The following is a 576,716-nucleotide window of genomic DNA, read 5'->3' on the forward strand; positions in this document are numbered from 1 at the left end:
GTTAGTAGGAATATTCCAAATAGGATGGACCTTTCTTCTTTTTGTTTGTTTGTTGTTTTGTTTTGTTTTGAGTGGATTTTTTGGGTTTCTTTTGAGGGATTGTGGAGATGTTCCATTGATTAAATTATCTAAATGGAGACGTATTCATACTGGAAACAATAAGATTACTTCGGACATTTTTGTGAACAACAGTTGCACTGGGAAACATCCTCTTACTTCCTTTTCCATCTATTATTTGAAAATTTTTCAAAAGGATTAAGAATTTCTTCGTGTAGACTAACAGAGTATTGTATAAATATATTTATTGTATAAATAGCAGTCAGTACTTCCTTTCTTTAATGAAAATGTTCAACCATATTAACTGTATTTTAAACATTTTCTTAATCCTGATTTTTTCTTAAAAGTCATTAATCCAGTCCACCTCATCTCAAGATCCCTCCTAGTATTCCCTATACCTATGATTTTCTTGGAGCTCAGTTAGAAATGTAACTTGACTTTGTAGAACTCAACATTAACTTCCAATTTTCACTGAAAAAGATTTTATTTCTTTTACTAATATTTATTGGCTTTGGTCAACTTCATTTTATTTCCTAATATCCCAAAAATACAGTGGCTGAAATATATGTAACCTCTAAATGTGTGGGAATAAAATTTGTGGATATGAGTGGAGAAATACACACTGTAATTTTGTATCTAAAATCAACAGCCCAGCAGAACTTTCTACTTGTTAAAGGTACATAGGAATTTTCCATAGAGATGATATCAAGTAAACATTTACTCTTTATAATGGGGAGTGACAATGAAAAGTCTGTGAGGGGAATAAAAAAGTCCCTGTCTCTGTGTTTTTTTCACATGGATTTTAACAGCTAACCTGGACATAGACCGATGTATTCCACGGGTTGGTATACTATAATCTAATCCTCTTCAAGGGCCACTTTCCTCTTTTATTATCATTCTACAATGAAGAGATAGACATTAGGAATATAAGCAAACATCAGTATTTCTTGGCCATTCTATGAGCTGGTAGTCATCCTCTCCTAGAGAATCATCACACAAATTCAGCTGCTGTAACAGTCTGCACAATCTTTTTCTTTGACACTGTTTGATCCCTTCGTTTCTCCAATGACTCTCCTCTGTCATTTTGCAAACACCTTTCTTTGTCTCAGAAATTTGTGGAGGTGTATTTTGTTTCTTTTACACATTTCTTGTTTTCTACTCCCTGTATCAAAGTAAATCTGCAATGAAGCAGCTGAAATATTTTCATTCATCTAATGCTCTCTCTGTTTGACTTTTACAAGAATGTTCAGCTTCCCTATTTTTTACATAAATAATTTCATGATAAAGAAGCCCAAGGCCAAGCATTTTGTTAATATTTTAGCTCACAGAAGTTTCCAGAATGCTGCCTTTTAATTTAACAGTGTGAAATAGCAATCAGAATTTAATTCCTAAGCCTTTTACAGAAGCTTTTTACCAAAGCCTTTTACCATCTTTTTATAGTATTTTTCATAATACCTTTAGTCCATGGCTAAGAATCCAAGGAAGGGGTAATAATATACTATCTTCCAAAACATTTAAACTCATAGCAATCAACTTGTGGTCTGTTATCTGTTATTATCATGGTTGGAAGCAAACACAGATTTTATATCTGAGATTACATGTTCACCTGCATTCTTTAACAAAATATTATTTCTAGGTAATAGGAATAATAATCCAAAACTGGTATGCTATTTTTTTTAGTACCAACTATGGATCATAGATGTAGTTTTACAAACATTTAATCTTTCAGTGTCAGAAAGTCACTCTTTTTTTCCTTTGCTAGATTTTTTTCATTTTATTGTTCTCTGTAGGGGAATTTGATTGACTTGTTTGAACTGTTTTTCTTTAGCTTTGGTTCTAGCTTAACTATGTCTCTATGTATCTTAATATCCATTTGATTATAGGTTATTTCTACCTGAATGTTCATCACAGTATACGCTTTGTCTAAATTACAGTTTGTGATACACTGCTCTTTACATATATGTTCAATACCATTGTGTATTTCATCTGAGAGTAAACTCTACAAAATCAAGTGAAGTTTGTCCCATCATCACTTTTCATGTGTAAATGCCCAATCTATGAGTCATAATATATTCACTAGTGGTTAACAGACTGTTCTGGTTGCTGGATGCAACTGTCTTGAAGAATAGATACAGTGTAACATCCTCTGCAATTGCTACTGATCGTCTGAAGCACTTCATGAAGATTGCTTCTGAAATCTTCTTTTTTTCAAAATGCGTGTATATCCCTCTATGTGTCCATGTTAGATTTTTGGTAATTTCCTACAATAGATTTTCATGACAAATAATTGCAGCTCTGTCTAAAAACGAGTCACTGCTTTAATATATTTGCTTCCATAACATATTTTATATCGAATTTTATCTGCATTTTGAAGATTTGTCTCTGTTTATTTATAATTTATTTCACCTTCATATATATCTTTGAATCTGTATTTCCCTCTAAAAATTCAGATTTGTTGTGGTAATGTTATTCATCTATTGAAACAGATCAGAGAAATATTTTCTTCCTTTTAGGGCTCTGATCTTAAATTAGAGGTTGGGGATTTTGCAAACTCTGAAGAGTTGCATTGTTTATTTAGCTATTATGAATACATTACAAATCTTAAAAGTTTCCTCAGGTTTTACGTTCTCATAAGAAACTGGCACTTTATGATTTCAGACTTTTTCAAAGAGTGCAGTACTTTTTTAATATATTTAACAAATTAAAGTCACTTTTTTGGTCTTTTTCACCCAGTTATAGGTTACTAAATACATCCAGTCCTCTAACCCATTGACAACAAGAAATAAATTTGGAATTTTAAATCAGACTTTTTAGTTTTCAGTGTTTATAATCAAGTAGATTAAACAGTTCTGAATTTTAAAGAGTTTATGACAAGAGGAGGAAAATTCTTTTGACAGATCAGGTTTTCCTGAACACTGTTGTTTTACGTGGGCTTTAAGGCTTTATTCTTCACAGAATCACAGAATCTTAAAAGAGACAGAATCTTGGAATCCCAGAACCTTGGCAGGGACCTCAAAAGATCATCTAGTCCAACTCTCCTGCCAGAGAAGGACCATCTAGAGCAGGTCTCACAGGAACTCATCCAGGTGGGTTTTGAATGTCTCCAGAGAAGGAGACTCCACAATCTATCTGGGCAGCCCCTTCCAGTGCTCCATCACTCTCACGGTGAAGAAATTCTTCCCTTTATTTTTTCCCCTTGTCCTGTCATTGGACATCATTGAGAATGGCCTGACTCCATCCTCCTGACACTCGTCCTTTCTGTATTTGTAATTGAGATTTAATGAGATCATCCCTCAGTCTCCTCCTCTCCAAGCTAAAGAGCCTCAGCTCCCTCAGCCTTTCATCATAAAAGAGATGCTCCACTCCCTTCATCATCTTTGTGGCTCTGCGCTGAACTCTCTCCAGCAGCTCCCTGTCCTTCTGGAACTGAGAGGCCCAGAACTGGACACAAGATTCCAGATTCTGTCTCACAAAGGCAGAGTAGAGGGGGAGGAGAACCTCTCTCCACCTACTGCCCACAGCCCTTGGCCATGAGGGCACATTGCTGGCTCACAGAATCATAGAATGGTAGGGATTGGAAGGGACCTTTAGAGATCATCTAGTTCAAACCCCCTGCAGAAGCAGGTTCACTTTACGTCCCACCAAGACCCTCAGGTCCCTTTCCCCTACACTACTCTCTAACAGTCCATTCCCCAGACTGTACTGGTACCCGGGGTGATTCTTTCCCAGGCGATGGACTCTATACTTGCTCTTATTGAATTTCATCAGATTTCTCTCTGCCCAACCCTCCAGCCTGTCCAGGTTTCATTGAGTAGCAGCACAGCCTTCTGCTGTGTCAGCCACTCCTCCCAGTTTAGTATCATCAGCAAACTTGCTGACAGTGCCCTCTATTCCCTCATCAAGGTCATTAATATTGAACAGTACTGGTTGTAGCATGACCCCTGAGGGACTCCACTAGATACAGGCCTCAACTAGACCCTATCCCATTGATCACAACTCTCTGCCTTCTTCCCTTCAACCAGTTAACAATCCACTTCACTACCTGATTATCCAACCCACACTTTCTCAATTTTGCTGCTCTCTTGTGGTCGCTGAAGCCAAGGCTGCCCTCAACCCTTACTGCTTCAACCAGACCCTGTCTGATCATGAGTACAAGATCCAGGAGTGCTCCTCTCCTAGTTGGCACATCCACCATTTACATCAAGAAGTTATCATTGACGCACTAAAGGAACCTCCTCGACTGTAAGTGGCCAGCTGTATAGATCTTCCAGTAGATGTCTTAGGAGTGGAAATCCCCTGTGAGAACCAGGGCCTGTGATTTTGAGGCTGCTCCCAGCTGCATGTAGAAGGCCTCATCAACCTCCCCATCCTGAACCTGTGGCCTGTAACATTTACAACAGTGTCACACATGCTAGTTCTCATGAAGAAAGTTGAGATATTGTAAAGTCTGTCCATTTGCATACAACATTTTCGAAGTAAAAGGTCTACCTCTTGAACTATTGCTTTGAAATCCCACAAAACTCTTCAGACTGCTGTTTTGAGAAGTTTTGTCTCTTGTGAAAAAAATCTTTTAGATAAACAAAAATCCCTACACAGTGAAAAAGTTATCCTCAGTTTGTAAAAAGAAAAAAAAAAAATCCCATTCTACAGCTGTCATGGAATATACTGAGAAGCTGAAAATACGTCTATAGACAGATCTGGAAATAAAAGAACTTGATTCTATTAGAGCTGAAGGTTTGTTTGGAACTTCTTTCATTTAGTAATACAGCCATCAGACTACAAAGCAAAGCTTTGATCACTTACTCTTCTGAAAAACTGTAGACTTAGTTCCTTCTTGTGAATTCTGCTAACTAGAAATTGCAGATTTACACATAAGAGAAAAAAAAAAAAAGTTAATGCCTTGATATTTACAAATGAGTTGGTATTCATGTACAAAACAACATACTTCTTGTCTCCATGTTCATTTCATAGATAAAACCTCAACAATTAAATTACATAGTTCCTCCTTCTTATGTTAATATCCCTACAAGTAGAATTCACTTATTGGAAAATACATTGGATACTTATGTCATTCCAGGTTCTGGTATGAAATCCCTCATAAACTTTGGATAATCCCAAATCTGTATTTTTTTTTTTTCTTTTTGATAAGTTTTTTTCAAAGCTAAAGTTATTATTGTCTGTCCTGTGTGTAAGTATTGCGAGAATTAGGAAAGCATAACTCTAATAGATGTATTAGACTTATAAGGTTTCAAAGCTCTCCAGAAAGTTTATTTTAATGTTGCATTAAAATCAGCTTAATCTCCCTCACTCCTATTGTGAGAGGCAATGTTTCATAGACATAAATCAATACTTGTTGATCCAAATTGTTTCTGTAGCTATAAAGAGGGAAAGCAAGAACTTTGGTTCCCTACACCAGGACAAACTTCAGAACAATTCTCTGTTTTACAAGGGTCTTGCTTGTGTGCTGTCCAGCTTTGCTATTAGAGTAATTAGGACAGACAGACTTTCAAGCTGAGATAACTCTGTAGGCTCCACTAAGCTCTGAAATTTGGTCCTATGCCAGCTTAAATTAACCTGAAGATAGCGCCTTCAGGTGACAAGTTGTTAGTGCAAACTTATTCCCATGTTATAAGGAGTTCTAGCCATTAGCAGAACCTTTACTGCTATTGACTAGCATTATATTACAAAAATTATATTCCTGTTACAACATTAGTTATTGTAAATCATTTGAAACAACCATATAAATATGTCTGGAGTGGTATGCTCCAGAAACCTAATCGATACAGTGTCACATTAAACAGTGAGGAACAGAAGAGTACAGGGAATCTCTAATTACAAGGAAAAGATAAATAATTCTCTGCAAACATGGGGAAATGTGTGGGAGATGTCACATAAATAACCTAATTGTAGGTATAAAATGGCAGTATTTTTTCTTCCTAGTTGTCAAGATACAGTGCTGGCTGTGAATCTGGACTAATTTCCACTCTTCTTCTTGACTGACAACTTGTTACACCTTGTAGGCTATTGCTGTTCCTTTTTTACAAATCAACTGGCTTCCTTTTATTTACCAGAGGCCATTTATGAGGCCAGCTTTAGCTGACTCTCAGTATCTCACTTAAAACTGATTGTCTTCTACCATCTAGAGACAAGGTGGTCAGTCCTCTGAAGGTCAGTTTGTCCTATGTCACCGTCGGCTACAGAAGGTATCAGATGCTCAGTGTGCTGTTAGTAAAAATCTAACAGAGGGATATATCAGCTGCTTTGAATGGGAATAGGCATTTAGTGTGTGGAGGAGGTCTGACCAAAGTCAATCTCAAGTTATGGAAGTAAAGCAAAAAGAACAATCTGAATCTCTCTTTAGTCATAAAAGCATTTAGGTTGGAAAAGATCATCGAATCTAGTTGTCCCCCCAGCACTGCCACAGCCACCACTAGCCCATGTCCCTCAGCCCCACAGCTACACAGCTTTGAGGTACCTCCAGGGATGGGGACTCCACCACTGTCCTGGGCAGCCTGGGACAGGGCTGGACAGTCCCTGGGGAAGAAATTATTTCCAATCTCTAATCTAAACTTCTCCTGGTACAATCTGAGGAGATTTCCTCTTGTTCTATCTGTTGTCACTTGGAAGAAGAAACTGAATTCTGGCCCTGGCCACAATCTCTTCTCAGGTAGTGACAGAGAACAGGAAGGTCTCCCTTCAGCCTCCTGTTCTCCAGGCTAAACAATGCCAGCTCCCTCAGAGGCTCCTCATAAGACTTTTTCTCTGGATCCTTCGTCAGGTTAACTATGTTAAGCATGCTATGACTTACACAACCACTAAGTTAGTAGATGACATATTTCTTGTCTTATACAAGAAGTTACAGATGGGATCATGGTCTCCCTCCTGTGATGGGTGAGGTGAAGTGATAGACAACCCACAGAGAGTCTGGATTCCAGACTTTGTGTAATAATCAGTGAGATGGGAGTTTGACGTAAATGGATTAGTTCATATGCTCACTTGCTCACTTGTCTGAGGTCCTCAGGTCTCAAGTGCTTTTTTCCACAGGGAAAAAGTGGCCACTGGTCTAACAAAGTCAGCCAGAAAGCCTTGCTGATTTGTACTGTTCCTCTAGTTACATCTCAGGTGTCAGGTTTCTGGGTATCACTCAGCATTAATTTCTACATATCTTCCTGATATCCAAAATCATCCACCTGTTCCTGGAGCTTTCCTTCCTCCAAGAGCTTTACTTTATTTTTGAGGTTGTTTCCTCCTGTCAGAAACTTTTTTTTCTTTTTTTTTTTAATTTCTTCATTTTCTCTTTTTTTTTCCTGGTTTTTGAGGGCTTTTTTTGGCACACTCTCTTCTCTTCAAGCACCTAGACTTCCCAATCCAAACAGCCTGTGTGAACTGAATCATATGATCATTCTCTGAAACTGCTGGATCTAATTCATATCTAATATACTGGAGGACACAAGAAGTGCCACTTTTCTTTAGTCTAAGTGTTACTAATATTTACAGCTAGCCTGTACCAGGTGTAGCCATTAAATATCAGTCCTCTGCTTGTGAATTCAAAAGGTAACTTTGGACATTGCCCACACACATATGCACACATTTGAGTACATGTACACAGACATGTGTGTGTGAATATATATATCTATATGTGTATACCAAATTATTTATCATCTTTATTCACAATTTCAGCCATTTTTTCACCTGTGACACCAGATTTTCAAATAAATAAGGAAAAAAATACTCCAGGAGAAACAGTAGGAGTTTATTCTTTGGAAGAAGACTGAAGAACCACAGATAAATATGAAGTACAATGAATAGATATTTAAAATTGCAAAGTTTTGGGTTTTTACCCTGGACCAAATAGTGAAGATGCTATAAACAAATGGAAAAATTGAAATTTCTGTAAAGAGGAAGAAAGTAAAAACAGAGATATTTTATAAGCTCATCCAGATGGCTCATGGGCTTTGGCCTGAGACATATCAAAACATTACAAACTGGAGACATTCAAAACCCACCTGGGTAAGTTCCTGTGTGACATCCTCTAGGTGATCCTGCTCTGGCAGACGTGTTGGTTGGGATGATCTCTCAGGGTCCCTTCCAGTCCTTAAGATTCTATGATTGTGTGATACTGTGACTCAGTTCTGCAAAGGTGTTGTGTACCAGTAACATCCTTGAGTGTTAAGAAGACTATTTGCTAGTGTAGAGATAAGAGTATGTGCAAATTCACAGATTTGGAACCATATGTTCAAATTCTTTCTGTTTTGTTTTGTTTTCCCCCAAAGAGCACAATTTTTCCCTCTCTTTTACTCAGCCATTTTTACTGACATAAGTGGCTTTTTCTCAGCTCTGATCTCTCCTTCCAGTTTCAGAGCCTTTCTTCTTGAGGTGTCACTGCAATGCAAAGGTTAAGTCCCATCCCTAGGCAGAGAGGCACTAGAGATACTTGAAAGCTATCAACAATTTCAATAGGAATCTTCTTTTCACAGTGAAGGACCCTGCATGTCAAAGCAAGCTGTTCAGCAATTTGAATTCAGCCTACTTGATCCAGTCTGTTTACCTCTTAGGATTGCTTTCAGGGTGGGTATTTGCTCTGCACTTAGTGCTGGTCTCAGTTTAAAATGTTACCAGTCTGGTAGTGCAGGTGTGTAATTCAATTGATTCTTACACTGAAGATAACACTGAAATGCTCACTGCAGGTGTGATTCTGTCAGAATAAGATGCCCTGTGACTTGACTTGAATAATTGTGATTTATTTTGATTTCCACACTGGTACTTAGCAACCAATTATCACTATTACCACTAAGTGGGAGCGCAGTTATTACAGAAACCACTGCACTCCCAGGCCAAAAGATGGAAGACTCTTTCTCATTTTACTTTTATATTCAATTCAAAGGATATTAGACCCTGGTACACCACAATAATATTCTTCAAGTTACGGGTATGTTTGTGTTCCATTTTGGGAACTCGGAGAATAAATATCACCAACATGATACACAACAAAGGTGCTATTGTTCCATCACAACACTGTTGTGTGATCAGGTATTATTTCTTCAGCATTAAGGAGTTGTTTACACAAGCACACAAATAAAAGAAACTAATTATACAATTAAGATATGAGTATGTAAAACCAAAAATAAATTACATTTTGCATTTTGAATTGCTAAAAAAACAGTCTTCCTTGCATTTCACTTATTCCATCCACTATGCTTCATTGTTGTAATACTGATATCTTTTGTAATATAATCTTAACATAGACTCATAGAATCCTAAAACCATAGAAACACAGAACCATAACATACTTTGTGTTGGAAGGGATATTTAAAGGCCATCTAGTCCAACTCCACTGCCATGAACAGGGACATCTTCAACTAGATCAAGTTGCTCAGAGGCCTGTCCAATCTCACCTGGAATGTTTCCAGGGAGGAGGCATTGACTCTGGGAAGATTGTGCCAGGGTTTCACCACCATCAGTGTAAAAATTTCTTCCTTATATATACTCTGTTAATAGCCAATAAATCCATGAGTCATTAATTCAAGCACAAGTCATTTTTGCCAGAGGTAGATGATGGTAGCAGAGCTTTCTAATATTCTCCCTCATTCAGTGAATGAAGAGAGCTGAGATCCTATGATGTCATCTACTTTCCCTGTTGTGTTGGGCAAGTCAGCTATGTTCACTTTACCATCCATATTATGTGTCAAATTTAAGTATCTAACATAAGTGAGCTAGGAGATAGGTGCTTCCCTGGCACTTCCCTGTGTCTCTCTGGCACAGCTCTGGGAGATATAAAAGTATCAGATGGGAAGCTGAATGTCCAATTTCCCTTCCATTGCCTTTTGTCCTCCCCATCCACTAAATATTGCAGTGTCTGATATAATTTTCTGCAGGTTGGGATTCATATCATGGAGCAAGTTCGCAGTGATCAATATACACTAAAGATGGAGAGTTAAAACACTCTTGAAGGAGATTTACATCAGCCTTCAAGCTGAGCAAAAAGGGTCTGAGAGCTTCACAATGATGTTTCTACATATTGAGGAAGTAGCAAGTCTCAAATTCTCTCTCTTAGAAGATTTTCTCTATATTTGAAGGAAGACATTTCTGCTCTTAGGGAAGCCACTCTTCAATTTTCTTCTGATCTTTCCTTCAAACAATTGAACAAGACACCTGTCTTTTCTCTCAAAACATGTAGGGAAGAAAGGAATAGAACAACTTGTGATTTAAAGACTCAAACTGACAAGTGGGAGTCCTAGACTCAGTCCCTGCTTCTGCCTATACTAGTCTACTATTGGAGATAGATGTGCCTGGCAGCTGCTAACTGTTCTGAGTAGAGACATTTCCATTCCATCAGAAAATTTATTCTTGGTCCAGAAGGAGTTGAAATATTACAGTATTTTCCTTTGAGGGAAGTTTCTGGCTTCTCTTTCAATAGAAAGCATTTTACATGCAACAGTCATAAAATGAAGAAACACATTTGAGATATCAGTGCTACAAGAAGATTTTCAGACCACTGCAATTCATAAAGCACTTTAAAATAGGACAATAGACATCCTAGGACAAAAAAAAAGGAAAAAAAAAAAAAAAAGATAGTCTAACTAGAAGAGCTCTAGATTATTAATTGAGAGACTTGGGTCTGTCCTTAACTCAGAAGCCTTGGCTAAGGGGCACTCCATCAGTGATGGTGGCATTCCTGCTGCAATTCTGTTCTGATGAGAAGCACTGCAGCCAAGCCACACTGCGTCATAGATCATAAATTCACATACTCTGTACTCTGCCTGAGAAATCGTTAGAATAGAGCACAAATAAGGCTCAATCCCCTATGCAAGAAGTCTCAGTAGCATTTCAGATTCTTTTACTCCCTAGTACTGTATTTTCTGAGCAGGAATGAGAGATAACTCAAGGCACATCCCTAGCCTCATACCAGAGCTACCTCAAACGGAATATTTAGAATATTTAGAATATTCATTTCCAGTGAGCATAGTGATATTGTTATTGCAGTACATGGTATCCTTCCCTCTGCCTAGAAACAGAATTCCTTGGTTGTGTTATAAGCTCTATCCTGATAACAGATGGTGTTAATTTTTTCTGTAGCCTCAGTTGAATAGTCTTGTGTTTTGTAGAAGGAGTTCTGTAGTGTTATTTCTGCAGACCACAAAGTCGTGAGGTTGTGGTGGGTTAGTTTTATTTTTTTTTTTTCAAGCTGAATGGAAGTTACATTTTTTCTGCCCAGGAAAATCTACACTATTTTAACGTAGAACTCAGCAAACTTTTTCTGACAGGCATTGTGATTATTTTTTAACGGAAGCCATAATTTATTAATTGAATGTATCTGGCCAATTGAAATTACATTCTTCTGATGTTTTTTACATGTATCCAAGTCTCTTTTTTATTATGTATTCTAGAAGATTATGGTAGTCTATAAGATTTTTCAAAAGTCAAATCATGTTATATATATCACATAGCAAAAATTTATTGTAGAAGATATGATAGAAAATGAACCTTGTTAGAGCATCACATTAAGTAATTACAGTTTGAAATATGTACAGTATTAGCCCTCATAGATGATTAACCCAGTTTTAAAGGGTGATAGGTGTTATTAATTGACCTGTTCACTGAACTCTAGAAGGTGTTTGTGAACGTCCATTTACCTCAAATTATGATTCCATGTTGTTAATCACCCAAGTCTCCTTCATGACTCAGTAGAAGTGGAAATCAAAAGGCAAAAGGCTAACAGATAATCCATTTTTTTTTACAGGCCCACAGATATATTACAATTAATGAAATTATTCTGGGCACAGTTCAAAAAAAAGTGATCTTTCTCTGTGTTTCCTGTCAGATTTAACCATTTTATACTTCTCACCTCTGTTTTCTTTGCTGGAGCTGCAGTCTTCCAAATTGCTGATATTCCCCGTCAATATTCTGTCTCTCCATTTCAAGTCTCCATTTATCCCTTTTCATCATTCTCTGTAAAATACTTTAATTTAATTCCACCCGTAGCACGTGCCACTCAAAGCTGACTAGGGTGGCACTGGGCTGGGGCTCTGGGCTTTCAAGTTTCATTTGACACTTCTCAATGTAGAAGGCCAGAAGGGAAAAGGCAAGTGGATAGAAGTCTTTGGCAGCTCAAGAGGCTTTGGAAAGGGTGCCCATAGGCTCCACTGCACACTGTTACTTTGTTAATGCATATCTTTCCTCACGCACTTTTAGAAACAAAATATAACCACTGAAATGTTTAATAGATAAGGGAAAGACAGCAGACTGAAACTAATTGAGCTATTCCTCCAACAGAAAAGTGAGAGAAGGAGTTATTAATATTCTTCCTAGAGGCTTTGGATATGGTCCAAAATGTGATGAGAGATCTTCACCTGTATACTTTGTGAATATTAAGTACACCTCATCGTGATGTCAGGACACAGACTTCTGTTCTGTTTGTTCTGCTAATGGGGTTTAGTTTCACCAAGTAGTGTTCAGCAGGCATGCTTCTAAAAGATGCCTATATAGTTAAACGATGGTAACTCAAATAATGAGTTAAAGACTTGACTGAACATTGAGTGTTGTTTATGAAATAATCATGACTTTGAGATGATGGATAGGCTTGATTCCCTGAATTTCCAGCTGAGATTTTCAGCAGGAGCTTCATTAGACAGACGTGCATTGAGCCTGTTGTAATCCAGTTACAAATGAATTTGTAAAACTGTTCTAACTCAAAACTTTCAGATCTGAATAATTTAGATTGCCTGATTGCTCCCCAAACTAACATCTTCATTCCTGTTTTGATGACAGAGAGGAGTGGAAGTGTCATATTGTTGTACTGAGTTTAAACAACTTCAATAAACTTTTCCATCTAATCAGGGAAAATCAAATTCATATGTTTTGAAGATGTGCAAAACTGTATAATTGTGCCAGGGGAAAATGTGTTAGTCTGAAGACTGATTCTTTTCTCCAAACATAGCACAGAGGACAGATTTGTGTAGACAGGATGTAAGAGAGAAATCAGTGGTGAACCTTCTGAATTTTTAGAGTGTGCCAAAGACACGCAGACGAGTCTAAAGTCCCTAGCCTAGCTTTACCAATGTTCTGAATATGAAGGAATCCAAAATCAGGGACCTCTGAGGTATTTGAATCTCAAATATTGATATTTCTTAAGAATTGATATTACTTAAAGTATTCTGCAGATCCTGAATCCTTCTGCTAACCTTAACCCCAAACAGTTAATTTAAAGGCAACAAAGCCTTCTGACAGCTCTTCTCCTCTCTACATCCCACTGAGTATTACCCAGTACAAGGTTCCTCTTGACTCACAAGATACATTAGGGAGTGCAGCTACGCCTCCCACCACACCATTCTCATCAACATTTGGTTATGGGGAAAATATCCCAAAGTCCCTTTGGTTATGGGGAAATATGAAGTAACTATCTGGAAGAGAAAACTAATATCTAACTCCAAGCCTGATCCTACAACCAAAACTTTGGAGTCTTTCTTCATGGGACAGTTTACAGGACACCATCAAAGAGATGAGATACACCTGCCACAAAGAGGGAAAACAATACTTGGTCAAGAGTTAGCAGGGCTCATTGACAGAGCTTTAAACTAGATTTTGAGATGGAAATAGGCAAAGCCAGGTTTTGCAGAGATAAGCCTGGGGACAGCATGATGATCTCTGAGGGATGGTCTGCTGCCAACACCCTTGGGTCTGCTGGCTCAGTGGAGGCAGGAAATGGAGACTCTTGTGGCTACAGAGAGGCAAGGGTTAATGTGTTGGAGGACAGAGAAATATTGATGTAAAGTACAACCTAATTTTACCATGTGTGGATATATCTATGGACATGAAGGACTTCCTTGATATGCACCACAGCATTCTATGCATGGATTTATAAGCTCATAGCAGAAGTCCTACCAAATGGCTATCTAGAAATATTTTACTTAGTGGGATTCCCCAAGGTGAAACAAAAAGCCTGTTTAGTTGTTCAAATGTGTATTGCTGACCCAAAAGAGACCAAATTCCTTCATATAAACTATTACCCTTCTCCATCAGTTCCACAGTACTGTGGGATCCTTTTTAATTGCTTTTCAAGGCCAGAAACAATGACTTACAGATTCCCTAACTATGCCTAATTATACCCTGTTTCACCATCTAGAGTTTAAAAGCTTCTACTTTGTGTCTCCTCTGCATTTTCCTTACTTAAAAAGATTAGAAATTCATTACTTTTTGATCTACTCTTAACTGTCCAGGGAAACTTGTTTCAAAACCTGGCTAGAGCAGAACTGTTGACAGCACTAGTGGTGGTATTTCTATCTCTCAGCTTTTTATGTCATCTTCTTTATCTAATGATTTCTTAGTACAAAATAAACAAATTGCCCTCAACATCTAGGTCTTCTCTGGGAATTCTCCCTTAGCCAGCGGGCTGAAGTTAAGCTCCACCTTACTTACTTTCTTCCTGTCTCTGTTACAAAGAGAAGGAGGAAAAGGGAAAATACTGGTTTAATTTTTTTTTTTACTGCCAGTGCCATTCTGAAGACAGATCTGGTGATATTTTGTAGCTTTTTGATGCCCTATTTTGTATATTTCATTACAGCAGAATTGATTTGATTAAGAGATTGGGGAAATATACCAATTCCAAACTTCTGCCCCATAATGGCCTAAAGGGAATACATTTTTAAGAGGGATATTGACCATTAGACCACAAAATCAGACATACATAATGCATGCCACAGAACTACATGCTTCTTCACACATTGAGGAGCCTGATTAATTATATTTCATTAAAATATCTTCCACATTTGAAGCCACTCAAACATGGAGATAGCTCTCTTTCACCAAGCAGTTTGTTGAAAACAAACTGTGTGGGATGTGTACAAGAGCATATGTGTGTGTCTTGTATCTAATTTCAACTTCAGCTTGTTTTAACCTCAGCTTTATTTCTATATTTACACAAGCCAGCATCTTCAGAGGCAAAAGAGCAGATAACATAAACTCTACAGAGCTTCAGACAAAGCTCTTCTAACAAACTGTAAATCAACACATAGCTCTGATGGTTCAACAGGAGAAATCTCCCTGACAGGAGGCAGAAACACAAGGAAAAAGAAGCCTAGATCCAAAGACATGATCTGACATTTTCTTAGAAAGTACTGCTATGATTTTCTGTCTGGTCTCTTCCTTGTGTGTAGTTGTATAACCTGATTTACTTTACCCACATATCTTCAGAGCACTCCAAAGGAATTAAGGTCCAAAATTATGCTTGTCTTATGTATAGAAAGACTTACAGAAATGGAAGTGAAATGACAGATAAAGAAGTTCTATAGCAGGTAGACAGCTACATCTGGAAGGACGGATGCATAAATTCATAGGATATCCAGTTCAAACCTCTTGGTTTAGCTTGTGCCTGTTTTTCCCTTTCCTTTTCACCTGCAACACTAAGAATAATCCTAATCTTTGAATTTTCAAATCACATTTTATGGAAATTTCTCTATAATGGATCTGAAGTAGTCTACACTGAAAATCTTAATAATAGCTGAGATGTGTTTGGATCCTCAGTAACTTACATCAGGTGATCATCATATCGCATTATTGCATTTATATAGACGAAGGATGAGTTCCTACTCTTGTCCAGCATACCTGTTGCCGAAGACTAAGGGTATTCTGACACTGCTCCTGATCAGAAAATGGCAGATCCTGTCACAGCTACTTCTTCATGACTATGGGGGACACCTAATAATGGGAAGGGACAAAAGGTAGGTACAGGTCTTTGAAGCGAAAGCCAGAAAGAAACATAACTTGAAAGTAATTCTAATAAGATTTCTCTCTATCAGTTTTGAGAAGATATGAAAAGTTGAGAAAGAGCTAAGAAGAAAGAGGAAATTAAAGACAACAGTAAACTAAAGAAAAAGAAAGGGAGAAAGGCGACAGGAAGTCATGCAGAAGACGGAAAAGGCTTTCAGCCGCTCTGAGTCCCCACTTATTTTGGGCTGTCATTCTGCACATATTGCCATACAGTCTAAGTACCTGTCCCAGAAGAAAATCTTTTCTGATATTAGCTTATTAGAAACTACTTTATTTTCCTCTGTGATTCTTCTCTTTCTCTGGTGTCTTCATCTCATTGTGTTCATCACTTTTTTCCTTAGCTGATTAACTCTACAAATTGTGTTACAGTGATATTTGACATCAAGCTGAAGTCAATAAAGATAATGTACAAAGTTGTTTACACATGATGCCAAACTACTGTAAATCTGATACCACACAGGGTTCCATATTTAAAAACTTAGATTTTGGCCATTTCTCTAACGTATGTGTTTCATAACCCTATTCAAGTCTGGAATTTCTTATCTTATCTTTGTAATAAATCACTCCACCCTGGGTGGTCTGATTTATCTACATGCAGTTAGGCCATATTAAGGTATGGAAATGCACAGGTTGAATTTAAAAAAACAGTTGAAGCAAAAAGTGTAAGATTTTTTTTTTATTTGGAAATATTTTGTTAAACTCTATTTGGTTGTAATTTTGTAATCTAATTTTTCTACTGTATTTTTAGCTGAGTGACATAATCAAAATCTAGATTGGAAGTTTCTTGGAAATATAAAGGGTAAATGGCAAAGATCATTTTGACATTGATGTGATAATTTCAAGAGATTTAAAAGCACTTTTTAATTTCAATCTATTGGCTGTTTCAGTAGGAATCTGAGTAATGTCAGTGTGTACAATAAAAGAAGCAAAATAGGCAGGAAGGAAGGATATTTTAGATTTTGTAATCAATACGGTCAAGAAACACTGAGACAGTTTGCAGTCACACAAGCTCTTTTTCAGGGCTACAATAGAAACAACCAACTTTGGATTCAGTGCTTCCTATCTTATTCATTTCTAGGGTACTTGACACTTTTTTCATATCCGAAGCCCCAAAATCTGAAACTGGAAGCTTTGTGGGGTAGCAGTTTAATTTTAATATTACGTCATAGTTTATTTCAAAGTCTTCATTATTTTAATACTACTAATAATGCTCATCTCTCCATTTGTTTCTGTGGTTTGAATGTGAGTTGATTCTCAGAAAAAAATAATAAAGAAAAAGAGATCTGGTAAATAATGGCTGGAATGAGTGTTCTGCACAAGTCAACAAAGAGGGACAAAATGCAATAAAAAGTCTGTTTATTCTGCTTCTCTGTACCAAACACAAAATTTGCTACTAATCTGAGGTGCTGCATTTGAAAAAAAATTCAATTTCAGATTGGATTGCACAGGACTGCAGATGAGGCCTCACCAGGGCAGAGTAGAGGGGGAGAAGAACCTCCCTCGACCTGCTGGCCACACTCTTCTTGAAGAATCCCAGAATGCCATTGGCCTTCTTGGTCACGGGGGCACATTGCTGGCTCATATTTAGTTTATTATCAACCAGGACTCCCAGATCTCTCTCTGCAGAGCTGCTCTTCAGCAGTTCGACCCACAGCCTGTACTGGTGCGTGGGACTCTGCAGGACTCTGCACTTGTCCTTGTTGAACCTCATGAGCTTCCTCTCTGCCCAACTCTCAAGCTGGTTGAGATCCCACTGAATGGCAGCACAGCCTTCTGGGAAAAAGGAGGAAAATGGAACAAAGATTTTCTGTGCTGCATCAGCTGGCTCAGGAATATTTCATGTCACTTGGGGGTTTTGTGCCTTCAGTTACAAACAGAAGTCATCCTAGCTCACCCTGCCACACATCCCCATATTCCAATCCATGCATTTCTGCTGCACATTTATCAGTTTGTGTAAAGGTTTTACTAATCTACTACATATTTGTGCATATCTGGGACTCGGGAAGCTTTATTCTGGATAAAATTGCTCATCTAGTACTTCTGCTGCAATGTGTTATGCGATACCCAGAAGACACACAGCGACACTCAGCCCTGATCATAGAACTGCGAAGCATTCATTTTCCTTGCTGGTTGGGACTCTCACCTCTTGGGGCCAACAATTGTGAGAAGGTTGCACTGAAGGAAGGGCAACTTCTGATGCCAGGACCTGACTCCACAGAACTGGCACCACTAAACCCATTGCATGCAACTACCAGATCTTTCAATAAGCTTCTTGTTAGAAAGTTATCTCTGTGTGCAATACAAAGTCTATTTACATTACTAATCAGCCTATGAAGATAAGGGACTTTAATGGGAGCCATAAAAAGAGATTATAAGAATTTCTTGAGACTTTATAATTTCCTAATTTTAATGTCTTTATTTCTTCCTCCATTAAAACAGTGATGTGTGGAAGTCTTGGTAACCATTTGACCTGTTCTTATCAACTTTGCCACCTCATGAAACTGCTCATTTCCCTATGATTTGTGTGAATCAATACACCAGAAAGGTCACAAAAGCACTAAAGAGAGATGCCAATCAGAGAGCCATCAAAAGAAAAAGAAAGTTTGACAACATCAGGATCAATCAGGAGCTGCTCAGGAGAACTTGTCAGCTGTGATTAATGACACATTGTGTGTTGCTGTCATTCGGAAAATGCTTTAGAAATTTTTAGATCACTGCATGGAAAAAATGAGTTTAGACTTTTAACGTCTTGAAATATAATAGTTAAAGGGTTCAGAATTGGACAGGAAAGCTTTTTCTTACCAAGAAAAGCCTAGTGGTCACATGACTGAGTAAAACTGTTCTGTATTTCAGCAAAGAACAGGATGTACTTCAGACAGCTCTGGGGAGACTCTGCTCCCCACTTCTCATGCAATGATTGACTGAGCCACTGAAAAAGTGATAGTCATGAATGAATGCTTTGAAATACGGGTACATTGTTATGAAATAAGAGATAGTATTTGACAGGTAGAAGTACTAGTGTTGTTCCCTTCCTTAGTTGCGGTTTGCCAAAGTCCAAAACTCAGTCCAAAGCAGGAGGCTTCAGTGCTGGGATAGTAACCTCTACAACTTCCAACATCCTCAGAGGATCTCCTCAAGCACAGGTGAAGGTCAAGAGCTGAACCACTGTAGTTCAGACTGTCCATAAATCATCCAAAGGAGTGTGTCAGCAAGCCAGTGAGTTTTACCCTGGATGTAGTATTCAAACTGAAGGATGATCCTCTGGATCCTCCTGGATGTAGTATTCAAACTGAAGGACGATCCTTTTTTCTAAGGGAGGGAGTACACAAATTTTGTGCATGGAGAGTCTGTGTCCCATGGTTGTCAACAGAGACAGGCTGGCATTGTCCCAGTGAACACATCTTCCCACTACTTATTCTGCAGTTGTGATTTGAGTTCCTCTGTTATTGGAGGAAATATGCTTGGGAAACTCAGATGCCCTTTTCAGTTAGGCTACAATAAATTATGGTTTTTAATTGTTAATACTAAGAGCTGAATTTTCAGTATTAATCTGGACAACGCCTTACTTTTCCCATGCTCTCTGATCTACATCTGATGGTAAAATAGACTGTGCTGGTTAATAGACATTCATGCTATTAGCTTTACTAGAAATCATTGTGATGCTAAGACATGCAGAGACTAGGAGGTAGCGGCATTTCTGAGCAGAGGTACCATCTTTCCCACATGACTTGCAAAAGACAGTTTCTTTCTTCTGTTTCCCTGGGCAGTCACTAAGGTGATCTTCCCTGTACCTCCTTAGTTTGTATCCAAAATTACTGAACACTTTCAGTTACTATATGCAAGATATGTATATTTTGTTGTAGGATCAGCTTGTAAAAAGTAAATCAGGCAACCTCACAATAAACATCATACCTTGTTTTCTTTGTTCCAGTTACAGTAGCTTCTGGTTGCCGTTGGTCTTCTCGGGTTTCTTGCCAGTGTCAGAAGATTATTTTTGAAAGCAATACCTCTCTTAAAGGTCTATCTGGCTCATCTGTATTCATTCCCTTTGTTAGTGTAGTGGCACTGAATTTCTACCTGACTCAGGCAATTCAGAGTAGATAGAGAAATCTTCAAGAGATATTGTCCTTAAGTTTACAGAGGGATCTAAGTTCAGCTGTTATTCACATCATCTGGAGTCTGTAAAAGCTGTGATATTTTTCATCCATATTTATACAGCAAATTTTAAAAGGTTGCTTTTTTTAAAGTCATTTACAATAAATGACAGCATAACAGTCCTCAGTAAAGAGTGGGAAACTGAGACAAAAATGCACAGTGAGCTGCCTAAGGTAACCCTGCAGGATAATGGCAACATCACAATTTGTCTGTTCTTGCCCTTAGACCACATGCTTTTCAGCAGCTAAAGATATGTTCCAATCTCTATCCCAGTGTCCTATGCGTTGCCTGTTTAACGCTTTCATTTTTTCAAACTATGTTTCAGCACAGTTTAAATGAAATTTATCCAGATACAGAAATTAGTTCTTATTTGGCCTTTGGTTGCCACTTTAGTTTAGTGCTACTTCCAGGCACTCAAAGTGATGACTGCATTCAAATTTCCGCCAGTTAATCCACACAATTCTGCAACTATAGTTGCACACAATGATACCTCTTTACCGCATTGCACAGAAACTGTCTCAGACACAACATGCTGTTGTCAGATCCTCAGAAGTAGCATTTTCTTACAGTAATATGCTTCCTTATCAAGTAATTTGCACTCAGACACTAGAGCATGAAGTCTTAGACACAGTCAGAATGTTGACCCAAGTCAGAATCCCAGCTCATCTCAGTTGGTCGTCCTGAATGTAATCATTGCATCTGTAGTACAATCAACTCCAGTTATATGTATGCATCCATAAAAATTTTTATCATGCATTGTATAATACACATTTATCCCCCATACTAAAAGTATAACACAGCTGGGATTCTGCTGAAGAGGTGGGTGGCAGTGTATCAGCTATGTGAGACAAATGTCAGATTAGCTGACAGTTGCATGAGGTTTAACACATTTAATAACTAATTTAGATTTAATGTGCATATCAGAGGACTCTAATATTGGCACAGGAAATTGTTTGTCAGAAGAAGATACACAGATATACAGTACTATTCTAACTAGCCACTGATCAAAGAAGCATAACAGGTTTGTTTCTAAAATACAACAATTACCGATGTTTTGACATTTTGTCTGCATCAGAAATTAGGCTTTCCAGTTCTGGTCAATTTCTTATTTTTCCCACCAGTGCTGTAGAGCTGCAAAGCAAAGAAAAGCTGCAAGAACACAAGTCCTCCACAGGTCTGAAGATTACATCTCTGTGGGTAAATTTGTCTAGGCTGTGCCACACTAATACACTCTGTTAAAACAGCTCTCCTAGAGACACAACACAGCTTCACACAAAACGTTTGCTCCTCTTTGACCATGTTCTGGTCAACATAGTTTATTGATGTCCATCATTATATTATCTCATGGTACTCAGTGCTGGGCCAGATCCCCAGTGTTGCTATTAGAAGGCAGATGGGATCACAGAATCATAGAATCATAGATTCATAGAATGGTAGGGGTTGGAAGGGACCCTTTGAGATCATCTAGTCCAGCCCCCTGCAGAAGCAGGTCCACCTAGATCAGGTCACACAGTAAAAGGAAATGGAGTATTCAGAGTGTATCAAAAGAACTCTGGCATAGAGACAAAAATATCTCTACCTGATGCAACATGTTTCCAGAAGTCCTCAAGCATGTTTTCTTTTATGTGTCCTCACCTTCACAGAGGCTCTCAGGTTCCCACCAGAGGAACTGTTAAAAGTCACGGTCCACCATTGAACATTGACCATCATTTCTTATCAGTTTCCTATTTTCAGCTTTCAGTCAAAACTGGGGCTGTTTTTTCTCCTCTGCAGTGAGTCACAGAGGGTCCAAAGACTAGATGCTGCAGGCAATTGTACTGGTGGATTGTCATCATGTTTGGGAATGTGTCACTGAGCTTTTGTGTTTTCTCGTGCCTAGAACAGAAAGATGAACCTTGGGCTCTGATTTTTCAGATGCTGGTTGTAGTTTTGGGTGTAAACATCTCATGTTTACAGATTACTCAAATCTTTCCCATGAGACTTTGTTCTGCCTTTTTAAAAAGTACAGTTCTTTGAACAAAACTCCTCATGTAAATTATTGTTAAATGAATAATTTTAAATATTGATGTGGTTCAGTTAACTAATATTATGTTTTAGGCTATGAATTTCTATTATAAATCTCTGATTTTATCTAAAGTTGCAAAGTTATTGAGCAGCAATGGGAAGGGCTTGGTTTGCTTTTTGCTTTTCATTAGGCTTTTCCTGCCTTGGTAAAGAGGACAGTTACAGAAGGCATGCATCAGAAGTGGAAGCACAGAAGTAAGGCAGAGAGAGGTGAGGAAACTATCCCAAGGTCACAGAGCAAAGCAGTACTAGGGTTCACAACAAGCTGCTGGACTCAGATGCTTTATTAGGCTGTTCTGATTCTAAAATTTCTTCCTTCATTGGGTTCCATAATTGGTACTTTTAACCTAGGGGTTTAGTCAAAATCAGCTTCCACAATGTTTTTGATTTAATGAAGTAAAGAGTTGGTAGGAACATCATCAAATCTCTAATTGAATGAAACTTTCCCATTAAATAGCACAGGGATTTAGGATGAGTTTTGCAAGTGATGAGAACACAGAAAACCTGAAATTTGTCCTTTCAAATGAACTTGTTTTTAAAAAGCCATCATTATCATGTTGGTGACTACTTCACATCTTTTTCCCAGCTTTGTCAGCTTCTTGGCTTTCTTCATTACAGTTTGTTCTCTAAGAACACATGTGCACTCACTAGGAAAGGGTCTTTAAAATAATGCTACACATCTTTGCCCACTTTCCTGGTCAGTATAAGGTTTCATAAGTTTCTGTTCATAGAGGTAGATCCTCAGCAGGTGTAAAGTCCATCCATTTCATGAATCTGCAATGGTTTGTGTCAAGTGGAAATATAGTTTCGCTGGGTTTAGTGTGCAGATTTTTCCAAATAGGAAAAGAAATGTTGAAAGCAAAATGAATATAACACTGCTTGTTCTTCTTTGCATGAGCTGTGTCTGGTTTTCTTTCATTTCACAAAGTCCTTCAGACTTACATGTCATCAGCTGTAGCAAAAACACCCTCCAAAAACTATGATAAATTGTTAAAATGGAGCTAAGAGCCATCCCTGTGAGTGCTCATACTCTGGGGTTAACTTTGTTTTAACCTGACTGGTACATAAACTAAAATAACATAGATACAGGAAAGAAAATGTGGAAATACATAAGTTTGTACACTTGTCTTGCTGATGGGGACCTCCGGGAAGTAAGAACACTTGTGAATGGAGACAGCACTGGTCAATAGAGCAGTCTGTGGTATAACTAGAGCACCATATTCTCAAAATCAAATTGTTAAATGCAGGGTTACAGAGTATTCTGCCCCTGGAACAGTAGTCAGCCAGAAATACCTTTACTATTTGTTTTTTCCTCTCCACCTTGTTCTGTTTTATCTGTTTGGATTGAAAGGTGAGGGATTGTCTCTTGCAAAGCATGTATGAAATCCTATTATTCAGGACCTGAGACACAGAACAGAATAATGTATCCTAAATAAATTCAGATAAATCCATTGTGACCCTTCTAATCTGTTTGGGTTCTATTTTTCCATCCCCCTGGCCCCTGCATATTGCTATAGTTATTTCTTTTGCTGCTCACTGTTTGTTTTGCCTACAGATCTCAGAGCACCTCTACTGATCCCTTTCTTGACTTTATACCTGGTCTCGCTTCTTTGCAGCTTCTTCTCTCTACTTTAAGTCAGCGAATGGTGGTGAAGTGTGCAAGGGAAAGGAAAATGATATAGTCTAAATTCTATAATGTTATGTTTTTACTGCTTTGAGTGTATGATTCACGTACATCCACATTTTGTCCTTCTTTTATTTTTTTTCCTAGAGAGACTAGCTTTACTGATCACAAACCAATGCAGTTAGGGAGGGAGCAGGACCTTGCCAGCTCTCAGCATTCCCAGTCAAATCTCGCTCTGATAGTTTAGATTCCTTTGAAATTGTATTAAGTTCTTAGGTAGGGTAGAGGGAGGAAAACAGGGGCCCCAGACAGCAATCTAAGGGAAGGGGTTTTTGTGAGGTAAAATTGCCTTTCCCACAAGTTTGTCCTGCCACTATCCATCATTTTACTAGTTTTATGTCACAGAAGAGTAAAACAGTTTTCTTCCAAACTTCTAAGACAATCCTTGTCTGGATCAATTGAACTCTGCTCCAGATGAACTAAATTCTCTGATAGCTACTTTGGAGAGCTTTCCAAATTTCTGACTGTTCCAAAAACAATAAGGTCTTGAAAACCATCCTAAGATTTCCCTGAATCTCTCATGTTAGGATTTAACTTTACTTACCACAAAGAAGGTTGAAGCCTGAATGTTCAAACATGTAAGCTTTTCCTCAGTTATCCAGACTATGGACTTGGTGAGACTTAAGGATGGTTACTGTCATTCTAAGCAGACTTAGCTGACCTGGTACATAAACACAAATGCTTAGAGGTGACTCACAGTGTTCAAATCCCCTTTGCTTGTCCTTTATTCAGAATTATCCTTATGCTTGGAGCCAATTAGCCAACACAAAACCAATACAATTAGATGAGGATAGAATGCCATCTATTTCTGTCTGAATCTGTAGTTTTCAGAAAATTCTTGCCTTCTAAATATGCCTCAGAAATCCTCATGAGTACTTCATGTTGCCTGCAGTTCTACTTCCTCTCCTTCCTCAGAAGGCCATGAGTCTTGCAAGGATTCTGACATGCAAGTGAAAAAATAAAAAGAGGGAGAAAAGATCAAACATTCTTCCTCTCAGGATCTTTTCATCCTGTTGCATTGACTTTCCAAAGGGGCATAGGCTTTTATTTATTTCAGGAAAGGTAGGTTATCTCTACTTTTTAAGTTTTGTTTTTCCTACTTTCCTGATGTTGCATTATTAGAATTTTACACTGTAGATTTCTTCTTTAATATTTTCTGTGAACTATTTATCTTTAAAAGTCATCTGATTTCAGAGTTCTCCCTTCCCTTACAGACATTCGTGCCCATGAGAACCCATTTTCCTCCTTTTGCTGTTCTGTGGGCTCTCAATCTAATGGGACCTGGACCTGCAGTGTAACTGGGTATACACTGTATGGTGCTTTGACTTAATTCCACTTGGGTCTTACCAGGTGCATTCCCCTACTCACTTCTTTAGCCAACCCTTTTAATTCCTTCAGTGTGCCAGATGTTCCCTGCATTGTGTTCTCCCTGGGTGGATTTTAAGGCAGAACTCTCCTTCCTCCCAGTCTCGGCCGCAGCTGTGAGCTGATAGAGCTGCCTCTCCCCACTGCTGTGAGCTTTAATCGGGTTCTAAAGTTTCATTATCAGAGTGATCCATTCTGGAAGATATTTCATGCTCCCCAAGCCCCAGGCAAGTTCTAACAACCTTTTTTAATACTCTTTCCTTTTTTTTTTCCCTTCTCCTCATTTTTTTTTCCTTTTCTCTTTGATGATGTTCTGCAGGTGCTTGAACAAATACAAGGCTCTAAGGTCTGCATCTCTGAAGACTACTGCAGTTTTCAGCTCTCAGACAGTATTCCAGGAGCCATTCTCGTTTTCATGGCCAACAGCTGGTCTTTTTCAGGACTCACCGGCAGGGAACTCTGATCATATGCCTTGTAAGATTCTTAGTGGCTGACATCATCTGCCAAAAGACAGCTTTCCTTGACACCTTTTTCTGGTCTTTCCAGTTTCACAGGTACTTGGCTGCCAGATATAGGTCCCCATCATTAAAACATAACTTTGGGCTGGGTGAGTGCATGAGGATGCAAATGGAGAGTGTAAAAGAAAATTATTTGAAATTTTTCCTGCAATTTATGTGCAGATCATCCCCCTGAGATCTCCAACAGCTCATATATGTTATGCTAATGGCTAGCATCATTAATGAATGCAAGCTAGCTAATGAAAATGCAGTGATGAGAACTGTAGCTGACTCTATCACTGCAATTATTGCCCATAATAATTAGTTTACAGTTACAGGAATATATTAGGAAGCATGACTGCTTCTACATTTGTCTCAGAAGATAGAAGAAAACTCTTAACTCCTGCTTTATATGGTACGGATTCTAAGAATTTACTCCCCAATGAGACTGGTAGATGGTTATCTCCTGAACATCATGATTTCACCCTGATGACTCTGTATTAAGCCAAAAGTTAAATTGTCTCTTCTTTCACGGTTTGAATCACCAGTTTTTTAGTTAGAAAACAGAGGCCATTTAGCGTAGGCAGTGAAGGGTCATTATTTCAAAGATGTCCTAAATTTAATCCATGCTGCTGTGATGATTCATCCAGTCATATCACACTGCAGGAAGTAATGAAAAAGTATCAGATTAATGCAAAGTAATTCTCTGTTCCTGTAATGTGTCTCTGGGTACATGCTTTTCCCAGCTCCTTGTCCTTCCTTATGTTCTTATTGTTGCTTATATCCACCAAAATATTCAGGAATGCCCACTCCAATGCGAGTAGGTAGGTAACAACCAAATGACCTTAGTTTCTCCCTGGTGAATCATCATGGTCTAAGCACACAATCAGACATCAACTCTGCATACAAAACACAGGGATCTTGCACAGTATGTAGTAAATGGTTCATTCTCACTTTATAGGGCTTAGGGTTTAATAAGGAAACACCAGCTTGTCATCATGCAACCTGTTTCCCAAATCAGCACTCATCCCAGGCCTGTCATCCATATCATGTCACAAAAGTGTCCTGTGGGCCCTGAAAACTCCCCATCTATGTTCATGCACCATTGAGCAAACCCTGTTTTAGTTATCTGTAAAACAGCACAGCATAATCATAGCCAAACTTGCTAGCTTGGTCAACATTGTCTTGGGATCTCTTGAATAAGGTTTGGAGATCTCACAGAAAGGTTCTTTCTTGTGGGAGGATAAAGAGTCATACTGTGAGTAGAAGCCTAGCTTGCAGCTGCTGGCCTTTTCTTCCAGATTTTGTGAGTAGACCTATTACTACTGGTCAAAAGCATAGAATTAATTCTATGAAATGATTTTGATTTTTCTTTACTTGACTCAGAATCTTTAAAGTAGCATAATTTTTCAAAATTATTGTACCAGGAATGACAAGGAGAAGGAAATCATCAGGACATATTTTGTCTCATCCTGTCTTAAGATCAGTCCAGAATCTGCTTGTACCACTCAAGAATAAATTGAATGAGAAGTCAAGGCCTCGGCTATTTGGTTTGGGAAGTATTCTCCACCAAATGTTATCTAACCTCATTTTCTGACACAATAACCAAAGCTGCCTAAGTAGATAGTGACTGTTCCAAAGCTCATGTAGGCAACTCTGCTTCTGTGAATGAAAACACAACAATATTCACTCTAAGGACCAAGATTTCAAGACTTCTCTGGCAAACTTTTTCCAATGTTTCACCATTTTTCTGTTGAGAAATATTTTATTTTTATCAAGTAAAAACCTTCCTTGTTTAAATTATGATCATTGTCTGATATCCATGCATCATGTATATACATAAACACCCTGATTCTGATTCATAGATAGATAAATAAGTTTAGGTTATGGAAGCTTGCTTATTAAAACTTACAATCGTAGAATCATAGAATCACAGAACGGTAGGGGTTGGAAGGCACCTTTAGAGATCATCCAGTCCAACTCCACTGCAGAAGCAGGTCCACCCAGATCAGGTCACATAGGAAAGTGTCCAGGGGAGTCTTAAAGACATCCAAGGAAGGAGACTCCACAACCCCTCTGGGCAGCCTGTGCCAGGGCTCCCTCACTTCACAGTGAAATAGTTGTTTCTTATATTTAAGTGGAACTTTTTGTGTTCCAGCTTCATCCCATTACTCCTTGTCCTGTTGCTACTACTATAGAAAAAAGGTATGTCCCAACCTCCTGACACAAATATCAATACAATATCAGTTGGAAAATCGCACATATGGTTTTATGAAATTGCTAGCCTTGTAAGCACACCAACAGAGCTGTTAGAAAGACACAGCTCTTTCTTGTAACATAACTATTGCTCAGCACTGATAGTTTCAAGGCTGGTATGTACCTAAAGAAGATTATTATGGCAAAGCTATTACGTTACTTCTACATTTGACTATATGGACGTTGTATTCCACTGATAATTACAAGGCCTGCCTAGCCCTAAACAAAACTGTTATATGGGGTGGCAGAGGTTTTAGGCCAGTTTTCATCCTGTCTAGGGACCCAGGAGTAAAGATACAGCACAGGGAAAGTTTGGATCTTAATCCAACAGCGATTCCTCATGACCACCGAAGGAAGCAAGAGGACCCCGGAAGAAGCATGACAGAGGTGCAACTGGGGCAGAGCAAGGTGGGACTGTGGGTGGGCCCTTTCCTGGACATGTGATGAATATTCATGTTTGCTGGAAATAGAAACTGAAAATCCAAAGGCTGGGGTGGGCACGTTTGGTGGAGAAATCCCCCATGTTCCCCAGCGTTGCAATACAGAATCCCCGCTCAACAGTCACATTGGCTATCGAGTCCTGACTGGCTGCTTCACGGCATCAATTCTGTCTTCAAGAAATTCTTCTATGGTTTTGAAATTAGTAGTTCAGTGTGGAAAGTGACAAACATCTGCTTAAAACATTTAATTGTTTGAAAACAAAGTGTTTCCTTACATGCATTTCAGAAGGGCACATTAAACATATTAAAAAAAAAAAAAGGAAATTGTCCTGTTTAGATCACATGAAACATTTAATTTAGGTCTAAAGGGAGGAAAAAGGAGATAGGAAGGAGGCCAATCTGAGGGGCGGACAACATTGGGACCACCCTCTATAAGCATCATCTGTGGGGCTGACAGCCCTGGGGAGGTGGTGGGTGGAATACTTTTTAGAGTGGTGGCTGGATTTCACACCCAGTGAGTGGGATGTGGTGATGCCACTGACATGGATGCTGCTTGATCAGGAAGCCTTGTCAGGGGAATCACTGTTGGGTGTCACTTTTTTCTTTTGTATCTAGTGATAGGGCAAGAGGTAATGGAAAAAAAATGAATCACAAAAAGTTCCATTTAAACACAAGGAAAAACTATTTCACTCTGAGGGTGACGGAGCCCTGACACAGGATGTTGTGTCAGGGCTGTTGTGGGGTCTCTGGAAGCCTTCAAAATCCATCTAGATGTGTTACTGTGTGACCTGATCTGAGTGGACCTGCTTTGAAAGGAGAGTTGGAGTAGATGATTTCTAAAGGTCCCTTCCAAACCTACGATTCTGTGATTGATTCTGTGAAAAGGAAGTGTTTTGATTGGATATTCTTCTGTTGGCCACTAAATTGAAAAAGTATATAATCATAAAATCCTAGGTAAGCTTTATGTTTATGGTAACTTAGGAACTGCTGGTGGAAAATCAGTAGAAGTTATTTTGTGTTAGCCAAGTAGAATAATACAACCTTCAATCTTCAACTATGAAGAGCTGTAATTTGGAAAACACAATGTGTGATAGAAATGGATTATGGTTCTATTCCATTCAGATATATGACTTCACATTTTCTGTAAGCCTTGTCGCTTTAATGCAGATTTAATAACATAGGGCATCAGAAGGAACTAGATCCTTTTCAAATTGCAAATGCATAATGTTTCCATAATGGAACCTCTTAAGTGCTGAAGAAGGAGCAAAGCCCTTTCCTGCTTTCAATGGGAAAGTATTTTCATTTTCACAGAATCATGGAATGGTAGGGGTTGGAAGGGACCTTTAGAGACCATCTAGTCCAACATACCTGTTAAAGCAGGTCCACTTAGGTTGCACAGGAATGTGTCCAGACGGGTCTTGAAAATCTCCAGAAAAAGAGACTCCACAGGCTCCCTGGGTAGCCTGTGCCAGGGCTCCCTCACCTGAACAGTGAAATAGCTTTTCCTTATGTTTAAATTGAACTTTTCATTTTCCATCTTCATCCCATTACCATTTATTCTTTCACTAGATACAGCAGGAAAGAGATGTCCCAACCTCCTGACATCCACCATTTAAATAATTGTAAATATTAATGAGATCCTCCCTCAATCTCCTCCAGACTAAAAAGCCCTAGTTTCCACAGCCTTTCCTCATAAGGAAGATGTTCCAGTCCCCTGATCATCTTGGTGGCCCTGTGCTGTACTCTTTCCAGAAATTCTCAGTTCCTCTTGAGCTGAGGAGCCCAGAACTGGACACAGGACTCCAGATGAGGCCTCACCAGGGCAGAGTAGAGGGGGAATGGAAAGTCTCTTGACCTGCTGGCCGCACTCTTCTTGATGCCCCCAGGCTGCCATTGGCTTCTTGGCCACGAGGGCACATTGCTGGCTCATGGCTAGTTTATTATCAATTAGGACTCCCAGGTCTCTCTCTGCAGAGCTGCTCTTCAGCAGGTCAGTCTCCAGCCTATACTGGTGCGTGGGGTTGTTCCTTCCCAGACACAGGACTCTGCACTTGTCCTTGTTGAACCTCATGAGGTTCCTCTCTCAAGCCCAACTCTCAAGCTGGTTGAGATCCCGCTGAATGGCAGCACAGCCTCTGGGGAATCAGCCAGTCCTCCCAGTTTGGTGTCATCAGGGAACTTGCTGAGGGTACACTCTGTCCCCTCATCCAGGTCGTTGATGAAGATGTTGAACAAGACTGGCCCCAGAATCCATACCCATGGAACTTCACTGGCCACAGGCCTCTAATTCAATTCCATGCTGTTGATTTGTTGATCATTGTTTATTTTATGTGTGTAGTGACAGAATGTGTTCATTTCATGCTTGGATATAGGAATTGAAAGTAAATTCCGATATGCTTTGAAGTTTGTAATGGTGACATTGAAGAGGTCCCTCCTTCTGTAGAACTGCAAAATTGTGCCTCCAGTTTTTTCCTCACTTTCAGGATAAATAAATGTATGTTCATTTTTCTTACAACTATCTCTTTCATTTATCATATTTCCCATAAATGATTTATATTTCAAAGCTGGAATTCTCCACCTTAGAACACTAGACAGAAATTACTTCATGGACAGCTCCTTAGGATGGTAGTGACACAGGGAATATAGTAACAACCAACTATGCAAAATGAAGAAGCAAACGACATTGCCTGGATTTTCAAGAAGTTCTTAGAGGACAGGGCAAATGTTGTTGGATATGCTGTCAACAAAGTGGAAGAAATACCTAAACTGATTGAAATCAAAACAGTAGAAGGTTCTGAACAAAATAATCTTCACTCTGGATGCACTCACACTGTTGAGAAGAAATAATGAACTGTGAGAATAAATTACTTTAGTTTCCAAAATGGTTTGATGTCACGGGCAGACAGATGCTTGGGTGGAGTGTAACACATATTTTTGATTCAGAAAAGTTTTCTAGGGAATGTCACTCACCCAGTTTCTACCCTGACTTATGGAGGTTGGAACTCATTTATCTGATCCAAAAATAAGACTTTGGATTCACCAAGGAAAGATCACTTTGCAGACACTTTGGTATTACCCCACTTTTTAGACTTTTCCTTCTCATTTGCTAACACTCAATGTTAAACCAAAGAGATCAATAACAAGAGACCTTTGACTTGTCTGGCCATTATTATTTTACTTTCTCTTTATCCCATCCTATCCCAAAAGTGACTGAAAATTCATATGTGCAATGTAGTTTATGGTGCGTGGCTCACCTCTGTTGATCTACAGGCTGGAAGAAGGTATGTATCTGATAATTTACACTAGCAGGGCACAATCCTGGACTGCAAAAATCGATAGAAGGAAGTTGATTTCTATGCAATGTAAAAGCTCTAGGTAAGTGTTATTTGAGTAGCACAGAAAATAGGTTGCTTTCCAACCACAGAAAGTGCCCAATATATCAACTCCTGAGTCCCTACCCAGTTGGTAGCACTATTATCCTGGCCAGGTTTTTGTTTCCACTGACACTGCTCCAACAAGCCTCACAGTACACCAGTGTCATTTGCACTGCTGCTCTGCAGGACCAGTGCTTTCTTCTGATTGCAGCAGTCTGAAATGGCTAAGAAACTTGAGATAAGGAAACATTTTGAAGGCTGCTGTGAAGTGCAAGGGAACACTAGTGTTTTTCCCTATATTTGGGTAAAAGGGAAAAATTCAAATCAAGTGCTTCCGACTCCTGCAAGATTGTTTATGACTCAGATCAACAAGGCAGATTTTCTGTCATCTTTAGTCAACTCTCTAACTCCTCTGTAGACCTTGAGAGTATTCAGAAGCTGGCTTATCACGTAATGGAGAGATCTGTAGTATCCTTGTACTCTCCTACCAACTTTTAATGTCATGTACCGTGTGCCACAAAAACTATTGTTTTTCCTTGTCCCCAGTCCACTATCATATCAACCTTCCATCCAGGAAATACATTCTCCCTCTATTAAAAAAAGGATTATGATTCCAGAAAAATAAACAAGCAAAATAACCAAACTCAAATACTTCACTAGACTTGAGCAGTTCTTATGGGATAAATGCAGTCACTCATTCCTAAGGTGAAGTCAGTCTTGATCAGCTGAAGGTAACATATCCCTCAGACAGTGATATTAACAGTAAAATAAGCAGTGGGAGAAGGAAAGACGTGTGAATGTCACTAACACTGGTAGGATAACTTGCAGATATAGCCTTTATTCCTGGATTCTTCCTGAGACTTCTCTCCATGGTCACCTCAGGAACTGAGGCATTTACCTCCTTGACTTTTACTACTTCAGTTGTGGTAATTCAACCAGTTAGGCTTTCCCTAGACACAATGAAGGGACAAGAAGATCTAGAGGATACTCTGCTCTGTCCAAAAATAGATAAATAGATACAGAATCTCAGTTTATGGAGATCTCTTCACTCTGTTGATTACAGTGGAAACTTTGGTGATTGCTTACTTTTAGGTGGATGAAATTAAGACCTAAGCTATTTCTCTCTTCCTCTTCCAGTTTACCAGTTACACAGAAGGTGTGGATAGCACAGAGGAGAAATGAGAAAATAAACAGTAAAAATGAAGATAGGTATGTAGGCAAAGGCCTGTTGATGAGGAAAAAACCTACTGTCCAGCTCCAAAGCTGGTCTATGGAGCGAGATACAACACAAGCATTGTAATTCACACTTGTTCTTTAGGGTGAATGTGCTGCTTTCTCTCTTGTTTAAGCGTTACAGCCTCAAAAGGAGCTAATAAATTTCTGTCTGACAAGCCTGACAGAGCAATAAGTAAAAACAGGAAAGCATCTATTACATATTACCCTGAATTTATCAGCTTTCCCTTCAAAAGGGGAAATAACACAAGGCAAATTGTGGGAAGTTTTTTATCTACTAGAAAAATATGCCCTGTGCCCCAGTCAAAAAACAAGCTGTGTTGAAGTAACCACATTATTTAAAGATACTAGTCAAACAGGAAGAGGAAAACCAAACAAACATGACTTGAAAATTTCCCACAAGTGAGCTCTGACAGCCGGAGCATGGTGATGGACGTGCTGCCAGAGGCTGGCATGTAAGAAAACCATGGGCTTTTCCTGGGCCAGAGAGCTGAGAAGGGGAAAGAAAGGGACTCTCTTCTCTTTTGAATATTTGTCTCTGGCTAAATGTTTCTAGTGTTTGCTTTATTATTGTTTTTAAAGCCAAAAAAACATATCAGCAACTGAGATTTCACCACAGCCTCCAATGCAAGGTCATTTCTAAACATCAAGGTGTGTCAGAGATACCACTAGTTAGTTATTAATGAAAGACCTCACAGGCAGGATTTCTTGATATGGATATGCACGTTTAAGCCACACACCTTTGAGGTACTTCAGTTCATCTGTAACTTTAAGCAGATGAGGATTTAAAGCTCATGTAGGACAAATGTTTTGATGGCTGTGAGTCTGACAGTTGATGAAATGGGTTATGTGGAAAACCTGTTGGCTGGAACCATTGAGCCATAACACATGAAATCTGCCCTCTGAAAAATTTAGTGATGTAAAAGGTGGCTGTGCAGCTAATCTGTTCTTGGGATGGCCCCACCTTTCACTCCACAGTCTGTTTTCAGGGTGACTACAGGGCTCATATTTGAAGCCACGTTCCTTATTGCAATGCTTAGGGTTGTTATCTTTTTCTCTTTTCACAACTCAGTCCTCAGAATAGAAACATTTATAAGCATAAAGCTGATAAGAGCTAGCACCGGATTTTTGTTTGCTTTTTCTGACACGAAGATACCACTTTGCAAATCCCAAAGATTTGCAAACCATTCCTGATGACTCATCTTTATCCAAAAGAATATGTTAAAAGTGTTTTCTATAGCAGCACAGTTACCAGTTCACTTGCTACATGTTTTCCTATATGAACAAGTAATTCAAAGGATGTATTCTAGTATGTCTTATTTAAAGGGAATTGAAATAATAGCTTCTGAAATTTACTGGCTTTCAGGTTGGAAAGGGTTATTATAATCGTCAAGATTAACCCATGGCATAAACTTACCTAACTACTTAGCATTAACCAGAGGTTCCTGGTTTAGATAAGCCACGTTCTTCCCACCTGTGAAAAGGCTTGTAAAATATGTATATATGTATAAAATAACCAGTCTTGAATTTAAAGAGTAAAATGATAGGGCATCAATTAATTGTTGACAAACTACACTGTTGCAATAATTTGGACTAAACTCAATACCAAACTGAACATCAGATTTCAGCCCAAATTCTATTTTGTATTCCCATTTTACTTTCTATTTGGGATTGTTGTCATTTCAGTATCCAGTTTACCGTGCCTTTCTTTGTCTGCTAGACTATCATAACATTTATGGATTACTAAAAAAAGCTTTTCCATATTGCTGCAAGGAACACAGTATCTCACAGTGCACATCCCAGATCAGTAATACAATAAATCTAAACCAAAGATACAAACAGGTATTTCGCCCAATAACCAAGGTCTATATATTAATATCACAGCATATAATATGAGTACTAGATTATATTTTGAAAAAGACATTGGAAATCTGAGCTTATTTTAGAACTGATTTTGTCAACAAATTATTTTATGTCAGTTCATTTCTAGGAAGCCTTCCTGTCCCTTGCTTCTAAAGAGAAGTAAAGGCATGCAACATAGAATAAAAGATCATCAACCTCCTGACATAAATTACTTTGCTGACAATTCTCTTAGTGTATGTTTTCATTTGTTGGGCCGCTCTGACAAGATGTATTGTCATGTAGAACCAAATTAATACACAGAGAGGCTTTGTCATTAAAGAAATACAAGCTGATTTCTTTTATTATGACTGGCAAGAGAGCGGCATTTGCAGTACAAACAGCTACAGCTTTCTTTGAGCTAACATTCCTGTGGTACATGACTAACTTGTAGTAACCTGGATCCTGAAACTAGGGCAATGCGTTTATTTAAATCCTCAGGGAAGAAATTGCTTCAAATCCAGGTGCTTAATGGTAGAACCATGTGTAATCTGAAATACACAACATACATTCTTCCTGCTATTAAAGTAGCACATTAAAAGGAAAGGAATGAGGAAAGAAAGTGGTAAGAAACCTCAAGAATTTTTGTCTTGCTAACAATTCAAATATTGTGGATGGTGTTGCAAATGACCAGAATTTTTCCCTTGAATGCAAGATGACACTAAATCGTTTCTTGGAGGACAAGTGAAGCTCAGATCTTGATGTTAAGAAACCAGAATAAAACAAATCATCTAGTTCAGTCCCTCCATTCTGACCCTGGCTCTGGAAGAGATGTAAACACATGCTTCACTCTCTCTGTGTGCACTAAGTGCCCTTGTTGCATATTTTCCTGCCAGCTGTTGCAGAGAAAATCACAGGTAGAAAGTCAGAAACCACATATTAACACACTCAGAGCAGAGCTAGCCTCCCTGCAATCAGATAAGAGGAGAGTAGGTACATTAATAGCTAAATACTGCAAGGCAACAAGGTGCACCAGATAGATCCAAGTAAAAAAGTGCTGGAATTCTGATTAATCCCAGTGTTGTGAGACTTGCCACATTTTTCATCAGCATTGGGAAAGCGCATAAGCATTTGTACAGTTGTTAATGTTGTTGGAATGCCAGTCTCAGTAATTCAGCTGGGATGAGCTGCTTTATCTAGTGAGATATCTTAGATTCGGAAACTTTGGAGAAAAACAGCTGAGACACATTTGATAACAAGCAGTTGGTTTAAATAATTCCTCTTTAGATTCTTAAGAGATGAAGCTGTGTCCAGACTGAACAAACCTCTAGTTTCTTTTCACTAGTTTCATTGCTTCCTTCTCATTCTGACAGAGGAAAAACAAGACAAAAATATTTTTTTTCATGGTATTTTGGCACTTGTGTTTCCTGTTGTGGCCAGAACCCAGAAGTTAAGAAACTGGTGACTGAAACAATTGAAGTAGCACTGGAAAATTCAAACAGGAAGCAAGATGTAATTTTTTTAAACAGTGAGGGCAATTAATCACTGGAACAGCTTTGCCAGTGGATGTGGTGGATTTACCATCATGCAAGTCTTTAAATCTAGTCTGGTTTTGTTTTTTTTCTAAAGTATGATTGCTCTAATTTAAAGTGTTGGTTTTAGCACAGGAAACAGTAGGTAAAATACTCTGGTTTAACTAGATTGATACAATGATCCTCTCTGATCTTAATGCTGTGAAAATCTTTACAAGATGCATTTTGGACATACTCTTTTGCACACTGGAGTGAACACATAAGAAGTGGAGGAGAGAGGTGGATAAGCCACAGATTTGAAGTATCTTCATGGGTAGAGAACTCCACTGAGACAAAGACCATCCTTTCTTCTGATCAGGTACAGGTAGGGGCTAATAAGAGTCCAGCTGCTAAATGAACATCCTCAGTCAGGTTGAATTAACTGTTTTAAGGGCATTTTTGTCCAAGTGCTCAGACTGGTACTCTCACTTCAGGAGACAGTCATGCTGAATAAAAACAGACTTTGCTTTCAGGTCCATAGTTGGGTGTCTGGTGGATTACATGTCCTTAAGGACAGTCCTCTCCTATGGCTAGTTTAGGCAATTTCTTGCTGATGGCCACAACAGCTTTCCTAAACATACCTTTCATTAGCACCTGACAGCAAGACCCTGAGCTTACAAGTCATGTCTGGGTGTCCCACAGAGCATAGAGCCTTGGATTACTGTCATAATTTAAATAATCACTAGAAGTGTCCTTTTGCAGGTGTTTAAACATCAGTTCCTTCAATAGCACTTAGACGTTTAGACACCTTTAATGCTGTGAGAGTTAAAAGCCATAAAAGAAATGCATCTTCTGGCCTACAAAATATTGACTTTTTACTTGTGAGAATCTGATCTCTCTGGATGGGGAGAAATCTGTTTAAGCTAAATATCTGCAAATGCATTTAGGGTTGGCATGGACTGAAAAACTACAGTTAGTTCCTTGTGAATCAAAGACACATTTAGACAGAAAGTCTCCCCAAGTCTTGAAGAGAATTCCAGTAAAGAAATGTACACCTACATAAAAGCACATAGACACATAGAGTAATAGAGCAAGGAAAGACTTTCAGTAAAAAGAGAAAAGCCTGTTTCTACTCACAGAAAAAAAATTAAAAATAGAAAAAAAAGGGAAAAGTTTTGTGCTCCTTCATGGAAACATCTGGGTGAAAGAGAACAGGAGGTGTCAACAGAAGTCAAAATAACAACTCATATCACATGTTTTTGATGTGAATGTTATTGACACATTTATCATACTTACCATTCTGGAGGAGCAGGGTTAGATGTATGCCAGGTTAAAAAAAAAAAGCAGTGAGAGACTTTTCTTTTTAGAAACAGGCAGCCTCACTTAAAGAATCTAAATTGCATTTCTGAGCATAGTAAATTAGCTGTAAATGCAATTTTATGGTTATTCTAGGGAGAAAATATGGGTGGAGCAGGCTGTAAGAAGACAGAAAATAGGCAAATTGAGAAATAAAAACACTGACTAGTTGTAACAGGAGCTGAAGAGCTCTAAAGTAAAAGTTTCCTCTCATCTTGTTAATCTTGGATAAAAGGCACAACATTTATTTTCCACCAAGACTTTCTTTGTGGAGGAACAGTCATTTTCTACCAGCTTTGAAGATCAAATTTTTTTTTAAACACTCAGACCAAAAATATGAGCCAAATGCTTGCAGAAGTGCAAACTTCTAAAATTATTTGCACATAAATCTATATAGAACCTGTCTCTGCGGTATCTAAATAGCTGCCTAAACCCAGAAATGGCAGTATATCAGTGACTCGTAAGGAAAGAGGTGTGTTCAGATTTATTATGGCGATTAGTGGACAGTATTGTAACCAAACGTTGTTCATCTGTCTACAATCTAGGTTTAAAAATCCATGGTAATCTTCATAGCTTTACAGCTGGCTTGAGTGGGAAACATAGGATTTATCTTTAACATAAAATAAATCAAAAAACATAAGAACTAAAGCCACCAACCTTTTATCTTGGCTTTGGACCATGCCAATGAACTCTGCAAGGCAATCCTGTAAAACAGATATCTCTAAGCAGCAATATGGATGTAAACCAGCAATTGTTAGTCTCTGGGCAAGAAATTGGTCCTTGACTTCTTTTGTTTGACAGTATAGACTCAAGTATGAACAGCTCTCAGTGTCTTTGCTTTTTCCATGCTTTCTGTTTAGAACTGATTTTTTCATTACTAAGGAGAAAAATGAGTTCTTATGAGACATCTCCAAACAAGTCAAAGGTTAACATGACAAAAAGGCTTAGTAAGAGCACTCCCTAAAAGGAAACACAATGGAGGGAGGCTGAGGACTGAGTGAGGGAGTATAATGGCTAATGTCAGAGAGAGGAGAGATGGATACATAAAAGGAGATAGCAGAAAAATTCAAACGTCTGACTCCGGAAACTATTTAGCAATGAGTTTTTCTTGGGAATGTAACAAGGCCAGCATTTCATGTGGCATGTCTATATATTTTCCAATTGGGTACTCTTCTACAAAGAGTGAGATTTATTATAATTTCACTTCATTGAACTTCATTTACATCACTACTACAGTATCCAGCAAAGAGCTCTACTTTCTCCTGATCAAAGAACTGGCTTAACTGTTGTTTCTTTCAAACTATTCTGTGAAAAACACTTCCTCTTTTCTCTGCATTCTACTTCTATTCCTTCTACTAAAATTGGAAAAAAAAGGATAAATTCAAAAACTGAATGGGTTTTGGTTTTGCTTTTGACATTTATTTTATTTATTTTATTGCATTTTTTATTTAATTAAAAGAAGTAGAGTTTCAACAAAATTCATGACAATGAGTTCTACTTTGAAAAAAACCCCCACATTTAGGATGTGGGACCTTTTTGTCAGATTCTTTTCTCCCTCCTCAAGTACCTACACTGTAACTGTTCACATCCAAGCCAGCTGCCCTATACGTATAGTCCATGCAGACAATGGTGCCTGCAAAATCCTTCATGTGACAAGATCTTCATATATATTTCATGAAGCAAATAATGACTATACTGGGAATTCTTCTTTGAAATATCAGTGCAATCCAGAAGGGATAAGCCCATAGGTATATATCTAAAGGTATCTTAGTTATCTGAAGCTAAGTCAACTGAGTCCAACCTCTTCTTGACTTACACTACTTTCATGAATCAAGGATCAATGAGAAAGATGTGAGTCCTATAATTTAACTCAAACTCTGGAGATGCTTATCTCTTCTTATTGCATGCATAGAGATACTATGACATCTATTCTCTAGCCTTTGGATCCATCCTTTAACGAGGTGAATGGTACACTTCTTCCAGAAAGTATTTCTGGAGAAAGATCTGCAGTTGGCTTGCACAGAGTGGGGTTAAGAGTCTTACTCTGACTACAATCTCTCTTTGATTCACTTTATTTTAAATGTATTGACCTGCTTCTACAGAGGGATTTGACTAGATGATCTCTACAGGTCCCTTCCAACCCTACTATTCTATGATTCTAGGATTCTATTAAACAGAGTAATTCTAGTTGTCAGCAGAGAGAAATATGTAGTTCTGAAACATAACTCCGGTTCCAGATGGGTTTGTGCATGTTGCAAGCATTTGGGGGCCCAAGGAAAGGTGTACAGCAGGAAAAGAAGTGCCAGAAGTGCTTGAAATTTTCCTGTGGAGCTCAAGTCCTGGTGTACCATATGCAGAATAGGGGTGTGTAGTGTGTCATTGGAGGAAAACACCCCATCAAAACTTGTTTTTAACAGTAGCCAGAACAGGAAACAAAACTCACAGACAACTTCATCCTACTTCATAACAGATAAGAAAAAAACAAGAGAGCACTATTCCAGTTTCTGGTTTTCAGTATGATGGTGGTTCGCTGTATCTGGGATGTAATCCAGAGAAAACAGAGGAAAAAATTGTTCTATTATGCTTACAAAAGTGTCTTGAAAATATTAATCATTAAATAAATAGTAGCAAGCACTGGAATTTATACTAGAGAAGGCAAAGCAGTCCCACTCGTAGCTATTTAGTTCCCCAGCTGAGCATTTGTATTATGGAAAATGTAGCAAATGTGTGTATGTCTTCATGTGTGGTTACGTGTGTATGTGTGTGTGTAAATAATATAACTTCTAAATCAATAAAATAATATATTAAAATGTATATCGCACACACAATCATATATGTTATTATCATATGATTAATGTATAATGCTACTGTATATTATTAATACTATAGTAATATATCTACTATAGTAATATATCTGATTATATATTTAAAATGTTTTTATCAATAGCTGCCTATTTTGATGTCAAAGTTGGACTGCAGAATGAAACTAGATCAGTACTTCCAAAAGCAATTCAAAATACTGAAAACAGAAGATTCATTCTCTTCATGATACATGGTATCCTTATGCTTAAGGTAAAGTAAGCAAAAAGACAAGAAGTCTCTTGACTTTTCCTTGCAAATGAGGTCAAAGTTTTATTTTCCAGTGATAGAAATACAGAATCAACAACAAATTCTAAATTATCATGAAATGGCAGAACTGGAGTCTGGAGATATCTACTCCATCTCACAATGTGATGTAGATCTGTGCCCCTTCATTTGTCAGCTCAGTCTCTGTATTGTCTATGGCCATCCTATCTGAGCTCAGGGTGGCACCTATTCTCTATATCTCAAGCTTTGTTATCTCCCAACAGAGCAGAGCAGACAACAAGCATTAACAGACATGAAAATTATAGGGCATTGCTCTGGTTATAAAGGTGTTAGCTACTGGGTCAGTCCAAGAGGGAAAGATACTCTCAAACCGGAAATTTCTCTGTGTGATGAGTGCTTCTGCATTTGAACACCCAGAAATTCCCAAATCCCTTAAGCATGCAATAATGTGAGTGGTGAGTTACACAAAACCATTTAGTTCCCTTCTCCTCTATAAGAGTAAAACCTGCTAAGGAATAATTTTTGGGATTATCAGAAAGGGGATCTCCCACCATGAATATATCTACCTGAGACAATCTTCTAGCCTTTCAAAAAATTGAAGTAGGTATCTACCACTATTGTGATCTTTAGCTTTCCAATTATAAACCTAAATATAGCCCTACCATTACTCAGTGGGGAGATGCTCTCAGGGCATTTCTCTGAAGAATAGTTCCCATAGAGCATCTTTTTGCCTTTTCCAGTCAACATTTGTATTTATTCATTGAACTCTTCTTCAGGTACTCCTAGGTAAGATTCTTTCTTCAAATGGGTTGAGATGAGATCCGTCTAATTTAGCTTTAGCCATCTAAGAGTGAGATATCTATGCCAAGTTAACTAAGGCTTCCAGCTGGCTTCCTGAGATATTGAAACCATTTTGAGTAGGACTACACACTATTGTGCACATGACCTTCCTGGTTTTAGGTTAACAAAGAAAAATACTTAATTCTAGGGACTAAAGGTAAACACAAGTTCTTTTCTAGGGCTGAAAAATAAAAGTCACTCCCTTGGTAAAAACATTAACAAACCTTTGTTCTTACAGATGAGGGACAATTTTATCTATAAAAAAACAAGAACAAAAACCCAAACAATTGAGATACATAGTTAGAGACCAAAATCTGTTTTTTCATTGTTACTTCATGTTCCAGTAAAATTGCTTCTTTCTAATGAGACATTAAGCCTTGCAGGGGTTAATGTCTCTTCTCACCACCTTCCTTTACAGCTTCAAACTTAGGAACATGTGCACACTTATGCATGCAACAAACAAAGCCACCGCTTGCATTATAATCTCCTCAGGGACAGCCAACTGGGAAAGACAAATTTAGCATTGTACTTCTGGCTTTTTTACACAGTGTAAAGCCATTAAACGCGACATCATGTAGACAATGAACATTACAACAAAATACTGATGCTGTTTATTAGCTGCCTGACTTTTTTTGAGAGGAAGCACATGTCACATTTGTTTCAGACAACCGCATCGGGGTCCCACAGCTCTGATTAAATATGTATCCTTTGTTCAGCTGCATCAGAGTCAGTTTTGGCCTACATACGTATTTCGTTAATATTTTAAATAGGAAAAACAACAAAGAGAGGAGAAATTAACAGTTGCTGAACTTCTCCAATTACCGCTAATCACATTTACACCCTGGGGTTTGCAGAATTAGAAATCAATTGGTGGCTTCCCCTTTCTACAGCAGGCAGTAAATGTGACAATTTAGAAAAAAGACTGGAAGACATCTCAATTCAGCCTGGATACCCTTGTAAATATCCCCCAGTGAATTTATTGCTTTGGTGTTTCATGTGACACAAAGATTATATGGCATCACTTACTAAAATGATAACGCATTTTATGTGATTGATACTGAAAAAACATAGTATCGTTCTTTTTATATATATTTTTCCTTCCATTGAAACTGAAGCATTCAAACAGAACTCTGTACTGAAATCTTGGTGAAACATTTGATGGTAAACCACTTTTTCCTTTCGAGGTTATGAAAAATGAGTTCTAAGAACTGCTCCAAATACAATGCCCTCTGATTTGTTTTGTGAAGGAAAGAGGGCTTTTCCTGGCATCTGATGATGATTTAGCCACACCATATTGGTAAGAGAGTTACTGTCAGTGTCACTTAGTCTGTTCTTTAATTGAGGAGTTTCTTAAGTGTTCAGATAAACTCAAATTAGCCGTGTGCATGTTTTGAACATCATAAATGATGAACCAGCAGAGTCAAGCAGACCAAAGCTGATTATGATTCCTTAATCTGGGAAAAGCCTTAGTGGGGGGCTGTCAAAGCACATTTTGCAAAGAGTGCATGTAAATGCACATGCATTTATAAAACACATGGCTGCAGAACTAAGCTCATATCCACTCTTTCTAATTGAAGATGGAAAGAAAGGAGATCATCCTAGTAGAAATCAGTATTTGGGGAAAGGAAATAACCCTATGGATGTTCTTACATGTTCCTTGAACATGTAAGAAGGAGGCAGAAGAATAAATTAATGTGTCTGGCAAAAGGCTGATTGATATGGAGAAAAACTATTCTCTAGATGAGCTTTTAATTTTTCAAAACAAAGTCCTATTTTTTCAAAGAGAATGTGCAGTCTAAAAGGTTTTTGCAGGGTTTAGCTTGCATGTGTTTTTACTCTTTAGTGAAACCAAGGAGCAGGGTGAAGTGAAAAACAATGGTGATGTGAGGAGAAAGGATGAGTCAATCAAAATTTTCTAAACCTGAAAGTCAGTTCATGTTCATGTTAGCTTTAAACAAAAAAAATAAAACCCAGGTAGCTTCTTTGTTCATTTCAACCATTTCATCTATTGCTCCAAAATAAAACTTCATTGTAGAGTTTGTCTTACACTGTTCTGTGAATATATCCATTGATAAAACTCAAGAGGTTTGCTGAACAAGTTATCTCACAAAGTGTTCAGACAGTTTTAGTACTATTTATCAAATAAGTTGCTCAATGAGAGATAGTGATATCTCCAATAAAGTAATACATATGACAGTTTAAGCAACCCTTTTAACAAGAATGTTCTTATTTTGAAGGCCAAGATTTTATGTGATCACTGGAAAAAAAATACAGATGACCTCAGAGAATTTGAGGGTCAACTTCGGAAAAGCAAAAATTTCAGCATGAGACATATTTCTTTGGATGAGGCAATGCTTTTTTCCTGCTTCTTAATGGAAAATATTAGGATTTTTGCTCTTAAGACCAAAATGAGGTGGCTGAAAACTATCCTCTGACTTTTTCTAGTAATTGAATAAACTGTCATTGAGTATACTGAGAGGGAGTAATATTTATGACTATACGTTGGATGCCATGATAACATCTTAATAACATGCGTAGTTACAGAGATATTTTTTAATCATATGCAAAGAATAAATACATTTCAGAGAAACTGCTAAACAGTTTAAAGTTATTGATGTTATTGAAAGTTCAAAGGTTTATTCAAATCTGATATACAAGACAGATTGTGGTTTGATCCTTACAATGTCTTCTCCATATGTTTCTTTTTATAAGTTTTCCATTGAGTCTCTTTTATACTGCCTGTGAGTCAGGCATGTCATGTAAAATTCAGGTGTGAACTATTTTAACAATACTAAAATTAAAACAACTAGAGTAGTTGTTTCTTATATAACAAAATGGGTAGGAAATATGAATGTTTTGTAGACTATGTCAGTATGTCAACATGTATTAGCTATGTCCACGACCTTTGTTCTCAAAAGTGGTGTCACGTTCTACCCTTTAACAATTGGATCTAGATCTGTAAACATTTTACCTACGTTTGATGATTTCCCTAACCATTTTGAATCTTCCAGCAAATCTAACCTCTGCATGATGATTTCTTAACATTTTATTTTCTAAGAACTATCTTACACTGTCAACTGAATTTTCACACCTGATAATGGCGAAGATAAGAGAGAATTTTCTTTCTTTTTAATTAAACTACCTGTTCAAATCCACCTCATATCTTTACTGTATTTATTTCAACAACCCAGGTGAAACTGAGGTGGTTGGTACTTGTAGCAGTTTGTTATCTTGTGTCCTGGCCTTAAATTGAGAAGATGTCACCATAGTCACCACTGGCCAGTTGGTTTCCTGTCTGACTCAACAGTACAGGACAGGCTATGTACTTGGAAGGGTGAGTAACTGAAAAGACCATACAGTTTGCCATTTTTGCAAATTTAAAAAACAGTTCTGAATCACTTATATGATGTATGTAATTTGTGATAATCATCAAGAACCTTGTTCTTACTGTTTTGTAGAGCTGCTAAACCCAGTGATTTGCAAAACAAATAAATAGATTACATGAGGACATGTAATAAAAAAACTTCTGTTTCTACCCCAGTAGCTAAATGAAGTATTGCTTATGGGCTAGGATTCATCTCATATAACTTTGGGTTCAGTATCTGGTTGTCAAATTCACCCAAGCTTCATCCATCACCATAGTGGAAAACACAACCAAAGTCTCACAGGCATCCACAGAGATGCAGTAAACTGCACTGTTAATGTATCTTTTTTAGATGTCAGACAATTGGGTGAAATCAATGTCATGTATTTATAGTGGGGTTTTTTCTTGTTTTGTCTCTTATGAGGCTTTATAAGTATTGTCTCTTGAAGTGTATCCTGCATGATGTCTGAAAGGACCAAGACATTTGGCTATTCTTACCTAGGAACAGGAGCACTGGAATCGTTGGCCAACTGTCAAGACCAATCCTTTGAACTATGAGTTTGATCCTGGAAACTGGCAGAAATCTGAATGAATTCACAAGGCCTGTGGGAGGAATACTCTTTTACCAAGCTTGGGCTGATGTCATAGAGGATCATAGACATGATGACTGTGTGTTGTTAATAAACCTACTATTCTCATAGGAGCAATATTAGTGAGTATTATGAGTCAATGTTTTCTACTAGTAGCTTTTTTATTTGTATTTGGAATTACAGGAATGTAATGGACAAAACTTTTAAACTTCAGCTTAGAAAAAAGAAAACTAAGGGGAAGTTTTAGCCCAAACTGAACTTTTCATTTTAGTGCCATTTATAGCAATGCAAGGTGGCATGTTCTTCACAATGACTGTGTCTCTAGTACTGCATTTTCAGTTTATAATATTATGTCCCTGACCAGAGCTGACACTTTGGAAGGATTCTCCTGTTTTTGTGGGGGTTTTTTGTAGGAGATTCCAGAATGGCCAATAAATAAAATTAACCATTCTCTTGGGATATTAAACTGGCAGACTTTACAGGCAGTAACTTCACACACAATCAGAGCTAGGTCACTGCATGGAGTACTACCAATCTTTCTTTTCTCTTAAAATCTTTTGAGCCAAGTTTCCATTACTGTGATATATATCCCTCTCCTTCCCTTTGCTGCTTTTTCTGGTACTACTTACCTTGATGAAGTGCCTGGAGACACAGAGGGTGTATGCACACTAAGTGAAATACATATATATCCACACCAGTGTCGGCCTTAACAAATACATCCTTGGGGGTAAAGAAACTCCATGAACTTGTGCCAGAATTATCTAATTTAGTGCTTACAGATATATTTTAACAATTCCCATTTAAATGTGGCCAGCTTCTTTGTTTTTCTGTCTTGCATGAGTTAGATGGCACATTAAAACCTACAATCTGTATCCTAAACATGTCATAACCCAAGAAGATAGGCCACTTCATAGAATCATAGAATGGTAGTGTTAGAGGGGACCTTTAAAGATCATCTAGTCCAATCCCCCTGCAAAAGCAGATCCATCTAGATCAGGTCACACATAAATGCACTCAGATAGGTCTTGAAGACCTCCAAGGAAGGAGACTCCACAACCTCCCTGGGCAGCCTGGGCCAGGGCTCCATTCCCTTCACAGCAAAATAGTTTTTTCTTACATTTAAATAGAACTTTTTGTGTTCCAGCTACATCCCATTACCCCTTGTCCTGTTGCTAGATACAATAGAAAAAGGTGATGTCCCAGCCTCCTGACACTCATCATTTAGATATTTGTAAGTATGAATGAGATCGCCTCACAGTCTCTCCTTATCTAAACTAAACAGCCCCATTTGCAGGATAATTCAGTACCTTGCCCTCTTCCTTCTCATCTAGTCAACCACTTTTCCTATAGTAAACTGGAAACAAATTTCTTGCTTGGCTAATTAGCTCTAAACTGCCTTCTACCATCACATCTTCAAGCTCACTCTTAAATAGTATGTGCATGTTAGTGAGATAATAAATACAGATTTCAGATTCCATGCATTTCCCAAGAGGAAGAACTGAGGCAGAGGAATGTTAAGGTTAGAATTTGCTTTATCTAGCTTTAAAAACCTCAGAGTTAGATCCCTGAGCTAGTAATTTCAGACTATCTCTATGTTCATAAGGCAACTACAGAAGGCAATTATTCGACTTACATTATAGTGAGATTGTCTTCTTGTACTTTCATTATTACAAAAATCTATTATTATAAGAGTGTAAATATCATGTGTAGATAAAAATGTCATCAAAGTAAGTGTGTAAATGGTAGTTTATATTGCTTGACAGTATTTCAAAGTAGAAACTTCCCCATCCAAAGTTTTTCTGTTAAATTTTACTCATCAGCATTATTTGGATGTAAAACCACTAGGACAAATCCAAGTTATAAAATAGATGGGATATTCCTAGATATAATTATTACGAGCTATTACAAAGGAATAGAAATATGAGTAGGTGTCTCATAGAAGATGTGGAGAACATCCAGTGCTTGCACTATAAATGACAATAACACAGAAAGTACTGTAGAATTCACTTGTACTAGAAAATCAAGCACATTCACAACCCCACTCCATCAAGGACGAAGGATGTCATGAAGAGCCTAAATCCTTATTTTGAGGTCTTTTACCCCCCAAACTAAGAAGACCACGAGCTGTCTTTTAAGAATTACCACATAATATTTAATTCTCATTTGTTCAGATGGAGTGTTTGGGACAGTTATTTGCCAATGACCAATATAATATTAGGTAAAACCTAGAAATGTGTCAGTATAGATTTTACTTGATTGATCCTGAATTAACAGTAATGTTTTAAAGAGACAACAAAGTTAAAATGCAAGCAGAATTTTGGAAATATTTGCCTTATCTACGTAATTACTCTGATATCTTTTTCCTATCAATTTAAATTCTTATATTACATCTCCAACAGGGCATTACTGTTAGTAAAATACATCTTGGAGATGAAGAACTAAATAAAGATATAATACAACCTTAAAATGCAGCCTGGAATTGAAATCATACCTGTTTCAATGCAAAATATATTTCAAATCATAGCATTTCCTTTTCATCCACAGGCTTCCTTTAAATTCATTATCAGAATCGGAAATTAGTCATTCTTTAAGACACAGCATACCATATTATGTTGGCTGCTGGTCTAATAATGCATGAAACAAAAGGAAGTAAAGGAACGAAAACATGAGGACTGCAGAATGAGTTACTAGAGAGTGAGTAAAGTATAATGGACCAAAATGCTAAAAATACAGTTTAAAAATAAAAATAAAATGAAAAAATGAGAAAGTAAATGACTCCATGAGAATGAAAAGATTAAGAATTTCTGTCAAAGAAATAAGTGATAAAATATTACTAGAAGTAGCTACAAACATCTTTAAGGTCAGTTTATTTGTTGGAAGAAAAGATTAGTATGTAGGCAAGTAAATAATGTCACTAAGAGAAAAGAGTAAAAAGAGAAAGAGGGGAAAAAAGATATGGAGAAGACAAAGACTTTAACACGATGATAGAATTAACTGTAAATAAGAGGTCAATATTCATTTGGAGTTTGAAGTTGCTGAATTCAGAGATTCACAATCTCCTTTTTCTACCTAAAAATGTCAATCGGCAAAAATATTTTCTGAAACAATATACTAGCAGAAAATTCCATGAGGTGCTTTCTAAAGGAAATCTCAACAAAACATTATCCAATGACATATGTTTTGCATCTTAATCAATTTGATCTCAGTACCAGGGAATGTCATGGAACAGATTATCCTGAGAGCTGTCCTGAAGCACATACAACACAACCCAAGGATTCCAGACCAGTCAACATGAAGGTTATGAAGGTTAAAGGAGGAGTTTTGTTTAGTTCATGAGGACTGGTCTAAGGATCAGTTGAGCAATCTGGATGTACATAAATCCATGAGTCTCAATGGGACACATCCACAGGTGCTGAGGGAACTGATGGAAGTCATTGCTAAACCACTCTCCATTATCTCCAGTAAGTCATGGAGAACAGGAGAGGTGCCTGAGGACTGGAGGAAAGTAAACATCAGATGGGTTGTTGAATCTCCTTCTCTGGGGTCATTAAAAACCCACCTGGATGAGTTCCTGTGATCTACTCTAGGTGGTCCTTCTCTGGCAGGGGAGTTGGACTGGATGATCTTTTGAGATCTCTTCCAGCCCTTGAGATTCTGAGACTCTATGAAGAGCAGGTTCTGCTTGACCAACCCGATCTCTTTCTATAACAACATGATCCACTGAGTAGATAAGGGAAAGTCTGTGGATGTGTTCTTCCTGGACTTCAGTAAGGCCTTCGACACAGTCTCCCACTGCATTCTCCTGGAGAAACTGGCTGCCCATGGCTTGGATGGACCTACTCTGGGATGGGTGGAAGACAGTATCAGAAACAGTGTGACCTAAAGAGCCAAGGAGGTGATTGTCCCCCTGTACTTGGCCCTAGTAGGGCCACAAATCGAATGCTGTGTCCAGTTCTGGGTCTCTCACTACAACAAGGACATGAAAGTGCTGGAGAGTGTCCAGAGATGGGCAACAAAACTGCTGAAAGGCCTAGAGAACAAGTCTTATGAGGAGTGGCTGAGGGAGCTAGGGATGTTTAGCCTAGAGAAGAGGAAGCTGAGAGGAGACATGATCACTCTCTTCAACTTTGTGAAAGAGAATTGTAGGAAGATGGGGCTCAATCTCTTGTCTCCAGTAACAAATGATTGGACATGAGGAAATGGGTTCAAGTTGCACCAGGGGAGGTTTAAACTGGACATTAGGAAGAACTTTGTTACCAAGAGGGTTGTTAAGCATTGGAATGGGCTGCCTAGCAAGATAGTGGAGTCACCATCCCTGGAAATATTCAAAAGATACATGGATGAATTGCTGTGAGTTATTATTTAGTTTAGTGATCGACTTGATGGTGTTAGGTTAGTGGTTGAGCTTGATGATTTTAAAGATCTTTTCCAACCATAACAATTCTATGGTTGTTCTATGATTTCCTTCCATTAACTACAGAGAGCTTTGAATTACATCCTGGATGGAATACTTTGAAATATAAAAAAAAACTATTTCACTGTTCAGGTGAGGGAGCACTGGCACAGGCTACCCAGAGGGATTGTGGAGTCTTCTTTGGAGGTCTTCAAGACCCACCTGGACATGATCTTTTCTGACTTGATTTAGGTGAACCTGCTTCTGCAGGGGGTTTGGACTAGATGATCTCTAGAGGTCCCTTCCAATCCCTACGATTTTATGATTCTATGATACTACGACTCTCATTGCAAGTAACTCCTGAACAAAGAAATGAGATACAATTCATAAGATTACTTGTTACAAATTATTCATTCAAACCTACTTATAATAACACACTCTTAAATCAACACTAGTTATGTTTAATTTGAGACCTGAATTTAGAATGCTTCTAAGTTTCTTCTTTCTTAGAAACTGGAGGTGAAAATGAAAATTAACTGTTGTAGAATCTCTTTTTTTTTTTTCCTCTGCTCAGTTCTCTGTTGGATAAAATGTTCTCTGGTTGCTTGGAACACTTAAAAAGAAAACCAGGGAGATGTGAAATCATTTGCTGAGTGTGAACAATAGAGGCAAACCATGTGTGAGATTTGCAGGAGCTGAAACCATAGAATCATAGAATGGTAGGAGTTGGAAGGGACCTTTAGAGATCCCCCCTGTAGTACATACAGATGCAGTAAGAACTCAGAGCTTCAAAGGAGGTTACATAGGAGGAAAGTATCAGTACCTAACACACCAGAGACAGAGGAAATAAAAGACGAAAAGGATTGCTAAACTTTACCATGAAAAAACAGAAATGTATCAGTAATAAAAATTACAGTCTTAAAAGTAATTGAAAAAAAAAGGCAACCTTTCTTCACGTTGATGCAAATTTATTCTAACTTTGTTCTGGACTGTGGAGAGTAGAGACTTCTAAGCTAGGTCCTTGGTGTGTTCATTCATTTCAGCAATGTATTTCCACACATGAGCATTTTGCAAAGGGACAGGGGGTATTCACTGGTGGCTTTCTTGAAATGGCATTCAGGCAACTGTAAAAGTTTGATTTAAAATGAATATTTGAGCTTCCTCCTCCCACGGCTCCTTTCTGCTTCCTTGTCCAACGCTTGTGCCAGAAAAACCAACTGCACCATCCCCTTCAGAAGCAGGTGCAACAACCCGACAATAATCCAATAAAAATCCTATTAGCTGTGTCTCCATAACACTCCTGGTATCCATGGGACCCACAATATCTTTAATGCAGACAATAAATCCAGACCATTTCCTCCTTCAATTGCTCCCAATATGGCTTCACTTCTAGCACTGTTCAACTAACCTTTTGTTTCCACATTTTCTCATGAATGCTGAATCACTCTCTAATCCTTACAATGAAACAAATGGAGTCCTGACTAAGTGAAATACATCAGTCAGGTTTAGTTACCCAAGTGCAATTGCATCCAGGTGCATTGCTATGGGTTACAACCACCAGAGACTCAGCACTGACTGTAAAAAATGACAGCTCCGTGCCTGCAAAGTTTGAGGAAGGCATTGTGGTAATTGCAATCTGACCAAAACATCCCAGATTAAGCCCAAAGTGCCCAGAGTAGAGAGTTAGGTTAAAATATTTTGTATCAGTAGGAGGCATACAAAAAATTGAAACAAAAAATGGTGTGAAACTGATGCCAGGAGAACAGCTTAACCAAAACCACAAATAAAAACAAAGCATGGATAAATGCATGAAGGAGGTGAACAGATCATACCTTGCTTTCTTGGCCTCTTTAGAAGCTATGATTTCTCATGGAGGTTCAATGATTTACTGCTTTGTTGATCCTGGTAGCTGAATCCAACCCATGAGTTAACTACTTGTGAGGGTGTGAGACAATGGAACATTGTTAAATGAAAGGGAAATTTGTTCTTTGAACCTACCCCTGACAGTAGGCTACCTGCCGTCTGTTCATGTCACTGTGGCCATTCTGAAGCTGCTACTCACCTCCTCTGTTGTGAAGAGCTCCAGTGAGCAGCGCCTACAAGAAGTTCAATACACCTCCAGCTTCTTTGGTTACTAAGTCTGCAGGTTGTCTTCATGGCATCTGTATGGCCAGAGGAATGCAGTACTTACAGACCATTTCAGAGGCTGCTCTTTCAGAGTAGTAAACTATTATCCTTCATCCCTGTGGATACTGGAGACACAGTGCCTAGTAATAGATTTGCTGGAATGGAAAGTCAGCTTGCAACTCACATTATTTGCAGTCCTCCTTTGGTCCTCTCAGAGTTTAAAGGTCAAAGTGAAGGTTTGGGGGAGAATGAATTCGATCTCTGTGCTTACACGAACACTTGTTCCATAGAAAAGGCAAGTTTTAATGTGTAGTTAAAAGAACCAACAAGTTATTGTGAGTGATGTAGCTAAAGCAATACACATAGACAGGTTGTTTAAAATTCCACACACTTTGGTGTGATTTAGACTACCTCTTTAATTACTTTTTATGGTTGACTGCTTAGAAATGAATATTTTTATAGACCTATTTCTGTGCAGGTTTTGTCATATGATCCAGTTTTGAGGTGAGCTAAATAACTTTTGTGTTCTTATTCCAGTACAGGCTCAGCAGGAGCAAATCAGTGCAAGACCAATCACTTGTGAATGAAGACAGGGTGGAGGAGTTCTTCCTGGGCCAGATGTGTGTCCCCCTAGGAACCTACTGGTTGTAATAAGCTATAATGCTTGTTGTATATGGTCAATGAAGTTGTCTCTATGACTACAAGCACACAAGCAGTGAATATTTGTCCAGAAAATTTGCCTCATGGAATCATCATAGAATCATAGAATCATTTCAGCTGGAAAAGACTTTTGAGATCATCGAGTCCAGTCTTTGTCCCAGCCCGATCAACCACTAGATCATTTCCCTAAGTGCAACATCCACCCTTCTCTGAAACCCCTCCAAGGATGGTGACTCCAGCACCTCCCTGGGCAGCCCATTCCAATTCCTGACAACCCTTTCAGGAAAGAAATCTCTCCTCATATCCAGCCTCAACCTCCCCTGGTACAACCTGAGGCCGTTTCCTCTTGTTTTATTGTTTGTTACTAGGGAGAACAGACCTATTCCCCATTTTAACACAAACATGAGCAAAGAAAGTATAAATTGCAGGCCAGTGCAGAAAAACAAGTTTTCCCAAGCTCAGAAAGAAGACATGACTATTTGATTCTGCCAAGTCTGTGTGAAAAATGGAGCAACTCTCTGGTTTAGCAAATTGAATTGTTTAAAAAATAAAAGAAGGCGAGGACTCACAAGTTAAAACTTACAAGTCATTTGCACAGGAGGTCAGAATTAGCGCCACATGGAAAACAGGGTCTGTTTCTCTGCTAAGTTCAAAATAACAATCATCAAAGTATTAACAGTAGCCTTTTAATATAGTACTTAAAACAAAAGAAACTAACAGACTAGGTGCTGGCTAAGCATCTAAGGGAACAGTTTCAATTTAAAGATCTTTCCAAGCAGGGGCAGACAGTCAGAGGGACTAAAGAGAAGACACATGACAGTAGTGACACTCTTTTAAGAGGTGTACAATGCCCACATTGCTGAACTGCTAGAAGACATCCTCCATGGATCAGAAGACCAGATCAGATATTCTGAATATGAGTTGGAGAATGTGTCTCTTTCCCTATACTCCACAGTAGTAGTAATCTTCTGTTTCTCTGCAGTGCTGAGTTCAGATCTGGGGAAGCAACATGAGGGACATAAAGTGGTAGGAGTGAGCCCAGAAAAGGAGCTGAAGCACCTCTGTTATGAAGAAATGCTGAGAGAGTTGGGGTTGTTCAGCCTGGAGAAGAGAAGGCTCCATGGAGACCTTATAGCAGCCTTCCAGTCACTAAAGAGACTGACAAGAAAGTTGGACGGGGCTTTTTACAAGGGTCTGTAGTGACTGGACAAGGGAAAACAGCTTTAAACTGAAGGATGACGTATTTAGGTTAGTCATAAGAAAGAAATATTTCATAGTAAGGGTGGTGAGACATTGAAATAGATTTCATGGAGAAGTCATGGATACCCTATCTCCTGGAGGTGTTCAGGGTCAAGCTGGATGAGACTTTGAGCAACCTGGTCTAGTAGAAAGTGTCCCTATCCATGGCAAGTGGGCTGGATCTAAATGATTTTGCATGCCTCTCAAGATTCATCCCAATCCAAACCATTTTGTGATTCTATGACTCTTACTATGATCCTGTGATTCTTGGTCACAAAGGCCACAGTTCTCATATTGCCAGCAACTAACTCTGTAGATGACTAAGAGTGTAAGGGACCTACTCTTCTCTCGTTAGAAGGTACTCCTCAACTCCTTATCTGTAATTTTAGTCGTTTCCAGCCAAAATTTATATGTGGCCAGCTCATACACATTTCCTGTGTAACTATTGTCTTTTCAGTTCTCTTTCTTTGCTCCTTAGAGACTGCAGTTGTTTCCCTGACACCTTTTTTTTACATTAAGCTGAGGAATACATGAGATTTCTTCTCTGCTTGTTCAATAGTTCCTCTTTCTGAGAACTCTTCCTGTTTTTTACTAGTCCCAAAGCCCTTCTCTGCATCACTTTTGGACTTGAATCACCTCCTTTGGTTAAAGATAACCAGAAGTACACAGTACTCCAGGCCATGATACGCTGACATCTTGAATTTACAATAATCCATAGCTTTTCTGGGATTCATCTCAGCTTATAAAAGAGTGGTCTCAAGGATCCTCTAGCTACAGCATGGGCTCCACATTTTGGAGAAGTGAGAAGAAAGTGAAAGGATTTATATTGAAGACAGGCTGATGGGATGTCAATAGTGGTTCCTCTTTTTTTACAACTTTTACAAACAATGACATATTATTAGCTAAAACCAGAAGAGAATTGAGGAGACGAGGTAAATCCTCTTCCTGGCAGTCTGATGAGTAGTCTAATTGGGTCTCTTTATACTGAAAGAGGAAAGGATTCAGCGTTTCTTCCTTCTTTGCATGTGTATATATCTACATGAGCATGTGTTTCTGATCTCTTATTGGAGACATTGACAAAATGTTGTTTTGACTCACTTTTATTTCATGTTCATAGATGGCTTCTCTCAGTCCCATCTTTTCTCTCCCAGACACACTATGTATTTCTTAAAATCCTCTGACAGGTATTCTTCAATGCTGCTTTTTTCATGATTATGCACTCCTTTAGGCTTCATATAATCTTAAAATTGACCACTTTGTGAGCTAAAGGTGTATTTTGTCACTAAATCCATCTCTCATACCATTCACATCCACGGAACATTTTTGGGCTCTCTAACAATAAAGTTTTTGTGCTCTTCTGCTCTGCTTGTGCTGAAATGCAGTCTCCTATAGTTGATCCTGTCTATACTTCAATGACAAAGATAAAAAGCAACTAAATTAATAAATACAATAAAAAGATACAAGGGATCAAAGATTTTTAACTGCTGCATAGAGTATGACATTATTTAATCAGAGTAGGCCAGTAGAACAGTTGTACAACCATTCTCATTAAGTCTTGACTTCTCAGGGAATGTCAGGCTCCCCAAAATCTCTAGTAAGCATCTGTGGCTACTCAAAAAATTACCAACAAAATATTTTGAGATTGTGGTCCACTGAAAGAGGGTGGACACATTTTTTTTTCTCAAAACATCTCCAGAGAAGTGGTGTACCTTCCAAACTAGATTAATTATTTAAGGTCTCACTTTAAATTAGAATTTAAAAACAAAGACGTTGATGGGTTTTCTTCTCTGACTGAGGACATAAAGACATATAGAAGTAATGAAAATAGCTTATGAGAGAAATATTATTTTCCCTTTTATTTGCTCAAGCTGTTCCTTCTGAGCCTCTTCCTCAGTTAAATACATTTTGGTAATTTTTACCACTGTATTGCATTCATTCCTTTGTAACCATCGAGTAACTAGATCTTACCACATCCACACTGCTACATGCTACTTGTTCTTATGCCTTGCTATGTATACACAGCCAGATCTGGGATATCCACATATTTTCTTCTTCCCATTTGGAGTAAAGGTCTAGATCTGGCAGTCAGAGCATAATTTAACTGCAACTTGTTTCTCAATGACTATCTTTAATAATTAATATCTGATCTCCACAATATGTTCTGGCACTGAGTTAACAGTTTAACCACGCATTTTATTACAAAGTAATTCATCATCAGATTGGCTTTAAACCTACTGCCTGACATCTTCATTCAGTGCCCTCTGATGGTTATTTTTTAACTGTGAAAACACTAATTGTCCTTTAATAATAATAATCCTTTAATAATCCTTTATATACTTTCTCCAGTAAACCTTTATGATTTTATGGACATTAGTCCCAATGCAGTATCCACTGTAGTTGTCTTATTGTGAAGCTGTTAAGACCACAGCATAGCATCTCCTGAAATAGAAGTCAGTCTGCACTTCTGTACCTTTCATACTATTCTCCCATATGCTTTCTGAGATTAATTTCAAGGATAGAAAATCCATGGACCTATACAATAAGTAGTATTTTTATTGATTTTTCTTTTCTAGTCATTTCTAGCATTCTATTAACATTTTTGGCCACTTTTGAACAGGAAGAAATATTGTCAGTGATGTTCAACACCAACTTCAAGATTTTTTTCACAAGTAGTAGTCCATCTTTGTACTTTTACTGTGCACACTTTCTTCACTTCCATATTCATATCCTTGGAATTTGTCAGCAAATAGAGTGGTTCAGCTTGGCACATGACAGTTTCTGATTGTGGAGAGGAGACCTAGCCAAAATACTTCTCTGGAAATGTTTCCACAGCTGAGCACAGCATTCCTCCTTGTCCTAACTTACATGTTACATAATTAGACAAAATGTAAACCCTATGGCATTTTGCAAATATCAATGCATTCAAGTTGTTGTTGATCTTGTTAGCTTTTTTCCCAAGGCCGTTAAAATGTTGTGGTGAGGAGGAAATGTCCAACAGAATTCTCCTTTTCATCCCATTGTTGAAACAGCACCAAACAACTGTCTCTCTTTGGACAAACACCAAAACCTATACTGATTCTTTTGATTTAGTTTTTAGAACGGTTGTTCATTAGGAACAATTTTCACAGTCTCTTTGAAACCTGCTGTGAGCTTCAGCAGAAGTCTTAGAAGATCAGTTCAGATTTTCTATGGGAGATTTGATTTGCACTTAGCACTACAACTAAATTACAGAATCTCTTGGTCATCTACGCACTTATTTCATTAAAACAGAAGATACCTTAAGGATTAGAGTGCATAACCAGCTGGCTAGATGAGGGGAGAGCAGCAGACGTCACCTACTGTGACCTCAGCAAGGCTTTTAACACTATCTCCCATAACATCCACATCAGAAAGCTCAGGCAGTGTGGCTTGGATGAGTGAACAGTGAGGTGGATGGAGAGCTGGCTGAATGACAGAGCCCAGAGGGTGGTGATCAATGGCACAGAATTGAGTTGGAGGCCTGTGGCCAGTGGAGTTCCTCAGGGATGGGTTCTGCGGACAGTCTTGTTCATCAGTGATCTGGATGAGGGGACAGAGTGTACCCTCAGCAAGTTCTCTGATGGCACCAAACTGGGAGGACTGGCTGACTCCCCAGAGGCTGTGCTGCCATTCAGTGGGATCTCAACCAGCTTGAGAGTTGGGCAGAGAAGAACCTCATGAGGTTCAACAAGGACAAGTACAGAGTCCTGCACCTGGGAAGGAACAACCCCACGCACAGGACAGGCTGGGGGTGGAACAGCTGAAGAGAAGATCTGCAGAGAGAGACCTGGGAGTCCTGGTTGATAATAAGCTAAACATGAGCCAGCAAATTGCCCTCGTGGCCAAGAAGCCAATGGCATCCTGGGATGCATCAAGAAGAGTATGGGCAGCAGGTCGAGGTTCTGTTCCCCCTATACTCTGCCCTGGGGAAGTCTCATCTGTAGTCCTGTATCCAGCTCTGGGCTCTTCATCTCAAGAGGGACACGGAACTGCTGGAGAGAATTCAGCACAGGGCCACCAAGATGATCAGGGGAATGGAACATCTTTCATATGAGGAAAGGCTGCGGGACCTGGGGCTGTTTAGTCTGGAGAAGAGGAGACTGAGGGGAGATCTTATTAACATTTATAAATATCTAAAGGGTGGGTGTCAGGAGGTTGGGACATCCCTTTTTTCTATAGTAGCCAGCAACAGGACAAGGGGTGATGGGATGAAGCTGGAACACAAAAAGTTCCACTTAAACATAAGAGAAAACTATTTCACTCTGAGGGTGAGGGAGCCCTGGCACAGGCTGCCCAGAGGGGTTGTGGAGGCTCCTTCCTTGGAGGTCTTCAAGACCCGCCTTGACATGTTCCTATGCAACCTGATCGAGATGACCCTGCTTCTGCAAGGGAGTTGGACTAGATGATCTCTAAAGGTCCCTTCCAACCCCTACCATTTTATGATTCTAGGGGAATCTGTCTCTGCTTCTCTTCTTTGCACACCTGGCTTGAAGTTCAGGTGGAAGTTTTAAACCACTCACTGGCCACACAGACAGATTGCTTTTTTATGTAATGATAACTGCTTCTGCCTCATCAGAGCAATAATTTAACGCTTTATAAGCACTATCCTTAGACAGAACTTTGCTGGAAAAACTACTCTTAAAAGGCAAGAAGATCTCAATACACAAGTTGTCTCAAGAAAAAAGGCTGAAGTTTAAAAGATATTTGATCAGATTCTTTGATAGTTTTTAAATATAAAAGTTGCAGAGCTATCCAACATGGATATTTTCCTCCATAGCATCAAATCCTCCTTTGGGAGTGTGCTCTTGACAGAATAATTCAGGTCTTCATCACTGCTAGATTAGGTTATTCCCATGCATTTTCAATGAACCCGCATTTACAATGTAAAAGAGTTCTTTGATTATTGTACGCACCATGGGAAAACACTGGCACGTAAAGTCACACTGAGATTCCTCCCTCCTGACTGAAGATATCTGCAGTATCAAAATCTGTACAAGTTATCTGGATTTCCACTGCAGGTGAAAGAAATCTAACATTGTTATCAATAGCATTCAAGAGCAAATTCCTCTGACCACATTTAGGCATAATTTCTGATGAGATTAATTACATTCTTACTTTCATATTGCACTCAGTAACGAGATAACAGGAATCTAGAAACCTAACTCAGACAGATGTACATGGACTATAGATATCATAGAATCATAGAATCAAAGAATGGTAGGGATTGGAAGGGACCTTTAGAGATCATCTAGTCCAACCCCCCTGCAGAAGCAGGGTCATCTCGATCAGGTCGCATGTATCTCAAGACAGTTGAGAGAAACTGTGATTTTGGTCTTCATCCAAAGTCTCAGGTCCTGGATAAACATGGGATTTTGAAGACCAATCCTTGACAGAAGATAAAGTTCAAGCCTTCGCTCTCTTAAGACATGACACAGGAATACAGGACACACAGTATTTAATCAGTCCCATAATTGGCAAATCATCTGCAATTTCCACTATAAAAACTTGCCAAAGTAAAATGACCATTCACACAGTGGGTTTAACGTGTGGCTGAATACAGACAGATGCACACCAAGGAGCCAAGGACTCCCTTTGAGGAAGATTGATTTCCTAAAGTTGGCTATGGAAAGGTTTAGTTTAACCACCAGCCAGCAGTACTAGTAGTTTGAAGTATTTGGACATATAAGAGTATTTATAGGATTCCTGCAATAAGTATAAACTATGAGATGATTTATACAACAAATGGAAGCAGCCAGATGCATGTTTCCTCTGTTTATCCAATTTACTCACTGTTCCCTGAAATTTGTTAATAATAAAGTCCTATTCCTTTTCCTCTCCCCATATGCCCCATTACTAACAAATAATGAGACTTTAATACTTTAATTAATAACTTTTGGTAAGTCATTTATCATAATATTAAGTAACATAAAGAGCTAATTAAGCTGCTCAGTGAAATTCAACTCTAACAGATGCCTACCTGTTCATACTGAAGTCACTCAGATTATTAAAAATAGCTAAATGTCTTAAAATTCTTCCCTTAAGCAGCAGCCTTGTTCTAGTATGGGTTTTTTGTTTTGTTTCCTTCTGTAATGCTACAGTCATAAATAAAGCTGAATGAGATCAGGAGAAAGTAACTGCTGAGAAAACCAGCTTTTATGGAATAGAAACACAGTCCAAGCTTTTATTTTAGAGGAATGTCTCAGCTTCAGTTTCCATTTTCTTTCACCTGGAAGTGAAATTTGGCAGCATTCTTTGATGCTCTGTTTTTCAAAAGTTCCATTTACGGGTCGGTTTTAGCACCAGAATCCCACAGCTTCAGCCTGATTAAGGTTTGTCTTTATCTCTTTTTGTTTTAACCCAAAATTATTTTTTTTCCACATTCAAAACAAACACACTCAGAAGGGAATCCTGTGCAATTCTTCCTATTTCCATACCAAAGCAATCCTTCCTGCTTCATGGCTTAAACTAATCTTTTAAGTATTTCAAATGGAAGAGGAAATACTCCTCAGGGCTACTGATGTCAGAACAACAACATGCAAGTATCATTTTCTTCCTTTCTCTGAAATATACATCACCTAGGTCACTCTTCAGGACAAGTCCCTATGAAGAGCAATCACTCTTTAGAATTCTTTACATTTCTTGAGAACAAGAATAAAAAGATAATTCCTACAGAATCACAGAAGGTTTGGAAGGGCCCTTGAAATTGTATCTAAATATTCCAGTCAGTGACTGGATCTGTAATGTGTTGGAGGGGGAAACTGGAAAAAATTATCACAACTGGGAGAGTTACAGTGGGCAGTTACCCACTTCAGTCACATTCTGGATTTCCTATAATGATTTCTTATTTCCTTGGAAAATGCTTTAAAAAGTATTTCTTACATTAAAAGTATACATTAAAAAGTACTAAAAGTAAACATTAAAAAGTATACCTGGACATGATATAGAGCTCAAAGAGCATTTTCCTAATTACTTGGTTGTAAAGTTCAGATTTGGCTATTTAAAAGCCATTTGTCAATTCGTGAGTCAACTTGTAAGGGAATCTTGCCCCAACCTCAACAAGATTGCAGATGTAGAGATTGGAATACATTAGATGAAATTTAGGCATTGAAAGTGAAATTACCACAGAATTTCCGTGGATGAGTTCCTGTGTTACCTGCTCTAGGAGGTCCTGCTCTGGCAAAGAGGTCCCTTCCAGTCCTTGAGATTCTGTGATTCTGTGATCTATGTTTACTGTGGTCTCAGTTTCTTGTCAGTGGAGACCTAACTAGTATATGTTTAGGCATTTCATCTGCCTGTGCAGACATCTGCTTTAGGATCGGTTGAATCATGCCCTCTTCTGATGAGTATGAAGTGAACTAAAAGTTGTTAGCTAGAGAAGTGATAAAGACTTCTGCCTTTTGGATACCCTCACTTGATCAGATGGACGTCTCTGCTGCATTACAAGTATCACCCCAGGTATATCCCTTAAAGCTGGTGAAGAAAGAGGGGAGTTTTAAAATCACCAAATCATAAAGAAGACATTTAAAGCAGGTCAGATGGATCAGGTTTTAAAATGACCTGTTTCTCTTGGTTGACTGAAAAGGAGATTGAGAAAACTAGTTTGATTACAACTTCGGTGTATAAAGCTGATAGAAATCTCTTTTTCTGAGGGAGCAGTGCTAGGGCAGCTTGCAGTTTCCCACACTAAAGGCAATGAGGAGCTGCCTGTCAGAGCAGTGCTGCTTTTCTGCTCCTTGCTAAGGCAGTCTCAGCATTGGCACCTAATGGCCCTCAGTGACACTGAGTGGCAATACATCCAAATTCAGGAATGATGTGCAAAATAAGGTATTTCAAGAGACAAAACTCCAGTGATTTTTTCATTATCTCAGTAGACATTTTGACTATCTGATAGTATTGGGTCTTCCTTTGAGATGAAGATTTGACTTCCAGAGGTTCTTTCCAAACAGTATTACTCTGTGACTCGAGTCTATCATTGATTGTGTGTGTGATTGTGTGTGTTTGACAGTTTTACTTTGTCTAAAATACATCTTCATAGAATCATAGAATGGTAAGGGTTGGAAGGCACCTTTAGAGATCATCCAGTCCAACTCCACTGCAGAAGCAGGTCCACCCAGATCAAGTCTCACAGTAACGTGTCCAGGCGGGTCTTGAACACCTCCAAGGAAGGAGCCTTCACACTCTCCCTGGATAGTCTGGGCTGGGGCTCCCTCACCTGAATAGTGAAAGAGTTTTTTCTTACTTTTAAATGGAACTTTTTGTGTTCCAGCTTCATCCCATCACCCCTTGTCCTGTTGCTAGATACCATCTAAAAAAGGGATGCTGTAACCTTCTAATAGGGATTACAGTTGATCACATATAATTTTTCATTGGCTTTATTAATTAGGTGAAGGAGTTTAAAAATATTCTTTTTTTCCTCCTTTGAAGTATTAAAGACAGCTTACTAAATCAGAAATTACTACATTTTACATTGAGAAGTGATGTTTCCTTTCTTTTTGCATCTCAATGATTAAATCTAAATCTATACCTCTGAAATGCTATATACAGCAATTTATAAGGCAATACTGGTGCAACTTGAGACCATTTCCTCTTTATTCTGTTGCTTGTAGCTTGGGAGCAGAGATCTGGCCACAAATTCTCCTCAGCCTTATTTTCTCCAGACTGAACACCACCAAGTCCTTCAATCACTCCTCAAGACTTATTTGCTAGATCATTCCCCAGCTTTCTTTTCTTTCTTTGGACATGAACCTCAACTATTCTCAGCCTTTGAAAAAGCTGAATAATATTTTCAAGCTTTGTTACATAAAATGTTGAAAAAGTAGATAGTTTAAGGTTTGTTTCTAGCCCTAAAGCCCATTATTTTTCTCTCAGAACTGTAAATGAAAACTTGGATTTGTTCTCACATTTGCTTGACTACTCAATTAATGTAATATCTTTTTTTTCTCCATATCATACTAAATCTCCAACATTTAGCTATTCTTCTTTTATTTCCACAATATTATTTAATAACAATATTGATATAATGATTAGAATTACTACTCAGACAAGAGACACTACAAAAGCACCTAGGCCTAAGACCTTTATTTTCCTCTAGTCCTCATATTTCTTGTATATCCTGTAGCATTTTCTGACAGAAAAATTCAAAGTCTGCAAAACCTTTTATCAAAACCCTTAAAAAAATAACTTGATGTTACATCTCAGAAAAGAGGATGAGGAAAGAAGGCCAGGGGGGCAGGAGAACACTGACCTTGGGTGAAAAAAATCAATTTGATTGAAAACAGACCTTAAAATTGTCTGGGGACGTTCCCCTCCTGCATTTCTTTTTTTTCCCTAGGTATATGTGATCATGTAAGTTGAGTACAGAAGAGAAAAGTAAAAAAATAAAAGCTCTTTTCCCTATCACAATGGGGTGAGTTTCTGACTTTGTTGCACACTTAACAGTCAATAATCTATGCTCCATGGGGCTTGTCATTGCTGAACCTCCAAATTAGCTGGAAGCACATCTCTGTGTTTTGACTGGAGACAGATTGATTCCTCCATACTTGAAAAGGCTGCATTTCACTTCCTGGCACCGCTGCACAGGTTGCAAATCATAACCACAGTAATTAAAGAGGAAGTTTTCTGGATATTAAGCATGCCAGGGAGGAGAAGTCAGATATGGTGGGAAAAGAGGAGTGGAAAAAGCAAGCTGAGAGACCAAAAGGGCTTTGAGCAGAATGTGACAATGGGACTGCTATCTGCTTCTGAGTAGCTGCTAAATTTAATGTAACATTATTATTACAGCACATTTGCTGCAGTACTGTGAGGCACGTATCTATTTTAATTCCTTTTACAATTAGGGAAATGCAACAGGTTTTTAAGAGAGCGACCTGTATCTGCTTCAGAAGGGCTATCTGCAGCAACAGTCTATTCAGATTCTGCCTATTCCCTAAACGTACAGAGGAAAAGCCTCCTTTGTGTCTCCTGGTCTCTGCAGCAAGAGACAAGGAACCCTCCACGCTCCCTCTGCACATCCAGTGACGGGGAATCATGCTCCATCTCATGGTGCTTTTTATTTCAGTTATGATTATTACAGGTTCAGAACACACCGGCAGTGGATGGCCTTTCTCCTCTAATTACTGTGCATGCACACTGCTTCCCATGCTCTGTAATATAAAAAGCACTGTGTTCAACAGTTCCCCCAGCCTTTGCAGCCTGCCACAAACCCAGGGAAGAGCCTCTATTTCTTATTCTCATTTGCCTCAACACTCAACACACAAGATTTGTCTAGGATCCAGAAAGATTGAAAATACGATTTAAAAATGCAGTTCTCCGTGCAGGCCAGTGGTTGTAAGTTAACCTCTTTGTATTCCACCTTCTCTTTCTCTTATTTAAAGGAAAATTTTAGGGACTTGACTGAAAGACAAAAGTTTACCAGGAAGTGAAAAAAGCTTATGTCAGGGAAGAATAGCTGAAAAATAGAAGAAGCTTAGAAGCTTTTAGCTCATGGATGAGACTCTTATTTTATTTTGCTCTCTCCCATGAACAAAGAGCTCTATTTTAAGAAGGGGTGCTGAAAGGTTACTGAATGACTCCAAGAGTAATCAGTGTCTATTTACACTAGCAACCTGCATCAAGCCGGCAAGGCTTGTCTGCTCAGCAGCAGACCAGAGATAGCTATGTAAACTCTTATCTCGGTTGTTACCCAACACTATCAATGACTAACCCCCAGCCCTTTTCCCCTTACCATCCCAAAAACAGAAGCTGATTTCAGGAGGATTTTTAACCTCTTCTTTCGAGGTAACATCACGTCTGCAGCGGAAGACAAAAAACAGTCACAGGAGTGAGCTTGTACGTTTACAGGATGGCCTCAGAGATTCCTGAAAGATTGTTATTACCATATTTCACAGCACATCGTATCACTGTGACCTAGGAGCTCAGATGTTCACCTTTGACCCAGGCATGATAAGAGGCATAGACAGCATTCCTCTGATAGTTAAGGTGGAAGAGTTACGATGGTGCACTGAGAGCAAAAGAAGGGGTGGCCCCACTGTGATTTAGGATTTGTAAGCTCCTTATGATGAGAAGAATTCACAATGAAAGATGTTTTATCATCGGGAGTTAAATCTTCCTGACAATGCCAGCTTTGTGCAGCAGTGGAATGGGCTTCCTCAAGAATAAACCCAGCAGGACGTGTCCCTTTGGGATCCTAGTACTGGGGAGGAAAATCAATGATTAGCACAAGAGCTCTTAATTTACACACCGGGCAAGGGGCAGAAGCTGAAAGAGGAAAGATAATCTAAAAGCTGGGTTGCCTCTCTTTGACTAAAAAATATGATATGCCTCTGATTTAGTTAAATTAGAGCAATGCTTTTGGTTGGGATTCCCGAACTTGTCAGTGTGTTAAGCTGTCACACTGAAGTTTGACTTCAAATAATGAAGAGATGTTCATAAAGAGAGCAAATCTGGGTTAATCAAAATGGTACATCACACTAATAGACGAATCTGTGGTGTGCTGTTGGATTACAGCCCTCTCATACAAGCAGCTGCTTTGTATCTGTGCTTACTCCTGCGAAAAACACAAACTCTTCAAAGTCCTTAAGGAAACTACATCTACCTTCTTAATGTTCTTCATTGTGACCCTAGAAAACAGTAGGCAATTGAATTATCTGTGCCTCAGCTTCTCACTCTACAAGATCAATGTAATGTTTTCTGTGTTTGAGATTTGAATCATGGCTTTGGAGGCAAGGGGAAAGCAGAGGGTGTTATACCCCTGGAGTTGAGTAAAGATTTGGACATTCTCCCAGAATATACATGCAGCCTAAATGTTAAGGTATAAGAATAATAAATATTCTATGATGAGTGTGGAAAATTATCTGTATTACCAGGCTTCTCAGGGGTACAAAGTCTAGCCTGTGATCAGTTGCTTGTGACACATGTCAGGAATTGCTACTGGGACAATATTGTTCAAGCTCTATATAAACAACATGGACAAGGGGATGAGATGCCTCCTCAATAAGCTTGTGAATGACATCAAATTGAAGAGAGAAGGTGATATGATGGTGGACAAAGCTCTTATACAGACTTCAATGGCCTGGAAAAAGGAACTAGCAGAAACCTCCCAAAGTTGAGTCTAGTATCAGAGCTCTGTGCAACAGGACAGGCTGGGGTAGATAATTCCTAGCAGTCCCTTCCAATCTGAACTATTCTGTTATCCATTTCACAGATTCCCTTTCAACCAGTAATAATAACCTGAACACAAGCAGGCAACCTCTTCCCCCATCCAGTTTGCTAGTTCTCATTTTACCAATTCATCTGCCTGAATGTCTTCTGCCCTTTCAGAACAGACGATATGAGAATAATTATCCCCCAGGTACCATGTAGCCACAAGCAATAACAATTAAAGTGCATTGAGGCCCAAGCAGGGCTTTTTCTGTGAGTGCAGTGCATAGTGTGTTACAAACCTCCGTCTTTTATCAGGAAACAGATTGTATCTGCATAGTGATTATTGTAACTGATGGGTGATAATACATATTGCAGTGGAATTTAAATATACTGTACATATAATTACATCTGTGACAATTTCCTGTCGTGAGCGTAAGCCTTATTACCTCCAAAATACAGAGTGCTATGCTGGTTGATAGGAATGGCTACAGCTGGTAGGGGGACACCTGAGTTTTCTATGATTTATGCAGCGAGCATGGCTTTTAAAAATACATATTAAATGTTTCTGGGTTCAGCTCTTCCCCCAGCTCAATGCCTGAAGTCTCATTTCCGATCTTCAGGATGGAGCTCTCTTCCTCAGGGTCTACACATCAACCCTGAGAAGGATCACCAGAAGTCACACTTCTTCAGCCTCATTCACCCGCTTTACTGTAGCTGTCTTGCACAGATGAGTCTTAATCCTAATGAGATGAGTCTGCTCCACCCAGCTGCACTGCATTCTAACTAACAGGAGGGAAGGGTCCGCCTAGCTCGCTGGATGCTTCACTCTAACACGAAACAGATAAATACTCCAATTCATGTAGCTTGAAAAAAAAAGAAACCCCAACCCAACAGTTCCTGTCACATCCGCAGTCCCGAAAGGCATGGTGTGTGGTATTAAACTGCTCTGGAGACAGATGATGTTCATTAATGACAGGCAGCAGTTTTCCCACACGGCTTGAGCTCCACTTTTGTCTTTTTGAATGCCGGAGGCCACAGCTTGTTTTAAACACTTCTCACAGAAAAGCTGGATGTCAAAGCATAAAGTGAGGCTGCAGCAGAACCAGGAGCAAGAGAGCTTCCTGCTCTCTGTCAAGGTTACTTTTCTGTGCCAGGCTGCTGCAGGGTAGCCATGAACATTGGTGAGCAGGTGAAGCACCATGAAAGGAAGAGCATATAGAGATACAAGTAACATATGTGTAGCTCTAATATTGTAAAAATATTTTTCTTTCCTCTCTTCTGAATCACACTAGAATTGTAAAAATTGACATGACCAAGACTTGCATAGTGTTTTGGCTAGAAACATTAAATAGTGAATTTGGATGAAGCAAAAGAGAGAAGGTAAAAATTCAATGTATGTACATGCACTACCCAAGTAACTATTGGCATTGCATTCTGTTAAACAAACAAACAAACACAATCTATGTAGTCAAAACCTATTTTGGATAAAAAGTCAGTGTAAAAGACTTTTAGCTTCTTGAAATTGAAATTTTTACCTGTTGGCAGCAGCTTCAATTGCTGTTGATCACCTTTACCTGCCCAAAATGCTTGGAGTTTCTGCCAGCCCCTGGAATATTTTTTTCACTTACTGTGAAATTGTATTATCCAGAAGACACTATTTGGTTAAGAAATTGACTGAGAGCTGAATAAGTAAGAATACACTCATGAACAAAGTAAATTAATGAAAGGTAAACATCTATTTTTATTGTAACTGATGCATTTTCTGTGCAACTTAGTCCTGCTCACTTATGTAGGGTCCAGCATGGTGTCCTCTTTTTTTTGCTTCTCCTCCTTTTTTAATTTTGTTTAGCAGTCTAGATTTTCAGATGTACAGCCCTTTCCTGGGCCTGACTCGAAAGATCAGGTTCACTTCTTGTACATGTGCAAACCTGGTTGCCTGTTTGTGCAGCTGGGGATTGCTCACTTCCCCAGCTGTGCATTACAATCCCCTTCTCACTCATGTCAACAACTGTCTCCATTGCCTTCACCAGGACGTAAAGGTGTCCTTTGGCTCATTTAGAAGTAGAGCTTCTTACCTTCACAATTGCTTCACAAATAGCTCACAGACTTGTGAAAATGTCTCTGTGGCTAAGGCAGACTAGTAATTTCTCAGTATGAATGTATAATTTTATTCATTGGTTAGTTACTAGAAAATTTGTGTTTCTTTATTAAAACATTAACTTAGACAAAGATTTTATTGCATAAATAATCACATAATTAAAGTACTTGCATTGTTTAAACCTACTGAAGAAAAGGATCTAGGAATTCATAATTATTTGCTATAATTTGCCTATTAATTTCCTGGGAAGTCTTTTTAAAAGTTAATATAATGTTATTGTAAAGCTGGCCCTAAGCCATAAACCTTAGCTATCAATCACAGCCGATCTGAACCCCATCATCTGTGAAGGCTGATGGTTTTCAAATCCTGTTGTCATAATTCAGGCCACAATAGATGCAAGTCCAGCATTGTATATTCATATGAACTTCTTCTAAGATCACAACAGAGAGGAGATTTTGGTTTTTAATAACTAATTCTAGTACCTAGAACAGTCTAGATGGTGTTTTCAGTTCTGAAGTAGCCTGTGAATATTTTAAGCACCAGTAAATTTGGTAAGTAATGTGAAACAGATTCCCAGGCAGAAAACTTCTAAGTCATAGAATAAGTAAGTACAAGACAGTATGTTAAAGGCCTCTAAACAGGCCTGTCCATGTATACCAGTTTTGAGGCCCATTCTAAGCCTCACTGAAAACAGTAGCATTCTCTTCAGGTTTGACTGGCACAACTAGGTTCACAACTGCAAAGAAATAGAGACTTTATTAAAACCCAAAAATAGACAAAAAAGAAAACAAAACTCCGTCATTGATTTCCTCACCAGACTGCCAGGAGGAAAACTAACCTCATCAGTTGTAGACATTCATTAGAAACAGCCAACCATTCAGCAGATATTGAACAGTCATCTGACGTCAATGGCATCACTGCATCTGTGTTTTCGAATGAAGTATATATTCATACCAATCTAGATGTCATATTTACCCTTTCAACCTGTAAGCTGTACACAAAATGTTCATACAGAAAAAAAAAAGCAGCTTTAAGCTCCTTTCAAAAGATAGCTTGAACAATGCCTCAGTACTCACCACTTACGTTTGGAACTTGAACAAGAAAATGGATAACTTTTTTTAGATGTGTGTGTTTGTGCGAGTGCAAAAGACTGAAAATCTTGGTCAAGCTTAACTAACCTTTGTCAGAGGGAGCAAAAGGAGGTTTTGACTCTGGTTTGGAGGAGCTCTCTTCATCACTGTTTAAAAAAAAAAGTGATATAGCAGTCAATCAAAAACACAGTTAATCACCTTTCAACAAGATATGTCATGAACTGAAAAATTCATTAAGCTAAAATAACCCAAAATGACCTATGTCAATTCCCTGCTCACCTGCATTAAATTACTTGTAGACCCAAGAGCTTGCAAGATCACAACATTACAGCAGATATAGTTGGCTGGAGCCTGGAAAAATTGTCTTGTCTTGCGTTTCTGAGCCTGTAGTATATGGACTGCTGAGTGTCTGAAAGATGTCAGAATGGTGTCTGTGAAATGCCTGCTAAAATTGTTATAGAATCACACAGGAGCAGAATCTCAGGAGCAAAAGCAAACAACAACAACAAAAAAGCAAGGGAAACAAGAAAAAGCAGTGAGTGAATGTCCAATGTCAAATCCTATGCCTAAAAAAGTTTTTGTCATAATAGAGCCTCTTGGAGTAATGCTGCACAGATGATCCTTGTTTTTTTGTTTGGTTTCTTGGGTTTTTTTGTGCAAACAAGTTAGTTGATCTAGATTTTTAAAGCCTGGGAAATGTTGATTGATGCTGTCCTCAAACCAGTTTCTCTGATTACATGACCCCTATCAGAACCACTCTTTCTTCCTGCCATCCATGACTGCAGAATGTTTCTGGTCTTTTCTTCTGTTAGTACTTAACAGGAGATCCTCAGAAGAAAGTTTCATCTTTATTTTATGATCCTCAACCCCAAAACTATACTATCTTGAGAAAAAAGCTATCAAATGAAGTGGTTTTCCCCATTCATAGTCCATTTACAATTTATGAAATAGGAAAAGAATGAAAAAGATTGTCCTTCATTAAGAAGCCTCAGAATATTTCTTCCAACAACATTATTATCATGTCTGAAATGGAAACTAACACATACAGCAACGGCTTTACAATACAGAATAAATGTTTTCTGTTTTTCTCTCAAATTCAGTACCCATGTTGAAGTGAGATACTGCAGCCACAAGCATGAAATCTACACAAAATAAAATCTGTAACCAGTATTCTAACTTAGTCGGAGATGGGAACATATTTTCTGTGCATTTTTGCTATCTTCCAAAGTGACCTTGAAAGCAGAGTTATGAATCTAAAATAATGAGAGATTTTCCTGACAAAACCATAATAGTGGTGACATATAAATATTTATGGCAAAACCATAAATTATTAGATGACAGTGAGGAAACATCACTTCACAGCTAGTAAATCAATGGCCTTTTGGTTCAAGCTTCATTGAGAAAGGTCATGTTATGTTAAGGAATAGTAACTATGAGTATCTGACATAAGCCACTGGTGTCTCATTGGTTGCCTTGGCAGCTGTGGAAACCCTGACCTTGCAACACAAGGTGAGAGCCTGGGTTGCACCCCTACAAAGACCTAGCCATAGGTAGGTTTATTCACATAAATGTTTCATTGTTGACTTAGCAGAATTACTCACAAAAGCAACATTATTCATGTGCTTAATGACCAAAGAATCACATTTTTATACGCTAGCTTACATCTGTAACCAACAGCTTGCTGCTTGGCGTGCAATACTTTGAGCCTTTGTTTTGTTCTGTTTTCCAAACTGCAGAGACATGCCGATATTAACTGGAAAAACTTCAGGTACAAGAGTCAAATTTAAATGGACATATCATTATCCACCATCAGGACTGCAAGTTTCTTAGTATGTAAATATATATCAAACTTTAAACGTGAAGTCTGTTATTATGCCATGGAAAGTCAATGGGCTCCCTAAGCTCTGCTAGGCTGGAAGCTGTGAATAGATGGACTGCCACTTCCTCCACACCAGGAGTGCTCAGTAATTTGTTAAGTTTAACGGCTTCCTTTTTGATGGCATCAGTTTGTTCCTTTGGTGAAAAGTGCTTAGAAAGCCACCATAACCTGGTAGTCAAATGCTTCCTACCATCCCCATTGCTAGGGAAGTCCACTGTGATGGTATCTGTCTCAATTGGTCTGTAAGAAGCTTAATTTTAAAAGGTGGTGAAATTACCGGCAAAATTCATGTTGATTTTCTTTGACTTTGGAGTAGGCTGTAAAAATGCCTTAGCGCTCAGAACAAGATTGGCAAATGATATACTTCCAGAGAGTGCTATTAAAACAGCAAATACTGCTTGTTACCAAGAGCCGACACAAATCATCTCATTGAATTTAATGGGCTTCAGATCAAAACCTTTCTGCAGTGTTTTCCAGTTCAGTCACAAGAAGATGTTACAAATACAGTCTCATCTTGAGAGCTATGGAGTATCTATTTCTTCCCACCAATAAAAATAAGAGAGTGAAACTTTGCTCTCCTCCCTCCTCTCAAAAGGAAAAGCATGTGGAACAGTGGGAAAATAACACTATCAGAGGTAGAGCAATTTCATTCTCTTGGCTTCAACAAACTGATGCAAGTTTCTACCAAATAAGCTCCGTTACTTTAAAATCTACCTAACTGAGAGCACTCTTGCACCAAAAAAAAGAAACCCACCTGCAACAAAAATCACACCATCTTATAATGAATATATTAAAAACAAATCCCTATGCTGATGGGTACATTACTAGAAACCTTCTTCCATTTTCCATACAGTTATGCACATTGTGTAAGTTATTATTTTCCCCATGATATCTTGTGCATAGAAAATGCAAAGCTCAGGCATTAATAATAATCATAAAAACACCAAACCCAACAATAATAATAATTATGGAACCAATTCAACATGATGGCAGCAATAACTGGTTTTGAAACCCTGTGAGTGTAAAAGTCTTGTTTGTTTTATGAGCCTGCACACAGTGCTAGTCTTAAAAATAAGAAATGTTCTTCCCAGCTCGGATTTCATAAAGAAAAACATTACATCTTTAATTAAGATTTATGGCATTCAATAGGACTCAGCAAGGATAGAAAAACTGCTTCAGAGTGTAAAAAAATAGCAGTTAAAAATGGGGAAATATGATTAAGTGTCTTTAATTCCTACTGCCTCCTTTACTGGGTTTCCGATGGCCTCAGGCAGAAATAGGCACTTATTGTCTTTAAAACAGCATTATTCTTGGCATAAAATGTTTATGGATCAAGATGAAACTCGTTCTGAGAAATAATAACACTGGCATGAGTTGAAAGGACTTTGCCTTTGGAGGAGAAAAAAATTAAACATATATTTAGTTTAATGGAAAAATGTACTTAAAGGGAAATGCTTTAAAAAAAAAGAGAGAGAGTTTCATGATGAAAAATATAGTTTAGACATATAATACTTATGAGACCAGGGTGATTTGCATCTCAATAACTTGAAGTTAAATTTAAATCTCAGTTCAGCCTTAAAATGGAGATAACGATGACCCTTAAAAAGAAGAATGAGACTTTGCAAGAAGCACCATTAACTATTTCTAGGCAACTGTTTTGCCTTGGGCAATAAAAAGCTAAGAGAGGTAAAATCTTTTTAGGGCTCACACTCCTAAGCACTTGGCACCTCTTTCTGCAAACTTCACTGCAGGAAACAGCAGATGCTCATAACTACTGATAGTCAAGCCCTGGGCTGAGTCATTGCAACCATAGTCATGATGGCACTGCAAGCTACAGACAAAAATGGGCTGAAAATACAGTAGTAAGTATGTGACCTCCTCACGAAACCTTTCACATTTCCCAGAACAGTAAGTCAATTTGAGGCAGAAACACACTTGGTCTCAGGTGGCTCTACTGGCTTGAGAGAAAAATCACATGAACTTCATCACCTTTCTCAAAGTCTGTAGCTGGCCAGGGTTTTTATAAGTTGGGCTTACAGCCCAGCTTTGTCTCCCATGAAAGTAAAAGAGTGACAAGAAGTAGTATGTTTACTGAACCCTTGATCCTGCAGCCTTTAGTATTGTGAGGAACAGCATTCACTTGAACATGATTGCACTCACAGATGCATGCTGAGAGATGTGAACTTAAAACCTGGATTAAAATACAGCTAATCTCAGCCAGAAAACATAGTTCAACATGATTGAACCAGAAGGACAGATGAAGCATTAACTCCTTTCAATCTTGCTAAATCTTTGAGCTGCAAGTAGTATTAAGGTACTCTCTAACAACCTTCTTGTTTCAGAGGTATGGTCAGACCTCTTCAGCTTGGGACTTAACCATTCTGCAACAGGATGAGAGCCTTGTTGTGATTGGATTTTGGGATTGGGTTATGGCTATAATATGAATGGAGCCTCAGGGAAACATAGAAAAATAAAATAGCAGCAAGTGGCATATTTTCTCCCATCTGGCAAAAGTATGTTCCATTAAAAAGTGTTTCATGCAAGTAGTTAACATCTAACTTTGTTGAAATGACACCATAAAATTCTAAGGAATAGACTACATTCTTTTATCACCTCTTTTCCTAACTAATAAAGGTGAAAAACACTGGATGCTCAATTACCTACCCCAAGAAAGAGGCAGCCTAAACATTACTTCTACGGTAAGAATGAGATCTGAAAGAAGGGAGTCCAATTCCCTGTGTAGATATCATCCCAAAGCCTTTGGAGGCTCAGTTGACACCTCAATTAGGTTTCTACATCTCAAAAGATCAAGATCCCAACACCAATAAACACTATTCTGGCAGAATTTTTAAAGATAGTTTTCTTGAATGTGTTTTGTCAGTGAGACACTCTGCACTGAACCTCAAACAACAGTTAAGGAGGATAGATGCTCTGAAACTTCAGGTCTCCTATTATTTAAAGCTGTATAGCCATGAAGAAAAAAAATAGTTGTTAAAAAAAAATTCATTGGAATAGTGGCTATTAGACCAGTTGAGTCAGTCATTGGGCAAAGGGAAAGATACTCATCTCAAAATGATATTAGCACGTTCAGTAGAGTAATGTTATTTTGGTGTTTTGGATTGGCAGTTAAAAGGTCAACAGGAACCGGCTCCCTAAGAAACAGTAATTCTGACAGGTAGAACAATAGGACGTGTGTTGTGCTTAGTAAATATAACTCATGTGAAGAATGATACACATAAGGGACATTCAAAACCCCCTAAAAACATCCTAAAGCACGATTATTGATTTAGATATTATTAATTATTACCTTTTACTGACAAGCAAGCCAACATTTTACTTTACTTTTCACCTTCTCTAAACAGATGTCCAAACACTGACCTTAGTTTGGGTTGCAAATGTACTGAGGCTTGTGCTGAAACTAATTTTCATTTAGTTCCTGAAAGTCTCCGTAGGATCGTGCTGCTCAGCACCTAGCCCACAATCAGGTAGCAACCAGATAGTTGGTATTAACCAAGGGACACTTATTTCTAGGGGACAAAGGTCTGGAAAACAAGGAAACAGGTGGACATTTTCTCTTCTGTAACCTCAGTCTCATGAAACTAAACTTCCCATACCAAAAGTAGACACGATCTTGAGTGTTGCATGGTGAACTTGAATCTCAGAAAGATTTGGAAATTCCAGAACTTCAGCTTTTTTGCCTCTTAGTAACACAGTAAGACAGTTTCAGAGATTGATCTGAGTGTACTGTGAGGCTAGGCACTGCAAGAGAAAGATTAAATAGAGCTGATGTTGTGTAGCTCTGCCTCTGCAGTATATGCTATTTTGTTTTCCCGTGATGTTTTATTCCAGCTTTTCCTTCTATTTATTACTTAGACACATTTAGAGGTGATTTTTTTCCTAGCCAATTTATTGAGCACATGGGAGGTTTAAAAAAAAGGAAACAACTCACACAAACACACACACAAAACCAAATGAAAACCTCTAACCCTCCCACAAACAACCAGTAACCCAGAAGTACAAAGCACAAGATCATTGCTACAAGCTAAAAATACAAGGGGACTACAAAACAGCCCAGCTCATGGGCTTCTGTGATCACACATCTGAGGCAGATCATTAGCATTTTAAGGAGTGGGCGATGCTTGCAGCCTCTCAGTTAAGCATTGATAACATTAACTGACAGCTTGTGGGAATCAAGGCATTTTCCTTACATATGTAAAAATGAAAGTCATGTAATAGTTACAAGTTCTTCACTCCAGGGAAAGTGGGCGACATTAGTACAAGATAATGATGGCTGAGACCAGAAGCCTTATCATCTTTTCCTTTAGGGATGGCTTTCCTGGAGATAGCAGTAGGGGTAAAAGCATTGCCATAAACCTCTAGGTAGCTTCTTTCATGATGGAGGGAACTGAGCCTGGAACGGAGGTGGATACCAATTTGTTAACTACAGCAAATGATAAAGTGAGATAGAGAGGATGATGCTTTGGTCTGTCAGCATCATGGTCACTTTGAAGCATCTGCTATGCTACCCCTTCCTACTTCTGATGGAGAAGGATGTTAGAGAACAAAGTGTTTTAAGCAAGATGGTAATGATGGATATTGGGAGTTAAACTGGAAAGGCATTCTGAAGAGAAAGTCAGACTGAAGAGGCTGGGTCAGATTCCTGCAGGTTCATGTATTTAAGTGTGCCTTTTGAAACATATGATTTTATCTCTATATGACAGAGCATTTTTGAAGCAGAACGCTGAGCTGCATGTATATTGTATTAGAGTTTATGGGTGAATATATTGGCATTTAACTTCATCCTTCTGCTATGATTAATACAAATTTACACCACTTAGTTGTGACACAAGATCATATTGATGTGGGCGAGATGTTCAGCTAAAACCATGGTTAATTTATGAGTTCATGTTTGTGTGGAAAGGAAACTTTTAAGACATTTCCGAAGTCTGACTTTATTTTGGACTCTTTTTGCTAACATATGGCTGCATCCAAACTTTGAAAATACTTGAGAATTTATGACCAACTTCCTTTAAATGTACCCTTTGAGCAATTTACATTGTCTTTACCAAATAGCTCTTTTTTTTTCTTTTACCTCCCTGTTATACTCATGTATACTTTCAAAGCAGTAGCTGTTTATAACATCTTCTAGGGAGACTTAAGCTTACTACTGATGAAAAATTGCTCGGGCTTAGTGCTAAGGACTCAGATGAGACTAACAAGGAGATGCCCCAAGAAAAGCTAGTGCCTTTTCCTCCACACTTACCAGGAGATTGAAGTTACAAATGTATCTCATAAGTATCACCATCATTTCATAAAGGTGTCTGCTGCCAGGTACACTCTCTAAACCTGGAAGTATATGATAAACACTCAAACCAAAGATTAGTGGGTAGAGAGATGTCTCATGTTTTCCTTTAATTTTCAGATGATTGCTTTATATTCAGAATATATGTTAAAGACTAGATTTACTAGATTTAGTAGATTTAATAGATTTAGTAGATTTAGTAGATTTACTGAGTGACTTCAATATTTTATATTATTTTTAAGTATCTTTTCATTAAAAAAAACAAAACAAAACAAAACTCTTCTCAGCCCTGTTCACAAGGTTCTAAAGTTGAATCTTGATTCTAAAAGTGTTGGGAGAGGGAGAAAAAATAAACTAAAAATTAGTGCTTCCCAAGAATGCAATCTATTTTCAGCCCTCAAATAGGAAAACAGCTTTCTTAAAAATTGTGGTACATGCAAAACTTCAAAAGCTCCTTTCTTAATAAGAACTTTTTAGTATTGCACTTCCAACTACAAAACCGCCTTACACAAGATTTTTAGTTTTTCTCTTGCCTTTCTTGACCTTCCTTTTTAATAGATCAAACCAAAACAAGTCTGCTTCAAAAAGACCACTCCAAAAATAGCTACTGTTTCCTGTATCTCCCTTTTTCTAGCTTGTAAGCATTCCCATGTGTTGGGGATTTTTTTCCTTCTTTTACAGAAGACAATAATTCTGCATCACCAAGCAAACACACACAAAATAACAAATGTAGAAAACAGAGTGATAGCTACAGGTTGATCTATTCCCAAACAATTTTGCTGAGAATGTACCTCTGTGATTCTTAGATCCTGGATGCTGTTTACATGATATAGAGGAGAAAAAAAATCCCTCACTTTAGATTTCCTCAAACTGATTTGTAGTAAGAACATACTAATAACACCAAGGAAATTTGGATTGTGTGTCATGGGTGAAAGGTTTTTCCATGTTCCACCTTCAAAATTGAAGTAAAATGCACACAAAGTCTCCTAACTTTAATTTGGCTGTGATAAAGTAAAAGCTAAAAGGGGAAAGAGGAAAATGGAAATTGAGAACTGAACAGATCACAGAGAGAAGAACAATGAGAGTTAAGAATATCTTCACGAGTCTCTCTTGAACCTGGTTTTCCCAGCCCTCTCCTGAAGACAATGTCAACAGAAGTCTGAATTACCATCTGAGGAGAACTGTGTTGAGAACAGCATGCAGACAGCAGCCTCACCTGAACTACAGTCTTGATCCTTGTAGTCTCACCATGTATTATCACTTGAAGTAGAAAAGCCTCTTCCCATTCCTCCTGAGCCTTGCTGCCCTCTTTCTGCACAGCTACCCAATATCTCCTTTTTCTACCACCTATTCTCTCTCCAGAGAAGTAAAAGGGAGTCTCTTCGTTGGTGCATCTCTTCATTGATGCCACAAGTAATGAAAAATATTCTCCAGGTATTCATGGAATTTGTGTTCAGTTTCCTCCTTAGAAAGGTGTTTTGTGTCACAGAAAACAGAAGGATAATCTATTCTTTGATTTTGCACTCACTTTTAAGATACTTTAGTCTGATGAAAAGCAAACCATGAACATAAAGTCACAAACACTCACTGAAGAAAAAAAGTTGCATGTATATACTTTGGTTATGGCCCATCCCCTCTCCTGGAACTAACTTGTTTATCTGGGTCTAGGTTCAAGTCCTCTGAGGCAACAAATATCCCTGAAAGCCATCATCAAGCCATATGCAAGGGTGCAATACTCAAAATTCGTGCTTTGTTGGTTAACTAATTAAGTAATGTGATCAGGAAGCAGTGACACAGCCAGGTGGCTAGTGTAATAGGTGCAATGTGTGTTTTGAAGTCTCAGCAATGAATGTCCTCTTCAGCCTCTGTGAGCTATACATTACTTTACACATTGTTTTAAATAACGAATGCATGTGAGAATGTTGTGATTGGCTCATAAACATTTCATGCATCAAAAAGAGCAACTCCCAACTAAATAAACTATCCAGCTTAAATGATTCACTCTGCTCTGTTATTTTCTATATAAAGCTTTAGGGAGCTGAGATTGCACCTCTGTTGTATAAATAAATGTCTTGGTACATGGCTATTTGGTTTGATTTATTTAAATAATAAAGAAAACTTGGGAGAAAATTAGATAAACAGAGAGATAAAGTGTGTCAGGTGATTTATAGTAACGAGTATTATATGATTCTGCTCAACATACATCTAGTGCAATATGTTTCTCGAGATCACTCCTAACACCCTGTTGAAGTGTCTCTGGCAGACTGTGCTTCTCAACCTAGATGTAGTACTCCAGCAAATGATGACTGACATTTACATACCACCTTTCACCCTCAAATCCCAAAGCACCTGACAGATTGTTCAAACTGATTACAGGCTCTGGGCCAGGTTCTGCTCTCCAATGCTTCTAGAGAGAGGGAAAGACCTTGCCTTGATAGCCTGATTGTAACCTCAATTACATTAGTACAGCTCCACTGACTTGGCCACTTCTTATTCAAAGGTCATTGTACCTGTCCACAAAACTCTACCAGTCATATCACTTTTCTCTTCTGCTCTGTAAGTATGCAGATTTCAAGGAACCCATCCATTCATGGATAGCTCACAGCAAAGAAGCAACTATGATTGTACTTTTGCAAGGATTTTTAGTAAATAGTGTTGATCTACTCAGCAATAAACCCAGCCTAAATGTTATAGAATTCATTGAGAACATTGATGGTTTATAACTCAATCCTTACGTAGATATGAGTCCAATTTATTCTCAAAAGATAAGGGCCTAAAATCCTGAAAATTAAGAGCCACACCCCAATCTCCACCGTCATACTTGATGACTGTCAGAATCTTGTTCAATCCTTACAACTTTTGTAGTAAAGTTGTAAGCATTATAATGAAGAAAGCCTATTGGCCTCTCCAAATCCTGATATCCATGTAGTCTTGCACACAACCTAATTTAACCTTGCATTCTGTAAAAAAGAGGAGGACTGTGCCTGAGGACTGGAGAAAGGTCAATGTCACTCCAGTCTGCAAAAAAGGCAAAAAAGGAGGACACAGGAAACTACAGGCCGGTCAGCGTCACCTCCATCCCTGGAAAGGTGATGAACAACTCATTCTGAATGTTATCACTAAACATCAAGGGGAAATCCTGTTTGATCAATCTGATGCCTTTTATGAAGGTATAACTGGCTGGCTAGATGAGGGGAGAGCAGCGGATGTCATCTGCCCTGACTTCAGCAAGGCTTTTCGACACTGTTTCCCATTACTTCCACATCAGAAAGCTCAGGAAGTGTGGCTTGGAAGAGTGGACAGTGAGGTGGATGGAGAGCTGGCTGAATGACAGAGCCCAGAGGGTGGTGATCAATGACACTACCTACCTGGACATGTTCCTGTGCGACCTGACTTACACGGACCTGTTTCTGTAGGGGGGCTGGAGTAGATAATCTCTAAAGGTCCCTTCCAACCCCTACCATTCTATGATTCTGTGAAAAGTACAGAGTATATTTGTCAGAGTGTTTACAGGCTGCCCAAAAAGGTGACATTACACATTAACTAGATATCTGAAGAATAAGGCTGATGTTAGGCCACCTTATGCAAACAAGCATCCAGCCACACAAAGTTAGACCACATAATAAGGTGTCAGATGTAACTAGATGTGTGAATGAGGGTACAACAATTTTGCATAAGTGTTTGTAAACATCAGTGGCTAGATTCTTTATCTTTCAACTCACCTACAGAAGCAATTCACCCATATCTCAGAGATGAATCAATGAAATAGGTCTTCTTTGCTGTTTTCCTTCACTGAAATGACATCTGTGTAGAAAATTGAACTGACTGCTGCAAAGACAAAATATATGCCATGAGAAGCAGGTGATGAATAAGAAATAAAGCCATGCATCTAACTACTCTGATAGAAAAAGTACTATTAGATAGTGATCATAGAAGTATTTTGGTTGGAAAAGACCTTTAAGATCACCAAGTCCAACCACTGACCTCACACTGCCAAGCCTACCACTAAATAATGTTCCTCAGCATCTCATCTACATAGATTTTAAATGCATTTAAGGATGGAGAATTCCCCACCTCATTGGACAGCCTGTGACAATGACTAACAAGTTTCTCAATGAAAAAGTTATTAATCTCTGATCTAAACCTCCCTAGTGCAAGTTGAGGCCATTTCCTCTTGACTTATCATTCAGTATTTGGGAGAAGAGACTGACCCCAACCTCCTTTCAGGTAGTTGTTAAAAGTGATCCAATCTCCTCTCAGCTTCCTCCTCTCCAGACTAAATATCTCCACATCCCTCAGACACTTCTTGTAAGACCTTTCTCCAGACCTTTCTTGACCTCCATTGACTGTCTCTGCATCTTCATCACCTGCATCTTTATCTTCCAAGCTTGTTCTTTGTTCCTTCATTGCAAGTCCTTGTGAGGGCTGTATGAGTAAATATTTTCTTACTCATTGAATACACACATTAACTATTGCCAATCATCCTTGCTCTGCTTGTGACAGCAGTTGCTGTCTTTGTTACTCTGACCACTGAGAGGTAAAGAGTATCTGTAACCACACTTCTTTGCTCTAGCTGAGTGCCTTCAAATAGTCATAGAGCTGGGGTTGAGTTGGCCAGCTGTGTGTATTAATCATATTGAATAAAATCTCTTCCTAACATTAAAAAAACAAAACAAAACAATAAGATCAAGTAATCAACTCCAAAGGGAAAAAGAATATTAGTAGGTAGGGACAAATGGCACTTAGGCCTTTTTACACAGTTGCCTATTTGCCCTCAGATACTGGCACTTAATAACATTGATGGAGGAATAGTTAACAGGGGAAAATGATTAATTAGTGAGTGAAAGGCCATTTCCACTTTGTTCCTTTTATTTACCTGAGACAAGATCAAACAAAATAAAATCTCCTAGAAGGAGATTTCTAAGTGAAGATGCTAATTATAGCTCATGTACTTGATATTCACACAGTGCTCTCAGTCTTTAAAAAAATGTTTGGCTGAACGGGTTGCAACAAGCCAAGCAATCTATTGTAAAAACAGGGGCTGCTGGCTAGATTTCCTGGGAGCTTTTATTCTTTGAATTAGAAAGACCTTATTGAGTGTAGAGTCCCACAGCTCCAGTAAGTAAAACAAAACAGATGTTGCCAGAACCGTATGTATTATATTTGACAGAAAGGAAAGTTAGCCCAATTTCACATGAACATGTACCCAGGAATAAAATAAATTGATTCATTGCATTTGCCAACAGCCAATATCCTCTATTCTATTAACATGTTACACTCTCTTAATGAAACATTGGATTTACAGGTCCTGTTCTCAGTTTTGTAACAGATTGTCTTATAACCTTGAAAATGTTTAGTAAACCTGCCTGTAATGTAGGAGCATTTTTCTTTCTTTCTTTTTCAGTTTGAACACCATATCTTAATTCAGAGAAAAAAAAAAAAAAAGTGGCTCATTCCTATCAGTGCTCTGCTGAGACCTAGAAACCCCACTGCATTTAGAGATATTAGTGAAATATTGGAATACCAATGTTTGTGCTGGATAAGGAAACAGAGGTACTCATCAATCCAAAACCTCTCTAGAATGACTGGAAATTGTCTGTTTTCCAGAGGCACATTTCTAGGGTTACTTCATGTCGACAGCAGGCCAAATAACAGAAATCTTGGACTCAAACATGCTCGGAAATTCAAATCTTGATCCAAAACCGAGTGATGTGGTTTGGGGCCACCTCTAGGTTTTATGAGATTTGGGCATTGAAGGTATCTGTTGCCAGAGTAAACATGGGATGCATGGGAAGCAGTTGAGAATGAGAGCAGAAGCAGGTCCTTTTGGGCAGCAAACCCATCTCAGAGCCAGGTTCACTGGGGAGCTTATCAAAGTGTTGTGCTGGGCTGGTGTGCAGTTCTATATGATTTGCAAGCAGCCAAGTATGAATTGTGAAGCTTGTTCAGTCTTGAAGCTCCAAAACAGGAGGCACTGAAAAACTGTACTCTACAAACCACAGAGTTTTACTCCCACCCTGGAAGAACTCAGGCAATGGTGTTTCATTTATTGTAAAGAGTAGTAGTTCTTTGCATTCATTATTTGAACCTTCAAAATCCTGGACTGAGAGCAGAAAGATGAATTACAGATGAGAAGAAGGCTTCTGTGGGACACGTGGACTTCAGGCTTACTTTCTGTCTTTGTTACAGATTTGCTATCAGATATGGATAAATCCAACAGAGATTACCTATCTCTCTGTGTCTCCACGTTGCATCTGGAAATAATACAGTTATCTGTGTCTGTTTATACATAAAACTGAGGTGTTCAGGTATTGCCATCACAGAGCCTAGATAAGTCCCTCAGGCTCCAGGATCTGGATACAAGTCTGACCACATGCTCTTTCAAATTTCAAGAGACTTATGTCCCATCAGAGTTATATAAAGGAAACTACTCAGATTAAGTCATGCTGCGAGGTCTCACAGACCTCTGGTCCCCAAAAGCATTCTTTGATAGCTTGGACTTTCAGTCTTTTTTTTTTTTTCCCTCCTCCCTTTGTTGTTTTGCTCTCTTGCAATTCACTTAGTAAATTAAGTCTTAAATGCTTCTGGGTGTAATAGACTTAGAGATTAGTAATATAAGAAAATAAATTGAGTTCAGGAGGCTAACTACACTGAGATAGATCCTTAGTCCAACTGAGCTGCCCTAAGGATGAAGTTTGACTGTGGTGTGCCATGACAAAGGCGGCTTGAAACGTAACGTGCATCTCTGGCCAGGAACCATGATGCTGGAGAACAGTCCATGATATTGCCTTTTTCTGAATTGCTTATGCTCCACTTCTTTTCCATACACCTGTTTAGTTCCAGACTAATTCACATTTCCCAGCTGAAGAAGACCTGAACTACCTGACACTCAGTCTCTTGTCAACGACAGCATCAGTGTATCTCTCAGCATTTCTACCATTGTTTCTTAAACTCATGATTTTTAGTGTCTGAAGAGAACTGGATCTAATTCTAAAGGACAGCAAGCAAAAATTTAATCACATAATTGTGATAATGTTACCAGCCTCTAATTGGTTCCATAGAAGAAAATGTAATTATCCCACTTATGGGACAAAACTTATGTTTGAGGCAACTTTGTCACATGATTGTTGTATTTTACACCCAGAGATATCACTCATTATACAGAGGGTAAATAACTGAAGAATGGGGTCAGATGTCTGAGTGAAGTACAGTGACCAGACTTGCAGCCCACAAAACTGTCCTGGCTGCTCCTCTCCTGAGTGCCAGCAGGAGACTTTGTCTCACTTTTAGCCTCAGAAAATTGGTTTTGTTTTTGGTAGAAAAAGAGAAGCAAGATTGTTGTCAGTCCTAAAAATTTCAGTAGAACTGTAATGGCTTACAGTTATGCTAAACTGGCCCACACTAAACTCTTGCACTCAGAAACATGGGAAAAGATAGGAGGGGAAAAATAAAAAAGGGAAAAAAAAGAAATCTTGAGTGTTCGAGACAGAAGTCCAGACACTTGAGAGCATGAATATTGGGATATGCCTTTTAGTGTAAAGAAACATGTCCAGAGGAAGAATAAACTGTGTTTCAATCTCATTTCCTACTTCAAAACGTCATGTTTGACGTTTCCAGCACATGTAGGCTGGAAATAACATCAACTTGCCTGAGGGAGCTTTATAACGCCTCCTTGGTTTTGTGGCACTCAGCATTACATATTGGGAAAACTGAATCAAATGAAGAGTTACTATTGTCAACAAAATATCAGGTCTTCCAGATCGACCAGGATGTGTTGCAGCCTTTTGCTCACCCTGTGTCCACACCAAAGGCCATCAAACCCTGAAAGGAGAAGATAAGACACCTTTCAAATAAAGAATGTCTTCCTGCATAGTACGCCTTTTCATCACATGTAAAGGATGCTGGAGACTGAGCTCTCCTCTCCCAGGACAGTACATCTTCTGCCACGATAATAGGGTGCTATGGGTGGTATGGCTCTGGTTTTACCTTAACTTTTGAGTTCATCAAAAACTGTACATTTTTCCTGTAGCTTTAGCAATGCTTTGCAACACAGCAGCTCTGAGTCCAAGTGATCACAACTGGCACATGTCTTTGAGCTGAGCTGGTGAAAGGCAGAGTAAATGACAGGTTACTTCAATGCAGTTCTTAGGAAGAACTTGTAGAGATTATTATGCAGGAGCTGAAAAGGCATCATTGGAATCTGCTTGTGGAGCTGACGACTGAAGAGATAGCTTTCTTTGATAACTTTTAATCACAATGTTTTCTACTTATGCAAATTGCAATAGTACTCTTGCTGCTCTGGATTTCTATATCATCCTGGCTGGATGCTCGTCCATCACTAACTGGTTTCTGCATTGAAAATGTATTACATGTGACGGTGACACACATTGATTCCTGTAATGTATGTATGACCAGAACAAACATTCAGAAGGAAACTTCCCACAAAATGCCACTTCAAGAGACTTCATCCCAGTTTCATCGTGGTTTAGCATTTGCTTGCACTGCAAATTGCAAGTAAGCCCCTGCTGTGTGACCCAAAAAAACCAACAAAATTTATCCTGCGCCAAGGTTTCTGTTAGTCCTTTACTGTTAAGAACAGGCATAGCAAGCCTGTGTCTGCCTGCAGTACTGCGCATAAATATGAATCTATGTGTCTAGACAGCCATTTCAAGCCCTTTTAAGAGAGGAAGCTTCATAAATCTCATTCTCAATAGGTGATACAATAAGTTTTAGATGTCTAAATTACCATAATGGATTTCAAAAGAGAATTAGGGCTCCTAAGACACTTAGGCACTTTTGAAGATGCCATCAAGCATCTTTTTACAGAGCTCAGTTGATATCATTACCTGGTACAATATCTTCTCATGAGTGACATGGCAATTGCCTGTTTATTCCAGTCTTGCTTCACTGTGGCATTAGTCCTTCTGTTACAATTACTGGTGGTTTGTCCAGTTCAGCCTTCCATCGGCTTCTTTGAAAGATGATTTAATAGGCCAAAGAACCATAATGCTGTCAGTAGCTGTGGTGCCATTAGATCATACTGCCACTAATTAGGACTTAATACATCCCCTTGCCTAAAAGAATATACTGTGGGTAATTTTATCTTGATATTCAATCTAAACTTTCCATCTCATTACTCTCAGCCTTACCTACTTCAGTCACCCTAAATGATTACTCTGTCTGTTTTCACCTATGATAAAGATGTGGACGGTTATCATATTCCACCCTCTGCTCCTCTAGCTGTAATTAGGCCAAGGTGTAAAGTGAGCTAGATCACCCAAGGTCACAGACTTGGCCTAAAAGAGAAGGTCAAAAGGAGGAAGGGGAACACTATCAAGGCAGTGCTAGTGAGGAGCTGGACTGAATAAAAGCGAGTCCATCATCCTGTAACCTAATTTATTTTAATTTGCTCAGTTCTTTTTTATTTATGTGCCTCTTTTTTCTCTAGTTATTTGAAGTGATACTAGGGTGTGTATATCCAGCACTGAGGATATCTGTCTGGCCCAGACTTTGGAAGGTTTCAGCAAACATGATACAAATCAATTTTTTCTGGCATGACACAAAAGCTGTCAGTTTTAGTAGTGTTACAGGGATAAACATGCCAAATTCAAGCCAAGGTCCACACACAAACACACACTCCAAGATTTGCACTAAGCACTCAGGAAAGTTTCACAGGTCTACATCCTGTTTTGGAAACACTGGAATGCAAGAAATCTGGTGGACCATATCTCAGGTATGGTGCGTGTGCTGAAACCACCAAAGGGCCACTACTGAGTGAGATTCATTAGACTGAACTTTAGCAAAGAGGTAGAGTTAGGACTGAGCTTTCAGCCTAAGTCCTCCAAAACAAGAAGTGTATCATTTCAGAGCTCAGCTTTGTTACCCATACACAGACATTTGTTGGCATCTCACATATGCTGGAGTATCCTGTCAGAATTTTATGGACTGCTCCAGAAGGGCTGAAGTCCTTTGCCATATACTTCAGTTCCCTGGAGATACTACAGATGCTTTTGGACAGACTAAAGAACATTAGAAATCCATGTGGATAATTGAATAGGGATCATTGCCATACTACCTTCCAGCCCTTAAGATTCTGTGATACTTCAGCAATAATAAATGTACAGTCTGAACTCTGTCCATGCAAATCTTTCATTGTTTAGAACTTTCTAATGTGTGGTGGATGAAGTTTTTTTTAAACAGAATTTTCACTTCATAGGGAATTCTGATAATATACACACTACAAGTGCTCCTGTGAGAGCAAGAGTAAGTTTAAAAAGCATATTACACAAAGGAACACTAAATAGTAGATGTAAAGCACCTGGAGAAAAGATGATGCAGAAGGAACATCCAGAATACAAACCAAAGGATTTGGTGTTCATGATGAACTAGTCCCCAGGTTGAAGTACTTACTTCACCAAGGTGAAGCAGCTTGTACTGTCCTTTTCTGTCTCTCATTCCAGCCTAGCCTGGGTTAAAGGCTGCAGTGACCAGCAGAAGTGACTCTCCTGAAAGTGGATGAACTGATGGTGCAGCTGCACAATGGATTGGCCATAGTTTGAGAGAAATACTTTTCTGATTTCTGCAGTAGGTACTTTCCATCCCCATCAAAATAAACTTGGCACTGTCCATATGTTGAAATATGATGCCCAGAGCACATTAGTCAAACCTCAAAAGGAAACACAGGATAAACTGTATCATAGGTTGCACAGCTATAATGTAACCAGGTAACCAAGGAGTCCTTTAACCTCCCGTGCAACATGGTGAGGAGCAAAGCTCAGCATCTCATTGCACACACACATATAGGTGTATTTGCATGTGACTATATGTGGATCTGCATCCTTATTAAGTGCATAGATGACACCAAGCTGGGCAGGAACTTTGATCCTTGTGAAGGCAGAAAAGCTCTTCAGAAGGTCTTGGCCAGGCTGGAGCGAGTGGCTGAGGTCAAAGGGATGAGGTTCAACATGGCCCAGTGTTGAGTCCTGCCCTTGGGCCACAGGCAGTGCTACAAAGCTCCAGGACCTGTGGCTGGAAAAATGTCTGGAGGCAAAGGGTCTGGAAGTGCTGGTCAACAGCAGCTGAACAGGAGCCAGCAGGGTGCCCAGGTGGCCAAGAATGCCAAGGGCATCCTGGCTTGTGTCAGAAATAGTATGATCAGCAGGATCAAGGCAGTGATTGTCCCATTGTACTGGGCCCTGGTGAGGCTGCAGCTCAAGTGTTGTGTTCAGTGTTGGGCCCCTCACTGCCAGAGGGATACTGAAGGGCTGGAGTGTGGCAGGCATCAGAACTGGAGAAGGGTCGGGAGCACATGAGGAGCAGTTGAAGGAGCTGGGGATGTTTATCCTGGAGAATAGGAAGCTGAGAGGAGACAGGAGCACTCTCTACAACTACCTGAAAGGTAGTCTATTGTCCCAAGTAAGGAGTGATAGGAGAAGAGAAAATAGCCTGGTGTTGCCCCAGGGGAGGTTTAGATTGGAGATTAGGGAGAACTTTTTCTCTGACAGGGTTGTCCCAGGCTGCCCAGGGAAATGGTGGAGTCCTCATCCCTGGAGATATTTAAAAGCTGTGTAGCTGAGGTGCTGAGAGACATGAGTTAGTGATGAGCTTGGCAGTATGAGGTGAGTGGTTGGGCTTGGTGATCTTAAAGGTCTTTTCCAACCAAAACTATGCTATGATTCTATGAAATCCACAGATATCTTAGTTTTCATAGATGTGCTCACAAGTGGGATCTCAGAGGTGACAAATACGGCTCTGCTTCTGCTTCAAATATCTCAGTGTTGGATGTTGGAAAGGGATGTGGGGAAGGAGAGGAGATATTAGCACATGTCATAGAAACCACACAACTTCTCTGGACTATTAACATGTGTTGAAGAACTCCAGTAAGCAGATTTTTGTGCTTGATTCATAGTAACAGATAACTCACATAGGATGTGAGATAACCTGAAGGCTGGACTGTCCAACAATCACCAGATGAGGAAATAACAATGTTCCTTCTGCCCTTGAAACCTTAATCCTGCCCTTAAGAGGATGACTGCCATTCCAACAGCTTTCATCAAACAAGTATACATTTTCATTGCAAATCCTGTTACAAGATTTTTTTTTTTCTGTGGCTAAAGGTCAGAGTATATTCTGACAGAAACAGGATTATGAGAAACAAGGGTACAAGTAACAGATGCAGTGAATACCTAATCAGTAAATTAAGGATAAAAAAATTCTAGTCTTTTGTATGTGGGAATGATTCCTACCTGAGTCCAAATACACAACAATCCCTTTGGAATAAACAGAGAAATACAATAAAAACAGTAGATATTACTACAGAAGACTAATGAGCTGGTACAAAGCCTTGTAATCATTATCCATTGATCACTAACCTGGGACAGACTCCAGGGTTAAAAAAGATCCTTTTTCTTGAGGCATTTGCACCCATAAGAAATTCCACCCTTCCTCCCACAGGATCAGGCCGTATGGTATCATATGTTTGTCACTTCCAGGATGGATTACTGCAACTCTTGGCATTTGGTGACGAAAGAGAAAACAATGCAGAGGGTGCAGCTGATACAAACCCCTTCTCCCCACTTCCTGAAAGGGTGAAGAAACTCTGAACATGTGAAACCCACATCCCAGATCCTCCACTCCAGTTTTCAATGTCAGTTTAACATCTTATTCTTAATTAAATCCTGGTAGCAATTTGCAAACTAATATATAGTTCCTCCTCCCCCCCAAAAAAAGACCAAACAAAACAAAAAAAAAACCCCAAAAACCCCATAGATTTTTACTTTTTGAAACTACATGTGAATTTATATTTCATTCATTTAATTTCTTTGAATTCTTTGGTTAGAAAAGGCATATCTCTTTGAGTCAAAATATCTTATTTTTGCATTCTCTGGTTACTATATTTATCTAAAATTACGAAATTATTACAAAAAGAAACACATTGAATTCAACCATTTTTGTGAGGAAAAAAAAAAAAAAACAAGAAAAAAATAAAGCTGAATACCCTCAAAGAAAAACATCTATATTCCCTTGAGAGGCTTGGCTAGAAGTTGATTGCTCACAGAGCTGTAATCAAAAAGTAGAACACAAATAGTTTATTAAAAACAGGTACATCAAAGATTAAATTCTAAGATTTTAACTTTTTACAATGCATAGCCCCATAAAGATCTACGTCAGGAAAAAAAATCAAGTCTTACTTTTCTTCTTGCTACATCTGAACTGTAGAATGCCTCTTAGAAAGAGCGAGGTTAAGACCTGTTATGTAATAAGGGACCTGCTTTCCCTGCTGTGGCTTCAACTGGACAGTAGATTTCAAGCAAAGAACCACAGTTTTGTGTTCCATACTTGGATTAACCCCACTTAGGCTGCATTTCTACTGTCAGTCAGCTCAAGGGGAGGAGACAACTGGAATTTATGTTCTAACAATCCTATGTTTAATGTAAAAAAACCATATTTATACATCTAAGACTAATCTATGTCTCCTCATATCTGGTCTCTCTTTGGATCTTGATTTTGTGTACATTGTGCTGGAGATTGCTGAGCTCCTGGCTGTGGAATGTCTCTTCCCTTCCCTTGGGGAAGATGTCATACTTTTGTGAGGAGGACTGCAACAGGTGAAGACCACATTTGGTGTCCAGTCATCCTGACAAAGGACCTGATAGCAGACCCTGTGACTTGCTAAATGAGACTTCAGGAAAACTGACCCTTTGGAAAAATTATTGAAGACCTCTGAAGTAACAGTAGCAAACTCAGCTTTAAGGTTGAAAGGACAGAAAGCCAAGCAGCAAGAAGCATTGAAATTCATCACTGAGATGCCTGGAAGTTATTCCTTACTGAATCCCCCCTTGCTTTTAGTTGGCCATATTGTACCAGAAAAGGGCTTTTTTGCTCTTGGCTGTGTCTCAGAATCACAGAATCCCAGGATGTTAGGGATTGGAAGAAATCTCTAGAGCTCACCCAACCCCTTGCTCAGGTAGGTTCAATTTGATCAGGGGGCACAGGAATGCATCCAGATGGTTTTGGACACCTCCTGAGAAGGATCCTTCACACTTGAGGCTAAATGGCCCCAGGTCTCACAGGTTTTCCTTACAAGGAAGCTGTTCCAGTCCCCTGATCATGGTGCCCCTTGGTGGCCCTGCGCTGGACTCTCTCCAGAACTTCCCTGTCCCTCTTGAGCTGAGGAGTCCAGAACTGGACATAGGACTCCAGATGAGGCCTCACCAAGGCAGACGAGAAGAGGATAAGAACCTCCCTTGACCTGCTGGCCACAGTCTTCTTGATATATCCCAGGATGCCATTGGCCTTCCTGGCCACGAGGGCACATTGCTGGCTCACGGTTAGTTTATTATCAACCAGGACTCCCAGGTCTCTCTCTGCAGAACTGCTTTCCAGCAGGTTGATCTCCAGCCTGTACTGCTGCATGGGGTTGTTCCTTCCCAGATGCAAGACTTTTCTCAAGGTGTTTCAAAGCTATCCTCTCAGATCCAACACTTGCTTCACAGGCAGTATCAGCAAGTGACAGAGGTGCTGGAGGTGATCTACCCCAGCTCCTCTGGGCCCTATTTTTCTGTGACCCCAACTCATTCCACATAGGGCTTGAATGCAAACCATTCCAGAGATAAATCAATAGTGAAAGCAGCTGATGGGTTATTAAGCAGTTTTTCATGTACAACATTCATGACACTGCAACACTGGGACATGGCCCCAGCTGCCAACAGCCTTTGTGGAGGCATTGTTTCAGGCATTCCTATCTCTAAGAGGGCTGAAAACAGCTTATTTCTCCCCTAAAGCCCTCATTTTCTCCTGATGAGTCTGTCCGATGAGCACTCCTGTGCTCCCTTCGTTCAGAACTCTTGGCAGAGATTACAAGTCACACTTCTTGCTACAGAGTCCACCGGTGCAATTGCTCGTGTGTTAGCCAAGATGGTGCCTGACACATGAATGACTCAGCTCTCCACAGGAAAGGCACAAAAAAGAAATCAAAAGACTGGTGAGGAGTGCCTGGCCCTGGAGTTTGCAATCCATGCTGAACGAAGAGATGGATTGTCTTGGATTACTGTAAAAACACCAACACCACCACCAGTTTCTACCTTTTCTGGGAATCATGAGTTTGTTTATTGCTGGGATGTGCCTTTGGGAAGGTTTTCTAATGCTAGCCGATGTGTTATTTAGGCATTTGGGTGTTGTTTGGGATTTTTCCACATAAGAGATTTCCAGTGTTGCTGTAGAGGTTGTTTTTTGACAGAATTGTTGTGGTGAGAAACTGACTGCAGCTAGAGTTAGAGAACCTAAAAATAACCATAATAGAGATAAACAAATAACTACCACTCTACTCATATGGCAAAGTAATCTTAGAATAGAAGATCCAGTGCCTTCACCTTACACTTCTCTCTCCAGTCGACTCTAAGCATTGATCAAAATCATCCCCATGGATTTTACATGGGGCTCCTTTTTTTTTCTGTGAGATACTCACTCTCCTCACCAAACCTTCAAAGAACTAAATGCTGTGTCAGACAGATAGATGTGCCTGTGTTTGAGAGACTCTCCATCAGGAACCCATACTTGCACATGCTGTGATGAATTAGCACTCTCCTGTTCCTTCAGTTACAGTGGGAGCTGTGTTAAAACCTTTCCTGTGACGTATTCCCTGGCCCATCCACACACTTGATTAGATACACAGAGAGCACTTCAAATTCTTCAAGAGACATCCACTGAGTATATGAACTACTCTAAAAGCATTTTGGAGACTGTACAGGACTTAATATTTAAACTTCATGGGCCAAGTTCTCATCTTCTTGACATATCTGGCCCTTGTGTTAAGATCTTTTGCCAAAAATCATCATTCATCTAAAATACCTTCATCTCCATGGGGCTGTGTAATCCATATCTCCAGGTGTTACAGGGGTGAATAACAGTTTCTGGGACTGTGCTGAAGTCCATGGGGTCAAATCTGAAATAAAATCTGTTATAAACAAGAGTTGTACCCTGAATTTGCTAAATTTGTTGAGATGAAACATGTAGTGTCCATGTAAAGCTGCTTTAAGTGATCTCTGGATGGTATTGATCATGCAGCATTTGTCATGTGGACTTGTTGAAGGAACAAGACATCTCCCAGAGATCAAGAAGGCAATGTCACATACATATTCAGACAGCAAAGCCTATATGGCAACCACCCACTAAATTAACTCATGTTTTTATTCATGACAATGATGACAATAGACTTCTCCAGGGAAGGAGCTCTCCATTTTGACTGACCCACCTGACAATCATAGGACTCAGATAAATTGTATTAGAATAGAGTCTTCTCAAACAAAAGCCAACTTACAACTAAAGGTTGTACAAAATCAGGTATGGAAGACTCAAGGTACAGATTTCTTGTGGCAAAGCAAAAGAGGAACACATAACCTCTCCTGGAACAGGCACATCGTACCTCGTGCATTCATGAGCTCACACAGGTCTCTCTCTGCTGCACACCTAAACCATGAAAAGCTGTCATGTAAATGCTGTATTTTGTCAGCCATTCTCATACCTTGCAAACCATTTTATATAGGAAATCAACTTTACACTGCACAAAGCTCCACCCATCCAGATGATGTTGTCATTTCCATGGTAACTAAAGTATCTCAAAGGCAAAAGAACAGATGGAGACTGGAGAAAAAAATAATCCAAGGACCAAAAGTGAACATATGTAGTGCAAGAAAAAATATTAAGCTGTGGGCAGCTATTAGGTTTATTATCACTTGCAAAGGGAGACCTCGATAAACTCAGTCAGGGCTCTTGTAGTGGTTTTGCCTGGACCAGGTTTTGGTACTGGGGTGCTACAGGGGTGGCTTCTTTAAACAAAGAGCTGCCAGAAGCTTCCCCTGTAGCTGACAGGGCTCATGCCAGGCAAGTCTAAGATGGACCCACAGCTGACCCAGGCCTGGCCAGTTAGTGACTGAGGTAACCCCTCTGGGAATAACGTCTCGGAGAAGGGGAAGAAGTTGCTGAACTGCAGCAGCAACAGGAAGTGAGACTGTGAAAACATCTCCACACACACCAAGGTCAATTGAGGAGGGGAGGAGGTGCTTAGGCCCTGGAAGAGAGATTCCCCTGTGCCCTGTGCTGCAGCCCATGGTTAGGCAGCTGTGCCCCTGCAGCCCGTGGAGGCCATGAGGAGCAGAGACCCACGGGCAGCCCATGGAGGAGCCCATGCCGCAGCGGGTGGGTGCCTGAAGGAGGCTGTGACTGCGTGGGAAGCTCACCCTGGAGCGAGCTCCTGGCAGGGCCTGGGAGCCCGTGGGGAGAGAGGAGCCCAGGCCAGAGCAGGGTTGCTGTCAGGGCTTGTGACGCCGTGAGGGCCCCGGGCTGGAGCAGCCTGTCCCTGAAGGACTGTTCTCCTGTGGGTGACCCACGCTGGGGCAGGGTGTGAGGAGCTGCCCCGTGACAGGCCCCGTGCTGGGGCAGGGTGTGAGGAGCTGCAGCCCGTGGGAAGGAGCCACGCTGGAGCAGTTGGTGAGGGACTGTCTCCTGTGGGAGGGACCCCACAGTGCAGCAGTGGAAAGTGTGAGGAGGCCTCCCCCTGAGCAGCAGCAGCGGCAAAGTCCATCTGTAATGAACTGACCGCAACTTCTATGCCCTGTGCTGCTGGGGAGGAAGGAAGGAGAGTTCTGGGAAGAGGGAGGAGTGGGGAGGAGTGTTTTATGATTCAGTTTTATTTCTCATTTTCCTGCTCTGTTCTGGTTACTCATTAATAAATCAAACCATTTATCCACATGTTGAGTTGGTTTTGCCCGTGACACTAATTGCTGAGTGATCTCCCTGTCCTTGTCTTGACTCACAAACCTCTCATTATATTTCTCTCTCCCCCTGTCCAGTTTAGGAGGGAGAGTGATAGAACAACTTGGTGGGCATCAGGCACCCATCCAGGGCTAAACCACCACAGGTCTGTGGCAAGGAGTGGCAGAATCAAATCAGCTGTGTGACAAGACCAATTTTACAGCAGCCTGTATTCCTTCTCCTTTTCTCTCACACGAATCTAAAAAAATCATTGCCCTCACTGCTTTGATGACCTGTTTTGGTGTAAGTACGATAGCAGCCAAAACAGGCAGAAAGGATGTAACTGGTCATACGCTTGACTGCCCGTTGCATGTCTTCAGGATCAAAGTCTCCAGGAAGGAGTGCAAGTACATGCTTGTCCCTCCCTAACACAGCAGACGGGAGAGGAAAACTGCACATATACAACCTGTAGCCTACTGCATCACGCTCATGTGTATTCCGTCTGGCTCCCCTACTTTGGATTTACGTGCACTGTTATATGAAGGACACGCTGGCAACTCAGCAGCCATTTGGAACATCTTTAAAACTAGGTTAATAGTTATGACACAGTCTTTGCTTGACTTCCTCTGGAATTAGTCCATCTTTGTGGATTGCTGTCAATCAGAAGGGAAACTTGCAATTTACATAGGACAATTTGTTCTGTGTCAGCTTTCTAAGACTCTGTGCAAGGCAAGTGTAATTTGGGAACAGGAACTGTGATGGAGAGGGAAAAAAAAAAAAAGAAAAAATCATATATTTTTAGCTTGCTCTCGCTAGAAGTTTTCTGCTCTATATTATATAATTTATCGGAGACGCAGAGTTTCATCAAAGTGAAAAAAGTTAAAAATACATCCTGCTACCTAAACTCTGCACAGATTAAGCTGGACAGAGCTGGTGTAAATTTTGGAGCGAGGAAAACTCATGTGTGGGCAAGGCGAGAGAAATCTAGGGCATGAGAAACGTGAATTCAAACCCTCCTTCCCAAGACTCCCATTGTGACTTCATGTAAATAATGTTAATTTTTTTATGCCTTACTTCTTTGTAAAATCAGAGCCCTGATGTCCCCTCAAGTCCTGCAGACTGTCAGCACAAATGTTTTTCTTACAAGGCCATGAGCTGCTCAGACCCTGCTATAATCAAGGGCTAAATTAACACCTAAGGTAGCTGCATCCTGTTCCCAAACAAGTTTTCACTGTCCATGACATTTTGCCACCCATGCTGTTCGTCTGCCTCCCTCTCCTAATGAACAAGGGGACTGCATGAGCCTCTCAATCACACAGGCTGCTGCATGAGCACAATGTTGTGCAGCTGGAGCAAGAAATGCTTCATCAGTTTATATTTTAAAGCATAATCAAGAAAAAAAAATAATGAGAAAAACAAAACAAAACACATAAACCCGTGTTGTGAATTACATCCTACAAGCAACGCTTTCGGTGGTGATTTTTGGTTGATTGCTTAGTTGGTTGGGGGTTTTGCTTTTTTTTTTCTTTCTTTCTTTCTCCTTTCTTTCCCAAATCTTGCCGCGTTTAACCCTGTCGCTGCGGGAGCCGTTGCGGACGGAACGACGGACGCTCCGGCGCCAGCAGGCAGGCTCGCGGGCCGCCGGCAGGGGGCGCTGCTTCATGACTGTTCAACCAAAACCCGCCGAAACCGCCCAAAACCGCCACGGCGGGAGAATGCGAAACGGAGCGCAGGCACCTCAGAGAGTGGGGGATTGGGAAACGGGAGCGACTGCAAAAAATGGGTGCGTGAGAAATGGGGGGGGAGGGGATACTTCAAAAGTGGATGAATGGGAAACGGAGGAGGCTACAAAAGATGTAAAAGAATGTGAAATGAGGGAGATTTTAAAAAATGAGGGAAACTTAAAAAACAAACAAACAAAAACACACACACACACACAAAAAAAACCTTCGGAGGAATGGGAAATGGGAGAGACAAGTGCAGAGTCCTGCATCTGGGAAGGAACAACCCCACGCACGAGGACAGGCTGGGGGTTGACCTGCTGGAGAGCAGCTCTGCAGAGAGAGACCTGGGAGTGCTGGTTGATAATAAACTAAACATGAGCCTGCAATGTGCCCTGGCCAGGAAGGCCAATGGCATTCTGGGATGCATCAAGAAGAGTGTGGGCAGCACGTCAAGGGAGGTTTTGCTCTCCCTCTTCTTGTCTGCCCTGGTGACATCTTATCTGGAGTCCTGTGTCCAGTTCTGGGCTCCCCAGCTTAAGAACGACAGGGGGAGACTGCTGGAGAGAGTCCAGTGCAGAGCCACCAAGATGCTGAGGGAACTGGAGCATCTTCCTCACAAGGAAAGGCCGTGGGACTTGGGACTGTTTAGTCTGGAGAAGACTGAGAGGGGATCTCATTACTATGTACAACTATATAAATGGTGGACGTCAGGAGGGTGAGAAATCTCTTTCTGTTGTCTCCAGTGACAGGACAAGGAGTAATGGGATGAAACTGGAACACAAAAAGTTCCATTTAAACACAAGGAAAAACTATTTTACTGTGAGGATGACGGGGCCCTGGCACAGGCTGCCCAGGGAGGGTGTGGAGGCTCCTTCTCTGGAGGTTCTCAAAAACCTACCTCAATGCATTCCTGTATGACATGATCTAGATGAACCTGCTTCTGCAGGGCGATTGGACTAGATGACCTCTAAAAGCCCCTTTCAACCCCTACTCTTCCATAATTCTGTGATTCTATGACAATGTAAAAATGAGAAATGGGGAGACATCAAAAAATGGGTGAATGGGAAATAGAGGGGACTTTAAAAAAGAAAAGAACAAGAAATAGAAGAGATTTCAGAAAATGAAAGAACGAGAAATGGGAGCACTTTCAAAAACAGGAGAATGAGAAATAGGAGAGTTTTTTTTAAAAAAAATGGAGAAAGGAGAAATGAGAGAAAGTTTAAAAAAGTGAACAAATGGGACATGAGGAAGACTTCAAGAAATGGAAGAATGAGAAATGGGAGAGACTTTAAAAATTAGAAGAATGGGAAATGAGGCAAAGGGCTAGGCAAAGATACTGTAGTGCAAGAGGCAAGGGAGTACTCAAGCTGTGCAGCAAAAACCACCCATGTCAAGTCCCACACACCCAGGTACTTCTGAGGATTTTTTCTGAATTTAACTTGCTGATAAAGAAACTCTGTGATAAGAAAACACTGATAAGTGATGGAGGTGTGAATTAAAAAGTTGTGCTACACATTCCCTACAGGGAATCAATCAGCCATTGGCTCTGCCAATCTGGCATTTCTTGCCTGGTTTTCCCTCGGGCAGGGGAGAAAGAGTCGCTCCCTGTCACTCCCAGGATCTCTGCAACACCTGATGCCAAAGCTGGCTAGCAACATAGGGATATCAGAGAGTGCCAATGAACAGAAAAAAGGGAGAAAAGGCAGAATTAAGTACCTTGAGTATCTACTGTAGACCTGGAACTAATAAATATAATTTACTTTCTGCTGCATGTGCCACTGCTTACCGTGGCAGATGCTCAAGTATCCCACAGCACATTAGCCATCAACTGCCTGGCTGGGAAAGGTACTATCCCTTAGATGAGACACACACAGATGACAGAACCTTAACAAGATCAGTGATTCCTGCTGAACATTGCACTGGCCTTGTGGGGTCTTATTCTCACTGTGCATGGGCCGGCAGAGGTTCATTCATGCACACAATGCCAAACACCCCAATGCATGTTTGCAAACTGTCCACTGAAATGCGGTACACTTTGTTCCTCATGTTTCCATCTCCAAAAGATTCAGGTGTCGCACAACAATGATAAATAATTTAAGCATACAAAGCATCTATGTGCCAAGTTTTGCAAAGCCTTGGGAGGAAAGGAACAGCTAAGATGATTTATGTTTTGGACAGAGAAGGTGCATTGATACTGAGAACTGGATATTCACCATATGGATATTATACATAGATTGATATCCATATGGGCTTTACCCATTGCCATCTGAAGCATTTTACACATTAACATGTGAGCATGTTTATTTTTTCCCTCCAAATAATTTCTAGGGCCAACCTCAGCTCACCTGTGAAATGCATCCTCAGTCTGCCAACAGTATCTCATGGTCTGTGTTTTCTACTGTGTGACTGTCCCAGGGAAATCATGTAGAGCAAAGGAAAAAGAAATTTTCACTTTCTCTGAAGGTTGTTGGTGTGAATTATTTGGGGGAGGGAGCAAATATGCTTCATATTTTAATAAAGCCAAAGCCATTCTGTGTATTTTCATGAGAAATAACAATTGTTACCTTCTCTATGGGACTGTCAACGTACTTTAACAAGAGAAATTAAGTATTTCTGGTCCAATTAATGTTACCTGTGCCTAACAAAGCAGTCCAATAAAATATAATGGCAGATCCATCAAAGAACAGGCAAATGTATTGTACTTGGAGCACTGATCTAGAAGATGAGGTTCAGGTATTTTCTCTGGTTTGGACAGGTTGGAAATGGAAGTAATGATATCATATATCACCACTGAGATCTTACCGTGAAGGCGAGATTCTGTCCCTTTTTCATGCCAAGAACCCCATCCTGTATTGGAGAAACTTTCTGAACTACATGCAGTTAAAGGCAAATCCTCCAGTTTCAGTGAACCAACAATTTCTTAAGAAAGTCACAATTTATCCTCACCTTATGACAGTGTTTCTTCAGCTGTTGGATGTCAACTTTCAACAAGGAGTAGTAAGATTTTGCTTGGGACTATATGGCGCCTTTCATAAGGACTGCACTGTGTATACATTGCTGTCAACCAAAGTTCCAGAGCCATTTACATGGGTCTTCTGTAAATTCATTTTCAAAGATTGCCAAACCAGAAAGGACCATCTAGGCTTTAGAGTCTGTTTCCAACTTGTTAGGGTCACTAGCACTTCAGATTGGCTTAAGCTAAAGAAATCTTTCATGTTATTGAATTAAACTCTGTTTCCAGAAAGAAATCCCAGGAAAAGTCCACAAGTGTACCAGGGCACTATAACACCTAGCCTCAAAGCTTCAAATGAGGTCTTTCTATTACAGTATGTGGACAGAGTTAGAAAAGTTGGTTTTACAGAGGGTAGAGATCACTTAAACTGTTACGTAGGAAATACGGAAGTAAGGAATGGTCCCAGCCCCGCTCCTTTGAGTAACTAAGTACCTAACTCTGATCCCTTAGTGTCATGTAATTTCCTTGTCTACAAGGAATTTTGTTTTCCCTGGAATCAAATCTATTTCTGATAGCTAAATATAATTCTTCAATGCTTGCCCTGCAAATCATTTTGTCCAGCCCTTAATCATTCTTCATGGCTCTTTTCTGTACCCTTTCCAATTTTGTCACCATATGTCTTAAAATGTGGCTGGCAGACTCATAAACAGCCTCTCGAGTTCAACCTTACTAGTGTCATACACCACAAATCACGTAGCTGAAGTGCCAAGGATCACAACAGCACTTTCTGATTGGAGGGTCCAGCTCAAAGCTGGCACTGCAGCATTTATCCAGGTTTTTGTCAGTGTTTGCAAGAAGCATCTTCTTACAACTAATGTAGCATCCAGCTACATTAAAATGCATTTTCTTTTCCCAAGCCAGGCAGTGCTGTTTGTTACATCAGGCTGCCCTTGACTCTTGTTTTTTGCTATTTCACCAACCATAATATCATCTACAAATGTCATCAGGAGTAGTTTTATTTTTACTTCCAGATCACTGATGAATAGCATAAGGGAAAATTCTAGTAACACTCCTCTTGGACAATAGTTCTGCATTGACAATTACTTTAGAGATCTGTCAGTTAGGCAGTTCTTAACTCATTTCATGTCTGCTCTTGTTCTGAATCCAATTATTTTTCCTTGGCTAAAACATATCTTCTAGGAAGTCATCCAGTCTCCAACCTGAAAATGTCATGAGATGGTGATTTTTACCAATCCTCCTGTAAAGTTTCTGGAATGATTAATCACTATGAACCACGTTCAACTTCATTGCAATGTGATCTTTTCTCTGAATTCAATTTCTAGTTATCAATTCCTTTTATGGCTTTCCTAGCTAGATTAAACAATTCTTTATACCTGAAATTCCCAAGCAGATCCAGTATTTCCATTCACTCGCCTAAGCTCTGTGGCTTTAAATTACCTTCTGCCAGTCCTGTGCTTCATTGACTGATGTTATATTTCTGCAAAAGTGTTGTATTTTTTATTCAAGTTACTAACTCTATATTAACTTATAAAGCCTTAAATATAGATAAGGGGGTATAAACATACATACATACATATATATATATATATATATATATATAAAATTACAATCAGTAGGAAAGCTGTGATTGAAATCCACACCGTCATAGGACAACGATACACATCAGAATTCAGGATAGGATTTGATACTTATTAGTAATTAGTTTATTTGAATTTCTTTATGAGGGAAGGATTTCTTGTACTTACAAGATCAGAGTGACTTGTTTGCTCTGGAAAGACTGTGAAATACAACAATTGTAAGGGCAGCACCAAACTGATAGATGTTGAAAGAGCTACAGGAGGCAAACATTCAAAGGTTTTCAATAGGACTCGCATGTGTGAGCAGCCTGAGCAAAGGGCAGGTCCTGGTCTTCTGCTGGTGTGTCAGCAAGCACTGCACCACTGAGCCCGAAGACTTCTGTACGCTGACTGATTACAGAAATGTTTAGTCACTGGCTCCATAGGGGGAAGAAGGCTGCAGCAAGATCTGATAGATAAGAAAGTCTGGACTTGAATCTGAGCCTTCCATGCGGTCATCTCCCACAATGTAACACTATGTTGCTAAGCTACCAAGGTTTCCTTCTAATTGTCCCAGTTGAGAAATTGGAGTAAAAATCTTTTGTTTTTAGACAACAGTGATCATGACACAGCCTTTGGCAATATCAATAAGATGCTGAGATAGGGATAATAGCACTCAGTAAAATAATGTATAAGAAAAATGTTTTAGGGATGCTAGGGATATAAATATCCTCAACCCGTGGAGAATCAACCAAAAGAGGGGGTTTATGTCCTCTAAAATTAGTTTTGCACTTGGTTTTCATTTCCTTGGCCCTGAGTTTTGATTCTTGCCTGCCATTGTTCACACAACAATGTTGAAACTTGATACCACATGTTTGGGATATTTACAAAACAAAAGGATAACTTTAAAAAATCACTGTTCTGTCTGTTCTGAGGCCAGTTGTTCAGACAGTTGGACTTCCAATTCTTGAGCAAAACTGCAAGGATTGAAATACCTTCACATTTCCCTCTTGTCTTGGAACCATTGCTTGTGTTGTAGTCGGAACAATGAATTGCTAACTACTGTAAGTCTTAAGAGTTTATGTGTGTGTAGATACATAGATGACAGATAGATAGATAGACAGATAGATAGAAAGATATCTTCTACTTAAAGCTCAGAAGTGTGCTAGACAGCTGAGAATCTAAAAGACATGAGGAAATTGGTCTGATTTAAGGAATTAAGACAATTGCAAAAGCTTATGTTTAATGATTCGATTGTATTTTTAATAATATAAAGTGTTATCAGTATCTTAATGGGGGCCTTGCAAGATACATATTTTCTTTCACTTTAACTTATAAATCACCAAATAATTCTGCCTAACATTAATGCATGCCTTGAACCTAAACTTATATATGTATTTAACTTGATATGCTCTTTATATAAAAATAACAGGCTTGTGGCCTTCATTATAAAACATCTGCCAGTCTCATGCAGTCAAGGTTACGTACAGATTGTTAGACACAAATAGGAAACTCATCTCAAACCCACTGCAAACCAACTTTATGAATGCCACAGAATTTTTTAAGTGAAAAGAACAAAGAGAAGGAAATTTACTTTTTCAAGTTATCCCCTTACATTGTACAAACTCCCTGACACACAACAGGTTCAGATGGAGGAGGTTTGTTTTAAAAAAAGGAAACTGTTCAAGAACTAGAAGATAAAACTGTAGGTAAGAAAACCTTTGATGTCAGCCCTGATCCACAGTGATTTACACACATATGTCCTACAGGGTGGCCGCTTAAAAGAATGGATCTTTTTCTGCTTATAAAATTTATTCTGATGAGTCTTTTCAGAGTTTGAGGACTGCAGGTAACAAGGTGTGATTTTTGTTTTCCTCAGTTATACACACTATGCCTAAAAAAACCCTCTGGGTCAATAAAAAATTTCCTTTCATAGTTTGAAGCCTTTTTTAAGTACTTTTGTAGACTTCCACGTGTTTTCAAAGTAAGTGAGCATTAAATAAGTCATTATCTCGATTGTTTCCCAAATTAAATTTCTCAGTTTGAAATGATTTATGTTCAGCTGCTTAAATACATTTGTATGTGTGTATGTATTCTCTGCAGAAGAAAAGAAATACAAGATAAAAGGAGCAAAGGCTCACAAAACACTTTTTATCCCGAACTTATCAACCATAAACAAAACACTATTGTCTAGCAAAGGAAAATCAAAAGTTCTTTTTCTTCTTTTGTTTTTTTTTCTTTTTGGAGCATTTTGGTCCATAATTTTGTCTTCTGTGATAATCCGTTCAAGCCAATTATTTTATAACCATGTGTTGGCTTTCTCCAGCGAGGAAGATGATGGTCACTGGAGCTCTTCAATGCACAGAGTTTACCTGCCAAAAATTTTAAAGACCAAAATTCTTCACAGGAAAATGTCACTATCAGCTCTGCCAAGAAATGTTGAAACCATTTCTTTTTGTTTCATTTCAATACAAAATGACAAAATGTAGCTCCAGTTGGGTGATTTAATTTAAACAAACAAGACTCTCTTCCATGTCAAAGCGCTGATTCAAAATGACAATTCTTGTTTGGTTTCAATCAGAAATGTCAACATTTTCAGCATGACATTTCCGATTCAAAAGTTTTTTTTGAGTTGAGTATTTGTTTGGGGTGGAGGTGGGTTTGATCTGTTCATCGTCAAGGGGTTCTTTGTGTATCTTATTGATTTAATTGTTTTCTCCTATTGGTGGAGAGAAGCAGGAAGAAAGGAATGAGAGAAACAAAAGACAGGCACAGCCTGTTGCCTCTACCCAAGCTCACCAGTTTGAGCTCTCTAGGTATCAAAGGAATCAGACATGTGGAGAGAGTCAAAGGGAATTAGTGTCTTGGTGTGGTTTTTTACCTAGGAATTTTTCCCAGAAAGCATGAGGAAACACAGAGAGGCTGAAAGTAAGTACTCACCCAGGTCTGCTGATGGTTGAGTCTGCTGAGAGTTGGTGAAGGCTACACCAGCATCTCCTGGGCCACACAAATCATAGAAATGCTTTGACTGGAAAAGACCTTTAAGATTAGAAAAGACCTTTAAGATCACTGAGTGCAACCCCTCACCTCACACTGCCAAGTTCATTACTAAACCACGTCCCTCAGTACCTCAGCTACAACACTTTCAAATATCTCCAGGGATGGGGACTCCACCATCTTCCTGGGCAGCCCGTTCTCTCCTACACAACTGGTATTAGATTGAGACCTCTGTCATAGACTTGTTGCCACACATTTACAGGATCATGACTTGTGAATTGAGACCCCATGGTCAACTCAGGTAGTCCATGCATCAACTGAGCACTGAACTCAAGTCACTCAGTTGCTGGCGTGTGGTTACTGTTTGTCCCAGAGCAAAGGGGAGTAACTCAGTGTACTTGGAGTTGCCAGCAGCACTCTGGGACAGGGATTTCAGTGGCACCATCTCTGCAAGCGACCAAACATGCAGAGGCATGCAGGGGGTCTTCCCTCCCTATTTTCCCCCTATGTAGGTGCACTTCCACAGCTCCATCTCAGAAATCTTCCCTTTACTGGTGAGTTCCTCCTCATCACCTGTGAGATTACTGAAGTAAGCCAAAAATTTACTCCTATGAGTAAAGGCTTGCCAAACTGGCAACCAAAACAGCAGCGTAATCCAGAGCTGGCAGAGCAAGGGTGGGAAAGCAAAAAGCCTGAGGACTTTAATTTTGCATAACTCCTGTGACCCAGAGATGGATTTGTGCTGTGTTTTGGACACTATTACTGCTTCATACTGGAAGTCAGGGAGACTTTAATCGTTAAAATAGGTGTGGAGAGTTCTCATGTGTCTTCCCCAGCCCTAGAGAGGGGTTCTTTAGCTAAGGATGGAACAGCAGTCACTGGACCCCCAAAATCTCATGCGTAGTTCATGAACTTTCAGAAGCTGAAAAGGATATTTGGGGGGGGGGGGGGGGGTATGTCTAGTGGGAGAGATTGGAATGGGATAAAACCCACTAACCTGAGTCTCATCTTCTCTGCCTTTCTCCCCTGCCCCCATCACTGCTGCTGTTGTGTCAGGTAGTGGCACTGTTGAGTACATTAACCCAGGGCTGAGCATTGCAGCCACACCGAGTGTGTGTCTCTGTGTGTGTGTGTGTGTGTGTGTGTGTGTGTGTGTATGTGTGTGTGTATGCGCGCTCGCCTGATCATTACCATTTACTTCCCCCCCTCCTTGCCTCCCGCTCCAGTGCTACAGGACTCCGGGAGAGAAACAGAGACGGAGCCATCAGCCCCCAGATCTGCTTAAACAAATCACCGCCCCCTTGCAGGGAGGGAGAGGGAGAGAGGGGGGAACCAGACCAAAAGACAAAATAAAAGACAGAGAAAGGAAAATCCAGCAGGGAGAGGAGAAAAAAAAGAAAACCAACCACCAAAACCCAACAGCCCCTCGACGCCCCCTTCCCGAGGCTGTACCCTTATCCAGGAGGGGAGAGTGTGTCCTGGGGGAAACTGTGTGTGTGAGAGCATCGACCCCGTGCCCGTTAGGAAAAGGGGCTGTTCCCCCCCTCTGCCTCGCGTTCGCCCTCCCCCGGCGCGGCCCGGAGCGGCGTGGGGCGGCGCGGCGGAGCGGAGCGGAGCGGAGCGGGGCGGAGGGGAGGGGAGCGGAGCGGAGCGCGGCGGGGGGAGCGGGCGGGCGCAGCCCCGCAGCCCGCCGAGCTCCGGCACCAACCCGGGCCCGCTCCGGAGACCAGAGAGCGGGAGGCAGAGAGAGACGGAATAAAGGGAACAGCTTCCTCGCCGCCAAAGCAGCCCTTTTCCCGTCGCGGGGTTTTGCTCTCTTTCTTTCTTTCTTTCTTTCTCTTTCTCTTTTTCTTTTTTTTTTCTTTTTTTAAACTCCTTCCTGAGAAGAGCAAAACCGAAAACGCTGCCCCCCACCCTCGTCCCCTTTCAAAAGGCCCCCAAACAACCGACAACAACAAACAGAAAGCAAAAAAGCCCCCCTAAAAAAAGAAAAAAAAAAGGAAAAGAAAAGAAAAAGAGAGCCAGAGACCCAGAGACAAGCTCCATCGATTTCAAATCCAGGATTTTATCCAGTGCATTGATTTTCTTCATTTTTTTCCCCCCGCTCTCCCCATTTTTTTCCTCATTCCCCCCCCCCCCCTTTATTTCACACACCCCTCCCTTTCTCTTTCCCACCCCCTTTTTCCTTTTCATTTTATTTTGAATCCTGCTAAAATTAGCCGGGACTGCTCTGGGTGTTGCGTGTTAATTTGATTTACTCCGGGATTCCGGCTTCCAAGACGCCATTTTCCCCCCTTTCTCGCTCTATCTCGGTCTATTTATCTATCTATCTATCATTTATCTATCGAGCTATCTCTCCGGCTGTCTGTCCGTCTATCTCCTCTCCCGGGGTGCCTTCCCTCCTCCCCCCGCCCTCCTCCCTCTCCGCTCTGCGTGTGCTGCGCTGCCGTGCGCTCCCCTAATCTGACAGATGAACACCGCCATGGGTTTGCCGCAACACAAGCAAAAGCACCTTTGGGGGCTGTGGCGAGGGATTGAAACCGGGATCTAAAAGAGAAGAGACAAGAAGGGGGGAATCCGAGGAAGGAGGAAGAAAGAAGAAGAAGAAGAAGAAGAAGAAGAAGAGGAAGCTACTAAGAAGCCCCCACTGCCGATTTGGGGATATGGGTTAGTAAACGGGGGGGAAAAAAAGGGGGGAAAAAAAGGCAACAAAAAACCTGAGCCATCGAGGAAAGGTCTGTCTCGGTGAACTGGGTTGCAGGAGGGTCTTACCCCTCTCTCTTTTCCCTTCTCCACCCCCCCCGCCCCATTTTACCTCTGCATGCAAAAGTTAATGTCTCTTTTCTTTTTTTTTTTTTTTTTTTTTTCGTTTTGTGACTTTGCAATGGCGCGGAAAGGGCTTCATTTATTTTGGGGGGGGATATTTCTGCCCTGTGCAATGCATGCAAGTCTTCCCCCTCCGACCCTCTCCCTCCCCGCGCTTTGTGGCTGGGGGGCGGTGTATGTGTATGGGGGGGGGGGTAAGACCATGCTGCTAGGAAGGGGTTGCAATTTTTTGAGGAGTTTGCATAATGTATTTACAACCCCCCCCATACTTATGTGTGTGTGTCCCCCGACCTCTTTTGTAACGGGTATATGTGTCCCCGATGGTGCCGGGGGTAGGTGGCAACTGTGTGTGTGTGTGGAAAGGAGTGGGGGGGGATGTTGGTGTCCCCCCCTACCCGCTTCGTAAATTGCAGGTTAAGTGGAGCTAGAGAGCAACACTGTAACCTTATGGGGATTTGTGTGTGTGTGTGAGTGTATGTGTGTGAGAGAGTGTGTGTGTGGGGGGGTTCGCGGCGCTGCTCGGCGTTGGGCGCGGGGGGTGAAGCGCCGCTGCCCCGGGGCGGCCCCGCTCTTGTCTTGACATTGAAAAGGACATACAGCCCCGAAAAGCGGCAATTTGCAAGAGCGAAGAAGTGGGGGGGTTGGAAAAAGGAGTAATTAGCAGTGCGGGACACTTCACTCACACCCCCCCCCCGGCACAGCTCCCCCTTCTCGGTGCGAACTGAGGCGCGTTAATAATGATTATTAATAAGACCGTGATTGCCTCCCTCGGGACCATGGTAGCCCCTCTCCTCACCCCATATATTCCCTCCTCTCGCCCCCGGGCGGTTGGAATATCGCCGGTATTATCGAGAAGTGTATGTGTGTGTGTCGGTTTTGGAGGGGGCTAAAACGCAGCCGGCAGCCGCGGGCGGCTATTGTCAACTCCAGCCCTGGCGCAAGGCTCCCTACCCACCTCTGAGCACACACACACTCACATACACTCACTCACGCACACTCACACCCCTTCCTTGCCGGGCAGTGCGAAAACGGGTCCCTCCCGGCGAGACGGGGGCCTCCTCCCGCCCTTGTTCGCCGCGGTGTGAGTGTGTGAGTGAGCGTGTGTGTGCATCACACCGGGCACCGGCGGTCCCCTGCGCTGCCTGCCCCTGCCTCTGTGTGTATTTATGTCTCTAGAAAGGCAGTTGAGAGAAGGATTTCCGATTCGTTTCCGCTTCAAATAAACGGCACCGATAATCTCGGGCCTGACGCTAAAAGGGCACTTCGCCGCCGGGAGCCAGACCCTGGGAGCGGCAGCTTGCGGGGGTGGGCACGGGGGGATCCGGCCCCCCGTGCCCGGGAGGGTTCGCAAGGGGACAGGCTGGGGCTTCCCCGCGGGTGGAGGGGGCGGAGTGGTGCATGGGGGGCATTTGGGGGGGGGGTGGGCACTGCCCCCCATCTCGGTGCCGGGGGCTGGGGGGGTCCGTGGGGCCGGCGGTTGCCGTGGCTGGCGTGATTGCCGTGGCTGGCGAGCTGGCACTGGGAGGAGTCCTCCACAAGCGAATGCGACCGATGGGGAGGGGGCTGGGGGGGGCGGGGGGGGGCGTGAGGGAGAGCAGCGCTTCTCCCCCCGCAAGCAGCGGTGTTTCATTAGCCACGGGCTGCGGTGGCCCTGCCGAGGCCGTGCCAGTCCGGGTCGAGCCCGCGGAGGGCGGTGGGGGGGGACCCGCCGTGTTGCCTTATGTGTCCATCTGTCAAGCCGCAGAAGATGTGCGAGGGCGAGCAAAGCGCTGAGCCTGCTAGTCCTCTGCTGTCAGGGAAAGTAATGTGATCCTGTTCGTATTGACAGGAGGATTTCAGGGGTAAAGGACTGCTGGCAAATCCAATCCCGTGTTGAATATTATGGACCCAAATGGGAACAATTATTGATCCGACGGCCCCTGCAGCCAGGGCTAACTCGGTGCAGGCTACGGTAATGATATAATCGGCTGACTAACGTTAGGCAGCGATAGCACAGACCTGAGGAAACAAGTATCTAGGACCTATTCTCATAGACAGGAGAGGAGGGGGAAAAAAAAGCCTATCAGGGAAAACGTGGAAGTGGCTGCTTCACACACACCTTCCTGCTCTTCCTCAGCCTTCACTGAGATCACTCCTCTCAGGCAGAAGCTCCTTCCACTCAAAGGAGAAACTTTTTTTCATCTCGATTTGTTTTTTAGCAGAAAGGAGCAAAGCCCTTCCAAACAATGAAGTTGTACTTTAATTTCTGCTCTTAGCTCTGACGGGTTATGTAAAAGCCGGGGCCGGGGTGGGGGGAGAAGAAAGGCAGAAACACTCAGTGAATGGAGACTTCTCTTCCATCTCTTACTGGCTTTGGTGGTTGGTGTTTTTTTTTAAACTTCTCAGACTCAAAGTTTTAATTGAAACCAGAAATCTATTGAGAAGTAACTGAGCCAAGAAAACCTCTGTTTTCTCTGCAACTAGGGATGAGGAATAAATAATTTTTTGCTGATGTTATTTCAAGTTGTTTCAGCTCTTTGGTTCCTGCCAAAAAGCCCAGCATAGATTATTAACACATTATCATTTTAGGAGGATGCACTCTCTGAAATGTAATAAAATGGTGTGTTAGGTTTGTGCAGAGCTATAAACTATGCAAGTTGTTGGCAAACAAAAGAAACAGTGGCCATGATTTAGTATTAATAATGATCATAACTGACCTATTTAGCTTGACTTAATATTTACTGGGCTTCTCTACTGAGGTTGCTTAGTATCATTTCCAATAATGTACTTCGATTAAGCTGGGAGCTGTTCTGTTTTAATAACTGTTATTGCCATGTGCTTCAGTAACTCAAGGCATTAAATGCTTGAAAAGGTCCAACCATCATTTCTTGGCTTCAGATGCTGCTTAATCTCCTCTTCTGGTCTGTTTTGACCCATCCTTTGAGCTCCTTTTCTCCAGTGCACACATCTCTTAGGTGTAAGTGCCAGCTTACCAACGGGACTCTTGTTTTCCATTACAAGATTTGGCTAATCCCAAACTTTTTTTGCCCTCTCAGTAGGGCTCAATTGCTTGCACATAATCTTTCCCTTCTGTTTTCTTTCCCCTTTGGACAACACCCTCCAGGACTAAAAAACTCTTGCCTTGTGCTCCGAGACTTGCAATTACACAGCAATTTTGACTTTTGACCCAACTATTAGCAAGAAAGGCTATTGTCTAATGAACCACATAAAAACAGTTCTGGGATCCAGCAGATTGCTGTGATGGAAATAAAGGCTCTCCCAGCAAATTGATGACTGATTTGTTTAACCATATGCCTAGATGCTTTTTCTTGCTCCCCGTTAACTACCCATCTCTGGAGTATCTGTGATCTGTGGGTCTGCAATCACATTGAAAGACAGTGTTAATGACTGCCAAAATGTGCTCCATGATGCATGGCCTGCATGGGCCCAACTGAAAAATATTTAAGCCATGTTCAGAAAATTCAGCACGTCATTTTTGCCTGCCATCACATGCAAGCACATAGGTTTTTGAGCATGTGAGTGCTGTGATTTAGCATGCATTTGATGATGAGACAAGGGCAGCAAATCTGTGCATAAAAAAAACCCCAACAAACAGGCTTTGAGATGAAATCCACAACAAGATCTATCCTTATTGCTGAGAAGTCCAGGCACTCTTGGGGTAGCAGCTATCCAAGGGTTAGAATTCAAAGTCCAAAGCCTAGCAAGAGGCTTAAAGTCTCTGGGAGAACTCTAGCAGAGAAGGTTCCCAGTGTTTTGCTGCAGGGCTTGTGGTTTCTACTGGGACTGGTTTTGCTGCTGTTATAGGTTCTGTTCTCATTACTTTCTCTGTTTTCAACTTGAAAAAAAAAAAAAGGAGTTTCCTTTCCCGTTATTACTGTTGAGGAAATAAAATGACACATCTTTTTAGGAAATTGTCATCTTGATTAAACACAGGCTTTGAAACCCCTGAACTCCAGGTTTCAACCTGGGAGAGATTGAAAGGGTTGGAAGTGCTTTGCCTTCTTCACATTGTTTGCAAAGTTGCTTCTGAGATGTACTCAGACCCTTAGAGATTATTTCTTTCTCCTTCTTCCACTGTGAAGGTCTTGCTTCACATGGCTTCAAAAGTTCATTGGACCTGCTTAGAGTTGTACTGGATGCTGGCAACAAAAGCAGCTCTCCAACAGGCACCTGGAGCCTGAATTCATGTTTAACTGGTTATAGAGAAGAGCAATGCCAGGAGGATAAATAGGTGTGACAAAAAAAACCCCAAACAAACAAAAAAAAAGCAGGCAAAATAATTTCTTAAATTGAATAAAAGTAGTCAGAGAATAATGCAGCTTGTCTTTCAGAGCTGAGGAAATGTGTGAAGGAAGGAAGGGGGCAGTAATTTCTGTTTCTCAGCTCTTGAAAGGGAGATAGAGTTAGGGGCTACTTTGCTCTTTTGGAGTTGGATTTACTTTGCAGCACAGATTGTCCAAACACAATGGTGAGGTTTTACTGGAAGCTGTGGGGCAGCTGGATAGGAAAAGCAATCTTCTGTCATTATTTCATTTAGGCTTTTGTTATATGAAATTGAAAATTTTGAAGAGTTCTCAGGTTAGTGATCTCTCTCCAAAAGCCAGCTCGAAACTGCATACCTCAGACACCCCAAGAACTGGGAGGATTTGATCCAAGCTTGATTATGATCTCTACAGCTGTAGTTTACTTCCAAGTCTATTTGAGGATCTTTGCAAGGTCTCAGGACTCTTTATCTCTGTGGTATGGGGTATCCGTCCATCAAACCACGTGCCATTGCCAGTGCATGACAGTAATAGCATTGACTTCAGATATGAAGAGGAAAGGGCTGGGGCTGAAGTACAGGAGACAAAATGAGAAATTGGCCAGAGAAGAGCTCTGGGAATACGGTCAAAGATCACAGGGTCAAATTTACTCTTGCTATGAGTAGGCAGAGTGGTGGGGCTCATGTAGGAGTCCATCCAGCACAGAGATCTTTCACAGAAAAAATTATGCAGATGACAAGGATGAGCCTGAGTTGTCTTTCCTATGAAGGGCTGGTGAGCCTGATGCACTTTTTTGAAAGAAAGCTCAATGCTGTGGAAAGACTGTGTGAGAGGAGACGATTTCCATGGGTAGGTGAAGTCAGAAGGTGATATTGAGGCTCTGACCTGCTGTGCAGAATACCAAAGCACAGCCTGTCTTGGGATGCGACAGTCTGTCAGAGCAGTGTGCTGGGGTTGTGGCTAAATGCTATTGTGGAGTGACTTATTTAGTTTCTTGATGCTTCTGAAGAAGTGAATTCCTGTTTCTGTGGGGGCTGTTGTGCAGTCCTGTGCAATTAAAGGCTCTATGAATGTGGCAGAGATGAGAGCAGAGTTTCCTCTGCTGCAGTATGGTATCTCCTGTAACAGTGCTTGGGAAAGCTGTTGAGAAGAATGTGTGGTAGGCAAGCATGGGGTAACCCAGGACTCACTCAAATGCCTCAAAATTAGAGATGGGTTAAAGATCGGAAGCCTGAGGTTTTATGTTACTTTGAAATTTTTGTTAGCCTTAACCTTTAAAACTGAGAGATATATATGTATACAATGAATCATTCTGTTTCTGTCCTAGTATTTTAGCAGATGGAGAAGTTGGTTTTAAGATGGAAGGGAGAAAATTATGATCCTCAAACCAGAGGTCAAGCTGCAAGGCATTACAGGCATCTCTTTCCTCCATATGAATCCACATATCCTGAATACCCTACTGATGTGATTTCTAAGACTTGGACACTGGCCTAAATTCCCTGTGTGTTTCCAGACCCAGTGTATTCTACAGTGATGCTATGATCTATGCCTACCTCTCCTTCAGTCTTGCTAAACTCTTGGCTTTAGAGAATGCAATGGAGTTTGCACCCAAACTCCTCTGAAATCCTATTAGTTTGCTAGGCAAGGAAATCCTTCCTGTAGTTTTTTGTGTCTTTTTTTTTTAATTATTATTTCTTTCCTTCCTTGTTTTCGTTTTTGGTGGATTTTTTTTTCTCTTTTTCTCTCTAGAGCCTTCTTATGGAGCTCTATATTGGGGATTCAAAGGAATTCTGCATAGGGAAATAATTGCTGAATTCTTCAGTTCTTTTTTGGAAGTGATCAGAGATGTGAAGCTTAACTGGGAGAGTTTAGTCTTTTAACAGTTTTGTATAAATGTGAAGTATTATAGCAGGCATCTGGGCAAAGTGTTATTATACATGCCCATTGTTCATAAGGTTTCAAAAGACTTTAAAATATTAACTCATATGTTTCATCCTCGTAACTTCCGTAAACCTTCACCTAATGGGCTGAAAAACGTCTTGCTTTCTCCTTCTTTGATGACAGTTTTCTATGACAGTTTTCTTCCTGAAAGGTTGAGTAAATTGTCTCCATCTCTCAGTTGCTCCTTTTTTTTTTTTTTTTCAATTTATCCAGAAAAAAGTGATATTGAGGGAAGAGGAGAAAACATTTTTTTCCTTTTAAATTACTTTAACCACATGCTTTTAAACAGGGCAGCAGTTTAACCTGCTGGACTTTGAGCTGATAAATGGATATAAACATAGGGCTTGTGAAGGCCTGTGTCATTTTCTAGTGTGTGAGGACAAAAAAATTGACATCATGGTTTCTGATGCCGTGACAAATTAAAAGTGTCCTTGTAGGAATCCTAAAGTTGATGGAGACCTTTTAGTGTGTTGGCTTAAAGAGAGAGGCACACTCCCTACAAATCCTGCTGGATAAATGTCACAAATAGCATTTGCTATAGGTGTGTACATTAGATTCCAGTTCTGTATTATAGGAGGTAGTCACAGAAACATAGGTCCTGCCCTTCCATCATTTTTTCCAGAGTGGAAGACATATGTGCTCTTGTACCTGGAAGTGGCTTCCAGGCCAGAACATTTTCTTGAGGCTTAACTGAGTGAATAAACCTACCAAGGCCCTTAAGGAAACCCTCTGAAAAAATAGTCTGAGGAACAATTAAAATAAGCTGCAGTATGACCCTAGGTAGGAACTGAGAGCTATTCAAACCCGTGTCCATCTCCAGTTGGGGAACAGGGATTTGGATGCTTCAGTTCAGGGGTCTCAATGCATTGCAGCTCAGAGACCTGGAACCTAAGTGAAGGACTCAGATTAGGAGACAGAGACTCGCATGTCATCAGTGGAGACCTCCATGACTGGCTTGACCTTGGATTCCCCTAAACTTTGACTCCATCCCAACCTTTAACATCCTCCTGAAGTCAGTGGCATTACAAGGGAATCCCAGAATCCCAGAATGGTGGACGTTGGAAGGGACCTCTAGAGTACACCCAGCCCAACCCCCCTCTAAAGAAGATTCCTTTCAATTAGGTCACACAGGAACACGTCCAGGCAGGTTTGGAAACCTCCCGACAAGGAGCCTCCACACCCTCCCTGGGCAGACCCGCCAAGGCTCCCTCACCTCAACAGCAAAGAAGTTTCTCCTTGTGTTGCAGTAGAAATTACAATGTTTCCAGTTTGTGCCCCTTACTCCTTTCCCTGTCACTGGCCACCACACTAAAAAGAGGTTGGCGTCATCCTCTTGACATGACAACCCAAAGTTCTGGTCTTGCTTGAATATAGATTTGAGTCATGAATCTGGTGCTCCTTATCCTGTTTCCTTGCTGCCTCGGAGAGAGTCTGATGTGTGCAACAAAGATCACAGTGAAGTAGTTCAGTTGGAGAGGCCTTTCTTTTCAGAGGCGCAGGTACTCAGCAGGCTCTTATCTTCCATCTGGCTCAACTTCTCCCAGCACTTCTGTAACTGCTTCCTCTTCAGACTCATTAGAGGCAAAGATACTCCTTTCCTTTACCCATAGCAACTGTTCGTTATCTTGCCTTTATTCCTGGCCTCAGGTCTTCCCACCAGCATGCACCCAGCTGGTGCTGTCCCAGCACTGTGGGTTGCTCCTTGCCCTCTGCACATCCAGCCCCATCCACTTATGTCCAGAGCTGCTTTTGCCTCCCACTTTTTCTTCTGTAGTCCACGAGGCTTTAAGGACATTTCTCATTTTGTTGACCCAGATAATCTCTCTTCCCTCAAAACCAGAAGATGGATACGTTCTGCAAGGCAAAGTGGTCTCAATGCCTTCCTCTAAATCCCCCAAGAACTCCTGTTCTTGCATACCCTTTGTGTGCCCTATATCCTCTCAGCTTCCCCTTGATGCTGAGGATGTTTGGTACAATATACAACACCATAAGAGACACCACTGCTCGTTCCGCATGGAAACACACAGTGCAAGCCTGCATGGATAACATCCAACCTTTCTTATTCCTAGTCTTATTTGAAGTGTGCAGGATTGAGTAACATGGGATATGTTGTTTGTGCAGCCTTTAGACTGGGCACAGGTAGACCCTGGACCGAAGCCTTTTTGGTCCTCCTTGTGCCATCACCTAAGGCTCTGAGGAACAGATTCTTAGTCAAGACTCAGTGGATCTGCTATCAGATGTGTTGTTTATTTATTTCTTTGCTCTTCCTTAAGGGAGGGAAAGCTGGTGTATTTGGCACTTGTGCAAGCAAAAATGAAATAATGGAGGCGGAGAGAAAAAAAAAGGAGAAAAGAGGAGTCCTGTGGTAGCAGCAGTAAATAAAAACAAACCACTTGTTAATGATTTATATAGGGAAATCATTTTGCACACATTTCAAGGTGCAGAGGGAAATGTTTGATCAGAGGCAGAAGGAGAGATTATTGCCGTACCATGACGGTGTTAGAAGGAGGCTACTGTGTCTGATGGCAGCTCTCCAAATGCAGAGTCAATCTAGGAAAGTTTGGTAACACGGATGATGGAATTGTGCAGGGTTTTGCTTTCTGTGACTGGTCTCTGTGCCAATAACTTTTCCCTAAATACCCATAAAACTTTCTGTTTGTAGCCTGGAGTGGCTGCCACCACCTCCAGGATGGTGCACTTGGCAAACGCTGGCTAGAACAGAGTAGGCATTTGAAATCCCCTTCTCATGCATGTTGACACTTTTGCCCAAAGAGTTTTATGGCTGTTGTCAATAGAATAAGTTGTGTTCTCGTAGTGGCACACACTGCTGCACCCAGCAGAGCACTCAGGCTATTCTCTGGGATCATCTCAGGAGTCACGTTTGAATATACATCACACCAAGCATGATGATTTGTGGTCTGGGAGCTCAGCAACCTGGTGTTGACCTGACATAGGCAAATCTCCTGGCTTGGCTTTTTGTGTTGTAATGAGCTGGAGCACTGTTGCTATCTCATTCTGCTTTCTCATGTCCTGGAGGCCTAATCTTCACAAAGGTGATGGGTATAAGCGGCTCTTGATGTCATTAGGATCGAACGTAACTCCTTGATTCACGGATGTAAATCCAGTAAACCAAACCCAGCTTTAGAGCAGTCCTACAACAGTGTTTGTCTCAGAGGGCACAAGTGGGAGGAGGTTGATCCTTTAGAGACCAGAAATTGTCATGAGGAGGTGTTTACAGGTCTGCTGACTGTACTCCCTTCCCCAATACCCAGACACAGCTTTAGGTTGTGAGTGAAGGAAATGTATAAAACCTTGGCATGGTTCTCAGGCAGAAGCTCATAAAAGTCGTTGGGCAACATGATGGGCATCTCTCCTTCTGCCACAGATGGGTACTTTGCTACACTCGCTGTTGCCACAGCTGTACCTTGGGCAGTATTGCTTTTATGGGCCTTGTGATTTATGGCCGTGTCAGTTGTTTAATCATTCAGCTGGCCCTCCCTTCAGTGCTGTACAATAGTTAGTTACTTACATAGAAAGGTGACTATCTGATCTAATTATAGAGTCTCAAACCTAATTATGGAGTCAAATATGATTTCATAATCCACTCTTAATGCCTCTGTGTTGGGGAGACAGATACACACGTGTGTAATGTGCACACTTACATGCCTCTGTAATTACAGATTTGTTTGGACTCTCATTTATTTCTGTCTCCTTATCTTAGGAGGAATGTTTGCAGCCTCATCTGGCTGTGAGAGATCTTCGAGTTATCATGTCTTTTCCCCTCTAATGTGGCTTCCTTTGCCAGATTTGAGTGTGTGGAGGGAGAGCCATCAGTTAGCATAGCTCAGTCACACTGGTGGCAGTGCAGAGGGCTGGTAGGACTTAGGCTCAGGGCAATTCACTAGAAATGAGTAAAGATTACCTTCTGCTGTTTTGGTAACTACTATTAATCCTTGCTCTTTGCTTTCATGTGGATAGACCACACCTGGGAGAGCCTGCATCCCTTCCCTTCAGGGAAAGCCCTCACACAGACCACATAAAATCAGAGATTGAGGTGGAAAGACTAGAACAAAAGCAGGGTTGAAAGCAAGGGGACCACACAGAGAGGGGTTACCTTTCTTCTGTGTAAACCCGTGTGTATCTAACTCGCCCTATCAATGAATCTTGTGCCATAGTTAGTTACTTTCATAGATAATCTGTGTATTTACAGGCATTCACAGATGATCATTCCACTTGCAATTACTCCTATCTGTGGAGGATCTCATATCGAATCTGTTGTATAGTCATGCCTGTATCTAGGTCTATCTTATGGACTGGGATTTTAGCAGTGTGTTTAAAATTGTGTAGTAGATAGACGAATTTGCCCAGTACTGGAGACACCAAAAAAAAATTATCACAGAAGCACAGAACGTCTGGTGTTGGAAGGGTCTGTGGAGATTGTCCAGCCTACCACGCTGCTCAGTGCAGGGTCCCCTAGGGCAGGATGCTTAAGGATGTGTCTGGTTGGAATCTGTGCATCACCAGGCCATCTCTGATTCTTTACTAAGAGATAATGAAGCTCATTTATTTTGCTTTAAGGGGAACTCCTCTCACTTGTTTCTGTCCAGACTGAGGCAAGGTGGAGGAAAGGCAGAGCATATTTCTTATAGGATCTATAGTGTGGATAGAAAATAGCTGTCACTGTCATTTTTCCATCTCATTGTCAAAGCTGGGTTGTTCTTTCAGAGCATCGTGACCAAAGGAAGTAACTAAGACTGTGATTCAAAGGTGCGATAAATCTAGCTCCAGGGCTCTGAGTGGCAGATTAAATACACTACTGGTGCATGACACCAATCCAGTATGAACCTATTATTCTGGCTCAAATTTGTTAAAAAAAAAATCATGAAGTGACTTAATTTTATCCCAGCAGACTTTGTGTGGTGTCATACCTAGTCACTTGTGCGCACTTTATAGCTCGCAAGTTTTACCCAACCCAACCTTCCTTAAAGGCAGTCCTTTAAGGTGGCATGAGGAAAGGCTGAACCTTCACCTTGTGTGCTATGGCTCCTGACCTGAACCAAACATGTGCTGCTGGTGATCTGGCAGTGCACGGACCATGAACAAAACCACACTTGAAAGTCATAGGTTTGTTTTTTTGTAATGCAATAATGAAGAGCTAAGTTGGGGTGCTTTTTGGGGAAGTTTGTTTTGGTTTGGTATTCCTAATGTGAGTTAACTGAGTTCAGTGCAGCTTATTGCGTGCCAGGCTCTTGGGTTTTTTATGTCCCATGATGGATTCTGAAGTTTCACTGGCACTTCTCCTAAAAGCAGGTTTCTGACCAAAACTTTCCCTCTGTTGTAATGTGGGTTGTCCATTGGCCTCTGCCTCAGAGGCAGCTGCATTTCAGCAGTGGCATATATAATCAAGGAAGCTACCCAGGAGTCTTTGGAGTGAAAGGTAATACCTCATCATTAAATATTGCTGTATAGTCTCCAGTGCTTGTGGTGAATGGTTTTAAAAAGATGGAGAGTAAAGAGGCTCCCGGGATTTGTGATATTTTACAGAGATTAAGGATTTTACTGTATATCACATGAGAGAATGAGAGATCCAAAGGCAATGTGGTAGACATGGAGTTTGAGAAGATATAGGTTCCACTTCACATCACTGTGACCTTCTCAGGCTTGTGCCTCAGTTTCCCCCTTGTTCACATTTTCTTTTTTATATTAAGGCATTTAGACTATATGGATAAATGAAGGCAGTAGCTATACAGTCATGACTAGGATTAGTGTCCTATGGCGTGTGGGCAGTATCTCTTCATATTTCTCCAAACTCTCTGCTGGTGCTCCCAGTGCTTGAGGAAACCAGAGCAAGAGCACAAACGCTGGGCAGTTGAACCTGGCTTGCTTGCATTTGTCTAATCATCATTTGCTTGTGGCTAATGTGGTTGCTGCTGCGAATAGGGCCAAGTGTTACACCCACTTTCACTTCACAGACAATCCAGAAGAGGTGGATTTCTCACCCCTGCTGTGGGCTCTCACCTCTGTTTTTGTCCTCATCAAATTTTCAGTTTAATCACTTGATAGCCCTGGCATCTGAATACTTGCAAGCATGAATACTTGCCTGAGGCAGGAGAAGGAAGTGTATTCAGAACCCTTAATAGAAGGCATCTAGTATCAATGCTGTACTTCAGCCCTTTGCCTCCAGAAGTGTGTCTGAGATGCCCAGAGGAGCTGATAAGAACCATGCTACAGCTATAGCCAGGCTGAGCACACAGGCCTTTGATTATTTCTCAGTACTTATCAGAGGAAGCGTGAATTTCTCCTTAATTAAGAGCTAATGACAACTTCTGTGAAATTTGTTGTCATTCACCTGTGAATTATCCTCCTCAAATTTAACCTGACTGCAGGAAACTTTCTAGTGGTAACACTTTCCTCTGGGAGCTAAATATGAATGTTGAAACAGCTCCATAGCTGTCTATTCAATGGGACTTGATGCTGGTGAGCCTTGAAGGCCTGGAAGGGCAATTGGAGTGGGCACTTAGAGGTCCAGACAGCCCCCATCTCTTGGGTGTTGAAAAGAGAGATAGCAGTCTCCTGGAAAATCTGCTTCCTCCCTGGACTTCCAGATCCGCATACTGGCAGATCTTCTAAGGCTGGAGTTGCTGGAGGAAAAGTGCTGATCACCAGCTCTTCAGTGCTTTTGCTTTCAGGCAGTCTGGAGAGGTTTCCAAAAGAGTTTACAAGTTCAGAGGCCTGAAATGACGTTTCCTCGTTAGTCAAAGCACAGGTAGCCTGCCCAAACGAGAAAGACAAGTCTAATGTCACTGCACCCAAGTCATTTAACTATCAACCCTGGAGGACAGCAAGGAGATAACCTAGAACAATGACCCAGTTAATTCTGCCTGGTGTTTGAGTACAGGCCTATTTGTTATTACCTTTGAGTCTGATGATGTCTTCACCTGCAGGCTGTTAGTGGAACAAGGGCCCACCTGTTCTTAGTGGGATTTTAAGGTGGATTTTAACCTGAATTCACCTGACACTGGTGTAATTCAATGAATTTATTCATGTTCATACTATTCATGTTTCTTGTTATTACTGATCTGGTGGCCAAGCAGGGGTCAACGTTTGGGTCTGCGACCCACAACCAGACTTTGGAACACAAACCCAGCTTTTTATTCACCCTGCATAAAACATTACCCAATGACTCAAAACCTGAAATATCCTTCCCAGATCAGAGCCATGAATTTTGTTTCAGCTCTTACTCAACACAGGATCCCAATCAACTTGGTTCTTTATGGAGGGGCTGCGGTCACTTCCCTGTGCTCATGGTGGCTGGTAGACTCATCCTGCTGAGCTACATGCTGTCTGCTAGAAGCCTTCTCTTTTTAACTAGCAGCAAGAGGAAGGTTAAAAGGCTGTGGGTGGAGACAAGCACAGAGTGCCCATTGTACATGCGTGCATACCAGAGCAGTAACTCCCTGGAATGCTGTATGGTGGAGCTTTTACCACCTTGTGTTTGTGTTGCAGCCCAGGAGCATGTGTACATTGTGTCCCTCTCCAAGGAGATTAACAATATGAAATGGCAGATAAATAGGACAGCCTTTTTTTTTTTTTTTTCCTTCTTTTTTGATTAGACTGGTTGGAAGAGGAAAGTAACTCTGACTCTCATCACCTCCATGGGCACAAAGGAGAGTCGAGGTTGGTCAATTAGGTGGAGCAGCTTCTTGCAACTGGGTGGCTTTAATGTACTAATTGCGTTAGTAATTAGTGACTACCACATGATAAACACTTGGATTTGAAACTACACAAGGACATTAACTAACCTACCCTACACAACAGGTTTGAATGAGGTTAGCATGATCTTTGTTGCACAGATGATGAAATGGAGAGACTTACTGACCCCAGGGTGAGTCAGGGCAGGTATGCAGGAAACCTTGAGTCTGTTAGTTCTCCAAGTTCACCTTAAATGAGGCCAGTGGCAGCAACTCTGGGAACTGAGTCTCCTCCCTATCCTATTGCCAGAAGATGTACAACTTAAGTATGAATGTTTTTGTTGTGGACTTCTATCTACTATGAGCTACAGAAGGCTAGATGGTAGCTCAGACTCCATGATAGTTCTTCTTCCCTCTCCTATTTTTTTTCTCTTTCTCTTTGGACTATCAGCTTATGCATTCGTGGGAACTTTATTTGAATTTGTGTCTTCTGGGACCTGAGTGAAGGTCACCCAATGATTTCATGGATGTCTAGAATGCCTAGGACTTTCCATTAGTAGCCATATGTGCCAGGGTCAGACAAGTGACCTGTGGCAGTACTCCAGTGGAAATGTACATATATAACTAATTGAAGGTACTTGTTATTACTTCTCTTTAAATTTTAACCTTACGAAAGATATTTTTAAAAAGCAGGAAAAAGCCAGTCATACAAAGCCATGTAATTTTTCTTGACGGGCTGTGCTTTAAACTAGAGTAATCTAGCCTGATAATACTGTTACAACTTGATGATAGGTAGCAAGATCATTTTTGTTTCCCATTTACGGTTTACTGCTACTAAGAATGACCTGGGAAGTCTCTGGCAGAGCTCAGATCTTCCTTGCAGTTGGTTGAGGAGTGGGCTTTGGCAGCGTAGCAGAGCTAATCTAGCAGGGAGCTACTGCTGAAGGAGTAGGTCTGCATCCCCAGCACCTACGCCTGGCAATGCCTTCTTGTTTCTGTCTCAGTATGCCAGAAGTGATACTGCTCTGACCCATACTGAAGTAGCAGGAAATATCTTTGTTTCTCTCTGAGATACACCCCTGCTAAGTTTGTAGCCTAAACTGACTTGCTGTGAGGCAAGATGAGGGGTGACTATATGGGACATTTTAGGGAGGGTGTGTGAAAGCACCTCAATACCTTTAAAAACACCCTATGTGTTTACTTTTTTAACCAACAGTTTGGCATTTAACTTAGCTCTTCTGTGTCATTGGTTGATACAACTTTTACCTCAGTTGGACATTCAGTTTCTCCTGTTAACTTCGGCCAAGACTTTCTGAGCTACTGAATACAAGTGCTTCCATCCCAAGGGTTCAGTCTGTGATGTTTTCAAGAGAGCCCACAATGGAAAGGATGAGAGCACAGTCTTTGCTTCACTCGGCCCAAGTCTTTTCCACAAAGCAGCAGTACCCAAGGGCACGAGTAAAACACTGGCTTTAGCTTTCCTTCATCACCCTCAATACTTGGGTCCCTGATATGCCCTTTAAGAGACTCAGTTGGATCCTGCAGCACTTGAAGCATACCCGGGAACATCTTGAACAGCAGACTGTATGTGTCTGGCCCAGTGTGCCATGGATAATTTGTCCAGAGCAGAGTACCCTCTAAAATAGCTGGCAGAAGATGACATTTCTCTCTTACCCGAGAAGTGGGGAAATAGGGACTTGGAAACTCCTCTACCTGATTTACAAGCCAACACCATGTTTTCTGTGCTCTGATCACTGAGTTACTGTTTAACCTGAGACAAGTGTCTGCCTATTTTTTACTCCCTTCTAAAAAACATGCCGTGACAGCGAGCACTTTGAAATAACCAAGAGGTTTATGGGTGTGGAGAGCTGGTTGCCCTCTCATTTATTTCTCAAAACCAGAGTTGAAGGCATTTGCATTCATTTTTTTTTGTTTGGGTTGAGGTATTTTTTTTTACTACATTGACTTACGTCAGTTTAGCAATACACATGGGTATTGTTCCATATTCAGTCCTCAGAGATGCTGGCCAGCCTTGGTTCCTATTTTGCTTCAAGGAAAGGCCCTTGAGATGCTGTGTGCATTGTGCCTCATTTAGTCATCTCCATGCTGGCATTTGGTACGTGGGCAAGTCCTAACTTTCTTTTTTTTGTTGTTTTTTTATCTTCTTTCTTGTGACAGTGGAAGATTTGGTGTCTTCTGAGCTCCTCACGGCCTCCGGACAATCGGGACGTTGAACTCAGCAGACAGTTACCATCCGTTCCCTGGGATCATCCTCGCCCTCGCTCTCCTCATCCCCTCCCGCGCTCCCCTTCCGTCTGATAAAACTCCAGGGTGTTGCAGTATTAAGATGGAGCCCAGGGAGACTTTGGGCAGCTCCCGGCAACGAGGGGGTGAGGCAGACTTTCTGCCAGGCACTATCAGCTCTGCGAAGCCCCCGCCTGCCTCCAGCTGTGGCGGGGAGACAATGCTGCCTACGGCGGGCGCGGGGAAAGGGATCCCGGTGAGTGGCGAGAGGCTGGAGCCTGAGGAAGAGGACGAGCTGGGTTCTGGGAGAGACGTGGATTCCACTTCCAATGCAGACAGTGAGAAATGGGTGGCGGGAGATGGCCTAGAGGAGCAGGAATTTTCCATCAAGGAGGCTAACTTCACAGAGGGGAGTTTAAAACTGAAGATCCAGACCACCAAGAGAGCTAAGAAGCCCCCAAAGAACTTGGAGAACTATATTTGCCCTCCTGAGATCAAAATCACCATCAAGCAGTCTGGGGAGCAGAAGCTTGCCAGAGCTGGGAAAAACAGCAAAGCGGCTAAAGAAGAGGACAGATCACACTCCAAAAAGAAGGTAAGGCCTGTTCTTCCCCATATTTCTTCTCACTCCTGAAAGCAGAGGGAGAGGGCAGGACTAAACCTTCTCAAATCTCTTATGTCCAAAACATAACCTTTGCAAGGTTTGCAAAGCCCTTCTTGGCTGTGGAGGAGATGATAGAGAGTGAGTATCTCTTATTGCACTGCCAAGTACACTGAGGGGATGATCTTGAGCTGTTCTTCAGATGAACCAGTTCGGAAGGGATCAAAAGTTCATCCAGGCGTCTTCTCTTCTTGTGTGCAATTGAGATTTGAGATTAATCATTACATGAGTGATAAATGAAGGAGCCTACTCCTGAACTGCTTTGTGTCTGAGCGCTAATGCTCGAGCCTTTTGTCAGTTAAAGCTTTCCACTACATTTTTAAAATACAGGTATGTTCACGGCGAACAATTGAATCCATTCCCCTGTAACACGGGAAAGGCACCATTATTCTTGATTAGAGCATTGTGCTAGCAACACTATGGTTATGCTTCAGAAAATACTTCCATTGTAAGTCTCATTTTCTTCCAGATGCTTATCATTTTCTTGAAATATCCTTCTGGAGAGATATTTTTGGCACTCTTAAGTTTGTGTAAAAATTGATCTCCTTATTTTTGGTTCTTTTTTTTTTTTCATTTAGTTAAGGAGAGGAAGAAGGAGGAGAAAAGAGAGAAAATCCTGTCTTTGTATGAGCTGTTTTGGGGAGCACACTTTTGTTTTCAGTAATGTCAGTAATGAATTTGTTTCAAGTGTTTTAAGCAGCACTGGTGGGGAGGTGGTGGGGACTGGTTGGGGCATCTGGGGACTACTTATGTGATTTTGGGTGTACTGGTGTTTTCTGTCCTAGGCTTTAGACAAAGGACCTTTGGTTGAGTTGAGGCTTTATCATGGTACCAATGCTTTTACCTCTTCCTCCTTGGTAGCACATAAGTATCATGACTTCAAGTAGAAATCCAGATTTCATGAAAGACACATGAGTATCTCCAAAACCTGGATAAATTAATCTGAAATGTAGATGTCCACTGATTAGAGCAGACACCTGATTAGGACTGATTAGGACATGACATGGCTTTCCGGCTCCTGTAGCTTGGATCCCTCACTGTGCAGAAGATCTTCACTTCTCACATGCCTTGTACACTTGCTGCATGCTCAAAGGGCTGATTGAAGCCTTGAGGAAGCTAATTGCCAGCATCTGTCCCTGGAGACAATGTCCTCTGCAGATTGACTTAGACTAAAATTCTAACAGCTCCAAATCACTTTCTGAAGGATCAACATTTCACACTGATTCAAGGCAGCACCTATGGAGATTAAAACAGCTCACTGAGAATACCTCTCTTAGAAGCTGGTCTTGAAAAAAATGTCTAATCAAGTGGATTTTTTTTTCTCAGAATGCTGCCAAATGGCATACTCCATATGCATGTTAAAAATAGCTCTTTTTTAGCCCAGAAAAGGTTTGGCCCTGTAACACACTGAAAAGAGATTTTTCCAGTTAGTGAGGATGGATTGTCTTCTTAGCACTGAGCAATGTCTTATTTCCACTTCCCTTTCCTCTCTGAACACTTACAGAGGTCTCAGGAACCAGCAGTTGTGTGAGACTGTGCTTGGTGACTGTAAAGGTGTCACTTGATCATCCCTTCATGGCTGTGGAGGAAGAAAAGATACACTTTCAAACCACTGCCTACTGTACATGGACCATGGAGTGTGTGGCTGCTTAAACATTAGAGCTTTCGGTTCTGTTTATTACCCAGTCATATTCCTTTATGTTCATATGGCCATCCAAAACAGTTAAATAAGTAAAGCTAATTATAAGGAAACTATGAAAAAAAAATAATCACAACAACAACAAAAGCACACAAAAGTTATGTTCAGGGTGAGACTTTAATTGCTGAAATGTAAGTGATGGGCTTGGCAGTGTTAGGTTCGTGGTTGGACTGGATGATCTTAAAGGTCTTTTTTTACTGAAATAATAAGGGATCTGAAGCTGGCTCATGACTCAAATGCTCTGTATCCAGCTTGCACTTGTGCTGTGAGGTCTGAGATGGCTGGTACTGTGTTCACACACTCTGCACAGGCTGGAAGCGCTCTGGGACGGCACTGGCCTAATCTGGCCATTAAAACAAAACAAAAAGAAGCCAAGCCAGCAGGTGGATGCTCTGAGCAGATGGGGAGAGGGCGGCTGCACCGGCACATCCATTAGCATAACACCCAACGGCTGCTGGGCAGCAGCTGCTGAGCAGGGGCCAGGGCAGAGGAGTCCCCAGCAGGGATCTGGAAGACCTCAGGGCTATGACCTCAAGGGATTTGATGCCTGGAGACCTGCAGCCTGCATCAGCAGGATGGTAACTATCCTGCAGCCAAAGGGGTTTTGCACACAATTGCCTCTTAGCTCATGGGTTGCAGGATGCAGAACTTGGCTGGGAACATCTCATATCAGGAGGTGATGAAAGGCACTACAGGAGAGGGAAGTTGGAAATCAGTGCAAGAAGGGTTCCAGTGCTGGCAGTGCACATGCTTTTGTGGCCAATGCTTATGTCTCAGGGCAGTCACAGAAATTTTTGGGAGAAGAAAGGAGAAAAGCGTAAGTTGACACTGGAATGGAGGTGAAGCTGTCTGGTATACCTGTGGATTTCCCTGGGAGATAGGAGAACCACTGGGAGCTGTAGAATGGGTTTAAGAAGTAGTGGTTGTCACACTTAAGTGATTCTGGCGGTTTTGATATTTCAAGGGTTAGGGTTTGATTACTGGTTGTTTTAATCATCACTAACTCCAGAAAAGAAGCTAGCAGCAGCAGTAGGGAACAATGCATTTAAACCAATGGGGCAGACCTTCAGCTGGCATCACTCCTCTGTCCTCCGTGGATTTTTGCCAGCAGAGTTTGGCCCAATGTATGCATTTCCCCTGCGCGTGGTGCCAGCATCATTATTTGAGTTTACCACCCTGCTTATGAATTCAGGGCACATATATGGGCCCTGCAGACTCATATTTAAGGATGGAGAGCTGAGCACAACCTGAGCTGCAAGAACCATGCTTATGTCTCTGATGAGTGGGAGTAGTTGTCCTGCACCTCGTTGGAGTAGCACCTGAATTTATCTTCCCCCCTGAGAAGGAGCAAATTCTACCAGGACTGGAAAAATCACTTAAGTTCTTCGCATAACAATTTCAGCGACATCTCCAGTAGTCCCCAATGCTTTGAAATACCTCTTCAGCATTCTTGCAGGAGTTTCAATACACACAGCACAGAGGGCAAGTAATGAAAACATGGAAGCAATTTAAGTAACAGCATGTGGGTACACAAAGGACTGGTGATGCCAGCAATGTAAAAAGAGGCTGTGAACTGGGGATATAACATTTATCCAGTGGGCACTTAGAGAGGAAGAAGATATACCTGCTCCTAAGCTTTCTACTGCTCTACTAATTGAGCAACAGGGGCTATAGTGCCTCATTTCTAAAGCTGTGGTCCAGGGAGTGGTGGTGATTAGGAGGGAGCTCTGCATAGAGCCATGCTGCTCATATGCCAAAGCCTGGGGTTTGGTTGTTGGTTTTTTTCTTTTTGATTCCAGCTGCTACACTATATTAAAAGATGTAAACATACATTAAATACTTTCCTCATGTTGCCTTTTTGGTGTGAGCAATTGCCCTGGGGATGTTATGTGATCATGAATGGGAGGGGAGGGAATCCAGGAGAGGATCTTACTGGGTGAGGTTGCTGATGCCCTGGAGCATGGAGGGAGGCAGAGGGGAAAGAGCATCGTGTGAGGAATGTCTGCTTTGCCAGCTCTGATGCTTTTGGGGTGTCTTTTAAGTCATGACCATGACAGGTTTTTCATCAGTTTTCCCCTTTTGAAAATAAGTGAAGCTATCTTCCTAACCCCTTTCCCAGGGCTGTTCAGAAGGTGCATTGTAGCTTGAGCTGTCCCTGAGGCTGCTTGTGCTCAACTGGAAAGTGCACAAACATTCTGTAAGCGTTTGCTCTTATTACAACCCTTCAGTGCCTGGGGATGGAGCGGGCTTGCCACTGCTAAACCCATGAATGGATCCATTTCATTTAGCCTGATTGGAGATGGAAGGGAGAAAAAAGCCAGGAGCCCAAAGGATGATCTCCTGGCATGCTGGCAAGGCCAACAGCCTCTGCTCTCCCACCTGCAACAGGGTAGTTCGAGTCCAGTGTCCCCAGCATCATTGTGTCTTTTCCTTCAGATAGGAAAGAGACTGTCAATCTGGAAGGGCACTAAAAGCATGGAAACAAATGCAACGGAGCTATCTATCAGCATTCCTCTTCTGTCATGTAGCATTTGACAAGCCTCAGATGAGCAGTATTTCCCTGGTTTTGTTTTATTTCCTTCCTCCTCCTGCCCCCCCCCCTCCCCCCCCATTTGCTGCCTATTTTCTTGTGTCTGAAAACACTTCATATTCCATCCTTTTTTCTTTCAGCATAGCCTGACAAAGTTTCTTTGGTGTTTCATATGCATAATGTCCTGCTTCAGGGGATATAAACTCCTTTTTTTTTTTTTTTAATTAATGTTCTGGGTTTTTTTGCGAGTTTGGGATGGGTGAATGCATTTTATTGCAGAGAGATAAGTGGCAGCAAGTCAATTGGAAGTAAAGCTTCCTTGTGTGCAGTCAGAGGAAACTCTATCCTTGGATTTTTTTTGCAGTGCTGTTTTTTTTTTCCTGTTCAGTTCCTGAAGGTATTTACTGTTTCTCTGCAGGAAGTGGTTCTATCACTTTTTCCCTTAAAATTCAATTCAGTGTCTTCCTTTCCTCAGCCCTGCACACTAAACTTTCTCTTGTGGTTTGCCTTTCCTTGAGGACTCTCTCATTAACACCTTTTCCCTTTGCAGCCCTCCTTCATCCAGAAGATCAGGAACACCTCCCCCTCTCCTTCCCCCTTCTTTGCATCACTGACTACACATCACACTTTCCCTCCAGGTTCTCATGTGCATCTGCAGCTATAGTCAGATTACCCTTATGCTGGACTCCTCTCCCTGGTGTTTTATGTGCATGATCATCCAATTGCTCATAGTGCATGCTTATTCTTCTTTGTTAAGGGCATCCCTGTGTGAGATGTCCTCTGAGACAGCTCTTCCTGTTACGATCCCAAAAGTGGCTCAGGGATTTGCCGGCAGTGCTTGCTCCTGGTGCTTCACGTGGCTGAGCAAGGAGGAGAAGGCACTTGCACATTTGTGGTGGTACTTGCTTGAAGTGTCAGGCTTTCATTTACAGGTTCTTTTTATGATTTCTTTTCCCCCCAAAGGTTAGAACCTCCGTAGCCCTTTCAGCCTGTTTGTGTGCTGGTTTGGTCCCTGTCCTAACTTAGCAATGTCTTGAGGCTGTTCTAAATGTTGCTGGTGGCAGGGACCTGAAGCTTATGCCAGTCGTGTAGACCACAGCCTCTGACCAGGATATGCAATAGTACTATAGCTCAAGAAGTGCCAGCACAGTGGGGGAGTCTTCTTCTAGTTGCCTCTAAGATGAAATTTGCTTTTGAGCACCTGAGAGACCAATTCAGAGCTGCTGTAACAGGCACAAGGCTCCTGGCATTTTTATGATCTTTCTCAAAAACATACAGGTGTAAAGCTATACAAACTCATCTCTTTGATATTCATCCCCAGTTTCTTTTAGGGTAGTTTTTCTTTCTACTATGTTGTTGAAAGCACAAATGAAACAGCTGCAGTTTAATGTCCTCCCACCACAACTACTTTGGCCTCCCCCCAAAAAGGGAGCAGGAATTAATTTCTTTGTAAAAACTTCAGAGCTTAAGAAACCAGCTTTGCTATGAGCTGAGAACTGCTCAGACCCAGGGTTATTGAATGCACCTGAGGTGCCCATACTGGGACCTAAGTCCTCATAGGCACTCACATAGTTACCTGGAGGAGGCTAGTCCCTCTTGAAGGGAATCCTCCCTGTGAGAGGACTGGATCCTGGCTTTTACTCATCCTTCTCCTCCTTCTCTAAAGCCTGATGGAGCAGTATCGACCTTTCATTGTGTCATGGATATCCTGTGACAGGAATAAGGCAGAGTTTCTTTTCCAACTTGGTACTCTGCCTGAGCCAGCTCCTTAGAATCATAGTACCATAGAATGGTAGGCGTTGGAAGGGATATTTAGAGATCATCTAGGCCAACCTCACTGCAGAAACGGGTCCCACCTAGATCAGGTCGCATAGGAACGTGTCCAGGTGGGTCTTGAAGACCTTCTAGGTAGGAGAATCCACATCCTCCCAGGGCAGCCTGGGCCAGGACTCCCTCACTTCAAAAGTGAAAGAGTTCTTTTATTACCTTTAAATGGAACTTTTTGTGTTCCAGCTTCATCCCATTACCCCTTGTCCTGTTGCTATCTACTGTAGAAAAAAGGGATGTCCCAAGCTCCTGACACCCACCATTTAGATATTTGTAAATGTCAATCAGATCCCCTCTCAGTCTCCTCCAGACTAAGCAGCCCCAGTTCCCACAGCCTTTCATCATAAGGAAGATGCTCCAGTCTCCTGATCATCTTGGTGGCCCTGTGCTGGACTCTAATCCTTCACCGTCTCCTAAAGAACTGAGACCTTTTTTTTCGCATGTAGTCATGTATTTCTAAAAGAAGCAAACATTTAGCCCTGCAGGGAGCAGATGGTGAACTCTAAGCAGTGTTTTACTGCTTAACACAATGCCAGATGAGGAAGACTGGCTGTTATTTGATTAGCTGCCGTATGACCAGGGCTTGTGGAGGCCGTCCATACTGAGGACAGGTTTTGTTTTGCAGCAGTCACTCCCACGGCCGAGTTTCGATGGCCCTCTGTGACATTTCCTTGTTTGCTTGTGCTGTGTTTCTCTTTTCAAACTGTGACAAAATGTTCCCAGTGCTGCTTTTGGGGTTGAGGAGACACTGCAGGGAAGCAACTGGGAGCGATTCAGGAAAGCTGGGAGTCCAGCAGTACCCAACACCAAACAGCAGCGGCGGATGGATACTGCTCCCAGTAGCCTTGTAAAGTGTTGGCCAAGTCAGTGCATACTAGTTGAGTGTTGAAAGCAGCATGGCCTCCAGGATAAGAGAGGTGCTGGCATGTGCACCCAGAGCTGCAAATCTCTGTACTGGTTGTGTCTTTGTTTGCAGAGGTTTTGGGATGCACAGGGGCATTAGCCCTTCATGCACATGTTCCTCTAGCATCCATTTCTGCATACAGCACTCATTCTCATATACACAGACACACACATACACAGACATACAGACACACACACACAGAGAACTCATTCACACACGCACACACGCACACACGCACACGCGCACACACACACACATGCACACACACACACACACAGAGTCCACTAAGGAGATGAGGTCTAATTCTTCTCATACTTCATTCCCAGACAGGCTTCTCATTGCCCACATTCTCCTGCGTAGTCAGTGGGACTGTGTGATGGATTCATCTTGAGTTTGAGTGCAAAGAGTGGTTTCACTAGGTCCCTTGAATTTATTAGGTTTTTTCTTTTTTTCCTAAGAGTTCTGAAACTTGTGAAAGTTGATTTCTGACCGCTTTCCTCTTATGTGGCTTATTTAGTGCCTAAAAATGAGAGAACTTTCTGACCAAGGTCTCTTAGGGGTCATTTTTTTCTGGTCAGTGAGCAATTTGAACAAAACTGTCTTGAACACCATATGTCAAAGCTTTCTGTTCTTCAAAATTCGGCAAAATATTCCAAAAACCTTGAGGAGTGGATCATGAAGACAGTCAAGGAGTTTGCGTGTGCATTCACATACACTCAAACACACAGTGCAATCATGTTAACCTTGTTTCCTTAGGAAATCAGTCTAAAAATATCCAGAGTAAACAGACATTGTTTTGGTTTTTAATGCTGAGACTTTTCCAACTCCTGAACCTTAAAATGATTCTATTTGATGCGTGACCCTCGAGGACAAGTCCTGTTAGCTGTGTTTTCGTGAGAGCATTATTTTCCATTTCTTGCCATGACCTCTAACGTGAATTAGACCAGTGGCCCTTAGCTCGTCCGTTTCAGGACATGCAGTGCTAGTTCTACATCGTGATTACATCTGGGCTTTTTGCTGCAGGCGGTTGCTGTCAGGAGACAGATTCTCAAGCCATGGTGCATGCAGTGGTAGCAGGACACTGCTTCCAAGTAGGATGGTCAGCCTGGAAAACACTCTTCTTGTTCGGGATGGTATCAAACAAAACACCTTGGTAATAACTTCTCTTTTTTTTTGGTGGAGCAGTGGGCTAGCAGCGAAAGGGGCAGTGGAGGGGCTAGGCTGTCTTACTACCAAAATGAGGTTGTGCATTTGAGATGTGTCTGGGACTGTGGCCTCTGAGGAAGACAGAATTGCTGAAGATGAGGACATGGTCATTCAAGATAGATAATCAGCTTCAATTGTCTTCAAATTGTCAATTGACTCTAAGTGAGTCTCTACCAGACTCGTTTTAAGATGATGCCTCATGTTCCTGTTGTACATCAATGTCGTGTCTGAAGGCATCAGGAGAGCCTGCCCTCCTGCGAGTTCACAAGCTCTGTAGAAATAGAAGAAGAATTGAAACCATCTTGTCTCTTAGTGCAGTTTGTGAAAGAGAGTAGTGAAATTAAGTGATTCACTTGAATTTGTCACAGGCCAGGGTAACACTTGAGCCTTTTTCATTGCACTGTGGGTGTTTAACCATGACTCAACTGAGTTTCCAGGTGGTGCAGGGTGCACAGCCCTTCTGGAAGACAGTCCGTTTCTACTTGTCGTTGAAACTGGTGAATTTTGTTTCAGTATCTTTAGCCCTCTGCACCTTTGCTGGCAGCTTAAAAACAAAAGTTTTTTCAAAGAAAAGTTAGGGCTTAACAGAGAAATGAGGGAGTGGAGTTTTGGGGCCAGTGTGCAATCAGTTGATCTACTTGTCTTTAATAGCCCCTTCTGTTCTGTAAACCCTAATATGTGGTAAGAGTCAAAAGAGGAACATTTACTGGAGGACTCATTATCTTCTCATCAGTTTCTCATGGCTCTGTCTCACTTGGGTGGCAAGGTTTGTAGAGAGAGATGGTATCTTTTATTGACATCGGTGTTACAACAACTCTACCACTATAAACCTGGGTGGTTCATTGAGGAATTTCCGCACTCCACAGCTCTATAGCTTCGTGTGAGCCACTCTCCATCCGTGGCTGAAAGATGAGAATCAGCCCAGGGGGGATTTGTGGGTAATTTTGCCTTGCCCAATGCTCTCAAGAGGAATGCGGTGGCACAAGCAAATCAGCCAGAGGCCATGGCCCCAACTCTCCTTGCTGATGGATCTGTCTGAGGAGGAGAGGGCTGAGCAGTGGACGCTTGGATGTGTTACCGTGGTTCATGCCATTGCTTCACTGGGGTGATGTGGTTTGTTCCCCACCTGATGTTTCTCTAAAAAGGCACTTCTACGATATGACTGACAAGTATTTCCCAGGAGGATCCGTAGGAAATAGTTTTCTCATACCTTTGAGGTAAAGCCTACTGTTGTTTCTAAATGGATGTTTTTTTCACCTGCAGTCTCACTTGCACCCCAGTATATGCTAATTATGAGTAGCTTCACCTCAATTTTGTCTGCTGAATTCCCAGGTGGGTGATTTGATGTAAGCTTATCCTTAATACTGAAGAAAAAATATAGACCTGAGGCAGATATTTTTCCACTGAGGACCAGCAGAAGTAACAGGGACTTGATCAACCCGCATTTCTGCCACACATCAAAGATTCAGGGACAATCCCTGCATCAGTATCCTGCCTAATCTGTACCAATGGGGAGCTTGAATGTACTTTTTTTCTTGTATCTTCTACTGGGAACTGATTGTACTGGATTGATGACGTGTTTTACTTCTTACACCCCACGTATGTGCAGGTTAGACAGGGAAAATTAATTTGTCTTGCCTGTTTTCTGACATAGCATTCAACCAGCACTCAGCTGAGCACTCTTTCCAAAGACAGCCTTTTGCTTTCCATGGGATACTTCTCTTCAATAATTTATGTAATCATTAGGATGAATTCCCTCCAGCCTTTTCTCTCTCTTGTCTTAATTCCATTGCATTACTTGTAATTATGCTCCTGAATTGAAGGAGAGGTAGGGGGGAAAAGGCTGTTTCCTTCTGTGACTATAGCAAAGCGATCACAAGAGGAGCTGGTAAGAGCATGATGGGGAGGGATTGATCTGTCCTCAGGTCATTGACTCTGGGTGTGGGCTGCTATTAGTCACTTGGGGCCAGCAACTACCAATGTGCTTCATGGGAATTTGTGAAGCACAGAGCAGCTCTGCGGGAGGGCAGCACATCTTTTGTTGCTCCCTGTGCTTTGGTTGGCAGACGTTGCCCATAACCACATCATATTTCATCCTTGAAGACAACTTGGATGCTTGGGATGTGCAGCCCTTGGATCTACTTGGGACACCCTTGAAAAGAGTAGGAATTTGGCTGTTGATGTCATCGAGAGGGAAAGGGAGGTTTTAAAGGAAAGAGAGGGCAGTTTGTGATGGACAGACAGATCCTTAACATGAAGCATCTGAGTGTAGTAGAGGAAGTGACAGTGATTTACCTGTGTCCTTCTGCATCTTCAGGAGTTAATATTACTGATGGTATGTATGACTTTACCAAAGCAGGACAGTTGCTAATTACTGTCTAAATAAACCTTTTACTCATATATTGTGAACTTGGCTGCTGAACTTCCTTTCCACTTGTTGAAATGCTATCATGGAAGATTATCCTAAGGTGCAGAGAAGGTGGGATGGAAATGCAGAGAAACTCTGTCCCTGTTCAGTCGATCTGGCCTGATTTAAGCTAATAAAACCTAGCACGAGCCTGTGGGGCATGGCAGCTGTGTGCTGGAGACATAAGTAGACTCAGTCCCTCTTGGCCACATGGTTTAATAGGCCTATGTGAAATCTCAGGGTCAGAGGCCAGCCACCATGCCCATCTTTGTCACATCTCCGTGATGTGTATCCTGGCAGGTTTTTCTTTTTGTTCCCTGCTCGTCATGGAAAGAACCATCTGCTGGGCTGGCTTTCAGAAGAATTTCGAAAAAATACCAATTTCCCTTTGTTGGGAGACAAGCGGGGAAATACGGGACAGAAGGGGGAAAGAGAGTCTGACCTAAACCCAAGCCAGTATTTGCTGGGGTTTTAGAATAGCTTGTATTGTGTTTCCTACTCCCCAAGGAAGGGTTGTCCTCTTTCTTCTTTTCTCTTTGATTCGATTCCCTGCCACTCTGTGAGCAAGTCAGAAGCTGCAGCTGCTGCTGTCAGCTGGAAAGGGAGTCCCCTTGTTTAAAACCCGTGTGTTAATCCCTGGTTAGAAAAAGTTGAAATGCTTTATGTTCTGCTTATAGCCCTCTTTGCTCGCCTGTGTATTCCCTGCCTGCCCACAATCTTGCCACTTGTGTGAAAACTCAGAGGTGAATGCCAAACAGACTCAATAAGGAGCACAGATAGGATAAAGATCTGTGAATAAACTAACCCAAAGACTGGACAAAGTGACCAAATCTAGTTTTAATTGTGAGGATGGAGTTAGAAACTATGTCAAATGTGTTGTGAGGTCTGAGGAAGAATTGTTGGGGGGCTTTGGGAGTAAGGGAAGCCGTTTATATCGAGGCTGCTAGACACAGATGGGTAGAAGTGTTTGCTCATGGGGGCTGTGCTTTGTTCCTGAGGAAAAGCCATCAGCCAAGTGGGAGAGGAATTTAAACAGTGAGGTAAAGGAGAAAGGAGGATTCAGGCTCTGACAGATGGAGATGGCCATGCAAGCAGTGCTTGAGAGGGTCTGATGGGTAAATCGAAGGCCTGAGAGACTCAGGAAGTTTATTATCAGGTTTGATGCCATAATGTTGAAGGTTGAATGCAAAGAGAGGCCTGAGGTTGAAAGGGGAGAGAAGGAAAGAGGTTTGATTTTGACCATAGCTGCTTTTTTTTTGTTCTTCAAAAAATAGCCTTCTATCTTTCCCTGTGGAACAAGAAAATGAATCGTCACATAGATAGGGAGAAAGGAGTTAGATGATGGATGGTACTTACAGAAAATTGAAGGCAGTGCCCTGTATCATGTCAGAATACTACCAAAGAGCATAGATTTTCAGCACTTTCCTAAGGTCCTCCTGAGTCTGCAAGCAGAAAATTGAGGCAGACAAAGACGTCTCACCCAGGGCCACTGGAGAAGGCAACTCACCTTCACCTCCTTCAACTGCAGCAAGAATGCCTGCACCTACCCTCATGGCTTGGTGCATCCCACCCACATCCAGCTTTCCCCCCACCATGGGCTGCAAGAAGCAACTGGGCTCTCTATGGGATTTCCCTGCCACCTTTTCCCAGATGTGGTTGGTGGGAGCAGAGCAGCAATGCCCACCTACCATGGCATCCCGTGGCATGGGGTGGGCTGGCAGGTGGCCCAAAGCTCTCTTTTGTCAGATTACCCACGATCTCTGCTCCCCATTTTGGGTGGCGGGAGGACGCTGACTGTCCCCTACTCTGCCCTAGTCACTTCCCCACCGTGGCCCCTCGTTAATAAAAGAGGCATAATTGGGAGCCCTCCCTCCATCCCGTCTGGTGTGAGGCCATTTGTGCACTGGAGGAGGAGGGGCAGATCCAGCACTGGGGAAGCTGGCAGCAGGGGAGAGAGGGAGGGAAATCTCTTTTGTTTGTTCAAGTAATTTAGGTCTCAGATGTTTGAGGAGAAAAAAAAAGCCTGATCAGCATTGGTAAAGGTGTGCTCCCAACACATAAAAATGTATCAATAGCAGAGGAAACAGAGTGCAACAAAGAAATGTGGATGTAAACACTTCAAGTTTGTTTCTCAAGTTTGTCAAGAGAGATGTGAGTCATTAAAAACAATAATAAAGAACCACAAAAAAGTTAAATTGATTTCTGCCCTTCACTGAGATCTCTGTGTCCCAGCACTGTGTTTAGTTACGAAGGACGAAAAGTAGAGCGCGGGCTGAAGGCTGCGTCAGTTCCTGGGTGTTGCTGCTGGGTGTTTGTGTTTGCTCTGCTCAGTCTGGCCCAAGTGAAGCATAGGAGAGTTGCTGCTTTTGGCAGCTAATGAATTTTGCTTCTGCTTTATATGTGCTAGCACATTGTCTTTCAAGTCGAGACTTTCTATTTTATGTGCAGTTACACGTTGCCTTTGGTGTCAAGACTGCAGCTCTCCTGTGCCTCTCCATTCCCCGTCATTCCCTTCAGACAGCTCTTTTTTAAAAAATAAGAGTGGAAAATCACAATAAAAAAACCTGACAAACATTTCCTTTAGTAAAACTCACCTTTAAACCTTGTTGAGGTGCCTAAACTAAGTTGAAAGAGTCTGCTCTGTGATGGGTGGGCTTTGCTATTGAAACCTTTGTGTTTCAACTGTGTGAAAGCTGCATAAAAATGCATGTGAGATAGGCAGAATTCATTTTTTTTTAAGGTAGAGAATAGGCTAATGGTGTGAAAGAATGAATTAGTTATGGCAAATCTTATTAGTGTCCATTGTAAGCAGAGAAGCAGAGACATATGGGAGCACTTGCAAAATTATTCCTTGTTTATTCAGCTTCGTAACTGAAACAAATTTTTTTGCATAGTGTCATTTATTTGGCAACTGGAGGGGTGTGGAAGGTGTGTGTATATGTAGCAAAAAGGAGAGAAGGGGGAACACAGTATTGGTATTCCATTAGAACTGATGCTCAGTGCTTTGTTTGTCAAGTTTTGGCAAGGCTTTTTGCTTTCAAAGCCATTCAGAGAGGATCAGAGCAGATGGCAGGGAGATCCTGTTTGTGTTATTTTTGGACATTCCCATTGAAAGTCTCAGATTGTTGTCCTTTTTCCCCCCTTCCCCCACTCGTGTATGTTTTTCTTTCTTCCTTCCTTTCCCCCTTCCTTCTTGAGAACGTTTTTCTTTAAAAGCTTAAATTATTAATAATACATCATCACCTAAAAGCTGAGTGTATTTCAAATGAACCAAGCTATGGATATTTTATTTCTGTCTGCCTAGACTTGGAAGAAGTTGCAGGCAGGACCCTCTGCTCCCGAAGTTCTATGAGCACTGCTAGAAGGGCAAGCTGGGATGAGAAGTCAGACTGCCATTGTGGTGGGTTCAGCTCGGTAGCAACATATCTTTAGTAGCTGCTGATCTCCAGCAGATAAGCAGCTGTATTAAGCTCAGGCAGCTTAGTTTAGTTTGCAAGTCTCTGATAAAACAACTTTAATGACTTGCATAATGTGCATTTGTAAGCTCCATCCTTTTCAAGCTGTTGTGGTGGAGAAAGTCAGCTGTAGATAGACCACGCTCTGGCTCTTCATGGTGGTCTTCCCATGTCACTGGTGAGATTCACTGATCTTAGACGGCCTGAAGGCTTTCATTCTACCATCATCTGCAGGTAGATTGTGCTGGGGAGAGAGAGCTTCATTGCCTCATGTTGCTGGTACAAGCAGTTTTCCCAAGCAGTAATTTAGGTTCATATAACTTTGCTGAAAATGTCTGCAGCACTTTTCATGTGGAAGTCTTCGCCAAAGCCTATCACAATCTTTGTGCAGACAATCCGGCAAAGCTCAGCCGGGTCCAATCAGTGAATGCACTTGGCTAGCGCTATCAACTAGGATGTGCACACACAAAAAAGATGGGAGGTCTTGGCTGCAGTCAGTATCCGAAAGCTTAGGTTGTTCAGCCCAGACTCATCCAGATGATTAAATCTCTTAAACTAAGCTGGAAATCTCAAGGAAACGAGTTTTCTTGTGCTTGTTCTATCAGTGATTATTCCTAACTAGAAGCAGATTTAAATACTAAATCTTTACATTAAGCGATATTAGAGATGATCTACAAGGACATTAAGCTTTGGCCCAGGAAAGTGAGCAAATGAACTTTACAGGCTTTAGTTTAACCATTCTAACCCTTTAAGACAGTTTGGTGCAGGTTTTGTTTGAGATTGAAGTGATGATTCATGTTGGTTTTTAGATTGCTTGAACCGTCATACCCACATCCTCAATTATATTTTTTTTCAGCTGATGCACTGAGAGAATCCACTTCAGACACTGTCATTGTGTTCTTAAGTGCATGAAAGCTCAGAAGTCTTTCACTTGCATTGTAGTACCTGAATTTCAGTTCTGTAACTGCAAGAGAGGTCTGCTCTCATGGTAGGAGGTGACTTGGATGCATAATGGTACTTGAAGTATGTTTTGCTGGTAAGAATAAGCTAAAGATAGAGAAAAAAAACCAAATCCAAACCTCACCTTCTTCTTTCTTTTACCTCTTGTGAGAAGACAAGCATCCTCTTGGCAGGATTCTTGCTCTGCAGCATTGACTTTTATGGCTGCCTTATTAAAGTTTGGCAGCTCATTCTTGTTACCTACTGGACAAGCCTTCTGCTCAGAGGACCTTTCCCTGCTCCTGGGGCAGCACGGCTGCTCTGCCCATTGAGAATTTCCCTTCAAACTGTTTCAGCAATAGGGGCTTTCCTGGTCTAGCACATTGAGAAAAGAGCCAAGCAACAGTCTCAGCCTAGACAAAAGGCAAACTCGACCTACTATTTATGTAGTTACTTAAACATGATTTAACCTAAATAATGCACACTGTGACTTGGCCGAGGGAGAAGGGGGAAGGGGAGGAGAAGAGCTTGTTTCTAACGAGCCAGGAGACAGCACAATTAATTACATATGAAGGACAGATAACAGACAGCAAACTGTCTACAGTAGAGAGAAACAAAATACCGATGTGAACAATTAAAGCAGCCACGTGATGGAAGGGTCAGCGATTTCTCATTGCGCGGGCAGCCGGGCCCGGCCCCAGGAGGGCCGTGGTGGCTGCTCGGCTGAGCAGGCGACTCGGGGGGAGCCTGGGCGGGCATGGGCTTTCGGGATGCTCCACCATCAAAGCCGAGCAGGAGCTTCTGAGGCTGACAGCCTGCGCTCTGGGCATTATTTTCATCACATGCGCTTTTGACAGCAGAACCGTTAGCTACTAATCTCAGCAACACATGAGACGGAGAGAGGGAGGAGGGCAACTGGGGCAGGAGAGGGAGAGTAAAGGCTCTGTGAGCAATTAGGTACCTGCTTTAGGATGCTGCTGGCCATGTGGAAGAGAGTTGAGATGATGGAGGCCTTCCTTCCCTCTTTATTTATTTTTTTTCAAATGTGTTAATTTTCCTCATTATCTCCCAGATGTGGAAGCCCAAGTCATGGCTGCTAGTATATCCAATTATTTGAAAAATGTGCTCAGAGATTTGCACCCTCTCTGCTTACCCTCAAAACTGCAGTATTGGGACCTGACATCAGTTATCCCCGCCATCCCTTTCATCCTCCCTGCTAGCCCAGCCTTCTGTCAGTCCTTGGCTGTAAAGATTTGAAGGTAAAGGCCGATGGATTAGCCTAGGGAAGGGCCAAAGGTTAAATGAGCAGGGCTAGCAGCATGCAAAGGGCTACGATTGAAATATTTGCTGAATGCTGACAGGCAGCAGAATAGAGGCAGACAAGTGGCAAATTCCTGTTTTCTCCTCTAATTGAGAAAATATTTTGAGTGGTATTCAGGCAGTCTGCAAGTCAAGACTCTGGGAAAGTCAGCCAGCTGGGGAGGGGAAAGAGGGGAGGACTTTGTTGAAACAGCATTCCCGATAAACCTGTTTCCAAAAACCTTGCACTTACGCTCATGTTAATCCCTGGAGCCTGGTGCCTACGTTTTGCCCAGTCATTTTTCCCATGCAAATGTGACAACAAAATACTCCCCCTCTGAATTAAAAATGTCTCCCAGGCAGAATTTGACCTCTTCCTGACATATTTTTTTTTTCAGCCACAGAAGTCTTGCTTTGTAAGTTTAGCTTCTTGCATGAGGTGGTATCTTGAAAAATCTGGGTGTTGTGAGGATCCAGCCATTGCCTGCTGGTCAGGAGATGAATGAGCTGTTTCAGTGCACAGTATGGACAAGATCTGACAGTGTGTCAATAGAATATGACAACTACTCAACCCTCGAGTACGTCCACTTGTAGTGTGGATAATACTCAGACGCATTTCAAGCCCAATTGACGTGTGATGCCCATGAGCCCAGGCAGAGCTATTAGTTGTTGTGAAAGAGAAAGAAGTTGTGTTTATCCTGTCCATTACAGTTCCTGCCTCAACCTGGTCCTCAGGCATCCCTGGCTTGCTCTCGGACATGGGTGGGAGACTCTGATGGTGCTTAGAAGAAGAAAATTCCAGCCTGATGTGACCAAAAGCGGTTAGCTGGCCTTTCACACCCTGCCATCTTCCTCCAAGGGGTGATTTAGTCCTACACATCCCCTCTGCCCTAAGTCTTCTAATTTCCCTTCCCTAAATGCTGCTGCTCAAGCTGTTGAACTACTAAAAAGATTTCAATTAACATCATTTCCCTCTTGCTTAGAAATCTGTCATTAGTTAAGGAGAAAGGCAGAAGAACAAGAAAAATGTAAAAAAAAAGCAGTTTCTTGAGCCAAAAAGCAGCACAAGGGTCAGTGAAGTTTACATTCACTTCTATATGCTCATGTCATAAAACTCAGAGACCAACTTATAAAATATTTTCTGGAGAATGCCATAGCTGCAGCAGAGGAAAGTCTTGGCAGAGATATATTCTATTCATGGCCAGCAAATTGTGTTGTGTTAGGGCCCTTGAAGTCATTAGGGCCCTTGAAGACTTAGGTGTTCTTTAAAGATACCCAAGAGACACTTCGAGCCTTTTTTATAGTCATTATAGGCTTGGTTAAAGTTCCAACATTCATCGGCAAGTCCAAAACTTTTCTGTTAAGCAAAGGCAAAGAGAGCTTGCCTTACTTTGTGGCTCACCTTAAGTGAGGCATGCTGAGGTCAGCCAAGGCTCCTTTTGCTGACCTTGCTTTACAGCTGGGCCTGGAAAGTGAATGACAGGGTTGGAGCAGTACTTACACTCCTAGAGCAAGGCAAGGGACAGCTCTTTTCCAGCTGTATAACCATGAAGCGATTCGTGTGCTCATTGATCAGCACTGCAGATACGTGCCTTGATTCAGCTTATGGTGGGGAAACTGAGGCACTAACAATCCTCTCTGAAAAATAGTCTTTATTAGCATGGGCTGAAAGTGAACCCCCCAGCTCATTCAGTCACCGAGCCATCCTCCTTCCTTTAAATCACGCGTCTGTCTTGACCTTCCCTTACCCCTCTCTGTCTCTGCCTGGGTTGCACAAGTGAGAACAAAGTGACACTTGTTTGCCTCATCGAAAGAGCTCACTCAAGCAGGTGATTGTCTTGCCTCCTTTTCAGTCCCAAAACAAAGTGTTGCAAGTGTTGTCCTGGGATGTAAAACATCCCATATATTCCCTTGGGACCAGATTTTTGCTTTCTGAGTGCAAGTGGTGCTGAAAGGAAAAGAGGCCAAAATTGCAGGATACAAGGAATAATTCCCAGGTGCTGAAATTAGAGGAAAGATGTGAACACTTATCCTTCATGCTCCTCACAGGGCAGGGAGCAAAGGAGCGTTAAAAGCTCTAGCTGCACTTACTAAAGATCCGATCCTTTGTTTGCAACCTTGCCAGAAAAAAACTGAGCAATAGGATGAGAAGTCAATCAAAATCAGTTAAAACCACCTCATTGTTTATTTGGCTTGAGGATGTCGAGAAGCCAGCTAATCTGAGACCAACATGAAAGTATGTCTTGCAGCAAAGATCATGGCTCACAGCTGTGAACCCCCTTTCACCTCCAAAAGGGAAGTTTCTCCCTTCTGTAAGCAAGGTTTGGTTTTATTGAATCATGAATATTTTCAGCATATTTGTTAGATCACATTTGCATGAAGGTTTGAGACTTAAACTCCAAAGGGGTTTGAACCTCAAAACCCAGGGGCATCCAGTAGGCAACCCAAGAAATTGGAAATGTGTATTTTGTGCTTCAATGAAATTATCAAGCCATTAAACTTCCTCTGTTTTGATCTCTCTCTCTGCAAATAAGGGATGTGATAGTACACATCATCCTCTAAGGTAAAGGAGGTGGTTCCTCAGGTCTGCAAAGCCTTTGAACCCCAAAGCGATATCTAAGCATCGTTTCATTTTCTTTGGCCTGCTCTGAGAGAAATTAAAAAAAAACCATCTTGAAGTCAGTGATGCTTTTGGGTTTTGTTTGAATTTGAAGCCCTGAAAATGAAAGGGGGCAGAGGTTTGAGACAGGAAAGCTAAACCAAAACTAAAAAAAACGCTTGAAGAAGACTGACAGAAATGCAAACGCTGAGCCCGAGTGTCTTCAGCTGTAACCATCTGAAAGCTGAGTTGTATTTTTTCAAGTAACAAAAAGAGAAGAGCTTCTCTCAAGGGACCGATGACTTTGATCACCTCAAAAGTTTTAGTTTCTAAAATAATACCTATAACATCAACCCCTTTTAGAAGAGGGTTTTTTTTAATAGAGAAAGCCAGAACGCTTTAGCTTACAGGTTTCAGGGGAAACTGAGGCTGAGAACTGTAACCAGAGTTGCAACAGGTTATTCATACATGGTATTGCTATTCCAAAAAGCTTAAATTTCACAATTTCCAGGCTAATGCTTTATCTTCCAGGCCATAATGTTTCTCCAGGGTCATTTACTCAGTTGCTCAGGATGTTATGTTGAGAAGAACTAGCTTCTGACCAACAGTATAGAAATTTCCGCTGTTCACAAAGCAAATTTATTTAGGTTTATTTTTTCCTCCCTGCATGTGGTTTCTGGTTCTCGGTGGCTCATTTCTCTAGAAGAGGTTATAAGTGCCTCCTGCCAGCCCCATGACACAGAGTTTCAACAAAATGACTGAAAATAAGTCTTGGTAAATGTCTTGTTTGGGTGTTTGTAATCTGACTCAGCAGTCCAGATCTTGATTTTTATGAGTGGGTGGGAGAGATGGGTGATAACAGTTCAAAGAAACACAGTTCCTAGCATCTGGGGCTGAAAAGAGGGATGACATTTTACAGTAAAGGCTATCAGCATTGCAATATTATTAATTTGATTCTTTACCCTGTGTCTGTAATGTTTTGCAACTGGGTCAGCAGCTCAATCCATTCTCATTTTCTACAGGATGCTTGTTTGGAATGCTTTAGAAATTATAGATATATTTCATCCTTTCCTCATTGACTTTACTTATTACACCTCACACAAACGTTATGAACAAGTTTAGGTGAAAATGAACATCACACATTAAAAGGACGGTGAAGCAACAGAAGTGGGAGTTGAAGCAAAGGAAAAATTAGGTAAGGTTTTATAAGTTTGGCTGGAAAGGTATCCCTCAGCCTTCAAATGAAAAGGAAATTGTCCTTGCCTTCTCTACAAATGTAGTTCATTTGACAATGAATGAAAATGTGCAGAAAGTGGAGTGCTTTTCAGACTGCAGACATCCATAGAAAAATCTGCATTGCCTTCCATTTAAATGAAAACAAACATGCTTGTTTTGGCCACTTTTGTCTAGATAGGAGAGATCATTGGGCCTTTTTAAACTGATGCCATTATTAAACCAAGTACAAACTGAAGATTTATAAGCATTCATGTTTCTCCCAATGTTCTTTGAAACTCCAGGCAGACCAGGGACGAGGCTGGCTCTGGCAGGCAGGAGCCATGGCTGCCACTGCCCTGCCCTGGCCCTGCTGTTCTGCCTGGGCTACCCCTGGCCTCTCCTGGGAAATAAGGGGGTTTTCGCCATTCTTTGTCTCCTTGCTTAAAATTAGGCTGTCAGGCCAGCTGCTGGCTATCTCCTCATGTTCATCACTGGCTTGCCTGTTACCACTTTGATTTCTGTAACTTTAGGCCCAGCTCTTGAAGCGGTATGAAGGCACAGGCTTAGGTCCAGTCTTAAACAGTGCATTTGCAGCCCACTGTGACTCAAAGCCTTGGATTTTCTTTTAAATTTCCAACCCAGTTGCTGAGACAGCTGGTACAGGAAGCTGGGTTAGGCCAGTGGCCATAAAGAACCCCTCAGTGTGGGAACCTAATGAGAAACCACCAGATAAGGTAAGTATTGTGGCTTTTTAGTGATACTCTTCTGCTTTGTGACTGGAAGACGTGGGATTCTCAGGATGGAGGGACTTAGGTCTTTACGCTGCTCTCTCATCTCTTTGATGCTTCATACTAGTGATGTGGTTGAGTATCCTTGTCCAACAAGTGGCAACACGCTGCATCAATAGTCTCTGAGTGTGTTCCCTCGCCTCCTTGGCATAGTTAGGCATGATATGGCACTGAGAAAACTCTTCTTTAAGGGTAACGGAAGTCCTTTGGTCTTCATGAGGCCAAATTGGGCAAACACAATTCTTTGAGTTTCACTACTAAGTGGTTTTGTACCTACTGGAGGTGGAATTATCTAGATCTTAGTGGATCCAATATGGTTGGATAAGTACTACATTTGGAAGAGAGAACTTTTGAAGGCCTTAGGTTCTGTTGGCATAGATCAAGGAACTAGAGTTGAAGAACTCAGGTATGCTAGATTAGAGATAATCCTAATAGTGGTTTGAAAAACTTCTCTCCTGCCCATCAGAGAAGTCCTATAATGAAAAGACTTCTCACCCTTAGACATGGGGAGCAGGAAAGACTCATAGAGAGTTAAAGGGACTTCCTAAATGCAAAAGAACTCATGAAGGAAGTTCTTTTAAGTTCTTTTAATAAGTTAGGAAATCCCCCAATTTCTCAGCTACCATTCAACAGTGTAGTCATAAGAGGACAACATCTTCCCTTAGCTCCACATACTGATGCAAAGTACTTTGGAACCTCACTGAAGAGAGCAGAAAAGTCATGTGTTTCCAAAGGGACTTGGTGAAAGCTGCAGGTTCCATCCCAAGAATAGACAAGTTGAGGGGTCTCCTTGGGCTTTCACTGCCAGCTACAAAATGGGGAGTATCTTCACTTTATTTACAGGATGACTTGGTTGGTTCTGTTGGAAGCTGAGACTCCAAGGGAGTACGCAGTGTTCAGGAGTCAGCTTGGATGTCATTAGCTCAGTGCTGGTCACTCCCAGCTCCCACATCTCAAAAGAAAAACACGTCTTCCCAGTTTTCCATACTGCACCCTCTTCCCATTGACTTTATTGTGGTCCGTTGTTATCCCTGACTAGGGAATTTTGATTTAATGATGTGTTGGACAGATTATGTTGAACACTATTTCCCTTTCTTTCCATCCTCTTTCTGTAGAATAATGTAGGATGATCTTTAGCAGGTCCCCTTTTGTTTAAAATAAAATCCCAATACAGCAATCAGGTTGATTGTGTGCTCCATGTGCATTTCTGTTCACTGGAACACCTTCCCATTGTAGAAACATCAAATGTAAAGACTGAGGAACTTGACCCAGCAGCTGCTAGCTCTTGGGAATACAAATATTCAGCTGTAGGAAATAATATCTCTGTTGCAGCAGCGCTGTGGAAGCAATAAAGTAGAGGATAATGGATGGGCTGCAGTGAGATAGGAGAGAAGGACTCCACAGAGGTGCTTTGTGGTGAGATCATAAACCACAAAAGCGGAGCATAGATGAGCTGGTAATGTCAGCCAAAACCTGTGGTAGAATTCTTCTCCTCACAGAGGACTTCTCTCTGGCTGTTGCTGTTGTTACTGCTTTTAATGGTTCCCAAAACAGAGTCACTGCAGCAGCATTCAAGTCGGAAACACTGCCACATTTCGATTTTAGGCTTCTGGTTTCTGTTTCCACTGTCACAAAGTATTTTGCATTCCCAAAGCATTTGTTTCTTTTTGATGACCGCAAGTGGGATGCTTGGAAAGGGTAATTCTCTAGTACTAGGGACCACAGTTCCAACTACTGGGAAAGTCAGCACAACTTTTGCACTGGGGCACCCGTTACCACACTCTACATGCCTGCATGTGCAGATGAGCTGTAGAAAAACAAGGAACCTAAGACAGGCAACACACATTTTATTGAGTGGTTGCAAGCAGAAGAATACTCATGCATGAAAACCTCCAACCTGCTCAGTTTTGCTCTGTTGTAACATCAGACTGCAATGGGAGAACATAAATGTGAATCAGAAGGTACTATCTTCAGGCAAGATGATCTGTTTTCCTCTATGTGAAGGACTCAGGTGTAGGTACACAGCTAATGGAAAGACTCTTTCCCTAATATCTGTGCAGTAGCATCTTTCCTTCTGGGAAGCATCTGAGGCTTCTCTGCACCTGCATGCAGTCCCTGAGGCTTCAGAAAGGGGTCTGCTGTTCCCCTCTGGCTGCCTTTTCCCACAGGGGCTTCCCCACAGTGATATTATGAAGCTCTAATGGTAATTATCATTGTCCTATGGCTCAGCAATGTCTACTTTGAGATGAACCAACTGTATGGCTTTTGATATCTATATCAGTGTCAGGCATGTGTTTTGTGATACCTGAAGTTTGCACTCTGCAGACAAACACAAGCTGTGTTCTATTCCCATTTCTTGGAGGTAAATACATGCAAAACTACTTAAGAGTCCTGAAACGCAATCAAGTTGCTTATCAGCATCTTCATCACTCTTTGCACACATATACAATTGTGACTTAGACAAAAAAAAAAAAAAGGAACAGTAGTAAAAGGTGTTGAAAAGCAGTTTTCTTACCCCCTTTTCATTCTGCTGTGTAAATGGTATAGTAGCTGTACTTTTAAGAAAACTATTCTTGAAGTTCATCTATTTTTTTTTTTTACTCTTGAAGTTTTCATTTCAGTTTGAAAAACAAACATAACTTTTGTTATTCCCACAGCTCTGCTCCCAGACTTTCCCCTTACTCTGGCACACATGTTTAGTGATGGTGAGCCGTGAAATTTCTTCAGCTACCTTTCTTTTTCTCCCCTTTTTCAACAAAAACAATCTCTGCTTTCAGCACATTGCAGGATGGACAACAGTTCTGTGTTCAGAAGAGCATCATGGATATAACAAAACACTTTGGGATCATTTTTCTTTTTCTCTTCTGTTTATTGTGAGGTTTTTTTCCCTCTAGTTTGTCAGATTGAGGAGCTTTAGAAATCAAAACCAGGGCAGTCCTGCAACTTCCCACACACCCAGTCACAACTTTCCTTGCACTTCTGCATATGCTGCTGTTTAAAAAATAAGGCAATTTAAGAAGTTAAGGAACACTTCAGCCCAGCAGCACAGCCTTTATGCTCTGAAGAATCTTTGAGTTTTTCTCCAGCCTGACTCAGGAGATGTGAATCCTCTTTTGCCTCTTCTGGATGGAAGTTTCTCAGTGGGAAGGTCCTTGCTGGAGTGTGGCTCTTCCTTGCCAGGGGAGCAGCACATGAGCTGATCTCTGAACAGGTTAAATAAACAGGACTGTGTTTGGGTTAATTGTCGCTGGTTCTGCTGTTCTCCATTACTGATCTATCTGGGAGCCTGGCCAAGGAGCAGATGTGAGAGACAGCGTCATCACCTCCCTCCTCGGCCTCATTGTGTCTGGCTTTATCCCTCTTCTTCTTCTTCTCTTCTTCTCTTCCCACCCCTTTTTCCTTTTTCATTTTTTTCCCCCTATTTTTTTTTCCCCTTGGCTGAGCAAATAGGCCAGATGGCAGCGAGGGGAACAGACAACAAGTGAGCCATGGCATATGGGCAGCCTGTTTAATTTTGACTCCTATTGGGAAGTAGCTTTCAGTGAGATAAGTTACAAAAGCAGAAAAGGAGTAGGAGTGTGTGTCAGAGAGAAGGGGCAGGAAGAAGGGGAGACTCTCTTTGGGATGAAGTAACCCAGCCAAGGGAGTCTGGGATGCAGGGGACCGAAACCCTGGCTGCATTCCTGACACAAAGCAGTAAATTAGCTGTTTCCTTGTCAGTTTGTGCAGGAAGTCGTGTTGGCTGAACATGGGAAGGAAAGATGGAGATGTCTGTCCTCATATGAGGAGGAGGAGGGGGATATTTCTCCAATTTCCACCTTACCCATCCTCCTCCAGGCACACTCCAACCAATCTTAGGAGCAGGGATGCAGATACATTTGCCTAGCAGAAGAGGAATCATGTTGCTCAAGATGATTCTTATCTGTGAATATAACTATGTATGTTTTGCTCATACTTTACTACAGATATTAATGTGAGACTATCCACTATAGGCTTCTTTGAAGAAAAAAATCAAGACTTCTTTTTTTTTGTTACAGAACTAAATAAAAAGTTGATACAAAAGAGAATGAAAGGCTGAAAATAATTATGTGGTTCACAGCTATTCCCCTTTCCCCATCTCTTACCTTTTGACATTCATTTTTCCCTCTTCTGATTTACTTTTTTGATTCAGTATCTTAACTATCAACTTTTTGTTCTCTGTTCACATCATTCATGAATTTTGAATTTTGCTGACTGAGACCAATGTGAGGCTTGCCTTGAATATGTCTCAACAATTTAGGAACAAAATTAGAGTTAATTACACTAAATTATATACATGTGAGTCTTCTTGGTTTCATTTTGATGAACTGGGACTTTGGGAGACAGTGTACTTTTCTTAGTTTTCATAAATGTGATGATTTTGCATCAGAACTTCATTGCAATGTAGTTAAAAGTGCTTACACAGTTTGAGAACTTGAGGAGTTTTACTCCCATTGATACTCAATTTGATTTGGGGTTCCTTGGTGCAGGCCCTCTTATTCACCCCAGAGACTCTGAAATATCTATAATTTTGGCCAATAACTTCCCCCTTTTTTTTTTTTCTATTTGCTTCTCCTTGATGGGAATGAATGTGGAATCTCAATACAATTATCACCTCTATGGGGCGTTTGGAGCTCTGTGAATATTATCAGCATCCTGACTGGTGAAGTGGGACTCTGGCTTGAGTACCCGTGGATGGGATTCAGCTGTGACCTCCAGGCTTGTGCTTGGCAGGGTGGGAAAACTCTGCAAACCAATTAGCTCTGGAAATCTCCAGCCCTGTTGGCAGGATGAAGATGATCCTGGATGGCGGTTGCACTCTGAGCCTGCACAAAGAACTTTTTATACAACATTAATTCTGCAGAGAAGTTTTTATTCACCAGAATCTGTGGAGAAATGATTATGCATTGCTGGCTTGGTGGATCAGAATTTTAACTTGCAGCTCAGGCATTCCTCCACTGATTACTTTTAACATGAAATAGAAAAGCAAGTCTGTGATTTATTGGTGAAATATTTAAGATAGATTGTTGAATTATTCAAATAGCAGAGTTTAAAGCAGGCAAGCAAGCCAAAAAAAAGGGCAGTTCACCCAAATAAGATGTCAATTTCCCTGAATTTGAAAAAACCCACATTTGGACTTGCTAGATGTCAGAAACAATAAGTGCTATTTCAGTGCAAAGAAAAATGCATTTTAAAATTAATGATTTCAACCTTATCGTTCACCCAACAAACTTAAGTTTGACTCTTTCTCCAACTGGTTCTTGCAGACACTGTTTTATCTGCAGTGCTGGGAATTGTTACAGTCCTTCATTGCTTCCTAACACTCACCTACCATCTTTGGGCACTTGCCCAGCCTGGCTGCAGTTTTCCTCTCTCTACAAATTCTAATTGAGAGGGATTTTTGTCCTACTATTGATAAACCAGGCAGGGACTTCTCCAATCTTCTTGCCTGGGGTTTGAATATCACCTCATCTTGTCTTGCATGTAAAATTATCTTCCATCCTATTTTATGCTGGAGAAAAAGCTTGCTGAAGCTGCTATACTTGTCTTTGCCCAGTTGCCCTCTAACATGTGTATGACATTATCGCAAGGTAAAAATAGAGCTCTTCTCAGAGAAGGGGATATGGATCATTCTTGTGGCCTCTAAAGGCTCCAGCATTGTGGCAATAATAGTGTAGATTAGTAAAATAAAGGGTGATTAAAGCATAAAGTTTTGAGATTTTGGGGTTTTTTTGTATGTTTGGTTGGTTGGTTGTGGGGTTTTTTTTGTGGAGCCTTAATGCCATTTTCTCCAACTTTTGAGAATAAAACATGATGGAATCACTGCATTTGGAGGAGCATGTATTGTTTTCAGTTTCTGTGAACCTAATTTTCTCCATATTTAAAAGAGGGTACTAACTCCTGCAGCCGTGTATATTCTCAAAAGAAGATCAGTGTGCCACTCAGTGAAAATGCTTGGGAAAAATGCATCAAATGCACACCTGTAGATGACTTTGAGAAATTCAGCCCTGTCTCTTCATCTACTCCCATTTCAGCACAAAAATAAAACCCCAAATGTTTTTCAATTCTGACCTCCTCTAGTGAGCACTCTGTCTTGTACTGTGCAGCTGAGAAGGAGAAAACTTGCAAGGTCTGACTCTTTCAAACATGTGGCAGCTGAAAAGAAGATAATTAGGACAGGCACATCGAAACAGTACTTTTGCAATATCATTGTGTGTGTGTGTGTGTGTGTGTGTGTGTGTGTGTCTATATTTTACTTCTCCACCTGCCTTCAAAGGGAAGCTGATAAAAAGAATTTGCTTGGTCTTTTTGTTGCTGTAGGGGGGAGGGTGCCGTTTGTGTGTGGTGCTAGAAGACAGATGCTGCAGGTTAAACTACCCCAGAGGGGGCAAACCTACCCAGAGGGGCCAACTCCTGGGACCAAAGCAGTTCTTTTCTTCTTTTTTGCTTCTTTGGGGGTTTGTTGTGTTGTGAGACCAAGTCCTTTATGTCATGTAGGAGCAGGCAAGGGTTTATGAAGCAATCAACTCTAGCAGCAGCAGCAATTACATAAAACTTCAGCCTTTTGTAATAGATTTTGTGTGTATGTGAAAAGTACGATGTTTAAAAGTATTACCAGGAGGGAAGGGGATGTGAACTATTGGGCTTTTTTGTTTTTCCTTGGAAAGAGTCTGTCTGAGTCCCTTTATGCTTTTCAGGCTCAGGGATGAGACAGAGCGTGCGTATGTGTGAGGGCGTGCGCGCGTCTGTGCCCATACAGTCGCTCAAGTGGGAAAAAACCCCGCTTGCGGTTCACACAGGAGGAATTTCTGATGGAGACAACAGTGCTAAGCAGAAAGGCACATCCTGATCTCTAGCAAGTGAGGGGCACTCTCTCGCACACACGCACACACACATACTCTCCGGGCGCTCTGCATAATACGTGCAAAGTGCTGCCCTTTAATGAACGTAACCTATGGTGGCTGGGATGCAGCCGGCCAGACCTCACCATTAATAAACTGGGAACATTCTTCTCCTTTTTAGTCCCTTTTCAATGCCAGCCCTGCGGTTTGATCTCCCTTGAATGCTGCTCCCCCTCATTTGGGGCTCCAATTCTGAGAAGATTTGGCGCATTGTTTGAGGTCGCAGGATGTCGGATTGATTTCGAAGCTTTTGTATTGACTCTGGGCTCCTGAATGAAGCTGTCATGTGTGTCTGTGGTTGGCTAGCAGGCTGTCCGGCTGCAAGCTGTGCCTTCCTTTGTTGTTTAGGCCTCATTGAGCTGAGGGAAGAGGCTCATTTCAGGGTGATTTACCACCACCCAAACACCAGCTGTCTGTTGTACTACCGCTTGCCTCCACCTTGGATTCAGTTCTCATTTCCCTTCTTTCCCCACTTCTCCTCTCCCACTCTACCACTGTAGGCACTTGGGCACCCATTCATCGGGACGCGTGGATCACCCTGACAAAGAAGTGTAAAAAAACCATAAACACTGAATATGTTGTTCTTCCCAGTGTCATTTATGCACCCAGGGGGATATTTTTTAGGGTTCACTGTTGCATAGCTATACACATGTTTTCTTTTTGGTGAAAAACTGAACTATGGCCCTAGGGAAGAAAAAAAAACACAAAAAACCCCACCATGATCATTTTTACTGACTTTTTACTAAGTAGCACATAGTGAAAAACACACTTTTATTCAGAAATAGCTATTAAGGTTACTGACAGGACAGCAGACTGAGTTGCACAGCATGTCTGGTGCAGGATGTCGAGGGTGATGCAAGTGTGCTCTCTGGTCCTGGAGATGTTGGGATATTTCAATGGATGGAGGAGTCAGAGAAGAATGACATCTTCTCACTACATGCTTGTCATTCCTGAGCAGGCATGATCATATTGTTTATGTGGCTATTGTGCTGGAGGGCTGTTTTGGTGGTATAAGACAGGAGAGGAAGAAAAGGGAAGAGGCTCACTGCTCTGCTCAGCTTTACAAAATCTTCCAGAAAAGCATTTCTCTGTGAAAACCCAGGCTATTTCAGCTGCTGAAATGTTGCTAAGAGCCTTGGAAAGGACATACTGGAAGCTATGCCCTTCCCCAGGTTGCCCTGGGCCAAGGCTCAGTTTCTGCACCTCACATTTTGATCCATTAGTGTGGGTGTTTTTGAGAGTATTGCAAGGCAAGAGAGATGCAAAGAGTGTGAATAGTTGAACGTGAGGGCCAGATTTGGCCAGTGAGACCTACCAGGGGCCAAGTGGAGTCAGGTTGTGCCATCTCACTGCGGATGAGGCCACTGCTGTTATTTTTGGTGTCTGTTCCTCAAAACTAAGAAAGGCTGATGGGAACTGGGCAGGACCTGCCAGTGGCTGCAAGGTGTATGGCACGAAGCTGCTGATCAGAGCCTATTTCTCAAGCTGATCTCTCCAGCTGCAGACTTGGGAGAGCTGGAGGAAGATGGAATCTGCCAGTTAATCCCAGCCAGCTCCTCCAGAGCACGGGCCTGGCAGTTCCATGGAGGTCTGCCAGAGCTATGTGCATCGTGTCTTTAACCAGGACTGGCAGCTCTGTGTGGGTTTGCTCTGGACAACACAGCAGTGTGGGCCTCAGCACAGCCTTTGGTGCTGCCTCAAGGGCAATGATTCGTGTATGCCCCTGTGCCTCCCCTTGGAACCAGTGACGTGAAGTGAGTTGTGACCGGCCCTCATTTGACTTCTGGATGACACAGTTTGGTGTTTCTCAACCACAGGCTGTTGAAACTGGCAACTGATCAGCTCCTGTCACCCGTGCAGCTGAGATAATTAAGCCTGTTGCTACTATTATTATTTTTTTTCTTCTTTTTCTTCAACTTCTGGAGCCTGTATTGCCAGGAGGACAGAGACACTTCCTATAAGAAATGGGATAACAGGACATGGCTGTTCGGTGCTCACTGAGGAGCCTTGTTTTTCTTTGCCTTGGGAAAGGGGATGTCTGACAGTGGGTGGAAGCCAGCAGAAAGCAAAGCAAGTTCTTTCTCCATTGGAAATCCTTGTGCCTACCTATTTCTAAACTTGTGTTGCACACAGAGTGTTGCACCAGGAACAGGCAGCACAGGATTGTTTAGCAGTAATACATCTGTGAATTTTCAGGATCACTGTGCTCCTCCCTAGTCCTGTTATTAGAAGGCCATGAAACATGGAAGTGATGCTCCACAAATTAAAACAAAACATCAGGAGTATCCAAGGAGATGAGTCTCCCCTCTGCAGCACTCTCCTCTCCCTCCGCTGTAAGCATCAGGAGTTGTTGGATGAAGGAGGAAAGGATATATTAGGAGATAACAACCACAGCAGGATAGCCCCAGTGAGGTGTTTTAATTTCTTAACAGACTCCTTGGGCACTAGAAACTGTAAAATAACATACAGATAAACAAACAAAAACTCGCTGACCCCTTAGCACCCTGGAGGGCTCTGTTTCAGATCGCTGAATAAAAGCTGAAGTTGCTTGTGCATGTTTAATGTAACACAAGGCGTGTGCTGTGGAAAAACCTGCTTTCTTCTAATCTGGTTCCAGACAGAAGCATCTAAACAGAAGCCCCTTTCCCTGTCCCCACTGAACTGCTTGGTGTAAGCGAGGAAACTGCTGAATGACAAGGCCTCCATCTGCTCTTGAACGGAGTTGCGACTGGCTGCAAATGTTGTCCATATGCTTTTTTTTTTTTTTAAACTTTTCCTTTCAACTTAGCTGCCTAATGTTAGACACCTATCCCCAAATTAAGCATCTGCTCATAATAAGCTTTCCTAAAAAAAAAAAAAGGTGGGGGCAGTAGCTAATTCAGAGAATGCATGTTAAGAGAGGTGCATCAGTTAGAAAAGAAGGTGTGGTTATTCATCCAGTGTGTTGCTCTCATTTGCTTTTTTTTTTAGGGAATGGAAGAGCCTCTGCTTTCTTGTTCTGCCAGGCAAAGAGATAAAACTATCAAATTTTGGGTTCATATTTATATTTTCCAGATAATCATGAGCAATGTCTTGCAATTTTTGTCTGTTAAATAAAGCTGGTGATACTTCTGTCTGGACAGGAGAACAAGATCATGGTTTCCACTGAGCTCAGTTTGCATGACATTATATACTAGAAGCCAGAAAAAGGTCTAAAAACTGGAGATTTTCCTTGATTTGTGGAATAAAAAGGGCTGCAGTATCTTTTCAGTGTAATGACTGCACTGAATACTGGGACAAGTTCACCATCAGTGAAACATGTATAGACCCAGTTTCCTAAACTCAGATGCAGGTTGCTGCTGTAGGCACCGTAAGGTATTCTGGCTGTCCATCAGCCATCTGTAAGGAAATGTGTGGGTCTTCCTCAGGTCCTTTTATATCTCTGAATTGTCTCATATACTGTGTGGTGTCTGGAAAGCCTCCGTTGCTTAAACAGATAAATGTCTCCCCATACTTCTGTTTCCTTTCTCTAAGACTACAATGTAATACAATTGCTTTAAATTTTAAGTTGATCACTTCCTTCTGAGGAATGGTTTTCAAATTTGAGAGATTGTTGTTTGAGGACTGTAGTAATGAGACAAGAACAAAATACCTTTGATAGATGGCGGCGAATGTCAGTTGGAAGTAGTTCCCTAAGAATCTCAGTTTGTTAGGTTGCAATCAGTTCCCAGGCATTGGTTGCTTTGGATAGGTATCAGATTTAGGTAGAGCCTCTTCTGTGGGTTTCTTTTTTCCCCCATCATCTCTTTTGAAAGGAGGAGAAAAAATAACTTCTACACATTATCTGACCTTGCTGGGACTTGTGAGATGCTGAGGTGACCAAGTAAGAGACCTCACCATATTTGGCAGGTTGCAAGCTCTTCGAATGTGACCACAAGATTATCTGCCTGTTTGTAATTCCTGCCACCAAGGGTCATCTCTTTGCAGTGACCTGACATTGAGCAATGGCTGCAATTCCTTTTAATCATATCCTTCCCTTTCCTCATCATTTAGGGCAGAGCACTTCCACTTTGATAAACTGCCTTAATGTTGAGGTCTCCTTTTCCATATAAATTCATCCAGCTGAAATCTTGTGACTCCATGGCTGCTTGTGATTGTCCCTCTGTTGAGCAGCAGATACTGAAAGTGTTTATTTTTCAGCTGTAGGAAGCAAAAGTCTGAAAAGAGGCAATGTTTTTGTGTGTCACAAGTAATTAAGAAGGGTTTGTAGAGATTCAATTGCCTGTGTTACAGTTTGAGCTCAATGAGCATTTTGACCAAACCTGGAATCGCAGCCTGTTTCTGCCATAGTGATTTATCAAGACATCCAGGTCTTGACAAGTTCCAAAAATGCTTTGGTGAAGAACCAAAGTGACTAAAATAATTACTCAAAATGAACCACATTACACTCAGTCAGTCTGATGGATTGTCAATGCAATGAAGGTGTTTGAGCTCAACTTATTTCTCAAGCTGCTGGTTGTAGGCAAAAGGAGGGTGAAGAGACCCTGTTTCTTTATAAATCTCCATTGTCCCCAGCATGTTATTGATGTAGCAGGGTCTGTGCCAGCATCAAGGATGTTGAATTCCTGGCAATGACTTGCCAGTTACATAGACCAATTGTCCTAATGAGGGCAAATCACACCTGCAGACTTCATTTCACAAAGTCTAGCCACAGTAGAAACAAGAACTAACTTGGTAAGAGTGAGCAGAAATATTGCTATATAGTATAAGCTTTATCTGCGGTCATTCCAGTTTCGTATTTTATACTCTCTGAGCGTAATAGACACGTTTCTTTTCATGTATATGTATTAAAACTTTGGCTTAAAATAACCTGTTCCTTTTCAGCTTGGCTTGCCCATATTCCCACTTAGTTCTTCTACACATCTTGCTTTCCTTCTGCCCCTGTCTATGTGACATTTCTGATAATGTGATATTGGCCTTTGAGGGGATCTCCTTGTCAGCCTTGAAGGTGGCTTTCTTTGGAAAGGTATCTTCCAGCACAGCAGAATGAGTCCACAGGCTTCCCTAATGCTCTTTTTTAATCCTGTTTCTGTTTATAAATAAAAGCCTTTTGGTCTTAAGTGATTCAGATTGTGCTAATATTTTTCTTGCCTTATCTCTTTCTAGGGAAAAGTCATTGGAGATGCAAAACTGCTCATGAGTTGTGGTTGCAGAAAAGGGAAGAATGGTCAAGTGAAAGACTCAGATCAGGTCAGTCAATATATGCCTTAACTGGTAGAAATAAAAGAATGTGTTAACATCCAGTTGATTTGAACTCTGCTGTTGCATATTAAGAGTTCCTTGATGCAAACGGAGTCCTTGGCATGGCAGACAATGATACAACATTAATGTTTTTGTATTTGTTATTTGTGGAAAAACCCTCAAGCAAGATCAGGGATTCATTGCACTGGGAGCTGTTAATGCTGTAGCCTAACTTATTTCCATCTGGTTTATTTATTCATGAATTCTGTTTCTTTATAAAAATCCACCCCAGGCAATGCCTTTCTTAAAGAATACTGCACTTCCTTACTGGCTAAATGCATGGTTTCAGACTGTAGCTGCCTGGATGGGTGATAGTTACAAAGAAACGTGCCATTCGTTGCTAGCTTTTGTTCTGAAGTGACACCATCACAAGAACATTCTTTATTGAGGTTCCTCATGAAAGACGTGTCAAAAATTGCTCACAAACCCATGGCCAGGTTTCAATATTCATTACTTGGAATGAATAGCCCTTGATGATAAAATTGGTCAAATTGATGTCAATGGGACTGCTTGTGGAGTTCCATAATGTAAATGAGGTGGACTGCTCTCTGAACTACAGCCATCCAGTCATCTCTTCATATCTTCTACAATTTTACATTTATTCAGATGAGTCAAATTTATCCCTTTAAGATAAAGAGGAATGTGAATCCAGAAATTATTCTTCCCAAAGATGAAACGGAGTTTGATTTGAGAAGAAACATTTTATAAATACTGGGCCATCCAAAGTTAGATACAGTACAGTGAAGCAGTCCATCCCAAAAATCAAATAACTTTGCTTGTGAACAGCCCATGACCACGCATAGTCCTGAGGCAGAATCAATGTCCACAAAGCTCCAAGAACTCCCAGTAACTGACTGATGGGAAAAGAAATTAATTCTTAGGACAAAATGTTTTTCATTTTCAACTTGCATGTTCATCAACCCTAATTAATAACGTCTCTCAGCATTTTTTTTGTTGGTGTCAGAAGATTTGAGAACAGATGTATCACTTATAAATGCTTTGTAGAATCGAGTCCTTCATTGAAGTTGGTTTGGGGTTTTTTAATTACTATATTTAAAATAACAAGTTCAATATCATAAGCTATACCATCAGTTCATCATCGAGACGGGGATTCAAACTACTTTTGCATATTCTCACATAGAAGTTTAATTTTCTCCTGTTGAGGTTGTAACATGTCAGGAGAAAATTAATTTTGAAATGAAACACTTTTACCAATTTTAGTCTTTTGTATTTTCATGTACTCTGGTTGAATCACTCTTGATTTACAGCAGGACTAGAGCAGCGTGAGACCTTTTGTAATAGAGATTAAAAATGGAATGGAAACATCTTGATTGAAGAGATGGTTTTACAAAACATTAGCTCTAAAAAAGCCTGAGTGTTGGACCTAAAACTCATTGATGGAAATATTTTAATTGTAGAGTAGGCAATAGTTTTTAGAAGGAAAAAAAAAAAACCAAAACATTTTCTTTTATGTTTTCTGGGATACTGATAAAGAATTATCTGCATTTAGTTACCTTCGGAAATCTGATTTTTTGATATCTGGTGATGTGTTGACTGTCTCAATAACAATTTCTTGCAATATCAGCATAAAGTATTAGACAAGTGCTTGCTCCAGAGGCTGTAAACTCATCTGTTGAGCCCTTGGGAGGGTCCTGTCAGTATTTCTGGGGACAGGAGGTAGATGGGGAGGAAACTAGTACAGGAGGGTGGACGGCAAAGTGGAACATTTGTTTGTGAATGCAGGACCTCAGTTCAGCTTATAAATTATCTCTGGGCCTTGTAGGTAAACACAGACTTCTATGGTGACATTGGCTGGGAAAGGCAAACACTTGCTCATGATTGTAGGCTAATCCTTCAGGACATTAATTGCCAGAAAACCAAGGAAGTATTATTTTAGGAACAGCTTTTTTCGCTTTGTGAAGGGCAAAAACACTGCACTGGATTTAGTTTTGTTTGCAGAGCTTTACCCCCTCCTCCTGCGCTCTGTCTCAGATTTTGAAGATTTACCTTTTTTATTGTTGTTGGGGTATTTTTTTTCTTCTTTTTTTTCTTTTTGTGTCTTGCTTTGCATTTTTCTATGATCCGTCTGTAAAAACTTAATTTTAGTTTTCACGAGTGTGCACATAAGTAAGTGTAACTATTGTACCACTTATACCATCAATTATTTAAAGGTTTGGGACCAACCAGCTACTTCTCGGCTGAACTTTTGTGAAAGGTGAAGCTTTGCAAATGTTTGGGGTTTTTTTGTTGTTCTTTCGTGTTAATTTGGAAACTTGCAAAAAGTCCTGGGCACACTGCCTCACCAGGGAAAATCCCCAGCTGAACCAAGTCATGACCCCATTCCTAAGAATTTGATTCACTGATACCTTAACCTCCTTGACTTAACTGTTTCCCTGAGCCCAGCATCCAAAGGCACCTATCTACATGGTGTTTACCATGGTGCAAGTCACCAATGTGTAAACCCTGGGGCCGTCAGGGTTGAGGGCAGAAGTCCAAACAGGCTTACATGGCTTACATGGGCCTGGGATTTCATAGCAGTCAGAGGGAACCCAGCTTTCATGCTGGATTTGCATCAGAGCAGGAGAGGGACTGGTGGTCTATGTTGTGTGTCCTCCCAGTTAAAATCAAACCGTACAAAGTGAGGTGAAAGGCTAAGTGGTACAATATAAATCCCACAAAAGCTTTGAAAAGGGAATACAGCCGAGTGCACTGAAGAACTAGGATCTTGTGCTCTATGGATGGTCTTGGTAGAGCTTTGGGTTGGTGAAGCAGGGTGACTGAGAGGTGTCCCAAAATAAGGCCACCTCTTGGCAGCAAAACTGCTGTGTCCTAGGCTGCCATTGGCACTATTACCAGTTGCTTGTGTGCTTTGTGGGAGTGAATTTCACCTATGCTCCAAGACTCAGAACCAAGACTCTGCACCACAAACATCCTGCGGTAATTGTAAGGTTCATATATGTTCTTCAGGGTTGTTATTAGTTTCCCAGTAATTTATGCCTGCCCATAAATTATTATACTGTTGCTTATTATTTAAGGGTGCGTTGTTGCATAAGAATGGCAATCCTGGACTAGGATTTCCTTGTGCTAAGTAGTATATTAACATAAAGCAGGAAAGTTGGTTCCTGGGGAGTGATTTCATTTGTGTACCTTCTGAGGAAAGTAAAATGTCATTTAAAAAGAGGGAAAATATGTGGGTGGACAAATACTGTGCATATTAGAGATATGCATATAGTCTGAGAACCAGAAGAAGCAAAGAGTTTTATATTCTCAGCACATGTAGCTCTTCCATTGCAGGCTTTAGTTTTATTTGTTTTCCGTTGCTTCTCCCAAAAGGTAGGCAGCTCATCAATGTTTAACTGCTCTTATCCTTTGATTATTTTTTTCTTTTTTCTCTTTGCTTAACTTTCCTGGTGGCTTGTGCGAGCTAAAGTGTTACTGAGAAGTCAGATCCTCCTGTCTTTCAGATGTGTTTGTTTTTGGTTTTAATATGATAAATGTATGCCTCCTCTGGAAACGGTACCCATGCTGCAGAGTAATTATTTAGTGAATGGTGGATCCAGATCATGTTGGCAAGGATCAGATTAATCATTATTAATCATGACCCCTCTGACAGTAACCTCATCCCTTGCTTAAGTGCTGTTCTTTATTAAGAAGTAATAGCTATTTGGGGATGGCTGGGCCAGTGCTCTCGTTGCACCAGCACCAGGGCTCAGGGCTTCTGGCAGGAGGCAGAGGAACTTAGTTAAAAAATAAAAATAGAGGCACATGGTCCACGTTCCAGAAATGAAATAGGCACCTTCCCCTGTGGGCTTCTTCAGCCTCATCTGAGTGTCCTCCTTTCCCCTGAAGCCTCCTGGGAGTTTGTCTCTTTCCAAAGGTTGAATTCAAGAGTTTGGGAAGAAATAATCTCTTTGACACTTTCTTGTTTGTGCACTTGATTTTCTTTTTAAACTTAGATCCCAGTATATATAATATATAAAGGATTGCATGTGCAATCCATGCAGAGATAAGATTTTAAGGTCTGTTGCAGTGGTTGCAGTAGGTTTCAACAGCTGACAAGACTGAAGGTGATCTGAGCTCTCTCGTACAAATCCAGTTGTACCAAGTAGACCCCAAACCAACCACTGATTTTGAGAATTTCTGAATTCCTTGAAGAAGTTGCAACATTCACCCTGTACTCAAAGTTATGAGGAGTCCAACTTCTCTTTCCAGGACACCGGACTGGGGATTACAGGTCTGTGTATATATATCCCAAAATATATCTCTTTATCAGTTGTGCCACCAGAGACCTGATGAGAGCAGACAGTAGTTTGATTCATAATGATTCTATTTTTCCTAGTAGTACTGGTTCTTGTTAGGAGGTGAAGGAGGACTATCAACAGATGTCATCATTATTTCAGCAAAAGCACAATGACATAAGTACTGGATTGAAACGTATCTCCCTATTCCCCTCAAACCAAAAACCCACAAACATCACCTTAATTACTTTTAAAAATGTTTTCATTGACTGCATGGAAATCCAGGACAAAGCTAAAGAGAACAAAGGAAAGAAAAATGTTTTTTGTCCCCATTTAGGTCTTTGATACCTGGAGGGTAGCATTAGAAACTTGGAGCGAACCTGCTACACTCTTTTGATGTTTGCCAAAGTTGTTGTGGGATTAACATTGTTTAAAGGTTGAAGGAAGTTACTGAAGAGTAAAAGTACCAGCAAAGACAAAAGGACCAATACAAATTATCTGGTAAACCACTGTTAAATTTTATGTGCTCAGGGCTACTGGTATTTTCCCATCTTAAAAAAACATGGGGCAAGTTTGGAGGGGAGGAAAGGAGACTAAAATGTATATAAATAAACCCACCTCTTAAAATAGCTAACTGGCCTGGCCTGAACTGTGTCGGAGCTAAGTTCCTTTGGCAGCCAGCACTGTAATATCTGTTGAGGGTGTAGCAGAAGGCTGAGACCAGATTTTGAAGAATTTGCCTTAGCTTCACTGGCTCTCCCTTGAATTCTTCCACTTGTCAGCAAGAAATGCACCAAAACACAAAGTGAGGGAGTGCAAATGCTCCCAGTCTCTGTCTGAGCATATCTGGATCACTCTCCCACAGCTAATGTTTCTCTGTGCTATAAGAGTAATACAAATTAATGAAAGCACTGACTAACGTGGAAATACATAGGTAGAAGAAAGCAGGAGGAGAGAACTGGGGGAATGTAGGTATGCTGTCCACTGTGTCCTGCACCCAGTTTATGGAAGAGTTTGAGTCTCTGATTGAAAAGTCATTGGATCCTGCACAGGTTATAACAAGCTAGAACAAGAAGTAAAAGACAAAGAGAAAGGATGTTAAATGTCTGGGGTGTCTGGGCAGTAATAAACCCTTGAAAATCTTTTGTTGTTGAATAAAGCAGGCTAGGTGATGATACAGGAACACAGGAGTGCCCTGGAACATCTAGTCCTTTGAGTCTCTCAGGGAATGGCTACATAGAGCACCACTGATAAACACATCCTTTTTGACACTGATACTTGTTAGAAACAAATCTTGTAGCTCTGTCATTACACTCATCCTACCAATTAATCTTTTACTTTCCAAATACTCATCTTGCTCCTGCTGCCAGATTAGAGTGTTTTTCCACTCGTGATGTAAGTGGTCGTATCAGTAAGGGGGACCACCTTTGATTTTCCATTCACCTACCACAATTTTCTTGTTGCTGGTGGTGCTGTAGGGGGAAAATAGTTCCTTGAACCAAAATGCTGTAGAAAACGTAATCTCAGCAAACTTTTTGAAAAGCTGGGTATTTCTTCCTCTCAATGGGATCCAATTGAAGAGAAGAGGTATTTGAATGAAAGATTCTCCAGCTACCTATTCTCTGGACTTCCCAATTTTATACAGCAGTGGTGCTTTGGTAATTGCTGAATCTAGTGCTAAGCATCTGCTTTACCAGTGCCTGGGAAAGGGTTTTTTTTATTTAATTCGTCTTTTGTGTGGAATTGAAGTTGTTCTGATATGGAACTTGGGTGTATAAGTCCTCATTCTTTGGATTTATGTAAGTTTTGGAGGGATGATGTTATGAAAGAAACTTCCTCAGTGTAAGGTCTCCAGACAAAAGAGATTGAGATTATGAGTGTCCTTTGCAAGTTTAGCTGTAATAGGTTTGTGTTTGCAGTGGGTTACACCTCCATTCACACAATGCCCTTAGGAAGCTGACATTTCTAATGACCTCTTATAATCATCTATTTCCTTTTCTCACTCATTTTATGAATAGTCTTGTACTCACTTCAAGAGTTTCCCACCTTGTTCCTTGTACACTTCATATTAATTTCAAACAGGGTTGGGCTTCCTGTACAGTGTAGCACAGTATAGACTGAAGTTCAATAGAGCTTTTGCTTTCTACAGGAAAGCAGGGACCAAAAAACTCATATTGCCCTTTTTTGCAGGAAAGGTTTCAGAAATGACAGTGAGCAAATTGTTTCCTTTTTTTTTCCCTTTTGAAGCAATCCTGAATGTTTTCTTTAACACAGTGCCCTGCACCCATTTGAAATGTAAAACTTAGGGCTCTGACCTTTTCTAGTGAGTGATGATCCCATGGCACTTTCCCTTGTGAGTTGGAGCACATGAGTACTGGTGATGATGTTTTGTCCAGGCTCTGATTCAGGATATGTGTTCTGCAGACTTTCTCCTGTGCCTTCACTGAGACATGTTATTCTTCACTTCCTGCCCTAAACTGCTGAGTCCTGCCACCTTGCATTGATCCTGCCACCTTTGTTGTGCCTTGGAGGCAGGTTCATTTTGGTGGTGGATGAAGGGAATCTGGACAGTTTTGAAAATCGGTTTTAGAGCTCTCTGAGTGAAAAGTTCTTCATGCATGAAAAAAATTAGTGGAATCAATTGTCATCATCAGACTCAAATTCTGAATTTGAAAGGGTCATTTATACTCCTCAAAGCACACAGGATGCAGAGTGCTAAAAGAGAACTAAAGCAGCCAAATAAAATGCTGCCTCATGTAATTTCAGGCTTTGCAATCCTAGAGAACATTAATAACTATCTTGTTCTTTTCACTGTTCTCTTTATACGGGTAGAGGGAAAGAGTCAGAGGAGAGGAGCTGCACCTGCTGCTGATCCTCTCCAAGCAGTCCCATGCCCTCCAGGTTAGCAGCTTACCTGCTGTGTGGAGACTCAACCAGGGTAGGGACCACATGCAGATGAATGAGGAAAAGCCATAGGTGAAGATTTATACTTGTCCAGTTATGATAGAGGGAGGACAATCTTTCTCCTTTGCTCTCTGTCATTGTGGCTGCATTTGATACCTTTCCCACTGTCTTCTTCCCATTTCCACTTAGCAGATGCTGATCACTAGGTCAGTATCTGTCAGCCACCTTTTAGATGGCAAACGCCACGTGAATCCAGATCTCATCTACTCAGAAGTTCATGTAAACAGAACGGCCTGCTCATTGCTGCTGAGAGCTGTGAGGTACAAGGAAAGTGCAAAGGCTTTGTGGAGGGTGGCAGATGGAGAGAAGGACCTATTCATTGGTTGGAGTGATGTACTTGCAACTTTGTGGAGCACTTCACGCCTATCTCAACATGGGTGCAAAATGCCAGTCAAGCAGAATGGTGGGAGTTTGCACCCTCCTTTTACTCACATTGTATCAGGGTCAATGTCAAGACGAGATTCAGGTCCTAAATCTCAGCGAGTCATCTGACTGGAATTGTACCAAATGTAATTGTTCTGCATTCAGCAAACATCCAGTCATGTCATTGGTTATTCATAGAAAATGTGTTTGGTTTATTTTTCCAGCAGCTCAGGTAACGACTTTTCCTGATTTTCTCATGGAAGCTGTTGAGTTTACCACACTGCTAGGAATGTTTCTGCATTGCTCCATTTAAACAGTCTTTTCTTCCTTATATCCTTTTACTCTTTGTTCTGTGCCACCTTGTGAGTTTCTTGTTCCTGCACACAAGTCTTCTTTGGTGACAGACAGCAGCAGCTTAAGATAGGTGTGTACCTTGGGTTCAGAGTTTCCTAATATAGGTCAGTTTTTAAAACAGTACCTCCTGGAAAGCATTCAGAAAGTTCTGTCAAATAAAACTGTAGCCAGAGTGGGCTTTATAGAAGAAAAAAAAAATCCCTTGTGCAAGGGAGAAATCACTACAGGAATAGTTTGAAAGTATAGCAGGGAGAAGAAGAAGTGGTTCAGCGTCTACAGTCAGCTCACCTTTCAGAGATGCTGGGTCAATTCCTCAGTCTGCCACAGGTTTCTTACACAACCAGGTGTGTTATTTAATTCACACAGGCCTCAGCTCTCTGTATAAAGCAGCGAGAGCAATACGGATATCTTTCATAATAAAGACTGGAGAGTACTTGGGTATTAGCATGGTATAGAGCCTTGCCTGAGGTAGGTTAACACCAGCTTGAATGATAGTATGGTTCCTACCAGCACCCCAACAGAGGGATATTTTATTCTTTTTTTTTTTTTTTTAATGTCATATCTTAAAAAGAACTAGACAAAAGTCTGATCTAAAGTAGGGAAAAAAAAAATAAAAGAAAAAGCCATATGATTTGCTGCAGGACTAAATCCCCTCTGTATTCTCCAGGTTCCAGCCTGGAGAATACATTCACAGCTGCATTATAAACCCACAAAACCAGACAACATAACCTTAACTAACACAACACTGCTAACACACTGCTGTAATGGGATCATTCTGCTATGGCTCATGGGCACATTTTAAGTGTCATCAATTCAATCTACAACTGGCGGCTGTTAAGTGCAAAACCATTTTAGCAATTGCATCTCACATGCAGGAATGATCGAATATTAATGGCTTTTCTTTTGTGGAGAAAAAATACAGAGAGGAAAATGAAAAGCCACAGGAAACCTCATCGTCCTTCCTCAGGTAGTGAAGTTCATTTCTGGAAGACAGCAGGATCAGCCTAGCAGCTGAGCAGTGGTGTAAGTGCTGGGAAATAGACTCTAATTCTCCAGCATTGCTCTGTTCTACAGACTTGGGCAAGTTACTTCATTTTAATTTACTTCTAAGCCTTATCACTTCAAGGATGTGAGATGTTTGACAGATTAGTTATTTCCTTCCATTGTTGGAATGGGTAAGACTCTACTTGCATGACATTGAGACTGAACAGAGAAATGCTATAAGGGATGAGGCCCAGTGTTATGTCCCACCAAAGATGCTTCACTGTGATTGTTTTGGTAGTTGATGTCAATCCCTTTAAAAATGTTTTGCAACTGAGTGAGAAATGGGATTACCTTACCCAAAGTTGAGTTCAAAAAAGATGATGACATTAATTTTCCCAACCTTATGTCCTTCTCAATATACCCTGGGCTGCCTGGTCTTATACCTTGTCACTTTTTAGTCATGGGAAAACATGTGATTCCATTTGGATATGGGTACTTGTGTTATCTATAGGTATTATGGGCCAAAACTTGGCCAACTGTTCTGTGGCTGTGAGTATCCACGTAAACAGGATGTCAAGGAGACAGCAGCCACTTTCCATGAACTCTGGTGCTCCCCAGTGCTGCCAGGTCAGAGATGTTGTAGGCTTTTGGCAGGGCACTCTTAACAGTTTGATTTTAGATGACTGGCTGACTGGTGGATGTCTTGTTGAGGCATCTATACTTCTCTCCAATGACTCTGTCAGGAACAGAGGCTACTGAATTGAACCACAGTTATCTTCAGAAGGAAGTCAATTGAAGTATCTGTCTCAACATCCTCCCTAGAGGTCAGTGGTCATACTTAGAAAACAAAGGAATGATTCCTGGTGAATAACAGCCTGCCAAAGCTTTTATATTCTCTTTTTATCATTATCAAATCCTGCTGAAGAGGCTGTGAGGGAAAGAAACTCTCAAGCTTCATTTTCAAGAAGCTGCTGGGATAAAGATGAGGCATTTCAAATCAATACTGAAACTTATATTCCAAAGAGCAAATAGGAGAGTCATTATAAGCTGCTTTACTTCTCATCTCTAATTCCCCATATTCATAACTTAAGCCCTGTCATTTGGATTTATCCTCTGTGGCCTGCAGTGACACCAGGAAAAGTCCTTCTTTTTAAATCTGTGGCAAAAAAAAAATAACAACGCTGCAGGGTAGGATCATATCTCCACAGAAGTTTAGGGCTTAAATGTTTCATGTTGGGCAACAGATTTTGCTGTCTTCTCCCCCTCCTGTTTGTCCCCCTCTTCCCTCCTCTGCTGTTAGACATCAATCATCCTCTTTCCTAGAGGCTAGGATACAAACAGTGTAATCCCAGAGAGAAAGGGTACTGATACAGCCAATCCTGCACGTGTCTAGTGCTCTGTCCTTGGAGATGCCATTGCTAAATCTAATGATAGGCTTTTGTTGATGGGAGTATTTCAGCTAGATTGGAGAAAGCAATAGGAGTGGTTATCTAGGAACCCAGCTTTGCCATCATTGGGTGATCTAGTAAATCTCCATCTGCTTCTATTTTAAGTGACTTTCTAAAATTATCATTATTACTTCTTGGTTTGTCTTATCTTGGCACTTACAGCATCATAAATACAATTTCCTCACCAGCAATGTTTTTAATTGTGACCTGGAAATGAACCTTAGACCTGACTCAGCTAACCCAAATGAACTATTCATAACACATAAAGGATTGGTGTTGAATTATCTAATGACCTTAAAATAAGGAAGGCTTCCTGTATAGGCTGCTTTTTGGAGGACGCATAACAAGCTCAGATTCTCTTCTGTTAAGTGGCCTTCAGAAGAGATTTTGGGGTTTGTTGGGATATTTTGCTGGATTTTTGGTTTTTCGGTTGGGTTTTTTTGTTTTTTCCTCCTTCGGTTTGGAGATCTGGGATGTGTTTAGAGGAAGTCATATTACTCACCTTCAGAAAAATCCCACAACATTATATTCAGGAGAAACTGATGAACAATGGTTGACTTCTGGCAAGCCTAGGCAGCGACAGCTTGTTCCAGCAGCACTATCTCCCTGTTCCTGTGTTTATTGAACTGGACTTGAAATCTCATGATATTCTGCTGGCATGTTTGGGAACGAACTTTGGTGGGAAGCCAGTACTTTCTCCCATCTGATAAGTCCTTGTTAAACCCCACTACTACTTTTTCTAACTCTCCTCTGGACTTTGAATTACATTGCAGTGAACACAGTACACGTGAGTAAGAGTTTAAGGTCTTGGTGTTGCTAACTTGGGTGGTCCCATTAAAAAGACCAGGTTTACTCTCTTGGCTGCAGAACCATTCCAAACATTGCTGCTATTTTTCTTCCCAGAGCATTTCTCACCTGCCTTTTTTTTTTTCCCCCCTTCCATGCCCACTCTATTAATATGTGTTTTAACCTGTTAACTTTGGAACCTTAATGTTAACTGCATAGGAGGCAGCTTTTCTGAAGGTTCATAAAATATGTATCAGAGTTGGGAATATAAAATGCTCCCATTTTGTAGCACACAAAATGTATAAAGTGCTGAGTGGAAATTGAGAGGAACCCAACTTAAACCTTTGAAAATCACTGCCAGTTCCAATGGACTGTATTTATTTTGACTTGGAAGGCTCAATCCGGTCCAGATGAGGTCATTTGGTGGGGAGCACATGTGTCTGCACAGAGCCGGGAGGGAGGGAGGGAGGGAAACCTCCAGGATGCTTCATCTCTGAGGTGTTGAGCTGCCAGGGAGCAGTTGTGAGAGCAGGGCAGGCAGCCCATCGGTGTGTTGATCCTGGCATCAGAGCATAACGCTGGGGTGGAGGTGTTGTAATGTTGAAATTGATTTCTTTTTAGGCAGTCAGGAGAGTGCAGCTTTTGTACTCTCAGCTATTTACTGGGCAGGGTAGGTGGAGGCAAAGCTTGTTGTGCTCTAAGAATTTGGGGACAGGTAGATATATTTAGGTAGGAATGTGTATAGTTAGTGATTTATACATTTTCATGAAGCACAGAGCTTGTTATTTCATTTGCAGGACTCTTATCTTTCAGCTCATCATCTATAATACTTGTACTCTCAGCACCTGATACCTGCTCAGCACCATTTTACTTTCTCCTCCTTCTGTTCCTGCATCTTCCCTTATGCCCCTTGACAAGACTGATTGCTCAGCCATTTGTCTCTATGAAATTTCACTTTTCTCTCCTGGAACTCCATCTCTGATGCTCACTGCTCCATCCCAGCAGGTGGGAAAGGCCTCTGTGCCCTCCTCAAGCAGCCCAGTCCTCCTCACTCCCCCCCTCCCTGCCTCCCTGCCAGCAGCCTGTTTGCCAACACTTTGCATGAGGAAGCTGCCTCTATAAAAATAAACCATGCTGAAATCTGAGAGACACAAACCACACCATTCTCACACTTCATTATTGGTAATGGCAACCTATTTGATTTCCATTTGCAAACAGTAGCCTGTATATGCTCCTTACCATGCAGCCCACCTCCCTGCATCATTTTCTGCACAAATTCAGGTTCCCCGTGCCTGGTACTTAGCCTGCTTTGTGGTTTGCTTGCTCTGAGCCACAGGCTCCCCTGCTTAACAATTAAAGTGTGGAAAAAGCCTGTTAAGTCACTGACTTAATTGCCTGGTTACTGGTCACTGCCAACACAAGGTTACCATCTGCAAAGGGCTTGAGCCTCTTCTCCCACCTCGTCTACCTTTATAGGATTTTTCTCCTTGCAGCTGGCTTTTATTGCTGATTTACACTGGAGAAAGCCAGCAGAGACAGACCTATGTTTCTTTTTCTTATTCCCAATGTGCACTGCCACGTGGGCATTGCTTGGGGTTGGCTGACCATGCAAACACCACACTCCTGCACCTCCAACACTGCCTGTCCAAGGATCTAGGATGAAACTTTATTTCCCAGGAGAGGTGGCTATTTAAAAGAAGAAGGGGAAAAAAAGGAAAACAGTGAAGGGGGAGAAGTAATATAAACTAAGCTTTCTATCCTCAGGGTGAAAGCTGCCCTCAAAGTCCATGTGAGATCTGGGTCCATTTCTCCATCACACACAGGGATGAGGCTCGCAATTGGGTTCTACAAGAGGTGGCAGCAGTGAGAGGTCCTCAGGAGGGCTTGAGGAGTGTGGGATGCACCCAGAGCCCGAGGAGGAGCTGCCTGTATTGACTTTCACTCGATTTACTGGAGCAATTGAGTTTGTCAGTGAAACGCTAGACGGGCTCAATCAGCTGTCACACTGAGACACCCTGTCACTACTGTCAATAGCATTGAGTTTCTGATCCTTTCTCAGATTAGCTCTGTGCCAGAACATCAAATGAAAAGCTGTTTGGAGCATGGGGAGGGGAGAAACTCTAAGCAGTTACCTAGGAATCAGTTTACAGACTTCAAAGTACTGTCAGGTTTATTCTGATGGCCTATAGCAATGCATGGGGAGCAGTAATGCATTTGGAGTGTAATGTAGACTCTCCTCTTCAGCCCCACATTCACTCACGGACTGGGAGGCAGGGATGGGAGAAGAATAGAGTCATCTCTCCCAGTGAACCCAAATGGCATGTAAATGGCCTGCCTCCCCTGGAAGAGCTGCACTTTAGCTTGATGGAATAAGTTGCTTTTCTTATCTTACCTTTCATCCTGAAGGACTCTTCTATGTTTCTCTCAGCACTGAAATGAAGCTTTTTTCTAGTAGAGCTGGGTCACAAAAAGGCATCACCCCTAACAATAGGACAGGAGTGAAAAGAAGAGGGAGACAGGTTTGTCATGCAGAAATAGTGAAGGGAGAGTGAAAGGGGTCCAGTTTTTGTGTTTTTTGATTTGCTGCTTTGTGGAGTTTTGTTTCATTTTGTTTTTTTTATAAGGCAAGAACTTTGTAACCCATTAAGTTCTTGCAAGATCTTTTCCTTCAAGTTTAACCAGTTAAGTCTGGGATAGCCTTTACAGTGTGTCCCTGTCATGAGAGATGCCAATATGAATGTCTCTATTTATGAGAAGAATAACACATGGGGGTCCTTTTTTTATTATTATTAAAAACTTGAAGGATTTGAGAAATCTCTTTCTCTGTTCCAGCTGAAACAGCTTATGGCAAGGTGAACTCACCCGTTTACACAGAAGCCAAGAGGGTAATGTTAATCCTATTAGAAAAATAATCTACCACCAAAAAAAAAAATAAGAATAGGGGTGGAGAATGAATCCTTTTGAGGAAGATTCACAGAGTAATTTCTGTGTATTTACTCTTTTCTCAGGGTTGAGATATGAAATATTTTGTTATCAATACATGAATTAGAAAGATTACTCTTTTCCTTCCACTTTAATAAAGAAATTAAGCAAGGGAAAAGCTGCGTTCTGGCTTTATCACTAGAGGGTTGTGTCCTTTAGAGAATACTCTTGTTTTTTGATGAATGCAATCTCAAAGAGTGAAGCAGTATCCACAGAGAGGATTACTCTGCACAGCACTAATCTAGATTTTTTTCCTGTAATGCAATTTTAAGATTTGTATTTTTTTCACTGTTACCTGAGTCCTTTATTAAGTTGCTTTTGACCTCAAAATATCAAAGTATTCATCTCTTCCTCATTCAAGATCACCACTGTCTTTCCCAAGTAGCAGCTGCAACTACATTTCAAAGCTCAATATTCAAGCAACTCCCTGGCCAAAACAAATCATACCTTCCTTCCTCCCTGATTGCTCAAAAAAACCCCAAACCCAACCCAGTTCAAAGGACGATGTAAGTGATTTTCAATATCAGAGGCAACTCTGATTGTTTCTCCTGGTGGCATCAATGCGAAAGGACTGTGGAAAAGTATGGGAAAGACAAGAGACAGAAAAAGAAACCCCACCATATTCTCCACACAGAGTATTTCAAAGCAAATGCTGGATACATACCTTCCTTTGACCTTTTCCTTAGATTAGTGGTATAGGCAGCTGCTGTGCTTGTATTACACATTCCAGCGCAGGGACTGACTCGTGAGCAAGGTAGGTGTGTGCATGCATGTGTGCACACACGTGTGTTTGTTATTCAACCTGTCAGCCAAAAGTCTTCAAGGCTGGTTTTAGCTCTTTCTGTTTTTTCATGGTTTCCAAGGGGAGATGCAGTTGTTTGTGAGCTTTGTTTATGTTCACTGGGTGACAGGAAACCTAAGAGCTTTTAGTGAATTCAGATATACTCTGGATGTGAGGTGTGACTCTCCAGCCATTTGTGTTTAAAAGCTTTCATTAAGTCTGAGAAAAGGGGAAGAAAATAAACATCTTGCTGCTTTCTAGCTGCAAAGGGATGAAAAGTTTCAGCCTGTGTCCCCCACCGGGACAGTACAGATGCCTACAAAGGAAGAAATTGGAGGAGACAGGAAAAAAAGACTGGAAGTTGCAAAAACAATACAAATAGAAATCTTAAAGCTACTGCTCAAATTGGATTTGGTCTTTATTTTCCTGAGCCCTAGTTGAGCTGCCTGGTCTTGATAAGACCCTGATAGAACAAAGTATGCCTGTTATCTGTAGCATGTGCTTTATGGCAGGGGTGATGACTCTAAGGAAGACATGAAGCCAGCTCTAACAACTCCATCTAATTGCATCCAGCCCAGCTGAAAGGGATATAGCCAGTGGATGCAGTCAGCCTCTTCATGCTTGACCTCCCCTTGCCTGGGATGCCAAAGGAGTGATTGCCAGCACAGGCTGGTGCAGATTGCCTCCACAAGCCGTGTGGAGATGGGCATGTGGCTTCTATGGAGGAGGTTAGTGTCACCAAGCTGAGAGACAGGCCATACGCCTGGCTCTACCTCATGATGTAGAGTGAAATGGTTTATCTCCCAGTTTAACACTTCCTCTGTCTCTGCCCATCTGTGTGCTTCTTGGGGCAGGTACTTCCCCCTGATCGCGTGTTTGTGCAGTGCCTAACTGCAGATGCCAGGGCAATACAAATAATAAGGTGAAAAGTCACTCTTCTTGATGGAAGGTGAAAAGGGAGCGGAAATGGAGCTGCTACTCAGCTTCCTGGCTTTTCCTGAAGTCTAAAAGAGAGTGCAAAGGGTATTGCAGGATATGTCAGAGTATTTAGTCTTGAATCATTTGCCATCCTGTTTTTATTCCCCTGCAGATATATTTCAAAGAAAATGTTTAGATGGAGCTGATGACCTCACTTATAGTTGAAGCTGCCTGTCACTTCCCATGATAAGTCCCTGATTTGGTTGTTTGGTCTGTGGCAACTCACAGCTTTTGTGCTGAAATTTCCCCTCCTGCACGCCAAGCTCACACCAAGCTCATTTCAGAAGAGGGGGAATTGCAGTGCATTGCTAAAAACAAACTGGTTTTAATTATTTGTGAAGATGATTCTTACTTTTACATCTTTTAATCTTTAAAATGCCCAAATTGTTCCACTTATGTCATTGGGCATCAGCACTTAAAAAGTAGTGAGAGGCTCTCAGATGAGGTGGCCTCCTGTGCTGGGCAGTAGCCAGGGTGCTGTCCTTTCTCCTTCTCAGCCTGGGCTTTGCCTGAGTGGCAGTGGCAATCCAGCTAACTTTCCAGAGTCGGTGGTATTGTGGAAAGAAATGAAACAAACAGGGAAGGCAACAAGTGAGCTGCAACATCAAGACATCAGTGGAGGTGAATGGTTCATCTTTGCGTGTTGTGCTGTTAGCAGGCACAATCTCAGGTCCAAGTGAAGGATTGCTAAATGTGTGTTTAGGTTTTCCTTTTTGCCAGTGCTTTCAGATGATGGGAAAGCAGCTTGTGGATAACTTTTCTGGGAGAGGGTATGATTCATTTTTTTGGTTTGGTTGGTTGGTTGACTTGGTTTGTTCTAAAATGTGTGCAGGATTACATCACAGTTCTTGGGTTTTATTCTGTCCTCCCACCTTTGTTTGCAATTTCTTAACAATTAGTTGCCAAAAGAGAGATTCACTGGCCCCGTGGACAGGTACTGTGGTTTCAGAAGTGGTCAGTGACTGAACAGAGGCATGTCAGTGTTGCCATTACTCAAGTTTTTATGGCAGTAGTGTCATCTTTGATCTTCTGTGCACACCACCTGAATGTTAGAGAAGTTACACTTAGTAACAGTGTTAGAAATAAATTACTATTTCTAATTTTCATCTCCACTTTTGGCTGGCATTTATTCAAGATCTGGCACACTGATATCTCAGTTGAAGAAGGGTCTTTACATTTCTTCTGTAGTAATAATGAGGTGGTTTGTTTCATACTAATTGCCAGTTTTCCTTATCTACCCCAGATTATGAGCCAAATCTTCCTCTGCTTAAAAAAAAATCTCTTCTAGACTGCTGAAAATCATGTTTGAGCTCTGTTCATCCCCAGCCTTTCTGTGTTCCTCTGGAGCTTGTCTCTAGTTCAGTTGTCTCATCTGAAAACAGAGGTGGCACAACTCCCTAACCTCAGAGACTAGTGTCAGGAGAAGTCCCTTAGAGATTGTTATAACAGATTCCAGTTATTACAATAAGTCAGGTCATAAAGTTTGCATCTATACACGGACATATACACATACACAAGAGCTTGTGTCTATGAGATTCAGGACTTGAAGTAAATTAATTTCTATCTTTCTCTTAAATAATGCAGTTACTCCTGAATTGTCTAATGAGTGTTAGAATTTTCTTCCTCCAGTAGTATATTTACTGATATCGAAAGGATGCTCGCAGCATAGTTTAAAGATAGTGTCTCGTACTGGAGAGTCCCATTTCCCACTAAAGCACTGTTCTCAGTTGTTCTCTATTGTACAATGCACTTATCTTCCTCTCTCACTTCCCTCCTCCTCTCCATCTCCGGCAGTAGTAACAAATTGACTTTCTATATCAGCTGTCATTTCCCCAGTAACAAAAAAACGTGGTGGAGCATAGTTCCCACTTAGTCTCTGCAGACTCATTAGGCAGCAATGAAAAGCTTTCATTCTTACCATGCCAAAGTTCCTAACTTTGATGATTCATTTCACTTTGCTCGAGAATCGACATTTGAATCTTTGCCTCCTGCCTATGCAATCCACTTAGCACTCAGCTGGATCCAGAAGTGGAAAGGTGGTTGGTTTGCATGGGCTTAGTTTTGTTTTTGGACCTGCATAAATAACACTTGTGATTTTTAACTGTTATGATACAAGGTGTGTAGTGGCTTGATATTTTCCCTGTTTTTTTTCTTTCCTTTTTTAACTGATGCAGCAGCATCAATGAGTGATGAGGCTTAAATTATAAAAGTCCCTGAAACTCTGACGACATACAAATAGACTGTATTTTTTATCAGTTTAAAGCTGTTTCAGTGTTTTTAAGGAAGGAGCCAGATCCATAGTCTTCAAGTATATTTACTTTTAACAGTATGAGCAACTCCAATTATAATGCTGTTGATAGTGGTTCACATAAAGGTATCATCTTTAATCCTACAGCATATATGATTTACCACCAAATAAATCTTTCTTTCATGTTGGCAGCTGCAATACACTTCCCTTGTAAAAGCTGGGTACTATTCCTACAACTGTGATAGGTATATTGGCCCATTTCTTTGCTTCATTTTAAGACTCTCAAGATTAAACATCTGAAGACTAAACTACAAGTTTTTATGCTTAGTGGTTGCGAGGACACTGCCTGCTCTTTCATGTTATACACAAATAGGGGTTTTACACCACGTTGCCATCTTTTTCTATGAAAACAAACAATTATATTTTTCATCTTATGTTCTAAAATAGCTGTAAAAGATGAAACTGTTTAAAAAAGGACTGACTTCAGATTTTAAATGTTTTCTTATACAATAACTCCAAAAAGTATATCCCTGGTTCAAAAATTGGGCTGAAATTTCAGTTGAAGGACCCACAAAAGAATCAAAAGTTTTCCTGATGGATTCCAAAGTTCTAGAAGAATGTCAGAGTTGCATTTTAAAGCTCTTGTCTTCAGCAAATTATCACTTGACACATGCAATGGGACTGTAGGTATAATAAACTGAAAATTCTCAGGAGCCCTGATACATTTGTGAGAATTAGCAGAAATAATGCACAATATTTCTTTAAAAAAAAAAAAATAGCCCTGGCTGCTGAGCAGATACCAGCTCCACAAAGCACAATGGAGCAGCCTTGAGTCAGGTGCTGACAAGGTTTTCCTGATCTCCCTGTGACCCCCATCACAGGAGGTGAGCTGGCAAGAGGAATTAGCAGGGATGTGGGGAAGAAGATGGTTTGCTCGTTTCTTCTTGCTTGGAAGATATGTGTGGCTGTCAGGGCTGGTATGTTTTCGTGACACTCGAACTGCCCCTCCAGCACTGATCCTTGTGAGCTACATACTCATCTTTTATCAGGAGGATGCTGGAGTGGTGAGAGACAAGCTCTTCGTAGAAAGTCAGCTGAGCATTGGCTCAGCAAACATTCAGAGGACTCAACTCTTTTTTTTTCTCTCCTTTCTGAAGAACCCTTTGCTCATATTTCCTTTTGGGTTTGTGGGTTGGATGTTTTTTTTTCTTGTCTTTTCTGAAGGCTGAGAAATGCCTCAGGAATGCACTTGCTCACTTTCCTTTCCCAGTCTGGCTCTCCCGGTGATGTATTAATTAGCTGGAGCACTGCACACTAACGAGCAACTGCAGGCTGATCTCGTTAAACATTAATGCTTAACTAGAAAAGCAAGAGCTGTTAAAGATACGCCACTCAATGTCATCTGTGTCCGAATGTAAAAGAAGTCAGTGGTTGAACTACTGGCACTTGTGTTTCCAGAGGGAGTGAGAAGGCCGAGGAGCCCACAACACTTTTCCAGAGCTGCCTAGGAACACCTCAACCACAGATACAATTTCCGTGCTCCTCTGACTGCCTTTATGATTGATCCCAGCCCTTTCCTAGCAAGCAACCCTCTCTCAAGGAGATAGATGAACAGGTTCATGTGCCCACACTGCTTTTTCCATCCTTTTCACCAATTGCTTTTAGTGATTAGGTCTGAAAACCAGCACAGGTCTGGTCTATGGTTCTTTAACCATAAACAAACAGTCAAGGCTGATGCTTTCTAACATGAAAGTTTCAAGTTGTGTAGTTACACCCCAACAGGGTCATCCAGATTAGTGGTTGTCTTGATTCTTATTGACTTTGGGGGATATTTTAGGCAATCTCGTTTGACAGTATAGACCTTATCACCTCTTTGCTTCAGTTTACCCTCAGAGGAATTTGCTAGGACAGCTCTTCATATTGAGAGGCTTGATTGCTACTGGGAAAAAGATAAAAAGATCTCGACTATATCATGAAAAGCTTTCAGAGTGTTAATTTGATCATTAACTAGATGGAAATACTGCTGTTGAAAGTGGATCAAGCAAGATCCTCCTTCCCATAGCATCCTGCGCTTCCTCAGGTATGTGCTGTTGCAGCTTGGCTTTGCATGGGCAGTTGCTGTCAGCACTTTTATGCTTTCATTTGCATGGGCGAAGATGGGATTTTGTGTGCCCTGTCTTAATAATTGACTTAATAACATGCAAATCAAGCACCGAATTTTGCATGTGTTTTTATGCTCTGCTTTCCAAAGAGTTACCTAGCATAGCCAGTGTGTAGGATACATTTTATGATCCATAGTAGACACAGCAGCTTTCTAACTTACTTTCTGCCTCTACCATCTCTCCCATATAATAATAGACACAGCTGCCAGTATTTTTCCTTACCAGCTGTTTGCGTTATGCAATTTGATTGCAATTGATAATTCATTAATCATTTCCTATCATGGTTAATATTTAACCAGCTTGCTACTGTGCAGCAAGGGTGATGGGAGGGGTAGGAGCAGTAAGGTGATAGATAAAGTGAGGGAAGTACAAAATACATGTGGGAACACTATGTCTTCAGAAAGAGACTTTTTCTTTTCTTTTTTCCTTTTTCTTTTTTTTTTTCTTTTTCTTTTTTTTCTTTTTTTTTTTTCTTTTTTTACTTAGGGCAGATGTTTCCATGGGATTGCCACCAGCAATTCTGTAGGGTTTGCCTTGGTTTTTCTTAAGTCAAATGCTACTTGGCTGTCATTATGGCAGCCTCAGCTCTATGGAAAGTTTTTTCTGGACCTCCAAGCACTGCCTTTTTCTGCCTGAGGAAGTGAAAGCAAAAGGGTTACTGCTGCCCTGGTGGGATTTTGTTGTTGCTATTGGGGATTTTTTCGGTCTTCTAGCATGATGCATCATCAGATCATGCTTAAAAGCCACTGTGCTTGATTTCCCCTCTAATGGCGTTAAGACTGGAACTGGAGCTTCCTCTGCTGCTTGGTCCTCCTCCTGCCCATGTCTTCAGACATTATGTCACAGCTCCCAGGGTTGCTCACTGACTCCAGCCAGCCTCCCCAGGGAACGGAAACCAGGTTCCTTGTCCTGTGGCAGCAGCAGTGCCCGCATTTAAGAAGCTGCAGTGCTGAGCCGTGACTGCATTAGTTCTGCTACATTAGAACAGAAGCAAAGAGCTTAATTTAATTCTCTGGCCTGTATACTGACACCTGAGGGCCACTAATTCACTGTCACGTATTCTCAGTGAAACCAAGCTCTTTAGCTTTCAGAGGTTTTTTTTCCAAGAGCAGAGCCTTGCAAATCAAATGCTCATTTTCTAGGGCTGGAAAAAAATATCTCTTTGCAAGGATCACAGTAGGTCAGGATGACTCACTTTTGCCACTTCTCTCCTTTTTTTTTTTAATTCCTTTGAAATATATAAATTGATCTCTGTTCTTTCATTTTATGATTAGCAACATCAATAAAAAAATGAATCCACAGTGACATATGATTGGCTGTAAAACATCTATTCACTGCAGGCTGTATTTGGACATCCTTCAAGGGCTTTGAACCTATTAGATACTTCAACCTACTCTGTCTTCACAAGTGGTAGGATCAAGTCCTCGAGCAGCGTTTCCTAGGCAGTAACTTCCAAGACTCAAAACTTGCCTATATTGTTTGTGCATGAAGACCCATTAGGCTAAATTAATCCCTAGAGTAAACATATAGACTTCAACAGAATGTTATCAGGGATAAAATAGGCCTATTGATTTTTAATGAGGTTCTTACCTGAAGAAAGAAAATAGAGTTTCTCTTCTGTGCTGGTCTATTGTTTTTCTACTGTGAGCATCACCATAAGCACCTGCTTAAACCTGAGAGTTTTTCATTTCCAAAAGGATTACAAAACATACTCTTTTTCTCCCTGCACACTTCAGGCAGTTCCATTTCATAGCGAGAATCATTTCCCAGAATTTACACATCTCCAAATGTCCCTTTTTGAAAAACAAGTGAACAGAGTATCAGAAAAATTACAGACTTACCATATTTTAAGACTTATATATGTGTGGCAAATGTTAACCATTGTGGCCCGTGGATAAGGCTGTGTTGGAACAGCTGCACCTCAAAGCAACTGTGAATGTGGATAGGCCCAGGCTCCTGATCACAAGGGATCATACTAATGAGTATTTAGAGAAATCACTTTGAGAAGTACAAACTGGTGGGGTTCTTTTGAGCTTATCTGGCTGAGATAATCCATGCCTTGCTGTTTCATGCCAAGAGTTTCTAGCATTGCCCCATCCTCTAAACTCTCGGGTGGGTAATTTGTAGTTATTCTGCATCCCCAGGAGACACATCCATGGACTAGCTGTTTTGTGGCATGGCTCCTGAGAAAAAAAGGGATGTAATAAATCTCTTGCTTTTCCTGAAAGGGTGGGACATAGCTAATTCTAGGTATGGAGATGTACAGCCAGATATCCATTTCTCTAGGTGTCTTCTCTCCATCTTTGCTGTGAGTGCCTCAGGTGACCATAGGAAACAGAAAAAGGTGATCCTTCAGAAAGAAGTATCCATGCCCAAAGTTTTAAAAAGAAATCAGAGGCCTCAGGTTGTACTCAGTGTGTTGCTTAGGCAATATTTTTGAAATGTTTTATCTGCTTACTCTTATTTATTTCTTACTCACCTGGGGCTTCTCTGGTGTCTCCCATCTCAGATGCAAGTCTCAAACATCAATGCTTTCAAGCACTCTCTCTCCATGTCTTTGTAAAGAACAACTGTAACCTCTGGGAGATTTAGCTTGACTTCCAGAAGTGGGACTATTTGTTTTGTTCATTAGTGGCATTCAAAACCAAGTTTGACCAGTGATTTCACAGCGCTACAGTGTCATGCATGACTGTAGTGGGTACATGTGAGTGTTTGAGTGCCCCTTTGAATGTCATTTCACTGTATGTCCTAGTGTGACCAGAGATATTTGTCTCTGTTCAGGGCTGCATGATTAAGGAAACTTTACCATTAAAATGAATGCACCCAGTCCTGGTTAATTGGCATCCTTTGTAGAGTTTAGTTTCAATTTTTATTCTTCAAAATGAAGAAATATGTGTTCATTTCTTAAAAACTGTTGGATAGCTATCAGTTGGGAATAAACTTTGCTTAATTACTGGCTGGCTTGGCTTTAACCACTGATCTAAATAGTAACATCTCTACAGACTCCTGAGTCATCATTTTGCATTTCCAAATGTACCTTGCTAGTGGAAGAAATGTATTTAATATTTACTGAGAAATGTCAACATGAGTTCTCTGTGCTCTTCTAGCACGTGTGGTGGAGATCAAGAGGTTGAAGACAGGGAGTATTAATACCAGGTCTAACTCTGTCATGCTTTTTGAATATTTCTTTCATTTACAGGACTCTATTATTTTTAATGTATTTTGGGCATTTTCACCATGTACATCATTATATAGAGGGATGGATGGATCTTTTGCAGAAGTTGTGTGAGATATCCTCACCCCTCCCTATTCTGTGAGTCATAATTTCGGGTCTGTGCCTTTAACTTATCTGCATCATAATACTCACTTTGATTTCTGCACTTTACTGGACTGTGGTAGGGAGCTATAACTCTCTAGAGATTTGCATTACAATGTCTTCAGTAGGATTTTGTAGCAAAACAGAAAGGAAACCCAAAATGTTTAAACTGGAATGTTACTTTGGCAAAGCAGTCATATAGAAGTATTCACACAGTGCCTGGCGCAAGCCCTTGTTTAAGTAAAGCAAAACACCAGTTGTAAACTTCTTTGAGGCTCAAGTGTGGGATTTGCAGCATGATTCTTCTTTTTCATATGCACGTCTTCCTTCCCAGAAAATGCTACAAAACCCTTCACAGAACCTGTCATCAGCAGCAGAGATAAGGAATGCTCCAATGCAGAAACATACCCTAAAAAGGGAAAGGCCAATATCAACTTGAGGCGAGGCTTAAGCCCTTTAAACTCACCCCTGGACAAGAAGAATCAATGTCTCCTTTAAAAAAAGTGCCACTGCTGTTATATAGCAGACTGTTACAGTTGTGTATTTTCTATTCAAAGCTGTGCCTCTGTGTATATAAACACAAGAAGGTTTTGTAGCTGTATATGTCCAGGTTTTTGACACACGTAGGTGGAGCCGGTGCAGGAAAGCCTATTCGGGAGTTGAGTGCAGCTGCCCTCACGGAATACTATTGACTTTAGTTGCATCAGGGGCTAAATATAGATTGGGCAGCGATGTACACAGGGTTGTGTCTGACAGCCAGGACAGAATGTGCTGCTCGACGGACAGACAGATGGAGGTTGTTCTTACCCAGATGCTCTTTTTTGGTCGGGGATCTCTTCCAGCCTCTTTCACCCATCATTGCTATTCCCATGGGAATCCTGCCACTGGCCACCCAGGGCTGTGGGTCTGGCCCCACGGGCAGACGTGGGGCTGCTCTAGACACAGGACACCTAATCTAATGCCAGTAGTGTTGTGTTGATTTTTACACGGTGAGAGACTGATCCCAGGAGTTACAGCCAAAGCTGCGAGGAACATTTTTACTTTAAATATTTGGCCTGACCTTCCTCTCTTGCCATCCTACATCCTTCCGTTCTTCCCTCACTCCTCACCAGTTGCACTTTCTTATAAACTATGTAAAATTTGAGACTGGATTTCCCTCTGACCTTGTTGTCCTGCTGTCCACCCCCCACCCCCTGTTTATGCTTTTGAAGCAACATCTGCATTTCCAGCAGCATGCTTCAGAAGACTTTTTGCAACCTGGACCAAAAAAACAGATGGTCCATGTGTGCCACATCTGTGCACTTAACAGAAGGGTCTACCCCTTCGCTTATCTTCATGGAGAAGAGGAACAGAGACATCATCTCAGATTTTTATCATGATTCCTTGGGGCTGGAAAAGCTAGAAAGGAGTCTGTTCTTTCTCTTACCCTGAATAAGGATGAAATATTTCAAGGCAATTGGATTTGAGTCTTTTTTTTTTCCTTTCCCCTTCCAAGCCTTGACTACTTCTAAGCTGGGAGAGCACCAGTGTTGAAAAGGATGCTCTTATCCTGACAGACTCTATGGAGAAGCATTTCAGGGTTACAGCATGTCTCATCACAGAGGTGTTAAGGAACTCTGAGGACTTGGCAAGCCACAGGGATGCTGAAAGCAATGCTCAAGGTGCCCAGAAGTTCAGACAGCCTTTCATATTTTCCTTCCTGGGAAGGAATGCCCAAGGCTCTTGTATCATAGGAAGTGACAAGTTTTGAAGTGAAGCAGGCTTGATAGTCCAAATGTGCCAGATTTGTATCTTTGGGAAAAAGAAGCACACACATCCCCTTTGCCACTATGTGCTCCTGCAGATTTAAATCTAGCTCATGTGCACAGGCAAGACCTGTGCAGTGTCCCAGGTGATTTATGGAGGCACAAACTGTGAAGGCCAGACTTCTCACCCTCTACACTTTCTTCAGAGCACAAGTTGCAGAGAATCATCTATTCCTATGTGCAATGCTTAACATGAACTAGTGGTTTTTATGAAAAAACATTTAAAGACTTTGGGGTCATAATGAATGCTCTAGCAACACAGTGCAGGGAACAATCGCAGTTGTAGGACTCTGTTGGCTTTTCCATTGTAAACTGTAAGAGTTATGGAATATTGTGCCTTTATTTTCTCTCTTATCTCTAGTCCTTCCACGTTCACTAAGCAGACATACAGTCAAGAACACCCAGGCTATATGTGAATCACTGCACTTAATATTCCATTCAGTAAATATTTATTAGAGCTCCTTTACAATGCTCTAAGCATTACTGATTGTACAGTTTTGTTATCTGCTTCTCAGTGCTTACAGAGAAAAAGTGCACACTTCCCTTCCATTCAGTCTCTGGACAATAATTTTTTGGTTTAGAGTATGAGGAGAGGAGCAGAATGAGTAAAGGAGCAGAATGAGTACATTGTCCTCTTAGATTTATAGCCCAGGAGATAGGTCACAACCCTTAGCCACTCTAAAAATGATCTATACTTCAGGGGCCTGGGGGACAAACCTTGAATATATATCCTAGTATGTCTTGAGCCACTCTGGGCTGTGAATGTGGTGCTGGCCTAAGCCAGTCATTAAGCAATGATATCACACCACCGAGTAGGAAGACCGTGAACAGGAGGAATATCATCCCTGGGAGGCTGATATTGCCTCAACAGGGGGGAATCTATCATCTCTAGTCCAGTAATACTGCTAGTCCCATCAGGGACATCTCTCCTCTCAATAATGAGTATTATTAAAATAGGCACAGCTGATTCTGCATGAGGCTCCTCCAGCCCTATCAGCTAACGTGGTTTCAGTGCCATGGAGAAGGACTAGGAGCTTCATCCACACAAGCAAGAGAAGCCTTCAAGAAAAGCTGCTTTACTTATATCTGTGCAGCCAGCTGCAACGAGACACACTGAACTGCCAAAATTGTACTTGCAGCTGTTTGGTTCAGTAGCAAAAATCTGCACTTCTTTCTTCTCCAACTGCTGAAGCCCTGCTGTGACTCTCTAGTCAGACTTCCAGGAGTGGGTGAGTCTTGTGTCGTGCTGGGGAGGTCGCTTCAGGTTCAGCCTTCCATGAGCAAGTCCTCTGAGCCTTAGAACTGTACACCATGTTGAACACAGAGTATCCAGCATCATCAGCTTCTGCAGAAATAATTTGGCCTTTGCAAGCATGAAGACCCAGCAGGAATGATCCTTCAGTGCCCCAGCCCAGTATATTCTGGGGACACTCAGATAGCCTGTGCTTTTTATTAGTTCTTTCCTCCTGGAAGCCAGGAAAACGTTAGCTAGAATGGAATTGGAGAAGAACAGAGAGGAAAACTTTGGATTTGTTGTTAAATACTGAGAGATTTTTTGATTGCTCTTGTCAGGTGTCCTGAGACGTGAGAAAATATTACAAAGAGTCCTCTCCTTGGAGAAATTCTGCTTATCCTGTGATCTGTATCTCTTTACCCATCTCTCTTATGTTGCTCTTATCATCCTGTTACTTAAGGGCTTCAAAAGAAACCATCAGAGCTGGTTGAAATTCAGTGAAAGGGTTACTTTTGGTTTTCTAGGAATGCCAGAGAAGGATTAAGGCAGAAATAAACCACTAAAGGTTCTGTTTTCCTGGTTTTCTAAAGTTTTTTTTTCTGTACACGTGGAGTAGCATCCAAAAGGCTCAAGTATCGTCTGTTGCTGCTGAAGGATATGATGAAGCTCCTGTGTTCCCTCTCAGTGGGAGCAGGCTCATGCAGAACACTCTTGAATATCCTGTTCTTGTATTTCTCCTTGAAAACTTAACCCTTGGGCAAGATTATCTAATAAAGGCTTCTTAACTTGCATCAACACCCTTTACTGCAACGACTGTGTAAAAACCTTATAGTTACACACTCCACTACAGCCAGCATCAGACACACACTTTTCCTCTCCCATATCCATTCATGCTGACTCCCCCAGTCCCAGGCCATGTGTCCTCAGGGAAAAAGAACAGGAAAGATTTGCCTACAGACCCTACTGTGGAAGAAGATGAACAAGAAAATAACTTGAGCAAGGACTTGTGGGCACCTCTGGTGTCACCAGAATGTGCTTGCAGGTTTAGGACTGGCTATTCTCCATCACCTCATCATCTCTTTGCCTTCCACTAGTCTCCTTCTCAGATGACCCACTGTTAAACTAAACTGAATGGAACAAAGATGTCAGATTTTATGAATAATATAATATCTAACAGCCATCCCTGTGTTCATTCCATTTACATGCTGCATCTCATCCGTTCTTTTGCCTACGTTAAGCAGTCAGAACGCACACTCTGTAAAACAACCTGTGCATTTCTATTTCACCTTCCTCAAAAGGATATTTTATTGACTTTAGACACTCATGTCACAAGCAAAGCATTTGTATAAACTGAGATATGATCTTACTGCTGTGTTGCTACATTTTGCTTTGCAGATTATATGATGAAAATAATTCCCTGACAATCGTGGAACTGGTGCAGCTTGCAAGGGCTTTCCCTGTCTTCAATACGGAGCATACTGCTGGAAGATAGCTAATACTAGAATGAAGTGTGCCCATTCTATGGAAATATCTGTGGCCTGTGGCCTGATGTAATACTAATTTTGAGATGTTCCAGATGCCTCTTAATGGTTAGAGCATCCTTAATGCTCTGCAGCTGCTGGGTTTTGGAATCGCTCTTGTTGTCAAATTCCTCCATGAATAAAAGCATGGGTGCTTATCTGATGTACAGGGAGAAACCAAATAGTTCAAGCGAAAGTATGAGCATGAAGGGATTGTGAATCACCATCTACTTTTACTTAATGTTTGAGTATTATTTTTTTCTTCTCTATATGGCCAGTTACTATCTTTCTAAAGCAATTCATACTCACATTCCTCCAATGCTCAGAGTTAAATAAATGCAACAGATCCACTCCTGTTCCAACAAAGATCCACAACTAGATGATATCACTTTGAAATATGTGGAGAGCCTTTGTGTCCATTTGCCATCATTTTCACTTTCCACTGTGTCTGGCTTGCTCCAGAAAAGAGATCTGATGCCAGGATTTCTGCTGGTTGAAACAACGGTGAAGTTCTGGCCTGATTAAAATCAGTGGCAAAGATCCCAGTGACAAGCAAGAGAGCAGACTGTGATTTGGAATACTTAAAGGATACACACTAAGCAATCATACATAGCAATATAATTGCGGCCATTTAACGGGTGCTAAAGTTAGAGAACAACAAGTTAGCAGCTATAAATAGCAGTGATTTCTCACGATTTCTAGTTCTGTTATTTGAACCACTGTTGAAAATCTATTCTTTTCCTGCCTTTCAGGCTGGGTGAAGGCGCCCCACCTTGCTCTCCTGCAGCAAAACTTGAGCATTTTGTTTTCTTAGAATAAATCCTACCCTCCTAACCATGCCATCATGTTGGCATGCTTAATATTTTCCACACGTACATGCAGAACCGGTTAACAAGTTAATGGATTTGTTTGCTTGTCAAGGAAAATTTTGCCCCCTGCAATGACAGCTTCAAATTTGGGCTGTAAAAGGGCAGGGCAAGCAGTCACTCAATGGACAGACACAACACGCTTCTCCCGGCAATAAAGGCTTCAGACTCGTGTCGGGTGCCGTGCCACTCTGATCCGCAGCGCCGGTTTAATCATGTTAATGCGCTGTCTAATTATGGTAAATACTGCATATTATTCAAATTAAAAATGTATGTTGCCATCCACGTAGTCAGTTTGCAGATGTTTCTATGCATTAGTGCTTTCTAAGCTGAATGCCCTCTGGTAGGCACTGGAGGCTGTCACCCCGTTAGCTAAAGAGATGAATGGTCATATATGGCGGCCGCCCGACTTAGAAAGTGTTTCAATTGGTACACTGTCGGGAGGCAAATGGTTTCTCCAAAGTAAAGTTGTACCTGAAAAATCCTCTGTGAGATCCAAATTGAAAAACAGCTCTACTGCCCTCCTCATTTATAGGGCAAATTGTGATCAGTATTGTCTTGGTTGTGTGAATTTCCCTGCGTGGAGTCACACCTGCCTCAAGAAAAGAGAAATTTCTGGAGTCAACAGCTGTGCAAGGAGCTACAAGTCTGATGATTCAGGCTCTGATTCTTTTCCTCATGGTGATCAACAATTCTTGCTTTCACAGAAGTGGTCCTTGCTTGGAGGCCTCTCTAAGCCATTAGATGGGTATCATCAGAAGCAAGAGGCTGTCATTGCAATGAAAAGCAATCCCAGCCCCAGCTACTGTGATGGTAGATCTGTGATATGTATACAAAAGATATCTTTTCTATATATATAAGTTTCTGAAATAAGCCCAAGTTGGAAAGTATTTCTCTAAATCTCGATCTTCAGTTTCTCTTTTGAGTGAGATCATTTGCATCATGTCCTAATATGCTGGATGCAGCGAAAGCATCAATAAACTTATGATTCTTCAGTCCTGTCAATGATAGAAAAGGAAATGATCTCAATAAATAATAATGATAATGTTAACAACAGTGGTAATAATGATGATGATGTCATGTTGCCTCTCTGTTCTATCAGATATCCAATGTAGCTTCTCTTAGAAGAGTAATATCACATTCAAACTATTCCATATGCTTATATACAGTAAAAAGATTTATTTGGATATTTCAGTGCATGATACATCTTTATACCACAACTGTGGGTTATGGAGGAAGCTACTGGTTGGATTTAAAACATAAGAATACTTTACAGAGCTGCTTAACAAGTGGACAATCCAGAAAAGGCCAGACAATGCAGTGTATGTCAGTAAACAGATGGATTTTACTGGCAGACGGAGGTTTTTGTGTTCAGAAATGGGAGTTGTGCATGCACTTGGCTCCACATAATATAATTGGACCCATAAAATTCTTTTTCATTGTATTAGCCCTTTATAGTTTCCTTTGAGGAGGTTTCTTCTTTTTTTTTTTTTTTTCCTGGGTTGCAAGGGTAGATGCTTAGACTCATATACTTATCATGCTCTATTATTCTTTTGATTGCCTCCTCATGCTTCATTCACTAGATTCAAGCTGGAAAATTACAGTGTAAAGGACTTCAGTGCCTTGGGATTTAATTCTTTTAGGGAACAAAAAGTGTTTCTTGAGAGAAATTATATTATGTTTCAAGTGTCTCAGGTCATTTGTTTGTTTTCCCCTGTTTGATTTATTTCAGTTTCTGGGAATGGTTCCCAGTCACCATCACCTCATAGAGCTCAGCTAGATAGGAGGAGCTGGAGAAAGAAGGATTTGCAGATGTACTAATGAATTCTTCATTTTAACTCAGCAGTTATCCTCTATTGGCTTCAAAATGGCTTGGAACTGAGTATTTTGTGGAGGTGAATGTGAGGAAATGGCTGTTCTTGAAGTTGTGTGTTGAGGGAACTCTACTAGTAATCACAGGTAGCTGGTAATGCCTCAACTCAATGTAGATACTGATTTACGTACATAGAGATGTTCAGGAAAAAGCTCTCTATATGATTTTATACAATCATTTGTTATAGAAAAGCAGAGTAGATTGCAAGTAGCCTGTTGGCTGCTGTATTTACATCCTCCTTGAATTTTAAAGATATTGAATGTATGGATAAATCAATTATTTGATCAAACTTTACAAATCTGTTTCAATAGATTTGATATCATGTGGTGGAGGTCAAATTTGGGATTCACAGTGGAGAAGAAAATTAGGATTAAATGGCACAAGAAAAGTGCTGGATGATGTTGTGATCTGCAGACAACAAGACAAAAGTTGCTGCCTAAGAAAATAAATTAAGGAGCTATGATGAAGCAATTCCATTCTAAATACAGCCTTCTGCAGAACAGAAGGAATGAGGTTGCTGGAGGTATATATTGAGTGCTTTGCAGAATGTGGGGTACACGGCATAGTAGTGGACGTATCATAAAGGGAAGGGCATCAATTCACCTGCTCCAGCCCTAGGCTGTGGAGGACAATATCCTTTGTCATACCTCCTCAGGGAAGAGAAAAAGGGAAAGTGATCTTGTCATGTGTTTCATGGATCTTGTTACAGTTTTGCTCCTTATCATTGCATATCTGGAAAAAGCATGAATTCAGAGGTCTTTTTATCATACATCCCTTTCTCCAAGTCCTGAAAGGTGGCAACAGCTCAGTCATCAACAAGTGATCCAGGAGATGCCAGCAGAATGCTGCTCTCCATCACTGGGGCTTTTGGCAACCCTCATCTCCCATGCATCCTTCCCCATCTATCCTCTTCCTCTGTCCTGGACTTAAAGTTGAATAGAGCCTTGTGGCTGGATTGCTGCTCAAGGTACTGTGTTGGACTTTATTCTGCCCATGGACTTCTGGCCATTAATTAGAGCAGATGATAATGAGTGCCCTGCTTTTTCTCCAAAGGCTCTGGCTGTGGCAGGGAAGGATAGGCTGTAAATTTAACCCATCTCCTATAGCAAGAGGCTGGATTCTTAGTCACACTTGAGTGCCAGGTAGAGTGCCTGAGGCCCCATTGACGATGTAATACTTATTATAATAGATATGGCTAAGAGGTGTTAATTACCATGCAAACAGGGCTTGTGGAAGTCAAGTGCCTCCTCTTTTCCCACCTCCACCCAGAGGTATAGGGCCAGCTGGCTTAACTGACCCTGGGGACCAGGGCACTGAGGACACCAGTGCTGTGGTAGGCATCTGAACATGAGCAAAAAGCAAAATAAATGAAAAGTGGTGTATGTCCCCTTCACATTTCCAAAAAGCTAGTGTGGATCAGGGGCACTTACTGGAACCCAGTTCTGGAGTTGAGATTCAAGGTCCTTCCATCTCCAAAGAGGAAGGAGTGACTCATGGGGAACGTCAAGTGGCTCCCAACACTGGGGACTACAGATGTCTACACCCATCTGCAAATTACTTCTGCTTGAGGTCTTTATTATAACAATTGAAAAACCTCATCTCAACATAAAACTGGGATAAAGAAGAGACACCTCTAGGAGGGCTCTTACCTTTTACATTGCTTGCCTGGCATTTTTAGAAAATAAAAGCAGAAGTAAGACCAAGTGGGAGGTGAGAAAAGGGACTGTCACCCGTGGCAGTTATGTTTTGCTTCTTCCAGGAGACTGTTTAGGACTGTGTCTTACATTTGAAGTAAACTAATTAAAATGGAGACACTGAAAAATGAGAATGGTATGATGTGTACACTTACACGTAGCCCTTTGGGACTAATGGAAAAACATGCCTGTAAAGATGAAGCTACAGTGTGATACAAACATGGGACACAGGAAATGCAGATGAGACCACGTGTCCTGCTTTGGCCTTGACCCAGAGCCAAATGCTACATCTAAACTCCCCTCTCTTCTCATCAGTATGACGTTAAACTAAAAAAAAACAAAAAAAACACTGTAAATGTGTCTGTGAAAACTTTTTGGTAGCATCCTGCAGTGTTTGAGGAGGGGGAGACAAGCCACAGCAAGAGCAGGCTAGAGAGAATCTCAGTGCTGTAGTCATATTTCTGGAGGACCCACTAGTCCATCACCTTCCTGAGGTCCTTGGCAGAGAAACTTTCTCTATGCATATGTTTTTATTATTTAATCTTTTTTTTCTTTGGATGTGTGTGGTTTCATTTGGTTTCCAGAGTTGCTGTCCTCACTGTTTTCTGATTGTTTTCTCTATTTAACCAGGCTGATTGGTATTGCAGGCTCCACGGGTTTCTTCAACACACTTTATAAGCAAATCACTTCCCTTGCTCTGGTTTTTGTTGCCATGTAGGGCAGGAAAGGAAAAAAAAAAGAAAATCAGGAAACAAATCTCTAGTATGAGGGGAAGAAAGGGAAAAAGCACAGAAAATTGAGTGCAGACCATTAAGAAACAGAGAGAAAACTGGTGACTAAAAAACAGCTACGCATGTGGGGTAAGGACAAAAAAGTCTGACAAAGAGAATGGGTTTGGGGAGGGGATGAGGGAGAGCCCTGGGTGCGCTTTACGTCTGAATGCGTCATTTGTCTCCATTTCTGCCTGCACCATGAGGATGCAAGCAGAAGTGAGGTCCCCACAGAGCACTCTACCAGCACCTTGCAAAGGCTGGAGGGCTCTGTGAGGACCCCAGGGCAGGATCTGGAGGGGTATGAGCACCCTGTTCCCTCTCTGACCTGCTCACCCCACCTGAGGCTTTGCTGTCTGCGCGGGCATTGGGCTTGGGCAGCCGCCCACACACGGTGCCTGCGCCAAGAGCAGAGGCTCTTGGTACAAGAGAACTCCTCCAGACGATGCCTCAGTCTCTGGGAATAATAGATGGTGTTTTTACAACCTCTCAGAGGCCTGTTCCTGGGTAGACGGTGAAAGGCAATACCTCAGGACCACTGGGTTACAGGAGGTTGTAAAATTGCTCCTCCCATATATATATTTTTGACAATGCTTTCACTGAGGAGCGTTTCCCTTTTTTTTTTTTTTAATTTTATTGCTGTGGCAATCAGTCTGTCTCTTTTTTTTCTTTCCCCCCTTCTTCTCCCCCTCTCCCATCCTCCCCTTTTCACTTTGACCTATCAAACTGTAAGTCTTATTTCAAGCTGACGGGGAGGCATTAAATGAGTGGCTGGGCCACCAATTTAAGGGAATTGATGATCTTTGGGGCTTACACTCTCAAGGGTCAAATGATAATGTTGCCCTTCAGGTTAAATTCATATGTTGCATGGGGAAAACCAGGAGCTTTCACTGAACTTGGGGCTAGTGGGACGTAGACCAGCTTTGGTTATAAACAATCATTTAAAAGCTGGTTTAGAAGAGGATAATGCAGGGATGCATAATCTTTCATTTGCCTCTTATTGCCACTTTTTTTGTCTCCTCTAAATTTCTGTGCCATCCTTCAGGTGGCCATTTTCTGTTTGTCTTCTGCAAACTTTTAAATAAAAAACATGGTCCTGAGACCATAAAGATAGATTCAGGTATGGAGATAGTGATTGGGAGATAGAGATATGTCAATACATTTACAGGTATATGTATAGGTATAGATACAGATAAGATTATAAATGGGGATATAAATAGATACATAAATAAAGATACAGGTGATCATATCCATTTTAATGTGTCCCTTGCCATGGATATAACTAGAAACCAAAGGTATGAAAGTCGTGGGACTTAAAGTCTGATTTATCAACATGTGAAGGCAAGGCCTACAGATGATGCCATGGTAGTAATTATTGATAAGATTTTTCTGCCTTCCATGTTTGTTAGTCTATTTTTTGCTTTATAATCTTTTCTTTGTGTTGGTCCCTTCAGACAAATGCTATCTTGTCTTCCCTTCACGTCATAGCTGTGCTGCCACATACCAACGGCCAATTACACTTTGCTCAAAACCAAGCACCTCCACCTACTCAATAAATGAAATTAAATTGCTGACAGCCCCCTTCCTTTTTTTTTTTTTTAGACTGCATTCTCTGTGGAATCATAAACAAATCATTGGTAATGGCCATTTATTCCTCCCTGCACCCATGACAAATGAGATTGACATTATGGATCCTTAGCTGCTAGGGCTTACGAAATAGTGTAAAACTGACTGAGTCCATTCAGAGCAAAGCCTGCAGTTGTTTTTATGGGCATAGATTTTGACAAATCCATCCTATTTATTTTTTTTCCTGGGGGGAGATTGCAATGGTTGCATATTTTTTTTTTTTAAGCCTGAAATTTTGTCTCACGGATTCAAAGAGGAATTGTCTGTAGGACAAATATATGGAGAGGAGAGACAACTACCCCAGTGACTTTACAGTCACTTCTCCACCATCATCAGTGGCTCAGAGGAACACATATACACCATTCATAGAGCTCACATCTGAGTTCACTCGTGGGAGACAGATGCAAGAAAGCTGCCTCCTTACAGAATAGTACCTTAATTATTTCTAGGAGTGATGTTCTGTAGCTTGGGCACAGCAAGAGATTAATGTGGTCACATATTGGTTTCAAAACCTCTCCAAATGTCTCCTCAGAGCATCACCCAGCCCTCTCACTGCTGGCTCAATGCAGCTCCTTCTGCCATGAATGCACAGAGCAGAGCAATGCCAGCAGGACTTTTGGGTGACCCTTAAAGTTCTAATGGGATGAAGATGTGGTGCACAGGGGAGGTGGTGTTAGTTAGAGTTAGTTTGGCTAATCTCTAGTGGTACTTTGGCTGAATTTGCATCAGAATCTAAATCCAATGGTGACTTATTTGCATGTTTGGCTAAACAAAAAATAGACATCTTTCCTGTGTCAGCACATAAAGTTTAGGTCATTTCTCTCTCATCCAAGAAAACATTGAGTAGATTGGCTTTTATTGAAGGGGTAGGTTTGGTCCCTGAGATGGTGCAGGAGAACAAGAATGCTTTAATAGATACTTAAATAGTTTTCAAGTGATAAAAAGAGAAAAGGCATATGTTGAATCCATAAATCTATCATCCTTCCAAACATGTAACTTGAAATTGTTTGTAATAGTCTCACATTTGAGAGCAACAAGAGTTCTGGAAAGATAGCAGACGAGCATTGCTACCATCGAGAGATCAGGGAGGTTTCCCCCTCTCAACCCAAAATGTATGGTTGCCATTTAGCATTCAAGACCCATTAAGAACAAATTCCTTACTTTGACACCTGAGACCTCAAGTTCCTGCATCTGAGCCCATCATGGAATTGCTTGAAGGAAGATGAGCAACTGCCAGCTCTGAGCTATGTTTCTAGAATCAAGAGCTGCATCTGTATGGTGGCAGCCCTCACTAGGAAGGCTTCATTAGGTAGTGAGGCAGCAAAAGGCTGTATCCTTTTTCATGCCTAGTATTTTGCAGTATTTAGATTGGAAATAATATATGGAGCGAGGGCAGATGAGACCACTGAATGTTTTGAGAAGGAATGTGAAACTTTCTGTGTCTAGGACATTTTGGACACCTTAATGATAATTTCTTCACCTCAGGCTTCTGAGTGATCTTTGGAGAACTCAGAAGTCAAGACCTAACTATTTTCTCTGAAAATGATTGAGTTTACCACTCTTTACATGATCAGGCTTCAGATACCACTTAATTATTTGTGAAGGTCATATTGGAATTGTGGGACAACATTAACACTTGCCTCCAAGGGAAGCAAGAGTTCTGTCAGGAAATTTCTTTGAAAAATGGATTATTATTGCTATTATTTTCATGGGATATGTCATTCATTGGTGTCGGGTGAGAGCTGGGTTGGTAGGTTGGATGTTTATGGTGGATATTTCATCTCCGGTAATTACCAGCTTTGCATTAGGAGACCTTCAATGTGGACATATCTGACAAGGAAATACATCTGAAATCTCCCAACAGCACTTTATAGTTGTTTCAAACAAATAAATGAGGACTTATCTTCCCTGGATCCTGATGAGGTAGTCAGCAGCTTGCATCAGATAGATAAATTGTTACCTACACAGAAACGACAAGCATCCTTCAGGCCCAGGAGAGGGAGATCACTTACAGCAAGGCTGGTGAGAGTTTACGAGTAACAAGGAATAAATATTCAACAGGGAGTTTTCCCAGGTGTTATTGGCATGATGGTCTTTTGCCTGGATTTAAAAAAAAAGAGAAAAAGAGTAAAAATCCCACCCCCATCTTACTGATTATTATGTTTTGTTTTCATTTGATTAATGTTTAAATGTAACTTCTTTTAAACACCATGACTTTTTTATTTTACTTTTAATTATCATGTCACAGAGACATACTTCCTGTTTTCAGGCACAGCTTCAAAACTCTCTATCATGATTAATAAAATATGAAGTGTTTATGTTATCCATTTCTCCTGGTTTGCAAGAGCAATTTTTTTGTTAGTGAGAAGATAGGTAGCATTGCTAAGAAAAAATACATCCTTTTTTTCTCTCTCTTTGCTAAGGCACTGGACTAGTGAATGAGATTTGTGGACAGAAGTCTCAGCTCTGTCAGAGACTTTCTGAGTGGCATTAGTTGGATTAAAATTGCATAACTTTACATATCCTAAAGTCATACCACATCTGAGACAGTCACTTGATGTCTTTCTTAGACAACTCTCTGGAGATGCTGGTTTATTGACTATAGATGGAGTCTGGAATCAGTACACACTTGCATGTCCAAGTTAGATAAACCAAACCCTTCTTTTCATAATTTGGTCCTTCTCCAGGCTCCATCTATTAAAGAGTGAGTGACAGTCTTTGCTTTTAACTCATCCTTCTGGAACCACTTCAGAGCTTCTCCCTCTCAGCATGTGCTGCCCAGTGCAATGATGTTCTGATCCTGGTAAAGGCTATAAGGTTTCACTTGCATTTCAGATGATAATTAATAATAATGATACAGTTTTAAGCCACCACTTTAATGGGGGGTTATTACGTGTTATACAGATATCTCATACATATGTAATATACCTATACTATATGTAGTGCTAAAATAACATAGCCTGAGCTTCAGTTCCAGTGAGTTTCATGCCTGAAACACAAATTATAAAGTGAATATGAACATCTAATCATAATTTAGACATTAGCATGGAATCCTGTGGATACTTTGAGAACAATGAAAACAAGATGTTTACCTGTATGTATGAGCAAAACAAAAAATGACATGACACACAGAAATCAGGTACATTGTTTTGATTCTGAAGTATGAGGTGTTAGGAATCCTGTTCTCTAACCTCTTTCTGCTGTTGAGAAGATAAATTGAGTTTTATTATTTTATTTCTTTTTATTTTTATTATTATCGTTGTTATTATTATTATTAATTATTATTATTATTTTATTTCTTTTTGAATGAGGTCCAAGATTTTCAAGTAAATGAGTAGCATCAGAAGGGGGGAATTTAAGACAACAAACTCAGTCATCATGACAGCACCACAAGAAGCTAGAAGTCCTGCACAAATCTACCATTTGGGCCCCAAAATGCAAAACAAGAGAACAAAGCTTTGCACTCACTTTTTCATGGCAAGCAGAGAATGGGAGGCATGCAGAGGAGTTGCTTTTAATTTGTTTGTTTGCTTTGGACCTGTCCTAATCAAGGGCTTTTCTGAGTTGCTCCCTTTCCCCCTGCCCCGCAAAACTTTCCAGACTCCCTTGTGCTTCTCTCCTCTTTCATTTTATTTATTTAATTTCTGAAAAGCACCAAAGGGGGTCCCCAATGTCCCATCACCTAGGAGAGCTGATTTCCCCACAGGGCTGCAGATGCGGGGCAGAATGGACTCAAACAGGCAGCAGTGAGGCGAGGAGAGTGTTATCAATCATTCAGCAAGTTAAAAGAGAAGAAGGAGCAAGAAAAAGAGGGAGAGTGAAGGCGGGGAGCGGGGTGAGGGGAAGGAGCCTGAGCTGAATTGGAGGAATTTCCTCCCCCCTCCCTGGTTTCTGAAGGGAGGTTTTTTGGACATCTGCCCAGACACATGCCGAGTTAAAGAAGCGGGATAAATTCTGGAAGAATGAATGGAGAGAGAGGAGGGGTTGGGAGGACAGAGGGGAGTGCAGGCTATGGGAGGCAATGGCTGCTACAGGGACAAAGGAGGTCTGTGGGGGGAGATTGAAACAGCAGCATGTATGTCTGTGCATCCTTTTTTCTTTTTTTCCTGCTGGACATTTAAAATATTAATTCCTTGTAAAGCAAGATGAGACCTATCTGTTGGATGTGGAAAGGCAGCTTGTTGTCTCTTGAATCCTCTGTATTGCTTGGAAGAGAGAGGTACACAAGCAAATGGAAGTTATAACTAGGCAGACATGAAGGCTGGTAAACACATTTTGAACAGCGAGGGCGATATGATTGTTTGAGCAAAACTCATTGTAGACTCTCTCCATCTCCTGATGTCTCCAGGCAAGGTTGCATGACCTTCTGAAAGAGTCATCAAGCCAGGCAATTTCTGAATGTGATTCAGAGCATAGATGGGCAAAATTGTGTGGCCAGCTTGGATAACCCAGATGAAAGGTCAGATAAGTTGTTCTGTCTGCAGGAGGCCTGGGATGTGCAGGTCATGCTCTGGACAGCTGGTTCCCATGCCTTCTCGGTCCTCGAGATTTCAGAATGTCATTGCCTCAGCCCTCTCGGTTTAGCTGTTCATCCAAAAGATCTCTAGCTCTATCGGAGAACAGATGTAAGTTAGGACACATGTATGTAGATGTAGGCAGAAAGCAAAACTGAGCGGGCAGCAATCCCTGTCCAGAAGAGCCAGCTGAACATGGATTGGTAGCAGTAACTCCTTCCTCCTATCTGATCCAGTAAAAAATGTATCTGTCCACTCTCTTGGGTCCCTACTGGCCTTAAGTTTTATGAATCTGTAAATTGCTCAGAATTTGCTAAAGTGTCTGTGTAGCATCTTGTATACCCCAGGCAGATAGCCACAAGTTATTTCCAAAGTCAATGACTCTGGTTATGAGCCCAGATTCTTGACTCCTACCTGAGAATGAATTGCAGTTTTGTGCTCTTGAAGCAGCTTCTTGCAGCCTTTCTATGGCTTGCTCTGGTTGTTCTACCTTTTTCTTACGTTAGTATCTTGATAAGTATCTGAATTTTTGTGAAACTTTAAGAGTTCTCTATTGTACATACCTACTACGACTAAATCTTACCCAGAGGTTGAACCAGTAGGGCCAAATAAAAAACAATGGGGTAAAATGTTTTTCAACTCAGAGCCTGCACCCATACAGTTGGGTTTTTTTCAGCTACTGCTGAAAAACTTGCTACTCTTGTGAGAAAGGATTTCAGATTTGAGCAAGGTCACTTTACCAACATAACACATAATTCTGCAACAGCAGTTGAGACCTCCCTATATGAGGAGCTGAGACTTAATGCTTAGGCCTGGGGAACTCACATGGGTTATGCTGATTTTTCAGTACAGAAGTCTAAGTATATTCTCTGTGTACCAGCACACTACTTTCAGATAGCAACAATGGCTTTCACTCATGACGGTGTAATACATAGATTTCTTGGAAGATAAATCTTTGGTAAATGTACAGACTAATTTACTCACTGAAAGTTCTGATTACCTGGAAGCTGATTTTGGCCAGATCCCAAACTGAAGTGTGATTTCACATTTGCTGTGATATAATTTATCACCTCTCTGTTCATTGCATTGTCTGCTCTCTTTTGGTCCAAAATAATGCTCCAGTCATCTGCTACCAAGACTTACCTGCAAGTTTCTACTTTTCTTTTTTAGAGAAGCAGTGATTCCGAAAAGTCTGTTTAAGGTAGAAATTTTCTTCTCCTGAGATTTTAGCAAGTTGAAGACTCAAGAGTGTGCTTGATCTATTTGTTACAATTGTTGTCATTGTCACCCACTTACTAAAACTAAAAATATTTCTGTTGTTACAAATGGTAGTTAAATTGGCCTGATGGAAATATACTGTCTTCCCACTTCAAGAAACAAATAAACAGAGAAGTATCCCCAGAGCAGTTTAAAATATAATATTTTCATCAAACAGAACAAACATTGCTTTAACTCTTTCTTGGATAAGTTGTTTTAACCCCTAAGATCAGTATGGAGGAGCTAAGCTTGAAAAGAAAACATGAACAAACAAGAGTTCATGTCTGGAATAGCCATTATCATTTTGTATTTGGATTTACTGGCTTAAAAACTAGGAGTATATGGCATTACTTGCATTTTGACTGCATTTAGCCTATATTGAAGCTTGCACAAGTATATTAATTCAGTTGTTTCTTTTTTCTTCACTATCTCAACCCTTGCTTGGTAGCAAAAGACCCAATTAGGCATTCAAATTAGTTCAGATTTTGCACAAATTCAATGCAGTTGAGCTGAAAAATACCAAATCTGAACTTAAAAAAAACCTCCTCAGCTGTGGTGCTGTTGGTAATTTTGGAGATTCAGACAAGCCAGACATTGATCCAGATTCCATCCACCTAAGGTTTACCAATTCATTGCAGTTCAGTGCCTTTCTATTTGGGAATGAAAGTGGCCCTTAGCATGGAAAATTTGGTTTCTCCTTCAGATTATTGACCTAATGTACCTCCTCTGTCCAAGGAGGTAGAAGAATGTTGTTTTTTGAGTAGAGATGATTGTTTGCAAATCAGAATGGTACTCTCATTATAACTGAGAATGTACATTCATTTTTCCCCTGTGTTTTCATATGGGCTGCCTTTATCTCACAAAAGTCAGTATCTAAATAAAGTACATTATGGCCCACTCCCAAAATGGATCAAATCACATACACAGGTCTGATGGCTCTTTTTCTGACAGTGATTGACTCGATGACTAAGCCTCAATCATATGTTTACTAGCTACTACTAATTTAGATATAGATATTTACCATAAAGAATGAGATGGCTTCTTTAACCAGCTGGGAGGTTGACCTGGCTGCCCAGATCCTGGAGTTGACAGTGCCCTTTGTCGAGCTCCGATTACAACAGCTCGGGCAAAGTTGCCCTCGTGTTTGGCGCTTGTTGGTGTCTGATTTGCTCTGCAGTGCTGTACACTGAAATGAAAAACATCTGCTCAGCTTACACACTCTGTTTAGACTGGTTACACAAATGCATGATATTATGCAACCCGGACCTGTGATTCTGTTTCTCCTTTTTCTGAAGCATTACATATTTTACCTATAATCACATTGGACAGACAAGTGGACAGCTTCCAGGTGCCATTTCTCAGATAGCCAGAGTTGTTTCTTGACCTGTCAGCACAGGTCAGCCTGCCACCACCTCATTGTTTTGCAAGAATGCCTTTTGTCATTTTTTTGCTTCCCTACCCATGAAGCCAAGCAGCATTAGCTTGTGCCAAAAGACCAGCTGTGGAAGCTGGCAAAGTTCTTCTTGAAGCATAATGAGCTGGTTCAGACAGGGTGTTTAGTTCACTCACTCCTCAGGTTTTTCCCATTTGATGGTGCAAGCTTTCCAGCAGGCAGGGCCAAACTGATAACCCTTGTTTCCCCAGCTTCAGGCAAGTCTGCCTGTCCCTTAATACTTGCTGATGATCCACCTGTGGAAGCAGGACAATGCATCACAGCAGGAGTTTAAAACAGGATTGCTTATGGCTTTGCTCCTGTCATCCTTTTCAATGTGCTCTTGCTAAATTGCTCAAACATGCATTTCACCAGGTTGTCTTTCCAGCTCCGAAGGAAGGAGGTTTTCTGAGCAGAGTGACTGTGAATTTCTCATCAACCTAAAATGGCAGTGCTGGCCACTGTCTTTCCACTAGGCTCACGGCAGCTGAAAATCGAGTTTAGTAACTCAAGCTCTCTAAGTTTATCTTTTAATTAAAATATATAATTTAATGTTGAAGATTTCATTCTCTGAGAAGGGTACCATTATAAATGCTCACATCCAACCTGGATTGCTGAAATTGGCATATTGCCTCTATTACGTTAGAGATAGCAAACTCAAACTGACTTATCATTGTAACCGTTTGCCAAGCAGACAGAGGCACTGTCTTTATCTCACATATTTAAAAAAATCTGAGCTAACACTCATTGGAGTTGACTTATTTTATATGTAAACTGATGCAACAGCATAGCGTGACCGTAGGAAGAGCTGTTGAATGTGAACCTTGCTCTGTCACATCAAATCATTTCAGGATGTCTTCAAAGAGGTGGATGGAGACAGTTCTTGAAGGACTGTCCTAAACTCCTCTGGGGGCTCCCTCAAATTACTGACACTGTATCAGATTAAGATTAGGTGATATCTGATCACAAGTCCTCCTTTATATATGTCTGTGTTTACACACATATAAGCAGCACTTCATATATAGAAGAGAGGTTAATGAAAAAAATAAATAGTGCCTGTTATCTCAGGAACTGTTGCTGGTTTGATTTTTTTTTTTTCTATTGCTCAGTTCATGCCTCCTGTATAAGAGTTTTCTCTTTATCCTGCAGTAGACTTTGCTACAGTCCTGGTGTTCTCCAGCTGAGATGGAGGGTTGGTTCCTTTAATTTGCTTGGAAGTAGTCCAGCCTTTGGAATCTGAATAGCTCTGGTTCATACCTTAATAATTTTTCTTGCCTTCACATGAATTTTTAAAATGGGAAATACCTTGATGAGCCCCTGTATCTTTCTTCTTGGTTGGCAGCTTCCCTGCTCCATTGAGGCAGCCAAGGAAACCTCATACTCTGAGCCACAAGAACCTCCTCTTCCATTCAGGAGAGGAGCCTGGGTTTTAGCTCAGAGGTGCGTGCATGTACGTGCATGCACACGCACAGGCACAGACCACTTGATTCACTATTTCTCTCGTCCCCCTTTCACCTATTAGTGTCCTTTGAAGGATCAGGTTACCTTGCCACTGGAAATATATGAGCTCGCTGTGTGATATAGCATAACTGCAACAGCAGATCATATAATTTTCCCCTGAAGGCTTGTTGCAGACTGTGTCGAGTCATTTGTATTTATGACAGCTTGGGGGTGATTTAGTGCGACCTCACTTTGATAAAAGCCATTTAGAGCTCATAAATATGGGTGACACACTGCCTTCTGGGCTGGGATTTTAAATGGAGAGCTACATTTGCATTCCCATTGAGCTTTTATTGTTTGGGGGGTAAGAAAGGGAAGGAGTGAGAGAAAACAGGAAACGGAAGGAGTGTGCAAAATGCAAAAGGGCCCTTAAGAAGTGAAAGATGCTGCTGTGTTTACAGTATCTCTGGCTTGAAGCATCCATGATGCCCTCTCCTCTCCACGTCTCCTCCTGGGAATGGGGCGAGGTGAAGCTCTGCTCTCCCCAGGCAGGTCAGCCAGTGGGAGAAGTAGACTCTTCAGGCTGAGAATAACATGAAGTTGTCACTGAGTTTCCACAATAACAATTTAAAAATCTTCCATATGCCAGCAGGTTTCTTTTTAGCTTGTCTTACTGTTGTGTGCTGTATTTTTGCTTAATTTCAAGGAGAACATTTCCAAGTATATTTATACTCTATAACTATATTTATAAGGAGGTAGACGATTTACAGCTAACAATAAAAGATACTTAAGCCCAGCACAGAGTTGTCACATTTTATGTACTAGGCTTAAATTGATCATTGATAGAAGCAAGTAGGTTGTTCTTGGAAAATTGTATGTTTTTAATGATTCATAATTCCAAAAGGATCTTGAGTATTACAACCCCTTGCATTTAGCATGGAGATGAATATGTTTTAGAAACAAAAATTCAAAGGATGTTTTTCATCTTTGTAGTCACTCGCAGAGGCTGGACCTTAGCCTTGGTGGGTGTCTTGACCATTGGGTTGCTAGTCAATCCACTTCCTGCAGCCTTGATTCTACATGTTTTCTGGTTTTCCTTTCTCTTACACAATCAGTGTGGGTCAATAGGAATGACTGGAAACTGTTCTTGGTGGCTGGGAGATTTACTTAACATATTCACGTCTTTAATGACATAATTATTTATTGCAGGGAGATGAGGACCATGAAACTCCGTTTTGTGCTTAAAGGTTGTTTTTTTTCTGGGCATGATGTTCAGGGCTGTGGATCCCAAATTAAACTAACCAAAAAAAGACTTTTTAACATCAACTGCCTGTAGCACTAATACAAGCTTTTTTCAAAATTTTACATGTGTAAAAGCTTTAGATGGTGATTTAAAATCCCGAAGAACATCGCTTGTCAAAGTTACCTCTGAAATCTCTACAGCAAATATATTTTAGCATCTACCTGTATGTTTGATTTAAGCTGATTGGTTTTTAAGCCCTTTTTTAGCTTTCTGGAGTGTTCGTTATAAATTATGGTGATTTTATTGAACATTATTTTTAATTTTTGAGGTTTAACAGGATAAAGCTATCACAAAGGCATAATAAATCTTGCCTGCCTTTCAAATAATTCCTACTGTGTGATATACTGTTAGAACACTGTATTATTTAATTTTATACCTAAACCAATCAATTAACCAGCTTGCCATTATTATTGTCCTCTGAGTTTGATAGTGGTGATATGTTGCACCATTGGTTAAGCTTGATGTCTGAAGTGTCAAGACCAACACTTTCTTTAAACCATTTTAATACTAAAAATCATTCACATCATAACATGATTAGGCTTTTATATATAACTAAAGAGTTTTCAGAGCAGCATTGTGCATCGTGGTGGCCAGGACCACCCGGGCACAGATTCAGAGGTGAGGCTGAATACAGAGAAAGGCTCTGGGGCTACAGCCCAGATCTTCTGCATTAGCCTTAACTGGTTCATGCACAGCATATGCCACTGCCGCATGCCTTTCCCCTCTGCACTTACATCGGGGCTCCCACCTAATACCTGTGCAACTGAATCCAGAGGAATTAAAAGGCAGTGTGTTTTTCATTAAGCCAATGAAACGAGTCCCTGCCCCGAAGATTGTACACTGTAATCAATGGCAGCATTAATGGGAAACTTCATGGCACTCAGAGGAGCAGTAAAACACGTGTGATGGGGCCCCAAAGACAAGACAACCAGTAAACTACTTACTCTGCTTCAGCTTCATTAGACATTAAAGCAGGATAATGGCACTTGTCTTACCCCACCAGAGATTAGTTAGTTGTCACTAGCACAAAGTTATGGAGGAAAAAAGAAAGAAAAGAAGAAACATCCCACCAGTTCCTGCTTTGATGAGGTTGGCAGCACGTGAGGATGGGTCCTAGGTGAAGCTCTGTGGCTCTGATTGCCAACCTGGTTCTGGAGTACAGAGATGCTCATGTGTAGGTTCTTGACTTGTGGAAAACCAGCAACACTGGGTGTGTGAAAGCTCTGGGCTGCTCCATCACAGACTTCCCAGCACAAAGGGAAGGAAGGCATTAATTTACCAGCCTAGCCTTTCACATTTGGGGTTCAAGTGTGATTTAATTCCCAAGCAGCTACATTCAGAGCTGGACAACGGCTGCCCTACAGATATTTGGCTGCTCTGCCAAAAGCCCCAGGCAGCTGAACCCATCTGTGCTGTGGGACCTGTCCATGACTGATAGGACAGAGTCACCAAGCAGAACTGACACCGCTATACAGGGAAGCAACACCTGTCCATACTGCACCTGAAACAACCCAACACCATTCATCTTTATGACCATTTTTATTAAAAGCAGATTCTAGAGCAAACAGTGTTGGGTTTTTTTGTTAAATGGGCTGGTTTGGTCTCTGCTGGCTCAAAAAACCAATCAAGAAGCCCTCGGAATCTTTGATCCATTTTTATACTCAGCCATTCTCTAAAGGTTCAGTTTCCTCTCCTGTTACGCTTTAGAGAGAAGGAAAATGCACAGCCTGGTCCCTAAGTTATAACACAATTATTTGATGCAAGGGATTTTTTTTTACTTGAATAAATTAGTTGTTAATTAAAGCTTTTTGATGTAGTGCAAAAGGAGTTATATTTGATACCAACAGCTGTATGTTGTTTGATTTATAGTCCTTTGGGGTGTTGTTGGTTACAGCGATCCATTTCTCCGCCTTCCCCCCATGAAACAGACAGACACACACACACACATCAAAGACCATTAACTGGCGCTGTGTTTTCAATTAGGGGAATATTTTTGCTGTTGTTGTTGCTTTCACTTTTCTATACTTCACTTGAAAGTCGTAGTGAAAATAGAAGAACACTGTTTCATCACCTTGGCCATTTTCCCCGAGACAAAGTCCCGTACAAGTGGCAGCAAAGACATTTGCGACACTGCCAAGGCAATGCCTCTGCTTTGAGCTGGTGGGCTGATCATGGATCCCTAGCTTAGCACATTGCATCTGCAAATAGGAAGCATTGGCAGAGGATTTCCTCCATTTTCCACTTTAATCAGGTTAGACTGCTGCCGTCGCTACTGAGCTGAACTTACAAGTAATGCATAAGGTGTTTGGAAGCTGTATGGTGTGGTCATAATCTTCAATCTGGGTAAAACTAGAGACCCAGGTGAGTTGAGAGGTGTTGAGTTTGAGCTCCAGCTTGGAAATTGGAGAATACAATAGAAAATATTGATGGAGAGGCTGAATTATGTAGAATTCCTTTTTTTTCTTTTAATCCTCTCTAAAGAGTAGGTCAAAGCCAATGTACATTTGGTACTCTTACTTAATTGATTGATTTGACTATCTCTAATTTCTCAGAAATTGTTCAACACTCACCTGATTATCTCTGAATCTTCCTCTCCAGGAGAGGGACCACATGTTGGGTGTATTTCCAGGAGGATGTGGCATCTCAAATGGTTGTCCTATAAAGCCCACTCTCCCCTTCCTCGTCATGGAGAAGGAGAGTGGCACTGGAAGACTGCTGGTGTTTTTTTGGCTATTTCACATGGCAGTCACACACAGGTTAAGGAGGAGCTTTTGCAGGTGTGATGCTGTTTTCAGTCAATTCCCTGCATGGTGTTCAGTAACTGCAGCTGGGTTTCTGCACCCTGAAAGTGGCAGTGGCACATTACATTCTTGTGGACTAACATGTAAGTCATCTTTCAGAGATGATACAAGTTCAACTGAACAAAGTCATAGGATCAGCTTCCCGTACAGAGAAGAGAGAAAGCCCTGCTTCTTCAAGAAGCCCTATCCCAGACAAAGCTGTCCTACTGGTGCCATTTAATTTGTTTTAATCCAATACGGGAGAAAAATGGGTCTTAATTAATTGCCTTCTACTCCAGGCTCAAGAGGAAAACCCACTTCGGAACAAATTAATGCAATCAAAATCTGCAGGTTGTGAGGCTGCTGGCAGAGTTCCCTGTTTGTGAGTAAATGAGTGGAGGTTTCCAGCTCTCAAGGATGGGAGAAGTGTTTCTGAAAGACAGTAGCTGGAGGAGTGGTCTTTTGATGAGCATGAAGAACTGGAAAATAGAGTGGCTTCCTCCTGTTCCCAGTTTCCCCCCGGGGAGCAAGACTGTCTCTGGGTCCTTGAACACTTTCCATAAATGTTGTGTCTGACTCAGAGGAACTAGAAGATGATGGAGATCACACCCTGGTTGAAAATAGGTGGCTGAAATGCAGCAGAGAAGCCCATGTTGTGTCAGCATATTCTTTCTCTGCTTTCACTGCAACTTTGTTTCATCCCTTCCTTGCTATGTATCTGTTGATTCAGATAATTAGCTGTTGTGGTTTTGTGAGGAGCGGCTTTTGCTTGGTACCAGGAGCAGGGGGCTGCAGCACACGCCTGGTCAGGAGTTGTTGGACTTTACCCTGGCTCCAGGGTTTGGACCCACTTCTGGCCCAGCTGGGCCAATCTGGTACCTCTGCCAGCACTATTTAGCAATGGGAATTGGAAGTGCATAGGAGGTGGAAGGGAAAGGAAAGGAAAGCCAGCGGTAAGCACACAGTCAGGAGAGAGGGGCAGAAGGAGCCACATCAGATCAGAGAGACTCTTGCAGACCATGGCAAGGAGAGACCCTGTGACAGAGGGGGTTGAAATTAGAGACTGCGGGTCAGAGGCAGTGAGCAGCTTGGACCCCAACCTGGAGAGGATGAACGGGGGTTGCAGTGGCCCGTGCAGGGCTGCCCAGTGTGTGGGGGACTCCGAGCTGCAGCAAGGGAGGACTGGCAAGGGACACTTCTCCTCAGGAGTGCGATAAGAGGCAAGAGACGTCAGCGAAGGGCTGACTGTAGCCCCCATTCCCTGCCGCCGGCATGCTTATGGGGGGAGGAGGTAATGACACTGGCCTCAGGGCTCTGAGCACGGGCAGAGAGGAGGGGCGGGGGGAAGAGGGACTTAAAGAGATGGTTGCATTTCCATCATTCACCCCACTCTCTGCTGTTTTTCCATTGGCTATTTGTTTGTTATGTTTTAGTTGGAGGTGGATTAAATGAAGTTTCATTTTCTTCCCAGAGCTGAGTAGCCTGGTGTGTTTTGTCCTGGATCATAAGTGGCAATTAAGCACTCCCTGTCCTTTGGGAGTTACAGGGTCTTTGGAACTTAAGTCTAATTGTGGTCTTTTGTCCCTGGACGGGCCTAAACCATGACACTAGCATTATTTTTCTCTTCCTGCTGCCTCTACAGTAGTGATGGAGGGCAGCAATTTCTGCCTAATTTCTGAAGCCCAACATATATTACTTTCTTAATAGTACTTTTCAGGTATGAACACATGCACTTTGTACTGTTGCACATTGTGGACTTTCCACAGGCCACTGAGATTGACAGGGTACTTGAGGAGTGCCCATACATCTCACTGAGATGATAAACACCTTCCAGTTTTAATATTACATTGCTTATTTCAATGCCCTTTTCTGGGAAGGTCTTATTTATCTAAGAATCAGTTTAATACTCTAGTTTTTGAGGCTGTAGAAAGTATTTTTTCTGCATTGCTGAGGGACTTTTTATGTGTTCTGTATGTGTTGTTTTAGTAAGACCTACAGAAATACAACATTTTAATCTTCATAAATGGTTTTGGTAGCAGAGAGCAAACAAGAGAAAGATTGTTCATAAGGAGTTTATGTACCTTCAGTAGTTTTTTGCAACTTTCATCTATTTTTTGTCTGTTTAGGTTTAGTTGAAGAGGTAAAAAACCATGGTTATCAAAAGTGGAAACTAAAATTTTGAGTGTATGTGGAAGAAAACACGTATTTTCCATTTTTGTGCATGTCATCTGCTTGCTGGAAACCAGGGCAGGTATCTTTCGGATGTCTCAGTTTACCTTATTTCTGCATTACTAATTGAAGGACTTTAAACAAAGAATTTCTGTCTTTAACTTAATAAAAAGAAGTATGTGTTCAAGAAATGGAATAACATCTCTGCCAAGCATCCAGAAAAGCTATACTGAGCTTCTCTTTGCATAACATACTCCTGTGATGCTTCATATGAGTTCACAGCATGGTGCTATATTCTTCTGAGCTACCTGAAGAAGTGATGCTATTCTACTACTGAGCAGCCATCCTAAAATATTGAATTCTGAATTATTTCAGGCATTTGGAGAGATGGGAGGGAATAAAAAGCATGTGTTAGCTGTGCATATGTCTGCAGGTATACGGAGCCATCAGAAGTTACAGTTGAAAAAATGAGAAACAGTGAGAGGAGGAAAAGCAAAGGAGGGTATGAGCATCAGCAATGCAGGCAGCAAACCTGCTAGCCCAAGTGCAGGAGAGGACCTGGCCATTAAGAGCTTCTGAATGGACTGATGAAAAATTGTTGATGTGTTGGGGAAGCTGACAGGGGAGGTCAAAGAGAAAGCCAGAGAGGAGCAAACAGGGATGGGGAAGAGAAACTACACAGTAAAAACTGGGCCAAACTGTGAACAGCCGTAGCTGCGTAAAGGTGTTGGAAGGACTTACTTGAGGAGGAACATTTAGGGTCCATGGAATTTCTCCTTTTCCTGAACAAATAGCAGGAGCAGTGAGTGGGGAGTGTGTGACAGGGCAGTGGCAGTGACTCCTTTGTTTGGGTTATTTAACATGCTCCACTGTAATACGATTTCACAGAGTTGTGCAGATAACCTTGTTTTTTTGTCTATGAAAATCAGCATTTTTATATTCCTAAGATTTTCCGCTATCAAGGGTTATTGTGGCCTCTTTATTTTCATGTATTTATAAAAGAAGCTGTAACATCTCTATTGTTTGAAAAAGAACCTTTGACTTTTGGCAGGGAGGAGAGCTTTGCAGCCGAAGACATGCTTTTGCCTTCTCCCACGAAACTCCCCTCTGTTCTGGCTGAGTTATGAGCTGTGCAAGATCTCTGTTCCCCATATTTTGGCAGCCAGTCAGAATAATAACTGAACATGAATCTTCTGCAGAGCCAGCCCCATAGTGCTGCCAAAACAAAAATAGCAAAGAGAGAAACCCCCACGGGCTCATGAGGCAGGTGGGGCTGGCGTCTCACCACTTGTGATCTCCCACTAGCAGTGGTTGCTGCAAGCCTTACCAATCAAAGCAGCAGATATCTCTGGTGATTCTCAATGAATGAAAAGATGGGTCCACTTTTGGACCCAACAACATTTCTATTTTTGGTGTTCAGGCTGCTGAATCAACCATCTTAAAAATTAGGAAGTGCTGGGTTCATCCATGTGGGTCCAGCCATGACGTATGCTGGGGCATATACATATTCATCCCATTCATGCCTTTCCTATCACATGTAAGAGAGTGCCTCAGTCATGCTGCTGGAGAGATACCTTCTCAAACAGGAATAAGTTTGCACAAATAAATGTAAATTTAGGGATTTCTCTATTTTTTTTTTAGATGCTTGCAGCCTAAATATCTTTATTAATGAAATGAGAAATGTAATAAACACATCAAAATGTGTATATCTATACATATGTATATACATGTTAGATGATATACATCTGGATGGCCATGTAAGCATCACCATATGGGATATAGGCATATTTAGGCTTCTATAAACAAAAATTATGCTTCATGGTGGTATGATGCAGAGCAGTAGCAGCAGAATCCCAGGCTTCTCTGACAGGCAAGGCAAACAGAAATGCCCATTTGCTGACAAACACACCACAAAGCTCCATGTTTACACACATACACACGCGCGTGGCGCAGAACGCATCAGTGCCACTCACCAAGCCAAGGCGGCTGCACTCACCCACGCTCACTCCTACACAACTGCTTCATTATTTCCTTTTGAATAACGAGGAGGTTTCCCCCACCCTTCACTGGAGCTGTGGGCTCCCTTTCTGACAATGCACAACCGCGTTGCTCGTTGGAGTGCCTGTCATTAAGCAATGCACTGATTATTCTGGCAGCTCCGCTACTCAAGTCCCCGTGGACAGAGTCAGACATGGAGAGAATTGAATTTTGCCAAGGACGGGGCTAAAGGTCGTTCCATGCAGTGGACAGCTGTGTCTAGTCAAATCGAAACTATTGCTCCAGGTGTTACCAACAGAATAGCTGATAGCTCTGTTGTCAGTTCATTTACACTTGCATCCTGTTACAAATTAAACTGAAATCGTGGTGCACTGAAGGAGCAGAAAGATAGTTTTCTGCCAAGTGACAATTCCTCATATCACCAATTTACAAGTGCAGTCATTATACAGCATTTCTAGCAGTTTTTTGTGATTTCCAGTGATTAAGATTTAGGATCCTGATTTTCTGCCATGAGTAAAATTCCCATTTGCACCTGCTCTTAACTTCTAATCCCATAGGTTGAAAAGGAAATGCAAAGCTCTGGTAACAGGTCTCTTTTGTCAGTTCTACTCATAAAGACCGTTAAGCACAGAATTATTCCTCAAGTTCTTCCATTTTCCAGGTTTTCTATTTTTTTTTTCCTTCAGAATCATAGAATCATTTTGGTTCGAAAAGATCTTTAAACTCAGTGAGTCCAACTACTATCCTCACGTTGCCAAGCCCATGGCTAACCCAAGTTCCTCAGCACCTCAGCTACACAGCTTTGCAATATCTCCAGGGGTGGGGACTCCACTCCCTGGGCAGCCTGGGACAGTGTGTAACAACTCTGTCAGTGAAAAGGTTCTTTTTACTCTCCAATCTAAATCTCCATTGGTGCAGCTTGAGGTCATTTCTTCTTGTCCTGCCACTCGTTCCTCTGGAGCAGAGGCTGACCTCCATCTCATTGCAATCTCCTTTCAGGTAGTTGTAGAGAGAGATCACGTCTCTCCTCAGCATCCTTTTCTGCAGACTAAACAACTTCAGCTCCCTCAGCCACTCCTCATGTTACTTTTTTTCCTGATCTAGAGACTTCAATTCAGACAGGAGGAAAACTATGAAATATCTTGATTTTGGTACAAGCTCTTCTGAATGGATGTAGAGTGTAGCAGCAAGAGCAGCCAAGCAGCGCTGCTTATGTGTCAGCCTTCATCTCAGCCCAGCACAGCATCTTCCCCTCAACCCACTCCTAAGCCTCCCCATCAGCAAGGCAGAAAATGCCTTCTGGGCAGAAACACAGCCTCTCCCAGGCTGCTCAATAGGTCCTAGCAACAAAGCTGAAAGCCTGGGACTTGACCACATTTGGAATAAACTTGCCCAAAAACATCGGCGCTAATTAGCTTGTGTTATGAATGGATTAAGTGAGACACCAGCTGCAACGGGGCATTTTGATTTGAGTTGCAGCTCAGTAATTAGATGCACATAAGCTGACTGGGGAGCTGCCAGTCAGCAAGCAGCAGTTTCCTTTGCGTTATTAGGAAGAAGAGCTTTTCTGTGTCCTATCATCGGCTTCGTTGAGAACCTTTGGGTGATGTACTAGTGATCTAACACAACATTGAGTGTGAATTCAAATCCTCCCCCGAGCCACAGCCTTTTGACTCCATGGCTTCACAACTTTTCTTCTTGTGCAGCTCAGCAATGGGATTCATAGTGTAAAATGCTCCTTGTATAGTGGCTGTTAACACTGTCATTCCCTTTGATCCATGCCGGCTTTTCCCCTGTTTGCTTCTCTACCATTGCTGCTTGGAATGGGGTTTTGGGAAAAAATGTGTTTGATGTTGTCATGAAATTATCTAGAACAACACTGGTCATAGAAAGGGTATAAAAAATGAATGTATAGATGAGTGAATGTGTGCAGCCCTGGTGGTATGAGCATCTGTGGTGTTCTCACCTACAGCTGGACTAGATGTCCTGGGCTCCCTTTGCAGCCAATGAGAGAAATAGATAACTCCAGGGAGAATCACCTATTTCAGACATCACCTGTGTTAGTAGGAGAGGAATCACTATAGGGAGTCCCTGGTGATTTGTTTGGAGGAAGCTGTCTGTTTTTTAGACCTCTAGTTTTAATAGATGAGTCTTCCCAATCCCAGAGCTTGCAAGAGAATAAAAGAACCAGACAGCAACTTTCTTTAATGTGAGGAAAGGCAGAAAGTAAAAAGGCAGCTTGACTGCTCCTGACATAGAGCCTTTATCAGCTCCATAAATAAAGGGCATATGCATGTAATGGCTGACTACATCTCAGATTGCAATACCAATGTTTTAAAAGCCTGCTGACGGAGCATCTGCTTATTTCATTACTCCTGCAATGTCTTTGCAGGTAAGTCATGCATTATACAGTACCATCTCTAGCAATGCATGACCAGAGGGGATAGTCTGTAAAAATTCTGAATGGTCCATCACCTTTCCTTATCTTCCAGGAGAGAGAAACGTAAGGAACGATGTATTCAGTTAATAGGTAGAATTTGCAAAATAAAGCTCTGTTTACAGGGAACTAGGATTTGGGTTTTTTTTTTTTTAACAATGGAGAATTACTCTATCTCATTATTGTGTGAGCTGACTGCACACACAGCAGAACAAAGATCATTTTCAGTAAACTCCTGCTCAGGAAACATATTGAGGGGCCCTGTACCACTCAGACGAAAAAGGAAGTGTCAAGCTTTACTGGAAAACAGATATAGTGATGAGTTACAGTATTTTATGGTGAGTCTTGACATTGCATGAGCAATTTGAAGAGCCTAGGTACAAATTCAGCCTGTCCCTCACCACAGACTAACCTGTCCTGTGTTATCACCAGGAGCATGGCAGAGGTTCATGGTAGTCCCAATGAATTAAATTTCCCTTTAGGACCAGAATTTCATCCTGAGTTTGTGAAATACAGCTCATACAGAAGAAGACCCAAATGTCTCCCCAGATAGATTTTTCAATGGGCAAGTTCACATTAACCTCGTGCCGTGTACCACTGTGGTACATTGCAAATGCTTCCTTTGGCTGTTAACTAAAAATGCTGGACATGTTCTTATGCGAATTGATCTAGGTGAACCTACTTCTTCAAAGGGGTTGGACTAGATGATCTCTAAAGGTCCATTCCAACCCCTACCATTCTGTGATTCTGTGATCTCAATGCCTTGTTTTTTTAAGCAGATTTTTAACTCAGTAAGAGCTGATTTTTTCAGGCATGAATGCCTACTTACCTGCATGCCATTGCCTTGGCTCAGGGTCTGTAATTCACCATCATCAAGCAGCCAGACACGTAGACCTGAGGATGTCCACTGGTTTTCCTTGCAATTCTCCTCCCTTCCCTGGGAATGCGCTTTTGAGCCAATGTTCTGTATAAACATGACTTGGCTGTTTTTCTTTGGGTACCTACTGGATTGTTTACAGAAGATGACCCAATCCAAAAGCTGATTTTTCATTAAAGAACGGGGTCTGAAGACAAGATCCATAGTACTATATAACACTGATGATTCAATACGGGACAAGAAAACATGTTGACATATAGACTCAGATTTGTTGTAGGTCTTTTTTTGGCCAGAGACGGTAAAAAGCCCTTAAGATGCTTATGTGAAATGCGTTTCTGGACCTCTGTCTGGTTGTTCATAACCTTATCTATTTGATATGCACACAAAAGTTTTTAAAACCTGTTCCTGGATCCAACAGTTGTAACAGAGATGACCATGATAAAGAGAGCTGTGGAAGTGGCTCGTGATTCTGGAGTACATAAGGAGGTAGGCAGCAAAAGAGTTGTAGCTTTAATAGACTTTCCTAACTAGCATCTATGGCTGAGAAAATACCATAAGACATTTTCCACTAGTATTCATTAGCTGTTGGGTTTTTATAAGCTTGGTTAGACTTTGTACACGTTCTCCCATCATTCCATCTTGTTTGCTCTCGACAAATATTCCAGCAAACATGTTTGTGAGCAGGAGTGTTTGTGGAGGCTGTGAATACTGGAGAATTTTCCTGAATAGGGCTTTTAATATTCCTGCTGGAAACCTGGTTCTAGGGATCGTAATGTCCCTCTGTTCAAGAGACAAACATCTCGGTGTCATGCAGACATTTAACAGCTCATGAATTGGGAAGAGATCAAGAAGAGTCTTTAGAAAAGAATTTCAAATTTGTATTTTTAGGCAAACAGCAATCTGCTAATAGTTCACAAATCAACACACTGAATATGTCAAATGCCTGCCTTTTCTTTAGTGCCCCATTTCTGGGGGAATGGACACCAACACATTTTGAAAGCAAAACCAATTATTTTCTTTGCTGTCTTGCTCAATTTCAGTCTTTGGGAGGCAAGAGGTGTTTAAAACAAACAAATAAACAAAAAGAAACCCCCAAATGTGGTCTGTTTAGAGTAGCTTCCATGACATTGTTTCTTATTGACCTATCTCTAAATAAGAGACTCTCCCTGACTCCTACTTAGATGAATGTTTTTGAAGGCTTTTCTTTTTGTGACAACAACGAATTGATCAATGTTTATATTAAGCTTTCCTAAGTGCACTATTAAATGGGCAAAACTTCAACAATAAACAGGCTGACTGCTTCAGTGATAAATTGAAAAGAGGGGGAGGTGTGTATTTTTAGTAGAAGAATCATCATGGAAATTGTCTGATTGCCATGCATTTGGAGAAGAGCTGCATGGAAAAATGCTTCAAATAGGTACCAGACTTTAGTTGCTCTTAAATCAACAAGACTATGGTTTGGAAGCAAAACCTATTCATCTCATCAGTGTTTATATTGTCCTAAGTCTTGCCTAGTATCTCAGCATTGTTAGTATTGGAAGCAAAAACTTTAGGCTGTCTTTAAAAACCCTTTAAGTACCTCCTGTCATCATGACTTGTAACAAATATCTTACGTTTTCCCTGCATGAGAAAATGATATGTCCAGTTGCAAATGCAGAGAAAAGGAAAGGAATCCTCCAGGAGCTTTGTATTGTTTTGTCCAGGGTTGGTGTTATTGTTAAAAAAGGAATAAGGACAACTAAATGCTCAGTTTTCTCTCCTGTTTGCCATGTCAGGATCATATTTGTGAGCGATTGTTTGAGGTGAGGACAGGTGTCATATTCATAGTGTTTATGTACAACAGTAAGGGGAATTTACTAGAAGTTGTCTCTATTGGTAGGTGTTCAACCCTCTGTGCTTTTCGCCTGTCAGACATCAGGGCACACTGACAATTCTGAGAGACAATTTTAAGCTTGGAAATTTTCTAGGCACATCATTGCATCCTTTGAAAGCACTGCATTAATGAGCCAAAGGTGAGGTTTAGGGTCTAAGAGTGGTTTCCCAGCTCCACTGTTGCCTAGCTCTGACCCTTGGCAAAACTGCACCTTTTCTCTGAGCTGTGCAAATGAGATAGTCATATCTGTCTCACAGGGGGTGTTAAGAAGCTTAATTCATTAGTGTTTACAAAGTGTTTCTAGATCCTCAGATGGAAGGCTCTATAAACAGACAAAGTATTACTAATTGCCAGCTTACACTGAATTGTAAAGTGAAAATAAAGATGGCTGGAGGAAAGAGGAGATGAATTTTCTGATGAGCTGCATCAGTCTAGTAGCTCTAAGTTAAACAGTTTATCAGGTTTATTTCCTATTATAATAATCTTTAAAATCTCCAGTCTTTTCTATTGGTGTAATATTTGACATCCAGTTTACTTTGGGGACAATCAGGGTACATTCAAGTCAGAGGAGGTCTTCCTATACTAAAGAGTAATATTACTAATACTGATTTGAGTAATCTTTCCTCCATTTATACCATGAGGTTATATTGCTTTAAATGGAATAAATCCTAATTTACAGAACATTACTTCAGTAATATTGTTTGGTATTTTCAGCAAAATATAGCCTTGCACATCTTTATGGCCAAAGATCACTCCATGGTACTAATGTTCAGAGCATTTCAAAACATATGGGTGGGGTTTTTTTGTGTTTATTGTCCTCTTCATTTAGTCCTGGCAGGAAAAAAAACAGATTGATTTATTCAGTCCTTTCCACTTTCTGAATTTCCTGCAATCCTACAGTGATGTCAGGCTTGAGTTCCTGGTTAACTTTTCATTTGTGTTTTCGAAGGTATCAAGAATGGGAATAAATTGGCTAATATGTTGTTTGTATTTACAAACTGTTTTAATTATATGCATTTTTCTGCATAACCTTCTTCTTTTGGACCAAGATCTGCAATACGTTTCTTGAGAAATCAATCATAGAAATGGAAAGAAACTTACCTAATGCTCTTTCAGTCTTTAAAATGCACCACATTTTCTTTTTTTCTATTTTTTTTTTCCCCTCAAACCACAATGTTAAAAAATAGTGGATAGCCATTTCCCACTTGGCCTCCAAAGGGTGAAATCCTCATCTGGTATAAATTGGTGTAGCTCTATTCAAATCAGAGTAACTACATTAATTCACTCCAGCTGAGGCTCTAGCCCTTAAAATGCCAGAATGGAGAGCAAGTTTTGCACAGAATGGATTTTCAGGCTGGGTGGAAGGTTTTGCTGTGTAACTTAGTTATGTGTCTAGGCTCAGGGCTGTGGGAAACTGTCTATTTGACATCTGCAGCATACACAGCAAATGCTTTGGCAGTTCAAATTAATGCCTTTTGAATTCACAGGTTGTTTACTTTCAGCTTGAATGTGGATTTGCTTTCAGCCTCAATGGGAAATCTAACATAAGAAGTAATAGGACCAGCCATCTGTCTGAAAGGGTATGAGAATTCCTGGTTTTGAACCAATAATGGAGATCAGGGACAAGTTTATCCCCTGTGTAATCTCTGGCAAATTATTGGTGTGCTCCTTGGATTTCCAACCCGGGACCCAATCCCTTCAGTGCAGTATGAGTGAGCACAGACTTAGGAGATGAGAGCTGTAAAATGAACATGGTCAACATCCCTTTCCAGTGGTTGCTTCCAGCCCTTTCTTCCTCTGCTCTGATTTACAACCCATTTTGGCATATAACCCTTACACCTGTGAAGCAATCTGCTCCATCGTCGCTGGAGCCTGTGATCTCTGGGGAGCAGTAAACAGCACGAGTGAGTGGGAACCCCCATTTCTCGCCAGTATTTCCTGCAAGTAAATATCAATCCATGTGTTAGTCATAGGCAAGAGAGTGGTGTAACAACTAGATTGATTGGTTCTCTTTAAAAAAAAAGAAACCTCAGGGTCAGATTTCTCAACAATCCAGCACTCTTGAAAGGGTCCAGACTTTTTACTTTCTTTCAAGCCAAAAGTTAAACCCATTCCTCCCTCCCATCATCTAAATTAAGAAGCTGCACAAGAGCCAAGTTTTGGCAAGAACAATCAGCATCCCACAACATTCTGCAATACACAATGGTGATGAAGCTGCTCCTGACTCACACATGTGGACACAAATGGGGACCTGGGCCTCCTATACCTGTTGTGATCAGCCACAAAAAGTGTCATCAACTTCTGTGAGAAAATACATACATTGTATGTACTGTGCTGCCAAGAAGGCTGTGTCCTTGTTTTGGAAGCCTGTGTAGTATAAACTCCTGGTCACACCTTTTCCACTAACTTAATCCATTGTTCCTATTGACTTGGACTGAGTTATCCTGATTCATACCAGCTAAAGTTCCAAATCTTGGTCTCCAAACCACTTGGGTAAGCTGAAGATCATTACTTGAATGTTTAACAGGAAACATGGGAACAAAGACTACAAGAAATAATTTAGGAAGGAATCGTCTGGTCTTTCACAGCAAAACATTCATTCTTTACTACACGTAGAGTGAATGTATGTGCTTTTAACCTTCCCCAGGTGAATAGTCCAGGGACACAGGATATCTGGCAACCTCTTTAAAAGTGCATTGATCTGATTCTGATCTGCTCTGCACACTGCGCGATATTACCTGAGATATTCTGGTGTATATTCAGCCACAGAACAAAAGCAGCCCTGCAAAAACCCTGCTTGTCCAGAGGACTTAAGCAAAACATAGTGGTTTTATCCCAATAACTCCATCCCCAGGCTATTCTACCTCAATCACACTCTAAGAAAAGTGATGTTTTAAGAAAACACCAGATGACATTCAAATTGTTTTCTTTCTTCCTACTCTGTCAAATTAGGGCTACTACAGATCAGATGAGTTTCAAGATTGGATAGGGAAACAAGACTCTCCTTAAAGTCTTTGTTTATTGATTCAATTGTATTTACTGACTAATAAGCACCCAAGGCTAACAGGCTCATTTGAACTGGGAATACTGTGTTCTCAGATGTTACCTTTGGGAAGAATAGCCAGTTTACAGGTGATATGTCTGCTTAAGGTGGGAGAAATCATGCGTCGTAGCCCCCTCTTAGGGAAACTACCTTTTTTTCCTGCCAATTTTGAGGGAGTCATCTTTTAAGTTTTCCATGAAACCTTAGCACTGTTTTTTCCTTATTTCCCTCTTATGTGTGCAGTCATGAGAACCATGATGGCTTGAAATTAAATAAGCACAGTCCAAACTTTGAGTCAAAGACTTTGTGGTTTTAGATTTTACTTGGAACCAGAAGCAGAAGAGCCAAAACACTGCATAAAAGAAGAAGAAGCAGCAAAAAAAAAGAACTGTTTTCCTGGTATTTTTGGCATGGGTGACTGCTCTGAGAGATACTGGAAATCATGCAAGAAGGATCTGTTCTTAAAGACATTTCCAGCCCTGCTCTGACGACTCGGGGCTTTAGATAAGCGTCTGCATGTGGGGATCTTTACACAAAGCAAACCACCCAACCTTTTGTAGTTTACCCACCACTAACAGTGATTTCCCCCTCCGCATCTCTCCCTGTGCATTTGTGCACGCACAAAAGTTCTTTGAAGCATCCTAAAACCCTTTCCTTGCCTGTAACTTTTTAATTGCAACTTGAACAAGATTTTCTCCTCGGTGAAGGAAAAGAAGAACATGATGAAGTGCCCCATGCTGCCGAAAGGATTTCCTCTCCTCAGCCTCACCACACACATCGGGATGGCTTTCCTCCCCTTTCTCCTCTGCCACTTCTCTGTGTTTTGCATTGTTTTCTTCCTTTTCCAGACTGGAAAAAAACAACTTCCTCCCCCTCCTGCCCCATCTCCCAGCAGTGTGGGTGACAGAGAAGGAGAAATCAGCACAGTGTCAGCAAGAGTTTAGCCCCACAGCTGGGACCTGAACTTTTAGCAGCAGAGCACAGTCCTGGGTCACTGCACTAAAGCAAGCCAGATTGATACAAAGTGCTTGCTTGCCCTGGGAAGGGAAGTATCAGAAGCCAGTTGATAAAAATCTTTAGGCAGTATCTGTTGTGAGCTTGCAACAACAAAGGCTGAGGTTTTTTCCAGGGAAAGATCACTGAGGGGTGTTTATTTACTGTCATAACCCCCAAAACAACACAATATTTGGATGCTTGCTGCACTGGGGAGGGATATAGCAGAGGCAATGTAGATATAGCAGAGAGGCAATGTAGATTTTAGAGCTGTTGAAAGGTGATGGAGCGTGTGGACTCAACGTGCTGCTTATTGTGTGAAGTTTTCAGCTTTGAAGACCTGAACCATCATGTCTGCCAAGAGTTAATGTGCTTAGAAAGAGGATGCTAAAATATTCTTTCCCACTCCAGTTTGCAACTGAGAACTTGTTAGTCTGTAATATCTTTTATTTATAGCGCCTTTCAACTCAAAGTATCGGAAAATGCCTTTATCTGGGAGTCACTTCAGTGATACCTCCAGGCAGGGATGCATCTCTGCAAGAGCCTCCAATTGAGGTTTCAAGGTCTGCTTTGACATGGACATAAGTGAGGGACCCAGCCTGCCTTGCCAAATGACAGCATTTGGTATTAATGGCTTGAAGGAGGGGCAGAAACTCACCTGAGGGATAGCAAAGAGACATTTAAACTGCCTGGGAGAGAGGATTCATATGGACACCATCTGACTTTGGAAGCAGATGCTTCCAAACTATTGGAAGGGGAACTATTGCCAACAGTAGATGACATTCTGACGCAAAGGGCCTGGGACAGTGAAACCAGAACTCAGAAGAGGGGATTGGGTGGTCCTTCCTGGATATTTCTCCATCCAACCCAGCCAGCTTCAGCCATGGGGAGAGGACTTTGCAGAGAGGACACATCCCAGTGGCAGAGGTGTTCCTAAGGACACAAGCCTGAGGCTCAGTTTTAGAATGCGAACTCACACATCCCTTAACGGGTGCAGTCACAGTAGGGCATCTGCTTATTTTAAGTCTACCCCAGTGCCTGCCCATCAGCTGCTCCACACGCAGCAGCTGGCAGTGGCCAAAGATACCATCTCCTCCATGTGGCTTCTGGCAGCTAGAAGGTGTCAGCCAGCCCTTCGTTTTCCTCCTGCATTATACGTGCAGGCCAGGGAAGCAAAAGTCAGACCAACTGATGGGTTTATGATTCCAGCCTGTGATTTCTGCTTCATCCACAGCCAGGCAAGATTCTGCCAAGATACATATTAGGCAGCTGCTCAGGACACTGCTGTTTTGTCTGTACCACCCCAAGCATGCTGTTGGTCTGTCTGCAGGTCTGTCTCTGCAGCCCTGCTTTTGAGCTGTTTGCTTTGCCATTCCCTGGGGTGGCCAGAGAGTATTCAAGAAGAACCAACCTTTTCCTGATACTTTTTCTGGGCCTTGTGAGGGACTCTTTGCCACAGGGAGCAGAGGCACCATGCCTGAGATACAGAGAGGGCCCATCTGTCTCACCACCTTCTAACTCCTGTGCCTTCCAAGGAATCCTGATTTGTCTCAGTAGACAAAGAAGTCCAATCAGGCTCATAAAAAGCCCCTGGGACACCAGTGGCTGCTTAAAGGGCAGCACCCTGCTCTGGATCTCTGGGCTGGCTTGGAGGTTAATGCACTCATGTCACCGTACTGAAATCCTCAGTGCATCTTCTCTTCTCCTTCCATGTCCTTTCCAAGCCATCCCCAGCATCAGCATTATTATATTTCTTTTCTCCAAATCTCTTTCCTCCAGGCACCAGACAAGGTGCATTGTACACCACTTTATCTCTGTCATGCATATGTCAGTGTTTCAAACTCCAGTTTAATTGGAGTCACATTGCTGGCTGAAAGTTGACTCTCTTGGGCCCTTTCCATAGAGAATATGCATTTTGTCTCAACCTTTCTCTACCTCCCAAACAAACCTCTCTCCTCTCTCCTTTCTGGGGCTTGCACATCCTGGCATACACAAGGGTTATGTTGCCTGCTTGTAGGGCATCTCTCACTCTACCTCAGACAAAAGTGTTTTGTGTACATATATTTTGGGTTTGGGTTTTTTTTTCCCTTCTTGATCTATGAGTGTTTTTACATCATGTCTCACTCCCTTTGGTGCTCCTTCCGCATGTGCTGCTTTGTGTTTGGGAGTGGGAAGGAGTCCCTCTATGGACAAGCTAAGAGGCAAAATGGGAAGAAAAAAACTAAAGGGAAAAAAAGAGGGGTGGGGAAAAATAAATATTTGGTAGGAGAACGTTTAAGAGGAGAAAAAAAACAAATCAAAGGTGGTGCCAGGCTGGAACCAGCAGCTGGTTGCCAGCACAGCAGGCTGAGAAGTTGTTGGTGGAAGAGTTCAGTGCCATGTTTGGGTTGCTTAAAAAAAACACACCCTCACTCTCTCGTTATTCCTCCTCTGCTTCTCTCCCAGCCCCACAAGCAGAAGGAGGAATTTGGTTGCCAAACACTAGCTTTACAGCAATGCCAAGGGATGCAAAAAGAGTGTGTCTTGCCCTGTGACATGTGTGTGCACATGTGTGTGTGCCTGTGAACGCTGCAGCTCACCTTCACTGGGGCAGCTGTGAGCTGGATTGGACCTGCCAGGCATGTTGTGAGCACAGCAGCTTTCTGCTCTGAGGAGATGCCAGTGCATTGGCAGCCATGGCACATTTCTTTGCCGATGTGAGGGGAGGAGGTGGGAGGGCTGTGGATGGAGGAGAAAGCAAAGGGAGGAGGTGTGGGGGGGGCATGTAGAAGGTAGTAGTGCTTGGCTGAAAAAAATTAGTGAAGTACAAAGGAGAGAGTGATGAAAAGAGGTAGCAGGAGGTGGGGGAAGAAGACTGTGAACTAACTGGTGTGGAGGTGGGAAGACATTTGCGTGTGCCAAGTGGTTTGGTTGGGAGCAGGCTGGGGAGGGGGAGCAGGGAGGGATACTGCAGGGAGGCCGACGGCCCGGCGGCAGGGCAGAGGGGCTTTATCTCCTTCCTTCCTTCCTTCCCTCCTCCCTCCACCCGGCGCTTGGAGGAGAAGGCAAGACAAAAACCTGAACTGGTGCCAAGAAGGAGCTGCAGCGACTCAGAAATGGCACTCTGCACCACACTAATATTTCGAAGCTGGAGAGCAGTGAGACGTGCCGGGAATGAGAATAGCAGCAGCCACGGGACCGCTGGCCGGCCTCACCCTGCTCTCCCTCCTGCCCTTCCACCTTTTAAACGTGCCACTTTCCCTCCACACCTACCCCCAGGGATATTTAGGGGTTCTGGGCAAGAGTGAGAGGAGTCTTGCTGGGGACTCAGCTGAGAGAGGGCAGAAGGGACAGCTCCATGCACCGGGGGCTGGTGCAGTGTGGCAGGCATCTGGCAGACACGCTCTGCTCATAGCCAGCCTCTGGCAGACGTGTGTCTGTTATGGTGCACACTGGAGAGGATTATAAGCACAGAAAGGGCAAGGGTGCTCATCCCTTCCTGCCATCTCCATGTCAGGGAGGGATTGTTGTTCTTTCAATTTGTTTTTCCAAAAGAAGTAGAGAAGATTTGATTCCCAGGGAGTTTTCTGATCGTTTTCCTATTGCCACTCCTTTCCCCTCCTCCTCCTCTCTCTGTACCCATAAGGCTGCTCTCATGGCTTCGTAGTCTGATGCAAGGTTACTTGTAGGACATGCGAATCTCTGCAAGGTACAGCGTCGCCTGTGTCGGTGTTTTCCTCCTGCTTCTCATTTGCTGAGGGATGAGGCAACGTCCAGCCTGATCCACAGCTCAGCTGAACACCTGGTGAATGCAGCGTCAGCACTCCAGATCCAAAATCCCCTTCCTACAAAGCCCACCTGGATAAAAAAAAAAAGCAAACATAAAATCATACAGGGTTGAAATTTCCACAGCAGTTCATAAGGTTGATTCATTTGCAAGGGATGAGCTGGAGTTTTGATGGGATTTTTTTGCCTGTAAGTAAAGGTTTTGCCCTGTGTGGGTCCCTTCTTCTGTTCAAAGGCTAAGAAAAAGTACATAAAAGCATATATATACATATATATATATTTTTTTTTTTAATGGGGTTTTGATTCTTTTTAAAGCTTTTAGAAATTGTTACCAGCAGAAATATTCTTGTCAGAGCTCAATAGTTGGAGCTGAATGCAAAGATTTTGCCCCCATCACACACATGCTCCTTTCTACATTGTTCTGGTTTTCAGATCTGAAGTTTTAGTCTGGCTTTATAGAAATTGGGAACTGTACAAAGTGAAAGCTGCCTTTGGGTTTGAAAATGGGTCTGGATCCTGTTTTAATAGCAGCTTTAGGACTCACACAACCAGCAGGTCAAGTTCAAGGAGACCTTTCTAAATCATGGGCAGAGACTCATTAACTTGCCGCATCTCAGAAGCTTATGGGTTGTTGGGTTGTTAGCTTTGCCTAGTTTGTGCTCCGAGGCATGGGATGATCCCTGTGACCTCATTCTCACCTGAAAACCATGCCCTCATATATATCCAAACCACTTCTAACTTCACCTTTGGTTTCAGACACTTAGACATGGTTTTGAAGCACTTAATTGTGCCCAAGCAATGCTTTTTGGCAATACTGTGATAAATAAAGGGGAATTTAGGGACACTTATAGTCTACCCTGCTCACTTCTTTCTTCTGATGGCTTCTCCCAGGTCAATGGTCCTTCCTCTGTGAAGGATTGACATCTCAATCCCAAATTAATACCGTTAGGAGGTGCGCTCATTTTTGAGGTGATGATAGCAGGTTTAGTGTGGAGTAGGATGTCTGCAGTGACTGATCCCTTGCTCTTCCACAGCTCTCAGCTGTGCCTTGGCACAGTATGACTTGGGCTTGCACAGAGGAGATGCTGTCATCTCCTTTTGTTCTTTTTCCTTTTGTTGCAAGTGAGGGATATGTAGTGCTTGGCACATGAAACTTTGAAGAAGTTGAAGAAACTAGACCAAAACTTTAATAAGAGAGCTGCCCAAGTAATTTGGAGTAGTTAGTGTGCCATTGTACCTTCCACCCAATCCTGCTAGTTCTTCTTGAATAAAACACATCGATAAAAATACATGGGTTTGGATGCACACATGTGCTTCCTGCTTGCTTTTCAGTAATCTCTTTGGACATAATGAGTTGTGTATTTAAGTTACCACCCTCACGAAGGGCAGACCTTGCCTGAATTTCCCAGAAGTTTCTACCGACACTTTTGGCTGTAGCTGCACCTCCTTCACTGGGCACAGCCTCCTCTGTTTTCACCTGAGATCCCTGGACATGGGATTACAAGCTACAAAATCAAGTACCAGGGGAATTAAAGCCCACATCAAAGTGAGCAGAGGAGACCCTGGCAGCTGTCCTAATCCATCATGCACCTGCACAGGACATGGCTGGTGCTTTCAGATGTGGAGCCAGATCTTGTTTACTACTGAATTAAACTTCTTAATATTCACAGAATCCCAGAATCTTAAAGGCTGGAAGGGATCTTAAAAGATCATCTAGTCCAACCCCTCTGCCAAGCAGGACCACCTAGAGTAAGTCACACAGGAACTGTCCAGGTGGGTTTTGAATGTCCCCAGAGAAGGAGATTCCACAACCCATCTGGGCAGCCCCTTTCAGTGCTCCCTCACCTCAACAGGGAAGTTTTTCCTTGAATTTCTTTGGAACCTCTTATGTTCCAGCTTGTACCCGTTGCCCTTTGTCCTGTCATTGGCCATCACTGAGAACAGCCTGGATCCATCCTCCTCACATCCACCCTTTATGTATTTGTAGATATTAATCAGATCACCCCTCAATCTCCTCTTGTCCAAGCTAAAGAGCCCCAGCTCCCTCCCTCAGCCTTTCATCATAAAGGAGATGCTCCACTCCCTTCATCATCTTTGTGGCCCTGCACTGAACTCTCTCCAGCAGCTCCCTGTGCTTCTGGAACTGAGGGGCCCAGAACTGGACACAATATTCCAGATGTGGTCTCACAAGGGCAGAGTAGAGAGGGAGGAGAACCTCTCTTCACCCACTGCCAACAGCCCTTCTCACCCCAGGATGCCATTGGCCTTCTTGGCCACAAGGGCACATTACTGGCTCATGCTCATCCTGCTGCTCACCAGGACCCCCAGGTCCCTTTCGCCTACCCTACTCTGTAAGAGTTTAAATTCCCAAGAGATAGTAAACAGAGAGGATAGTAAAGATACAGATAAATATTAATGTGAAGTGACAGTATCCATGTATGCACAGTAGCATGTGATGTTTGATATTCAGCAAGGTAAGCCGAGGACAGCAAATGAAGAGACCTTCCTAAACCTTGACTTTTCAGAATGCAGACCTCTTTAATTTCCTTGAAATCTTGACAATGTTGGGAGCTTGTGTAAAGGATCTCGTGAGAAAAATGTTACTCTTGTACTTTCAAAGTGGTCCTAGCACTTCCCAAGGGGTATTGCAAGGCACTGACAAGACAGGTGAATGCGTCTGTCTTTATTTTTCCCTATACCAAGGAGGTATCTTTGGATGTATTTCCCTGAAACACAATGTGTCATGAAGCTCAAGTTGCTCCCTTCATCCTTTTAACACTTTATAATAACATTGTCTCCTTGGAGTTGTTATATCTTGTGTCTGGAAGAGTTAATCCAGAGGACTCTCCCAAGGCTATCTCCCACCCCACACCTTACCCACTCCCAGTCTTATTTTTTTGGACCAGCAACCTCACATTTCTGTAATCTAAATGTGCAAATGCTTTACGGTCACGGTCCAGTAGCTGGGTTAATCTCAGACCCCTGGAGTGGCAGATGGCTGATTTGTTGCTGATTCCAGTTTCAGAGAATCGTGCCACCTATTATCTTTGCACAGGCTGCTGCTTAAAAGGATGCCTTGGGCAAAATCAGTGAAAAGCAAAGCAAGGAAAACACTCTCTGATCTGCATCAGCATAGGTGAAAATGTGAAATATTTCACCTTTGTGTAAAGGGCTGGAGAGGTTGACAAAGGGGAGAAACAAGGTGGGAGGGGAAGAAGGGAAGAGGAAGATCTCAGTTTTGTATCAGAAACGCAGAAGCACAGTGGGTTTGCAGCAGTCATGATGTTGGATCACAATCACTTACCCTTTTTAAATGATTTTCCAATGTGACAATCCTTGGCTTCAAATCCCTGCTTTAACTTTTAAACAAAGACGGTGGGCTGGCATCCTGTGACACCTTCCTTCTCTTCCCAAACCTTTCCAAGGTGGCTTGTCATAGGAATCCATGGCACAACTCCCTGACCTCACAGCTGTCCCATGGCTACCAGGGAAAGCTATGATGGCCTTGTGATGCCAATGTGCTTGCCAAGGCTACTTGAAAGGGGAAATCTATGCATTTCTGTGGTTTTAAGGAAAAGCTTGGGGGACTTTCTAAAACTGAGTGGAGCCAAGAGTGAACTCCAGCACCAAGTTCTTAGAGGGCTCCAGCTCACAAGTGGTGACAGGCATGCAGAAAGATGTAAGGAAATGGAAGTGGGCACAGTGAAACTTTGAATGCTTGTGACCTTTTTCTCCATGGTCATTCCCACAATCAAGGTTTTCTTTTTTCTCTTTGCTCTGGGAAACGCCACAGAGTCAAATGAAGAATTTGGGAAGAGAGTGTGGGTTCCCTATGCAGAGTCCAGTGACGAAATCTGTGAACAAGGTAAGAACAAAGAGTTATGGCTGCAAAGGTCTTTGTTTCTTCCTTTTTCCTTTCCAAACCCGTTGTTGCAGTGTTAGACATGAAATTTAAGATGTGCCTCGCACAGAAACTGATGTTCTAAGCACTGAGTGGGAAGGTCTAAAAAGATCAAGCTAAACAGATTCTTTTTAATGCATGCTATTATGATGGTTTGGGTTTTAGAACACTTTGTATTGTATCCAAATGATCTATGTGTGAATAATTGTTACCAACCTCCCGACACCAGGACCTAATTAGGAAGCAAGAGCCTTAAATAGGCCATTTGCGTAGTAAGCTTCCATATGTCTCCCTGCACAATTTGTTTGCTTCACTCCATTGAGATATAATGAGAAAGAAACTCCTAGAACTGCCTTTGACTCTAAGGCACTTCTTTTCATCTCCTCTGCAGTTATAGCCTGCTATTAAGAAGATAATATCTATTTCCCCGTGTTCAGAAAGAAAAGGCTACTGTACTCTCATTCTGGATTGCCCAAGTTTCTCTATTTCAAAGTTTCCAATGGAAATAGAATGAGAAATGCCAAAACATCCCACGGTCTAAAGAAAATGTAATACTGTTGGAAAAAGCATAAAGAAGGTCAGGGTAGGATGATCTTGCAGGAATGCTACCTACCATATCTGCCTCAAGATACCTTTGTAAAAGCTAAAGCTGTGATATTTCAGTCAGTGTATAGAGGCAATTTGAAAAACTCTGTATTGGTTCTACTTGGCTTTCTTCTTGCTAGGATGTGAGAGAAGGGGAAAAGGCTGGTGCAAGGCTGCCTGAGTTTTGTCTCACTTTTAAATATTTAGCTCAGTCTGGATCCATATACTCTCTGAGACTCTATATTAAGTTACAAAGCACATTCCTTAATTATGGTTTCAGACAGTATCTTTTATTTTCACACACCTCTTACATTCATGATTCCATCCCATGCTCCATGTGTCCCATTTCATTCTTTTACACCCATTATCCTGAAGTCAGTGACAGGTGTACAATTGAGTGCCGTTTTTTATTGGAATGAATTTTAATACATGCTCAAGGTTCTGGGGTTTTGTCCCCCACCCCCCAAATCAGGGCCTTATTTGGTTTCCCAGTGAAAGACAATTCCACTTGTGATGATTTTGTTTATGATAATTCACTTGCATGTTCCCTTCCAGGAATTGTCATTGCCTTCCAGAAGGGAGGTTAGTGCTAGTCCCCTTGCAGTGATAATTATAATCAGACCTGTCAGCCTTCACACAGTCTATGCTTATCACTTGCATTTTTCCTGAAGCCTATTACTAGTCCTACTTCTTAGGGAAAAATAGTCATGATTTCTTCGGCTAATCTTTGATGGCTCTTAGCTTTGAAAGCATGAAGAGCAGCAAAATGATTGCCATTTGCAGTTAAAGGGACTGTCTGTTGGTCCTGGTGCAGAGCTCTACGTAGAATCATAGAATCATTTTGGTTGGAAAAGACCTTTATCAAAGTCTAAGCCCACATCTCACACTGCCAAGCTTACCCCTAACTCGTCCCTCAGCATCTCAGGTACACAGCTTACAAAATCTCCAGGGATGGGAATTCCATCACCAATTTGAGCAGCCTGGGACAATGTTTTAACAACCCTCTCAGTGAAAAAGTCTTTCCTAAAAAAAGGAAGGAGAGCCTGTGAGCAGGCAGATAGTCTGGGACATGCTGAGAGGTTTAATTTGGCTGTCACAACTCTTCAGGTGCTTTCTTTCCAAAGGCAATACTCACAGAAACTAGCTCCACAGACCTGCTAGACGAAGGCTTCAGGTAGCAGGTGGTTGTTGGCAGTAGTACCTTCTCTCCCTGCTGTTTTGGGCAGCCATCTGTAGTTTTGCCCACGTTGAACTGCTTGGAAGCAAGATGGCCAGAGAGGTGGCTGCCGTCATTGCTGGAGGCAATGGCTGTCGTCCAGGGATGGACACAGCACAGGAACGATGGATCCACTGCCACTGGTACAGTACTGACCAACAGGCCAATGTGGTGGTGGTGGGTAGGATGTGTTTGGTATTTTATTCATTCCAGGATGTTTGAAAATTGTCCTCTCCAACATGTTCACTGGGAAACACATCACCCCATTTACTAGATTTCTCCCTATTTTCACATCACTATTCCTATTGATATGATAATAAGCCACTATCTTTGTGGGTTTTTGGGTTTTTTTTTGGTTTTTGCTGACCTAAAGAAAAAGAAGTAATTTGTACCATTTCACCAAAACGAGTGATATATCTTTTAGTTCTTTCTGTGTCCTCACCACGCTTTTTATAATGTTCTCAGAAATTTGGGCTCCCTTGATTTTGGCAGAGTTTGAGAGTGTTCAGCACTTCATAGCTGTTGTAGAAAAGAAAATAATGGGAGAGTGGGAACTCCTACATCATCTGCAGTTATATATTTACAGTGTGCAGAGATATGATTTGCCTTTGTTTTATTTAAATTCACTGAGAAGTACAGATTTATTTATCAGGTGTCACTCCCTGAAGGAAGATAAATGCCACACAGCAAAGACTTCATCTATTATACAAACAGGTTTGAAGGCTCTGCTGTTTCATTCTTCTGCCTGCTGCATGGAGTACAAATGCCTTTGGCTGAGCAGAGACAGAGTGATACTTAGCAGTAGCATCTCATGACCTTTTGATCAGCTAAGATCTCAAGCCATATTAGTGGACAGATTATGATGTGATGGAAACAGGTCCAGGAATAGTATTTTTATCACGATATGCTTCCTGAGAATATCCTTCTTTGGCATATTCAGGTGATTAATCACTATGGCCAGGAAAGTACTTTGAATACCAGGGAGTGGAATAGTGGTACAGTCAATCTAAATACTGTCAGGTTTGCTAGCTACAGTTGGACATTACAGCTCACAGTTTCTTCCTAATATTCTCCTATTTCCATCAAGGCTGTGAGTGATCCTGCAATATTTTCTATCACTAATAATCCCATTTTGGCAAAAGATCTACACAAAATGGACCCCGAGCTCTCAGACCACAGGGGAGCTGCAGTCCCCAAATCCAAGATACACACAAGGTGAATATGGGTGTCTGACTGCAAAGGGAAACATGCACATGGAAATGTCTCTGCCATTTTTGAGATAATAGCAGTAATGCTTAAACTTATTTCAGCCCTTTTTAGGGGAAAAAAAAGAAAAAGCAGATTTAAAGAAATACATAGCTCTGGTAGTATTTTTTTTATGGAGAAAAAAACAACTTTCACATTGATTTTACCTACTTGCCTGTGCAGGATTACTCCTCAGACTTTGCTGTAGTATTAAATTAGCCTCCTTTTTATCTTAATTGCCAATATGAATCTTCAGACTCATTGATAACTGGGCAGAAAGAAATACTCTTACCATTCTGTAGCTCTGTAATTGTTGGCTCTCCATAACAGTAATGGCTGTGCCAAAGTTTGATTTGGCTGCTGTGGACACTTTTGGAAGGAAGGAAGGAAGGAAGGAAGGAAGGAAGGAAGGAAGGAAGGAAGGAAGGAAGGATGGAGACTTGTTTGTGAAGTTCAGTGTAAATTCATTTGGGTCTATCTGAACCCGAGCACATGCCCAGGCAGCCTGAGTTAGTTATGGAGTATGCAACATAGGCCTGTATATGGTTAGCACAGGCATATCAGAGGTGTACATGCTTTGCTTCCTCTTGAAACCAGACAAGCTGCTCATTTTCCTGATGTGAAGAAGGAAAAGGGTTGTTGCTGTGTGAATCCCAAACAGCTGTCAGTGTAATGGAGATACTGATGCACCAGATATGGAGAACAATAGCTGCCACAGCCCTATGGAAACTCTTTGAAAATGAGAAGGTTATGGAGGTGGAGAAAATGCACAGCAGGACATTGGCTCCTCTTATCTCCCCCAGCCTCTTCAATCAGGTGCCTGCTGGGCTTCCCACTCCTCCAGCTTTTTGCACTAGATCATAGGATCGTAAGGTATTAGATTCTGCTGCCACAAGTCGTCCTCTCTTGTGGCATTATAGCTTTGTGAGTTGGGCAGATGTTATTGAGGCTCTGAGCCCACATAGTGCTTTTAGCTACAGCTGCCAGGGCCACAGAGGTGTCCAAACAGGAGCTGGGAGCAAGCACTAGCTGCCTGACACAAGTGTCCATCTTTTCTTTGGGAAAAGCAGGCACTGGAAAGCGTGGATGGCAGCCTTGGTGCTGTCTGTTCACCAAAGGACCATTTCCAAAAGACAACTGGCTCCCTATAATACGGTCCTCCGTCCCCAGCCACACCTACCTATAAGATGCATGGCTGATGCAAGTGTTGCAAGTGTCATAAGCAAAACTATTCAAAGGGACAGTTTCCTCTAAACAGGTCTCATCTGAGAGGAAAAGATTCTGATGACAGCTTTGAAATCTTCCCAATGTGAGGGCTTTGTGGTGTGTATGTGGTGAAGACAGTAAAGGTATGAAATGTTTCCTCTGTCTCCCTTGTCGTGCTTAGGTCCCTGTGGGGTGTAGGAGGGTGTCTGGGCTTGAGTGACACCAAATCAAAATATTCTTCATGATGTGCCTTCTGCCAGATGGCCTCTGCTTTCATATAGTCCTCAAAGTAAAGAGTTTGTATTCAGCTCCTTGTAGGTCAGAGGGACCTGTGCAAACAACTTGCTCTATCTTGAACAGCCCAGCACAGAAGTTCTTATGGGACAACTTATGGTCCTCCAGTGTAGAATGGTTAGAGCATATGGCAACTGCTTGAGGTAGGATGCTTAATTGGGGATATTCAGCTTAGCAATTTAAAGTTGCAAATGTTAAAGATGTAGTATCAGGCAGTTGACACGGGTGTGGGACAAAGAGGACAGTAGTTTGTTTATGAAGTTAAGCTGCCTATGTATAACATCTTTGTCATTTTCAATACATAACATGTAGTTCTTGGCAATGATTCTTAGATTGCAGACAGCAGTAATCTCCAGTTTCTCACTGAGTAAAAATGATTTCATTAACCAGCAAAGGAATATTGTTATAACCAAATTTCAAGCCATACATTTCTCTTCTCCTGTCTGGAAAGAGAAGGTCTTGGTCAGGATAGGTGAAGTAGGACATATGTCACCAGTGTCTCAGGCTGCATCTGTCTTAAGCAAGTTGAGCAGTGTCTGGGTACGTTCACAGGAGTGTAACTGGGTATATTCAAACTACTAGACCAGTCCTTGGCACACTTTTGGTCCACAACAACTCACAGACTCCTCAATCATTCCTAAACATGGATCAGTGTTCATCCCAGTGAGCTGTTTGCGTTTAGCTGCTGCATTAGGAAAGTTAAGACATGGATGTGAGCAGAGATACAAACCATTCTGTGCCAGCTGGCCTCAGTGCCTGGGAATATTTCTGGGAACATTTAATTTATGAGTGGCTGAAGAGGCTCTGGCACAACTAAGAAACTGGACTCCATCATCCTAAAGTCCATTTGTCATCAGTGGGAGTGAGGAGCCACCATCAGAGGCTGATTCAGCCCCACTTAGTCCTGACCTCTCCAAATTGTAGACAGTTGCTAAGGCAGCCAAACCCTATAGGATTTAACATGCTGATAGCAGAGAAAAGGCTATATTATCCCAGAAAAAGGCTATACTTCTTTGTATAGTACAGGTGCATTGCCTACCTATTTACTAGTCACCTCCCCTGCCTCTCTGAGCACAGATAAAGAGAGAACAAAGTCATTGAGGTATTCTTTCCAACAACAGCATGTACCATCCATTATTTTTCTCAACAGAAAGTATTTTTCTTCCTCACAATAGGGAGGTTCATTTTTCAATAGATTCACAGCCTAAGATTGGTGTTCTGTATAATTTCCTTCTAATTGTTTGGTCACTGATAGTTAAATGTGTTCATAGGACACAACTGGAGATTTAGATATAGTAAAAAAAGCTCATGGAAGAATATAGCATCATTCCTTTCAAATATAAGTGAATCCTTTGTTTGGTGAAGAAAGTTTCATTTTCAGTTCACCCAATTAAAATATATATGTATATATGTATATGTATATAAAACCCTACCTTTTCACACCGAATAAAAAACTAGGTGAAAAGAACCCACCACTTCGGCTTGACTACTGCAAACAAAGTGTAATGCTTCTTTATATTGTCTTTCATTGAAATCGGCTCATGCATAAGGTGATCTGATATAATACATGTTTAAACATATCAAACAAAACATTTTCCCTTCAAGATTATCTCAAGTGTTTGGCCACAGTGGGGATTAAATTAGTGCTTGAATTTGGCATATATTTAGAAATATTACTTTAATCTGCAGATTTCAGTGAAGAAAGTATTTTCCCCAGGTACTTCAGTAAGTTGGATACATAAATTATGTTTTTGACTTTTTAAAGATATTCCATTTTAGAGAAAGGAAGCGATATCCCAGTTGTGTCACTGAAACTCGATGACCTGTGTCGCTTGTTAACAACTGCACATTTATTGTTTCAGTGTCCCAGTTTGCTATCAAGTATCAATGCACTGCTACACACCAAATAATCAATAGTTCTGTCAGTTGAGTATGCCCTGGAAATACAATATCACTGTTAATATTGATCCACACAGCAGAAATCGAGGCATCAAAGTCTGCAGGCTTTACTTACTAGTGCCCTGGCTTTTGCTTGAAAATCACTATGGCATGCTGTTCCCCAGGGACCACAGTTTCCTGCATACCTTCCTCATGTCTGTAATAATGAGCATGAACATAAACATGAGGGTATCAGGGCACAGGCAACCTGCAGGTATGGTGCATCCAGTTTCATTTCAGCCTTCTGTGGTTTCTGCGTGCAGTAAACCAGCTGCACAGAGCACCGGTAAAAACAAACTGCATCAGCTCCAGCATCTGCCTCTGACACTGCAGCATAGCAGCCTGGGCAGCCAAAGCATCCAACATCCCAGTGTGCTCCTCTCCATGGGAAGGGTGAGATGGGCTGTGCATGTGGATGGATGGCTTGAGACTGCCAGCAGCGTTCTCCAAGCATTGTGAGCAACACTGTGAGTAGAAGGCTTGTGTGGTTTGCTTGAAGAATTGACTTCAGGCTCAAGTTATCAGTTGGGGGGGGAAAAAACCCAGTCGTAGGATATTGAGGTGTACTGGCAATATCAAAATCATCCTTTCTTTGCTTTCCTACTCCCTCCAGTCTGTCAGGTTGCCTTGAGAGGAAGAAAATGTGGTGCTCTCCATTCCTGCATGTGTGTTCACAGACACCCCTGTGAGCTTGGCAGTGTTTGCCGTTATCTATAATGGCTTTGCAATGAAACTGTCAATGAAAGTTTGGCAGATTGGTTTTATGATTGTCAGTCTTCCCAGAAGCAGCCCAGAATTTCATAAACTAAGATACAGGTCTGATTTCCTATAAGCTCTTTTCAGATTTTACTAGATCCAGATAAATTAAATCAGTATTTTATGTGTGTGCCACCAAAATGAATTGACACGGTACTCTTCATATGGAAATACTATAGTTCTTGTCTCTTGTATTTGAGCAGGAGCTGCACTCTAGGATGCTCCCATTTCTTTATTAAGTGGCTCATTTATGTGAGGAACAAGAGATGTGTATTCCTCTTCTTTCTGGGAAGAATCAAGGCCAGGTTTCATGTGTTCAGAGCAATCTGAGTTACAAGGGAAATGCAATGCAAGTCTCTGTATCTACTGTTGTTTCCCAAGACCAAGGATTACATTTCTATACTCGTTCAGAGGGAAGAAGCAAAAATTCAGACACTCAGCCAGGAGCAGGTATGGCTTAGGGTTGCTCAGGGTTGCTACTTTGCAAGAACATGGAGACAGGAGTTGAAGTTGTCATCAGTTCTATCTGTGCACTGTCAACAAAAGGAGGTGATGCCATGGCTGTGTGCTGTGCAAAACATTGCTTCTTCCAGCAGTATCACCTCCTTTCTGTAGAGCCACAGCAGCTTACTGTAGCTGCTTCAACTGAAACCACAAATGATGTCATTATATGGTTTTTTTTTTCATTCAATGGTGAGTGAATGGCCATTTCTGCCCTTATCTCCTCTTTTAGATAAAATGCTCCAAAATGCCATCATTGAAGTTCAGAGGTTGCTGGTGACATTAAAATCCTCTCCAATTGCCTTGGATCAAAACCAAATGAAATGAAAATCAATGTGAGAGTCAAGAGGCCAAGACATCACACTGATGTGTCCAACACAAGCAGCTCGCTGGTTTCAGAGTGTTTCTGGCAACCATCTGCTTGTTTGAGTTTGAGGATGTGATACTTTTAAAAGTCAGAGAAAAAAACCACACACTTAACCACATTCTTCAGATATTTTACTTGATAACAGGATTCTCTTTTTTTGTGTGTGCCCATTTTCTTACAGCCTCAAGAATGTCCTGTTTTGCAATCATTCTGTCAACAGGTGTTCCTGGTGCTGAAATACCACAATGTGTAATTCTCCAATTTAAAAACAACAACAACAAAAAAGTCTTTTCAAAGACTCTAGACATTTTCTCCTCACCCCACTTTGTGAATGAGCAACAGAACAGAGAGTGTTATTAAAACTCAATAGCCGCTCATGTATTTACATGGTTAATGGCTGGCCCTTTTTAGTTAAAAAGATGCTTTTTTTTTCATGCTACTCCTGTTTCAACTCTGCGGTCTCAGCCTTGTCCTGTGTAACAAAGAAACTGATGCTTTTATGGATGGTGTTAACTGAGACACCAATGACCAAATCACATTTAAGAGCTGAATTCCCCTTTTATTCTCGAAGGTGATCAGGATCAAAGCACCAAGAGGCTGAAGCAAGAGAGAGAAACTTGAACTCCCAGTGTATCCTTCCTATGAACAAATAAAGACATTATAGATCCTCTGACTGCCCATGTGACCCTTTTAATCAGCAGCATGTCCACAGTTAAGAAGATGATATTATGGTAGTCTGCAAAAATGCCGGGGCATCATAAAGAAAACACACCATTATTCTTGGCCCAGGTAGAAGACTCTATGTTGTTAAAAGGTGCAGTTAGGAGTCAGAGTTAGCAGAAGCAAGCAGCAGTGGGAAGGGGCTCTGTGGTGCCTATTGGCACATCCAGATGTGGCCAGCTGTTACTGAGGCTGGGACTACTGGTAGAGGTTTGTAAGATGACTGTGGACATGCAACAACAGCCTTTCGTTTCTGAGAGAGACAGCCTCAGAGAAGAGATGAAGGTGTATTAACAGCAGTTGTTTACTCTCTTAGTTGGCACTTGCTTAAGGAAAACATACTTTCTGGATTTAAAAAAAAAAGAAGGCAGCATTTATAAACTAACAAAAGCTACATTTTCATCAATTATAATGGACTTAATTAAATTCTGGGCATCACGTTTATCTGCAAGAAAATATTTCCCCATGTTTAATAAAAGACAACAGCAGGAGCACTGCAGCAAATTTAAGCCACTTCTAGCCACTCAGTGACAGGATTTTAATGACACTCACATTACTTTGGCTTTTATAGTTTCATCTTGCTTTCTTTGACAATATTTAGTTGTTATGTCATGCTCTTCACACATAAATCTCACCACCTCAGAAAGCAAGGCAAGATGCTATGCCCATTTGAGAGAACAGAAAAAGCACTGTGTTTTGGAGCACTGTAGGAAACAAACCTCGATCTCCTTAAATCCCATCCCAGAGTTCACTACACCCCCAACAGGAAGCCTTACCGCTTTGTATACAGGCACATGTATCAAAAGACTTGCACCAAATTGCAATCAAGGGACTGGTGATCTCCCCACTGGCTGCTGGAGCACTCAGTTGCTGTTCTCTGAGAGAGTCAAGCACTCAGAAGTGGTAACTGGAAAGGAGACTATTCAATTTGGTAAATGAAACAAACAGCATGAGGCTGAGCTGTGTTTTCCTTCCATTTTTGTCACTGTCCATAGCCTGTTGACTCTTTCTGGTGGGATTTTCTCTAAGTGTTGTTTGATGTGGGGAAGGGAAGAGCTGATTTCCCCTGTGCTGAAGTTTTCTCAAAAGTACTTTGAAAGCAGCTTAGGTCTGATCTTCTAAAGGTCATGTGCTTGTGCCTGGAAGCATCAGTAGCAATGACTTGGGAGGCATAGACATGCAAGGGCTATACTGTAATTCCCTGCAAAGGTGAACTGAGGCACTAGGTCACCCATAATTAGCCAGTTGTTTTGGGTAGAGGGTGCCTACTTGTTCAAAGTGATCCCATTCACTAACCCTGTCCTTCTGGGCTGGGGAGGGAGGAGGTCCTCAAAGCCCTGGAGCAGCAGCTTGTTCTTGAAGCCATTCTTTAGGTCTCCAAGTCAAGAACCTGTGAGATTCCCAAGTTGCTTTGCTGTGTTACAGATGCCCACACTGGCCAGCCTTACTGCAGATTTTGAGGGGCCTGACTTCAGCCATGCAATGGTAGCTGTTGAAGGGCCACCACATCCCTTTAAACACTCCAGCATGTCCTTTGCCATCACTCACTTGACCATTTAATAGAGAGTTGTGGGTTTATTTCAAGAAAAACAAGAGAATTTGTGCGCATCACCTCTGCAAATGTCTGGGAATCACACTGCCAAATGCCCTCTCCCTTTGGCATTGGGAGTCTCCTGGCACAGAGCTGCCTTTGATTTGCAATCACAGAGGATATGATGGATGTGCCTCTTTGGACTCTTTCCTCCTAGGAAACGAGATGCAAATCTAAATGGATCATATCCCAGTGAAATCAGCCAATGAATGAATCAATCAGGCTGGTTCAGAAACCTTCCTGGTGCTTCCAGGGAGAAGACATACTCAAAAATGACTCCCTGTGAAGTGAGGAGCCATCCCTCCACGTGGCTGCAGACCATCTGCCACTGCAGCATTCCACATTAAGAGAGGCCTCAATAGAATAGAGGAGCAGAGGAGAGAAGTAGGCAGTAGCATTCCTCCTCCGTGGCCTCATCTACCTGGCCAAGGAAAGGGCTTTCTTCTCCCAGACCTGGATGTCTTCTAAGGCGCAGATCAAGGGCCTAAGACAGGGAGTGGAAGTTTAAAAAAAGCTGAATGTATGTCTCAATACCAAGCCAAGCAGATTTTTTTTGTGATGAAAGCTTAAAAAGACACTGTCCCCAGTCTCACAGATCTGGAGGACCTGGCTGCTTCCTACAGATTAATAGATTTGTGAGGCTTTTATAAAACACCAGGGAAAGACTTTGAAGTTTCTGGCTGAAATTTCCCTGTCCATGCAGGTCTAACCTATGGAGGATGGTTGGTTTTCTGGAAAAGAGCTCAAATTAGAGAACGGAATGCTTTGGCCAACGGGTCAGACAAGTAGAAGAAGCCTTTCCTGAGTTCAAACCCTCAGCCATTATTAACTTTTTATCAAATAGTGTGACAAATACACCAGGGGATGTTCACATGAGCATTTGTGTGTGTGAGAGAAAGCAACTTTAGCTATATGACAACTAAAGCACCAAAACCACTCTTTGGAGACATCAATAGATGAAATTTCCATACCTGCCTTTTTTAGTAGTATTTTAGGTGCTGCAAGCATAGGGCTGTTTGTAAGGTACTGAGGGAATGCAGAGGCTGGAACAATTCAAATTCCCAGGTCAGACCTATTTCTGTCAACACATTTCTCCTCCATTGCTTAGTCTGTGCAAAACTTCATCCTCCACCTCATGGGTGGGGGACAGAGCCAAGGAAGCGCATCCCAAAGTTTCCATCAGTACATACAAGCCTGATGCACTCCAGAAGGAAAAAAAAAAAGAGCAATCAGCTACATGAGAACTGAACCAATTAAATGTCTGAGTAGTGTTTCAAAAGCGAACATGGGCAGCATAAAAAATTTTTCATCAGCTGTAATAACGCCAATTACTTTGCCAATTGCTGGTTCCACTGTGATTTGTGTAGTGCAGTCATGCTTCGGCCTCTTGCCTGGGCTGATAGGCTTTGTTTATGCTGACTGTTCATTTGCAGAGCTTCTCTCTTTGTTTTGGTTTGGTTTTTTTCTTGTTTTCTGTTTCCCTGGGCCTAACTGAAAGCCAAGAATATCCCTTCTCTCCCTGTGCTTGCTTCCAGCTTGGGCAGGGCATTGCCAAAGGGTGATGAGTTTCTTGGGAGCAAGAGATGTTGCTGTTGTTCCCAAGTAGTCTGTAAATGCAAAGATGATCCTCCCCTTCCTGTTCTGCCACCAAGCTTAAAAAACAAAGACTCCTCCCAGGAAGCCAAGCAGATTTTCAAGGACTGGTCAGTTGGTATCTGTTGGGGATGATGGCACTGAAGGTATTTGCATTCGTCACAGGGAGAGAAAGAAGGATCTTGTATCTCTCTGGGTGGCAAAGGCACACATGTGCACTCAAACTGAGTCTCCCTGGAAAGTTACCAGAGTATTTTGTTGTTGTTTACATTCAAGTCCATGAAAATTAATGTGTGTCTCTTTGCACAAGACCTGTGATTCTTCTCCTGCTAATTGGGAAAGAGGGCTAATCATGGGTATTTAAGGACTTCATCTCCCTGACAACTTAAATGTAAACTGCTTTGAAATCTTCTAGAGATTTTAGACTCTGGTTGAATTCCCTTTTGTCACTACTCAGGTTTGAGCTGGGGAGGGTTGAATGGCATTACCTCTGTCCTTCTACATGAGATGCCAAGGAGTAGCTTCACCTCCAAGATTCATAGTGTCTTCCCCTCCTTTTCATCATTCTGCACTAACTGCCACCTCTAGAGCCTCTAGATGATGCATTTCACTCATAACGGCCTTGCTCTCAGCTACCTATGCACATCAGAGAAAAATGGCAAAGGGAAATTGCAGAGGAACTGTGTAGAACCCTAAATTGGGAAAATTAATGCAGACTCTTCCTTTAGTAGATGAACACACGGGAATGCATTTCCTTTTTGTAGCAGTGTCACTGCAGTGGACCTCATTCCCCCTTGCCTCATAGTTTATGCAGTCCTTCAAACTGCTACAAAATGTGAGTTGGGCTGAAACCTTCCCTTACACAGGCCAGTAGCAATAGTTTTCATCCACTTTGTATTCATTGCAGCACAGCTGCCATGGACAGCAGCTGCAAGCCTTGTTTTCTTTCTGGGAAACCAAGACACAATGAAAAATAATTTTTCTAAGTCACAAACCTACTTTGCCACTGAATTAAAAATAGATGAGAACATCTCCTGCCTCCTGTCTTGCCTGCAGGACAGCCTCTCATTCAAAGACAGTTTATGCATGAGCATTTGTGGAACAAGTGGTAATTCATCAGTCAGTAAACCCATACTGTATTCAGTTAACCCTCAGCTAAAGCAAATATCTTTAATTTTTTGAGAATACCCAAAGATTTTCCTTTTCAGAAAGTAGGAAAGTGAAGTTCAGTTGAGGTTGATGTCAGTGTCACTAGCTTTATTCCTCCCCATCCTCTATATACCTACAGAGTCCTATTACAGGATCATGACATACTAACCATGTATGTGTTGCAATATAATAACTCATCCAAAATGGCAAAGGGATTATAAAAGTAGAGGCAGCTCTTTTGGTCTGGCCAGCTTGGTGTTTATTTTAGAGAAGAGCCTATTATCTCACCATGTTGTAGTGCTGCCCTCAGAGCTCCAACACTTCACACCCTAATCTGAGGTCAAAGGCAGGATGGTATCTCTCCTGGTATGTAATCTGACTTTTTTATAGGATCATCTGCTGAGTAATAGCAGTATGCAGCAAAAGAAACAAAATCAAATTCGTCATCAGCCTCATTAGGGAAACTTTGCTGTTGGGTAACTAAGTCAAGTCCAGTGGTTTTCCTTCTGCACACATGTACTATCACAGCACAGGGGACACCAAGCAATGATATTGCAGACTGGCTACATTAAACCCTAGGAGACTTTGGTCTAAACCAGTAGAATATAGTTTTGCATAAAAAGAAAATGCCAGCTGGTATGATGAGAGACAGCACAAAGAAGAGAACAGGCCACAAGAAGACATGCTGTCAAACTCCAACTACTGTCTTGTAGATATTTTTGCATGTGTATATCGCCATCCATAAAATGGGAAGATTAGTAATTCTCTATCTTGCAGAGAGTTAAGAAGCTAAATTAATTACTGTTTGTGAAGCTAATTGAGATTCCCAGATGAGTACTGTTTGGAATATTCTAATTCTTATTATTATTATTATTATTTCCATTGAGATTTGTCTCCATGTAATTAGTTTGCTGTATCTGCAAACAGGTATGTTCTCCCAAACTACTTGGAGGCATTTCTCATGGGGCTGTGTGGCACGAGGAAGCACAGTCAATCAGGGCTGAGCCATCTTCCAGCCCTTCTACCTCACCTCAAACCTGCATCCATCTCCTTGTATAGCTGTGCTCTTAAGAAAGTGAGGTTTCTGCAAGTGAACAGAAACAGCTTAAGGAAATCATCAGCCCTATTACAAATTTATGCACCATTTTAAATTCTTATGGTAAATCATACTTATGTGTGTGCGGTGGAATAAAGCCCAGAGGTGGATTATGTCCAACCCAGAGAGGGGGAAAAGGTTTTCCAACAGCATTTATGTGTCTCTGGGTTTGGCCATCAGCTTCTGTTGGATTTAACATTAAATAAATTCCCGTGCAATATATACCAGTCACATATTGTTTTAGTTTATGTTCACAAGTGTTGTTGAGCTCAGTAATACTGAATTAGCTCAATATTTTCAAAAAGTCAATAAAAGATGTAGTTGTCATTACTGAAGATTTACTTGTCAAACACCTACTTGAATGTAGCACAATAGTAGTAGAATAAAAACATAACAAAATGGTTTTAAAACGATACAATCCTTTAAGATTATGTAAGAGCTATAGAAAGCATATTGGTTTATTGGTTTATTTATGAATGGGGAACAGTATCTATTCACACTGGGTCAGTGTGTTTTGCTTTTCCTTTCCTCTCATAAATAAACAATAATTGACATTGAGATGTTTAAGGAGTGAGTGTTAAGGATCTTGAAACACCAGCAGCTTTGCCCAAGGTTTCATCTGTGAGAAACTAAGTCAGTATGAGCTGGAAAGACTGAGGAAGTAGACAAAAATAATCAAGTCCATGTATCAAAAAAAGCTCTGCAATTTAGATAGGAGTTGTGCTTGTTTCTTATGCATAAAGCTTTGAGGAGATGATCTGCTAAGGTACTTTGCAGTGGTCACTTCTCTGTTACAATGGGAACATAGAAGCCTAGACATTTCTATTCACTTACTAACTCAGTGAAACACCGAGTCTGATACTGTGTCCAATATAATCAGTTTTAATGTTGAGATTTTTGTGTTCCCGTAATACTGGGACAGTCCTTCAAAATCCATATTAGCCAAGACAAATGTATTTGGGCTAACTGGGAGATTCATTTTACACATCCCTGAATGAATAGGAAGCTATACTCTATTTTTAAGGACACGGTCATGGACTCTGAGACCTCCAAAAGATCTGCCACTCTCTCTCTGAGACAGTGAAATGAGCATTATCATTGATGTCTCCTTTGGTAGGAAATATGTGGTTAGAGGGAGGGAATTAATACAATAAATAGTTATTTAGTATTCTCTGTGTCCCACTTGAACTTGCAAATAATGGAAACATAGCCAGGGTGCTTTTACTTGCTAAGTATTTCACTGGCTTTCCCCATATTAGCTAATATGCCACTGGAAAGAACTGAAATTTTAGACCTGCATTTGCAGGATTCCCCAGCGTTGCTATCAGCAACCTCCCAAACCAACCCATTCACTTAGTCCTTTGATGTGCAATTAAACCCAGGAAAAAAATAGCTTTGTGTACTGTATAAATAGAAAAGAGGAGAGATAAAGGCAGTGTTGAAGTTGCTGGCTGACAGCTTGGCATCCAAACGTTAAAGGTACATGCCACTACCTCTGCCTAAGAATGAGTCCTGAAAAATGTCTGCTTCTTCCCAAATTCCAGTCCCCTGAAAATTAGCATTTTATTTACCTTGGACCTACTTTTGTTCAGTTGCAAAGCACAAAAAAAAAACCAACCCAAAAAGCAAAAGGTCTGTAAGGCCAACTTGATTTGTCTTACAGTAAAAGTGAATTTTGTATTAGAAGAAAATGACAGCTGCTCTCTGAGACAGTGTTTTCATTAGATTGTTTTTCTCCTTATCTCTATAAAAATGGCATTCTTACAGGAAGCCATTAGGTTTATCCATTCTTACTGATGAATAGCTGGCATGTGTAATATAGACCTCTTGCACATTGCGAAAGGTCGGAGTAGGTGGAATGTTCTTTGAGCATCAGGGATAAGGCAGCCAGGCATATTTTGATTAACCTGACAAAAGGGTGAGATAATCCAAGTAGAAGCTACAGGATTTGAATGAACTTCTGCCATTGATGTCTGACATATCTCAAGGCCTCACTGATCTGCTGCCAGTTTTACATTTGTGTAACTCCATGGCTGAAGTGGAGCTATCATGCTTTACATTGGTGGGAAATTCAATTTCACCTTCTGGAAGAATTGAAAATAGCTGGTGCCATAGAATGAGGAAAGCCATCCAAATTCAGGCTACAAGGATTCACAGGGAGGAGAAAACAGGGATGACAAGGAGTGCAATTATCACTCTACCATTACCTGTCTTAAAAAAGGTAGGCATCTAGTAGCAGATGGACATCCAGGCTCCCTGTATAGTTGAAACAGAACTCTGGCCATGGAAGAGAACTGTGCATTCTAGGCATCCTGAGCACCATTACCACAATCATCTCTATGCTACCTGAAGGATGTTTGCTCAAAGGTTGAATCCTGTGAATGTAAAGCTGGACAGGGCATCTTGAATTGTCATGTCCAGGTCATGATGATTGCACCTCTGTGTCCTGTATTCCCAACAATACAAATCTATTAAGTTCTGTCTTAACCCTGGTTCAGTTGATTGTCCGCACTACTCCTTCTAGTCTATACCCTAAAGTTATTCGTACTTTCTTCTCTCATGCTCTTAGTGTGCAAATGAGCCTAAGCAGCTTTCACTCCTCCCTGCTATTAAATCTCTGGTATGTACATAGAGAATGTTTCTGTCTTCTTGGACTCACAGAAGTCAAGAGAAGGTTTTCCTCTCTTTTGAGGTGCCCAGTGGCCCAGTGTGACTTCCAGCTGATTGCCCTCATCCTGCTGAATCGGTAAAGAAACTCACAGTATCCTCCCTGATAATGTGAAAATGAAATAATAGAAAGCTGTTTTCTGAAAGGCCAGCTCTCCTTTTTGTGAATCTCCAGCTATTTTGTAAGGTTGTGCCATGAGTAGGTTTATGGCTGCCACAGGAAAAAGGATGACAAAATCTGCCTGCTTAGTTTGGTGGCTTCTCAGATGTAGATAAAAATAGGTATCATTGTCACAGCAATGACCTAAGAATGAGAGGTCTCTATCTCTGGTGATAAAGGATGGGGAGTAAGGGCTTGGGGCTGAACTCATTTCTAGACACATATGCAAAGCAGAAATAAATGAGCTAGAGTTTATTATGGAGAGAGGATCAGATCTTCCAGCTGCTCTATTAGGACTTCAGGCCAGGATATTTAATTATGCCCTGGCCTCCTCTTTTAAGCAGATTATCACAGTGCCACACTGACTGCTGTGCCCTGCCAGTGCCCTCAGGCTTTGCTCCTTCTCCTTTGCTGGTAGTGGCCCTGCTGTCCACAGAGGGAGGAGGCTGAGGTGGAGGCTGAGGGGAGGGATTGCTGCAGGCATGAGGGTCCTTGGGTTTTATCTTAGATTTAAAAAATCTTGTTATTATCAAGCACACCTGCGATCTTAGAGAGTCTTTCAATAATAACAAACATGGCAAGCACAGAGAAGGGCAGTTTTGGAACTAGGCTCCTTTCTTCTTATTAATTTGCCCATCTATGTTCTGCAGAGAGTGGGGACACAGAGGGGATCCCCTCCTCTTCACCCCTGCGCTCCTGTGCACAATACCGGTTCCAAATAAACCTATGCCAGTGGGACATATCTGTGCCTTCTCCCACATCTCTTCAAACACCCTTCAGAGGCAACAGATCCACAAGCTGAAGGCTCTGGTTCATCCTGGCAGGATTACGGTTGCTGTGATGTTACCTTCCCAGGCTGTCTTTGTGCAAAAAACTCCTCTTGCTACAAGAAAAGCCTTTGGTCTGTGCTGCTGAAGGTGAGCCATCTCCCCAGGGCTCCCTTTCCAGAGTGTTTATTTTGTCCCACCACAAACTCGACAGTTCCTCTGTGCAGTGAATTTCACTTTCTTCTACTTTTTGCAAGAGGATAATAGTCCTTACAGGGCTTTGAAGTGCCATGTAAGCGTTGGGGTCACAGCTGATAATACAACTATTACAAGGACAAAGGCGGTGAGAGCACAAGAAAGGCACGGGAATGTGGTTTTCTAGTTAGGACTGGTGACTATTATTTAGCTTTTTGTATTTTTACCAGAAAATTTGTGGAAAAAAAAAAGCAGTATAGCATTGCCTAAATAAGTGGTTCATACATTAGAACTAAATGCACTCAATTTTCACTCAAAAAAATGTAGATAGGGACTCTGAAAAAAAAGCCATTTTTCCATGAAAATGTTTTTTCTTATTGAAAGTCATACTTTACACTGAGAAAGATGGAGAGGGGAGGGAGGATAAAAGAAAGGAAATGCAAATGAGATGGTAAAAATAATTGGACTTTTTTTTCACACAGAATATGAGAAAATACACTTATGGAGCTATTTTATGTAAAAAATATATTGCTCCTTCAGCTCTTTTCCCAGATTCTGTCAGTAGCTCCAGTCCCAAACTGACGTGTGACCTGCAGCAAGTGACAACTTCCGTGTGACTTAGTTCACCCTTCTGCAGACCTGGGGGTTTTAATGGGCTTCGTTCATTAATCTTGCCCAGCTGATTTCCAAACTGGAGGTGAGGTTAGCACCATGTACATGCAAAGCCCGGATAGGAACTGTCAGTCCTGTCCGCTCTAATGAGACTTTTCTCCTAGAGAGGACATCAGCACATATCCCATTCACTACTGTCATATATACGCTGTTGCAAAATATTCCTAGAGGTGCATTCCTTCAGTCAGTTTTCTGTCAGCTCTCTACCAATGATAGCAACATTGTGTTCCCTCAGTGCCAGCTTATGGTAGAATAGGTGAAGTATTTGGGAGAACACAAGGCGATTACTTTGCATCACTGATAGACTCTTAATTTGTGCTGCTGCTTATTATTCAGTGCTTCAGCCAGGCAAGCAGCAAAGTGGTTGCCCCCATAGAAGGAGCAACATGAGATGGGGTATTTGGGTGTGAAATACGTACTGGAGTCTATTGTGGCAGTGGAAAGCAGCAGTCATACATCACAGTATGACATAATTTTTCATCATCTTCTGCCAGCTGAGCTGTGATTAAGGTGTTAGCAAGTTTGTCGATTGTCAGATCATAAAACTGATCATCAGAGCTGCACTAAAATGTGCAAACCTTTGAAAACAGGCCAGGCTTTCAGACTGATCCAGCATTGAAATATTGGCCTTCAAGTTTCAGTTCCTTGAACTGCTGATGGGAGATGATGTGCAAGCAACATCTTCGTGTTCTACAAGTCCTTGCTGCGTGCACTGTAGCCATGCTTTGTCCACATTCACATCAACATGTCCTATGTGCTCCTCTTTATCCAGACATATTCAACTGAGTCCTGTGATGACATCTTATCTCAGCAAGACAGAGATATACTTAACAGTTGTTCAGGTTTCCTAATAACTTCTTAGTGTGGTTACTTTAGCACAAAACATAATGACAATGGTTACATGTAAAAGGGTCTAGATAGCTAATCAGTCTCAAAGAGAATGGTAACTTGAACAAGCATGAGAAAAAAAAAGCGAGTTGAGAATGGGAGAAGAGTAAATAATGTGACTTTGCAGCAGGATTTCTCTACCAGATGTAATGAAAGAACACTGAGATGTTTGGAGAGTAAGCCAAGACCTGCTCTGGTCAACGGAGCCCCAAGGTGTTTGATTTACAACCAGCTAAAAATGCTGCAAAACTTTGAAAGTGTATTTACAGGTGGTTTTTTTTCCCTGGTCTGCTTGCTGGCACATATGGAACGAAGAGGGAAGAGTTTAGGTTGTTACTGTGGTTTTGATCATTTACAGTTGTTCCAGGCACCTTTTTTTTTCTGACATTTTAGGGAACCTTAAAGATCTCCAAGCCATCCCTTGAGAAAAAACAAACTAGACAGACAAAGTGGAAAAATTGTCTTTTGTGTCTCATTGGAGTGCCTTAATACTACAGAAAAACAGGAGAACTTTGGTTTCATTGCAAAAAGAGCTATCTTATTGCAACAGCAAAAGTTTTTCTCCAAACAAAACTAGACAAGTCTGAAGTTGTTGTTCAGTGAGCACACCATGCTCTCAGGGGAGAGTGTCACGTGCTGCAAATGCACCCATCTCCCTTCCAGCCAAAGACCATACACCCAACAGGTTCAGGCCAACCTTTCCAAGAAGAGCAGTTGTACAGACTTGTCCATCATTCCTCAGTCTCCATGTGGAATGGGAGGCAGTAAAGTTCAAGGATTCAGCATTGGCAATGTGTACATTTCCCCTGTTCTTTAGTTTCCTCCTGAAGAATGAATTCATTGAATGTAACAAATGTGTTGGTAAAAGCATCCTGCTTGGCACCATGCACCCATTCCTCCTGGCAAAGCTCAGTTCTCTGAGGACCTTGTGTTGTGTTATCCTTGCACTTCTCATGAAGAAGTCAGTCCCTGAATCACTTAAGCAAGGTGGTTTTGGGGAGGTCAAGTTACATGCTCACCACATAGTTGAGGAATGCAGGTATTTGGGACTGCTCTGGAAAGACCTTGCTGAAAGATCTCTGGAGTGTACTGTACTAGGCATAAGCCTACCACCCCCAGGGTTTGGAAGAGAGCAAATTCCTTCCAGGATTATAGGATTAAGAAGCTGAAAAGTGATTCAAATTCTTCATTAAACAGGAAAAAAAAAAAAGAGACACATGAGGAGAAGCTCTTCAATGCATGCATCACTCGACGTGTTTTCCTTGTAATTAAAGGAAGTTATTGAAAAATATTTGAGGGGATTAAATGCTCAGGGTATATGTGCCGATCAAATAACACAAGAGTCTGCATTCTTCTGAGTAATCAATGGAGTGACTTGAATGGGGAGGTTCAAAAGAGCACAGTTATTGTTAAAGTGCCATTATAGTAGTAGTCTCCATACTGTACAGCAGATGGACAGGCCCAAGGGTTTCCCAGTAGGGGAACTTTGCGAAAGGGTCTGGGATTGGTATGTGAGTATTTCCACAGCAATCTTTGAAATTTCAGGTGGGCTTTTCTTCCCTTTCTGCCTCCCGACCTCAATGCAGGAGGAGATGCTCCTAATTTCCCAAGGAAGGTTTCTTTGGGACTGAAATTACATTTCTTTTTTATGCAAGCAAAATAGAAAAGGAAAAACATGTGGACAAAAATAGTGTATAAGAACTGAGCCCAGGACATAAGAAATCGGTGGGACTCCTACCCTAAACAGGGGATTGTACTTGTCATTATTCTTTCTTCTGTCTTCTGATAGCTTAATTGTAACTGGTCATTAGTTAGCCATTAATTAAGAAGTCATTGTGTCCTAGACAACTGGTGTCTAGAGTAGCCAATGTATCCTGCAGTTTGTAACACCACCTCAGTGCTCTATGAGTGTTTGCCCATGTATGTGACAGAAATGTTGCTCTATCCAGAGGTCTTCACTTTAATCCGACTTTTCCTTTGGGTATTTCAGCACTGACAATGGGCACAAGCAGTGTTCTAGTGCACTGTTCTAGTGCAGAGGGAGATCCAAAAAACGTTTGAAGACCATGAGGTTACGGGACTTTTTTTTTTTTTCCATTTTGCATCAAACTTCTTGCACTCAAACCTACCTGCATTACCAATGTCCCATTTTCAGTGGTCTTGGAAAAGGAAAGCTCCTGGCTTCAGACAAAACGTCACCCCAAGGTCGCACCTCAGTGTTCGCTCCTACTCTGCCATGTAGCCTGCAGGCAAGACACTCAGTGTTAGCTCTGTTCGCATTGTACAAATGAGCAGATTAATGACACCCCTCTCAATTCCTGGGTTTAAGTAATTGTTGAAAAGTGCTTTGATATCTTTATATAAAAGATGCAACATGATTACACAGAGAAAGATGATATTTATTCCTCTTTTACAGGCTTTATATAAAGAAGTTGTCAAAAAAGTTGAGGGAAAAGATTACTTGTCCTCCCCTCCCCTCTCTTCTCCTCCCATTCCCTTTCCTATCCGGGTATGAGTAGGCTTACAGTCTTCTAAATCAGGTGCAAAAACCCACATTCTCATTACTAAGAGTACAGGGTCACAGTAGTACCAAAGTTCCATTATGGAGTGAAGCATGAGTCTCGTACTGGTGTCCTTTACCTTCAGAGGATACTTTCTCTCTAGAGTGATGTATGACAGATGTCTTATGAAACCAAGCTTGAGAATCACTGCAGCTGTCCTCCTTAAGGTAGGACTCGCTCTGTCTCAAGCTAGCCAACTCACATTCATGTAATTTTCCCCTACACATGTCCAGCAATGGCGAGTCCTTCAGGAGACGTGCACCAACATGCAACTAACCTTGCCATTTACTTGTTTCTTTTAATGTCTCATCTATACTTCCTTTGCCCCAGTTTAATTACATTATTTCTTATGCTACGCACAATGAACAGTGCCACATTAGTTCTTTTCTCTATGCTTTGGCCATTTATATTAAATCAGTCTGGAATTTGATCTAGCCAGGAAATGAATCCATTTCAGACATCCCATTATCCTCGTGTTTTTGCCTTGCCAGAAATGTCAAAATCAAGATGACTGTTTCTTAACCAGTCATTTCAATCCTTTTTAGGCACTTAGAAGTAAACTTTCTTACAGAGCCTTAGCACACTGAGTACCCAAACTCAAGTTAATGGAAGCTCTGAGAGCTAGTCGTGTTTATTTTGGCACCTCTCTGTACAAGTAAATGTCTGAATATAGGTATCTGGATAAGAAAGTGAAGACGGAAGGACTGTACTTTTTTGTCTTATTTTTAAATATTTTTCTTTTCTTTTAAACTACTTTGGCAACTCAATCCTCCATCTTCTCACTTCCCCCTTCTAAAAGCTAACCAGACATCATAGACCCACATCAAAATTTCCCACTGATCATTTGTTTATCATTCAGTCACCTCAAGCATGTAGTGGAAAGTTTGAACTGACCCTAGGGTATGATATTTATTAATAACCAAAAGCATGATTTGACCAAGTTGCCACTTAAAAAAATCACAGTCCAGTCTACTTTGCATGGTGCCATGTAGTATCAGTAGCTGATGATAGCAGGTATCAGAACTAAGTACAAAATGAGCTTTCGAGCCCTGTGGATGATAATGGAGTATTTTTTTCTAACCTTATGACTGTGGTTAATAAAATAATGGATGAGGAATGGGTAAAAGAGGTTTTTTTAAAAAATCTTTTAAAATTTTCTTTGTATTTTCTTTTGGCTGTGCAGATGTGCTTAGGCAAACACAATTTCCTGATCCTGCAAACAGCAATTCCCTTGGCAAAGTGGTTTGGGATGGTTTTGGAGAACTTTATTTAAAAAAATACTCTTGAAAAAAGATAAGCTGTCAGCAAGTAAATATTTAACTTTTCCATTTGTTTTCCTCTTTGCATAGAGTATACATGACAAACCTAATTCATAGCTGCTAATATTGTAGTTAATGTCAACAGAGTTATAGTTGGAAAGGAAATTACCCGGACTGTCATGATTTTACATCCATTTTGTTGTTTCTTCTCCAGGACAGATTGATTTTTCATGACGACAGACACTAAAACAGACTGTCTTGCCAGATAACTTTGAGTGTTATACAATAAAATACAAGTTAGGGAGTTCTGTATACAAAGAAATTACCCATGGAAAGTACCCACCACAATGAGAAAAACAGAGTAAAACCTATGACCAGAAGTCAAAACCAGACAAGTACAAGTTACAGTTAAGGGGCCAATGTTTAACGTATTAAACAGAGTTGGTTCCTGGAGATTTGCCGCCTTGGGACATGGTAGGAGGTTTTTGCAGAATATGTGGTTTATTTAAACTTCACTGGGCTCGACGCAAGCAGTAACCAGGATAATTGTGTGGTCTGTACCATACAGGCAGTAATACTGGATGAAAGCTATCTCACTTACTTTTGATCTGTGATCAACAGAAAGGTTTGTTTCAGTAACCTCTCAACCTCACTTTGACCAATACAAATCAGGGTCCTGATGGACATTGCCCTACATCTCAGAAGTACTGGCACTACAGAAAATGCACACACTGTGCAATCAAAATGACAGTTTTTCACTGTTCCTTTGCACTGGGATAAGGCAATGGTGAATTATGCCAGGCTGTAAAGTGTATGTGAAAACCATTAGGAGAAGGCTGCTTTAACCAATGAGACTGATCATGATAATAAATGTTCAGCTTGGTAGTCAGTAGTAACAGGGTCAGCGCCTCAGAGAACAAGTCTTTGTGGAGCGCCAAGAAAAGGGAAAGTGATTAACTTGAGTTTCCAAGGGAAAATGAGCAGTCTGCAAGTTCAGCACTAGATTGTCTGTAGTCATGCTAGGAGTCTTTGTCTCTCTCTGCTTCAGCAGTGGGAGAAAACTCCCTGCTTGGATATGTATCTTTCTTATTGCTAAATCAATTTGCATTGGGAATTGCTGGAAGGTACAGGAAACCCAGTGATCTGAGCAGGAGAGACCCAGGATGTCCTGAGTTCTCCTGCTAAGGCTTGGTGAAAAAAAAAGAAATTGGCTCCTGTTATTTCCTCTTCTCCCTGCAAAGAGGTTAACTCAGTAATTATTCTAAGTTACAAGATCTCTGCATTCTTGGCAAAAGGCCAGAGATTCATCCAAACTCATGGGCTTCCTTCCCTGATGTTCAGGCCAATTGGTGCACTCAGGCTGCACAATGAGTTGCAGATGTAGTGATCTCATGGGCTATACTGGTAAAGAGAGAAGAAATGTTTACCCTGAAGTTGAATGCAAATGCAAAAGATGGGTTGCCTGACATTGCAGTCTGAACACCCAAAATCAGAATCACACCACTACTGCCAATTTAATCCTTTCCTTTGTTGCCTCATCTTTCCCATCTGTGAAATAGAAACAATTCCACTTAGCTTGGTCTTGCTTTGCCCTGAGGATCTGGAATGAGCTAGACCTTTCAAAAGGACTTTGAAGACAGGTTATTGTTTTTCATTACTGTATGAAACACTTCCCACCATGAATAGATATTTGAGAATAAAGGTACAACTTTCCTTTGCCAAAAAGTAATGCTGTCCTTCCACCAAAAACATCTCACTGCTTAATTGCTAGATGGAAATCAGCTGTGTTTGACAGAGCCATTTGTAACCTTTGCCAGTAGTATGTGGTTCTGCATCACCAGCCTGGACCTGGTGTGGGGTGTTTTTTTTCCCCTACTTTCTGCGGGAGATTATGTGTTTTGACTTTGACCTGGGACATTTCCCTTCTTCAGGAGGATTAAGCTCCAGTTGTTTCTCTGCTAGCAGGAGTATCATTTGCAGCCTTAGAAATATGATTTCCTTATTTTAAAATGGGTCAGACCCTTTTGTTTTTTTAACCACAAACAATGGAGTTCAGAGAAAAATCCAAAGGAATACGGACTTGGGAGCCTTTGTGGCTTCTGATGTGAAACAGGCTTGTCTAATGCATTCATTTTCTTGCTAGTTGTGAAAGAAATGTCTGAAGTTTCATAATATCATATCAATTGTGCAAACAACTTGTCTTTTTAAAGTAAGTGCTTAAAATCTGTACTTGGTTTTAGTAAAGCTTAGACTTTTTATGCTTGAATAAGTTTTATTTTCTAGGGGTGGTAGAAAGAAGGTAAAGAATTAACTAATTTTTTTGTTTGTTTTTATAGGAGACAAGTAACCCCATTTCACATGTCTGTGTCTAATTCAGGGCAATTAAGGATTTCACATCATTTTATATTCTTTTTAGAAGCCTAAGAATTGGTTACAAGTTTCTATCAGTGTTAGACTTAAACCCTATTTCATTTTAACCCTGGAGAATTAGTCTGGGTTGAAGTGCATGCACACATGAATTAAATCACAGCAACATTGCTATGCCTCTTTTTGATGTAGAGGTCTCTGTGTTCTTAATCATGTACTCACTTCTCAGACTTGCCCAATGAGATGGGTATGGCATCTGTATCATTTCCAGAATTGCAAGATCCATATGCAATAAACCATACCTCTTCCATAATGGCTGTTACCTTGAGAAGACAAGTAGCAGAGTCATCTACCTGCACATAGAGGTATTGAACCTTCAGTTTACAGTGCTTTGTTATTAGTTCAACTGAAGGGGTTCAACTGAGACAATGTTTGATAAAGGACATTTTCAGCTGGTTGAGCATTAGTAATTCCTGTTTAAATGCTTAGGATCCCATTGATTTTCATCTGCCACAATTTCAGCAGACTAGACTGGGGAATGTCTGCTGCTGAGAGTCATTGGTGGCCTTAGGGCTTTCTCCAGTGAGGTGTGAGATGTGGATTTGAGAGACAAAGAGCTTCAACTGTAGCTGATCTGTGTGATCTAGCCAGCAGGCCCTGTGTAAGAGGTGAAGGGATGTTAGCATTTTGGCTGTGTTTGCAAAGGGCACAAGTTCTTCAAATAAAATATAGAGATTTTACCAAATGAAAATCCCAGGCTGTAGATCTCAACTGGATCAATCCTGAGCAGTTCATCCCTTCATCAGTTGTTTTTTTTTTTTTGTGGAAGCTTTGGATGCCATAGGCACTAGACAGAGCACAAAAAACCTAGAAGGAAAGGATGAATGCTGCTGCGGGGCTTAGATCTAAAATGAAAGTACATCAGTCTCTGATTTCTAGGAGGTACCTTACCGGACCAGCTTGAGTCCGTCAGTAAAAGCTGCAGCCCTTCACATGCAAGAGGTAGCTGTTACAATCTTGAGAGATGAAAAATATGATGGCTGTGGTAGGTCATCTCCTGCAGAAAGAAAAACAAAATCTTTGTGCATCTTTGGCAGCTGGAAGGATGAGTAACAGAAGCATGTGGGGAAACAGGTACTTTTCTAATTACCTAGAAAAGGCTGCTCACCTTCACAGACCAGCAGAGCTGGCTTAATGTAACAACAGCAGCTATTGCACCAGTTGAAGGAACAGCAAAGCTACCATGGCAATGTTTTCTCCTCAGGGGATGCCAGACAGAATTCTGGCCAAGCCAAATTTCTCCTGTGCTTTCCACTGCCATGCTGCCCCTCCAGCTGGCTACAAAAGACAAAATCCAACCCATGAGCTGAAATAGAGTAAATATTAGTTAAACAATTACAGCTTTTAAGATCTTACAAGCATTAGAAGCAGCTGTCAAGTTGGGAGATACCTCCTCCGGTGTGACATAGTGCAGCCACAGCGTGTCAAGGATGTTAATGGTGAGAGTGTCTGCAACTGCAGACTCAAAAAGTGGTTTAAGTGATCAAGTCCAAAGTTGTCTTCCACCTAGATGATTCAAAGATGAAAAGAACCGTGGAGAACCATAGATGGAAAATTTCAGTACAGGTCTGTACCTCGTGTAGGTTTTTCGTCCCAAGTGTTCCATGAAACATCAGAGGAAAATGACTCCGCAACAAAGCAGAAATGGACTTCCCTCACCCCTGCCACCCAAGATGATGCTCAGCCTTTTTCTTTTTAATAAAGCCATCATGCAGTGCTCAGTTTTGTGAGCTCATCACTTTCTCTAAACAAGCCATATCTGCTTTACATTAATCATTAATTGCCTTGGCTGGAATATAGGCCTCTGTGTAGACACATAGTGGAATACAGGAAAGGAAGCAATCTTTCCTTTTGTTTAATGCTATCTCTCAAGCAACTGAAGCTATTGATTGATGCTTCTCATGTTTCCAAATATTCTCTGTGATGGAAGGAAGAAAGTCATGTAAAGTGGCAGTTGTATAATATATCAGTAAATACATCTCTTTAGTGAATTCAAAGCATCACTTTTTTTTTGGAAGTGTCTCTTGCTATGTTGTCACATAAAAATAGACAGATTATATGTACTAGATATATTTTTTCTCCTGATGTGATGGAGTTATCACAATCAAAATTTTCCTTTTCCCCACTGAATTAATGCACTAAAGTGTATCACAACTGCAGCCATGAGAACACGTTAGATGACTGTACCTTTAGCAATTACTTCTCATCATTCCTGCCCATAAGCATGAATAATTGGATGTTTGGTGATAGTCTCCTTTGAATAGGTTAGAATTGATTAAGCGGTAGATAAACATGATTGATAAAATGAATGTATGTGGAATAGCCTTTGAAGTTCTAAATCCTGTTCATAGTCAAATGCAGTTACTTAGTTTGTAGATAATTTTCTAGAGGAAAGAAAAATGTGGATATGTAATGTGGGTCTGAATCTCAGTCCTCCAAAACAGGGCCTCTGAAGATCAGATTGTGGTTTCAAAACTGAGGATTAAGTTCTCAAATGACTTTGTCATTAAAATACAATGTAAGGCTCCAGTCCTGAATAAAATAAAGTATACGCTCTAAAGGTTTACTCGTGTAGATTTTAAAAGTCAGTGAGCAGAATTTATAGAAATACTATTCATATTTTTCAATGAAAAACAATTTTGAGCTGAGGAAAAATTTGGAAATAAGTATTTGGAAACCATTTTTAAAAAATGATCATCTTAATAAGCTGCAGCAGCAACTGCAAAAAATAGAACTGACAGTAGTCCTGGAAATTTTGGGAGCCTCTGTGATTGAAAAAAAAATGAAGCTTGTGCTATGTCAGCATTGATTTCTTTATTTACCTTCAGAGATCACAAAGTTACTTAAATTATGTAGATAAGTAATCACATACTTCAGATATGTCATCTGAGTGATGAGTGTAGTGATATAATTGTCTTTTATGCTGTACTTTGTTATTCTTTGGAAAATATGCAACATGCAAATTGGATATTGTTATAGCATATTTGAGGAGGCCGTGGAATAAGGAATGGATGTCCACATAGGGAATGGATGTCCACGTTGCCATGGAACTTAAAAAAACAGGAATCATTTAATAGGAAAAAAAAAAAAGTATCTAGGAAAAATGGATCAAGAATTCTGGGGAAAAACACAGCTGGAGGTGATAGATGAAGGTGTAGCTACTTTTCACATTGACAGATAAGTAATGAGGTTGAACTGCTGTGATATTGTCTGGAAATAGAATAGATGACATTCTTAATAGGCTCAAATTGATTCTTAATAGTTCAGACCATCTGCTGAAACTGTGGAATAATAAAACTAGTACTTTTATTATGACCTTCTAAACCAGACTAAACACTCTGGGAAGGTATGTGGCCATTTCTAAATCTACATTGTGGTTGGACAGTTTGGAAAAAGTAATTTGCAAAAAGTAATTTGGTTTGACAGGCAAGCTCTGGCACAGTTGGTGTAAAACCAAACTCAATGAGGTTTCTTTTCTGTCTTTCAGGTGCTTAATGATTTCACCATCCATTTAAGCCAGTTCTTCAAAAGCTATATGTGCTAAAGGACATCTATGGGAAAACATAATGATGGTATTATTATTGTTAGTGGTGGTAGTAGTAGTAGGAAATGTGTATGTGGGCACACATACATACAATATCTTCTTATGCTGACTCTGATCACAGAGTTCTTAGGTCCTTGTATCATCTAAACTGTGGGTGGGGCCCATTTATAACAGCATATTCAGCTCTAGATGTGCAGTGTGGTAAGAAGATGTGTTAAAGTTGCTGAGTTCTTTCTTCAGAGTGAGTATTTAGATTGAAGCAGGAAAAACTATGCACACAGTTGCAATAAATATAAGGTGAAGACAGTACTGAAAGATAAAGATAACAGAATCTAAGATCAGGAAAGACGTTTATAGTTAAGGATGTCTACTGTTCATGTCCATTATGAAATAGCTTGAAAGGCGTAAAATTGGCAGGGAACCTGTTGTTCCTACATGTATCTGGAAGCTGATCATAGAAGTATGTTATCTACATGATATGATTAACTCCATCTAACATCTATATATAGCCATGAGGTTTTTTTTATATGGAGTTATTTTCAAGGATATTCTTTCATTTTGGCTGTAGTAGATGGAGCCCTATGAAAATAGAAACCTGGCTTATCATTCCTGTTACTTGATTGTGCAGTGCAAGGTGCAATAGGCTTCTCACCTATGATAATATAAATAATGGCAATCAAATGAAGAGAATACAGACAATTGTGTCAAAGGGATATTTCTAATACATTTACTATTCATGTAGTCCACTGCATATTTTCTAATGATTTGGGTAACTACCTTCTTCCATACTCAGCTTCTATCTGCAAATTCCCATTTCATCATATGCAAAGATTTGGGTTGAGGTTTGCTGTAATTGCTGATATAGAAGTAAAAATACATGAAGCCCATCAAAAATTATGTCAGATGATGACTGTGACTTGTTCACTATTGCAACACACAGATATTATAATGCCACAAAGCCCTTGTCAGAGACTCAAAACCATTTATTTTGGAGCTGGTGTAAAGACAACAAAAAGGTTTTCCTTGCCTGTTGGAAGCAAAGCACTCAATATAAAGTTTACCCTATTCAACCCATGTCCTGTTGCAGTAGAAAAGAAGCAAGGTGTGACTGAAGGTGGCAGAGTGCTAATTGAAATCCAATGTTTAAGAGATATTGTTGTAAGTCAGGAAAAAGGAGGTCTGCTCCCATGTCTTCTCTAGAGCTGTGTCAGTTACTTTTCCTTTCTGCCCTTTAGTTTCCCTGTTCCTGGTGGGTGTGTAGCAGTATTTATTTCAAGACACATGACATAAATACTTCCAGCATGCTTTTAGATCCCTGGGAAGATGGGGAATGGAAAGACATTGGTCTTGCTAAAGAATGTCCTAGTTCAATGTTAAAATGAAGCAGGTTTTCTGCTGGGTGGGTACATCTTTATGTTCAAAAAGAAAGGGAGGCTGCACCACTTGGCCTTCACATGTGGTGATCTGAAACTGCATCAGCACTTCAGGAAAGGAAATACAACAATCTCTTCAAACAGCAGAGGGAAACACAGTATTAACCAAGGGCAAATTGGAACCAGCAGTGTTTTTCACAGTGATAGTGGTTAATCATTAAAACAAGTGGCCAAGGAAGTGATGAATTCTTCATCTTTTGATGTCTTCAAGATTGAAGGCCTCTCTGGAGGAAACCATTTAGACAAAAGTAATTGGGCTCAACAAAAGTGTAACTGGGTAAAAATTAAAGCTCTATGACATACAAAAGATAGATGATCTACTAGTCCCTCTACGAGTGTGATTCATTTCACACAACTTTAGATAGATGCCTAAGGCTGAACCAGTCACCCTGGGCTGCCGTTTTAGTCAACATTAAGAAATAGGCATCTCTAGGGAGCAATCTATTTGATATGCCTTGGATGCCTGGTTTAGTGAATTGTGCAAAGTGAATTGTCCTCTAGGGTATCTGTTCCTCTCCATTGACTATCAAGGAAGCCTATGGTGTCTTGTTCATGTTTGGGTATCTCATTTTGAGGAAAATAAGCTCCTCTGTGGGACACCTAGGAGATGATGATCAGCACCTCTTAATTTGTAGGGCAGAGACCATTTACTGGTAGTTCTTACTTTGCATCATTTATGAATGATTTACTGCTTAAGTCATAGTCCCATGTTGGTGAAGCATTTTGTGTTTTGAAGGGAGACTATGAGAAGATGACTCACATTTCTTTTGGAGCACAAGCGTAAGTAAAGATGGGACACATCCTGTTCTGAGTTACTCTAGTATACAGTCCCTGCAACCTCACAGGTTTTGGTGGCATCACTATGCCTTGCATTTTAAGAAAAAAAAATGCAAAAATGAGCCATTTTGAAGGGATTAATCCAGCAGCCATAGCAATTTGATTCTTTCTGTGTAAGCAATGATCAGATGAAGGTCAGATCTGGAAAAAATGTTATATATCACAGAGCATTTATAAAGCAAAGACTCTTAGGAAAATCCTTGTTGAGCATGTGGAAACTGTGTTAAAAAACACTTTCATCTTTCATTTCTTCCTGTCCTGTAGTCTTCCTGGAGCTGCTCCAAATTCACTTCATCACTTGGTGTTATTTGGTTTAAACCTGTGGCTCTTGCATATCCCATTAATAGAAGACTCCTGTGTAGTGTATCAAAATTCCTTGAATCTAGCCCTGCTGCTCAAGATGACAAGCCTGTCATCACACTACAGGTGTACTCTGAGCTGCTTGGAGCAGTGCACAGCCCACATCTGAGGTGAGCCTTGGCAGTATTTAACATAGGGTCTTAATCACCTTAAGCACTCTCCCTTGACAAGAGAAGGAGTGGGTGCCTCCGGCAGGTTCCTCAGCAGAGAAAAGTTTTGCTGTCTTTCTATAGAGTGGAGGGAAGGAGATGTGTCCTAGATACCACAGTCACATCTGCACTGCAAGGTGGCTTGGATTGATGATGATGGTTGACTTTGGATGACATATTAGCTAGGAAGCTTTGTAGTACATTGGTGAGTAGGTAAGGATTCCCAAGGCAGAAGGAGTTTATCACACTTTATATAAGTTGAAGAGAAGTATGGCCATAGAGCAAATCTTGGTCCCTGATGGTTGCTTGTTATCAGGCTACCTTTTTCCTGGTCCATTATCTTCCTGGACAGTTACTCTTGAGTGTCCAACAGCTGCTGCCATCCACCTAAGCAATGGCAGAGCAATCCTGGCATATCTCGCTGGCTTGGATAGATCTGAATTTCACAAGCAATGTGAAGTAGAGAGGCTGTGTAAACATGTGTCACTGCAGACGCCATGCCCAGATTGGGTCTCTGCACCACTGATCCTGAAGATAGCAATATGTTGCCTGTGTTACTATGTATGTGCAGCCTGATGTGTGGAGCAGTAATGGTCCAACCAGATGGCACGGGAAGAAATGAGACTGTCATTACTACGCTGCTCTTTTCAGTTCTTCGCCTATGCAATTTGCAGGCTCCCATGATACTGCTCCACAGGCTCTTCAGCCTTTCTTCAGTTCCCACTCACTGCTGCAGAGAAATCTGATCCTCCCCATTTACAAGGGAGATGATACTCTTGCCATGTCCAGATGTTGCGGACATGATGGTATGTGCAGTGTCTCAGGCAGTGGTGAATTTTCTGTCTGTGGCAACTCCACTCAGGGTGCCCATGGTAGTATGGTGCTTTGAGGTGAGTGTTAACCTGCTGCGTCCCTTGGAGGCACAAATCTTACTGTGACAGAAGTTTCTGTGCAAAAGTTGCCTGGAGGAAAATCATTATACACTGACCTGAACTGTGAATGCAGAGGAAACTTTGCACTTTTGGAGCTTACACATACTTTCCACTTGTAAAAATTCACTGATCCATTAAGCAGAGGCCTTTTAGTGCAGTTTTCTCTCTTGTGTGACACATTCTTGACGGCAACAGGAGCTTCACTGGCAGCACAAGTACAGAGAATGCCTAAGGGGTCTTTCCTGGAGGAAATAAACAGATGAAACTTTTAGGGTCACTTGTGAAACCTAGGCTTTGAAGTGACATGTGTTTTTTCCTACTTTGCCAGAGCTCACTATGGTCTGGAGAAGTGCAGAAATCTATTTCTATTTGTAAACCTGAAGTCTTAAAATCTTACCCTTTTTTCCACTCCTGACAATTCTTTTACTTTTATTTGGTTTTAAACTGGGACCATTGATGTTTTTAGTCACTCAGATTGTACCCTTCCTCTAACAAAAGGGAAAGTTGGAAAAAACTAGTGAGATTCATTAGCTGACTTAAAATCATAGAGTCATTTCAGCTGGAAGAGACCTTTAAGATCATTGAGTCCAGCCTTTCTTCCAGCCCTATCAACCATCAGACCATTTCCCTAAGTGAAACACCACCACCTCCCTGGGCAGCCCGTTCCAATGCCTGACAACCCTTTCAGTAAGAAAACTCATCCTCATATCCAGCCTGAACCTCTCCTGATACAACTTGAGGTCATTTCCTCTTGTTCTGCTGCTTGTTACTAGGGAGAACAGTCCAACTCCTAACTTGCTACAACTTCTTTTCAGTTAGCTGTAGAGAGCATTAAGGTCTTCCCTGAGCCCTGTTCTCTCTAGGCTAAAGAGCCCCAGATCCCTCAGCTGTTCCTCGTAGGGAATATGTTCCAGATTCTTTACCAGCTTGGTAGCCTGCCTCTGGATCCTCTCCACACATCAATGTCCTTCTTGTAGAGAGGGGCTCAAAACTAAACTTGAGGATTTGAAAGTGTTCGAGGAAGCATCACTGCTGCTCTTTAAGAGGCAGTTCAAGAAGATGATATCTTAGAATCATAGAATAATTTAAGTTGGATAAGACCCTTAAGATCATTGAGTCCAACTGTAAATCTAACACTGCCAAATCCATCACTAAGCCATGTCCTTCAACATCCTCATGGAAGCTTACAACACCATTCAGACTTCTTTATGACTTGAGATGCTCTCTCTTTGGTAACTGCTTTCCTGACTCAGGTATATCATTGCTACCACACTGTGGGAAACATTTATTAAGAGATTATATTAGCTTTTATCCCATGATGTTGCATATCTCCTGGGAGGTGCTAATCCCATCTTGAGAAAAGCAGAACATTTCCCATAGTCTAGAAGGTACTTAACACTGTCTCATAAGTCTCAGCTGAGAGCTTTATATCCAGAGCCTCTGCTGCACCTGGAGAACTGAGCTGGGAGCACTGGCAGAGAAAGAAGAAAGATATTATTTCCTCACAAAAGGAATGGGTTCATATTCAAAAAGTTAACATGTATAATGAGGATATAAGGATCTAAATCCTTTTCTGTTATTGTAATGAAAGCTTGAATTCAACAAAAGCTGGCCTTCATTCACTCAGGAAAGCTTCTTAGATACTGAGTAAATTAGTTGGTTTTTGACTCCTGAGATTTACTAAACACAGGAACTGTTGCATCACTCGAAGTCTTACTGTTGTCTTATTACAAGATTCCAATTACTGACTCTAGCCAACGCTAGATGCTTCTAACAACTCTGCAAAAAAAACACATAGCAAACAATAATAGTAGTTAGAAATTGCTCATGAGTAAAAGAGCTCCTTATCCACTGCCCCTGCTGTATGTTTGGCTTGTATCCTGAGACAGTGATAGTTTATACATTATTACACGTGTTTTAAAGTGATGGCAATTTGCAAAAGAGGAGACTGGAATTTGAGAGGTCTGCATGAGATTGCAGAAATAAACCTGTGATGGGACAGGCAACATAGACATCTCTCTGCACCTCCCCCACCTAAATGCCATCAAATATCTTGACACTTGTAAGGTTCCTGTGCTCTGTGAACTAAAACCATGATAGAAGAGCAAGGCAGGTTAGGTGAAAAATTGGGATTGTATCTTAAATACGAGCAATTATTACAAGGAGTGTCTAAGATAGGGAGAAGTTAAAGAGTTCAAGAGAACATAATGTGCTGTTCTCTTTTTTGGACCGTGTACTCCAGGCACTTGGCAGTGCTTGTGTGCAAACTGATGGGTGTGCAATCAATTTGGCTCTTTCCTCCGTACAGTCTTTGGTGCAAAGTTTCCACTTATTTGCATGGATCCTTCACCCAGCAGTGAGAGAAGTGCTCTGAAAACTGAAAGACAAAAATCCCCAGGCAGTCACTTCTGATCAAACTATTCACTGTTATTATTTTTAAAAGAGGAACACAGAAGTACAAACAGAAAGTCTTTGTTCTGTTCATCTTTTTGCAGCTTACTCAAGAGGCTGTCATTCGTCCTTCCTTTGCAAAGGGTGAACTAGGAAAAAAATGACATCTGAAGACAAGAAATGAGTTGCTCACCCCAGATTTTGTTTGAAGGTCACCTTGCCGTTCTGTGTGGCTCAGAGATGTTTTTATTGTTCCTCTTTTAACCTTTTTTTACCCCTCTTTCTCTCTCCTTCTTCCCCCCTTAAGCTAAATGGCAAGTTATGAAACCTTGTGGTTTGGTTGTTCTTAATGTGACTATTGAAAAATGATAATATGCTGAATGCATGTGACAAAGTGTGCTCCTGCTCCCATCTCCCTCCCTGTCAGCTGCTGTGGCTCTTCATCATGTTTAACTACTCCCAGCTTTGAGAATATATTGGTTTCCGTTCTCAGACCTTCTTTGTCTTTTCTTGCAGCTGTTTGTTTCATGGCATGGTCAGTGTTTGCAGATTAGATCAAATCCAACTCTAAACTCTCCCCTCCTTTCTTCTCCTTACTTGTTTCTGCAAAGGTCACATAGCTGCTGGGGTTTCTGTGCTCATGCTAGGGAGTATCAGGAGGGAGAAAGGTAAACCATTAATAAGGGATGAGTGAAGCAAACTGTGGAGTATCAGGCTCTGGTCCTACATCCTGTCAGAGGGCAGGAGAGTCACACTGAGCCTTGAAGATATTTTTACATGTGTTTTAGGAAGGCAGTAGATAAATGATGCAACATAATCAAAAGTATTCACTTGCCATTTGAAATGGAAAGGGATACAGTAATACTTCAAGCCTTTGTGTTTGGTTTGGGGGTTCTTTTGCCCTAATTTTAATGAGCTAATATCCAATTTGGGAGAGAAAAATAGTCTTTCCATAATGCCTGTACTGTCTTACTTCTATTGTGAAAGGCAATGAGCACTGAGGGACCATTTGTGAGGGAATACCCAGAGTCTTCTGCAGTGGTACACTAAAAAGGTAGTATTTGTATATATACCCTCTTCTAGGCAAGGAGTTGCAAGCTCAAAGTACAAATCAGCTTTTAGGAAATAAGATTTTTCATGACAGCAGTCATAGCTGGGTAAAACCAAATTTAAGAGCCTTGGCTGAGAACAAAGTGTAGGCATGCCTTAATTTAGAGCTTCCCAGATAAGATTTCAGCCCACTCCTGCGTAGCTGCTGCACCTACAGAAAGGACATGGCGCTTCCAGCAGCTGCCAGGATAGTATCAGATAGAAAATGCTTCTGCACTAGTGTGACTTGAGCGTAGTTTCCTTCGGAATATTCCACTGCAAATGCACCAGCCCTTACAGAATAAACTAGTGGGAGAGTTAAATATCTGTTTCGTGCCTGCATTAGTTTCTGTGCAAAACACACCAGACTTTATACAGATGGTGGGCTGTTTTTTCTTTTTCCCTTTGCATGGAAACTCCTGGGTGGGAGTGAGCCTTGTGTAGTGCAGCTCAGGTGAGAAATGTGCTCACAGTCCTCATTAGAAACTGGAGTTATTAAATATCACACAGAATTATCCATATATTTTGTGGAAGCTCAGTAATCTGAAGTATTTTTTCTATAGTATTTTTCTCTCTGTAGGAAGATTTCTAAATGTTATATAGCAGTTTACAGTTCCACCCAGCAAAGATATATACGGGACAAAGCAGTAAGTGCTTTTTGTACTTTATAGGATGACACAAAACCTGGTAAAAGTAGAATAGAAATGTTAAATACTCATTATTCCCTTACAGCTCTCCTGAGAGATGGCAAAGGCTCTAAAACATTTCATTCAATAGCAGCCCAAATATATGCGTGGAGGCTGTTATGTCAAAATCTGTGTAGCAACTTGTTCATGCACAATAGTAGTTAAAATATTAGAAAGTCTTTATGGGAAAAAATACACAGAATCCCACAGGTAATCACTTCAGGTCCTTGTAGGGTTAAGAAAATATCAGAAAGCAAATTGAAGTTAAGAGGGGGAATATCACCATGTGTATTTATAAAATAGTGCCTCTCTGGGCTTTGGCCTTTGGTTTTCACTTGCAGGCAGTACTGCACCCTTCTGAATGCTACATATTCTCTATGATCAATAGTAAAGTGGTGTGCCATCAAAGAACATGACAGTATACACGCCAGGAGCCCAGATACTCCCTTTAGAATAATTGTGACAGCAAAAGACATGAAATATGGGCATCTGATGGTCTGGCTAATCCCCTTTAATGTCCCTAAAGAGGCAAACAAAGGGAAAACAAAACCCCAAAGAAATGAAACTAAAGTTTCTATCAGTAGTCTCAGGAGATAAAGTCTTATCCTAAAAACAGTGGCCACTGTAACCCAGTCCATGAATCACAGTATTGAAGCCCGAAGAGTCACATTCCATGTTGACACAGACCTTCAGTAGTCCCATTAAATGTAATGGGGTTGCACAAGATGTAAATCACTTTAAAATATGAACCCTGATCTCATTTCTTTCTCTGAGATGAATTACTTTAAAGCCATTGTTTTTTTATTTCCTACTCCTCTAAAATCCTGGTAGGATAGAATTTTTGAAAGCAAATTAACTACCAGTACTGTTGCTGTTAGCCATCCATGCATTTTCAAAACAGACTTTAAAACCCAGATTGCTTGAGATTTCAGGTCACTAACAAAGTGTATTAGACATGATACTCATGGCTGGACATATTTTAGCCATGAACTAAGCAGACAAGTACAATAGGTGTGTGCAAATTTTGCAGTATAGTGGAAGGTAATGTGAGCACTGTGGTAAAGAACCAATGGTTCCTTGCGTTATTTCCACGGTAATTAAAAGCCAAGTGACCCTTCTGGTGGCAAAACTGAACTTTGCTTGTGAAGATTCAGTAGAGACCATTGCATTTATCACAAGAGAGTGGCTTGAAGGGTTTGAAAGATCCTTCCAAGTGTAATGTTTATGACTTAGTGAGTGGTGGGTCTCAAGCCACCACAAAGAAAGTTTAATACCAATAGTTGCAACAACCTATATACATATTTCTCTATGATGAATAAGAGTGAAATCCAGCAGTTCTACTGGTCTTTGCTTCATCTGTTGTTCCTAGAAAGAACTGTTTTTACCTGCCCAGCACCAAACATAGAATTTTTTTAAAAAGTTATGTCCTCCAATTCTTAACTGTCCTGTTTGTACAAACATAGATGTAAAATTGCAATAAGCAACATTTTGCCTTGTACAAATGTGATATTTTAAAAAGTACCAAACTGTCACAGAGCTTCTGTTTTTTAGATGGATCACAAAGTTAGGGGCTTTGTAATACAACATAAAGGATTATCTACGTGTTGTAGTTTGATATGACTTGTGGCTAAATATACTATGATAAGGGTTTTTTTCCATTCAGAAGGTTGCCCTGGGTCACCACTGATGGCATTAAATATTAGACCATCACATTTTTCCTTACACAGCCCTTTATAAATGAATACATAGTAACTGAGGCATATGGCATTACGGGCATGGTGAGTCAGGTATCCTTGTGCTACCGGAAAAGCCTTAAATGTCCTCAGAGCTGTTTAAAACAATCCAAAAATAGTTCATCTGTAACATAGGTAGATAATCAGAATATGGGTGCTGGGTGGCAGTTTACAGATTTCATCAGTATGTGTTTGGGATGTCTTGCATAACTGATTCATGGTCTCATCACCCATGATTAATGTGATATAAAGTTACAGGAATGAAAATCTCTCCCAAGCACTCACTGAAGCAGGAGCCTTGCAGAAAAGAGCAGTATGTGACCATGTAATTAAAGTCTGTACCTAATCTGTTTGCAGAAATGGACTGAATTGAGGTCACACTCGGAAACTCAACAAGTCAGAAGATCTTTCAGGTTCTTGTCTTTGCCTGTGTATTGGTTTTATGGCACGCTTTAATGATATTTGTCATAGAATCACAGAATCCTAAGAGTTGGAAGGGACCTTGAAAGATCACCTAGTGATCCAACCCCACAGCCAGAGTGGGATCACCTAGAGTAGATCATACATCATATATAATTATATAGCTTATATAAACCATGCAAAAACAAATGGAGAAGTATTGACATAGCTCCTCATGCATGCTAGTTTGCTCTTCTTGTGTTAGTGATACTGTTTCAGCTGCTTTTATTATATTACTCCTTTAGTACTAGAGAACAAGGCATTAAAGCAGTTAATTCACTTAAAAACATGCATGTCTCCACTGTATGTAGATAGTCTGATTAAGACCTGAACTAAATAAAATCCTTGTTCTGGTAGGCACTGTGAGAGACAGGTCCTGCTCCTCAGAGTTTATAAGCCAAAGACAAAACAGGGGTAAGCCTCAAGAGAAGGGAAGAATTATTATTTCTCTCCTTGTTGGACACAAATGCCACAGCTTTTGGGACAACATTTTTCAAAGCCTCATCATCTTCTGAGAACACTGTTTTTATCCTTAGACTCCAGTCATAGCCTATGGACCTCTACAGTATGTTTTTTATGAGCCTAATTATGCCATGGAAGTTACTCTTTTTCTCTCTTACTGACCACAGAAATGCCTCTGAGTGATCACCAACTATGTTCCTAAGTCGGGCATCTTGACTACAGAGTGAACTCAGCTCTAATTTAATAAATTCGTAGATAGGTAGATAGGACTTCACTCTTTGGTGTTTTGGCTGGTAACAGTCAAGTTCCTTGCTCAAAGTCAAAAAGGATATAAGAGAATAATGAAGAAATAAGTCTTCTAAATACCCATCCAGTGTCTTAATGAAAAAATCTTCTTTCCTCTGAATAAGCTTTTTCTCATCCTTTGGGGCTTGATTTTCCAGTAGGTTAAATCTGCTTCTTTATCAATACTTTAACAGTACTTCCCACTACTAGATCCACTCCAACTGGGAGCAACAGCTCATTGACTCTTAATGGAGATTCCTTCATTTTCTCTTGACAGGGAGGGTGATAGCTAACACACGACTGCTTTAAACTTTTAAGTATTTAAAGTGTTGCGAACACATGAGAGAAAGTGAGGAAGCAATGGTGGTAGTGAGAAGAAAGCTGCACGTTAGCTCACAGTCAAGAGCCCCCTCTCTGAGTTTAGATAGATCCAAAGGACTGCCCTACCATAGTTGGAAGAAAAGCTAATCCCTGGGATGATTATATTCACAATCCTGCCTTGTGATCTTTATAAATCTCTCTCTGAACACAGAGGATGAGCATCCTAGTGGGATTGTCAAAACACTTTTTTTGTATGAATGCTTGCTTCAAAAGGAAACAGAGCACTGTGAAGTGTCCGTGAAGAAGTAACCATCTGAAGGTTTGCCTTATGAAACATTAACTTGCATCCTACAGTTTCTTGGGTTTTTGTTTTTTTATTTTTCTTTTTCTTCCACAACGGCTGATTTTAATGGCTCATGTCTTAAATGAACACTGTTTAATTATTTATGCATCCTGAGCCTTGTTTTCTGTGTTTAGAACTTTTGCCGTGGCATTAACCTTTTTATTTCACACCACTGAAAACCCATGCTGCACCATGTACAAAACAGCATCCAAAGATCCCCTGGAGAATGCACACAGCAAGTGTGTAAGGCCTGTTTAAATGTGTGTGTGAGATGGGTTATTTGCTTGATTGCTTTGACTGGTAAGTCAGGGAGTGTGGCAAACCTGGCAGCATCTCAGAGAAATAGTTTTAGACTCAGTGCAAAAATGAAATGTTACTATGTGTTAGCTTTCAAATATACCTTCAAAAGAAGTATCTTTAGATGACTTTGGTACTGCATATGTTCCAAAAATGATGTACGGGTAGGGGTGGTTTTAAAAGCACTTGAAGATCAGTAAAAGAAGAGAACAATCACAGGAGTCTGGAATGTTGCTAACAAGTCTAGGATCTAGGATCAATTCTTGCTTCAGGCTTTGGCAATGCAAACATAGACCATGCTCTGGATTAATGTGCCTACATTTCTAATACGAGGAATGTCAGGAGTAGGATCTTTACAAAGTGCTTACCTGTTATATGGGCTCTTACACACATCCAAATGCTGGTCCAACAGCTCAGTGTAGTTACTGAAATCCACGCTTGCTCAGAATTACGTATCTTTGGTTCTGCCATTTATGACCATCAGAGATTTCTCAAACATATATCAGCATAGGCTTGATTTTAGTATGTGCAATAAAATTCTGCAAATACCAGAAAATCTGGATTACTGTGGAAACTTGGAAAGGAAAAATGGGAAGATGTAGATGGATCACACTGATGTCTGTCTTCCTATCATGCACAATTGCTCCCTGTAGCATTTTCTCCATTCTTTACTATTTTTTTCTAGTCCTACATGTTCAAAAAATTAGTTTCCTGTTGGCATCTGTAGGCTGCCCAATAACTTAATACATCTCACTGTCAGCAGGTTCTAATATTAAGCCTGAATTTCCTTTCATTTCATCTCTTTCCTCCTGCTTGTGTTGTGAAAAGCCAGCCATTTCTTCAGATGTTGATAACACACTGCAGAGACTGAGAAGGGTTTTACTCAGCCTTTTGGCATTCTGTGGGCTCTGTTTTGCAGTGGACAGTACACCAACATTATTGATTTCACCTGCACTTAAATATAAAGATTAGTTTAAAGGATAGATGCTTTCAGTGCTGAGTGTTGGCTCCCTGGGGAGGGAAGGTTTCTAGATAAAGTCAAATTTGACTTTGTCTGAGAGTATATTGTAATCAGACACTGTCCCTTTTCCATCTGCAAAGTAATCTGCAGAATCTGGGCAAGTTTTCTCCAAGGGAGATGTCGTGACCTATTGCAAAATAACTCTTCATTTTCCAAAACACTGTTGTAGCTCAATCTTTCCCATACATGGACTCTCCTCTGCATGGCACACGGCAGTAAAGATACACATTCTGTATATAGTGTCTGTTGGGTTTTTTTTTTTTTAGTTGGTTTTTTTTAAAAGTTTTGTTTTCTTTAACAAGAAATTGAGATCAGGCATTTTGAAAGCACTGGTGTTTATTCCGTGAGAAATCCATCCAAGACAAGTGAACTGTCAGCACCTACTTTTCAATAAACAACTGTCAGGGTTTTCAGTAAATGAGGGCTGCATGTGTGGGTGTGTGTGTCTGTTAGTTATTTAATTACTCCATGAGTCTCCTTAGTATCCCTAGTAACCTTCATGTTTTCATTTGAGTTACACCGTAGCTTTGCAGTTATTTTCTCCAAACTGTTGCTGGTTCTGAGAGGAGATTGTTAGACAGTGGCCTGGCTTTGTTTGCTGACCATATTACTGTAGTGTGTGTCAGAAAATTTAAACAGCCACCTATGAACCCTCTTGTGTGCTTTCAGAAGGGATTTTGTGCTGCTCTGATACCTCTTAGAGTCCCTCACTGTTTCCTGCATTAAGCTTGTCTTTCCTGAAAGGGCCAAACCTTACTTCTTTCTTATCAGGACATATTGGTTGGAAAAGAGAAATTTTAGCTCTTTTCTTTAGTTCTCTACCAAAAAGCATTGTTGCATTACCTTTTGCTACTTGCTCAACAAACAAGTAGGCATAACACACACATCAGCTAAACTTTGCAGCTGGTCTACTGGTCAGGAGTGCCAGAAAACCCACCTGCCAGTAGGGGAAAGATATCTTGTCTGGCTGCTGGGGTTGCTGCCCTGTTGGGAGGGAAAAAAAGATGACCGGAGCTTAAACTAGGTGACCTGATCCCTTTATTTTCTTGAAAAGGGATTCTTATTAAATTACATGTTTTGCAATGGGACAGGAACTTCAGTCAAAGTAGTGAGCTCAAATGGTCAAAACTTAATGAGCTTTTTTTCTTTTAAATTAACACTTTTTAGCCTGTGTTCCTTTGAGGAAATGATACAGACACCCTCACTTCAGCAGGGCCTGCCCTAGAATTGAGAAAAAAACCTCTGAAACATCTTCTTTACTAAAACATTTTACAAGTGTTTCATATAGCACCAGTAGTATGAAGCCTCTGCCAAAATTGTGGTTCAATTTTGAACCAGTAATCACATTACAGAAGACTGACAGATGGAAAACCAGGGAATGCTGAAGTCAGTGATAGATAAAACAACACAACAATGATCTCTAGACTCCTAGATCATTTAGACCATGCTTACTTCCACAGTCCTACTTGTTTTCCAGGTAAAATATCTACAGATGACAAAAACGATAAACTGGTAATTAAAAGAAAGAAGAGGGGACATGAGTCTGTCAAAGGATGCCCAAGTAAGGACCAAGGCTTGGTCCAACAATGATGTGGTCAAAATACACTGAGCATGTTGATGGTGAAACACCTGCTCCTCAGTCCCAGGTTAGATGAATAACATCAGACAGTGCTCTCTCCCTAGCACTTTTGATACAGATGTTGTTTTCCCCACTCTGCTGAACCCATAAGCCTGGGCAACACTGACCAAGAGTCAATACCCCAATAACGCTCAGTATGCTTACCTCAAACCACTTTTAATCACAGTAGATGAAAGCTAGTCTCACAGCCATTGTCTGCACTTGGCTGAGAGGCCTGAGCAATGTGCTGCTGCTCATTAAAACTGTGGTGGTGGGACACTAGCCTCTCTGGAAGCACCAGGAATGGAAAGAATCTATAGGAGAAATGGGAGAAAAAGGATGCCCAGAGGCAGGTTATGGTGCTGCTCCGTGGGCAGCAGGCAACTGGCTCAATTGCATTCTTCCTGTGGTCAGCTGCCATACCATGTGGTTAACCGAATACCCATCACTTGAGATTTTATTGATGGGCAAACCTCAAAAGATGGTTTAAAAGTCTGAACAAAAAGCTAGAAATGTGTTCAACTGAACATCACGACCAGCTCAAACCCTGGTAACATGTTTCCTGTGTTTTCAAATGCCCTTTTTTATAGTGTAGCATTTTCAAGTAGAGAACAAGGAAGTGTTAACCTCTCTTAACTTACAAAAAAAAGCTGGATTTAATTGGGTGCATAAGTTTGTTCTTTGGTTTTGTATCGAAATTGCTATCATTTTCCTGGAAACAGTGAAGAAAAGGCACAGAGACTGGTGTATCCAAGATTATGTCTTTGTTCTTCCATGATTTATCTCAAAAAGGAAAGAGAACTGTTTCATTCAAGAACAATTCAAATTAAGACTTTGTGATGCTAGAAAAATTTTCTCTTTGGGCAGGAGGGTTAACATTAGGCAACCCCCAAGTAAATCACAATTTGCTGTATTCAAAATCTATTTTCAAAAAACTTCAAGAATCTCTTTAAAAAAGAAAAAAGTGGAAATGTTGAAAACTTTTTCAGTAACAGGTTGTGTCTCAGTACATTTTATTGGTCAAGAAGTGTTTACGAGAGACTTTTGTAAAGGTAAGGTTCAGCTCTTCTGAGTCTGATACAGAGAAACAGGAAAGGGGTTAAATCTATATAATGGGACACTGATGCAAATCAAACTATATTCATCCTGCCTCCCTTTAGATGCCTAATTTAGGTGCCCAAGTTAGCTGCTCAGGTAGCCTATATAATCAGCAGAGTGAGTAAACATTCTCTGATGTACTCTTTGGAGGTCTCATGGACTTTACAGGGAATCTAGGTTCCTAAACCAAGGGTTGGTGAAAGTTTGGTAGCCAGAGCCAGAATCTGCAAATTCTCTGCTCCAGATGATGAGTTGCACCAAGCATTTCTTCAGATGGGGCTGAAGGACCAATTTCAGCAATATTTTAACAAGTATCATTCTAAACCTGACCACGTTGCTCAAAGGTACAGCCTTGGCAACAGCTCAGTCATGTGGAGGAAATTTAGATTTGAATCTTGATCTGAGTTTCTTCTAGAATTTTCTTTCTTTGGTTCCTAACCAAAAACTCTGTTTCTGGAGGACAGGAGCTGAAAGCACAAAGGCTTTCCTTTAATCCCAATCTTGCTCAAAGCAAAACTCTGGTGAGCAGCAGAGAGCCCTGCTGAGCTGTAGCTTCCATCTGAAGTGTCCCCTCCTTTTCAGACAGGAGAAGCATGACAAGTCTGCAAGGGAAGAAAATCTAATTATATCACCCACTTTCTCACAGTCTGGAGTTTCTTTCTGTGAGAAAGCAAGTCCTGCTTTAAAATTAAACGCTGACCAACATACTCACACACAGATACATTCACAAAGAGAAGAAGGTAGAGCATTGCAGGTGTGCTACAACCACAGATGCATGGATCATTCACTTTAATATCTCAAAAAACACTACCTCATGGGTTTGCACTGTAGAAATCCCAGTTGTGTGTGTCTGAGACTTCCCTAAATCCTATCTGATTGCAAAAGGGTGCCTGCTGCACTGAAACACTGACCTATGTTTGTCTCCCTTTGGCAAACAGGGATTCCAGTTGTGTCTGTGATACTCATGGACACTTTTGATGGCACACACAGGCTCATAAAGTAACAGATCATTTTGTTTGCATTTCAACCAGACATTAATTTATTTGAAGTCTTCTTCATCTAGACTGTGAATTGCCTTGGGAAGGTAGACTAGGGACCTTGGTCATAGGAGCCTTTGTGGGCGGTGGCAAAAGCGAGGGTGAGGACACCTAAATACGGGCACTGGCAAATGATTATGGAAAAACCTTGGGCAAATCACTGAGCCTTGGTATTTCCATCTGTACAATTGATCCTACTTCTTTCATGAAGTGCACTGAGATTTATCGAAGATAGACATTGGAAACCATCAAGGTCTTTTTGTTTTGTGTGAATCACACGGTGGATGTTATTCTGAAGAACATGACAGAAAACACATGTAAAAAAAGCTTTAGCTACTTGTTAATTCTTTGGTTTATATCCCCCTGCCACATGTAAACACACTGTTTTTACTCACCAAAGTAGTATTTTTACAAAATGTATATCCACATTTCCTGATAGAGGAGGGCAAGGGCATGCAAGCAGATAGAAACGATTGCCTGCTCTGGATATATTTCAAAGAGTTGCTACCAGATGTGAACATGTTATGTGGATGACACTAAAAATTTTTAATATCTACTGCTGCAGCCCACCCACCTGAGTCCTTGTCAGTCTGTCAAACCTAAATGTGTCCCTGAATGAGGTAGGAAGAATTTAGGTCAGTATTTTTATCATACCTCTTGTACCAAAGCCTAGCCTTTGTGCACAGCACTGACTTCTCTTTAAATATTCCCTTCATTGGGAAGAGTAAATGCAAAATATGTTACATGTGGGGAAAGTAGTACCAGGAAGCTTTCTTTCTCATCTTTCTTCATCTCTGGAGATATTGCACATGCAGGTACCTGGCACCCTGAATTATGTCTTACCTACTCCAGGAGGGGAAAAAAAAAGGCCAAAAAAAATTACTATAATAAATCTCACAACCTCTAGTCAGGGAAAACCTGAGTTCTCAGATATCCATAACAAGCTGAGCAGTCTGCAGCAACAGAAATTACAAGTGCTGCACATTGAACTAAAGTCTCCAGCACTTTAAAGTGCACATTTTCCAGCTTTGCCCTTTCTGTAGTATTCCACAGGGGCCACCCATCGCTACTGCTGATAAGGTCGTGTGCAGGGTGGTGATGAATCTATACTGATTTCAGAAGGTTTTTCTGTCTGGTTGCAGAAAATAGATCCTTGAGAGAAGTCCTTAAAGGGAGACTATGCAGAAGTGTTTGCATTGTCTAGTGAAAAAATAGAACAAAGGGAGAAAAAAACCAAAAGGAAATAATAACCATTGAGTATTAACTAAAAACTTTCCCTAGAGTGTAATAGACTTTTTTTTGCTTATTTGTAGTTTGCTTAAAGCAGTTGCTGAGTAGACTCTGCACCAGTAACTTCAACATACACAACCTTTTTGTACAGTGGTTTGAGATTTAGCTTTGGCTATTTTTCTCACCCTACTCCCCCAAAAAACCCCAAACATCCTTCAGAACACCAAGTGTGACATTTGGATTGAGGCAGAGGCCTTCAACAGTTCAGAAGTTTGTATTTGAGCTCATGTTTTGAAACTGTGATGCACCACACAAAATAGCAGAGAAATTTAAACCAGAAAAGAACAAATCTATACGTTCTTCCATATGTAAAACAGAGAGAAAAGAAAAAGCAGCCAATGCCTAAAACTGACTCCAGGGCTCTCCATGTCTTCAGATCCAGGACATTTTAATTTCATGCTGTTTTACAGATGTCTGTGAAGCTTAGATCTAGATCGGGTATAAGACTTCAGATTGAGTATAATTTCTCTTAAAGTTCAGGACCAAACCTATGCTCTGCCAGTGCAGAAGAATGGCAACAGGAATCACAGTAAGTTACCCTGTGCCACATTGGTAGCCTGAGTGCATTGAGCTGATGGCATTTGGCATCACTCATGCTTGCAGAACCATGTGTGATACAATACTGCTCATCCTTCTTCCATGGGGAACCACATCTCACCAAGTCTGTTGAGACAGAAAGACCCTTCTTAATAAATCAACTTTGTTGTACCAGTGAGACAAGCTGCTTTACAGCAGCAGGGAAATACAGCAAAGGAAATAACTTGTTAAAAAATGTGAAATATTCTTTTTGGTGCCCAGGATGAGGAGGAATTGTTGGGATGAATCCAGAACTGAAGTATGTCTAGGGATGGAAATGATTCCAGGGGAAGAGAGAAGAGACTCTGAACAGTGAGATTTATTACACTGGGACACAGCCTCCCAGAGGAAGGGCTTGAAGACACATTGCTGGAATTGCTTAACACCAGGTTGGACAAAACTCTGGAGAATATAGAGAGGATATATAGTCACAGATTTTTAAGGCCAGAAAGAGCCATTGTGATCACTTAGTCAAACCTCCTGCATGACTCATACCGGAGGATTTGCCTAAATGTACTCTTGTTACAAGTCCAATAGCTGTCGTGCACTAGTGCATATCAGTTTGAAAAACACCTAGCCTTGGTTTAAAACAAACTTCTGTTAAGGGAGAATGCATTGTTAAAATGATCTGTTCTTGTTTATACAGTCTATTAAAAATCTGGGCCATGTTTCTCATCTCAGTTTTTCTATCTTCAGCTTCAAACCCTATATATCTGCTAAACTGAAGGACCTTCTGTGGCACTATTGTCCCTGTGTGTTTTTAGTCACTTTGATGTGTATCTCAAGATGCCTATAACACCAAATTTACCCGTGCTTTAGCCAATCTCTCACTCTCTCCTTAAGTAGCTCTTGGAAACACTTCTACCAACTCTTCCAATGCCAATCTTTCAGAATAAGTTATACTTTGAAAAGAAAGAGGCATAACTTTACCCCCTTTGTGATGGGCAAATGCACTTGAAAAGTATACTGCCTGCTTCTGATTTACCCTGCATGCCAGCCTGCTTGGAGAGGGGACTGTATCTTCAGTGACAGTATTTTTATAGACTTACTCCACTCGAGCACGCAGTCAGCACTTAGGAAGCAATAACAGGTCTGGAAATTGTTTTGCTTTGTCAACATGTATAAAGAGGTGTACTTAGGTGAGTTACTAGAACAAGAACAGCTAAAAGGGCAATGCTTTGAAGTGCTGGTGGTACCACATCATCACTCTGATCTCCACTCCGAAGGGGAGCATGTGTATAGAAATCACTTAGTTTCTGCACAGGTTCAGAAACTTAAGGGTTTTTCCAGACCAGATCATCAGCAGAGGATAAGTCAAATTATGACCAAGGAGAGCGACAAGCTGTATTGTTCTGGATGTTAATCCCAGACTTGAATATATTAAGAGGCTTTCCATTAGCCTATTTGCTCGCATAGGTGCAAGACTGGGGCTGAATTTTACCCCTGATGACTTAGGTGAGATGCTAGAGAAGTTTGAGAGGTAATTTAAGCACAAACCCGTGCTTGGAATGCTTTGCAATCCTCTTTCTAAGCCACTGTTCCCTACCCTCTGTTTTTATAGTGAGTGCTGCTGTTGATTTATCTGTCTAGAAGCCAAGCCTAAACTTGGTCAGGGCCTTTAAGCAATGCTGCTGTACCTTAATAAAAGTATAGTTAGCCTGGTGCTGCTGTTGTGAAAACGGTTGAGAAAGTCTTGAAAGGATAAAATCGAGGGACAATTAAATTTTTGGTTCAGCTCCCAAGTGGATTTCTGCTGGAGATTCACACTTAATAAAATACAGAAAATTGCATTTTATTTTGGTACATAAATACTGGTAGTGGGGAACTGTGGCATTTAGAAGAGAGAATTGCTCCACCAGAAAATTCACTTCAGCAAAAGATGCAGCCCAGTTGAGCCTCTTTTATGATCTGAGAAATGACTGTTTTTATAGCACACTAAATAAAACCTGCTATTTGAGCTAGAGGTTTATTAGCAAAGGTGATTTTGCCATATCTGGGGAGGGAGGGGAGGAAGGACAGATGAGAGATGAACATCAAAACAGAAATGTGTGTTGTTCGGAAAAAGCACAACACTGCTCCAAAAATGTGGTGTCACTTATCATCACCTCACCTACCATTGCCGTAGAAATATTCTATGTCATTATTGTTTTGATTGTTGTTGCTCTGAAACAACATTGTTAGCCTGGTTGAATTTCCCCCAGTGCTTTTGCTTTCCCCCATATTTCCCCCATAGCCTTTGCTATGGATGTGGTAGGGGCCCTGAAGAAGTATCTCAGTGGAAGAGGCATCTGCATGGAGATGGTACAGAGGATGGTAAAATTGATTTAGCCAGGGCAGTTTATGATTTTGCTGCTGCCCAAAATCACCAATAATATGGGCTCAAAAGAGGACTTTCAAATGGGGATTAGTTAGCATCCTCTTAGCACATGTCCCTGCCTCAGAAGCCCAGTGTCATACTGGTTGTCTGCCTTCCTTAGTAGTGTAAACAAAAATTAGTTGATTAAGGACTAAAACACTCAATTGCTCTGTCAAGGAGATAACACCTCTAGTCTAGAAACAGAGACATCTGCCATGCTTTTGACATCTTCAACATATGCAACAAATTTCCGCAGGTATCACCCCATGTGGATGCTCCCAGTTCTTGGTAATGGGGGAAGGATCTTTTATCTACCACGGTGGTGAAAAATAGACACCAGTTATAGGCAAACTGGGAGGATAAAGCTTCTGAAACTCCACTCAACCTGTAGCCTTTTGCAAATAGGGTGGGTTTCACTGCATGCCTGCTAGGACACGCATGCTTGGACTGTGTGCAGTACAAGGGAAGATGAGCATGCTCCTATTCCCTTCCATCAGCAGATGATTATTTTACTGGTGAAAACAAAGGGCACTCTCACTTAAGAGTCAGATATGAAACCTGCTGTTTGAGAGAGTCCAGAATACGGCCCACCTCTGGGCACATCACACCATTGCACAAGTGCAATGACTTCAGAATGTATCCAGTGGAGCCAGAACTTCATCATGTATGACCTCTTTAGGCAGATTTTCCAAAGGAAACAGACCTCACATTTTGCTGCAGATGACTGAGGTTCATCTTTTCAGGGTCAATTTGATCAAGGCACAGGCAATGCTCTCTCTAAATTCATCGTACAGGACTCAAATCTTAATGGAGAGGTGTAGGAAGACACTGGATATTTGACCTCTCCTACAAATTTTCATGAGCTTTAACCCAGCTGTGAAAGATGTATGTTCTAGCAGATTTCTGGACTTTTTGCTAATGCTGCTGCACATGTAATACTTCATGCCAGACCTTGGCTGCAATCAGGATGCTTTGAAAAAATTAATCTGGTGGTCAGTGACTGCTAAATGAAGTGCATGCTAAAAGAATGATGAGCTGACTAACTGGAGCTCACATCTTTTATGAGCTTCTCTAAATGCCTGTTTTCAGGTGAATTCAGCATCTCCTTGACATTTAAGGACTCAATTTATAATCAAATTATTTAACTCTAGTGGAAAGAATCACTAGCCTCAATGGAAACGCCATTTATATTTCCACTACCCTTTGAAAACAAATGTATTCAGGGTAACACTGCAATTCCTAGACTAAATGAAGGATAAAAGAAATCTTTCAATGCAAATTAAGCACTGCAGGCTTTAAAAAATTGTAGCAGAAACTTACAGCACACAGCTGCTCACATCCTTACTTCCAGTTTAGTAATCTGAGATGTGCTGAAGCTTTAACATCCTGGGCAACACCACAAACCTTTCAGAGATGAGAACGCCTTACTGCTCACATTCTGCAGGGCCAAATATGTCTTGGAATCTTTCTGCTGTTGGATTTTGGCCAAGTCACTACACAGATAGACATTCCCCTTTACAATTTGAAATTACAGGGCAAAGTGGAAGAGCAGAACAAGACAGAAACCTGGACACGCAACATCATAGTTTTAGACCAGGAAGAGCAGGTCGATTTACATGAAACTGTACCACTTCTGAAGCGATGGAAGTATGATTTCTATATGAATGATAAAACCTTAATATTGCTGCTGTTAATTTCATTAGCAAGGCTTCTGGGCCAATGAAAGTATGCATCTTAGCAAGGGCATCTTTCTCTGCGAGTCCTGGCTTCACAGACGTCATGTCTGAAATGCTTTCTTAAAAATGTTGGCTTTAAGCCAAGCAAGGTTATCTCACCAGGGGAATGGGTAAAATTGCATGGCTCCCATTGTAGTCCACCTTAGCTGGTGCTCGATTGTTCTCTCCCAGCTGCTTAAACTGAGGCGGCAAACTGTGTTATGCTTAAACATGATATTTAAACTGCTTTGTTATGCCAGTGATGATGGGCTCTTTGTTGGAGACGACAGAAAAATCCCATTGTTTAGAGTTTTCCCAGACTCAGAGCTTAATACAAAGCCCTGAAAAGAGCAGGTTTGTTTAAACATTTGATACAGACAGTATGTGCAGAGATGGGTCTATCCCACTGGTAAGGAGCAGATCAGCTTGCAGCACTAAATCCTACCTTTATGAATTCAACATGTTATTGCAGTTTTCCCATATAAAATCCTCAGTCCCTGTATGTGGAAAATGGAAGTGTCCGAAATCCAGCAGGAGATTGAAATAGTGTGCAAATCACCCAGTTTAAAATGAGTAGCAAAATTATTTTGGAATAACTTTGGAATTTATGAATTGTTTAGCAAATCCTGATGCTTTACCAGGAATGCATGAAAAATTGCGATTTGCAACCACATGGCATCTGTGGGCCCTTCAGTAATCTCTCTGTATTGCTTCGTCTTTTCCTTAAAGAGAAACGCTTTAGATAGATATTCTAGAAACAGTTATAAAACAAAATCCTGAACTTAGTGTTTCTCTATATTGACAGGATCACACAAACATGTCAGGGAAGATATAGCTACATAGCAATGGGAACGCAAATCTGGAAGATCCTCCTGATTTGCATGAAACTTGCACCAGAGTCTGTGATGTTTGTGTTCTGTGAATGGACACAAACAGGTGATGCTTTTAATTAATCCACTCCCACCCCATGCTGTGTCTTGCTCTCAAGTAGTTCCCCTGCAGCTTTGTGTTAATTCATGACACTCTTTCAATGTCTAATGAATGATCCTCACTCCTGTGAGTATGGTAGTGTTATTGAAGACTTGGGTGGCTGGGGAAGGAGTAAACTCTAGGAGCAATAAATTTGACAAACTGCTCTGAAAAATCACCCTTGTTTGGGATGATAATGATAAATTTTATGTTACTGCCTGCTGACACATTTTCCATTAGTATTTTAATTGGAATTAAAGACCCTACATCAATTCTGAACCAGATCTAGTGGGGTTTCTCAGAGGACATTACTGCTGTTCGCACTTTCAGCAAGTGTCACATGCCAGTTTGTAATCCCCTCTCCTTTGGCCAGTCACTGAGGACCAAAAGGGCTTCCTGAAACCATTTCAAACACTCACTATTACAATGTAACCTGACTGGATCACAGGCCCCTCCTATAAATTGATCACATATATCAATGACTGCTCAACCTGTAAGTCATCAGGCCAGAGTTAAGTTCTGAACTTGGTGTCTCCTCTGCTTGACATTTTTATTTACAGGTTAATACTACACCATAAAGGCTCAGTACACTCACTAAAATACATGAAAAGTCTCCAACCTGTAGTCTTGATTAGAGCCTTCAACTGAGCAGTGTGCAGATGTCCCACTGGGAGACAAGAGGAAATTCACAATTTTGAGCAAAAGTATGAGCTGAGCCAAGATTATTTATTCATATGTTGGAGACAGAAGTCTCTTTTTGTTTTTCCTTTTCTTCTTCTTGAAGAGTTTTCTTTTCCACTAGCATGTTTTCATGATTGTCTAGGAAGCAGAAATTGAAGAAAAATCTTTTTAAAAGAGAAATTAATCACCTAGATCTACAATTTTTAGGAGTTCCTTGCAAAAGATTAAAAGTCTGATTTTTCAGAAGGCAGCTGTTCATTGTGTTCTCCACTTAACCTCAGTGTCACCAGATTTATACATTCAGTTCTGAAAGTCTGAAATTGATCTTTCACTAGGCACTAGACCTTTTGTCTGTTACCAGCACTGCCTGGAGTACTTTAGAGTATGAATTCAGGGCTACTTTTACTCTGAGCTGGCTGGTTAGAAGAAGAGTCCACTTTTCATGCAGTATCACTGTCATAGCAAAGTGCTGTGCCTGAGCTGATACCTTTCTCTGCATGGCTTGGAGACCACACTTGGTCCCCAGCTTCTAGCCAACCCAGGTGGCAAACAGAGCAAGTGTCCTCATACATCCAAGCAACCACAGCTTTACCCCATGGATTTCCAATGAGATGCCAGGTTCCAGTTGCCAAAATCGCTACAAAAAATGTCTTACAAGTTCCTAGACCACACAGAGGTATTACACAGTGTTTTGATGAGATATGTTCTCACTGAAGAGGCAGGGATGGCTTTGGAAATAAAAGCAAGTACTTCCCTAGACTCTGATTCTAAGTGACATTATTCATTTAGGAAAGACTTTCCTCTTTGTCTTTTTTTTTAAAAACCCTTATTTCCAGCCTATGAAGAAGATAACAAAGGATGGTATATCCCCAGAGCACACTCTGATGTGTCACTGTGGATGCCAATCCCCACAGACACTCGCGATGTTATTAATTTTTAAAACAAACTTGCTGATTGAGGTTCTGACTGCCTTTAAATTGTCTCTACAAGGAGACTGTGTACTAATTAACCCACAGAAACAATCAATGATGTACCTTTTTCAAGTTTCAGGGTGATTAGAATATGAAAATGAAGAGCACAATGGTGCAGATGTTTTAAAATCACAGCAGACAGCAATTAGTGACATGGGAACCAGCTGCTTATCTCTCCAGATAAAGCCTCTTAATAGGGAATTACACTTGAGGAGCCATTACACAGATGGATCTGCAAATGATTTAAAGAGGGGGCGTTGTAGTATTAACTTTGATTTGCAAGCCAGATTCTTGACAAGCTGTACATGTGTTACCTCCACAAAAAGGTGTGTTTAGAGCAGGGAGGCACCATCCCCTGTCAGCAATCCGATTTTTTCTGGTAATAGGTTTCTTTAATTGTGTACTTTGCTCAGTATTTTACTTATTTATCATTATTTTTAGTTGTATTCATTTTCATTTGAATATTTTCCATCTTCTTATCATTTTACTAAGCTCTTGATATGGTTGCTGGCATCTCCTCCTGCTTTTTCACTTTGGGACTGGAAGCAGTGTTGGGGATTTAAAAAGAAGCTTGGGAAAGAGAATGGGGAGGTAGAACAAGGCATTCAGTGCTTAAATGAAAGGAAGTCCCTGAGGGACAGATTCAGCTGCTGGGTACTGCTTGCAGAGCAGGGTGCTACTCATTGTGGGACTAATACAATCTCATCGCTTCAGATGCAAGATTAACTCTGCAGGTGCTAGATTGCGCTGGTCTGGCAAGGCAGGTATAAACACATAGTCCCACTTCCTCTGCTCTCTGGACAGTGCTCTTCAGTTGCCAGTAAATGGGATGTATGTTGCTCACAGGCCTATCTACCAGTGCCAAAGTTGAGGACTGAAACTTCATTCAGCATTAAAATCGTGTACTAGTAATAAGAGGAATCAAACTCTATCTTTTTATTCTAAGGTTTAGCATATGTTGGATCACATTGCCCAAACTTCTCTGCAGTTATGAAAACAGCTTCTTTATGTGTAATATATTTTCTTTAAAGGAAAGATGAAATTATTACTCGCTAAGCACATCCAGTTAACTGAACATCAAGACACATACTGACCAGGTCTGATGAGATGTGGTAAAAGTGCATGGGTTAAGTGATGCCACTACTTTCATAAAGGAAGGAGGAGCAGATTCCCAGTGCCGAATACTTAGCTGTTGAAGAAAATCCTATTTAATGAAAGGGCAAACTGTAAACAGAGACAGGCACTGAAGTTTGAAGTATTTTTAGGGTCTCATAAACCACAAAATAAATAAAGGTAAATCTTTCCATTTTCATGAAAAAAACCACTATTTGTGAAGCCTGTCTTGGCTGTGCTGCTATAGGAATTCTATTCAAGTCAACAGCTGCTTGCCAGAACCTCTAGAGCTGCAGTATATTGCACACTCACTGACAAATAAAGTAATGAATTTGTAAGGAAGGCATCAAAACTCAGGTTTCAGAAGAGCCCCATTTGCCCTCACTCTACTGACAGCTCTGGTGTCCTCTGCAAGCTCAGCAGGGGCTTAGGTTGTTGGCTTCTTAGAATGGTGCTCAGTCAGCAGGGAAAACACCTAAATATTAAGACCAACAGGATTAGATAGCAACCCAGATGGACAGACAGTGAGTTAAATGTACTTGGCTACATTACCTTTAACAGTTTTAGTAGTCCTTTTAGGCAAATAGTTGCCACATATCCATTGCAACCAGTGAAACCCAACCTGCTACAGCCAAATGATCTCTGATTGCTGTATTAATTATTTTTGTGTAGTATGGACATGTCTGGCAAGGTACAGCAAATAGTAAACGTTCTACTGGAAGGAGTTGCATGAGGACTGTTATGTGCTTGGGTAGATATATAGTTTTGACATCTCATGTAGGAAATGGAGCCTCTTGATCCTGCAGACTGGTCATTTTTTGCAAGCCTGTTGAAATCAGAGTGCTTATCCATGTGATTAAATGCCTCCAGAGTTGGCACCTTTGATGACATAGGCATATCTTTCTCATGAATTGTAAGATAGATGTTGTGGTGGCCTGCGGTGCTGGAGTAATGACAAGGCTATCATTAGGGATATGTTGGAAGTTGCATCATCGTTTTATAATGTGCAGGCCGAGGAAATGAGTCTGTAGGAGCCAAGAGATATATCAGCATTCATCGCTGAGATATATAGCTGGCCTCTCAGTTCTGAACCCTTATTAACTGCCTTAAAATATAGATCAGAGATTATTGCTCCCTTTAAACTAGAGAGCTCTGTGTGTGTAGTGGACTTGGAGGAGCCACAGTGTTACCAGTGTGATGTTTTCACCCACTGCTATAACCATTTTTCTTCTTTTAATTCACAAATACAAATTTTCAGGTAATTTAGTTTTACATCTCAGCATTTTGGAAATAATGTAAGTGCTTTGATTGCATCTGTAAGGCCAGTGTCTGTGCAGAAACAGCCTGGCCTTGCTTCAGTGCCAGTCTTAGGGGCCAAGAGAGGCCTCAGCCCTTCATTTCCAGGGCTTTTCCAAGTCACAAATCACCTCAGGAGGATGATGTTTCATGTGAAGCTTGAGTGGAGGATGCCCATCTCCAGATCATGGGGACTTGACCAGGAGACGGCCACCTCCTCATACCCAGCTGACAGCATTCCCAACATTGAGGCTGGAGAAGCCCCAAACACCTGAAATTGAATGAAACTCAGGAACTTTGAGTTTAGTTTAAAAAAATTAAAATAAAAATAGAGTCTCAGACTTCAGCACCAGTGCTGCTGATTGCCTTTTGACTGCTCCCTGGCCTCATGCCAAGGATGTGGACACAGGTGGGCTCCATTTTCTGAAGGAGGGCATCAGTGGCCTGGCTGCTGCATGCTGTGTGGCTCCTGCGTGGGAGGTCACTGTGAGGAGGAGGAGGAGGAGGAGGAGGAAGAGGAGGAAAAGGAGGAGAGGAGGAACTGATTCATTCCCCTGAGGGCTGTTTATGCTTTCAGCTCTTTTCTCAGGCTGAAGAAACCGGGTGTCACTTGCCCGCGACATCTGCAGCTCTACCGCAGCTGTGTGCTTTCATTTTCTCACTCCACAATTCCTGGAAATCGCTGCTTTCCCTAAGCATGGCTGGTCCATGTGCACGACAGCTGAACTATCCACAGGATTTAAGAGTCCCTGATTACTCCTCAGGCAATGGACCAGAACAACTTCATCATTATTGCTTATTCCAGAAAAGCCACATGCCCGTTTTTATTTGCACAGGAAGGATATCTCAACATAAATTTGCCAATAACATGTATGTTTACTGGTCACTAAATATTGCACCACGGGCTTGGGGATGTTTAGGACTTTTAAAATCCCTACAGAGTTGCTCAAAACTGGGGACACCATACTTTTCAACTCAAAACCCTCTTATGCTGACAGCCTCGTTACCCCAAAGCTTCTGGTGCAAACACAGCGAATAGGGATCTAACATAACGCTACTGATAGAAACTTAATTGTAACAGAGTGTTTGCAGAAAAACAAGATACTTAACAGTTGTTTTCTATTGTTCTTTCCTTGGTTACACATTTATTTTAAGTATCTCATCGTTCACTTGGCATTCAGAATGGTGTTGTTAGAGTTTGCTAAGACCAGTTGTTTGCAGTACTAAGTGTACACAATCAGTTGCACAGTTTGATCCAGAGCTTTACAAAAACCATCTAAATGTGATGGGAGAAAACAAATGGCTAGAAGAGGTCAGTTATTAAAAGTTAAATAAAAAAGAAATCTCTTTCTTTCAGAGACTTTTCAAAAGCTTACAGCTGTAACAAATGTAATTTCTTTAGCTGAAGGAGGCCCACCAAGAACAGAAAGTAGATTTTCTTTTGCTCTGCAACAGTCTTCAGCATAATTCTGTGCTTACTGCAACCTCTGCAATTTCAAGACTTGCTGTTTGATCAGAAATAATGTTGAAAATATCTCTTGTGAATGTAACAAATAGTAGATTATTATTGAGCCAGCAATGTTCCCTTATGGCCAAGAAGGTCAATGGCATCCTGGGATCCTGGGATGCATCAAGAAGAATGTAGCCAGCAGGTCAAGGGAGGTTCTAATTTCCCTCTACTCTGCCCTGGTTGGGCCTCATCTGGAGCACTGTGTCCAGTTCTGGGCTCCTCAGCTCAAGAGGGACAGAGAACTTCTGGAGAGAGTCCAGCACAGGGTCACCAAGATTATCAGGGGACTGGCACATCTCCCTTATGAGGAAAAGCTGCGGGACCTGGGGCTGTTTAGTCTGGAGGAGACTGAGGGGAGAACTTTTTAACATTTACAAATATCTAAAGGGTGGGTGTCAGGAGGTTGGGACATCCCTTTTTTTCTATTGCAGCTAGCAACAGGACAAGGGGTGATGGGATGAAGCTGGAACACAAAAGGTTCTATTTAAACATAAGAAAAAACCCTTTCAGTGTGAGGTGAGGGAGCCCTGGCACAGGCTGCCCAGAGGGGTTGTGGAGTCTCCTTCCTTGGAGGTCTTCAGGACCCATCTGAACATGTTCCTATGTGACCTGATCTAGGTGAACCTGCTTCTGCAGGGGGATTGGACTAGATGATCTCTAAAGGTCTCTTCCAACCCTACCATTCTATGATTCTATGATTATTGCAATGGAAAGGGAATAAAGGAAATCTTGAACCTTCCAAGTGTGCCTCTCACATTTGGCGCTGTGCGTGTGATTTTAAACACAAAGTTTGTGAGGATGACTTCTATGTGGAAATTTAAGCAGATAAATCTTTGCAGTTTCTGGCTTCACAGAGAAGTGGACCCATGGATTCCTCTTGTTTGTTACAATTTGTGAGATAATTTTGCATTTTTGTTGTTTACAACTATGAGCTTAATTGCTATGTTCAGCATCAAGTTCTGTGAGGGATTATTTTTTAGGAAAAAAGGATTCACACCAGGAGGCTGAGTTGTACCATTCATCCATTGAAAGGGAATATTTTACTTGTGTTTTAAATTAAAAATCAATAGAATATGTTTCCTTAGCAATTTAACATCTATAGAAATATTTCCATTGTTTTTAGAGTAGAAAAACAAAACTTGTTTACAGATCATGAATCTAAATGCAAATTGGCTCAAGTATAAGAAGATGTTATAAAGGCTCTTAACTCTTACAGGGATGTTGGTTAAGAAGAGTTGTTATTCGGTGCACAAAAAAGAGCTGCAAACATGAGTTATGAATGGACTGATAAACTAATTCTGTTTTTCTATTTATTTTCTTCTGTCTTCCAGATTTACGATAGGCCACAAAAACATTCTGCTCTGCACTACGATCCAGGCCTCCAACAAGACTTCACCGGTGACACCTTAAAATCAAAGCACCAGCAGAAAAGTAGCAACCAGCACCATCTTGACTGGTCAGCAAGCTCTGACACTGGATCTGCTTCTCAAAGTTGCTTCATCAATACAGAACCCAGTCGAGAAGCAGTTAGTGCCACCAAGGTCCCCACTCCAGAAACAGGAGTTTCCTTCAGCAAGTCCCAAGCAAAGAAGTCCTGTTCCAGCAGCACGTGGGGGCAGCTGTCAGCCAGTAGTAAAGAGCTTGCCATCTGCGGTGCAGTACCATCACCCAACACCATTAGCACGGCCGCTCAGCCCAGCAGCACTTCTGAGTGCAATGGGCTTTTGCCTCTCGGTGATCAAGAAGGAGGTGTGCAGCTGGAAGCCCCCGATCAGCCTGCTGGAAGTATCAAGAAGAAGTCCAGCAAAAAGGACTTGATAAGTCAAACCATCCAAGCAGCAGATATTGAATGGGTGAAGAGTGCTCAGAAAGCATTTGACAGCAAATCCCATGACAGCATGGAAGGGAAAAAGGAGTCTTACTCAATGGACGGTGTGCTGGATGCTTCACCTTCGAAGCAGAATGCCACTTCTGCTAGCAGTTGTGAAAGTGATACCAGTCACGTCCGAATTACTATCCCAATAAAGTCTCCAACAACAGATACATCTAGTCACAAACGGAAAAAAAGGCAATCCACAAAATCTTCCATAGAGAAAACTATCCAGGAGAAAATCTTGCCTTCTGGACTTACTATGAGCAGTGAAGTAGCAAACAGGACTATCTCCCAACCAGACGGCAGTAAAAAAGACCTTCGAGCCACAAAGCCAGGGAAAGTGATTGAACATGAGTCCTCCTTAGTAGCTATTGACAACGGTGTACTCACTGACAAAGCTTCCCCCAACAGTGCCACCAGACTCAGAAAACCTATAGCTGTGACGTCCACTCTCCTGCCCACAGATCTTCCCACAATTGGCAAACTGTCTGAGGTTCAGCACCCTAAACATGCAGCTAAGAGGCGATGGACCTGCAGCAAACCTAAATCTATCCTTCGGGAGACCTCCATGACAACATCTGAGAAGCTGATGGTGGAGCCTCCTTCAGCCTATCCCATCACACCATCCAGCCCACTGTATACCAATACAGACAGTCTTACAGTGATCACACCTGTCAAGAAAAAAAGAGGACGACCAAAGAAACAGCCTTTGCTCACTGTTGAAACCATTCATGAGGGAACTTCCACCAGCCCAGTGAGTCCAATCAATCGCGAATTTCCAGGAACAAAGAAAAGGAAGAGGAGACGGAATCTGGCCAAGTTGGCCCAGATGGTCCCAGGAGAGGACAAGTCCATCAGTGAACTCAAGTTTCACAAAAAGGTTGGGAAGCTTGGAGTCTTGGATAAGAAGACCATCAAGACAATTAATAAAATGAAGACCCTCAAAAGGAAAAATATACTCAATCAGATCTTGTCCTCCTGCTCCAGCAGTATAGCTCTGAAGGCAAAAGTCCAGCCACCATCTAGTGCTGGGCCGGCCACCATTGATGCCAGACTGGGGAAGCAGATCAATGTCAGCAAGAGAGGGACTATCTACATCGGTAAAAAACGGGGCAGAAAGCCAAGAGCAGAGCTGCAGCCTCAGCCAGAAGAACCTAAGACAGCCATCAAGCACTCAAGGCCTGTTTCCAGCCAGCCAGAAAACCCAGCAGTGCCTTCCAACTTGCAGTCACTTGTGGCATCGTCACCAGCAGCTATTCATCCGCTTTCAACACAGCTAATGGGGACTAACGGCAACCTTAGCCCTGCAAGCACTGAAACAAATTTTCCAGAGTTAAAAACTATGCCAAATCTTCAACCTATCAGTGCTCTTCCTACAAAAACACAGAAAGGAATGCACAGTGGAACCTGGAAGCTGTCTCCACCTAGGTTAATGGCTAATTCACCTTCCCACCTCTGTGAAATAGGTTCTCTGAAAGAAGTCACACTGTCACCAGTGAGTGAATCTCACAGCGAGGAAACCATACCGAGCGACAGTGGGATAGGTACAGACAACAACAGCACTTCTGACCAAGCCGAGAAAAGCTCAGAATCCCGCCGGAGATACTCTTTTGATTTCTGCACTCTGGACAATCCAGAGGCTATCCCATCTGACACCAGCACAAAGAACAGGCATGGTCACCGTCAGAAACATCTCATTGTGGATAACTTTCTCTCTCATGAGAGTATTAAAAAGCCAAAGCACAAGAGGAAAAGGAAAAGCCTGCAGAACAGAGATGACCTCCAGTTTCTAGCAGATCTCGAGGAACTCATCAATAAGTTTCAAGTGTTCCGGATTTCCCACAGAAGTTACACATTTTATCATGAAAATCCATATCCCAGCATCTTCAGGATTAATTTTGATCACTACTACCCTGTGCCATATATCCAGTATGACCCATTGCTCTATCTTCGCAGGACCTCTGACATGAAGTCTAAGAAGAAGCGTGGTAGACCTGCCAAAACCAATGACACCATGACAAAGGTGCCTTTTTTACAAGGGTTCGGTTACCCTATTCCCAGTGGGAGTTACTATGCACCCTATGGAATGCCTTACACATCAATGCCTATGATGAATCTTGGTTACTATGGTCAGTATCCAGCTCCTTTGTACCTGTCTCACACGCTCGGAGCGGCTTCCCCATTTATGAGACCTACCGTGCCCCCACCCCAGTTCCATGCAAGCTCTCATATGAAGATGTCTACCACTGCCAAGCATAAAGCAAAACATGGAGTCCACCTACAAACACCTGTGGGAATGGGCCTTGGAGACATGCAGTCGTCTTTGGCTTCTCCAAAGGTTGGAGGAACGAGCCTTTCGAGTGGCCGGCTTCACAAAAGGAAACACAAACACAAGCACAAGCACAAGGATGAGCGGATACTGGGGACACATGAGGATCTGAGCGGTCTCTTTGCTAGCAAGTCCACTGGCTTCTCCAGCCACGCAATCAATGAAAGGCTAAGCGGCTCAGACAAAGACCTCTCCTTGCTCAATGAGAAGAGCAAGCATAAGGAGAAGCAGAAGCACCAGCATTGTGAAACCGGACATAAAGGCTCCAAGAGTAACTTTGAAGTGGATACGCTGTCTACGTTAACACTTTCTGATGCCCAGCAGTGGACACAGAGTAAAGATAAAGGTGACTTAAGCAATGATCCCATTGACTCTTGCACAAAGAGATACTCTGGTAATACTGAGAGTAATGCAAGGTCAGATTCCCTGGACATATTTGGTGAAATGAATTCCTCGAGTGAGAAGCGGGATAACGATGTAAGTGGGAATAAAAGAAGAAGCTTTGAAGGGTTTGGAACTTACAGGGAGAAGGACATTCAGCCCTTCAGGACAAATAGGAAGGATAGAAGTAATTATGATTCTTCAGCCTCTTCAGGTAAGCTCTAATGTATTCTATTTTACCTTAATGCATTCAAATTTTAATGCTGAACAAAGAAGGACTTGCCATTTACAGCAAATATGAGTCAATAACTTCCCTGACCTTTTGAAACTGCTCCCATCCTGCATCCAGACTTTACAGAGATCAGCAAGAAAGTTTGCTACATATTAAACCAAAACCTTTAAAAGAGTTGTTACATGGCATTTTTATAAATACTTGTCCTGCTTTCCTCCAAAAATCTCACCATTTCATTCCACAACAAAAGCAATTATAATACCTGTTGGCAAGGTAAACTTACTAGTGTCCGATATCACAGGTGCTAGTCATTGCCCAGCCTTTGGGAGAACAGCACAGTCTCTGCTCTGGCCCACAAAGTGTACAAAAGCTGTTTGTTGATAGGACAGACCAGATATGTGGGAAGTTGTGGAGCTGCATCATTGCTCCATGACTGGAGTGGTGTGCTGTTAATCCAGAGGGACCCACCGTGTTGATAGCTGGGATGAATATATGAAGACACTGGGTAGAATCCTAGTGAAAATCTGTCACTTCCTGTCAGCAGGTGTCATGGAAAGTAATTATCCTGAGCACTGAGTGACTATGGGAAGGGACTGGTGTCATGGAAACAATAAACTCTAGCCAATTGACTCTAGAGAGTTTTCGGACTCATGACTTGGAAATAGAAGCTGGGCAGATGAGGAGGGAGGAAGCTCCTTTTCGTCTGCTAAGGACATCTGTTACTCTCCTGCAGAGGGGAGGGGGAAAAAAAACAGAATCTGATTCTTGTCTGAGAGATTGAATTGTGCTTTACAATAAGGAGCTGCTTTCATGCTGACACAGAGGCAGGTGTTTTGCTGTAATAAAAATGAATTTAGCTTGGGAGCAAGCCCACAGCTCCTGCACCATCAGGTATTTGTCACAAAGGAGATTTCACACTTGGTTCTGGAAAAGGATGAGCTTTACTGAACAAACCAGTGGTGAATAAGATTCCGATGTGCTAAAAAAGAGGTCCAAAAATGAGAGGTCCAATAATTAGAGCCTCCAAAAGAAGAAGAGAGTCAGCCGAGAACACAGAGACAGCAGAGACTTTGTATAACCTGCCAAACTAAGGCTCTTTTTTATTGACTTGAAATTGATTGAGATCCAAAGACTGTTCATGCTTAAGCCACCTAGACATTTCCATTTCCTTCACTGAGACCAGGATCTGGACTATAACATCAAAAAGCAGTCTAAAATGATAGCTTATCCCATGAACACATTCCCATTCACGATACCATATTATATCAGACCAATTGGGACACCCAGGAATGAGACCCTCAGAAATATTGGAAAAGAGACCAAATTCAGTGACTGACTATATCAGGGTTGCTACATGCCTGAAAAAGAACAAGATTATTCTCAAAGTGCTGCGAAGGCTGTTGCATCAAAGAAGTTTTGTCCTAGCAGACAAGGGCTAAAAGTCTTCCAAATTTCTAACAAGGCTATTTGTAGCCTTTTTGCTTTCTGAACACAAAATGTTTGATAAACCTCTGCTTTTCCAACTGAGTGTATTTCACTCAGGTGTAGCAAATTGTCAAGAGAAACTCCTCAGCACAGCTGAACACAAATAAGTTTCCAAAGTAGGGGCATGATCCCCACCAGGCTGACTTGGAAATAGAACTGTTAAAAAAAAAAAAAAAAAAAGTCAATTTTGTGCTATTTTCCTTCAATTTATTGTCTATGACAATAAACACATAAAATGGAGTAGGAGAATTTTCGGAGGAAGCTCCACTGGATTTGCTGTTAAAACTTTTAAAACTGGTTCTCATTTAAACAATTTTTTTTAATTTATTCTTACATTTTGTGATTACAACTGCATATTGTTCTCCCTGACCTAATCCATCAAGTCGTAAATGATGATCTGATTTCTTCATTGTCAAGCTATTATTTAGATGGAAAAATCATCAGCAGTTAGCTAAGCAGAGCCAGCTAACCAGAGCCATACCTTGCACTACAAGGAAAAATGCTAAAACTGAACAGCTCTGCCAAGAAATGCCTGGAGCCAAGACTGCTCATTAAAGTCTAGGAACATCTGTCTGCTTATGACTGTCTAAGAGCTCAGTGCCGCTTTTTTTCCTCTCTGCTTTTGACCTTCACTGGGATTCCCAGCAGAGGTCCACACTTGAGTCTAGCCACAGCTATTAACCAATTCCCATTGAGGGGGGATTAAACTTTTCCATGATAACCTTGACCTTCTTTCTCCCAGTTCACCTTGAGTTTCCCTGAGGTGGCTAAACAGTGATTGACTAATCATAACAATAAAAGGTAAAAGAAAAAAAAAGCCTTGTGAGAACAGTTAGCTGTGGCCCAGGAGGCGATTTCCATAGCCTCGCAGCTCTTGCCATTTGGTATTTGTCATCTTTCAAGATATTAAAAATATATCTATAACAGAGATAAGAGGAGACATCCTGATTATTCAGATGAAAGCTGAAAATATATTTATATCACGCTTTCAGTGTTATCTTTACTGAACGGGCATTTTGGCATGCTCAGTAATGACATTTGCAACTTGACTGTATGTTCCTGGAGATGAAATATGGAGCAAAACCCACGAATGCTCAGTAGAGATAGCTGTGATAAAGGGTGATGAGAGAATCATTCAGTGCACTTTGGAGCCATGGAGGTGACATTGTATTGTTGTTACTATTATTATTGTTATTATATTTTTTGTGTCAGCAGTTAGCCTTTTCTGAAAAGTTCACTGTTCCTTGGTGCTATGTAGTGGTCACTCATAAGGAAGAAAATAGTCCTGACGTATAACCTATGTATGATTTTACAATCTATAAAGTTAGGATGTCAAAGAAAGAGTTATCCCTCTTACTTTCTGGAGGAGCTGCTTGTAGTCTTGGCACAAGAAGTGTTTACCAAAAATGGAGGGTCCCACTGAGGGAGTGCCACCAGCCACCTCGGTTGGCCGCAGAAAACATCTATTCTCTGTACTGCACCAGTCTAGACTATTACTGGCCATTCATCAGTGGGGGCCTATTTCTTCATCATCATTCTGGAGAAACTGGAGTCCTTGTCATAAATGGTAATTAATAAATTTTCCCACCTTCCTTCCCATTCACTCCTCATGACCTGGTACTTCCTGCTCCAGTCTTCTGCAATTGCTGTTTTTGTAAGATTCCTTGTGCTCATCTAACCTTCCTGCATTTAGAAGTATTAATTGATCAAAACTAATTAAACTCTGCTTTCATATTGAGTGGATGAAGAAGAGTAGTCTAGTGTTGTTAGTCCAGCCTATAACCAAGCATACAGCAGGTTTTTCAGATCCTGCCTTGGTACAGTTATACTGTCACTTCTGTACATCCTAAACAGAACTTTCAAGTTGTGTGCCCCAAGCATTGACTCAGTTGGGTCCCTCCTTCCACTCCTGACAGCCAGAGGTACACCTTAGGAATTTCCAAAATGCTGTTGGGGCCCTTCTGGCACTCTGTGACCTGAGGCACTGTGCACATCTGGCTAGCTGATCCTTTCATCTGCTCTCCAGTAGTTACTAAAGTCCCAGGTGAGGGACCCAGGGAGAGGCCACAGATTGGTGCTGCAGCTGGGCTGGAGAGACTGAGAGCAGAGCTGTATTTTAAAGAGGTCCTCATAGCAAACTCTACATCTCCTTGTGTCTGCCTGCTTTGCTTTCATATGTGATGAAAAAGAAGAGACTTGTATTGCCACTGAGTAGTCTTTATGCCACAGCCTGTGCTTTGGAAAAAAACAGAATGGTTACTCTTTCTGTATTTCCTTAGGTGGGCAAATAAGTGCATTTAACATCTTAAGGTGCACAGATAAGATAGCAATTTATGTTGATGTCATGTCTGATTATGTCTTAGTTACAATCATCCTGGCCAGGATGTATCTGGGGATGAAGCAAGGGTCAAAAGTCATTTTATGCAGGTCTGTATTTCTGTTTTCCTTTGCACTGAGACTAATAAAGGTCTCACAATACTTCCACATCTCTCTGTTGTTTTTTTTTAAACAATGATTATACAAGAAAAGATTGCCTTACTCGCATATTGGGCATCATAGCTCAAAGATCAGCTAATTAAGTACATTGGTTTCATCAGATATAGCACAGACACCATGCACTGTAAATTTACAGGAATATAAAATTAATCACATGCAGCTATTACAAAGGTAGTAATCATCAGTCTGCGAGTGCTGGATGGTTAGCACGACAAACATGCTTTACAAATTAATGCTTAACTTACGTACAAGCCCTCCCACGCCTTCCTCCCACAATGTCCAGCAGTGGTACAAGCTGCATTTCTTCTGATTTGACCTTTCCTACTCGGCTAGTTGGTATGGTGCTGGTTTATCTCTGAAGGAATCAGTATCAGTTTTAGATGGAGGATGGGCAGTACACAGTCAGTAGTGTTTGGCCTTATGACTTCAATAGGAGAAGAGGAACTGTGCCATGCATATGTATACATTCAAGTCATACATTAAATGCATGACAGTATGCTGTATTTGTTTAAAGTTATTTTCCATCACTTTTATCTTAAAAATGCCCTTGTTCCTGTTAAAAAGCCTTACATTGGATGATTAAGCTTTCCAAAGGAAGAGTAGGAGGAATACTTGAAGAAAGGAGAAGCAACAATCAAAAGAATGAACAGCATTTGTCTGAATTCAGTATAAACACACATATAAGTAACCATGCTCTGCTGAGGAGTGTCATTTACTCAGATGATATTTCTTCCCTGACAAAACACCCCTCCACAGCTTGGTTTCCTGCTGGTATGGGCCATTGCCACACAGCACTGAATAATTCTCTGGTTCGTCCTCTCTTAGGAGTCGAATGCATTAGTGTGATTTAAAACAGGAGTTGCTATGAGTAAAAACAAACATGGTGAAATGTTGGCAAAGTCACCATGAATTTTGTTTTGGTTTGAGGAGGCTGATGTTTGGGGTTTTTTTGTAAGAAACAACATATGCAGCCCTGGACTATTATCATGAAGCATTAATCAGCCACAGTTTTACACCAAGATCTGTATTTCAGTAGTGGGTAAGCACATTTGTTTTTCTGAATGTGCATGGCAGACACAGGCAAACAGGGTTAGCCAACTGCCTTTTTAATCAAAGTTTGCTGATTTTTGTATAATAATACTTTCCATGAATAATTATCCTTTTTTTGATAGCTTGAGATTCAGACTTGGTTCATTATTCTGCAGTGAACACATTATTTTAGTAATAGAGGCAACAGTGGTCCTATATTTGATGAACATTTTCTGCTCTGATCAGCCTAGAGACATAAAATGAATGTCTACACTGGCTGTGTCTTGCACACATACTCATGAATGCACTTCTACAGACTGAAACAAGGGAGGAAAAGTGGCTATCAAGGTGATGAATGAAATTCATTAGGTATAAATTCAAACACGTTTATAAGCCACCTTACTTTCTTCAGTAGTGGCACGTTACTCAACAAGACCTAGGTGCCATACGGCATTATGTGCACAGATGCAGGAGTGGGCTCATGCATGGTCCAGGGTTTGGAGAGTCAACTTCCATATTACAGTTTTTCATGTGAATGGAGAAAAGTGTCTCAGTTGCAGTAAACCTCGGTGTTTGTGTGGGACAAGGGGATAAAAACAGTTTCCTGCTGTACAGAGCCATGGTGAGGTCTGACACAGGTCAATGCCCAGTGAGCACAGTGTGGGAGCAGTGGCAGTGCTCAAAGTGGATACGGGAAGAGCCAGATATGAAATTGCTGAGGATGTATGGAGTATTAGTTACTCTTTCTTTCCCTTGCTCAGCCTCTGCTGTGGTTTCCTCAGATACATCAGACTCTACATAGCTTCAAGCATTTGAAAAAGTTTTCCAGTTTCAGTGTCAGGGGGATATTGCCCCCTCTCCCTGTGTCCTGTGGTGAGGGACAGGCACTGTACCATTACAGACTGAATGTTTTTACCATCTAGTCCATAAAAGCTAGCATTGGAGCTTTACAAAATACCATTATTTGTAAACACAATTACATTAATCAAAACAGCTGTTTAGGCCCCTGGATACTTATGAGTACATCCAAAACTACTGAAATGACCTCCAAAAGCTTTATCTGTCCCTCTTAGGATAAGTGTCTTTGTTTTCCACTAAGTCTTCTGCCAGTCCTGGGGAGAACCTAGTATGACTGTTGCTTCATTCTGTTCAAGATGTTTCCTAGAGGACCAGGCTGTTGAGAGAAAACAAAAATGAAGAGGAAAGCAAGTAAAAACTTTCCTTGAAAGTGTTTTGACCAAGGCATTTGAAATACAGGAAGTTTTGTTGTTGTTGTTGTTGTTTTAATACTACTGCTTGTTTACTGTTCTGCTTCCAATGTTTGCCCGGACCAAGAGGAGAAGAATCAAGAGGGAAGAAGGACTGAGAGACGGAGCTGGAGTATTTACCACCCAACCGATCTTTTATTTCCTCTCTTAATGACTGTACGTTCATTGCACTGCCTTAGGCTCAGTACAAAGTCTTCTGGACTGGCTATGAATTAATCAAATTAAATGTTGTGACCCCTTTGCTTTTTGGGAGTGTTACAAGCCTCCTAGCACCCTGCCACATTTCTGCCTCTTACTTTGCTCTCTGTCCAACAGTCAAGCCGTTCTTCCTTCACAACTTGGCGGCTTCCAGCTATTTATCTTTACTCTTTCTGGCCAATGCCAGAATGTCTTGTTTGAAGTTTTTATTTAGACCACTGCTGGTTTATGGAGTTCTGCAAATCCACGTAGGGTGTGCAGCAGCTTCTCATCGGACACAATTGGCTTCTGCTGGGCTCTTGGCTTTAAGAGGCAGTAAAGAATCACAGCCATATTCTTGTCTCAGCTCAACGTAAATCAAGTGTCTCCGCATTGAAACTGGTGAGGTTGACTTCTAGGGTGAAATATCTGTCAAGGCAAAAAGAGTGTGAAGCTGAGAAGTCCTATCTGTGGCTTCAGCGGGACCACGCCAAAGCCCTTATGTCTGTGCTCTACCTGCTCCATGCCTAAAATAGTTTCAGTTCAGCATTTATAGAAACTTTCTTAGCTTGGAAAAAGAGAATTGGTTAAGATTTTGACAGTGTGCAGTCTGGATACTTGTATAAGTGGCAGTTCATAGAATCAAAGAATCATAGAATGGTAGGGGTTGGAAAGGACCTCTAAAGATCGTCTAGTCCAACATCCCTGCTAAAGCAGGTCCACCTAGATCAGGTCACACAGGAATGCGTCCAGGCAGGTTTTGAAAACCTCTACTCCACACTCTCCCTGGGCAGCCTGTGCCAGGGCTCCCTCACCTGAATAGCAAAGAAGTTTTTCCTTAAGTGGAATTTTTTGTGTTCCAGTTTTTGTCTATTATCACTTGTCCTGTCACTGGGCACTACAGAAAAAGTTGTTGCCCTATCCTCTTAACATACACCTTTTAAATAATCATAAATATTAATGAGATCCCCCCCTCAGTCACCTCTTCTCTCTTCTCTTCTCTTCTCTTCTCTTCTCTTCTCTTCTCTTCTCTTCTCTTCTCTTCTCTTCTCTTCTCCAGCCCCAGTTCCCACAGCCCTTCCTCATAAGGAAGATGCTCAAGTCTCCCGATCATCTTGGTGGCCCTGCGCTGGCATCTCTCCAGCAGTTCTCTGCCCCTCCTGAGCTGGGGAGCCCAGAACTGGACATAAGACTCCAGATGAGGCTTCACCAGGGCAGAGTAGAGGGGGAGCAGAACCTTCCTCACCATGCTGGCCACACTCTTCTTGGTGTATTCCAGAATGCCACTGGCCTTCTTGGCCATGAGGGCACATTGCTGGCTCATGCTCAGTTTGTTATCAAACAGGACTCCCAGGTCTCTCTACACAGAGCTGCTCTCCAGTGGGTCAACCCCCAGTCTGTCCTGGTGCAGTTGAGGAAAAGTTAGAAAGAAGGCTATGGCTCTAGACTTTATGCAGTATAATTTCTTGCTCAATGGCACTGATCATCTGCGTAAAAAGCAAGACGTTTCCTCAGATGTATTGAGGAAGTAAAACAAATGGCTATATCTTCACTATTAACCTGCTGATCAATGTGATTCAAGCCTAGGCATAGGAAAAGCCGAGCTCAAGATATCTATTGATGGATGAGATCATGATGTACTCAAGGCAACCTGCATCCTGTCCTACTCAACTGCAAAAGTGAGAATTGCAGTCTGTGACCTCTAGAGCATGATCTGGAGCACTGTCTCTGTTCCCACTGTCTATCAAGTGTTTTACATTCATGTATCACAGCAAAAAAAAAGATGGAGCACCTTATCTCAGCTGCCTTAGTCTGTCTGATTGCAATAATGATGCTGAACAACAAAAGGAGTAAGAATGTCTTCTTTTAAGCTTTCACTGAAAAGCAAGTCAGAATAATTCCCTTACAGATCAATAGCTGAGACATGGGATGAGAAAGAGAAGCATGGAGAGTCCATGGAGGAGTTTTTACACAACCTCAGTGACTTGAAAAGATCCAAGGACTTATAATAGGAATTGTTAGAGATTTGTGGATGAAAACACACAGCTGGACATAGATCCCCATAGGCTTTTGCAGCAGCTCTGACCAAGCTTTCACGTGAGGCAGTGCCAATTTCAAAAGGCTTTGGCCGTATATGCAATGCAGAGTTAACTGTCAAGCAAGATCAGGACTAGATGGCTCAGAGGGATTTGCTAATGAGCTATCAAGCCGTGGGTCACTGGTTGAAATTTAATCTGTGAGAACAGTGACAGAAAATCAAATCAAAATGCTGACGTCAGAGTGATGCTGGAGCAGCAGCAAAAGCATTGCTGGTGCCTTATGCAGCACTCACAGGCAGCTTAAATAAACGAGGAGAAAACTGAGAGGAACTTGTCTGGTTGATCCCAATTGCAAGATATAGCTCAGCCAATTTGTTTTAAACCTATAAGTAACTCACTTGTCTTAGTATGGTTGTTTGTGAATGACAACAGCATATCGCATCACAGAATCTGACATAAACCCTATAGTACTAGAAATAGAGTTGTGGAGATATCTAGGTTAAGTTTGCTCACTAAATGTGAATCAGCAATGTACCACAAAGTTCAGGAGTTTGCAGTTCTGATGATGGAGTTTTTTTGCCATTAAGTCTCCCACTGAGGCCAGTAGTGCTGGCTTTTCCATTCCCAGATTCCCGAGGCAACTTGATGGTCTCACCATAGCTTTCTCCAGGCTGAGAAGGACCCACATTACTAAGCCTATAAAACCATCCCTTATGGTTTTCACAGTTTTCAGGGAGAAGGTTGATGACAAAAGAGACAAGAGCACCAGATACCCTCAGCAATTGTAGTGGTACTGCACATGGGGGTCAGCATGTTGGGCACAGGCTTGTGCTGATGTTCCTCACCTCACTAATGTGCTCACTGTCCTTTTCACTGAATTCTGGGACCAATTCAGTGGTCCTTCCTCTGTTCTCAAGCAGCCGGGCTGAGGATGCAGTCTCTCTCCAGCTGGCACAGAGCTGCTGTTTCAGCTCTGCGTCTTTGGCTTTCCTCACCCCCACTGCAGGCAGGGAAGGGAGCAATAGTCAGCATTGTTTTCTCTGCCAGCTATGATTAGTTGGCACAAAGAGCACTAAAGTAAGTTGAGACAGCCTTTGAGTTGCTTGGTTTGCTTTAAAAAGGAATGAAAAAATCTGTGGATTACTCCAGGTTCCCTTTGCTGCCTGAAGTCTAGTCTGCACCAGTAAAACCTTGGGCTTATCCCAGAAATGGGACGTGGTCAGTTGCAGAATGTCCATCATTCTGACATTTATTTATTTTCTAGTTTAAAAAAACATGCAACTCTGGGAGAGCAACAAGTTAAAAAAAATAGTTAAACTCCAGATTCATGCAGATTTCCTGTTTTGCTTCTTGACAAAACCTCAAAACCACTTTGAACAAGTTTCCCACCTCAGCTGAGGGTGGAGCTGTGCACGCCCCACACGTGGCCTCCAGAAGTGCACCCAAGGACAGTAGCACATCTCCTTTGGCACGGTGGGGGCAAATTTACTGCTAGCAGGGCAGTCGATACGTGTGCTTGTGCATGACTGCTCAAAAGAGCATCTGACTCAGCCAAATACATGGGAAAACTCTAAGTTTTGTATTTCCAAAATAACAGACTGAGTGGTAGAGATGTGACAGACAGAAACTGGAGGCATTTGGTAAAGGAATGGCTCTCTGAGATGCTAGACAGATATTGGCTGTTGTTGGTACTCTGGGTGATCTGTTTTAATTTCATTGATTTGATCAATTAAATTTGATCAAATTTGATCTAGTGAGAAAACATCTTGGTAAATAAGAAGAGCAGAGAATTCTACTGCACTGAAATTAATAGCTGTTGCCTGATCTCTTCTTAAATGAATTCATTGCGACCTGAAGCAATGCATGCATTTTGCAAACCTGGCATTCTTTGGCTCCTACACTGCATCATGACATTACCTTAGGTGGTAAGGAAGATCTTATTTGTGATACAGTGTGTTTTGGTAGATAGTAAAGTAGTTAGATGCTTGGGAACTCTGATGGAGCTATGGTATTTGGGTGTGTAATTCTAAGTAACAATAAGCAGGGCTTAACATTTCCTCCCACACTAGAAGCTTACCCATTAAAAGTTTAGCCAAGTCAGCAGTGCAAGTTCTTGCATAAAAGGACAAGCTGCTAAAACACTGATAGGAGTCACTCTTATATTAAATACTGGGTAGAACAGGATGCACTAACTCAAATTTTTCTTCTGTACTGCTAATCAGGAGAGAGTCTTGCTGAGATCAAAGAAACCTCCTTGAAGGTAAAAATGATAAGAAATCAAGCTCAAGCCCAGGCCGAGGACTCCTGAGTGGGTTTTTTTTTTGTCTCTGTTTCTGAGATGCTGCATAGTTTGAAAAAATCAGTGGATGTGATTTAGACCATCCGTGAGCCAACTGAAGTTCTCATGAGAATGAGCTGGATATGTCTAAGTCCCAGAGAATGTCTTAGTCCATTTCATCTGAAGAAGAACATACAACCCAGAGAAACTGAATGTGTATATATAACTGCATGTTTTGGATTTAGGAGTAGAGTAACTTAACCACATAACCATATGGTTTTATATATATTCAGTGATCGACAGCTCCTGGTAGTCCATCATGACTTACCAGTGGGTGAGGAGCTGCTAATAACTTCCAAGCTGTTGAAAAGGGCCGACTTCATTAAATCATAGCCTGACCAAACCCACCAGTTTAAGGTGACATTGAGCTAAAATGGAACATGTCAGAAGAGAAATCTGGGACATGTTTGTACTCTTTTCTGCAGGCCAAACCAGAAAGAGAGCCTATCAGCCTCTGAACTGCTTGTTTTAAGCTGCCTTGTGTTCACACAGCTGAGATCTGGGAGCATCTGGAGTGAGCAGGTTGATCCACATTGCACAGCTCTTGATCCTTGTCTCTACTGGGCAATATTTCCCTGTAGCCCTGGGGTACAATTATAGGTATTTCTCAGGGAGTTTTTTTCCTTCTATGGGTGCCAAAATTAGGCCATCCATCCATCCACAGCCATCTGCTTCCTGTGTTCTCTGAGAAGTGACAGGAGGGATACTGGGGTCTGGAATCTTCAGGCTAGCCTCGCAATATTAGACTAGGTAAAGAGCTAAAGTTGTGTGGTGGATGTCAACACTGTGCCTGGAGCAGAGCCTGGAGCACACTATCATCTTGGACACATCCAGCTTTGCTCTTGGATGGAACAAGTGGCTCCCTAATGGCCAGCTAACAAGTGCAGAATGTGGATACCGTGATACAGGAGAAGGTCAGTCTGGCAATGCAGAAACACTCAGGCGTTCCTAAGCACCAGCTAAGCCTGAGGCTTGAGGGAATGCCTGTTCCCTGGCCTGATTTGATTATGCCATATATCTGATAAAGCTCTAAAATACAAGATTTATAAACAAAAGACCTCCTGCTGGGCTAAAATGGTTTAGCTTTTGCATGCTACACTTCAGGTTGCTGAGCAATTGTCCATCAGCAGGAGGAGACAATGGCTCCACGCCAGTGTTACTTGTAGCCTAGTATAGTTTGGGCAAGTGGAAATGTTAGCGTCAGACCCCCTCAGTCTGGATAGCCTTGATCTCTGCTTTTCTGTTTTCTGGGGAAGTGCTCAAGCCTGTGTTATCTTGTGCTTCCTCCTCCCGCTTATCCCACATCACAGGTGCTTACCCTTCAGAGGGGAATTTGCATTTTGATTCCCACGTAAGCAGGATTGCACACTGCCAAGCCTTGAATTAAGCACTTACCCAGACACACTTGTGAGAGTAATACTTCCTAGTGCCTACACCTGAGTGGCTGCATGCAACCACGCTAAACTACCCCATGAAAGACCCACAGCTCAGCATCCAGTTGATGGAGAAATGTGTGAATGTTGTTGGGTGTTACTTGAGAGGCATCAGTCTCTGTGTTGCCTGTACAGTTTGCGTAGGCACCTGCTTTAAGTGATCTGAATCATTCTGCTGGAGCCAAGCATCTATTTGTTTTTAGATGTTGCAACAAATAAATCGAGTGCCTAAAGCAGGCAGTCTCAATCTAGCCTTCAAGGTCCCCATGTTTAGCAACTGATATAATGATATAATAGTCCTTGCCCAACTCAAAGAGCTGTTGCAAGATTTTAATTAATTAATACTGGCAAAGCTTTGAAATGTTGGAAATTAAATGAGAGCTATAAATGAAGTGTATTATTATGACTCAACGGCACTTTCTACTTCACTTTCACACCATACCTGAGCATCCTGTGATTCATCAGGAATCACAAGGAAGTCTACTTAAAACACGGATAGTATTGACATATTTACTCTGGTTAAAATATTCCAAGGAAGAGACGTTACTTCTCACTCCAAGGATGCTGGTCAAAGTGTTGGCAGCTCCCCTCTCTTTTTTTCCTCTCAGTATTAGCCCATCTATATTGGAGTCCTCAGTCACCTAGATCTTCAGCATTTAAGCAAGATGTTCCAGAAAGTAGGTGGAGAAATGAGAATCCTACTAGAATTTGCAGAAGACCTAATTACACCCTAAGAACAGTGTTGGCTAGCACAAGTTCTTGTCCTGAGCACTATAGTTCCCAGGCAGCTTTTGGAACTATCATTGATGTTCAATATAGCCATGCAGTTTCAATGGTGGGCAAGACACCCAAGAGAAGTTAGTATCCCCAAAGTCCTTCTTGTGTTTAGCAACAGATTAGCACACAAAACACCTTGAACTGAGTCCCTTAGTGTGTCACAACATTTAATCAAATTACAAAATAGTTCATTAGGTTCCTAGTCAAGTTTAATTTTTCCCTATATGTAAATTTGTGTGTGGTGCTTTTCGGCAGTAAATCTCAGACTGGTTTTGAAAGAGAGGTCAATATCTTTACCCTCATTTCATGGGTGGATAAACTAAGGTGCAGGGAGGTCTAATGCCAGAAGGTCAGTGTCACAGAGAGAAATAGCTAATTGCAACACACTTAAATGCATCATTGTGCATGAGTGTCAGTAATTCTTACTATAGCATCAACCACAAAGTTATGCAGAGATACCAAGGACAGAAATAGAGCAGTACTGACCTCTTCTTTACAGATAGGGATGTAGTCTCGAGAGGTTTCTTCCCCCAGAACTGATAAATGGCTTAAAGAACAGGTAGCATTTCTCCACCTGGGTGACTATACCGAGATGCAATAAAAGCCATTTTTAGGACATTGTTTCCCTCCTATTTACATCAAGCTAGTAGCAGTACTTATTTTAACACAATTGCCAAGTTATTTTATTTTTAGATTTTGTCAGCATAGTATCATTTTGTAATTCTTTCCTTGTTTAAAGCAAGATATGTACAGACATTTCAATGGGAACATGAAATTCACTGGAAGAATTATTGCTGTCTCACAAATACATATTGATAGCCTAAGAAAGCAGTGATCTCTTTCTCATAACAAGAATGCTCCAAATCTATAAAGCATCCCTAATATTTTACTTTAAAAGACCAAATCACAAGTTGGGTTACCTTTCAGTGGGAACTTTATAGATTTTCCAGTTCTTAAGGAGTGCCTTTGAGAGCCTTATTTCATCCAAATGACATTGTTCTCTTGATGACTATCACACTCGTGTAGGAAAATTTGCCAGTAGGGCATAATATTGGTTTAAAAGGTCCTAGAAAATAATAAAAAATTGAGTAGGAAATCAAAAAAGGAGAAGGAAGATGCAGTTTGTGAAATACACACAAATAAGAAAAATCTAGTTGCCATGAAGACTGATCAGCCACAAGTATTTCTATAAGCATGTGTCAACTTGATGTACTACCCTACTGTGTTTCATTCAATTACTACATTTCAGAATAACGTAACAATTGTCATACTGCATCTAACCTTATCTGATATCCCATTTGAAGAATGTGGAAGACAAGACATGTGGAAAAAAATGGCACGATGGCTCTGTGGAAGGCATCTCTTCCTCCTTCCACTGATTAACAGATTGCTTTTTGTTCTTCTGAGCCACTTTTTTTTTTTTTTCATTTGTTATCACTCTTTATTTTCTCTTTCAGAGTGATAGTAAATACTTTTACGATCTACAGTTTGGAAACTCATGGGGTTTCTCTGTCTTCATAATACTTTCGATAAATCCTGGCACAGGAAGCGAAAGTTAAAATGTGACCAAATCTATTAGGAACAAAAACATTAAAGATGAGAGTCCACATGGAAACCAGCTACAGAGTAATAACAGTGATTCATAAAACAGGAGGCTCAGTGGAAAGAAACTGTGGTCAGGGCTAAGATTTCAATAAAGACGCATCCTATTCCATACTAATAAAGACCTGGAGAAAGATCTCTGGATTGCCTGAATGTCTTCAGCCCTGGGTTTTGCCAAAGGAGATGAAGTTTACAAATATAATTCATTTATTCATTGGTGGGCAATAACTCCTAATAAGGAGATTAACAGTAGTATAGTGGTGTGCTGGAATTCCATTCACATTTTAGGAACTGCAAAGCTCACCAACATTGCAACAGGTACCTGGAATTGCCCTACATTTTCTGCTTCCCAAATTTCTGTTGTTCCAACTAGTATTACATAAGATACTTTAAAGGAAAGTTTAAAGAAATAGATTTTCCAAACTGACTGCCAAGAAAACCAGAAGAACCGTCTAACAATGTGCAACCTATGGATGTCTTTTTTTCAGCAATAAGTGATATTTTTTTCAGGCTGTAGAATGACATTGTTTCATCCCTTGGGACATCATGTGCTTTTTTTTTGTTTTTTTGGAAGTGCTCTTTTATTGCATGATGATGATACACTTATTTTGACCAATTTACAGTCATAGAATAGGTCTTTGGTGAGTAGGAGAAGTCATTGCAAAGAAAAAGATTACTCTCTGAGAAATGCTGTTCCATTTTTAACCATAACATCTGGCCAGATGTTGCATAGTTTCTTCAGGCTCTTTTATGAATATTTAGAGATAATCTACTAAAGACATCCATTAAGGGGGTTTTGATAGTTTAGGAGACCTGAAGAAATTGTGTTGCACAATCATGTGATATCAACATTGTGACAATTTTAAAGAAACAAATTTTCATAGTAAATTTCATCTTTTAATATTTATGTATATTTAGTATGGCTAAGATTCTAAGATATTATAAAGGATGCTACTGTCCATCATTTCTCAGCAGTCCTGGCTGTCTGGGGAGGTCCCATCTGATTGGAAGTCAGCCAATATAACACCCATATATAAGAAGGGATGGAAGGATCACCTGGGAAATTACAGGCCTGTCAGTTTGACTTCAGTGCCCGGGAAGCTGATGGAGCAGATCAACCTAACTTCTATTATGCAGCACATGCAGGCCAGTCAGGTGATCAGGCCCAGTCAGCATGGGTTTATGAAAGGCAGGTCCTGTTTAACAAACCAATCTTCTTTTATGACAGTGAACCGCTTGTTGGATGAAGGAAAGGCTGTGCATGTTGTCTATCTTGACTTTAGTCAGACATTTGACTGTTGACATTTGACGATGTTTCCCACAGCATTCTCTTAGAGAAATTGTCTGTTCTTGTCTTGGATGTTGGCACACTTTCCTGGGTGAAAAACTGGTGAGATGGCTGGGTCCTAAGAGTTGTGGTCTATGGAATTAAATCCAGTTGTCAGCTGGTCATGAGTAGTGTCCCTCACGGCTCAGTGCTGGGGCCACTCCTGTTTAACATCTTTATTAATGATCTGGATGAGGGGATAGAGTGTAATCTTAGTAAGTTTGCAGGTGACACCAAGCTGGGTAGAAGTGTTGTTCTGCTTGAGGGTAGGGAAGCTTTACAGAGAGATCTACATAGGCTGGATGGCTGGGCCAAGACCAATGCCATGAGTTTCAACAAGGCCGAGTGCTGGGTCCCGCATCTGGGCCACAGCAACCCCCAGGTGTACTACAGGCTTGGGGAGGAGTGGCTGGAAAGCTTCCAGGCAGAGAGGGACCTGGCAGTGTTGGTTGACAGGGCTGAAGATGAACCAGCAGTGTGCCCAGGTGGCCAAGAAGGCCAAGGGCATCCTGGCCTGGATCAGAAACAGTGTTGTCAGCAGGAGGAGGGAGGTGGTTATTGCCCTTTACTCAGCTTTGGTGAGGTCACACCACGAACATTGTGTCCAGTTTTAGGCCCCTCTGTACAAGGACATTGAGGTGCAGGAGAGGTTCCAGAGGCAGGCTACCAAGCTAGTAAAGGATTAGGAGCACACCTCATATGGGGAACAGTTGAGGGATCTGGGGCTGTTTAGCCCAGAGAAAAGAAGGCTCAGGGGAGACCTTATCTCTCTCTACAACTGCCTGAAAGGAAGTTGTAGTGAAGTGGGGGTCAGTCTGTTCACCCTAGTAACCAGCAATAGAACAAGAGAAAACGGCCTCAAGTTGTACCAGGGGAGATTCAGGCTGGATGTATCCAGAGCAGAGGATTTACGTACAGAGCTTTACGTAACCTAATAAATGTCCATTTGACACTGGACTTCTAATTGTCCTCAACTGCAAGCAAAAACGCTGCCTGTGATTAATGCTATTGCTTGATGAATTTTCTTTTTTTTTAAAAAAAGGAGTCAATGGAGAGCTACAATCACTCTGAACTTTGACAGGGACTCTTTCCCTCAGCTTTAGGGGATTGTAGATTTTTCTTCCTTTTGTTTTGTTTAAAAATAATGGTGATGTCCAATCTTCAGGAACGTATCTCATCATCATATCTTTTTGCTTTTGCAAAATATAGTATAGGCTTAGCACTGGATAGTCGGCACCATTTTTTTTAGCCAAATGTTGCGTGGTTTTTCCAAAGAAACTGTGGACACTGAGTTGGCTATATTTTGTCTTTGAATTTATTTACAAAAACTTGGTCGTTCTAGGCCTCCAAGACAAAATATATAAGCAGGAATGTACTGTGGCCTCTTTCTCCTTAAAGCACGTACTAGTTTTGTCTGTAAAATATAGAATTTTTGTCAGCTAAATGTTCAGCAAGGAATAAATGTAAGTTATTGGTGTGTAAAACATTACAGGTCTATTGCTAATCTTGGACTATTCCCTCCAACATTTTCTGCATTGCTTCCTTTCTGTTGATGTGATGCCCTCTCTGGTACTCAAACAAAAAGCTGTATAAATGTTTGGAACCCAGAATAGATGTTTTTAACTAGTTTTCATTTAATTTGCCTAGTTCAGGCATAAAACAAGATCCTGACCACTTGTGGTTACTGGATGATTTTTTTCAAAGGAAGAGTAAGCATGCTGGGTCCAATGACTTCCTGTCTTCTGGCATCCTACCACGTGTCTTCTTTACCATACCATAATGTTTCCCAAGTTTGCTTTTGTTTCACTCTCATAATTGGCTTTGTGTATCCACTGATTTTCCTACCAAGACAGGGCTGTTCACTCCAGATTTTCACTAGTGTAACTGAGAGGAAAATTTGGTCCGTATGCTCTGTAATAAGATATATCATCACTGTCAATATTTTTCTTCTTCCCATCACTCCTGTGCCATATGGCAACTTCACAGGAAAGAACTGAACTGCATATGTTCTAAGTGGGACTTCTCCATTCCCTGAAAAATCGAAGTTGGTTTTAATACCATGCAGATTAAAAAATGCAGGAAGCCTTTAATCCTTTAGCATGGAATTTTCACCTAACTTTAGTCATCAAAAAGTTAGAAACCAGTAATCTGAGCTCACCGGAGGGAGAAAGCAACTCTGAGAGCATGATTCACCACATCTTAAGACCAGAGTTGGGGGAAAATTTAATTGTTACAAACATGAATGCAAATCTCTCCAGTACCCACTGGCTGAATTGATGAATTGAGCTGCAGATCTAAGGCAATATCTGTGCTGGTGGATTGAATGGAGAGAGGAGACAATTCTCCTGAGCTCCTGTTAGCCTGCTGTCTGGAATATTTTAGCCTCTGCCTGGTAAACTCTCTCTCTCTCTCTCCAAATAACACCTGAACATAACCCACCAGACACCATGAGCCAGGGCTGGTTTTCAGTCAGCAGGACACAGATAAGGCTACTCTGTTTCAGGCAGGAAATTCAGCTTTAGTAAGACAAGCCAAAGAAAGCCATTAGCATGCAATGTCTGCTGGCTCACTTTATTTACTGTTGTAGATATAGCCAAAGAGGTGCAAGCAGTGAAGAAAGCTATGTAAGCGAATCACAGAAAAATAGAATGGTAAGGGTTGGAAGAGTTGGTTGGGAGCCGCATTCACTCTGAGCTTTGACAAGGACTCTCTCACTGAGCCTGTGAGGCAACTCTCAGCTGTTTGTAGAAAGCCTCATCCACTTCCTCTTCCTGATCAGGTGGCCTGTAGTAAACTCCCACAATAGTATCACCCACCTTCTCCTGCCTCTTAAGCCTCACCCACAAGCATTCAACCCACAGCTCATCCTTGCTCAGGCATATCTCAATGCACTCTAACTGCTCTGTCACATAGAGAGCAGCTCCACCTGCTCCCCTCCTTTGCCTGTCTTTCCTAAATAGTATATAGCCATTAATGGCTGTGCTCCAGTCATGAAGGGTGTCCCACCATGTCTCTGTAACCAAAATGAGGTCATGGCCCTACATCCACACCCACATGTCCAGTTCCTCTAATCTGCAAGCATTATTGATGAAAGATGAAACTGAGAGTTTTTCATTTGCATTTTCTGAAACCGAGCCTTGGGTGCAAGTAGCAACCAAAGAGATGAGAGCCATTGTTAATGAGACTTGTTAAGGAAATTTTAAAGACAATGTTCACCTGTAGTGATACTAGAGAGTCACTGACCCCGACTATGGAAAAGAGTATTTCTAAATAAAGGCTGCCAGAACCTACTATACCTAAATGACTTTCTGAAAACCAGTTCCCTCGCAGATCCCCCTTGAAGCCTCCATTAGGAAACCAATATCCAGAATATTTCTACCCAGGAATATGCCCTGTGTCACATAAGTGTTTCCACACAGTTTCTGAGTTCTAACTGATTTTTTTTGGTGATGTGGGACAACTCTGCATTAAAAACAATCACTGTTCAGCACAGAGTACCAGATCCAGCAACAAGCAATGCAAAGTGTTTCAGCCACCTTCAGCCACCATTATGAGATCCAGGGACCATGGGATAAACTGAGATGAATAACCCTATTTCTAAGTTGTTTCCAGGGAGTGTGTGGGTGTTGCAGACATTTAACTGCCAGGTTATTCATGTTTCTACCCTAATAGTTTCCATACAGCTGACTGACCAGTCCTCCCTAATGCATCACATCAATTTTCTTAATAAATACAAAAATAATGAACGTTAGGAATGAGCCTAGAAAGCTCCTCAGCTCCCAGATTGGGTCTTGGTGCCAAGTGTCTGGCTGGCATCATCCCCAACATTCTGCAAACAACATCTGCATGAGTGTGTCAGTTGTGTAACTCGTAAAGCTAACGTACGTGACTGCAGTGATTTGATGAGCAGCACTGGCTAGAGCTGTTTTGCCAGAGAGAGGATTTGCAGCATGTGGGAGAGACATCCATACTGTGCCTTTCCCAGGAAAGGATGGGGTACCACTGTCAGGAGTACGTCATTTGCAGAAATGACTCTGGAGAGATTTCCCTTTCCCCTCACACCCAGGATTCCTCTAGTCCCAGATGTGAGTAATGATACATCTCTGCTGAAATGATCACTGTTGTGAGGAGCTCAGAAAATGAGGGCTTTGGAGACACTGACACAACTCCAGTAGTAGCTGCCTCAGAAATTGACCTGGAGAGGAACAGTGTGCTGGAATGCCAGGAGAGTTCAGAAAGATGCACATGAAACCCCACTCTCTGATTGATAGAACATCATGCTGCTGCCCTGCATAGCTTCTGACAAGTTCAGTAACGCCTCTGCTTATGAAAGAAAGGTCCGAAGTGCTTCTCCTCTGTCCCATCAAACTCGACATAACCCCATACAGAAAAGCAACACAAGCAGCAGGCCAGAGCAGGCAGCAGACTGGACTCAAGTGACATTTGTTTGCTGAGAACATTTTATCGGTGTCTAGGAGGAAAAGCTTGGATATTAGAGCTGAAAAGAGAGCTACATTTTCCTTTCTTCCCTCTGAGGACAGTCATATTTTACACAGACAATCAGACATTTTAGCAGAGGCTGAACCCACTTTCCCCATCCTTTGCACGAGTTCAGTACAGTTGATTTCAACTCATTGTTTTAAAGCAGCATGTGACTGTTTATATAAAAAGCCTGGACCTTGACATTTCTCATGCCAACACTTTCTTAAGTTCATTATCGCAAAAGTGTATGAAATTATTGTCAGAAACAGGGCATGTCAGTGAGCTGCTTCTAGACAGGTACTAGGAACATCCTTGTTTGCTTGTTTACCTTAGGCAAAAGATTGGCGCTTGAACAATATCTGAAGCTTTCCAAAGAAAACAGACAATAACATGAAAATAACTAAACCACGCACACAAAAATGACACTGAATATAAGGTGACAGGTCAAACTTTAGTTGGGTTAAGTCAGACACTTAGAGTAATCCTTCTTTACCCCACTTAAATGTCACATAGGTAAGTTCACTCACTGCCAGGAAAAGCTTACATTATCCTCAAGGATGAATTCAGGACCTAAGGAAGCTACCAAGTCAAATGAAAAACAGAGACAACAGGCAATGGATTAGCAGCTTAAGCCATATGACTCAGATCAGGCTAGCCATAATTTCAAATGCTAGCAGGATCATTACCAAGCTAATGCAGATCTATTGAGTACTTGGACATTTACTGCAGGCAGAACAAGTCCTTTGAGTTAAATCCTAAGAAGTTAAATCCTTTGGGGTTTTAATGGCTATTAAAAGTCATAGGGTATTTTTTGTAAGGGGAGGAGTTTATGAATATTATACCCTTAACCAAATTAGTCCTTTCCTCCTGCAAATAGACTTTCAGTTCCTTATTGCAAAAGGAAGATAGGAGAGGAAGAGAGAATGAAACTCTACAGTTGTGCACTGGATCTTGCAAGAGCTATTGCTGTGTCTCAAAGGCGTTGTGGGGGATTTTTGCAATGAAAGCCTCAGGATGTTTTTTCTGGAGTTTCTGTACCAGTGACTGGGTTAAAACCCTGGGTGACCTATTGAGCACTAGTCACCTCTTGCAGATTCGATTCACTGGGTGTTCCAGGCACTTGGCATCTCAATACAGCAAGAACTGTCTGCAATAGGAAGGCTGTCTTGACCTGATCCCCAGCTCTCATGGCTGCTTCACAAGCACAAGCTGGTGTCTGGTTTATGAGCACAGTGAGCAGAGCACTGCAGAGATACAGGGAAGACTTGTGAGGGAAAACATTTCCTGTGTTTTTTTATTATCGTCACTGACCCACAATTACATGGGCTGGTCAGGGTTCAAAATTCTTTGTTATTTAATTATAAAACAAAAAACAGAGGGTAAATGTGGATTCAGGAACAATGTATTGTATTGGTCATTTTGACAGGAAGGACACTGTTGTGACTGAAAGGGTTTGTAGGTACTACAGAAAAGAGGAGCTGGTAGGCAAACAGTGAGATAACTGTAGGTGTTTAGAGAAGACTGTATCAGAGTGTAAAAAAAACCATGGAAGATAGTGCAGAAGTGTTTAATTTGAGAAGCACGTGGAAGGCCAATAGAAAATGATGTGCTAGACTAATCACAACAGCAGCCATCGTATATGTAGAGAATGAGGGATGCTGTTATCCTGATGGAATGCAGAAGGGTCTCCAATGTGAAGAGGAAGGCTGGACTTTGGCTCCAGACTCAGATACGTGAATGCAGACAAATTATTATAGAGTAGTTTGGGGAGAGCATAGAAGAAAGCCAAGGTGATAATGAAGGTACAACTGATTACCACATTATAGATACTCCATTTCTTAAAGATTGCAGGTCAAGATTGAGTGCTTGCTAGTACATATTTATGCACAAATCACTTGACTTGGTAAAAAGATATTCAATAAAACATGATCCCTATGCTTAAAATCTGAGCATCTCTGTGTTATGATTTATTGATGTTCTGTATTTCCATCTGTTGTGGGTAGACCTTCAGTATTTCCAGCATCAGTGACTCAGTGGTGCTGATGCTGGGAAGTGGGCACTGGTCCAGCCTAGAGCTCTTCAACATCCTTCTGTGAAACACTGGCACGATTGAGAGATGCAAAGTGGCTTTCCCAAACCTGGATTATGTCTAACAATAGGAGCCAGATCTTCTAATTCACTGTTAACAATCAACTGATAATATTGTCATGGCTTTGTTTTAATGATCTGTTAATTAGAATCTGGATGATGTTGAAAATCATCAGGATACTTGAAAGCAGCTAGTGAGGTTATATTTTATAAGTTTTAACTCATTTTCCATCTTAGCTTTTTATTGAGACAGTTCATCCCTGTAAGGAAAAAGTGCAAGTTGCCTTTTCTCTTTCAGCTTACACTTGTGGTGAGAAACGCAATGTTTGTGTTCTTAGTTTGGAATAACTGCCTGAACAAATAATAAAACAGAAGAACAGACTTATCTGTAAGATAAAGACCTTGGAGCATTTTGTGAAGAATGTTTGAAAAATCAGAACGTTACAGGTTTCTCACTATCTCTAAGAATTGAAAAATAAACACAATTGGCTAGAGTTCTAGCTGAAAGAAAATAACCTGTAAAAAAACCTCAAAAAATTCCCCTAAATACATTGTTCTCTTGCCAGTGTTTCATTAAGCCAAAAATTGCATCGTTGCTGAACAAGTAATTTATACCAGCGCAAATCCAAAGAGTTTAAACAAAGATGAAGGAGGGCTTTTGTATTTAAGTACCATTACCAGCAAAAGGCTTCATAGCATTTTGCAATTTTAATTGCCTCAGCAGCATGTAGAGCAACAGAGGATAAGTTTTAACTATCTTGCATGGGTTATGAAATATCAAAGTCTGATAACTGATAAAATACAGGGTGCCCATATGGCTTAAAATCCAAAGCAAGAAATCCTTTATTCCATTGATTTCAGACCAAATCCCATCCACCTTGATACTCAGTGAAATTTGCAATGTAATGGCTTTTCAGCCTGAAATGAGTTGGTGTGCAGTTAAGATCCTCTTGGAGATACGACCAAAGATTTGAATCAACATGACAGTTGCCTGTCCTTATAGAAGCAGAGTAGATGACTGGTTAAGATTAGATATATAACTTTTAGGTGTCTGGAATATGAGATAAATCCCATCCTCCCTTACCTCTTTCCTCATCTTCTGCATTGAGTGCCATCCATCTTTGCAACAGCACCATTGGAGATACCCAGTAAAAATACTTTGTAAGCTCAGTTGGCAGAGAAATGCAGGGGGAGATTCGACTGTTACTACAACATTATTCTCTAGGGAAAAAAAAATATGTGGAATTATCTGTTAGAATTTAATCTTCTTCTCATTCTTCCACCAACCTAGCAATTTATTCCCACTGACTTTTATATCAATGTGTTCACTTGCCTAGGGAACCCCACACTGGGCATCCAGTGAGATGACTCTCAAGGGTATTTCTGCCTGAAGGCAGAAAGAGTTTTCAGGACTAGGTTTAAACACGATAATGTGAGATGAGAGGTTAGGATCATGTTTTTCACTCGGACATTCACATTAACTGCACCTGCTTTGCAGCACATCTTCAGCAAGCTAGGGCTTTTTCAACAGATATGAAGGCAAAGATCATGTCCTCAGGGAAATAGCAAACTGGCTAGGTGGCATATGAAAGAGGAAAAGACATTATGCTGTAGCAGAAACCAGGTAGTTAAGAGTACTGTGTTTAATGCTCTGGTATGTCTTAGTCAGCAAATTACCAGATATTTTTTGATTCTATGGGGGCAGAAGGAATTCGCTCGAGAGTGCTGAGGGAGCTGGTGGAAGTGCTCATGGAGGCGCTCTCCAACATCTACCAGCAGTCCTAGTTCACCAGGGAGGTCCTAGGCAACTGGAGGATGGCAAATGTCACACTCATCTGTAAGAAGGGTTAGAAAGAGAATCCTGGGAACTACAGGCCTGTCAGCTGGACTTTGGTGCTGGGAAAGGTTGTGGAGGAGATCATCCTGAGTGCCATTGCAAGGTACATACAGGACACTCAGGGGTTCAGGCCCAGACAACAGGGGCTGTGAACAGAGACAATCTGGCATATAAATATCATTTGCAATTATGTTTCCCCATGGGAGAAGAGGTCAAGCAATATTTTGTTGCTGGAGTGGGAGGAAGAAGCACTTCTGTTGGAGGATCAGACCCATCTGCCCTTGATTCAGCATGCTTATACAACTGGACTTGCATGATCTCTTCAGCCTCTCAAGTGAATTGCAGCCTTGTACTCACTTTAGAGCCATCTATTACTCCCCACTGTGTATGTACCTACCTAAAAATCCATAACTGGTCTCGCATCGAATCAATGCTCACAGTCAACTTGTATCTAAACAAATTGAATATAGCTAAGAGCTCTGAAGATCCTCTTGTTTATCCCATGACAAGCAGAGAGACTCCCAGTTCTTCTGCTCCTGACACCTTTGTCAATAAAATCTGCAGATTGCACAATATAAAGTTGTTTTATAATTCATCTCCTTGACAATAGCAGAACCTTTGAACGAGAATGCCTTATGTGGTTATCACAAGAACAGTGCTCAAGCAGAGGCTGTGTCAGCAAAGTGCAAAAATAAAATTTTGTTCCTCTTGAAGAGTCACATTTCAGGCTTTTTTTATCTAATGAAAAAGATCAGATTTGATTTTAAAGAAGAATTTCTATTTGGCTGGCAATCAGATCATAAGTAAGAATAGTTGGACTTATTAGATCATATATTCCATTCTCCTTCCACGTCAGGTTCATTTTTCAGACCTGAGAAATAATTTCATTATTTCAAAAGAACAGAACATCAGATTTATGGAAAGTAGAGAAACTGTGGCAGTATTCACCCTTTGAAGAATGTTTTTAGGCAGTACCTCCAAAACTAACTGTTCGCAAAATAAATTGCAAGTGCAAATTATATCAACTGGATACCTATTTTGAAGAGTTGAAAGTGATAATCAGTCCACATACCTGCCCTAATTTGTATTTGTGGCTATTTATGAGCACATAATCTTAGAATCACATGGTTTTAAAAGTCGTTCTCCAAACTTTTAATAGATATGTGTCATTTATTCTAGATTTACAGTTACAACCAAAGCTGTTTCACTCTATTATACGAATACTCTACTAGGTTTTAAAATAAAAGATAAAGTTTTCAAGGCCAAGCAAAGCACTTAGGCATGAAGTTTCATTCATTTCAGTGGAAAGTTATCTGCCAAAATCCTTTTTCTAGGATTTAAGTGGGTGGATTACAAGTTTAAGCAGTGATTTCAGATAACTTCATCTAAAATAAAAAACCCAAAGTTGAATTTTAAACCCATTCTTAGTATCTAATTCATTTGTCTCAGAGAAGAATTCAACTGATTGGTTTTATTTTGAATTTGAAATTTAATTATTGCCTTTAATAGAATTAAAAAAAACTGTTATGAAGCAACTATTTTCATTTCATTACGACAAGGTAATAAGAACGAGAGCTCCTTCTCCAGTTTATTACTGGGTTAGAAGTCCAGGAAAATTACAAAATGTGTGAGAACAGGTGAAACTGCCACTGATACAGTGGCATAATAGTTTCAATCTCAGTAATATCCAGCCAAGGACACTCTGAGAGTTTACCAACAATAAACTAACAGGAGAAGTGATGTTTGCTCATTTTACAGATGTACGAGGAAGGCTTAAAGTGTCAAGCAACTTAACTATTTCCTATGGCTAGTTAGAAAAGATGGAAAACCAAATCTATTAGTTTCTTATTTCTCTGGGTTTTTTAATGCTTCATAGCGACATTGTTGGAGGAGCTGACATTTGTAGAGTATTTGGAGCCTCTCAGTACAGCAAAGTCATGTGCACATGGTATAAAATATGCGACAGAGCCACTGCATGTTAGTGGGTTTTTTATTTCAATGGGACCAGTCTGTGCTGCAAATGTGTCATTATCCTTCATAAGGAAGTTTCGTTCTACTCTTGAATCAGCTCACATTGTTAATGTGCTCATCAGCCAACCCAGAAAGATATACAGACAGCTGCAAGGAATCTAATTAACATTTGACTACAAAAGAAGAAATTACAATCTACTGTACTATTTAATCTGTCAGCGAAGGTCTGGATTAGAGTTGGGTTCACTATTTCTCTGTAACTTTTCCTCTGTTTTAACATAATAGAATCATAGTCATTAGAGGTGGAGAAATCCTATTAATTTATCTAGACCATCTAGCACTGCTGCTACTTTTACCCTTTGGATGACCCTTAGAAAACCTCTTCCTCTATGTTTGTCTCCATCAAACACCTGCAGATTGTTATAATCTCTACTTTTAGTCGTCATTTACTAGGGCTTAAGTAGTTCATGTGATATTTCCCTCCAAATAAAAACTTTCATGATTCTTTCTGTGTTCTTTTCTCCATAAACACCTTACAGTGTTCCAGCATCATTTCCAGCATGGCAAAGAGTGTTCTTACCATCCACAGGAAGTACTCGTATTCTGTATTAAAATTTATCTACTATTTAGTTTAAAGTCAGCGTTGGTGAAGGGATCATTCATAGTAAATTCATGCTTTTTTGCCTTTTTTTTTCTGCTTTTTTTAAAAAGAGAAGCAAGAGTAATTTCATTTCTGTGTGATAACTGCTTTCTAATGTGTAGCAGATAGGGCAAAATTATTATGAAGCACAGAGTACTTTGAAAAGGCATAGCTTTTTCACATTGATCTAAATGTTCAGAGGGGTTTTGTTTCTGAACAAATAGGAACAAACAGCAAATTGTTTGGATCAGAGAGAACGATTGTGTTGACAGCAGACATATGAATGATACTGTTTTTACAGATGGACTGGTGAGAATCAAATTGAAGCTATTGATCTGTATTTGTGCAGGATCCTGCTAAACAGAAAGCTTTGAGGGCTGTGCCATTAGCAGCATGGGTCATTTTACCAACTAGGAAAGCAAAGCACACTGTGTTCCTGTCATAAACACTCCATTGCTAGCACAATAGAAGATGCCTAGTCTTCAAAAAATGTCAAGAGCCCTTCTGTAGAAATGGGGATAATCCTTTTCAGATATAATTAAAAGCCTTGCCTCTTCCCACAACAGGCACACACACAAAAGATAACTCTTTTGAGGTGATATATCAGCAGTCTGGAAAAAAATCGAAGTTAAGTTTTTAACTTTATTAGCTTTGCATCTTCTGTTTAGTGGAGACTAAGCACAGACTGAAAAGAGTAGGAGGCAACAATAAGTCCTAAGGTCTCAAACTGATTAGTGCCTTTCGAAGAGTGTAGAGAAAAGCATAGATCTTGCTTAAGAAGGGCAATTTTGAATCTTCCCTCTCTAGAGACAGTGTTGCAGGTTCTCATTAGTGACCAATCTTGGGAATCTAAGCTGGTGGAAGTAAGTAAAGAGCTTAGTTCTCATTGTGGTGGTTGCTGTGACTGGGACCACCACCACCCTGATGGACTGGGAGCAAGTAGTTGCAGTGAGTGGGCAGACAGTGTGGCAAGTGTGAAAAGAAACCCTTATGCTAGCTCTCTTTTTCTTTTTTTTTTTTTTTTGAAGTATATGGTTCAAGAAATTCATTTGTTGTTACAGGATGGATGGTTTTATCAGCTGAAACATATTTCTCTCTTGCTGACTTTGATACTATCAGACTTATGTAGAGGGATCACGTTTCAATATGACATCCATGGACTGATGCTAGATAAGGGCAAAGTATGTGTACCTTCGTAATCAGTTTTCCCCATATGTAGAGCAACATTTCCCTTATCGGGGAATAGAAAAGTAAGCAAGGCATCTGATTTCAAAACTTGCAAATATATCCCACTTGCCTTCGAGTCACTAAGAGGACGAAAGGTAGAAAGTGTTAACCTTAACCAAACTTTAGATCAAATAATTTAATCCCTGTGCTTCCATCCTTTAATGCTTTTACCTAGGAATGCTGTAATGTGAACTGAAACACTGTTTTCTTCATGCATGGGTTATTCTCATTCATTTTTACTGTTTCTCCAGGTTAAGTGGAGATGATAAGAAAAAAGCCTACAATGATAACACCTGATGCATTGAAAAAAACTTTTTATAGAATTTATCCACTGAAACAAAATACAGTGACCTCCCAATTTATTTTTTTAATTAGAAAAACAAATAATAAATCTTCAGCCTACAAAAAAATGAACTTCACAAAGACAGTAACAGCCTACTGTAGTTACATTCATACTTCTCTGCTGTTGTCGATAGGCTTCCATTGCCAGAAAGAAAGGTGGGCCTGCTTCTGCAGGGGGGAGTTGGGCTAGATGATCTCTAAGGATCCCTTCCCATCCCTAGCATTCTGTGATTCTATGATTCTGTGAAAGGTTAGCAAATTACAGAGCTGCACTCACACATTCCCCTTCTTTTTTTTTCTACATTTCTGAAGCTAGGAGATGGTATTCTCTTTCCATATGAGCTCAGGCATAGAAAACACAACTTTAATCGCTGATGTTTGGTGCAAATGACGGTTGTAGCAGAGTTGCCAATATAAGAGTTTGCTGAACCTCAGCACAGATTTAACTGTCACTGACAAGAATGATCAATCTATATTAAAGATGGGATATGGAAAGCTTTTTGTAATTACTGTATTCACGTATATTATTTAGAGGCTGTGGGTTAAAACTGACAGATTCTTGCTCATTAGATTATCACTGGTGATAGGGTGTAACAGTACTAAATAAAGTCTGTGTAGTAGACAGGTTTGAGCGTCCAGACTGTAATGCAGTAAGTTAAATGTCTTCCTCCTAGAGTGACATATAGTATGAAATGGCCTTAAATGAGGAATGAAATAGATCGCAAAGCTTTTTAAACTGTAAAAGAGATATAACAAGAACATAATGTGAGTTAGAGTTGGTCCAACAGCAGATACAGATAGCCAAACCACTCTTTGTGGTGGAATTGGATACCAGGAAAGAGCTCTCAACAGCTACAAACAATTTTGTATTCAGAACTGAATGAAGCTTGTTTAAGGCCCCATTTCCACACATTATACTGCAAATTGTTTTAAAAAACTAAACAACCCTTAACTACAATGTACTGCAGAGCTCCATTAGAGTGCCTTTTTAGCAAGGTTATGAATTTCCAGTAATTGCTGTGGTAATCCATATTTAGCATCTGCAGGATTACTTTTAATCAGCTTTGAGGATATGATTTGACACTGTTCTTTTTATGCTTCAGCATTTAACTAGTTAGGCTGCAAAGAAAATGCCATCATTTTGCTGTCTTAATTTAAAGCAAATAAGAGTAAAACTGAAGGTAACAGGAAGGAAGAAGATTTGGTTACCAGCAAAGGACGAGGAAAATGGCCATGTGCTGCTTTAAAAAGACCACTCATTGGATCAATAATTGTGGTAATAAAATGAGACTTAGTTCTGCTATAGCTCTTTTTCACAATAGATCTCAAGGCCATTGTGCATTATGAATCAAGAGTAGTGTGCACTCCATATATTTCTACTTTTTTTTCCCCTGTTGTTCTTAAGTACGTCGCCTCTGTGTGTGTGTTGTATACATTATTTCACTTATGCAGCCTTCCTCCTAGATGCTTTTTTGCTTCTAATCATGTACTAGGACCAAGTCACTACATTGCTTTTGCTCGCAGTGTGGCTGATACTTCTGTCAGAGATACTTTGTCTAAAGGATAGGTTGGGATTTTGCCTTTGGTTTTTACCTTGTGCCATTCCATTTTGGGTTTGACAGTGTTTCCTGTACAGACTTGGACACAGCTGGTCCAGATCCCTATTAGAGAATATGTATTAATAATTACTGTTGATCAAGGACTTGGTGTTTATTTCAGTATTTGATTTCTGCTTCAGTGTCTACACATGTGACTTCAGTTAACATTGATGTTATTTATGAGAAGACATTGAGCTGAGCATTTGGTGCTGGGACTGTCCTCAGGCAATCTGGGTCTGACTTTTACAGAACAAAAAGATTGATAGATTCACCTGTTGTGACCTGCTGCAAAGCACAAAAAAACTCCACACCCAAATGCTCCAGTACAACAAAGAGTGACTCTTGGTTACTGTTTAAATGAAACCTATTAGCTTGGGATTGAATGGAAGAAGATAGTTCAGCAAGACGTGTTAAGTGCCAGACTGTGGAGGATTTACCCTTCTTCTAGTAAATCTTCACTGTTAAAAATTTATCTCGTGTTGCAGGTCTTTCTCTTCTGCTTCTATCTTTTGCCAAGACTGTCTGGCCTTACTCAGAGTTGATAATGTGAGAAACAAAGTCGTCTGTGCCAGGCAGGTCTGGAGTCTTGAATTCAGATCTTTATTTACCAGGAAAATAAACTATGCTAACTTGATCACATCCTTTGCAGTGTTGAAGTGAGTCTTTGAGCATTGCTACACACATGGTCAACAAATCCCAATAAAAAGCAGGGGGAAACCATGTACTTCTATGGTTTCTGTTTCTAAAATCACAGGGTCTGATAAATACAAGTAGCGGTTTAGTCTATTTACAAGTCTATCCAAGATAAATTCCTAAGAACGGATTCAAGTGGCCTCCTCCAAGGCTCTCCTGTGTGTTTACTGGAAAGGTAATTGAGTTTAATGATGAGAATAAAAGCTCTGGATGCAATATTCTCAAAAAAATCAGTCTTTTTTTTTTTTTTTCTCTTTAGCAAGGACGATAATTCCATAACAGAGCAAGCATCCACACTGCTCTACAGCCAGCCTGCCTCAATCTGTACTTCAGTGTCTGAGAAAAGAGTTCAAAGAACTGAACTTGTTTCATGTTGTCACTCATACTTGTTTCATGCTAATATTGTAACAAAATCATCTCCACTAGCAACAGGAATGGCAATATTCTAATTTTCCAGAGGCTGCTTTGTAGCCATTAGATGGGAACAACTTTATGATAACTGCAGCAGCCTGGGAGGAGGAATTTGAAGTTGATTTTTAGCTCAAGGCATCAAATCCAGTGAGCTATCCACATGAAACTCTCTGTGAATTGAAAATTTGTAAGTTTAAGGCACACTGATTTTAATTCATAGCCTCTGATTTTTATTAATGTTGTCAGTGTGTCATTGGAGAGGTACAAATTATTTGAAAGATATGTATTCCAGGAACTCTTGAATGTGACCTTACCTAAATTTCTTACAATGCTCAGGAAATGTGTTTCAAGTTTGAATGTCTCCTTTAATCCACATTGTTCCCGAGGCTTTTTTCTCCCACAGCCAATAAATGAAGAATAGAGAGTGTTTTTTCTGCTCTACTCCTGAATGTCAGTCAACTGACTGCACCAGAGATAACAGCATAGCACTCCAATGCCTCTCTGATGCTCCTCTGGTACTTGTTGGTATCAGATCCTGGGTAAATATATAGACTTGTTCTTGCTCCAGGTGAAATGAATAATATACCAACCATTAATTTCTCCCACAGCCAGGTTAGGCATTAAACCAGACAATAAAAAACTTCTAACTTGGCAAAGTCTTTTGAGAAGAAAACAGTTGTCCAGTAGCTAGGCCAAGATGACAATTAAAGGGGAACTGAAAATGTACTACATCTCACCTGAGGTGATAGCAATGCTTAGAGCCCTGCTGCTGTCTCTGCCATGGTCTCCTCAAGGAGACAAGGTGCAGGACCCTGTCAAGGTGCATCTAACACATCAACACCTGTGGGCCAGGAGACTACTGGAGGTCATATTGCTGGGGACACCCTACTTCATCTGAGGCCCAGGCATGCCCAATGCTGTTCCACCTTCCCCAGCATTGTCATGATAGACTGAAGTGTCTTCAACACTTTTCATGTCTAATGCAGTGGTTTTCTTACAAGACCTTGAGGCTTTGGTGGGAGTACAGAGGTCTGATGAAGCACAGGGATGTACAGAGTAGGAGCTGAAAGATGGTGAATTTTTGCAGCAGGGCCAAGTCTGACTCAGAGTCCTCAGTACAACAGCAAAGCTGAAGAAGGTTTCTGAGGACACTTGCAAGGCATAGAGCAGGTGCTGCTGTAACTGCTGAGAACAGACATGGATGAGATTATACAACATGAATATGCCAGCAGAGAAGTGAGCTAGTAAGTAGAAGACAGACAAAGCCTGAAAATCATAGAATCATTTTGATTGGAAAAGACCTTTAAGGTCATGGAGTCCAACCACAAAATGGGAGAGTGAACATAGGGTGATTTTGCAGTGTGTTAGTTCATCTGGGAAAAACATCACAGAAATGGGAAATGATGGTTCAGGGAAAGATAAATCAGACAATATGCTGCCATCTTTCTAAATAGGTCCTCAGCCATGTACATGGTGCTGGTGTCACCCACTGCTGCAGTGCCACCATGTTTGTGTCTGTGACAGGTATACCCTGTCCAAGAAGGCAATGAGGTGGATCAGGAGGAAGAGTGGAGCCACTCACATGAACAGCAGGGAGAGTGAAGGGAGTCACAGTGAGGATGAAAGACTCTAAACACCATTCAAGACAAAAACCAAACCTTTTAAGGGCCTTCAGGCTTGGACAAGCAACTTGGCCACAAGCTCAGTTCCAGGCATGTAAGTGGCATCAGTAAAGGCTGCAGAATGAGTTCCCATTCCCAGTCCTGTTTTGGTAGGTTTGGCAGGTTAATAGGGGAAAATGCCTCTTTTATAATTGAAAAGAAGACTTCATGTAACAAGACTGTGCTGATGGATTGGGGCCCTAAGTGCAGGCTGGTCACAGAAATGTCTTACTGATTTCAGTGTCTGTTTTCCTCCAGGAAAACTGTATTTGTCATGCAGAAACCTGCATCTTTATTCAGCAATACTGCAGGGCTGTGCTGAGTTATCTGCATTGACCTGGTAAATGAAAGGCCCCTTGCTGGCAGTGAAGGACAAGCTCTCTGAGCCCTGAAGCAACTGGAAGAAGGCAACTCAGACATGCACAGGCAGTGTCTTGATGTACACACATATATTTTTATAACATATGTGTATGTGTATACAAGCATTTGATTTTATTTCTTTTTTTTCCTTTTTTTTGAAATTATTTCAAAAAAGAAAACTGATGTGGAGGTACAGACCAAATACAAGCATACTTATGTATGCATAAAAATGTGACCTTTAGAAACCCTGAGAAGTGAATGACATCCTTAAACATAGACTAGAGGCCAAGAATAATGTTTGTATATGGGGTGAGAAGCATGCAGAATACAATTTTTCATCAATCATTGAAATTAGAGATAGAAAAGACCTATTAGATCACCTTGGCCATTCCCTCAGCAGCAAGGTAAAGGGCTGCAGGAAAATACACAAACAAATAAAAGAACGTTAAAGCTTTAAAATGTCTATTTTTGCAGAAATTGCAGTGCAAATAGAGGTCCTGTGACTGCCACTGTAAATTATGTTGTTTGAGACCTGTGAAAACTGTTACACAGAAATTGAAAATTACCTAGAACTTTCATTAAATGCCTTGGGCTTTTTCTTTCTCACATAAGTTTTCCATAAACCTTAATGTTAGAATCATAGAATCATAGAATGGTAGGGGTTGGAAGGGACCTTTAGAGATCATCTAGTCCAACCCCCCTGCAGAAGCAGGGTCACCTAGATCAGGTCACATAGGAACATGTCCAGGCAGGTCTTGAAGACCTCCAAGGAAGGAGACTCCACAACCCCCCTGGGCAGCCTGTGCCACTGCTCTGTCACATGTTGAAACTTTCTATCTTGTTTCCTACGTTGAGTGATTAAAAATAAAAAAGGGAGATAATTGCTGTGACTCTGACACAGCATTCTGTGTATTCAAAGCATAAAGTAATTCTTGTAGAGACCTTGTGAAATGGGTATGTAAATCTGCTATGTTGATAGGTGCTTTACCAATAGTAATGGATTTATCAGAGAGATTATTGCCTTGCTTTGTTAAAGAGGAAGCTGAAGCAGAGGTGATGCTACTGCAAAGGCCAGCCAGTGAGTCGGTGGTCAAGCCACGATAAAAGTCAGGAATTTAATCCAAGTTTTCTGGTGTTTCAGGGTTGGAAGCTTTCCCACATAGCTCTGAAGAGAGTAACTGAAGACACCAGCTCTTTGTAACCACTGAAGCAAAGCAATTCTATAGGCTGAGCACACCTGTACTAACTGCTAAAATCGTTACAGTCTTCCCTAATTAAGATTGGCACAGTGCTTGCTACTAGTAATATATCCCTGTAATGGACAGAACATTAAACATTTTGAAGTGGCAGCTGAAAAGGTTTTAACAGTGTCCACTTTGGATTAAAGGTCTACGTTTTCTGGAAGGTCTTTTATTTCTTGGCTGCTTTGGGTTATTTCTTTAAAAAAAAATGTTGGCAAGGAAACTATTGACTTTCAGAGAGAAGGATGAGGAGTTTTTTTTGGTAACCATAATGATTTTATCCCATTTGCCTTCATTTAATTTGGAAATGGAAACCATATCTTTAATGCTAATTAGGCAGCACATTACTTAGTCTGCCTGTCCTCATGTAAATAACAATTAGCAATAATTTAGCAGTTGTACACTCTGGCATCTTCTAAGCCATAGCATTGTATACCATTCCAAATTCCTTTGCATTAATTAGGATCATAAGCCAATCAACACTAATTAAGAAGAAAATAAGTATAATAACAAATGAAACAAAGCTAGTGATTTGTATCTGTTCAGTAGTTCTTTTTCCCTCTGCAGTTTATCAAATAGTTGTAATGCGTAGGAACTTCTTCTAATTGAAACTAATTATGAGGTTTCCCCTGCTACTTGGAGCCTCATGTTCAAATCCCAGGAAGCTCATTAAATAAGTAACAAAGCTGGAATCTTTAGCACATATTGTAACTTGGTTCACGTTAATTAGCACCACGTTTTGGAGGCAGTAAGAGGCTGTTCAGCAGCAAAGGCTACCTAAAGGGACATTAGATAGGGTTTTTTGCAAATCTAAGAGGCCACACTGAGACCTGAGCTGGCTATTATCAGATACGGCTGAAATGTCACATATTTGCCTCAAGACTGTATACTAAATGTGTTACTTTTGCAATTCAGCTCATTCTGACCCTGTCTTAATATCTGTTGTTATTTGGGGCAAGCATCTGGGGAAATGTAGGTATTTAAATACGCAGTTGTTACATCTGAAGGTCATTCCCGTCTATTGGTGACTATGTCATAAAGTAGCATATATTTTCCGCTGCTGTTTTGAGTATCATTAGCACCATGCTACTAGAAGTGGGCAGCAATCTAGATGCCAGCATCTTTGCAGATCCCAAGCCTATTTAACAGACGGAAATTGCTACATGATGTTTAATGATGCTAAAAATATATATGATGATACGTGCTGGTTCAATTTAGTTGTAGGTCGTAATTTAAAGGTAGGTAACTGCTAAGTGTTGAAAACAGTTCAAGGTGGGTGAAAGAAATTCACAGGCCTTTGGTTTTGTGTCTTCTCGCTACAAATTCACCTCATCTTAAGCAGTTATAGTAGAATATTGTGAGACAGAGACACACACTGGTCTTACAACAGTCTGCTGCCTTGCTGCTGTGCTGCCACTCTCAATCTTCATAGACAAAGACACGCATGACCTGATCTTATTGGAAAATCTCATATGCCCTGAAACCAGACTGAATCAGAACAAATCACAGTCTAGTTTGTGCATACACGATATCTCTTCCCAGCTGACATTTCTTTGAGATCGCTAATTAATTGACTAATTAATTAAAATGTCCTAAAAGTGGTGCAGTAACTCTGACATCTTGAATATTTTGTAGCTGTTGATCTTTCTTTGGCTTCCCTGTTGTATGTGTTCGGGTTGTCAGAGATCTCTCAGTCTACCAGAAACCCCCAACTGCTCTTCTTTGGACTGTGAGTCAGCTCAACAGCTGTGCACAGACACAGGATCACCCTCCCAAACCAGTATCCATACTGTCTTCCTACCTGTGAAGACCATATCTGGGCAGCTTGCAGACAGGGTGGACGAAGTTTAGGGTCCAATGGTAACTGGAATTGAGAGGAGATGGATCCCATTGTAGACAAAGCAAGATGTGTCCTCATGTAAATCGGGAGCAAAGAAGTAACAGTGCCATCTTCCTTCTTTATATTTGCAGACAAATTGTTTTCATTGAATGACTAATATCATTTGAAGTACAATTTAAACAAGTACTGAGAAAGAGGCCACAAAGTATCATTGTAATCTTCTCATATGAAAAAGAAAAAGAGGCTTCATGTAAATTATGAAACTCGGAAAAAGAGTGGAGTGCAAAATTAATGAAAACATGTAAAATGCTGAAATCTGATAGTCAGAAAAGGGAGGTACTTCCAAGGACACAGTAAATGTTCATGAAAGCAAATTGGCTGTTTTTTTGCTTTGCCATGAGTGAAACAACCAATACCCACATGACATACACAACCTGCAGGTTTTTGTTATAAGTACATCAGAAAAAAATGTTATCTCTACCAACAATGAATGATGCAGTTACTCACCGTGGCTTCGACTATGAATATACATATCTAGGGCATTGGATTCAGCACTTCCTGAAATTGAATCCAGTGGTGCCAATGTCCTGTTGCCCTGTTATGTGTGACAGCTATACAGGTTGTGGACGTTGATGCATTTCTCTGAACTGATAAATGAGATAAAGGACTTCTTTTTCTGAGGAGTTAAAGTCCACCTTCAGCAGAAGCCTTTAGAGATTTCCTGAATGTCAGAAATGTCTTAAAGCTACTCTCTAAGAAGCAGAGGGAACATAGTTGATGTTACCCTTTTAATCGCAGTAGGTGTTTTTGAGGAAGAAACAGAATATTACTTTTTCAGCTGCTCATATTTGCTTTTCGCTTCCAAGCACCTGGGGAAGGTGCTTGGAATGGCTACAACAGGCTCCCCCTGTGCAAACTGGATGCTTCAGTATACAAAAAAATTGACATAGTTCTCTATTTTCTGTGGCATGCCTCTAAAAAAAAAGAAAACAGGCAGTGTTTTTCTTAGGAATATATCAAAAGAGTTTAATAACTGGAGCAGTTGGTACTTCAGCAAACCTCCTAGGGCTTGCTGCTGGTCAAAAGTAGCATTCTTCACATCAGCTTTCTTAATCTGAAAATAAAATGCCTTCCAATTAAAAATTAAGAAAATAAAGGAAACCTGAAGCTTAATTTGGTGTTTCTAATAGAAAATGTGTATGCTTAAAAAGAAGTAAAAGAAGCCAGAAACTAAGTTTAATGGAAAAAAAAAACAAACCAAATCCATCTTGTTGCCTTGTGCCAGCATTTAAATAGCTTGTTTCAGAGCAACCCAAAAATGAAAAAGTGAGACTGTCCAGTTTCTGTGGTTTTAAAATAGAAGAGTGGACCTTAGTAAGAATTAATTGGGAAGGCCTGCTTTTAAATCCTCTGCAGACACAGCAAAAGGTCAACACCAGTTTTGTTACTCATGAGCACCTCCAGCCACGTCCTGATGGGAGGCTGAAGACCAAATGAGTCAGGGAACCAAAATATCTTTTAAATCCTCAGAGATAACCAATGCTGCACATAAAATGGTTCATATACAGGAACAGGAAGGAAAAAAAAAAAGGGAAATTTGGACTAAAGAGTGCTTCTGTTGTGGAAAACAAAGTAAAACAGAAGTCTCCAGGGAGTTTTTTTCTCCTAAAGTTTTTTCCATAACTTTCAATCGCTTCTAATTATGACCAGTACAGGAGTGATTATAACACTGCAGATGGGGAATGCTGATACTTTCCTCTCTTTCAGAGTTCTTTGAGGTTTGGTTTACTAAAATCTGTGAAATGTTTTGAGATCTTTGTCTGACCAACACAAAGTAACAAAAATGAACTGAATTGCTACCCCGTTCTTCTGTAACTGACCTAGCCGGAGAGTTCTGCCATTGTTGAAATGATGAGAAAACCTGGCACATCTCTAAGACAATTCTTCACTCTGCTTTGATCTGAGATGGAAAGGGTTAAAACTACAGGCAGTGTTACCTTCAGAAATGGAGAAGGAGAGGAAGAGAAGGAGAAAGAGAAGGAAAGAAACAAATGCAGGGAAAAGCGTCTCTTTTCTGGAAAAGATTGGCTTCTGATTTCAATTATTTCTGAGTTGTAAACATTTTCAGGGACAAGGAATTCCTTTGCATACACATATTGCTATTTGCAAAAACCAAGGCCAGTCCAGTGGAATTTTGTTTTTGTCTCAACAGAGGCATTTATTCATCTGGGAGATTTTATTTAATACTCTGGTACTAATGACAGCAAGAAATTAAACAGTTGTTTCACTCATTTTTCTTCTTTTCAGTGTGTGTGTGTTTCTTCCCACCATCACACCACCCCCGTATCTTTATAATTATGTTTTAAGACCGTAAATGTTTCCAAAGGTAGTGCCAGATTTAAAATACGGGTTGTTATTACAATGTGTGGGTGGCTTTACCCTCCCCAGCTTTTATCTGCCCTTCCTCAATCCTCCTACTATAAGAGAGGAATTCAAGAAACTGAACTCATTTAGGAGAGTAGAAGCTTGACTCCTTTTATGATGATTATGATTATTTTAGTCTGGAGCAACTACTTCTTAACAGGTAAAACTAAAAATGAAGGGAAAAGAAAAAAAAGCTTTGAAAGCTTAAATCTTGATGCAATAAATCAATCAAACAGGCAGCCGCTGTCTCCCAGGCTTATTTCCATCTCATTCCCCTGGTTGCAAGGAAGTTACTCCTGTTTCATGCTGTCACGATGGAGATGAGAATCAGACCTTCATTCTCTGTCAAGTATGTTTAAAGTAGAAAGACATTTTTATAAGTTGCTGTAGCATATCCCAAGCCCTGCTGTTGTCTCTGCTGCATGCAGGGAGTGTGAGGCAAATAATGCACGTGTCAACAGGCACAGGGAAGAGGAAGAGGATAATAGAGACAGTGTCATCCTCCACTGAGTGCTGTACATTTGCAGCCAGCATGGATGTGAGGAAGAGAGGAAAGAGACTGCTGTATGCACCATTTAATAAGGTTGTGTTGCATGTAAAAGGATGTAGGATCCTAGTTAATTCATTTGCATTGCATACTTCTGCTGATTCCACACATAAGCAATGGACACTTGTAGCAGTAGCCATAGATATTGCTCTATGTGAATGGACTCAGACCCAGAAACAGTGACCCAACCAGCCCAGCATAGTGTGAGAAAGGTGAATGAGGAAGGCACAAGTGCATCGTGGTCAGTGCAGGCTGTGGCATCATTCGTATGAAAGTACATGCTTTAAGTTGGGCTGAGTTGCCCCTCAGACTCTTGACTGTAGTGACTAGGTTCTGCTATTAGTAAAGAGCTTACTCAGAAATCAGTGTTTCCACTTGAAGGCAGCCATGTTCAGTCTGATGACTACCACTTAGGTCTCTGGGCATCACAGAATCCCAGAGTGGCGGGGAAGGGAAGGGCACTGCAGAGTTCCTCCAGCCCAACTCCCTGTCAAGAGACACAGAAACGTGTCCAGGCAGATTTGGAAACCTCCAGAGAAAGAGACTCCACATCCTCCCTGGGCAGTCTCGGCCAGGGCTCCTTCACCCTCAAAGGAGGCAACAAGAGCTGCTTTCAAGACAGGGTTGTCCTGCCTAATTGATAAATGTGTCATGTTGGCAGGATGTTCTGAAAGTGGCTCACAGTAGCACGACAGCTTTTAGACCTGAGCTGGTTCCCCTCTTACAGTCTCGTAGTCCTACAGAGCCCAGAGAAAACTCATTGCATGCTCTGAACACTGTCATGGAAAGTGGCAGGTTGAGATGTCCCTGAGACGTGATGGGTTAAACTCAAATTTCCCATTTTTCTGGGTAGATGCTGTAATGCCAAAAGTGTTATTCCCCTGCATTCATGGGGGAATGGGAGCTGAGAGTGTGGGTGCCAAAATTGCTTTGAGATGGGCAGAGATGCTGGAGCATACCTTGGAGTCCAGATGGACTTTTTTGCTTCTTCTTTTCTACTGGCTAACCAGGACAGGAGATCACACTTCAGAGATGCTTTTCGCTACATCCAACCGTGTAACACAGAAGAACTCTCTGGTCTGGGGACACCAACTCCCACTGAGCATCTCTAAGGCATGGGAGCAACATCACTGTACCAAACCTGTCAAGCTTTCCTGACCCTTCCTCAGGGTTTCTCCTGGAGGAAGATCTTACAGGAGGAACCAAGAATCATTAGAGGATTGTAATTAGATCATCTCACTGCAGGAGGGAAGCTGAGGCACAGGGACAGAGTGATTTGCTCGAGGAGCAGGGAATATCCAAAGCAGCAGCAAAACCCCTGGAGCAGCCATAGCCTTCCAATTCTTTTCTTTAGCCATTAATGCAATTCTTTATAGTAATTGTATTTTCCTCTATATTTGAATGAAGAGGGCCATAAAAGTTCAGCATTATCTATCTGCTCCCCTGATTATCTATACTCACATATAACTACTATTGACTCATTATCGGCATGACACTGATCTGAACTTCGAGTTTACTGCTCTGTGAAAACACAGTAGCTAACCAGTAATGTAGTTATTTCAGCAGGCACCCTTTTTTCTGTAAGATAAGAAGACAGTTATATCTGTTTAGTGCCATCATAAAGTTGTGTTAGTCCCTCAATAAAAAGGAGTTTCTGCTTGCTGTTAAGCAGAGAGAGAGACGCTTAGCTTTGAAACCAGGCTTTGGATGAACCTAACTTCTTTTTAATGAACTAGTGGCTTGCACTTTTGATTTATCTGCTGATCCTTTAATCAGCAGAACTGTACTGACATCAGGAGGTTTCCTGATATGTTAAAAATTCTGACAAGTCAACTGCAAGGCTGTAAACTCAGGTCGTTTTCTTCACCCTCCCCTCCTCTGAAGGGTAACAAAATGTTTGTGTTGCTTCAATCCTTATTACTTCAAAGCTCTTTGAAACATGGCAGTGTGGTTTGAACTCACAGCTATGCAGTCAAAGTCTGTCTCTGGCATTTTAACTTCAGCTGTTTATGTCCCAACTAATTAGCCATAAGGTGCTGGACTGGGGATAATACATTATATATGTTATGACTCTTTCACTATGCTGTTGTAGGTGGCATTTCTCCATAAGTGACTTAAAAGTGCAAGAGATGTTTTTTTTCGTGGCTTTTCTGAGGAAGCAAATATTTAAGCTAAAGACACCTGATTTTTGCTACTATGGGTTATGGTCGGTTTTGATTACATTTTCTGTCTCAAAAACTATTAGTATATTCTAAACATGTGTAAGTAAGTTCTCAAGTCACAGCAAAAGTGTTTGGGAAAGACCGTGTGCCACCCAGTCCAGAGAATGCAGGCTGGAACAAAATTATGTGAAAGAATGAGAAAAAAATAAAGAAGTCCACAGGAAGTCTATATTGTATCATTTAGTCCTTTACATATAAAATATTCAGGAATCCTACTGACACTACTGACTTGAGTTTGGGCTCTGAACCCCTTACTAGTCCATTAAAAAGAGAGGATATTTCCAAAGATTGGGCAAAAGCATGCAGCTGTGCTAACATTTAAAGATTCACATAGCTCAAGTTCTGGGTTAGCAACATCTGTAAAATTAACAGCTTCAAGTTTGGTTCATCCACAGGAACAGGATCTGCTGAACACGTGGCATCTTAGTGTAATATTAACACTTGTTTGTGGAGAGATCAGACAGAGAGCTGCATATGGTTGGGTTTAAGCTGCTCCCGGGGTGCTGAAAGCATTTCTGATGAGCTAGGTTTGATATTAAGGCCAATGTGATTCAGGATATGGGGAGGCTGTGAACTTTTTGGGGTACTATAATCTGTTTGTTGGACTGGTTTGGAGTCTATAGGCAATCCTTAGGGACCTGGCCATCTGCAGCAGCCTTAGGCTTTTGTCTGGTGCTGGCCTGATTCTTTGTAGGTCTCTGGTCAGCAAAAGTCATATGGCTATGAAAAAAGGTTTCAGCATTTTACAATCTCCACAGAATAAGATTGTCAGTTTCCTAAGCACTGGTCATTGCAAGTTTCCCTTGTGTTTGGTAGTGGGAAATAAGAAACCTGATGACTTCCTCAGGATGAACTTTGGGAGAAGAGCTCAAAGAGAGAGCAAAGCCACCCTTATGGCTTATCATTTCTAGTTGGTGTTTAGAGGATATTATTTATTGCTCTGCTCCCTGCTATTTATCCACGTCTGTTCTCACATTCACATCCATCACACTGTGTACATTGTGGGCATGGCAGTCCATTTTTTATGTATTTAAATTGCAATAATATCACAGCCATAGGCAGTGTCACATTATTGTCAGCTCGACAGAGTTGTACCTGCATTTACTGAAAGGCAGGAGGAAACTGCAGTGCTCAACAGCTCTAGGAACTCAAATTCTGCTCATTTGGAGGGAGACTTAAGTGCAGAATCCTGCATCTGGGAAGGAACAGCCTCACACATCAGCACAGTCTGGGAGTCAAACTGCTGAAGAGCAGCTCTGCAGAGAGAGACCTGGTACTGCTGATTGATAATAAGCTAAATATGAGGCAGCAATGTGCCCTCGTGGCCGAGAAGGCCAATGGTATCCTGGGATGCATCAAGAAGAGTGTGGGCAGCAGGTCAAGGGAGATCTTATTAACATTTATAAATATCTAAAGGGTGGGTGTCAGGAGGTTGGGACATCCCTTTTTTCTATTGTATCTAGCAACAGGACAAGGGGTGATGGGATGAAGCTGGAACACAAAAAGTTCTACTTAAATATAAGAAAAAACTGTTTCACTGTTCAGGTGAGGGAGCCCTGGCACAGGCTGCCCAGAAGGGTTGTGGAGTCTCCTTCTTTGGAGGTCTTCAAGACCTGCCTGGACATGTTCCTATGCAACCTTATCTAGGTGACCCTGCTTCTGCAGGGGGCTTGGACTAGATGATCTCTAAATGTCCCTTCCAACCCCTACCATTCTATGACATCATTTACCCTCTCTATTTGGCCTCCTTTTGCAGGGCAGTGAATAGTTTTTCTCATTCCACTTTCAACAAATGTCTGATGGATAAAAAGAGGACACAAAAGTGTCACATTTACTTCTTAAAACTTTTTTTTTTCATTCTTTACTCCTTAAAACCTTTTTTTTCCTTGTTGAACGAGGGCCAAGGACATTGTTTCCCTCCTGCCTGTTTCATATAGTTCATGCAGATTTACTTGATCTTTCTCAAAACCACACAAACATTTCATGACAAAAGGATGAGCAAAAGACAGACAAGAAAACCTCATCAAAGCTTTCAAGAATGTCTTTACGCTTTCTCCCTCCAGCCAATTGCTGTGGGAGGATGCAGTAGCCATCCTTACTCCACACAACTTAGAGCTTTCATTGAACAGGTGCCATCGGCCTGGTGCCAGCGCAGCCACCTCCAACATGTGTGCATTGCCTTTGGCAAGTGTTTCTTGACCAGGTCAGCTGGCAGATCCATTTGCCATGCTGCTCTGGATAAATTACGGGCTCCAGCCTTCAGTCCCATGAAATATGTCAGGATTCTGTGCACGTGTTGTCTCTCTAATTCCCCATCCCTCTGAGCCTACGTGTAGTCTTGATGTCTTTATTTAAAACCTCAGTGGCATAATATTTATACCCAAACCTTTTCATCTATCCCTGTCTCTATCAGAGGAAGGTAACATTTGTTTAGAGGCAGCAACTTTTTAAAAAATTCTTAATTATTACTATGTCCTCAGCATAAATTAGCTACTTAGCAGAAAAGTAACTAGGGACAAATTTCTGGAGAGAAGGTAGCACATCAGATCAAGGTCAGATAAAAAATGGAGCTGAGCTACTGCCAGTTCCTTTGTTAAGGCCAACAAGGGGAATTGGGGCCAGTTTTCTTAAAGCCAGCAGAGCTTGCCTTGATGAACAGAACCACGGAGACTGAAAAGAGGTCAGTGAGTAATGCTTGTTGGAGCCAAGACAAGGGAAAAACAGTACTGAATGCCTGCAGAGGAAGAAAAACAGCAGTGGTAATGTGGGCTACGTGGCAATATTGCTAAACTGTTTTCAGCACAAACCTTCCTAAAAGGCTCTTGCTCTGAACAGGGCAATGCCAGAGCCAGCCCGTCTCTCCCACTGCCTCCAGCATCCTCCCAGTCACAGAAGCATGTCTGCTGTCATTGCAGCAAGCTTCACAGAGCTTGAGGAGGGAGCCTTGTGCCATTATAATTAAAGCTATTATTCTCATACACAGTCAACAGGTAGATAATCTAGGTTGTTGTGTGCTTACAGCCTGGAAGGTTCTCATCTCCACTGTAGATCTCTTCCCATAGCTAAGCCTTACTGTGTAATGTTAAAGAGCATAAAAGAGACTATGTAACATGTTTACTTTCAGCAAAGTGACATGTTCAGCTCTACTTAGGGCATGTGCTTATCTAACCCTGTAAGCAGTGACAAGCTCGTGGCAGAAGGCCTGGGAGATGACCCCTCAGAAAGATTTCAAACAAGGATTTCAGTCTCAGTTTTGCCCTGAAATCAGCTGTAGTAATCCCTAATTTTATATTGCAATATACATGTGTATGTATTTACATATGTATATCCATCTATATATGTACATACATAGAAAAAACCTCTCAAAAGTGCCAAAACCAGTTGAGGATCCTTAAAGAGCCCTTTTCTGCAGATGCTTAGCAGCTTAAGGAAATCTCTTCCTTCAAATTAAGCACCCGCAGGACTGTCCTTCCCACATTAGAACACAGTTTTTAAGATCTTCCTTTCAGTAACCAAAACTAAATTATCAAGCATCAGGAGAGGTTTGTACAAGGAAAACCTATCAGAATTTGAAATAGTGTCCCCCAGGGATGTTGGGAAAGCCCAGTCATTTAAAGCTGAATGGATTGACCTATTCTGGGACAGCTGGAAGTATGGACTAGCTGAGCTAATACGACTTTTCCATTTCTAATGTATGAGACCTAAACTTGGACTGTCGAGACCCACCAACGCAAACAGATATGCTTTCAAGGAACACAGCAGAAAATGAGGAACAGCATTTTTAGTAGGCAGGCAAGTCATAACCACAGGATCCCTGGACATTCAGTTGTGGCTTTTTGTCTTCTTCCCTCTCCAACTTCTGTGCTAAGACACTTTGCTCTCCAAAAGTAGCAAGGACTCAGGCCTCCTACTTCTGAACTGATGTCATCTTATTTGGGAACTTGGGAAACGGTTAAAGAGAAGACTAAGGAATACTGAAGAGAAAGAGTGTTGGAATATCAATGTATGCCTTGTTATGGTGCAGGTTTAAAGAAGATGACAGATACCACACAAGCAGGAATAAGAAACTTTAAGTTGGAAACGTGCATATTAATGTTCAGACATTAACTTGTTTTCCTCCACTTGCCACGGCCTGTGGAGTCTAAGTAAATAAAGCATTAATGTTCGTGGTGATGGTTGAGATACAAATCATTCTAAGCCTAAGTGTATGTACATATATATCTCTACATTTATTTTATCTTGCCTTTCAGTTTCTGTAAATCGAATTCTTTCAGGAATCTCTTTTGCAGTAGTTTCAGTATTCTTCCCCTTTGAAAGCCAGGCTTTGAGAACAAACAAATTATACAAATTCTGTCAGGTTAGCTTCAGGGATGAAATGAGATCCTTCTAGGAAAGAAAAAAAAGCACTGTTGGATTACTAGAGCAAGCAATTACACTGCCATTCCCCATTAAAAGCTGCATCTTAAACCGATATCCAGTGTCATATCTCTTGGCCTAATATCTCTTCAACACAAGCCAGTCAACAATGGCAGGGATGACACAGGGTGAGAAAGCCGTTCTTCTTACTGGAAGGCAACTTTTCTGCAGTCCAGAAGCTAGTTTATCCTCGGCAATGAGTAATGCTGGTTGCAGCCTCACTTCCTATAAGGCAAAAGAGCAAGAGGATGTGAAATATGGGAAATGTAGTGAAAGCCTCAGTAATCGTTTCCCTTGTTGCTGAATACAGAACAAGTTAGTCCTGGAATGTGATTTCACTGTAAGATCAAAATTCAGACAGGAAAGTAAAGGTAGTACCTGGAAAGTCTTTGGGGGAAAGTAATAAGGTGTTCACCTAAGAATCTTTTAACTACATTTCAATTCAGGGGGCTGGTATCTGTCACACTTGAGGAAACTGGCCTATGCATCACTCAAAACCTGTGAAGACCCCTTTTTTTAGAGCTGTTAAGCTCAAAAATTAGCCTATACGTACCTTCTCTTTAAGCCCACATAGCTTAAACAGCATAACGTACATTTTTTCTAATTTAGCATCTTGTCCCTCATGGACAGTTTTTCCAACTTTTTGACCCTTGTGAACTGACTTTGTGAGAGACTTTTGTTGTGCTTATTTATGAGTACAATGAACAATATCTCCTTACACCACAAACATTTACACTAACACTTCCTTGGCACCCCTGTCTCTTCTTGAGTGCAGAAGTGCAGGAATTGTCTTCCCAGCATTTGCCAACATAATGATACACAGACCGTGCCCAGCAAGTAAAAGAGTTCTATACTACAGTCTTGATTGTGATGCTCTGCTTCTATGTGAGTCTATAGGGGCTGTCAGAGCCCCATAACCATAAAACCTCAGGGTTAGCACAGGAAGAGCTGATTTCTTACACAGCCTCCCAGTGAAACACTTCACTGAGGTCTCCTTTCTCTTCAGTTGTCATCTGAAGACATTGATCCCAATGTCCTAACAATGCCATAATACCATATGCTTTTAACACTCTCAGGCACCTGCAACTTGAGAAGTTTTCTTCAATATTTACAGATACAAAAAAGGCAGCTTCTGTTGTAATCATTTTGTTATATCATGTATTTCCAGGGTGCATAAGTGTATTTTTTCTCATCTCCAGCATCTGAGGATTTTTAAAGACGTGCACTCGTCACCCATTTCTCCCTTATAATGAAAGACTGAGGGAGCTGGGGCTCTTTAGCTTGGAGAAGAAGAGACTGTTTCCAAATACGTAATGTTCACAAATATGTAAAGAGTGAGTGTCAGGAGAATGGAGCCAGACTGTTCTTAGTGATGGCCTATCAATATAAGACAAGGGGCAATGGGTATCAGCTGGAACACAAAAGATTCCAAAGAAACACAAGCAATAATTTCTTCACTGTGAGGGTGAGGGAGCACTGGAACAGGCTGCCCAAGTGGGTTGTGGAGTCTCCTTCTCTGGGGACATTCAAACCCACCTGGACGAGTTCCTGTGTGACCTACTCTAGGTGATCGTGCTCTGGCAGGGGGGTTGCACTGGATGACCTTTTGAGGTCCCTTCCAACCCTTAAGATTCTGTGATTTCAGTAAGTTTCTAGGTTTAAGGAACATGTAGTGCAATAAAAATACAAGATGTTAAGGCTGCAGTAGCTGGCTCTTTCCATGATCTATCTGCAAACTCATCAGCATAGGATGCTCACGTTACCACCTGAACTTCCCTTGTAGTCTTTGGCCAGCTGTTTTTGATCCAGTAACATTGAGTCAAGCAAGACTTGTGGTTCTTTCTTTGTATGCAGCCAAAGCTCCTCTGCTCTAGATAGTGACATTTGTTATTCCTGTAAGTTTGTTGGACGACTCTTGCAGGGGAAAGTAAGGGCTGGCATTTCCTACCAAAAATATTAATTAACTCAATTGAATAGGGAATTGACTGAATAGTTACAGGAAAAGAGTTACATTCAAAGGTTCAACGTCCAAGGGGAGAGTATTGACCAGTGATGTTCCTCAAGGGTCGTTATTGGGACTAGCACTAGTTATAATCTTTGTCGGTGACATGAACAGCAGGATTGAATGCCCCCTCAGTCAATTTGCCAGTAACACGAAGCTGTGTGATTTGGCCAAAACACTGGAGGGAAGTGTTGAAGGGCAGGTTAGATGGGGCTTGGAACAACCTTGTCTAGTGGAAAGTATCCTTGCTTATGGCAGGGGGTTGGAACTCAATGATCTTTAAGGTCACTTCTAACCCAAACCATTCTGTAATTGTATTGGGAGATAATTAACAGCTAGAAAACTCAGGTCCCTAAGCAGTAATTAATATTTCCTAGCCCATAAGACGCTCTCCTTCAGTACTCACCTATTAACTCTTCTAGTCACACCCAGGCTCTTTTTTTTTTTCCGTGTGTTTAATTTATCACATGCTTAGTAAAGTGAAGCCCCGTAATTACCTGGAAAAAATGACACAGGGGAGCGAGGGCTGTGACTTGAATTGTTAGAGATTCAGCGGATCCTGCCTGTGTCTTCCCCAGAGTCCTTGCCAAGTCAATGCTCTAGATTGCCACAATGACTCATACGAAGAGTAGTGCAACATTTTCCTTCAAGGCCTCATTCAGTAATAGAGATTATGGACTGCTTCCTCTGGAATGAGAGAGGCTAATGACAAGTGGATCGGTCAGTGATTGAAGTCCATGGAAAGAAGTCAACAGATTCTCCATCTGTTGACACATCTCCAAACCCTGAGTCACAAGCTCTCACCTTGCCCATTTAGCATTCAGGTACTTTCAGTTTGTTATTAATCTACATAAATGTACCTGTAAAAGGACAAATCCTTTCTGCAAATGAGTTGCTGCCTTGACCAGGAGGGTGTGCAGTCACCAGTATTATCCCTGACCATCACAGCCTAAACCACCTACTCCAAGTCAACATATGACCATCACAGCCCATCCCAAAGTCCTGGTGTAGCTTTCCAGTGTGTCCTGCACAACTGCTGTATACCTCAGACCCTCGCTGCAGTTGTATAACAAAGTGATCTGAATATTTGAAATTTTGAAATGAAGTGATGGAAATGTAAATTTTTGCTGTTATAGTGGAGATCTGAGATATGCTTTACAAGCATTTTCTTCTCCAATCTCATTCTGTAGGATCTCTCCCTGTGTTCCTCATAGTTTATAAAGAGGATTTGTTTGTGGCATACATACCATAATATGCTTATAGAGAACACAGAGGCTTAAGCATCTTTCCTTAATGACTTTCAATTCACAGATATTTGCCCCAGGGAACATTGCAGTGGTGGCTGATCTACTCCACCCCTCTTCCTAGTGCTGTGTATTTCCTGTATCATATTCCTCTATATTCTTTCTGACAGATGTGAAAAGGGGAGGATAATAAAAGCACATTTGTACAACTATGAGTTCATTGCCTCTACTCCAAAACACTGAAAAACTAACATTCAATAATTCTGCTTTGCAAGGCGTCATTATTTTGATAACACTTCAAGTGAGCAGTAGAAATACCAAGCAGCCTCCGGGCAGAGAGAATTAGCAAGGACAGTGTCTTGCCTGCAACTGGAAGCCTCTTGAAAACAAGAGTGGATTTGCTGCTGGCGGCTTTGGGAATCAATAGATGATTGTTTGCATGCGGGGGCCATGAAGTGCCACCGTAGTTGAGGGTCAATTGGTCTTACAGTTACGAAATGCATTTTTTTGGAGGCCTGTATCATGCCTGTTTCTATTTGCAGGCAGCAAGTAACATGCCACACAAGTGGCCTGTGAGCTTTTGTTTTTCCTTAAAGGAAAATATATGTGATGAGGAGGAGAGAATTAGCAGAGAGCTGGCACTGCATTTCGAGACTGCATTTATTTTTAAACAGCATTCACTAAAGTCCTGCTTAGCCTTAATAAATATGTTTCTCCAGCCAAATCTTTGATGTCATGCCTGGAGATTTAGTTCACAACTCTCCCTCCATTTAGTGGAAACATTTCAACTAAATATACATGCATCAAGCTGACAAAGTAGATGCTTATTTTAGTTTATTTTATTAAGTTAAGGCCTGAACAAAGAACACTGAAGTCAATAGAAGTCTAGTCAAGGCTTTAGGGGACACTGGACTGTGCCATCATGAAAAATGTTTTTATTAAACACATTCCATAAATCTGATGGATGAATATTTAGACAATATTTCCTTACCTACCTTAAATTCCTCCCCATCAACACAAGCAGGGACTTATGCCCCATGTTTGAGTTGGCATTTTAATTTTCTTAATATTATTTTTACAAGCAAAACTGACAAAATAGAAGTTCTGATGTTGAAAACCATGCAACGACCAAAGTACTTCTTGCAGTCTGCTAGGTAATCATCAATATGCAGTTAGTAATAAACAGATATAGGCAACAGAGAGGTACAGGCTTGAGGTGCCTAGTATGGAAAGGGTAAATATCTTCCCTTTTCCTCCTTTGCACTTTATTTTATTCAGTGTACTTGAGGATGAAGTCATTAAAATAATTATTAATGGCTGTTCCTTGCACTACATAGAATTAATGTCAGGCATGCTGAAGGCATGCAGTGTTGTTGATTTGTGGATCAAATCCCTCATTTATCCCCTGGTTCCCATGCTGCCGTCATGACAGCATCCCCCTGCTATGATGGCTACACTCCCCTAGGACCAATTGAATGGACCTTCAATTATTCTTTGTGTCTTCAGAGTCACTAATTAGAAAAGGGAAGATTATTTGGGGAATTAAACATTCTGTCTTTATCTCAGAGTTACTACTGATATAATACAGATAGTTTGCCTTTAGATACAGAGTATGTCTCTCCTCTAAAACTCAAGAGAAATCATGATACAAAATCAATGGGATTGTTTAGTTTCACTCATGAGAAATAGGGATCATATTTCTCACCCCCAGGGGTTCTGGTTAGCCACATTTGTTAGCATATATAAAAATGATTTGCAATGCTCGAGTAAAAGGCACTATGAAACACATGCAAAGTTATTATTAAACTCTAGGATTCAGATTAAACAGGAAGTTGGTCTCAGCCACCACTGGATGCTGTTTCCCAAAACCAAGCCTTGAGCAGTGAAGTTTTGCAAAGCAAACCCCAGCTCAATGTCTCACCTCTTTACCTGTGCCTGGGGCCATGGGATCCATCAGCAGAATGAACTCCCTGGGTGGGCTTGGAGAAGCTGTGCTGAGCTGTTTTCAACTGCAAACCACTCTTGCATCTCTTTAATGCAGCATGGCTTCTTCATAGCCTCTACAAGATTTCTCACTGCACCTGCATAGGGCAAATAGTTAGCAAAAGACCTGTAAATACTCTGTCAGCCCTCCCATGGCACAGGGAGGACACATACTGAGAGTGTCTGCTGCTGCACTGTGTCTGCACTGCCCTCCTTGCCACCCCGCCAGCCTTTCCTATTTGGTCTCTATTAATTTGAAGGAAATCCATCAAAACCAAGCAGTTGTATTTCCTACATCTGTTCTCTTTCTTTGTGCTAAAGCTGCTTCCCCTGCAACTATCAGACTTCAATAAGTCTTTGAAAAGGGCAGTTGGATGTAATGGCATGCAAATAAATCACATATAAAAGGACTGAGGAAAGCTAGAGCTGTACACAAGCAATAAATAAGGCTATTATTGTCTCTTTGTCTGATCTAAAAAAGAGCAAAGAGCTTCAGCATACTTTCATTTAATAAGCACCATTTCTTCTTTAGAAAAAGCAATTTTTTTGTTCATCTGCATAATACTTATGTTTTTTTTTTCCAGCCCTAAGGCTGAGATAAGAATTGTTAGGCTCTTGTTACAGATAGGGGAAACTGAGAGAGTAGAGAGTAGACCAGCACTTGTCCAAATGGCTGTACATTAGTCACCAAAACTCCACATTTTATTATCTGGTTTGCCCTGATATTGAATCTCCCCAGAATTTCACCAGACTCCACAGGCAATTGATGTCCCCCAAAATCATGGTGCTTATTTTGTTGCTTACCAGCAGGAAGAGGTAATATATGACTCACTACTTGATTTCTCAAGATGCTTGAGAAGCAGTGGTGTCTATGTCCTGAGTCCTAGTAGTGTGTTCAGATTCTCTGAGCATCATTCCAAGCTGAAAGGAAGCAACAACATTGTTAATTTGTGTTCATTAGTAGAACAGATAATTGCATAGGATAATGTGAAAACAAGGACAGGAAGCTTAATGCCTGTCATCCTCCACCTCTCCATCCTTTATGCTCAAGATCTGAACACCAATCTCTCAGAGTCCACCAGAGTGAATCCTTTCCCTTCTACCCTGATCATAGTGCAGTTATACTGTGCTTCTGGGGATCTCCCCTCCTCATCCCACGCTGCCTGTATCCAACCCAGCCAAGCCATGAGTCTCCCTTCTGCACAGCCTCACCTCAGGCAGAGCTAGATATGGCCCTAGGGAGAAGGTGGTCCAGGGTGCAGATAAAGCCATGGAGGACTACTCAATCAACTCCTGGTTTTGCAGCACCTATCTACCTTCCTTTCTCTAAAAAAACCTGTCAAAAAATGTTAACAAAAAAAACCCCAAAAAATCAATGATTAGGTTTGTTAATTTTAAGCTGATTACTATTTGCAAAATCAGTTGTGAGAAAAGTATTTATCAACATACCATTCCTGACAGTTTCCCCACAGGAGCAGTGGGCGTGGAGCCTGTTCTGCCAGTACTTTCACAGAATTGAACCCTGCGGGGTGCTGTGTGCTCTCTAGTGCTGAAGTAGAACAATATTGAGGGTGCTAAGGACCTATCTTGAGGCATTCAGCACCTGGAAAGACCAAGCTCCAAGTCACACTTCTCCTTTCTTAACAAAAATTGCTTTTTCAGAGGGGAAAAAAAAAAATCCCCAAACTAGAAAATCCCTCCCCAAAATATGTTATCTTTGAAAAACCAATCTGCCTTTGCAAGACAGACTGTAATTGAATCCTGGCTGAATTGCAGCTGCAATTGGGGTAAGGTGCCGGCGTCATGAACAGCATCTGGAAAACCACAGAGAACCTCAGAGTGGAGTTGCATAAGCTGAGGAGCACTTTAAAATGTACACGCGCAAGCGCTCGTGTGTGTGTGTGCACATATGAGTATAAATAAAATGAAGAACACTAAACAGATGATCTGAGGCCAGAATAGCAGCAGTGGAGAAAATGGCAACTGAGCCCTCAGCCTCCCAAACCTTTTGACTCGAGCATCCTGCAGCACCCTGCAATGATGACCCTCCTACATCTTTGTTCTTCGTCATACTCTGCCTCTAAGTGTGAGCCTGAGACTGTTTACTTCTTCTCCCTATCTCTCCAAGGGATATGATTCACACATTTTCAGATTTATTTGAGCAAAATGCAATAAATATGCTGCTTCAATTTTAACTGCTGGAATGTAGCCAGGGTTTTTAATGAATCTGGCCTGTGCGATTGAAGTGGTCCGGGATCTCAAAAGCTCTGGGCACTGTTAGATTATACACACAGACACACACACACACACACACATACATATCTCCCCCCACCTCCCGTTCCCTTGGGGCTCTCTGAGTCACATGCGACTGCAGGTTTTTCAGATTCGGCTCTGGTTAAAATTAGCAAAAGCCTTTATTATTCAAGAAGAGGAAGGATTCCTATCACAGCTGCTGAGAACTGCCATATTTTTCTTGGATTTGCTGCACCAACCTATTATAATTTGGCTTTATCTGTTATTCTTTGTTTCCCTAAAAAATAGTAGCCAGCCTTGGTCCTGTCAACGCTGAATTTTAATTAACAGCTCAAGAAGATCACTACATTAATCCGTAGATGGACTATCATGGATTATTTTCCAGTGCAACTGGCATCTCTAAGATTTCAATCTTTTGTGGTAATGTTTTGTAACAAGGTGTCGTCAGATCTCTGATGAGAGAGGCAGTAGTTTTGCAAGCTTGAACAAAAGATGTGTTTGAAGCAGCTGTAAAACACCTTGTTTTAGTTACCAGAGCAGGTGACAAAGGGCTTTTGCACCAAAACTGAAGGTGTATAACTCAAGTGCGGTGGTTATATGAAGTCAAGCACCAGATTAATTCAATTCACAAGCAGCATGCATTTAAAAGGAAAACAAAAACAGGAAAATGAGTTATGATGTAGTAAATATGTCCCATGTCATCTCAGCAGGCAGGTTTTGGCCGAATCCCAGGAGGCGACGGCCCAAAATCACCATGACCCATGGGAACAGGCCTTCCCTGGTAGAAATGCAGGGCTGCTGCTGGAACTCCGCAGTTGCTAATGGGTCCAAACCAAAGTGGAGGCATATTGCCAGGGCCACATGGAGAAACCAGAGGATGTCAATTCTCCTGTGCCTCCATCTGCGGATAATTGGTTGAGCACTAAAATTCACAAGGAAAATTTTGTTTTAGAAAGATGATAAAGAGAACAAACAAAAGACAGGAAATTAAAATTTATGTAAACATAGTGGTTCCCAGAGCAACTATAAATGAGCCACACTGCATATATAGACAAAGGCATAAAAGTTAATACCATGTGCTGCAATACCATACACTATGTAGGTACCCTTGGGACCATGTTACATTTGCTATGGGACCCATAATTTTGAATGGTTTGACTTTTACACTTTTAAAGCCTCAAACATAACACTGCACTAATGCCAGGTGGGAATAGGGTATTTACTGTTTATTTGTTTGTTTGTTTTAAAAAGAGAAAGGACCGTTTGAGCCGAAAAAGTAACAAGTCATATTTTGATCCCATTGCATGCTGGAGAAAAAACTTGCAGGCTTTGATCTCCAAAGATCCCTAAATAGTTTTGCTGGGGAGATGTTTCTCTGCATTGATTTACTACCCGCAAAGCGAGACAGCAGGAATGGAGAGCAGCTCTTCCTGTTGAGATAGGCCAGTGTCCGTTCAAACAATGAATTATAGTGCAACGTAAAGTACGAGGCTTTTCCCTAAGTAAACGTGGGAGTGCAGAAAGGATTGACTTAGACGCATAAGCTCCAGATCTGAAATACTTAAACTCCTTGGAAATGTGCCTTCAGCTCGCTCTTCTATTTTTTGCAAGTGATTATCCTGAGTTTGATTCTCTGCTCCCTCATGCAGTTGTTGACATCAGTAACATTGGTGTAAAATGTCACCAGATCAGAAGTCAGCCAGCATTCACCTTGCATTTGTATTCATGACTATACAAGGAAGAGGTCAGCAGCAGGTCAGGCCCATTGAGATCCACAGAGATTACTTTGTCGATGTGGGATGTTTATGTTCTGATGGGATGTTTTATAATCAACTCTTAAAACCATGCCACAGCTTATTTGTTCTGGTTTCATGGCAGAGCAGACTGGAACATGGAAACTCTTGTGGCTTTCCAGGATCACTTTTTTGGTGGGGTTTTTTGTGGTTTCTTTTTTACTTGAGTTTTGGATTTTTGGGGGGAATAGCATTGCATCCCCCACTTCATTTTTTTTGCTCAAAAGTTTCCAGAAGGTAAAGTGTTTGGTTTCGTTACCAGACCTGCCAAGCATTCCCTGGGTTGTCAAGTCTGCCCACCCACAGGTGCAACTGCTTCAGTTCTGGTGCTTTCCCAAGCCACAGAACAGAGGATGTACCTGGAAGCAAGTGCCCTCTTTGCTGTCCCAAACCAATTCCAGCTTCCTGCCACAGCTTCTCCTTTGTAACACTGTGGCACTTGCATACCTTGACTGCAAGACCTTCTAAGGGTACCCTCCCCTGCTCCCTCTCTCACTCATACCCTTCAACAGGATAGGGGGAGAAAATGAAGCAAAAAATCTTGTAGGTTAAGGTAAAGACAGCAACTGAGAAAGGTAACAGGCAAAACTAACACTAGATGTTGCCAGTCTGTGAAGATGATGTGAGGGATATATATGATCTCCAGGAAAAATTGAAGCTGTGGGAGGGAACAGGTACTGCACATGATAAAGATGTATTGCTGCAGTAAAACCAAGGCCTGCACCCCTTGGTCATCAGCACCATCTACTGACACCTTCATCTGCCAGGGACCTTCCTGGCAAAACAAGATCAGGATATGTGATGTCAGGTTGGTCATTCAGTCACCTGTTTCTCCAGCCCCTGTGCTTCAGCAAGGCACTGCTTGCACCCGTCCTAGCAATAATGCCAAGATGAGCTATGACAGGGAATTGTCTTGGGGACCAGGAGTGTGAAGCTGTATCCTTCACTGACCTACTCTCTGGTGGCAGAAAGGTGCTTTGTCTGTGATTCATGTGGACTTCTGAAAGTCTGATGCTTATGTCTGAGCTAGCAAGTCTGGGGACAGCTAATCATGTCCAAACATAGGCATCTGACCCAGATGGAGAGGATCACACTCTGGAGACGTCTTCTCTCTGTTGATCACCTGAAGTGCTAAAATAACTTACCTTAAACTTCATTGAGTGACTTGAAAACATTTTTAATGTTCCTCTTTCTCATTCCATTTCTTGTTCTTACCTCCTTTTTGGTTTTTTCTTTCCTTTCTCTGCTTAGTGATGTGGTCTGTTTCTCAGTTTTTCTGTCTACTGTGACTTGTACAGTGGGACCCTTGTCTTCACCGAAGCCAAATGCTTCATCTAATTAATAATAATAAAAAGGGAGAGTGATATACTCTGTGCAAAAATTTAATTTTTTTTTTTTTCTAATTCCTGTTCAATTGAAGCAGCTCATTTCTCTTGAAACACAATTGAAATGTCATTAGTATTTTCATTAGCATGATGACTGATGATACAAGGCAGGCAAGTAGATTTGGGGCCTTGGCTGATAAATTTTCATGACGTTTTTGTAAGGCTGTGCTAAACACTTCAGAAGTCACATGCCAAGTGGTTCCAGATCATTTAAAAAAACAGAAGACATTTTTTTTTTTTCCCCTCTAACTCTTGGAATGAGAAACAGCTGCACAGCTATACAGAAATAGCACAGTGAGCCCTGAAAATGCTCAGCAGTTGCTGAACTTTTTTTTTTTTCTTCTTCAGTGAAACAGTTAATCTTCATCAATGAAGACATTTTATTGATGAATATTGTGCTTTTTGTAGGGGGGGGTTCCCATCTCTGAGGATTCACATCTCTAGATGAAACAGCTCTCGTGTTTGTAGGGAGGAGAGAAATTCCTGTCTTTGGAGAAACCCAGCTTAAAACCTAGCCATAACTTAGGCTGCCTTTAAAGGCTTTTTTGAGAGGTTGAGCTGGATTTAAGTGATATATGTGTGTATAAGGCTTACAGAGCCTTTTCCTATCACTAAATGAACAGTGAAGAATGGATAAACAAGAAGGGAGAGGAAATGTTAAGCTTAGTTGTCTAATCATTCCGAGATATTTTGTCCTCTTTGCTTTGAGTTAGCTTCAAAGACAGATGAAGAGAATTATGCGCTTTGGGTGGCTTTCTCTTGTATCTGTTGGGTAGCCTATATTTATTTCATTGATTCCTTCTGAGCATACTAGCTATTACAGAGTGGTGTCCCATAAGCTCCTGTGTTTTTCTCTCACCCACAGTTTTGAATTGCTGGGAATTTTCTTCCTGGGTAACAAATCCATCTTAAAGGATCATGTGACATTTCCATGGTTTTAAACTTAATGCACACATACTTTGCTGCCTTGCAATGCAACAGTTTTCCTTCTCATTCAGGGAAGAGTTGACAGGGTATGTTTGTGCTGCTCCTTCATTGGTTACAAGGGAATATTTACAATGAGATATTTCCTTACCCACAAGAGACTTTGGGACAAGCAAAAACGAACGCTCATAGCTCCATTCATTTGCCCACACATAGTTATCAACTGTCATTTGAGATGCTTAGGATATCCTGCCTGGCCTCCAGCTGCTCTTGCAGAAGGGCAGAAGTCTTGCCCAAAGCCCTTTGTCATATCTGCCAGCCTCCCTCAGATGTTTTGCATACCTCGGGGCATTTCAAATACAACCAGGTGCCTGTATAGAGCTTATACTTCTGGCCCAGGGATGCACCATCCACACTCGAGCCTCTCCATTTGAGTAGGAGCAGTTTCAACTGAAGAGATTGTGACTTGACCAAAGAGTCTGGGGATAAGGATGGATCCTGTCACCCAAATCAGGATGTCTACAGCATAAGATCACTATGTGAGTTAGGTTTCTCAGCTTTCATTATAGTCATTGAAAGTTTAGCTTGGAAAGTAATTAATCTTGGACTAAAATATACTGCACTTTTTCAGATGAAACATTGACTCCACTCTACTAAATTAATGTGATCTCTGTTGCCTGTCGTGACAGCATAGATACATAGCTCTCATGTAGACGGCCAGGTTGCAGCCACCTAAAATTAGATTAGGTTAACCTCCTATTCCCTTAGTTATTAAAAAAAAAACCCCTTACCATCAGGAGAGTGTAAGTGCAAATCCATAGATTTGTTTCCGAAGACAAAATTAAAAATATTGAATTTGATTGAGCTGTTTTACTGGGCAGTTGTCCCAGTAAGAGAAAACAAGGCCTGAGTGCCTTTTCATGCCCAAACTGCTAAATAAAATCCCTTTAGGCTTCTTCTTCCCAGAATTCTACTTTTTCTGCCAAATTTCCAAGGCAAGCTTTTACAAATAATTGTCTGAAACTTGGGACCTATCCTTAGGTAAATCTGTACTGGGACATGGAGTGCTGAGTAAATAAAGTATTGACTTAATTTCAAGAAAAAAGATTGCATAGTCTATACTTGGCAGTTTACTTGAGTTCATTGTTTTTTTCACAGTTTGATGGCCTAACCAAAATCTCAGTCAAAGGCAGAATTTCAGCACAATCGTCAGCCACTGTTAAATCTTTCATTTTGGACAATAAAATTCTGCTACCTCAGGAACACAATCATAATTAAAGCAAAGCTATGCTTGTATCATCTTTTCTCCATCATATCAAATATCATGTTCAGTGTTGGGCCTCTCACTACCAGAGGGATGCTGAGAGGCTGGAACATGGCCAGAGCCAAGCAGCGGAGCTGGGGAAGGGACTGGAGCACAAGGATGCTGGGAAGAGACTGAGGGAATGAGAGTTTTCAGCCTGGAGAAGAGGAGGCAGAGAAGAGACAGGAGCACTCTCTGCAAATCCCTGACAGGAGGCTGTGGACAGGGGAAGGTTCCATCAGCTCCCAAGGTATAAGGGACAGGCAACAAGAAAGGGTCTCAAGTTGCCCCAGGGGAGGTTTAAATTGGAGATGGGGAACAATTTCTTCCCCAAAGTGCTTTTTGTCAAGCCCTGACTTAGGCTGCCAAGGAACATGGTAGAGTTTCCATCCATGGAGGGATCCCAAAGCCGTGCAGCTGTGGGGCTGGGGGACATGGGCTAGTGGTGGCCATGGCACTGCTGGGGGAATGGTTGGACTTAATGAGCTTAAAGGTCTTTTACAACATAAATATTTCTATGATTCTGTCATTGATATGATGCTGTCTCAGAGTGGATGCTTGAAGAGAACCTATTCTTACTCTGTATGCTTTTCTGTATTTTGTCTGCCTGATGCTATAAAATAAGCATATAAGGCTATAGGAAGAGAAGTTCATGGGTTGAAGAATATCATGTTTCGACTCCAGTAAATGTGAAAACTGAAGATGGGCTTGCACCAAAAACGTGCAGAAAAGCACTCTGGAAATTCAGAGTGGATCAGACATAGCTGTGCCTCATTCAAGTTGATAGTATGACTCCAAATGTCAGCGGTTAAGAGCATTTAGTGTTTTCCCAGTGTGTTCTTTATTCTGGTTCTTGTCAATCTGCTTTTCACACGTCTGTAATAAGTGATTTCCCTCCTCCAGCTTCTTACCAATCTATTCTTTGTCTCCTATTTTCATCTTTTTCCCTATTCCATTCCACTTTGCACGCTCCACCTCTTTAACCTCTTCTTCATCAGTCAGATACCTTCTTGTGTTTATACTCCACAGAGGCTGTCTCTGACTTCATTACATGTGGTCTCACTGCCATCCTTCTTACACTGTAATAGCAAGTAGTCTCTAGCAAGAATTTTAATGAAAACCACTCTCAATAAAGTATTTCCTTCAGAATTTTCCTTTGAAAAGTGCATAAAATCCAAAGATTTTACACTGAAGTCCATATCAGAAAAATGGCTTACCACTGAGATTTTTAACAGGGTGCGAGCGAAAGGATGAACTTCAGGAAATTTCCTGAATTCGAGATATTTGTGTTTGATTTTTCTCCATTAACTGTAAGCCCGAGTTGTTAAGATAAAGCCAAACATTGTACTCTATTTGATAATTTTCAAATATTTTAGTCGTTTTCAGATTGCCGTTAGAATAGAGCAACAATTATAACGCTTGCTCACTATTACATTTCTTTGTTGCTGAGGTTAATTGGCAATAACACTTATGATCTTACCTATGTATCTGTTTAAATAGATTTCAGTTTTCATATTGCAGTCAATTACTGTGGTTTCCAGAATGAAAGGTAAAAAAATACCCCATATCTATTGATCTGAAGCACAGAAAGGGAGAGAGAAGAACGATACATGCACTCCCAGTGAGCATTATTTTTCATCTCTGGTGCTGATAAAGCAAGCACTCATTTTAGAGATAAATCAGCATTAAAGTGGGATGAATGGACTCAGATATTAAAACAAAGCCAGCACTAAACCTTCTAAAAATAAAAACTCTTCTGTTATAGTCTCCTAGATTGCAGGGTGTACAGGGACTTCTATTAAGTGCTGAGATTTTACTTCAAATGCATGTCATACTCAGAGTATTTCTCACTGTATGAACTGGGGCATAGCTTATTATAGATAAAGAAGAAAAATGAAATGACTAGGCTGCCCAAGAGGGAGAACATGAACTAAAAACTCAGCAGTCTTGCATGCTCTTATCAGCTCCATGACTTTCAGCCCATCCTTAGCCCAACCTGTCCCCAAGTGCCTACCACCATGTCTGCTTGTGTTTATGGTGAGTAGAAAGGTGTGGATCCCTCTGAGGACCAGTTCAGGAGCTACTGAACTCAGTTAGATTCTTTCTTGTCATGTAACAAACAGTATCGGTAGCTGGGTTTGAGCAACATCTGTATTAATTACTTTTGTATCTGAGACATGACCATAGGACTACATAAACTGGTGTAAAGCACATACAACATTTCAGTTAGAAAGGAAAAAAAGTGACAGCTGAAATTAGGCATCGCGTATATTGTCTTTTGCTGAATGCATACACAAGGAGAATGAAGCCTTAGTGTTTCTGGGAGGAATGATGCACTGGTTTTTTTCTCAGTGGAGATCTCTTAGTCAAACTTATTCCGCAAGATTATTGGTAATTATTTTACTAACTTCACTTAGATTTCATCAGTTTTTGTACACTGGATGTGCCTGAAAAATGATTCCATCATTACATCAGCCCAGCCCTTGTGCCTCATTCATCCTCCCTCCCCCCACTAGCAACTTGACTCTTTTGCTCATGCTTCATGCCAGCTCTCTCATACCAAAGCTGTCAGTGTCCCATTTAATTCATGATAAATATAAACTACTCCCAACTCCATTTGCCTAGGGAATATCAGCTCTATCTGCTACATTTAAAAATGATCTTCCCTGTTGTTACAAAGAACAACAACTCAAAACACCACCCTTGACTTTTCTCATTACTTACAGATTGAAATTTTCCCATCTGTCTTCCCTCAGCCTGTGTTCTTGAAAAAGAAATTTTATCTTCCATTTCCTTCCTCCCCAGTAGGAACATCTTCATCCACTATGGCAGCTCTTCGCAATGTGACTGCTCATCTCTACATAGCTCTGTGCTCCTGGCTACAAGTCCTTTTATTTCTGGCTTTTTATGCCTTAAAAAAAGAACCCTTTAGCTCACTCTTCCAACTTAACCATCCTCCCTCAAACACTTCTTTTTCATTTCACTTCTTTCAAAGATTTTAATTTCTCTCCTTCCCTCTTTGTGAGAGAATTTAGCTCTTCATCACTGTGTATTAAATGATTCATTCACTGAGATATTTCATGGCAAATTTCACGTTTCTGACACCATTGGTCTCTATCTCAATTCTGTCAGACTCCAGAAACCATAAACTGTAACTTTTAGCTCAAATAAAAGTTTCAGGCTCTTGCAGGAAAAGCTTTTGACTCTGAACCCATTATCAAAACCCTTTAGCTTACATCCACAATCATTAGGCCTGGGATCCTGGAGCCTTTGACTCTGAATTAGTGTTTTGAACCCTCAAGATTTTTGCTCATTAAATGAATTGGTTGCTGTCACCCATGTAATGCTACTATGTTCTTCTACTTTGATCCATCTCCTACCAGCAACCTTCATCTCACATGTTTATTGCTTCCTGGCATGGCAGAATTTGGTGTTTTCCCCCATGGTATTTTCAAATCCATGGTCCAGTCCATCTGAAGGGCTGAAGGCTTAGGAAGGGCACACAGTGGGGCTGGAGAAGACTGGGTAGGAGCATACTTACAGCCCCATTGGGTTACTGTCCCATGCTGTCCTGGAATACAAACTGCTTACACAAGCTCCGTTAAATCCATTTTCATCTTTGGGTATGTGAAGGACCAGATACACATCACTTCATCTGCCATGGCTGATGCTGTATATCCTTTATTCTTCAGTGTCTTGACACAAGCCTCCTCTGTTTTCCTACTGGCAATATGCAGAGGAGAAGTGAAAGGAATAAGATAGATGATCCATGATTCTTCCTGTATCAGTACAGGAAAAAGCAATCCAAAAACAAAAGCAAAACACAAAGTTCACTACTCCATCTCCTTGGAAGTCTAATTCATAGAAATTGTAGGCTTGGAACAGACAGGCCTTCTGAAATTTCAAATTACAGCTGCTCATCCTCTTAGGTGGAGGGTCAGTGGGGATTTGAGACTCATCCTCATGGTCAGAGTAATGTTTCCTTACCCTTCTCTCCTCTGGTTTAATTCTTGCATGGATAATGCTAACAGCTACATTGTCTTCAAACACCGCATGCCATTATAGGCTGCAGGGTGGTGCAGCCTACAGCTCCACATGGTCTTGAGATTCACCTCCCAAAAGCAGAAGATGATCTGAAGACTCTGCAGACAACCTCACAGCTGTATATAGCAACAGCAGCTGCTTTGCTTGCTTAAATAATGCCTAGTGAGGCTTCAGGTATGCAGCAGTTGCTGCTGTGCTCCCTGTCAGGAAACACAATTATCTTCATAAAGGAGTGAAGAGGAAGGCTTGCACTATGTTTCTTGAACTCAGGCACAGAGATGCACCCAAGTAGAAAGGAATGGCAAGATGCATTTAACCTCATTAGTTTCAGTAGGGCTGACTTTGTGCAATCCATCAGTGTACAGATACATTAGGGGAGCTAAACTATTTCCACATCTCATTTACATAATGCATGGGATGTGAAATGAGTCCTATGGAAGAGAAGCACCCTGGAGGCACTAAAGTTTATCATAATATGTAAGAGTTCTTTTAGATTGTTGCATTAAATTTCCACTAACAAGATAACAAATTAATTGTCTGTATTACTGTACTAACCCAAAATGGATAAAGTGTATGATTTCAGCAGAGAAAGGCAGCTGTTTAAGACAGCTTGGTGGTTATAGGAGGAGGCAGAAGAGATTAGTATGTCTCCCAGTATTTGCGTGCCATGATGCCAGCCCTCCTTCTGCCCCTTTAAGAAATCTGGCTCTTCTCTAATCTGATATTGGACTTGAGCTTTATTAGTGAAGTGAGGGAGAATGAGTAAATCAACTGTATCAGACAAGCCTCAGGACATCTGGAAATTGATCATTCTGCAGAAATAAGCACTCTGTGTTTATTAACTGGGAGTTCATCACTATCGCTTCTCTTTATCCAATTCCTAAGAGATTTCAAAGCTATCATCATAGCATTAGCTCTTCTGACTGTGCTACTGCAGATAAAGATCAGAAGATCTATCTAATGATGGTTTTCTCCGTGTCTCGCTCTAAAGCTATCCTGATTTAAAAAAAAAGAAAAGAAAAAAATAGTAGGAAAATTGCTGGAATGAAATAAAGCCGTCTCCACGCCTTAAACTTTTGCCTGTTGGCAATAACAGCAATTTTTATTTTCTTTTATTCTACAAGAAATTGGTTCTATTCAGGGGGGTGCAGAATAGAAAAGGCCTCATGGAAGAGGTGGAATTTGAAGTTTCTAATGTGATGGTGGAAAAGGCAGGGAGATAAAAGGACCCAAAGCCATAAAGCAGTGCTGTACATTGAAAGTACAGTTATTTTTAAATCATAATATGCGTCAAATAGAAGCCAGGAAAATGAATTCCATAAGTTAGAAAGGTAATAATATTACTTTAAGAAGAATAATTACTTTCCTTAACTACATTTATCACAGAGTAATTCAGTTCTCCCTTCTGGAATATGATGCAATGCCAAATTCTTGACTGATTTATTTAAAATCAGCCTTAAGAAAAGATTCACCCAGATACAAGGATTCTTCTGGTTTTTTATTCAAAACAGAGGAGTTATCAAAATGCAAATACTATGACTGACTTAATGTTTAGATGTGCGTTCCTGTACAGCTGCATTGTGTAGCCACACTGTGTAGAGTCAATGGGAGAAAAAATTGTCTGTAAAAGTTTTCCAATAACAATGGCCAGATGCATAAACTATTTAAGCACAGCCGTGGATTTGCAGAACTCTGTGGGGAGTGTAAAATCCAATGCAATGAACTCTCCAAAGAAAAATCTTCCCTAGCAGGAGTTTCAGTGTGATCAATTTTAATCAGCTGATTTTCTCTGTTTTCCAATGGCAAATTAGTATTTATTATCTGTTTTGAACTGGTACTTAGAGTTCCAGCTTGGATGCTCATTGTGCTGTTGTGTACACAAATAAAAGAAGGGAAAATGGATGTTGTCCAAGAACCTTTCCATATAAGTACAAGATGAGAGAAAACAGATACCATACAGAAACAATGCAATAAGCAGAGTGAGCACGATTTAACAGTAAAGCAAGGATAGTTATTTAATCTGTTTGTACAGAGCCTAGCAGAATGGAGTTAGACCACATCACTTGCAACGTTAAGTGCTTAATAACAACAGTAATGGCCAGGCTGTTAAAATAAATGTGTTAATTATTAGTCAGAGTTTGTAAGGTTCTTAGCCAATGAATGAAGAATGCCACTTTTTCAGGCAAAGTATCAGAAGATTGATAAATCTTTAAGAAAAACACCAGTTTCATATCAATATTGTGTTCAGTCTGCCCTGAAGTAGAGTAGCATTTCTCTTGATTAACCTTTTTTCTTGTGATCATGATGGTTAGCTATTTACAATCATACCATCATTGCTTTAGGTTCTTGATAATCTCCTACATGTCCATCGTTCCTTTTGAAGTTGGCCTTTCTCTTTGCCCTTCAATTAAAGAAAAGGTTTATTTCCTCCCTGTTGTGCCACCCGTTGCTCACTTGCATGTGCATGCCGTGTTGTCTATGCTACCCATAAAACTCAGGAAAGTTAAGATACAGGTCTTTCATGGGATGAAACAGGCTCTCATTTGGAGGAAATGCACTAAGATCAGCAGTCAGGCAATAAAGAAGGTCTGAATCAGACCACCCATATGTATCATCTTGTTTTCACACATGTATTACAACTTATTCTCTCTCTGGAGCAATGGAAAAGGATAAAATACACTGGAATAATGGATGCACGTGTGTGAGTTAAACTCTGAGCCCCCTGTGATAGTGTTGCAGAGGATTTCTTCTCACTGGATTCAAAGATGAATTGAGCTGAAGGGTTCTGTTATTAAGGCCTTCTGAACAGAGCACACCAAATGAGAAGAAAAAGTCCAAAGAAAGGTGATGATAAATGTGCCAGAAGGTCCACCCATTCATGGGACAGACTTCCCACTGCTGCAGTGTGAATCATAGCCTTGTGAGCAAATCTCTGCACCACTGTAGGTCTCTAACAGTGCCTCTGAGTCCCTACATTTTGGTACTAGTGAAAGAAACCCAATGGTTCTTCCTTATTGGCTGCTCCAGGTTACTCCCATTCCTCAGTGTAGATGAGAATTTCAGTGAGGTGAGTGATATAGGCTGAAGAAACCAAGTGCCTACGACAAAAGACAGATGGCTGAACCCATGATTCACCAGTGATGAGCTGCAATTGGGCTATGTAGACTTTGAAGTGATTCATTACATTTGTATCTCTTCTGTAGGGGGAGGATTTTCCTCAATGATTTGTATGACCTTGCTAAACCCAGATAGGTGGTAATTGAGCAGCAACTACTTCTTCAGACGAAACAGAATAAAAAATATTGAAAATATTGACTCACCCAAAGGCAGTAAGCAGCACTTTGGTCTTTGACCTTTAAGCATCCTAGGGTAGTCAATAACCTGGCTGTTAGATGCTGTATCTGCCACTGATTTTGATTTGGGAGTATTTTAACCTTGAACCAAGATCCAAGTAACCACGGCAACAGGAAGTCAGCCTCTCCATCCAAGGAGTGGGAATCCATAAATCAAGGTCCCTAATGCAAACACTGTGTGCAGGTAGAGATTTGAGAGGATAAGTGGTTTGTGAGGGATTACCTTTGAAAAAAATGAATGACTGTCCCCTGATATGTTGAAGCACAGCCTCACAGAGACTTTTCTTTTTTATCAATAGAGGTCAACAGGTTACAGCTGCATGTTTTCATACAGTTCTTTATATAGGCCCTTCAGTGTAATTAGAACCAGATGTTGAATTTATGAGGTTGTTATGTACCACATGCACATGCGTATATGTGTATGTATATCGATACATACACCTACATATGCACACTTCTTGCATGCAAACTACATTCATGAGCAGATAATATTAAGGCTCAAACTCAAGCACTATGGGGTGATGAGACCTCAATTTTGCATATGCACAGTTCCACAGTGCTGTAATCCCATAGGCATAATTATCTGGTAAAACATCCCAGTTATTCTATGGGACACTGCTTTATTCAATGTATGGTGCTCACCTGACAGCTATTTAGTGGTTGGATTTTCCTCTCACTATTCAGTGTGTGACATCACATCACATTTATTCCACATTTGTGAGCCTTGGAATGAATAGATGAATGTTTCATGAGTGTTGATAATTTTATTTTCACAGCACGGCTCTTGAGATGAGGGGTATATTATTGTTCTCATTTGCAATAGAGAAGCCGAGCAGAGAGACTGAAGTTGAATGGGTTGAATTGAGATGCTTAATACTTGATTTGAGACACTGAAAGGATGTATGGTCTAGTAGGCAGAGACTCCTCTGCATGTCTCCAAGATATGATCTATAATTCCGTCTTGCTCTTGACCATTTCTGCACTCACACCCTTTCTCCTCTGTTAAGTCTTAGGCTGATATCATGTCATAAGTCCATCAGGACTCCTATCTCCAGCTGGCCCACTCTCTAGCCCTGTCTTTCAGACAGTTCTTCTATGCCTGAGTCTTCTGGAGATCTCTTCCACAGTTTCTGAGACAACCCATAGGTCTCTTGATTTTGCACATTTTGTATACAAGGAACAAAAGCAAGGACTGTTGATAGCAGATCCAAGCTGCAAATACAAGGAGACGTTGGTTGGTATCTGGAGAGCCTGAGCACAGCTAACACACCTAGAAATCATGCAGAAGTTTCTGTCTGCACTTCGAGATAGTCTTGATCTTCTGGGAAAGGTATCAGGGTCCTTTTAGGAACTCTTTGAGGAACTACCAGGTGCTGTCCAGGGCCTTACTGCTGCAGTGGACAAAGGCACCATCTGTTGACCTGAGTTGCTGTCGAGGGAAGTTTGCTGCTGGCCTGGGGCCTGGATCAGGGAAAATGTGGAGACATATCAATACAAACCTGAGTTACAAAGCAAATCCAACAAAAGTGACAGGAGACTTCCATGAGTGAGCAAGTTGCTCCTGAGTAATGTCAGACATATAGAGGAAGAAAATAGAGGTAGAAACAGGTAACCCAAAGAACAACAAAGACAGTGTCCAAGCATGCAGGGATGGTCTTAGTAAGCCAAAGCCTATCTGGAGTTGAATTTAACAAGGGCAGAAGGGCAACAAGAAATGTGTCTACAGGTATATAAGCATCAAAAATAGCCTAGGGAAGACATGAGCTCACTACTGAGTCGAGCAGAGACTTACTGGCAAAAGGCTGGGAGAAGACCACCTTCTTTGCACTACTCTTAACTGGAATGACTGGATTTTGTGAATCCCAGGTTTCTGGGATTCCTGCAGGAAAAGAAACTTGTTCTTGGTAGAGGATGATGTAGTTAGGAAACAGTTAAACGAACTGGACATACACAAGTCCTTGTGGATTGACAGGATGCACCCAAAACTTCTGAGGAAGCTGGCTGATGTCAAATTGAGGCCATTCTTGATTATTTTTTAAAGGCTGTGGTGATTCAGAGAGGATCCTTAGAACTAGAAGAGATCAAATATCAATCTAATAAGGGCAAGATGGAAAACCCAGGAAGCAATAGGCTGACCAGCCTCATTGTAATGTCTGGGAAGGTGGTGGAATACATAATTCAAGAAAGCATTTCCAAATATATGAAGGACAAAAAAGTGATCAGTAGTGGCCAACATAGATTTGAGACGGGAAAGTCATGCCCAATCAACCTGATCTTGCTCATTTCAACTCTAACAAGAGACTTAACATTGTTTCCTATAGTCTCCTTATAGACACACTGGTGAAATGCAGAGTAGAAAAATGTGTCCTGAAACAGACTGAAAATTGGCTGAGCTGCTGGGCTCAAAGAGTTGTGATCTGTAACACAGAGGTCAGCCACTAGTCATCCTCCCGAGGTGTAGATACTGGGACCAAACTAACATGTTAGTTACCTGAGTGATGGAGTAGAGCACACCTTTAGCAAATTGGAGAAGAGTCAAAATGGATAAGGGTGGCTGATATGTCAGAGGGTCATGCAGAGGGATCACTGAAGGATGAAGAAATGGGCTGACAGGAACCTCATGAAATGCAACAAGGACAAGTGCAAAGTCCTGCATCTGGGAAGTAATAAGCCCCGTGTATTGGTACCTGTTAGAAACTGACCAGCTGGAAAGCTGATTGTCAGAGGGCCCTTGGGGTCCTGGTGGAGACCAATGTGACCACAATCCAACAATGTCCACTTGTAGCAAAGAAGGCCAACAGTTTCCTTGGCTGCAATAGGAGCAACATTGCCAGTGGATCAAAGGAGCTGATCCTTCCTCTTTATTCAGCAACGGTGAGGCCACATCTGGAATAGTCTCCAGTACTGGGCTCCTGAGTGCAATAGAGACATGAACATATGGTCCAATGAATGCCACAAATATGATCAAGAGTCCGAAGCATCTCTCCTAAGAGGAAAGAAAGGAAAGTCTGAATGCACAACTTTTCTTTTTCTGGAATATTTATTCTGCATCGTAGTCTCTAGGTAGAAAAAAAATGTATGACAAAGTGCTTTTCTCCTATCTTTTTGATGAGTTGTAAGGTAAATTTTCATTAGGATTGGAATTCCTAAAAGGTAAGTTCAATGTGCTTTAGACAGGGAATTACATATTGAGGCTGTTCCTAATGCCTCACCCTTACTCCAATGAAACACCCACTGAGTCAATTTATTATTAGAAGTATGTGTTTGTGGAGAATATGGAGTATGGAGTATGGAGTATGTACGTCATACCCAGGGAACAACAAAAAGACAATATCACTAAATAGAGATATGAAGCACATCTGTCTTTATTCACATGTAAGGTTTGTGCTTGCTTGGAGAAGAAAAAGTAGCAATATGGCATTATTATGTTACTTTACCGCTGCTTATAGAGATCAGTGACAGTAAATCCTTAAGTAAATCACAAAGAAATCAAAATCAAATAACAGCAATGCTCCTTGCTAGTATCCAGACTGTATTACAGATACATACACAGGGAAATATGAAATTACATTGAGGCAGCAAGGACAGCAACTGACTGCTCTTTTCCAGGTATTTTCCACACTGGTTACTTTATCAAATATTCATCCAAATTTTATTTCCTTCCCCAGGAATTACAGGACCCCACTTAAAAGCAGACCAGGCTTCACTTCATGGTAAAATGGAAATTTCTGCCTGTAACATGATGACCAGAAGGAAACCAGGAGCTGTTGACAGTGTTGCAATGCCAACTCCAGTATTATCTCTCCTACCCTCATCATCAGCAACTTCTGAAGCAGGTAACGCTGTTTCCCTCCGTTCCCTCTATTTCTTCCTCATCCTCTTTCTTCTGTGCTTGTACTCTTCCTGACTGTAGAAGTAGCTGTAAATGTGCATATCTAATGTGATAATCAGGCTGTAATTTTTCTAACACCTTCTTATCATGATCATATCTTGTCATATCAAATCTATTTTATTCACATACCACCACTTTACAATAATGAGGACACAAGCAGCACCAGCCCGTATGGTCTAGCAGGGGACTCTGAAGCAAGACTCTTCGATTCCTTTCTCAGTCCTGTTGTTCATTTATTTGAGTGTTCCCACCCCTATGGCATGAACGTGCAGAACACACAATGAATAGCTAAGGAGCAGCTGAGATTTCTTTCTGCATACTTCAGTGATTCTAGCATAATATTCTGTCTTGCAAATGCAAAATTGTCTGGGGCAATGAACAGTGGCTTAAAATATATCAGAATAAATAAGTCAGAATAGCATATTCTTCAATCAACTTATATTTTGTTCTTCTATCTTGTATCAGATGAGCAAGGTGATAACTTTATACAGTCAGTAACGAAGCCAAGTCATTCAGGCATCATCATGCCTTTTCTTAGGCATGGATAGAGAAGTTAATCTTACATTATGTTTCATTTCCAGTGAATGGGGAACACACAGTACATTACCGTACATGCAGCCATTAGGAGTTTCATAATCCTGTCAAACCTTTGATTCCACATTCACAAAAAATGTATTTGTATCACTGAGTTATGGAATGATTACATATTTAATTATTCAATTCAAAGTGCTGTTTCGGTGCACTCCTTTTGATTTTCTTCTCATTTCCTGAATAAATAGTGAAAACAAAGGTTCCATGCCATAAATCATCTTCTACAAAGATACATTTTTACATTAAAAGATCAAGATTCTCTGTTTAGTCTTTAATGCTTTCCTATATATAAACTGAGGACAGATTTTTAATGCAGTGGAGAATGAAAGCACACAAATATTTAATGACCAGTTTCAAGATGAAAGTGTCTGCTTGACTGCATAGTTCATTCTTTCCATCTTCAGAAGTCTAATTAAATTGTTGGTTTATCTGTATCCCAGATGTTGAAATAATTTAGTTGAAAACTGAAAGAAACTGTGTTAATGGGAAAACAGGACAGTGCTATGGGTTTCCTGTAATTAATAGGGAGTTCTTTGAAAATTCCTTCATTCAAACCAAGCTGGCAAACTGAGCCCAGCTGTTGAGCAAACAGTCCTCTCTGTACCACGTTCTTGCAAGTGGCCTTGGGCAATGGCAAAGGGACGGAGAATGACAGGCAGTAGGAGGGATTTTATTGCTGCAACATAACAAAGCCATCCGGAATAAAGCTAGAGAAACAATGAATGACTTCCAAAGGGTCTAGTCTACCTGGACTCCTCTTCTTTGTGCAACACCACTGTGATGGAGAGAGTCGTTCAGCCTGATCTAAGCTGGAAATGTATATTTTTGGTAGACATTTCTCTCTTTGCCTCAGAAGCTATTTCCAGCATCATATCCATCCTGCGTGACTTCCCGGCATGGCCTTTGGCCATTTGAATTTGTCTTTGTGAGACAGAGCCTGCCTGCATCTCTGTACCCCAATTAGAGCAGAATCACTGGGATTTCATGTGCCTTATTTTAAATGTGTAAGTCTGGAGAATGGGAAAAGGATGAAGAAAAAGTACAAGTACCTGTGCTGCATCAAGTATTTCTAGTTTCTCTACACTTTGGGCTGAGTTTTGACAAATAGCTTCAGGCCTTCACAGAGTCAGCACATGGCCATTCTGCCCGGGGGTGTGTGGGGTGATAACTGCCCAGCCAAATAAAGTATCCCCCATGCATCCCCAGCACCCCGAGGCTGCCACAGTGCATCATCCCTCCAGGATCACATTCCCTTTTTCCTATGCCTGCATGCAGACATAGTGTTATAATTCCTGAGCTCTTCTTGAACCTCTTCTAATTGAATTCCACCAAATGTAGACAAGAAACTTCCCAAGCAAGATTTCCACATGCAAACAGCAAAGTATGTCCAGGAAGAGAAAAAACAAAGACTGAAAAAAACACAGACCTACTTGGGTCAAGGGTTGGGCAGAGTCTGTCTGGATAAAATGGAAAAGATTAGTACGTAGCTTTGTTTTTCAGCAGAGCAGTATATAACATGGCAATATAGGAAAATATGTTATATCAAAGATTGCTCACCAAGAGCTTCCAGATGAGTTGATAACACCTAATGGCTTTCACTTCAGTAGTGGTTTATTTTGGCAGATTTCCCTGACATTTTGTCATTTGCACACCTCGTCAAATCTTCCCCCTGCAGACCCATCAGACTCTTTTCCACAGTCTTCCTACAGCAAATGTAGAATCAAATGTCTCTGACTCTCAATAGTCAAAATAATATTGAATTTCCTTTAAAAAGCCTGACTTGAAAAAATATTACTTATTCAGTACATGCCTTCTGACTATTGGCAGACTGTGTAACATAACTTGAATACTTTCTGGACCTTGCAAGTTCAGAGGCTTGCTAGGAAAAAAAGCAAAAGGTTTATTAGTAGCTTCTAAGAAGCTTCCTGAGAAAGTCATAAACATCTCAAAGAATTTTAAAAAGATAAATTAGTGCACTAAGCCAGCACAGAGCAGCACAGAAGTTTGAGTGGTTGTTTTTTTGGTTTTTTTTTCTTTTTTCTAAAAGGAAATGGACTGTCAGTTTGCAAAGATTTAGGAGGGTAAAAAAATATAAACAAAGTGAAGGAAGACACTGAGAGTGGTGTAGAGATGTCAGATTTACATGTAAGTGTAGATATCTACCCGTAACTGTCTGCATATTAGTTTATTTTGGAGAATTGGACAATCTGGCAGAAAACAGATACCTATCTGTGCTCCACTCAGGAACTGTCCACGCACCATCAGGCTCCACTCAGGACACTCAGCTTGGCTCACCTGGACTTCATGGGTGCCTAAGATACTTGGCAGGAGACCTGCATCTTCCTTACTGAGTATCAGGGTGTCATAAGGATGTCCATAGTCACCCTAAATTACATTGAGTTCCCATTTCAGAAATGAAGGTCATCATCTATAGACTACACAGATCAGATCTCCACTGGCTGTGATGGGTGGTAATACCAATCTGTAGAAACAACCATCTGCTGATAAATAAGTAAAGACACAAAATCCTTGCAGATACTTGGATAAGGCTTTATTTCAAATTTATTTCCTGTCCTTTGTCTTACTTTCTTTCCAGTGAAAGTTTAGAGTAATGTCAATCTGATTTCACCATGAACCTTGCAATTTTTTGTGTATTTCTGGTAAATTTCCCATCTTCAAGAATTCATCACCAACTGAAAAATTTCAGCTTTACTTTCTGGGAAAAAAAATCATCATGAATATGGGAATATTAAAAAAACCCAAATCTCTTGAAAATATGCCCTGGCATTAGCAATAAAAGGCAAAAGGTGAACAGTGAGAGTGCCAAAGTTTTGATTTCCTAAATCTTCTGACCTGAACCTACTCTTAGGACCTGGGAGGGACTCAAAGGAGTCAAATGCTTAGGACTGGAAATATTGGGACATTGTATGTCAATTACCAGTGAGGGCAGCCAAGAGTAATCATCTTTTGTGACAGGGATTTAACCTTTTTTTTGATCAGATGGCTGAGAAATAGCTCTCTGCCACTTGCCCTTAGGGCTCTTGCATCCATACTTCTTAGGGATGACCTACTTGAGAGGAATTTTGTGCAACTAATTAGCTTCTCCTGAGCAACTTGGATATTTAATTTCCTTTCTCTTTTTCTTTGGTACCGAAATGACTGCATTCCTCTTTTCTTTTGTCCTCTATGAATCACAAACTGCAAGAGGGTTTTATTTTTCTTTTTGGTGTGGGGAGTGGGTTACATATGGAAAATGTATTTTGTTTTGTAATTAATGAAAACCAGACTTTGGGAAGTTGGCCTTCCAGGTCTTTATTTATAAGAGAGCATATGTCTGTGTTTTGTTTATGACTCACTCCTACTTCTTGCATTGTAACATGGATTTGTTTATGCAAGCTCTTTGCTGAATCCAAGCAACATGATGGTATAAAAGCCAATAATTTATGTTCTCCAAGAGGGGAGGCCAGTGAGTGAGATTTGTCAGATGAATCTGTCATAGCCCAAAGCGAACAAGAGGAGATTCTACCACTTGACAGCTCCAGGTTATCTACAAAAAATGCTACAATAGCAACTTTATTTAAACCGCTGCTAGAAGATTAGCCTGTTAGTCATGAAGGAAGTGATAACCTCCAAATGAACCTTTCTCGAAATCTTGGCTGCTCTGGAAACTTCAAGGATTTCAAACCCAAATGTCTGCTTGACAGTCAGGTGTAAATTAAGTTTGCAAGTAGATGTGGGCTGAGGTTAATTTAGTGGGATGTTTTATTCCTTACTGAAAAGAAATTCCGAATTCCATCATTTCTTTTCCAGCAGTGCAGAACAGATATGTGAAGAGTGAAAAGGGAGCACCAGTTATTGCAACAGCAGAACTGATAGATTCCTTTTCTCTCACAAAGTGTTAGCTACTTTTAATCTGCATGCAAAAAGTGAACTCTGAGCAGGTGCCACGTCTAGTAAGGGACAATGAGACAATTTAAGAAAAACAAGCAAGACCTCATGTCCTAAGCAAAGGACCGGGAGCCAAGAAATGCTGGGTACTCTACTCTGACAGTGATTCATAATGTGACCTTGGCAAGAGACTTAACTAACTTGGACTTAACGCAGATCTAAAGTGATCTGAACCAGGAATAACTTACTTTAGAGGCCACTAAAGTCAATTACATGTCTGAGTATTTTCAGCTAGTGTATTCAGAGATAATAGTAAAGAAACCCAGGCAGAGGTAATGAATTCACCACAGGTGAAGTGATCTACACATCTTGTGTTTCAGTAACAAACACTTTTCATACCTACTGGCACCTAGGGCAAGAATTAAAGGCCAGGGTGAAGACATCAAGTGTGTACATTTGGGAAACAGACTGTTTAGTAGTTAAGGTGAGCCAATATGGTAAGCAGCCCTTCCTTCCCTAGAGGTTTAGAAATGAAAATGAAGTAAACCCATGGTAAAAAATTGTTGTAGAAAAGCTTTGCTGCTTTAGAAGAGAGGAGAGATGGAAGGAAATCTCTGAAAACCGATTGATAGGCAAAGCTGTGCTTTCATCTATGACAGCAGAAAAGGAGGTAACAGCAATTCTTCTGAGACTGTAGTAAATGATCTTTTAACACTTTTTTACTTGTTTTTCTATGCAGAGTCCTTTCTCACAGAGCTTGCTTCTTTGATAGTCATATTCAGCCTACTGGGTTTGAAAGCATCTTGTCTTCATGATGCTGAAAGCAAGCAAAAGAGAATTTCCATTCACTCTTGTTTGACCTACTGCTGTTTCTCTCTGTGTCTCCCAACAGCCAGCCCACCACTGAAAAAAAGGTTCAAACGTCGTGAAATTGAAGCAATTCAGTGCGAAGTGCGCAAGATGTGCAACTACACCAAGATCTTGTCCACAAAGAAGAACCTGGATCACGTGAACAAGATCCTGAAAGCCAAGAGGCTGCAGAGACAATCAAAGACAGGCAATAACTTTGTCAAGAAGCGGAGGGGGCGTCCTCGGAAGCAACCCCTTTCCTTCGATGAAGACTCCAGAGACCAAATGCCCGTTCTGGAAAAATGTATTGACCTTCCCAGCAAAAGAGGTCAGAAACCGACACTTAACCCTTTGATATTGGAGCAAGCAGCCACTCAAGATACAATCATGGCCACCATTGAGGCTGTCATACACATGGCTCGAGAGACACCACCTCTGCCTCCTCCTCTCCCTCCTCCTCCTCCTCCGCCTCCTCTCCCACTGCCCCGGACACCCCGGCTTGGGAAAAGGAAGAGCAAGACCCTGCAGGAGGAAGAGGAGGATGTGAAAGTGAAGCGGCACCGGAAAGGCAGAGGGAGCGAAGGCGAAGGCCTTCCCTAAAGCCGGTGCATCAATTTGGGTGTCAGGTGCCATTAGCAGGCCCTGACAGGACTGAGGGACTGGAGGTTCTTGGTCTGCTTTGCCCCCGCGGCAGCACCAGACTCAACTCGTCCCTTTGGCATCTGGAACTGAGGCAGCAGAGAGCGATGCCTGCTGAGGCACACATCGTCCTCTTCATCGCCTTGGCTCCAGGCACCCCCGTAAAGAGGGGGAAAGGGTGCGAGAAAAGTGGGGATAAAGGGGGGGCGGGGGGATGTGTTAAAGTTGGGGATATTGTCTACTTTGCAGAGTTTCCAAAACTAATCAGCATCTCAGCATTGCTGTTCTCATACCGTACGTGGAGGCGGGAGGTCATCTTTGCAGAGAGCTGAAGTTATCACCAGGGCTGCATGCACGACTCCAATTCTGTTTGGCAGGCCAGGTGAAAGTAAGAGAAACCACACCATAGTAGATATCACTGTAAAAAAGTTTAAAAAAAAAAAAAAAAGAAACAACAAAAAAAAAAAACCACAACAAAAAAGTAGTGTAATTTTCTCAACTGTGATCTTGGTTATAATCTGTTTGACTTTTTTTTAATTTTTTTTTTTCCAGTTTTATATACCTACCAGGCTTTGGGGCAGCATAAGCCAAAACGCCTGGCTCCTGCTAGAACTATATATTTCTTTCTCATTTAACTTGCCTAGTTACAACTAGCTGCAATATAGGCAATAGAAAAGTAGAGCCTTACACGCGTGCACACTCATTCTGAGTGCTCTCCCAAGGAATGACAGAATGTTACAGCATTTAAATAAGATGTACATTGATATTCAGTTATGATAGCACGTTTCTATGAAGCAACTTGGCATTTTCAATGGCATGCGAAAGAGGGATCATCTGTCAACCAAGTTGTTTTGATGCTCAGTACAAATGAGTAGAGAACAGCAAGACACTTCTGGGGAATAGAGTTTTAGTGAACATGGACAAAATGACCAAAAAAAGAATAGAAAAATGGTGAAATTATAAAAATGTCAGGAAAAATACAGTAAAAAGACAGGGCCCAAACCTACCAGTTCTTACCACTTGAAATTCCCAGTGAAACCCAGGATCTGAATAATTTACATTGGGTAGCAATGCTTTGATATGTTCTTTTAAAGAAAATAGATAAAGTAGATTGTTTAAGAAAAAAATAGAGAACAAACCCCTATGGAAAATAGGTTCTTTTTTGGCAATTATTTCTTAAAAAACCGAAAAGGAATAAGTGTTCTTAACTGAAAATAAAAGTAAAAGTGTTCAAAGGGTATCACCACTGCAATTGTATCAATGCCACTTTGGACATGTTCTCCAAGTTGTGGTTGCCTTAATAAACTAAAAAAAAAAAAGAATCTTTTTTTTTTTTTTTTTTTTTGTACATAATGTATCTATAAAAGCTCTCAGTCTGCATGGATGCAAACTGTGTGTGACAACTTGTCTCTTTAAATGGTCAGTTCAAATTGTACATTTCTCATTCGAGTCGTACGTTAGCCATTGATTTAACTTGGGTGAAACACCCGAGCTCCATTTCCACAGCCCAATTAAAATGTTTGACTAAAGCAAAGACTGAACATGAAACTGTTCCATTGCAGTAACAGTGCTTTTGAAAAAGAAGTCAGTTGTTGAAATCTGAAATAAGTTCTTCCAACTTTATTTCTTTTCTTTTAAAGTCCTTCAGTACACTGAACACCCAGCATGGCAAGACGGATTTTGAAGTGGGAGAGGGGAGGGAAAATTCCAGCGAGGGAGCGGGGATTGGAATTATTTAATGATTCACAAACTAACTGCTATTCCCTTTTTTGAGAAGTCCTTCAGATGGCTTATTGCCAATGAAACTTCAAATAGCACGACACTAAAAAAACAAAAACAACCAACAAACCCCCAAAAAAAAGTCCCCACAAAAAAATATTGTGTTTCTATTATGTTATTTATTTACAAAAATCATATTGAGACTGTGGTGTTAAAGGGACACTGTAAACATACAGCTCATTATTTTTAGAGACTGATTTTTCTTCTGTGATAGCACCTTAGCTTATTAAAACTGAATGCATTTGGGGTATGGATCGGGTTTGGGGGGCTGGGAGAGGGGATTTATTTTTTAGTAAAGTCTGGAACAAAGCTTGAGATCCTGTCTTCTTAAAATTGATAAGAGGGGTCACAGAATTTTGTTTCTGATTTGTTTTGCATCATTCATCATATTCATTTGTTTTCCAGTTAATGCTTTTTGTTTTCCAATTAATGCAGCTTAGAAATAAACCGTCTGGTTGCTCGTTCTGTTACAACAAATTTTGGTTTTCAGTTCTCTTGAATCAACATAATTATTGACTGAAGTTGTAGGCCTCCAGAAAAAAAACACTTAAGCCTCCTCAGGCTCCTCCCTTCTTCCTTAAAAAGCATTGGACTGAGGTTTAGTTGATTCAGAAAACATTTGTTTTCCATCTCTCCCTTGGGCCTGAAAGTAGATGACAGTGTCATTTAAAATAAGAGAAATATTGTTAGTTTGCTGTTCCAGGGGTACCTATAAGCTGAAACTAAACCAGACAACAACTTATCCTTAGTTTTATCTTCAGTGATCTCTTAATTATCACAGAAGAACACTTCAATGTGTAGAGAGTGGAGCAAAGAACTGAACGGACCAAATTCTGTCATTGAATGACCATCGTGGCTTCAAGACGTCTCAGACCTCACGAAGTGCCGCTAATGTCTGCATTTGGGCTGGACCTTTCTGGATGCACTGGGATGCAATCCTCCCAGGGAAGGATCACTGAATGGCCACTGCCTCCCATTCCCCCAAGCTTTGGCAAAAAGTATTGTCTTATCCTTCCAAAATGGTACTATCCAAAATGCTGCGAGAGATACATTGTTTGAGGAGAGCCTTTAGGTACGACACCCTGTGTCCTTCACTAGAAAAAAAACATCAAGAAGGCCTTTGAGTCCTAGAGAAACCAAGGGTAGCGTCCAAGACTTGGTAGTTGCAAGCTGTCAGTGAAGGATGAGCTTTATCCAAATGCCTAAGATTTGGTTTTTGCTGCAGCACAGCCTTGGCTGTTTGTCCAAACAACAGTCTGGTGCAGCTGGTCTTGGCTGGCAGGAAGATTATCTTGCTAATTTGTATGAAAGCAGGCTGAAAATACTGTTAGATGGCACTCAGAATTTGTGTTCTGCATGTTGCATATTATATAAATATGATAAGCAAGTTGCTGACAGAATAATATTATAAGGCAATGTACTACATGCAGATCATAAAGGATTTAGTTTTAGGGCTTAAGGCTAAAATCCCACTCCTGCAGTTCATTACCCAACAATATTCCAGTAATGAGCTTTTTCTTTTTTTTCCCCCCCTACCACTAGGAAGAACTGAGGAACTCTCTAAATTCTCTCCACACACTTCCAAGAACTGTATAAAACTAGGATGAAGGTCCTTTTGCTTATTAAGACAAAAAGGGTCTTCCAAACACCTCTGCTGTGTCACAGATTAACACACATCTTAGCATGCATCAATAAAAATGTGAAACAAAATCACATGGCTGTGAGCCAAATGAAATGAGGCCACGGGTCTGCATCCTCTCCATGGGTCTTGCATTCCTCAACCCAGTATAAAACCAGGAATGGGGACAAGCGTGAAGGGAGAGTGGGGAAAAAAAACCAGACAACCACTCATGTTTCCAAGAGTTTCTTACTGCCAGTTTCTTGAGTCCTTCAATATTAAATATTCTGTGAAGCACCTTGCATGTTTTTTGGTAACTGTCAAAAAAAACTCTCCCAAAAAACAGAGAAAAAAAAAGTTATAACAGCCAAGAGCTAGTAGGGTATCCTACAGCACTTCCCATGACTCTCCACTTGTCAGCAATGCTTTGGACCCATCATGTAGAATATTCTGTTTGTGTTGTTACATTTTTTGGGTAGCATCTGGATTAACGAGGTGCTGGTTCGTCCCTGGGGCTTCTGAGCACTACAACAATACGAGAAATTAACAGGAATCACAGTTCCATACACAAGGATTTCCCCAGCTCTTATTTTCACAGGCCCTGATTCAGGACTGCACTTGAACACATTTGAGTAGCATCCTGAAGAGTAAAACGAGCAACAAAAAAAAGACAGGAAAAAGGAAAAAAAAACCCAACAAACAACCAAACAAAACAACAGGATGAATTGAAAAGAGAAAACAAACATCATGCCCTTGCAATGCCTCTTCTTTCCATATCATCCAAAAACTGGGGTGCAGCAGTTCTGAGATAATTAGAAGCACATTTCTACAAAGGACACATATTTGCGATCTCCTTAAGATGCCTGCCTAGGTTGTATAAAACACTACATAGAGAAAAAAAAAAGAAAACGAAGAAAAAAAAAGTAAAAACATGAAAAGAGCTGCCAATTGGACAACATGGGAAGCAGTTCAATCCCATGTTGGTTTGTTTTACTTTTCTTTTTCTTTATTTTTTTAAGCTATTTCTTAAATAATAAATGCACATGAAGTGTTAAATATGTATATACTGTATTTCAAAAAAATAAAAAAAAATCAAACGAATGGGGCACAAGATTGTTCTATAAGTCGTGCTGGCTAATTTTTAGTTTGTATTCATAAGTGGTTTTTAAAAGCCTTTTTTAAAGTGTAATTTGCATGTTCTACTTTGATTGTATGTAAACATATTTTAGAGCAAAAAAAATGTATTTGTATTTTATTGAATATAGAGGCAAGAAAAAAAAAACTTGTACATTGTTTGAAATGTTCTTTTTGTAACAGTTTTTATTCATGAAGCATTTTTGTACATTTAAAAATGGATATGGACTTGATGTTCTTTGAGGCTTAGATACATCTGGCATGCTTTAATGTCATGCTCCTTCATGATCTTAGATGTTGGTTTTTAAACATTTTTTTCTAAAACAAAGCTCAGTCTTTTCGCTACCAAATCAGGTTAGCACAGTATAGAGCACTTAACTAAAAAAAAAAGTAAAAAAAAAAAGTTAATCCTATTCATATGTTATTCATTGTGTGAAATTAAAGGAATTCAATTCAGTCTAACATGAGTTGTGAATTCTTTTGTCTTATTTTCCATCTGTTTCCCATCACTAAGGGGTTTAATAGCTTTTGGGATACTAATACCATGCGTTCACAAGCCCTCTATGGTAATGGAGAAAAACATGCCTTGGTTCTGTTCTTTTCTCTTTATTTCTTTTTCTATTTTTCCCAGAATATCCTTCAAAGTTAAAAATGGACTGTGCCATGGGCCCCATGGAGAAAAGAGAGAGCCTCACTTCGAGGCTGTGCGTATCAGCAAATAAACAGAAACATCTCTGGTGCAAATTGTGTACCCAGGCACCAATGTGGTAGGACTCACCACCCAGGTGGGATTTTACTCCCAAAGCAGATGGAGTGTCCTTCTCCAGATCCTTGCGGACACAGGAGTCCCAGGGACTGGGTTATGGTTGACAGGGCACCAGGAGTATCAGAGATGAAGGGCTCTGGGACAAGGGGCATTTTACATTCTGTGGTAACCCATGCTGTGACTGTGGGAATGGGAGGTGGCTTAGCATGGGTTGAAGATTCTGTTGCTAAGAGTGGTCAGCTGCCATTATACTGTCAGCCTCAAGATCCACAAGTTCCTCTGCAGCACCATCATATTTGATCTTTTTCCTGCTCCTCTTCAGAAAGGGTCCAAAACGCTCCCAATGGCTCAGAAACCTGAGCATGGAAATTCAATTTCCTGGAGAAGGCGGCAATGTTCAGGCATGACAAATAACTTTGTGTCCTCTCATGTTCTTCCCTTTTGAAGCTCTGCGAGGTGCATTGGCTTGGTGGGACCAAGTCATTCAACAGTCAAGATGAACCCTTTGACTGCTGTTTTCACAGCTATTGTTCTATCTTACTGGAGCAGAGATGCTCCAAAGATCTCGAATATGATGGGGCTTTTTGTCTTTCTCCTCTTTCTTTAACATGTGGGTAGCTCAGCTTTTGGCAATGGTTTGCAAAGGCACTGACATCTTTCCTCATTGTTTTTTCTGGGCTCTGTGATCTGTAAGCCACTAATCTCCAACTGTAACCACATTTTTGTACAAGGCCAGAAGGAAGATACTCTTGGAAGTGTCTGTGAACTACCAAGCTTTGTGCTTGCTGTTGCAGTATCTCAGGACTGATCTCCCCTCCCATCAGCTCTTTTCTGAGATTTACACCCCACTGCCACTGAGCTCTGCTGTTCTTTTGTAGCGTCACCTTGCGGGCACAATGGAGCAATGCTGGGAGAGCAGCCTCTGGGTAGTGAGAGTTGGAAAGTTTGTGTTACTGTCATTGGAAGCACATGAGGGACTCCATCTGTGAGACTATCATGCTTTCTTGCTTCTGAACTCTTTTTTTTCACCAGGCTACTGATGCTATGTATGTCATAGCACCATACTCCTCACCAGTCTCCTGGCAGGGAGAAGTCTTTGACTGTCACCCCAATCATTTTTCTTAGGGTACAATCCATCACTTGCTAGAATCTTTCTGTAGGATCTTTGATCCCTGGTAACTACTCCAGCAGTGTCTGTCCCTAAGGATTAAATCACCTCTGAGAAAAACCTTTGAAAGTCTTAGAGACAAAGCTTAGAAAATGCACAAGCTCTGGCAGGTTGCAAACTCTTTGTTTAATGAGATATTTTTCTTTTGTGTCATTTAACGAGTTTGATGTTTCCCAAATTTACTTAGAATACATTCATTATTAACCTCTGCCCTGACATAATTAAAAATAATGAAAACACCAAGTGTATTAGAAAAACTTTCAGCAGAAATAATGTTCTTTTCTGATTAGCCTTTTTTATTTTCTGAATATTGTTTCTTATGAAAGTAGTGCAGCTCTGTTCAAACCTTCCATAGTCATCCTGTGTATTGTTGGAGTTTAAACTTAGGAGGGAATTTCACACTCCACCCTCAAGGTATGGATGAGGAGAAGGGTACCATCTTTGGGGTCAAAGTACGATTCATTCATTTTTGATGGCAGAAGGTTGTTTGTGCCCCCTGGGATAAGGATACTGACCACATTGACTTTAATTCATCTTCAGCTGACAGAAACAAGCCTCAACTTTAACCTTGCTGTTCCTCATGGTACCATTTCCTTCCAGGATCCAAAGCTATCTCAGATATTGAATTTACTTTGTGTCAAGGAAAATTTAATTGCTGGAGATGCCTGGAGCTTGTATGCAAGTTGTTTGAGCTCATGACAGTATTATTTGCTATTCTGTAACACAAAACATGCACATAATTTTAGAACAATTCTACTGTTACTGACTAAGTAGCAACATTTTCCAGCGTCTTTGAGGGGATCAGTGACAGAAGCCTACTCAAAGCCCTTCAGTACATACCATGTGGCAAATTCTAGAAAGCAAAGGGAAGCATAGATGTCAACCTAATAACATGTTTGGCCTTTTATGGGGAACTAATGAACCACAGCACTAGCATACTAACAGGGGTTTAAGAGCTAATAGAATGTACAGAAATCACAGTGAAGTATGGCATATCAAACAATCTACTCATTTTCTACAGTGAGCTGCAGGGATAACTGGTGTGAAAGCACCAAAAGACTGTAAGAGGAAATTAACAGAATGTTAGTGCAATCATAAGTCTTTTCATTATGAAAATTTGCTTTGTAACACAGAGCAACACCCACTGGTTTGCATTCTTAGCTTACACAGACCAGTACTATCAGTTTCAAATTTATTGAAGTAGTTTGCAGGAGCAAAAGATCTGTTTTCATTTTCCTTATGGAAACTATTCATCCTAAAGTGGCCTTGGAGTGCCACTAGAAGTATGATGCTATACAAACAACCGTTGTTTGTTGTTTGTAAAAAGTGTTGCATTGAGAATATAGATAGTTGTTAAAAATCAAATGTTTGGAAAACTGTTTCAGCAACAGTAAAAGCCAGGTCACCATGATTTGATAAAAACTATGGTAGAAAGAAGTGAGTAAAAGAAGTGGAGAGTCCTTGGGAAAAAAGATGAGATATAGTTTTCTATGTATCAGGAAAATATATAAGTATAAATATGTACCTCTTCTTAGGACTCTGTTGCACTTCAAAAAGATAAAAAACAAAGTTCTTCAGGACCTAAGTATCACAGAGTATATTATCCCTGTGTAAATCAAGCATATAGGAAGCTCTGTTTTTTTTCTGCAGTGCTTGAAACAGATATAGCTTGTATGGTAGCTGTTTACGAGGTATGATTTACTCACTTCTGGATCTCACCCAGTAGGTGATGCAAAGCACAGAACAGGGAACCTTATCTCTCTGGCCTTTTCCAGGTGACCTGCTTCAGAAGAGGGGGAAAAGTCACAGGTATAACTGATTGATCTTGGACATCTTTAAAAAGTCATGAAAAGTTTCTTGTCTGTCTCCATTCTACTCCCATACATGCTCGTATCTGGCAGTTCTTAAGCTGTTCCCTGAATGTTACTGGTAAATAACATTCCAATTGTATCTAAAGAACTTTTGTCATTGGCTCATAGTTTTGCCCAGCCAGCAATGAATCGTGACAGCCTCTTGCTCACTGCCCCATTCACCCCCACCCGTATTAGGATGGTGAAGGCTCCAGGAAGATGAAAGGAAGAAGATAACCAAGGACACTGTGGATTGAGACAAGGGCAGGGAGGGCCTTTCAGAGAGAAAATGACAATCAGCACTTTAAGATCTTCCTCCACCATCCCTCCTTTCTTCACTGCCCCCCACATCTCTACCTCCTCCCGCCTTAGCAGCTGAGGGGGACAGGGAATGGAGGCTGTGGTCAGTCTCTCACAGATGAGCTCTGCCACTTCTCTCTTCTCAGATGAGGATAACACCTGTCATTCTTCCCCTGCTCCAATACGGGGCCCCTCCCCTAAGACACAGTCCTTAATGAACTTCTCTGGTGTGGGTTCTTCCCAACAGCAACAGCTTCTGCCAATACAAGGTCCCTCCCACAGGACATAGCCTCCTCTGGGCATAGTTTTAATAAACTAGTTTGGCATAGGTTCTTCCCCACAGTTATAGCTTCTGTGAATACGAGTCCCTTCCATGGGACACAGCCTACTCTGGGCAGAGTCACTGCCCCTGGCACAGGGTCTTTAACGAACTGCAAACAAATCTCCGCTTCGCCGGTCCTCTCCACAAGATACAGGGGAGTCTCTGCTCCAGCACACTTCCTCCTCTTTTCCCTTACTCACCTTGGGGTCCACATAGTTGCTTCTCTTTCCTTCCAGCTCCCTGCACCACCACTAGCCAGAAAGGAAGGATGAATGAATAGCAAGAAGGAACGGGAAGAACCCTCCCCTTCCAGTTTCTTCTTAAAAAAAAGTGATAATGGAGGTGCCTAATTGACTCAGCTCTGGAAGTGGGTCTGGCTCAGAGCTGGGGAGAGTTTTGAGCAACTTCTTACAGGAGTCATCTTTACAGCCCCTTCCCCATTACCAGAAATGCCTCCACACAAAACCATGACAGACTCTAATGGAACAAAATCCTCCAGTGCATGTCCCTGACTTAGCATGCTACGATATTTGTGGACTTAAATAGCTCTTAATGTCTTCTACTTGCCTTGCCTGATATTCTGTTTATATACTCACAGAAGAAGTATGTTAAGCAGAAAATTAGTTCAAAAAGGGCAAACTGCTAAAGCCTCTGCAAAGCAAAGGCAAAGAGCAGAGCACATGCGGAACATCTGCAGGTGACCATTTTTGAAGCATGGCATGAACACAATTAGAAAAGGGATGAAAAGTGATCTATGAAGGAAGCAAATGATGATGTGGCACAGCTGTAACAGAAGATAATGACAAAGGAGAGCAGTGCTTAGTTTTCTAGAAGACAAGGTTAAAAAAAGAAAAGAACAGCATTTGAAGAAGCAATGAGTTTAGAAACACAAAAGGATATTCATTAAACAGAGGGAGAGGCTGGAGGATATGAAGATTTAGGTCATGGAGAGAGTATAAAAATGGATCTTGTGACAGAAGATGGAAGAGGCTGCCTGCTTGCTTACTGGGACTTTATTACTGCTTTCTAAGCTGACACAGCACTCACCATTTATCCTCATTAAACAGCTACCATCAGGGCATAGTTAGTGACCATTAGTACTCTCTCTTTAATACTCTCTCTTTAATTCTCTCTCCTTAATCTGAAGATAAACAGATAGTTGCTCCAAGAAGTAAAGTTTTCTTTGCTTGAATTATTGATACCTACAGTTTCCCAAAATCCTGGTCAGGATCACAAAATGACAACAAAAGCCAGACAATAAAGACAGCAGTTGTACAGAATTTTGCTTGCAAAGATTGGACTTCAAGGAGATAGCCTCTCAGATATAAATAGACTTGGCTTCATTTACTTTAAAGTTATTATAATCATGTTTAGGTGCTGTTGATCCCATAGCTTATCATGGACAATTTATGTTGGCTCAACATTTATCCCAAGGAGGTAGAAACATTGAGAAAACAAGACCTGGATCATCCCAGTTGTAGAGTGCTATTATGTACTTCCATTTTTAGATTCTAAGCACAACTGTTTTTTCTGAATGTTTTAAGAAGAAACGATGGAGTTATTTGAGGGTGCTATTAGAGACAAATTTTTCAAAATATGCATGTTTGTGTTTTTTTTAATAAATAATAATAAATAGTATAATCAATTTTTAAAATAATAATTAAGAAAGTGGCCTGAAGTCAGCTATTTTGGTTTTGCTCAGGATACTGTGTGAGGAGGTTTTTTGTTTGGCACTGTTTTCAAATGTGGTTGACCAGAACGTTATCTACAAAATGGCCAGGATGACCCTGAGCAACCAGATCCTATCAGCCAAGAGTGACTTTGCTTCTTCTTCCTGAAAAAGAAAGGGGGAGCAGGGAGGCATAGTCTCTCAGAGGTCTGAACCTCTGTTGTCTCGATTCAGAAACACACTTATGGAAATCTGGGAAATAATACAAACAGGAACTTGCATTTAAGCTTTGGCTTAGTCTCACCAATATCAATGTGATTTAAATACTTTAAAATTAAGTAGATGATTAATTGCTATGACAAGAACAAGCATTTACCTGACTTGCAGTTCCAAAATCCAAACTGTCAAACCGAAGTTTAATTAATTTATGGAATGGAAATAAGAATGGATCAACTCTTGTCTTAACCTCACAAGGTATTTCTGCCCCAGGCTTCAGTTTACCATGAGTATTGCTTGTATAAATGAAGGACTACTTGTTAATGTTACCAAAAGACTGTGAATTCATTTCAGGAAATGTGCAATTTGTTCAAGAGAATATCCTTATCAAGACTTTCATGACAGGACATTCTCTCCAAGTCAGCTTCTTTTTTTTATTTCTTTTAACTGTGAAAAATGAGGCCATGTCATTTACACAGCAAAGTGAAAATGAATCTTTAAGCCAGGGCAAGGATTTCTTTGTCCTTCTTCACTGCAGCCATATGTTTCTGTCCATCCTTCATTACCTCAAAAAATAACTTGAAATCCTTTCTTTTCAGCTTTCTATAAATAGTTTTCAAGTTTGTCTGTTCACATTGGGCAGGTTTCTGAATATACTAGCTATATAGCTTTGAATCAGTCATTCATTTATATCTTGAACCTCCCAAGAACAATAGATATCTGCTCTCACTGCTTTGAATTCAGATTATAGACTGAGCAGGGATGTTGTGGGTGAATAAATGGAGACGAAGCACAATTAGTTTGCTTTATCTGACTTGGATCTGAATGGGAAAAAGAGTATGAAACCCCTGACATGTCAAGAGAGCCCTGAATTCCTTCTTGCTAAGTTTCTTGATGTGCATATGAGGATCTTTTGGGAATTATTGAGTGCATATAAATCCAACGGCCTTTTCTAGGCTTAGGCAACCTGTGTTTCTGTGTCTGTTCTAGGAAGCGGTAGCTCTGAAAGACCATATCAAACTAGTATATTGTGTTTCCTACACATCCTGCTTTATTGGAGGTTAATTCCTTCTGACACATGCAGTCTGCTGCTGCCAATTAAGTCAAATGTATTATACACTTTACTTCTCTGTTGCCTTACAGGCTTTTGTGGGAAAATATTTAATAAATAAAACTTGCCAAATGTTGTTAAATGACATGGTCTGATGGTTTGGAATAAGCACCCAGACTCTAATGCATCATAAGGGTTGACAGAGGGAAGGAGGAAATTCTGGAATGACACCCAGCTGGATGCCAACCACACAGTACCCAGCCACCAACCACAGTGTTAATCTCTTGCTAGAAGACTGTTGAAAAAGCAGAAAAATGGGACCCCAGGTCAAGAGAGGCACATAAAGTTGTTTCTTATGCAATGTAACTGCAGTATATTATTCTTTGGAAGAGGAGGATAAAAAACAACTGCCCTGGAAGAGTGGTACAGGTACAGCACCAAATGGACTCTTCCACTGCAGGTCCATCACTGCCACCTCAAAGCTGCAGTCTGTTTCACCATGGTTCCTGAGTTTATTACTATTTCTGTGTGCCATCTCCAAGTAATCTCTCTTTCAAGCTTTAGAGAAACAGCTGAGACTGCTCAGGCTCAAGATCTGATAAGAGGAAGTTCATACACTCAGAGTCTACCGGGACATTTGAATATCCATAACATGTGAAAACACATCATATCTTTTGAATTAATTGGATTATTTTCATCCACTTACTCATTTATTTATTTATTTTAGGTGACAACTATATGTCAGGGACAGAGACAAGTACACAATTGCAGATTTCTGAACGGCTCCATGGTCCTTATTCCCATTGACATTACTTTACTGGCAAATTTTAGAGCAACTTTCAGAGACAAAATCGAGACCAAAGGAAGAGACATTTCTGCTCTTTTTCTCAAGTAATAAAAGGGAAGCCTAGAACCTAGAAGTTTCCTATGCAGAAACTTCAGTGCACTTTGTCCCAAATCACAGAATCATAGAATGGATTTGGTAGGAATGAACCTTAAAGATCATCTAGTTCCACCTCCTTTCTGCCACAGGTAGAGACCAGGGTGCTCATAGCTCCATCCAACTGGCCCTTGAACACTTCCAGGGATGAGGTTTTTATGAAACGACTTTTTTTTTTTTTTAATGAAATGACACTTTTCGATCTTCCATGAGATAAATTATGACTGCCAGGGGCACTAAACACAGTACCCAAAGCAATGTGGCTTAGTAAGAGAACAATAGTTAACCGAATTCTACTTAGAAATCCATAAAAAGATCCTTCCAAGAGAGACAGATGTAATTATGGTGAAATCCTTGATGGAGAGAAAAAAAAAAAAGTAAAATCCTCATTTTTTAGCCAGAGACAGGGATGATGTTCCAATTAGAACACAGCTTGGAGAAATTCAATGCAAATTCATCATACATCATACTTGAATGATATAGCAGTAGTATCAAAGCAGTTCATCAGCATCAGCTTAGGAGCTCACCATCATTGCTAACTCTGATTTTTAAATTTAAACAAATTCTCTGGCTGGGAAATACCTTCAGTGGTGATCACTACAGATTGGCAGCTAGCAGTGAGAGAGGAGACAATCAGCAGTTCTTTTATCCAAAAAGGTTCTTTTTCAGCCTTTACAACTGTGTATCAGAACAGTCTTGGATACTGACTTAGAAAAAACATCTGGCCATGGCTGCCATAAAAAAAAAGAGAGAAGATAATAGCATCCAGCACATTGAGCACTGCTAGCAGTAGTGGATTGCAAGTTTGTAATTGCAACAGAAGAGGGAAGAATTTTTAGATAACATTACAGTTCTGTTTAGTATTTTTTGTTCTCTCTCTCTTCATCCACACCTGTCCATAGACCTTCTTTATATGTCTTGACTTCCTGAAATTCTCTAATATAGTCTATTTAGGAAATAATTGAAGGGAAAATGCATATGCTCTTTGACAACAGTGACAATAATTACTGTAGATTTTTTTTTTATTCATTGACATTAATACACTGAAATAAAATGTCTTTACTTCTAAGTTATTTTGTAATTGGCTCAATTTTTTAAGTAACTCAGAATATATGATGAAATGGAAGCCATGAAACAAACTTGTGTTTGCTCTGCTGCAAATCTGCTTCTGTTTTTGGTAGGCTGAGGGATACATAAACGCCTGACTTCCCTCAGACTCTCTTAGATCTTTCTTAGTTTCCTTTAATATCATAGTAAAGCCCTACTGTGATAGTAGGCTCTGCCTGATAAATTTCTGAACTCTTAGTTGTGATTTGTATCAGTTCTAAACAATTCTAGTGCAGTAAAGACCATTGATGTGCAATATTGAATCATAGAATGTTAGGGGCTGGAAGGAATCTTTAGAGATCATCAAGTCCAACCCTCCTGCCAAAGCAGGTCCACCTAGATTAGGTCACACAGGAACATGTCCAGGCGGGTCTTGAAGACCTCCAAGGAAGGAGCCTCCACACCCTCCATGGGCAGCCTGGGCCACAGTTTCCTCACCTCAACAGTGAAGTAGTTTTTTCTTACATTTAAATGGAATCTTTTGTATTTCAGCTTCATCTCATTATCACTTGTCCTGTTGCTATACACAAAAGAAAAAAAGGGATATCCCAACCTCCTGACACTCACTATTTAGCTATTTATAAATATTAATAAGATCTCGCCTCACGCTCTTCTTCTCCAGACTGAACAGCCCCCATTCCTGCAGCCTTTCCTCATATAAAAGATGCTCCAGTCCCCTGATCATCTTGATGTCCATACACTGACTGGCCTCTCTCCAGCAGTTCCTTGTCCCTCTTGAGCTGAGGAGCCTAGAACTGGACACAAGACTCCAGATGAGGCCTCACCAGGGCAGAGCAGAGGGAGGACAACCTCCCTCTAACTGTTGGCCATACTCTTCTTGATGTCCCCAGGCTGCCGTTGACCTTCTTGGCCACGAGGGCACATTCCTGGCTCATGGTCAGTTTATTATCACCCAGCACTCCCAGGTCTCTCTCTGCAGAGCTGCTCTCCACCAGATCAATCCCCAGCCTGTCCTGGTTCATGGAGTAGTTCCTCCCCAGATGCAGGATTCTGCACTTGTCCTTGTTGAACCTCATGAGGTTCCTCTCTGTCCATAAATATGCAGATATGATCTATTTATCTACATAGGGAGCTTGGTGAAATATCCACAGACTATGCAAACACAGAACTGTCTCCGAAATCAGAAATTATGGAATTAGAGATTTAATTATATCACCTAAGGGATATAGCCATGCAGTCCAGTTTTATTGTTATCTAAACCAATACTTCCACATTAAGGTGTATTTGAGTTGACACTCAGTTGGAGATTTTTAATCTTTGCTCAACAAACATATGTGTGTAACTTACAAGTAAATTTAGAGTTGCATCTTCTCTCACTTTATCTGTAAGGCTAAATTGGACCTAGAAGTAGACTGCTATGATATAAATATATATTTTCAATGTCCCATTGTTCTCCACTACTCTTATTTTCACTTCTTACTTCATCTTTATATTTATTCCACATATCCTATCATTAATATTCCATACTTTTTACCAGCTTTAATTTCTTGTTGAAATCAGTTCTCTTCAGCATTGTTGAAATGTGCTACAAAGCAAGAACAATTGGTTATTCCCTTGTTCTGCCAATAATTTGTGTTCAATTTGCTTTAAAAAGGGCATCTATTTGCTAGAATTGTTCCCAATTTTATCTCATTAGGTTCTAATTTTCCATATCTATGAGCAGGTTAGATTTTTGGCAATATTTTTATAGGAAGAAGCATAATGCTATTTGGGGGGAATAATTTATGGCCTTTGAGGATACTTGCTTTCTTCCTCGATGTTTGAAAGAAAAATAAGGGATGTTCATGGCTGTAGGGGAAAGGAGAAAGTAAAATTTGTATCTCTTTTCTGAGACAGGAGCTGGCAAAGTTGATCACACAGGTAGTAGCGAGTCAAGCCTGAACTATTATCAGGATACCAATTCAAATATTTTTTAAATGTTTAAAGCTAAAGTGATAATAAAACATCCTTTCTAAAATGAAGAACAATAAATCTCAAAAATGGATGTCTGAAATATTTTCTTGTTAATCTCTGTTAATTACTCTGATTGTGACATTCAAGGGTACATTCACTTCTTTCCTCTGCAGTAGTACTGTGAGTTTTCATATATCATGTGTCCTCATCACCTCACAAAACTTAGGCCATGAATCATCACTATGGAAGTATGAAATTTAGGAGAATCATAGAATAACAGAACCTTAAGTGCTGGAAGGGACCTTGAAAGATCATCCAGTCCAGTCTTTCTGCCAGAGCAGGCCTTTGAACAATTGAGCAGATAAATCGTTAAATGTCTCTGTGTGGAGATAGCTACTCAGCTAAATCTACAGCATCAAAACCAACAGACCCAGATAACACATCAAACTCATGTATCCCTTAAGGAGATCTGACAACATTCATTAAATCCTGAAATTAAATAATGATGCTGAATCTGCAATTATATTGAAACCCGTAAATTAAATTAAAGGGAAAGAGTATACTTTATTTGAATGGCTAACTTGATGGGTTTTTTGGAACATGTAAGTAAGAAGCTAAAGAGAAAACACCTGTTAAATAGCTCTTTGTTTGGATTACACTGTTTCAGGTGAAGAGCACACTCAGAACTTTGCACAGAATCACAGAATACAGAAAAACTCATAAAGAAGGAAAACACTTTCGGAGAAGATGTGATGTTTTTGCTCCAAATTCACAGCTTTTCTTAATTTCTCTGTTATTATTTGCATAATGTGGATTAATGTTTCCAAAAACACTTTGCTCATGATGTCATTATACTGGATAACATATAAATATATAATCCTCCAAAGGGCAGAGGTAAACTTAAAAATACCAAGTAATTGCATTTTGGAAGAGAAAGACTTAGGAAATGAGTCCCTAGAAATCTAGATTACCTTCTCCACTCTTCCACAGGACAAATTATATAAACCTGGAGAAAATCTAGAGTAGTCCTGGGAGCTAAGTTCTTGGCAAAGTACAGTCTTCCAAGCCTCCATCTTTCCCTAACCATCCAGTGGTTTCCTTTGGTCTTAGAGACTCCTTGAGTTTGCAACACTGGACTTCAGCACATCTGCAGATGGCTGATCAGGCTCCATCTGTATTCACAGGGAAGCATATTCTCCTCTTGGTTTCTTTTAGCAGTTTTGGATTGATGGTTTGTGTCTCTTAGAGCAGATGTCTGTGAAAGGAAGTTTTGCCTATTGAGAAAGACATTGAGGTGTTGGAGTGTGTCAAGAGACAGACACCAGAGCTAGTGAAGGGTCTGGAGTACAAGTCTGATAGGGAGTGGCTGAAGGACCTGGAGGTGCTCAACCTGGAGAAAAGAAGGCTGAGGGGAAATATGATCACTCTCTATAGCTCCCTGAAAGAAGGTTGTAGAGAGATAGGGGTTACTCTCTTCTCCCATGTAACAAGTGATTGACCAAAGGAAACGGCATCAAGAGGAGGTTCAAATTGGAGATTAGGAAGAACTTTTTCACTAAGAGGATTGTCTGACACTGGAACGGGCTGCCCAGGAGAAGTGGTGGTGATGTTTAAAAGCTGAGTAGCTCGTTTAGTGGTGGGCTTGGAATTGTGGGATTGGACTCAATGATTTTAAAGGCCTTTTCCAGGTGAAATGATTCTAGGATTTTATTCCTTATGTTTTCTTTTCAAAGCATGATAGAGGCTTGGATGTTCTCCAGCATATCAAGAAACCAAGTATGTCTGTTGCTTCTCTTTCCTATAAGAAGAGTTTTACCAGAGTGTACAAACACATGGCATCAGCTACAGCTGCTGTTACTACTTCCTTCCATTGTAAAGGGAAACAGTTTTCTTGGCTTCTTTCCACTGGAGGCTCTAGGCTTTGATCACAGAGCAGTGGGCAGTGTATCCCTGAAGCTCTGACTAAGATAAGTAAGACATAAGGGCTGTGGTGGTGTTTTCAGGCACACACCACCCCTCAGCAGGTTTGAAATCTGTCTGTTAAGCAGCTAATCGTCTCTCTCTGCTTTTCACAGTCAGTCATATCTCAAGTTGCCTGGGCCTTCCTGTGGCTGTACTGGGATCTGAGGTGCTCACTTTGAGATTGCACAGTTGGCTTCAGGAGCCAGATACTTTAAAAAGCTTTTACGTTCTTAGCATCTGCTTAGCCATTTGCAGCTGTCATTTTACTGTGGGCCTTGAGGGTAGATCGGAAGGAAAAGAAAAATGGCTTTCAGGATGGATTAGTTTTGGGAAGAGTATTCTGTGCCAAGGGCAGTGCAGAGAGAAGTAAACATTCCAACAGACAAGGATGACATCATTTATTCAGTGGAACCGACAAAGGCAATGTGAGAAGCTGTAGAAGCAGATAAGAGGACTGAGGTTTGAGGGCAACGCATTAAAGCTGGAGAAGGAAGAACCAATAAGCAATGTTTGTCTTTCTGAGCAATTCTGACTACACTGTACTTACCCAGGCTATACACACCCCTCACTCAAAACTGTATGCACTTGCGTTCATGCTGGATCACTATCTGAGCTGTATTGTTCATAAGATATTTACTGGCTCATCTTAGAATCGTAGAATCATAGAATGGTAGGGGTTGGAAGGGACCTTTAGAGATCATCTAGTCCAATCCCCTTTCAGAAGCAGGGTCACCTAGGTCAGGTCACATAGGAACATGTCCAGGAGGGTCTTGAAGACCTCCAAGGAAGGAGACTCCACAACCCCTCTGGGCAGCCTGTGCCAGGGCTCCCTCACCTGAACAGTGAAATAGCTTTTTCTTATGTTTAAGTGGAACTTTTTGTGTTCCAGCTTCATCCGATTACCCCTTGTCTTGTTACTAGCTACTATAGAAAAAAGAGATGTCCCAAGCTCTTGACACCCATCATTTAGATATTTATAAATGTTAATAAGATCACCCCTCAATCTCCTCTTCTCCAGACTAAACAGCCCCAATTCCTTCAGCCTTTCCTCGTATGAAAGATGTTCCAAATGTTCATCTTCATATTCTGAGCTTTCAGCAGAGTGGAGCAGAAAACAGAAATGTTTGGCTGTAGTTTTAGGAGAAAAATTACATAGTGGAGATGTGGAAGTGTTTTATTACTTAAAATCAGAAGTGGAAAGTAGTTTGATAAAGTGAGTTGAACAAAGATGCATGTGTTTGGATCCTACAGAGGAGAGGGCTTTTTCAGAATATTGCATCTCTGGGGCAAAAGAAGGATAAGAAGGGATTGTCCACAGAACTAGACTGGGATGTTTTGGGGAACAGGGATAGTTATTTTGCTTGCGGTTGTAATAAATTTCAAGTACCAGTAAGATCAATAGGAGAAGCTGGAAAGAGACCAACTGGAAGATGAGGCCCAAATATGGAAAACTGAGAACAGAGCTAAGTCTGTAAGTTACGGATAATAGCTGTCATGAGTTAAACTGATATCTGTGCAAGACTTTGTGTTCCTCATAGAAATTGATTCACTTCAGGTCCGATAGCTCCAAGTACTGATATCTTCTATCCTGTGCACGACACTTGTACTGCTATATATGTGGTCTCCAAAATTGACTTTGTTTTCTTTTTTGGTCCTGATCTTTTTTTCTTCTTAATTTTTAGACTTTTGGGTGCTCAATTCATTCCTCCTATTCATTTAGATATGCATATATATATTTTGATGTATGTTCTAAGTAAGATATTGTTGATATTAATATCTTCTGAAAAATTTGTTTAAAAGCCAATGATTTACCTAGTCCTTAAACAGGAAAGTCCCGGTAGTAGTAATAGCAGTCTTGGTTTTTCCTTAACTCAAGAATTACATTCAAGAGCAAAGTTGACCTGGGAGCTCTATGAACTTGAAAGAAGCTCCTCTGGATGCCGAGTATAGTGAAGTAGAGTTTGAGTATTCAAAGTCCTTAGCTATTTTTCAAACCCAAATTGCTTTCAAATGTTACTACTCTGTACAATCTATACAATGGGCACCCAGTGCTACAATCATTCACTAATTTCTAGGGGAAGTTAGTCACTCTTACAAGTCACATTTTTCACCCGCTTCCAGCGTACTTTCCACTGCTGCCATTCAGTGGGATCTCAACCGGCTCAAGGTCATGTTTTTACATATTTGTATGATACAATTTAATTTCCTTGTTCACGTTAATGCAAGAGCCATCAAAACAAGAAATCATTTGATTTAGGATTTTTATATACCTCTTACTGACTAAATTTTACCTACCTTGACTAGGTGCAGTGGCCAGTTCAGTATGGTTTTTACCACTGCAGTAAAAATTCTTAGCTGTGATTTAAAGAAACAGGAACAACCTCTGTGTTCATTTAGATTTTATGACCCATTTATTGTTTCTCAGTTTCCTAACTGAGGACAATTATTTTTTTAATTAATCATACATAAACAAAACATATCATGTCTAAAAATGGCTATTAAAAACTTCCCATTTACAACAGCAAATATACATGTGCTGAGTTGCAAATCACATGCTCTGATTATTTAGTTATATTGACCATATGTGAGGATTTTTTGCCTGTTATTTGTTAGATGCATTGAGGAAAGGAAAGAAAAGGTGTGCAAGGTATCAATTTAACATTGTTTTGTTCCTGTAGAAAAGGCCAGGGAAAAGAATCTGGCAACTTGCCTTGACAACATCCATCTGTAAATTCATCATTTTTTGACTCCCTAGTTAATTTAGTTCCAGCCAAAATGAGCATTCTCAGTGTTGACAAATGGTCTTGCTACATTTCCCCAACAAAAGTAGTTTTGTAGGAGATTTGACCTTATGGAACTCTTTCTTCCCTTGAAAAAACAGAAGTACAAGAAAAAAAATCTTTACGATTGTCAGTGGTGCTAATTTTTCAGCTATTGGTTTAATTGAGAACGCGACAGTGAGTAGTTTCACAACACTGCTATAGTCCGCTGGTTCATAAACTCTGGGGAGTTTAAAAATGCATTTTTATATGAAACTTTTTCTTTGATGAGGATCTAAAAAAAAAAAAAGTCACTTTTCTTGGCTCTCCTATTAATGTATACATTACTTTTGTTCCATAACCATGTCACGTCCCCCAAAATAGCTGGGTGACAAGCTATAAGCATAGAGGCCTGAATCATATTCAGCTTCTACTCTGTAGGGCATCCATCTTTGATCTAATGACTCAGATAAATTGTTAGCTTCCACTGAAAGGTTTCTCTTTCATAGAGTGCCTGATTTCCTATTTCACCATTATAATTAGAGTGAGAGAAAAGCATCAGAGAAAGACTCTGTAGCCTATTCCCATGACTTAAACAGAGGTAAATCCATTATGTCATTCATGAGAATGTTTGCCTGACTTATTACTAAAAAATTTCACAACACTCTTTAGGTAATACTGTATAATAATAATAAATCCCCTAATACTATTAGACTTTCAAAAATCCTTCTGCAATTTCAGCTTTTATTACTCTTCTCACAATTAGGATATACAGACAACAGCTCTTATTTGCCTCTTCCTTCTAATACAGTATTTTTTATGTGCTTGAAAATGGTTATGATATCTATTCCTGGTCTCTTTGTAAATTAAATAACTTCAGTTGTTTCAATTTTTCCGAGGTGTTTCAATCTCTAAACCTCAGATAATTTCTTTTACCCTCACCTGAACTTCTTCCAGTCTCCACTTTATTCAAAACATTCTTTATTTTGCTCAAAACAGAACAAAATTTTCCAGTTCATTTTCAACAGCACTCATTAGATACGCTCATTTCTTCTATTCATGCATCCAAATAAGATTGTGGGGTTTTAGCACCACTAATGGTGTTGATTTTGTTCATATTGCTATTTACAGGCCATCTGATCAGGATGGGGAACTTGATGAGGCTTTCTACATGCAGCTGGGAGTAGCCTCAAAATCACAAGCCCTGGTTCTCACGGGGGATTTCAACTACCCAGACATCTGCTGGAAGATCTACATGGTTGTCCACTTACAATCCAGGAGGTTACTTCAGTGCATCGATGATAACTTCTTGATGAAAAAAATGGATGTGACAACTAGGAGAAGTGCACTACTAGATCTTCTACTTGAGCAAGTAGGTTTCTCCTCCCCCTCTACTCAGCTCTCATGAGACCACATCTGGAATGTTGTGTCCTGTTCTGGACCCCTCAGATCGCTGGAGACTTGGGTAGGGAGAAATCTAATGAAATTCAACAAGGGCAAGTACAGAGCCTTGCGTCTGAGAAAGAGTTAATCCACGTACCAGTACAAGTTGGGGAATGGCTTCTTAGAGAGTAGGGTAGGGGATAGAGACCTGGGGGTCTTGGTGGACAGCAGGATGAGCATGAGACAGCAACGTGCCCTTGTGGCCAAGAAGGCCAATGGCATCCTGGGGTGGATTAAAAGGGTTGTAAACAGTAGGTCAAGAGAGGTTCTCCTCCCCCTCTACTCTGCCCTCGTAAGACCACATCTGGAATATTGTGTCCAGTTCTGGGCCCCTCAGTTCCAGAAGCACAGGGAGCTGCTGGAGAGAGCTCAGTGCAGGGCCACCAAGATGATGAAGGGAGTGGAGCATCTCTTTTATGATGAAAGGCTGAGGGAGCTGGGGCTCTTTGGCTTGGAGGAGACTGAGAGGTGACCTCATTAACATTTACAAATGTGTAAAGAGTGGGTGTCAGGAGGGTGGAGCCAGGCTATTCTCAGTGATGTTCAATGATAGGACAACAGATAATGGGTATAAACTGGAACATAACAGGTTCCAAAGAAATACAAGGAACAATTTCATCATTGTGAGGGTGAGGGAGCACTAGAAGGGGCTGACCAGGTGGGTTATTGAGTCTCCTTCACTGGAGACATTCAAAACCCACCTAGAGGAGTTCCTGTGTGACCTACTCTAGGCACTGCTCTGGCAGGGCAGTTGTACTGGATAATCTTTCAAGATCCCTTCCAGCCCTTAAGACTCTGTGATTTGATGATTCTGTATTTGCTATGAACGATCCTTTCTGTAGGGCTAGACCAGATTTTCCAGGTGATTTTTTTATGTTGTTGTTCCCTATTCTTTTGGCTGAAGTGTGTTCTTTTTCTTCGGGGCGTTATATCACTTTTCACATGACCAGCTGGAATTCTAAACCTCAGAGAGTCTTGCATCCTTTACCTCTCTTCAACTTCACATCATTTGCAAGTTCAGTAGCCATGCCCACTTTTCTATAATAAAGATCATGAACTAAAATATTACAATACTGGGCATATCCCTGAAGAACTTCATCAGCAATAAATCATTGATAACTTTTCAGTTCAGTCATATCACAGAAGTTTTGTTTGGATTTTACATCCTTAGTTGCTTTTAAAAGCTGTCATTTTAGTGTCAAGGGTACAATGGCACCTTATACCTGTCATATCCCAGTGTGTCAGAGCAGCTAAGTGTAGACACTGTCTAGGTCTCACAGACAGAGTCAGACTTTGGAAGATAAGAAACTTCATTTCACTCCAGGATTAGAAACCTCAACGCAATTATAGGCTGAATCAGCTGTTTCAAAGACATCTTGAATTATTTCCTGCTCTCATAGCAACATATATAGCAAAGGTGGCATTACATTTATGGTTTAACTTGTTATTTGAATGAGTTCTGTGAAAATCTTGACTTCTCAGAAATCTTCCATGTCTCCTTGCTGATCAGTTCTGTTGTATATATTCTCCATAAGATTTGGTTTATGTGATTCATTCTTCAAGATGTATCTCTTTTCTTATTTATGTATCTTACTTGTGTACCTTAATCTCCTTGCTTATTTAGTCTGGTCTTCTTATTTGATGTCCCCTGCTCAATATTGAAGAATATATTTTGCTCATAGGATTTGATGTAATATGGAGTCAGTTTCATGTGGTTCATACTTTACCTTCAAAGGCATTAATCTATAGATATGGAAGGAAGTTATTTTCAAACAAATCATACTAAATATTTATTCTTTTTTCTTGGTACCTTGGTAACTGTTAAACAAACTAGTCTCAGTTCTATGTTTGGCTCAAAAAAATACCTTAGGAAAGCTGAATGGGTTTTTTTCTACACTTTTGCCTTAGGCATGTGATAGTAATTAGTAATTCACTCAATGCTCAAATATAGCATATGGATTTGGAAACTGTTTTTCTCAGACCACATTTCTTAATATGGTACCTATGTAATTTCCAACAATAAATTGATTTTTCCATCAACATGAAATTTCAGTACAGAGTAAGTCATAAGGAATTTCCAAAGACTTCTGGTTTACAAACACATTTTCAAATTAAATATGTTCCCTTCAGCCAATTCTTGTGTTTAGGTACTTGATCATTTGGACTGGAGAAACAGAAGTGGTCATGTCTGAATGCTATGTCATTCACTTTTGAGATGCACATGAACATATCTATCAGACCTCATCTGACCTACTCATCTGGATAGAGATGTGGTGTGGATTCATTTCTATGCACAATAAATTCAGCTATCTGATGGCAGAAAAACTAAGCAGCATTTTACTGTAGCCAGGAGAGCACATGGTACCTTAATAATTTCCAAATCCTTCACCTTTCTGCTTCCAACAGGACCGTTGATTATTTCAATTTTTTTTTCTTGATTATAATTTTCTTGATAATAATTTGTTCCTTGTTTTACTTTACTTTTTTTTTTTTTCTCAATATGCTTTACCCATTGGTGTAGCAATTCCCCTCATCCATTTTTTAACAGTGCTTTTGGCCCTTTTCTTCCTGATGGTGATTTTGTCTGCTCTAGTCTTGGGTGAGTGGTGTGAAACAACAGTTATAGACAGCAGATGCTAGTGTAAGACTTTTCTTTTACATGTTGTCCTGCTCAACTATACCTTCGTGATTAACTCTGCCCCTAAAAATTAGCTTTAGCAGCAAATTAAGTATATTTCTAAAACACCTCACTTTAGCTGCATAGTTAATGTTGAAAATCCATTTTCATCATATATCTAGAAGAGATCTGTGTCATTTTCCTCAAGCATTAAATCTACACAAGATCAATTTAGCGTGAGATTCCTTTTCAAAATAATCTGTAATAAATGAATGGGAAAGGATGGTTCAAAATTTGCCCTTAGCAATGTTTTCACTATTTACAAAAGTCAGTCTTCGCCCACAACACATATAGATAATTAACTATTGGAATACCTTGCCTGGGATGAAGGAGATTTTCCTCTGATTTTGGTTATTTTCCCAACGTTTTGACAGTAGAAGTTAGAATTTGATATAAGAATTACCGAGTAACTCTCCACAGCCCGTGGTAAGCAGGAAGCAGATGAACTCCATCATTCTGCTTGGCCTTGAAATTTATTACTGTAGAACAATAATAGTGATAAAAAAAAAAAAAAAAGTGTAGTGCAGTTTTTCCATTTTGTTCTAAGGAATTTATCATCCACAATAAGAATCCTGAAATGTAGGGAGCAGACCACAAACAAGCACATAAATTTCTATACAGGCACTTCCCCTCTGCATTACAAATCTGTTAGCCACTTCTTTCTTTTTCAGTCCATAGGATGTGTCTGTGCCAACTGCTATAAATGCTTCCAGTAGAAAGTATCATTAAAATAAACCTACAGTAAGTGTAGTGTTTTTCCTTAAAATAACCTTGAAAGCTGGAAACAAGCAGAATACTAATCATCGTCCAATGAGCCACCACTCTACAGATTAGACATGAGCGTTCATCAGACATTAGTTTTCCACAGATTGCAATCTATAAAGTTCAAAAATATTGGACATCATAAAATCATACCTTAGTTCACCATTAATTTCAGAGCTGTGAGCTGCTCGGGCCATGTATGATAACATCCAATTGTAACAGTCAACTCCATTCATCTCCATTAGCTATGGATTAAGCCCATAATCACTGATCTTTCAGCCTTCTCCTTAACTCATTCTTAGGTATAAGTCAGGCTTAGGTCAGGCTTAGCTATACCAAACGTTAAAACCTACTGCCTCATTTCCAAAGTAAATGGTACTATCCTTAGTTAAGGCTGACCACTGCTCTGAAATAGCACAACCTGCATATCCCAATGAGAAGCTAAAGAAGTGGGTCCATGAAGAGTAAGAAGCACGTAAGGAAAAATCAATCTATCTCAACTGGAAAAACAAAAATCCACAAAACATAGCACAAAACCAAAGCATGTAATCCAGCTGGAAGAAATAATTTTATAGGAATGGTATTGGCTAAGAAATAAAGCTTTATCTAAATTACATTCTAGTATTCTGAACACAACACTATGACCTTGTGACACCATTTGTGGGCTGCTTTCTGAGTTCATACAACTCCTCACTGGTTCCTTTGGAAATTCAAAATAAATGCAAGTTTCCAATTGGCAAAGATCAAGTCCAGGGACAGCTAAGGCATAGAAATGTAGTAACCATGTAACCAGCTGGAGGTGTGAACACACTGGAGTTTACACTAGCAAGTGCATTGTGAGCACAGCTCAGGAAGTCTATTTAGAAACATCTATTAATAAAAATAGCCGAGGAAAATAAAACACAGTGATCTGATGCAAACCATGTGCCGGCCCTGGCCAGTGCTGCTGCTCGCCTGCACAAAGTCCAAGGCTAAGGCTGCTGAACGGCATGTGGCTCTTCATTGCTCAGCATGGGGCTCTCGCTCAGGTCTCAGAAGTCAGTGTTTCCCAGCCACTGCCTGGAGGAAAACCAGAGGAAAGATTCAAAGGAACAGCCTGAGACACACAGAAAGGCACAAGAGGATGGCAGTGAGTGATGCTGATGGAGTCAGATGGAGTGAAGCAGGCAGCAGAATAATAATGCCGCTTCTCCAGGACAACAGGAGCTGCTATCCAGACCGGCTGTTGCAACCACTGGACCTAGAAACCCAGTGGTAAGCCACGTTGGAAAGAAACATATCAGCCTCATGTTTCAGTCCCAAATTTAGTTAGTTTTCAAGCCAATGGGATTAATACCAGTGTGAAACAAGTCATCCAAGCACAGAGCAGGCATGTGGGTCTGGAGTGGCCCTTGCAAACCTCCCTCCAGGACTTGGTTCAGCCACACATTTGAAACGTGGGCATGAAACGTGACCAGCTTCTTATATGTCTGACTTGGCAAAAGAGCTAACCAGCCACTTAAATCAGTTTGTGCTTTAACTCATGCCAAACCACTCAGCTGCACTGTGCACTTGGAGGTGTCAGGACTTGCAGAACTTCCTCCAGTGGCCAGCCCTGTACCATGTTTCTGGAATGCCTGTGGGATTTCTCAGGGGTCTTAACTTAGAAAATGGTATCCTCCTTATTTTTCCCTGGAAAGCTGTACAGCTGTAGCTGAAATACCTTTGCAGGCTCACATGGAAAAAAGTTTGCTTGGTTTCTTCTCTCTGTCCTAGGGATAGAGACTGTCAGTCCCATGAGCTGCCACTCAGGTGCTTTACAGCAGCATTAAATTCATACTTGAAAAAGAGACACTGCGTGATAACACAGAAGTCAGGAATTTAGTATGTAATAAGGGGTTTTTATTACAGTAATTACTCTAACAACATCTCTTATTTCAATCTTTTCCCCCAATCTTTCTGCCTCCACAGGTGTTGTCCCCTCCATGTCAGGACTGTGCCTTTGAGTCCCCTGTGACAGTCTCAAACCATCTGTGGTCACAGGAGCCACATTCAGATGGTCCCACCAGTGAAAGCAGTGAGATGCCACCCACATCAGTGAACACTGTAGCCAATACTCAGTGTTGATGATCAGTCATGTGCTCCCAAAGGTAATTTTCTGCGATATTTTTGTTTTTCTGCTGTACTCAAAGCATCTTGAAAGCATATAATCAATAGCATAGTAGTGAGTTACCAGAATGGAAGTGAGATCTATAGCATGGACATTTCAGGGAGAAGGTTGAGATGTAGAAAGATCTCCCAGTCATCGTTGAAGGACTCAGTCTAGTGACAGGGACTGAGGGGATGGGTCTTAGGAAGAAATCAAAAGGTTTAATTTATACAATCACAATCATCACTGGCCTGGAATGCCAATACAGACAGTCATCTCAGATACCTTATCAGAGAGACTCATTTGCTTACAGGAATGTTTTCTGCTACCAGCATGTAAGTTGCCTTGTTGTCATTCCTGCCTTTCACTTTCACTTCTGGGATTTGAGTTTCACAAAGGATTGTTGAAGGAAAAATCTGATTTTCTTTCCTTTCCCATAATTCTCTTTTAAGAAGTTTATTCATTAACACAAAGTGTCTCTGAGTACACAAGATCTGGTCAACAACCAAAAATAAGATGCACACATCTGAAGGTTTCAGCAATGTCTATTTTTTCTGTGCTGCATCCAATTAAAATAGAAATCCAAATTACTTTCCTCCTTTCCCATTGAGAGCCTGCAACTATACAGAGGCAGAGTGAGCAAATTGTGAGATTATTGCTTTTCCCAGAGAAATTCTTCTCTGTTAAGACAAGATATTAAAGTCAAGGCCTGCTGTGCAGAAAACAGACGGAAACCAGACAAGCTTTTGGATGTTCTGTGGTGGTTTATACTATTTTCTATCAATATTGTCATTCTAGCTGTGGTTGTTAGCTGACAGGAAAGAAACATTACCTACAAATATTTTTTGGGGGAAAAGTAACAAGTTTTATGAGGTACAATGGGAAAAATTTTAATAAGGAGTGAAGCCCTTTGATCGGTATTTCATTGTGTATTTAACTTTTGTCGTGATTTTATTGTTTGTGAAAAGTGCCAAACTGGTACTACAGCTATGTCATTCTGGGCTCTCCAAAATATATTTGTACCCAATGCACATGCTGTTGGGGAGGAACTCACTCAGCAGTGCAGAGCTGTTACCCTTGGTCTGAGGCCAGGGACAGGAGAAGATTCACAAAGCTTCAAGCCCTCGCAGCAGTGCCTTCTCTACCCATGACATGGCTTGGGGAAGGACTCTGAGAGAGGAGCATGAAATGATGATCAAATGAGTGAGCCTCATGTATAATTTATGAGTTGAAACAAACCTTTGTACCAGACAAGATCATCCATTGAATTTTTCTTCAATGGACCAGTGCTCGCTTACACCACGCAAGATCCATCTCACTCCATCCTGTCTGAATGGGAGCAGCACCGGCCTTTTACACATTATTCTGAAACAATATGCTGATCTTTCCTTTAGTGGCAAGTAGGCAATTTGGGCTACAGAGCACAATCAATCCCTACTTCTTCTACCGATGCCAGCAGAGAAGCTAATTACCACCTCTTCTTTAAGAGTAGGTTCATTGTCAGCTAGGGACTATGATGAGAGCTCTATTCACTCCACAATATATTATGTTCAAGCACTAACCAGTCTGACATTAGCCTGTACTAAAGACACTCTTTAACAGGCCTGGAACCAAAACAACCCTAATACAGGAGAGATGAAGGGTGAGACTGAACATCACACTGCTTATTAGAGAGTGCTGGTAAATTCATTTCCCCAGCTATCTCTCCAAAGAGAAACTTCTCAGGGATCGAAGATGGAAGGAGAAAAAAATGCAGTATAAAACGTGGATTAGAAAAAATTGTCATAATTTTTTCCTAATGAGTGAAAAGTCCATTTCTGATTTCTAAAGTAAAACACCTCCCAACGTAGACTTCGCTAAAGCTAAAGTTTCAATTTCACAGGAAAATAAAGTTATCTCCTTTTTATCTTTTCTCCCTAATCTCTCTTTCTGAAAAGAAGGGAAGGGAAGGGAAGGGAAGGGAAGGGAAGGGAAGGGAAGGGAAGGGAAGGGAAGGGAAGGGAAGGGAAGGGAAGGGAAGGGAAGGGAAGGGAAGGGAAGGGAAGGGAAGGGAAGGGAAGGGAAGGGAAGGGAAGGGAAGGGAAGGGAAGGGAAGGGAAGGGAAGGGAAGGGAAGGGAAGGGAAGGGAAGGGAAGGGAAGGGAAGGGAAGGGAAGGGAAGGGAAGGGAAGGGAAGGGAAGGGAAGGGAAGGGAAGGGAAGGGAAGGGAAGGGAAGGGAAGGGAAGGGAAGGGAAGGGAAGGGAAGGGAAGGGAAGGGAAGGGAAGGGAAGGGAGATTCAGCAGTCATACTTTTTCTTCAGGCTTTTGTGCTTGGGAGTCACCAAAACCAATTGAAATCAAAGCCCAAACGATCTTATTAGATGCATACAATGTGGAGCACAGAATGGGGAGATGAAATCCCACATGCATAGAAAAAGCAGCATGAAGCTGGTACATCAGAAGGAGACACTTCAGAGGAAAAGAAAATAGTGTCTTTAACCTGCCCTCATGCCATAAAGCTGTAAGGGGAATGAACGGTTACCCTGATGTGAGCCAGTCTTACCATAATGCAATCCAGTGGGGGCAACTCAGAGCAGAAGAAAATAGCTGAGCTGTTAGTTATCTGGATTTACTTTATTTTCTTTTCCCCAGGCAAAGAAAATAAACATTTTCTCACATTAGATGATGAACCCTACACATTTATTATCTGTGATCTGCTTGCAACAAAATGCCATTTATCTTCCCCTTTGTGCTCTGTTTGGAGTAAGAAAGGGTTTGAAATCTGCAAGTCTACATGTGCTTTCACGTTGCTATTGTCTTATTTTATTTTCATTAATGTGTATTCTTTAAAAGCTCCCAAGGCTAAAGGACCAAGTCTTCTGCTGAGACATGTTCACAGAGGCTAATGTAAATGTAATGCAATGTAAAATGTTGCCTCTGGTTTACACCAGCAGGGAATTTGGTCCACTCTACTTGAAGAGAGTATTAATCGTAATTTTGGTTTTTAGGGTCATGCAGAAAGCTGCTATAAAGGTTTCAGCAGGCTTCAGAGATTCATTGAGAAGTGACAGGTGAGGGAAGGGAGGGGATTTTCTTCTTACTGATGAAAGATGTTTCACTGGTAGCTCTGAACTCTTGAAATCCTGAGTTTGCCCAAAGGACATGCAAAAAATTGATCAAATGCAAAACCATGCTCACTCCCACTAACCCTCCTGGATTGACTGGCCCCCAGCCAAAGTACCCTCAACTCTAACCTGAAACCTTACATGGGGAGGCTTGTCTGATCTCCACATTCATTTTCTTCTGGCCTTTTGTGTAAAGGCAGGCAGGCAACAGGGCTGTTAGTGGTGGTTTTTTGTGATGTGTTCACTGCTCAATGAGAGATGAACAGATAAAGCCAAACATCTCCTGATCCTTTTTCACTTCAGAACCATCATGCAGTCATCAGGTGGTGACAACACATACCTAGCAATAACCTCAGACTCTTGGATGAAGCAGGTAGGAGGTCAGATGCTGGGCAGAGTCCTTTGGATCCCGAGCTCTAGGAAAACATCAGTACCACCATCAGTGTTCTCACAAACAGCTGAGTGTCTCAGCTTCAAGGGCTTTCAAGGAAATCTCACGGATGACTATTGATGGCTATTCCTTTGCTTTGGTTAGAAAAGATGGATAATATTAACTGACCTTTGAGAGTAAAATCTAAATACAATCTCAAGCTATCTGACTACAAAATATTCTCCTTTTGTAAAGTGGCAGTATTGTATTTCCTCAACACTTTGTGCTGTTTCATGAATTAGTGAGACCAATGTTGGTGGCCTAAAGATTAAAACTTGTGCTTCCACCAGTCTCTTTTTAACATTAAAAGTGAGGGACTTTCCATGGTGTTTTTAAGAACAGATGGAACTTGAATTTTCAATGTCAAAGCAGAGAAGAAGAAACCATGACAAATAAAATCCAATAAAAGAAGTCCAGCTTTGGGACAGGTGTGGTTGCCCTTTGCTGATCACCCCACATAGTTGGCTGTGAGGTGCCTTGAACAAATAGATCTGTAAAAAGTCTTCAAAGGGATATGAGACAGTGTAATTTCTTAATTTGATTCAGTCAACTAAACTCACTCTTTGAACACATACACTGATTATAGAGTCATTAAAGGGATATTCAGGTGTCATTAGTAATGTCATCTACTTATCAGGGAAACATGTCTTCTTTAAGGTAACAGGACCATATATACACATGCTTCAAGACTAAAGACACCCAGGGCCAGCTTATATCTTCAGTCTTGCTGTACAAAGCTGTAACAGGCAACATATTATATGTGGTATATAGGTACTGCACATAGCAACAGTCTGGCAAAAGTATGGGGAGATACTTGCATGACAGCTGGCTCTCTCTAGTTGCATTTGACTCATTTCATAACAACTGAAAAGCCTTATGTTGAAATATTTGTAAGCAAACTCCCTGGTCTGTTCAAGCTCGTTAAAGATAGTGGCTGAAAGCTGAAGAAGTAGCTCATTCAACTTAGAAAACTTCTTTATTCTTTGAAAACGAATACGTTTCATGGTCTGTGATGTATCAGATTGTGAGTTTGCATCCATGCTTCTTCCAGATGAGGGCACAGGCTGGATGTTACCCTGCTCCATCTTCTGAGAGCAGAATTATATGGCACAGTCAGCGCCATGATCTTCCTGGCAAACAGCAAGGCCACACATACAACTATCTCCAGCACTGAAGGAAAGCCTCCAAACTTGGGTTCTTTCTTATATAAAATGAAATCACCACTGTCCTGACCTCTTTACTTCCTGGCTATGACTATATCATTCATTAGGATCTCGAACAGCTTGAGAATTGGGCAGAGAGGAACCTCATGAGGTTCAACAAGGACAAGTGGAGAGTCGTGCATCTGGGGAGAAACAACCCCATGCACCAGTACAGGCTGGGGGTCGAACTGCTGAAGAGCAGCTCTGCAGACAGAGACCTGTGAGTCCTGATTGATAATAAACTAAACATGAGCCAGCAATGTGCCCTCTTGGCCAAGAAGGCCAATAGTATCCTGGGATGCATCAAGAAGAGTGTGGGCAGCAGGTCAAGGGAGGTTCTTCTCCCTCTCTACTCTGCCCTGGTGAGGCCTCATCTGGAGTCCTGTGTCCAGTTCTGGGCTCCTCAGCTCAAGAGGGACAGGGAAGTGCTGGAGAGAGGCCAGTGCAGGGACATCAAGATGATCAGGGGAATGGAACATCTTTCATACGAGGTAAGGCTGTAGGAACTGGGGCTGTTTAGTCTGGGGAAGAGGAGACTGAGAGTAGATCTTATTAACATTTATAAATATCTAAAGGGTGAGTGTCAAGAGGTTGGGACATCCCTTTTTTCTATAGTAGCCAGCAACAGGACAAGGGGTAATGGGATGAAGCTGGAACACAAAAAGTTCCACTTAAACATAAGAAAACCCTATTTCACTGTTCAGGTGAGGGAGCCCTGGCACAGGCTGCCCAGAGGGGTTGTGGAGGCTCCTTCCTCGGAGGTCTTCAAGACCTGCCTGGACATGTTCCTATGTGACCTGATCTAGGTGAAATTGCTTATGCAGGGGGGTTGGACTAGATGATCTCTAAAGGTCCCTTCCAACCCCTACCATTCTATGATTCTATGATTAGCCTTATACTAACCACCAGTTAGAAATTGTTTGTTAGAAATTCTTTGTGACTTGGAGACCCTGAGGTGTAACACTGCTGCTCCATTGAGATGGTGGGGTAACTGCCAAATCACAATACATGGGTCTGTCTCTGAGGTCTCATTTGCAGGGGAATGTGACAAGGCAGCAGCCCTAAGGGCTTCTCTCATGTCCTTTCTGGAGGCAGTTCTCAGTGGAAACGGCAAGTGTTGAATGCTGTGTTCCAGCACACAGAGCAGGATCCTTCTGTCATGGAAGGGGCCAGAGGAAAAAATCTCACTCTTCAGTAAGTAAATAACTAAGAGAAAAGAGACCACATTACAGCCTCCTGTCAGGATGTTCTTCTTGCCATTGTTTACAAACTGCAGGCATCTTTACTGCTAGCTTTTTCCTTAGAGATGACACCCGGGGACCTAAAAGTGTCAGACTAGATGTCTGGAAAATTTGCAGTCTGCTTCAGGACACTGATTTATATTCAATCCAGTCCTTTCCAAGAAATTGGTTCTTCTGAAAAGAATAAAGCTAAAGCTACCTCAACAACAGCAAAAAATGTCATTGTCACTAAACCAAAAGGAATGTGACTGAAGCTTCATGTCAATTCAGGAACTTTTGATGTATTGCAAGCTACTGTGGAGAGATGACTACTCACTTTTCCCCTCAGGACACACAAAAATAGGTTACCAAAAAAGAGGGGAAAAAAGAAAGAAAGAAAAAAGGCAGATGGTATCATTATCACTTCTTCTGGATAGGAATCAGATAGACTTACATTTTATTTGACTTATACCTCTTGTATATGATACAAGGGAAAACTTGAATGAGTGCTCAAACAATAAGACTTCTGCTCTTTGAGCTTCAAAGCCAGTGTTAAAAAGAAATTATCGATGGAGAGGAGAGTGACAGAGTACACCCATTGGGCTGATTTGCCTTCTTGTACCTATTGAGAAAGAGATTTAGGGAAGGCAGCTTTAAAAACTTTTCCATTTCTATGCTATGAATATATGAAGCCATTTCTGGTTGTCATAGTCTAGAGAAATACATCTTTTTAGAAACCACATAGGTTTCAAAGCTTTTATAACTGCCTCGTGTTTTCCTGCTTTTTTTCCTTTGACATGTGGAAGAAAGGTACAAGCCATTTATGGCTCTCTGGTATGGGCCAGCACTGTTATGTTAGAGGTGCTCTGGAGACATGTTAGCTTACTAAATGGCTTATAAGCTTCCCTCAGAAACCTTCCACTAGTAGAAGATAGAGACAAATGCACTGTTCACACTGGGATCTCTCCTCTGTCACCTGAAAGTAAGGCCTAAGAATTGTATTTCTTCTTCTAAATGTGCACATATACATATGTATACACATGTAAGCTGGAAAACACTTGTTTTCAGAGAACTGAAATATTTTGGTCTGTTTTTACTGTCTGAACAAGTAACATTTAAAAACACCCCTCTCAATAGTGTATTTACTAGTCTTCAGTTTTAGCATTTCTAGCATCGGAGATCAGGTGATTCAACATGGAAGAAAATACATACTTATTTAACATATTTGCTCCACCACAGCTTTCAGGAACTTCTTGTCCCTTATTTTTGGCAAAACCTATGATTACTACTTTCCTGAGCTGTGACTCAATAACTAGTCAGTGCAACTGTACTAAAGTCATGGATATGCTACCCAGATACTCCCAATATTCTTAGAATTGTCTCTTTCAAGGACACGCTCCCCTCCTGCTTTTTCTTTCATGTCCCTCACCTCTTACCCTCTCTGTACACCAGGTCCCGTTAGGAGAGAAGAAATTTTTACGATCTGGAAGTAGAAAGAATCTCCAAATCGTCCTCACAGTCACAGGAAATAGCTGTTTCTCCCTGGTCCTCTGCTTTGTCCTGCATTTGTGCTCCTATATAGAGGCTTAGTTTGAGGGGGTTTTTTATATAAATAAATGTATTATTTTTCCCTTTTGCTTTTCTATTACAAAGCCTCTAATGTGTTGTGCTAAAGGTGGGTGGCTTTAAAAGAGGCTGGTTTCATTAGGTTTTTATTGTGTTTAAAATGTGGTTCCATTTATTGTGCTAAACACTTGGCAGCCTTTGTCACGCCATCCATGTCTCATGAAGGCACTTGGAAATGAGCACACACATAGAAAGTTGCATCAATTTCCCCCCCGAGCAAGACAGACAGGAGATCATGAAAGCTTTGTTTCTTTAGCTGGCAGTTAATCCTTCCAAACTTGGCCCCCTTTCTGAAATTAACTCATCGAATAATGGACATGCTCCATTAAAGTGATGAAGATAAAAACTCTGCCAGTGCCTGACTTAGTAAGAAAGCCATCTCACTCACAGGCCAGAAGAACACACTTGAGCTGTGACAAAGGATCTGTGTAATTGAGAGCCAAGACTCTTCTCCCGTTTATTTCCATGAGCTGGTATTCTTTGTCCACATTTCTTTTTGTACTGAGGAAAAGGGTCATGAATGTCTGGTGGAAAGACTCAAAATTAAAAAGAAAAAAAAAATCAAGAAAGTAATGTAGAAACTTCCAGATAGATTTTTTTCCTTTTCATCTATCTTCATACATGTATGTTTTTCATATATATTGATATTTTTAAGATTTTAATTTACTGACAGTTGGTGCTTTGACTACAGATGCAGACAGAGAGTCGAGTTCACGTATGTTTGGTTCCCAACTTTATGATTGACTTAATGTGTATTATGAGGCAAGACACTTATTCCTTGATTTCTATCCAAAAACACCCAAGAATAACACTTGTTCATATCTGCTCAGAGCTGCAAAGAAAAATTCACTAGTACCTGTCAGAAAGTGTTATTATTGGTATACTAGTGTGATGAGGTGCAAGTATACAACAAAATGTCACACTTAGTCCACATTAAAAAAAAATATACACTTTATGATTAAACTATTATTTTTTCTGGGTACAAACGGAAATAACCTGAAAACTGTCATGGCAATGCTCCTCAGTGTTTTTGCTGGGACACAGTCACTGTCTCAAACTTGACTTCAGATTTTTTCTTTGAATCATGATAGAGATAAAAAGTTCTCCTTTCCTATTAATCCAAGAAAGAAAAGATGGGCCCAACACCTGTATGTGACCTTCCAGAGAAGCCATGTATTACAGCAATGCCCTCTGGCTGGTGTGTTGCAAACTGTATTCTGCCCGTGAGATGTTCTGTCTTTCCTCATGGCCATAGAAAATTAAAATCCCGTAAAATTAAGGAGACTGTGGCTGTGGTCCAGGTTGGCAGGGAGAGCAAAGATGCTGCTCTCATTGCTCACTCATTACTTCTGCCTCTAAGCCCATAAAGGCTGGGAGCTGTAAGGTGAGAAAATACAATAATGAAAGAAAAATAAGAGCCTGTAAATTAAAATGACCCCAAATACAAAAGTCAGATAGACTGGTTATCTTGCTAGGCATCTACAGGCATAAGAGTGTCCTCTGGATTAATTTTACCTGGTTTTATACACTTTAAAGCCATAAAAGAAGATTATCCCATTGAGTCTGACCTCTGGCATAATGCAGGCAATAAAAAAATGTATTCAGTTACTCCTGCATGGAGTCCAATAATTTCTGTTTGACTAATGTAGTGTTTTCAGTGAGCAGCACTTCTTGGCCTTGAAGATTCAGTACTGGGAGAGTTCACTTCTAAGCAGACAACTCTCAACTTGGCCAATATTCAGGATGGAAGAAGTGCTCAGTTTCAGCTGCTTAACATGCACAACCCACATGATATGAGTGGAAATGTAGTGCCCACTATTGGTGAATCACTTTCTGTAGGTGACATGAACTCCAGTCAGTTTCATGTTTAACTTGAAGCTAGCGTAAGATAATATAGCAATTAAGGAGTGAGCCTCATCCTCCTCTGTCCCTGTGGCACCTCCTTCTGTGTGCCAACACAAGCATTGTGCAACCAAGTACCAAACAGGTTAAGAAAGATGATTAAAACTAATCAATTCAGTGCCTGGGTTTTTGTTGGCTGCATTGTATGACCTGGGTAGGAATAAATGATGGGAGATGTGACTACCTCTTTCAACATCAGTGTTGATTTATGCTAGTTCAGACTGGCATGAATGAATCTGCTGTTTTGCATTAGTTGTCTGTTTCTAATGGTTTCAGGTCTTTTTGCAGCTCTTAAGTGATGCAGAAAGGCTGAATCTCAAGAGACAATGCCATCCAATGTTCATAAAACATTGCACTGAAGGAAAGTGCTATTAAATATTAGGTAATATATATTACCTTTGGCATATCAATTAATCCATATGTAAAAAATATTTTCTTGAATTGTTTTGTCTAAATGATAGAAATACAAACCAAAATAACAATCTGTACCCATGCTGAAAAATCACTATTGTTTCACATAATTTAAAATTGAGTATGATTCCCCTCCCCACTTGTGGGGCTTATGCATTAACACGTTCTCAAATGTGTAATAGCCACATTACCATGATATTCATAATTCATGCCATGGAAATGGCCTGGAGAAATAAAAACTTCCTGCCTCATCAGATCCTCCTGAATAAAAAAAAGTTCTTAGGCTAAACGTTGCTGAAAGTAGAGCTATTGCCTCCATTTTCTCTTGCAGACACAGCCCAAGGCAAAACAATACAAGTGTCAAACTCCATGTTCTTGTAGCATTAAAAAAGATATGGAAAGAAAGACTAAGATGGGAAAACTCTATGCAACTTTGGCAGGAGAGGGAGAAAATCAAAACGATAATCCATGGCAGCACAGTAAGACAAGAAAGAATGTCACACCTTTCATTCCCCTTTCTATAATATTTTTAATTAGATAGACTTTTTTTTCTACCTATCACTGGAGTGCTCCATGACACGTCACTGCCACACCTCACAAGCTAATTGATCAGAAAAAAGTATGATTCATCTCACAGCTGTATTTAGTCAAATCCTCCATCAATAAAGAGAGATAGCAGTGAATGCTAGTTCTTTCTCCCAGGCAACTTACCTTCCTGGTGTAACCGTAACCTCTTTTCAACCCTTCAGCCCACTCTAAGGGCTTTATCTAAAGATAATATAGAAGATAATAATTTATTATGATTATATATAAATATATGGTTTATATTATTAATATATTATATATAACATTTGTAATTGTTTATATATCATATATATAATTTCTATATTATTCATTTATTATTAATATCTATGTATGATGAATCATAAGGTAGTATAAATGATAATCATTTAGCTATCTCAACTTAAACACCCAATTTACCAGGTGCCTGACATTACGTAAAACTAATCCCATTTGAGACTAATTATGAGCTTGACTATGTACAAAAGCCTCATTGAGAATTCATCAATACTATTGGAAACTATTTTATAGGTTTTATTTCAGGCTATTATAGCAGAGATTTTTGGTGCTTTTTAGACAACAGAGATGGTTAAAATTTCATTTGTTATGAGTTCTCAATTACATGTTTTATCAGGTTTGCAAGATGGGAGAAAGCTGCAATTTTTAGAAAATAAATAACCATGGGGTTTGGTCAGTTGTGTAGGATAAAAGTTTGCAGTAATATAAAACTTGCTGAAGTCTGTTGTTGATATTTTTATACATTTTGTATCTACTTCGCCAAAAAATAAGGATTTAATTACTAGTAGTAGTAGTAGTAATAGTAATTTTCTTCACCTTTGTGTATGGATTTGCAGAATAGAAATTAAGCACCAAAGAGAACACAGCATGCTTTCAGCCCTAAAGACAAGAATCCCAATTATAGGATAAACTTTAACATTCTGTAGCACTTTTTCTATAGGAAAAACTATAAACTCAGTGATCCTACCCATCCCTAAAGGAAGTGTCTCATCTATTTTGTTCGAGAAAAGTTGCCTTCATAATTAAACTTCTTCTTAGTTCTTCATATCTCTTTCTTCCTCTCTGAAAAGTGTCTTTTAAAAGATTTATCTTTTGGCATGGAATTGTTAATTTTGGTTTCTAGCCTATAAAGATATTTGGAATGAAAGTACTGTTGTCTTAGCTTTTCTTTATTGAGTGGTATCCGTTGAAGCATTATTGTATGTTGTATCAACCATCTGAGTACAGCTTTTCTTTGGAAAAAGAAGATATTGCCATTTCAGTAATTACAGGTAAAGACTGATGTTGCAGGGCATTCAAGGGGATCCAAATCCTGCCTGTATGAAGCCATGTTCACCCACCACACCAATCTCCACTAATACAAGCTGGCAGGAGTCAACTCCAAACTCAACACTTCTGCTGGCACTTGGATGTCAGTGGGATTTCCAGTGCTCACTCAGTCACTGCCTCTGGAGCTTCAGTGCACCCTTTCTGCAGGGTTGTGAGCACTCAGTGTTCCTTTCGCGGTGGTGGACATGATGGGTTGTGACACTTTTCGGCTCAGTAAAGAGCCATCTCAAACAATATCAGGAGATGTCATTTAGAGCCTGCCAGCAGGAAGATAAACTAGATGGCACTGATGCAAAGGCCCATTTACATCAGCCCAGCATAACATGAGTTCTCTGAAGTGCAAGCTACATTATGGAGAATGATGGGCGACAAAAAAAATGAAATCGTCTTACAGTTATGAATATTTTTCCTTTCTTTCTAGTACAACCAGATGATTTTACATATTGCTGCTTTTCAGCTACTGGAACATGAAGTGCTGCTTTGTGAAGAAGGGCTCTTTCACTCAGGCCACAATGAATTGCATTGCTTTTTTCCACATGCCACAGACCCATCAAAATCCCTGGTTCTCTAATGCCTGTGGTGAAGAGGTTAAGCTGTTTAACACCTAATCTGATGACCTGACATATACCACCAAATATGTCTGTTGCCCTGAAGTTGTCTGCTTCCCCTTCCCTTACATGCTTCAGCTGTTCTTCATAGCACATTAGAGAGTTGCTGTCTTTATTAGTCACCAATAACACATTAATACATCCCTTCTCCTATTACCTCGGACACTAATTTGGTGGAATTGGATACTGACAGTACATTGATGTTGTTAAGGTTAATGACCCAGAGATTTACAAGAGAAGTCACATTAGAAGTCAAATTGATTGTAATAATTGTTTCACTGAACGGTGTCAACATTAAGTACAGTATGTTGTGCTATGCCATCCAGGGAGGCCCTGTGGCTGTTGCAATAACTACAACACTGTGTACATACACTCCTTACAAGACAATTCACGCTGAAATATGTTTAGGTAAATGCAGCTCAAATAATGGATGCTTAAGATGTTCTGAGATATGAGACACTATTTTTCTACTCTCTGCACATTATTTTGCCTCCAAGCATACTTTGTTCTTGCATTCACTTCTAAGGAAATAGTTGCTTTTCTCAGCAAGGGATAAGCTGAAAGCAAAATGTGGTGGCTGTTGCCTCCTTTTGGCCTGACTTGCAAGACAATGCAGAATATCTCTTCCGATCGGCCCTAAATTTTGCCTATAAAAGTGGCTGTTTTGCAGTTCAGATGCTCTACAGTTAGACTGCCTTAAATATTTAAGGTGTAATACATTGTATTAAATAATATTTCTATTAACATTGCACCTACATTGACAATGGAACGCAGAAATTGCAGCTGAGATGCTGTGGGAATATCCCAGAAATCTCACATCTGAAAAAAATGGTGAATGATTTACTCTGTGCACCTATTTAGAAAAACCTGGTGGCTTTTTCACATTGTAGGTCACATACCTTTCCTTCTCTGTTCTTCTATGCATTTCTGGCTTTTTTTTTGTCTCGCATTCCTCCTTTCTCCACCTTTTCTCTTTGGTGTATTGATCTTGCAACTGAAGAGGTCACTGCTGAGTGCTGAGTGGCACTGTGAGCAGTGAAATAAAAGGTGCTTGTCATGCAGGAGTCCTGTACAGTCACTTGCACGCCCACAGGAATTGACTCACCCATCTCTGCTATCGTAGTGTGCAGGCTGCTCACGGCATTGCTGACGATGGTGAGCTACAACTAGAGCTGAAGGTCAGAAAGTTAACCTCTCATGTTTTTCACTGACGTTTTCTTCACATATCTTGATTTGTTTCTCAATCTGATTTGCAATATCTCAAGACCTCAACCAAAGAATATATCTTTTTCAAGAACATTCCAATTTTATCAGCAGCTATGAATGTTCCATGGAAAGAGAAAAGCTCTCAGTAAAAACTACCTGTTTATTTTGGCTCTGATAATATACTTTAATCACATCCACCCTTCCTTCTTCCATTCTCCCAGTCCCAGCTTGTCTTCCTCCTCTACTATTTTACATATTATATGCTTACCCAGAGAGCCAAAATTTTAAGAGAGGATATAGAAAATACAGAGAGATTGGTACATTGATGGAGTTCCTGTGCCCAAGTGGGAAAAATTGAGCCTTTTTGTATAATCACTCAGACCCAAAATGGATGGAGACTAAAAAGGAAGGCATATGCTAGGTTCATAGCCTGACCTTCTAAGGGCCTGCAGTATGGGACCAACAGCTTATAGTTATTGTAAAGGCAATTGGAGTGAAAAGAATGTATTTTGGTGCATAAAATTCTAGTGTAATGAGGCTGTATTATGCCTTCTCTCTGCATCACATCTCCAGTAAATGCAGTTGCCCTCCACTCTTGCCTAGAAAGGCTGCAGTTTAGGTCATGCTGTGGGAGATTGTGTTTGTTCATGGTGTAGGTCCACTGCCTAAAGTTTCATCAAGGAGTTGCATTGTAGTCACTCAGATCTGAGGAACTGTCCTATGAATTTGTTTCATCTGTAAATGACATCACACATAAAATGCAAAACCAAAAGCCATTGCATTTTGGATCTTACCACTGTTTATATAACACATCAATAACACGCCAAACACTGTCTTTTGCTCTGTTCAGTATGTTGTACAGCTTACTTTCTACGCCACCGGCTTGTTTTGTGGCTGATGTGTAAGCTGGTATATTACTTTTAAAAAGTATTTTAGTGGCATCATGTATTCTACAACAGGCCTGTCAAAATACAGTGTCAAGCTCTCATATGTCACATATAAACTGTTTGATGTTCTCCTCACTTGAACTCCCACTTTGCATTGTAATTAGGAGAGATCTTGACTGGGTGAACTTGTTAGCTTTTTACATGCACAAGCCTAAGGACACTTTAATTAAAGTCAGAGGCAAACTTGAAAGCACAGGCAGTAAGAAATAATAATCATAAAACCTAAAAATAACGTGTTCAAACCTGCTGTAGAGAAGTCAAAGGGACAGGACATGTCACAGATATGGAACATGGAGTGCAGCAATCTAACCATTCCTTCCTGAACAGTAGTACATAATAATTACAAATATAAATCATGTTTCACTTGTTGCCATTTGACAGCAGTAGCAAAACAGAATGACAACATTACTGACCAGTAAAGCTGTCAGAGATATAGAAAAGGCTTCTTGAGCAAGATCAAGCTCATTAGTTTTAATTCTTTCAAAGGCATGTTCCTCAAACCAGTGTAAAAAATAAATAAAAAACAAAAACAATCCTTATCCTTGGTATTGTAGAAATAATCTTCTATAAATTACCTGTACAGGGAGAAAGAAACGTCAAAACTGTCCTGAAATAATACCATAATTTTCAATTTTTCCTATTTTAGTTTTCTCAAGGTGAAACAAAGTTTTATAGCAAATCCGAAAATTTCTTGCAGAGAATGTTACTTTTATTCTCTTTAAAGAATATTTTTATTGGTAAACGATTAAACAATAATTTCCTGTCTTTTTTTTCTACCTCTTTGGGTTTTTTTTTCAAACTAATGTATTTCCCTGTCAATATCTCATTTTAACCTAGCTGTTTCTGTCTCTTTGGCTTGTCCATATCTCATGGTTTCTTTCTAAATAAGTAAATTAGACAGTATCAATGTAAATTCTGTTTTCCAAAGCCACCTCACACATTCTCTTTTGTTCTGCTTTTATCTTTTGTACTATGCTCTGACTCACACTTTAGTTGATAAGAAAGGCATCTTGTTGCAAGGCTTAGATCTCTGTATGTTCCCACTAGTACAAGTTCCACTTGCATGAGAAGTCCAGAGTTCAAATTAATCTCAGTATAATTGATTACTTAAGATGAGCTTCAGATCACAGTTTGAGACACCTACACTCAGGTGTGTACAAATGAGATAAGTATCTGTAATCTCTGTAAAATACAAAGCCCAACTTGACTAAATGAAGGTATTAGATGTTGTCTGAGATCTTCCAGAATATAATACAGTCACTAATTTTTAGATGAGGAGAAGCATGTATCTCTCATAGGTCCTGGGTCTTATCTGTTATCCCCAGGGAATGTCTCAGTTAACACAGACCATCCCAGATGGCACAAAAAGATTGTGTTTTGGTAACTGAAGCAAGTCTCTTGTCAGTGCACTTGGCTGAATAAAGACTGTTCAGGCCACTAGTGCAGTCATCTGATGCACTGAATCTTATATCAGCCTCTATTGACTGTATTGACTACCTCTCTGTTGACTTTAGTTTAAGTACTGATTGCTTAGACACCCAAGTCACAGGCACATAGCTTCATATAAAGACTTAAATTAAATCAGCATCACCTGGGAGCTGTTCTCTCTCCCTTGAGTCTCCCCAAGCTGGTTACTCCTCAACTTCATACGTCACTCTTAGGTTTTCAACTGCCAATGATTTTGCTCTGTTCCTGAGAGTAAGCTCTTCAAAATTTTCACTTTTCTAGGATACTACAGCAAATCTATAACCTTGCCTTTATTCAGAAACAGCACTGACCCCATCATTCCCTGACTTCGGAACCCGTTCAGACTGCAGTATTTAATTTGACAGGTCTGTTTCCTCTCGGTGCTTGCACATCTCTTCAGTTTCTCAAATGTTTTCCCTTTCCAGCTCACTCTTGTCCACCATGAGTTAGATCTGCTTATTTACAGATTTAAGCAGGCACAGATTGAGGTTTTTGTTTTCATCTTCTGTGCTCTGATGTGTTTGGCTTTGTGGGTTCAGGATCCATTTCCATTCTTTTTCTAAAGCTCTCCTTGAGGGTATTTTTTAGCACTTAGTATCTTTACTTTCTTTTGTCTGGAGGAAATAATAGGATATCATCTGACTGACAAGTAGTGCCAGAGGGTCCAAGAAGCAAGCACATACTTACATGAGCAACGTGAGTGCTGCAAAGGTATACCCAGCTTTGTCCTCCTCAAAGACTTCGATAATGTAATGACAATAATACTTCCTTATCTTTACCAGAAAAATGTTGCCATATATCAGTTAAGCTCCTACAACAGGTTGGTTCCTGCTTCTTTCCAAAACTATACAGGAAAATAGGCACTAGAAGCCCTGGATGAGAGTTGCTTTGAATCACTCAGCACTGTTTCTAGCTTAGCAATTATATATGTATGTAAATCCACCTACGTCCATGCTTAGCCCACAGACGCAGAGTGACAGAAGCTGTGGCAGGTCACAATCACAACCCCATCTGTTTGCAAGAATGAGTCACTGAATACATTTGAAATTTAATACAAACAAAATTAAGACAATGTTGCAAGTGGCTGAGCTACGATAAATCAAACATTTTATCTGCTCCAATGGCTTCTAACACTTCCTAAAACATAGAATAGCTTTAGGAAATATCTTCTCAAAAATGCATTAAAATTATTATTGTTAAGATTTATAAAGTAAGCATCTTCTAAATTTCTTAGATATCCTTGGACCCTCAACCAGAAAAAGGTAATTCATAAAATAGTTGTTTCATTCAGCTACTTCATGTCTCAGAAAAACTACTGGCCAACTATCCATGATGAGATGTTATCGAGAAAGGCTACACGAGTTGCCTGAAGGAAGTGTGTGGTATCATTGCCTCCAAGAGACATCTAGCAAGATTCATATGGATGTTATCATGCATGACACGAAGAATGTTTGGGTTTTTTTTTTTTCAGGGAAGGCAAAAAGTTTGAAATTAAAATGTTTAAAACCCATTTTCAATCTGAGCTCAATGCATGCTACTGAGTCTGCATCACCACATGTAGTGAAATGAGATGTATAAAGTCAGCTTCTCATCTAGAAAACTCTGCACATTGAAAATATGAAAATAAACTAACATATGAGATTCTCAACTGGAGAAAACTAAAGAAAACATGAAAAGATATGGAAATATTCCTCCACACTGGCTTGTGTGTGAAAGTTTTGTTGATTATCTACCAAGAGATATATCCAGCTGTTGATATACTATTCAATTAGAATTGACAGTCACACAGAAGGCCAAGTCAACTCTTAGAAATGCTGGAAACATCATCATATGTGAATAAAAGATACATAGTACCATTGCTGATGTAGTCAGTTTAATTATAACACTCTGATCACTGAAAGAAGAAGCAATCCCAGGAATATAAAACAGGAGTCTACAAACCAATATCCAGGTTAGCATGGGTGACGTATGGTCAAAAAAAGATCAGTCAAAGAAAAGGGATATTTAAAGTGCAAAGCTTCACTAGAAGACAAACGGAGGCAGGGCAGGAAAGGGATTGTTTCATTCCAAGTTATTCAAAATAGACTAAGACATCTCGGAAATAGATGAACTGCTACACATGACTACTATAAGGCAAGATATGTAATACATCAGAAACCAAAGCATCCCTAACTATTTAATTTGAGAGTGCAATCCCAGTTTATTGACAGAAAGCTGTTATTTATTTGAGTGGGAATTTGGTCACATCACATCCTCTCCATACTTAAGTCATCAGCTTTAGAGATCAAATTGCTAAAGTGCTCATAAAGAAACTTGCAGAAGTCTTTTACAGAGGTCTGACCCAACGCTCAGTATTGGATTGTAGAGACTTTTTCATGCCTATAGCTGGTGACTTTGTTAAGATTAACATGTCTTCCCAGGATAAGCTACACATTGTGAAACAAGCTAAATGGTTTGAACAGATGAAAACTCTACCTTCTGACATAGTAAAAGACAGTAAGATTATTTCATCCAAGCTTCCAATTAGTTGCTTCCCATCAAAACCCAGACAAAGCTTTGGAGAGCTGTGTCTTAAATCTGAAATGAAAATATATTTAACTGATTTGGTACTTTCTTATCGCTTTATTATTTACATGTTCACAATCACATAACTAAATTGATAGTATATGTAATATGTATTTTAAGTGTAACTGTTGGGATGTTGTAACGTTTTCCGAGTGTTATAATTATACAACAGCCTGTGAATAAAAATCTCTGAAATTAGGGTTTTGACACACTGTCTTTGGTAAATCTCAGTCTAGTGGATTTGCATGTCAGACTCCTTGGCTGCCTGCCACAGTTCTTCCCTGACTTTTTACTGGTTCATCACTGTTTTTTTACAAAAAAGTGTCACCCTGGGTGATGGAGATACTGAAGAAGGAGAACTCATTTCCCACCTGTCAGATGAAGCAGAGAGTAACAGCCCAAAGTATAGGGGTACCTACCTGACTGCACTGTTACTCACACCAAAAGACATCACAAGCACATCAAATACCCATGACAAATAAGGTGAACACAAGGATTATGTCCACAGCTGAGAACACTCAGCATTTACAGCACATATTTCCTTACTGGCTTTTTATTACTGGTTGGAGAACTGACAAGTGAACTCTTGTTATTGTGTTGGACCCATCAGTCATGGACTATCAGAAAGAGACAGAGAAATGGGGTACAACTAGAGAACTGGAAGAACCTAACTCTGTACAACTTGGGAAGCTACTACCTCTACCAGCGGACTAAAGAGCTTAAGGCAACCATGAACTTTGTAACACAAGAATAGTTTATGACACATTTTTCATATACATCTGTTATGCCAGGACAAGGAGTGGCCCCTGAGTTAGTTAAAAATTGTTCCTCTCTTAAACAGTTACTTTCTGACATTTACAAATATGAGAATCTATAACTGTCTGGTTGTACCCAGAATTGAGAATAAGCATAATATAAAGTTCTGTCAGTGCAATATGTATAATATTTTAGATCTTTGCTTCAAGTTTATTGTGTCCAATATGAATAAGATCACTGTATATTTAATCTGATGCAAAAGCAATCTACAATTCAGTCATTCATAAAGCTAAAAAAAGGGTTAAAACTCCCAAATAAATCTTCAATAAGGTTAAACAGTTACGTTAAGGTCATAAAAATTACTACTAAGTCTTAGTTCTGTTTTTTAAGTCTTCTTTAAAAGTGACTTTTTTTACTCACTGATTTAATCCCTCAATTTTTCTTGTTATAACTTTCTAGCCATAAAACAGAAAGCTTCAACTTTATGTTCTGAAGCAGATTTTGGCTTCTTTTAATGCTGACTTCGCTCCATCCTTTCATACTGCTGGTGACATGAAATTAATTCCAGAAACCTATTGCAAAGGCTTTTTGCATCAAACAAATCATCATCAACCAAATCTCCAAAGGGGTTCAGGAGAAAAATAAATGAATAAATAAAAAGAAGACGCTGTGGCAGATAAAAAGTGATGAGGAAGGTAGCTGGTAGTGTACAGGTCAGAGAATTTACTGTGATTTGTTCCCTCTAAAGGTACATCTAAGGATAGAGAGGGAAGACAATTTGATACGACTGGATGTGGCAACTTGATGGGGCATCAAAAGTGATGTCTGTGTTCTGAAGAGATAGTAAGAGTGAGAAATCACTTCCTCAGCAAAAACCTCAAATATTCTGATTTCTTTGGCATGGTACAGCTTATCTCCTTCACTAATATTGGTAAATGCTTGGTCTTTGTTTACTTCCTTTTGCACTTGTGAGAAACAAACAATTACTTCAACAAAAGAAAAAACTATTTCACCCTGAAGGTGATGGAGCCCTGGCACAGGCTGCCCAGAGGGGTTGTGGAGCCTCCTTTCTTGGAGGTCGTCAAGACCCGCCTGGATATGTTTGTCTGGTTTAGGCCCATCAGGGAACAAAGACCACGATTAGCCTCCAGTACCCAAGAGGCTGAGAATTGCTCAAGGGCAGGGAGAGCTTAATTGCCTCTTAAGGTTCAGGACAAAACAGACCAGGCTACTCCCTTTGGGGAAGAAAACAGAAAATAATTTAATGCAACATCAACTAAAACATACCCCCAAAACCCAAAACATAACCAAGATAAAACAACACAGAGTAGTACAACAATGAAGAGTCCAACCAGCCTTTTTAAGAACACCTTCTTGCCACCCCTCCCCTCTTCCCGGGCTCAGAGCCCTGATCCCGGTGTTTTTACCCTGTCCCGTCCCCCCCCCCCCCCCCCCCCCCGAACGGTTCGGGGGGGGGGGGGCAGGCAGTGGGGGTTTCAGTTAGTCTGTTCCCAATAGCTTCTGCCGTTTGTCCCTCCTCAGGACAGGTGAACTCCACACCAGTCCTCCCTGCAAGTCTGTGGGGTAACTCACACGCATGGCAGCCCTGCACAGGCTGCTCCGATGCCCACTTATTCCAAAGGCAGCAGCTCCTCTCTGCCTCTCGTGTGGGGCTGCTCTGCGGCGTGCAGGCTCTCCAGCACGGCCTGGGCCATGGCCATCTCCCCACACAGTCCCTTGCCCGTCCGGGCTCACTCATATGGAGCTGCTGGTGGCTCTCAGTCCTGCCATGGGTCTCCATAGGTTGCAGGGGCACAGCTTGCATTCTCGCCACGGCTTGCAGAGGAGTCTCTGGTCTACTGCTTCTACTTCCTTCCTCCTTCTCTGGCTGAAGGGTCCGCAGAGTTGTCTCCATCTTGTATCACTCATACAACTCCTGCGAGCACTTCAAATTCCTGTCCCCTAAATAGTGATCACAGAGGCAAGATCCTCTGCGATCCCAGATTGGCCCAGCCGGGCCGGAGGTGGGTGTGAACCCAGGAGCCAGGGGAAAGTCCACAAACTCTTTACCGGGTCTTCACTGCAACCCGCTCCCCCTGGTACTAAGCCAAAAGCTGCTCCTTGCTAAACCAGAATAATGTTCCTATGTGACCTGATCTAGGTGACCCTGCTTCTGCAGGGGGGTTGGACTAGATGATCTCTAAATGTCCCTTCCAACCCCTACCATTCTATGATTCTATGATTCTATGATTAACAGTAATCAATAACCTTGGTATCTGAAGTAATGGAACTTGGATTCTTATGAAAAGGAAAACTCTGGACTCAGAGATAAATCCATTACATATATATTATTAATTTTCATTTATATTCCCTTCTCTGGAATTCCTGAATACAAATTTTTTGTTGTCATTCACAACAGCAATGCCAAAAAGAAAAAGCTTATAAAAATTGTAATATATTTAGTGTCTTCTTATGTGTGTTTAGGGAGAAGGAAGGCAAGTTGCTGCAAGTTATGAAGGCCAGAATGTCCATGTCTGGAAAACATGAACACTGACCCAGAAAGATTACTGAAAACTCTTACAATTTCACTATTGCAATATCGGCTTAGACTGCATTTTGTGTGTGGGTCAGTAGCCATCAGGATGTTCTTTTCCTAATCAGAGTTAGGAGTTGTCCTTTGGCTGTATCTGGTAAAAGAAAGGAGAAGCAGTCTCACACTCTGCTCACCAAACTGAGTAAAAAAAAAAATCTTATTGTTTACAGACTTACTGTACAGTAGCCACCTTTGTGTATGTTCTTAGTTTACAACTGGTGTGGGACCTTCTTGCATTTAACTTGCACTATCTTCCATGGTATGTGGATTAGAAGAAAATAACCACAGCTCAGCTGACCCACAGAAACTTGTTACGCTGTGGTAGCTTCCTTAAATATCTGAGTCATACAATTAAACCAAGATATAGTGTCTTGGTTTTAGTACATGTGACTTTCTTATGTGACTGAAGAAGTTTAGCTTCAAAGTCCTTAAACAGATTACACATTTATCCATATCCACTACAATTTCTTTTCTACCTAAAGAATTTTGTTTTCTACCTATTCAGAACAAGAAGTATACTGTCTGCAGTGGTTTTGCCTGGGCTAGGTTTTGGAAGTGGGAGTGTCTACAGAGCTGGCATCTTTAAACAAAGAGCTGCCAGAAGCTTCCCCTGTAGCTGATGGGGCTCATATTAGTCAAGTCCACAGCTGACTCAGGCCTGCCCAGTTAGTGACTGAGGTAACCTCTCTGTGAATAACATCTTGGAGAAGGTGAAGAAGTTGCTGGGCAATTGCTAAACTACAGCAGCAACACAGAGTGAGACTGTGAAACAATCTCCACAGTCATCAAGGTCAGTGGAGAAGGAGGGGGAGGAGGGTGCTTAGGCCCTGGAAGAGAGATTCCTCTGTGCCCTGTGGTGCAGCCCAGGGTGAGGCAGCTGTGCCCCTGCAGCCCATGGAGGCCATGAGGAGCAGAGACCCACTTGCAGCCCATGGAGGAGCCCATGCCGCAGCAGGTGGGTGCCTGAAGGAGGCTGTGACTGCGTGGGAAGCTCACCCTGGAGCAAGCTCCTGGCAGGGCCTGGGAGCCCATGGGGTGAGAGGAGCCCAGGCCAGAGCAGGGTTGCTGTCAGGGCTTGTGACGCCTTGAGGGCCCCAGGCTGGAGCAGCCTGTCCCTGAAGGACTGTTCTCCTGTGGGTGACCCACGCTGGGGCAGGGTGTGAGGAGCTGCCCCGTGACAGGCCCCGTGCTGGAGCAGGGTGTGAGGAGCTGCAGCCCATGGGAAGGAGCCACGCTGGAGCAGTTGGTGAGGGACTGTGTCCCATGGGAGGGACCCCACAGTGCAGCAGTGGGAAGTGTGAGGAGGCCTCCCCCTGAGCAGCAGCAGCGGCAAAGTCCATCTGTAATGAACTGACTGTAACTCCTGTCCACCATCCCCTGTGCTGCTGGGGGGAAGGAAGGAGAGTCCCAGGAAGAAGGAGATAAAGCAAATAATAAATATATTAAAGTCATAAAGCATGACTTTTTTTCCAGGTACAGATATACTATCATCATCAAATACAGCACTGAAGTGATGGAGCAGCAGTCTCACTATATCTCACAGTTTTCTTAGAGTTAACAGTAGGGATCTGAAAAAGACTACAGTGCAATCTGAATGTATTCTCAATTTATTTATTTTATCAAGAGAAAGATTTCATTCGACTTGTCCATCTGTTTCTTAGCCTCACTGTGGAGCTCTCTTGCAAGGACATTCATTGCAGTGACTTGTAGAACGGCAAAACAGCTTGTGATGACTTTTACCTAGCACAGCAAGGCAGGGATTGTCTGGGTCATTTGTCCTGGAAATTTATCAGAAAGAAAAAAAATACTGGCTTTAGTTAGAAGTTGAATAAAAACATTTTATAAGGGAGCTTATTGTGTTTCTACACATACATAAAGAGAGAGCAACAAAGGCAAAGATTAATTATTTGGTCGGGAAATCCATAATTCTATAGCTATATCTAAAGTGGGAGCAAGTTGAGCAAGTTCAGCAAGTCAAAGGCATTTATCAAAGTCAATAAAGCTTGAGAAATGGGATCTCAGTATCAGGGCCCTGCAACAACAGAAATGGAACTACAGAGTGATTATCCATCTCCCTCCTTCCCCTTCTCCCAAGGAAATGAATCTTCAAGGCAAAAGGATTAAAGTGAAAACTACTGGTACAGAAATGGTAATTTCTTCCCAAGGATGATTTGCATATTTTCCACATACATTTTATCACTTTTGGAGCTTTTGGCACCTGTGCTAAATGCTTTGATGTGGATGAGCATGTGGCAGGGGCCAAAAGAGAGAAGCACTGAAGACACTTTGACTCCTTACAAGTGCATCAGATCAACATAAATGACTATAATCATATTACAGCATGATCACATTGGAACGGTCACAGTTAAGTAAGTACAGAGAAGTCACAGCCTAAAATGTCAACAGCTACTTTTATAGTCAAGATTTCTACCTTTCAGGTTTATTCTCCTATGGGAGAGGGCCTAATTTTCATGAGTGATACTTACCACTACATTTGGTAGTTTTACCTAAATGATTAGTTTGATAGTTCAGAGTCCTGCACCTGGGAAGGAACAACCCCATGCACCAGTACAGGCTGGGGACTGAATTGCTGAAGAGCAGCTGTGCAAAGAGAGACCTGGGAGTCCTGGTTGATAATAAGCTAAACAAGAGTCAGCAATGTGCCCTCGTGGCCAAGAAGGCCAACGGCATCCTGGGATGCATCAAGAAGAGTGTGGGCAGCAGGTCAAGGGAGATTCTGCTCCCCCTCTCCTCTGTCCTGGTGAGGCATCATCTGGAGTCCTGTGTCCAGTTCTGGGCTCCTCAGCTCAAGAGGGACAGGGAAGTGTCGGAGAGAATCTAGCGCAGGGCCACCAAGATGATCAGGGGACTGGAACATCTTTCATAAGAGGAAAGGCTGCAGGACCTGGGGCTGTTTAGTGTAGAGGAGACTGAGGGGTGATCTTATTAACATTTACAAATGTCTAAAGGGTGGATGTCAGGAGGTTGGGGCATCCCTTTTTTCTGTAGTAGCTAGCAACAGGACAAGGGGTGATGGGATGAAGCTGGAACACAAAAAGTTGCACTTAAATGTAAGAAAAAACTATTTCACTGTTCAGGTGAGGGAGCCCTGGCACAGGCTGCCCAGAGGGGTGTGGAGGCTCCTTCCTTGGAGGTGTTCAAGACCCATCTGGACATGTTCCTATGTGACCTGATCTAGATGACCCTGTTTCTGCAGGGGGGTTGGACTAGATGATCTCTAAAGGTCCCTTCCAACCTCTACCATTCTATGATTCTATGATTTGAAACAAGTTACAGTATGTCAAAAAATCTTGCCAAGATCTACTCTTTTTAAACAATGGGTACAGTTACAAAATTCGTGTCTGAATATACATCAGGTGTGCCCAGCCCTTCAATGCTTCCATGTCATTCCTCTTCAATATTGAGACTTTAGCAAGGTGATTTATTCCATTTCAACTTTCCATATTAAATATTTTTTGTTGTTGTTTATATTATAAAGCAATACCTCTTCCTCTTTCTCTATTATTTTTAAAAAATTAATTAAATCGACAAAGAAGATAGGCTTAAAATTACAGCAAGATCATAAAACTAAAAAATACCACAAATGAAACAATTCTTCTCTTCCTTCTTTAACCCATTGCTTACTTGAGTTCTATTAAGAGCCCATGCCATATTGAAGGTCCTGGAGGATTGTTATCTATCAGACTTGAAGAAGGGAGTGAAGGACTGTATACCAGAGGGGGGGAATAAAAAGCTATTCAGCAGAAAACCTTCCATGAAAAAAATACTTCTGTTTTCCATAAAGCGTAAATACTTCAAGTAAATTAGCTTGCAGAATGCGTCATTCATAGAGATGGTAAGAGACATCATGAATGCTATCTTCTTCATCATTTTCGTCTCAGTGGGGGATGAAAACACAAAACCTCAAATAATTTTGTAAATTGAAGTAAAAAAGGCATCAGTTTATCTCAAATCGAGAACACAATGTTTGTTTGAATTAATCTTTTAACAGCTCTAAAATGTTATCTTTTCTTATGTTACTTTTAAGTACAGATGTGCTCAAATTTCAAAACAAAAGTGTAGATTCATAAAATTCCAAATATTTCTCTTTACAAGTGTTCAAAATATTCAAATATTTGACAAAAATACCCCATCTCAATTTCAAAACAGCTCACAATCTTCTCAAGGAAGGAAGTTCTACCAGTTGAGAACATACCAAATTCTCCCAAATTCATAGAATATAATAAAATATTTTTATGCCTCTTTTCCATAGTATTAGGGTTTTTTTAATACATTTCACAGAAAAGATCCAAAATATGTCAGACTCTCCAACTTAGTCCATTCATTCATAACCCCGTTTGGGCTCGCAGCATTGCCACACAGCCATGACACAGATTTATCTGCTTGGAGATTTCAAACATCTACAAAGTAGAGATGAAGAGGAAGATACAGCAAGCTAGGATAAAAAAGTCAAATACCAATGTCAGTGTTATGGGTTTTTTGTGTTAAGTAATGCCATACTTATAAAACCTAATTGTTTTTGGTTCAGAAAACATACACTTAATCATATCGAGCTATATGTAAAAGATTGCCAGGAACACATTTTCAGCAATGCTAAATATTACTCTTTTCCTTTGACTTTAATGTGCTTCTCAGAGTTATTAATTCTTAATCTAATTTATATGTAAACAGCTCGTTGAGAAGAGCTTTATTTTTACATTTTCCACCAAATCTCTTGGGTAAGAGAGTTTAATCATCAAAACACAAGACACAACTAAGGAAAAAGAAACTCTTTATCAGTGAATCTCTGCTAAGCTTCAAGACTTGAAACTGTAAGTTGATATGGTGTTGGTAGATATGCAGGTGTGAGGGAACACGGTTTCTCACAAGTATCTCCATCAAACCTGTCTGCTCCCAAGTGAGAGCAGAAACATACAATAAAATTAACCTGGCTTGGGAGTTCCACATTTTATTTCTTTATCACATACTAAAATAGGAGAAAAAAATGATGCACAAAGCCCACTCACCCCTCAGAGTCAAACAGAGGACTTCTGCCTGTAGCAGCAGTTGTTTTCCCCTTTACTTTTTATATTATCACACAATTAGGTGTTAATGTTTCTTTTTTTTTTAAATCCCTTCTGTAATGCTACACTGTTGTCTGCCCTAAACCATACTTAAAACTTACTGGACTTTCTTTTTAATTACAGCAGTGTAGATATGTATTTGAAGCACAGTAGTGTCCTTTCCAAGGTCAGATATAGCTATCATGTATTATCTTAAGTGAGGGAAGGACAGGGCACTGTCATGTATCATTCTCCCATCAAATATTTGGCAAGCAGCACTGAACTGTCAGGGAAGAGGCCATCTTAATCTCTAGATAAAATCACCCCAGAGATTTGTATGTGGAAATAAATACAGTCCAGATTATATTCTTGATAGAGTTTTCCACAATGTGTAATGTAGGAACAGGTTATTTTTATTAGATGACAAAAAAAGTCCCCAAACCAAGGCACTAAACAAACCTTTACTTTTATCTAAAACTAAAATTTACGTAACCATCTTTTTTTTTTCCTTTCAATTGGACATCTTTCTTTACTTATTTTATAATTTGAGGGAAGCAGTTGGCAGTCAGTGCAGAAAGTTTTAACATGGGGCATTTTTTACTGTAATATGTATAGGACAGGAGACAGAATTCAATACATTACCTGAAACTAGGAAACCTTTATAGAAAGGTTCCCAGACTTGTGAAACACTTACACTTCTGTTATGCATTTACAGGTCAACTTCGGCAAAACATCACAAATTTAAGCACCTGCACAATCAAGGCCTAAGTAGCTGATAAAAATGTTTAGCTAAAGGATTTACAAATCTCAAATTTCAGGACATAAGGCAAGCTTCTTAGGAGGGAGATATGAATCATATCTATGTAACAGCGCTTTCAGACACTGCAATCGTTGTTCCTAGTAGAAAAATGCTTCTGAATTAGACACAGATGTTGAAAATTTTGAGTTATATGAAAATGTCACAAACCAATTCTCTCAAAGAAAATAATAGGTTACTTGTTGGACTCTATTTTTTTAGAAATAGAGAAATGATAAAATTACACTTAAAATGTATATTTCTTTTCTCTATTCAGCACTTTTTGTTGCTTTGCTAGGCTGAAGTCAAGAGTGTAAGTACAGTTTAGTGATAACCAAGAATGCTGTCCTGGAAATATTAGCCTTATAACCGATTCAACAGCTGAAACATGCACTTCCAAAAGCAATTTCTCTCTAATACCTTGTTCTTTTACCACATTAAATCCATGCCATGTACTCTCCGTTGAAAGACTAAAAAGAAATATTTTATTAAAAATCTCACATGATCTTTACAGCCCTGGCCACTTCTGTTTGACTGAGGTGAAGTGCCGCAGACCTCGAGCAGTCCCTTTGGAAGGGACTATTCTGGTCTCTCTCACTTTTCCTTTAGCAGTAAATGCCCTTAACCCCTGTGTTTTCCCTCACTTTCCCCCCAAGGAAATAACTCTCCAGTCTTTAAAATTCTTTAAATTTGTTTGACAGAATATCGCAGGGTCCTACTGAAACACAACCAAACCACACTGTGATATCATTCTCTTTGTAGCATGTTTTTATGTGTCAGTAACATTAAACTATGGTCTGATGCAAACATCATGGTTTATGTCACAGCCCAGTGTTGAAACCCATTTTACAAAGTTGAAATATACATGTACAGCAGTGCTTACCTTTGAAGGATCATATCCTCACTTCCACCTGCATTAACAGAAGAGCCATGCATCTTTCCTGCTCCTTCCCACCAGTAGATGTATGGCCAACTTCAAATTTGATATGAATGGCTGGCCTGGGGGATTTCATTCTGTTTCCTTTCAAATATTTAAAGTACTTTGCAAAGTTACATGTTTTATATCATGTAATTACAAAACCTTGTTTCTCTTTCTTCCTTATGCTGTGAAGCAGTGGCAAGGCATAGAAACACAGAGCTGCTGTTAGTTGTCTAGCTGCAGCTGAATTTCACCTCATAAATGGTAATTTGAGCACAACTTGAATGTACATGAATAAAGTTTATAACTGATCTTGTGATCCATTAATGGTGAACAAATCTCAAGTTTACCAGGGGAGGTTCAGGCTGGATATGAGGAGAAATTTCTTTACTGAAAAGATTGTTGGGCACTGGAACAGCTGCCTAAGGAGGTGCTGGAGTCACCATCCTGGAGGTGTTTAAGAGACAGTTGGATGTTGCACTTAGGGTCTAGTGGTTGATAGGGCTGGAATGAAGGCTGGACTTGATGAGCTGAAAGATCTTTTCAAGCTGAAGCATTTCTATGATTCTATGGTTGTCAGTGTGAACTGAACATCTAAATATACTTGGATTAAATATGCTCTGCAGAGTGGTGATGCCTTCATTTGGATTCAATACTACGGTTACTGAGGGAATGTTTTCTAAGGACAGAAGTGTGTTTACTGCTATCAATCCCAGTAAATTGGAGTTGGTTTTGTCTGAAAAGTTAGTTCTTTTCCACAGTCTAGTAAAACATAGCATAAGAGACTCAAAACCTCTGAATGGACAATTTCAGCTTGCTCAAGGAAAGATAAAGGCAGTTCCACCTCCAGGTTGTGGTGTCTTTGTGATACAATTTCATTCACACTTTTGTTGGAATTGTTAGAGGGCTCAATTACCCAGATATTTTGACTACCCAAGGAAATAGTTCTGTCATTTCCAGAGGCTGATAATTACCCAAATTATCAACGCATTATCTTCATTTTATCCAAGATTATCTTGTTTATGAAAAGATTGTGTTAAAATGAACTGCATAGAGAAATGTCCCAGTTGGCTGCTCTAGGGAGAGGGCAGAAGAACCACTGGGAAGGTATGAGGCAGTCAAGAGGATTGTATGTATTCTCTGGAGTCCAGTAAGGGGTACATTTAGTGGTCAATATTTTTTAACTCAATGCACAAGAGCAAAAAACTTTGGCAATTGGAATTCAGGAGTTCTGATACTCAAATGTTATATCACAGACTACCTGTGACTGACATAGAAGCAGGTTGTCATGTCCCAGCCACTTTTCCATCAATTAGTTGTTTAAAACAAACCATGAAAGGAAGAAAGTCCCTTATAACAGTTTATTTGTTTTGCATTTATTTCCCTGTAGGGTTAAAAAAAAAATTATCCTTTAGGAACCTCTGAGTAACAGGAAAGGAACCAGTACTTTGGTTCAACAACAGGATTCAGCACCTTCTATTGGCAGCAGTTCTGTTGCCTGAGTCCTGATATCACTGTGACTGTCCAATGTTATACACAGTAAACTGAGTCATTGAGGGCACAGGCTAGTGGGTAAAACACCATGGAAAGGAGATTAGTCGTTTAATGTCTTCTGTGCCTGATTTTTGAAATTTCTACTAATTAAAAGGTATTTCATCTCCTACAGGAATATATGCATTATAGAGTAGATATAATAATCTTTCCACACATAGTAGAGTGAAGCATCTCTTGTTTCGCTTTTTGGAGAGCCCTATGCAGACAAATTCCTTCATACCATTTCCCAAACACTTTTGAAAGGTTCCAGGCCAAAGAGAAAAAAACACAAGTTTTTCAGTGAATTCCTCTTGCAGCCTTCTCTGAGCTGGAAAAATACCACACTGAGAAAATTCAGAAGCTGCTTTCTCACGAAAAAGTATCTCCTCTCTCTCTTTTTGCTCATATATATATTACAGTTTTCTCTCAGTATGTACACAGTCAATCACACACATACACACACACACACGCCTCTCCCATTAGATTAACCGGAACCTCTCAAAACTACAGGATGCTTCAGAAAACTCATATATACTCCCATAGTAGTTTGCAAATAACTTATTATACAGGGCTCATCTCACAAGATAAGTTTCAGACAAGGCTGTCTAAAATCATCCCCCTTGTAGTGCTGCTTCATCTATTAGTCAAATACTAATTGAGAAGATTAAGAGTTCATTCAGCCACCCTGTCCCAAGTCATTAAATTATATCAAACTAGTCTTTGTCTCACCTACTCAAAGACAACCTAGGGAGCTCCAGGATCAGGCAGGGACAAAGTGCACCTCCATTATACAGAGGTGCACCATAGTTAAACCTATAGGGCAAGGCAAGACTTCTTGAGACCTTCAGCAGGCAAAGAACTCAGAATTACTTTTGCAGTCTGTTTTCCTCCCATTCGGGCTACGTTTCTGCTCTTTTAGCAATACATGTGGGAACGTTCTCAGCAATCTTCTCTAATGTCTAATAAATTAACCACATTTGTTAATGCCAGACAGGCAATGGGAAACCTTTGTTTAAGAGATTGCTCTCTCATACATGTGCTAGTACTATATATCCTTTGCCACTTCTGTGTTTAAACCAAAGGATTCTTACGTTACAAGAGGAAGTATTTGTGGTAAGTCAAATCATTCCTTCAAAGTCCCGTAAAGTCTTGTTAGCAAGGCTTCCAACATCAACTAATAAAATATCTGCTTATACCTGAAATTTAATACTCAAATTAGAAAGTGCCCTGATGCCTTGATGATATTGTCTCCATGTAAATTAAGTCTAGCCACAAAGTAATGTGTTACTTAAAGGAAGCAAGATGACCCAAGTCTTCCCAAAATGATCTAGTCCATTTCTTTTCACAGACCTATCAAGTAGTCACCACAGTCACTCATACTTCTGAAAGTTTCTTTTTTCACCCTATATTTTTACTGATGATTTTTGCAACAAATAAGTGAAATGAAAGGTCACACAACGGTATTTCTAGTACGTCTTAATGGTCTTTACAGAAGTACAAATTACAGCAGAAAGTATCTGCAAAGATGCATGTGAGCCAAGACTCAAAAAAACCTCGAGGCAAGTGGACAGGAGGATGCAGTAAAGAGGGGGTTCTGTTACAGAAAGCTTGAATCTTAAGTGGCTTCTCAAAGGCTCCCTGCTGTTCTCTGTGGAATGTAAGAGCAACATAACAAAAATTGCTTTCAGTGGCTCTAAAGGGAGTAAATATGCATCTTCTGTAGCATATACATTATAAACAGTAGCTCCAAAGGAAACATAACCCCCACTTCAATGCTCTCTCAGCTGTCTATTTCCTTTGCCTACCGAACTGAATGATCTCACTTGAAGTGAGAAGGCAGCTGCATTCCCATTTTTCTCAGGAGCCTCTGTAACTAGTGAGCATGGAAACAGAATGGCAAATAGAAAGAAATATGTTTGTTCTAACTTTCTGTGAAGTGCTTATATGGATTTCATGACTGTCAAGTCTTTCTTTTATTAATTAAACTTTAATTAATAGCTCTTCTCCAGCTTAATGACATTAGTTGCATGTCTCCTGTTTTGTGGAGAGAAGACATAGAGAAAGGGAAGCTAGCCCTCACATTAGTATTCATGTAACAATTACCCATGATACACCAAGGTGCCACACACAGGCTCCCCAAGGCCCTCTGTTATAAACTGTCCATCCTTCTTTAGAGTTAAAAACAGCAATGACAGTCCCCAAAGTCAAAACTGTTGAATTAGTTGAGAAGAATTTTGCTGGATGCTTAGTACAATATAAAAACTTGCTGGTGCCAGGCACCCAGTCATGCAACCAAGGTAGATATCACCCAATCAGCAAACTGTGGACTGAAGGTCAAAAAGTCTTTGGTTAAAACCAGTTGAAGTATTGTTTGTTTAAGGACAGCTGAAGCCCTAAAGATGTCATTCTTGGAATCATCTATCCCTGCGTACACATCATATTAGTACCATAGGAGTCTGAGTAAGAAATAAAGGGAAAAAGAGACACTTATCTGAACGTCAAAATGAAATACAACTTTTCCAGAAAACTGCAAGCAGCTGACAGAATGTAGATCATCACTATGTTTAAGCAAAGCCTGTTTCAATCACTATACATAAACGACTTGTATTGTGTCAGTGTTTCACATGGAGATAACAATTGTGCTGAGGCTTCATGTGGAAAAGAAAGCTTTTTTAATTTTGCAAAATATTTGGAAAATGTTTGTGGGAGATATTATTGCAACCTGAATAAATGGCTACTATTTTACCTAATATTTTCACCTGAAAAATCATTGAGAAATGAAACACTGAAATGCTCACTTGTGGATGGTTCCCAGAAAAGCATACTTTTCCTGTTATAATGTGATGTTCTGTGTCTTCAGAGCTCATATTTCAGCAAAGGATTTCAGTAATGGAAGTCGAATTGCAAGGTGAGGAGAGGCACAGTAAAGCTGGTTAATGTCAGAGACTCAATAACTTTGTGTTCTTATGTTTCAGCTCTTTCATAGATATGAAGCTTATGTTAAGCTCTGTGATTTTAGACACAAGGCAGCCAGAAAACTTGCATGAAAAATATCAAGATAGGTAGATAAAACTCTGTCACAGTAAGAACAAAGCAAATTGTTTAAAGTAGTCTCCTCTTCTTCAAATGTTTCCACAGGGAAGACAAAAAAACCCAAAACAAAACAAAAACAAAAAAGAAAATAAAATAAAAGAAAAGATGAGCACCAGGACAGGCACGAAATATTTTCCTAGCAGGAGCAGTGACTGTGAGATGATTGCTCATTTTAGGACTGGTGTTGCTGGGAAGCAGGAGGAGGTATGTAATGTCTCCTTGCCCTGTTGACTAATCCTACAATGAACATTTGTTTTATACAGAATAATATAGTATAGCTCACAGGAGGTATGAGTGTCAGTGTGGTACATCTCTTCCAGTTTTGAGCTGCCATTCTGACTGTTGGTTGTCTATAAATTGAAAAACTCAAAATTTCCTCTGCTTCCTGCAACTTCATCCTAAAGGACTATGAATCTGTACTGGAAACTACCCCCAAGCCCTTCAGCTTTCCAGAACACACTTTGAGCCTGTCAAGGATTGGTATCTTTGGCTCCTATTTAGAACAGACTTTAGAAGTGCTATATGAGTATTACAGTCTGGTCCTACTGCAGGAATGGAGTACTGATCTTACTGGTGATAATGTGGATACATGGAGTTTCAGTGATGTACTGGAAAGAGTTAAGGGGCTCAGGAAATATTTTAGTAATCTTTTCCCATAGACAAGATCTAAAATCATGGACGTCTGGGAACTATGGAATCCCATCCCAACCCTGAGCTCAGCTCAGGCAGGAATGTTTCCCTTGCTTTCTAATCCTCCCTGTCTCCTTTTTCACAGTGTGTAAATGCAGTCACTGATCTGGCAGGCCTTTTATCCCAGCCTCTGTAATAGCAACATACAGTATTTTTAAAAATAGTGTAAGTATCTTCCCTTTCATCAAGCAGGAGGGATGATAGATGGATCTTGTCCATATCTTTTTCCATAGCCTAGGCAGCATGAGATCTAGGAATGAGTGTGCTCTTTGATGTCACATGCTGGAAGAGAGACTTTCAGAATTCATGGGAATGATGGAATGAGATGAGACCTTTTCCAGAAAAGCTCTGAGAAACAGAGCTCTGCTGCAATATATAGACTCCTTTCTAAGTTCTTCCATCCCAACATTAATGACCTAGCATCTCCATTGTTGTGAAACACACGGTGAATATGTATTTTGCATAGAAAATTAGGAGGTGGGATGATAGTTTTCACTCTTTTATTCCCCTTTGGCTGACAATAAATTCCAAGATAGGTAAAGTGAAAAGCTCTGCCATAGCCAGAAATAAGCTATCTTAAATTCGTATTTCCAAGATTCTGAGTTCCCTCAGTGATCTTGATTTCAGGTCTGTGATCAGCTTTAAAGGATGTCAGACTTAGTTTTTTTCTGGTCTTCTAAACAAGCTGCTATGTGATTTCCTTTCCCTCTTTTTAATTTCCCATCTCTAAAAATATCAGACCATTGTATCAATCAATCTTTTAAGATCTGTCTCCCTTCCCTAGAACAGAGGGTTCTGCAGAGGTTTGCAAGTTTAATTCTGCTGGAAGGATTCTTTGTTGGAGAAACCTCTTCTTTTAACAATGTCTGTGTGTATATGTCTAATCAGAGGATCGTATATGCACAACAACCACGTGTTTTTTTCTTCTCAGTAGATAGTTTGTCACTTCAGATGTTGTTTAATTTAGCATGTGTGCATCCTTAATAGAAATGTCACTCACTGTACCTTTCCTACAGAAGTGACAAGCTACTGACCATACCACTGCTAAGTCAGTAGCTACTCAAAGATGACAGCAAGTCATAAAACAAATTCTAGATTTTTTTTTTCCTGATTCCTTTTTTCTATAGCACAGAATCTAAACTTGGACACTGCAACACTGGCTTATATATTAACACCTTGCCTTGAAACTGTAGTTGCTTAAATTGTAGCCAAGCTTACTTAAGAGCTTTGCTTCATCACCAGTTTCCTCATGTGGTAATGAGCAAATTGCCATTGTTATATGATAGAAAGACAGTTTCAAAAACCAAATCTTAGGGAAAAACATTATGGACATTAAATGAACAGTATGTTCTGTTGCTCAGTGTTTCTTTCCCTAAAGAGTAATTCCTTATATTAAAGACACTCGGTTTGGAGTTATGCATGATCAAGTAATCTCATCAAAACTCTATTGTATCTGCTTGCTTTCTATCCTGTCATTAGTGTAAGCTTTTCCAGATGATGATCCTTTTACCACATTCGGATACTGCTGTGACCATTTACATCTCTGCAAAATTAAATCACAGCAAATCATGTAGTACAAGACAACATTAGTGTGATGTAAGTTCCTGGGAGGCTCAGTCTTGGATAACTCAGAGTCTCAGGAGTCTTAGAAAGAGCAAATTAATCCATTGAACCACCCTTTCATGTTTAGTCTCACATACTCCATTTAACTATTGATCAATTTTATACTGATAGGCTCTGGAGTCTCCTATTTGCTGAGGATTTATAACGCATCATAGAAGATCCTTGCTTCAAGCATCTGTGGTTTACCCTCATTGAGGGCTGTTATTTCTATTCCATAATTATAGTCCTGGAGTGGTTTAAGAATCATGCTATTTGGTAATATTTACACAAGGACTAAGTCAGCCATCACCTCCAAAGAACATCCCCTTCAACTGTAACATCTCACTGCTTTCTCTACATTTTTCTCCTTCTTCATGCCTTAAGCCTCACTTCTCTCCTGGACAGTTGTCTCATCAGTGAAAAAAATAGTCTAGTCTAGTTTGATCGTACTTCTTGGCACTGTTCACAGACAAGGAGGTTCACATTTGTCCCACATCTTTCCTCCTAATGTTTACTCGCTTGCCTTTATGCATTTTCCCTAACTACTCTGGTAAACTTGTAATGATTCCTCTGTATGTGCTTTGTATTGTGAAAGAACAACACAAGTAGACCACAGGTCTTGGTGTAACAATAACTTCTGAGTTCTCAGAAATAATAACAAACTGGTCAGAATGGTTTAAGACATCTCTCATGTTTGTTTCATATCCTGTTGTGAAAAGAAGTTTTTGCTACACAAGAGACTGGCAGCAAGATATGTCCCTCAAATATAAAGAATCTGCCTCTTTCTTTGAACAGGCAAAAAAAACCCCTTCCTAACTGCAGCTGACTTATTCTACCCCAGGTCTGGAATTCTCCATCTTTTATTTGCCCTTTGACTGTAATTTGTATTAACCTTGAAGTATCTGAGGCACTGTGTTGAACTTTTTCCTAGGCTTTTTTTTTTTCCTCTTTTTTTTGGAGAGGGTGGTAGGAGGTTATGACCTATTTTTCATGCTGCAAAGCAAGGTATGTGAGCCCTTATCTCCTATCAGACATATAACCCCTCATAAATTGTTCCTGAGTACACAAACTTTGTAAAATTTTAACCTCACTGAAATGAGTTTCCTCCTTTTTCACAATAAAGAAGGGATTTAGGATTGCCCAGGTAGAGCTTCAAGCTATACCTGAGATCAGGTGGATTGAGATATAGAAAATGAGGGCTAAATTCCCAGCTGGTGGAAATTAATCTGGCTCTATGCACTGCATGAGTGACTGTGCTCTTATGTGCTCACTGGAAATCTGTTCTAGCTGTAGCGAAGTATCATAACAACATGAAAAATGCCTATCAATTAACTCCATGGGCATAGACGATTTTCCCAAAGAATGAACAACCTCTGGCCTATTAACATCCAGTACGTTATCTGATTGTTCAAGTAGAACAAGATGTTAATGTGAGCATTGTGCAATTTGATAGGGAAGTATTTGAGACCCACTGGTTATGTGATGGGTTTTGCAGCTGATTGCAAAACTTCACTTATTTAGCATCTGTAACAACAACAACAAAAAAATATATATATATCATATCTGCCATCTTCTTTCAATGGGTTGACCAGGAAACAGCCATCTGATGCAGACTTTTAGCTGCCTTTTCATACATATATACATGCAGAAGAGACTTCATGACTTTCTCGAAGTGTCATAAGCTGGATGTGAGGTAAGATGTGTTCATCTAACAATTCTATCCCCATTTTGCAGATATTTGAAAATAGTAAACATTTTTATTTAATTTTCTGCTATAAATATGGAATAACTTCTGTTTTAAGAGCTAGTCTTTATTTCTAGTGTTTCAAATAAATTTCCAGATGCATATACAGCTGTCCTTATACCCATCACAATCTTAACAGAATTTGTTTTAAAACTAGGAGCTTTAACTTTCGTAGATTGTTTTTTGAAATATCTCTAAAAACTTATTACTTCAAGAGTGTTTTGAAGTGTGACAGAACTTTGGTATGCAAAAACTTAACTGTGTACTTGAGCAGAATACTTTTAGTTTTTCTCTTTTTTCCTCCATACAAGGTTTATGGTTAAAAAAATAAGAAAATATCTAGGAAAAAAAAACCCAATTTCACCGATGCATGAGGATTATACAGTTGTGAACATAAGATTTTGAGAGGAGGCTTTTTGCTTTGTTTTTTTCCCGTCAAGGAGAACTAGTGTGTCAGACAGTCTAACACATGAATTTGTAACTTGCTACTCCCATATGCCATTGGTGTGGTTGTTTAGTGCATGCTTTGAGAGTTGATTTTAAAGGTCTTAAGGAGTCCATTTTAATAATTTATATTGATTCAGTAGGGGATGAAGATGTTTGACATGAAATGATTAGCATTTACATTATGAGCATGTTAATCGCTGTATTTTTAATATTGTTAGCTGTTATAAACCAAGAGGAGAGTATTCTTAAAGGGGCATCAGTTGATTTGCAATATGATAGAAACCAGTGGTGTACAAACCATCCCTAGAAATCTTTATACCTCTTTCTTTTCACTCTTTTCTCTCCCTTTTTACATTTCAGTAAGGGAGTTTTATTCATTTGGCTCATGCACACAAATATCAATCTAAAATTTATAAAAAAAAAAAAGCAAAGACAAAACTAAACCCCCAAAACGGGAAGTGAAAGAGACTATAAAGAAAGTCTTTAGTCATTCAGCTTGCATTGATCTGTGGTAATGCAATCATGAATGGTGTTTTAGCTTCTTCCACCTCCCCTCTTTGCACAGGAGAGGCCTCAGTCATGACGCTTTGGTTTTCAGACAAAGTTAAAAGCCTTTATCAGAGGCAGTGTGTCATTCACAATGATGACTAGCAAACAAGCAGGGCAAAACAATTTACAGATATGCTTCTCTCCTTTTCCTTCAGAAAAGAAATGGCTTAGCTTTAAACAATCAAAAGTTGTTGTACAGTAAAGCAAAGGGAAATTTATTTTTGAGCAATGCAGATTGATATAACATTGTGTTGCAAAACAGAGAACTAATCTTTTCCGATATCTCTGAGCCAATTCAGCCACACATGGACATTGTATTGGCACGTACTGTCTTGAGAAATCCTTGTGGGACTAGAGGAGGATGAAAACTTGCAGGGTATATTGAATTAATGAGCCTATGGCAGAGATAAGGCAATCAGCAAATAGGAGAAGGCTATCGATAGTAGTCAGGGACAGAAATGATGTAGCACGATCTATATGTCAGTGCAGAAAATGGAGATAAGAGAAAATATCAGATGGAGGTCAACAAAACCTCTTGGATTAGGCTGGAGTGCCTCACCCCCATCCTCATAACATCTAACTCTTAAAGCTCTATTCCCAAAGCTGTCCTTCAAGGCATGGATATCTAAAGGAAGAGCTGTTTCATACATCAGTGACAGGAAGATTTCAATAAAGTACCAATCTTAGTTTGAGGATAGCAATTAGAATAGGATAGGATTAAATATTTCAGCTTGAAGGGATCTACAATAATCAGGTAGTGTAACTGCCTGACCAACTCCGGACTGACAGAAAATCTAAAAAATTATTAAGGACATAGCAAATTATAGAGGGCATCACAACTAAAGGGTAATATCTGGATATAGGATTTTGGACATAGGTAAATCACTGGGACTGCTGAACGGTCCTTATGGACAAAGCACTGCAAGGACTGTGTTTTAAGGTTGGCTGGGAAAGAGTAGCTGAAGACAGAAGTGAATCTGAACCTTTTCTATACTTAATCCTCTTCAACCTATTTTGGCTGCTGAAGAGCACTAATACAGGTACAGATTTCACTTAATAAGCCTGCAATGACTTCTCTACATGCCAGCATATTTTTTAAAGAAGTCTTAACATGAAAAGAGTAATCACAGTTCTCGTTTGTCTGGAGGGCTCCTTCAAAGTGCTTCTGCATACTGCCTGCAATTGAGGGACATAACAGCATCATTAATTAAATCTGGAGGAGTCAGGTAGCAAGAGAGGGGGCAGAGGGACACAGCCTGTGAGTTTCAAAATTGAGGAAAGATTTCTCAGCAGAACATTACATGTAATCTTGGGACTATACCTTCTAACAGCATGGCTGAACACATGTCTAAAGCTTTCATCCTGTCTTTTGGAATTTGAAAGGATGAAGCTCTAAGACATGTTTCTGCATATTCTTTCTTCTGGCCAGTATTGCTATATCATACCATTTTTAATCTGTAGGAGGGTAGAAAGGAGGAGTGCTGAGAAGCCCACGGAAAACAGAACATTTCCAGTTCCTTCAATCTAACCAAGTGATGGAAAATTCACCATAAAAATTTGTAGTGTGATTTTTCAAGCTTTCTGAAAACTATTGACTGACCCAATAATTCCTAAAATCCTGAAAAGTTCGGATCCTGCTGTATCTTCTACTAGCATAACTGTTAGGGTTACTCTTTCAATATTTTCTTATTATTTAACTTGTAACCACTATAATTAATATTGACAGTAATTTTTGTTTGTTTGGGATTGGTTTTCTTTTTTGAAGAAAAACAGATAGTATGTTAACATATAATATCACACAAATCCAGATCTGTATGACAAGCAATAGTTATTCTGAAAGCCAGCAAGATAGAAAATCCTTTTCATGGGGAATACATGTTATAGAATCATAGTGTGGTGGGGTTGGAAGGGACCTTTAGAGATCATCTAGTCCAACACTCCTGCCAAAGGAGATCTACCTAGATCAGGTTGCACAGGAACGTGTTCAGGCAGGTCTTGAAGACCTCCAAGGAAGGAGCCTCCACATCCTCCCTGGGCAGCCTGTGCCAGGGCTCCCTCACCTAAACAGTAAAATAGTTTTTTCTTATGTTTAAATGGAATTTTTTGTGTTCCAGCTTCATCCCACTACCTCTTGTCCTGTCACTAGATAAAATAGATACTTATAAACATTATAAACATTGGGGATTGGACTAGATGATATCTAAAGGTCCCTTCCAACCCCTACCTTTCTATGATTCTATATGACATCCCCTCTTAGTCTCCTCTTCTCCAGACTAAACAGCCCCAGTTCCCACAGCCTTTCCTCATATGAAAGATGTTCCATCTTGGTGGCCTTGCACTGGATTCAGTGGTTCCCTATCCCTCTTGAGCTGAGGAGCCCAGAACTGGACACAGGACTCCAAATGAGGCTTCACCAGGGCAGAGTAGAGGGGGAGCAGAACCTCCCTTGATCTGCTGGCCACAATCTTCTTGATGCTTCCCAGGATGCCATTGGCCTTCTTGGCCATGAGGGCACATTGCTGGCTCATGGTTAGCTTACTATCAACTGCACTCCCAGGTGTCTCTCTGAGGAGCTGTTCTCCAGCAGTTCGACCCCCAGCCTGTATGGGGTAGTTCCCTGCATGAGGTAGTTCCTCCCCAGATGCAGGGGAACTCCACTGGCCACATGCCTTCAACTCAATTCTGTGCCATTGATCACCACCCTCTGGGCTCTGTCATTCAGCCGGTTCAGATCCACCTCACTGTCTCCTCATCCAACCCACACTGCCTGAGCTTTCTGATGAGGATGTTGTGGGAGACAATGTCAAAAGCCTTGCTGAAGTAAGGTAGTTGACATCTGCTACTCTCCCCTCATCTATCCAGGCAGTTATGCACTCATAGAAGGCATCAGGTTGGACTCCTTCTGATAACCATCTTTTCCTTCATATGTTTAGTGATGACATTCAGGATGAGTTGTTCCATCACTTTTCCAGGGATGGAGGTGAGGCTGACCAGCCTGTAGTTTCCCGGGTCATCCTTCCTGCCCGTTTTGCAGACTGGAGTGACATTGGCCTTTCTCCACTCCTTGCATATCTTGCTTCTTGGAATCAGTGAACTCCAGTAAATAGAAATACTGAACTTTCTTTCTGGCTGCATCTTAGCATGTGCATCCTCGAGTTGGACTTACTGAAATCAGTAAATCTTTGTACAGTCCAAGATATCCTTTAGTTAGAAACTTCACATAAGAAGGTTGCTTGGTGCAGTTTTACATGAGTGGATTAACAGCTTTTCTAGTGAGTTTTTATTTTTCCAACCAGGTTTTTACCCCAACACTTTTATTCTTGTCACCTTATGCATGTTCTAAAGGACATTTCTCATATGTCTTTAGAAGCCTATGAGTCAGTATGTTTAAACTTGAAATTAAGTTCCTAAAACTATATCCAGAAATATAAATATCATCACTGTTTTGGAAAGTGTTAAATGCTCTGTAAATGTCACCAAATCAGAATTTTTAAATTAAGTTAGCTAATATATAACTACTTTTCAGAAGGCTTTTCTCTGAAAATATATAGGGGAAGGATAAAAAAATCAAGGTCTGTAATAAAAGAAAACATTCAGTTGCCCAAATCTTCTATATCATTATTTCAGGTTTGGTTTTCAATAATTGCTATTGTTTTCTTTTCATCAAAACTAAAACCCACGTGAAGGTTCTGACAAGCAGTAAAAACTGATTTATGTTCCTTTTCCAATTTTTTCTTTGCCTGAAGTACCTCCTTTTTGTAAATGTTTTTGGACATTTTCAACACAAAAAAAAAAATTACTATGCCTGAAAGTCTTCAAAACAGGCACTGCAAATTCACAACATATGTCCCAGTAACAAAGTTTAAAAGTGGAGCTTTGGCCGCAAAGGTGTTTATGTGCTTTTCAACAATAAACTATTACTTAAATTTTTGCTTTTGTTTTTGGAAACTTCTGGTTTTTTTCTGCAGCATGATTCAGGAAATATCTGTACCCTGAACTCATAGTTACTCCAGGAATAGTTTTAAATCACCTCCAAATGAACAGAAGAATAGTATTGAAGCCTGTATTAAACATTGCTCCTGGGAAAGGTTCTGACCAGAGATGGATTTAAATACACACTGAAGTAATGTATTCACTCTGCCTCAGACCATGCATTCATTGTGTATCAAATCATAACTCCTTCTTCCCAAGCTCTTGCACGTATGAGGTGCATAACAAAATGTTTAGATTTGCGAATTAACTGATGGGAAATGAATAAATTTAATGCACCTCAGCCTTAAAATTATATATATATAACTCTCTATAATTAATCTGCTCTTTCTTTTAGGTCCAAATAACTCTTCCTAGAGCTTTTTCCTGGCTTGGATTTCTTATCCCTGTCACCAACCACCAGCTGAATATCCACACCATTTCTTTGTTGAAGTGAGATGCTTTGACTAGCCTGTGAGTAGAAATAAAATGCATTGATTAGATAAACATGGCAGAGCCCCAGTGGCCAGCATGAGCTGCTGTAGATAATTTGCGTTCTTGTCAAGATGATGAATTTGAGTCTAGGGTTGTGTTGGGACTGTGTGTGTTTTGATGTCTTTACATGTTACTCTAAACATCCAGCAATGTATTTGCCATAAAGAACAGAAGTGCAACTCTTTCCTAGCAATGTTTCTGTCCTCACATCCTCTGTTCCTCTTAGTTTCTTCAGTTCAGGCACAAAGGAAGTAAAAATGGGTATTGAAAATTTCTAGAGAAAAAGAAGTGACTTTCAAGCTGCTATACTGTACTGCCAGAGGCAGAAAAGATAGGAAAGCAGAAAAGGTTCAGACAGCAACACACAGCCAGGGAAACACCAATATCAGGAGGCACTAAACATGTGGATTATGCAGTTAGACTTGAGATCAAGGATATATTTCAAGTAAGTATTTTGGGCAACATCGGCAGCAATTGTCATAAATTCCTGAAACCATGGATGATAACTGAGAAGACTCAAATTCAGTGTACAACACAGGGACTATTGTGTGTTTTTCTGCAACCTGGTAACATTTTTACACACCCTTCTAACCACTGCCTCTTATACTGAAGTCTTGACCTGTCCTCCATGCACTGTCTGGCTTGGACACAGTCCACCATTGGAGATAATAAAACCTCTCACATCTTACTTCCCACTTCTTAAAATCCTGTATGTTAGGTAGGGATCTAGCTTCAGACTTGCCAAACACTACATTTTTTAGACAAAATCTAGTCCTTTACAATAAAGCACATTTTTTTTTCAGGGCAATTGAAAACAGATAGGCAACTGATACAGCTCCTGTCTCAGTAGGATTTTCTGTTTTCCTTTCTATCTTTTCTAAATAAAGATAAATCTGCTAGAAGTCATGGATGCTTTTACAACAAAGTAGCATCAATTACCTCAAGAAAACCCACTCTTAAAAAAAAGGTAAGATTTAATAGAGAATTAGGATCTTTCCCTTTTAGTGCAATGTAATTATTGTCTAGTATACAGGTCCCCTTTCCACAAGAAGTGACATCTAGAAGGTAGATATAATTTTCTAAGCAGTGGATTTGTTCCAGCCTCTCTACGTAAAGTACAGAGATGCCTTATACCAAAACTGTTTTATACAATGATTTATACAGAACAGTTTATCTTTTCTTTCAATCCTCACAAAACTTCTTCAGAAGAGAAAACCTCAAATGCAAATGTTTTTACTTGTGTTTCTTGCTTGCTTACAAGTTTCTCAAGACTATTCAATTAGTTTATCATTTAGTTGTAGCAAGCACTTTTTGACTTTTTTTCTTTGTTCATCCATTTGTTTCAGAATGAAACTTTGAACCACAGGATTTTTGGGATTACTACCTTCATAGCTAACCCTTTACTGGTTACAATGTTGGGTACATTCACTCATGAAATTAGCCTCTGGGTTTAGAGTGGGAGAGGCAGACCTTATCTATACTCATAGATGTAGGTTTTTGCCTATCAGTAGGATTATGGGAACAAAAATCTGTGTATAGACCTATACATCACAGCTGTAACAGCCTATGCTGCAAATAGGTCTGCAAAGATGGTATCTAGTGGAGCTTTTCTTTGTGCACGTGTGCGTGACTCAAACACTATGGTTCATACTTGAAAAGCCTTTCATTTTTTCTTCCCCTGGAAAGCCATATCTGTCCTTGTCTTTATCTTCTGCATCAATCTCTCCCTATACTGAGACAGTAAAGTTAAGACACAGGATGGCTTTGTCTTCAAGAACACACTCAGACTAGTCTTCCAGACCAATTTTCTGCTTGGGTTACCTTCCTAATTATAATTTGTGTTCTCATCATGCCGTGGAAGAGTACATTTTAAATGAGCTTGCAATACAGTGTAGAATATCAGCTTTATAGCACTGTTTGTAACCTAGAATACCAGGTTTTAATTTGTCATAATGCAAATGCCATAATGATTACAAGTTTTCAGCCCTGTGATCTACTTTTTACCCAGCCATTTGTAAACTGAAGTCTCAAGTTTCATTTTCCCACTCCATATGTAAAGACCATTGGTGCAGGATGTTGATCTACCTCCGGACAATGAGACCTGTGTATGTTACACAGTGTGTTCCAAAACACCGTTAAATATGTGGAAGGGGGAAAAAAAATTACATGAATTATGTCCTCTTTAGCCTTCCTATGCCTGCTAATGGACTCTTTGTGGGTTTTTACTGGTAACCACAAAAAAGTGATTCATTCTCTAAATTAATACTAGAAATTTTTCCTGGGAAGGGAGAACTCATTTTTATTGAGTGATAGAAATATGATACCTGTTTCTGGAGAGACTAGAAGAAGCTAAGGTTTCAACTTTGAATAACCACCAACTCCTGGGAAACAGTCTCATGCAAAATTTTCAGGGGCATCTAATTCTATTGAATTCTATTGAGTCTGGAGAGATATTTTAAAGATTGAGGCCACACACAAAAGCATGTAAATGGGGAAAAAGAAAAGTGTGATATGGATCAATGTAGACATTTATTTGAATAACTTTATTTGTACACCTTGCCTAGCCTGATTATGTTAGGCTCTACGTAAACGTACACCAAGGTTTTCTAGTCACTTGACCAATGTTGCCTATGTGGTGATGCTTACGTGAATACTGGATTGTTTCCTGCTCTAAGGGATCATATGCTGTTTCTGGCCTACAGCAAGATAAATGGCCACAACCATTCAGCTGCACTGTGCATACTAGTTTTGATGTTAGAGAGAAAAGGATGGCCTAGCTCTGCATGTGTTCATCTGACCTTGTGTACTTGGCTCTGGTTAGTTCTTGAATGATATTTATACCTCACCCTTTCTAGTTATCTAGGCAAAATCTCAGTGTAACCCTCATGGATAATAGTTATAGGTTAATAGTTGCAAGTTTAATTCTCTGTGAATGTGTATGATAGCATGAGCAGTTTTTGTCTCAGTGCAGCCATACTCATTTGAGGATTTTTGCATGACAAGCATGAGTGGTTTTGAATGGGATATGGATGTTCTTGTTTGTTTTATGAAAGATCCGACCGTGATGGCTCTGTTTGTTCCCTGAACACTGCTTTCTCCCCTACAGATGAGAGAGATTGCTGTCTTCTTTGCAGAGGGCCCAGGATAAGGACGGTAGATGCCTTCACAGCTTGTTCACTTTGGACATGACAGCCCAAAAGATGGACAAACAGTGCTGGGTTCCTACTGTTGTCCAAAATAAAAAAAAAAAAAAAAAGACAATTATTCCCACCATCTCTCAGTAACTGTAGGCTCTTCCCCCTTCAGTCAGGCTGTCAAAACCCACCCAAGGGAGAAAATCTGAGATCTCCCACCCGTTTACATGGCAGGGATGGGTATGTACAGGTCCCCAGGAAAATGTAGCTCAGCGCTTCTATCATCTCCCCAGCCTTGAGCAGCTAAGCTGTAGAAACCACACTGACATAAATCTCTCAGCAGCTTTTTTGTCTGAAATAAATGGTGCATAAAGGAAATGCAAAATTGTTTGGTGGACAGGATTATCTATGTGTTTACTGCTCTCAGCACTTTTCTTTTGACTTTTCACTGTGTAGCTCCCACTGGTGTGAATAGCTACGCATAAAACTAAAGCTTCTGAACATGAGTAGGGTGCACGAGAGCTCTCCCTTCAAACCTGTGACAGCTGTGTACTGTGGTTGCAAGAAACGTCAAGTTAGAAGAATTACTAGTAGTAGAAAGTAATTATTTTTCATTTCCAAGGTTCCCTGTTCAGTGTTAACCCAAATGTAAACTTTCTATAATTCTGCATCGTTATCATCCCCCTGGATGTATTACTTTCATTTCCATCTGCTCTTTTACATATGCACAGAGTTGTTGCACTTCATAATGGGGTTTTTTTTGCATTATTCCATCCCTTCAGGTCTATCTTGATATGTATTATTCTGTTGACATAATGTGCTGATGATATACAATATTTGTATAAAGATTCAAATCAATGTTTATCACATCAGAACACCCTCATTCAAAAGGAAAGCACAAATCAATAATTCATTAAGCAAGAGGGAAATGAATGATTTTAAATTGTTGTTCTTCTCTCCTTTAACACTTTCAAAAGAAATTGCATTGTTTGGATGAAATTTGATCACTTTTTAGACTAAATGAGTCTGATTTAATGCATTTAGTGGTAGTCAGCATAGTATTCATCATGCATAAATAGTAGAAATGCAAAATTGGTTCAGATAGTTGTCAGTTTTCTAAAACTTCTGATTTATTAAAAATGCTTCATGATGTCGAAAATACTGGAAGGAGTATATGATTTTCCAAGTTGACTAAAACAGCTTTTTTAGACATATACAAATATATTCATTTCAAGCTGGAATCATTCATTTTCAAAAATTTTTTCTCATAAAAAATGAATAGACTTACTTTGAAATAGAGCAATTTACTCTTTAGAAAAGGGACTTATTAAGACTTGGAAACGTTAGGAAGTGTAACATTTCTGGTAAAATTGCAGAAGTTTTGCTTTGAGTTTGGATTTTTGACTGAAACAACCAGAGAAAGAGACATAAATGTGACAGATGATCAGCTCGGTCCTTTGTTTTTCACTGATAATCAAACTTAATTTGCCTTTCTGTAGTTGGAAATGCATTGGAAGACAGATTAAATGAGTGAGTCTGTAGAATTCAAATGCACCTTTAGCCCTACTCATTTCCTAATTCACCCACAATAAAGTGGTTATTGCTGATGACAGGGAATTCCTTGTGGTTTTAAAATTCAATGAGAGTGTCCACCAGGAACCACAGAGCATTAGCTTTCACTGGGGATGAGTATCCTCTATTGATTGGTTTTCATTGCCTGGGCTCAATAAGGCTTTTATTTATGATGACATAGTTTATGATTGCTTATTTATCTGCTGTGTGTAAAATGAGCTTAGAATCAAATTGCCATATTTACCAAAAGGATGTCTGGATCATTGCAAAAGGTATTTTACTCTGAGGCATATACCAAAATTGGATACAGTAAAGAAAAAAATACCCACACTGGCCTTGAAATTACCCAGTCTCTTTTCTTAAATATCTCCATCCACATTGCTGAGGCAATGGCTTCCTCTCTGCTAAACTGTTGATCCGTTCTGCTGGCTGAAATCAGTTAATAACCTGAAATCATTTGTTTCAAAGCTCCCATGTAATGTAGAGTGGGTTCAAGAAGTGGTTAAGGAAAAGGAAGGGAGAAAAATCCAGTAAAGACTGTTAAAGATGTGAAATGTCAGGTCAAAAGGTCCATGAGTCACATCACTAAGATCATACTGGGGAAGGATGACTTCAGGCTTCTCCTGTTATCATATGCCTCCCCGAGGCTTTGCTGCAGGGCTGTGTCAGGTATGAGATACTGAGCTGGACAGACCTTTAGTACAAATGTTTTCTTGTTCCTGATTTTTTTTAAAAAATTAGTTTACCTGAGTGTTCACACAAGCAGAATAGGAGTGGACTGTGTTGTAGCAATATTTGTTGAGTGACTGTGCATTTAGGGTTATTACTTGTAACCCATATTAGTGGAAGAAACACGGGTACTAATAGTCTCTTTACAGAACTCTAGATAGGATCAAAGTAATTGCTCTATAAGTTAAGCAACTGGTAATAACTAAAACTGGAAAAAAAATCTTAATTTTAATCAATGAAAACATAGTGCAGTTACATTTAAGCTGCAGCTTTCCAACTGTTTTCTCAATAGATGCTGCTCCCTTGCTTTTGACTGACACACAATCTTATTGTATTTTTCATGAAGTTAGGGTAGTTTTTAAAAAAATCAAGGTGAATAAGTGAACAGAAAAGTAACATAGTAACATTTTAAGATGGAAGGAAGTCATAAAGATGCAGAGCAGGTGTAATTTACAATAACAGGAAATTACAAATTACAGATAACTCCTTTGCTCTCATTCTTAGTCAATCCCTCTGCACATTTTACAGAATATGTCAGTAAAACATGAAATGTTTGCATATCATAAAAAGTTAATGGATGACAAAGGTGGCAAATACTTTAGAATTATTATTAAGATTAGTTTAGACATGATTAAGCTGATGATTAGGCTGAAATTCAGCTGCAAACAAGTACCAATGCAGGATTTTTGAGTTGTAAAAATGTTAATTATTTGAAGAATCACAGAATTGTGGAATGGTAGGGGTTGGAAGGAACCTCTAAAGATCATCTATGATCTTTCCATTCTATGATACATTCTATGATCTAGTCCAACCCCCCTGCTCAAGTAGGTCCACCTAGGTCAGGTTGCACAGGAATGTGTTCAGGCAGGTTTTGAAAATCAACAGAGAAGGAGTCTCCACACCCTCCCTGGGTAGCCTGTACCAGGGCTATTCCCTCACCCTCACGGTGAAATACTTTTTCCTTATGTTTAAATGGAACTTTTTGTTTTCCAGCTTTTTTCCATTGCCCCTTGTCCTATTACTGGACAGTACAGAAAAAAAATGGTGCCCAATCCTCTTGACATCTACCTTTAAAAAACTACATATTAATGAAGTCTCCTCTCAGTCTCCTCCAGGCTGAAAAGTCCGTGGCCCCACAGCCTTTCCTCATAAGAAAAATGCTCCAGTCTCCTCATCATCTTGGTGGCACTGCTCCAGACTGTCTCCAGCAGTTCCCTGTCCCTCTTGTACTGGGGAGTCCAGGACTCCAGATGAAGCCTCATCAGGGCAGAGTAGAGGAGGAGAAGAACCTCCCTTGACCTGCTGCCCACACTCTTATTGATGTATCCCAGGATTCCACAAGGGCACATTGCTGGCTCATGGCTGACTCAACCAGGACTTCCAGGTCTCTCTCTGCAGAGTTACTCTCCAGCAGGTCAGTCCTCAGCCTGTACTGGTGCATGGGATTGTTCCTTCCCCAGATGCAGGACTCTGCACATGTCCTTGTTGAACTTCATGAGGTTCCTCTCTGCCCAACTCTCAAGCCAGTCGAGATCCCATTGAATGGCAGCACAGCCTTCTGGGGAATCAGCCAGTCCTCACAGTTTGGTGCCATCAGCAGACTTACTGAGGGTATACTCTGTCCTCTCATCCAGATTGTTGATGAAAATATTAAACAAGACTGGCCCTAGAATCCATCCCTGTGGAACTCCACTGGCCACAGGCCTCCAACTTGATTCTGTGCCATTTATCGTCACTCTGTGGGTCCTGTCATTCAGCCAGCTCTCATAGAATCATAGAGTCATAGAATGGTAGGGGTTGGAAGGGACCTTTAGAGATCATCTAGTCCAAGTCCACTGCCAAAGCAGGTCCACCTAGATCGCATTGCACAGGAACATGTCCAGGTGGGTCTTGAAGACCTCCAAGAAAGGAGACTCCACACCCTTTCTGGGCAGCCTGTGCCAGGGCTCCCTCACCTGAACAGTAAAACAGTTTATTCTTATGTTTAAATGGAATTTTTTGTATTCCAGCTTCATCCCATTACCCTTTGTCCTGTTGCTAGACACAGTTGCTGAGGTTTTCTATCAGTATAAAGTGTAAGATGGTGTCAAAAGCCTTGCTGAAGTCAAGGTAGATGACATCTACTTCCCTCCCCTCATCTATCCAGACAGTTATGTCCTTATAGAAGGCATCAGGTTGGCTAAACAGGATTTTCCCTTGGTGAATCCTTGTTGACTCCTCCTGATAATTATCTTTTCCTTCGTATCATCAATAACAGTATTGAGAATGAGTTTACTGCAGTTTACTGGGTCGTCCTTCCTGCCCTTTTGGCAGACTGGCGTGACATTGGCCTTTCTCCAGTCCTCAGGCACCTCACCCGTCCTCCATGATTGTTCAAAAATGATAGAGAGAGGCTTAGCAATCACATCAGCCAGCTCTCTCAGCACTCTAGGATGCATCCCATCAGGACTTATGAGCCTGAAGCTTGACCAATGAGTCTTGAACCTCTTCCACCCGGGGCAAGTCCTCTGCTGTCCTGGCCATCCTGTTATCCTTGCCGGACTGGGCTTCCCGAGGGTCAGCCTTGGCTGTAAAGACAGAAGCAAAGAAGACATTCAGTACTTCGGCCTTCTCTGCATCCTTGGTCACCAGGGCACCCTCAGCGTTTAGCAGCGGGCCCACATTCCCCCTCACCATCCTCCTACTGCCGATGTACTTGAAAATGCCTTATTACTGTCCTTAACATCCCTGGCTACATTAAATTCTAGAAAAGCTCTAGCCTTCCTAGTTGCACCAGGCTCTTTTTCCACCTTCCACAGATTTCTTTTCTCTTGAGTAGTTGCAGTAGTTCTATTTTCCTCCATGTAGGCATCTTGTCCACTTTTTCTGAATTTCTACTAGTGAGGACACACCGACCTTGGGCTTGGAGGAAGTGATGGTTGAAGATCACAGAATCACAGAATCTTAATCATTAGTGAAATCACTCCTCAGTCTCCTCTGCTCCAAGCAAAAGAGCCCCAGCTCCCTTCATTATAAGGGATGGACTAGCTTTCCTAGGCACTTATCTCTTCTAGAATCCCATGCCATGAGATTCCTCCAAATAGGTCTTTGAAAAGGCCAAAGTCAGCTCACCTGAAGTCCAGAGTCACAACTCATCTCAATGTCCCGCTTTTTCCACACAAAATCTTGAACTCCATCTTGTGATCATTACAGCCCAGGTTGCCTCCTACCTCCGCATCCCCAAACAAACCCTCTTTATTTGTCAGCTCAAGGTCCAACATCACAACCCTCCTCATTGGTTCCTCAATTACCTGTGATAGAAAATCTTCATCAGCTTTCTGTAGGAACCTCCTGCCTGGACTGTGTGTGCTTGTTTGAGTGGCTTTGCCAGAAAATATCAGGGAGGTCAAAATCTTCCATGAGGAGTAGGGACTGTGACTGTGAGTCAGCGCACATCATAAGCACTAAACTTGCCCCTCATCCCCATCCAGGCAAAGCTCAATGTGCTTTAACTGCTCTCTCACATAGAGAGCAATTCCACCCTCTCACCTCATTTGCCTATCTTTCCTAAATATCACATAGCCATTCATGGCTGTGCTCCAGATATGGAGCTGTCCCACTATGTCTCTGTAACTGCAGTGAGATCACAGCCCTGCATCCTCACCCACATCTCCAGTTCCTCCTGCTTATTCCCGAGGCCGGATTGCTCACTGAGATTTCTCTGTCTGGACCTTACTCACCCATGTCTCCTCCATTGTTAATGCTTCATGTGTATTTTTGAATGGAATACTGGAGGGGCAGTTGCAAAGCAGAGCCCTGTTTTCTTGTGTCATGTGGATCCTGGTTTTGGAACATAAATATTCCATCTAAACATAAATAAAAACTACTTCACTGTTGAGGTGAGAGAACCCTGGCACAGGCTGCCCAGAAAGGGTGTGGAGGCTCCTTCCTTGGAGGTCTTCAAGACCCACCTGGACACGTTCCTGTGTGATCTGATCTAGGTGGACCTGCTTCTGCAGGGGAGTTGGACTGGATGAACTCTAAAGGTCCCTTCCAATCCCTACCATTCTATGATTCTATGATTCTATTATCAATCTCTAGATCTGCTCCTCTAATGTGTCGGAGTCCATTAATGGTTTCTTGCAGCTCTTTAACCTGATTCTGGAGCTCCTGGACTTGATGGCCCCTGTCACATATACCTACCTTAGCAGGAGAGGTACTTAAACACCCCCTGCAGTCTACCTGTGCTAATGCATCCTTACTACCCAGCTCCATCTGGGTGGATGCATCAATCTTCTGCAGGGCATTCTCTTCCTGAGCCCTGGCTTTATAGCTCAGACAAGTGCTCACCATCTGGTCAGCTTGAGATGGGAGCACTCCGCCGGGCTGTGGCTCTGTGCAGGTAGCAGGTTGTTCCCTGTCCATCCTCCCTGCTTGCCTTGCTTGTGTCAATTGACATGACACATTCTTTTTGCCTGCCCTGGTCACCACACTCTCTTGTGTTTAGCCTAAATCAAATAAATCTAAAACAAATGTTGTGCAATTTTAAGTACATTTAAGGAAATAAATATAAATGTAATATTGAAAACAAAGACATTTTCTAAAAACTCTCTGTACATGAGTTGTTTCAGACAAGCTATTTGAGTTCAAAATTCTCTCTGTTCACGACCTCTCTCTGTGTAAGTGTAATTATGTGGAAAAGTTCAAAACACATACTTGCTATTTCTTTTTCTTTTTACTGTCTATGTAGTTATACACACTCTCTGACTGTTCCTTGTAACTGTCCCTTTTTGTTGAATGAGCCTGAACCGTGTTTTTAGGAACCTCTCTTTCTGCTTTTGGAGAGCATGTAGTTGTGTTTTTTATGTCAGTGACCTTGATGAGCCCCTCTAGAATAATTTTTTAATTATTATTACCAGTTATTTCGCAATGCTCAGACTATCATCTCTTGTTGCCTGAAGTTCATGATATGTGAAATTGAACTACATTTACAGGATCTCTGAGAGTTCATCTGACCAGTATTTGTAAGACTTTTTTTAGAGCTGTGATAAGTTAATAATTTGCTCAGTTGTTCTTTTTCTGAAAAAAAAAAAGGATATTATCTTATCAAAGAATGTCCAATTTCACATAGACACCTAAAAAAGATTTTGTAATTAGAAATCTGAAGGTTGGTTGAGTTGTTTTTCCAATAAAACCCCCATGGTTTCCCTATGGATAGCAATCACATTGACTGAGTCTACATAGCATATTGGGGGAAAAGAGGCAAGTCATAATACAGAGAAATGATTCTATCACCTGAATAAATATAGTTGACTTCTTGAACTAGTTCCTCTATTTTGACTTAATTCTGAGAAAGAGAGATGTTTTTGACGATGATTCATATCATCCTAAATTAATCTTCTGACGTTGGTGAAATGAGTTTCTACGGAAAATCCTATCTCCACTAACCACAAAGAGGAGTTGGGATGACTAGTTCAGGTTTAGGCAAGATGAATTTCATCCTGAGACCACCATAGCCCTGATCATGGTGGACCTCTCTGTAACACACAGCCTTTAGATGTTCTCCAAGGAATTTCTCCTGGAAATGACCAAGTTTGTGTCAATCTCACTAAGGCTGGCTAAGGAAGGCTGTGCATAGTCATAATAAGAACTAAGCCTTACAGTTTCCAAAGTAATCTGACAGAGTGAGAGGAAAAAGCCCATGACATGGGAAAGAACTATCCTGTGCTCAAAGAGAGGACATAAAAAAAAATCTGCCTCCTTATTAAAAATTATACATATTATACCTAGTAGGAAGTAAGATTGCTTGGGAGGATGCTTTAGTTTTACAAAAAGCAGTGTAGTGTTTTCATTGCATTTAGATGGACTAGTCAGAAAACAGAAATAATAATGAAAGATTTTAATTGTCTATTAAATTCAGTAGATAGCAAAGGCTTCTCTTCACAACAAGGCATTTTGCCAGTTAGGCATTTTTATGTTGTCTTTGTACATGGGACTCACTGTAGTTGTTGCGACCACTGAACTTTCTCTCAGGCATCATCCAACATCCTATTACGATCAAAAATCCTCATCTTTAATCACATTACATTGTTCTTGGTCACAGGATAAATTCATCAATGTATGGTCTCACTCTGTTTAATCTCATTAGTTTAGAGTATTTCTTTTCTAGATATCCTTACCATAATCTTATCACTAAAACCTTTGGCAAGTTTGGTCCCAGCAGTGCTGTCAGGAGTGGGGGTTTTTTAATATTTCACAATTTGATAAGAAAGTTAGCATTTAACCCTCAGTTGCCTCTGGTGAAACAAAGAAAGCTCTGGAAATAACACAACAGATGAGTGTATATTATGGATCTCAATTGTTTCTCCTTAGTAGGACTTTGATTTTTAAAGATCTGTTTCTATGTAACATTTCTCATTGGTATGTAGATTGAAACATAACTTGCAATCTGCTGAATTCTGCCTGCGTCTCTGACTGTATCATTTTACTTTGATAGAACCTGATGAACTACACTTAGTTGTGCCTGAGTGGAGTCAAAATTTCAACTCAGCCAGCTAATCCATCTATTAGTTTTTTTAGAGGGAAAAAAACCTTTCTTGCATCTAATTTTCTATTTCTGCAGTTGTTCTAAAGTAGTGTTTCCTCATAGCAAAGTACTTTCTGTAGCTAGTCTTTAAAAGGTAGGTAAAAGAGAAAAAACTATTGTGCATTCTTCATAAATCAAGCTAGTAGTCCTAGTTGTTAGGGCACATGGCTCCATGTGAAGCTTAGGTTTGGAGGATGCTTGCTTTGGAAAGGAGATAGGTCTGTGTTCAACTGTTTCAAAGACTGTTTATACACTTTTCCTAATGACTCTTATGTAAATTCCTCTCTCTCTCTGGGTTAGATTAGAGCACTTGGAATAAATAAATGAGATTAGGCACAAAATAGTATATGAATTTACTTCTTTATTCCTTTGAGGTCTCACAAGATTATTCATGATCATATGAATGACCGCAGTCTGCTTCTGAGTCTGTTTTCAAGCCACTTTTGTTCCCCAAATGGAGGTTTTCTGAATATATATCGTTTGTGATATGATGTTGACTATTGTACTTTAGCCATCCAGTCACTAGTTACATTTTAACAGACCAGTCTGGAGGCAGGAGTAATATACGTATGATTGAAGCAAAACATGACGCATAATGTGCATTTTGTGGTGAGCAGCTGCCACTCATGAATACCTCATAGTCCAGAAACTGTTTGTCAAAGTCACTTACTGAATGTTTGTGAATAAATAAATTTCAGAAATTGATAGTAGCTTGCAAACCATTTTGGAGAATAAAAGTAGCTACACAAAGTATTGACAACAACTATCCAGATAGCTCTGTGGAGAAGAGTCTCCTGGAGCTAAAAACCCATTTGAACAAATGTGTGAACTGTTCATGAGATCAGTCACTCCCAGAAATTCAAATAAGCCGATCACAGGCAACTTGTGCAGCTGTATGAAATAAACTTAATGTGTTTTATTTTTTTGTGCAGTTGTACAGATCATTTACCATGCATTTACAGGGCTCTTGTGGCTTTGAGTAGCTTGAGGAATACGACTACAAAATCATTGCTTTAGTAAGTCTAGTCTAATCCTCATGGTTTAGTAGTTTTTGTCTTCACTACATTTAAACCAATCAATCCAAGAATCAACTATTAACAGACAGTGTTGTAACATGTCCTTACATGTCGTATGTCTCTGATTTTATTTCCTCAGATACATTTTCTCTTCTGCCTTTTCTTCTTATTCTCCTAGTCATAGTCAAAAGTCCTTCAGTTATAGTTCACAGCTTGTTATAAAGTAATGTCACTAATGTTCACCTTCCATCCTTTGGTCATATACCACTCCCAGTAAGAACTTCTTATTACTTAATCACAACTCTTTCTTTCTTCAAATTCTACAAATTTTAGCATATTGCAGAAAATCAAAGCAGTGACCATGTACCATTTAAAATATCATTCTGATTTAACATTAGGAACTGATACAGGTCCATATGTGTTTGGTGACCAATCAGTAACTCCAGTGTTGCACAATGACTTTACAACAACCAGATGTTGGTCAAAACAGGATGAAATAACAGCACTCCAAAAAACTGTCAAATCCTTGTCCAGCTACAGTTGTATCCAAGAACCTTTTCCAAGAATTAAGAATTAACCACATGCATGGAGTCTTGCTTGCATGCGTGAATACAGGTCAGACATCAGTGAACATGAAATAGAGATTTTGGGAAAACAAAAGCTAGATATGACTTACAAAATCTCTACCTGGCATGAAAAACCTTCTTTCCTTACAATGGATGAATGAATTTCCAACAATGATATTGTCAGCAAGGAGGTACCTCTGCTCTACTCAAGAATCGTATCCATTCCTGAAGTCCTGAGATATCATTCTGAATAAAGACAGTTTTGAATTTAAATCTCAAGGAGAGGTTAGATGTCTACAGGAGTGTATCTCCAAATCAAGATTTTCCATTAAAGAAAATTGTATGTAACATGCTTGAAAATAGAACCTGAGAAAAGATGTGTACAATAATAAATATCCTCTTTCCTTTAATTTTTATCTCCTATTAAGGATGGTTTAAAGATATCTGGTGAATAAAAGAGTTTTATTCTGACAAGAGTAATCTGCAATTGCAACAAGAGGCCATTTTCCCATTTTCTAGAATGTCAAGAAGTATTTCAAAGGTATCTAGAAAACACTAGGGTTGTTCCTCCAGTGTTTCCAGGAGTTAGGAACACAGCACATCATTGTGAAACAAACTCCTCCAGTGGTTCTCTGTCACACCGCAGGAGAGTAGGGAAGAATATTTTGGTTTTGAGAATCTCCTGTGAGTTTGTAACAGGAGTCAATGTGCATTTTGGCTCCTGGTTGAAAAAAAAATTGAAAAATTTTGTAGTCCTATGAGCCATCCATTGGACAGTAGAAAAGTACACCACCAGTATATTTTTTATATTTAAGATAATCCCTGCTTTAACATGTAATTAAAATTATTTAACATAATCTTTATATTAACATATAAGGATTTAACATCCCTACAAACAATTGAGCCTTCAAGGTGAAAGGGGGGTAGCATGCAACAAATCAAGGCTTGTGTAAATTCTCTTACTGTGAAAAAAACTATAATTTTGGGTGGTCATTTGTTAATTAGCTATATTAATTACACTTCCACTAAGCAAAAACAGATCAATCAGGATTTAGGCTGAAAAAAAGTGGTGTTCAATAAATACAGCCTCTGATCCCTGCGGCAGTCTAATGCATTCCTGGAAGCTGTTTATCCTGTAAAAGGCAGGAGTGTAACTTGTTCTCAGGAACAAGCCCAGCAAAGATTAAAGGAGTAATTAAAGATCAAAACTTCATGCTATATACTGTTAAAACCTCTTAACAATGTTAGCTATAGTGAAAGTTTATATTATAAATAGACTGAAATGCTCAATTGCCTTTCCAAGCACTGTATTTTCAGATATAATGCTGGACTGAGAGTTTTCATTGGATAATTAGTTGTGGTAGAACAAATTTCTGCACCTTAGGTTGATTTAGTCCTTGGAGTCTGTCTGAGTTTCTGAAAAGTGAAAAGTATATGTATAATTGCTCAGCAATCTGACTGGAGAGTTGTAAGGAACTACAAGTTAATACCCAGTAAGCGCATTTGAAAAACCTTGTGTGTAGGTAAGTAAACAGAGAAGTCAGCACACAGGAGAAAATGGTGTATTTGTACTTCTGTTCACTCATGCAGGACAGACTACCACACAAATAGCCATGACCCTGTTGTTCAGCTGCAACATGGTGATTTGGTGGGGCAAGAAATGTATCTATGTTGTGCCATGACTCCTCAGTGTGTAAAATAAGGTTTCTCTTCTTTCACTGTGGGAGATTGGGATGGGGAAATATGAAGTGACATCTCACAGCCTGACCTGTGTACTTGCCTTCCAGAATCCAGTTCAGTGGAGGCATGAACTGGCTATGATCTCTGCTAACCAGGGGATATCCCTGGTTTCACTTTCAGGAAAAGAAATTGTTTGTGAATTCCGTGTAAAAATAACACACACAGACGTGAGCGAGTACTTAAACCCTCCCATCTACCATTCCATAGTGCTTGTATGGGCACAGGCACATAACTATGGCATTGTCTGCTTCAAGCCTGTGCACAGACATGGATTTCAGAGGAAAAACTTGCAATGTGTGAGATTCACCACGAATGTAAATCTTGGCATGACCAACGTCTTTGTTTGCAATTTCAGGAATGCAGAGGGAAAGGGAATATGTCTTTAAGTACAAAGGCACAACTAGGGGCAGTGCTGTAAGGTACAATAAACAATAACAATGCCAAAGCAGAAGTCTCCTATCTAACAGCCTGTTTGATGTGTGAAACAACTCAAGTGTTTTTCTTTCATACACACATCTTTGAAAAGCTATTTTAGCATGAAACCTGACAATATTCCTTCATCTTCTCTGATATAATTTTACTATGTCAGAGTTCACAATGCAGAATTTTCAAGGGGTTTTTTTATGCAAGAGGTCAGACTAGAGAAAAATAGTGATCCATTTTGGCCTTAAAGGGTAGAAAAGAGGATATTGTATATAGGCATAGTGTTTTCTGTGACACAAAAGTGTCTTCTAGCTCAAGAAAAAGCAAGGCCTTATCTCTGTCACATATAAAATTACATCAAGAAAAAGCAATGATTTGTAAATTTGGAGGTAAGAACTATGTTTTCTAAATAATTATCACTAAGAAGCCAATCAATGTTGTTGGACTGTAGATTGTGAAGCCACTGTTTAATACAGGGAATGTTCTTATTGAGAAGATTGCACCTTGGGAACTACTGTGAGTGGTGCCCATCTTATTCCCATAAATGCCGATACTTTAAGATAAAAGATCATTGCTAAATCCCAGTTAGATGAAACACATAATCCCAACACAGAATCAGTGATAACTAGTTCTTTGGGATGATCAAATTATGGTAACTGCTGCTACTGGGAAGGATTTGCGCCTCTCCAGCTGACTCATTCATTCATGCAATTTTTTTTTAGAAGGGCGAGAAATAGCTCGAAAGTCATCCTTGAACAAGAAGACCGTGTCTGTAACAGCAAAGGTGAGAGGAAGAAGCAGGGCCAATTTAAAAGTTCATGCAGGAGTTCATGTACCCATTTTCATATCAGCTACATGGAGCCTTGTGGGAGGCATGTGAATGCGGGAGGGCAAGATAGCCTCTAGCAAGCACCCCAGCATGCCTCTTGTTCTCTCGGATACAGTGTAGAAAACTTGCCTGTACAACTATTTCTTTTGGCTTCAGGCTCTGCAGCTCTGAAACTTCTTACAAGGAGTGAAAAAAAAAAGAAAAAAAAAAGAAGAGAAGGAAAGTATCCCTAAAGGCATAGCTTCATGATTTGAAAGCCAATTTTTAACAGTACACGTAACTTTCAATATTAGATGCCCTGGAGCAAAGTAGAGTCCGGAAAGTTTGAATTTTTTTGCTCTACAGGAAATGTTTGGAAGTTCCATGAAAATTTGTGTGCGGCTGAGTCCTGGTGAAAGGTGGGTGAGGCAAGTCCCAAAGTGCTGAAGTGCGAGAAGGGCAATGCTTAAAAAAAATGCAGTGTTGGGCAGCTGCCTTGGAGGAGAAGCATATTTCAGGTCTGAAAGTTTTGAGTGTTTGTGCCATCGTTTTAATCATGGAAAGGTTTCACATTGCAGATCCCTTGCAGAGATATTGTACCTCACTCAGATCTGGTTTACAGCTGTTTGGGCAAATGTGTGTCAATTCACTGAATGAAGCTTCTGATTTACATTATGATAAGTACAGTTGGAAGGAACCAGTGAGAGTAACTCTGGCAAAAGCAGTTCCACATGATACTCCATTAACCAACATTCACACAAAGATGCTGCCCCTTTCTTTTCTCCCTGTAATTTCTATTATATTCAGTTCTGAATTATGAGACTGGAAGTTAGTTCATTCTTGTCTTCACACTTGAGATAAATAACACAGCAGATGTGTCACTGTGAAGCCCTACATGGATAGCTATTTTTCTCCCACTGAATTGCAACTTGGAAACAATGTTAGATGACAGTTGTGGACATTGAAAATTGCTTGAAATGTGAGGGGAATATTAAATTCTGAACTCAGTCCAGCCTTTAATAATATGCCAGCCTTTGTCAACAGTTACTTAACAATAGATTTGCATTCTACTACAGAAAAATACCCCATGATATTATCTCAATGTACACATATTGCAAATTATCATATGGCACTTCAGAACAATTGCATATGGGTGAAACATGGCCCCCTGTAATATTTTGAGTTTTATCAACTGGAGCATTCTTTGTCTAATAAAACATCATTTGGCATCCAGTGGAAAAGGGGAGTTGCAAGACATCCTCCACTTTACAGGTGACTGATGTTATTACTCATATACAGTGCTATTGTGTTGGGGGAGGAGAGACAATGTTTGGGTTTTTATTGGAATTTTTGTGTTTGTTTTGTTGGAGGGTTGTTTGTTTGCTTTGGGTTTTTTTATTATTGTATCTATATTATGATAAGTCTGGACATCATAATTCCTTTGTGAAGGATGCTACAAAATTCTTCCACAGCTATTGTAGTTCAAAATAAAGTTTCTTCTTGCATACAGATATGTGGCCAATGGGTCATTAGAGGTAGGAAGAATACAAAGAAACTATGAGATACAGTGATACAAAGAAACCAGTATCATTGAATGAAAGCTGGTTTGTTGTTAGCACTACAGATAGAAACAGGACTTTTCCATGGATTTATGAGACAGACAAAAAAAAGAGATGATATAAAGATTCAAGAGGGGTAGAAATCATTAAAGGTGCTTAGAGAAGAAGTAATGCATCTGTTAAAATCAGTTATTTCCATATTATTTCAATAATACCTATTTCCATAGGAGAATTTCACTGTTTAACTACATGCAGAAAGTCTCTGTTAACAAATACATGTCTCTTAAGTCCTCAACTCCTTGGTTAACTGAGTTAAACTGAGTTTTGTGACATAACAACCCCTTAGAGACAAGAAATTCTCTAGGTAAGAAAAAGCTGTGTGAACACTTTATTTTGTAGAAACTGTCTTGGAAGATTTCAGAAGCCATTCTGCACCAGGAGGTTTACTGTTGACTTCAGTGGGAGCACAGAACTCATTCTGTGAAGCATTTGCTGAAAGGAAAACAAAACTATCTAAATGTTTTCTAGCTAGAACATTGCATTATTCTGACTGCAGGTTTATTAAAATATTGAAACAATGACTTTTTAATATTGAACTTATATTTTATAATTTATGCTGCTTGATTACTTTGGACATCTTGTTCAGTGTGAACAGTGAGGAGGCCAGTCAATTCTGTGTTTGTTTCTATTGATTGCTATTATTTATTTATTAGCTCGTTTATTTGTGTCACGCTGACAATATGCATGGTGCCATTCAGACAGAAAAAAAAACATTGACAATCAGCATGCAAATGCAGAAAGGAGGTGAAAATTCAACATGAGTGACCTGAGTAAGGACAGTCTTGCTAACTGCACTGTTTTTAAGAATTCTGGAGTTGTCATTTTGTTTTTCTTCTTTTTCTGACTGATGTCAGTGAGACTCAGCTGGAGTTTCTGCACTGATACCAATAAGACTCAGTGATGATCTACAGGAAACTGGGGAGACATAGGGTTTAATAGGGATATTATGAAAAAAAGGTTTGATGCACTGGAAAGGGGAAGCAAATACAGAATCTTTTCAGTTCCTTGAGGAGTGGTAAAACAAGTAAGCAGTATAATGAATGTAAAATTTTATAGAACTGTAATAAATATTTAATATTTAAACACTGGGAGTACCTCAAAGTCCTGTTTGTGACTCACTGCTGTCATAGATCTTTGGGAATAATTTCTTATTGTTTGCTTCAGCCACAGTATAAAATGTGATTAAGTAAAATGCTTTTGATCACTCTGGAAGCACAACATTTTTTTCTTCAAACTGACCACTTTTAACATGTATTTCATGTTTGGAAGGCAACACAAAAAACACCAGAGGACTGGGGCCTTTTGAAACATTTCCAGGTTCCAATGCCTTTTGTTGAAGACAAAATTTTCTCAAGGTGTTGAAGTCTTCAAGTTCATATTTTCAAGCAAGCCAGAAATTTAAACTCTAATCTCCTTCTTCCCAGATGATTACAGTGCTCATTTGAGCTGAGATAAAAACGTACTAATTTCTTTGACAACTCTTTCTTAGACATTTTTTATGACATCTGAGTTCCATTGTGGATCTATCTTCTCAGGTTTAAAATAATGTATTCAGTAACATGTATTTTGGGCATTTCCAGTTGTCCTTCAATACTACTTCCCAACTGACTCACCAAATATAACACAGATATGTGAAAACTTTAAGCTGAAATGGTGCCTTCAGGAAGGAAATGCTTTCCTGAAGAGAAGCTATTCACCATGCTGTACTCTGGACTCAAATCTGCAATGATTTATATCTACACTTAACTTTACACTGGGGGTAGCTGTGTTGGAGTCAGTGAAACTGCTCACAGTTCAGAAAGTTAAGCACATACATAAGATTTTGTGGGATTGAGCCAATAAAGAAGGATTCAGCCATTAAAAGAGAGATGAGCAGTATGAGAAGGAGCTTGTCAAGTATCTACAGTCATATAGCATTCCTTAGTTTAGCCATTAAACCATGGCTGTTTCTTGAGTTGCTTATAAAAGGTATAGAAGAAGTAGTCCTTAAGGGATTTCAAGTCCTTGAGATACTTGTGGTTTCCAACCGACTGGATTTATATCAATATATGTCATTTCTCTCCAAGTTACCTACATGCACACTCTGTGTTTGTGTGTCCATCATGACATAGTGGAGAGAGTCCACACTGCTAAAGGGGTTGAGTAACTGATTTCTGAGAAATAATTCTTGGGCTTAGTCCCCCCGAAAAGCTCCAAATCCATTGAAACTCTGACTAGATTCCTAAGCATCTTACAAAGGATATCAATAAGAAAATTTATGTGGTTATACTGATGTGAGAAATACATCAAATAAGTGAAAAATAAACCATTTCTCTTGTTCCTTAATCTTGCAGATTACTTTTAAGATAATTGAAGAACACAGGAAGCAAGCTCACAGTCCAGGAAAAACAATGTTTTCCATTGTATTCAGTCATTACCATCACAAAATCCTCCTCTATGTATTAAAAGATTTGAAAGAGTCTTAACAATATCTGATACTTACTTTTTTTTCTCATTCATGGATTTCCTAGTAAAAGGTGTATGAATATTTCTCACTTAGGGGAGAAGAAAAATCGGCAGGAAATAGAGAGCTAAAGTGACTACAGTTCAGCTGCTTTCAGCTGTTTTCCTGCTTTCTACCTCCTTTATAACTGCACAAACCATCTAGACCCAACTCTTTAATGGTACTTACTAAAACCCAAGGAATTTACCTATAGTAATGGTCTTGAGGATTTTAGCTTCAAACCATTTGATTTATTTTGTACAGATAAAAATAGGGAGAATCATTCTTCAATACTCTTTAGATGTGATGTCTAGAGGTGATTAGAAAAGTGTACACTTAATGCCATTCCATGATTCTATGAAGAAGCTTATGGTAGAAAATAATAATAGTAAATAATAGTAAAAATCTTTTATAGATCTAAAAGATTAAATTTTACTTTGGGAATTTTAATATGGCTGGGGCAAATCAGTCATGTTTAATTACACAAAAGTCTGCTTTAAAACTAGCAAACAAAATATCTCCTGTCTACTTGCCTATTAAAAAATGTATTTAACAGTATGGTTAAGTTACTACCTAGTGTTTGTTTCCTAATGTATTACATCAAGTAAAGTGCAAAGATGGAAATCCATAATATGAAATCAATTCCATTCAAAGTCAATAAGCCCAAACAGCATTAGGAGATTTGAATTATTTCCCCATGACCCTTACCATATTCTTTTTGTCAAACAGAAATCAAACTGAAGCTCTTTAAAATCTTTTGGGAATAGAAATGATCTGATGATTTTTCTTAGTAAATGGTAATACCTAGCATTTTGATTTCTAGTTGTTTGGCAGGGATGTTGTTTGTCAGAGAGCACTGCTTTCAGACTGATTCATTGTAAGCTTTGATTTCACAGGTAAGAAATTAAATCAATGTGTTTCCCACAAAACCAACTTTCTGTGCTTTGAGGATGAACCAGCTAATGGAAGGAGGATGTCAGGGAAAGAGGAGAAATGAAAGAAACCATTGCAAACAGATGTATGTTTGTAGAGCAGCTTTGATTTCTAACTCGTGGTTGTGTGGTTTATCTCAAAGCACTTATATAGTGCTTTGTATATGCACAGTACCATCAGTTACTAAATTTCACCCTCCAAGAAGCCAAAAGCACGGTGCAGAGATAATAAAAGGTTTCTAAAATATATATGTCCAGAGAAACTACTGTACCTGCAGAAATGTTACCCTAGCAGTGAAAGTGTAGTGCAAGGGAAGGGTTTACTGACCATGGACTGACAGTGAAGTATCCTCAAAGTAGCTTTGGATACAGAGAAGAGATAGTATAATCTCTATAGGACCTTCAGAGAAGTTCTTGTTTTGCAGTTTTAAACCATTTAATTTTTCTTGACTTGCTTATTTCAGTTCTTGCATACATTGCTTCTAGTTGGTAGTGTGGTCCTCCTAATGTATGACTACACTTCAAGAGTAGATCTCTCTCTCTGCACTAGTTCTCTCTTTCACATATGTGCCCAAAAATATACAGATGATTTTTAAGAAAAGGGTTTTTGCCTATATTTGTTGGAAGGGAACATAAGCATGGAAACACAAAACCCATGAAAAAGAACAAAAAGAAGCTTTCAGGCATCTCTGAAAGTCAGTTCATCTTCCCAGGAGAATCAGTGGGTGTGGTAATATTATGTTCTATTTAATGGTGAAAGGAAATCAGTATGGGACTTACAGAAATGACTAGTGATTTGTATTGCTGAAAAATATCTCTGGAACTTTTGAGCATGCTCCTGACAGTGAAGCCTCTTAAATCCTTGCTGAAAACTTCAGTAGAAGTTTTTATAAATCTCCCCTTTTCAGTTCCCATTTAGAGTTTTCAGTTAATGGTTTAGAGATTTCTGATAACCAAAGACATGCAAATATAGTTTTTATGAAGTTTTTATTACTAACCATTCCTCTCCATCTCATGGCTTTTAAAACTCTCTGACCATTTATGGGTAGCGAGCCATTACTCCTAAGCAATACATGAATGGAGATACACAGCAGCAATTTTCCTAGGGATAGTTACCTAAAAGGTAGTTACGAAAAGATACTTACCTAAAACTGCTTCAGTAATTGGTAGAGGAAAAAGTGGGAACCCATTAAATGTTAATGTCCTTTTATCAGTGTCCATCCCTTGTTAATGAAGAGGTAAGAAGCCTTGGTTTGCAACCCAAAGGTGAGGCAGAATTAATCCTGGGTTTATTTTCAATGGATAAATGCTACGGAAGCCATCAAGCAAGGCATGAGATAGCTCTTAGAAAAGGTGAGGACAAGGTGTGAAGATGAATGTCCTGTGCAGGTGTGTGTTACCTCCATGGGAAAGAAAATGTAGGTCTTCTTTCTTCTTCATTTGCTTGTGATTTCTGAGTTTATACAACAGAACTGAAGGCATACATTCAGATCAGACAGCTATGTTTTAAAGTGAAAAACCAGATGTCCAAAAGCTGGGATTGCAGCTTGGGGAATACAATCTCCTTAATTTATCAAAAAGAGTCTTGGTAGTTAATTGAGTACCTTTGGAGGAAGAAAACACCAAAACACTTAAAAACCAATAAGAAAAGTTTAACAACCCTAGAAGCTGATACCAGATAAATTCAAATGAGAAATTAAGCACAGACTTGGTGGATTGGGTTTTTTTTAATTCTCACTTGCTTGTTGATTTTCTGGTTTCTTTCAGATAGGAAAGTAAAACTAATAAACAAATCACTGATTCCATCAGCTCTTAGCTGGTAAATCACAACTGAACAAGTTTCTGGAAGGTCTGTGTTCACCAAACACAAATTATGCATTAGACCAAATAGAATCATAGAATAGTTTCATCTGGAAGAGGCCTTTAAGATCATCGAGTCCAGGCTTTGTCCCAGTCTTATCAACCACTAGACCGTTTCCCTAAGTGCAACATCCACCCATCTCTTAAACACTTCCAGGGATGGTAACATAGCAATTACGTGGTTCAACTCAGTTATCTCACTGAAGTACGTGGTCAACTTCTGTTGGCTCCTTCAGACAACCTCTGGCTTGTCCAGCTGTCCTTTTGCATCTGTGATAGTCCTGGCATAGTCCCAATCCAGATGAATGGAAACAATTTTTTTCAGAGACAGCTGTGCTGGATATATACTACCTGAGGGAATCTTCTGAGACTTAGGAAGTCTTCAATCAGCCATCCAAGGACCAAATAATTTGACCAAGATCCAGGGGAAAAAAAAAAAATAGAAAAGAAAGGGAAGGAAATTCTCAAGAGATCAGAAAAAAATACTTCTCAAAGGGGAAGTCAGAGGAGGAGTGACATAAAATGCAGGAGCAATACTTAGGGAGTCAGGATGGAAAGAAGTGAAAACCAAACAAAACGTTTTACAAAACATGTTGGTCATTGGCTCCTACAGTGGGGTAATTCAAGGCCAAGCATACATTATAGCTGGGGAAAGTAAATAATGGCAATAAAGCCATAATTCCTCCAGTAATTGGAAGTGGAGCACAGAAACTTATTTTCAATTTGGTAACTATGTGAGACTTTCGACAGCTATTAGGAGGATAATTAGGGGTGAAATGATCATTAAATCAATGTTTGGAAGCTAAAGCTTTATGTGTGTGTCTATGAGCTCCTCTGTTTTTATTTTCACTGAAAAAACAGCACAAAACTTTCCTCTCAAAGTAATTTTTTTTTCCCAACAAATGTGCATTTTGCTTCATTTTCTTCACTAAAAACACATTATTTCCCTTTCAAAGCATTTTTCTTGTTTCTCTTAACTCCTTATGGCTACAATTGTGTAGCAAGGGAGTTCTGCTACATGACAAAAAGAGACTAGGTGACACTGCCAAGCTAAAATCTTAGGGATAAATCACTTACTGATGCAAATCAGAAACCTTCAAGGTCCAGACTGGAGCAAAGAGGGTCTTGTAGGTATAGAACCACACATATGTATAAGTCTGCTTAAAGTCAGCCCTGATTGTACTGCACTTCTGGATAAACTTGTCTTTTACTGGACAATCATTTGGTAATAACAACCCCTGGCTCACTGATTTTTCAAAAAACCCCTTTCAGAAAGAATCATCATCAGCTCCATGCATTTCAATACCTACCTCCTCACAAAGTGCTTTTAAAAGAAAGCACCTTATTATAACAAGAAGAGAAACTGGGTAACACAGAGGTGCTTGTCTGAGTGGTGCAGCTGCTTTTGGCCTGAATAGCTGTTCAGTGTCAATATACCGTGGCAGTTTTTCAATTGGGTTCAGAGCTGATGCAATAAGGCAAGAGAAGAACAAAACACAACTGGGTAATTAAGAAAAGAAAAAAAAAATCGGGGAGGGGAGAAAGACTTGTGATCTGTGAAATATCATGAAATAAACCAAAAAGTCCCTCCTGGGTGTTCATTTGAGCTGGGTGGAGTGTGTTTCCCCCTCACCCCCGAAACTGATGGTCTAAGGAAGATGTCTGTGCTGTCAGAGCCTGATGAAGTGCTTCCAAGCCACAGGGCAGGGCTTCATGCTGCCTTCACACAGGGAAAACTTTCTGTGCTTGTCTATGCAGCAACACACATTCTCTCAGATTAATTCCAGCTGTGCAGTGCCTTGCTGGCAGAGTCATTATGTATTAGTAATGCTATCCGATTTGAGTAAATAGTCTCTCCTTGCACAGCTCTCTCACCAAGGCTTTCTCTCGCACATACGTAGATATACAAGCTTTGATTATCTTATTTTTACTTTAAAAAAAAAATGAAAAAGAATAAAGGGCCAAATTTTTCCCTAGCTGCTCTCTTCAAGGAAAGAGTTTAAAACTCAAGTACTTTTCTTAATACACAATCCTTCCTACCTTCACCTGGAAATAACACCAGGCAAATGAACATGCAGGAGACCACAAATACCGTTCTGATGGTGTAAGTCAAGAGTAACTCCACTGTCAGGGACTCTTCTAAGTGGAAATCTAGGTGAAGGGACAATTGTGTTGAGAGCACATAACTGGAAAGCTTTGGGATGTTGAGCCCTAATCATAATTTGCCAACCTGATCAGGCCAACCATCAGTTTACACACAACTGATATCCTCAAACATCTACTCTTTACATTTCTGAGCCGTTTTATTTTTACTGTTCACATCTTATCTAGGGGTACTGTAGCAATCACTTCTTTCTTCTGGATCAGAGGCTTCTCTTCTGCAGCAGCGGCATGTGGTAGATCACATCATGGTCGTCGCATTTCCACAACAGACACTTTACAGCTCTGAGACTGCCTTCCTCTGAGGACATTACAAATACTTGGAGTTTCAGCCATATAGATGCATATATATGTGTACACAGAGATCTGTTTAAGGAAATTCCTGCAGCAGCATCCCTAGCATGACTGTTACCTCATCAAGCTTTTTCCCCACGTGTTCAGAGGGACTTGATGTGTTGTAGTGACTCAATTTCTTCCCAAACATTGAGTTGAAGATTTCTGAGATCCAGGCTCAGCTTTACTTCATCCAATATGTATTATGGCAATTGTACTGACTTAGATGTGTATAAACCTAAACGTATATATGCATATCCCATACATAAGTGCTCTTTATCTGTTTTAATTGTAGCAGGAATATGCACTAAATCTTATACCTGTGTCCCAAAGTACTTTACAACACACTGTAGGAACCTACATGTTAAACTTAGATTTACATTTGAGGCATCTTGCCACAAGATATTGTTCAATGTAGTTTTCCAGACAACTTTCCAACTTCCTTCTTTTGTGAGCATTGTATCAGCCTGCGAGCCAGTATTTGGAGAAGGTGTTTGTTTAAATCCAGGAAAGTACAATAAAATTTACTAAAAATCCAGTAAAATTCTAAGGCAGTAGTTTTGCAGATTATAGAGTCAGATTTCAGCAAAGGTGAACAGGAGCCTGAGGAATAAAGAAAGTGTCAGACAGTGCACAGAATTTAATTTTTCTTTATTCTCATTCCTTTGCTTTTCCAGCATTCTCAATTCCTTACCCCTCCCAAAACTGACAATAAGCTGTTAAAATATATGTTTTAAATCGGATGAGGAACAAGGCTGGAAAGTGGGAAAATTTATTCCAATGTCATACTTCCATGTCTTGGCACTATTTACATTTTTTCCCCCAGGCTTCAGGAGTCCACTTTGCTACCAAAAATTTTAGGCATGACAATGGACAAATTAGTTCAATGTGGATCCCCAAGACATTCAGAAGTTCTCTCACAGTTGGCCATCTAGTTGTTGGCTTCTTTGTGTCACACTTTCTCATGTAAAATGAGGATTGCTGTTTTGTCCCTCCTTGCAAGTGAACCTTCCAACACTCCTGTTGGGGTCTAATCTGCTTTGAAATACAATTGTAGTACTGACATGCACCAGCAGCATCATAACATACAGTTTTGGGGAATTTCTTAATTACATGAGTCTATGAGGATTTACAGATATTTGCTGTCTTCATGACACCTAAGCTCTCTCACAGAGCAGAGTCAACAGCTCTAAGGCTGGAGAGTGAAACACCACCAAGTCTATGAGTTGAGTCTTTATTATATCTAACTTCAGGAAATTCTGCACTGGAATGAAGGTAGACAGAAACACTGTGCTCGTACTGCTGAGACACATCACTCTGAGGGCAGTAATGTGTGGTTCACAAATGCCTTAAGCATGTTCTAACTTTTGAAACAGATATATCAATCAGACCCAAAATCTGCCTCTGAATTTGTATAGTAACAACAAACTTCTCAGGAAATCAGACACATGAGCCCATAGCCACTGTGTACTGTACCTGTATCTTTCTTCCTGCAAGCTCCTTCCAAGGATTCAGTTTGGGGTCAGCATAGCTTCAGGCTCTACTAAGAAACCTTATCATACTGCAGGGAATACAATAGAAGTGCTGGTGTTTTTGTGGGGGTTCCTGTGGCTCCCATAGCTGTGACTTGCCAGCCATGTGGTTCTGATTAACATTTAGTAGAGCACTCCAAAGCGGAAAAAATGCTATAAAAATTCAGTATATTATTGAAGAGCTGCCCAGCTATTCTATCTTGTCTGTGTGACTGTTCTGGGTGACTGATCTCTCATTGTTTTGGTGTGCACATCCCCCTTGGTGAAGTCATCTTGCATATTTTATATGTGATACTGGATGGGGAAGTGTAGTACATCTGCTTGTTACAGAGGTTTCTCAGGTACTGTGATTTGAGGCATCTGTTTGCTCACCCACACTGTGAAGTCAAGTGTGTTTTCCCTAGCCTCTTGTCTTGGTTCATAACCTCCTTATCTCCATGTATTTTAATACACTTCTGACAATATTCATCCCCCTTGCCTGGTAGTTATGGTCTTAGTAGGTTGGTAGTCACCATTGCTAAAGGATCCTAATGCATTTTAACTTTGCCATTGTGGCCATATTGAGTGCACAGACACTGCTCATGGTCAGTAAGATGTAGAATTATAAAGGTAAAGTAATGTGGGAAATGGGATCAATTGCATTGCTGTTAATTTATTTAGCAGATTGGGTGTTTGCAAGTTCATTATTTTTTTTGACCAGAGAGAATTTTCATCCCTTGCCATAAGTAGCAATACAACTGATTTTGGACAGAGTGACTAAGAAGTGTTTCATCCTTGATCCATCAATAGTTCTTTGCCTTCTTTGGAGCACATTAGATGCTACTCTGATATTTAATGCTACAAGCACCCTGGATTCTCATTTCTTTTGTAGATTTGATAGTCTCTTGTGAATGGTGTCTTTTGATTTCATTTCTATGATACAGCTATTGATGAAATCAGAGACAGAAAACCCTGTACCTATAGTAAGAGCCAATGTACCTCAGTCCAGAAATTAATTTGAGCCAAAGTAATAGCATATGAAAAAATTAAAGTAATTAAGGAAATAAATAAATAAGAAAATAAATAAATGGCCAGTTCAGCAGTGAGTGAGGAAAAAACAGGCAAAATATGTTTCTGAAGAATGAACTAAGATGGTTGGATGCCAAAAGAGTAAGACTGCGCTGCCTAAAGATGGCAGAAGTAAAAACGTTGATAAAAGTAGCAGCAAAATAAAGTGTTCCAACTTAGTGACATTGTACTTGTCCAGAAATAAGTTAGAAGACTGTAAGAGGAGGAAGTACAAAGAGAACTAAAGGTGAAGAGTAAAGATAAGAATGATTCAGAAATTGAAAGTTGGTTGGTATTTTTTTCCTGTTCTTCTAAGGAATAATGCATCCAGTAATGTAACAAGTACTTCTTCAAGGGCACTGAAGTAGTGCTGCACTTTAGATATTGAAAATGGAAAAACCAGGAAGAATGTGGCCAAAATGTTTGAAGATTGGGGTAATAGTATTTTATTTCTTTAGTAATTGCCATGTATTGAAGCTCAAATTGACTCTGAAGATGTATTCTTGGAAACAGGAACAAAGGAATAAATAGAAGTAATCTACAGAAAAGGGCTGGAGAGTAGTTTGCTCATAACTGTGGGAAAAGGAGAATGAAAATAGGAGGAACGTAGGAGCTACCATTCACTTTAATTCTCTCCAACCAGGCTCTGAGCACTTTCACCTCTTTTAAAGTTATAGAAACATTGTAAAAAGCAATCTAAAGGTATTTGAAGGCAATCGTGAACTGACAAAATATGTTTTACAGAGTAGATTTAATATTTCTATAGTCATTATAAGCATACATCCTTTGGATGACAGATCTTTGGAAAGGGACAGAAGATAAAATTGGCTGTTTTTTGATCTTGAGTATGTAAATGGCTTCAAACTTTGCAGAATTGTTCGATTCAGAATTGTTTTTACAGGAAGAAAGAGAATCAGTGGGTTTTTTACTCAAGGCTTGAGTTAAGAATCAAACTTCCAAGATTTTATCCATCCCTTCTACATGCATCTTTTGACTTGTCCAGAGTGCTCTTCACTTTTTATGTTTTGTTTTTTATCGTGTTAAACAAGTTATTCACCTCATCCTGTGGATTTTTGGCATCTCGGAGCTCACCTCTTCACTACATTACATCTGTGTGTTTTTTCGTTATCCAGTGAACCCGACTCAGCAAAGCTCATAAAGACTTGAGTTACTCTAGTTTGTCTCTTTGAAAGGCTTCTTTTCCTTCCAGAATTAATTGTATGGAAACAGAAAACATGTTTTTTCTTAGTTAGTCATACAAACTTGAACATGTTGGTTTGATCAGAAAATACTGGCATAGTGCCAAATCCTCCTCTCCCTCAAGAACTTAAAAAACAAATTAACCACTGACAAACATTTCCTCTTCAGTAAGTGAGCTGTGATCATGATGGCATCAGGCTTTGTTTCTCCACACTCCTCAAAAGTAATTTTCTCTTTCTATTGTTGCATATAACAGCAGTAACAGTAGAATACAAGTTCTTGGAGTGCTCTTCAAGAGAGAATTATAAACCTTTATTTAAATGTGGATGAAGTGGTTGAAAGAATTGGACAGATAAGTTTCAATGCTCTACTTTGTTACAGGTTGACTTTATGGCTTAGGGATATTTTGGTAAAAATAGTGATGTCCTTAAACACTGTGTACATTGGGGACTGTTGCCTGAGAAATATATGTCCTTGGTGAATATAGAACTACATATCCATTTCCAATTTAATTGTTTAGGTTTGATGATAAAATTTTGCATCTAGAATCACAAACCAAGAGGAAAAGGAGAGAAATCTGTCCTACATCTTACTGATGAACAAATGTCTATTTGTAGAAATATTTTTCACAATCAGATGACTTCTGAAATGTATGTTTGAGGTATGTGCCAAAAGGAGGTGTTAAAGGACAATAGGAGATCCGAGGAAAAAAAAATATCAAAACAGTGGAGAGGTTAACTTATGTGAAAATGTATAAAAATATGATTACAAAATGTACTAGGTTCAAAAACTCTCTCAATCTTTGCTGTTCCTTAATAGTCATTGTGATTCTGGCATACAGTGATGCCAGAAACTGTTTTCTAGAGTATGTTATAAGCGTTTTAAGTATAAAATTGGCTATTAAAACATGTGGTTCTGTCCTGTGAGTGATGTGAAGCAGAAGTATGCTCCAAGACAAAGCAGTGAATAAAATAAGTGATGGCTGTTTTAGAGGAAAATATGAGTCACTGTTAAATAAACAGACATATACATCTGATGTCTCAAGATCCAAAAGGAACAAGTTGATCATTCACCAAACCAGATTTGAACAAGTTTTTTCTAAAGTTGAGGAAATTTCCTGAAGATTGAATGACTGCCAGTAATATTGCAGAATTTGAAGATAGAAGAGATTACTCAGTAAACCAGTTAGTCAGATGTCAGTCTGGCCAAACTATTAGAACAGATAATTCAGGACTCTGTCAACAAAGAATTAGAGACTAAAAATGTAATTAATACTAGTCAACACATTTTCAAGTTCAAAGTATGGAAAGTATGTCTTGTCAAACAAATGAGTTATATTTTTTTTGACAACGTTAGAGGACTAGTTGATAAAGACAATGATGTTGACAAAATATACTTGGATTTCTCTAATGAATTTGATCTAGTGCCACATGACCTTTAGATTTTAAAAAAAAAACCTAAAATTACATGAAATTAACAGGACACATTAGATGGATTTAAACTCCCAGTCTGACAGGTCCCAAAACAGAGTTTTTAATACTGAGAAATCGATAAGTTGAGTTGCAGTTAATGCAGTCTCCAAGTGATTAGGTTCCTAATCCAACTTTCTTCAGCACTTGTATGAATGAGATAAATCTTCATCAGTAAAATCTGAAGACTCCAATATGTATTTTAGTTGACCAGTAACAAGTGCAGTAACGAGTGTTTAGAATTGCCTGACCAAAGGTTCAAAATCTAGTAGAGTAAGTCCATAAACCAAACAAAATATACAACACCCCTTAACAGAAGCTGTGGATCAAATTTATAAGACAGAAGACATTGCAGTGAAAAATAAAAGCAACTGAAAGTGAATCTCAAAAGAAGGAAATATGAGATGATGACTATCCCAGTGTGGGACATTGGTGTGGTATCTGAACAAATACGGTCTCAGAAAATACCGAAAGAGAAACATCTGAGAAAACATGTAATCTTGTCACTTTGTTATAATTACAAGAATAACAAACATTTTTCAAATTTCCAGACAAAATGATACTTGGAAACAAAAATGGCAATCTTTTCTTCAGAAAATGTCAACATAAAATATTAGATATTTCCAAATATTCTTTCAGCTCTTTTGGCCACAAAGATTTAGATTGATTTCAACCACGCTTCTTGAATAACTCACATCCCTCTGGAACTCCAATTTGTTGTTGAGGGCTTTTTCCTAACTAATGTACTCATTCAAAAAAAAATCCCATTCATTGCTATTTCTTACTCAGCTTTGTTTGAAATGTTACGAAATTTTTTTCTGGTTGCTTGAAATAAAATGAGTTTAAGAAAAACAAAGGGTTTATACAGATAGAAGGTAAGTATGATGAATTTGCATTTGGAGAAAAAAAAAATGATTCCATGTGATTTGAGCAGTGTGTCTGACTACTGGCATTTGGAAAACTTGTTTAGCAGGGGAGAGGGTAGATGTGGATGTTTTAGTTTTCCAGACAAGAATGTCCAACAGTTAAAATTAAGAGATATTCAAACTTGAAAATTTTCTGCCAGTGGCAGTAACAGTATATTGGGTCTGCTCATCATTTGACATGGTAGATTCCTGTGATTTGGAATATTTAAGGCAAGACTAGGTACTTTTCTGAAAAGTATGTGGTTGAATCCACCCTCAGGGAAAAAAAATCAGACAACAGATTGTACATACAATAGATCATCATTTCCTGTCTTTTCATCCACAGAAGCTAGTAAACCAAATCAAGCTAAATGAAACTCAAAATTAAAACAAAGGAAAACCTCTTGGAACTGATGGACCTTTTATAAAAGAAAAAAAAAAAAGAATTTCATCTTTCATAATTATACTCTGAAGTCATGCTCAGATAATTCAGAATGCTTCAGATTTCTTCTTAAAGGAAAACTAATTTCTGACTGAACCTCTGAAACTCCCTCTAGAGCATCAACGATGTTAAATTACTATTTCTCTCCCAGTGGCTGGGGTGAACCCTTTCTTTCTGCCTGTCAGACCCCTGCAAATGCTGCTCTGCCACCACACGATCCCCTCCAACCTCACAGCACTCCCCATTTATTTTATCTCTCATTTCTGGGCACTGTCTGTGTCTAATTCCAAGTCATTTTTTTAAATTTATCCATGAGCACACACACTATGCATCCAATTTGGTCATCTTATTATGTATGCCCAATGCATTTGTATACATTCCTTTTAACTTGGAACCCAGCATGCAGCTCATTACTTCAGTCTCCCTGTGCCTGACACATTAACTTATTTTCTTGCTCCATAAGTCAGCATGTTACATTGATGGAAAATGATCTACTGAAACATGGCATATTATTTTTTTCCTTCTGTTTTTTAAATACAAGCCATTGCAAAGTAGAAGGATTTGGACAGGTTGCAATACCCTGTTCCAATAATCTTTCAAACCTGAGTGTTACTGTTACTATCTGAAAGTATGTTGTGAATATTTGGCAGATAGCTTTTCTCCTTTCCCTGTTGTATACATGGTGAATTTTGGACTCACAGGATGACATTCTTGACAGATAAAGCTCCCATCAGAGTCCATGCCTTGTGTTAATATATAGTGATATTTTGATAAAACTGTTAGAAGAAAGAGTCTGTCCAAAAGATTTTTTAACTGTAAACTACAGACAGAATCAGAATGAAAATTACTCAAGTAAATCTTGATTCGGTATAGATTTAAATACCTGTGTACTTGCATGATGGTTCAACAAATCAGAGAAGGAAAACATTTTTCTACCCTATCCTTGTTTTCCTGCTATAATTTATAACAATGCATTCTGGTGAGAAATCAAGACCTTTTTTTTTTAAGAAAATCAGTTATCTTAGCCATTTCCAATTACTCCTTTCTGAACATAATGAGTATTTGGTAATGTTCTTTGGCTCTTAGCACCTAGGTTGACCCACTTGAAAAACAAAATGTGAAAGCGTAGGACAGAGGCAAGTTGCTGTTTGTAAAAAGTTCCTGCAATTTCCATGCAAAAGATCAGATCTTCCAAAAATTCTTGAGGAAACTGGAATTTCAAAGGCAGGAGGATTTTATGAGTTTTTTTCTTTCCTTTTTCTTCCCAGATCTGGGAGTGTTAGTTTTATGACATGTGAGGCTGTTTCACAGCTGCAGTGCAAATGCAATCTTCCAGTGGTGCTTCCATCTCAGGCAGGAGTACCCTCTGAGTCATGATTTTCCTGCTGCTGCAGCTGTCTGTGGCAGTGGTACCCTTGGTGGTTTCCACTGCAGGTTGTATTATTTCTTGAAAGCTGAACTCACTGCACTGTTCACGAGAAAAAGCCCATGGTGCTTGAGTGAATCTGTCTTTCGAAGCTAACAATCTATTCACTTACAAGTGGGCATAACCCTGGCTGGACATCTGATGTGAACCTTAACCTTTCTCTTCTAGCCACAGTTTAAAAATACAATTGGAAACTACAATTTTACAGCTACATTTGACAGGGATAATGGAGGCTCCTGTTGTTTGAAGCAGTAATAATGGAAACTTCTCCTGATGACTGAGCATTTCCTTCATGCTTTCCATTCCTACTGCAATATGTGATCTCGGCTGGGCATAGCCTGAATTGCTGTTACTCTGCTTTAGCCATTTTTTAAAGTCTTGTTCCATTTAACTAAGAGCTTCCTAAGCTTCAGCCTTACTCTTTCCTATTGTTTTGTGACCTTCGTACAGTCTCTCTCCAGCTTTGTATTAGTCTTTTGATCTCAAAAAGCTCACTTTGTTTTGAGTCCTGAGCTCAACCAATTCAGTGTAAAGGAGTGTGTCATGGTTGCCAGCAATAAAGTGACACTCAGCCACCCACACACTCTGCCTCCTCCAAGGTGGGATAGGGAAAATATAGCAAAAGCCTCATGGGTCAAGACACAGACAAGGAGGGATCACTCACAAATTGTGGTCATGGGCAAAACAGGCTTGATTTGGGGAAAAAACAAATCAATTTAATCTGTTACCAATCAAAAACAGAATAGGATGATGAGAAATACAATCAGATCTTGAAAGTAACACCTTTCGTCCACTCCTTCACTTCTTGGGCTCAACTGCTCCCAGCTTCCCTACCTTCTCCCTGCCAGTGACGCAGAGGGGCAGGGAATGGGGGTTGTGATCAATTCATCACAGATGATCTCTTCCACTCCTTCCTCCTCAGAGGCAAAGCTCCTCACACTCTTTCTCTACTCTACCCTGGAATCCCTCCCACAGAAGACAGAGCTTCACAAACATCTCTGACATGAGCCCTTCCCAAGCCCACAGCTCCTCACCAGCTGCTCCCAGCATGCCTCCCTTCCATGGGCTGCAGTCCTTCAGGAAGAGACTGCTCCGATACAGCCTTCCCCCAGAGTCACAGCCGTCTTTGGGTGCTGCTACAGTGTGGAAACCTCCACCTCTCCTTCACTGACCTGGAAGTCCCCACACTTGTTTCTCTTTCACCCCACTTCTCATCTAATTTTCTTCCCTCCACTGCAGGTTTTCCCTTCTTAAATATGTTATCATAGAGATGCTTGATGGGCTCAGCCTTGGACAGAATCTGACTTGGAGCCAGGGGAGCTTCCAACAGCTTCTCACAAGGAGCCACCACTGCAGCCTGTTATCAAAAAAATCCACGACACAAACCCAATACAGAAAGTAAGACGAGGATGAGCAATGTTGAAGTTACCTGGAATTCCTCCTTTTAAAGTAAGATCTGATTCAAAAAAGAAAAAGAAATTTTCCTGTTAATTACTCCAGAGACCACAGTGTGTATCAGTTAGACAAGAGCATTTCCCACTGAAAGCAATAAGTGGTTTTAAGAGGTGAGGAAAACATACCTGGTAGCCAGTCTAGCCTGTATATGATTGCTAGGATGTGCCTGTACCTTTGTGTTAACAATCTTTTGTGTTTTTTTGGTTTCTTTTTACTCTTTCCCCAGCAAGAATGGGATCATCGCTTGGTACCTTGTGTGCTATGTTACATAGTGATGATTCACCCCCAAGAGATAGCATAGGATTGGAAATGATGAAAAGGCTATGCCAAGTTAACAAACACTGTGCACGCATTGTAATGTGGCTGTGAGTTTCCAAATAGATACCTGGAAAATAAAATCTTTAAAAAAAAAAAACAACAAAAAAAACCCCAAAAGGAAAAAGATAGATGCGTGTTGATTTATTGAACAGATTGTCCAGCCTATGTGTAAAATCTTTGTGACAGCAGAGTACATCACGGCATCCTGCATCTATCCCTCGGCTTATTCATCACCTACAGGGAAATGCACTGTCCTTGTTCATTACTACCTCCTCTTTCCAGAGATATACATTTGCAAGTTGTCTTCCTTTTGGAAAAAAATAGCAAAACCAAAACAAAAAGCCAGGCATAAAATCCTTTGTCAGGTTTATTCCCTTGAGTATAACTTAATATATTCTTCCTTTGCACGTGCTCTGAGCTGTTTTCTCTCCTCTGTGCATGGTAGCAGCTGTGTGCAAGAATTCAAAACTCGAAGTCAGGAATGTATCTTTTTCTGATAATGGGCTTCTTTACTGGCTAAATAAGGATGCTGCAGGCTGTTAACACAGTATTACAACAACAACAAAAACTTATTATATAGCAGTTTAACCAAAAGCCTGCTTCTTAAAGGGCCTTCTCACAGCAAATCAGGTGTCCCTGACCAAACTTACTTGATTTGCTTCACTTGGCAAAGAGAATGCAGCCAGGTCTCAGCATTGAAGAGGTGTCTCCAGATATGCAGAGAACTTTGCTAAAAGTGATATCATTCTAAACAAGATCAGAAAAAAAAAAAGAATGAAAGTGGCTTTCAGCCAGATGGAAATGTATTTTGGAAATGTCTGTTTATGACAATGTTTTCCCAGTTTTCATCAGCTTTTGTCATCTGTTTAGTTTATTTGTTGTCTGAAAACCTTGGAGAGAAAAATATTTTCACAAATGTGAAAACTTTCCATCTCATGTTTTCCTTGTCTTTCAAAAGTAAAAAATAAGATTCAAGAAACCAAAACACAACTGAAAAAGAATTGTTATTTCAGCGGTCTAGATGTTGTCCTGGCTCTTAAATCGCTTTGCATCCACATCTATATGTACTTGGGAAACAAGTGCATTCATATCACAAGGAACTGAAGAAGAGGGAGTTATTGGACAAAAAAAAGACAAAAGAGCTAGAGAAAAGACTGTAGTACTTCATAAAAGAATTAGAAAATCAATTTGTTTGCCCAGTGCTGCCTCCTACATCCTCGGCCACTTCTGAAATGAGTATGAAATGAGTGGCCTTCCTAGCACACATGTGCATAAATCCAACAATTCATCAAAACTATTCATCTCCTCTGGCCCCCACGCAGATGTGTAGGTAGAGTTGGAAGCTGTAGGTAGCATAACAAGTGTAATATTGCAAATAAAAGCTGAAGTCACAGTACAGATGCAGTCTATCTGCAGAGTAGCACAGAGTCCCTCATGAAGATCTTCTGCTGAAGTGCAGGATGTTTTGCACATATCATACAGATCATGCCCAGAAAAATGTTCTCAATATAGTCTGGTGATGGCTGCAAAGATACTCACGAAAACAGTTGTGTTGTAAGCGTGAATAAACATGAAAGGAGCAGGAGCTCAATAACCAGACCACAGATCAGTGTTCCACCACTGTTGAAGTGATACTTGATGCTATAACAATTAATCCCTCTTTCTTCCAAAAAGCAACAGGTCAGTCCTGTGAGCTCAAAGCAAAGATGTATGTTGAATAGGTTTGGTGTTTTCTTCCCTCCTCAGTTGCAACAGAGGGATTTATGACAGAACAGTGCAGCAATGATCATACAGAGTTTCAATTAATTTTGCATTTTCTTACACTCCCATCAGAAAGCATAATAAATGTTCAAATTATTGGTAGTGTTACTGATTATCTAGTAGGGATTTTACATCTAGTCTTCATGTGCAAAACTGTGCTAAGTCTATGTAGTCCATAGTGTCTGTGTTGAGAGACAGGTAGAAAACACGAGACTCATCATCCTACTACTTCTGTATGTATATGTACCCTTCTGTGTATGGTTTTGGGCAGCATAAAGACAGTATTTTGTTTTCACCAGGAATGCCATGAAGTCTGTGAAGACTTATCCATATGAATTTCCATTGGTGTTATAAACCAGTGTCTTAAATTGACCACTGATAGGCACTTGTGAAATCCTTTCCATCTGGCCTCCAGCTACCACTTCAGAAGGGTACACTTTTCTTATTTGTCCCACATTTTCTCTGCCAGCTTTGTGTTCTGTGGTCTTAGCTATTCTTGAACAGGTCAAATGGTACTAGGCAGTAGAAGAAGCTCAAGGTCTAACCGATGTAGTCAGTAGAGTCTACAGAATCTGTCACATCTGCCTGAGTTGAGCTCTAGTATGAGCTGGAAAATGCCACAATACCTCCATTAACTATAAAGAAGTTTGATAGGACACTTTTATGTATGTGTCCTCATCAGGGAGTTGCAAGGGCTGTATACTGCCCCTATCCTCTGGTTTTCTAGGTAAGAAGAGAATGAAAGGAGGCTTATAAGCTAAAGATTCAAGTTTCTAAATATACACTTGGCTGTCACTAAATCTTGCTCTTGTGAAGAGTCTACAGTACAAGTCTGAGGGCTCTGGGAGTGTTCAGCCTGGAGGAGGCTGAGGATAGACCTTCTCACTCAGGGCACCCGGACAGGAGGTTGTGGCCAGGGTGGGGACTTGGTCTCTGCTCCCAGGCTACAAGTGACAGGACAAGAGGAAACGGCCTGAAGTTGCACCACAGGAGGTTTAGATTGGAGACAGGAAGAATTTTCTCCTCAAAAGGCTGTCCAGCCCTGTCCTAGGCTGCATAGGACAGTGGTGGAGCCCCCATCCCTTGAAGGATCCCAAAGCTGTGTAGCTGTGGGGCTGAGGGATGTGGGTTAGTGGTAGCTGTGACAGTGGTGGGGGAACAGTTGGGCTCAAGGAACTTAAAGGTTTTTTCCAGCCTCAGTGATTCTATGATTCTGTAATTTGTTGCTTTGTGGCTGCCATATATAATACCCTAAAAACATGAAACCCTTTGCTTTGCTTAGGAAAAAAAAAAAAAATAAAGGAACGGTCTAACAGCTTTTAAACACTTTCAGTCTCTGAGTCCTCAAATCCAGATCTCTTTCACCCTACTATCCCTGTTCCTGAATTCATGACCATGGCTGAACCAAGTGATGGAACATGAACTACATTTGTAATGGGATTAATGGAGATTTTAATGGATAATTTATGGCTGATCAAGTGTATTCAGATGAGATGCTGAACCAAAATGTTCTAGCAGCCATATTTAAAGGGAAATAATAATGACAAAAAACTTTCATTTCCATTTATAATCTACCTTTGCTTGACCTTAATTCAGTTGGTTTATGCAATATTCATAGCAGCAAAAAATCTTTCCTATATCTTTTTTAAATAGTTTCAGTGTAAGCCTGAGCGGATAGTAAAAGGAAATAGTAATAATGAATAGAGTCTATTGAAATATTCATAGGGAAACTCAAAGGGCTCAGAATCTGATCTTTTTCCATTGCTTCATTTTTGCAAAACTGTTCTAGTTTAGCATAATTTTCTCTTTTTTTTTTTTTATTTCATTCATTCAAAAAAAAAAAAAGTGTAACTTTCATTCTCAACTCTGTTTTTTGAGCTTCAGTTGGTCATGTTCAGTTTTCACATCAGAATATAATAAACATGGCTCCATGCACACAAAGTTTTATTTCATGGTAACTCATAAAAATGAGTGTTCCAGGGATGCAGAATTTACCAGTCTGAAGTTACAGTTTAGAGATATTCTTATTTCTATAAAAAATGAAAGAAAATTTCTACAGAAATGCTACAGCTTGCAGAGTGCTTGCAAACACATTGTAAACAATTCGGGTTATATGGAATCTAACAAAATTTTTATCTGTTATTCTTCAATCTGTCACAATATTTATTAGTGTCCTGAATTTTATTTAAATGATTGCAACCCAGATGAAGTCTGTGAGAATGAGACAGTTTACATCAACTGAAAGTCTGGCCACGAGCCTGTGAAAAAGATCATATATTTCTCAGTCAACCTAATCTTTACTATACTGGTATTTCAAGTGTGGTTATGACCACACTGAGCCAACTCCGTGAAGATTAATTAAATTGCAAGGCAGATACTTTCCCCAGAGCTGTTTTTATGCCAAGAAACTGGGTAAGTTCAAAATGGTGATAGTTATTGTAAAGTTGTTGTCATTAGTTAAGTCACCATGGGATATAGATAGAGAGCTAACAATCTCGGTTTCTCACCGTCTTATAAGCTTATCATATTGGAGAAATCTCTGCATTGTCTATTCATCAGTCTCCTGAAAACTTTGTCTGAGTTTAGATTAAAGAGAAAAAAAACATAAATGCCTTCAAGAAAATAAAATTTCTTAAAAAAAACGGTGAAAATCAAGACCTGTAGAAATGAAATACCATCTGAATTATTACTCTTTTCAGGGTATAGAAAAGTAGACGTCAATAACAATTGGCGTTGCTATGCCCATGTTTACACATGGATATACCATGTGTCTTTAACTTGGCACCCCAGGACCAGGGTGTTACAGGGGGAAGGAGGCCTCTGGAAAAGTATGAGAAATTGAATTATGGATAAGTAGGGGAAATTTAGGAGCTCATCTATCTGGCTGCATAGGAAACTGAACTCATGCATCTCACAAAACAAGTTATTGGCTCAAAGTTTCCACAGAAGGAAAGAGTAATCCTGCCAGTCCTGCTTCCTGGGGAGAGGCCAGGGAGGTTCCTGCCTGGCTTACTACATCCCAGTCATCAGAACCCTGGGAAAAAGAGACTTTGTTTTGATTTTTGCAGTTTTTTAATTAAAGTGTTTATCATTCCACAGGAGATATGAAGACATACATAGAGTGAAGGCATTTTTTGCTCCTTATTTATTTTTCTTCAGTGCTTCCTCCCTTGTGAATAACACCACTTCAAGTGAAATAAAATCCCCCCTTTGGTCAAACACACTGGAATTTTGTTGGAAACAAAGCATCTGAAGTTGTTTCCATTTTCTTTCTTTCTCTCTAAATGGTTTGCCCATACACTTCAGGAAGGCAATCCCTTTCATGTCGCATAGCACATCCTCACTGGCAGCTACAGTGTGTGCACTTTATTAGAGCATTTTTTCCCCCTAGATATAACGGCACCAATTAAATTACCTTGCAGCCTGACCTTAATCTGGCAGGAATGATTATTCCATGAAACAGTTAGGGCTCTAATTGACATGAAGTGCCTGCAAAATATGTCTTTTGCAGCAGACCCTGTCAAAGTCACATTGATATGCTAATACCTATAGCTGGCAGAATCACTTCATAAAGAGAGACACTGAAAATTGAATTATTTCAATTTCAGTACCTAGGAATCTAGTGATCTGTCTGTATATGTAACTAAGTAGGTGCAGTACTTTATATGGGTAAACAGCTGTACTAGGGCGTTGCTATGGAAACTGCTTGACTCATGACAATTGTGTTAGTGATGAAGTCATTAGTGGTGTGAAATGTACTTTGAGGTTGTCAAGTGCACACTCCAGGAATATTTCAACAGTATTAGTGGAGCCTTTTCATTTGCATAATTTAAGCTTTCACATATGATCTTGTTATGGTGCAGGGAAATGGCATGCCACAGCCATGCCACGGCTGTCCTCAACACAGGAGACTAGCTCTTGTGCGGTTTTGCAGTGAAATGCAATTGGATTCTGCATGCAGAATAAAGCTCTCCTTCTAACTGAGCCTTCCTTTCCTTGTCTTTTCTCTTTTTGCATAGAAATTGTTTTGAGGCACAGCATCGTTGAAAGGATGAACTGCTTAAACTTTTATGGTGCCAAGTTGACTTTGAAGGTCCAGACCTCCGTCATTTCGTTTTTCTATAATAACTCTGGATTTACTCCAGAGAAACCACAAGTAGGTTTGGGATCATAGACGCTACTTTTTCCTCATCTCAGCTTTTCACTATTTATCACAGTGTGATTTCCTATGCTATAAAGCTGAATGATGAATCCCACAACATTTCTTCTAGTCATATGTCCTTTCTTCTAGTTTTAAGCGTTTCAGATTACAGAAAGACATTCTTTCTGCTGGCAGAGGAATACAAAAAAAAACTTAGCAGGTCTCTAACAAGCTGTCTGAAGGGACTCCTCAGTTTATATGCACCCTCTGGCAGTAAGATACTGGCTAACGCTGTGCTGTTTATTTCTTTGTATGTTCTGTCCTTCTTGCGGGCTATTGCTGAGCAGGCAGGAAGCAAGGGAGAACAGCTTACAGGCACATCATCTCTGCCATGGCAGTCACCTATCAGGTCCATTTCCAAAGAAATACTAATGTTTCCCTTGGTGATGTAGCTTAAAATTCAATTAAAAAAAATAAAAGGGAAAGAGTACTTATTCAGGCGGCAGGTACACATGCAAGCATCCAAACAGGTAGATGTAAAAGATGTCACCAGTAGCAAATCGGTGCAAGAGCTGAAGATTGTTACCAAGATAAGTTAGCAGCCTGCTAATGCCAGACCTTGTGAGCTGATCTTATTTCTTTACAGCGTCTGATCTATTGAAATGCAAACTAATGCTGTATGTTCATTCTATATGTTCAGCCTAATACTGTATAATCACCAGCCTCTTATGTATTAATTACAGCTTAGCTTTACAATTGGGATGAGCAGAAAAGTAAGCATGAAATCAAAGCTGGATTTGATTAGCATACTTTGACAGGATCTTTACTAGTCAAGGGTATCTTTAATATTGTATTTAAAGTGTGTGCATCTGTGTGTGAGGTGGAGGAAGAGACATTTTAGCAGACTCTGGTAGCATAATAACAAACTACTGCAAATCATTACCAGTTTGAAGAGATTTAGCTATTCATAGAGTTTAATGGCTTTCTGAATCAATTTGTTTTCCTGTCCAGTGTCCTCCATTCCACCTGAAAAAAAAAAAAGCATCTGCTTTTCCCCATAGAAAGAGATTTATTTTTTTTAATGATGACAGAAAATTCATCTTTCTTCTTTTTTCTGAAAATTTAAAATGATCTATTGGTGTGAGTAGGCTAATCGAAAAGTGAATAGGACAAACAGATGAGACTCGTGTAGTTTGATACAAACACTCCATATTAAGGAAAAAATATTATAAATCAAACTTCATGTTGAGAACCTGCATTTATTTCAAGCCTAGTTCCTGAAGCCAGGTTTCACACATTCTTAGTTGTTTGGAGATTTTTTCTTAATACACTGACCCCTTAAAAAAGGCCAAGACAGAAGATCTTTCATGGCTGATCTCTAAACTATCTTCCTTCCATTGAAGTAGAGAGAAGCTGAAATAACTCTCAGAAAGATGACTGCAGAAAGTAAAAATATCTACATAGTAATCTGTGAATGAAAAAAAAAGGTGCAATTTTGACATTATTCCTTCCATGATTCCGTGATATGCTTTCTATGACAAATTGTCTACCTCGTTGTCTTTGTAGTAGCAACAACTGCAAACAAATTTTTGAGTTATTCTTTGATTCCTATACCAGCACAAGCAGTTAGTTCAATATAAGACTACGAGATAAATCTTTTGGTATACATCAGCCCTAAAGGCAGTTTAACCTTGAGAACTTCTGTGTAAGGATATGTGGTTTACAGAGAGTTACTATGAATAGCCAGGCTCCAAATCTGCTGTCATGGGAGGGAAATCCTAGCACTCCATTGTGCTTGTAAGGTCAAACAAACAGGGAAATACTCCAAGCTATTGAGATCCCATCATGAAGATAAGGTGATCAGGAGGTTGAACAGGCACTTGCCTGTCCCAAAATGGTTGTAAACCATATTTACCTTCTGTGTGTTTGAAATTGCATTGGATATGCTTTAGGCCATAGACAACAGTGTCTGAGTCGAGGCAGGTCTTAATAATGCTCTCCCTATGGAAGATTGCACAAGTAACAGAAAACTCTTACCTAGGTCTTGATTTCTTGGACACAAGGGCAATCCCATATTCATTGATTGTGGAGTGCCAGGCTACTGAAATTCCTTGTCATTGTTACTAAGTAAAACTAATCTACTTCTTTTTCAAGCCACGTATTGAAGTACTAGAAGGAAAAAAAAAAAAAAGGATATTTTAACATCTTCTACTGCCTTTCAGATTAATTGAGTATGAAGTAAGGGTTTGGTTTTTTCCATCACAGAGTCCTGTGAAAAACTGGAGCAAACCAGGTAGCAACTCTGTGCTAATTTTATGCAGCTAATGCACTGATGTGAAAACCTACTCAGCAGTGGTGGCTCCTTACACAGATGCATTTGGATCTGCTATGCTTGTCGTTGGCATAGGTTCATTTAGTCAACATCATCCTTCAAGTCACATTTTTGCCTTAGAGACGTAATTGCAAACTCGAGCAGCCAGCCAAAGCTTTTCTTGCTTTCTGGTTCAGAATTCAGTGGAAGGAAGAATTTAGACATTATGATTCCCGTCTTCTCTATCTTTAATTTGCATTACTTTCAAAAGCTGTACAACATTTTAATTCATTATGCCCAGATACACTGATGTTTTTTCAGGCCATTTTGAATTTGGCTTTGGTTTAGCACAGTGACAAACCAGGGTGCAGCAGAGAGAAGAGACAATGTGTAAAAGGGAGAGAGACTATGTTGTGATGGACAAATGAGGGAAGCACTCCAAACCGGAGACTTCAGGCAGGTATTAAATGACATTTCTGGCAGGTTTTCTTAGGCTTCCTCATCAATGAAAGCCTGATGGGTGAGTGGAAGTAAGCAGAGAGAAGCTTGATCATCTTTGTTCAATCCTCTAGAGGACAGCTCCCTGCAGCACTGATGTGTTTTTACTCCCTAGAAGAAACAGCAGTAGAATGTTAACAAGCTTCATTTTCCGTTCCCAACAACTAGGAAGCGACCTTTGACCGCTTCCCTGGCTCTTTGTGTTCTTGATGCTGATAGAGCCAGATTTTCACAAGACAGACCTGGGTAATTTTCATGGCAGCCACACTGTTGCAAACCAATTAGCAAGCCAGCTTGATAGGGTAAGGTTGCAGAGATGCCCATGGCTACTTTAATAAAGTTTCTGTGTATCAGTATGATACTATTGATTTTTCTCCCTTCAGACCAAAAGACTAAAGTTCAAGCTCTGTGGCAGATAAAGTGAAAACCGTGGAGATTCCATACCATGTATACTAATTTAACCTTTTGGAAAAAAAAAAAAAGAAAGAAAGGAAAAGGAAAGTTATTATATACAGGTTTCCTTTTGCTTTTGTACACACTATTGAATATTAATATAAATAAAACTGTGGCTTCACTGATGATTTTGCTGGTCTAAAGGTCACCATGTATTACAGAAAAAGTCACCAGCAGAGAGCTATGCACTTTGTAGACATATAGGAAAACATGATTCCCACATGCAGAGGTAGACAGGGCAGGCGTAAGAGGCAAAAGGATATTAGAAGTACAAAAACAATGAAACTGACAGTCCCTGTGAAAGTTATCGCTGCCTAAGGAGCTTCTGCTCATCAGTTAAGCCATGATAGACATTGCGTGGGCTCTTAGCTGACTGAGAGGTGAGTTTAAGCCACTTTGCAACCTTGGTGACTTTTTCATTCCTTAGATTTATTTCTTTCCTTGGCTTAAATTTTTTCTTTCATTGCTTGGCTTTAAGAATGATATTACAAGGAGAGTGATCCCAACTGGATAGAGTCAAGGCACTTCATAGAATCACAGAATGGTAGGGGTTGGAAGGGACCTTTAGAGGTCATCTAGTCCAACCCCCCTGCAGAAGCAGGGTCACCTAGATCAGGTCACATAGGAACATGTCCAGGTGCGTCTTGAAGACCTCCAAGGAAGGAAACTCCACAACCCCTCTGGGCAGCCTGTAGCAGGGCTCCCTCACTGAAACATTGAAATAGTTTTTTCTTATGTTTAAGTGGAACTTTTTGTGTTCCAGCTTCATCTCATCACCCCTTGTCTTGTTGCTGGCTACAATAGAAAAAAGGTATGTCCCAACCTCCTGATACCCACCCTTTTGATATTTATAAATGTTAATAAGATCTCCCCTCAGTCTCCTCTGCTCCAGACTAAACAGCCCCAGTTCCTGCAGCCTTTCCTCATATGAAAGATGTTCCATTCCCCTGATCATCTTGGTGGTCCTGCGCTGAACTCTCTCCAGCACTTGTCCCTCTTGAGCTGAGGAGCCCAGAACTGGACTCACCAGGGCAGAGTAGAGAGGGAGAAGAACCTCCCTTGACCTGCTGGCCACTGCATCATATCATTGTCATTTAACATAACTGCTTGATTTTGCTGGGAACCAAATGGAAGTTGGCACTGGTTGAGCAAGGGAGGGAAGAGTGTAAGATGCAAGAGGCTTTTCCACCACATAATCCAGCAGTACCCTAAACCACTAACAACACTGTGTCTTGTTTCTGGTTCTGGGATTCTATGTGTGGACTCAGTTTCTGCCTCTATCCACAGACTGTTCAGTCTCATCAGCCCCAAATATTTAAAAATTGTGAGCCAGACTCCACAGGTTATGAGAAAATTGAGAGAACAACAATAAGAGATTTTATTTTCTCTGCCTTCTTTGGAAGTGGAGGTTTTAAGATAGTCCTTTGTCTTCATTTTAGTTGCGCTTCATAAAAATTAAATCTGTGGATAGCTTAAAGAGAGAAAGAAAGAGATGGAAGCTTTGCTGTAACATAGTTTTTTTCATGAGAGTTTGTGGGCTCCTTCCCAAAACAGACTGAATCTCAAACCACATTTTCCTTCATTTTTCAGTTGCAGGAATCCAAAGAGATGCTTGCTTTGGATGAACAGGAACATTTTGTTTAATGCAATTCATTTATTTTTCATCCTGCTGTCTGAAAACTTACTTGCCTGAGTTCTCTTCCAAGGAACGGAATTAATCCTGTGTTCTAATGAGTGTTCCAGTAGGTAACTGGTTGGCAATGTGCCAGTTTTACAATCTGCAATGCACAATAAGCAATGCTTTGTGCCTTTAATAATAATAATCATGAACTCTGTGGATTTGGGTAATTCCTATAAGATACTGGTTGCATAAACAAAAGTCAAACAGACAGCTGCTGAATAATCCTGCTCTCTGTATTTCATTCTACTTTGTGACTGTTTGCTACTGATTACTTGCTGAAATTTTAGTACAAAATGAGTGTGAATAAACTCATAAATTTCTGTTGAACGTAATCTTGCATTTGCCTCTACTTCTTTAAGTTCAAGATTGTCAAAAGGAGTAAATTTACTTCATTAATTTCATTTTACCTATGTTGAGAAATACAAAGTGAGAAGTCTCTTCTATCCTGTTCCCAGTCTCTGCATTTGAAGGGAGGCTGACACTTACAAAAGGAGGTGGAGGCCTCTTTCGTTTCTTTTATGAGCCAGAGAGAAGGATTTCTAGCCTGTGGCATTTTGGTGAAAGGATTGCACACGGCTTGTGATGTCAAAGAACTGTCTCTCTCAGGGGCACGCTAGGCTGGGAATGCAGGAAAAACAGACAGGCATCATTTGTTCCACCCATCACTTGCAGGCAATATGAAAGCTGCCTGTCCAGCTGAAATTTGAGGGCAATACAGTATTCAGGTGCTGCTTATGAAATTGCAAACTGTATGTCATCTGTATGTGAGTCTACATAGGCAGTACACTGTTGTGCTGCACTCTTCCACTGAAGGTGTATGAACTAGGAGATATGTAGTTTCTTTTATATTTTACAAACCATGTTGGTGAAGTAGTATATGAAGTAGCATATCAGGCATAGATTTATTGTCTTAGTTTGCAATTGCATCCTTAGGTCTGGAGATAGACATGAATCAATGTGTTTGGCACAGAGTGAGTTCTCAGAGTAAAATAGGACACTTCCCAATTCAAATATTGTCTTTGCCTTGAATTTGATTTCTTCAAAGAAATATCACTCACATCCGTGGCTTCCAGGGGAGGGAAGTTTTCTGCATATTGCTTTGGATCTGACACTATGCAAAGGAAAAAATCAGTTCAGAAACATTCTTCCATGCTGGGATACATTCTGGTGTGAAGTGTCTGATCTGCTAATGAATCTCTCCAGAGAAAGCTCAGAAAGCTCTGACAAAATACAGGGTAATCTGAAATGGTATTGAGAAGTCTTTATTTTTCAGGCTTCACCTTTCCTGTTCCAAGCATGGATTAACCTTTTACAGATGTTATTGGATTATTGAAACACAGTAAAGCTGTACTTGGACCACCTACAAATGGGAAAAAGCAAATTCTTGGAGCTGAAAAAGAGTAAAATGGCTAGGGTTCTTCATAAACACAAATGTGTGGTGGCATTTGCTGACTGTTGATAATGTCATCATTTACAAATTTGGAAAGTACATGAGGTTAGTACAAATCCATGAAGACAGGACTCCCAACCACATCCCAACCAGCAATGATGACATGAACAGTCATTTACCCAGAGCACCACCTTTTGGTGCAGGTGCTGTTTGCATTGATAGTAACCTACCCAGGTGAGAGAGACAAAATAAAAGTGAAAGACACAAGTTTTCCCTCTTTTTCCAGTATTACAGTATGCAGATATGGAGAACAATTATTTCAGTGAAATAAAAGTGAACACATTGGCATTTGACACAGATCACATCTGTCTGCTGGTTAGTCCTTACCGAGTGGTGATGCTTAAGCACTGGGAGAGAAATTAAGAGTGATCTCATCATTCTGTGCTGGTTTCAGGTTGTTGATAAACATGCCAGAAGAGTGTTCACCAAGAGCCATATGTCCTTCCAAAGTCCTGGGAAATCAGTATAAAGACAGAAAAGGTTCCAAGAAGAGTGCAGAAGGCTACTTGGGATTGATTAAACTGTGTTTGTGATCCATCATTTATCTTCTGTGAACAGTTACTATGAGATGTTTGGACCTTTACTGGCTGGATTTCTTTAACTAGCAGGCAATTCAAATAGAACATCCAAATCTCTAACAGCTTAAGTGAAAGCCAAGAAAAAGTTTGCCTTTAGCAATGCACATGACAGCTGTGTCACAAGGCAAACACTATCTGGGCTGGTTCATTTCTCCTTGATCTGCTACAAGCACCTGCAAGTCTTTTAGAAAATATAAGAGAATGCATTTTTATATTCCTGGATTCTTGTCTTCCATCACTACCAAAAAAATGAGGCAATAAACAGGTGGAAAAAAAATGTCTGCCAATAATAGGGAGAATAGGCAATTGCTTGCAAGGCCAACTAGAGATGGTGAACTTCCACACATTAGTTCCATTTATATTGTTGTCTTTAATTTTGCGAGTTTCTCAAAGGCAAATAGTCAAGACAGAAAGCAGTTTAACTTTCCAAGTCATAAAAAGAGCATAGATATATAGATAGCTTAGTCATTTTGCCAAGGCATGAAGCCTTCTATCAGTCTGGATTGAAGAGAATAATCACTCAATGTATGGACTTACGCCAGGAGGCTGATGCTACCAGAGCTGCAATTATGTGTGCCACAGAAAGACAGATGATGTCTGAGGTTTACAGAGATGATGCTGGTGAGGTGTTTTCAGTCTGGTGCTCTAGTCTGCAAGATTTAGCACAGAATGCATAGAGCAGTGCTCAGATTGTGGGATATCCCAGGCCACAAAATGACAATGAATGAGATTAAGCATAAAGTTAATATGAAGAAAAAGAAAGACCACCCCTTACCCTCTCCCAGAATGTGTCAAATATCTGAGCATTACTGGGATGGAATCAATCTGCAGACCTAAAAAGCTTTTTTGTTGTTGTTTTTTACATGGCCTGGACAATGCTTTTGTTCTCATAATAGTTCTAGGCCAAGTTTGAGGATACTTTTTAATTCTGACCTTTCCTATGACTGAGTACATTTGATGTGTGAAGCCATAAAGGAATGACAAAAGTATCACTCTGTGGAAGAAGACAGGGTTAGAAATCTTCCTATGAAACTGCATGAGCTGGGCAAATCAATTCCAGTGTGTCTTTCTAAAATTTCCCTTGTGTATTCAGAAAATTAACTTACAAGAATATCTTGAAAGGGTGTAGTGTTGTAAAGGATTCCTTCTGAATTCCCTTCTCTTAGCTAGTACATGTTACCAGAGAAGTTCCTTTGCCTGTACCATGGGCTGATTTAACCTGTGCCCATTAATGCTACTCAAATCACCAACTACAGAGGAGTGAAGGGAACATCTGACAAGGTAAATACTTCAATCAGATTTTGTGTTTTCAGGACACCTACCTACCACCCCTTTTGATACAAGAATAATAATAATAATAACAGCAATAAGTATTGATCTATTTTTGCATTACCATTGTGCTTGTAATTGTACTGTACACTATATTGTACTGTACACTATACAGGAGAGAACAATCCCTAGACAGGGATTACATCCCGATGAAGAGAAGCAAGGGCAGTTCTCTATCGAGAGCTGAAGCATGTATAAATCATGGGAACCTATATGAAATTAAATGGCTGACCTCTGTTCAGTTCAGAGGCACAGTTCCCAGGCCCTGCCAATCCACCAAGATTGATTTCTGAGCTGTCACTCGAGTCCTTTCAAAGCAACCTCTTTGACAGTTAAAACAAATAGGCAGAAGAGACATATGGGGAGTGTAGCTTCCAGATTGATGAGGTATTTGAACGAGAGTAAGTTACACGTGTAGGTTACTCATAATGCCTTGCAACTCCATGGCTGACACATTTCTTGCCTTCAGCTTCACAGGATGCACTAGACTTGGAGATTTGATTTTTCACTTTGGAAAAACCCAAACTGAAGTACTAATTATGCAGACATGATGATGAAGGGATGTAAATCTGAGCTCCATAAGAACATATAGATAGAGAAAGCAAGTTTCCCTTTTTCCCACAGAAATTCTGCCTTGTTTTGCTGATGATGAAAATTCAACTGCTCTTAGGTATCATTAACTCAACATGAGAAGTTTGTTGGTTTTGTTTTCTTTGGCTGTGTTTATTTTGACATAGAAAAAAGAAAAACCAAAACCAAAACCTGGGTCTCTTCCTACCTTAAGCAGATTAAAATTGATCCCTCAAAAGTGTAGACTGAAAGAACGAATCACAATCTATAAGGTTGGAAATCCTTCTGCTAGCCCTACTATCACACATGAATTGACATTAAATTGTAGCTTATCTTTCAAGAACTCTAAGCCAGTTTTCTCTCTGACTCGGAATTTATCCGATTTGGAGCAATGGGCAACTATACCCTGTAGGAGAAGTGGGATCCAGTTCTGCCACTTACACTGTACCAACAATATGATTTTCTATTAACACTTTGGATTTCAAAAATTCTGTCTTTGTGCATGCAGGAAATATAAAACCAGTGATACAAAGCTCTTTTGAGGGCAGAACAGAGAAAATGTTCTGCATGGCAATATGGCCCTGAAGTGTTTTTTGTCCTCTTTAGGACAATTTAAAGGTAGTTTTGATCGTTTCCAAAGCCCTACATGGGATCAGCTCAAGTTGCATGAGTGACAATCTCAGCTTGAGTGATCACATTCATGAAGAATGCAGCTGTCAACTTGAAGTATACAGCTGCATGGAAAACAATTTTCCTCTCCCATGAAAATGTAAGTATGAAAGCAATTTTCCTGCAAAAATGAAGATAAAAAGTCAATCTAGGAATAGTTTCATGGACTGAAAATTTCAAAATGATATTTCAGCAGAGGTCAGCTTGAACATTATCTTGTATTGATTTAGTTTTACCTTTTTTGGTTTTGTTAATGTTGTCTTCATAAAATTTAATTATACTAATGCTTTTTCCATTTGAGAGAGAGAAGAAAAAAAAAAGCCTGAAAAAATGTTGCTGTCTCTAGTTGAAAGTCAGAGTTGTGTGGGGCCAGGGAAGAAAATCTTCTTGGCAAATGCCTAAACTTGAACTCACTTCTAGAAGGGTGCGGGTCAACCACAGTGTTTGTAAACTAAAGAGAAAATACATACTGTAGTCAATGCTTTACTAGTAGGAGTTGTGTGTGAGGTCTTTGGGGAAATGATGTCTCCTTGTTTGTGTACCAGGCTTGACATAATGGAGATAGGCTACAGGATTGTATCACTGAGGTGACACAAACAACCAATCCTCTAATTTTTCCTTTCCTAAACCTTGTTCTTATGGGTGAAAGAGAAACTTAAGGAACAATGATCAGAATAGAAAGGAAGAACTCAAGGTCAAAGGAAATTCTGCTATGGATGTCAGTTAAATTAGGGTTCCCTACCGTACTTCCACACATGTCTCTGAACTCATCAAGGAAGCATGCATTACTTTCAGATTACATGTGGATCATTAGGCACATGACGAACATGTTTAATCCTTACCGTGTACAACTTGGATCAAGGAGAAAGGCATTCCTAATGCAGGAATTTTTAATCTGTGAGTCGCTTGCCAAACCTTTTAAAATATTTTTGGCCAACAGTAAGTTTAGTGCTTGTTTAATTCACTTGTATTCTCCTCTCCCAGGCAACAAATTTCTTCTCACATTCAGAGTAATTCCTCTTTTTTTCAGTAACTCATTCTTAATTTTTCTGTTTTTTGTTTTATCCCTCTAGAGACTTAGCAATATTTCCATCCTTTGTTAGTCTTTGGTAGAGCTGGATAAAATATTTCTGTGAAAGAAATAATTACCTAAAATTCGATCCAATACAATATGTGCTTTTGGCAGGAGACAATGAAAAATTATTTTAACTTTAAAAAGTATATATTTCTAAAACTGTGAAACAAGATATTTAATTTCAGAAAGCTGAAAGATATTTTTATTCAAATCAGACAAATGAAACACAATTTTTTTTCTATTTAAAAAAAAATGAAGAAAAACTGAGATGCTACACTGGAAAGGACAGAAAATCTGAAAAAAAAAAATCTCTAAAATCAGAAAAACTGCCTTGAATCTGAACAATTTTTTTTTCCCCTAAATCTTTTTTTGTTTCCCTGGGGAATTTATTGGGATTGGTTTCAGGTTTCTTTCATTTAATTAAGTAGTCCAAAGAACTTTCCTTTGGCTTGACTCAATTTTCAACCTAATTTTTCCATAAATACATCACTTGTCCAGTTCATGTTTTGAGTTTTCACGAGGAAAGAAGGGCATCAGATTGGCAACCAGGCAACATCTAATGTCTGAACTGAGACACTTTCTCCATGGGGTCTTTTTTTTGTACCCTTATGACCAGTCACAAGAGCAAGATAAGAGAAGTAGTCACTAATAGCATATTCCGAATGTCACTAGGGTTTTGGCTTTGAGGGCTGGGATTGTTTGGGGTTTTTTTTTGGGAGAGGGTGGTTTTCCACAGGTTATTTCTCAGTAAATGAATTGCAATATGGATAAAGTTAGGATAGGCAACTTCTTTTTTTTCCCTTTTCATCAAATGTCCCCCCTGCCTTATATTGTTTCAAAGCTCTAAAACATAAAACTGCTTTTTTTATGAGTTCAAATGACCTTCAGAATTGAAGACAAGTCTGAGTTCTGTTTCACTGTAATATTTCGGATCATTAATTTCACTACAGATATTCCAATTTGTAATTTTATTAAGTTTCAGAACATAACCACTCTTAACACTGTGTTTCTAAATATGATGGGCCTAATACTCAACCAGCACAAGTCAGAAATGCATTAATAACTCCTTTACAGTACTTAATGCCAGAGGAGAATATAGGGATATATTCTTTCCCTGAACTTGGTTTCAGCCACTGCTTAATGCCCACAAATAATTCTTACTGTAATGCATATTAAACATCTCTAATCGTTGATTAAGATATTTTTGGTAGTAAATAACAGATGGCCTAGAAGATGGCGAGTTTTTATTTTCCTTCTCATCAGAATCAATTTGCAGAGCACTGTCAACATTTAATCACTTTACAAAACAATGGTGAGATCCTATGACATGATGTATTTGTTCCACTCATCTGTATGGTTGTATAATGACTGGCTGTTTAACCCCAGGGCAATCAACTTTGTAACGGAAGATGTAATGAGCTACACCGTGCACCCATTTTGCTTTCTATATTACTCCTACATCATTTAAATATTTCTAAAACCTACAGCATTGTAGGCTCTGGTCACCTCACCGTTTTCAGACTTCTGAAAAGAAGTGGGGAAAAGTTCAAACCAAGGATTTGAACTAATTCAAGGATTTGAATTAACGGCTCCTACGTTTGCAGTGAATGTCCAAATCAGAGATTTCAGGGCAGGTGGAGAGCTACACTTCATCGTCTTATCTACTGGAACCTTTGTACTGTGTTTCAATAGACAAACTGAGTCAGAGAGAGGCTGAATGACTCCATGCCCTGGTAGTTCAATGTAGCCTGTGAGCCACAATGCTCCTGCACCAATTCCAGCACTGATGGTTAACTATTTATACAACATAAAACAGTACTCATGGTGGAAAGATGAAGAATATGGTGGAGGGACTGAGCATCATGCCACCAGGTAACCCACAGAGCATCCTAATTAATTCACTGACCTGGGATATGCAAGTTCAAATCATCAGCAGAAGAAAGGAAATTGAACTGGACTTTTTACAGCATAGGTAAATACCCCAGCCGTTGGCCACAAGGGGATGGGAGACGACTCCTGTTGCCTACAGTTACACTTGGTAAAGTTAACCTTGTTTGACAAACATGAGTAAAACCAACATTATCTTATTCTAAATTTCTTAATCCCTAGTCCATAACTTTTATTTTAGTCAGGATTTCTACACAAGGTTTCTGTCTTTGCTAAAGCTTGTATTTCTCAGAAGCAAAAACCCCTTCTTTTCTTTCTTTTTTTTTTTTTTACTTTTTAAAGTATTTTAAAGGATTTAAGTTTCAGGCCTGCACCTAATTGTTGCAAAGAAGTCTATAGAAATTTATATTCTTAATATTGCTGTGTAACTAACACATTTTTCATGAAGACTGTTCTTATAGAATAGTCTAATGGAAGATAAGTTCCTGAAGCTGATGGCCTTCATCCAGAGAAATGTTTCTTGGAATAAACTTCAGTGGTCATAACACAATTGCTAACCCGATTCAACAGGCTATTTTATCCTCATGAACCAAATTTCTTGTTTTCATGATAATGGGTTCATATAACAAAAGGAAATTACTCTTCTTTTCTTTATGTGATCAGGTTTTTGCATGCTTACTAACAGTGGTGAATTCTGAGCAGTTAAATGTCTTCATTACTTCTTAAGGTGCAGGACTTCTCTTACAGAAAACAGCAGAGGCAGCATTTCAAATGTGTAGATGCATTTCAAATAAGTTATGGTTTTGTATATTGACTGAATTTGAGAATGGAATTTCTAGTTTTCCAGTGATTTCAAAGCACTTTCCCGAGGATTATTTGAGCAGCTGGCTACCAATGTGGACACAAACAGTTAAAAATTTTCTGAACACTTATAGTTAGGGAAGTTTCTGTGTTGTACTTAAAAGGCTTTCACAGTTGTTAAGATTTCATGCTAGCCATAATCTGTAATGATCAAGACTTTCTAATTAAAGCTGGCAATCTGGAAAACAAGGAGTGAATTCAAAACTAGTTTGTCTGAAGAGAGTCTGAAATTACAAGAATATTCAGTATCCAGTGTGTCCTTCCTCTTATCTCAACTGATCTTGGGTTATTCTGTAATTCTCCAAAGACAGTAATGTGAAGTAATTATTTTTCTTTTCTTTTCCTTTCTTTTCTTTTCTTTTCTTTTCTTTTCTTTTCTTTTCTTTTCTTTTCTTTTCTTTTCTTTTCTTTTCTTTTCTTTTCTTTTCTTTTCTTTTCTTTTCTTTTCTTTTCTTTTCTTTTCTTTTCTTTTCTTTTCTTTTCTTTTCTTCTAGTCTTGTTCTTTCTCAGTAATTTCCCTCTGTCTACACCACTGATACTTTCTGGTTTGATATTTGAAAGGGAGGAATTTAAGTCCATATGTGGCACATTTCTCTGAGAAGCCATGACAGTCTACAACTCATAAATTATAAAAATGATTGAAAAGCATTTTACTAGTTCTTTGGACTTGATGAGAGAGATTCCAAGAATATATACCTTTTGCCTAATAGAAATATTTTAGAGTCGTTGTCTTTTACCGTATTTTGTTTGGAGAGGTATTTGCATAGCCCCTAAATCAGTGGTATCTTCAGCTAACACATTCGATCTCCTGAAAGAAAAGTAATGCTTATGGAGGTGGTCTAATTGAATGGACCAGCCTTGTTCAACATCTTCATTAATGACCTGGATGAGGGGACAGAGTGTACCCTCAACAAGTTCACCGATGACACCAGAGAGGACTGGCTGATTCCCCAGAAGGCCAGCTTGAGAGTTGTGAAGAGAGGAACCTCATGAGGTTCAACAAGGGCAAGTGCAGAGTCCTGCATCTGGGGAGGAACAACCCCATGCACCAGTACAGGCTGGGTTTGAACTGCTGAAGAGCAGCTCTGCAGAGAGAGACCTGGGAGTCCTGATTGATAATAAACTGACCATGAGCCAGCAATGTGCCCTCATGGCCAAGAAGGCCAATGGCATCCTGGGATGCATCAAGAAGAATGTGGCCAGCAGGTCAAGGGAGGTTCTTCTCCTCCTCTACTCTGTCCTGGTGAGGCCTCATCTGGAGTCCTGTGTCCAGTTCTGGGCTTCTCAGGTCAAAAGGGACAGGGAAGTGCTGGGGACATCTTATTACCATTTACAAATATCTAAAGGGTGGGTGTCAGGAGGTTGGGACATCCCTTTTTTCTCTAGTAGCTAGCAACAGGACAAGGGGTAATGAGATGAAGCTGGAACACAAAAAGTTCCACTTAAACATAAAAAACTATTTCACCATGAGGGTGAGGGAGCCCTGGCACAGGTTGCCCAGAGTGGTTGTGGAGTCTCCTTCCTTGGAGGTCTTCAAGACCTGCCTGGACATGTTCCTATGTGACCTGATCTAGGTGAACCTGCTTCTGCAGGGGAGTTGGACTAGACAATCTCTAAAGGTTCTTTCCAACCCTATCATTCTATGATTCTGTGATTCTATGAACCACCTCCAGTCTAGAAGCCATCAGGTCATATTAACAGCAGGTGGTGTAGAGAAGAGGTGAAGAGAACACAGCTCTGCCCCTAAGTATTGTCAACTGGAGGTATGCCATAGCCACCTGTGCACAGTATGGGAGAAGTCACCCTACTTTTTAGCCATCTGACCTTATATGAGTGCTGATCAGGTGAATGATCTAGAAGAAGGGAGTAGTTTAACCTGCTAAAGTGAAGGACAGAGGGAGTAAACCTTACAGTGAAAAAGAGGAGAGTTTCTAAGCCAAAAAATTGTATTTATACAAGAAATACTTGTACTTTTATTCATCAAGAACTATGGATAACTTAGAAACTGAGATTGCTATGTGCCTACAGATCTCCTGGACCACTGAGTTTAATCTTGACCAATAGAAATATCTCATATAATCCACTGCATAAGCTTACTGAAGTTCCCTTTACATCATAAAGAAAAACATCGTAAAAATGGTTGGGTTTTGCCTTAATTGCAAGAATTTATTTGTTTTATTACACTATAACTTGCACATTTACTCCATCTCCTTGAACATTTCTTTAGAGGATTTCTCATGAGGAACACTTCATTTTCTGCACTGGAAATAGCATCCTCATTTGCAAACTATTAGGTCATATTTGTCATTCTACAACTTCAGCCTGTAATCAGCCAGTGACACTAGACCGTGTCCTCCTCAACCATTACAAAGCATGAGCTCTCAAATTATCAGAATAGCACAATATTGAAATACTTGTCTTCAGAATTCGTGGTTTTCCACTGTGCTGTGGAATTATATTATATTATTCTCAAACAAGTTTCCAAGCTCATCTGTACCACGTTCTGGGGTTCCCCTGTATCAACAGTGAAAGATGGTGCCCTCTGTCAATAAGAGTAAAAAATCAGAGTGAGCTCCAAGAATACTGTCTCCCTCCAGAATAATTCATCCCTCAGTGTTATCTCGTACTGTCTGCTCTTTAGTCACTCCCTCTCCACCCAATGATTTCCTCCACCTTCACTAGCTAGATTGTATCTCAGGTAGCACTTTATCAAATGTTGTAAAAGCACCCTAACAAATGAAATTTTTCACCTATCTTTGCTAAAAAATCAGTTACTATATTTGTCTAGAAAACCAGGAAGCTATTGGAACAGTCTGTCACAATCTGCTCTTTTGTGAACACATCTTCATCATATGGATTTCCAGGCCATACAAACATTGAGTTTCTGCTGCACCTTCATATCGACACTGTGAGGGAACATAATTTATTTAAGATGTTGTTTGATTCAATGGTAAAAGAACTTCTTCTTTACAGAATATCAAGAAGAATGACAAATTTGTCATATAGACAATGAAGTCATTGGCAATTCCAGTAACTGTTGTTGTTGCTGTTGTATTTATTTCTGATATTACAGAAACTGTAAATATGCTTCACAATCATAAAAATTGCCTGAAAGTTTGTGTTAACAAATAAGAAACTGAGTTCTCCTTTTCCTCTGTTTTTCCTCTAGTTGTGTCTGGTCAGACATTTAATTAGCACAGCATATTGGATCTCTTCTCAGCTGTTTTCTGCAGTAGCTTGCCATTTACATCTGGGCACAGTTGGTGTTAAACAGCTCAGCTCTGATGTGCCATATTTTAAGAGTGACCTTTCACAGGTGCAAATGATTATACAAGGTACCAGAGATTGGTAAATTGGCCCATCTTTGGACAGTAGTTAGGTTAGCAGCTGGCATGTGCCAGTGGCCTCCTGAAGGAAAATGTCATTGCAACAGGAAACAGGATGGGATGCAAAGTAATTGTTTTGGTGTATCAGACTTTCAGTTCTGTTCTAGTTAAAGGTTTGTTTTTCAAGTACACAGGCTTCTGCACACAGCCATAAAACTGTTACTTGGATGTTCACAAACCACAAACAACCAGGTTAATACACATAAGCAGTTAGACTAGACTATCATTTTAGGCCCTTTCCAACTGAAATATTCTATTTTATTTTGAACATGAGCCAGTAGCGTGCCCAGGTGGGCAAGAAGGCCAGAACCAGAAATACTGTGGCTAGTAGGACCAGTGCAGTGATTGTGCCCCTGTGCTGGGCCCTGGTGAGGCTGCAGCTCGAGTGCTGTGTTCAGTGTTGGGCCCCTCACTGCCAGAGGGACACTGAGGGGCTGGACCATGGCCAGAGCCGGGCAGTGGAGCTGGGGAAGGGGCTGGAAGGAGAACAAGTTTGATGGGAAGCAGCTGAGAGAATGGGGGTGGTCAGTCTGGAGAAGAGGAGGTTGAGGAGAGACTTCCTCGTTCTCTGCAACACCTCAAAAGTAGGTAGTAGTAAGATGGGTGTTGGTCTCTTCTCCCAAGATACAAGTGATAAGTCAAGAGGAAAAGGCTTCAAGTCACACCAGGAGAGGTTTAGATTGGCAATATGGAGCAACTTTTTCACTGAGAGACACTGGCACAGATTATCCAAGCAGGTGGTAGAGTATCCATCTGTGGAGATTTGAAAAGCTGTGTAGATGGAGTACCATGTCCACCATCTCAGTGACGGGCTTGACAGTGTTAGGTTAGTGATTGGACTTGATGATCTTAAAGGCCTTTTCCAACCAAAACAATTCTACATTTCTATTCTATTATCTTTTTTATAAGCAGCTAGTGATCAACATACCAAGATATTTTGCTCTCATTTTGCATCACAGTTTGGTTGTCCTAGGCAAATGCACCCACACAACATAGTAATTTAGCAGATACTAGCTTGATCTGGTGACAGTCCAAGAATCTCACACTGTGGCCCCAGTGCTTCTCTGCACTGACTGCTTTACATCTCACTGAGCCTTAGCAAGCTTAGAAGGGTTAGGTATTGATATTAGGACCAGACAATGTGCTTCACTCTAGAGAAACTACTTTGTATAAGAATAGCAACCTTGCTTAAATAATTCCAGGGGGATAATTTTGTATTTCCCAAATATGCTAAGTTATTCTCGTTTTTTTTTCAATGCCTAAAACATAGACTTTGATGCTATAGTTGAGGATACAGATATGTGCACTGCTATGATCTGTCAGGGAATGAATCAATCTTGTGTTGGATATGTCCTGAGTTCATACTTCTTCTCCCAACTTAGTGTTGCCACCTACTATGACAGATCTTTGTACCATCTACCATAATGAAAATGTAACTGTTCATCACAACAAGTGAACATACAACAGACAATAGCTCAGAACTGCTGAAATAAGCATAGCCTGATCATTGCCATGAGCTTACAAAACAAGTAAGTGTATCATTGTCCTTGCCTCAAAGAATGGAGGTTCTGCACTGGAGTAATGGCATTGCATGTAGCTTCTTTTGCAGACTACAGTCTCTACCAGAGGTAAAAGTTTTTCTCCTAACTGATTTCTTAACAAACTGATAACAAGCTTCAGTTTGAAGAGAAAGTCAGAAATATGTTGCTCAGTTTTGAGCTTTCATGGAAGTGTTCATGCATTTCTACCCAGTCTAAGTTAATTGAAAAGATTGTTAGTGGAAATCATGGTATTAGAGAAGCGAACTAGGATTGCTCTCTAATGTCAGCTGTTTGTAGTTCAAAGTAACTACAAAATGCACTAAGATTCACAAGACATTTCTCTTCTGCTTCATAAACAACTGGTGCATTTCAAAAACTATATTAGATCTATGTGGGATTGGGGGAACTAATTTTTCTGTGTTGTGCTTAGGCTTTTCTATCTCTACATCTTTCTTACTCTCCTTGATTGTCTGTTCTCATTTGTCCTACTTTCAGACTCACTGCAGTTGATGCTTTCTTTGTCAATTCACACTTTCCAGAATGTTGCCCAGTAGTTTAGTTGACTTCTGGCTAATCCATTGCTTACAGATCTCATCTGGAAATGGATTGATTCTCTTTCTTGAGTCTCTCACTACATGAAGTACCTTGTCTTATTTTGTCATTCAGGACATAGCTGTCAATTGTTGCCCTAAGCAGTTGCCACACCATTAATTTCTAAAGGAGCTTATAATGAGTGAAGGCTGAAATCTCAATTCAGGTTCTGTCCCTTACTCCTTCAGGTAGTGGTGGAAAGCGTGGCTGACTCCATAGCACTCTCATTTAAATTTTGTCCTGATATAAAATATTAGTGAATTACTGTAACATTTCAAAGTCAATTGAAGAAACACCAAGTCTTGCACGATTTTGTTTTAATTGAGTGAATCACTTGCTTAAGAAATAAGTCAAGGTAGTCTTAGAACTAAATCTGGAATATGGCTTATTTAGGGAGCTGGGAGAACTTTTGATGATCTTCCTTTGTCTTTTTAATTTTGCCCCAAGTACCACTAACTTTCAGCACAGCAGAAAGATAATTTTCTGCTTTAAACCCTTGTTTTTTACAATAACAAGAACTACCCTCACTATTTGAGCCATGATTCTTGCTTCATTCACACCATTTAGCCTGTTTTTTTACTGGTCTTTCTTCCAGGAGGAGTGTTCTCTATGAGTCAGAGCTTATTTTACCAAATAGCTACTGTCCGCTATTACCAGCACTGTGAAAACTGTGGTTTCAGTTGTATCCCGTTATGGTATGCAGAACCTTTGAAGTCCTGAAATTGTATCTATTATTTACTCTTTGATTAGATGAATAAATAACTTGATTAGAGCACTTTAAAAGATTGGGAGATCTTGGCAAGGATGAATCTGGGTTTCATTGCCACACTGTGGTTCCAGTAAGAGATAACCAGATACATACTTACATTAAGAAAAGTCTAGAATGGGATTTTTTTGAGGGGAGAAGGGTGACTTTTTGTGAAAGAGAGAATTCTTTGGGAACTTTCTGGGGTGAGACATTGACAGGGTCTCACAACGAATTGTTTTCCCCCTCACTGCAAAGCAATATGTGTGTCCATATAGGTTTATTTCAATTAAAGGCAATTTGGAAGAAAAGCAAAGAAATTAACTTCCCTGTTTAGGAGTTTCTTGGGCTTTCTGTTATCTTTGGACCTCTTTTTGGACTGATGTCTTTGATTTCTTCTGTGCATGTGCTGCAAGGACAGATGCAGCTATTCTATTTACAAGCACTCATTACAAACCATACAGTCTCCACCTGGTCTAGTCACATGTCTCCTCAATCTCCTGATGTTTTGAAGTTTATCTATTTACACACAGGGAAGTAGTTACAGAAGTCAGATAAGAGATATAAGGGTTCTGCAAAGCTGTGCTTAGCTCCTGCTTCTCTACAGTTCCAGGAGAACTCATAACTACAAGATGTTACAGAGGTTGAAAGAAATTGTACAAAATTCAGGAAGAAGGTCTCTGGCCCTATCTCTAGATAGCACTATCAGTAGAAAAGAACTGAACTACCCACACTCTGTTCTTATACTGACTCTTAACTGCTCCCTACGGACTCCTTTTAGCAAAGGAAAATGGATTTGAGATCTGTTCCTACTTATCAGAGGTCCAGCACAGAGCAGAGAAGCAGTGAAGTTTCCCTGCCAGCAGCTCTGCAGTACTCAAGCAGTACTTAAGTAGCCCTGAGGACAGTGATCCTTTGTGACTGAACCAAAATGTTCTCCTTCCCTCTTTGCTGTCTTCAGGTCACACAAGAAATTTTGATTGAGATAATTTAGTAAGTTGCTATTCATTAGTGTATGGGATGTCAAACATTTCCTATGCACTCAGAATAGTAAACTAAAATGGCAAGAGCTGTTTCATGAATGACGTTTTAATGAAAGTCACCATCATTACAGGTATGATAAACTGTCAGCATCTTTAATTTCACAAGGTGATTCAGTCATACTGATTTTGCTAGTGCTCAAGTCTCATTCCTAGAGAAGAGTGTGAAGAAACTTCTGTTAACTGCAGTAGAAGTCGAGCTTCTGGTCAGAAACACTCTTGTGTGTATATGTGCATGGGCTATCAGAGGCAGCCTTTCTGAGTGACCAGCAGATGTTAAATTCTCTCCATAGGAAGTGAAAGAATTAAAGGAAATAATTTGTTATTCATCCACACATAGGACTTAGAGGTATAAAGTATATCCAAAGACCAACTTCAACCTACTTTGACAAAAGTCTTCTGTCTCCTCTTTGGGAACACACAAAATCACAGAACAGCTGAGGTTGGAAGTGACCTCCAGAGATCATCTAGTCAAATCCTCAGTCTAAGCATAGACAGAGAGAGAGCAGGTTGTTCTGCCCCAAGGACAGGAGTCAGCACTTCTCTTTGCTAAGTTACATTGGCTTTCTGTGGATCCATTTCTCCAAACTATCCACACTTCTCTGAGCACACCCATCCAGTGTAGCATCTTCTCAGTTTCATACCTTCTCTAGACTTGCCGAGTCTTACCATCTAGTTCATCAACGAAGTCATTAAATAATATTGTCCCCAGTATGGGTGCCCCTTTACCTTCAGTCTACTTCACTAGGGACAAGCCTCTAGCTGGACTTCTTGCTGCTAATTGCTTTAAGTAGCAGCAAAGTCCTAGAGAAGGTAATTCAGAGCTGGCCTTTTGGAGGAAAATTTTCTGGAGCAGTGCAGCTTTTCTTCAATCCAACTAAATATAAATACTCATATTTCATTTTTGCTCCATTTTCATTCCCCCTAGGATGTAAATATCCTTTCCCTTATTCTCCCATGACTCATCCACAAACCTTCCCACTTCTAAACTATTTTATTTTGTCTTGTCTCATAGTTGTTTATCTTGGGAGAAATCCTAACCTCACTGAAGTCAGTGGTAAAACTCCTATTGACTCAAACAGAGCCAGAATTTCTTTTGTCTTGATTAGATTGTGGACATGTTTGCCTTGAATGTACTTAATCTGGTCCTGGTTTGACTGTAGCTTTTGGATAAGAGCCATACTGCATCTCTGTGCATTAAGCAGTGCATAAGCACTTGCTCTTTTGTTAGTCTTAAAGGATAATAATTAGTATGAAGGATTTACTGCAGTAGTTCAGGAAGGTGTGGATGGAGGCAAATAAAGGAAATCAAACATAATTTTCCATGTTTCAGACCTAATGCTTATTTATAATGAAGGCAGAGACCACAGACAGAAAACATTGCTCCTGTTATTTGAGGCTCATGGCTTATAAAGTACATCCAGAGGGTTATAGTGCAACAGCTATTGCAGGGAAATGCTGATGCCACAGAAAGCAGGAGGGACTGGGTGACTGCAATGCAATAATAACTTAGACAGGCTTAATGCGAGGGAAAAGCAATTCCTGTGCCAATGAGCCAGCGCTTCTACTGTCCAATAACATAGGAAAAAATGCCCATTGGCAACTGCAAAACTAAACAAAATAGCCGAACAAAAAGTGTGAAGACTGAGGCACAGGGCAGGAGGACTGGGTTCAGATATGTTTCCTTGCAGCACATCTGCCTGAAGCTAAGAAGCCTGGCAGGGACAGCCCTGGCAGGCACTGAGGTGTTGGAGGGCAAATGCGGTTAGTTCAATGCCACGTGGGGTCAACAGCCACCTTTTCCCTACTGACATCCTCTGCCCTCAAAATGAGGAAAACCATTTTTTTCTACCCATATTTATTTGCTGGAGACCAGGACTGCCTTTTGCAAAGCCCTTCTTTTTCAGTGTAGGGAGTGACTTTCCAAAAGATAAGCCCTTCCTCAGTTGCCAAGACCATCCTCAAGGGAAATGGTAGAAATTTGTTTTCTCGAGGCTCTAGAAACTTAAGAGTACATGGAGGGGATCCATGGGCTGGGTTTAACAGCTAGAAATGTCTATCCTATTTCTATGTGTAAATATCTGTCAACTTCACAAACTGACAAATTACACAGGGTGCTGCTGGCAACAGCTACTAAGGTCTTCTGGAGTAAGTAACATAGAATCATAGATTCATAGAATGGTAGGGGTTGGAAAGAACCTTTAGAGATCATCTAGTCCAACCCCTACAGAAGCAGGTTCACCTAGATCAAGTCGCATCGGAATATGTCCAGGTGGGTCTTGAAGACCTCCAAGGAAGGAGACTCCACAACCCCTCTGGGCAGCCTGTGCCAGGGCTCCCTCACCTGAACAGTGAAATAGTTTTTTCTTATGTTTAAGTGGAACTTTTTGTGTTCCAGCTTCATCCCATCACCCCTTGTCCTGTTGCTGGCTACTATGGAAAAAAGGGATGTGCCAATCTCCTGAAACCCACCCTTTAGATATTTATAAATGTTAATAAGATCTCTCCTCAGTCTCGTCTCCTCCAGACTAAACAGCCCCAGTTCCCACAGCCTTTCCTCATATGAAAGATGTTCCATTCCCCTGATCTTGGTGGCCCTGCGCTGGACTCTCCAGCACTTCCCCGTCCCTCTTGAGCTGAGGAGCCCAGAATTGGACACAGGACTCCAGAGCTTGCCACACTCTTCTTGATGCATCCCGGGATGCCATTGGCTTCTCGGCCACGAGGGCACATTGCTGGCTCATGGTTAGTTTATTATCAATCAGGACTCCTAGGTCTCTCTCTGCAGAGCTGCTCTCCAGCAATTTGACTCCCCAGCTTTTATTGGTGCATGGAATTGTTCCTTCCCAGGTGCAGGACTCTGCACTTGTCCTTCTTGAACCTCAGGAGGTTCCTCTCTTCCCAACTCTCAAGCCGGTGGAGATCCCGCTGAATGGCAGCACAGCCTTCTGGGGAATCAGCCAGTTCTCCCAGTTTGGTGCCATCAGGGAACTTGCTGAGGGTACACTCTGTCCCCTCATCCAGGTCATTGATGAAGATGTTGAACAAGACTGGAACTCCACTGGCCACAGGCCTCCAACTTGACTCTGTGCCATCGATCACCACCCTCTGGGCTCTGTCATTCAGCCAGCTCTCCATCCACCTCACTGTCCACACTCTAAAGGGTTTACCCTCTGCATGGTCCAAGGTTGCTAGAAGTAAGCGGAGACTGTCTTGGGACTTTTTGTACAACAGCATCTTAACAAGAAAATAGAAGTTATTTATCTCCTGGGATAAAGCAGTGATTCCGTGATGTGTTAACCACATCCTCATGCCACAGAGGAATAGTCTGAGTATATTTGAGGAGTCTCCACCTCAGAGCTTTGTTCTGCTTTGTGGCCAGCTTGACAGATATCTTTTGAAGGGATTATGTTTGAATTTATAATGGAATAAATGGGTGATACAGACATCTGGTGAGGCATGACAGTGAAGCTGTTCACTCACCACAGCTACCAGTAATGCTACCAGAAGATTCAAGACTGACTTGAGCAGGAAACAATCTGGTGCAGTTCTGTCTCAAAATGTATCCATCATCTTCTTTACCAGATCACCCCAAAATATTCAGAATTGATTACAATTTCCTGGCAGAGATTTAAATTCCTCTTTTTTTAACCCACTTTTGCTCCATGCTTCACATCTATAAAACAGAGATACTCATTAGTCTTGTCTGGGCTTTCCAGATGTTGTCAAAAATAATGAGACAAAATAATGTTCTATTAGATAAAAGGAGAATCCATTGCATAGCTCACAAATATCATATCACAGAAATGTGAAAATTAGTAATCACTAGTAACTTTTTTTATACTTTCAGTTTTTCACATTTTGCTTTGATTTTCATTGGGAAATTAACATTAATTGACTTAACATTTTCTTCTTTTTTTCCACCAAAAACCTCTTGAGCTTCTGTAGTCTTCAAAAATCCATTACCCATTGTGAATATTTTGGCTTCACAGCTCTATTTATATAGGTGTTAACAATCATATTACTTGGTTGCATTGCTGTTCTGTATTAGATGGCTTCAGCAAATAACAACCATAGAGGGAGAATTTCAAGCTGCATATTTGTGTGCAATTGAAAGTTTGATCTTAAAACACTATAAAGCTGATTTCCAGCAACGTTTGGGGAAACTGAGCACAAAGAAGAAAGTGATTCTACCAATGGGAAGCCATTAAATATTTTCTAATGACTATGGAAAAAATCTGAGCTGCACAGGCAGTGCTACTCAGTGCTTTCAGTAGAAAACACCTAAGCAATCTTCAAACTTTCACTATCAAATATCACATCAATTTCTATTTACCTGGAAGGAGAAAGACTCTAAAACCAAAACAACAAAAAACCACAAACAAAAACCTCCATCATCAACAAAAAAGGTTTAAATTTTCAGTCTCTTACAAAACTAATCACCAAGTGAAAATTTTTGTGCAGCATTTAGAATTTGACAAGAAAACATATCCTTTTGGAAGAGGAATTATCAAATGTTGAACACAGAGGGGGAAGATAAGCAAAAATAAAATATGACCTTTTGATTGAGATACCCAGGATTGCAATATATTGGAGTATGTTTCAACATAGTAACTTGATATATATGTACTAAATTGTTTGGCACATTCAGCATGTCCCCAGGGAACTGTTGGAGGGAACTAGCAGTACATTTTTCACTCCTTCCCTGTGCATTAGCAGACATAAGGTCACACTAGTATAGCAAAGATGGGTGCAGCCTCAGGCTCATTAGCTCTCAGCAAGCTAGCCAGATGAGGCAGCTTGGTGTTTTCCTTTCATCATTCAAGCTTGAAAGGAAACTGTCGGCAGGCACTTGCTCTTAAAACAATGAAAATTTAGGTGACAGCAATCTCATTAGCTGAAAGGTAACATTCAGTGGAGATAAAGATTTCTAGGTAAAGATTTCCCTCTTCAGCAACACATGCACAAATGTATTAGAAAACCGTATCTTTTAAATGCAAAAATCCATCTATGAGAAAAGCAAATAGTGCCCGTTAAATTTCACCTACTGTGCATCAGTGAATTATATTTTTTGCAGAAAAATCAATGTCTGGATGACTGGCTTCCTTTCAGAATAATGTATACATCTTAGGTATATATACATATTTACAGAGCAGCAGTTTAATCCGTAACCTTTGCCACAGAATTCATACTTTCTATACCAACATTTTCTTTGTCTTGTGCAGAAATAAAATGCAGAAAATACAAAGGGATACAAATGCTGCTTTTCTCAGGGTTTTCCAGGCTTCAGACGTGATATATGCCACGCTTGGAGATTAAATACCTTTTACATTCCAATTACTGTAAGTGAAAATCTATTGATGATGTTTTATTGGTAATATTTCATTGCTGCAATCTTTTAAGCTGAGTGTAGCCGTACATTTATGTGAATTTCCTGAAGACCAGGAGGTTGGGTGTTGAAGTCATCTTTACATTCTATTTTTTATTTTTCTGTGGTTCAATTCAAAACTGACCTAACACTGAGAGGTTTTCCTGGTGATGTTATATAGAAAGTGGGAACCTGATGGTCTAATGACCATTTCTCATTTCCCTGGTGGAGGCTAGAGGTTGGTTTGTGTTTTTCTTAGTGATGGTGTTGTTCCAAAATGTCAGCAAACACTGGAAGAAGAGAATTTGTTCTGAGACCAGCTATCACATATGAAGAGGTTGATTACCAAAGGCATAAAAAAGCTACTAGATGTCAAGCTTCCTGTAAAAATTTGTAGTACTTTACTCTCTAGGACTGTTTTGAAAATCTTGGCTGTAAAGGGTTGTATTTGCCCTTCAAGTTTACATTTCTGCTTCTGATATATTTTCTTAGACTACCTCCCACTCACAGTATTAACTTCCCTTTAATGACTCCCCGCCTCAACTGTTGCCTTCCCATCTTTTATGATCCTCCTGATTCCTATCTCTCCAGAGCTTTGTAGGGTACATTCCTGCTTCAGGAGGAAGGAATCCAATCATCTCCATTAGTGCTATCTCTGTACTACTGACAAGTCCAAACTGCCTGTCAGCATAACCAGGAGAGGGTCTCCACAAAATAGCCGCATGGCTCAGCTGATAGTAATTTACTGCCTTTGATCTGCCAGGGAACTGCCAGATTATGGTCTCCAAACCTCTCCTAGATGACCTTCCTTCATCTCTCGGTGACTTCTCAGCCCTTCAGTTTGTGACTTGACATGAGGCATGGAGGACTTGACTTTATCCTCTGAGCCATCTTCTTTCAAACCACAATAAATTTTCTCCCAGTTGCTTTCCAGCAACTGGAAACTATATTCCTAGCTTATAAAATGCTGAGGACTAAACCTGTTGGAGTCACCCTCTAAACCCTCTTTGCATTGAGACTTTTGACATAGTTTGGACAAAGAGCTTAATCCTATGGTATACTCTTTTATGTCTAAAATGACTTTTTCCTATTTTCATTTCATTTTGGTTTGGGTATTTTTCTTAGCTTATTTAAGAAGTGTATCAGAAATTATATACCGGTGTATAAAACAGCTTTCAGAGTCCTTCTGTATAAATAATAACCAGCTTGGGTGGAGTTTGCAACTAGGGAAAGTAGGTCAAAACAATGTGACTAAATCATTCCAAAACAGCCATTGCAAAGAATCAAATTCACACCCACAGGGTTTATGTGAACAAATTCAAACCTGCCAGAGCTTTGGCATCTATTACCGTCACTGGTACTTAACGGCAGGGTTCACTAAAGCTTTATGAGTCAAGGAAACAAAACAAAAAGTCCAAAGCCCAGAAACTGGTTTTCATCTGCTCTTAAAAAAAAAAAAAAAAAAAAAAAAAAAAGGATTATTTGATCTTCAGAGACATTTATATTCAGTTCTGCTTACCAGGTTGAACTCAGTAGCCACATCAGTGGATAGACTTAAGCCTCTCTGGATATTCTCCAGAAAAACAGAAGAGAAGTGGAAAAATATCTTGTTTGTTGGCACTTTCTGTTTTTTGCAAACTTAGCAGAAGCTCAGTATAATTATCTGTTGAAAACACCTGTGAGACACTCCTCCCCAGATTATAAGGGCCCAGGGCATCCAATAATGCTGGATCTGATGGCTAGTCCTTCACAGGGCAAGTTTCTGGTTTCATTTTCTCTTGATTATGCCTCAAAACCTAAAGGATGCAATTTTCCTAACAGGTGTCTATGGACCAGCTAGTAGATGATTTTGCAAATGCCAGTGTTTACCTTCTTACCCGCTCCTACTGTCACTGTACTCACAGTCTTGTCTGTGTGTCAGCAGCCTGAAAACATTAGCGAGTGCACAACACAATTTTAGTAATTTTGCTTTGTTCTGCTTTCTAGATTGAGGCCTAAGGAAGTGCAAATTTGTCCATCTTTCAGTACTAAGGCTTTTGCATTTGTATTAGAAATAAGTCTGAACTCAAAACAAGTCAAAATAAACCAAAACAAACAAAAAGTGTGAGGGGGGGGGAATGTACCCTAGTTCCCAATTCCTTCAATCAGATTTCAGCCATTTTTGTCATGATTTGGAACCAAACTTTGTGGTTGGCACCATTTTCTGCAAAAAGACAAAATTAAATCTTGGATACAAAACTCCTACTCATAGGAAAGTCTGAATCTGGAAATGTGTGACTTGTCCTGAATTTACACAGCACCTTTCCTGAGGAGATCTTTGGTTTTTACTGATGGTAACTCCACAGTACCCCAGTGTGGCAGCAGCTTGCAGGCAGGGAAAGTGATGCAAGTTATTTAAAAGCGAAATAAGACTGGAAAAAGAGACTTCAGTGACACAAATCCCCTCTCACTGAAGAAGACAGAGAGAATCCAAGATCCGCTTCATTTCTTCGTCAAGGCCATTGGGTTCATGGAGTTCATGTTAATAATTGACTCATGCCAATCGTCGTTTTTACCTTTAAAAGAACTACTGAAGATGTAAGTTCACAAGAGGCGCTTCCCAAAGCTCCTCTTTTCCCAGACAAAATATTTTCCAATCTGAAGTAAAAAAAAATAAGGAAAAAAAAGAGAAATATGTATTTTTTTTCTTTTTAAAAGGGAAGGGGGGGAAAAAAGCTACAGACCTTCTGTGAATCTCACTCTGTATTTCATATTTCTCCAATGAGGCTCACATTCCTTTATTCAGATTCCAAAAGTAGACATAATATGTTCCAAATGTTTTCAAAGGCAATCAGCAGCATCAACTTACATTCTTTCCAGGGTTGGGAGAAAACTGTGAAAACTTCTAAATACTAATGGAGGAATGAGCAAGGGGGAGGGATGGAGGGGAAGAAAAGAGGGAAGAAAGTGAGAGGAGAAAATGAAGGGAAACAGGAAGGAAAGAAAAAGATAAAAACACAGAAAGGAATATGCTGGTGACCTATTTGCTTATATTGTTACAGTTATGACTTCTTGAGCAGATCTGGAGAGACTTACTGCTTGCCAGCAACATATTTCCATTGGCAAGGTAGCCAGCAGTTCTTAGCATGATATTATGTAGCAGAATATGATTGAGAAATAGGCCATAAAATTATATATTTATTGCAGGATTGTCAGGGAGATTTTTGCAGAGAAGATAAACATATAACTCCCTGTGTGTTGTATGTCTATTTTGTCTGCTTGAGAACTTTACTGAATCCCTCATCAGTCATTGTATAGTCTTAGAAGTCTGGACAGATGTTACTAGTGCAAATAAAGACAGAAATGCTGGGATTTGTCTTCCATTTAAACATATATACAAGCCACAATGTTCTTGAATGGCTGCCTTTAAGACACAGTGTGGTCTGTGAGCTGCTTCTGAGAGCAGAGAGGGCCCACAGCAAACTGCCTGCTCTGCCACTGGCTCTTTGTGTGGCCTTTGACAACTCTAATCTCCAGCTTCCCAAACCTATAAAGTAGGAAAAATAATTCTTGTGTTTCTTGCACTGTGTCAACTGTAGGGATTCATCCTGTGCAGTTGTGATCCTCTCCAGGTGCATAGCATCTTCTTGTTGGTTTATGAAGCTGAAGATCTGACCAGCAAAATATCCAATGGTGTAGGTCTGATAGTGGCCACTGTCTCTCTCCACCTTCCTGCAAGCTCAAACCCCATGGAAAATGCAACAGAGGGACAACCTTACCCTCCTGGTGTTTGAGATGGAGATATTTCTCCAAAAGGTCAAACATCTGCTGCTTCTTTACCTGGCCTCTGCCTGCCCCCCCAAGCTGGGCTTGGTGCCATGCACATGATCATTCCTTCTAAGAAGTTCTCCACTAATGCAGTCACACATCCCACATCAGCATTCCTGTGAGCATTGATGACTGGCACTTACTGCTGGCAAACAGACAGTAAATGATTGGTGGTTAGTATTTAATGGACACATATTAACTCTTAAGCTCTCAAAAGCTCTAATTAAGCCTGGCTTTCATTTGATATCCAATCAAGGTGGGAGAATAGGCCATTTGTTTTTACACAGCTGAGGAATGTGCATTTAACTATCTCAGGAAGGAAAAAAAAAATGTAAACCACTTGGAAAGCTGGTAAACTCAATCACCTGTACTCCTTCAGCCTACTGGAAAGTTCCTTTTCCCACTGTAGACCAGAGTTTTTGAACAGCTACAAGAGGTAACTGGTGTAAAAAATGAATTTAATACAATGCTCACTGCAAAAAGCAACAGGGGTTGGAGAGCTTTAAGTCTCATTTTGTTACTGTCCATCCAGTACCAATGAATTTATCTGCTCTGTACTTGTATACTGTAATATATTTTTGCCTCTGCATTCCTACTTCCCAGAGGTCCAGATCCTAAATAAGACAAGACATCTAGACAAAGCTGTGCAAACTCAGCCCTGTCTGACTAACTGTTTGGACAGGTTTGCTTTAATCATAAACAGTATAGTAAATTAATGCTAGCTACACTGAATTGCTTTAATGCTTTCTGCTCTGTGCCCAAAACAGTGCTGTTTTGTCTTCTGCCAATTACACTGGCCTCTAAGACATTCTCCTACAGCTTGGAGAAATATGTGTTTTGAGAGATGCTAAATAGATCCCAATTGTATGAGTTTAGAAAAGATTGGACTCTGCCTTTAGAGCATGGGTGAACCTTGGGAACTGATGCATGTGACTCAGGTATGAGTTTGTGAGACTTTTTTAGCTCCAACACCAAAAGTATGCCATTACTTAGAAAAGTTTTAGAATTAAAATACAAAATAAAGCCTGGAAATGACATGAAAATGAGGAGTTTTTCTAAAAAGAAAAAAAAATTGAAAACCAGAAGAAATTATTTGGTTTTCACCAGTACCCGGAAAGATGAGGTTTAGTTGGAAAAAAAAAAGGAGTAGGAAAAAAAAAATAGAAAACAAAGTTTATAGCTTATTTGTTGAAAAGAAAATCAGATTTATTAAAGAAGAACAAATACTTTCCATAAAAAGAAGACACCTAATCATGTTACAGAAGAAGTCTTGAGATTTGAAACTCCAAACTGGAAAACGTCCTTCATGGGAAGGAATTGGGAACTGGGAGGAAGAACAAAATGGTTACTAAAACTAAACTCTCTTCTTTACTCTGAAATGTCTCCACCTTGGCAAGAATCTGATAAGTAATTAAACACTAGATGAATAACCTGGGGAAAAGGAAAACAAAAGTCCTTAACTGAGATACAGTGATAAGCTTTTCCTCCACCATTGCAGATAGGAGCCTCCATACCTGTTCCAGATTCATTTCTCTCTGTTTCCACCTATCCAGATATACAGGAAATTAATATATAGTGCTGCATTTTGTCTGCTGATTGCACACCCTGCACCTATAGAAATACACCACAGGACTCATGAGTCATCTGAGTTTGAGGTTGTCCAGTGTGTTCCAACACAAGACTCACCATTGGACAGGTTGCAGGGTGTCCTATAGATAAATCAGAAATTATTACGGTGGGATATAGTGACCTGTAGGAAGTTTATCTCTCTGCTAGTTGAATTCTCAGTAATCCAGAAAGCTCTTCTAGACTCTAGGTTTCTTTCATGGCCTCCAGCATGTTGTACTTTGAGTCTCATTTTCTGGATCTTCAGGTCAGGGTGAGAGCTTGCATGTACAATGAGTAGCCACATGCTGGAAGTACCGTGGTTCTGGATGGTCAAATTTAACAATTATTTTCCAGCCACTCCACTTTGATGCCAAGATATATTTCTGGAAGCATTTTCCTAGAGTCCTTCTCTGTAAGATCTCTACAGAAAAAGGGGAAAAAAAAAAAAAAAAAAGGAAAAATAAGAACCACAATTTTCCCCAAGCAGGCACCTCCTCTGGAGTAACTGGTTCCTCCCACTCCTGCCTGAGACAATGTTTGCAATTAGCTTCCCAGTAACACCATCTGGAAGAGCATCAGCCTTACTATGTTTTCACACCCAGGCCTCAATATGACCATGAAATCAAAACAAGGCAAATTTTCCAACCACCTGGCAAGTTTCCCCAGGATTTCTGTATTAAAAGAGCCAGCACAAGAAACTTTAGTCTGATCAAACCACAGCAATGCTGCCCTGCAGCCCATGGTGGAAATGTCTTAGAGATTTAACCACAACCAGAACTTCCTTATGGGCAACTTTGGGTTTTTTTTTTTTCCCAAGATCTTTTCTTTGGAAACTTTTCTTCATGTGGCAACACCATGCCAGGTCCGTTGGATTCTGACTCCAGTGTCTAAGCATTGCTGTCTGTAACCATGGGGAAAAAAAAATCAGAGGAAGGGAAGAGTAAGGCAGAAGCAGTTATTAGGGTTCGACTGTGAGCTAAATGACACTCAACCCACCAACCTCTTTTCACTCAGCCACTGCAGCTACCTTGCAGTCCTGGTAAGCCAAGGGTCCTTGAGACCTTGTGACAGGTCAATCAAGAAACTGCTGTGTGCTTCACTCTAATCTTATTTGAATCTCATTTTAATCAACTGCCACCCTGCAATCCTGCTGTGATAGTAGCCTTGTTTTAAGTTTCAGTTGCACATTCTTACACACATTTTCACATTATATTCTTCCAAAGAAAATCTGTTTCTGCTATGTATTTTAGCCAAAAACATGCTGGAGTTCTGGGACTGATTGAAGTCCAATTCATACTATGTGGATATTTTTCCCCAGTGACTTGTTCAGTCTTCTCTTTTTCATGTTGTCACATCATAGATTAGCTGCTCGTATGCTACTGTGACAACCTCCATCTTGATCAGAGTCATCATTTTTACTGAGTCCAAGATTTCAGTTCTGGAATTGAATTCAGAATGGTTTTAGAACATTCAGTAATTATTATTATGATGACTTATCATCAGTAATATTATTAGTAGCAATTAATTAGAAATAGTATTTTACTTAACTGACTGCTGTAAAGGACTCTTCTAAGTGTTGCATTTGTTGCCCATTTCTGGTGTTTATGACATGGTTACTACAAAAAATGAAGTAAAACTGAGTATTTGCTCATGTAGAGAGGCCTCTGATTCCAGCATCCATATTTTCCTCTGTCTTTTCCTGTCCTTCTGTCACAATCACCATCTGTGACAGCTTTGGGCTCTATCTTCTCTAGAATCATGTGAAAATCAACTGTTGCAATTTTACTGGTCATTCCTGTGTCCTTCATAGATATTTGTATTTATTATCAAAACTACAGGAATAGTTTTGTGTTGCCCACATCTGAAAACAGAGCATATCTCCAGCTGGTGAGCTGCACACTCACACAGGCAGCTGGATGTCCACAGGACAATGTCAAGACTGGGATTTATCAAAGTATCTTTTGATTGTCAGTTTTTACTTAAATTATTCCTGTAAATTTTATTTTTCCAATTGCCTGTTTTCCTCACTTACAGACCAAAAAGTTCTTCCTGCCAGTCTACCCAGTTTTCATGAGCCACGTTAACCTCTGTTACCCAGGACACTCAGGCCACGTCTCAACACGTTGCTATGAATTATGGAGACCCATTTCCATTGCGACTAATCTCTTCTTCAGTTAGACTGCAGCAAGTAATTCTACAGCATCTCTTGTAAATTCAAGACTTTCCACTGCAGTCCTGAGCCTTATTCTGCTGATCTTAGATTGTTGCTTTCAGTAGAGCTGTATCTTTATTCCACCATCAGCTGCTCCAGGGAGCTGGTGTTTGGGCATGCCAGGACTGCTAGTCTCCACAGGCTCTTTGCAGGTTCAGCTGGGGTCTTCTTGGGTGTGCTCTGGCAAGCTGAGATGAGTCCTTGCCATCACATGCCAAACAAAGGGCTTCTACCAGATTTGGATAATGCAACTTCTTTCCTGGGGATAGAGTGCTGCAGTACCACTGAAGATGAGCTAATCAAGTTGACTGCCTCAAAGCACCCCTGTCCCCTCTCTCCCATACTCACTTTATATCTAGTCTCCAAGTTTTTCTCTTGGACTGTGAAATTAAACAGAAGTGAGAACGCCCAGGGAGTTTTTTCTCTCAAAAATAATTGGCTTCTGTGTTACGCAGGCTGCAATAATCCAGCCTTTCTGTTCCAGGTCTCGGTTGGTTACAGAGAATGTGGATGATGTATGTGCCCAGTCTAACCAAATCTTCCAACTGGCCCAGTTCCTCATCTCCTGACTCATCCAGACATGCTGGTCTGCTTGCCTCTTATTTCCTTCAGAGGCTGATATTTTCAGCTCCCTGGCCCAGATCCATGCTGCAGCACCTCTCGGGTCACAAATCTCAGATGGCGCCATTCATGCGCTCTGCTAGGCTTGGGGACCGCTTTCACATCCCTGATGCACCTTGTCAGGCTAGGGCAGGAACTTAAGCAGAAAGATCCTGGGTCTGTTCAGACTTTTTATAACTTTTATCCTAGCACATATTTCTTTTTTTCTCCAAACACAGCTAAATTCTAAGCTCTTTCAGAGACATCTCCAGATATTCTTCTAGAGACTTCTTGTTTCATCCTCAGACCTTTTTTTGGATCTTGTTTCAGATTATTTGATCTGTGTGACCATTTCCATTATTTATTCCATGGAATCAACATTCTGTAATTTCTCTCCCTGGAAACCAGATCCCAATGTTAATACTTACGTGACTCCTTATGTCATGAACAATTAATCATTATTTAGGGCCTCCAGGATTGTTCTGTCAGGAAGCACTATTGTTGGGTCAAGCAATGCATGAGTTCCATCCTTTTTAGTCGTAAACAATATGAAAATAAATGCCTCAATTTCCTAAGCAGAGCTGGAGGCACCCAGAACAGTTTCCATGTTTCCAGGCACCTTTCTAGCGAGACTTTTACATAGACTTTTCCCATATCATCCCCTTTTTTCATTCTCCAGCCTAAATAATTGTTGTTTAATCATCCCAAAAAACTGCTTAACTGTATTTGACTGCATTTAGAAATTGATGCCAAAATCAAAAACTTTAGTCTGAACAGCATAGTGTTCTAACACTTCTCCAAACCAGCAGTCACAGATGTTTTGTTACTGGTCTATGGACATTTTGTTACTGGTCTATGTTATTAGCCTTAACCATAATTTATCAAAGATTTTTTTAAAAAACTAAAATCCCTCTATTTTTGCTGTTCTTTATTAACTGACACATTCCTGAAAAACTTTCCAAGTATCTGGCTTAAGGACTAAGTCATCTGATTTAGTTAAGTTTCCACCTGCCTGTGTTATGCTGGATAATGGAGTGTTTTTCATTGCATAGCAGTTTTACTGCAACTCCACTGTAATTACACTTAGAAGACATTGTTAAACATGTATAATTACCCCTAAGTTTAAGTGCACAACTGGCATTATTAACTCTCTGTTCTTAATGGAACAGAATTTAACCTGCAGTTGTGCTAGAATTATTCTGACAATTTTTGTAGCAGTTGTATGTATATTAACACAAAATAAAACTTCCAAATAATTACAGTGTAAGGTAGATTCTGCACTGAGATTCTAAAAATACAATTCTTTAATCATGAAAATTAATGTGTAAAGGGCATAATTACTCTTACTATGTTTTTTTAAATACCAAATATATTTGTCAAAATCTTTAACATCAAAGCAGTGACAGAGTAGTGTAATAAATCTGAAGACTGTGCTAATATGGATGACCTTCCTTTTAATACAAATTTGTAGCAATTATAGACATAAAAAGTGGAACTGTTTCATAATTATGTAGGACATATGGTGAGAACATAGTCAAGTAATTATGCTGTAGATTTTGTCTCTTATTTGGATCTTCCTTTAGCCACTGGTTTTGTAATGAAAAGAGCTCTTCGAGATCTTAGCTTATAAGTGAAGACAGGAGGTAATTAAATGTACTGTAGCTTAAAGTAAATCAAGAATGACTTAAAATTATAGAAGTCTGAGTCAACACTCAGACTCTGGCATGGTGTCTCTGATGTTGATGGAGCTAAATGGGTGTAAAATTGGTCTGACAGACTGGATATCAAGCATTTTCAGAATGAGCTTATGAGGCTTTTGGTATTTTCCTACCTTTGGTCAATACGGCTAAGGGAAGCCTTTTCTGATGACTAAGAACTGTTTTCTGTCAGCACTGATACAGCCGTGAGCCAGCTATCACAGCCATTAAATCCACAGTCAAAACAAGAATTGGAAAAATGGGAGAAAACCCAAAAAATAACAAGGACAGAAACATTATTAGCCTGTCTTATTGAACTGGAACAAAGTTATGTTCAGATTTGGTCTGAGATAATGGCAAGTGGCTGAGGACTTTTTGTCTTGTTATGTTTGAATGGTTGAAATTCAGGCAGTCTTATTTATTCTTCTTTTCAAGATCTCTCAAATATAACAACCTATAAAATACACAGCAGATGTCAAAAAGAGAGATACAGTGGTTAAGTAGATATGCAGTAGAACTCCAAATGGAGTAGAAATGCTCATTTTTGATAGAGATTTGTGATATTTTCTTTTTCATTTCAAAACGTTTTTGTTCAAAAGCTGTTTCATTACAGCAAAAATGAGAAAGTTAGGAGATCCGTGTTAGATAAGGGAAAGTGTGTGAGATCTACTGTTTCAGAATGTCCTAGATAATGAGTGACAGCTGCAAGGTTTTGGTCTCACTTTCATTTTAATGGCATCCTCCAGTGATATGTACTGGATTTCAAGCCTTTGTCACACCGTCAGCTCCTGTGATGATCCACGGAATATGGGCATTTGACAGGTCTTTAATAAACAGTTTGCTGCTGGGATGAATTGAAGTTCAGCTGGATCTAGCCTGAGTTCAACAGAAAGACAGTGTTGTTAACTCACCTTTATGCTCCAAAAAGGAAGAAGAAAAATAAAAAAGAGATCCAGCCTTGGACACCTGCTATCTTTCCAGACATTAATTATGAGAAACCTTATTTTTGCTTAGGAAAATATAAGTAAGGCAGAAAACTGTGGCTAACAGCAGTAGAAAACACTCTATCTCTTTTCTTTTTCTTTTTTTTAACTTTGATTTTAATTTACCTGTAGTTAATTAAAAAACCTCCAGGGGAATATCAGTTTGATGGCTTTTTGGCAGAGATGGGATCTCAGGGCTATGCTTTATTTCTATTGCATTGAGGCAACATAAACTGGGTCTTCTAGCACTGACTCGCAGAAACAACAATTTATTGCTGGGCACAATGTCCATATCAGGGCATGGGCCAGGCAGGCAGTCACCATGGAGGAGAGATCGCTAAGGAAGAGGACAGAGGGGCAAACCAGCTGTGACTCATCTAATCCTGCTGCTTCCTCCATGGAGGAAAAGAGGAAGGTTATAGCTGGTCAATGTGGGACAGCAGCTGCCTCATTGCAATTCTTTCCTCATTGCAGCAGAAACAACAATCCAAGCCCTTTAGGACTTCTGCATCCTACTCAAATCTTAATTTCCTCTTCATCTTCCTATTTCTGGAGCAATCTGTTTCTAAATGTACTTCCCCACTAATTTATGTTCCATATTTGTTTTGTTATTTTTACATAGGCCAGCTATTTTTCAAATGTTGTAGTCTCAATGAGAAGGCATTAAAGCTATGATAGAGCAAAAGAAGAACTTTTCTGGTGTCAGTTTAGTAGAGACAGTAGAGCAAAAGGTGGTGTCAGAGAGCTTGTCCCATTCACCACAAACTTTGCTTCACAAAAAAAGCCTTTATTCTCTGGATTTGGTTCTCCCAGAAGTGACTGTTCTTGGGAATCGGACTCAAACCTCATGATTCAGACTGATCTCTACTATAAGCAGATCACTTTGTGTTGAGTCCTGTGTGAATACAGAATTGAAACTGTACATGGAAAACCTCCAGAACATTGCTGATGTGGATAGACATCGTAGGGAAAAAAAAATTGGAAAGCTTGAGGTGGTGTTCTTGGACAAGACAGGACGTGATGTAGCATCTGTGGTATATCACTCAGGAGAGATAAAGCTTTGATATGCTATTTTCTGTGTTGTCTGGTGAGTGCCACTGCTCATTCCATTATCACAGTAAAAAAATAATCCTGAAGTTAATGGAGAATTTAGCAGTTGGGAAAACTGGGACTAAAATGAAGGGAGTTAGGGGCTCTTAGGTTTGCACTGAAGTATATAAATTAGTATAAAATACAGAGCCTTTCTCAATGAGTTTTCTAGAATGAAAAGTCTGGGAAGGAAACTAAAACATACTAACTCAGATGTTCATTTTTCTGTCCAATTTGAGGTCTCAATGTTCCACTTACACGTGAGGAAATCTTAAAAGAAAATTAGGCCTGCCAGAAGGTGTTAGTCACTCAAGTGACTAAAACTTTTAAGGTATGTGTTCCTAATGGCCCCATTTATGCATATCTGGAAACATATTTGTTCCAACGTGTCCTTCCCCTGAAATACCTGGATTGGATAATGCATACAATGAATATAGTTGAGGGTGACATGTAAGAAAAAGTTAATTAAGAGTCATCTATCCTTAAATAGGAAAGAAGATAAGTATTAATGTAGCCCAACTGAATGAAACTGAACAGTATGTGCTATCATAAGTGACAACTGACATGTTTTGTTCATGATGCTATTCAGGGCTGTTAGCTGATTAGAGTTATCAACAGCCTGTGCTTTCTCGGGTGTCTTGTAGCTTGTAGCAGTTTCTGCTGCATGACTCTCCCACGGGGACTCTGTGGTCACTTTGGCGGCCCTCTGCCTAGCCCCTTAAGACTGAAAAGATGCACTGATGGGGTCCCACATTGACTTCAGGAGAGGAAATGCAAACTTCTTGTTGCACTAAGGACACCAAATCACTCTGCACTTCCTACTAGAGGTCTAGTAATATGTTTCCGTTTTCTGTGTGGTGTTACATGACCTTAGGAAGAAGTGGATGGAGATGGTCTGAAACTCCACATAGGTCATTGCTTTGATTTAAAGGTAGGATCATTGTAATGAGTTGGCCTCAACCTGCAGAGTTGCTTTTGTTACTATATCCAGACAGAGACAGAAAGCAGAAAAAGAAAAGGCTGCATTGTTATAATCCAATGAAAGTCCTAATGCATTGGTCATTTCTCAATGCAGAGTTTCATTTTCATCAAAACTAAAATAGCAACTATTTTCACTTTGATAATACAGAATTTCTCACCTTGCTGGATTGTTGTAGATATTTACCATATCCATCAGCCTAATGACAGAAGCAACAATTTAATAACATATTCTGTGGTAGCTAATCCTTATGCTAGAAAATATCACAGCTTTGCTATTGTTCAGGATTTTTCTTTGGGTGGTCAATATGCTTTTCTCTTATGACACTTGAGCGTTTTGCAGTGGTTTACTTAAGGAGATCACATAATGTTAGGAGATCGGTTCTGAAGGCTGGCAGATGTAATTTATTGAGAAGGTGAGAGGCATAGAATATATCCCAAGGGAACAGGGGAAACCCAGGAAAAATCCAACTTGCCTTCTTCTCTCTTGTGTGTATTTTATTCTTTCTCTCAAAATATTGTGAAGCTAAAGCATGGTGGAGGGAAACTGCAGGGAGAGAGGCTCCAGGTCTTCTGAGATCAAAGAGAAGATTTTGATCTCTCCAACACTATATAATGCAGTGTCTCTGAAAGATCTTCCCACCAAGACCATGGGAATACAGCTAGGCAAGGGAAAGGTACAAAAGCAAGTCAAGTACTGAAAGTGAGGTGGAACTTTTGGGGAAGGAAGATTGAGTTAAATTAAGTCAGGAATAGTTTTACTAGAAATTTGGGTGCAGTTTTTCTTGGGGTGGGGGGACACTTGGTGAAGATGCAGAGAATAGAAAAGTGGAAAGTGTAAACTGTGGATTGAGAAGCTTGTTTCATACAAGAATGACACAAGGCAGGAAATATGTGCAGATGGGATGGATGCACAACTTGTGCGTGAGCGGTGCTGGGAGAATGGCTGTGAACCTGACTGCTGTGGAGAGGAATGAAAAGGCAGCATGAAGACTTGAGCTGCTTCTGAAAGAAAGTGAATAACCTAAAAGTCTAGAGAGATGTTGGAAAGCTGAGAAATACAGAAAACAGAGTTTATTGGGAAAATATAGATTTCCCAAGGTGTGACTACCTGCTGTGAGACTTTTTAGTGTGATATTTACTAGTCCCCCATAATTCTAGGTATCAAGCTGCTAGAAGCAAGTAGAGCTGATGGATAAACCATAGGCTCCAGTGCCCAGACATAGCAGCACTTCCCAGGTGCAGGTTCAGGTGTGCCCCCCAGCCTTATCTCCTCTGCAAAATCTCATTATTATTTAAGTCAAAATAAAGCGCAGCAATGAAAAGCAATATGTGTTAGAGATTTAGTATCTTCAAAGGATGTTGTCTGTTGGCACATTTAATTTATGTGGTCTAATTTGAATAAAGATGGTGAATACCAATGGCTCAGCAGCCCTTAGGGCTAAGCTGACAACTCCCAAGAACACACATAGACAGAGGATAAGATATTAACATAATTGTCTTTTTCTCAACCACAACTTCGTCTCCTGCTCCAGTACAGCTTTGCAACACTCTTTGTGTTTACTTCAAAACTAGCAGATCCAGATAACTTTGCTCAGTAAACATCAAGAGAGCTGTGACCTAATTGAAGACGTTTCAGAGAAGATTAGGAAAAATTATTAGAGATCTTGAAAGCACAGTCTATGAAGAAAAATTGAAAAAGCTGGGATTGCTTCGTTTGGAGAAAACTAGAAGTGTAACAGTCTCAAAATACAAAAAAGACTGCTATAGAGAAAAGAAAAGTAATAATGGGATAAAAATGCAGCAAGGAAAATTTCAGCTAGACACTAGTCTCTAGAAGCTACGCAGTCAGCTTCTTTAGTTGTTGGTGCCAGCCTTATGATATCAGTAAGAGGAAAAATGATTGACTGAGCTGCAAAGATCCAGGTGGTCTCTTCCACCAGTGCTTCCTCAGAAACACAGAGGGATCAGCAGGCAACCATGAGGAAAGGCTCCAGTGACTTTGTCAAGTAATCTTTGTCCTTTAAACAGACATATGTGTTCATCATCAGGTACTAGTATAAGCTGAGGAATGCATGTATATCATACACAACTGATATTGGTTAGGAAAGTGGGACAGATGAGTACTATAAAGCCTTGCAGAAATGCAAGATCAAAAGAAAATCAAGCATTTACTTTTTCCTAGGCTCCAGCAGAGACCATTTTGTTTGCTCAATGTTTTGAAAGTGATGTTTCCTTTTGTGTATTTTTCCAAAGGTTCTTCCCCTTCCATTGCTTCAACACAAACTGCTAAGGCTTTTTATGCGATATCTCCACTATGTACAATGCTTCTTTTGTATAAGCATTGTGATCACTCTCTAGTACCTCCTTGCTATGCCAGAGTTATAATATTTTTCTTACATTTCACAAACAAGGTATTTTTTTTCTCCCATGCCCACAGTGTAAGGAAGGCATTCCTTGAACACATCCTCAGAAATTGATCTCTTCGCCTTCATTATTATTCTCTTAAAATTCTCCCTGCTGTGACATCTGCAAAAAAAAATCTCTGTGCTTACTACTAGGTGATTTTTACTGTGTCTGTGGCTAATAATATGGCTCAGAACCATCTCACCCTAAGCATGCATAACCTCTTACGTACTTCTCTTTTTAGTGTTTTTTGAATGGTTCCTTGAGGACTATTGTCTTTTGGACAGGTTTATTCTCACAAAAGGATAGTTGTCTCTAGTGGTTCTCCATTTGAACTAATTGTCTAGATTTCTTCATAACATTGCAAGGAAAAGGATACTTTAATGATAAAGTCCTTCTAGTCTAAGTAGCTACCTAAGCTTGGTCAGCTGAGTCACCATTTGGTGGTGATTGTGTCTCAAATGTATCCAAAGGGATTTCTTAATGACAGTCCATAGTCAATATCTAAAGCTTTCTGAAATTAATTCTCTCACCTATATGTTTGTCATACTCAGGTCCCAAAAGGAACCTCTAGGAAGAGCTACACAGTAAACTATAATGATAACCTCTAGAAAACTTTACGGTTGTAGTACTATAATGAAAACAATGGTGTAAAAAAAAAAGTCAGACACCAAAAAAAAAAAAAAATATAAACTCTGTGCCAATAATTCAGTCTCCACAATTTATAAGAAAATTCATTTGGTAAATGACATCCGTAATGTTCTTTGACTTGCTGCCATCTGTTATGTCTGCCTTAAAATCAAGTTTGTTTTCAGACAGACTGTGCCTGATCTGATCCTTTCAAGGTAAACAGGGTATATACTTTAACAGAATTTACTAGTAGACAGGACCATAGCATGAGAAAGGCAAGAAAATAGGTGAACACAGTTATAGATATATATTTACATAACACTTATAGCCAATTTCCAGGATTCCAAGTCTTTAGGGGCAGTAGAAAAAGCATTTGTAATTACCCATTGGAAAGGGGAAAGAGCTTGTAAGCTGAAACAATATTTAGGGTGCAGAAAGAGGGGTACTATTGAAAGATACAGATGTCAAGATATCTCCCTACAATGCTACTAACAGACAGTCAAGTTAGTTTAAAATAATTATCAAAAAAATTTACATGCAAGTACTAGATCTGTATAGAAGTTTACGTTGAGGGTATTGTATATATCCTTAAAGAGTCAAAGGAGAGGGTTTGGAGACTTTGATATAGAGAAAAAGCAGTTACAAACATAGATATAAATCAGGAATAGAAATAGAGATATTATTTTTTCATCTTCAGCCCCTCTGGCATACATTGAAGTTCCTGTATAAGTACTAATTTCAAATTATCTGAAGTTTTGCATACTTGTGTTGCATTTTTTATTAGAACTAGGGGGGAAAATAAAAGTATTAAAAGTGACCTTTATTTCGTTTTACTTTATTTTATCTCTTATTTCCCTAATGTAATTTTAAATTGCACAGAAATAAACTCCAGTTCTCTAGCACGTCTTAGTACTACCAATTATTCGTGGATGTCAAAGATGCTTGACCTTTCAGACAGTGGAGGAGAATAAAACTATTCCTAAAAAGCAATGCAGTCAGCTTTTTAGTATGCCCTAACAGGTCAAGCAGGTTATGAATTGGTTGTGCTGTAAGTGCTGAGATCGTGTGTGCCAGTTCACATCCAGCATAGTTCATTGTTACATCATTGGGATATAGAAAGATGGATACTCTCCTTTTGGTTTCAGTTCAGCTTCAGTGTGGAGGCAGAACAGCTGAGGCAGCATCAAGCTTCCACTTTCAGTCAAGAACACTCTAAAAATATGGGTATCCTCTTGCAGACTCAAACAAATAGACTTGCCAACTCGCATCACCAGTAATCTTGGGATCTCTGTATATCACAGTAAACAACATCAATGACTTCCCTTCCCTTCCCTTCCCTTCCCTTCCCTTCCCTTCCCTTCCCTTCCCTTCCCTTCCCTTCCCTTCCCTTCCCTTCCCTTCCCTTCCCTTCCCTTCCCTTCCCTTCCCTTCCCTTCCCTTCCCTTCCCTTCCCTTCCCTTCCCTTCCCTTCCCTTCCCTTCCCTTCCCTTCCCTTCCCTTCTTTTCACACCTCACGAATCACACAGAAGTTTAGTGTGTGCTATCTGTATTTTTAATAGGGCCAGGTTGTGACCACTACTGCACTAAGCCTAACCATAAGAGCTTGTGCACCCATGACATCATGGGTGCACAAACATGTACACATATACAGATAGAAGCAAAACAATGCTCTGAGTTCACCTTTACTGTACAAAGAATTGTGCACGTCTGTCACTGACACCAAAGAATGGGGCAGTAGCCAAATACATTATAGCAACAGTTTTGTGGGATAGACAACTACAAGTAGAGGTTAAATTGTGTAAACCCTCAGTCTTTAAAGATTTGACCTTTTCTCAGTCTGAGCAGGTGGGGCTGTCTGTCCTTCCTGAAGGATGCATGAGAAGGAGGGGTCAGAAGAAAGCTCAGTGTTTCCAGTGTAAGAGAAGGTTTCATTGTCTGCATTGCAGAAATATGGATTAGGGGAACATTTCTACTGTAGGAAGGAACTTTATAGTATCCATTATGGGCATGTTTATATCTTTTCCCTGGAAGATCCAGCATCAACAACTTCAGAGGACATACCATCAAATCTGCTTCAGCTGCCTCTGTTTTCCTGCAGTCCTCTCAATAAAATTTCTTTAGGTCCATTAACAGAAGCTACAGAGTTAGATGTGGATCTGCTTTACAGTGACAGGTCTGAGAAAGTGCATCATTTAAAAGGTAAATAGTTTCCCCATAAACAGAGCCCAGCAGCAAAGGAATTTAATTCATAGTATATATCCTAACTCCAAAGTCTTGTCAAATGTTGGGATGCTCTCTCAAAGGAAGAGATTAAAACCACATACCTCAGCCTGAATTGTAGTCAGATACACCAGGTGACACGCTCCTGTATTCACAGGGTCTGAGCAAGGTGGTTTTACAGATGATCTCATTCTGATGAGTGAAATCCTGATGTCTTTCAAATCAGTGGGAGTTTTGCCACTGGGCTTGCACTGTTATTTAAATGCCAGCACCCTGTGTGTCTGGAAATACTGCAAGATAAAGTTTACTAAACTGTTTTGAGGAATGCTCAGGCTCAGCTGGATTTAAATATTCAGTCTTCCTGCATGCAAACCAGTTTTGCTTACCTTAGCAGGGCTTAAATGACCACTGCTTGCCATGATTCTCAGGAAAGTTCTGCAAAGTTCAAATTAGCCAAACAACTGGGACTTTTCTGATTTAAAGTACTGGGAGTACTTTGGTTCACCATGCTGTACCTGAAAGAGCAGCGTATCTTTTTATCCACTGCAGCAGCTAACAGAAATAATAACAGCCATTATGATAACAATAATAATAAAAATAATAACAACAATAATAAAAATAATAACAACAATAATAAAAATAATAACAACAATAACAATAATAATAATAACAACAACACCCACAGTAAGAACTATTCTAAACAAAATCTCAAACAATGTGTCCTTTTCCTTATAGTAAGCCTTGGAAATAAAAGGTTACCAAACCCTTAGCACCTGCTGTTGAGGGTTTTCACACTTCAAATAAAGCTGACTAAAGAGATGAGCAATTCTGTTTTGGCCACATTCTAAACATCAGTACCACTATTTACTACCTCTCAAAGTAATCAATTGCATCAGAGGTCCAACAGCTCTCACTGGCCCTATTGATTCAAAATCAGAGCTGTGGTTCATTGTTTCTCTGTTTAAGTCACCTTATATCCCATTCTACAATGACCTTTGCCCTTACACTTGTAGTGCTAGGGCTTTTGAAGCGTGGATCTGGTGAACATGCATTCAATGTGTTTTCCATCCAATTAAAATTCTTCACTATCATTCTCTTGTATCTAGCCTTTGTAATTGGATTCCAACTTTCTCAGTTTTCATGGCAGCAAAGGAGAAAATGAGAGCAAGTCCCTTATATATTTAAAAAAAAAAAAACAGTTATGATTTAATTCTCTCAGAAGGGTTTGTTCTTTCTTAAGCTGATTTTCTGAAGGGAAAAAAGGCTTCTACAGTCCCGCTATCATTTGTCTATCTGTGTTTTCCACTTAATAACTCTGAGATCTCTTGGCCTGTTTCAGTCAGATATGAAGCTGGATTTATAACTCTCCTGGTGATGTACGTTCATAAGAAGTACCCAAGACTGGGAACTGGCTAGAGGCTTTGTGACTAGATAGCTATCCAGCCTGAGTATCTAGCAGTCGATGGGGACATTCCCGCATCTCAGGCAGGGGAGAGCTGTGGGATGAATGAGGGAATAGAAGGCATCAACACTTTTCATCATACACAATCTGGGTTGAGAGAAATGAGAGGAAGTCAGGAGAATAAGCAATACAATTTGATAAGACAAAAGGCTTCATTAATACTACTGTTCATGAAATCCCTTTGGGTTTTGAGAGTATTAAAGCTTGATGAGTTGTTTCCAAAGCTACTTGTGTCCAAAGTATTTTCTGGGTTTGTGTTACTGGCAGATTGTGAAAATATTCTCTAGCAGCATGTTGTGCATCTAGATCAGTACCAAAAACAGATGAACTACATTGTTTTCTAGAGATGCCTGCAGAGTGACTAAGTTAGTCTGCATGCTTATTTTCTACACAGCTGCCACTAGGTGAGATGAGTCATGTCTTAACAGACCAGGGTTTTGTTACTGCTAAAAACATGAATTTGAACAGAACATAACACTTGTATTGACCCAAAGCTTCTGAGGTTAGTTCACAATGACTAACAAACTGCTATTCTTGCTCTTCTGTAAAATTTCTCTTTGGGAGACCTTCAGAAAAGTTTGAATACCATCAGATTACAAGCTGTGCCACAAATATTAAGAGTTGCAGAAATTATCCAATAAGTCTGGTCTTACAGTTAACCTCAGATAGTCTCTTCCTTGATTGATATTCCAAAGTGTTGCTTAAGAATCCTTAGATGACATCACCAGTGTGGAACAATAAGACAGTTATCTTAGCTTGTTTGGGTTTTTTTCTCTCATGTAATAGAACAAGAAAGCTAATAAATTCTTGAAGTCAATAGCACTCAGAGGCAGCACACTAGTACATCAATTAAGAAATTGTTCAAAGGTCAAATTTTTTTGATAACCATCCACAGAATGCCAGGAACTAAAAGTTTCAAATGTGATGAAATACTTCAGACTATGATTGCAAGGAGACAAATATTTTGCAAACCTAACCCATTATGCTTACAATAGTATGAGTCATTCTAAATCTTTCTTTCCTACTAAGTAAGGTACTGTATAGCCTTTGGATAACAGGAAAGTCAAGTTAATGGAACAGAAGGTTAAAACAACTAAATAACTGTAACTTGACAAATAGGGATAGGAAACAAGATAATTGTCTGTAAGGATCTGAAGGGAGGGATCAGAATAGTTTCAAGTTGTTCAGAGGAGTGTAATTAGATATAATGGAACAAAATTAAGCAATGGAAAATATTAGGGAGGAAAATTCTAATGAAAACTTCATCCAAAACCTGGAATAGACTTCAAAGAAAGTTCTATTGGAGAAAACTTTGATTCTCCTGGTAAGAGTGAGTGGAAAGATAAATTTGGAAATGCATCCACTGATTCTATACTGGAAAGCTGATATGGTGATCTTCAACCAATTTTCTTGGTTTTGTTTAATTTAATTCCTGTATCTATTGTCTTAGGATACCGGTAAAATGAAAGGGATATTCTTATATTTTTTACTGTCTTTCTAAGGGTTAGAACAACCATGATCACAATTAGGGTCTCTAAGCACTGCTTTTATGTGGGTCGGTTTAAAATCCATAAGCAAAAGCAATATACCCAACTTCTCCAGGATAACGCCTGTGTTTCACAAAAACCTGTTGTCTCTATTGTCCTAACAACCTTTTTTTCGTTCCTGCCACATGATAAGGACTCTCTACTTATCCTGCTTTCACTTTTATTGGTGAAGGCATGGGATGAGGATGGGATGATTCACCACTCTTGGTTCTCTGTAGAGAAGATGCAAAAAGGATTTATTTGTACTATTTCTATTCATAGGCTTAACCTACCATTGTGCACAATAAGGTTTGTAAGATGGTTCACATTTCTTATATCAGTGTCATTCCACTAAACTTCATGTGTTATTTATTTAGACTGTATTGTAGAATGAGTGATGCAGGAGTTGTCTCTTGTGTATTTTTCATATTTTGATACTTATCTAGAACATAAGACATTGGATTAGATGGCCAAGCACTGATGAAAGAATCCCTGTATTGTGATGTTACAATTATCTCCCCCCTAACTTTCTGAGGACCACATTGTGCCCTTGGTTGGATTACTGTTTGGTTGATACTGAATTGTTCCTGGAAGAAAAAAAAACCTGTGTTTTACCTTTTCTGCTTCTGAGCAGCCACAGGCCATGCCATGGAGAAAGTTGTAAGAGTGGGGTTCACACACATCTATGCTATCACACATCCTGCCTCTGCCTATCTTTCCTGTTGTGCAGAAGCTATGTACGATGTTTCCTTGAAACAAATGAGACAAGCAATCAGTGACTGTAAGATCTGATTTCACAAACCTATTCTTCATACACAGTCATGGTCATCATGACCCAGTGACTCAAAGAGTTATGGATCACGTTTACAGTGTCAAGAGCAGGAGTTATTCCCATCTGACTACTTTTTGGAATATAAGACAGAGAAAATCATCTCAAAAATATTAGAGACAGAGCATTAGGCAGCTCTGTGCTGAGAACAGTCAACAAACTCAGGTTTGAAGCGAGTTCTCTATTTAACATAAGATGAATGCTTGCAATCACAGTAACTGGATTTCATTTTTACTTACCATATTCCAAGTAAGTATTGCTTGATGAAGGAGATTTTCTTAAGAAGATTGCAATGCTAAATGTTCTGATTGAAAAGGAACAAGAGGACACAGAACTATATAAAATCTGAGATAACAACATGACACAGCTGAGATGTATATTTATTCCTCTCCCTTTTATGATGCTGCAAAACTTGTTCTTCATTCCTTAAAACAGCAGTGTATACATGTGGGTAGGAGATTATTCATTTATGAGTTACTGCAACATACAGATTTTCAGATGTTGAAATTCAGTTTATTTAGAGTTATTACACTTTTTTTTATAATATTAGTGAAATCTTTACTACCTCAGAGTTCTAAATTTTTCCCTACCTAACAGTAGGCATTTGCATGAGGTGTCCTAGGATACTTTCCAGATGTGACTGCAACTTTCCTCTGAACATAAGGAAATCATAGAAAGGATCAAGGTTTAGCCCCAAGTGCTTCAAAGAAGAGAGGCTAAGCAGGACCTTACTCTTCCTGAAATAATGAAGCCTTCTTCTTGGTCATAGCTTCTCTGTACATCTATAATGTGAGTATAACCAAACTCAGCCTTTTCTGTATATGGACAATGAAACAGTTATGGTAGCCCACATCAGCCACAAAGCTGTTTCATGAAGGCTCCTTCAAGTCCTTCCTGCCATTTTAAATACTTTTTCAGTCTGGAGAACATTTCCTGGAGGTCATGGCTATAATTATCTTGAACACTTCCTAGACATTTTTGAAGTCCATTAGTTTCCTTCTTAGCCACCTACTGACCACAGGCCCTTGGCATCTTGATGTCTGAGAGAAAGGCAGCTGCTTTCAAAGGCTGTGCTTCCCTTGCTGCAGTAGAGTTACTTCCAGATGAGTGCCATGTAATTCTCCAATCAAGGTAATTGAATCTGAATACACTTAGAAAAAAACATATCAAATCAGACAGCTCAGTGATACAGTCAAATTAGTAGTTAGGACCTCTGGAAGAAGGATTATATTATTGAGTTACTCTTTTATTTTGATGCCTCGTTTAGTTACCAATTTGTTCTACAGTATTTCAGTCAGGTCTACAGCAAGCTCCCTGAAGGGTTTATTCTAATAAGTAATGCAATTTGAAAAGGTAGGAAATCGCAGAAAACTCGTTTAGTTTCACTCATTGTTACTAGTTTACCATTCTACATTGATTTTTCTCCTTCCTATTATACATGGACTATGTTCTCTAATGGGTTTACAAGTTTACTGATTAATGTGAGTAAAAATAATACTTGTTTTATTGCAGGAGTAAATAATGCCTTAACTACTTTGAGCACTACAGCACTTTCAGAGCACTAATCTGACATGGCACTATCACAATGACTTCACCTGCCTCTTTTCCAAACCCCTTTAAAGCCTTTTTCATTCGTTTTATTCTCATTTCCCCTGGATATTTGCTCAACACTTTTTTAATGGATTTGCTTTCACAGTGACTACATCTTTTGTGTGCAAACATTTCAATATCCACCTTATCCTGTTGGGAATATTTACAGAAAGAGAATTTTTTAAGCCACTATACAAATATTTAAAGAGTGAATTTAAATTCGAGACACAGATATTTGGACCAGAATTGCTACTGAGCTTATCTATGGAAGGCACAGGAAAAAGTTACTGGAGATTTTTTCAACAAGTTACTAACGAACCTTTCTGCTCCCACCAAGCATTTCCTTTTGTTGGTCATTGATGACTTTTACCTATTTCTCATCGCCTTCTTGAACACTCCAATGACAACTTTTCTGCCATGTTTCTGTTTCCTTCAAATAATCCGTTTTATCTGACATACAAATTTTTTCAAGGCAAGACTCTTGCATATGGGCAATCCAGCTGGTTCTTAATAACCATAACCTCATCCTTTGTCTGTGCTTCCTCCTTTTCCCAGCAGCAGACACTCCCTTCTGAGAGAGCAATTAATAGAAAAATAAAGGTTAGCAGTGAAATGAGAGATATGTTTTAGGTGGAACTGCACAACAATGTAGTTGTAACTAAGCCAGTCAAAAAAGATTTATCTTGGGTAGTGGAAACAGCTTAGCTGTGGCAGTGATGAACTCCAGGCATGATAATTTATTTTGCTTTTCAAACTTTATAAAGCTTGGAGCCTCTAGCAACCAAGCTACGATGTTTACAGTAAAAGAAAGTATCTCTGCATCATGACTATGTTGGAGGTGGCTTGCTTGCTTTAGCGACTGGAAGCTGTTCTCTAAACCAGAAACCAAATGCCACAAACTCCGTTCCCTGGTACTGCTACCCTGTCTCCTGAGAATGATACCACATATGTTTTCTGGCAGTCTGTTCTTCCTCTTAGACCATCCACCCAGCCTTAAACCCAGAAGTTCATGCCAGAATTCTTGCAAACCCATCAACGCTATTCATTGTTAGTCTAGGCAGTTACACCTTCTTTCCAACTGTTAAATCTACAGGGCAAATCAAGCTTTTTCTTCCTTTTTTTTTTTTCTTCCTTCTCAAGTGTCATAAGGAAAGATGGTATTTATGCTGTTCTGAACTGACAAAAGGTTGGTATAGTTGAATGCAATATGAAGTAGCTGGAAAAATTCTCACACTTTTTTTTTCCAGTTTTCACAACATTTTAAGAATGTGTTGACAAATTTGACAAAAATCACTCAGAAGTCTGAAATGTTTTATTAAATGTTTTCTTATTTCAGTTTAAAGTAATTTTTCATTTCAACATTTCCATAACATTTTCTTCTATTCAGAAAATAACAATTCAATCCCTTATACTGTGCAAACAACATGGTGTTTCTGTCATAAGGAAATAATTGCAGGCAGTTTAGGAAACCGAGCTTATTTTTTTGTTTCTTTCTTAAATAATTTTAAGCTCATGAAAACCTCTGTTTCATCTCTAAATAGATGAGAAAGATGAATAAATGAGCCGATAGGCTGTGCTGACAAATCTCCTCCTTCCATAGGGAAATTGACCACCAATCAATTTTAAAAAGTTACTAATGGGACATAGGACTAATAGTTACTAGGACAGGTGCTGTCCTACAGTTTCCTAAGAAAACATTCACATGATTAGAAAGCTAAAGTCCAAGCTACTTTCTCTCTTAGTGAGACAAGTATCATTTTGAGCACATGTGTAGTATTAGACATCAGAGAATTCAAATTTAGGAAGCAAGGATTCTGTATAAGTGTCATATCTTTCTGAACCGCAAAAATTTTGATAGTGATAAATTGCTAAATTCTTTCTTTGTTTTCTCATATTTCCATGTCTATAAATAACACAGTGAGATACTACGAGCAGAATTCTCATTTCTGATTTGTCCTATTAATAACATAAACAAGAAGGCTAAAATAAACAGATGGATTTATCAATATAATCAATGTGGCCATGTAATCACCACACTGAAATCAGTACGGTGTGTTGGTGTAAGCCCAGACTTGCATGCTTAGCTGAGGACAAATCAGTACAATTGTAGTCAACTGATATCTGTCTACATGAGCTCCTGAAATAACCTTGGTGAAACAGACCACTTTCTCAAAGTGCTTTGGGTTTAACATGTAAATTAGTGGAAAATTAAAGTAAATAAATATTTTTTTTTTTTCTTAAGCTACTGCCCATTTATTTAAGTATTTAAAAATTCAATTAAGACTGAGATGCTGGGTACATCTGGGATTGCAGAGGCAGCTGCAGTATATGTGATGCAAGAGAAGACTGGCATAACATGAAACAGCAGATGAATTTGACCAGCCTCTTTTCCTTCTCCAAGGAGGGTGAAGAATAAACACAGAGCATTTTTTGGGTTTCAAAAATCTGTACTTTGTTTTTGCAACTTGAAAATTTCAGGCAGGAAGGGACAAATTTTCTTGAACTGCTTTAAATGCTGCATGTGATCTTTTTCTTGGCAGTGTCCTTTTAAAGTTTGAGATCTAGTGTTCAGGATGTGCAAAGGAATACATTTCAGACCTCTGCATTTCAGATTATCTTGGAACAGAAAAAATAAACCTTTTTTGAATATACATTCTGCTTACTGTGCCTCAGACACAGGGTGTTAGCAATAACACCAGTGGTTCTGTAATCCCCTTTGTTGATGGGACAATTTTTTCTTTTTCTGTTTTTACTTTCCCCACAAATGTTTCCCAAAAAGGAAGAGGGGGAGAGGGTGTATTTCCAAAACCCATCTTGCAGCTTTTTTATTTTATACAGTCTCCTCTCCCCACCCAAAATACCTTGAATAGCCCTTTATGTAACTTCAATTAAAAAAAAAAAAAAAAAAGAAATACAGCTGCTCCTCTGAAGCCATCCAAATCTAATTAACTACACAAGCTGAAGTTATATTAAGCATCTCACTTTCTTCGTCTCAGCATCTCCATTCATACCTTCATTCAATGTGTTCACAAAAAAAGGAATTTCTAATAATTGTATCTATAGTCTTGGAAAAAGAAAGCCCCTAATCAGGAGGCCTGTGAAAGAGGAGAGATCGGAGCCTAGCTTGAACTTGGTAGTCTGGCCCCGAAAACCTTGCAGACAAAGGGGGTGAAGGGAACCGAGGAGCTTAGCCCTACGTCTAAGGAAGCTGGTGAGAATTTGTTCAGCCTCTGAATAGAGATCTCCGTTTCAATCCTAAGTTGTGCCCGCACAGATTCATTGAAATGCCTTCTCCGAAGGAAGAGGGGGTGGGAGGCAGGGAGAGAGAAGGCAAGGAAAGTTTGCTGAATATAAATGAGGTTACATGTGGCTGAAGAGTGAGATAGAAGCTCTACAGAGATTTATTCCTGACTGACATACAGTAACACAAAGGCAATAAAACGTGTCCTTGGCAAGTGGCATTAACAAGTACTAAACCTTAATTTTCAGAGAGCTGAGATGATGCAATCCACCTCAGTTCAAAAAACTTTCTCATTTGTGGAATGCATTATTTAAAATATATTTAACCAGTTTTAAAGAAGATGTAACTAGCTGTCTTGCTGTCATGACCTTCTGATTCAGGCAGTCTGCAGAGAGAGAAGACTGGCAAGAAAAAGGGCTCTCGACATTTTCTCACTGGGGAGCTTAGCAGCCTTGTTGTACGTTGTGTCTCATCCAGGAGAATCTTCAGTCTGGCTTTCCCTACTGTAGGACTTGGTGGAAATGAGTGGGATTGCACCTAAGATGAGCTTCTTTCAAGAATCTTTTACATTTTTTTAGCTAGGAAAATATGTATTTTCAGTCTAGGAGTCTCAGGGACATGTTTGAGTCTGGTTATTCACAATAATGTCTTCACTTATATTCACATCTTGAGTTGCAAGGAGCCCTCCTGAAACTGCAACCAGTACTCAATAAAAGCTAAGGCGCAGAAGCCTGGCCATTAAATTAAAACAATTGCCACTGCACAGCAGAAAGAGGAAGCATTTGGTGTAGTAAAATGAGTATAATTATGATATAAAAAATGTGGATGGTGCATAAAGCCCCTTTGGAAAACATCACTAGTCCTGACCTAAACAAAAGAGAAGCCACTGAAAATTGCAGAAAATTAGTTTATTTGCAATCCTGACTGGATTTGTTCATGTTCCGCTTGCGCACTGCAAATTAATGATTAAGAAACAGAATAAGCAGTTCCCACACTTTGGACTCTTAGTGAGACTCTGTAAGAATGATGAGAGCTGATTTCTAAAGGTAGGACTCGAAAGGCTAGCTATCAGGTTCTGGTTTCTAAGGAAGAGCAAGGTCCCATTCTCACTCCCCACTTCTCATCTTGGGTTGGATAGGCATTAGCTTGGCAGAATGGAAGAATGGTCTTGAGTTAGGTCTTTACAAGGAGCATTCACTGACCACTGGTCTAAGATACATCACTGAAAATCCCCTTTTCCTTCCTCAGAGCTCAAAAACATCACATTGCTTGAGACTGAGAGTAGCTTCACAGTTGGCCTTATACCATACAGTCACTCACATGATGAATGGAAAGTTATTTTTACTCTGCAGCTTAAACAAAAAAGTAAATATTCTGTGAGATTTATATACTGTCTGGTATCTCTTTCCTCATAAATTAAAAAGAAATTGCAACTTTCCCTCAGCACTCATTTTGGAGCTGTTTTTAGCTCATCTGTATCTGTATTTTCTGCTATGTAGCTGAGGATATTTACCACAGACACAAATTTCATTATTGGACTGTAATTGCATTTGTTTTGCTCTGCTTTGATGTTAAATATAAAGAACCCCCAGGCTAATATATGATTGTTAGCAATGAGTCCTGCTAAGGGAAGGCAGAGTGCTGTATTTAGCCTAATGTGGAATGGTGATGTTTATCAGCCAGCTGAACAAGTCCTTAAATGAATGAAGGCACCATTTGTGGGGTTGCATACTGAACCCCGTGCAACATACACTTTAATCAGCAGCTTCAACTAGCTTTGCATAGGAGAAAATGTGTGCATATTATTTCTGAAAAAACAAATTAAATGGAGAAGCATAGTTGCTGTTTCTTACGATTTTCATGAAGGCTCTGCTCACATGTAAACTTACACAGAAGTAAAATCTTCAATCCTGTTCTCTTAAGCTGTACATCAAGAAGTTTTTTCCTCTTCAAACATACGAATAACTAGGGGAGTCCCTTACATGTGGAAAAAAAACCCCAACTTGGTCACACCTATAAGGAGATATGAATGTGCATCTCAAGTATCAAAGTGCCAAGGAGGGAGAAAACATTTTTAAAAGGTGTTGGAAGTATAACAGAAGCAGCATGAAAGTTGTTGGAAGTAGAACAGAAGGAGCATGAACATCAACAATGTCCTATATAGACTGCAAAAAGGATACAGCCTCTATCTTCCTATTCCCAAGGAGCTGTACTGGAGTCAAACCTGCAGTAGCGTGGAATAAATAAAACTGTACTGATCTTTTCCTATTTATAATTTGCACAATACACTGAATTTTATGAACATTTTCCACACTAATATTAGTCACAAGGACTCTCTAATCTATAAACACTTCAAATATCTGAGCCAGGTTTGTTAAATCAAATTAAGCTTACTGATGAAATAGCAGTGAAAATGGGGACCACGACCTCTCACAGGGCAGTGGAGGAAAATTGCATTATTTGGAAACACCATTAGTTCAGGGGCCTTATAGCTTCCCTTAAAAATGCCCCTTTTATGACTGTGCTGTAGCAGCATCCAGTAGTGAAGCAGTTAAAGTGAGTATCCTCTTTCTGCTCCAGCATAACCATCAGACATTCTTCTTCTGGTTTAACTAAAGCAGATGTCTTATTATGCCCCCAGATTCCACCACATGTTTTAATGTATATACCAATAAGTATTGCATACATAAAGAACACATTTTATTAGTATTACTTGCCAGTACAAAGTTTACTACCAAGCTAGTAAATATTTTGTCTCTGACCACAGTAAGCTTGGGCCTAACTTTTGGGTTTACCACTTCAGGTGTGTGGTCTCTCCTTACTCACTCAGAGGGAAAAGGGGGAATACCCCCTGGATAGCAAAGGCATCATTGCAGGTCAACGTTACTCTCTTTTTTACTACATTCATGCACAAAAACACCCTGAATACACCTACAGAGAAAGCCTTTAAGTGAGAGAAGGATTCTTGCTTGTGGAAGCCTCAGGGACATGACCTGCCCTTTACAAGACTGGTGGGTAGCAGAGCCGGACAGGCAGTTTAAGCACATTGCAGCTTTTGCTACCAGCCTTCACATCTCTCCTCTGCTACCAGACACTGCTGTTAACCCCATTTTATAGGTAAGGAAATGAAAAGCACACAGCTTAAATCTACATTAAGCTCCCAGCTCTGGTGCTTAAGCATCCAGACTTCTATGGCTTCCCAGTTCAAGATGTAATAAGCAACTGAGGGTGGCTGCTCTTCCCATCTGTCTGACCCTCAATCCATATGTCATCAGCAGAGCAAGGCCAGTACACCCCTCAAGGTGAGGCATGCACGCTTGGTGACTTGCCTAATCCAGTCATTGTGGCTGCTGTTTTCCTTGGACTGTTTGACAATGGAGGTCAGTGCATCGTCTTAATCACTGTTTGCTTCGTATGAGTTAGGCATGGGGACTGTTGTGCCACCTGCACACAGCCCCAGACAACCTTGCAAGACCACATAGGAGGTCTGTGGTAGCAGGGAACCTGCTGTTCATCTGTAGTAGCTGCCTTGCTGCAGTATTTCTTCTCCCACTCTGCAATTGCCATCACAGAAGAGATTGCGACTTGGTTCTGCAGCTCATTTCTGTTATCTTCCACATGTTGATAAGTTGAACAAAATATAATTTCCTCATCCAGTAGATGTGTCTTTGTCACTTTGATTTCTGAGAGGAAGCAAAAGGCATCCCATCCCTCCAGACCAATCCTCGCTGAGGAGGAGTTTGACTCCTGAGCCTGATTGTATGTAAGGTCATTTCAATCACACTCCCTGCCCAGGAACCCAAGCTCAGGGAGCACCAAGTGGTCAACTTCATTTCTGTTTTGAATGCAAGTCTGATCTGATTCCAAGTGGTGCTTAATTACAGTGTATCCTCACAGCTAGTGCACGTGGTTTTGTGCTGAAATAACCTCAAGCATCAGGAAAGAGTTGTGCAAGCATTTTTCACTCTTATCCTTTAGGATGCTTTCCTGTCGTCCCATAATAAAGCACTATGCCTTGCCCCACAGTCATGGTGTGATTTTACATCCCTCCATATGCAAAACTTTTCATTAGGTCACCTGAGATTCCCAGAAGGAATTTTAAAAAGCTTGTAGTTTATAGAGAAGTTTGAGACTCCTGCAGATACAACCAGCAAAAGATAAATAGGAGCAGAAAAAATTGCCATTTTTTCAAGTTTCTTGGTCTTCAAGTTTCTTGTCTTCAGAGAGGATTTGAGCCACAACATGTAGAAATCAGCACTATCCATGACGATGAGAAAATGCACAGACCACAAATAGATTTGTCAGCACTTTGATTGTTCCACTTCGTAGACGCAACATGAAGAACTGAAATGCCACGTTAGCTAAGGCCAGTGAGCACCACAGAATTGCCATAGTGTCTCCAGGGCAGGCAGGAAGACACCAAAGCTGAAGCATAGTGTCTGACCAACCTCAGAAACAGTTCAGCACCCCCACTTTTCCCAGCAATGTCATTGAAACCTTTCAGGATCACCTCATAATAGGGTGAATATATTATTCACCAGGTCATTTGTCAATACAAAGACTTATTTCAGCTCTTTGCTCCACACTTCCTGAGTGACCTTGAGGAGTCTAAAGGAGTGGTATTCATCTCATCTGATTGCAGCCACACAGGATTATGGATGTAATCCTTCAAGACATCAATAACTCTAAAAGCAGTAGAAAGGAACAGGTATATTCAAGAGGTAACTCACCTGGCACATCTTAGGTTCTGTGCAACAGTTCCCCATTCCCCATCAGCAAAACGGGGATGGCAGCACTGACTCACCTTCCTGGAGGTGCTATGAGAGAGGATGGAAATACTTGGATAATATAGTTCTGATGTTACAGAAGTGTCTTCAGTAGTCTGAAATCACTGGGGAAAGTGGATATTCAGCTGTTTAGCGCATCCAGAGAGAGAAATTTTTGTCCTAGTTAATTATGGGGTTACTAAGTTTCTGAGCACAGCATCTGGAATTTTTAAATATTTCTCCCTGAAAATCAGTGGCTGGGGGTTTGGGGGTTGTTGTTTTGTTTTTCCCCTGTGTAGCTAGAGCAATGAAGGTTTTAGATAAATTAGACATTTGGAAAGATTTGAAGCAAGTTGGGACTGATGAAGATAAAGTAAATCAAGTCACCAGCGTTGTCTGCTCTGTGTGAGAGGAGGCTGGGGACATCTTTTCAGTTAACAGATGCAAGAGATAGTGAAAAGGTCAGAGATAAATGTAGTGCTTGCTTTGTACCACATATTCACAGGGGCTGGACTAAAGAGAGGTCAGAAAAACACATATGTACTTTCAACCTTTCACTGCAGGCAGTAAAGTGCATTACAGAGATGGAAATGACAGGCTATTTTTGTGCAAAGCCTGGAGACAGTCACTGTAGCAGAATGGGACTAAAATAATAAAACCCCAACCAAAAAACAATTTCCCTCTCTGTTTTCATCCTCCCTGCCTCTCCCACACCCCTTCTCCTCTCACGCCTTGCAGAAGCTATAAATCTAGGCCATCAGAGAGAAGCTGGAGCAGCAGCGTATTATCTTGAGAAAACACTCCCAGAAGAGAGCAGAAAGTTCACAAGTAGAGTGCCAAAAAAGGAGAAATCACAGCACTGTCATTGGATCCGGCTGCGGCTGGCAGGCGTCCAAGCTCCTCACACTGCTGACATCCCTGTGCATAATCAGAAATTCCTTTCAATTATGTGGGAAAAGGAGCTTCACATTGTCAGCCCAAATGCCCCCATGAAGAAATTAGCTGCCACGACACCACCGTAGAAGGTCATGGTGGAGCAGCATCCATGCATGGCGACTCGCTGGGGAGAGGGAAGGGAAGCATGTGGCACCCATTGCAACGTGTGCTTTCAGAACACTTTGCTCTTCCATTAGCACATTTAATATGAGGTCCTCTGAGTGTTTCATAAGCATCAGTTGACTAAAACCGATAGAAAATAAGCAGATGCTGTTAGAGTCAATGTTATGAATGGCACAGAAGAAAACTCAGTTGTGATGCACAAGCTGACCTTGAGTGCCAGGTGGAGCTTCCTGCATCCCTAAGCTCTCAATGAGGTTTTTAACCATGGTAGGCAGAAGGCGTTGGCTTCCTCAAAGGTATGTGACCTGGGACAGCAGGGGCTCAGCATATGGCTTGTGAAGCCCTTTGCATGGATATCTGTCCTGAAGCCAGACCAAAGGCACAGACCATCTTCATACTTAAACAGCCCAGCACTGTGATGGCTTTGGAATGTCCAGGTTTAAATGTAAATCACAGAGGTGCCTGAGAGGAGATGTCAAATTTATTGAAATGCTGCTTGTTTTTCATTACTGTTCTTGAGTGTGCTTGGCTGAGATTTGGAAAGATGTTCATTTTCCTGTAAATGGATTCTCTCCTTTTTCCCTCAATTTTCTAGCAAATTTATATCCATTAATAAATTTGGTGGGCTATCTGACAAGGTTTGGCAGCTTCATGCTGTTTTTCTTGCTACCTACAAGGGTGTTACAGAAGGTTATTTTAGCCTAATGAACTTACTATCCCCAGAATCCCTCTTTGGTTGTCAGTAGAGAGAAACTATTTCCATCAGGAGGAGGCAAAGCTTGACTGAGATGCTGTGAACAACCTCATGAAGTCTGTCTCATCCTGTTGCCAATGGAGTGAGCTTAGAGAAAGCAGTCCATTAGGCAAAAGGTGGTTATTCTCCCTCACTCTGCTCCACATACTGGCCAGGGATACTAGTGTCATATGGCTTTTTACCATCTAACTTAGCTGCTCTGAATCACTCCCTGGAAGCATCTATTTTTTGGCCTATATAGACCACTATGAAGCTATGACTCACATCTAAAATGGATTCACCAAATAATCTATAATAGGTGACATGAATGACTACTATTGTCTGCAACAGTCTCACTGGTGGGATCCCTAGTCAGGGACTATTGTTTCGGTGTTGTACAGTGCTTAGCACAATGGAACATTTTAATTGCCCCCTCACTTCCCCACTACATGAGTTTCACATTTTTCATAGTGTTAATATTAAGATGCTTCTTATTAAAAAAGAATGGGAGGGAAACGACTGAAAGAGAAATGATGAACAGTGTGCTCTGGACAATGTGCCAATGGTTCAACCACCTAGAGACAACAGAGCTACCCTAATGGTAACCTAGAGCTGTGAGTTACATGGCCAGGTCAGTCTTGAAAAATAGTCCTAGAGTCATAGGATCTTACACTTTTTTTGGATATTTGCCTCAAGAGATAGAGCCATCTGATGACTGTAGTGGAGCTGTGGGGCTCTAGCCTAAGGATGATGAAAGATCACTGACAACAAGAGCACTGTTGTTGCATATCTCATCAAAGACTAACGAGGTTGTGTGAGTGCTCTGCCTTGTACTTTAACCTAGTAAGGTGCAAATAGCCTTCAGATTATGACCAAGGAGGGTGAGGAGACTTGAGGAGGGGATGGCACGTGTTTACTCTGCAGTCCCTATTCCCCAGCTTAGTGAAGCACCTCTTCTCTCCATGCGGCTACCACTCTGGCATCTTTCACTGGCCATGTCATTACTTTGAATGAATAAATACACAGGAGACTAGCTGCACGCTGGAATGCCTGGAATGCCAATGCAGAACTCAGCTAATAATGGTTCTATAGTGTAAATCAGCAGCATAGCGGGTCCCGGTTTCACTTGGCTGTGCTCCATGAATAGCAGAAGCGACATTGAGTAACAGTGAATTGAAAATCAGTTTAAAAAGAGGAAGAGGATAAACCCTGAAAATACCCTCTGTTACGGTGTGAACTATTTTTATAAGCTGAGAATTAAATCTTTAAATGATTAACCCAGGGAAAGTATCTTGCTCTGTGAAGCAGTCACATATTTCTGGCAAGGAATATCTCTGGAATGAGTTGGTCCCAAGAAAAGGCGTTAGTGAAAGCATTTTCTCCTCACTCTGATGTGACCTTGGGTTGACCCAAAAATCCCATATTCATTGGGGACAACATTGGGTGCTGTTAAAGTTAATTTACATCATGACCTCTGATTGGTGTTCCTACTAGCACAAAGAGACAGCTGTTGACTCACATTAAGTGGCTGGCAGATTGGTTCATTTATTTATTTTTAACTTTGCTACATATCTGCAGCCAACAAGAACTTAGCAGAGAACTGGGGAACATCTTTTTTAATGACCGTTCTGCCTGTTGTATGAGTGCATTTATGATGGGGTACTTGTCATGAAGTCTATGCTATGAGATGTTGCTGGCATAGTTTCTTTTGCTACAATAAAAAATCAGATGTACCCAGCCAATGTGTTTTTGGCAATAAAATCATATTGTAGGCACAGTTACGTTGTTTGATGAGGTTTTCACAACTATGTTGGGGGGATACTGGTTTCTGAGCACTTTCACATTGTCTCTACTAGGACAGGGTCCTGTAGTATAACAGCAATTGAACAAAGCCACCACAGTTAGATCCCTCACAAAACTATGAAAACTGGCATAATTTCACTCTAATTCAGCTACTAAGCATAAGTCCCTGTGTCAGGAACATATCCGTCTTAGTTTCTTTACTAGCTAATGAGGAGAAGGGGAGAGAATATTTCTCCTCTGAAGTGTGGATGAGATCTAAGATGGTCTGAGCCACCTTTGAGAAGTGTGTTTTTCTCTCTCATCACCACAGAGGTTATGTCAGCGGTTAGAACCAATAAATATGGATCACAGGGCATCCAGGTCATTGGATCAAATTTGAGATGAAAGAAGACATACACACTAACATAACTTGAAAGCATCCAAAAATCATATTAATATCTCAGGGAGATCTCCATAAGGTGTTCACCCTTTTTGCCTGGGGCTACTTTTGCTGAGACGGAGAAACTAGGATCTATAAGATATTTTTTTAGCTGTGATTTAAAGAGGTGGAGTGGAAATACACTGAGAGAAAACTGAAGGTTGAAGCAGGAAGGTTGTAACACAGACCTGAGGAAAACTGTATGCCAAATCTAGTATGTGTCTACCTGTTATAAAATAGACTGTATTAATGGACTGTGTACCTACTTGCAAGCAAGTGTAGTTTTGAATGGAAAATGTTCCTCCTATGCCACTGGCAATGAAGTGGCTAGTGCTAAAGCTGTGAGACTACTAGATTTTCTGGCAGGCCCTAGGGGTGAAGAGGATGAAGCAGAAATTTAGGCAGTGCACACAAGAAAAAAAGTATACTACCCATCTTAAAAATCAAGTATAAGCTGAATCAGTCATTTCCATCTCAAAGAGGATGGGAGGGAGAAGTCTGTCTCTTGAAGTAGCTGCAAGCAAAAGGGTGGAAAAAGAGTCTCAGAAGCAGGAATCTTCTGCAGAGATCACAGCAAACCCTACAACTCTTGCACTGCTCTGTCCTTCGGAAATTCAGTCAGCCAGGAAAAATACCTCAAATGAGTAGTGACTGAACTCTGTCAGGTAATCTTCCAAAGCACCCTGGCAGGTCTTGTCTACCCAGCAGGGATCCCCACATTAGGAGGTCTTCCTAGGACACCGGGGAGTTGGGCTGTCTTAAATTTAGAGCTGACACTCTGTGGCAGGTAAAGCAAGTAAAATTATAGTTATATGGATGACCGACACACTCATAAGCAGGAAATTTCATCAAATGTAGTGACCTGATGATTTTACTATCACTTATAAAACTGAGTGGGATGCACACCTTGAACTGGCAGAAAAATGGATCATTACCTAGATACTCAATATGATGTAAGGCCACAGACTCTCAGACAGCTTTCACCAGCTCATAGTAGAGATATTAGTCGGCCAAGGAACAACTACAGAGAGTGAAGTGGTGTATGTCCCTGGCAGCAAAAGCTTCTTATTTACAGATTTCCATCTATTTCCTTTCATTTATTGCTTAACATTGCATGTGAACTGCAAGGTGTTGTGATAGCTGATATAACACACAAGATTAGAGAACTTCCCACACTGGATTGCAATGACACTAAACTCTGGTTCCAAAGGTATGTGTTCGTAAGTTTTTGGGTCAGAGACCTATTTTCATTTCAGTGCGAAACGAGATGCTAAATGCTAGTTTGCTCAGAAGTTTGCCAAAGCTGTCACATGACCTGAATTCTGAGTGTTTGACATAAATCAGTGACCTGAGACCATGGGAGATATCACATTTTTTTGCAGTATGCCCTTTCCCACATCAAGTCTTCTCCAAAACTATTTTACTGGCTCTATTCACAACAGCAGCAGATGCAACACAAGGGTGCTGAGCTGCCAAGCAGTTGTATTTTAATGTCTCTATCCCCCAGGCTCTCTCTGGCCAGGTGCTTCTAAGATACGGCAGTTAAAATGTCATTTTCCACAAGAAAATGCAAAGCAGGACAGCCTAGTAGCAAAGGCACTGGTCCTAACCCCTCCAAACTGGGTCCTGTTCCCAACTCCCTCCGCGAGCAGCTGTCCCAGCAGCTGCACAAGTCACTCCACATTTAGTTTCTCTCCCACCCTTTATCTGTCTCTTCTATTTAGACTATAAATCCTTTAGGGCAGAAACTGTCTGTGAGTACATGTTTATGCCATTGTGAGCACAAAGGAGCCTTGATCTCAGCTGGAGACCCTAGACATTATTTGGCTGTCAGTAATAACTGAACTTTCCTCTATCTGAGGCTGAATCAGTGCAATGGGAAACTTTGGTGGGGAGACATGATAGTGTGGACATAGCCAAAGAATTCCCCATCTCTAGAGGTCAGGGGGTAAAACCTATCCAACAATTTTATATAAGCTCCTGTGGCTCCTAGCCCTCTGGAAGGTGTTAGACCATCTTCCACACATATAAATTGCCATTACAGCCAAGAACTCACTGCCTCTTTGTTAGTGGATGTGGGAACAAAATGCTGGAGTTATGTTTTCTGTGTTACACATGTTTAATTAGCTGACAATCACAGCATCAGTAGAAATAGACATAGATGTTACAAGTGGCCATGTTTTAAATTAGCACCATATAATTTTCAGTGGTTTAGAGGCGTGATGGACTTTCTATATGAGAAGCTGCAAAGACTTGGATTATTTAACTTGGAAAGAAAGATAATTATACAGGCTTAATTGGCCTATTTAAGATGATGAATGGTATAAGAAAAGCTGATCATTCCTTCTCTTTACACTGTGCAGTAATATGAGAACTGGGGCTCGTATTTTAAAATAAATGGTAGGTAAACTTCAAATAAATAAAGGAAATACCCTACAGTGCAGTCTGCCTGTGGAATTCTTTGCTACGGAGCATTAGATTTGAGGATGGATCTGAAACCAGGTGAGAAAACTTAACATTTCCAGCATAAGATCAAAATCCATTGCTTACAAGTGCACATGTGCTGTCTTTAGTAACCTTATCCAAGCTGGGACAAATGGCATCAGATTCTTTCAAACAGTTACTCAGCACTACCTGAAGATGCATGGCTCAGGTTCAAGCCATTTCTCCCAGTTAGGTCGTCCCACTACAGAGGTAGCACAACTAGTCAGAAAGCAATGGCTTGCATATTCAATTTCCCCATCTATTCAAATGAATCTTACTCCTATTGTTCCTCTGTGCTTCTGACTGGATTTCCAAAAGGTGCACATGCCCATCAATGGCGCTAAACACATAAGTATGTGAAAGGAAAGATCCCTACAGGATCTACTCTCACCTTGTTTTTGCTCTTCTCCAAAGCAGTTATATCTACCAAAAACAATGAAACACCTTCCTAAGACTGAGGAGTGAAGAGGATGGTCTGATTTGTTCTCCTCTAACAGGTATAGCCTCCAGTGTTGGCTGTAAATATTAACAAATCAGTGATTTCATCAGCTGTTTCACATTCTACTCTCTTGTCCTCAGTGAGCCTCATGATTAGATTTTGGTCAGCTTTGTGTCCAGACTCTTTTCATTGCTGTCAAAATCCTAAATGTTTGGTGAAAAATCATCTCACTCTGTTTCACCTAGATCTTCTCCAGCCTACGTTATCAGCAAATCACAGGGGCAAAGCAAAGCAGGGTAATTGGATGGCAGGAAGGATGAGCATATTGTAATTGTTTCTGTTTGAGATGAACAGAGAAGCTGCAAAATGTCTGCACTGTGAAATCTCTTCAGACATGTTAAACAGGCATGATAAACTTGCAGCATGTGGGGAAGCTTGAGATAATTTATTCTTCTAATCATAAAGATTCGTCCTGAAATGAGACATTACAGTATCTTTAAACTTCATTTGCGTTCAAATAGCTCACCATAAAAGCTTGATTAGTGCCAACAAAATTCAGGCCATGCAGAAAAAGGATTGCTTTTGTCAGTCAAGAACAAATTTTCACAGGTGAATAGACAGAACTTTCCTGATAGAAATGAACTTACCTGTTTTGTTCTGTTAGTTGTGTAGACCTTGTAACCAAACAGGATTATTTGGTCACTTAATCTTTTCTTCTGTGTATCTCAAAGTACTACATTTCTTCTCAGTATTTCTGAGCTGATCCTATTACAGCAGGCTAGACAAAAGGTATTTCAGTCATCAAGAGAGAAAATTACTGTGTGTGAGGAGCAGAGATCTCAAGACTAAGGCATCATTAACATCCATGACTGCAAAAGTGAATAATTCATTTGGTAGAACATGTTCAAGTGACTCTTGAAGGTGATCCAGTAAAAGAAAGTGAGAAAATGCTATTTCTAGCCATAGAACCTTTAAAAACTTGAGACAACACAGAAGCAGATACCTCTGTAATACTGATGGCTTGGCTAGGAAATGCTGCAAAGTAATCCACAGCCACATCTGGCTGTAGAAATGTGCAGACCACGTAAGGCAGTGCTGGACAAGGAAGTTCAGACCTTTTGACCTATCTCCTCTAAATTCATCCATGTAAATACCCTGAATTTTATACGTGTTTTGGAAATGGAAATAAACATATCTCTTTCTCCAGGCTGGAGGCTGGAATTTATCATCACGTGTTGTATGGATTCTGCAGATTCAAAAGATATCCTTGTTCCTGTGGGGAAAAGGAATAAAAAGTACAGAGTAGATAAATAAGTTGTGGCTGTGGGTCTCCTTTGCCTTTTGTTTTGTATCTTGGCAAGACAGTTTCAAAATATGTATTCTTAAATATTACTACTGTTTTTACTTGAATTGCCTTTCTTTTTCCATAAACACTTGGTACAAAATTGTAAGAATGACCAAATATCTGTCAGTGAGATTTTTATGACACTTTAAGGTTTAGTCAAGCCAAACATCTACATTGGTCAAGAAAGCAAAATCTATAAATTAAGGGTTTGCAAGCTCAATGACAGAGTTATTAGGCTGAGTAGAATTTACTACAGATACGTTTTTACTGCAATTTAGTGAGGTTATAGGAGACATAAAATTTGAGGAAGATGGAGTTAGGAAAAGTTCTGTATATTTTGTAGCAGAAGATAATGGATTCCACCTCCTCTCTCAAAGATTTTTTGTTTCTTAATGGTTTTCTGGTTTCTGATACATTACATTTGTGATCAGAGACACAATAACGTTTTTAATTCCTTCTGACCCAGACATTACTTTCTCTCCTTAGTGATGGATTTCCTTTCTAATCCTTTATCCTTAGGTGATCATAGCTGACTACCTGAAACCAGCAAATCCCTTGTTACGAGAATATCACAGAACACTGTATTTGGAATAGTCATTCTGTTGCTTTGCTTCTGTAACACAGTTGATTGATTTAATTTGGAGTCAAAAAAAAGTATGACTGCACTACCACCTTGATACACCTGTCAAGACTGATTGCAAGCTGTATTAGGCAATGATCAGGTACACAGTTAGACAATGTCTGTTCCGAAAAATGATCAATCTGAACAGAAAATGGAAGAAAGAGGTGGAAGTGACAAACTCAGCTCACCCAGTAGACAAGCATCAGGTGAGAAAATCAAACTCTCTTCACTTAAATATCATGACCAATCACTGAATCACAGAATCACAGAATCTTAAGGGCTGGAAGGAACCTCAAAAGGTCATCCAGTGCAACTCCCCTGCCAGAGCAGGACCACCTAGAGTAGGTCACACATGTCCAGGTGGGTTTGGAATGTCTCCAGTGAAGGATACTCAACAACCCATCTGGACAGCCCCTTCCAGTGCTCCCTCACCTCAACAGGGAAGAAAAATCTTCCTTGTATTTCCTTGGAATCTCTTCTGTTCCAGCTTGTACCTGTTGCCCCTTGTCCTATCATTGGACATCATTGAGAAGAGCCTGACTCCATCCTCCTGACATCTGTCCTTTACATATTTGTAAACATTAATGAGGTCACTCCTCAGTCTCATCCAAGCTAAAGAGTCCATGCTCCCTCAGCCTTTCATCATAATGGAGATGTTCCACTCTCTTTATCGTCTTTGTGGCCCTGCAGCTCCCTGTCTTTCTGGAACTGAGAGGCCCAAAACTGGACATAATATTCCAGATGTGGTCTCACTAATGTTCCAGGGATGGGAAAATCCCTGTTTTACTCCCTTGTTCCTCTCCTTCCTCTGGCAAAACTGGAACTCTCTTCTCATCTCAAGTCATGCTGTAGGATGATGGAAGAGACAGATATTTTATATCCTCTTTTGTGACCAAGTTAACAGTCCATGGAGGACAAGCCACTGGGCTGAGCCACGGCTGTCTATGTCAGTAGCCTGTGGGATGATGTGACTAAATATACTTGTCTGTGCAATTCCCCTCCATCAAGAAGCATTGTGAAATATGTCACCATTTAGTTCACTGTTTGTAAAGTATTTAAAGATTGCTTTAAAAACAAGTTTAATGTATAAGAAAATGTGGGGGAAAAAAATCACAATTGCTGTCTTCTTTTCAACAACAATTAAGCTAACTTTTTACAGGTTTCTCTGTGTTGCGGTAAAAAAATTAATCTACCATATGCATTAAAAAATATTGGTTCACTTCCATCGTGATACCCTTTTCTAAGCATGTTCAGTTACAGTAAAAGTGTGACTTTTTCCTGTGTCTGAAAGACTTGATTTCCTACATGTTATTCATTAGACTGCTTTAGAATCATGTCTTATTTGAACTTAAATCTATGGAAAACTCTCTACATGCCTCCTTCTTGGCTCATTTCGCTTCTCTCTTGAAGTAAATCCATTAGACTCAAAGAATTACTCATTTTGATCACTTCCATAAAGTGAGTTTCTGGCAGCAATTAGTTTTCACACACAGAGTTACTTTTTCACACTGACAAATTAAAAAAAGAAAAAAAGAAGGCAAAATTTGATGCATTTTACAGAAGGTGCTTCATGTTTCTTATATAGATTGAACTTGAAAATAGAAGCTTTAGTAGTAGGGTATCCAAGTCTTTAACTTAAAGACAGGCATTTTCTTTTTCTAGAGAAAAAGATAGAATAATTAATTCACCAATTACTCTGAAAAGTTGCTCTTTGAGTTTCAAAAGGTAATCTCATAACAGGGAGAGACTGATCTGGCTTAGATACTTAGGTTCAGTTTAGACTGAGATACCTGATAAATTACGTATTATACCTAAAATCAGGCAGCAAAACCCAGAAAGACAAAAGATTGGATTAAACGTAACATCTGAACAAGATGTATGGCCCAGGATTAAGCCAAAGTCCATGAAACAAGAAAGTCAAGAGGGATTCAAATCCATGTAGTCAGTCATTGGAGAAGGGACAAAGTCCATCCTACAGTGAAAGACCATTTTGAAGTGTAATAGGATCTATTTGCAGAAGGCAGAGCTCCAGATTTCCTTACCAAAATGGACACAGGCCCAATTAGCTCCTGCTCCCGTAGTAAATGTTAGAGCAACAGAGTCCTTTCAAACTAGTCTACCCAGGATGGTAAAAAAAGATGAATCCTGGGACAAAATAGATAATATTGCCCTTGGAAACAGGCAATTTCATAATCAATGTTGCTGCTGCTATTGTTTGAGTGAACTGCATGGTCGTATCTCCATCAGTGGACAACCGTCGAGTCTCAGGAGTGGACTGAGAGCACTACCTGGTTATAGCCTGGAAGTTCAGGTTTTGTGTTCAGGTTTTTGTAAAATACCTAAATGTGGTGATATTTTTGCCAGATAATGAGTTTTTTTCCAGTATGAAACTTTAGGTAAGACATCTGGACTCATATTTCCAACTTTTGATAAGGTCTCAAATCCCACACAATCTGCTCTCCTGGAGGCATCACAGACCTTTTCTTTCTTGAGGTACCTGAGAAGCCAAAAGGAGTAAAAGTAAAAATTATAGCATGCTGTAGGAGGGAAGCAAACAAAAACAATTTACCATTCCAGAATTTTGCATTTAATTTGCATTTTGCTTACAGTCTCTGACTGCAAGAAGAGTATTTAGTCCATAAAAATGTATACACTTTTAATGATAATAATGCATACTACTAAAACACTAAACTACTACAGTGGACAAGAAGAAAAAAATAAGGTATGCAGGAGGGCAGTCAGTAACATGCTGTCAAAATAGAAATAACTTTATGTCTTTCCTCATCTGATGTACATTTCTAATCTGTCTTGGGGTTTTTTTATGAATTAAAACTATGTTAAGAAACAGTGGACTACTTTAAGATATGAAAACATACATGATCTGAAAACCATGTCTTTTCTAGCAATTGGTTTTCATTAATTGTTCCCTTCTTTCAGTTTCCAAGCAAGGAGTGAAAAAATATATATCTAGGCAGAAAGTCAAAATTCCTTTAAAATATGAGGTGGATGATTTTTTTTTTTTTTTTTAATTTATTGCAAGCTAACTCCAGGAGGTAATTACAGCCAGTTTTTTGTATTATTTTTGACATCGAGCCTAAAGTTTCAACTGAGTCCCGTGAAGGATTTGACATCTGTAAAGCATAGTCAAAATGATGGTCTTTTCCTGCAGTAGGTTATGACGTTGGAAGCCCTGTGAGAACCAAATTTTCTAAGAGAGTTTGCTGTTCAGCTGGACTGAGAATGAGCCAGGATTCAGACCACAGGGTAACAGTGTTGTCCTGGAATTAGGGCAGGTGGCTAGAGGGAAATATTGGTGGGTTAAATGTTTCCGTGTGGCCACAAACTAATTTAAGACACAACAACAACATTGAGTCTGATTTTGACAGTCTCTGTGTTCAGATGTGCAGGCTGACACAGCCCAGATTAGACATTCAATAGCACAGGGAGCTCTGAAAAAAACCACCAAACATACATTCCCCAGACCTGTTCAGTTGAAGCCGTAAAAGAGTTCTTTTCATTAAGCTGTAAAATGGGTGTATTTATGATCAAACAATGGTGATAGGTAAACAAATCTTTAAAAGGGAAGTATTATAAGAACTGTGTTATTAATAATGATTGCTTTTCCAGATTCAGAAACTCTTAGGAATACCACTAAGTTAAGAGCACCTTACCTACAGGATCATCTTTCCTCGGAAAAAAAAAAAAAATCCCTTAGAAAACTTACTTTAAAAAGTATTTTTCATTAATATCAAGATTGCATTTGGAATGATTACCACACAGGAGAAAAGATTGCTAAAAGGTTTAGAAAAGCCTCAGCTCACTGCAGGCCCTTTCCATTGCCTGCTGGAACAAATATCTTCCAGGGAAGTAGTTATGCTCCCCTCAACAGCGCACTTGGAGAGTTTGTTGTAAAAGAATTTGGTCTGCTGTAGTCCATGGGAAGGCCAGGTTGTCTGCCCCTCCTTGGCAACTCAGCAAGAATAAAAAGGCAAAAATATTGGTGGCTATTCCCATCTATGTAGTATGAAATATAGGTTACCGTTCTCAACCCATCTGTCTGCTGACAACTTTGCCATCACCTCTTGCAAGGACGCTTGTAAGATGTAGGCTGAGCTGTAGCAGTTCACGAGCATGGGATGGTGATTCATTTACCCAATGTTAAGTGGTGAAATGCATCCTCCGTCCTCTGAAATACTAATTTTTCTTCATTGGCTATAGGTAGAAACACGCTCAAATATCTACAGTGAAGGTAGAGAAGTGAGTTCCACCCTTATTGTTCTCTCATACATTTCACTCTCTCGGTATTTCACGTTGCCACAAGCTTCAGTTTTCAACGTGGACTAGATTACCCGGCATTATTTTAAGGAACTCAACTGCAATGTTTTGAATTTTTCTCTAATGATATGAAGCATGAATGTATCTCTACCTCACCTGCTCATAGATTACATCTGTCTATTGTTTCTTAACCTGACAGATCTCTGACCTTGCAAGGGAACTTAGGTGAGACAAAGTAAGAAGATGATCATCACCTCACATTGATGGGACTAAGTCAAGTTGGCTACCAGTTTCATCTTTCTGCCTCATCTCTTGAATATTTTCATCCATGTGTCTTGGCCTCTTTCTCTCTCTGCCCTGTATCCCCATGCAGATTTGGGGTCTGAGCTGTGGTCACAGAGAAGGCAAGATACAAGGTGCTGCTGCAATGGAAAATGCCATCTCATCAAGGGTAATCTCAAAGGAGTATTGCTGTATTCTTGTCTGGTGCTCTCAACATGGTGTGGCACACAGCCTTATGCAGAGAGGGACAGGTCAACAGCTCCAGGTGTCTGAGAAATCTCAGCAGGGTGGTATGGCCCTCTTAAATGCTAGCAGTTTGTAGCATTTTCAGCTTCTCATATAACATACAGGAAATTGTCTGGAAACGTGTCATCAGAACAAAACACTGTGCTCAATGAGGCTTGATCTTCAATCATAGGTCATCCAGGTGAGGCTTTTAAATTATGGTTAACTATTAAAAATAAATAATTCAGAGAATTCAGGTGCTCTCTTTCTGCTGCAGCACTGAAGGCATTAGATTTCCACAGTCTTGGGAGGTAAAGGGGAGGGGGAAGAAATCTATATTCAGTTGCCTGAGAAAAAATGTTCTTCTTCATAACCATCTATAAAAGATTATTGTCTTCATCTGATTTAATTATTCCATATGAAGTAATTAAAAGAGAATAATCAGCTAGTTCGGCAATGATAAATGTTTCAAGTGAGAACACAAAGCAGACTAATAAAGGCACCACCAGTCCACATCATTGTTATTAGGATTCCTACATCTTTAATTTTTCTTCTATTTTTATTGTCTGCTGAAAATTAATCTTTTGTTTCTCTTGTCAAGCAGCTTTACTGCAATTCTGTCACTTCTTGAGACTTTTCAGCATGTGGCAGGCTAACACTTGAATGCTCTCAATGTAAGCAATGACTGTGTATTAAAGAGGACTGTGGAGAAGCTGAGTCAGGGCACTAATCCATTAGTAACAGCTGTAAAAAGTTCACAAGCACTCCCAGGAACACACCATTCTCCACATTAATGATGACTTTGTGAACCTGCTTGTAAGCAGATAGATTTGGCCTTCAGAGTGGGATTTGAATGGACAAGATGATCACTATTCATCCTCTTTTATCATAAGTACACATGTTGCCAATACACCAGCCTAGCATTAAACTCTATAATAATAGTGCCCACCTATGTCTATTGCCTTATTAAAACTTTCAAATGCAGGAAATGAAACAAGGCTGAAAGCATCAGCTTTGCCATACTGTCCTTATATCTCTCAGTATAGCTGTCAAGGAAGGCAGGAAACATTAAGATTTACTGGTATTCAAATATATCCCTTCACTTTTTACTCACAGTACACACAGTCTACAAAGTTGGTTGGAATCTTTTAAACATCACCCAGGATAGCATCCTAAGGGAAAGATGCATGTTGCACTCGGGTAGAACAGTGCAGATGCAAGGGTCTTAGTCTGGAACTCAGGGAAGCCAAGTTCTAGTAGAATTTTACATCTAGCATGTAGAATGATTTGGGCCAAACAGCTCTCCATATTGTAATTATATTTCCTCATTTGCAAATACTAATGCATAATAATATCAAAAAGTAATACCTAATGGTTGATATCATTATGTAGATTATTAAAATTGAAACTGAACATAATTAATTAAAAAAAAAAAAAAAGAAAACAGAGAACAAATAACTTTAGGTGCCAAAGGGGAATCATTCAGAAAAGCTGATGCTTTCCAGAAGTGGTGTCTACTACATGAGAACCCAGATGCCTAAAATCCAGTTCTTTCACCATAATTCTTGTTCTATACTGCCCCATGCAGGTCCTGCAGCACTAAGTGAGCACACAATTCACTTTTAAATCAATGGGTCCCTTGTATTTCAAGGTGGCTGCACAGGATTCATATGTGTTCCTTCCCAACTGCACTTTCTGAAAATTCATCTTCCACCTGAAAGCCCCATTTCATTGCATTTCCTTGTCATTCTGCCTCATGTTTGCTTAGTAATTACAGGACACAATTTTCCAGTGATGAAATCAAACTGCATTAATACGTGCCTTTGTGCAGCTCAGTGTGAAAGAGCCTTCTTTCCACCCTTTGGGAGCTCATTATTATACATACAATCTTTGTATTTTTATTAGTCAGCCTTATGATTTGTGTGGTAAGGGGGACTGGCAATATTGTTTCACCTACATCAAAGGCTGAAATGCATTTTAACAAGAACCAGCAGGTTACATACAAGCCCCAGAACACTTGTTATAGGTGTGACTCGCCCAAACCAAACTGGGCAGTGAGTGTTGGCAGAAATTATTCCAACTTTCTGCAGCAGTCAGATCTGCAGCTGTAAAATGGGAATTACTCTTTTTTTTTAAATAAAAAACAAAACAAAACAAAAAAAACCCCCTACATTTCTAAAATATCACTTAAAGCAATATCTGAGTCTTGCACAGTCAGTTTTTGGCTCTGCTTTGGGGAGAGAAATGAGGCACATTTGACAATTATATAGTCCCCATACAAATTTATTTTAGCCTCCTTCTACGATTAGTCTGTCCATAAAAAGTCCTTCAGTTTTCAAATTTGTCTTTCTAATTATTTTCAGAATACAGGAGGAAAAAGGAAAGAGGAAATGCTCTGTACACAGTTAACAAGAAAGGGAAGGGAAAGGAAGAGCTTATTTTTCTGAGGAAGACAGTCCTCTAAGCCCTGTTAAGCATACTAATTACAAATATTTTTATTAGACTCTCTTTTTGTGCTTTTCTCTTATTTTCTTGCAGAGCATCATGGAAAAAAGTCTCACCTTCCTTATTCAAAGGGCAACTCACATGTAGCCTTACTCAAAGTCTGTCGCAAGGGAACACAATTTTAGGAAAATATTTTGCAAGTTTCCCATAATTACCAGGGAGATCATTTTTTTTTCTCTGCTTTGGATAATTTATGGGGAGCAGAGACATTTGAGCTGATGATTTTGCCATCCAGTGAAGCAAAGCTCCCATTGATTTCACTGCAAACTGATTCTGCAGACTGTACGTTGCCATACTGTACTTGTATAAAGTATGATCTAGACTTATCATGATTGGTGACAGTCTTTCCCTTTAATGCACAGGCATGTTTCTCATTGGTCTTAATGGAAATGGGTCTGGAATTTCTTTGAGGAAATAAGATACTGCTCAGCTGAAGCCCATAGTGCACATTTGTGTATAAAGATCCTCCAAAGAATCACTATACCACAACAGAAGGAGAAAATACATGATAAATCCAGAAAACTAACTATTTGACTCTCTTATCTCTCCTTGGAAACCCTTACTTTTCTTTCCCTCTACTTTTTCTTAAGATAAAGTCTCTCTGGGGATCTTTCTGCCCTAAATGATGATGGTGAGTAGGAAAGAGAAAAACGATTTCCAAAGCTTCTGACAGCCTTCCTCAGAGCTGCTACTCCAAGCAGCCATGACTGGCAGAATCAGTTCCTGAATGAGAAGCAAAGTAGTGAGCCATAGGTCTTACCAGTCATACTTTATGCTGTTGCCCTTGCCAGTCTGAATTCCTGGAATGCAGATCAAAACTTTGAGGACAAGATTGAAATCCTGTTAAAATAATGTTAATGGCAGATACCTGAGTTTGGTGATACCCGACCTTAAAAAATAATCACAAAACCATGCACAGTAGCTTTCTCATTTGGATTTTTTTCGAAGACATTGAAAGGTTAATTTTATCCTTCTTTTTTGTCTATGAGGTCTTATTAAGTCTAGTAGATCAGTACTCCTCTCCGTCATAAAAATTGTCTTTACAAAACTGATTTTTGCTGCTATTTGGTTCCTCTGGAGATGCTGAAAGTCGCGCTACATGTTGTGATGGCTTTAGCTCAACCACAGATGATTTGGCTTGATGCAAGAATTGCTGGGTGACATTTTATGACTCGTGTTATGCAGGAGGTCAGACTAAACGATCATAATGGCTTTAAAATTCATTAATCTGTGTGCAGAAATATCTGTGAAAGGATTAAATAGAAGTCCCAACATTTATTCTACATGACAAGTAAATTGGATTCAAACAAAGGTCTTTAAAGCTGAAATGTAAACACCAAGCTGCCAACTCCAAAGTTTGAAAGGTCACACTAGCAAAACTTACTACTGAATGAGATTGACTTTAGCTAAATTGTTCTTCTTTTCCTCAAATTTCAAGACTCCTTTAAAATTTTAAAAGTTAAAATATTTCCATTTGAAATAAATCTTTCTTTTAAAAATTGAATTATATAATAATAATAAAGATGGCCAAATATTTCATATTTATCTAAGAGAATTTTTTCACTGAACCAGAGAGAGATTTTTTTTTTTGCTTTGAAGATTTTTTTTTAAAGATTCCAAGATTTTATCTCTGTTCTGGATTTTTTTATATTCAATAACATAAAAATATTCATAGGATGAGGAAATAGCTTCCTTTTGAGAACTACCAACTGTCCAAACTTGGCCTTGTGATTTGAAATTTCAAAGCATCCATGCTGTTTGATGTATACTGAGCTCCAGACACAAAGAAATCAATCTGTATAACCCTGCCTTCCTTGGTAGCTGCAGTCAATGTACTGTAAAGTCTTTGTTAAATATTTAATAATTAGCTGTGGTTTAATAATGTGTGTCTGAGGAAATGCTGAAGGCTGTGAGTAGATAATGAAAGAATGCTGTGTCCTGAAACAAATACCTTGAGATATTATATATTGTGCTGTAGTGGTTTCCTCACTCAGCAAATTGAGTGACTTTGCCACTTGGAGGGAAATAGACAATTGTGTCTAGCAGATGTCTGCTTTTGCAACCTCCTGTTTCCCAGGGATAATCTATTTAGAGATTTGAGCAAAAATATGTAGGTAATCTCAGGCGCAACACTACTTCTGTGGAAAGAGTTTCCTTTAGACTGCTCATGTTTCCACTGAATGAAAGCACTTTTGATTCCATCTAGGGACAGAATGATGCAAAACTTGTGTGTTGACATGTGTGCTGCTCCTGACATACAGAACATCCTATTAACTCAGAAAAAAAAATGTATTCTGTAGACTATGGAGGTCCAGGTAGACCCTATAGAGTCTTCAGCCAAATATATGGGTTTTTTTCCCAGATTTGGAAGTAGCTTAGATCCCTTACCGTTATTCTTGATGGTGAAGACCTCTTTACACAGCAGCACCTGTTGACATTCCTTCAGTGGGACTTTTAAAACCAGAGCTTGGATTCTGCTCCCAATTAAAGGTGCAAGCTCATATGCATGTGAGATATGTGAGGGCCTAACACTATATAGCTTTATGGAAAACCTTTCTCTGTGCCTGATATTGTTGTGGGTAAAGCAAACTTAGTAGTTCCTCATCATCAAAAGGGAACTGATTATGAAGCTGACGATTTTGATCTTCATAAAAAGCTGTGTGCATATGACGTGAGAGACCTTAGGGGATGCAAGAGACAATAAACAAACAAAAGAATAAAATCAAATTAAACATAGCATGGGCAGTTTCCTCTGCAAATCAGCTCTGTGCTCGCTATGATTTGTAGAGTCTTGTCATCAGTGAGGGTATTGGAAAAGAAAACAAGAAAAAAGCTGTTGCAGATGTCTAGGTGCTGTAGTTTCAGATTCTACTACAGGACTGAAATGCCTCCAGTGAGCACAGAGTATTCTCTTGCTCAGTTGTATCACAGATTTAAAAGAAGTCAGTTTCTACCTCAAAGAATTTCAGTCTTCACAGGACTGAGTCTTCTTCATAGAACCCCAGAGCCCTTTTAATTTCTAAAAGGACTGCAGAGTGAAAGATAATTTTAATTACTACTTTACACTGCAATGTATCTGGCTCCCCTTGCAGGAGTACTCTGGAAGGTGAAGGTGCCTTTCCTGCAACAGAAGCTGTCTTTACAGGCTACAGAGGAAAGCACTAACCCATAGAGGAGGACACACTGGTTTTCCTCAAAGGCTGTCTGTGCAGAGGTAGAGAGGATACACAACATTATTCACTACTTACCAGATTCTTCATTGTTCTTCCCCTACTGAATTATTAGATGAACTATACAGTCTTTGTCTCAGTATAGAAGGACACATTCTTTTGTCTTCTCCTTCAAAGTATTTGTGGCACTTTTGCTTGATTAATTTATTTACAAGGAATAACAAGCCAATGTTTGAAATGGGCATTTTGTGACCAGGCATAGGTTATTTTGACCTTGGGAGGATAATTTTTGCATATGATGGAGTCCTTCATTTTGTATAAGTAGATTTATTCTAACTTCATATTGACCAGCAGAATGGAATAGTTCTATTTTTTTACTGTAATGTGAACAATCTACCTTAATTCTGTGGGACGAAGAACCTGTGGGACAAATATTCTAACCTCCAGTGCAATAAGGGTAAGGTGCAGCAAGGAGGTCTGCAACTTTGCAAATCTGACAGTCTGCTCACAAAAATGTTACAGTTGCAATAACAGAACAGAATCCTCCAACTTTGGTCTGCAGAGAAATTTTTGGAAGAGTAATAAAGCCGAGGATGCTTTTAACCTTCTCTTGAAATTGAAGTCCAGTGGAATAGCTTGCCAGCTGAGAACATCATCATACAAGCCTGTAGGTCCAATGAACATGCAAGTCCAAAAAGACATCTCCAAGGGAATCAATAAAAAAGAGCTGGAACTGTACACACATTCATATACATATAGGAAATAAAAATGGTGCCAAGAGATAAAAAAGCATGAAATTGTAAACCATGTTTATAATAACAGCTAAAAGGCATATATATATATATATATATATATATATATATATATATATATATATATATAAACAGAAATAAAGATCTGCATCATGTAGTTATTATAGGTCATATATAATTGTTTTCCAGTGTATATGTCTAAAACAAGTATAAAAAATGTATATTAAATGTACATTTTTTTAATGACTAGAAAAAAATAGATCACCTTTACACAGGCACAACCACGGAAAAGTCACTTCACATCTGCATTTACATCTGTGCAACCGGTTCCCAATCCAACTCAGGATACATGAGTCATCACTGGAAAGGATCTTCAAGATTATCAGGTCCACTCACCCACCTCACACTGACAAGCCCAAGCCAAACATTTTCCTCAGCACCCCAGTTATATGGCTTTTCAATATCTGCAGGGATGGGGACTCCACTACCTCTGTGGGCAGCTTCTGACAATGTCCACCTCCTCCTGCATTTGCTGGTGTGTGACTCACACTAATGTTAATGGCAGTCAAGGACATATGCACAGGGTAGAGCACACTTCTAAGAAAACATCAAGACATAAATGGACACATCACTCCTATTTTACAGTCTTTACACCAATTCCATACAAACTTCTCTATTGATTTTGAGGTTTTACTGCTTATTTTTAAGGCATTCAGAGAGTGGTCCAACATATCTGGCAGATCTTTTGTCACTGTGTTTTCCTGAGGGTCAGAATCAGCAGGGTTATTAGGTTTATCCAAGTGAGAATCTTAAGTCTTTTTGGAGCTAAGATTTTCTAGCAGCAATATGGTACTATTGAAAGAGTCATATCAGAGCTGTTTCAGAACCACTATTTCTTTCATGGCATGTAGGAATAAAGCAAAGTAAATGCCTTTTGATGGGTTTTATCCTCATTATACTCAATTACCCTGTGGCTTCAGCCTGAAATACAATTGAAAGAAGCATCACGGAGGCACTGTCAAAATTACAGATATTAAAAACTCATCATAATTCAACACAAGTAATCTACAGGTTGGTCAAACATTAATCCTTTCACTGTATTTCCTAGCACTTTATCTAGTCAAGTTTGAATATGGACCAAGAAATGCTACCCAACTTTATTGCTGTAAGGAAAAGCTTCATCCCAGAATGTATTTCCTACACTTGTGAAATTTCTTCTGATACTCATCATGTATTTTCAATTGCTCCTTTTTATTCATTAAGAAATGTCATTCAAACTTTTTACACTTGCATTCTGTGGAATAGAAATAACCAAGTAAATAATGTATTGGAATTAAATTTAACTTTTCTGTTTAGACAGACATGTTCACTGAGAACTTAGGTGAGATGAATCCAGGTTAGGATGTCCAGAAGACAGCTGTGATTTCTTTGAAATCAAGAGTCAACCTAAGAGTTGTCATTTTATTTCTTTAATACTCTTGCACCAGTACATGGCTCTGAGTGTTTAAAACTCAAGCTAAGATGTTTAGCTTTAACAGTCACACTCCTGTTCAGTTTCCTCAGCTAGCTGAGTACAACTCATGAGAACTGGAGCTTATGTAACCAGCATGGGTCTGGATATTTCAGAGTTGGTAGTAATTTAGGAAACACAGCAGATAAGGTGGATTATAGAATTAAATATATGGTTTTTAAAAAAACACCTTTTTCCTTCTGTACTATTTAACCTTGCCCAAGCCATCATGTATTTTTTCTAAAATAAAATAAAATTAAACCCTTTTAGGATTTATTAGCTGGATGGGTGCAGTATCTTGTCAGATTCAGGCTAAATAAGTGTCCTTGCTGTGAAGGTGGCAGTGAGACTCATGTCTGTCTTGTTTGACTGTCACTTTGATGGAGATTTGGTTGAGGGTTTTCCTGGTGATCCTATTCCCCTGCTGTGCTAAGCAGTGTGATCCCATGCAGCTTCCAGTGCAAAGACTACAGTTAGCATGAGCTTAGCCATTGCTTTCTCATTTCATGTAAGAATTCTTTTGCCCATGGGAAGTAACTGTCATAAAGATTCACACCCCACAGAAGCAAGTGCAAGTTTCAGTGTGAGAAAGGGGACATGGAACACTTCTCTTACAGATCTTGAGTGATGGAGTGAACCATTTGGCATGAACATAGCTGCTCTTTCATGAGTTATCCTCTGCAGAGCTCTTTTATTTTTCTTCAGCCTCAGTTATAGACTTAAATTCTCCTTCATTTTCCTGAAAAAACACATGCACCTCATCGATCAGTCAATAGATTTTACAGTTTTACTTTGCTTATTTGTTTTCCACTTCATGACTTTCCTTGTTGTGCCTATAGCCATTTTCACTTAGATACTAATCACTAACTCACAAACTGGACGTGGTTATTATACAGATGGGTAAAGTCAAAATGCTGCAAACAAAATTTACCTCTATGATTCAATATTCAGGTTTTGTTCACTGTGATGCTACCGTTTGGGGGATATTGGTAATGATTGTGGTTTTGACAGCAATGGCATCATTCAGAAGGCTTTCCTATTTATGAACATTGACAAGCCCAGAGCACTTCAGGTAATGGCTCCTTTCTTCACTGTTCATTTCACAATTCAACGAATGGCTGGGAAGAAAAAAGATTGGCTGCATTTTCGCATGTGTGCAATAGTCTAATCTTGAGGCTATTAACACATGAGCAGAGAGGCAAAGCTCGAGTCATAAACCTGGAGCACGTTGCAGGGTGGCAGCTGGGCACAAACCTGTGTCTGTGTGTCCTGGAGTGTGAGAAATCAGCAGCTGGGGCGTTAAAAGTCAGGCAGCAAAATGCATGGGAAAATTGTTCCTGACTCATCCAAAGGGTAAATTTGCCATTCCTGGGGCTGAGCCAAAGCTCTTTTGGAGACTGTGACATCTGTGTGCAGCTTTTTTAAGTTAGGACAGTTTGACTTGGAAGAGGTTAATCCATCCATGTGCATATAGCTCGTGTCAGGTTTGCAGAACGTGTAGTTGAAGGCTTTTCAGATTAGACAGAATGTACCAAAACATAAAGAGGTAAAAAAAAACCCTGGTCCTATGCCACCAGGATATCAACCAAGATATAGCTTTCCTTAATGGAAAAGGTTACATGTCTGACCATTACAAATATTGGTGTTTGCACAAACCAGAGCTTTCATTTTTACCTCTGACATCAGTTTCACATTCGTATCATGGTCCTAGTGACTGGTAAGTTTACATTCTCCTCTGTATATCATTGACTCATTAAATAAACTCACAAAAAAATGAGAGGAGCTGTCATCTAATTGTATTTTTTTTCTGATATTTTAAGAAAATGGCATGAAAAAATGGTTGCTTCCAATCATCTCTTAGTTTCCCCAACACTTCACTGAAGGAGAGGAACTCTAGATTTTTCCTTAGCTTGCTTTATTCTAGAATTATTGTAAAGGGAGGTAATAAACTTTAATGTCTTATTAAAAAAAAAAGTCAAACCTATAAATCATTGGTATTTTCAAATCACCAAACAGGAACTTGGAGAACTCCAGTGGTATGTGCTGTTGGTCCAGACATCCTGTATTTTATTGTTTTAAGATGCTTCTTTTATTCATCTGGTAGCTTTTTAACATGCCTCATGTTAAATTTAACATGCTTCTTTCCTTCATCTGAGCTACCCTTTGATGATGAAATATGGACCGATGCAGTCAATAGTCTTTGGCTGGAAAGTGAAAGAAAGATGTTTCTTGCTAACATCTTCCCTCAGTGGCCTCCTGTGGGCTTCTCTTTAAGCTCATCTTTCATTTCTGCAGATCCAGCAGGGAGAAGAAATTCAGCAAACACCAGCATTCTCAGTCATGGGGGTTTAAATCATGAGACCTCTGCACTGAGTGTGGAGAGTGAAGTCTGACTGGAGCAGTTCCACTCCTAGACCCTGTGACATGAAGCAGGATCAGTGGCTGAAAAAACCCTCCTTTCAGCTGCCTGGCAGTTTCACAGTAGAGCCGTTTTCAAAACAAATTCCCTCTGGTCAAACAACTGGGTCATTTCTCCATTTTGCCATCCAGAAATGAAGGATGTGAGAAACCACAGAGCTTTCTTCTTGCTTCCCCTTGCTTCAAGGGCTCCTGCTACCACATACGAAGCATTTATTTTTCCCTTGAGAAGCAGGAAAAGACAGAATAACAAAATAGCCACTACTTATTTCAGTAGAAACACTTCAGAAGTCTGTGCAGGAGGCACTGATTCACACTATGTCTTTTCAGCTTCTCAGTAGAGAAAAAAAGAGAAGAGCTGGACTATTGTACTTTGACACTATCTTCTGCATAAAATCTATCTGGAAATGTCCAGTTGCTTGTTTGATTGCTGTGTCATTAGGTTTTAAGGACAGGTGAAATCCTTTTCAACTTCCATGAGGTTGCTATGGTACACTATGGATTGAAGCCATTGTCTCTTGACTATGTCTGTCATGTAGGTGTTTATTTCTGCATTAGTCACTCTGGACTCCCTATAGACATCTTACAGGATGTGATTCATTTCATCTTGAAATAGATCTAAAATCAGTGACATGAATCGTGCCCCAAAAGCATTTCTTCCACCCACCTACCCTCCACACACACACACACACCCCGCATAGACTACAAAGAGAGCCCAGGATGACCAGTCTGGGATTTGCCATTTATGTGGTGAATGTATGAATTTAACCAAAGCTGGATCATACTGGGGACATATTTTATTACACTGTGTGAGACCACACGCACTGAGACTTTGCAGTTCTTCCTCTAAAAGCTATTGGTAGTGGCAATGGAATAAGTTTTCTCAGTACAAGCTGATAGTCCCTGTGGGAACAACCTGTTTCACTAAAAACATGGCACCACTGCAACTTGGCATTTTAAAGGGTCACTTTGCAAAAATGAGTGTTTTTGGAAGAAGGAATCATTGCAGAAGCAACTACCTGGAGGAAGGAGTATGGGGAAGCACTGAGTCTTTAATGCTGGGTGGGAAAATACAAGACTTCATGAAAGTCTCATTTTACCTAGCTGTAGGGATCCACATTGGAAGGTATTACACGTGAACTAGTCATATAAACCTCTATTATCAATGCAAAACTGGTCAAATCAGTAAATGGAAATTAGGAAATGGTTTATCTAACCAAAAGTTAAGAGTCCATCCAAAGATGAAAGGAATTTTGCTCTTAAGACTCTCAACTGCCTTGCTTAAGTCTCCCTGAGCACAGTGGAATATCTAGCTTACGTGTGAACATTTGCACTGTAGATACCTATGGGTAGCTTAGATAACTCCTCTTTGGATATTTTGAAATCTAAATTTCAGGTAGTCATCCCAATATCCCTGTGTGCTAACAAACAGAAACACACTTTTCCAGTCAGTAATCATCTGTGTCATACACTCCTCTGAGGCTGGAAAGAGCTCCTTTCTAGAAGAGTCTATGTCAAGACATCCCATTTCTCACCAGTAAGATTGTGCCTTAACCTCCTCCTTTTATAATGTTCACTATTCTTTTGTCTGTATATCTAAATATTTATTTCTATGAACAGAGGTCACAGAACACTAGTTTTACATGAAACAGCTACATTTTATTTAAATCCCCATGACTTGTGGTCACCATGGCTCCTTCCTGTGAGGGAGCAATGTCCACTAACAGAATTAGGCTGCTATTAGGGAAGAGAGACCAATTATTACCAACTGAACTTATCTCTTGTGTGAAGTACCTCTTTTCTCTGTTTTCTCTGCGTATGTCCATGTGACTATCCTGTCAACCTTCACAGCACACCCAGAGGGTTCACCCACATCCCCTGATTCGACCTTGCTTGGTGCACAGGAATCTCTGAGTTCTTGGGGTATTAAGTACATCACGTGGGCTCTGCCCACGCCTGGCCTGCCTCTCCCACGAGAGCTGATGGTGCTGACAGGGATCCCTCCGCTTGCCATGAGGCTCTGGCTTTGGGAAACTCTCCTGGACTCTATCTGCCCAAGTTCAGACCAGCTTGATGATTAAATGATTCTATGATTCTGACATTTGACTGCTGAACACTTTCAGCAAACAGCAAATAATAAACAGGTATCATGAGTCTGCCGAATAAAGAGGTGACTAGAAAAGAAGTAGGAACAAGAATCAGCAATGCTTAACCTATGAACATGCAGTAAAACAGCAGACACACAGGTTCCTACAGTTGAAAGAAGGGAAAACTCAAATGCTCAAGCCAGTCAATACTCCAGAAAACAAACTCAAAATATAGGGCTTTTTTTTTTTTCCTCTCCCAAAAGAATTACAATATTATTCCTAATAAGTTTGTACTGTTAAAAACACAGTAACTGCCCAAAGTACCGTCATTCAAATAGTCATCAGATGGCTCAGAATACTTTGAAAGGTTCCTAAATACTATAGGCTCAAGCCACACAGTCATTCAGAAGTTTCCTGCAGCTCTGGATATCAGAGTTACTCAGACTCTTGCTCCCATAGCTCTTTCCTGGCCAAACAGCCTTCAAAATGGACTCAGACTCTTCCACTTATGGACCTGAGAAGCACAATACAAGATTTTTCTATGCAACACACAGCTATTTTTCAAACTTTCTCTCTTACAAGAGGCCCGATCATTGGAGCAGGAAAGAGATTACGAGCAGTATGCCCTCTTGCTCTGCACCTTTGGAATTCTTGGTTTAGTTATGCCCAGGACCCTTGGTTCATTAATATTTATGCATCTAGAAGTATTAATAAATATCTGTATCTTCAAGAGAAGAGTCTCAAATATTTTGTAGGCTTCTGGCATTCATCACGCTCTATTACACCTATATGTTGTTTGCGGTAGTATAAGTATAAGACAAAGTTGTTGCTGTTGCTACTTGGTGCCCATATACTTCATGTGGATGCAGTCTTGTCTGGGTTGGAGGGGCACCAGTAGAGGAGGATTTCCACCAAGACTCTCCCCAGTGCTGGTGTGGATGATCCAGAACGCCTCACTTACTCTCTGCTAATAGATTTACTCTAAAATTCTTCCAGACATTTTTTTATTTCTAAAGGGGTGATAGTTTCAAAGACAGAAATAATGCTTCCCCGCTATACAGATAGGGAGACAAAGACACATAATGTAACCAGCATGGTCAAACAGAAGGTTTTAATGATTTTCTTCCTAAAAAGCCCTGGTCTCTTACGTCATCATCTACCATCTTTATCATCTCCAGACAATTTCTTACTCATCTGAAACGAGTGGTCTCTTTACCTTTCTCTTCATTTTTATCCTGTATTGAATGAAACAGAACTGCAGTGAAAGATAAATTCTTCTTATCCCAGCAACTTTTTATGGAAATAGGGGCATTTTGTCATGGCCTGTTTCACAGGTGGTTCAAGGTTTTATCTCATTACTTCTGGAAAACAAAAGCTGTTTGTGCAAGTAACAGAAAACAATCAATATCCTTCAGCAGAGATTTTTTTTCTTTTTCAATATTAATGATGACCTGCACTTCCTACCATAATGATTGTCTTAAAAGTCTTTTTGGCTTTGAGGAGATTGTCTCAGCTCTTGGAGTACTCTCTTTGTTAAAGAATATAATCCAAAGAAGTCTATTACCTTAGAATTCATTATTCCTCCTTTTTTTTTTTGAGACAGTCAATGCTGTAAATTAAACTGCTTGAGTTGGCTTTGTGTTTTTTTTGCATACACAGCAAGGATAACTACACATCAGATTTATGGGCATCGTGCACGGGTTGCTATGACAGCGGCTCCAGCCGCTGTACACCAAATAACCTTGTCATGTGAACGTTTATCACAAGCACATCAAGTGCGGGATTGCTCACTACAGTCTTTTGCTAAACAGCAGGATTTTTTCTGAATAATAATTGATCGTGGCCTTTTATGCTAGGAGTCAGAGTTAATCAACTTCTAGATTTGAAATTAACCATCGGTACGACATAATCTGAGCACCATTCTTCATGATTGCGGTGCTCAGTGAGAGGAAACTTTGCAAGAAGCACTGCTGCCTTTTCAGGAAAGCTGCGGGCTGGTTTTTTATTGCCATTGTAACCTCACAAAACCCATATGTAAAATGACAGGCTGTGTCTGTGTGTGCGTATAACATATTATTGTGCTGTAAATGAAATGTGAATTTTAACTATCAAATCATTTGTGGGAAATAAAGCTTATTTTTCTTTTTTTTTCTTTTTATTTTTTCTTTAAAGGAACTGCAAAATCCAGAGCCGTATACTAATTCTTCACATTCATTTTCAGTAACATTTTTAGAGGAGATTTGCAGGCTGCACACACCTGGCCTTCACTAGACCGACTGAAAGGCTTTCTTATGCATTTAAACTCCTCCCTGTGCACCCACATTTTAAAGAAAATACCGGAATTTAACTGTGTTTCTAATTAATAGTTTCAGAGGGAGAGATTAGTATGTGTGAGGGATTAGTGATCTGTGTAAATTACCCCTGTAATTTTTATACAGTAGTTACATCATAGGTAAACTCCAGTTCACGCGCATGAGGAGGAATATTGCTATTATTGTAGTTCCAGAAGAAAAAATTGTAGGTATAGGTATTTTCAGAAAGCTTCCGTCTCTATTGTAGCCCTCATTCAATGCTACTATAGAGGGGTTTTGACCACATTGGCTTACACATCGAAATGAGAAAAGTGCTTTGTAAATGATTTTACTAAATTGCAACAGCAGAGTAAGCAAACTTCGGCAATGTTCTCTCCCTCTCTAGTAGGTAGGATTAGTTCAAATAATGTATGGTCTTACCCCTATATATGTTTTCTTAAATGACGGTTCATTGCAATATAGGTTCTTATAACCACTATATCCAAATCAAAACTTGCTGGACTTGTAGGAGGACTACTTTTGGCTTGAAATGCACACTGTTAGGAAACAGACACCATTTTTTTAACCTGTTTTAGACTCTTATGTAGGAGGTGATGCACTTCTCTCCTTAATTACCTATTTTGAGCCTTAACTTTCAAGGGAGAATAGGCTGACATGAGGACATACACATCATAGATGGCAGTATTCTGTCAGATATATTTTTGCTGAATGACCACAAATCAAGACGGAGTGCTTTGCTGGAAATGCTTTGTTTAAGCACAAGTTATTTGTCTTAATCTAGGCCCAATGAGGTGGTATTTTACACCTTTCACTATGCAAAATGTCAGATTAGATGATTTAATCTCACAGATTTAACACATAGACCTTACTCTGTATTTTACATCTCTCAAGACATAGATTTCTGGATACAGTTTGTGAACATCAAATGCTAGCTCTGTGATTTCCTTTTGAAGAGTGCCTTCAATGCTACTCATAAACCACTGGCTGAATCAAATGACTGAATTTCTTTATTTTTCTTCTACAGTCTACATAAATCCTTGCTAAATTCTTTGTTTATGATATGCACAGACCTCAGAGGAGTTACATACACAAGCATAGCTAGCTTTCTTATGTGCCATTCTTTCCTTTACAATATTGAAAATTATCTTTATTAGTAATTGGATTTGTAGGAAGTACAAAGATCAACTAACCAAAGATATATTCTATTTATTAAGCAAATCAATATGTGTAGAGGAAAGAAGTCTTTTTTTCCCCCCAGCCATTAGAACTGAATCAGTCACTCCTTTGTGACTGAAATAAAACCAGGAGCTTACTGCCAGCTTTCCTAGTGGAAAGGATTCACACTTTCTTCATGTAATTATTTTACTTCATAAAGATGCTGATTTCTGAGTTCCCACTCCTATCCTGTGCTCAGTAGTCATTAAGATACAATCAATATACATCATGCTCAAGGTTGAAGATGAATCCACGCGTACTCAGTTGTGCATTTGACACTTCTGGTTTGTTTTACTGTTCAAGTTTCTGGTAGAAGAGATGAGTCATCTACAGAAGCTCCTTGTTTTTCTTCGCCTTTTCATCAACCTTTGATTCTAATAACAGCTGAAGAAACTATTGAAACACAGAATCACTTGTAGTAGGTACATTGTAATTATTTAGCTGTGAATACATTTACCAGAGCTGATGAAGGAGTGTTTGTAGGGCAGTTGATATTGTTCATGCACTTTATTCCTTCAAAACTGTGTCTAAGAGCCCTGTAAGTTATGCATGTCTTAAATAGGAGACTCACTGTCACACTGTGTCTCATATAGGGTTTCTGCTATGTATAAAACCAAAGGAAAAACTAATTTCAAGGATCTGATTATAAAATGTTCATATGAAACATCAGGCTACATGATATAGGAACAACAACAGAATGCAATTCTTCTTCTCTACCTTTTTAGCTGTGTCCATAGTGGTTATTGCAATTCCACAACCAGTGAGTCATACAGTAAAATATTTTGCTTAAAGGGGTTGGGTTTTTTTTTTCCCCTTTAAATATTAGGTATCACAGAATCACAGAACCCTCAACAACTTTTTTCTGGCAACAGAATTCCTACCTACCTTCTAAGTACATCTCAGAAAGAAATAAGAAAAACATTCTTTTTGTGCATAAATGGCAAAGCAATTCACCAGCAGCAGTTTTGTCCCCATGTCCTTTTGATGAGAAGAGTGAATGGGTTAATTCTGGTGATATTTTCCTGATAGCAATGAGTTACATCTGGACATGAAAAAGATCGTCTCTCTATTCCCAGTACAAATGGAAGAAATGTCATAACATTGGGCAGCTGTATCGCTTTCTTGTACTGTCTCATCAAATGCATGTGTGAAATTCCAGTGTACATAGGAAATTCCAGTGTGTAGGACATAGTCTAAGCATGGAAATTCAGTTCTTTCTGAATGAGATGGTTTGATGGGTTTTTACAGTCTCATATGACTCAATACTTTGCTGATATTATTGAGCTGATTTTCAGATAGTGACAGGGCTCTTGGGTTAACTACAGAGCTATATCTGGTTTTTATGACTGATTGGTGCATGTTAAGTACAGGTTGCTCCATGGTACTTTCACAATGGCTTTGAAATGTCTTGATCATCATACATCAAGGTTGGACTCTGAAGGTTAAGCTGAGGAAACATGCTCTTTTTGGCTTATACAAGACCTATCTGTCATGACCCATCATCATCCCACAAGGCTACCAAGAATTCAGCAGCCTTCAGAGAGTTCTGAAGAACTTTAGAGTTCTGAAGAACTCAAGATTTTTCAAGATTTTCTACAGTTGTCAGTGTAAAGATTATTAAAACTGCTGACCAAAGGAGTGCAAATACAGATTAAATATTTATTTTCTTCTGTATGGGAAGAATGCTCATATTTTCCTAGGAAAATTTATGCTGTAATCCTTAGATATATAAAAAATGTGCTGGATTTTTACAATGTCATGTTTTTCTGGATTGTTTTACAGTTCATATGTTGCATCATCACATCCCTCTTGAAAATGGGTTATTTGCATTGGCAACAGAAGCTCTAAAGAAATTGTATGAAAGATAGTTCCCTGGCAGTTTTTCTTGAGAAAACAGGTTTGAATAGTTGTTATGATCAGAAGAAAAACTGAAAATGCACAGTTAAAATCATACAGAATACTCGAAATCAAAAATGTTGATATGTAGAATACATCATAAGAACTCCATCATATTGAAATGCTTACACAGTGACAGATTTTCAAGGAAAAGTTTTATAATGAGAAATCAAGCTGAGATTTAGAAGCAAAAAGTATTTGTTTGAAGAGGTTTCTCTTCCCTGAAGTAATTAATCCTATTCCTTATTTTCTAGAATTTTAACTATTGATAATTGATAACTATTAATTTCATAAAAACAGATTGATTGACAATACTTTAAAAAAAAAAATTACTTTACAATATGAGCTAATAGTAGGACTCACACACTTTCTCAGATGATCACAGATCCTTGGAAGACACAGCCATTTTCTAGATTATTGCTAGACTTGCAAGATTTTCCATCTACTCTTGCATAGCTCAGTTAGGAGCTATTTTCAGTCAGGAAAGATGCTGCAGTGAGCAGAAGTGAGATAACGAAGAAGAAAGCACAGCTCTGATTTGAGCTTATGCTGAGCTTGGCTTGGGAAAGTGTGTTATGGTCACTTTGTGATACCAGTTATATTGGTATAAATCTGGTGTCATCTCACTGACTTCAAGAGAATTTCAGCACCAAAAATAAGTGAAGAACCTGATCCTTTTATGACCAAGTGAGAGTACTGCAAAAACAGAAACCATCACCTAGAAAAATATGGAGAAGAGATTAAGAAAAAAAAATACAAGGCTGGGGAGAAATGAATAGAGAGAAAAGAAGAATGTTGACACTGAGATGCTAACTTTATCTTCAGAGCTGAGTTTCTTGCTCAAAACCTGATTTTTCAGGGGATCACACTGTGCATAGTCTCAATTTAAGCATGTAAAAGAATCATTAGTTTTCCTGCCAAAATTATCAAAGAATCTGTGTTATATAAAAGGCAGAGTTTTCAGTAAAAATGAGGCTGGAAGCAAAAGCCTCCAGAAAAGTAAGTACCAGAGTCTGAACTGACAAAACCTGGGAAGTCCTCAGGAAGGTCAAAGCATAGCTGATGAGGAGATAACAGATATATTGCCACTCTTCTGCTGAGCAGTACCAGACATAAGCCAGCTGACTAGCCATAGAGGAATCAGTGCTGCAAACACTTATGATATGGATGCATCATGTTGGGTGAGATTGATGGTTTATTTTCTATCCAACGTCTAGTATAGAAATGGGTAAGTAGAACACTGTTAATCCTTTTTAAAGGTCTTCAATCAAGCAACAAGACTTATTTCTTAATTATGACTCAAAACCACCTATTATTAGAGTAAAATATACTCTTTTTCTACTTTCTCTGAAAAGTATCATATTGTGTTACTGAAACTAAACCAGTTTTTGAGCCCAAACTGTGCTTCTGTAGTGAAAGAATTTGTAGGACTGATTAAGATCATAAGTGATTAAGCTGTATTATATTCTGTCTTTCACCTTACTCCATGGCCACAAGGTCCACAATTTGTTGGTGAGTTCTGTAAAATCTCCTTTCCTTAAGCTTCATTTCAGTATCCAACAGTGTCATCTGCTGTTTCCCGCGTCCATCCAGGAAAACCTATGTTTGAGTCAGACACTGTGTTGCTTCTACCCCAACACACACAGCCTGGAGAATAAGCATGAGGAACTGGAGATGTGGGTGCAGATGCTGAGCTACGACCTCATTGTGGTCACAGAGACGTGGTGGGACAGCTGCCATGACTGGAGCACAGCCATGGAGGGCTATGTGATGTTCAGGAAAGACAGGCCAACAAGGCAAGGGGATAGAGTTGGTCTTTATGCAAGGGAGCAATTAAGGTGTACCGAACTGTACCTGGGTGGGGATGAGGGGCAGGTTGAGTGCTTGTGGGTGAAAATTAAGGGGCAGGGTAAGGTAGGTGATACTGTTGTAGGAGTTTGCTACAGGACACCTGATCAGGAGGAGGAAGTGGATGAGGCCTTCTGTGAACAGTTGAGAGCTGCCTCACAGTCTCAGTCCCTGGTCCTGATGGGGGACTTCAACCTCTCTGATATTTGCTGGCAAAACCACTCAAGTAAGCGCACACAGTCCAGGAGGTTTCTACAGAATGTTGACAACAACTTCCTGTCACAGGTGATTGAGGAACCAACAAGGAGAGGTGTACTGCTGGACCTTGAACTAACAAATAAGGAGAGTCTGATTGGGGATGTGAAGGCTGGAGGCAACCTTGGCTGCAGTAACTACAAGATGGTGGAGTTCAAGATCCTATGTGGAAGAGGCAAGACACAAAGCAGGACTATGGCCCTGGATTTCAGGCAAGCTGACTTCAAAGACTGGCTTGGAGGGATCTCATGGGATATGATTCTAGAAGAGAGAAGTACCCAAGAGAGCCGGTGAATCTTCAAGCACCACGTCCTCCACACCGAGGATCAGTGTGTCTCAATGGACAAGAAAGGAGAAAAAGAAGGCAGGAAGCTTCCATGGATGAAAAAGAATCTGCTGTGACAACTCAGGCAGAACACAATCATCTATGAGAGGTGGAAACAGGGTCTGATTTCTTAGGAAGGGTACTGCAAAAGAATGAGCCAATATTGTGGTAGTCTTTATGGAAGATAACAGGTTGATAGATGTGTTCACTCTGTTACTCACTTCCTTGCTAATATCCTTGCGTATCTTACATTCTTGAGTGAAGATGCACATTGATATTTTACCACTGGCAGCTACAGATAAATTGTAAAATGCTTAGCTCAAACTGAGGGCTTTGTCTTCCAAGACCTTGACCCCAGACCAGTGCAGGGGGAGGAAGAGAAAGTCCAAAAACCGATGAAACAACCTCATATCTTCTTCCCTTCCCAAACTCTCCCATAGCACCATGAGAAAGTTCCCACTGCCTTTTTCCAGCTCAGGCAGGTGTTTCCTTAGGGGAGGTTTTGATGTCAGGAGGTGGAAGAATGACTGAAAGGCAAGAATAGGTGTCCAGAGATATCTTAGTGGAAGGGGAAATCATTTAACAGAAAGCAAGTTTTCATCATATTGTGACCTTTACCAATTTGTGTTAGAAGCAGTTGGGAACTTGTCAAGTAACAAATTTATTTCCCATTGGAAACACTGATTTATCAAGACTAGACGATGTGAACTGGAAGACTAGTTTCCTTGAGAATTTGGCGTGAGAGAGGGAGACAAATATAATCTCTTTCTTTTTTACATTATTTTTTAATTTGTAGACTTTCTCAGAAGAATATAAAATGAACTGAAATTAAACAGGGCAAATACCAATGTTACCATAAAGTTTCAAACTGTCTCACTCCTGGATGTCTGTTCTCATATGAGGATGATTTAGATTCATAAGCCTTTCTCCTACTAACCTTACAAAGGGCGTTATGTCAGGCTTGCCATGCCACAGCGGCAAGATATCTCCAAAGTCCATGGATCATCCATGGCTCTTCAATTAACATTTTGTGACTGTGAGCTATTTAGTTTATGGTGATACTTAATTTACCTCTTTTAGGACTATAAAGTGTAATTTATTTGCCTCAGATGCCCAGTAGGGATCAAGAATGCACTACAGATTTTTGAAGACATTATGGGAATCTATTTTCATAAACTTCATGGAAAAAAAATTACTTTCACCTCAAGTACAGTGATAAGTAGACATTTGGATATTGGGTCACTCAGCCACATAGGCCTCGAATGGTTTTGCTTAGTTTTTTTGTGACATGTTGACTCTATCTGTTCCAGACACAAGTTCAATCCACTGCAGGAGGTCAAAACCAGAACAAATACAAACATCTTGGAGACAAAGGTTTAAAAAGCTGCGCAGAGAAAAAAATGGCTGTCAGATTTAACTACCTAAAGCAAATATCCTAATCCAAGAGAAATTATATACTCCATGAGTTTGATGGCACCAGATAGTTCCCACTGTGGAGTAGGAGAAGCTTCTTCTTAAGCCTTCTTTTTGTGAAAAACAAACTATATATGCACATTTCACTTTCTAGGCAAAAATCCTACACTGAATACATCAGTCCTTTCATCATTATTTTTTTAATTTGCCTTCTTCTCATCTTGCATCCTGTCAGGATAAGGGTCTGGTGCCACTTTGTCATCCTGTCACCTCAGTGCCAGGAAAAGTTACGGAACAGATCATCCTGAATACCATTCAAGAGTTTAGGTCCAGTTAACACAGCTTTATGAAGGGCTAGTCCTGTTTAACCAATCTTATCTCCTTCTATGACACGACGACCCACTGAGTGGATGAGGGAAAGGCTGTGGATGTGGTCTTTCTGACACAGTCTCCCACAACATTCTCCCGGAGAAACTGGTTGCCCATGGCTTGGATAGACCTACTCTGTGATGGATGAAAAACTGACTGCATAGCTGGGCCCAGAGAGTTGTAGTGACTGGAGCTAAATCAGTGTGTGGCCAGCCACCAGGGGTGTTCCCCAGAGCTCAGTGCTGGGTCCTGTTCTATGTCACATCTTTATCAATGACCTGGATGAGGGCGTTGAGGGCACCCTCAGCAAATCCCCAGATGACACCAAACTGTGTGGGTGCATAGACCTGCTTGAGGCCAGTGAGGCTCTTTGGAGTGCCCTGGTCAGGCTGGAGCGATGGACCAAGGCCAATAGCGTGACGGTCAACAAGGCCCAGTGCCACGTTCTGCACTTGGGCCACACCAACCCCAGGCACCGCTACGGGCTGGGGGCACAGGGGCTGGAAAGGTGTCTGGCAGGAAAGGGCCTGGGGGTGTTAATCGATAGGTGGCTGAACAAGAGCCAGCAGCATGTCCAGGTGGTCAAGAAGGCCAAGGACCTCCTGGTCTGTATCAGAAATACTATGGCCAGTAGGACCAAGAAAGTGATTGTCCTCTTGTACTCAGCACTGGTGAGGTCACAACTTGAATACTGTGTTCAATTCTGAGCCTCTCACTGCAAAAAGGACATTGAGGGGCAGGAGTGTGTCCAGAGATGAGTAATGAAGCTGGTGAAGGGTCTGGAGTGACTGAGGGAGTTGGGGGTATTTAGCCTAGAGAAAGAGAAAGGTGATAGGAGACATGATAACTCTCTACAACTACCTGAAAGGAAGTTGTGGTGAGATGGGAGTTGAACACTGCTCTCCAGTAATGAATGATAGGACATGAAGAAATAGGTTCAAGTTGCACCAGGGGAGGTTTAGATTGGACATGAAGAAGAACTTTCTTACCAAGAGGGTTATTAAGCATTGGAATGGGCTGCCCAGGGAGTTGGTGAAGTCACCATCCATGGAGATATTAAAAAAATGCAGAGATGAGTTGCTGAGATGTATGGTTTAGGTTACTAATGGGCTTGGCAGTGTTAGGTTAGAGGTTGGACTTGATGATTTTAAAGGTCTTTTCCAACCATAAGGATTCTATCATTCTATGACTTTTGTTTCTGAAGATGAAGTTCTGTCGTAAATTTAGATGGCTGATGGCGGTTCAAAACTAGGAGGATGGATCTGTGAGTATTGACTGCTCAGAGAAGAAATAGTAAGCACCAAGAGCTGTAGAGAAGAAATAGCAAGCCCCAAGAGCTGCAGAGTGTTTTATTTCTTAAAGCCTTTTAAATTTTATAGTTCATTTATGTTCCAACAGAATTTAATATGTGATAATGTAGTGTTCTTAATTGCTGTCTTCAGAGCAAATCCTGCCCTTTCTAAAGAAGTATCCCTTTGATACAGAAATAATTAATAAAGAATTATAATTTAGAAGAGACCATCATAGCCATCTAATCTGATGTGCATTACACCAGACCACAAAACCTTGCTAGCTATGACTGCACCAAGCACTTAATTGAGTTTAAATAATAGTTTATCTTTAGCTCATTTCCAAGGAACAGAGAATCTTCCACACTCCCAGTTAAGCCAGTTAAGCAGCTTAAACAGTTACTTATCTTCATAGTCAAAAAATATATGCCACATTCCTGTTCTGTCTTCACAGTAGCTTTGTTTCAAACTCCTAAATCCCATTAAGCTTTACTGTACCCAATTAAAGATTCGTCTTCTTTCTAAAATAATTTTCTGACATAGATATTTGTAGACTATGATCAATGTACCTCGTAATCTACTCCCAGATAAACATATTGAACTTCCTAAACTTCTCATGGTGAGACAGGTTTTTCCTTCTCTAGATCATGCTTGTAATTTTTCTTTAAATGCTTTCTGATTCACCGACACTCTCTTTTGAAGTCTGGAAGTCAGCATGGGGATGCCATCTTCCACTAATGGTTTCATAACAAAGCAAGAAACAGTGCTTCTCTGATAATTCCCCTACTCAAATGTTCAGAACTGCATTTTTCTTCTTAGCAACATATGTGCACTTGACTACATGACCACAATATTTTTTTCAGGACACCTGCTTCTTTTTTGATGTCCCTATATCTTTATGATCCAGGATAGAGCTATCCTAGTACAAATTTCTTTCATCTGATACTGCGTTTCTGAGTCCAACTTATGCCATCATATGGGCACTAAGGTTGTAAAAACTTGCAGTCAAATGCAACCAGAGAAATTCTTTCTTCTTTATCTATGTTGGAGGCTCTCCACCAAGGAAACCCATAATGTCCTCAGCCACAGTCAGCAGTTCCAGAGTCTCAGTCAGTTCTTGGGCAGGGTTGAGAGTTTATGAATCTTGACCTCCCATCCTTTGAGGCCTTCTCTCATTTCCAGGACTTTTACAAGGAGTATGCCTACAGAGCACACTGCAGTGCTGCGATACCCTGCGTAACTGTCAATTCACTGCAGACACTGATTGTGAAGCAGCAGCAGGAGGTAAATTCAGCAACATAGTCATCTTTTGATTTTTTTCTTTCTCTCCTTGAAGAGATTATTTTTACCAAGAAAAGTACTTTGTGATAGCTAAGTATTTACTGCTCTTCAAGATCCAATTCTACTTCAGGTGACCCTGTTTACATATTCCTCATCATCCCCATATATCTGGAAAATTTCCTGAATTCTGTTGCAGGAGAATAAAGGCATCCATTTCTCTTGAGTGAGCAATTGTCGAAATTCTGCAAAAACGCAAGGAGCAGTGGACAAAAGAAAGGGTGAGAATTATGTTTTGGAACATTTTGTGAAAACCCTCCACTATTTAGTGCCATTACTAACTCTACAACCTAAGGCAGTTTATTAAGAGTTTGAAAAAGCGGCTTAAAGAGCAGGATGTGAAGATTTCTATTGGAAATAGATGACTACTTTAAAGGTTGCAATTGGTTTCTAAAGAACAAGCTAGATGAAAATTGTGAGAGCTGAATAGTTACTAAAGTCTGTGGGCTGGGGGAGTGAAGAAAATTGCTGCCTACTTGAAATAAATAGCTCTCCTGAAATAATGGGTTTTAAACTTTAAAATTGTTTTGTTCTGTGACATACAGAAGAATGTACTTAGAGTTGTTTTCAACTTCTCCAAACAGGTGACATTTGCGTGAAAAATAATTTCCATATAAAAATATGATAATGTAATTATTCTAACTGGTATTTTCTATCATTTGAAGCCTATTCATAACAATCTCTCATGTTTTGCAGCAGTGTTAGCTATCCATTTGTGCAACAAGAGAAAGTGCACTTTAATAGAAACTGAGCCACCGCTCTATCTTCCCACTTACTTCTGTTTTACACTGATGCAATGAACTCTTGCCAGAAGTTATAAAGGTTATGGTTTATAATATTACCAACAGTAATTCAGTTGAAATCAATTCATCCCAACAGTAAGATTCTTTTACATGGAGATGGTAGTGGTTTTGCCCTTTTGCAGGCTGTTATTTAGTAAAGATTTGGTCCTGTTGGGTGTAGAGGCTTACTTCTTATACACGGGTCTCACAGACCTTAGTTGCTTGCTGGGTGAGTGAACTAGTAGCTCCCCAGAGTCTACATTTCACCTTCAGTGCCATCTGATGCAAACAAAAATGTCCAGTGACATCATAACCTTCTCAATCACATTTCATGATACTGAATAGATAGTTTCCAGTCTTTTCTGGAAAATATGTAACCAGCTTGAGCACACAACATGGCCTCCTGTTTCACGTCCTGGCCCTTCAGGACAGGTAAAATCACCCCAGGTTACTCAACAGTTCCACATCTCCTCCCTTGCTAAGTGACACAAATCCTATCAGCTCAGAAACATGGTCAAAATTGTGAAGTATTCATAACTTAATCACTCAAAGTATGCAGATCTGTGTCAACGTGACCAAATCTGAAATTTTGGGCTGTGGGATAGGAATGCAGGAGCCAGTGTAGAAAGAATAAAGGATGGGCTAAGGAAAGGATATTTGATATGGAACAATTGGGGTTTTTTTCCCATCCCCAAGAAAATCCTCACCATTAATGTCAATTTCCAATCAGTTTGGAGGCTTCAGGGCAGGGTGATGTAATTAGCCATGTTTAACCTGTCAGAGTTCATAATGATAATGACGCTCTACGGAGCTTTTAGTATGTCCCTGTTACGCCTCATTTTCAGCACATTTAAGTTATTCATGATCTTGCTTGTACAGTTGCAAAAGCAATGTTCATTTAAATACAAATTGAAGAAGGTAGAAAGAGAAAATAATCTGGGATGCCTTCCAGACAGCCTTAGCCACTAAGCTTGAGGTGCCAAAACTAGGAACATAACCACTGGAGGCTCCTCATAGTTAATGGAGATAAGGAGAGAACAGGTGCTTCGGCTCTGCTGTTGATTTAGAAATTAGATGGGTTGTCCCACTCTCTTTACTACTTCTACTCAGAAAGAAAATTCTGGTTAAATATCTTCAAAGAGCTGTTATTCAAAACAAATAAACACCAGAGAGAGCAGCTGGTGGTATGCATTTGGAAGCATTTTCTTATGCAAAATATTGCTCCTGACTTCTCTCTGGTCCTTCCTCATGCACTGACAAGTCCTCCAAACCAGTTTAAGCCACACATTTTTAGTTTCGCCTTTCTTTTCTTTCCATCACCGTAGAAAAGATCCATCGAACATAAGGCACAATTTTAACAGCAAAAGAAATAAAAATATCAGGGGAAGCCAGACATTCTGGTGGATGTACTATTAATTTAGCTAAATCAATAAACAAAGAGGCCAACAAAAGTAAGTCTATTCAGTATGATGCGTCAGCTGAAGAAGGAGGCAGACAGTGAAAAAAACAAAGCAAGCCAAGATATCATTGATTGGTAACAAAAGAGTGTATATGTCCATAAAGCATTCTTGTATATCAGAGATTTATTTTACTGGAAGGTTTAGCAAAAGTATAATCCTCCACCCTAAGCTCACGAACAGTGCCAGGCGATCATTTTTGCCTTTCTTTTTCACTCAGTCCTTATACAGAAATAGATCTAACCTAATGTGTGGAAATTTTTAAAAATCTATGTGTCTGAAGTTATAAAAAGTTGAAATAACATTTATAGCAGAACTTGCATCATCCGAACACTGCAGAAGGAAAAGGTTAATCTGTAGAGTTGCATTGAGAGAAGGAGAAAGAATAAAATCCTATCTCTGTTAATATGTTCCCTTCACAATGTGAACAGCCTTTCTGCACTTGAGTCATACAACTGTTCTCCACTTTACCCATCCATTTTCTTAGTCATGATTTTTATCACTCTTCTCCTAACTGAAGGTACAAGGAGAAAAATTGCTGGGTGAACTATGAAAGGCATTCATGATGTCAGTAGCCAGAGCTTTGGAGTTTGCTGTCTGAAGACTCAAACTCTTGGTCTGTATTTGCAACTCTTCCCTTAGAGACAAGGAGCAAACAATGAGAATCACATTTGGAGTGTCAGGCTTAGTTCCTGCCAACTCTGGCAATCTGACTCTGTAGAGAGACCTGGTTGGGAAATTTGTGACTTACAAAGAAAAATTATATTTTCCCCCTCACATGAAAATCCCTCACATGGATTTTCTGATGTGAAAGGAAAAAATCCAGTCACAGAATCATAGAATGGTAGGGGTTGGAAGGGACCTTTAGACATCATCTGGTCCAATCCCCCTGCAGAAGCAGGCCTGCAGAGCAAGGTCTGAGTGGCACTTGCTGCCAAGGAATGGACAGGGTTAAAAAGACCAGAGGACAAGAATTAATCCTAGGAGTTCAACTCTTTACAGTGATTGAGGCCCCTAAGATCAAAAAGGGTAATAAGATAGGTCAAGGGAAAGAAAGCCAAAGCAGATGTGGAGAGGCAACAAGCAAGAAGATAAATTCTGCTGATTTCTGCAGTATGCAATTCACAGCCTGATGTAAACACATGCTAACAACCCCTGCCCCTTGGAGAATGTCAGGCAGACAGTAAAGAAAAAAAAAAATATATGGTCAGCAGTATCTTAAAGATAGAAAGTCCTTATTCAGAAGTACATAGTAAATCTGTAGAAGAACAAGGCTTAGAATCTGTAGTCTTGAACAAAATAACATCTACATTGTGTAACATCTTCTAAAGGGCACATTTCAGTCAGGCTTGAAGTCAAGCATTAGGTCATTCAAGACGTGCTACTAAGGATTATATATATTACAGAGCTGCAAAACCAGGCTGGTTAGCTATTAAATTTGGTTATTCAAGAAACTGGGATGCTGAGAAAAGGGTTGTTCTCCTTAAAATCAAAGGCATCGTTGTGGCATTTGAAGAGATATAAAAGTTTATCTCGGTGCATAAATACTGTAAATTTTTTCAAGAAAGAAAAAGTTGACTACAAATTGCTGTATGAAGCTCTTATATTCAGCCACATAACCTGCCATCCAAGTCTTAAACCAACACCACTCCAAACCTGATTCTTTTCTCTTTAATAGTAAAACCACTGTAGTAGAAAAGAAATCCACTGCGGGGCAATTTGTTCTCTTGCCACATATATTTCGGCTCCAAAATAGTCGGCGGCACTTAGACATTAGAAAGACTCCAGAGAAAGTTAACACAGATGATTAGCCCTAAAGGAGCTGTACGATGATGAGAAGCTGAGCGAATTAAATTTATTTCCCTTAGTGTGAATCAGTGGAGTTATGTTGAGGTTTACAATATTTGCGTTCAGAGATCTCATGGCATCTGTATAATGGGAGGGATGTAGGGGGATTAGTTTGGATGGACAGCAAATTGCTGGGAGAGGGATACAAGGGACAAGAGAATATATGAGGTCTTTTTATTCCATTTTTCTTTTTCACTGCTAGCTGATTAAGGAAAGCAAGGGCATCTAGGATTCTGCATTTGAAAGGCTGCTAGATGGCTGCAAGAAACATT

The 576,716-nt window shown here is 40.3% G+C and overlaps 1 protein-coding gene across 2 annotated transcripts; it reads left to right on the plus strand.

Moving 5' to 3' along the window:
* The first annotated feature begins 105,987 nt into the window (after positions 1 to 105,987).
* On the plus strand, positions 105,988 to 364,403 carry SETBP1 (SET binding protein 1). Of its 2 annotated transcripts, XM_062018170.1 has the most exons (7): positions 105,988 to 106,094; positions 122,326 to 122,986; positions 155,986 to 156,069; positions 224,787 to 224,858; positions 284,651 to 288,116; positions 358,058 to 358,225; positions 363,653 to 364,403. In XM_062018170.1, the coding sequence occupies exons 2-7, from the start codon at positions 122,495 to 122,497 to the stop codon at positions 364,207 to 364,209; spliced, it is 4,839 nt and encodes a 1,612-aa protein (XP_061874154.1). In that variant the 5' UTR covers positions 105,988 to 106,094; positions 122,326 to 122,494; the 3' UTR covers positions 364,210 to 364,403. The 2 variants fall into 2 exon arrangements, with proteins under 2 accessions (XP_061874154.1, XP_061874156.1); XM_062018172.1 differs by lacking the exon at positions 224,787 to 224,858.
* Positions 364,404 to 576,716: the final 212,313 nt, after the last annotated feature.

Source organism: Colius striatus, chromosome Z, assembly GCF_028858725.1.
Source record: "Colius striatus isolate bColStr4 chromosome Z, bColStr4.1.hap1, whole genome shotgun sequence".
Taxonomy (NCBI): Eukaryota; Metazoa; Chordata; class Aves; order Coliiformes; family Coliidae; genus Colius; species Colius striatus.

Coding starts and splice junctions, on each gene's coding strand:
- SETBP1 (XM_062018170.1), top strand. CDS start 122,495: ATGGAGCCCAGGGAGACTTTGGGCAGCTCCCGGCAACGAGGGGGTGAG. Junction 156,070..224,786: donor AAGTGAAAGACTCAGATCAG/GTCAGTCAATAT, acceptor GAAACGCCACAG/AGTCAAATGAAGAATTTGGG. Junction 288,117..358,057: donor TGATTCTTCAGCCTCTTCAG/GTAAGCTCTAAT, acceptor TTCCTTCCCCAG/GAATTACAGGACCCCACTTA.